Below are 576,716 nucleotides of genomic sequence, written 5' to 3'. Positions count from 1 at the left end.
AGGTTGTCAGTGCACAGGGTATCTTTCTTAGCAGGATGTAAGTCAGAGTCAGCAGGGCTGCATCTCAGTCACAGTCTGCAGCGGTTCTGTGATAATTACCAGCATGAAAATGCTACCCTAAAAGAGCCTTGGCACAGAAGCTGTTTATATAATAAAATGCAGATTTTATCAACTGTGGCAGAGGCGCAGAGCAGCTCATTTAGTTTTGTCTAGCTAAAATGAAATGTCTCATAGCAAGCACAGAAAGAAGGTAAATAGTTGCATTGTGTTTTTCACGTACAACCCTAGAAGTAACTTTGCAGACTACAGGGCGTCATTGCCTATTGCATATACACATACAGAAAATTCACGCATTAGCAGAAGTGTAGAGAAATGTAGCAAAGGGCACTATAAGAAAGAGATATCAACTTAAGGAGTTGAATTTGAAATGGTGAATACATGCAAGCCGCACCTCACCCTGTCCCTTTCTCAAACCTGTAATGGGAACCCAAAGTAGAGATGGCTGCCCCCATCCCCTTGCTTGCACACAGATGACTTTCAAATGTGCCTCTCTTCCAACGGCCCAAGAGACCTCCATTCCCATTGTAGAGCCGCCCTTCGTGACAGTTATGGTAGAGGCCAAAGAGTTAAGTTTGATCATCGGTCCTCCTTAGCCATGGAGAAATTAAGAGTATTCATCCCAACCCATACGATAAGCTGTCATAATGGTGTAGAGCAGTTGTCCAGGTAGTAGAGCCTTCTCCCCATCTGACTGTTGTAGTGGGATTAGGGGTTGGAAAAAATAAATATATCTTACTCTAACTATTTTGGGAATGAATCTTGGACCTGTTCTAAAAACCAGCCTAACAGAAAAAAAGTGTTTGTCAATGGTGTCTAGGTAAGACTGAAACAAACTGTGTATCCATCAGTAGGACAACACGTATAAGATCCTTTCATTGCAAGCACATCACTGCTACCTAGGAGAGACTCGAACAGCATCCTGAAATGCTGCCAGGACTAGATAAGAATCTAGTGTGGTTAAGGTACTGTTTGCGACAAATGGAGCAAGTAAGAAGCTCTGCAGTGATCTCCAAAGAAGGGCGGGTTTGTAACCAAGCTTCCTGTGGTTCCTCAAACCTTGTTATGGATGAACACTGCACCTGTAGAGAGGTAGCCACCTACTCCAGGTCAAATATTCCTCAAGAGCAGGTAGGTCTAGAGTGGCACTATATCTGGAAAAGATCCAGTTCTGGTAATAGGGCATATGGTAAGTGTCCTTTAGGATAATTGGGGCTTAGTCAAGGCAAACTGCACCAAGGCCAAGCCAAAGACTGCTGCTTGCGACTGGTTTAGGTCGAGACAATCTGAAGCCTGTTAGGCTGTGATTCACTGGAATAACCATTTTGACCCCATGGCCTGTTTTAGTGAAAGAAACCACCCCATCCCTAGCAAAAACTTGAACAATCCACAACCTACTTACCTTTTAATCTGAAGGAAAGCGATTAAGTAGAACATCGTCCAGCCTTTAAGGTCTGCTCCACGGAAAAATGATACAAAAAACAGTGCTGTACAGACCTGTTTTCCCAGTCCCGAGCCTCCTCCAATTTTCTGCAAAGGTCTCCTTAGAAATAGAAGGGTCTTACAGACACGGGTGAGCTAAAGAATGGTGCACAAATTGCCAGCAACAGAGAAATACTCATTTAATTTGAGGCAGTTAGTCTAAAAGCCCCCCCCCCGCCCCCATGATTTGGATGGTACATCAGGTGCAGTGGCACAGGAGCCAGTCGCAAGTGCAGTTACCAGCACTATGGCTATGATTTAGATGGTGCAGCAGGTGCAGTGCCTGAAAGCTCTATGAAACCCACTGACCACCGAATATTGCTATAGGTTACAACTAAACTAGTAGTCACAAGTGCAGTTACCTTGCGGGCACTAGGACCATGATTTGGGCGGTGCAGCAGGTGCAGAGGCACAGGGGCGGAAAGCTCTAGGAAGCCGACTGAACACAGATTTTTGCTATATGTTACGACTAAACAAGCAGTCAGGAGTGCTCTTTTGGTTCTTTTGTAACCACTGCACTCAAAGTAACACACAGCCTCAAGCATCACTGTAATAAAAACTGTGATCTATTGGTTTTTTTTGTCTGCCTACAACCTATGTTACATTCTGCGCATTTATATGGCACATTTTCACAGTTTTTGTATGGCCCTAAAGTGCTTCTGAATCTGGACACACTAACACCTCGCCAAGGGCATTCTCCGTTCTATAACATTCACTTCAACTGTTGTAAACACCATATGACCACTTATAAATTACCATATGGCATTCCATACCAAACTTTGGCAAAGCCAATAAGTCTCGCCTATCCGAGGCTTTGTCAATGGTTTTTAGCCATATTATACAGCAGCTCTAGCTCCTGTGCAGCATAACTAGGGGAAAAATAAAAAGCACTATAACCCCAGACAGTGTGTCATACATCTTTTTTACATTACTTTCCACCATTTGCGACATAGCTAAAACACATTAGCATAGCCATTATGGGCATGAGTACAATTCCGTCTCTGGCATCATATGCTGGAGAATGCTTTTTTTCTGTCCCTTTTATTTATGCCCGAGTTTTACCATCAGTGCCTTTGTGGAACAGCTGGTTGTAGTGTTCCCTAATCTCCCTTTCTTAGTTTATTTGTGTGATAGAGGAAATTACTTTTGTAAAGGGATTTTATATTTCCTCTGCTCTTTATTTCTGGTTTACAGACCTCTTTAGCTCTTTGCCAGCCTGAAGCAATCCAAAGAAAACTCGTCAACACAAAAGAACACTGAAGGGCTTTGGGTCAGCCCTCTCCCTCCATTGGGTTGTTCAACCTTAATTGCTCTTTTGCTTACGCTTGTCACAGCACATAGTTTGCGGCCGTGGAGCTGCCCACTTCAGCCAATGGCATTCTTGCACTGAGAGTGGTGGCATTTTGTTTAATCGTTTGAACACATCTGCCTAAAAAGAAATGCACTTCGTTCCCATGGCTGATGAGCCAATACTTCACTTAGACAAGGTTTTTTTTTAATCCTTTTTTGTCCTTTTGTGTTTAACCTAAGCTTTCAGTTTACAGTAATTTTAAGCCAAAAGTACATTTCGTTTATGCCAGTAAGAATTCACTTTTAATGCAATGGACATTAAAACTAAAAAAGTTTATATAATTGTTCCAATTATACCTATCTTGTAGAAAGCAACCTTACTGTACTATTAAAATTATATTTGTTAATTTATTTTCTTTATTTCAAAATGTCATTGCATGTGGTCATCACGTTTAGGCGATGGCTTTTAGTTATTGCGATATGATTGCAGAAAGGAATTAATAATGTAACCATCACTCCAGCTTACCAAGGCAAGAACTATTCGCTTTGCCCTTGTTTGTTTCTCCTAACTGTATGTTTATTACTTGCAACTGAAGGCACATTGTGAAAGGTCTCTGTCATCTCTGTTCTTTTCCCTTTTGTGTGATCTACACATAGACCTGTGGAGGTGACAAGCCCTACATGTCTCCAGAAAAACTAGAGGAGAAGCACAACGAGCTCCGCGACGATGCCATCGAACACTTCCAGAAGATCAAGAAGATGGGTGGCAAGGACTTCAGCCAGCGCTACCAGGACGAGCTGGAACAGGAGATCGACGAGCAGTATGCCAACTTCAGCAAGCACAACGAGAGCAAGAATATCTTTAGCACCTTTCGCACCCCAGCTGTGCTCTTCGCAGTCATCGCCGTCCTCTACATCTTATCTGGCATAATGGGTTTCGTGGGCCTGGGCATTGCGGCACAGCTCTGCAACTGTGCTGTGGGACTCCTGCTTATTGCCCTCCTGACCTGGGGCTATATCAAGTACTCTGGGCAGTACCGGGATCTGGGAAGCGCCATCGACTCCGGTGCTGGATATGTCCTGGACCAGGTGAGAGCCTCCCTTTTCTTTACACTTTTAACATGTGGATGCATGATCTTCTGTCCTTTTTGTTTCAGTTGAGCGTGCAAACTCTTTTACATATATTTTAGTCATTGTCTGAACAATGACCACTTGAGGACAATTGATGTGTTAATTTATTCTCAAAGAATTGACTTCACTAACAACATACACATTAACTCATGTTTTGGTTTGAATGTTTGCGTTCTTTTTTTATACAGTAAATTGCTCCTTCCCACCGAATACCCTGAACCTGTCATCACCTGCAGTGCTATTCCAAGGGACTAATGGGTTCACTTAAAATACAAGCTGTGCATGCCTTATCGCCTTTACCTATTCTTCTACTAGTATGAATCTTAACAGAAAGCTCCTGATCTATATCAGCTCTCAGTAGAGTAGTTTCTTAGAGTAATATCAGTGACTTTTTCACACTGAAAAACCTGCATTCCCTACGCGAGCACTGTACCATAGGGTTGAACCGCTATGGCATGTTTCATACAAGGACCTGATGAAATACACCAACCAACGTTGATGTTATTTTTGTATTAAAATCCTTTTAATGTTTCACTACATTCGAATGGTGTTAAGTGTACAAACAGTCTAAATGTATATCTGCTGAAAAATACTGTTCAACTTCATGTTTAGCAGGAAATTGTTCTCAGTATTGTTTATTGATCATAAATCCACATACTTTTTAATGTCTGTCATTGAATTGAGATTTCTTGGTGACTTTACAAGAGCTTTACTTGTGTATCCCATCCTCTTTTTTTATGGGTGTTTTATTTTAGTCACTGGTGATGGGGAGTTCAAGCCTTGAATGCATCGGTTACATTAGTGAAACTGTTTTGTTCTTAATTTTCTGCTAGCTCTGTAGAGCTGTCCAGAATGTACAGGCATAAAAGGTTTACTCAGTGGATATGTACTTCCATCAGTGCTAGTTTAAACCTCCATTGATTCTTCTACAAGCCAGAAATGATACAACTTCATGGCTGTCAAGGGAGGATACATGCCCAGTGCAAGGATTGTTCATAAAACGACCATGGTGTGCTCAGTCCTCCATTACTTTCTGAACGGTGAATGACCGCGTGAGATGTGGGCATAGGGGTCTTTTCCCAATATGAATCAAATGAGGTCCTCTTTTGAAAGTCCGTTTAATCCTGTTAACGAAGCCCTCTGCTCTTGGGGGACAAGATGTAAAGACAGTACAAGAAAATCCATTCCCAACAGCAGGTTTGTGGTCAAATGCTGAGTTAATACTCTCTGGTTTGTCTGTGGCATATATTAACAGTTGGCCAATCTTTTGGATTTGGACACCTCATTCTTTTCATTAGGTCGAGCCTAGCGCAGCGTGCATGCGCTGCTCTAGGAAAACGACCTCTTGGAATCAATCTGTACTTTTCACAAGCTCGTGCGTGTTATTTTTTTTTGCTTTCTTTCTTATGGGCTTTGCGTGCGAAGAAAGCACGCAATTGGGCAAAGGCGGGTGCATGTCCCACCTTTGCCAGGAAATGTAGCCGCCCACGGCTGGCGGTTACTACGGTCAGTGGCGCGTAGTGTGCCATCTGCTTTTCGCGTGCATTGTCGGGCACAAGTGCTCACGTGCACCACTCCCGGGCTTGTTATTGACATGTTTTTCTTCTTTTAACCATGTGCAACAGGCCACTGCATGGTAGTTTCGGGATTATTGTAATGTATGCTAGCCTCTCCCTTTGGACAGATATGCTGTTTAAAGTACTGTGCCCTTATTTGAGCATTCAAACTTATTTTAATTTGGACTTTCGCTGTCCCTCGACAGTGCTTGTTTTTGGGTTTCAGGTGTGTTGGTGTGTGTATGATTTTATTAGCACGGCGCCCGCTTCATGGCCTCCGGGCTATACAATGTAGTTAAGTAAACTTTTAACTGCGTTTTACAATCTGACATTATGGCAAGCTGGATAAAATGTGCAAGTCGGCCTCTCGCTGTATGTTCTGCGCAGCCAATTCCTGGACACTATTGAGTGTTCTGCGGGGGTGAGTGGGCTTGCATCCCAGGCTGTGAGAGCAGGATCTTCCTAGTGCCAGCATGTAACCAGGCTAGGTCCGCCGTGATCCCAGCTCTCCTCCCTTCTGTAACATCTACTGCGCCTCCACCCTCCCCTCCCTCGCCTCGCCTCCTCTGTCCCACTTTTCCTAACTTCCTGTGCTGACTCAACCCGAAGGTGTTGCAGCGCTTGTGACTGTGCTACCACACATTTGGAGCTCTACTTGCTCTCTACAAACTCAACCCGAAGGTATTGTAGTGCTTTTACCATCCCAGCACACATTAGCAGAGCTTCCGCTCACTCTGCAGGCTTGTATAGCGCAAACTCAACCCAAAGGTATTACTGTGCCTTACACTCAGCCTAATCGCTCTACAGGCTCTTGTAGCCCTTTTAACCATCCCTGCACACATTAGGAGCGCTGCAGCTCATGCTGCAGGCTCGTATAGCGCAATCTCAACCCAAAGGTATTACTGTGCCTTACACTCAGACTAATCGCTCTACAGGCTCTTTTTGCATAATTTTTATTGACACGGTTTTCTTCTTTTAACCATATGCAACAGGCCATTGTGTGGTAGTTTCAGGACTCTTGTAATGTATGCTAGCCTCTCCCTTTGGACAGATATGATGTTTAATGTAATGCACAACACCACCATCCAGTCAAAAATCTTGGAATCAGGAGGCCCTCCTGCCCGACTCACTTTATTACACCCCCTAGTATCATTTGAACAGCACTGTACACACAAATTATTTTCTATTGCAGGATAGTTGTAGTAATACACGCAGGGTTTTGTGTGTTGTAGTGATTGCAATAAGTATGAGTTTGGGTACACAGAATAATTTTACGAGTTCACATAATATTTTTATGAAAAGAACAAATCAAAGCTATTCATTTTACAACCTGATTACTATTGAAATTGCAAACCACGGTTTAGTCAGTCAACCTTTTGAAAATATTATCTAGTTCTAAACCTTCAAGCTATAGAAGTGCAGCATTAATAACACAAGCATTTGCAATGCAATAGGTCTCACATTTGTGAGAGTTTAAGCTATTAGCATTGTAAATGACAATGCCTTTTATTTATGTTTTTAAAACAAACACATAAATAAAAGACATTGTCATTTACAATGCCAATAGCTCAAACTCACGTAAATGCGAGACTTATTGCATTGCAAATGCTTGTGTTTTAATTGTCAGGGATGAATTAGACATGCAGGTCACGTGGCAAGGAGGACCTGAGAGTTTAAGTTCCGCTGGGGACAGGTCCTTCAAGATCTGTGAGTAGCCTGCGCTAGCTGGCGTTCCTGTGTTGGGACCCAGACTTGGAGTGTCGGGTAAGAAAATATTCTAAGATCTGTAACGTTTATGCTGTGCAGACTAAACTAGTAAAAGTGACTCATTTTGCACAAGTTTGCTGCTGTGCTTCTTCGGCACAGTTCTGAAACATTTGCCTGTAACAAACTTATACTACTGCAAGAAGTTTTACTAGGTTGAAAAATTAAAATGAATTGAGGTTATGTTGGCTGTCATATCTGAAATGGATGCTTTCACAGTCAATACACTGTATGCAAATATTCACATCTAGATTACGATGAAAATCTGTCTTTGTCCATTCACACTTCATTTCCATACTAAGGCTGGCAGTAACCCCAGCTCACTCAGCGCCTCCTTACCATGATGATGGTTAAAGAGCAAAAGCGCTTGAGTTGATTTTACTGCTGCGAAAGTATGCCTTGAAATAAAAATAAAAAATGGAGAAATAAAAGTGAGTGCGACCCTTTCTCCGAGATGTGGGTCTCCGGCTACCGCCTAGTTAAGAAAAAGAGTGGAGGCAATTCAAACCAGCATTGGCATAGCTAATAGGTCTCGCCTTTGGGACATTAAAAGTATTTAATTATGCAGCACAATATCCTTGGTGCAACATCAACTGTTGCATGGCTGAACACTTCTAATGTCCCAAAGGCGAGAACTATTGGCTATGCCAATGCTTGTTTTTGTGTTCTCAACACCTCCCCCTCCCCAACTCTACCGCCTCCATCTTTCACCTGCCTTGTCATCGCAGAGATCTCCCTCATTACTAAGTAGCTCTTCCTCTTGGTCAGTTTGTCTGCTTTGGTCATATACCACCACAGCATGTTTCATGTCTTTGTCTGCTTCTTCCTTCATAGTAAGGTTGTTGTCATCAACAGACATATGTAATTTAAAGAAAATGAATAAAGGCAGAAGAAATGTGGAGAATAAAGAGAAAAAGGCCACCTCTAATACTCCTCTAACGAAAACGCACAGGAAGGAGAAGTAACCAGGAAAGAACCACTGACCATAAACATAGTGCACCAAACAAAATTTCACTACTTTATGTGGACGATATTTCCTAAAATAGTTTGGAGTCTCTAAAAGAAGTACTACTGTAGCCCCTGCCCCCAGACCCACTTCTTCAACCAGTACGTTACCTCCTTCCTTTCACAGTTTTCTTTAAAAGTGAGGTCAAAGTTTACAATTATGGGTGATCTAACAATGAATACGAAGCAAGAAGAGAAGGCAGTGATACCTCTGGAGACTTTGCTATTGGTGAATGAGAAGCATAGTCTGCGGATGCTTCTTCAGTTGAGGGAACGGTATTTGTGGCATTGAGGGTTAAAGCTGTTGTTGTCCCATTTCTATACCATTATTTTGAGATGTACTGTGCTTTTTCTACGGATGTTGACAATTTTTCTCGGAATTAGCAAGCAGTAGAGCAGACTCTACCTAGTGTCTGAAGTAGTTCCACACTCAATCCTAAGCCAGCACCTATTCTAAAGGTTGTGGTCAGGAGAACTAACAATACAATTTGCTGTCATCGTTTCCACCACATAGGGATTAAATAAGGTGTGATGGGTTGAGGAAGAAAATATTCCACATTGGTCTTCTCCAGCATGATGGCTTCAAATTCAACATTCTTTCTTCTAAATGTCAGGAGTTGTGGGAGAACATACAGCATTTAAATTCCCTCTTTCCTTGCAAGCAGATGTAAGAGCTTTTATAAAAATGGACTCGCGGTCCTCTAATCACGCTTTAGAAGCAGCCGTGGACCTGGCAGATGCTACTTTTTGGTGATAACTCAGGGGACCAATCCTAAGTGTTTGAGGTTGATTAGGTACAGAGTCCAGATACGCGGGTTATGTTGGACGTGCTTTAAGTAGGGCAGAGTTTCTTAGAATTCAGCTTAATGAAGCAATCCCTTAAACAGTATTCAGCTATAGTAAGAGTGCACTGTCCCAGAGAAAATGCTTAGATGTACACACTAAGCCAGAGGCATTGGGCGCTAATTTTCAATTGACTTGCAATCATTCTGATACTTAGAAGTAGGTAAAGAGGCAAATTCTGCTGTAGAGTTCACAAGGAATAAGGAGTGCGAGAAATTAGCCAATCATTGCTTGCCTCTTCTTAAGTAGACTTGTTGCGGGAAATATCAGTCTGTTCCCAGAGCTATGGCGAAGACTGACTTTCAGGAAAAATGGTTTCACAAGGGCATAACCCAGGGGGCATGTTGCTAAAGCACAAAGGGGCACAGTGAATGCAATTAAATGTAAAAAGAGTACCAACAGAATAGCTGCAGGTAAACAGACATAATGTCATGATCTTTTTTCTTGTGATGTAGTCTCCGGTTTGCATTTGCTGTGATTAATACAACTAACTATAAACAGCATAGGGCATTATTTGAGGGTATTTGCACCTCTTGCTTTGCCAGATAAACTCGGGCTGATAACTAAAAAGGATGTGCCTACTACTTGATAAGCTGCTTAGTACGCTCATTGCTTCTAGTTTTAAAGGATGCCAGATTGAGTGTATTTGCATGGTTTTCTCATTTACCAAATTTGGTCTGTATGTGTGCACAGTTGGTATGAAATGTAAATCTGTTTTTAGAAGTTTTTGGCGTCTCGCTACTTGTATGCCTGGTTCTCTTTTTCTCCTGAGACATTGGAGGACCTGGCTAAAGACTAACCTAATAAAGCATTCATAGCATAAGTGGATACTAGGCACAGGTCGCACTGACTGGTATCTATCTATATGTGCCCTTAGGATTTTCTCACCACAGTCCTTTTCTTTAGCTGCTCATTATTGAAAATTCTTTCCATAAATGTTTTTTCACGTTTGTTTGCCTTTCTATTTTTGTTTCAGTCGTGATTTCCATGCTCTATTCCTTTCCTATGTCATTAGATATGTGATTAAATACTGATTGCAAACAGTAGTGGTTGTAGCTCCCTTAAGCTAAATCGCCAGATTGTCTGGAGTGTCTGTTGCCATACCAATTCCTGGTTTGTGTTCTCTATGGTTTGCTTTTCATATTTTTCCTTTAACAGACTGCTTCACTGGTGCTCCATCTTTTGATTTGCTGACCCTCAGTTCTCTGGAATTTGTTGCTTGGAATGGGAAAAAGAGCAGAAACATTAGCTGTGTGTGCCTATTTGTTGGTCCTCTTGACAGTGTCATTTGTTCTTTCAAGATACTTTGTTCTGGCAACTGGAGAAGAGCTCTGGGACCTGCAATCTGCTTTGTAGAGTATTTTCTTCATCCACTTACTCCTAGACAGCCCTTAGGTGAACCCTGCCTCCAGTCTTTAGTCTACACAGTTCAACCGTGGTACAGATTCAACCCACTCGTCTTTCTAAATCTACTGGTTTCATGCCAATGTTTTGCCCCTTGTTCAATGACACCATCACAGCTGGGTTCTTCCTCTTCATCTATTATGACAAGATGGTCTTGATGAGCTGGAGGTCCTCCGCTTCTTCTCCTGCCCGCTGCAACTAAGGTTCTGGTGCCAGAATTGCAATATTTAACATCCAAAAGAACAAGTATTCTATTGATGCCCGTTGTCAGCTAGGTGGTCTTAAGAACAGTTTTTCTTCTTCTCTACCTTTGTATGTTGAAATATTGACAGCCAAATTAAATTGCTATTAGTCTGCTTTAATACCATTTGGATTCCACATAGTCAGTAGTGGCCTCGGCAACTCATACAAGAATAGGTATCTTTTGACGCTTCTCCTTGGACAAGGAGATTACATTCTTGGGTGCATGTGGCAAACTAAAATGATTCTCTGCCCGTTACTTAATGGTGCCACTGCTTGATGCATGAATTTGGAAGTTAATGTTTGCTGACAAGTCTTCTATCCTCTCCATATTCCTTAGTCGGCTTCTTTATAATTATATGAAAGCCTCTGCATCTCCCTTTTGTAACTGCCTTCCAATGTCTTCTTATGGAAACAAGTGCCTAACGGCAGGCAGACCAGAAAGGTACGAGCCCTTCAAAGAATTTACTAACTTCTGTAGCTTCTAAACAGCAATGGTAGCAGGTCTGGGATATGTCCTTCAGATTGTGGCTTTGGATAGTTGTGTGGCCGAGAGTATTGCCACCCTACTCTCATCCATCCGTTTCAGAATGAGAACTATTGACCTCTAGTTGTAGCACACTTTGTAGACCTCAAGAAAAAGTAGGTAAGCACTATGAAATGCTGTTATACAATGCAGTACTATCACCTGCTACCCTATGACTGATGAGAGATTTGCCTTCAGGCTTCCTTTTCCTTCTCACACCCCTTCGTTCTACTCCTGTTGGTTCTCCTGATATGATATGAAGGGTATTTGTAGAGCGCAGCGAATGCCTGAAGGGGTCACAGCGCTAAGGTCGCAGTTGTAAATGTACACCACTCTGTATCAAACACATCGTCTATAGCAAAATTATTATTTATTTTTAACTATTATTATTTATTATACATATTTATGTGTAGAGACCCAGAGCTGCTGAAGCAGAGAGACAGTTTCTTGGACAAGGCGAATTCAGGTTCTTATTTCAGTTTCTTGGCATGAGCAATATAGGGTTGTGCATAACCGAGACCTAAATAATCGTAGTAATAAAGCCTCTCATAAAGTGCATGGCTGCTTTTAATGAAGTGTCCCAGCACTAGGATGCTAGTTACAGCTACCAGAGTTGCACTTAGAGAAGGTTCTCACTAGATCCAAACAATCAGGTTTTCCTAAAGATCCCCTCAGAGGGGGCAAGCTGGAGTTCTAACAGTAGTGAGTTCCAGATTTTAGGGGCCAAATAACTGAAAGCACAACCACCAATTCTAGCTTTTTTAAATCTTGGAGCCATGGCCTATTTGGCAGCGACCGACCTAAGATTTCACGTTGGACTGTAGGAGGTAATCATAGCCTGTACATTGGCTGGGCTGTGACTGGACAATGCCTTATAGCAATAACAGAGAGCCTTGAAAGTGATTCACTGTTTCACCGGCAGCCAGTGATGCTTCTTTAGTGCGGAAGCTAGTTTTGGAAGGCCAATCATAGTCTGAGCAGTTGCATTCTACACCTGTTGCCGGCTATTAAATCGCGTTAGGGTGACACCGAAGCAAAGAATATTGCAGTAGTATGAACAGGATATAACCAGAGCCTGGATTACAGTTTTGAGAGCAGAATCTGGGAGACGATGGAGAACTTTTTTAAAGGATCTCAAAATCACGAAGCACTTTACTGCAAGGGCACTAATTTGGGCCTCAAAAGCGTGGTCTTCATTAAACCAGAAGCCCAGGTACTTCACCGTGGGCTGGGGAGATGGTAAATGGCCAAAATTATCTAGCCACCGGGCATAGGACCAGACGTTGAGGTGCTTATGGTCCATCCACGAAGCAACATCTGATTGACACGCCTGTAGTGAGGAAGCCATCTGTTCACTGCTGTGAGGCACGGTGATGACAAACTGAGTGTCGTCAGCATATGAAATTATGGTAAACCCATGCTGCTTAATGACCTCTGCCAGAGAGCTGATATAAACATTAAAAACGTGAGACTCCCTGATGATCCCTGAAGTACTCCTTGCTGCAGTGAGCGAATCGATGATTGAAATGGCTTTTGTGTCACCTGAAAAGTACGTTCATACGGAAAGGAGATCGGCCACAGCACTGCATTGCCACTAGTGCCACTGCTCCAAAAACTTTATAAAAATATAATGGGATTGAGAGTCCAGTGCGGCAGTGAGGTTGAGCACATGAATAGCTGCTGTATTACCCCCATCCATAATCTGTCTTCTTCATTTGGGGTTTTGTATAACCTTTTACACCGGTCACAATTTTTTTAAACTTTGCTCATGCAATTTGCACTTATTACTTAAAATAAACTCAATTCGGATGAATTGAGCGCAACAACTTAATACTGGTTGTTACTTAATAGTTCTTCAGATTAAATCTCGACAGTTATTTTCTGTCATATTATATTTTCTTTGTGTATGAGTTCTATTTGAATGCCTGTAACTTTGTGTTAGATACCCATGTTCACATGGACCTTTGGGTCACACTTGTTTCAGAAAAATGCATCATTGTGCTAAGCAAGTTCGCATTTGCTGAATTTCTTTTTCTCTCTATAATAGTCAACTTGAACAGAGGAAAAGACTATGTTGCAGCACCTTAAAACTGTAACCTCTTAGATTTGGGAGCTTTAAACCATTTTTATTTCACGAGGGAAAAATTAAAATAAGGGTTCCTTCTAGGTGAAGACTTCATTGGGTCAAAATAGATGCACTTCTCCTTTAAACAAGGCAGCAGCTTTCATCTCCCAGCATGCACTGAAGTGGCAGTTTGCCTGACAGTTTCAGTTCTTTTGGAGGGATATGTATGCGTTTGTAACGGTAAAGAACAGGGATGAATCCCTGTGCAGGTATCACTATTCCTGTGGCAGTTGCCAAAATTAGTAAAACAATTTGTCAACCAAAACCTTTAAAAACACAAGATTGACCAATAAATGTTCTTTGCTTATAATTATATTGACCATTTGACATTTAAACAAAAATGCATGAACATAAACTTCAAATACAGATTATTTGTACATAAACATTTCAAGTGGATACGATCTCCACTTCTGCTTTCAAAATTAAAAAAAACAATTTGCAGTATACTATGAATATTGTAGACAATAGCTCTGTTGTAAAAAAAGTTTAGCAGATTTGTGGGGAATCAGCCCAATGCATTTCGGGACCTCGTGGTCCCTTCGTTAGGGGCACATCTGTAAACAAATAAATAAAACACTGTTGTGTAATATGTATGCGGAGGAGGTTGTCTCAACAACACTTTTAATTGAAGGTGACAGTTAATGATGCCCAAATGTAACTTGTGATTTAAAACTGTTGTTGTGGTACATGCAAAAATGACATGCAAAAGGGTAAAAGTTGTTAAAACCTAAGGAGTTCAAGATGGTGATGTCATCACTCGCTATGGTTGATGTGAAAAAGGTGTATATTTACAACCTTGTTACTGTGCGGTATTAGTAATATGATTTGGTTAAAAGTGTAATATGATTTGGTTAAAAGTGTAAGAGCACGAGGATAGTGTGCATAACAAAAGAAAGTACCTGCTACTAAATGTATCCAAACTGTCCATATTGATAAAGGTTCACGAAAATGGCTAGCAAGAAAAGTCTGTAATTGTAAGAAACCTAACGTTACAGGAAGCCTGTATAGAATAATGCACCACACCCGATGTGCAAACAATGTCCTAATCTTACCAAAGATTGCCCTCTATAGCTCGTGGGCGGATAGAAGATATGGACGCCTGTGAATGTAAAGACATGCGTCCTGTAATAATCATTGCAAATGTCATTGAGTAGTAATATAATAATATAATGGACAAGCGCTTACCTGTCACAGGAACAGGTAATGCGGGGAAATGAGGATATGGAAGGCAGTAACTGAAAACCATGGCAACGCACAACATTATACCTAAAGTATCCTCACATTAAAACCAAAATGTCAAAATTCTGTTTAATGCAATGTGGGCTTACCGAAAAACACCAAAACGCGGCGTGCTTCTGGAAATGTACCGGTCCAAACCAATGATGCCTCGCTCAAAGTTCGCGCCCGTACTAGCGATAAAAAATAGGACTGTCAATTCAAGGTATAAATGACAGACTACTCATTTAAACGACCCGCGATTAAAATAAGACTGCTGTCTCAATGTGTCGACGACGAACGACTCATTTAAACGTCCCATTTGGAGTGCGTACATACCAAAATAGACCTGGTCTATTCTTTGGTGATAATAGTGAGGCTATTACCACACACACACGTGGCGTGCTAAATATATCAACAATGAAAGAATAAAAAACAAAAAACGAAACTCAATAAACAAAACTGAGAAGCTGACTAACCGATCGTTCGAGAAGAACCTATAACAGAAAGTGGTGCATTGATATATACTCAATAAAGTTATGTGATCAAGGAGATACAAAAAATGTGCGTCAAGTGTGTGCACAATGCCGTACATAATGGAGTTAATAAAATCCCTTCACAAAAAATGGATAGTAGCGTAAAGCATGCAGAAATGCAAGAGCAACCAAGCTTGATGTTATGTGTGTAGATGTCTAGCCCCTAACGTAATCCATGATGTGTATAGATGTTAAATAAAGAGAATGACTACCATTATATAACTGTCTGCAAACTTAGAATTGTGTGTCCCCCTATAGCACAGACATGTTCTTACATGATACATTTTCTTATAATCAACAAGCTTATTGTATATGTTACAATAGTTGTGACACTGTAAATAACCTTGAAGGGTACAGTTAGAAAACCTGGGTATACATTCACTGAACATCATGAAATAGACCGTGACCATTGTTTATAAGAAAATAAATGGATGGTACATTTGACGCGAATAAACAAATGTTGGGTGTAAAAAAGTAACTGATTACATAATTCATGAAGTTGTGCCATGAGAAAAACCTTGCGTCTTCTTACACTGTGAGTCATCAAAATGCGAAGCATGCCCTATGTTGAAACCTTAGAATAATTGCATGAATTGATGTACCAAAAACATATTATGCGAAATCGATGATCTGTACAATAAAATCGGAACTACACTGTCGGCTTTAAAGAAAATAACTATAATCGACTCGTTCATTTAGTCCTTTGGGAAATGTTGTGCCTAAATACTCTATCCAGTAGATCTCTCTCTGTAACAGTCTGTTATGGTTGTCAACACCCTCTACGCATTTTACTACCTCAATGACCTGACTGCGTATTTGCAAAATGCTGTGCTTAGCCTCATGCAAATGTGTGGCTACACTAGAAGTTGTGCTATGTTTGCGTATCGTGCTTTTGTGTTCCGTTAATCTTAATTTACATTTTCGTTCTGTTTTGCCAACATATGTTAAGCCGCAAGGGCATTTAAGGCAGTAAACAACATTGGTTGCGTTACAATCCGCTAAATCACGCAATTTTATTTGTTTCCCTGAATGTGGATGTGTTAAGTGTTGACCAACAATCATGTTGCTGCAGTGGGTGCAGTTGTGGCACCGTCCCATGCCTTTATATTGTTCTTGAGATGTGGATTTGGGTGGCTTAGCCTCATGCAAATGTGTGGCTACACTAGAAGTTGTGCTATGTGTGTGTATCGTGCTTTTGAGTTCCGTTAATCTTAATTTAAATTTTCGTTCTGTTTTGCCAACATATGTTAAGCCGCAAGGGCATTTAAGGCAGTAAACAACATTGGTTGTGTTACAACCCGCTAAATGACGCAATTTTATTTGTTTCCCTGAATGTGGATGTGTTAAGTGTTGACCAACAATCATGTTGCTGCATTGGGTGCAGTTTTGGCACCGTCCCATGCCTTTATATTGTTCTTGAGATGTGGATTTGGGTGGCGAGATTAATTCTTGCAAATTTTTTCCGCGAGTGTTCCCAAAAGTTGGTTTGTCGTGAAACAACCCCTCGAAATCTGGTTCTGCCTCTAATAGATCCCATCTTCTTCTGGTGATTTGTTGGATTTGTTTGGAACTTGTAGAGTATCTAGATACATATGTAGGAATAACAAGCCATTACTGATAGGATTATAGACAACCGGGGAGATGGAAGGATTGCTTATGATTTCGGAGAGGATTAATGATGCAGAACAAGGAGTTGCAATTTCGTCCTACTTCGTAAGATCCTCACTGATAGTCATGAACGTAGGATGGAATAGAACTCTTATCCCTTTAAGTGGATGTCCATATTCACAAGCAAATCTTGAAGAAACATCATGTGAATGCCAAAGCAAGGTCAAGCAAACACATTATTCAGTGCTGCTTGATCGACTACAGTGTTGCCCTGGCATACTCATTCGAACAGTAATGTTTAGTGAATGTATGAGCAGAGTTCTACGAGGCTTCTTTATAAATATCTTTCTTAGAGGGACATTTCTCAACCATAAATAACAAAGCGAGAGAGTAAGGGATTTTACACTTTATCAATGTGAGTTTGAGAACTCCTGGTCCCCAGAATTACTTACAAAAACAATAAAGGAGTATCCACTCAAAAATAGAGAGAACGTAAAAATGTGTTCCTCTGGATAGGGGCTAGGGTGCTCAGTTCAGCACCATGTGCCTCAGCCTGTTTTTGGATAATACATATCCTTTTAGAAGACCCCTCACTCACCAACCTAGTTGGTGACATGCTTCATCATTGGGGTCCCACCCCATAGGCCGAGTGCCTATAGGGTGTGCTGCGACACCTGATTACAGTGGAGCTGGTTCGTTTTTTTCTTTTATATGTACAAGACGATCAAACAAGTGGTTTAAAAAGGGCCAACACTACTCACTGCAAGTAATTTATTCTTGAGTGCTTGAACCCTTAATTAAAAACGTGTTGCACCTATGCCTAATTAGGTAGGCTTCGGTGATAAAATTAGTGTTTGATAAAAATAGCTAAGTGTGCTATGTGAAGTGTGGTAAATAATAAAATTTAAAAGGGTCTACATGTTTCAACCATCATATCATTAATTGGTTTTCGTCAGGACCATGTGACTGAACTGGGTGGTCCACACACGCTAAGGTGCGTCCTGCCCTAGTCCAGATTAGAGTGCACAAATTGTGGACTCGTGTAAAATAAGTGCTTATTCTTTTGTTCAAAGAAAAAACGCTTCTTTGCGGTACTCCTCGGGGCACCACCAGCCGGAACCAAGTAGGTTTACCGCCTGATGAACAGAAGCAGCAAGAGACGGACTCTTGCCGTCTTGGAAGTGCAGGTGCCCATGAAGCGGCAATACCGCAAAGAAGCGTTTTTTCTTTGAACAAAAGAATAAGCACTTATTTTACACGAGTCCACAATTTGTGCACTCTAATCTGGACTAGGGCAGGACGCACCTTAGCGTGTGTGGACCACCCAGTTCAGTCACATGGTCCTGACGAAAACCAATTAATGATATGATGGTTGAAACATGTAGACCCTTTTAAATTTTATTATTTACCACACTTCACATAGCACACTTAGCTATTTTTATCAAACACTAATTTTATCACCGAAGCCTACCTAATTAGGCATAGGTGCAACACGTTTTTAATTAAGGGTTCAAGCACTCAAGAATAAATTACTTGCAGTGAGTAGTGTTGGCCCTTTTTAAACCACTTGTTTGATCGTCTTGTACATATAAAAGAAAAAAACGAACCAGCTCCACTGTAATCAGGTGTCGCAGCACACCCTATAGGCACTCGGCCTATGGGGTGGGACCCCAATGATGAAGCATGTCACCAACTAGGTTGGTGAGTGAGGGGTCTTCTAAAAGGATATGTATTATCCAAAAACAGGCTGAGGCACATGGTGCTGAACTGAGCACCCTAGCCCCTATCCAGAGGAACACATTTTTACGTTCTCTCTATTTTTGAGTGGATACTCCTTTATTGTTTTTGTAAACATTTCTCAACCAAGCATCAATAGCTCAATTTTCTCGTGTGGACTTTGTCTTCCTCTACCAGGTAGTAGCTTGTTTGTGTGTTGGTAAGAGGATTTTCATGAACCTATCCACCTAACTATGGTGTGCTTAATGGTAGTCAACCCAATGTGGAGCAGTCTGTAGTTGATAAAGAAGATAAGTCTTCGTACATCATTTGTTCTATCTAAATACAATTTAAAAACTCTAATAACGTCCAGTGATTGAAGAGATTTGTGTGCAGGGAGGTTTCTTCTCCATCTAGAGAATGGATACATTACTTAATTGAAATTCTGATTAACCTTTGAGGAGGGCTAAAAATGATCTGACTTGTTCTTTGTCTTTGGGAATAGGTGCTTCCACCTTGAATTGGCTAAGTTCCTCTTAGACTGGAAACACTCGCCTCAAATGGTATGGCAATAGCAAACTGTTCCCTCTTTGAGCTAGCACATATCCTTGCTGATCGGCAACCCAGAATTTTGCAACCTACTCAAAACCATCAAGGATACATTGTCATGATCTGTTCTGTTCTTCTCATGCACCAAAATATTTTCCTAGGAGAAATCTAACCTGTTCCACAACTTATAGCACCTTCTCCATGACCCCTTAACGGACCAAAGCTGTACCAAAAGACAATCTCTTAAATTGTAATTCCCCAAAAGGAGCTACAAATTGTCAAATGTCTGAAGTAGTCTTGTAAAAACAACATGGTTATATACGGAAGATAAATCCATAACACTAAAAAAAAATTCTCCTCTCCCAAAACTAGCAAAGCCTAAAGTGTTAGGTAGTGGTTCTCTATCAACCCATATGTTCCTCTTGAGGAGTAGGACGTCAACACACAGCCTTCCACTTTCCCAGCTTTAGCTGTCATGACCACTGGCACAAGCCATTTTGAAGCCTCCTTGAACCCCCCTCTTTCTTCAGTTACAGACTTTTTTTTTTATGGGTCATGCACAAGATTAGTATCTTTCCATACTTTTGCGCTCTGTGTCTGTTTAATCTTGTGCTCAAAACCTTTTAATAGGCTGAATCTATCCTTGAAGTCATTGCAAAGCTTTTCAGTTATATCTTCATCTTAAAGTGTGAGACTAGCATCGCCTGCTTGGGAGAATTTGGATCAATATTAATTTTTGTTGCCATCAGGTTAACAATTTATCCCTTCTTTTTACCACTTAAATCTTATCTATAGTTTCCCTTCACTTGAGATTTTTTTCCTTAGAGTTAATCAAAGTAAATCCGTCATGAATTTCCCATAGTCTCCCTGATTGATGTCTGGTTTCTCAAAGGTTATTTCTCACCGCCAAATACATTTTTCGATGCTCCACCAATCAAGATGTATGGTGATCTAAAATCCACCAGCACAATCACTTTCTTCCTATTTAGCTCAATCTGGCATAACCACCTTCTCAAGCACGCCTTTTTTCATTTACTTCCAATATTTTGTTCTTCACGCTTGTTTCAACATTATCAAGCTATTAAACTAGTTACCTTTTTTGCCACAGTGAAAACATTTAAACCTAACTTGAACCACCACTATTACTCTCTTTTTTGTGTTCTGTATTTATTCTGTGTTGCTTCTATAACCTTCCTACTTGTCACCACACTTTTTACTTCATTCGCAGTCCCTTCATCAATATACCTCATTGCATTATTCTAACCTGAAGGATGCTCAGTCCCCTCAACTATGACCCTTCCTTCAAATTATTAATGTTTTAAAAGGATTTCTTGATCCCTCAGGTTATTTGTACATCTCAGCAAATGGTCCTTTTTTAAAAATTCTTCCCATGAGTATGGAGGAAGTCGGCTGAGCTTATGAGTACTAGATTCTCCCCAAGGTAAATGTTGTACTGGTTGCCATAGTCCACTTGCTATAGATGATCTCTCCTGCAAACCAGCTGTTCATTTTTGTTGTATGTAAAAACAAGCATGGTGAGCTGTGGGAACAATAGGGACAGAACCTAAAGACATGGCTATATTGGCCACACTTTTCTTTAGCTATGCATAGAATGTTCAATCATCAGTCCTGCATCCTAGGCATAGTAGGACCCTTTTGGAAGAGGATCTGACTCCACCAGTATAAAAGTATTATGGTGAGTAATGTATGCTTTAATTTTATATTGCAGAGGTTCAGAGATCTAGTTTGGGTCCATGGAATGTGTATGCATTACAATACTCGGTAAATAAAGTCTGTTAATCTCTCCCATGTTTCTTGTTTCCTACCCCCTGTATTTGTAAAGCGCTCTGATATCTGCAAAGATCTTGTTCGCGCTATATAAAACTTTCAAAATAAATAAATAAATAGCCAGAAGACTTCACCTGAAGGGTTGAAGTCATTATTTCCTTTCAGCTGCAGTCTCTGGTCATAAGTCTCTGTTGAGAGCTCTCAACACTGTAAACCATCAACTTCAAGGAATACACAATGACATTTCATAGATGGGGTGTTGGGAAGATACCAAGTAGGGCGGGTGATGAGAACTACTTATCAAACAGTATTGATCGAATCATGTGATATATATATATATGTATAGTAGTATGATTACTCTAACAATGGTTGCCCTCATTCGCGCCAAGTGACATTTATTTTTCTGTTCCTTGAATGTTACAGGCTCAAACCCGCTTTAATAACTCTACTCGAGGACAAAGAGCAGGTGACAACACAGCTATCGGAGCACCATCTGAGGGCAAGAAGCGCAAGTGAGAAGTCAGTGGAATGGAAGGGCAAGTCCAGAAGAGTACTGATCTGAACCTACAACGCAGCCTGTGGATACTGTTTTGGGCTCACGAGATGCTGCTTACGTCTTATCCACATAGCATTCGGTGACATCCCTCCTAGTGCTAGTTTTGGTTGGTGCTTGTGCCTGCTTCGCCCAATTTAGTCCACTTCAGCCTTTCTTCTCTTGCACTTTAAACCCTATAAAAAGAAAAAAAGTATTTACATATAAAAAAAATATTACCTTTATACAGTTGTACACTACCGGAAGGTGCCTTTTACAAGAATTGCTGCAGTTTATGGAAGGGAGATGTATTCTTCGAAACGTCTCACGTTGCTGGTTTACATAAGACCATGTGTGGAGTGAGGTCTGCAGAGGGAACACAGTGATCTTAATCGCAGTTTAGCCCTGTTGGCATTTCCACACCACCTTTGACTCTGCCATTGCATGGTCTGTCCCAGTGCAATCACTGTGTGGGAAAAACCAAAAGTGCCTACTATAGCATGTGGTGCAGGCGTAATGTAGGTAATTATTACCACCAGGGGTGTTCCCTACTTAACCATGCCGCCCCGCTAAAAACCTCCTAATTTCTTGATGGCATACGCGGTCTCTGTTAAATGTGGCAGCCTTGTCATTTTTGCGGGTGCAGTGAGGGGACCAAATAAGGACTTACTGGGGACTACCTGTAATTTGTGTATTGGAGGGTGGGGGAGGGGTGGGGTCTAAGGAGAAGGTAACTTGTCAAGTGGTTCTGACTTTCCCGCATTGTCGGAAAGGTCACATTTGCTTTTTGGCACATGCAGCTCCATTTTATGGCACCAACGTTACCTACTTATGTGTGTGTCGGAGAGAAGGGACTGGGGCCTGAATGGCGTTCTCTATAATCTAGGCATGCAGTTCTGCCTTTTGCAAGGTGATGAGTCAATGCTTTTGAATATATGTACCCTGCCTCTTCACACCGCCTCTCAACGGTTTGGTGTCTGTATCATTTTCATATTGAGGTAAATTGAGGCATTGCGTGATGCAGACAGATACATATACACTACACCACACACCTTGACTTCTGAAGTGTCATTTCCACTGCCTTTCGTGTTGTCTTGAACTGTAGAGCTCTTCATGGGCCTTGGAGCCTCTTATTCACCAAATGGTGCCTGCCTGTCATTATTGATGACACACTGTCGCTTCAGATTTATATGATGCCTATTTTTAAAGTGAGATCACTGTTCGACCCCTCACAGGGACTGCCTAACCTGAAAAAAAACATTCCCAATTTCTAGGTCATTTTTTTTAATAAGGATATTGTATGTTTGATGTTTGAATGGCCGTGATTTAGCCTGGTGAAACATGAACTGTTATTTTTGTCTTAAGCGATATTCCGTGCCACATATTAGAATGGCTTTGTTTCCACAAATCCTATTTGCCTTACCAGTCTCCTGCAGAAGGTATCTGTGGGCCCAGCTCTGGGGGCAACGGGGGATCTTCACCCTCTACATCCATTCCTTTGTTTGCTCCTCTTTGAAGAACTTCCCTGCTAGAGTAGATAGGAGTCAATTTCCAAACCATTCTCTTGAAGAATTTTCATGACCTCAGGGTGGTGTGCAAGCTCATCGCCAAGCCAATTTGTAGGCTCTGGCGGCCAATGTCTGAAAGGGAGTTAAGTCTTGTTGCCATTCAGACTTGGCTTGGTTTCAGTGAAGGCCTTATTTAGGAATGAGGAACTAGTTCTGTATCTGCATTCCTTTACTTCTCCTGTGAAGCCTTTACATAAGTAAGAGGAGAGTATATATATTCTACATTCTGTGAAAGACCTTGGCATCTCTCGGGAGATAAGAGAGTTAATTGTTGGATTGTACAGTCATTTACTCGTTGCCACAATTTTAATAGTTTCATTTCACAAACCTCCAATTTGCAAACATCAGATGTTTGGCTGCCAGAGAATTGTTATTGTCAAGAACCGCCAAGACTCGAGGAGCCTTAAAGTCCTGGTAACAAAATCCTTAAACCACAATGAATGCCTGTGCTCGAAGTTCAAAGTCTGTTACACTTGAGACTACTATGTTTAGAATATATTTTCTTTGAGGGATGCACCTGTAAAAACTGTCATGAGGGCTAGCTGTCCTTTCAGGCCGTGCAGCCTGCAGATGGCTCTGCTTTGAGGCCTGTGCCTGTAAGCTATGTGTGTTCTGATGGATGACTCTACTTGGATATCAGAACCCTAAGGGTATGTGGTCTGATCAATGGCTCTGCTTTGAGGCCTGAGCCTGTAAATCAGTGTGTGGTCTGTGCAATGACTTTGATTTGAGGCATAAGCCTGTAAGCTGTCTGTGGTCTGATGGATGGCTCTGCTTTGAGGTCAGAGCCCACAGGGTGTGTGGTCTGTGGTCTGAGCGATGGCTCTGCTTTGAGGCCTGAGCCTGTAAAGCAGTGTGTGGTCTGTGCAGTGGCTCTGCTTTGAGGTCTGAGCCTGTAAGCTGTCTGTGGTCTGATGGATGGCTCTACTTTGAGGTCAGAGCCCACAGGGTGTGTGGTCTGTGGTCTGATTGATGGCTCTGCTTTGAGGTCTGAGCCTGTAAAGCTATGTGTGGTCTTAGGGATAGCGTGCATGACTTGGGGCGGAGGTTGTAAGTTTCTGTACCTGAGGAAGGGCACTGTCGTTGAGTCTGTATAGTGGTACCTGTGTCTGAAAGTAGACCTTGTCTGATGTGTACTTAGAAAGATGCATTGATTGTCTGAAGCGGACCAAACTTGCATGTGTACTCGTGAGGGCCAAAAACTGAAGTCTGTAGGTATCTTGCTGACCATCATTTGGTTAGGTCTAACACTTGAAAGCTCTCTCATCCTTTGGACTAAGGAAATACAAAGACCATTGGAATCCACTTCTTGTGATTATGAGCTGTGTGTAGTTAACACATTGAAAATCATGTTACCATGCAAGAGTCAGGACTTATTATTGGGAACAACGTTATTTCTTTGCTGCTGTATCACCCTAAGTGCAATGCTTTGTTCACTGTGTTTTATACTTCTAACTGACCATTACAGAACAAGAACAGTCTACTATATATTTCTCTGCTCTGCAAATTATTTGCTTGAACGGATATTTTAAATGAACTATACTCCACTTTCCCAAAAACTCCCTGACTCTTGGAAACCTAGTTCTAGGGTCAAGCTGGTAAGCATTTTTAAACTATTGTTGTGTTGGGGAAGATTTGTACAAATATGACCTGTTCATGAAAACCAAATGTCTCGATTGAATAAAGCGCTCTTTGTTACCCAGTTCCGATGTCATTTAGTCTTAACATTAAGTTAATACTTTTCTACGTATATTTCTTCGTTTTTTCCAATGCAAATTTCTAAGAGTTTTTCTGTAGCTATATGTACTCTGTACTGTCACATATGGTAAACAAATCGAAATATTTTGACAGCAGCTAAAAACCACCGTCTTTTCTAATGGACCTGTTTCCCTACGTGCTCCAACGCTGTGGGTCGCACTTAAGGCAAAATTCCAAGCGGGGTGGTAAATTTGAATTTCGCACAAACCCTTGCTTCCGCATGGATTGGAATTGTGAGGTTTGGGGTAAAGCCGCACCCCTGCAGTTTTCCCCTGGTGAAATTGTCATGTTAAATCTGGCGAAATGTACTCAAAATATGTGCCGTATGAGTTGGCTCATGTGGAATAAGGTGCAGAAAACACCAAATTCTTTGTTATTTACTCATTTACAGGGGGGAAATTCAGAAAAGTACTAGAGGTCTTTGCTGCGCGGAGTAAATTTAGCACTGCCGTGGGTGTATTTACTTTTTTGTAGTAAAAACCTCACCTTTTCCTGGCCCACTTGTAATCAGTACCTTTACCATACATCTTCGCCTCTGGCTTTCACACAGCAGTTTTTCTCAGGCTTTTAAAAAAATCTATTTATTGTCACTCCAAGCCATGAATAGACATTGTAATGTAATGAAGCTCAGTATATAGCAGAAAAGACGAAACGGCGGCTCGGTGTGCCAAAATACAGAACGGATCATGTAACTTCAACACCAGACTTTTAAAATTCTCTTTATACAATAAAAAGACAAATAAATTGTTTGCTGCGCACCTCTTGGCTCAAAATCAAATATTTCAAAAGTAGTCACTCCTTAATGTGTTCCTTTTGCTGCCACTGCCTTTTGCCCTCCATGCTCTGTTGTACTGCAACTTCTCTTCCTGCCTACCCCGCGCAAACTGTTGTGAAGCCCCTTCCTCTGCCTTCTCTTGCCTGTGTCCCGTCCCTACCCATCCTTTCCGTCCTCCATGGTCCTTTGTGCATGGCCCTGCTCCCTCCTTCTTGCCCACCATGGCCATTGTGCTGCCACTAACCCTCCCACTTGCCATGCATGGCCTTCTGTGCTCCCATAGCCACTCCCACCTGCCCTGTGTGATCAGCTTGCTGCCCCTGAACCCCCTTCCACCCTCCCAGCCTTCCCTCCGTTGTCTGTGTGTGTGCCATTGTAGTCTAACTGTTGCCCTCCATGATGTGTTTAGCTTCCAATACCCATCCCACCTGCCCTCCATGGTCAGATTGATGCTCCAACCCTGCCCCCCTGCCCTCTGTTTCCCATGTGCAGCCCCTATCTCCTCCCTCCTGCCTTGTCTGGTCCTTTTACTTGCCCCTGCACTTCATGGTCTGTTATGCTGCAACTGTCAGGGTCAGCTTGCAGCCCTTGCCTCTTTCCCCTCTGCTCTCTGTTGTCCATGTGCATGGCCCTGGGCCCTCCCTATTCATTTCTGCGGTTTCTTGTGGTGCACTGCCGTCCTGCCTTCCTTGTATGGTGCTTTGTGCTGCTGCAAACCACTGCTGTCCTGCCTTCCTTGTATGGTGTATTGTGCTGCTGCAAACGCCGAGACCTGCCCTGTAAGTTCAGTTTGGTGCCTCTGCCCATCTCCCTCCTACCCTTTGTTATCCGAGTCCATGTCCCTACCCCATTCCTCCTTCCCTCAGCGATCCACTGTATCATATTTGCCAACATTTTAAACTTGGTAAGAGAGATTTTGAAAAAAACCTTGGGAATTGATTTTCCCCATTGACTTGCATTGTAAAAGAGAAGATTTTAGGCAAGACACAGATAAAATAAATCCTTTTTGGGCTTTAAAACATCTGAATCGGGTCTGTTGACCAATGGTTGTACTGCCACTGCCACTTCCTTCTGCCCTCAATGCTCTGGTTATATTCCCACAGCCTGTCTTTACTGTCCTGCATGGTTGGTTTGTTGCCCCTTCCCCTGATGCTGATGATGCAATGACAGGGTCCTTAGACAAAGGGTGTGGGGCTATGAAACACTGCTCTTCTGCCGAAACGCAGTTATGGACAGGAAAGCTGCCCCCCCGTTCATTCAATCAAGATGGCTTGAGGTGTGTCACACCTTTGTCTAAGTAAGACTGTCAGTGCTGTAGACCTTCTTTAGAACACTCTGGGAGGTTGTAGTAGAACACAGGGGAATCAACTGATGGGCTGCTCCTGTTGGAAGTACATGTTTTACCGAGAATGTCAGACTTCATTTTCATATGACTGAGAAACAGAGTGTGAATTTACAGAAAATATGCTAATTTTAGCTTCTGCAGCACCTTTTATAACCACTATGGGAAAATCATGAGAAAAATGTTTCTCTCAAACATTATTCTTGAAACCACAGCAGGTCTTTTTCACAGTGTAAAATCACCTCATCAACAAATGATTTATGTTGTAATTAAAATCTGTTATCACCCTTTATATGTTGTCCAATTGGTGAGCCTCAAAATGTGCCATTCTGATGGATACATCTGCCAGTTCATTCCGCACCTTGCCTCAAAATGTGCCATTAATTACAATACATTTCAAAGGGGTGCTATCACATATGTTGGTCCCAAGGTGACTGCTATCACTTTCAGGTTGAAGTGCCGACACCCAATTAGATCTCACCATGAGATCTGTGCTTAGGCACTGCCCAGATATACAAATTTTGACTTTAATTTGTTAAAATATTAAACTGATTTACACCAAATAACAAAAGCGTGATCTACAGAACAAAATCTAACTTTCTGCCAAATTGTGTGTACTTTCTTTAGGAAAGTAGGATCTGCTTCTTATGATTACCCCCACTTTTTACTTGATGTCTCACGGTTTTTGACTAGTCTGGCTGGGGACCTGCTAATCAGGACCCCAGCCTATCCGCTTTCACCCTTAAATTGACATACATGTACTTTCGTACACTCCAGATTGGAAACCGGGGTACCCTTATCAGTCCCTAGTATATGGTACAGCATGTACCCAGGGCATAGGTACCCAGAGGCCCCCCATTGGCTGAAGCATGTATTATGCCAACCATGAGAGGCCATGCAAAATGGAACTCTAGGTCTGCTACTGCAGCCTGTGTACGATGGTGCTTGCACCACTTACTTTAGATATAGATTCACTAGATCTAATGGTCACTACACTTACAACTTATAAGTTACCCGTATAGCAGGCCTTATCAATCCTGACGGCAGGGTGCTGGGTTTTATGTGAGAAGGGTTGCCCCTGCATGAGCAGAGCCCTTCTACAGCCGTCGGAGACCATTCTCCCGGGTTGTCTGTGACTCAACCGGACATATAGGTTGAAGTCATTATAACCTCGAGGTAAATGCGATCTCGAAAACTGCTGCATAGAAACATATAGTGTTTGGTATCAAACACCTTGGAATCATACCTCTACACCAGTATCTGGTGTGGGAGGTATGATTCCACCCTTCTGAAGTGAGCTTCGTAGGGTCACCGGTCGACCCAGTGCTAGCCTTCTCAACCCGGACAGCACAAAATGGATGCTCTCAGCCAGAGACACATTTCTGCCCTCCTGCTGCTGAGCCACACTCGAGCAGAGGAAGGCAGCACAATAGGCATCCTGTCACAGAGAGTTGTGACTACCTCCCTGACAGGGTTTAGTGTATTGGGGCTGGGTGGGTGTACTTTGAGAGTGCCTGAAAGTCTGCACTGGAGGCACATTTGGTGTCCCAGCTCATACCAGTTCTGGGAGCCATTGGCTCCTTCTCTGCTCGATACTAGACAAAGGACATGGGTGTAGCCACTCCTTCGTCCTGCCCCTCCCCTAGGAGGAACCCCTGAATCTTTCCAACCCTTTCCCGTGAGTATAACATGGGTTATTTGGCTACAGGACATTAGATTTTATGTGAACAAGATTCTACGAGAAGAAACTACTGACCTTCGACCGTCTGGACACCTTGAACTTCGCTGGACCTTGACTGGGCTGACTTCGTCCCCCTTTCCGTCCAAAGCCAAGTTGGTTCCATGATTCCATACAGACTCCGTGCAGGACCTGTGGAGCACTTAAGACAACAGAAGAACCTCCCTTGGGGTGAATGAGTCACTCCCCTGCTTCACAGGCACCTAAAGTGCAACCGACCGGTAGCTGCTCCTGCAGGCTCCGAAGATTTCAGCAACACAGGAGGTGAGTTCCTGAAGGTCTCTGAGGTCGATCTGCCCTCTCCCGAGTTAGAGGCCAGTATCCCTCGTGGGGGCTGCGTAACCCAAACCCCTGGGCACCGCGTCCATTTGCAAGTGCATATACTTGTTGGCTATTCCTGAGCTTGTGCATTGGACTCTGTGTAGTCCTGACCCTGAGCAGTATTTGCACCAAAGAACTTCGGCCTCCTCGCACCGTGTGCTCCGTGGGCTGGTGCTTTCCTGGTTGCTCCAGATGTACCCTGACTCTCCATTGCTTGGAGAGTCCCCTGGACCTTGCTGGACCTTGCTGGTTCACACCATAACCACTTTGTCCATCCTGCATGGGTTGCTGTTGCCAAGGCTTGTTGGTGCTCCCGCCGGACACTAACCCCTCAGCACTCAACGTCCTTTGTGGGACAGTTCACCTCTAGCTCCTGGTCGTCCTCGATGCCTCTGGGACCTCTTGGCTGCAGAGTCCAGCATTCCTTCATTGCACCTAAAGCACCCGACATCGGTGGACATACATCTACCGAGCCCCTGGTCACTCTGAAGTGACCCAGACTCTGTCCCCTCTGCTTTCAGGTTCCTTCCATCTAGAATCCAGGCTTGGAATCCACCTGACCCTTTTCACCTTTACAGCAGTAGTGCTTCTTCGCTTCCTTCAATAGAGAACAACAAGAGTTTCCGATGCCACTTCAGACCTATGCACCCAGCTTCCCTGGGATAGGTAACTCTGATACTACAGTATCCACGGGTGCTGTGGCTCTTTAAACTCTTAAGTTCTGAAGGGTTTGCTCAAAGTCCTCCTAGAAGGGTCCTTAACCTTTAACTTTGCAACCGACTCTTTCTCATAGAGTTGTACGGAGCACGCAGTTGTGTTTCCTCACTGCACCCGCCCATCGTGGGTCTCCTGTGTCATCACCTTGGGTGGTTCCTTGGGGTCCCAGTGATTCTACGTGTACTAGGCATTGTGTCTAGTCACGTTGTGATTGTTATACCACTATTTTAGTGTGTGGTTCGGTCTCCCTCCCTAGTGTGTGGTTCGGTCTCCTACAACTGTTCTATTGATCCAGTATTGTGTGCTTTGTGTTCTAACCTTGTGTAGAGCATAGTAGAGAGTGTTATATTAATAAATACATATTTTTATATAACTACTTTGTGGTTCTCCTTCATTTAGGCATTCAGGAGGTCATATTCTGGTAAAACGAGCTGCTTTACATTCCTTCAAGATTAAGCCTGAAGGCTGCTCTCCATAGCTACCACTAGGATAGCTTTCATAAAGGTTATCTTTGACCTTCTACATCATAAGGGTCGTGTGGATCGGTGCAGGGTACCCACTTTAACTAGTGGACAGCACATACCAAGCCACCTTCTCACACTTTCATCCATCAGTTTGGACTGCACCCTTGTCTAAAGACTATGTGAAATAACATGGGAAAACCCCCCATCCTCCCTCCACCCCCACCCCTCCCTTTTTCTCCGCCACAGCTTGACGATCACCTCAAACCTTACCAGCGCACTTTTTGGGGGTAAAGTTTTGTGAAGATTCCTCAAATGACGCCAAAGATATAGGCAAGTCAAAAAACACTTTTTCCATGGAAACATCTTCCGAACTATAACTACCTACTAGCGACCACACACTTACCTTTAGTCATGGCAGGACCTCTACGTTGTGCCCCCTTACTTACTCTGTCTCTCTTCTGGGAGCAGGCAGCGACCACCTCCTATTCTGCAAGGGCAAAAACAGATAACTTACTTACATTTTTTCAGAATTCGAAGGCGCCTGTGACACAAGAGCATACCTTTCAGTTCTGCTTCGCAGGTTGGCCTAACCGTGGTGACAAGTGGCAGTCCATTGAAAATCGGGACTCTCCGGGAACATCCGGTACTTTTTATCACCCTATCTTTAGTGGTATGATGTGCCACATAATTGTGATTACAATACATTTCAATTTTCTTTTGACGCCCAGTGACCTTTTGCCACTATAGGGCAGTGCAGTGTTACAAATAAAGTTCTTTAGTGACTTTCAATTCAGATAGAGACTTTCACCAGTAGATTCCTCATCTACTATAAGCACAGAGGTACTATAAAAAAAAATGTTTCCAGATCCAGTCTTATGCCTGGGGAATATTCAAAAGATAAGGAATCTGCAGCAAGATAGTCTCTACCAAAAGAGTGCTACCGAAGGTAAGAAACTAATTATCAGAACCACTGAAATTGTTATTCTGTGGCTTAGGCGTTTTCTGCATAGTTATACATTTGCTGCGTTTTCCACATAATTCATCATCTGCTACATATTCTTCATATTTTAACATAACAATTGTTTCTGGCTTAAACAGATGAAAAGTTACTAAAAACGTGGTGACATACATTCCCATGCAGTGGAAGCCCCATCCTCTCCAGAGCACCGCCTGTTCCTTTAACGATGCTGCTACAGAAGCATGTAATTGTGGCCCTACCTAGCTATTATGCTTACTGGGACCCTCGGATGTTTATTCAATCAGAACCCTTTTAATCAAATCCAGTGTCCGTGCTGGTTCCTGATCCAAAGATTCTGCGTGCTAAATCTTGAATGTTTCATAAAGTGCTGGAAATTTCAGGGTTCTCCAAAGTGAGTCCTGGAGGGCCGGATCCAAGCCATATTTGTAGAATGTCCCAATTTAGACAAATGCAGTTATCATAAAAGCCTGGCATGAATCCGGCCCATCCAGGACCACCTGTGGAGAACCCAGTGTTAAAATATCACTTGCGTCTTAAAGACAGACTTTGTCCTCCCAGCAAACTAGAATATTTGCCCCAGTGTTACCTTCTCCGTATATGTACTTGTCTTACACGCACGCACAGAATGGGATTGTGTTATTAGCAAATTCCTTTTGGGGAAAAGTTCTTTATTATCAAGAATGAGACAAAATGTTTGCAGTTCCTCCAGATGAACCAGTCTCTGTCATTCCCAATCATCTTCACTTGTCTGTGAATTATTGTACTTTTTGGAAAGGTAGAACAACGCTGGTAAATGTACAACTCTGTTAAAAAAGGATAATGTTTTGCATCAATTAATAAAAGATGTATGCAGTACCTTTTGCTGAGCTTGTCCCTCACGCCACTGAAATGCATAACCAATCATGGCACATAGCAGTTTGAACTAGTAGGAACAACTTGTGAATTTAAAAATAGATTCAGGATCCCTAAATGATGCTATCGCTGACCCAACTACTGTCCAGTAAGAGCCCGAGTCATTAAACGAAGGCAATCCCGGGTGGTGTTTTTGTTATCCAGGAAGCACTCTATACGGTGTAAGACCTTCCATTTAAATCAAAGGTATGTTTCCATTTACAGCATATTATCTCACTGCATGTAAGAAGAGGAGTTCACCCAGGCCATGCCACAGAACTTCTCCCTACATACCAAGCAGTCCTATCTTTCTTTTTAGTGCTAGTCGGTATAGAGCTATCAATAGAAGTGCCAAACCAGAAGGTAAACAGGCAGACCCACCTCGCAGCAGTCTCCTTCCCAAATACTGTAGATTTTGAAGAAACCGATTTTTTCTTATACTTACACCCTCTGCTAACCAGAAGTTTGTCGACCTAGTGGAGGCCACAGTTTCTTTGGAATTTTATCAGTGGAGACTGATGGCTCCATTAGGAGTCTGTCGGGTTTTGACCACCAGACTCACAGTGGCGGTCCTGCGGCCGATGTACTACGAGGCAGCCATTAGTACTGCCACCGCTGCACTGTCTGCGCCAGAGAAGTGACGTTCCCTCGCAGTAGTACAAAAGGGGGTGGTGATGGACGGAGCATCTGAACCAATCAAACACTCACACCCAGTCAACAGATCTGGGTTTAATCCATCACCGTTCTTTAGCCCTCTCTGCCACCCCAGTTCAGACATGGCCATATGCAAATCAGTCTGACCCTGTGCCTCATGGGAACAGTCCAGCCCGAACTGCCAAGCCATGCCTTGTCTGGACTAGAAACAAGCTTCCTAGGACCGGTTCCTGGCATTTTAGCAGTCTTCAGCCAGGCTTGCTTGAATCCAGTGGCAAAGTGAGCAAGGAACTCACGTCTGAGCATACCACCCCCTTTTGTACCGATTGGTTCCCTCGCAGTGGTGCAGCAGACAGGGGTATGCAGTATGCAAGGTGGGGTCGCCACGGTCCACCAAGCATATTACGAGTTTCCCCACCGCCACCCTATGTTATGGCCGTGAGACACCATAAAAAGCTGGTGGCGGGGGAACAAAGGAGGCCTTACCCGTCCCCATGTCCCCGTCGCCATGGGGATGCTTTTAGGAGGGGCACAATATGTGCCCCCCTGTTTGCATGCAACCCAAGTTCCAGCACGTCACGGACTGCACAGTCCATGCCTTGCTGAAACTGCTTTTGTGTTCTCATTGCAGTGCCCGTTTTCAGGGCACCGCAGTGGGAATGACAAAAGAAAAGCCTGCCAGACTAGAGTTGAACTTGTAATCTAGTGGGCGGGCCATGCACAGCTTTGGCGGTGCTGTGCCGGCGCAAAGCTGGTGCAGCACCGCCAAAGTCCTAATCAGGCCCTGAGTCTAGAGTGTTCTTTCCTCAGCCTGCAGCAAGCCTGTATTGTTTCTGTATTTATTTTCCTTTCTCTACCCTGTCCATGAGGTCATATTCTACACTCCCAAACGCTCTAAAAATGACCCCACTGCCTGCCGTAGCACCTACTCTTAAGTTGGCATTAGGCCAATTTCGGCTCCAAGTTCTTTGCTTTGAAGAAACCGTTTGGAGGCCTCTCCACAGTTACCAAATTCATTCTTCATTTTCTGTAGATTCCTTCGTTTTCAACACATCGTTGTCACGTTACTAGAGAGAATAAACTCAGTCCACCACGTACATTAGGTGTCAACAGTAAAAGTCTCAAGAGCACCCCGCTCATCTCTTACTCGTCAGTTTGTTGTGGAGCGCCACCTATTGGACTCTCGGCAAATTGAGTTGTAAGGAAGTAATGTAGCAATCTGAAAGAGACACGTTAGTATTAGATTCCTTACCTTAGAATATCCCCAGGCGTCAGACTGGATCCGGAAATTTTTGCGTAGCAGTACCCTTGCGCGTCGGTAGGCGTCGTCTGCGGCTCCGCGTCCGTCGTCGGCGCCGTGATGACGTCGTCGGAGTACTTAGACGCCGCCTCCGCGTGCTGACGTCAGTTCTTCTTTTTTCCGCGCCAGCAAGCGCAGATCTGGAAAAAGCAGTAACCCTAGTCAATTTTGACTAAACTTTTGATCCCTTTTTGATTACTATTTCGAAGTCTCTCGACTCCGGAACGGTGCCGATAGGGATGCCCGGCTTCAAGCATTGTGACGATTGCGACCGGCTGATGTCGGTCACGGATCCTCACCGCGTCTGTTTGTCGTGTTTGGGCGTCGACCACGACGACAAGGCCTGCTCCGACTCTCTTCGAAAGCCAGGCGGGAGCGGTCCCGTAGGCGCCTCGAACTCCGGCAGTCGGCCCCGCGCCGTGAGAGGTCCCGATCCCATGGGAGGTCGAGGGACAGGTCGCGGGCCCGGAGCCACCACAGCTCCGAGAGTAGGCCGCACTCCTCCGGGTCGAAGTCGTCGTCAGGTAAGCGGCACAAGAAGTCCAAGCGGCGTCATCGCTCCTCGGACTCCCCCCGACGCTCGCGCGATGCGGCCGGGGGTTCGGGTGACACCGCCCACGCGGCTCCGTCGGAGTCGCGGGCGCCGCGTCCAGCCCCATACCCTACGGTCCCTGGGCTCAACGCGACGCCGGAGGAGGTCGAGCCCGTCCTCATGGCCATGAGGAATCTCTCTCCTCCGACGGGCTCCGCGGCGCCTCCGGGCCCAGCGGACCCGTCTGGGAGCCCTAGCGGGTCGGCGGCTCCGGCCCCGACGCCGTCTGGTGCTTCGGCCCCGACGCCGCCGATGCCTTCGGGCCCGGCGCCGCAGGTCCCTGTTATCCCGACGCCGCCGGCGCCTTCGGGCCCGGCGCCGAGGGGTCCAGTTGTTCCGACGCCGCCGGCGCCTTCGGGCCCGGCGCCGCAGGACGCCGCTGGTCCTCCTTCGGGATCTGGTTCGTCGCCGGTGGATCTGACGACCTCCCCGGCGTCGGACCCTCAGGTGTCGCCTCCGGCGCCGTCCTCGGGCGGCGCCGACCCCGGTCCTCCTTCCGTTCCTGTTCGGCCATCGGGACGGCCCCGTTGGGCGCCGCTCCAGACGCCGTTGGGTGAATTTCACTTTTATGAACAGGCCCCATTGGTTGAGGACCCTGAATTTCAAGAGATGGGTGAAGGAGAGGACTGGGAGGGGTCTGAGGACCCTCTGACCAGAGAGTGTCAGTCTCGTGAGGACTGGACAGAAGACCTTGGGGAGGCCAGTGGCCTGGACACCTCTCCAGACACTGGGTTTGTCTCCCCTCCTACCGTGGCTTCGGAGGAGGGGGCAACATATGGTGGGGTGCTGATGAGGGCTGCCAAGGCCTTGGGCCTTGAGCTCCCCGTCGCGGCCGTGAGGACTAACCTCCTCACTGAGGTCCTTAAACCGCAGTCAAGCTCGGCCGAGCCGCTGCTGCCCTTTAATGAGGCCTTGACTGACGTTCTTCTGGGCACTTGGTCCAAGCCCGCTACGGGTTTGCCCGTAGATGGGAACGTGGCCAGACGCCACCGCCCAGCCCCGGGCGACCCATGTTTTCTGTCCTCCCACCCTACCCCCGAGAGCCTGGTCATCCAGGCCTCCAATTCCCAAACCGCATTCCCGTCGGCCCCGCCGGATCGGGAATCCAAGAGGTATGACCAGTATGGGAAGAAGATCTTCTCATCCATTAGTTTGGGCCTGCGGTCTTCCAACACCGCCTGCCTCTTGGGACGTTACACCCACTCTGTGTGGGATAAGGTCGCGGAAGTGCTGCCAGAGTGTCCGTTGGAGGTACGGGCCAAACTCGGCCAAGCCCTTGTGGAGGGCCGGGATGCAGCCAAGTATTCCATCCGGTGTGGGCTGGATACCACTGACTCGCTGGGTAGAGCGATGGCAACGCCGGTGGCGGTCAGACGCCACGCCTGGCTGAGGTCCGCCAACTTCATGGCGGATGTCCAGAGCACGCTCATGGACATGCCGTTCGATGGCAGTCGCCTCTTTGGCGACAAGCCAGACCATGCGCTTGAGCGTTTTAAGGACTCCAGGGCTACGGCCAAGTCCTTAGGCCTCTCGGGCCAACGCCAGCAATCACTATCACTCCTTTCGTGGCCACGGAAGGGGTGCGCCCACACGTGCCGCCAGCCACGCACCGCAGGGCAATGCCCAACGCGGTGGCGGCCGTGGGAACCGCCGTCCAGGCGGTCGGGGGCAACGGCGAGGTCAGTCCACACCTTCCCCCGCTGCATCCGCCTCGAAACCTTCCTAGTCCGTGCTTTCAGGCCCATGTGACGCCAGTGGGGGGCAGGGTTCGCCATCACCACCTCCACTGGCGCACTGTCACTTCGGACAGGTGGGTGCTGCAGATCGTCCGAAGGGGCTACTCCCTCCCCTTCGAGGCGACTCCTCCAGCCATGCCACCGCAGAACCACCGTGTATCGGGGGATCACTTGCGACTTCTGCAGGAGGAAGTTACGGCCCTCTTGGCCAAAGGGGCAATCGAGCGCGTTCCTGGGCCAGAAGTAGGATGTGGTTGCTACTCCCACTACTTCCTGGTACCCAAGAAGGGCAGAGGGGGCCTACGCCCTATCTTGGACCTACGGAACGTCAACTGCTTCCTCCGGAAGGAGAAGTTCAAGATGCTGACACTGGCTCAGGTCTTAGCTGCCCTGGATCCAGGAGACTGGATGGTAGCGTTGGACTTGCAGGACGCTTATTTCCACATCCCCGTCCTGCCGGCCCACCGGCGCTACTTGCGGTTCACGGTTGGCCACGAGCACTTTCAGTTTACCGTGCTCCCCTTCGGCCTTACCAGCGCCCCACGGGTGTTCACAAAGGTGATGGCGGTGGTCGCAGCTCATCTGCGCAGGTTGGGTGTTTCAGTCTTCCCCTACCTCGACGACTGGCTGTTGAAGGCGGGCTCGCCCCAGACAGTCGTCAGCCACCTCCAGGCTACGGCAGACCTCCTGCATCAGCTGGGGTTCTCGATCAATGTGCCAAAGTCACACCTGTGCCCCTCTCAGAAGCTCCTCTTCATCGGAGCGGTTCTAGACTCGGCACAGTTTCGGGTTTATCCACCCGAGCAGCGAGTCCGGGATATTCAGGCTCTGATTCCCATCTTTCAGCCGTTATCCCGGGTTTCGGTAAGGTTGACGCTGCGGCTTCTGGGGCTGATGGCCTCCTGCATCCTACTGGTGCATCACGCCAGGTGGCGGATGCGGGCTCTGCAGTGGGACCTGAAGTTTCAGTGGGCCCAGCATCAAGGCAACCTATCCGACCATGTCCTGATCTCGGAGGGCACTGCGAGACAGTTGCAGTGGTGGCTCACGGACCGCGATTGGGTCTGCGGCAGATCCCTCTCCCTTCCCCATCCGGAGCACGTAGTTGTGACGGACGCGTCCCTCCAGGGCTGGGGAGGCCACATGGGAGAGGCGTAGATCAGAGGCCTCTGGGCTCCGGCGGAGACCCGGCTCCACATCAACCTGTTGGAGCTCAGGGCGATTCGTCTAGCACTGAAGGCATTCCTCCCCTCTGTCCGGGGGAGTGTAGTGCAGGTGTTCACGGACAACACCACCGCCATGTGGTACTGCAACAAACAAGGCGGGGTGGGGTCGTGGATCCTTTGTCAAGAGGCTCTTCGCCTTTGGCAATGGCTGGAACGCCAGGGCGTGACCCTGGTGGCTCAACACCTGGCAGGTTCTCTGAACGCCAGGGCGGACGAGCTCAGCCGTCGGTGCATGATGGATCACGAATGGCGTCTGAACTCTGATGTGGCGCAAGGCCTCTTTCAGCGATGGGGAGAGCCTTGGTTAGATCTATTCGCCACCGAAGAGAACGCGCAATGTCATCAGTTCTGCGCGTTGGAATTTCCAAGGCGGCACTCGCTCGGAGACGCTTTTCGTCGCGAGTGGAGTTGCGGTCTGTTGTACGCCTTTCCGCCTATACCACTTCTGCCCAAAGTGCTGAAGAAGATCAAGCGCGACCGGGCCCAAGTCATCCTTGTGGCTCCGGACTGGGCTCGAAGGTACTGGTATCCAGAGCTACTCAGTATGTCAGTCGATCCCCCGGTTCGTCTGCCTCTTCAGGAGGACCTTCTGTCGCAGCAGCAGGGGACGGTCCTCCACCCGAACCTGTCCAGTCTCCACCTCCATGCTTGGAGATTGAGCGGCGACAGTTGAGGCCATTTGACTTGCCTTCTGAAGTCTGTAACATCATTCTGGCAGCCAGGCGTCCCTCCACAAAGTCGGTATACGCCTGCAGGTGGAACAGATTTGTGGCATGGTGCACAGCAAAGGCTGTGGATCCTCTTTCTGCCCCTCTTTCTGAGGTTCTTCTCTTCCTTCTTTCTCTTGCCCAGCAGGGCTCTGCTCTGGGCACTATCAAGGGCTACCTTTCTGCCCTTTCGGCCTTTCTCAGGCTACCTGATCAGCCTTCCTTGTTCAAGTCCCCTATTGTAAACAGATTTCTTAAGGGCATCACTCGCACGTTTCCTCCTGTTCCGTTTGTGATGCCTCAGTGGGACTTGAACCTGGTTTTGACATTCTTGATGTGCGCTCCCTTTGAGCCACTTCACAACTGTCCTCTTCGCCTTCTGACTTTGAAGACTGCTTTCCTGGTTGCCATCACCTCTGCCAGGAGAGTGAGTGAGCTCCAGGCTCTTTCTACTACTCCACCTTTCCTTTCCGTCCATCCGGACAAAGTGGTGCTTCGTACCAAACCTTCTTTCCTGCCCAAGGTTGTCACGGCCTTTCACATCGGGCAGTCTATCACCTTGCCAACCTTCTTCCCGCCACCGCATCCCTCTAAAGAGGAAGAGCGGCTCCACCGTCTGGACCCAAAACGTGCACTCTCATTCTACTTGGATCGCACACGCCAGTTCCGGGTGGATGACCAACTCTTTGTTGGTTACGTGGGCGCTAAGAAGGGGAAAGCGGTGCACAAGAGGACCATCTCCCGGTGGATCATCCTGTGTATCCAGGCATGCTACTCCTTGGCTAGGAAGGAGCCCCCGGTTGGACTGCGGGCTCATTCTACCCGAGCGACGGCGACTACCACTGCCCTGGGCAGGGGTGTGCCCTTACAAGACATCTGTCAGGCAGCTACGTGGGCATCGCTGCACACGTTTGCAAGGCACTACTGCCTGGACAGTCAAGTCCGGAGGGATGGCTTCTTTGGCCGTTCCGTTCTCCAGGACTTTCTGGTGTGACTATTGGTTCGCAGACCCACCACCGGGGTTGGTATTGCTGGGGTATCTATTCTAAGGTAAGGAATCTAATACTAACGTGTCTCTTTCAGATGCACAAGTTACTACTTGTGTAACGATATATCTGTAAGAGACATTAGTTAGTATTAGATTCCTTACCGACCCACCCATCCTCCCCGTTCTGCGAACCAATATCTAGGGTTAGGGTTGTCCCCTTCAGGGCCCTAGTTTCAATGGCACCAGTGTTGGTTTTTAACATGGCTCTGCCGACGCGCAAGGGTACTGCTACGCAAAAATTTCCGGATCCAGTCTGACGCCTGGGGATATTCTAAGGTAAGGAATCTAATACTAACTAATGTCTCTTACAGATATATCGTTACACAAGTAGTAACTTGTGCGTTAATGCAGATCTTGGGAGTGATAGCATAGAACTATTGTACTGTATAGACCTGTCTCTTTATGTCTGGTTAGTTAAAAGCTGCCCACTCTCGAGTCTTTTTACCATCTCCATAGATAATCAAGCCATTATTTGATCTTGGCTTACTCAGTGTAGAGAACATACTTGTTGCTTATTCCCTCAAATACGCTTCATTTTATTGGGGTAATTGTAGACTCTCACAGGGGAGCAGAGAATGTGCTTTGTGCTCCAAAGCTCATCCCAGCTTTAAAAAAGACTTCTCAAATTTCAAACACTGTCACAAGTGATGTAATATGTGAGGTCATAAGTAGTGCATTGCAGGGGCATAAGTTATAGTTAACTCAGGTTACTGTAACTGCTGAATTTCACTGGTTTTGTACGAGTAAAATCTAATGTCCCTGTAACCTTTGTGTGTGTGTGTGTGTGTGTGTATATATGCCAAAGTCCTCGCCTTCAACTCCTTCACCTTTAGGAACAGAACGAGCGTAGACCCAGGTTCGGTGCCTGTTTTTTGTTTTATTAGCACACCATCAAATCACAATGACTCGTTTCGGCAGATCCCTGCCTTGATCACATGACCTTCTATATATATATCTTTCAGTCAGCTCACTATATCCATTTGTCTGTATTGTATTAGTCACATTTCTCCAGTGTCAGATCTGTTGTATATTCACATGCTTGAATCATTCCCGTCATCAGGCTACGAATACCAGCTAACTTCACTTAGCAGTAAACCGTGTTAAAAATGACCATAGATCTCCTCAACAATTGTTTAGTAGCAAGTCCACCTCATTTGAAAGTAACCGAACTTCAGCTAATGAAGTGGAAGTGCTAAGCTCTCTGGCTTCCCCTTAAGGGGATGAGATGCTGCGCTCGCCATGACTCATACCGATTGACACAACAATCAAAGGGTCATCTGGATAGAAGGGCTCACATAAGGAGCTTTGGCGACATAAGCATTCCCTCATAGGCTGGTATGAGAGAAAATAGCCGAATGAGGTTTTTCTAGAATGACGTGTCCAACTTTGGTGCTGTGACGAGCCGTCTAGCACTGAAGAATTTGCCAAAAAACTGCAGGCAATAAAACATGTTGGCATGGCATGTGAAATGGGTAAGCATGAATAGCAACCTGTACACATTTTTAATTTGACAGCTCACTCCTAGTGAATAATAAAGTATCGTGTGATAGGCGTGCCTGTCAATTTTAATCATTTTTTCGTCATTAGTATAGAGTGTACTTATTTGTCACTCTTTTGCACTCACACTGTTTGTTTGTTTGGACACATTTTTGTTTTTGGACAAAGTGACTACCAATGATGAGAGCAGTGGGCTTATCTGGTGAGTACCTGCCAGTTACCCGGATGGTGGTTCGCCCATGAGGGGTCACTTTATCTTTCGCACATTTTTTCACGATTTCTCACTAAGATTTGGTGAACACTGTTTATTCATAAGCAGCTTTGGGATTTTGAAACATTAATCACCAGTTGTTTCTCTTTTAGAAACTGTCAATGGAAAGGAGAGGTTTTTTAGAAATAGAATTTTTCAAGGCATTGAAGTGTGGCAATTAACCAAAAGAAAGATATAGGTTATTGTGCAGAGATTTTGAAAGTTTGATGATGTATACATTCCGTATAGTATATATTTAAAGTGATCTACATATGATATCCTTTGCCTTGGGGAACGGGTTTTGTTGATTGTGTTGTTCCCCTAGAGGCTACCATATCTGAGATTTCTACCAGACGTAGTATAAGTGAGGGCATCCCAGAGGAGAGCTCTTCTCTATTTTCAAAGGGGCTGCATTCGGTTAGATATCTGGTCCACTTTGTGATTGATCCAGCCCGATCTTCAGCTTTCAGGGTACTGCAAGTTGTTTGTAGGGTAATTTAATCGTTAAATTCAATTTTCTTGTTCAGTAATATCACTCTATTACCAACTATCATCAGTACTGACAGGGAAAATCAATTTTCAAGCTGTGCTCTACCTATGGACATGAAAAGATGTATACGAATGATCTACATGTATTAATTGCCTCTGTCCAGCACACAGGGCTTCATGCTGTAACATTTGTCACAACTTTTCTAAGACTCTTAAGTATAGGGAAAGGCGGTTGTCACTGTAAGTACTTGAGAACAAATAAATATCCTCCTTCGAAGGTGAATGCCCCCTTGTCTGGCTAGGATTGATTCTAAAACTAGTGGTCAATATTCACTTCCATAAAGGCAACATGAAAAACACAAACATGTGGTTTCCGGAGCTCGACGAGTACCCTAAAGCTCCTGCAGCCACCGCCTCCCAGCAAAGAAATTGAGTTTTCTCAAGAAAACCCTCCTTAAATGATGTACACAATCGTGCAAAAAAAGTTATGAAAATCCAGCTCCACATGTGTCCTTACTAAAGTGCAATCTTCACCTCTGACTTTTCTGTCTTCAGTATTGATGGTGAGACAGAAGCCACTGTCAACAACTCAATGTTCGCCTATGAGGCAATCACCAATTAAAACCACGTTGGCGTCCAGACTGTTGAAAACGAGGAGACTGTCCTTAACAACACCATCAATAAAGGTCTCAATGATGGCTATTGTTCTACTGTTGAAGTGACAGTCGACAGTGGCTCATCACATTTCATCTCTGATGGACCCAGCATTAGTACCCACTGCCTCTTCGACAACACCATTGAAGACCGATGTTCCAGCACCAGCCACCATTTCACCCTTGAAGGAGATAGCAAGCCTACCTAACCAGATGCTGAACTCCAAAGCTGGAGGCACACTTCCGTGAGCAAGACACTTTGGAGGCCGCCTGCAGTCTAACACCGCTAAATGTGCATTACATCCCAGAATATGAGAAATGCCCTTATAACAGGAGGTGGCCTACCACGAGTATGACTACCAGCCTCACTTCGGAGTGGGCTGTCCTCCTTTTCTAGAAACACCATGTCTGCCTCCACCTCCTGCGTCTCCTCTCCCACGTACCCCCTTCAACTCCTGTAGAAACTCCTCACAGAGCTGTCCCACTAGTCACTGGTCCGTTTATTTGGATATAGAAGTTGTTAAACTCATGCCATGAAAGGAGGGAGGAAATGAGGAATGACATGATTACATCATACCCAATGAGGGTGACAAATCACCCATTTAGACAGATTTCCCTCCAGACAACATAGGCCGTTTTCACACGGATGGAGAGGGTGTAGGAAGCTGGCTCTGTATATACTATCCCAAAGTAAGGTATAGTGTACACAGAGTCCAGTGGATCCCCAGAGTTTTACAGAAGCTTAAGTAGATAATACCAAAAGCTCTATGTGTGGTAGAGCTGTTCCGCTTATCAGAGGGCTGTGTTAACATTTATTGTACACACTTAGGCAAGAAATGTTTAAACACGCTCAGACTGAATCGAAGATCAATTGTTTTGTATAAAAAGTTACTGTTTCGCTGTTTTATTTTAGAACCAAGAGGAACTCGGTTGCAGGTAAGTTACAGTTTAAAGAATAGCAATACTTTTCAAATACATTAGTTATTGTGTTGTAGAGGCATAGAAGTACTTTACAGGAGTATTCAAAATACTTTGATAATGTCAATCAAACAGTAGCAACTTAGCAAATGTAAGAGATAGACATTTAGTGCAATAGGCATAAATGCAATGCAGTCCTATGGAAGGAAAAAAGTTATGTACATGACTTAGGCATCCAGCCTTTGGGGATTTAGACCAACACTGGCAAGGATGAGATCAAGGTAGGTACTGTACTACAAGCGGCACTGGGGTTGCATGGTGAAGAGGTCACTGGGCCCAATGTTAGTCAGTGGAGACTGGGGGCACCCACAAGAGGTGCTCGTTGGAGGTAAGTTCCTGCGGTTTCAGGGCACAGGCCCTGGGGGTTAATGCAAGCACAGGGGAAGGGGGCACAAGGCAGCACCAACCAAATACCACCAGCGGCACAGGGGCAGCCGGGAGCGAATCAGCATTGGACACTCAGTGCAAGTAAAGGAGCATTTCAGTCACAAAGAGGCTGCAGGCTCGGACCAGGAGGCTGGACAAAGTTGATCAACTGCTGGGCAGGTAAGAAGAGGTGTTGGTGGAGGCCTGAGCACCCTAGGCAGGGCTCCCTAAAATCAGGGCAGAGAATTCAGGGGTGATTTTAGGTGTCAGATTATTTTTACCAGAGCCAGTCGCAGTCACGGGAGCCCTTTGTGATGAGGTTGAAGGTGTCTTTGTGGGGCTCAGGGGAGTTCAGCTACCAATGGTGTCGAGGTTGGGATTGCTTGGGAGACTTCACTGGACAGGTGAGTTACCCAGACTTGGGCTGTGGGTGTTGGGTGCAGAGTTCCAGCAGGATCCGGATACCTTGTAGTTGGATTCTTCTGGACAGGTCTGCTGTCCACTGGAGATCTGGTCTTTGTTGAAGAGTAGGCAGTCTTTATTCTGGCCATAGGACAGGCATCTTCTTCTTTGCAGGGGTTTTAAAGCGAAAGGCAAGCTGTAGGGCTGAGACCAAGTCAGTAGCTGTCTTCAGGCTTTGCTGCACAGTGTCTTCTTTGTCATCCTTCTTTGTAGGTTGCAGGAATCTGAGGATCAAGGTTCAGGGGTGCCACTTCACACTCCATTTAGGGGTGGTACAGGTACTGGCAGATGGTAGTCAAAGGGGAACTGGCCTTTAGGGTTATTAAACTCTTTGTATTTCCCCTCTCTTTAACGTGGGGGCATCCCCTCACCTGGTTGGCTAAAATCCTTCCATCCAATATAGAGAATTTTCTAAGGAGGGGGTCACTCCAGCTCAGGAAACCTTAGGGATGGTTTTGGCTGTGAGGGGACACCTCTCTCCTGACTACTAATTTTCCAGCCTACCTTGCCGGCAAAATTGGGGTTTGATGAGGGGGGTGGGCATCTACACTAGTTGGAGAGACCATGGCTAGCATAGCAAAGGGCAGGAGGCCTTTTAGGCTTGCAGTCCTTGAATGCTGTTCCTGCTGGAGGGTAGGTGTAAAGCACGTCCACCCAGAGATGGCTTGGTGTCTGACACACAAAATCATAAGGCTCCCGCCTCAGGGCATCAAAACCATGCCTGAAAGTGGCAGGCAGGGCAGACCAGTCAGCTGCACATCAGCGAGTTGGTCGCTTTTCAGTGGAGCATCTCTAAGATGCCCTCTGAGTGAATTTTACAATAAATCCAACACTGGCATCAGTGTGGGTTTATTATGCTGAGAAGTTTAATATTAAACTTCCTAGCATTCAGTAAAGCCATCATCAGGCTGTGAAGTTCATAATGACAAACTCCCAGCCCATGTACTCAATGTGGCTTGTCTGCACTTGCAATGTCTAAGAATGGACTTAGACACTATAGGGGCATTTTGTTCAAGCAGCTATGCCCACACCTGTGGTATAGTGCACCCTGCCTGAGGGCTATGAGGCCTGCTAGAAGGGTGACTTACCTATGCCACAAGCAGTGGTGAGTAGGCATGGTATACAGGGACGTGTTCCATGTCTACACTTCAGTTTTAGCTGCACCAAAATACACAGTTTGCAATGGCAGTTGGTATGTGTTAGGTGAGTGGTCTCAGACAGTGGCACAATACATGCTGCAGCCCTCGGAGACCCTCTCTGGTCCTAAGGCACTTGGTACCAGTGGTCCCTTTAACAAGGGACTTGTGTGTGCCAGAGACGTGCCAGTTGTGGAAACAAAGGTACAGTTTTGGGAAAGAACACAGGCACTGGGAACCTGATTAGCAGGGACCCAGTACACATTCAGTCAAAGTTACATCAGAGTCAGGCAAAAAGTGAGGGGGCAGGTATTGCAACAGAAACCCACTTTCCTGCAGAGGGCAGCTAAACAGTTAAATCTTCCAATAGGTTTAGTGTAGCAGCAAACCTTCCTTTACGCTTTTAAGAAACCGTGACTCAAAGTCACAAATCCCTTACCCATTCTAAGTTTTTGTTTTGTACGAAGAGGAAATAATTAATGAGGATGCCTCCCAAGGTCCCAGCGCTGGTACCCTGCCTAAAAAAGATGTTTAGGCCCCAGATGTGCCTTAAAATCTTCCAAATCCAGACTCTGTGATCATGTCTGCAGCATAACGTAGATCAAAAAACCCCATTAAGCCATCATCGGCACTTCCCAACAGAGACAGACAGGAATACAGACAATTTTGACCATAGAGTTGGTTCGATGGCGGCAACATCAATCAAAGCTGCAGATGCCTTGGCAATATTGAGCTGTTATGGTTTCTCGCACCTGGTTGACTTCATCCTGGATGATAAAAGGGAGACTACTAAACCTGTCGTCAAAGATGGAACAACTGGATCACCACCGTGATAGCTACTGCTATTGACGTTTACAAAGCAGACTTTAGCCATCTGGCAGCAGCAGCTTTTTTTGAGAAGGCAAGGCTAGCTGAGATCTACTACTCTTTAACTGGAAGAAGTTGAAGTAAAGATACTTGATATGCCCGTTTGATTTAATCACTCTCTTTTAGGGACCCAAATATGGTGCTCTACAAAACATTAAAATATGGCAAAAGCTTTTAAAATCCTCCAATATTCCCTTCCTGGCGCCTCTGATTTTCATTGCTTACATAGACCCCAGGCCTACATTGGAGACTTCAGCCAGTATTGAGGTCAAAGCTGACTGTATTATCCCCTGTCGCAGCCTTGTTATTACCAGGTCTATACAGCCAACAGGAACCAGAGCCCAGGGTATGGTAGGTCTTTTGGGTGAAAGAGGAGCACGTCTTCACAGCTGCTCCCCCTGTCAATCCATCCCAGCAAGTCGGGTGAGAATTTCCCTTTTTGCCAAACATGGGAGTCCATAACAATGGAGCAGGCTAGGGCTAACATTAAACTATACAAGTCTTCTATTGAACCCTGGATGAGGCTACAGTTCTTGAAGGCACTACTGGCTATGCAGTTGTGATAAGCGTACATTCAGGACATACGCTGGATTTTGTAGCAATCCACCAGCCTCAGCCTCCCAAGTAGCTATGACAACCATGCCTTTCTAATTTTTATTCCAGGTTCTTTTCAACAAAAAAGATGGGGCAAGAAGACCTCTTCTAGTTCTTGGAGAGCTGAACAAGTTCTTGATTTTTTTAAAATATATTTTTGCTTAGTAAAGCTCCACAAAGTCTTCCTCATGCTCCAGGAGAACAATTACTTGATTTTCGGGATACTGGTCACATCCCTATACACCAGTAGCACAGGAAATACCGTCACTTGTTGTAGCAGGACAACACTACCAGTTCAAGACTCTTCCATTCAGCTTCATATCAGCACCTTGGATATTTGCTAAGTGCATTGTGCTAGGGCCTTCCTAGATGACAAGGTCACAGGTGTTTCCACACTAGATTGACTGGCTTGTCAAGGCTCTATCAAGGAAGAGGCAAGTTTGTAATAATCTGTTCCACAGGTAACACTAACATTAAAGATCAACAAGTCCTCTATTGAACCTCGGAAGCGACTGCAGTTCTTAGGGGCACAAATGGACATGCAGTTAGGAAAGGCATTTCCTTCTGCAAATAGAGCGAGGAGGATCCAAGCCATACACAGGCCTCTCTTAATCAGTAAGTCAGGCAGTACAAATCTCTGCTGAGCCTTATGTCAGCCTGCATACACCTTATGCCTTTTTGAAGACTCTGGATGACACCAGTCCAACAAGAACTGGAGAACCAATATTCGCAAATCGGCTGCTCATGGGACAACACAGTCGATGTCACAATATGATAGAAGCAGGTGTTACTATCGTGACCGCTTCTCCCAAATCTCAATGCAGGCCTCTCATTCCATCCATCCGTAGACAGAGGGTGGTAATGATGGATGTCTCCATGAAAGGCTGCGAAGATGCACATGCAGGAGCTTTCGACCAGAGACCTGCTGTCATTTATCCAGAGACTAGCAGGTCAGGCGGTTCTCATCAGTACAGACAGCACAACATTGATGTTTTACATTGCCAAGCAGGGAGGAACGAAATCCTGGACTCTATAGGAAGAGGCACAACTGCTAATGGATTGGGTTAACTCCCACCAAGTCGAGATACCAATGGTATATCTATAGGGATGCTAGAACAATCAGGCAGAAGCATTCAGTTGAACACTATCAGGGAGCCACAAGTGGGCACGCCATCTGGATCAAGAGGACTGTATCGTCCACAAATGTTATCAGTACACTCTGGACTTTTCCTCAACTTAGAGCAACAGGAAATACTGGCACTAAGCCAGCAAGTATTGGAAACAATAAGCAAGGGCAATGATTTCTCAATCAAATTGTCCAATGCCTTTGCATTTTCATTTCCTCTGATACTAGGGACAATGTTGAAGGAGGATCACTGTACCTTGATTCTTTTAGTCCTGGGGTGGCAGTGCCAGTACTTGTTTACTGAGCTCCTGAGACCATCTGTATTTCTGGAGATACCATTGAAGATGCACCCCAGGCTTCTTTCCAGGCATCATTAATAGAATCTTCATTACGACCTCCAGCTGCTGAGCTTCACTGCATGGTACCTCACTATCTAGTTTTCAGTCATTTGGCCCTTGGGAGGCCTTTGTAGTGCTACCTGACTTGCCACTGGTTGGCAGGCGGCACAGGAGCGACAAAACTCTTTGGTGTCTTCAGACATGTAGGGCCAATGAAAGTGTGGAGCAAGCCTTTCCTAAGTTTTTGCTTTACCTGAGATGTCCAGCAAGGGTTATGTCATGTGCCAGGGTTAAGAGGAATTCCCTAAACTTCTGAGGAACAACCAAACTCCTGGTGACACCAGGCTTGTGGTCCCTAGCATCAGAATAAAGGAGTCCATCTTCCCAGTAGACCTTATGGGTCCCACTGACATCCCCTGCCTCTCAGCAGCTTGCTTTCTGAGGCTCTTAAGAGAGAGGTAGAATTTCTGCTCCTGATTCCGTTCCTCCCTGGAATGTCCCTTTGCCCCAAAAGTTCTGCCGTGTCAGGCCAAGCTCCTCCTCTGGGGCAGTTTCCTCACAAGAGGCAAGATCATCTCCCTCTGGAGACTGATCCTCACTTGAACTGTGAGGGAGGATAATTTCTTACCCTTCATACCTCTCTTCTTGGTAGCAGTCTGGGCCAATATTTCAGGCTCCACTCCTTCTTGATTTCCCTGTTTTTCGACCTGTGCTATACTTGCCATAAAAGCACTTTCAGAGGTGCCAAGTATGGCTGCATAAGTCCTTAACTCAACTTCAGCCCATGCTGAAGTCTCGAACTCATTACTCATATGACACTACAGGAATGTTTGAGGGTACCACAACCTTTGTAGGGCTAGTGTACCCCCCCACCCTAGCTAAGGTTAACTACTGCCATGCGGTGGCACTTTGTGATATGATCAGCGTTGGTTAGTTTGGCAAGTGTCCCCAATTAAGTTCACCTCAGGTGACACAAGTTTCTCAGCTACCATGGTTACACTGGCACCTGTGTTCCTGTGCCTGTCTGCTTCAATGCTATTGATGAGTGGATGCTGCCTGTATTTCCTCATATTAGGCCAGGCAGCCAAGGTGGCAAGGTCAATGCCACCCTCTGATATCCGGACTGCCTCAGTGGTCACTCTGACTATGCCAGAGCCCACTGTAGTACCCAAGGTGAACCCAATGACACCCTTGGAGGTAGTACTGCTACTAGTGCTACTGCTAGGGGCATTAGGGAAGTAGTAGCTGTATTGGCATCTTTCTTAGGACATACATCAGATGGCGTGTGTCCCTTAGTTTTACAAGCAAAGCACCAAGGTTTTTTCTTATTATTATTATTATTCTTAGAGGAAGAGGAGAATTTGGACCCACCCCCAGAAGATGTTTGTGGGCCTGAAGAAGATTCTATCTGTCTTAATCTTTAGGTTCCCCCCATAACTTCTCTTTAAATTATACTTTTTCTTCTGGCCACCCCCACTATGAGACGTATTGCTCACCCTGGTGTGAACCCATTTGTCTGCCTTCTTTCCCAATTCTTGGGGAGAGATCAGATCAGAGTCCACCAAGTCTTGGCGCAGTTTTTCAGACACACAGGTATTAAGGATGTGTTCTCTCATGATCAAATTGTACAGTCCATCATAGCCATGTACATTACTACTATGCAACCGGCCTTCCAGAGCCTTAACTGCACAATCTGTAAAATCTGCACAGTCTTGTGAAGTGGCTTGCTGAGTATCTCTGAACTTAATTCTGTATTCCTTACGGGTAAACGCTAACCCTTCAATGAGTGCCTCTGTCAAGATCTGATAGTTGTCTGCATCCTTTTCTCTAATAGTCAAAAGTTTTTCACTTCCTTTGTCTGCAAAGGAGAGCCACAGGATAGCTGCCCACTGTCTCTGGGGAACCTTTTGGACTTTGCAGGCCCTCTCTAGTGTAGGAGTCCACTTGTGAATGTCATCCCCAGTTTTGTAAAGAGAGAATATCCTGTAAGATTCTTAGTATCGAAGAGTTCCTCCCTGACTCTGGAGTCTCTAGTGCTGCCACCATGGTGATCTAACCCCAATTTCTTTCTTTTTCTCTCTCCACCTTTAGAGGTTCCCTATCAAAAGCCAGCTGCTCGGGGTCGTGGCTTCGGGCCCAAGCGAGATGGCTGCGTGAGAGAGCAGCTCCGCTCCTAAACATGCCTGACCACACCATCCGGCAAAATAATCCGGCCCCCGCAGCAGGGACGGGTCCCTGAAGTGTTCCCATCCTATCCTGGTCGGTCACCTGAGCGCCGCTGCGCTCGATGGAGCACCCCGAGCCTCTTCTTCGCCGCGGCCTTTCTGTGGCGTTGAGCAGGGACCTGGAGTTTTCAGGTCCCTGTGTATCCTGCGGACGTGAGCAGCTGTGTCGCGCCAAGCAAGGCCGGTGAGAGCGGCCTTTTTCACGGAGGCGGACCGGGAGCGTTCCGGAGGCGGTGCCCATGCCCGCATGACATCGGAGGTGCAGTGGAGGTAGGAGTGATTCCTTCCCGCACTCACACCCCCTTTTGGCGTGCGCTCTGCCTCTTTACCACATCGGCCACCGGGTGCCTGCTGGGGCGTCTGGGGTGATGGATTGCCTGTTGTGTGGCCGCCAGCGCTCCTGACTGCCTGTGTGGAGCTCTTGCCAGGACTCCTGGCACACGTGCTGTGCCTCCTCCCGCCATCACTGGTGCCTGATCCATTGCGGGGCCGTACCGGGGAGTGGACCCCTCCGCCCTTTCATAGTGGAGCAGCGCCCTACCAGGGGCTTTCAAGGAACTGGGCAGAAGGCCTTCGAACTCACTGTGCTGTCCCCCTGGAGATAGGGAGTGGCCCGAATCCTCCCGTGTCTTGTGATGGTGGCGCCTGGTGGATTTGGCGTGGCGGCCAACATCGGGGGGCTCAACTTCACCATCTCTGATCCTCTCTGCCCCCCTCACCTCCGCCTTCTCTTGGGCCTCTCTGTGTGGCACCCAGGGTCATTGGTGGACGCCACTGGTAGACGCCAAGGGTGACCGGTGACACCATGAGTGGAAGGGGCCCCAAGCAGACGTAGCAGACAAAACTGGATAAATACTCCTACTCCAGGGCTGCTAGGTCTGCGGCACCCTCCCAGGATGACAAAACTGGGGGCGCAGAGGAGAGCCCCTCTAAACTGTCCTTAAAAGATGTAATGGAGGCGATAGCTGGGTTCCGGGCGTCGATGGAACAACGCACTGACGCAATAACGGTGGAGGTGACCCTCATCAGAGCCGACTTTGCAAAGATGAGGGAGAAGGTTCAGCAGCTCCAGGTGACCACTTCTAGCCTGGTCGAGGACGTCTCTCAAATCCATACAGAGCTTCAAAATCTGCAGTCATTCCGCAAATACGCAGGGAACAAGCTTGACGACTATGAAGGGTGCTCTAGGCGCAACAACGTCTGCATCATTGGAGTGCCGGAGAGGGCGGAGGCGCAATCGCCGGATCGGTCTGTGGAGGACCTGATCCTAAACCACGGATGCTCTAAGGGACTGTCCAAGTTTTTCGTGGTGGCGAGGGCATACAGAGTTCCTGCGGGGCATCCGAAACCGGGGGCTCCCCTGCGTCCCCTTTTGGCCCGGCTGCTCAATTTCCATGATTGCGACACTATCCTACAATGTGCTAGAGCGGCCCCCCCTCTCAAATTTGAAAATGCAGTTATTTCCTTCACCCAGGCTGTGCAGGGGCGGAGAAGGTCCTTCCTGGAAGTAAAGAAGAAACTCAGGGACAAAGGTATTAAGTATGCCATGCTCTTTCCGGCCAGACTGCGAGTTGAGGCAGACCGCAAACCTTGGATCTTCGACTGTCCAGAGGATGCGGAGGACTGGCTGGAGGGCTGGCACTCTGCCGCGGAACACAATGCTCATTGAACCGGCCATGGTGAGAGGCACGGATGCGCACCTGGTCCTGGCTTGGTAACCACTTTCTAACGTTTTACGTCTGGGTCGAGGGGGGGCCCGTCTGACTCTTGGGAATTGCCACGTGTACATTGGGGATGCACTGATGGGTTTGCTTCCTACTGGCCCCTACTTGACCTTGAAGATTTGGGACACCGTTCCTCATGGGGGACTATGTTGTTTGGACTTGTTCATCGTGGTCGGCGGAGGGAGGGAGCACTCTCACTTTTCCCCACCCTTAAGTCACTTAGTTTTGTGGGTTGGGCGACAGGCACTCTGCAAGTTACCCATGGGTAGTTATAGGCCCAATGTGCAGGGGAGCAGGGAGGGGGTGGTTGGTGTTGGGTGTGGCAGGGGTTTTGTTGGGGTTTGTTTGTTCGACATTGGCTGAGATAATTCTTGGTGACAGACGCACACTTAAAGTCACACATGGCTACGCAGTGGGATAAAGGTTTTACCCTGATGAGCTGGAATGTCAATGGGCTGGGTGACAGGGTGAAGCGTTCTTTAGTTCTCCAATATCTTCAACGTCACTCCCCTGATGTAGTTTTTCTACAGGAGACGCACATGGTGGGTAATTCATGTAGAGCGTTAAACAGGTGGGGGTACAAACTGATAGCCCACGCAAGTTTCACCTCCAGATCCAGAGGGGTGGGAATCCTGGTCAAAAACGCTTTCCCCTTTTTATACACAGGTGACCCACACCGATGGACTCTGCAGATACGCCACGGTGATGGGTCGTGAAAGGGAGGTACGCTCACCTTAACCTCTGTATATGTGCCACCGGGCCTACAGGCGAAGACATTTACTGACCTAGGGGCCCACCTGCTTTCCCTGCCTGATGGTTTGCTCCTTCTGGGAAGGGACTTTAACGCAGTTGGTTCTGGTTTACTTGAGCGCTGACCCCCCCGCCCCCCGATGTTGGCACGGCGCAAAACTGGCTCCCAGACTTCTTAGACTCCTTTGGTCTGGCAGATGCCTGGCAGGCGCATCAGCCTAGCGACACTGAATACACATTCTTTTCAGGTGCCCATCGCAGTTTCTCTCGCATTGATTACCTCCTGGCCCATGCAGCCCACACCCCACATATCCGTGAGATCCGACACCTTGCGCGGGGGATCTCGGATCACTCTGCACTATGGTCCAGACTGGTCATTGGGGACTCAAGAGTGGGCATGCTTGCGCCCTTCAGTCCCTGGTACCTTCGCAATCCTGCAGTTCGCAAAGCTCTGCTATCGGCAATTGACCATTATTTTCTAGAGAATCAGGGATCCGTTGACTCCCCTCTGACTCTTTGGGAGGCGTTCAAATCTGTACTCAGGGGTCAAGCCCTCTCCCTCATCGCTGGTGTTAAAAAGGAAAAGCAGAAATACCTGTAATGCATTGAGGCGGAGATCATATCCCTTGAAAACAGAGCATCCAGGGACCTAGATCCGGAAACATTCCACCTTCTGCAGCTTAGGAGGGACGAATACAGAAGCATTGCGACAGATAGGGCTAAGAGTTGGGGGAGTGAGAGAGACAGGAGGGTATACCAGTGGGGCGACAAAGTAGGGCAACTCCTTGCCTGGCTGGACAGTAAGGAGAGGGCCAACAAGATGGTCCCCAAACTGGTCGAAGATCAGGGTGGGGTCCACTCCGACCCTGTGGCCATAGTCCGCGAATTTGCGTCCCACTATGGGAACATTTACCAGTCCTCATCTCATTTTCGCGAGGAGGACTCTTCTGACCTCCTTCGCGATATACGCTTGCCCTCACTCTCTGAGGAAGATGCTAAATTCCTTGACAGTACCATAACCAATGATGAGTCTTCGACCGGGTAAGGAACTCGGGCCTAATGGCCTACCCATCGAACTTTACAAACTACGTCCCAATGGCTTAGCCCCGTTTCTCCGGTCCATGTTTGAAGCAAGCAGGAGGGTTGGCGTTCTTCCCCCCTGACCAGAGGCTTCCATCCCTGGTCGTTATCCCCAAGGAGGGGAAACCCAGAAATAAATGCACTTCCTATAGACCGATCTCCCTCCTGAACGCGGAACCCAAGATCCTTGCCAAGCTCCTAGCCACACGGGTGATCACATCTCTGGTGCACCAGGACCAGTCGGGCTTTATGCCCCACCGTAACACCGCCCTTAATCTGCGTAGGGTCCATGGGGTGCTGGGCAGAGCTGCCACTGTGGATGAGCCCGCGGTGATAGTATCCCTCGACGCTTCCATAGCGTTTGACACCATGGAATGGCCCTACCTCTTCACTGTCCTGGCCAAGTTGGGGTTTGGCCGCTCTTCATATCATGGGTAAGACTCCTCTATTCTGCACCAATGGCCCAGGTGATAGTTAACAATAAACGGTCAGACCCTTTTCAGCTGTACCGCGGGACCAGATGGGGTGCCCGCTGTCCCCCCTGCTCTTTGCCCTCACTCTTGAGCCATTGGCAGCCTGGATCCGTGCTTACCTTCTGTATCTAACCTCACCTAAAAAGTCCCTAATTTGTGTTCTGGATATTTTAACGCATTCGGCAGATACTCAGGATATGCCATTAACTGGGACAAGTCACTCATATATGTACTGGGAGGCTCAGCCCCCTGCACCTCCCCCCTCCCCCCCCCCCTTGCCTAAGAACTGCCCAATGCAGACGGTGAGAAGTGGCTTCCGTTATTTAGGGGTCTTTGTTACCGCGGATCCTAAACTTCGGTGCGAACGCAACCTTGTCCCACCCCTGCAGCGCCTGGGGAGAGATGTAACCTGTTGGAAATCCTTGCCGCTTTGACTTTTGGGGAGAGTGGCACTATTTAAAATGATGTCGTTACCGAGGCTTCTTTATGCCCTGCGAAATTACCCAGATTCAGTCCCGGCACACTACTTAAGGGAAATAGAGGGGTTGCAGAGAGAGCTGCTATGGGAGGGGAGGCCCAGGATAGCACTTAGTAAGTTGGTTTTTAACTGGTACGACGGAGGAATTAGTTTCCCGGACATCTGTAAGTATTATTGGACTGCCTACCTAGTGCCTATTTATGAATGCACATATCGTCAGCCAGATGATCCTGCGTTTAGGATGGATATGTGGCTACTTCCCGGTGGGACTTTTACCAGATCCCTGTATTCCAGCCCTCGAATGCAGCCCTTCACAGGCCCCACCAAACACTCTGTTACCGTTTGGCATTCTGTTAATAGGAGTCTCGGTTGGGATCGTAGGCTCACCCTGGCCACGCCGTTGTGGGACTCAGAACTGTTGGGGAGCCTCTGGTCCACTAAGGGGATTGATAAGTGGGACTTGATCAGCATATCTCGACTGGGTGACCTCTGGATCAAGGGTGCCATGGTTCCCTTTGCCACGCTCCAGCAACAGTATGAACTCTCTAACACAGAACAGTTCCGGTACATGCAGATTCGGCATGCCATAACCACTGTCCTGCGGACGTGCGCGAGTCCCCCTGAGTCTTCGCCACTTGAGGACCGTCTGCTTGGCGGATACCTTCCCCAAAAAGCAATCTCCCTAACTTACAAGAAATTAATCAACAACACCCCTGATCCGCTGGGGTGGCTGCTAGAGGGCTGGGAGAGGGATGGTTTAGTATTCGGCGACGAGGAATTGCGGGAGGCAGTGGCCTCGTCCAGGGAGGTCGCCGTCTCGGCGCGCTTGCGATTGATTCAATTTAAAATTCTTCATCGTACCTACATCACAGGACCACAACTAGTCCGCATGGAGAGGGGGGATGGGGGCGATTGCAGGCGGCGTTGTGGACACATGGGTACCTTCGTTTACATACTTTGGGAATGTGACCAGATACAGGTATTGGCGGGAAATACATGAAGTAATGCAGGAAATGTTGCACAAAGATATAGGAAACATATCTCGGAGTTTCGGATCTTTAAGAAGCAGCTAAAAACGCACCTGTTCAGCATGATTTACTAACTCCCTGCTTCCTCATTTGCTCTTTTCCGTGCCAGGACACTCGAGAGTAACCGTGCGCGTTACAAAAACTACTATAACATAACATAACAAAGACATTTGTCCGGAGGAAAAGCGTTGCCTCTTGAACATGTGGGGTCCCACCGATCTGACAAGCAGGGAGAGGGCGAGGCCACACTGGGGGCAATGGTGGCCAAACGGGAGATAGCCCGTCTATGGGGAGCGGAGGCACCACCCACCCTGGCCGCTTGGGAAAGGAGTCTCGACTGGTGCATGTTTAGAGAGAAGACGTAGCACTTGGATGTCCCACAATGTGGTCAACAGTGTGGTCCGGGTGGAATGCTTATAGAGGAGGGATCTGTATGGCACCTGTACACACCCCTGAGGAAGAGTCGCTGTCCCCTTGAAACAGCTCAGGGTTACACGATCGTTAATGATGTAATGTTTATTATTTTGATGAAAGTCGCCACTGTGTTTATTGCTTCTGATTTGTCTTATCTGTCAAACATCTGCCAAATTGGTCGAACTGTTTGTTTGTTTTTCCTTTCTGCCTAAAACAATAAAAAGATATTTAAAAATAATTAAAAAAGCCAGCTGCTCCTTCATTAATTTGAGCGTTGCCTTCTTAAATCTGAGTATGCTGTACCCTCTATCTAAAGCTTCCCCCTCTGTTAGAGTGGATGGACCCAGCATGAGAGGCTGAGGAGAGTGAGGATGAGGAGGACCTATTCCTCCTAGGAGTCCTCTGTACCAACCCAGGGGGAGAGAAAATGGGCCTGCTGTTGTGGCCCCCTTCTTTACCATCAGTACCTCACTCTACAGGTGTAGGGTTGTCCATCCAAGTGTCTTCTGACTTCTCATGACCATGTGCAGGGACAGAGCCAGCAATACTAAGTACACCTTGGTACAAGTCAAGAGTACTGTAGAGTCACCCCCGCCCCCCCTCCAAGGTCTCCCTAATCTAAGTGTCTCCCAGGATTCTGGAGGTCATCTTGACATAGTATCTCTAAACGGTAAGCCCTAGTAGGATTATGACCTGTTTTGAGTTTTCTAGTCTTACACAGGCCCCTAAGTTCCTGGAACCCAAGGACACTGTGCCCAGACCACTGAGTCTGGCTAGATTCCCCAACAGTAGACATGGTACTATTGTAGTGTAAATGTATCTATCCTATCTAGTCTAAACTTCCAAGGGTTTGGAGAAAGGGCTATGCTAGACCCCTGGTACTCAAACCAAAAGTTTAGCAAATGACATTACCTATCCAATATAGTGAATTTCCAAGTTAGTAGTGGTTTCTTGTGGAAACCTCACTTATGACAAAATGGTAAAGCAAGGCAAGTCCTTATCCCTAACGCTGCACCAACAATGTAGGAGGCTGACTCAGTACATGGTGTACACTGAGTCAAGGCAACCCTTAGTGATAGTAGAAGTGGTCCCTGATAACCAAAGCTTTCAAGGGGTATCTGTTTAGAGCAGCTAAGGCTCATTCAGGAGTGTGTAAAGCGGGCGCATTACCACACAGTCTGTCAGTAAAGCTTACACACAAGAAAGAGCCCCACCAGTGTTCGAAAAATACCTTGTATTTATTATACACCAACACTAAAACTACTTTGGTGTATCTCCTTCCTGTAGATACCAATAGACAATAAAAATATACTTCAAAACAGGTACGTAAAGCTCATAAAGCGCATGGGCTCCTGGGGGGGCCAAACCTTGTACTACGCAAATGGAATGCGATGTGAGTACCAAACCAAGAATCACACCAAAGGAACTAGGGACCTGGGAGAGCACAGAACCACCACAGGTACGTAACTAAGAGTTGCTAGGCGCCAGTGTGCAGAGATGATACCCTGGATCAGTGTCAATAGGCTAATGTGTGGAACTCGTGGTACATTTTGCTGTTTGAGGACTCTTTCCAAAGGACTCCGCGGAAACCCTTTTGGAACCAGGGAGGTTGGAGGACACCTCTAACAAGTGGAAACCCTGAGAACCAGGATACCTACACCAGGGAGCCTGGGTACATAGAGGTGTGAAGTGGTGTTGGAACTGCCCTTTGACTTCAATGGGGAACCTTGGATGTCCAGCTGCTACAGAATCTTTTGGACCAGGTCGGTGGAACCCATATATGAATTCCAGATGAGGGGTACCTGCAAAAAGAGGGGACAAAGTACAAACCCCTGGCGGTGTCCAGGAGGAACAGGAGCATGATTCCAGCCCTTGTCGGCGGTACTTTACAGATGCATGGAGGTCTTGAAGCTACAGCTGTGGGGGGCAGGCGATATTGCAGAAGCAAAGGAGCTGTCCATGAGCTGTTCCACGCCGGTTGAGGAATGCAGAGGAGAGTCAGTGCTAACCAACAAGCCTTGGCAGTAGCAACAAACTTGTTGCAGGAACCAGTGCTTAGTTGTAGACCAGCAAGGTCTGTGGGACTCAACCAATAAGGGTAAGTTGGGTGTTGGCCCTCAGCAACCTGGTGAGCCAGCAGGAATCTATGGAGACCCCAGCCCGACCCTCTGGTAGCAGGCACAGGGAGACGCAGGGAGGCCTCAGCAGTACACAGAAGATGGATGCCAAGTCAGAGGAGAAGTAGGGAGGACATCCGTCTTGGAGCTGTGTGATGCTGCAGACTGGGGCTTCTTGGAGCTTGAAGATCTTCAGTCAGAAAAGACAACAAGCCTTGGCATCGACAAACCGGGGATGCGGTTCTGATAAGTTGAAGAGAGATTACAATCTCCCATGTTGCCGGGAAGACTGGTCAGGTCTCTGGAGAGCCAACAAACCACCACCTGTGTTGTAGAGCCGTGAGGTGTCTTACGGGCAGCAGGATCCTCAAGTCGGTTGTCGTCATCAAGGTGCCTGCGGATGCACTCCCTCACTCAAAGGGAGATTCCTTCTTGTTATCTTTATGCATGCAGAGTCGTGGGGGACTCAGGGGGGTGCACAGCACGGAGGTTGCAGAACTTGGAAGAGCATGGAGACGAGTTTGCAGCAGGAGTCTTCCTACCGGAAACAGTCTTTGTCTTGGTTCATGGCTCAGTCCAGCAGAAGAGTTCAGTGTCCAACAACAGAAGAGTCTTTAGGCCAATCTTAAGGCAAAGCCAGTAATTTCTTAAAGACAAAGTGCAGACGAATCTAAGGATCCACCCTCAGGGGAGCACTTAAGAAGCCCAGAAAGCGGGTGCAGTGATGCACCTATGGGGGGTGGGGTTCAGGAACGCTACTCTGATGGACTGATCAGTCTGTTGCTCCCAGAGGCCTCTGCCCATCTAAGATTCGAGATGGCGGAATCAAGTATCCTCCTGGCAGAGCCAGGCCACAACATCACATAATTCCAGTAGCCCTGACTAAAGCTTAATTATAGTTGTTTTACTATCCTTCCTTGCTTGCACAAGGGATCAGTGCACACTTGTTGTACCAGTGTTGTTTTGGGCCTTGGAGCAACTGTCAATGGGATGGGAAAATTGAAGAAGAGAAGACATCTTACTTTGGGCATCAGGGAGTTGACAGCAAGGTGGATGGGGCAAGAAGAGGGCCCATGTTTTTAAAAAAGGGCAGAAGAAACAGCCCTCTTCGCAAGGCGGTAGCTATCATTAGTGAAGGAAGTGCCGGAGCACTGTTATCCGGGGTCTGAGGGATCCACTGCATCATAATTATGACTCTTTCTCTAAAAAAAAAAAAAGGTGTTCCGTTCATTTTCCTTCGCGACAATGGGGCAGAGTGCACATTTTCTGCAAAAAAAAGGTGGGGAAACAATACTTCAAAGCTCCTTTTTTTCCCTAAAAGGAAGAAGTGGACTAATTGCGATTGCTCCAACTTTAGAACTGAGTAACTGGGTTCACGTCCTGGCATCATCTCAACATTCTGCAATTCTGGGCTCACTTAAACTCCCTGTGATTGAAAACAATACATCTGACCATGTGTAATGTAACTAGTGTTCATGTAGAGTGTTCCAATGCCTATGGGCTGAGTATGTGCTATATAAACCTAAAAAAAAAGGTACAGAGAGCCTATATTTAAATTGGAGCAATCATGAGTGATGATCAGGCGTATGGTAGGGAAGGGGTGAAAGAAGCAGAGGAGATGGACTGCTACTCAGGGCCACAACTATCAATAGTGCAGTAGGTGCTGTTGCATTCTGACCCAGGAGTGGGAGGGGCTCAGCACCCCCATATTATATGGAGTACAGTTTTCTGATCCGTTTCAGTTTTTATTTGATGAATTTGCCTATTATAAGTCTCACATTTACTGTGGACTATGAGCTACAGAAAATTTATCTAAGACATGATCCTATAAGTTCTGACCCTGAGCTCAGCCCTACCGCTCCTCCAATCTTATGGATTGGGGCCCTGACATCAAAAGATTGTGCTTTTGAGGGGGCTCAGAGCAAAGACTTTTGAAGACCCCTGGCTTAGACCCTTGGAGTTGAGGCAATTTAGTTCATGGAGTGCTTGCGATAAAGTCTTAAAACTGGAATTTACTCCAGTATTGGATCTTTCATCGATTTACATGGTTGATTCATTCCCCATAGTCGAAATGGAAGTCCCATGGTACTTTAGAAAAGCAATGCAATGATGCGTATAGACGAGAAAGGCCCTAGGCCCTACAGTTTAGTAACATATCATAGCCATTTTAAAAAAAGAGACCAAACTTAAGATTCAACCTATCGGGTTGCACCACCCTCTGGAACACTCCTGTGAGAAGCCCCAGTTTCTCAGATGTTCTACAGCACGTTATGTAAGGGATTCTCTACTGAGTTCTACTCAATTCTATCTTGAGCCAAAATATTTTCAGTTCTCTCTTATATATATATATATATATATATATATATATATATATATAATCACAAGTCAGGGTGCCCCTGAGAGGATGCCCACTCGAAAAGTACTCTCCCTGGATTGAGGCGCTGAACACACATCCGCCTCCTTCTTTCAATCTTGTGTAGCGGCTTAACGCGTTTCAAACTGTTCGTTCTTGATCACAAGCCTTGACATACTGGAAACAGCAAACAAAATGTATGACACCTGCTCTTTATTGAAACAACCCGCCCTGTGGGCGTGGACTTCTGCCCGAGTGGGCCTATGCCAGAAAGCATCTTGGTATTTGCAGTCCATACATATAGTATTACCCCAGTGGGTTTTGCTGATAACCACAATTCTGTCCATAAAAAATCCCCGGTGGGTAGATGCAAAGAAAGGAGTGCTGGAAAGTGCTCCATAAAACAGTCCACAAAGCTGGAGCTTTTCGTCCCATTCAGCGCCCCGCATTTCAAGGCGCTGCAGGTCCGCATGGCTAGCGGCGGTTCATCCTCGCGGCTGGGCCAGCCGCAAAACATACCACAAGTCAGGGTGCCCCTGAGAGGATGCCCACTCGAAAAGTACTCTCCCTGGATTGAGGCGCTGAACACACATCCGCCTCCTTCTTTCAATCTTGTGTAGCGGCTTAACGCGTTTCAAACTGTTCGTTCTTGATCACAAGACCCTGTGAATAGCATGACCTCCTCTGTAAGGCCCTAGTACATAATAGGGCAGGGGGGATTAAAACAACCCTCGAAGTCAGAGGTGCAGAAATATGTTACTTTAACTAGTAGTTGCGTTTGCAGAGTGGTGGAGAAATGGTGCTGGGCGTCCAATCAACGCTCAGGAATTATGCTGAGTAGCACTTACAGAAGGGATTCTTGGCCCCCAAACTCACTCTAAATTGGACTTCATCCCCCATCCCGTAGTCTGCCACGAGGCATGTTTGCAGAGTGGTAGAGAAAGGGGGCCATGGCCTCCGAAGACGTCTTCGCAGTCCCACTGTGCGGGACTTACTGGAGGTAACAAGAGGGGTAGTTGGCCCCCAAGGACATCCTTGGGGGCCAACTACCCAAACTATTACCTCCACTCGTACCAGGCCACGCCCACTTTGCCCACCACTCTACAAACGCGCTCACTGGCACGCTCTTGGATGGGGAATAAAGTCCCCTTCACTGCTGGGGGTCCTTTAGGGGCCAACTAGCCTACTTTTTACCTCCAGTAAGCCCCACGCAGTGGGAGTGGTGAGAGGTAGACAAAGGCAATGGCCCCTTTTTCCACCACTCGGCAAACATGCCCCCTGGCGCGTTGTAAGTTGGGTGATTAAGTCCCCTTGAATACTGAGGGTCCCTGGGGTACAATTAGCCCACCAGGTACTTCCAGTAAGCGCCAGAGAGCTGCATTGCAGAGAGGTGTAAAAAGGGACATGACCTGGACCACCTCTCTGCAACGCAGCCCTGTGGCGCTTACTGGAGGTACCTGGTGGGCTAGTTGGCCCCCAGGGACCCTCCGGATTGAAGGATTTAATTCCCCAACTTAAAACGCGCCACAGGGCGTTTTTGCACACGTCACGTCAGTTCCCGCCCCCTCCCTTCACCACTGTGCAAACGCGCCCGCGGCGTGTTTTAAGTTGTGGGATAAAGTCCCTTTGAATCCTGAGGGTCCCTGGGGTCCAACTAGCCCACGAGGTACCTCCAGTAAGCGCCACAGAGCTGCATTGCAGATAGGTGTAAAAAGGGGCATGGCCTGAACCCCTTCTCTGCGACGCAGGCCTGTGGTGCTTACTGGAAGTACCGGGTGGGCTAGTTGGCCCCAGGGGCCCTCCAGATTGAAGGGGAATTAATTCCCCAACTTAAAATGTGGCACAGGGCGTGTTTGCACACATATTACATCAGGCCCCGTCCCTCCCTTCACCACTGTGCAAACGCTCCCCGTGGCATGCTTGAAGTTGGGGGATAAAGTCTCCTTGAATCCTGAGGGTCCCTGGGGGTCCAACTAGCCAACCAGGTACCTCCAGTAAGCGACACAGAGCTGCGTTGCAGGGAGGTGTCAAAAGGGGCGTGGCCTCGGACCACCTCTCTGCAGCGCAGCACTGCGGCACATACTGTAGGTACCTGGTGGGCTAGTTGGCCCCCAGGGTCCACCAGTATTGAAGGGGGCGTTTGCAGAGTGTTTCTGGGAGGGGGCGGGTCCTCCGGCACGATGCCTGCCTTTTTTTTAATTTGTTTTTTTAAGGGGGGCTGTGTGGCCCCCCTTCTTTTTGCTTTTATTGGGCCCTGGGGACCCCATCCCCCAGGGCCTGACCCCTTTTTTAAAACAAAAAAAAGAAATCGGAAAGGGAAGGGGGCCATGTGGGCCCCCCTCCCGTGGCCAAACCTGCTCTGGGGGACCAATCCCCCAGTACATGGCCACATTAATTGTTTTATGGAGGTGGGCTGTGTGGCCCCCCTCCTGAGGCCTCTATTGACCCGGGGACCCCAACCCCCTGGGGCCCGCCTTTTTTCACTTTTTATTTTTTTATTCTTTGGTAGGGGGGGGTCGCCTGGCCCCCCTCCCGGGCCACTTATGGCCCTGGGGATCCCATCCCCCTGGGCCTGGCCATTGCTTTTTTAATTTATTTTTTGGAGGGGGGCCGCCATTGCAAAGCAGAGTTTGCAATGACAGAGTGGGAGCCCACGCGGCTCTCGCCCTGGCTAAGCAAACAGCAGTGTCCTGGGGGTGGGCACCCCGGGACACTGCAGGAGCTGGCCCTCCGGGGTGGCGGTCCCCAGGGCCATCAAGGGCTCCAGGAGGGAAGGCCACTTGGCCCCCCTCCCATCGCCTGCACAGCCCCGGGGTGGTGGTGGTCCCCGGGGCTCGGGGGTCCATTATGGACCCCCAAATTTAAATATTAGTGCCCCCCGGGGGTTGGCGGTCCCCAGGGCAGTGGGGGGCCATGTGCCCCCACCAAATAATTACTGAAAGCCCCAGGGTGGCGGTCCCCAGGGCTAGGGGGGGTGGTTCCCGGGATTGCAGGGGGGCCATGGGGGTGGCGGTACCCGGGGCTGCGTGGGCCTGCCTGGGCATCCGCAATTTCAATTTTGAAGTTGGGGGATAAAGCCTCCTTGAATCCTGAGGGTCCCTGGGGTCCAACTAGCCCACCAGGTAGCTTCAGTAAGCGACACAGAGCTGCGTTGCAGGGAGGTGTAAAAAGGGGCGTGGCCTCGGACCACCTCTCAGCAGTGCAGCCCTGCGGCACATACTGTAGGTACCTGGTGGGCTAGTTGGCCCCCAAGGTCCACCCGTATTGAATGGGGCGTTTGCAGAGTGTTTCTGGGAGGGGTCGGGTCCTCCTGTCTTATTTTTAATTTGTTTTTTTAAGGGGGGCTGTGTGGCCCCCCTTCTTTTTGCTTTTATTGGGCCCTGGGGACCCCATCCCCCAGGGCCTGACCCCTTGGCCCACCCGGAGGCTAAATAATAACAAAGCGTGGGAGCCCGCGCTTCGTTTTTTTAAATTTTTGGCTGAAATTCGCGTTGGGTGCCCGAATCTCGCCGATTTAAAGGCCTAGGGGGTCAGGGTGTTTCTACCCTGCTCCCTTTTCTTGTTTTTCGTGTTTGTTTTTCTCTTTTTTGTGCCTTTGTTACCGAGGCACAAGATGGCTGCCAACACTGATTTGGAGTGTTGGCAGCCAATTACAATAAAGCTGGAGGTTTATCTCAAAACTTAAATTTTTTTATTTTCTCAGCAACTACTGAACGGATTTACACCATTTGGGGCTACCTTTATGCCAAAATTGGTGTAATTCTGTTCAGCAGTTTGGGCTGTAGCCGTGTCTAAAGTTTCCTATGGAAAATGCATTTTTCGAACTCTTTTAAAAAAAAAAAAGAATTTTCTCAGGAACTACTGAACGGATTTACACCATTTAAGAAAAAGAGGTCTTTCTGAAACAAGGGCTACCTTTTTGCCAAATTTGGTGTAATTCCGTTCAGCAGTTCGGGCTGTAGCCGTGTCTAAAGTTTCCTATGGGAATTAACACGTTTTGGGACCCCACTTTTTTCTCAGGCCCCGCTTGCCGAATCACCCCGAAACTTTCAAGATAGGAGCGGACTGGAATGCCCCATGAGTTTTAAAAATGTTGCGAAGATTCGTCAATTGGCGCCAAAGTTATTGGGAAAACAAAAAAACGCTTTTCCTATGGAAACTAGGTCCTAACTATAACTACCTACTGGCGACCGCCAGTAGGTAATATATATGTATATAATATACAAATCCCTTTTGCTTCAATCTGACTCTTGACCTGCCAGAACAGGCAAAGAAAGGACTTTTCCACCCCTGTGGCAAGAAGAGGCTCTATTCTGATGACCCTGATCAAGTCTGCATATACTGTCTTTCTCCATCTCACAAGCCCAAGGACTGCAAGGTATGTCATACCTCTACATGAAGACCTTAAAAAAACGTGAAGGGAGACTGCTTTTATGGCTCCAGAAACTTAAACCACAAAGGATTCTGTGTCAGATGATGAGGACAGTGAAGATTCTTCATCTTTGTCAAGGAGTTTTGAGGAAAAGAGAAAGATGTCTCAGAATCTCATTCCTCTCATAAACAATCTAAATAATCCTCTAAAAATACCGCTCGTAGGTCTCACAGTAAACCCTGCTCTTCTATGTCACCAAATGAAAAGGAGGTTTCCTCGAAACCAAAGGGGCAAAAACAATCATCTTTTTTTCAAAAAGTCCTGAAAAATTGAGGCCTGAGCCTCCTACACCTCTGCCTCAAGTTTTACACAAAATCAAGAAAGTTGTAGTCTACTCTACGAGTTTTCACCATTTAATGACAAGATCATCATCGATTAAGACAACCACTGCAGTGTCTATTACGTTGACTACGGCAACAGTAACCACACTGTAAACACCCTTGTCCTCCTTGAAAATGGCTCAAGGTCCCATACTGTCAACAATAAAAGTAATTTGGTGCCTCATCGACGACTACGACATCGATGACATGCCCATCAATGACGAAATCCATCTCAACACCGTCAACCCTCAAAGTGCCGTCTACTACCTCGACGACAACCACCTCGACAAGAGAAAAATCTGCAGAAAACTTCAACATCAACAAAAACAAGGCATATCCCGCCAGAACATACTTTACCCAATAATGTCACCTTTCTTACTTACCCACCTCTCAGGTGAGGATGATTCTAATGGCGAAGATCACTTTTGCATTGCGCACAGCCCATCAGAGCTACATGTCAAATGTCAGCAGGCTGACAATGATGATGACGATTATGACCAGGGGTACTACGCTTCTCAAAAGCAATTCCACCAGCGCCTGTCAAAAAACCCTTCAGCACTTATTTCAGCACCACCAGACAAGAAGGGCAGGTGCCTGGATAATATTGGAACGCGCTTTTCTTCAATATCAGAGCTTAGAGTAAGAGCGGCAAACTCTTTAACTGTTCTTGGAAGATACGAACGCCAAATGTAGTCACATATTGCCCCCCACATAGACACACTTCTTGATGATGTAAGGGCTGAAGCCAAAAATGTGTAGCAGGAAGGTGAGCACACTTCATCTGAAATCATTGATTGTGGCATTGACATTGTCAGTATTGGTTTCCAACAACTAGCAGGAGTGGCAGTCTTAAGAAGACAGGGCTAGCTCAAAGCCACTTCCTTTAGGCCAGATGTTCAAAATAAGATTTTAGACCTTCCTTTTGATGGCAAAGCCCTCTTCAGCAAACATGCTAATGATGCCGTCCAGGCCATCAAAATGGACACAACCAAATCACTAGGTACGCTGCAATACAGGAAAATTCCTTTTCGAGCCGCTCTGGGAAAGAGGACAACCCTCCTATGGAACAGGCTACCAGCAATATCGCTACCCAGCATATTCCACAGCTTCCCAGCCATTTCTTCGCCAATGCCAGCAAAGACAACCATCACATGTGGCGTATACTAGACCACTTTCAAGGTGAATATTGGGGTGGCAGGGAAAGGATTCTGGCCGCCGTAAATGATGTGTTACAGGCACAGGCTACTTCCCGTTTCTTGCCCCTTGCCTCGGAGGGAGGATAACCAATCACCTTTAACGCTGGCAAGAAATCACAACCGATCAATGGGTCTTGGACCTTTTTCAATACAACCATACATCAGAATTCATCCAAAAACTGCAATCAACTCTGCCAAAAACCTCCATACAAAGATATATGCTATTCCTAAAGTTGGAGATCAAAATCATGCACAAAAAAGGAGCTATAGAGTAAGTTCCTCTAGCTCAGAAATGGAAAGATTTTTATTCCCGTTTCTTCTTAGTCCTAAAGAAGTCAAAGGAGTGGCGACCGATCCTGGAACTGAGAAACCTGATCACCTAGCTCATGAAACAGTCATTCTGCATGGTAACACTACAGGATATTCTGCAGCTTCTAAGCCAAGGAGACTATAGCTCAACTCTTGATCTCCAAGATGCATATTTTCATATTCCCATCCACCCAAAACACAAAAAATCTCTAATATTCATGGTAGCTGGCAGCTATTACTAGTTCAAGCTACTCCCCTTTGGCCTAAACTCCGCCCTCACATGTTCACAAAGTGCTTGGCACCTGTAGGAGCCTTTCCCAGACAACACATAGATCAAGTGTTTCATTATCTTGACGACTTGTTGACCTTCCTCCCAGGCTGCACGGATATCCACAACCGCCTGCATGAACCTATTCAGCGAGCTGGACCTCACACTGAATCAACAGAAGTCAGTTCTTCAACCATCACAAAAGATAACCCTTCTAGGGTCCACACTAGATACAACGCTTAAGGTGTACCCCACACCAGAGAGACAATAAAGATAGATAACCATAGCAAAATTGGTACAAAGAAAAATGTTTTTCTGTTGCCTCTACAAATCCCTCCTAGGGATGATGTCATCTTGCATTCCCCTAGTTTCATTCTGCTATCTGTGAATGCATCGGCTGCAAAAGGAATTGGACAGACAATGGGTATAAGTGACAGGATCTTTCGACATGCTTATCCAAGTCACTGCGGGCATGATCATTGCTTTATCCTGGTGGACGCAGCAAGCACATCTGTCAATCAGCCTGTCATTTCTAACTCTGGTTTCTTCTTTGGTCATCACCACTGATGCTTCCTTAGAGGTTTGGGGAGCTCATCTCCAGCATCTACAAGTCTGTGTCAATTGGCAGCCTTCTCAGCTACTTCTCCACATCAATCTGCTCGATCTCAAGGCAGTATATCTAGCCTTGCAGGATTTCCTCCCCAGAGTAAAATATTCGACAGTGCTCATCCACACAGACAATACTACCACGGCACACTACATCAACAAGAAGGGTGGAACAAGATCTCACCTGCTTACCCAAGAAGCACAAAGTATTTGGGAATGGTTGATGCATCACAAAGTGCATATACAAGCACAACCTGTCCCACGGAAGCAAAAATACCATAGCCAACACACTCCGCAGATTAACAACCTCTTGCCATGAGTGGGAAATCCATCAGAAAATCTCGGACAACATCTTTCTCCAGTGGGGCAAACCAAATCCGGACCTCTTTGCCAGACCCCAGAACTGGAAATGCCGGTTCTAAGGAAGCTGACACCCACAATCAGGGTTGTGGAGGAATGTGTTTTCGATCGCATGGTCCGGAATCTTTGCCTACACCTTTGATTCCTCTCCTCCCAAGAGCCCTCGTGAAAATGGAAGCTAATCCATGCAGGATCATTCTCATGCTCCCGCTGTTAGAATGTATAGTGTAAAGGCAGCCCCGAATCAAGGATTTATACTCCATGCAGATAAATGCTAACCCAGATGACATAGCCAGGTCTGAAAGTGTTTGAACAGACAAGCTGGAGAATCAGGATATTGATTTAAGTGAGCGCCATGAAACCAATTGGTGTCCGTGCGCGGTAACAAGTTTTTTTAACATAACAACAACATAACTTAAGTAGATCCGTAATGCTGTCTAATAAGGTATCCCTATCCGCCAACAGCATTTAGCCTATATTTTACACTGGCAAAATTGTTTGCTTGGGGGAAAAGGGAAAATGATTACTGCCTAAGGTGTGGACAGGGCCCTGCAGATATGGTCCACATGTTTTCCGATTGCAGTAAACTGCATAAAAACGATGGATTTGGGCCTAGATCTCTGTACAGGGGTGAATGTATGACATTGTTCTACATTCTGTCCATCAACTGTTGGTTTTGCATTTGTCACCCCGAGTGGGATGGGTATGCTCAGATGTGAGTCCTGTGCTCTCCACAACACTGGAGTCAAGCTATCCTGGCTGAAGACGACTGATAGCTAGAAACTGGTCCTAGGATGCTTGATTCCGGTCCACGAAAGACATGGTTTGGCAGTTCGGGCTGGACTGTTCCCATGAGGCACAGGGTCAAGGCTGATTTGCATATGGCCATGTCTGAACTGGGGTGGTGTGGAGTACAAAAAAACGATGGATTTGGGCCCAGATCTCTGTACTGAGGTGAATGTATGACATTGTTCTACATTCTGTCCATCAACTGTTGGTTTTGCATTTGTAACCCCGAGTGGGATGGGTATGCTCAGACGTGAGTCCCGTGCTCTCAACACCACTGGAGTCAAGCTATCCTGGCTGAAGAAGGCTGATAGCCAGAAACCGGTCCTAGGGTGATTGATTCCGGTCCAGGAAAGACATGGTTGGCAGTTCGGGCTGGACTGTTCCCATGAGGCACAGGGTCAAGGCTGATTTGCATATGGCCATGTCTGAACTGGGGTGGTGTGGAGTACAAAAAAACGATGGATTTGGGCCCAGATCTCTGTACTGAGGTGAATGTATGACATTGTTCTACATTCTGTCCATCAACTGTTGGTTTTGCATTTGTAACCCCGAGTGGGATGGGTATGCTCAGACGTGAGTCCCGTGCTCTCAACACCACTGGAGTCAAGCTATCCTGGCTGAAGAAGGCTGATAGCCAGAAACCGGTCCTAGGGTGATTGATTCCGGTCCAGGAAAGACATGGTTGGCAGTTCGGGCTGGACTGTTCCCATGAGGCACAGGGTCAAGGCTGATTTGCATATGGCCATGTCTGAACTGGGGTGGTGTGGAGTGCAAAAAACGATGGATTTGGGCCCAGATCTCTGTACTGGGGTGAATGTATGACATTGTTCTACATTCTGTCCATCAACTGGTTTTGTAAGGTGTGGACAGGACCCTGCAGATATGGTCCACATGTTTTCCGATTGCAGTAAACTGGATACATTGAAACCGGGGATTGAAACCTTTTTGAACCAAACTTTAAGGTGGGCGGTCCCTCTAACCCCAACTATGATGTTTCTTGGTTGTGATGAGACCTTTCAGCTGGAATTGATTCAAGTATATTTTTGTTTCATGGTAATAGCAATATCTTGCATAATGATTGCATCAAAATGGAAAGATGTGGACCCTCCGACATATCAGGTTTGGTATGCCAGGCTTTTTCATGTGTTCAATCTGGGGATTGCATTGTATAAATGTAAAGGGCGAAGAGCGAAGAAAAGAGATCATCAAGTGTGGGGGCCTCTGATGGAGCAATAGGGAAAAGAGGAAAAAGGGAAGGGGGGAGGGAAGAGGGAAGGAAAAAAGTGGGGGGGGGGAGAAAATTTGGCCTCCACCCCTCCTTTTGAAGATATGGGTAGGGCAAATTTTGTAAAGTACCATGCGGTTGGAATGATATATGTAACATGTACAGGAACAAATGTGTATTGTATCGGTATCTTATGTTTTCTTTCTTTGGATTAATTGAAATCATTGCTTTTCTAAAGAAAAAAAAAAGGATTGTTTGCATGCTCCAATGTGGCCTCATGCCCTCCAACACAAGCTCTCCTCCGTTGTGGATGACACCTCATTTGGGTCTAATACTTTCCTCTTGACCCTTTATGGAGTGGTTCAAATGGTTGGGCCCTGTTGGCCCTCCTAGTTTCTCCCTGCACAATCCTACGACCTCACCTTCCCAACTAAGTCTCTCCACTATCACTATGTCCACTTCTAGGCTTTAGGGTCATAGGGTAGCCCCTACCTATGAACCCCTGCTCCAGGGACAGCTCTATGCTTATCGAAAGGTGAGTCACATGTTTACCCCTTTCCATTACCACCACAAACGATTTAAACCTGCTCTCCCTCAATGTCCGTGGGCTTAATTCCCCTACAAACTGTGCCAGGTCTGGCGCTACCTTTCACAGCATGACTCTGACGTTATTCTCCTGCAGGAGGCACACCTTCTTCGCACAGATTGCTACCATATGACTCAACCTCAATACTCACACCTAAACTGGGTTAACTCTGACTCCAAGACTCTGGGGGTTGCCATACTTTGTAAGGGGGGCTTCTAAACGTGGGTACTTAGACTGACTACAGACCCCAGTGGGAGATTCCTGGCCTTGACTGTAGCGAGGGGTAGTGACACCCTAACCCTTCTTAATCTCTATGCTCCTAACCAAGCACAGGACACACTCATTCGTTGCACCCTCTCAAACAAACTAAGGCTTCCTAAAGGTGACCTCATTGTGGGGGAATATTTCAACTTGGTTTGGAATCCTGCGCTGGATAGAAATACACCACAGAGACAGGGCATGGGAGCAGTGCCTGTAATGCTAAAAAAGGAGCTTTGCGAAGCCGGCCTAGTTGATGCCTGCCGCTATTTGCACTCAGACGCAAAGGATTACTCCTTCTGCTCACATGTCCACTTATCATATTCCTGCATAGACCATCTGTTTGTCTCCTCCTCCTTATTGAGTACCCTCACCTCTGCACAGATATCCGACATTTCTATTTTGGACCAAGCACATGTCGAGATTACGTGAACACCGAGTGCAGGTGCCCTTTTGAGCGTACAACCATAACCTCCATGCTCCAGGGGCGAGGATGCGACTGAGATCACTACGTTCCTTCAGAACTGTCCCTGGCAGCCTCTAGACCCCTCTTTTGGCCCATGACCTGGAGGAGCCATTCATGACTGCTGAGCTCCACAGGGTCCTCCAGGAACACCCTAAGGGTAAATCGCCGGGGCCTGATGGCCTCACCTCAGCTCTCTATATGTCTTTCTGCCCCAGCAGCAAATACACTTGCTCGTACTTTACAATTCCTTCACCCAAATCACACTGGTCCCCAAACCAATATGCTTTGCTCGTCTTACCACCCAATTGCCCTGTTGAATACAGATGCGAAGCTCTACACTAAGATGTTGGCCAACTTGCTAGAAAACCTTCTACCGGACCTAATAGCCCCAGTTCAGGTGGGCAATATATGGCATCGGCAGGGATCTAACACCATTGGATGCTTTGCACATCTAGCTGAAAAGGCCCAGTGGCACTCCATCCCCGCTCTTCTCCTTTCTCTAAATGCCGAAAAGGCTTTTGGCCAGTTATGGTGGGCTTTCTTGCAAGAGGTCCTCAGGAAAATAGGATTAGGCCCTGCCATGATTAGGAAAATCATGGCCTCCTACTTGGTGCCCACCACCTCCATCCACATCAATGGCCAGACTACTAACTCTTTCGCTATATCCTGGGGTACCCGATAGGGTGGCCCTTTATCTCCCCTCATATTTGCCCTCGCACTGGAACCTCATGCTATCCACTTATGACACTCGGCAGAAATCATGGGTATCCCCTTCAGGGGTCAGGACAAGGTTCTATTATATTCTGATGTCCTCCTCCTTACTCTCACAGAGCCATACATCCTCCTCTATGTAGTAGTCCAAATCCTGCAGCCATATGAGTGGTTATCAGGATATAAGATCAACCTAGAGAAATCGTAGGCACTCAACCTCACCCTTCCACCATAGCATCTCCTCCACTTACAGATGCATTGCTTTCCCCCCTTTCAAAGGACCTCTAATTCAATACAGTATCTAGGTCTCACAGTCACAAACTTCTTAACTACTTGGATGCAGGCAAACTGGTCACGCCAATGCAAGTCCATCTTGGAAGATCTTCAGAGGTGGAAACCCCTCCACCTCTCCTGGTTGGGCTACATATGCATCAATGTGGTAAAAATGAATGTCCTTCCCTTGCTCGGTATTTATTTCAATCCTTGCCCATGCCTATCTCCCATGAGGATATTTAACAGCTTCAGGCAGACCTCAGGTCCTTCAGATGGAAGGTGAAGCTCCCCCGTGTCTCCGAGGGGGACTGGCCTGCCCCAACCTTCAGGACTACTACTGGTCAGCTCACCTATGCTACATTTCCGTATGGGTATTGAGAGAGACCCAGAAACAATGGGTGAACATGGACAGGGCAGTCGCTTGTCGACCACTATGGGTCCTTGCCTGGTTATCTAGACACTCCCACCCACGCAGCACTCACATTGCAACCCTGATACTCATAGTGCCAGACATATGGGCGGTCTTGATATCAGAAGGGGACAGACTTCATTCTCATGCCCAAACACTCCAATTGCACGTAACTCAACTTCTTTCCTGCTCTTCCTCTGGAATCTTTCCCAGATCGGTTTAAGGGTGAATGTAAACTGTTGCAGGACCTCTTTACGGGCCAGACAATCAAGTCCTTCGAACAGTGTAGAAATAATTTCACCTCCCTGGGTCTGCCCTTCCAGTTCTGGCATTGGACCCTCTACCCCTCTAATGCAGCAGCCGTCACTCGCCCGCTTACTCTCTTTGAGCAACTGGTTCGCAAGGTCTGATCTCTAAGACATATGATGCCCTGTAGCAGTCGCTCCTCCTTCCATACCCCTCTCTATCAATGGAAATGGTCTACAGATAATGCCTCTGACGTCATCCAGAAACAGTGGGAACTTCTCTGGCGAGAAGTCCTACGAACACATTGAAGCATACTCAACAAGAAGCAGCTTATAAGGTCATTCTTCAGTGGCAATATACCCGTGCCGTCTTCGCACAATGTACCCTAAAGCCTGGGATGCATGCTGTTAGTGTGGTGCATCAGTTAACCATCATATGTGGTGAGCATGCCCCTCCTTAAAAGTCTTTTGGAAAGAGATCTTGAGTCACATTAAATGTACACTGGGAACCCAATACCGGACGACTACCACGTGGTCGTCTTGACCATCCAACCCACATCCCTGACTGCTATGACTCACGCAGACTGGTATCTGGTGCTCCGCATGACTAGTGCAGCAAAACAGTTATTGCTCGGGACTGGCGATTCCTCTCAGCCCCATCGACAGCATCATGGTTTACACAACTGAATGAATGAATGAATGAAAAGACTTTTATATAGCGCAGGGCTACCCGGGGGCATCCCAGTGCTGCAGCAGGACTACGATAGGGAGGGGGGGTAGCACTTAAGGAAAAAGCCAGGTTTCAATTGCTTCCGCAAGACCAGGTAATTGGGTTCTTTCCTTAGGGCTAGAGGAAGGGAATTCCAGAGCTTGGAAGCGTTGTTTGCAAAAAGGTGGCCCCCCGATCTAGACCTTCTGATTCTGGGGACCGTGGCCAGATAGAGGTCGTCCGAGCGGAGACATCTAGAGGCCTTATGGGGTCTGACTAGATCCTTGATAAGGGTGGACCAGTTCCCTTCAGAGATTTGTGGGCAATATACAGTGCCTTAAAGTGGATTCTCTCCTGTAACGGGAGCCAATGGAGGGATCGAAAGGCGGGTTTAGCTGAACATCGGCGGCTCGTACCAGTGAGCAGTCGTGCCGCTGAATTCTGCACAACTTGTAGTTTGTTGATGACAGAAGTAGGGGCACCCAAATAGAGAGAGTTGTCGAGATCTAGCCTAGACAGGACCAGGGCCTGGATCAGAAGTTTTTTGGTATGAATGGGAAGCAAGGGTAGGATTTTCCGGGTCACTCTAAGAATGCCATAGCATGCTCCAGCGGTCTTGCGTGCTTGGATTTTGAATTAAAGTTCATGGTCCAGCCAGATTCCAAAACTCTTTATTTCAGTTGTGGGGATGGGGGCTGGACCCATGCATGCTGGGCACATGGTGTTTGATTTGAAACTCAGCTGGTTGCCTAACACCATCAGTTCGGTTTTGTCACCGTTCAGCTTCAGATGGAAGAGGCACATCCAGTTGGTGACTTCCTTGAGGCAGGAGTGGAGGTCGATGGGTGACTGTTTGGTCTGATTTTGTTCTACAACCAGCTGAGTATCGTCTGCGTATGTAACAGTATGGACCCCGAAGGGGGATACAATATCCGCCAGTGGGGCCATGTACACATTAAAGAGAGTGGGGCTCAGGGAGGTGCCCTGAGGAACTCCACATTGAAGGCAGAGGGGTTTGGAGAGGGTGGCTCCTTTAAAAACTTGAAAATGTCAATTTTCTAGGAAAGACTGTAGCCATGCCAGGGCTATATCCTGAAACTCCAGCCTTCTTGAGACGGTGAACCCGAATGTGGTGGTTCACAGTGTCGAAGGCTCGCTGAGGTCGAGGAGTATAATGGCAGAGGACCCTCCCTGGTTAATAATTTTCCTGGCGTTCTCCACCACTGAAAGGAGAGCGGTTTCGGTACCCTGATGGGGCTGAAAGCCAGTTTAGGAGGAGTGAAGATGACCTTGGGATTCCAGAAAAGCTGAGAGTCAGTTGTTGATGTGTTTTTCTGCCTGCTTGCTGATGCAGGGGAGAAGTGAAATGGGGCGATAGTTGCCCAGTTCCGCAGGGTCAAGGTGAGTTTTTTTTTAGAAGAGCCTTGACCAGAGCGTTTTTCCATTCTGCAGGCACGGAGCCGGCTGCTAGTGAGATGTTAATTAGGTGGGTAATGAAGGGAGTGATAGTGGGTAGAACTTTTTTGAGAATGTTGAGTGGTGCGGGGTCAAGTGGAGACCCACTTTTAACAGCAGATAGTATAGGAAAGAGAGATTCCTTAGTGAGAAGTGTGAGGATTTCTAAGCCAGGGTGGGTTTCGTTATGTTCCGAGTCTCTGCGTTGGGTAGGGGAGGAGTGTCATGGAGAGGGATATGCTTCAAAATGTTTTTAATTTTAGACTGGAAGAAGTCTGCTATTTTATTGCAGAATTCACCCGAAGATCGGGTGCGGTTTTGGTATCTGAAAGTTTTAATAGCTGTTTAACAATGAGAAATGATTCTCTAGAGGGGTTGGTTGATTGAGATAGTTTTTGTTCGTAGTAGGTGGCCTGGGCAGTCTTAATCTCGGCTTTATAAGTTGCTATGGGTGACCTATACTCCGCTTTTTTTCTGGGAGCGAAGTCTTTCCTCCAAGTTCTTTCCAGTCTTTTTGCGTTTTGTTTCAACAGACGAAGCTTGGGCGCTATTCACACGTCTGCAGAGCGCCAGAAGGCGCATTTAACCAGCGGACAGCCCCGCGTCGCGGGACGCAAGCAGGACGCCGGGAGAAGACCGGGCCAAGGGCGGGCCCGTTTAAGTCCGTTCAAGACCGGACAAGGACGGGACGGGCCAGACTACTAACATCTCCAGTAAGATCTCAAGGCACAAGGTTAGTGTCAAGTTAGATCATCATTTGTGTGGTCCATGTGGTTGGGAGGATTAGCAATCTCACAACAGTGAGCATGGCGACTCCATCAGAAGCAGCCCTTAATGGTAGAAAGTCTACAGGAGGCTCTCTATTGGGAACACTGGATAATTTCTTGATCAGGGTATCGTCAGCCCTTGCCAAGGATATAGAACTTACGGAAAACAGACTATCCTTGGACACCCTGTTTGATAAGCGTTCATCTTTGGGGAATCTAGCAACAGCTAGATCACCGTTACCTCGGCAGGAAGATATCCAGGGAACACTCCCTCCCTCGGGGGTGGTGGAGATTATCTCTTCTCCCCACCTAGATCTCACTGACGAGCTAAGTATGTCTTCATCTATGTCTTTACTCCCCCATCCTGGTGCTCGAAGAGTTCCCTCACCTAACATCAAAACCCGCTCAGCCTGTAATTTAAAATCAGGCCCGGCACAGCTAGAGGGGGGGATGTTAGCGAAAAGAAAACGTCCCGGCCCATCGATCCAAGCTGAGGGAAGGAAAGCAAAGTGTCCAAAGAAGACTGCTCCAAAGGAGGTCACAGTAGTAACGTCATCTGGTAGCCAAACTCAGACTGTACCAGCTATTATTGAAGGGCATGGAGGGTTACAGGTACCTGTAAGGAACGAGTCACATTTTGATCTGGGTCAACCATTTTGGAAAAAACTGGAGGGAACCATTAAAAAGCTATGCAACCCAATATATGATCGGTTGGAGTCTATTGAAAATAGACTGGTGTGTCTGGAACTCTCATTATCAACAGTCCAGAAGCAGGTTGGAACACGGCGTAGTGTTCCAAACTCGCAACGAAAATCACCAATAGCTCAAAATCCACCGGATTCTTCTATTTCTGGGGCAACCAGTGTGGGGGCCAGAGTCTCTGAGGCAGTTAACATGGTGCCTTCTCTGGCACCACTGCCATCTACTCTGCAAAACACTGGGAACATAGTGGGGACGGAGCGAGGGCCTCATGTTGCAGCTAATAGCCCAGTAGTACCTTTGTCAAATCCATCTCTGGGGCCTGTAACAAGTACTGTGGGGTCTGTAACAAGATCTGTGGCTACCTTACCGACTATTGATCTCCCACCTGAATCAGCACCATATGTGGTAATACTAGTGGGAGTACCTCCAGTAGCCCAGGGCAATCGAGAAACCTATGGGGAGCTGAAAAATAAGTGTGTCTTTTGGCTCAACAAGTATCGTCCATCACCACCGAACGTTCTTACAGAAATTCTGTTTGCAAGGAGAGTGAACTGGTTGGGAAGGAGGCTTAAGTCGACTAAAGGGGACTGTATCATTAATAACTTCAAAGACCGGAGAAGTGTAAACCCAATTTGTAGCTGGCCACGATCTGATCGGTCCCCCCAGATACAAACTTTCCCCTTATCATATTTCTATGGCCCTAGGGTACCCATTAGAAGGAATGTTTTCAGATCGGAAGAGCAAACTAATGCATGCCCTTTGGGTAATTTAAGGCTGTTTAATAGGTTTGAGGCTCTGTCGGGGTTGGGTGAGTGTGACTGACGCTATGTGCCCCAAAACCCTACATTAAGTGTTGTGTCTCCAGGTATAGGTGAGGATGGGTGTGATAAGTGGGTAGCAGAAGTGACTGCCAATGATGGCAGACACATAGAGAAAGGTGCCTGCAGCTCAGTCATGACAGGTACTGGAAATATAGATGAGGCATCAGGAGTGGGAGCAATGTCCATGCAGAATGAGGAATTCCAAGCACCCGTGAGTTCTCCAGAATCAGGAAATTTAGCTTGTGGTCATGCTGGGGTGGTATGCCAAACATCGTTCATTTCATGGAATGTGGCGGGTGTGGGGACTAAACTTAACTCACCCGCCTGGATGGAATTTATCGATAAATTTGACATTTGTCTGCTCCATTAGACTTGGGCGACTGATCCTGTGTTTAAAGAGGGTTATCTAAATTTTGATGTCCCAGCAGTTAAAAGCCACCCAGGTCGCCCTATGGGGGGCTTAGTTATTTGGGTCAGGCAGAGTCTTAACTGTCATAGCCACTTACTCCCCGGGTCAAACTGCGATATTCTTACCGTAAGGCTTTGCTTCCCTTCGAATTTGAAAATAGACATTTTAAATGTCTATGCTTGGGGTCTCCCAGGAGGCAAGAAATCCGAGGTGGTAGTAGCCCTGGTCACAATGCTCCAGGCAACCCCTGGAAATGTATTGCCAATAATAGCAGGTGATTTTAATACCACTTTCGAGCCATTGGGCCCCGACGATATGCACCTAATGGACGAAGAGGATAGTAGATGGGGAGTTCCCCAGCTAGATTCTAACCCCATAAGAAAGTGGACTGAGGCTGCAATTCAATTGAAGGGCCTCTGTATGGGGCATCAGTTGAGGGCAGCTAATGGCCGTACACCATCGGATCGAATGGGCAAAGCAACGTTTGATAATGGTAATAGAGCAAGTCATATAGACTATCTACTTGTTCCTCTCAAGTTGTGTTACACCCTTCTTGATATGGAGATAGTGGACCGCATCGAGAGTGACCATAACCCCATCTCCGCGGTGTTTAATTTGGGTTTAAAGAAGGTGGATGAAACGTCTAGGGGACCCATTAAGTTGAACCTAGTTCTAGCTAGTGTTCAAAACGCAGCGTGTTCAAAACGCTGCTGCTAGAGCCTTGGTGGGTCTACCGAGGTTTTGCTCCGCGAAAGAAACTATCCGGACACTACACTGGTTTCCTATGGCACAACGGATAGATTTTAAGACTTTATGTCTGTCTTTTATGATCCTTAAACTGTCTTCCCCTCAGATCCTTGAGAACCTTCTTACTTTTTATGTACCATCTCGCTCATTGAGGTCTCTGGGTCAAAACTTGGTTGTGGTCCCGCGGTTTAAGCTCTGCCGTGCTGGGGGACGCTCATTTCGAGTTTTAGCTGCTAAGTTATGGAATTCACTTACATTCCCTATTCGTGCATTGGACGACCTGTTGGATTTCAGGAGGGCTATTAAAACTCATTTGTTCCCTTCTGCATTTTAGTATTCTGCCCTTTTTCTATCTGACTTCCTGATGTTTGTGTGTTATGTCTTTTGCCTGTCCAAAGCGCCGGGACGCCCCTTTGCTGGGGCAGCTGTGCGCTATAAAAGTACGCATAACATAACATAACATAATGCTGAGCGACGCTTAAAGTGGTGCCAGGTGGTAGAACATCAGGACATCATTACAGAAATTGAGGATGGCTTGGAAGGTGTCCTGGCGACTATGGAGGTCGAATCTAACCATGGGCTCCCGTATAGAGCTTTTATGGATGCCAATGATATTTACTTTACTAGTCTGAAAAGCTACTTCTGTAAGTCTCGTCAAGGAAAAAGTGTGCAAATTCGTAGAGCAGAGAGTTGGTATGATGGCTCCTGTCGTAAAGCTACGGGGGAGCTATCCAAAGCATTAAAATCAAAGGACCCAAGTAAAGTAAAGGCGGCTAGAGCCAACTATAGGCACAAACAGTTTACTGCTAAAAAAGCATGGGAAGAGTCTAGTTGGCAGGACCTTAAAGAAGTTTGTAAAGCTAAGAACACAAAAGCTTTCTGGGACTTTTTTAAATGGGGTAGGGATGGACAACATGAGACCCCCCAAAATAATGTAGCCCAAAGTGCATGGGTTGATTATTTTAAACCACAATACGCCACTAATGAAGCAGGCTGTACAGAGGGAACGCGGGTCCACGTTTTCTATAATGAAGTAGTATTCACAGTAGGAGATGTGGACAGAGCATTAGATCTGGTGACCGCGGGCCGTGCACCTGGAATGGATTGTGTCCCCGCTGATTTGTTTTTATACAATAAGGAAAGATGGCGGCTGTATATTATGCATTTGGCAAATGCCATCGCCCAGGGCATGGAAGTCCCACTATCATGAAAATGCGCGGAAATAGTTCCGGTATTTAAAAAAGGGGACAAGTCGCTAGCAGGCAATTACAGGCCCATCAGCCTGATCGACTCTGTCCCAAAAAATCATGGGACGGCTGGTTTTGGGAAAAATTCAGACGTGGATGGATGATGATAACATCTTGAGTCACCTCCAGGCTGGGTTTCGACCCAAGACCAGCACCATAGACCAGGTCTTCCGATTTATTATTTTATGTTGGAGCACTGTGGTTTTGGACAAAGGAACTCTTTATGCCGTCTCTGTAGATTTAAGAGCGGCTTTTGACTTGGTGCCCCGCAACAAATTGTGTCAAGTGCTGGAGGAATTAGGGATGCCCCCTGAGCTGTTGTGTTTGGTCGTCCAGTTACATGAGGGTACGTTTGCTCGGGTACGGTGGGGGGGCCAGGGAGATGTCACGGAACCCTTCCCTGTTGAACGAGGGGTGAGGCAGGGCTGCGTCTTGGCGCCTACCCTGTTCTCTCTTTTTGTGAACGGGGTAGCGAGTTTTCTTTCCTTGGTCCCGACTGATGCCCCTGTGATGTGTGGTGAGCGAGTCCCGATCCTCATGTTCGCGGACAACACCTTATTAATTTCAAAAACTCCCAGTGGCCTTCAGCGTGCTCTTAAGCGCTTTGGGCACTTTTGCCTAGAACGGGGTTTGGAAATAAATATAGCCAAAACCAAGTACATGGTCCTTACTGACCGTAAATTTACTGGGTGTACCAAAACCTATAGAGGGAGGATATACATGAACAACTCCCCGCTTGAACAGGTTGAAGCTTTTACCCACCTGGGGGTTACCCTTCAGAAAGATCTGGGATGGACTAGCCAACTAGAACTAGCAGTCCTCAAGCATCGCCAGCAGGCAGGTATCCTTCTTAAAAGGTTTAAGTCTTCTGAATCAAAACCCATTAGCCCTCTGCTAGAAATATATGGGATGAAGGTACTTAGTTCGGCTCTTTACGGAGCTGAACTATGGGGTTTTGAAAAATTGGGGAGTCTGACACTAGCAGAAAATGAATTCCTAAGAAAAGCGACTAGTGTCCCGACAAGTACCCCGCTGTTACTTTTAATGTGGGACCTTGGGAAAAAATCTGTCCAAGATCTTGCTTTCCTACGCCCGCTCTTGTACTGGCGTAGGATATGGACCACAGAAGAGCTTCAGCATTATGCAGAGGGCCTAAAAGAAATAATAGCGAAAGATTCCTCACAAAAAACACATTGGCTAAAGGCTATAAAGTCTCTGCTAATTAGCCTGGGGATGAGGGAACTTTGGGATGACCCGGTAAATGCTGTTTTTCCATCTAAGAAAGTTCTGAAGATAAAATATTGGGAGATGGTTACAATAAATGCAAGAATGAAGGGCCTCTCCCTGCACCTTACAGGTCGCTTCCTGGAATTTAAGGGATACCCTAAGCTGGAATCGTATTGGGATGCCATCGAAAAGCAGTTTGACCGTAAACTCTATTTTCAAATCAGAGTAGGCTCCCTTCCAACAAGGTCATTCACAGCTAATTGGGTAGGCGAAAATTGGGTAGGCGAAAACTATCATGACAAATGCCCTAGGTGTAGGGAAGAACAAGAGACGATAAGTCACCTCCTTTTTTTCTGTTCCCTCTATGTGGCCCCTAGAGGGGTGTGGATTAAACCAATATGTAAACTAATCTGTATCCGCAGACATGAGGAGGCGTTAAGAATCTTGTGTACAGACCCAATCCCCCAATTGCCATAGCAGTGGCAACATTTTTAAAATGGGCATGGATAATTCGGGCAAGAGCACTATGAAAATAGATTGAGAATATTATCTAACCTGTTAATTTTCACTGTAAACGCTGGGATGTAGCTGGGACAGGAGCCTTGCAATATAGCATCTGACCCACATAACTGATGAGTTTTATACATTTTAAGGATGTGTTTTTAGCTATGTGATATTCGGCAATTGTCCCTTGGTGTTTAATTTAAAAAAAATATATATTTATTGTATAATCTTCTTAATGATATTTTTTAATCATTGGAAAATGTGATTTTATGTCTTACTTTTATGACTTAATTGTCGAATAAAGTTTATTTGAATTGAATGGGTTGGAATGCTTGCATCAGGTCCTAAGTGTTACTAATGCTACGTATCTGTCTAATGAAGGCCTTTTTCTTTTCAATTGCATTGATACTGTAATGTTTACTAAACTGAAGGGCATAGGGCCTTTATAGTTTATGCCCATCATTGCATTGCTTTTCTAAGGTACCGTAGGACTCCCATCTTGACGACTAGGAATGATTCACGTATGTGAATCTATGAAAGATTCCAGTACTGGAGAACTACACTTCCAGGTAAATAACTCATTTTCATCCAGTGACTTTGGAAGGGAATTCTAATAATACATCTATATTTTTTAATACAACCACAAGATGTCAGTATTGCTTTAGTACAATATATTCAGGTTTGTATAAAGTACTCATTCCGCCTTCCTTCAAAAAGCTGGGCTCTATGTAAGATAAGACACCTGTCTTCCATGAGTTCATATTCTTTATCTCTGGCCGCCTGGTTTGCGCTAGTCTTTCCTTTTGTCTTGTACGTCTTTGCCTCCTGAAACAGCTGATGATGATTTCTGGTATGCTTCCTTCCCTTTCATGGAGGAAGGGGCATCAGAGGTGGTGTGATGCTGTTCAGGATCGGACTGGGACACAAAATTGGCCAGGGCACCAAAATAAAAGTGGACCCCATTATCGAAGCAGGTAGCTAAAAACGTGGTAATATCGGAAATCACCAGGAAACGCCTCCGGTCCACCCAGCCATCAAACCTGCCTACAGACTGACCTGTCAGAGCAGCTTATCGAGCACCACCTTATTGCCGTATAGGCCAATCCAATCCTGATCCTGTGCCACACTGGGGTGGGTGGGTTGGTTAATTGTTAAGAGGCAGTATCTGGGAATCGTCCCCTTTTCTGGCATGTGATGGGACAGGTGGATATTGCCAGTCCTTGACACGCCGCATCTTGGTTTCTGTTCTTGGATGTGGTTGGCAGTGCCATCTTAAGGATTTTGGGGGCCATGGGCCAAAATTATTTTGTGGGCTCATGTTTGGAACAGTTTTGAATTTATGATCCAATTTCAGCTCTATCATGTCCTTTTTGGCCAGGTCACTGACAGTCAGAAGATACTCATCCAAATTCTCAAATGTATTCACATCTAATACTCTGGGTTAGTTATGTGTGTTTGTAATATTGCAACACAGCAGCAGTGCACTAATATTGCTGCAAATAATCTTTGTGACACCCTCCCATTTCTCATATGTGAGGTCCTGTTTTGTTCTAAAATAATGTTTTTATGGATGTTGCATGAAAAATAAACTACATTTCTCTGCAAAGTGTCTGTAATAGACTCACACATCACCCACATTAACAATAAATGAAAATAACAATATTTAAAAAACATGTTTAGGAATTATTTAAGCTCCGCAGAACAGAGCTGGCTCTATTAGGGGGCCCCCGAAAGGCCTGGAACCCTGTGCCAGAACCCACTGTGTCCATGCCTTAAAATGTCTCTGGTGTGGTGTCATGGTCTACACTGTCATCTTCATATAGCTTAGAATTGGTTGCCACCTTTTCTGGAAAAACATGTCAACCACAAGGATGACACAAGTTGTCCTACCAGGCTGCTCCTGGTGACCTGTCAAAAGGCAGCCTCTTTCAAGCCACAGGAAATCTGGTGGGACACAGACATCTGATATTCACATTCCCCCATGCAGCATATCCACTCCTTACCACTCAGTGCATCGTTGAGCCACATTCATTTCATGGCTGCTACTAGGAACTAGGGGCCATATGTATCATTATTGAGATTAGCGATTACCTAATTCCAATTCTCTGCAAATTTTAGTTATGTAATCGCTATTCCTAATGTATGAAAGTCCATGAGTTTAATTTAGCGATTCCTAGTGGGTCACAAATCAACCTACCTCATGGATTTTAATGAGGAAGGTCGCAAATTTGGGACCCATTCGGAACGGCTAAACTCACGGAATGGTGACCTGCAGGGGTCAACAGACCACCATGTCCGTGATTGCTTTTAAATAAAGCAATCATTTACTCTTAAATGATTTCACTTCCTTATTCCTACAACATTTGCTAAAATGACCCTTAACGCCACAGTCATTGCACGTCTGTGACCAGGCTGGGCAAGACTTATCATTAGCCTTGTGCCTCTCAAACCCACACCTAAAACACGTGCCCTTGAAATCTGGTTCAGGCTTCTTATGTTCTTTCATTTCCGTCTCACCTTCTTTGAAAAAGTTCTTTAGCGTTTTAATTGCACATATCCCTCTGACACTGTTTCCCTTTCCGAATTTTCCACTTCTTTTTTTACCCTGAGTTCCCCCAAACATTTCAACATATGTTCCACAAGTTTTACAACAATTAACCCTTTGCTGCTAGGGCTCACCCCCGTGCTAACCCTTTTTTTGGCTATTTGGGGTAGTTAGTGTTTAGGCCCCCTGTAACTTTTTGTCCACATAAGGTATCCACGCCGAATTTGCGTCCTTTTATTCCAACATCCTCAGGATTCTAAAGGTAGCCAGGATTTGTGGATTGCCCTGGAGGGGTTCGAGACATTGGCCAAAATACAGTGCTGCAGAAGAAAGCATGTGTTTTTCCCCTTCAAAAGGTATCAAGAAAGGGTTTATGGTGCTAAAATCACCATCTTCCCAGCTTTTAAGAACAGGCAGAATTTTGTCAGAAAACCAAAATGTTCTACACAATTTTGGCATTTTACTGGGACCTAGCCTATTTTTCCAATGTTTAGTGCTTTGAACCTCTTTCCAGTTAGTGGTAGATATAGGAATGAAATCAATAATGGATCCTGGGGAACTATACATTTCTGAATAGAAAACATTTTGAATTCAGCAAGGGGGCATTTGTGTAGCTCCTTGAAGGTTTTTGTATAGAAACTAACAACTGAAATAAGAAATATTGAAAATGAGTTGGAAAAAACAGCCATTTGTGCCAATATTTTCACCTGTGTAACTTCTAAGTATGGCAAATTTTGAATAGCAATATACCGTTACGTCCGTTGGCCCCTTCTGGTTGCGGGGATATATAGGACTTGTGAGTTCAGTAAGAACCCGACGTACCTGGAGCCAATAACTAAGATGTGTCTTGCAATGGTTTTTCCTTGTGTACCGGGTATATAGCAATCCATTTGGTAAAATATGAAGAGTGAAAAATAGGTACCAAGGAAACCTATATATTTCCGAAATGGGAACAAAATACAGAGTTTAGAAGCAGTGGTTATTTTTACATCTCCGAATTTGTGGGTACCCATACAGCATGTTAATTAGAAAACATTTTTCAAAATGACTTCTTTTTTACACATTGTCTTACATTTGAAAGGCAGAAATACAAAGAAAGTCAATTGGTAATAACACTAGTCCTACTATTCTGTATTCCCCTAAGTCTTCCAATTAAAATGGTACCTTACTTGTGTGGGTAAGCAGAGTGCCTGTGACTGGAAATGGCCCAACACGCAACGTGGACCCATCAAATTTTCCCAGAGAAAACTGACCCTTTTTTGCAATGTGCCTGGCTGGGGATTTTGGACCCTTGCTCAGCTTGCACCTAGGGAAACCTAGCAAACGTATACATTTTTGAAAGCTAGACACCCAGGGGAAACCAGGATAGGGTGACTTGTGTGGCTCTCACCAGGTTCTGCTACACAGAATCCCTTGCAAACCTCAAACTTTGCCCCAAAAAATAAAATTCCTCACGTTTCTGTGATGGAAAGTTCTGGAATCTGTGGGGAGCCACATACTTCCACACACCCAGCATTCCCCAAGTCTCCCAATAAAAATGGGTCCACTTGTGTGGGTAGGCCTGGTACTCGTGATAGGAAACTGCCCAAAACGCAACGTGGACACATCACAGTTTTCCAGTGAAAATGGACCCTTTTTTTTGCAATGTGCCTAGCTGTGGATTTTGGACCCTAGCTCTTCCGACACCTAAGGAAACCTAGCAAACCTATGGTAAAGGCGAGTTTCCTCAAACGCATGACAAAATCCTCCACTGACTCTTCCAATCCTTGACTCTATCTATCTCTCAAGAATTGTACTAACTCTTGGTAAGTAAGGACGTCTAACATGGTCATAACTATCTCAAATTCATTCAAATCATGCATTTCAGTTTGACCCATTTTCGGTAGGTTTTCCAACACATCTGGTCCTTCCGCCCACAGATAATGCAGGAAAAGTGCATGCTTCTATTCTGCACTTAAATTTGTGCCACATACACATGCCTAGTTGCTGAATACCTTTTTCTGCTTTGACCGTTTGATTAAAGGTTCCCCAGGCGAAGGCAAGAAAAAACAATAACATGCACGAGCTGCGTGGAATTTCCAGGTCCATTTTCAAAACGCCGGGAAAAAGACTCTCGCTGCGCGACACTGCATGCGCAGTGTACGCTAGGCCCGAGCCCTAAAGAGGAGCTGTGACATTCTGCATGGGTCCCCCTGACACACCACCTGCTAACTATTTATAAAAAAAACAATGTTAAAGCCCAACCCAATTATTTTAGACTACTGCAACATGATTTTCTACCACTAAAGTTGTGTGCCTTATCTAACAATATAACCCAATGGTATTACCAACACAGTTTAATAAAATGCATGCACAGTTATGCACATCACCGTTGCCACATGACTAAATCACGGTCAATAAAGATGTGCATATCATAGTTATATAATAAATATAGACATTAATAGAAATCTATCTTAAAAGTTGTGCATATCGCCGATATCATAAATATATGCACAAAATAATCTCAAAGGTGTGCATATCACCGTTTTGTTGTTAGGAGAAGAAATCTGATCCTCCACTTCCAATATGTCCGTCGACTTCGTCCAACCCAGGACTCTCTCGTTGAGTCCTGCACTCAACTTCACAAAATAACTTCAGGCTCCGCCCACACATTATGCGTTGAGAGAAGCGTGTTATGCCGACCACTACAAATGTGCGATCACTAGGCTTCAGCAACAATATGCGCGTCACTCACCCTCTATGCTTATAGCACTAAACTGGCTAAAATGACAGGTGAGTGTGGGATTAGAGCATGATCAAACAAACTCACCCACTTCCAACAGTGCGGCACTGCGGCTGGCCGGAAACGTGCTAAAGCTGTGCATTTTGCCCACTCCTTGGCACCTCTGTGAACTGCCTCCATAGTCACTCTTCACGACACCGGACAGCAAAATGCAGAATCAATCCAAACATCAACACGAAAACAGTTGGACTAAGAACACAGTGATCGGACCAATTTCCGCCTTGTTGAGGTGCGAAGCTGTAATCACAGTTCATCCCAATCCCATCGCCAGTAAATGTGATGTCCTCGATGGATGACTAAACCACAGGTAAGTACGAGTATGTTGAGCTTTATTAATAAGCACCTCATCCAACAGCCATCTCCTCATAACTTCTGATCAGTTCATTTCATCACTGACCTCATGACATTCTATATGTGCTATGTCGCAACTTTATCAACCAACAGCATCGTCCTTTGGGTTGATAAGCACATGCTGTCTGGGCTCTGAAGTTTTCAAATCTCTCAGACCATCTGTAAGATCAATTCTCAGAAATAGTAAGCGATGGTCAGTATTCCTCTAGGCACATAGTCTGGATTGGCCTAAATACTGCACACGGAGCAACACGATCAATGGGCTCTTCTTTTACTTTAAGATACCATCCGTGATTACAGACCACAGGGTTCACTGACAATGTCCAGAACACCCTCTTGGACATGCCCTTTGAAAGAAATAATCTATTCGGGCAAAAGGCAGGTGCGGTGCTAGAGCAATTCAGCTAGGGTAGAGCTATAGATTGTTCTTTAGGGCTGCAGTCTGCTCACTGTACATTTCTTCCTTCTGAGAAATCAACCTCTGTCTGTAGGGGTTTCCAAAGGAAATCATAAACCCCTATGCCGGGTCAGCAGCAGGGAAATCCCCTTGTATACCAGTACATTAAAGGGAAAGGCTGTGTTAGGCTGCTCTCTTCCTCCTTCTCCTCCCCCTTTTCCCCATTACCACCAGGGAAGCAGCAGTAGTTTACCTGGGAACGAACACAACATGCAGTGCAAGGAAGAGCGTCCATTTTTTCACATCCCTGAAAAGTCATTCTTTTGGTCCGCTGGGCCCTTCAAATTGCAGTAAAGGAGTACACTCTACCTTTCTGCCAGCTCCCCCCAGCTGTCCTCCCCATCCCTCTCAAGTTACTTAAAAATACCTGCAGATCTGGCAGCAGGAAGTAGAGATACTGCTGCAGAAAGGGGCAGTAGATCTGGTACCAGAGCAAGAACTGAGTCCTGGGCATTGCGCTTGGTATTTCCTAGTCCCCAAAATGTGTGGTAGTCTGTGGACCATCTTCTGATTTTGTTCCTCAGAAAGGAGAAGGTGACGATGCTGTCTTGAGTCAGGTTTTATTGGTGTTGGGGCTGGAAACCTGGCATGTGTCTTTAGACTTGTACAGTGCATACATTTTCTTCAGATCCTGCAGAACCACAAGAAGTACTCGCTGTTTGTGTTGGGTAATACCCATTACCAATTCACAGTGCTTCCTTTTGAACTGACATGGAGCCACCTTATCTCAGAATGTCAGGGACTGTGATATTCCTGCATCTGGAAGACTGACTCCTCAAAGCCAGGTCACCAAGCTTCTGTTCAATCATTTGCAGTAAACTGCTTCCTGGTTGCTCAATTTAGGGTTTTGAATCAATTAATCCAAATCTCACCTGGAGCTCTCTCAGTGCCCCCTGTTCACTGGGATAGTACTGGATACAATCTCGCTCAGAGCTTTCCCTCCTCCACAGAGGATACAAGACATTTTGGATATGATTCTGATGTTTTGTATCAGAGCTTGAGTCCCAGTCCTGAAAGTGGTTCTTTTGCTCAGTCTGTTGTTTTCCTGCATTCTCTTGGTCACTCAAACACGAAGGCATCTAACAGCTCTGCAGCTGCAGGTAGTGGTTCCAACATCAAGTGGATCAGGAGGAATCCAATGTGTTTTACAAGGACGCTGCTGCGAAGTTGAGCTGGTGGGGAAGAGATGAGAACCTCTTGCAAGGAAGACCCCTACGCTCCCCTCTGCGGATGCCACAGTTGGACCGGATGCTTTCATCACAGGGTGGGGAACGCATTTGGAGGACCTAGAAGTTCAGAGACCTTTGGTCACCAGAAGAGCAGAGCTGTCACATCAGTCTATTGGAACTGAAGGAAGTTTGGTTGGGGCTCAAGGCTTTCCTCATGGCAATATTTGATGGGTAGTCTGTCCAGATCATGACCGACAATATGACTGTGATGTGCTGTACCTGTACAAGCAGGGGGGAGTAGAGTTTTAAACTCTCTGTTGAGAAGCTTTGAAATTCTGGACCTGGGTGCACCTGTTGGTAGTAGCCAACCATTTGGCAGGTTTGCCGAACACCATGTCCAACAGTCTCAGTTGGCGTCATCTTGCCAACTATGAGTGACATCTCACACTTGAGGTGGTACAAGGCCTCTTTGCCCTTTGGGTGCACCACAAATGGACCTCTTTGCCACATGAGCCAACCCCTACTACTCAAAGTTAAGAGCCCTCCAACACCCATCACAGGAAGCCTTGGAGGATGCATTTCAGTGGTGTGAAGCCTTCCCCTATGCATTTGCCCCTGCCTCTTGATTCCTTGGGTTTTGAGGAACATTTACCATGACTCGGCCCAAGTGGTACACAGACATTCGGCACATGCTAACCCAGGCCACTCTTTGTTTACCCTCAGAGTGGATCTTTTGCCCCAATCAGAGGCAACAAGAAATGCACCCCAGTCTTCACAGCCTACACCTTCACGGGTTTGAGATAGAGCAGGGGAATATATTGCTTTTCAGCTACTGCAGGAAGTGCTGGATGGGTTCTTTTGGCACATTGCCCTACCACAAAATCCTTTCACTCTGGATTCCAACACACGTTTGTGTTCTGGTTTGCTGAGAAGAGGATTGATCGTTTAAAAGCATCCCTTTCCACATACTACAGTTTGTACTGTTCTTGGTGCAAAAAGGCTGTCTAGTGGATGCAGTCAAGGGATACCTGTCGCCACGATCTGCTTTTCTCTTTGCCAGATCAATCCTCTATATTTATATCTCCGGTGGTGAGGAACTTTCGTAAGAGTTTGGCAAACATGTATCCATCAATCCCTTCCAAAATGCCTCAGTGGCACCTCAATTTGAAGCTGAAATTTCTCAAGGGGATTCCGTTTGAGCTCATACACAGTTGTGGCTCTTTTCCTAGTTGCCATCACTTTGCCATGGTGAGTCAGTAAAATACAGTCCTTGTCTGTCCGAACACCATTTGTGTGTTTCTTCCCAAACAAATTAGTATTGCGAACTAAAGCTGCTTTCTTCCCAAGGCTGGTGCCTCCTTTCTGTGTGGAACCGTCCTTCACCCTACCATCTTTTGCCCATCCACGACAATCCATCAGGAGGAGGAAGGGCTTTACAGACTCAACCCGAAGTGTGAAGTAAGTTTCAGCATCAGCAGCACGAAAGAATTTTGATCAAAAGATGAGCTCTTTGTTGGCCACACTGTCTGTAAAAAAGGAGAGACAGTGCTGCGGTGAACTCTATCTGATTGGATTCTTTTATGCATCAAGATCTGCTATGCTATAGCCAACTAAAACCCACCTGAAGAAATTAGGGCTTATTCCACAAGGGGAAAATCTCCCAGTTCCGCCTTGTCTAAAGGGGTTTCAGTGACTGATGTATGCAAGGCGGCTACATTGTCATCTCCATATTTTTACCAAACACTATTGCTTGGATTTGGAAGTGAAGATTGTAGGAGAGTAGGGTCTGCTTTCCTATGGTAACCCTACTTTTTGCTTCACTGGTTTTCGACTTAGATGTGGCTGTGGGCCTGCTAATCAGACCCACAGCCCTGCTGTTCTCTCTCTAAATTCACACCATGTACTTTAGGTACATCACCAATTGGGATTTGGGTCACTCTTGTGAGTCCCTGTACAGTGTACTACAGGTACCCAGGGCATAGGTGCACCCAAGGCCTACCAGGGGCTGCAGCATATCTTTTGCCACCCCTGGCTGGCCATCCAAACTGACACAACTGGCTGGCCATCCAAACTGACACAACTGGCTGATCACTCAGCTGGGGCAAAGTCATGTAATCACCCCTTGTTTAGATATAGTATACCTATATCTAACCTTATATCTAGACACATATACACCTATAAGTCACTCCTATGGCAGGCCTTAACAATCCTGAAGGCAGCGTGCTTGGTTTTATGTGAGATGGTGCTCTAGCATGAGCTGAGCCTGTCTGCAGCTTTCGGAACCATGTCCTTATAGCTGTTCTAGGATATAGCCATACCATATACTCTTAAGTGCATTATGAACCTCGCGGTTAAATGCTAACTTTGGTTTGGCTTTATCAAAACATGTTGTGTAAGGTGTCATATGCTTTGGAATACTACCCCCTCACCAGTTCTGGCGACGGGGGTAGCATTCCACCCTTCTAGAGGGAGAAGACATGTTGTTCCTACTAATCCCGGTTAAAGTTCACCAGAGCCTCAGCATCACAAAATGGATGCTGCTGCCACAGACACAAGTCTTACCTCCTGCTGCTGGGAGCCCTTGCAGTGAGAGAGGCTTGGACTATAGGTTTCCTGTCTTGGGAGGTGCTAGCACCACCCCAGACAGGCCATAGTGTATTGGGGCAGGGAGGGCTGAATGAAATGAGACACTGCCTGGGGCACACAAGGTGTCCCATGCATAGCCCAGTTCAAACCGGTGCTGGGGTACTCCAGCCCCAGCTCTGGCACGAAACCGGACAAAGGGAAAGGGGTGTAACCACCCCCTTCCTGGGTCCCACCCATAGGAGGGACCTAGCAGGTAATCCAGCCCCTATATTTGGTATATAGGTAGGAGCTGAGTCCCAAACCTTTAGATTTATCCTGACTGTAACTCTGAAATGAAACTCTGGACCTTCGTCGATCTACTTTGCATGAAGAATCTCCCTTGTGGTCAAGGAGTGACCACCCTGCACAAGCAGGCACCATCAAGCGATCAACGGTTTGCTTTGTTGACGCTCCTGTCGGAGCCCGAGCATAGAGACTGACAAGACCTGGACTTCCAGACTTCCAACAGCCTGATCCACAGTCACAGCAGAGCTGAGACCTGTGGAAGCGACGAGAGACGTGGGACCGGCCATCTTGGAGAGCCAGCAAACTGCTTTCCGTGCAACTTCTGAGGCACCCTCGAAGTTGTGCATTGGGGATTGAGAAGCCCCAGCCCCGAGCACCAACTACACCGAAGATCAGCCCTCCACACTCCACGAGTTTTGCGTGGGGCCCTCCTGCATTTTCCTGCTCAACGCATCTGTCTGGTCACTTGCCCGTTGGCTAGTGGCCTCTGTGACAACGAAAACTTTGATTTACAATGCTGGTCTAGTTGCTCCAGATTGGCCCTTGCTCCCCTGAAAAGGAGCAGCCCATCAGACCTTTCTGGCCTGACTAAGAAGCCATCTTTGATTCCTGCGTGGGTTGCCTTTGCCAAGGTTTGTTGACTCCAATCTGGAAGCCGATACTGCCGACAGCGAGAGCCTTTGTAGGACAGTCCGTATCCAGCACTTGGTTGTCGTCAACACCTCCTGGTCTACGTGGCTGCAGAGACAAGCTTCACGACATCACCGGATTGCTTCGCGACATCGCCTGGTTCCTTCCTGGTTTCATCCTGGTCACTGGCTAGTGACCCAGACTCTGTCCCCTCTGCTTTCAGGTACTCTTCATCCTCCATCCGCCCTTGGATCCAACCGGACACTTCTCTCCTGGTCGCCTGCAGCATCTTTCTCCAAGCCTCCATAGGAATCAGCGACGAAACCCGACACACTTTGACACCTATGCACCCGCTTCCTGTGGGTGAGGTAACGTGAGTAATTCGGTACTCCTGTGGGTATTGACTATCCTAGTGTCCTAGTTTCAAGTAGCTTTTCCCTAGTCCATCCGGAAGTGTCCTAAAAGAACTGGTTTCCATTTCTTTTGTTCCCATTCTAACTCTATGGTAACTCGCGTGTGTGTAAAGACACTGCACGCGCATCCCGTGGGCCTCCTGCTCTCTATCCTTTGGTAGTACAGTGTAGCCTCAACGTTTCACCAGGCCCTAGGCATTTCCTTTGTTCGTGATGTGGTTCTTATGCCACTATTTTAGTATATGGTTCGAAGTGCCCCTAGGGCATTACTGTATTTTGTGCAACTTATTGTCTGTTTATTAAGTATCTTGTTATGTGCTTGTGCCTCTGACCTCATAAAGAGTTCAGAGGATTAATTTAGTAATAAATACATATATATTTTATATATATCCTGTGTGGTGTCCTTTCATTTGGTATTAAAGGGATTGCATATGGTAAAACAGCTGGCTTCACATGCCCTCTTGAGTTTAGCCTAAGACTGCTTTGTCCATGCTACCACTAGGATAGCTGGTCTATAAGGTTGACTTTACAACCATCACCATAAGGGTTGTTTGGACTGATATAGGGTGCCCACTAGAATAGTGGACATCCCATATCAGGCCAACTTCTCACAAAGATAGATGGTGATTTTGCCCAGTCTACATGACTTTGTGCTTTAGTTCTCTATTCCCACCATCCTAGTATTGCTTGGGAGTCAATTCAGAGGTGAGGAATTGGCAAGTGCAAGTATCCATCAGGAGAAAATGTTACTTATCTTCTGATAGAAACTTCTAACTGCAGATTCCTCACCTTTTGAATGGTTCCCCAGGTGTCAAACTGGATCTTGAAACATTTGAGCAGTACCTCTGCACGCTGGTAGATGGCACTGTGCTCTACTGCCACCTTCTGCTCCGAAAATGATGTGCAGAACCAATAAAGGCACCACTTCTGCGTGCTGACGTCAGTTGGTTTGGAGGTTGTCTGTACTCCCAGACACAGAGCCCCAGCAGCAAACTGGCACCAACCAGTGTGTACATTCCTAAACTTGAGATTGTTTTTTGTCAGAGTCCAATTCACAGAATGGGGAAGATGGAAGGGTCAGTATGAAATCTGCAGTTAGATAGAGTCTCTACCAGAAAGAGTCTGTGCTCATAGTTACATGGCAACCCACCCCTGGGGCACCTGGGGGAGACCTTATGGGTGACTTAGATGTACAAATAATGAAGATTGCCCCTTTGGAAGTACCTTTAATTCCAAAATCGAATTTTAATATAGATTACTCTTAAAGACAGCCTGCAAAGCAGGGCTGCCTTTACAAATAACAGCAGGCAATACAGCAGTGCACACTCTAGTGCAGGAAATCCACTGGGCCACCAAACTTCTATTGCCTTATTATATTCTATGGACTTACAGGGGTCTGTCATTACCAATTGTAATTATACCTAATTACCATATACCCTTTTCATCAGAGCACTGGCACTGGGCCTGGTTAGCAGATCCCAGGCCACAGTCAGAGTCAGTTACCACTAGTATCAGTCAAAGAAGTGGGGGTGATCAGGGAAAAAAAGGATGACTTTCTCACAATATTGGTGATATATCTTCTCAGCGTGTAAGCAATCCCAATGTATGTTGCAAGTACAAGCACCTAGCTTTATTTTGTGCTTTGTGCTGTGCTTATTATTGGAATGTGTCTGATTGCATGTTTGCAAAAGGATCACAGTTCAACAACTTTCTAAACACACGCTAGGCCTAACCTGATTTAACTTCCATTGTGCAAAACACAGGTATTAAAAATGTTACATACAAATTGGTTTTAGTGGTGCTTTCGGAATGCAAGTCTTGTAAAGTTTTTTTGCATTTCTGCTGTTATATAAAGTCTGAAGATGCACTGACATGCTTTACATTACTTGTTTTAAATTGAGCTATGGGCCTTTCTCTGTTTGTATCACACGTGAAAACATATACATTTACTAAGCCCTCTGAATCATGGCATTGCTTGTTAAAGGCATCATGTATCTTGCTTGCCTGAGTAGGGACATACAAAGTAATTCTTCAAGCAAGTCAGACATACACGAAGTTACAATAAATGCTCCAATGTTTTGCTGGTAGTAACGGAGCATGGTTTTTGCATGCCACTGATGCTGTAACACGGCATCACTTACTCACTTTACCACTACACCAATGTTATCGTGCAAAGTATTGTGGGGAAAATTTGGTTTCTGCACATACTACCTCAGAACTCGGTGATTTGGGGGTTTGTAATTGTAGCATCCATTTTAAATGACAACGTACATTTAAAATGGATAGGCAAAACATTCAGAAGTTTTTGTAATCCTTCTAATTAATGTATTCTCGTCAGACTTCAGAATTAAGAGAAACATGCCTCATTTGTACTATCGATAAGGTTGTAATGCTTGTACCACTCGATTTGGAAAGCAAGTAAGTGTTTCACTTCGCCTGTGTCTGTTAGTATACTGTAGCTACCAGCTTTCAAAATTCCATGTACCACAGGTGAGTGTCGCTAGCTTGAAGCTACAAAATTGCATTCACAGAAAGAAAAGTAAACATAGGTCACCGTGTTAAAAAACAAACAAATTGTAATAGTTTGTCAGAATAAATGGTTTGAACTCTTAGGTTAAGTCTGTTTTGAACACCCAGTAAATTCCATGAAAAAATACATAAAATTGCTTTTTATTGCTAATTCTGCTTCTTCCGGTTTACGGATTGTGCTACCCGGTACCTCCTGCACCCCTTTTCCAACTTCACTGTGCAGTGGATTGGACATTAGAACATTATCGCAGACTCTTTCTCAGCGATGTCGGAATAAAACCTCCTTGGCCACTAGAGGGCGGCAATGACATGCGCAATCCAAAGGATCTGATGGGCGCCCTTGCTCTGAGTGCACAGAGAGCAGCAGAACCTGGTCGCTGTTCGGTTTCAGTTTGCAGGGATCATGAGGCGCTGGAAATTGGAATGTGTTGGTCCTCGCAACAAAGGTAGCAAAATAACAATTTTCTATCGCACAAAGGGCCACATGTATCAATATTAGGAGTAGCAATGACCTAATTGCGATTGTCTACGAATCGCAATTAGGTAATCGCTATTACTAATGTATGAAACTTCATGAGTTTCCGAATGAGCCGCAAATCAACCTACCTCATGAATCTTAATGAGGTAGGTCGGTCGCTATTTGCGACCCATTAGGAATCACTAAAATCTCATGGATGGTGGCCTGCTGGGGCCAGCAGAACACCATGTCCGTGATTGCTTTTAAATAAAGCAATCATTTTTTTCCCCAAATGTAGCCCGTTTTAGTTAAAGTTTCAGGTCAGTCCCCAGAACCGTTCTGTAGTGAAATGATAGGGGAGAATATAAGTGAAAGGTTAGCTGACTACCTGAGCCTATATTGGGGTGCCTATATGAAACATAACAGTTGGTGGTAAAATGCGAATGTGCTGCGACTGCATCTCGGTTGCAAAACATTCTTACATACTGGTGCGATTTGGTATTAGGAATGGGCATCCTAAACATGCCCCTTCCTAACACTGAATCGCAAACCCTATTTGTGATTCGGTTATAGGTTAGCAAATCGCAAATAGGGTTTAGTACATAGGAAACATGTTTTTTTTCCCGGTCGCAACCGGCCTGATTCTACGAATCGGCCGTTTGTGACCTTATAAAAGGTACATACATGTGGCCCAAAGAGCTGATTCAACTTAAAGAGCACAACAGACCAACCAAATAGGGAAATGGAGCAGTACAAGCTTCTCGTACAGTCACAATATGGGCTGCACCAATGCAAGCTTCCCACACACAGAGAACAGGCAGAAGCAATGCTCATCTCTGCCCACAGAGACCAGATGCAGCCCAGGCAGCAGCAGTGCAAGCTTTGGTTACACTAAAGAGGTAGAACTAGACTGCACAAATAGCAGCCTATCTTGCACAGGAAATTAATGGTAGCTCAGCAGTCTGCAGAAATGTAAGATTACCCCTGATCTTAAGAGGTGCTGTACATAGACAGCAAAGTTGAAAGGGCCCCATACACGAACAGTGTAAGTACAGAACAGGCAGCGGCAGTCAAGACTATCTATCCCACATAGATACAACCACAGTGAACAGTTAAATTGCAATAAGTGCATGCCTATCCCAGTTTTATGCAGCAGTGCATGATGATCAGCATAATTTTTTTTGCGTACTCTAATCACTAGTATATGCAGTAGACCTTTGTTCTCTCTACCATTCCTATCTGACCCTTAGAGTATATCCAATCATATCCCTTCCTTTGTATATAGAGATAACTCTAACGACTAGTCTCCTACGTGACTGTTAGAGTATATCCATGTGTTTCCCTTCCCTATGTATATAGAGATAACTCTAACGACTAGTCTCCTATGTGACTTTTAGAGTATATCCATGTGTATCCCTTCCCTATGTATATAGAGATAACTCTAATCACTAGTATATGTTGTAGACCTTTGTAATATCTACCATTCCTATGTGACTCTTAGAGTATATCCAGTCATATCCCCTCCCTATGTATATAGAGATAACTCTAACCACTAGAATTTGCAGGAGTCCGCTATCCTCTCTACCATTCCTATGTGACTCTTAGAGTATATCCAGTCTTATCCCTTTCCTATGTATATAGAGATAACTCTAATCACTAGTGTATGCAGTAGTCCGCTGTGCTCTCTACCATTCCTATGTGACTCTTAGAGTATATCCATGTGTATCCCCTCCCTATGTAGATAGAGATATCACCAGTATATGCCTAGAGTATTTCCATTTGTATCTCCTCCTTATGTGACTCTACCTCTTGTACATTTGCAATTTTTTTCTGTTTGTATCCTCTATGTAACGCATGTAATCCTAAGTCCTTAAGTTTGCAACTGGTTCTTATGTAAAGCAAACATTTGCTATGTTCTCAACTGGTTCTTATGTAAAGCGCTCTGACACCTTCGGGTAAAGTTCGCGCTATAGAAAATTGCAAAAATAAAATAAATAAATAAAAAAATTACAGGTCTCACAGGCCACCAGGTGCTGGGCAACACATTAGCAGCCATTTTAACATCAAAGACATCCAAAGCAGGCACAACATAGAAACATGCATCATCAGTTAAAGGCAACAAACACAACACCAAGATATGCACACAAGGCAGCAGAATAGGTACAGGATGATGGCGTTGCAAGCATCACACAACACACAGATGAGGTGCGGCATGGACAACAGAAATGCAAGCTTCATTCGGCACAGTGATGCAAACGTTGCTCAGCAAACAATGGTCACAGCAAGGGTGGCGGCAACGCCAGCTTCACTCAACACAGAACGGGTGCAGCATGAGGAGAACCTTTTCTCAATTGGTACAATGTTAGCTTCTGTCTATTCTGTTGAAGGTATGAGGAACACTCTTGAGGCTTTGAGGTATTTTCAAGGAGGTACTTTCAACTACACCCTCAGGACAACAGACTGTGAAACCAGAAGCTGGCGTGCTTCCAATTTGAAGAAATGATTCCCCCCAGGTGAAGGTGTGATCCCGCAGTTGCTACAGGCAGCCAGCTGTGGCTGCACACAAGGCACAATAAGACCCCTCGGGTCCGGTTACGATGTTACCAACATCAGAGTACCTTGTGGTGTGGGTCAGGGGAGAGGGAGCCGGTGACCTCGCACTGAGACCGTGATGTCAGGCACTTTTGTACTCCAAATCTGGAGGTCAGAGAGCATGCAGGATTCCAGCTCTGGTCCCATGGACTTAGCAAACGACCCCAATACTCCTCGGACACCACATGCTACAAGTGTCAGCTAGCACAGGTTTCCAGTTGCAAGCTCGGGTTCCTCGGACTCTGCAAACTTCTCAAAGCACTCCCCAAACTACGCATGTTACAGGACCCCAGTTGGGTCTCTGATCTTTACAAGCACACTCTGATGCATCACTGCAAACATAGGGACGGTCCTTGTCCCAACCGATGATAACTTTCACCCAGCTATGCTGCACCCTCTATGGTTCTTACAATGTTGTGGAAATGGGGAGATCCTTTCTGTCCGTGGTATCTCATGAACAGGAGGCCAGTCAACCGGCCCTTGGAGAGTGCTCAGGGACCCGGGCCATGACAGTTGCCAATTAGCTGCAAGTCAGCAACATCCTGGAAAAATCCACCAAATGAAAACCCCCTCCTGGAGCTCAACAAGCCCCAGCCCACTAGAAGTCTGCGGAAAATCCAGTTGCAGTCCCTCCTGCCCCAATGGTTCCTCTTGTCAATGTCCCGGCATTGAAAACGTGTAGTATGGTTCCAAGTGTCTCTCAACTCCTGAAGACAGAACCCCAGTTATACCCACAATGCCCTTTGAAGATGAGATCAGTTCAAAAGGTCACCTTTGAAATGCACAGGCCCCCTCTAAATCTAGTCCCGTTTGCCATTCTACCCTGAGAGGCTTTATCAATATCTTTAATGGGGCCAGGACCCTGCATCTTGGAATGCAGGTGCTAATTCCACCACTTCTTACCTGTCCCAGGAAGGCCACTCAGAGTCAGAGGTCTGCAGTAAGTTCTCCTAGTGTATGCACATCTATCAGAACTGCACTGATGTAGCTGTCCCCCCCAGCACCCAGATGTAGATTGGAGACAGGCTCACAGGCCCACAGATAGCCAGGAGCAAAGAAAGGCCCAATATCTCCAAAATGGCATTTCCACATTAGTAATGTCAAATCCACTCTGATTACCGGGGAGGATTTGCCATTACTAATCCATCAATACCAAACACTATAATAAAGTCAAAGTCAGAAAGTCTTGTACAGCGTGCAAATCACTGTTAGGTCTAAAGGCGCTTGCAGACCATTCCACTTCCTAAGTTCCATCTCATTTCATTTAGAGAACAGCCATGTTTTTCATTCTCTACAGAAGCGTTTGTTGTCTAGGATGGACGTGAGGTTGGGCGGGAGCTGGTTCCAGAAGTGGGGTGCCAGATAGGAAAAAGAGCGGCCCGATTACGCACAGTGCGAACCCGCATGGGAATTAAGAGAGGTTTGGAGCTGGACCTCAGGGTTCTGGTGGGCTGGTATTTTATCTGTTTTTTTCCAAGATAACCAGGACCAGTGCTGTAAAAGCTTTTATGTGTTAGGCACAGGATTTTATACTGCCCTCTCTTCCTGATTGGGAGCCAATGAAGGTATTTCAGGTTGGGACCGGACGGCGATCTAGGAGGCAAATCCAAGATTAGTCTGGCTGCAGTGTTCTGCAGGATCTGTAGTTTGGAGAAAAGATCTTCATTTATAGAGGCCAATAAGGGATTTCTGTAGTCCATGCGACTTACAATGGGACCCTGCACAAGTGGCATCCGGTTTTCAATTGGTAGCCACTTGAACATTTTTTGTAATTTCCGTAGGATGGCATAGCAGGTGCCTAATACTCGGTTCACACGGGCTTTCATGGAAAGTTTATTGTCGATGGTGATTCCCAGATTGCAGACGGTTTGTTTTTGAGGAGGACAGGGGCCGAGTGTCTGGGGCCACCAGCTGCTTGACCAATGATCTTCGGCCCTGCCGAACAAAATGATCTTGGTTTTGCTGTTGTTTAACTGTAATTTATTTTCGCCCATCCAGCTGTTGATGTGGGTCATACAGTTTTTAAATCGGATTATTGTGTCGGTAGGGTCAGGGCCAAATGTGATCAGCAGCTAGGTATCGTCTGAATACGAGACAGCCTCAAACCCGTAGGGCCTGATTATCTTGGCCAATGGGGTGACATACAAATGAAAGAGCATAGGCCTCAAGATAGATCCATGGGGGACTCTAATACATACTGGTCTGCTAGACGCCACTAGTGAACCTAGATACATGGTGGTAGAGCGGTCCTTTAGATAACTGTTAAACCAGTCCAGGGCCTTCCCTCGGACCCCCATCTCCCAGAGTCGCTGTAACAAATGATACTCTTCTATACATAGGTAATACGCTCAATAGCCTTTCCATAGATTGCCCATGTCCATTAATGCAAGAAGCATCCCTCACAGTACTGAACACACTATCCGATGTTAATCACTGTTGGGCATGTAGCGCACAAGTGCATATGCCCTCCCTCTTCCCTACATCGTAACCTGCTCCCAGGGAGTACTCCGATGTAGCAAGAGATATGCAGAACTTTAGCAAATAGATTTTAAATGCCAAGCTGAGTAACAATACCCAGCACACATAGGCCCCGCCTTGGCAAACCTGTGGTACATTTGAAGAGCTACTTCCATAGGTGGCACAACCAGTGCTGAAGGCCCACAGAGTAGCATTTGAGTGACATGCCCTAGGTATATGCCTTACCACTGGACAAGGGACTTACAGCTAACTCAAATCAGCAATCATCTATACAGCAATCACCAGTATATATATATGACAAGCACAGCACCTTGGCACTGAATGGTAGTTTAAAGCACTCACAGTTCTAAGGCTAGCACATAGATCAGCAGAAAACCAGGAGGGACAAAAGTGAGAGCAACCTATAAAGGACCATTTCCAACAGATATGGTATTAGATCCGGACCAGTGCCTCCTGTGAGACTGAGACCGTCCTTGGCACCCGTTCCTGTACCAATGCTCCCTGCACTGCCAATGCTCCACGGCGGTGTCATCCTCATTGGTATCCCTGACTCCGACATGCAGCCAGACTGGCGGCGTCCGATGCCGGTTTCGGTGCAGATCAGGACCATGCCATCCGGGTTGGAGCCAGTGCCTTTTACATTTGACAGTCCTGGAGAGAGAGACAAATAGGAGGGGTCAGGGGGCCCTTTGGATACCAGCATTCCCTAGAGGATACTGTGGACAACTGGTATGAGGAACTGGTGGATGTCATTGATTTAGCCACCTCACCGTACACTCGCTTGGTCTCTCCCTTTACCCTGGCTACGGAGGATACTATGGTGGTGTGCAGGGGGGTTAACCTCTTGGACCTTCAGTTGCCCTAAGTGGCATTCAAGACAAATGTCTTGCCAGAGGAGCTTCAACCGGGAGCTTCCCCATCTAAATCCTTATACCCTTTAATGCAGCCCTTACCGATGTCCTACTATAGGTAGGTCCAAGCCCTGCACAGGGGCTCCTGTGCACAGGATAATTGCCCACTACCATTGCCATGTTCCTGGGAACCCCAGTTTCCTTACCCAACACCCCACCTGTTAGAGCTTGGTGGTCCAATCTTTCACCTATTTGGTCAATACTGGGGCATTCTCTAACACTCCACTGGATAGTAAATCCAAGAGACTGGATACCTTAGTGAAGAGGATGTTCTCTTCTGCCAGCCTAGCACTGCAATCCATGAACACCATGTGCCTTTTGGGCAGATACTCCCATACGATCTGGGACTCAGGTGTGCAAGTGCTTACCATGGGCTTGGAGGAAGTCAAAGTCATACTCTCCTAAGCTATTGCTAATGGAAGAGATGCAGCAAATTTCACCATACAAGGTTGACTGGACATGAGAGACCTACTGGGTAGCCGATTTCATCATCGGTGGCCCTTAGGGGCCATGCCTGACTTGGAACCACTGGCTTTTCAGGGCATGTCCAAGTCTTGCTCATGGACATGGACTTTGATGGCTCTCACCTTTTTGGTGAGAAGGCGGACTCGGTGCTTGAGCAATTTAAGGATAGCAGAGCTACAGCCAGGTCTTTGGGTCTCCCCATGGCCCCTCACCAACCCCAGTCTGCCCTTTGCCGCTTTCGTGGCCATCAAAGGGATTTCTAACCAGGTTCTTACCCTCCCAGATACCACGGCCAACAGTCTTTCCAGACTTTTCTTGGCCAAAGACATGGTTCCCACAGACCACATGTTTATTTATTTTAGGAGTTTTATATAGCACCGTCAGGACCCAAGGGGTATCAGAGCGCTTTACAGCAATGTATACAACAGAGTCTTAAACATGTGACAGGTATCCAGAAGTCGGGCCAATCCACCACCCCCCAGCATCCAGACCCCTTTAGTTTGCCCACCTACCTTTATGGGGATCCAGTGAGGGGAGGGGGCAGGATAAGCTAACATTTGTGCCACTGGAAGTCGATTTCATCCAACCATTGGGTTTAACAGATTGCCCTAAGGGGATTTCCTTTGTGGCCACCCCTCCACCCATGCCACCCACTTATGGCTGGGTGAGGGAGGACCACCTCTCCTTGCTCTGTCAGGAAGCATTGACTCAATTGGCCAAGGGGTCCATTGAGAAGGTGCCGGCATCAGAAGTAGGTTATGGTTGCTATTTCCTCAACTTTCAGGTACCAAAAGGATGGAGGGTTTTGTCCTTCTCAATCTCTTCCTGAAAAAGGCAAAAATCATAATGCTCATGCTTGCTCAAGTCCAGTCTAGCCCGGGCCCGGCAGATTGGATGGTATTGTTGTTCTTGCAGGACACATACTTCCACATCCCCGTCCTGTCTGCCCAAAGACGTTACCTGTGGTTCACGGTTGGCCAAGAGCCCTTTCAGTTTGCTGTGCTCCCCTTTCCCCTTACCAGGGCCCCTGAGATGTTCACCAAGGTGATGGTGCTTGCTGCTCATCTGCGGAGGTCAGGGGTTCCAGTCTTTCCCTTCCCCCGATGATTGGCTGCTGAAGTCGTACTTGCCCCAAGCAGTTGTCTCCCATCTCCAGACTGGCAGACATCCTGTGTCCGCTGGGGTTTACTATCACACACCTAACTCCCTCTCAGATGCTCCCTTTCATCAGAGCTGTTCTGGACACAGTTCAGGTTCTAGCATATATTCCTGAGCGGGGGAATCCATGAAATTTAGGCTGTGATACTGACTTTCCAGCCTCTATCCTGGATATCGGTGAGACTGACTTTGAGGATGTTGGGCCATAAGGCCTCCTGCATCCTGCTGGTGGCATGTGCGGGCTCTGCAGTGGGATTTGAAATTCCAGTGGGCATAGCATCAGGAAAACCTCTGCGACATTGTCCAGATCTCGGAGGGAACTGCAAAAGACCTGCAGTGGTGGCTGACTAACTTCGATTGGGTTTGCGGCAGACCCCTCTCCCTTCTCCAGCCAAAACTGGCTTTAGTGACGGATGCATCTCTCTTGGGTTGGGGAGGCGATCTGGGAGAGGTGGAGATCAAAGGTCTCTGGTGGAGTATGGGCTGCACATCAACCTGTTGGAGCTTTGGGTGATCAGATTGGTACTGAAAGCCTTCTTCCTTTGTTAAGTGGAAGGCTGGTGCAGGTGTTCACAGATAACACCACTGCCTGTGTTAATGGAACAAACAGGGCGGGTGGTGTCACGGAACATTTGTCAAGAGGCCCTGCATATCTGGACATGGCTGGAACATCAGGAGATTTCTCTAGTGGTTTAAAAGCTGGCGGGATTATCTGAATACCAGGGTGGACAAACTCAGATGCCCTTGCTTAACGGATCACAAATGGCATCTCCTTATGGTGGTGGTGCAAAGTCTCTCTCAAGAGATGGGAAGAGCTCAAGTTAGATCTGTTTGCCACTGCTGTGAATGTGCATTGGAGTTTCAAAGGCAGCTCTCACTCTGAGACACTTTCCATCTCCAGTGGGGCTTTGGCATTTTGTACACCGTCTTGTATATAGTACACATGCCCAGAGTTCTCAGGAAGATCTGTAATGACTGGGCCCAAGTCATTCTTGTGGCTACGGATTGGGCAAGGAGAGTCTGGTATCCTGAGCTGTTGAGCACGAGAATCTGTACTCCGGTCAGGCTGCCTCTTTGGGAGGGTCTTCTGTCGCAGCAACAGGGGAGGGTCCTGCCCCTGAATCTGTGTATTCCCCACCTTCATGCATGGATATTGAGTAGTGGCATTTGACAGCTATCGACATTTCTCCGGGAGTCTGTGATGTTTTGCAGGCAGTCAGGTAGCCCTCCACTAAAACTGTATATGCCTGCCGATGGGATACATTTGAAATTTGAGGCATGATGTGCCTCCAGACATATCGACTCTCTGTCAGCGCCTGTTTCCTAAGTTTTGTTATTTTTTTTTCTTTCACCCAGCATAGAACTGGTCTGGGCACTCTTAAGGGCTACTTTTTTTTGTGATTCCCTCTAGAAGCCTGTTCATTCCTTATGACCCCCAACAGAAAGTCAAAGAAAACTGAAGCATACAATAAACTGATGTTTTCATTGGCCGTCCTAGTCCTCCAGTCAATCAGTGCCAGCTGTTTGCTTAGGAAATACTCCCACGCTTTATGGGACATGTTCAGCAAGATCTTGCTTGCAATCCCTGAGGAATTTCAGGTAAACCTTGCTTAAACCATGTGGGACGATCAGGATGTGGAAAAATATGTTATCAGGACTCAACACTGCTGATTGCTTGTGCAGAGCAGCGGGAACCAGGGTGGTGCTTCCGTGTCATGCTTGGATGAGATTCACAGACCTCTTTTGTGATATGCAGGCCTCCCTAATAGATATGCCATTTGACGAATCACGCCTGTTTGGTGAGAAGGCTGATTCTGTGTTAGCACGCAAAGAGAACCGGGTCATGGCATGTTTCTTAGGCCTTTGTGTCCTGAATAGGCAGTACTCTGAGTAATTTCCCCTCTGGAGGTTTTGCATACTGACAATGCCGAGGTTCTGCACCTCCACAACTGGCACACCAGGATCAGGGTTGGGGATCAAGCGAGCAATGAGGGGTATGGAACATCCCAGTCCCTCCCTGCAGCAACAGTTGGCGGACTGCTTAAGTTGGCCTTCCTTGTGTGTGGCGAGATCAAGCATTTTCTCCAAGGGTGGCAAAGTATAACATAGGACAGGTGGGTTCTTCAAATCGTTCAGAGGGGCTATGACATTTCTTCTTGACTGCTGCACTTTCTGCCCACTACAGAGTGGTTTTAAGAGAAGCAGCTCTCCATCTTGCTCCAAGATGTCCAGGTACTTTTGGACAAAGGAGTCATAGAAAGGTTTCTGGCCAAAGAAAAAGAGACTAACTGTTACTTCCACTAAAGCCTCATGCTGAAGAAGGACAGACACCTATTTTAGATCTCTGCTCCCTGATTGCCTTCTTGCAGATGGACAAATTTAAGATGTTCATGTTGGTCCAGGTTCAGTCTCCCTGGTTCTAGCTGACTTGATGGTGACTTTGGATCTGCAGGACACCTACTTTCGTGTGCCTGTTTTGCAGTCCCACAGTCACTATGGTTCAAACTAGACCGGGAGCATTTTCAATTTGCTGTACTCTCTTTTTACCCCACTAGAAACCCTGGGCGTAGTTTGCGTAGTAGCGCTATGGGTAGCTACGCGAAGTGCACTTTGCGAGATACTCATTGCGGTACGCGAACTGCGTAGTGCTCTGTTCGGGATGATTGCACAGTGCCTGATGCTTGTCTGCACTGTGCAACCATTGAAAACGGCATCTCGCACAGTGCGAGCTGTAGTTTTCTGCTGCTCGAATAGATTTTTACTCGAGCGGCAGCTTTCTCAACGCAGACTGGTAGTTTCTCATCGTGAGAGGTCGCAAGCATACGCAACCACTGGCAATGAGAAACCTGACCTCCCCGCATTGAGAATCTCGCCGGGAGGTTTATTTTCCACGCTCGTGATCGCCAACTTGATGTTGCTGATCGCGAATGAGGAAAAAGTCTAGCTGGGATGTCATTTTGCTCGCTTGGGGTCGCCAACTTGACGTTGAGGACCGCGAGCGAGCAAAAAATGCCAACTACGCTATGCTACATGTTTTTGCATTGTGCTACGTGCAATCCAGGTAGCGCGAAGTAGCACAAACTACGCGAGCGTAGCGTAGTTGGCCGCCCAGGGTTACTCACTAGTGCCCTTTGGATGTGTACAAAAGTGATGGTATTGGTAGCTGCATACTTTCGGAGGCCAGGGAAACCAGTTTCCCCCTACCTCAACGATTGGCTGTTGAAAGGAGGGTCGCCTCAGTCAATAACAGACCATCACCAGATTACAGTGAACCTCCATTCTTTGAATTATCTATTAACTTTCCAAAGTCAAACCTGTCTCCTCCACAAACGCTCCCTTTTATTGGAGCCATCCTGGATACAGTGCAGTTTTGGTATTCCCTCTGTCACAAGGAGTCTAGGAAATTTAGGCATTAATCCCATATTTCAGCCTTGGCCCTGGTTCTCAGTGAGGAATCCACCGATGATAATGGTGCACACCTCACCACAAACAGCACCATTTATGCATTCCTTAACAATATTCTCAACTATTAGATAATTCTTGGGCTACCAATATTCCCCCCCAACTCTGGCCTTAGTCATATGCCACCCAAATTACCTGCAGGGGCAAAATTAATAAACTTTTCTAAAACACCAATTGGTGGAATCCACATGTCTCCACTTCTTAATTATAAACAACTCTTCTCCCAGATTCCAAAACTCCTTTTTCCAAATGTGATAAGTTACCAAATGTAGGTCAACCTCTTATAACCTTGTCTGGCACACTGGCCAAGACAGGTTTAATTTGCTTTGCCACTTTCAACACTATTTGTTTCACAACCTCAAGGCTTCCCCAAGTAACTGAAGTACAGTCCAGTACTTCTAGCAATCCATTTGGCAAGCAAGAGAGACAGCCAGTTGCCTTATTCCATCAACCTTGCCGAAATTTCTCAATGAAGTTAAACTTTCCCCCATTCCATCCACCTGTCAGTTCTGGGTGTTTCTCTCTCACAAGTCTTACAGGAAAACACCGCCACTAAAGGCCCCAACCATAAAGGTAATTCCCAATAATTACTTGAAGTGCTGTTTGGCCTATGCACATGGCAATGCCTATTGTTCTATCGCTTAGTAATTGATTTCTGCTCCTTCCAGTGAGCGAAAGGAAAGAGCAACAAGATTTTCTTTTCATTCTCCATCTGGGTGAGCACTGTGCCTAATCTCTTGAGGCTGGCATCCTTTCTTAAAATCGTTTTCTTGTAGACATAAAAATATTCTAACATAGAACTGTCCTTCACCTTTCTTGTTGGTATGAAACGCTGCCTGACAGTAGTCTGACCACACACCTAGCACCCTTCTTCATCAAAGGCCTTAAAACTGTACATTACTGAAAAATGAATTTTGAACAATAATCTGCTAGCCTGAGAAGTGAACACAGCTGATGTTTGTCACTAGGAAATTGAGTTTTAACTATAGCTTCTGCTAAGTCAACCATGGGTCTTTTACTTCCACCCCAACTTCTGTGACCCAGATACATCATTGTACCCACTCGTAACTCACATTTTTCTCTCTTTATCGTCAACCCACTTCTTTCCACTCACTAAATAATATCCATCAATATCTTTCCATACTTCTCACAGTTATTCTCATGTACCAGTGTATCATTGCTGAAATTAAGATGAGGCCAACTCAAAGAACATTTTGACAAAACTGTATGCCCCAAAACAGGTCTCAAAAGAGATCAAAGATCTTTATTCCTTTTGCAGTTGAACCTGATGATAAGCTGAGGCACGGTCCATAATACTAAACATTTGAGCCTCCATTAATGGTGCCAGTTCCTCAGAAATATTCTGTAACGGTTTCCAGTCATTCCAAATGTTCCTGTTCAATCAATCATTCAATTCTTTATTTAGATTACTTAGCTATAAAAGCATTATAAATAAATACAAAAATTAAAAATCAACACTCATGTAAAGACGATAGGCAGACATCCCAAAGAGGTTATGAAGTTAAAATAACATGTATTTCTGATGACAACAGTTCTTGTGAATACAGAGCATCTCTGCGTTTTGAAACTGTTGGAGCATGGCGTTACCAACTTTGGCTTACACCATGCTTCACCAGTTTCTTGTAAATATGCCCCACAATGTTGCCTGTTCCCATGGTCTCATGTCCGTGAAGCTGGAATGCATTATTCGAAAGGACCATACCAGTAACTTATTAGTAAGTACCACTGGTGCACTGAATACACTGGGGCAGATTTACAAGAAACTGTGTTACACCAAGATTGGTAACGCCGTGCTACGACAGTTTCAAAATGCAGGAATGATCCGTATTCAAAAGAATTCGGCGTACCCCTGTGTTACCCCTAGCACTGGTGCATATCGCCAGCGCATGCACCCTAGCACCATTTTGCTAGGGTGCCTACCCTGCAGGGGCAATTATTCATGTGCAGAAAGGGAGACCTTCCTGTACATAAACAATCTTTATTGGCAATTTGCTCTATCTCGTGGAAGGAGCAAAAAACGAGGAGGAATAAAACATTTCTCCTCGTATCGCATGCTGAAGATTAGGTATTCCCTTGCGGAATTTTTGGCGTTGTCCCATACCTTGTAAATAGGGGCTGAAAACGACACAGGGTCGTGACTCTGAACCAGCAAGGCTGAGCCTAAGAAACCTAAGAAAGCAATACAAATATCAGTACTGGAGCTATTTAGAATAACATTTGAAAAGAGATAGACCCTTAGGACTAAAACATGAGTATCAGATTATTTGTTTGTCACACTAGTTTATTGATTTCTTTTGCACTAATGGAGCAATATTAATTTTATATGTAGCTTATTTTCATGTGCATATACAAAAGATGAAAAGACATATTCCAATTAACAACATATCATATCATGAATTTTTTACAATATTTACAACATATCCACCCATTCATTTTGGCCAAACACATTCATCCATCTACATTCATACAAAAAGAAACAAAACAGTATCGATACAGGACTGGTGTCAACAAATTATTTTTACATGGAAAGATTAGAAAACAATGAGTGTAACCAATGATTGATGTATTGTACACTTCTGGATCAACTAAGTCCTATTTAATAAATTCTATTTATATACTAATTCCACATCTAGACACCAGAACCTAATGAAAATAGGTCGACGCGTTTCGAAATCCCCAATGCGGATTTCTCTTCAGGACCAATACTCTTATCAGTATACAGCACGTCTTGTTGGCTGGTGGCAAAGACGCCAAAACAGGCTCTCGTGTAAGGCTGAAAAACCACTACATCGGTTTTAGGTGGTTTTCTTGGTCTGGGGTTGGAATCTTTAAGTCTTAGTCTCCGGTCGTGCGTTGCACCCAATGCAAGAGCGGCGTTTGTATCCGTCCCCGGTTCCCGTTTCAGAAATCGCGTATCTGAAACGGGAACCGGGGACGGATACAAACGCCGCTCTTGCATTGGGTGCAACGCACGACCGGAGACTAAGACTTAAAGATTCCAACCCCAGACCAAGAAAACCACCTAAAACCGATGTAGTGGTTTTTCAGCCTTACACGAGAGCCTGTTTTGGCGTCTTTGCCATCAGCCAACAAGACGTGCTGTATACTGATAAGAGTATTGGTCCTGAAGAGAAATCCGCATTGGGGATTTCGAAACGCGTCGACCTATTTTCATTAGGTTCTGGTGTCTAGATGTGGAATTAGTATATAAATAGAATTTATTAAATAGGACTTAGTTGATCCAGAAGTGTACAATACATCAATCATTGGTTACACTCATTGTTTTCTAATCTTTCCATGTAAAAATAATTTGTTGACACCAGTCCTCTATCAATACTGTTTTGTTTCTTTTTGTATGAATGTAGATGGATGAATGTGTTTGGCCAAAATGAATGGGTGGATATGTTGTAAATATTGTAAAAAATTCATTATATGATATGTTGTTAATTGGAATATGTATTTTCATCTTTTGTATATGCACATGAAAATAAGCTACATATAAAATTAATATTGCTCCATTAGTGCAAAAGAAATCAATAAACTAGTGTGACAAACAAATAATCTGATCCTCATGTTTTAGTCCTAAGGGTCTATCTCTTTTCAAATATTATTCTAAATAGCTACAGTACTGGTATTTGTATTGCTTTCTTAGTTCTTTTGTAAATAGGGGCAGCATCAAAAAGCAATGGGTGCTGTGGTGGAACGCCCCCACTGCAACACCCATTACACGCCCTTTTCACGCTAATTGCTGCATGAATAGGGGCATTATTTACAATGGGGCGTTAAGTCATGTTTAGTGACTTAACCCGTTCCGTGCTCGCGTCGGCCAATGGCCGACGCGAGCACTCCCTCCTTGGTGCTGCGCAAAACCGTTGGCCGACGCAGCCCTGCCCACCCTTCAGAACGCCCGCACCGTGGCGTAATGTCCGCCTTGGTAAACGGGTTAATGCCGCGTTGTTAAGAAGATGGAGTTAACTTCACCAGAACGTCGGAAGAAGTGGTGTACTGATGGCGTTAACGCCTTGTAAATATGCCCCACTGTGCCCTAAAATGTTTTCACGCTGAAACATAAATTCCAAAAGTTTCCACAATTGGTCACAGTACCTTAACTTTCATATGTTAGTTTCTACAGCTTGCTCACAACTGTCTGGTGGTGGTCCACAGCGAATGGTGGAATATTTAAGGCTGCACCCTGTACAGACCACTCAACACCATATGTTAACTTCTGTCTGTCCCCCAGGTATAAGGCACACTCTTTAGATATTTTCAACGGGGAACTTTATTCTATGGAGTCACCCCACTAAATGACCAGTCAGCGAGGCAGGTCACTAGCAAGTTCCGGTGTTACTTTCTTCTTCACAGTTTCCAACTACAAATGTCACAGACAGTGTTCTAATAACTCCCCAGGTTGTAGTCATTCCAAACCACAAAGTGAGAAAGAAACCACAACATACAATAAGAGAGCAGCGTTGCAAATTTCACTCAACACATTGTCCATGTACAGCGCCATCATTCAGGCAACCCAGTTTGTACTTTATAGTCAACAACTGAAATCTTCACACAAAGAACGAGTACAGAGCAGGTAGCAGGAAGCCACATTTTACTCATGAGGAACATTGATTGTACATTTATTGCTTTTGTGTATAGTAAAGTAAGCAAACAATGGGATCCACTCGAAAATGTCTCTAAGCAGAGTTCTATACCTTTCTTTTTTATATAATACTCCATTAAATCTGGACAAATGTATGTACAAAAGGGTCACCTTAGCACCATCTTACATGCAAAATGCATGTAATTCCAACAGTTAAAACTGCTTACAGCAAAGTTCCCCAGGCTTATAAAGTTATCTATACATGGGGGCACATGGCAGCATTGGAAATGCCCAGGAACACTCAGTGGTGGCTAGAGTGTACGGCGATTGGAGGGGTGGGAAAATGGGTTAATATATTTTTTAAAATACATAAATAAAATGAAATACATAAAAGAAATAAATATAAAAGGTACTTACCATGCCTTAAGAGACATGTACTCCTGGCTCTGGTCGTCTTCTCCCGATGTCACGTGCAGCTGGGCTTAACCAATCCTGGCACGGCTCTCATTCGGTTGAGAACAATGGCAGAATTGGAGGGAGTGGCTCCCGAGGACACGGAAAGCTTGTGCAGGCTCTAAACCTGGCTGTCTAAGAAAGCTGGGTTCAGAGGTTTATAGTGCGCATGTCAGACTGGCCGTCGCCATCTCTTCAGCAAAGACACATTTCTCAGGTTCTTAGCCTGGTGGCCCTTTGAGCTAGGACCAACTGCCCACACCTCGAATGTCACAAGGAACTTGAGCATCATCACTACTGTGGCCAACCAGGTCAACACTGTTGCATCTACCTGTGTCCACATTCTCAGACTACTATGAAAAGTCTTCAAATGGTTCTATTTGCCACTTGCAGGTCTGTGATGCAAGCCCTCACCACCATCATGCTTGAATACGGCAATGCACTTTACATAAACATCGAGGCCTAACTCACTAACGGCCACATGCATCATTACACCCGTTTGCGATTCCTAAATTGCGAAAATTAAGGAATAACAATTTAGAAATCGCAAACGGCAATGCATGAACAATTCGCATTTATTTTTGCGATTCGGTATTTTTCCTTAATTGCGATTCACAATTTGCGAATCGCAATTAAGGAAAACCCTTCCCATTGATTCCTATGGGCCAAAAGGCCCATAGGAATGAATGGGAAGGCATTCACATTTTGCGAATTTCAAATTGCGATTCGCAAAATGTGAATGCAATTTCAAGGATGCAGGGGGGCTCCAAAGAACCCCTCCCTGCACCCCTGAAATGTAACTTTAAATGCAATTTACACACACATGCCCTGTGTGTAAATTAAAACTTTCAAAAATGCAATTTGTGCATATTTGAAAGTTTCGTTAAATTAGCATGAAGTTCAACTTCATGCTAATTTACCACTTCCAAATTGCGAATTCGCTAATAAAAAATGATCATGCATTGCATTTAAGAAATCTGAAATTGCGATTTCTTAAATGCAATCGCAATTTTAGAAATCGCAACATGGTTGCGATTCCTAAAATTGCGAAATGCATGATGCATTCCAAATTAGTCAATTGCATTCGCAAACGGCCGAAAATTGCGATTCGCACCGTTTGAGAATGCAATTGACTTTGATGCATGTGGGCATAAGACTCCAAGTAGTAAAAAGCCCAACTTCCAGGCTCACATTCAACTTATACAACCACACTTATATGTGCAGACAGCTCAAAGACCTCTACTGGCACCAATCACCTTCATCACCTCCAAAACAAGGAACTTACTCCCCTACCACATCCGAGCCGCGGGCTTCGTCCTCGAATCTAAAAAAAAACACCTGAAAATCTGGCTCTTCCAGTAGGTCTATTTAAGGCAGGTCCTGATCTTTCTCCTTCTCAAGCACCAGGATACCCTCAGGGTGACATGTGCACTATGCTAATTTGTATAGCATAAGTGCAGCTTTCACTGACTATTAAGTGACTACTTCCCTAAGCAATAAAACAAAATCAAGCGACAGTTGTTCCAGACAATGGAAACATTTCATTAATGCTGTTTTATTTGGAGAGCTCTTCCGAGCTATCCATAAAGGGGGGGGGGCAGAGGGTTTAGGAGAGAAGAATAAGGAAAGGGGTTGGTGCTAAAATCAGAAGTCATCCAGAAGTCAACAGGGTTGAGAATGAAAGAACAAATGGAGAATATGGGAGGAGGAGAATTCAAAGTAAAAATGTGTTCCTAGCGAATCCGCTCGGACATGACAATGTGGTCCCGCATGCCTCTGAACGTATACGGCCGCTCGGCCATCTTCAAAATGGTGGCCCTCCCGCGTCTCATATACCAATTACAAAATCACCCGTACCCTATATCACCGCAGTCGTTCAAGCAGGTAAATTCGTCGCTTAGTAATTTCCCCTGGGCTGGGGGAGTGGCAAGAGTGGCGCTCCGCACGTGCTTTCTCTCCACGTACTGTGGCGGCCTGGCAACGTCGGACGTCGGACGTCCTGTCCTACTATCAGGCTTCCCATCTGTTGATACTGAATGACTGGTGATATGGGGATCGAAGCGATCCGGCCTACGCCCTGGAGCGATTCCTGATGGACCCTGACACACTGCACACTTTACTGTATTCGGCTACTAAAAAGAAGAGGCTTCCGGTGGTCACACAAATAGTATTTCAGATATGGCGCAGTGCACTTTGTCGAATGGGATGGTGGAATAGGCTGACGAGGGAGACCCCATTGTGGCAGAATGGGCAGCTGCCGGGGTTGCAGTCCCTGCAGGGCTTCCGTGGCTGGGACGCGATCGGCATCTCGGCTGTTGGACACGTGGTCAAGGGCACGACCCTTAATTCGTTCCAAGAGCTACGCGAGGAGTATGACATGCCCCAGACCCAGTTTTTCAGATATCTGCAGCTCCGCCACGCCATTGCTCCTGTCCTGAGAGACCTCGACTCGTTGCCCGAGTTTAGCCCCCTGGAGGCTAAGGTATTCATGGGGGAACTTGAAAGCAAAAAGATCTCAGCTATCTACCAAACTCTAGTCACACATTGCTCAACTTCCCTGGATACACTGAGGGCTAAGTGGGAAAACGAACTGGGTGCGTTTGAGGAGGAGGATTGGAGAGAGGCGCTTGAGGCTCCCAGAGGGGCAGCCATTGCGGTACGACTGCGATTCATTCAGTTCAAGTATCTTCACAGGGCATACTATACCAGGGAACGACTGTGGAAGGCAGGCTTGATTGCGTCCCCTGATTGTCTGAGGTGTGGCAGAGAGGTGGGCACGTTTCTGCATACAGTTTGGGCGTGTGATGATCTACGGAGGTTCTGGACGGGAGTGTGGGACTGTTTGTCGGAAGTGCTGGGCTGGGACCTACCCCGCACACCGCAACTAGGCCTCCTCCATATCCTAGAACAGGTGGAATGAAATCTTTATAAACGCCACTTGTTGTTGTTGGGTCTCATGGTGGCCAAGAGAGACGTGGCCCGTGCCTGGAAAGACCCCAGAGCCCCCTTATTGGGTGTGTGGAAGAGGGGACTTGACTTTTATATGGGACTGGCGCGCCCGATCTTCGAGGCCAGGGGCTGCCCCCGGAAACACTATAAAATCTGGAAGAAGTGGGCAGAATTCAGGGGGCTGTGGCTGGAGCCGCCAGCACATGGTGGACCTGGTGAAAGACACTTGGACATTGAGCCCGCGTGATGAGGAATACGCACCCAATGTATTTTTGCTATGCTTTTACGTATGGACTGTTTCGGCGCTGTGCAGAGGGTGGGATGGGAGGGCTCTGGGTGAGGGAGGTGGGGGAGTGAGGGGAGGGGGAACTTGGGGTTAGTTCTTACATTTAAATGACTGTTTGAATTGATTGCAATGTGATTACTGCTTTCATGCTCGCAGCCTCTCCGGGTTTTCGGAACGCTGTATGCCTTATGTCATTTTTCAAAAGCTCAATAAAATTTTGTTCTGAAAAAAAAAAAAATGTGTTCCTATATTTTCAGTGTCTGCATTGTATTTATGTCACCTTTTGTCAAAGTGCTTAGAGACAGATAGGCACTATAATGATGAAGAAGCAGAAATAATTGCTGCATTTGAATAGACGTATAATGCAAAATGGTTGGGTCCTCCCTTTCAAGATGTTAATAACCCCAAGGGAGACCTGGCTTGGCAGTTCGGGCTGGACTGGTCCCCTTGGACACAGGATCAAGACTGATTTGCATATGGCTGTGTTCAAATTGGAATGGCATGGGGTGCAAAAAAACGATGGATTTAGGCCCAGATCTGTGTACTGGGGTTGAATGTATGACATTGTTCTGCATTCTGAACATCAATTGTTCTTTTTGCATTTGCCCCAAACCTCCACTGCCTTCCCTCCTCCCAACCATTTGGCTGGTCTGCAGCCATACGTGACGGCTCTACTCCTCGAAGGAGCGGTAGAGTTAGCACCAGACGCGGAACAGGGCCAGGATTATTCTGCTTGTTACTTCCTGGTGCACAAGAAGTAGGGTTGTCTGCTTCTGATTCTAGATCTCAGGAACCTTAACTTCTTTCTCAGAAAGGAAAAATTCAAGATGCTGACCCTAGCTCAAGTTCTACTGGTGTTGGAGCTTGGATATTGGATGGTGTCACTCGACCTGCAGGATGCCTATTTCCACATCCCTAATCTGCTGTCACATCAGAATTAGTTGTGACTTGTGGTGGGTTCTATGCACTAGCAATTTGCGCTATTAACCTTTGGCTTGACTTTGGCACTTGAAGTCTTCATGAAGATGATGTCTGGAGCTGCGGTCCATTTCAGAAGGTCGGGTACCCCATTTTCCTGTACCTGGATGACTGGCTTCTCAAAGCCAACTCGCCAGAGATGGTGTTGGGCCATCTGTGGGAAATAGGATCTCTGCTGTTCAGCCTGGGCTTTTCGATCAGTGAGCCCAAATCTTACCTAGGTCTTCTAACGACAGTTCATAGTGTTGGTACTGGATACCACCCTTCTCCATGCTTTGTTATAGTTTTGTAGAGCGCCTCCTCCACAGAGAGTCCCAGTCCTAAGAGTCCTGCGATTGATCCTTGCTCTGCTAGCTTCCTGCAGTATCCTATTTGCGCATGCACATTGGCACATAGGGACCTGCAGTGATGCCTATGCAGGCAGTGGCTCTGGTATGGGGGAGACCTCTCAGACTCCATTGTGAGTTCCCTCAGTGCCACGGCGGAAGTGGCTTGGTGGGGGAATGAATTGAGCTTATCTCACGGGATGGCCTTCAGTTCCCCTCCAACCGTGACTACGGTAGTGATGGATGCTTTACTCTATGGTGAGAAGCTCATCTGGAGGATCTGGAGATCAGGGACCTCTGGTTTCCAAAGGAGTAAGCGCTTCATATCAACCTGCTGGAATTGCTGGCTATTCCGCTGGCACTCAAGGCCTTCCTCCCCTCTATTGTGGAATGATCTATCCAGATTTTGACAGACAACATGACTGAAATTTGGTACATGAACAAGCAAGGTGGAGTGGAGTCCCACCTCCTTTGCCTGGAAGCGTTGAGATTGTGGTCCTGGGCACACCCCCAGGGGATCTGGCTCACCGCCAATCACCTTGTGGTGTCTCTAAATGTGAGAGTCAACAGCTTGAACTGGTGTTATTGTGCAGATCATGAGTAACGTCTCTGGCTGGAGGTACTCCAGGACATCTTCGCCCAGTGGGGCACTCCTCAAGTGTACTTATTCCCCTCCTCAGGAAATGTTCAGTGACCGCAGTTCTGTGCCTTCCAGTATCCATTGAGGGGAGCCTTGGGGATGTGTTTCAGTTGAGGTGGAACATTTACCTGTATTACATGTTTCCCCCCATACCAGTGACTCCTCAAGTTCTTAGGAAGGTTCGCCAAGACCTGGTCAAAGCCATTTTCATTGCCCTCGATTGGTCAAGAAGGGTGAAGGGTGAGGACATTCTGTGCTTCTCCACATGTCCCTGCTTCGCCTTCCACTAGGACCGGACCTTTTATTCCAGTCGGGATGATTGGTACTGCACCCCAATCTCTGAGACCTCAACCTACATACTTTGAGAGGGGAAAACTTAGCTCCTTTTAGCTATCACAGGAGGTGGTTAATGTCTGTGCATCGCCACTCCATTAAGTCAGCTTATTCCGACAGATAATGGTGTTGATCCCCTCCAGACCAGACTGTCTCAAGTGTTACAATTTGCCCTTTCCTTTGCTTAGCATGATGTGCTATTAGCACTGTGAAGGGTTATTTAGCAGCCTTGTCTGATTTTCCGCTACCTGCCTGATTTGTCATTCCTGTCTATGTCCCCAGTTTTCATGTGTTTTCTTAAGGCCCTCACCAATCTTTTTCCTCCTACTCTATTTGTGGGTCCTCAATGTTGTGAGTTGTCACTTATTTATTGAGGGCTCCATTTGAGCCTTTTCAGAGTTGTACCCTACATAGGTTGACCCTTTAAATTGTGTTTTTGGTTTCAATTACAACTGCTAGACAGGTCAGTGAATTACAAGCCCTTAGCTGTCGGACCCTCTTCACTTCTTTCTTTCCAGAAAAGTTGGTGTTGCGAACCAGGGATGCTTTCCTCCTTGAAGTGGTTACTCCTTTCCATTTTGCCCAATCTATCACTCTTCCGACCTTCTTTTCTCCATGTCATCCCTTGGAAGAGGAGGAACGGTTGCACCATTTGGAACCTCGGCAAGCGGTTAACTACTACTTGGACCGCACCAAGGACTTTCCGTTGGACGACCATTGTGGTGCCAAAAACGGTAAGGCGGTACAGAAGAGGACTCTATCTCCTTCGATCATTTTCTGCAGCAAGATCTGCTACACCTTAGCCAAGAAGGAAGCCCCTGTGGGGATTGGAGCCCATTTCACCAGGGCTAAGAGAACCACTATTGCACTTGCACAGAGTATTCCCCCTTGCAGAGATCTGGAAGGCGGCAATGCAGACTTCCTTGTACACTTTTGCGAAGCATTACTGCCTGGATGCGGAGGTGCGCAGGAATGGACAATTTGCCAGGTGCGTCTTGCATTATTTCTTTGTTTAATCATTCATCAAACCTCATTCTGGGCAGGGTATTGCTGTGAAATCTGTTGCACATGTGAGCAATCTTCTGATGAAAGTATCCATTAGAAGGAAACGTTTCTTACCTTTGGTAATGATCTTTCTGGTGGATACTCTTTCTGCCTGCAGATTCCTAACTGACATGCCCACCTCCCCATTTGATGGATGAATTTTAGGATAATCTGTCCATATCCCGACCTTGAAGGCTCGGAAAAAATACCGGGAAACTGATGTTGATGTGCTGGGGCAAGTGCTTTATGGCTTCGGTGGCATCGCCTGACGTCACTTCTGGGCTGACTAAGTCCAGAATCCCTCTACGCCCGACCTCACTGCTGTGAATCTTCTGATCGAGCATGACACCTGGGTTTGTTCTTTAGGTGAAGAATCTGCAGGTAGATAAAGTATCCACCAGAAAGATCATTACTGAAGGTAAGTAACTCTTTCTAATGATCTTGTGTGTATGGGACTTTATAGTGTGCATAACCTGTTACTTCTTATTTTACAATTTGCCCTTTAGTGGTGCTGCAGAAGCAAGACCAGATGTGAGGTAAGAATTTCATCTGCTGCCCACTGACTGCAGAGACAGGCCGTCCCACCGAACAGAGTTTATTGATATGGCTTCAGTTTTGCTTAGTTGGAGGAAAAAATATATATATATTTGCAATGGGCACAAAAAGTGTCTTAGGAGCCAGCTACCAGCACTGCCAAATGCTTGGGTTACTGAATTTCAAAGGTGCCCAGTTTTGATTCCCCCATTTCTTTTCCACCCTCAAATCTCAGTTGTTTGTATCACACTCTTGAGGGTTCTTTTAATCTCTTCTTTCACCCAGAGGCGTAGCTAGACTTTCGGCCGCCTGTGGGAGCCACTGCTTTTTTCGCCTCGTGGCGGTCATATGAAAACGGGGGAGGGGGTGCGCTGGCGACTCCTGCAGCGGCCGCAGGTAGGAACAGTATGTTGGCGGGAGGCAATTGCCGCTAAAACTAGTGTCGCTCGGGGCGGACCGCACGCCCACCCCCTTGCTATGCCACTTCTTTCACCCTTTGTCACTGTTTTCCTACATTTCTCTTCCTCCTTCTTTCTCTCTTTCATTTGCTTGCTTTGGGTTAAAGTCAGGTCTCCTAGCACACCAAATGGACAATAACTTACCAAAATGCCAAGGTTAGTAAAAAAGGCCTTCCATGCTGTTCCACCATCAATTACATTAAAAAGGTTACCCTATGCCACGTTGAAGACATCCTGGTATTCATTAAGGATCTCCAAACCCTGCTTCAATTTAGGATCAGCAGTAGAAGTGCGTCTTTAAAGAACTCTTGATCATGGCACAATAACACATCAATGTTGCTCTTAGGAACCAGCTACTCACCCAGGGGCAAGTTAAATATGTCTTTGCCCTGGATCCTGTACTGAACTGCGCTGACATTCAGCTAAATTCGCTAGTACGTCACTTTTTCCCATATTAAAAGTGACGCTCCGGCGGCGCAAGGGACTTGTAAATAAGCCCTGCACTATTTAACTGCCACATACATAGATATATACATACTTTTTTAGGCCACTTACCATTCTCTTCCTGCTGCTGCCTTTCTAACTTTTGTAACTAAAGGTAGCATGGGAAGTGTCAGGGTACCAAAAGGCCTATGCTATACCTGCTAATTTACTAAATATTTACAGTGTGAGGAGAGGGCGGAGCCTTGGAAGGGGCAGGGCCGGTTCCCAGAGCTTACTAATAAGCGCTCTGCCTCTCACCAAGCCCTCCACCCCTCCCCCTAAATATACAAAAGCAAAGGGTCATTGAGGCTGTCGCCGATGTCCTGGGGTGTTTTCACACCTTTTAAGGATATCGACTCCTTACAACCTTCGAAAACTAGCTGAAAATCTACTGTTTACCGCGGTTTTCACCTCGTTTTTTCCTGCCACCGTTTGATTTGTTTTTATTGCCCATTTATATAGCACAAACTCGACCTGAAGGTATTGGAGCGCTTTACATGACCACCAGTTACGTTACACAAGGACACATTCATTTTTTTTTTTGGTTGGCACAGGATGGGGAGATTAAGGGCCTCATTTATGAAAAGTGACGCATCGCTGCGTGAAAACAGCGATGCGTCACTTTTCATTGCGCCCTCCTTGCGACTCCAATGATGCATCATATTTACAGTATGACGCATCATGTCGCAAGGAGTTACAGATACGTCAGTATTTCTGACGTATCTGTAAGCGCAAAAGTCACGCATTGCTGGAATGTGTCACAAAAGTGACGCAACTCCAGCAATGCGTCCTTTCATATGGGGAAAGCCCCATGTGAAAGGGCTTGCGACAGTCTTACGCCTGCTGTGAAGCAGGCGCAAGATTTTGACGCAACAGCGTCCTAAAAGTGACGCAGTGAAATCTCATAGATTTCACTGCGTCACTATTACAAGGCTTTTTGCGGGGGAACGCCCCCTCTGCATACATTATACCTGACGCAGGTATAATGTAGCGCAGGGGTTTACAAAGTGACGCATCTGCTTAGATGCGTCACTTTGTAAATGTGGTGCAACAAGGCACATTTTTTACTCCACTGGTGCGTCACTAAAAGTGACGCAACAGCGGCGTAAAAGTGACGCAAGGGCTCATAAATGAGGCCCTAAGTGATTTGCCCAGAATCAGAGGATGCTGAGCCGAAGTCAAGGCTCGAGCCTGGTTCCCCAGCTCCAAAGTCGGCAGCTCTGGCCTCTTGATTTCGGCTCCTCACCAGGTGACCGTGTGTAGGGAGCTGAAGTCATCGTGTGACACAAGGGGCACCGTGTGAGTTGGCAGGTCTGTTCGCCTAATTAACAACCTTACTTCACTTCCCCAGAAGGGGGAGTGTGGTTGTTGAATGAAATATTATCATGATAGTCTACTGGTACCTTAGTTGGCCAGGCCTAACTCGACACAATAATCTAGTTTAAGAAACTCCTTTGCTCTCAGCCGCCAGTCTCTGCGTGCACTGTTGTTCTCCGTCACGGGTGTTCAGCACTGGAACCAAATGTGTAATTTTTCATCTGCGCTTCGACCATTGCTTTCTCCACCAAAACGCAGAGGACACTGGATCTGTGAAATTTCGCCTCTCCCTGGAGAAAATCCAATTTCTCGGCACTATTGCATCTTGTGTCCCGTGCCGTGTGTGTCGAAAGGGTTCTGATTACCGAACAGGCGGGCTCGTCCGTGAGCCTTGTATTCCCACTAAATAAGGGAAGAAAACACGAAATCAATGGGCAAATGCTTCTTAAAAGCAAAGAGGGGACATTGGAGCCGTCTCGAGGCTACAGCTAGTCTAAACTTAGATCGAGTAAAATTAGACCCTCTGGGGGAAAAATAAATCTCCACAGTTCGAGATGCAAGGTAAGTGTATATTTACTAAATACAGTTACAAGGGCTAAAAGGGATAGCATTAGTGCTGAGAAACCAAGGGCGAGGAGTCGACAAAAGGGCAAGTTGTTTGCTGGGCCAGGGCTTTAAGTGGGATGAAAAAACCGGGGCGTCTCTCAAAGGGATGGCTTAAAACACTGTAAGCTAACAATCTGCTTACAATAGTGTGCCACCCGACTTGTATTTTTCTGTTTCTGTCAATGCATTCAGAAATATGATACAACAAGTAACATCATAGCTACAAGTCAGGACTATTGGCTTTGTCAATGGTTGTTAGTTGCATAAGATAAATAAGCAGCAACTATGGCTTGTATAGAATATTGAAAAAGCACCACTTAAAGCCATGGTGACTCCACGCCAATGTTGGTGCTCCTGAGTTTCAAAAAGAGAAGAAAATCCAGAGAGAACATGACTCTCTTGAAAGGATTTCCCATCCTAAAGTGCATAGAGTTCTAAAGCCAACAAAACAGATGGGGGAAAAAATCTGGCAGACATCACGCAAAAGTTGTTAATTTCCTTCTTGGGTCCCTCCCAGCAGAAAGCAGGGAGAACTACCTAGTTGCTTCTGAATGCTCATTGCTAGGGCAGAAAAACGTGGAAAGACCATCAGCGTTAGCGTTGTCAGCTCCAGGGCTGTGTTCCACTGTGAAGTCCGTACACTGTAAGGAGATGGATCACCTCAACAGTTTCGGATTCTCTAGCTGCTTTTGGTAGAGCCATCTGAGAGGGCGGTAGCCTTTCTGAAACTGGAAAGGAGTATCAAACAGGTATGATATCAGTTTCTTCAGAGACCAGACCCCTGGAAATGCTTCTCTTTTAACAGCACTCCACCTCTGCTCCATGGATGTCTACTGATGAATGCTACAGGTTGGTGTAGGCCCTCTTCCTTAAGCTGTGAGCGAACTTGCCCCAGTGTCATGCACTGAAGTATCTGTCTGCACCACAAATGTCTTGCTTAAAGCGGGCACCTTGTGGACCCGTGCAGAGCACAGGGCTGCCTTCAGGGTGTCAAGCGCCTTTTGGCACGCCTCAGACTATATCACCTTTCTGGGTTGTTTCTTGGACATATGTTTGGTCAGGGGGAACAATGCTCCTAAACAAAGCTGTAGTAACCTGTGAGGCCCAAGAAGGCTCTTACCTGGGTCTGGGTCTGTGTCTTAAGAGGCTCTCAGGCCATTATAGTCTGAATCTTTTATTGGACGACCTGTACATGATCTCTACCATCTTTGTGACCCAGGTATAGTATTGAACCATGCCCTATCAAGGAAATGACTTGCCTTGATAGTTAGGCTTGCCTGTTTCAGGGGTTGGCATATTTCTTTGAAGTTGGTCAGGTGGTTTTCCCAGCTGGAGCTGAAGACTGCAATGCAGTCAAGATAGGCGGCACTGAATTCCTCCAACCAAGCCAGGACCCGGTTGACCAACTTCTGGAAGGTGTCTGGGGCATTCTTTAATCCGAAGGGCGTTGTTTGGAGTTGGAAATGTCCCTCTAGAGTGGATAATGACGACCTCTCCTTGGCCCTCTCAGTTAGGGCAATCTGCTAGTACTCTAACATCAAGTCAAAAGTATTTTAGGAACTTGGCAGCTCCTAAGCTATCAATGAGTTCATCAGTTCGGTGTATGGGGTCTGCATCAGTCTTGAGTCCCCTGTAGTCCACAAAGAACCACAGTTCAATGGTGTTATCCAGTAGCACATCTTTTGATACCAAAACCACTAGGCTGGAGCAGGGACTACTGGAGGGCTTAATTGCCCCCATGCTCAGCACATTGGATACCTCATCCTTAATGCTAGCCCTCACCTTGTCAGAAAGCCTGTCAGTTGTTTTCTTGACAGGCATATTGTTCCGTATGTCAGTGTCCTGGGTACACAAGTTGGTGATCCCGGGGGTCAGTGAGAATGGAGAGGTGAACTGTCCCAGGAATGGGCAGCAGTCCTGTGTTGCCATTCTGTCAGGATTGGAGAGAGGACAATTACTTCCATTGAGCCATCTTACTCTTTGCATGACATGAGATCTGGGAGGGGCTCACTTTCCTCCTCCTCTTCTCCATCTGCCACTGTGAGCACCGTCAATTCATAACTCTCAAAGTGCGGTGTCATTCTATTGATATGCAGGACCCTCAAAGGGTTTCTCTGTGTCTTTAGATCCACCTGTTGGTGACCTATTTTTTTTTCTCCATGACCTCATTTGGACCTGACTACCGGTCCTGAAGAGATCAGGGCTCAATGGGATCAATTACGCACATGTTCTTGTCAGGTTGGTACTCTACCATAGTGGCCTTGTTGTCAAACCATGCTTAATCATTTGCTGGCTGGTATTCAAATTAAGGATGGCCTCTAGCATGTATTGGCCCATTTTAGATCTGTTTGCTAACATGTAGTTCATATCTTGTGAGTGTTTCTTTTCCCACCTCACCTTCACAAGACTGAGTGGTCCTCCCATAGAGTGGCCAAACAGGATCTAGAAGGACTGAAGCCTATTCCTTTCAGTGGCACATCTTGGTTAGCAAACAAGAGTGATGGCAGTAAGGCATCCCAGTTACACCTTAAGTTCTCCTTGGGAAACCCTACTCTGGTAGATATGCCCATCAGTGTCCTGGCCACCATAGGTGCAGTCACTGTCCTCAGGGGTATAGCCTCAGATTGCTGGGTGGCATGGCCCATCAACACCAGGATAAACTTTATCTGTAGGGATGTCTTTGGCTCCAAAGGGCAACAATGTCCACTTCTACCCTCTCAAAGGATGTCCCTACTATGGGGACATTCTGGCGAGTAGCCTTGTGCTTTCCTTCCGATTAGCCACTGGCCTGACAAGTCACACAGGACCAGCAGAACACAACTACATTGGTCCTCATCTGAGGCCAATAAAAGTGGGTGACTAGGAGATCAACATTTTAGGCCTGCCCTGGATGTCCTGCTAAGGAGGTATCATGAGCCAGCTCCAATGCAAAGGTCTGATTGCACTGTGGACCACCAACATTTGGATTGTTCCAAGCTCAGGGACCTTAGGCTCATTATACAGGAGGAAATTCTCTCAGTAAATAAATTGACCCCCAGAGCTGTCTCCGTCCATCTGGGCCTCAGCCTTCTGCTTATCTTATTGTCAGCAGTCACTGCTTTGTGGCGTACATCTGAGATAACTTGCTCTGCAAACAACAGCTGACACCCATAGATAGTCGTACTGGCTCCTGTGTCTCTCAGAGCCTCCAAACATCTCAAATTGATGGTAGGCCACTGCCTGTACTTTTTAGTGTTATCAGGTATGTGTTTCTTGGGTACCATCCAGTGACACTGGTATGATCTCTGTCCACCACCCAAAGAAATCTAGAGCACCTTTTCCCCAAGCACTACATTAGCAATCTTCAGTGTGGCCCACCAGAGGTGGGCTTCTTCTGACATTCTGAATCCTCATTTTTGTGCCCTTTCTTTAGACAGTCATAGCACCTCAGCCAGTAGGGAACCATGGATTTTTTACCACTAAACTCAAAGTTCTCTCATAGGGGATAATCATTGATAGTCATAAACATTTGAATAGTTCCTTCCACGTGTGGGAATCCCAGAGCACTTCTTCATAGAATATCTTCTTAAGGGTGGACGTTCGCCTTCTTTCAGAAAGGCCTGCAGAAACACTTAAGAAAGCACATAATGCATAGCCTAGAAAACAGGCTACATTGGAGAAAAACTTCAGATGGTACTTTCAAAATGGATAAAATACCCCAGAATACGTATAATTTTGAAGAGAAAAATGTATGAAACAGCTTAAATCTGTTTTACAAGCCCTTTATTGAGATTAAGGTAGAGGATGAAGGATCGCAGGACAGTGTAACCCCAGAGGCTGCCATTATGTGAGTTTTAAACCATGTCTGTGCTTTTACGGACTCACAGACCAGCAGTATCCCATCATGCCTAGCAGGTGGCAGTTGCTTCAGTTGTTTTTTCCGGTACATGCTGACACGATCCTGGAACATTGAACTCTGCCTTTTAGTTTTTTTTCTTAAAAACTCACTGGTGGAATTTTGTTTTCTTTGATTCACTTGACATCTTTCATCATGCTCTCATTGTTTTACTCTTTTCTGATAGAATTTTGAGGCATTATGTCAATTATTATGCCTTCTGTCTTTGATAAGTGCCCTGCCTGTTGGAGGAAGATGGCCAAAAAAGACCCTTACAACATCTGAATACTCTGCCTTCCATCGACAAATTTTCCTGAGTAGTGTCAACTCTGAAAGAGGTTTTCACTTCGCACCCTGAAGCAGAGAGAGGAGGTTTGCCTTCATGGCATAGAAGGCGCAGGCAGCAAATACAGTCTCAAGGTGAGACCTCAGAGCGAGGAGAGGGTCAGTCCTCTACCAGGGCTTTTACATCTGCCTCTGAAGGACTTGACAGGTCCAAAAAGAGGGTGCCAGCCAGAAAAAGGTGTGTTTCCCGGTCCTGACGTTGAGACCAGGTATGGCACTGACTTGCTTACCATCCAGGACTGGATCAACATTGAGGGAAATGCTCAGAACAAAGTTAAGGCAAGGTAGGCCTCATGCGCTGTCAACGCTCACTGCAAGATCGATGTTGAGGAGTATATATCGATGTCGAGGCGAAGTGATCCATTGACACCGAGGAGGTTTGTAGTCAAGGGGTCAGATGAGATCACCATCGAGGAGAAGGTCGACATTGAGTGGTCAATGGCAAAATCCATCTTGACCTCAAGGACACGAGAAAAGAGGAGAAAATTGATGCAAACCTATTCGTCACCTGATTCATAGTGCTCGAGGGCCTACTTTTCCCCAATAGTGCTTCCATATTCTCCATATCCTCCTCCTCTTCTTTTGCGTCCTCCTCCACCTCCACCACCAAAGCCTCCTCCTCCTCCACCTCCGGTGCCTAATCCTCCAGCGCCAATGCCTCTGCCTGTAGCACTGCCAAGGCCTAGATCGTGCTCAAGAATTCGCTATCGGTCACACCATCACAGACGTCACTCAAGGCATTCATCCTCCTCTAGGCGCTCTTGCCAACGCAGCCATAGATCATCGTCCAGGACACGTACATCTTCCAGACATCGATCAAGACACACAACGTCCTCTTCTATATCAACTGGACGATATTCGCTGACACTATCAGATTCCCTACCACTTTCCATCTCTCTGGTGGATTACATCAGCACATTCCAGGAGGTTCTGGTGAGAGGTACTGCAAAACGTAATAGTCAGATGTCAGTCCCCACACCTACCACATCTGTTATATTTGAGACACTACACCAGCGGTCAGCTTCAACACCTCTGCTTCCATTGGTTCCCAGTCTTTTGGAGCTAGGGATGGAACTGTTTCTGTCCCCAGCCTCAACCAAAACAGCTCCTTCCAGGCTACAGAAACAATATAGACCTCCTGAGCAAGATCCTCTTTGTCTAAAATGGGATCCACCAGTGGTCATTCTGGCAGCCAAGAAGCATGGTGGCTACAACCCTGCTTCGTCCGTTCCACCTGATAAGGAGAGCAAACAATGAGACTCTGTAAGTTTCACAGAGTTTGTAACATGGCCTCAAGTAACATGAAAGCGGCCAGTGCCTCTACCCTCCTGGGTACATATGATAGAATGCTCTGGGCTTCCCAGAGACAAAAGGGAAGACTTCCTGAGACTGTTAATGAAGACCTCATGGTGTCCAACCAAGTCATCACAGCCACACAGACTCCTCCTTGCTAGCGGCACATTAATATTGTCATAGCATTGCCTTAAGGTGGCATTCCTTGCTTCACCTCACGTCTCTAAAACCAGAGTTGCAGCAAAGGATTTTAATCTTCCACCTTTGGCACCCACACTGATGATGAAATGGCTCGTAAGAAGTCTTAAATGGATACTATTAAGTCTGTTGGCCTAGAAAGACCGAAAGAGCGAAGGCATTACTTCAGCCTTTACCAGGGCCGGTTCTACCCTCAGAGGGTCCAAACCCCTCATTGGTACCAGGGTCACTAACATTCACAACAATAGAAGCCATATCAGCAACAGCAGTGATGACAATTAAGAGGGCTGTCTTCCCAACAGCCATCCCGAGAAGGTAAACAGACCACTGGTGCCAATCCTTGAATCTTTCCTTCCCCCTCTTCTGGTACCCACTCTGGTAGGGGGAAACACCACACACTTTCTACCAGAGTGGCAAAAAATCACAAAAGATGCCTGGGTTCTCAATATTGTTAAAAATGGCTATGCTCTCAGATTTGCCAGTCCTCCTCCGACCATACCACCAAAACCATCCAGCCATCATCTGCACATGCTTCAGGAAAAAGTAAACATCTTGCTACAGAAGCACACAGTGGAGGTCTCCCCCACAAACAACAGGGTACAGGCATTTACTCCAGATGCTTTCCGGTGAAGAAAAAGGATGAATTCAGACCCATTCTCGACTTAAAAGTAGCCAAGAAATGGATTAGTCAAGAAAAGTTTCCAATGCTGGCATTACATCTGATCTATCCCTAAGTACTAGGGGAATTGGCTCTGTTCCCTAGATCTCCAATACGCTTATTTTCATGTACCCATCACCAAGATCCACCGCAAGTTCTTGAGGCTTATAGTGGGACAGGACCACTATCAATACCAGGTCCTTTCATTCGCCTTCTAGTCAGCTCCCCCCGAACCTTCTCAAAGTGCATGGCGGTAGTTACTGCTCCTCTCAGGAGGCACTGAATCTACGTAGATCACTATACAGACGATTGGTTAATCAAGGTGCCAACTTCCCAGGAAGCCCAGCGACATTTCAACTGGACATGCAATGTGCTCCAACGGTTGAGTCTTCAAATCAACCACAACAAGTCAATCTCCACCCCGGTTTAGACTCTGCAATACTTGAGGTCCACCATCAACACAGGGCAGGTGAAAGTGTGTCCTTCGGAGGAGAGACTTTCATTAATCCATTGGAAATGTCACTCTCTAAAGAAAGCCTCATCCCACAGTGAGGCCAGTGTCATCCCTCCTCGGCTCCATGGCCTCATGTATTTTCCTCACTCCAAATGTACGCCTCCACATGCGTCCCCTGCAGGAATGTCTCAAGGACCAGTGCGACCAGGCAACAGGCAAATTGGAAGACAAGATCAATCTTGTGAAGCCATCTCTGACATGATTGTGCACTTTGACCAATCTCGTTCATGAGATGCCAGTCCACCAACAAGCTCCCTCTCAAACCATAGTGACAGATGCAACATTACTGGGTTGGGGAGCCCACATAGATCATCTCCAAATTCAAGGCACACGTTTTCTGAAGGAGATGACACATCACATGAATTTCCTCAAGCCCCGGGCAGTCCACCTTGTGCTGAAAGCATTTCACCTGTCAATAAGGACCCAGTCAGTCCCTGCTTATTCAGATGGACAATATGACCACAGTGTCTTAACAAGTGTGTGTGTGGGGGTGGGGGGTGGAAACACGGTCCTGACCTTTATCCCATGAAGTAATTTGGAATTGGTTCATAGCCAGAAAGCAACTCACCTGCCAGGTGTGCAAAATGTGCAGGCAGACACCCTCAGCAGGGTTCTGCTAAAAATCACGAATGGGTCCTTCACAAGGACTTTATGCAAGACATCTTCCTGCTTTGGGGCTCTCCGCACATTGACTTGTTTACCACCACAGAAAATAAAAAATTTCAAGACTTCACCTCAAGGTACCTCCAACCAGGGACTCTGGGGATTGCCCTATAAATCGATGGTCAGGCAAATTTCTTTACGCCTTTCCACCAATCCCTCTGATCCCAGCAGTCCTCCACAAACTGTCCCACTTGAGAGCCAGACTCATCCTGATAGTCCTGGAGTGACCACCTTAATGGTGATTCATGGACCTCCTTTACCAGTTACAGTGTCCACATCTCAAGCTGACATGTCGGCCAGACCTGTTAACAAAGTTTGGGGGCCATATGGTTCACCCTAATCTCTCCACTTTGAATTTGGCTGCATGGCTACTGAGCTAGTGCAGTATGGACACTTGAATCTGCCACAAGACTGCATGGACATCCTGAAGGAGGCCAAATGGCCACCAACCTGTTCAGCATATGCCTTTGATTGGAAGAGATTTTGGCATTTAGTGTTCCTCCAAGAACGTAAATCCTACTACTTGCCAGGAAGATGTCATTCTTCCCTATCTTCTCCATGTGGCGAAATCTGGCTTGCAATTCTTTTCCAAACGAGTCCACTTCGTTGCACTCACTGCCTACAGAAAATGTCCTTCACAACCTATTTTTTTCAAAATCAAGTGATTAAGGAATTTCTTGAGGGGCTAAAAAGGGTTTCCCTCCTATTAGGCAACTTCCCCTCCCTAGGAGCTTAACATAGTCCTTTCATGTCTCATGCAGACCCCTATTGAACTTCTCTACAGCACCTATCTGGGAAAGCAGCTTTCCTTGTAGCAATTACATCAGCTCATAGGGTCAGAGAAATTCACGTGTTCTGTTCTCATGAGCCCTACGCTGTCTTCCACTCTAACAAGGTAGTTATGAGGACTCACCCTAAATTCCTAGACAAGGTAGTTTCAGACTTTCATGTCAATCAGACAATTTCATTGCCAACTTACTTTCAGCACCCTTCAATTCTGGCTGAACCAGCTCTTCATACCCTGGATGTGAGCAGGTCTTGAAGTTTTATCTAGACAAGAATCATGACATATGTAGATCGGACCAATTGTCTGTAAATTATGGCCTGGTCCATAAAGGTTTAGCCATTTCCAAATAATCCATCTCATGGTGAATAATGTCTTGCATTCTCTTATGCTATTAAAAATCCAACAAGACATTATCAGGCCCATTCTATTAGAGGCAAAGCAGCTAATGCCAATTTGATGAGAAATGTCCCCGTATCCCCTACACACATTCACCAAGCATTACGCTCAAGTGGGAAAAGCTTCCCTAAAAATGTATTTGCTTAATTAGAGCCTATTGTCATTCCTCAGTTGTTTTCCACTGCTCTTGGTGGGGATGGGCTTACTATTCAAACACTTATGGCTATCAATGGAGATCCCTAAGCGAGAAGGATTTGTTTCTTACCTGTATCTCCAGTTCTCTCATAGTTCTTTCAATTAAAGTCATAAGCGACCCTCCCACCTCCTAGGAGGGTATAACAGAGGATATTATTGGGATTACCTATCACCACCACATTCCTTTGAAAAAAACTGAGGCAACTGCCACCTGCTAGGCATGATGGGATACTGGTGGTCTCTCAGCCTTTAACGGTGCAGTCACTGTTTAATACTCACATAATGGCAGCCCATGGGGCTACATTCTCCTGCTATCCTTCATCTTCTACCTTTACATAAAAGGATTAATAAAAGAGATTTAAGCTGTTTTATGAACTTTTCCCTTCAAAATTATAAGTATTTAGGGATATTTTAACCCTTTTGTTAGTACAATCTGAAGTATTTCCCCAACGTGGCCTATTTTCTAGGCTGTACATTAAGTTCCTTCTCAAGTGTTTCTGCAGGCTTTCCTGGAGGCAAACGTCTACACTTAGGAAGATATTCTATGAAGAAGTGCTCCAGGATTCCTGTAAGTGGGTAGAACTATTCAAATGCTTATGACTAGCAACGGAGAGTCCCCTAAGGGAGAACTGGAGTTACAGGCAGGAAACAAATCCTTCTTGTTTTCAGGATTTTCTAGGGAAATTACTAAGAGTGAATGGTAGTGGGCTGGAAGAGTAAGAGCCCAACTGCCAGAAATGGCAGTAAATTTGAACTCGGCTAACTATGAAGTAGAAGAGCCCCAATCACATTTGAAAAAAGAGCTTAATGACATATTTGCGAGGGAGTCTCCGCTCTTGTAGCCCAAATAAAAACAATTGGTTTTCTGTTGGAATCAAGGCAGGCAAACACAGCTTATCCTTACCAGACAATGTTAATAAACCCTCAGATGTGTATGCTTATATTGAAACTTTGCTTGGGGTTTAATCTATTATGTATACATTCTGGAAAATGTTATGAATTATTAGATGCAGCTGGTCATTGAACTTGTGGATTGCATACTGAGAATTTTAATGTGCATGTTTTGTTTGATTGCATTATTTATCAGTTAGACACTTATATTTAAGACCTATTTACTACGATTATATAATTCACAGTAGAAAAGAAGCGATTTGAATCTTGTTTAATATCGAATATTTTTATGTAACATGAGCATTGGGTAGATTTTAAGAAAAGTTTGCTGTTGGTTGTATATTAATTGTTAGATTGGTTTAAAGTATTTTGCATGCCTTTATTTGGTTTTACAGACCATGGTCTAAATAAACCATAACTTTTACTACTACTTACTACTACTTGTTTTCAGGACTGCAATTGGAATCCCTCTTCCTAAAATTCTTTTGAAGCCCATTTGAGAACTCCATGGAACTATCCCGTACTCGCCCTTCTTTTTGGTGATGGGAACTTGAATGACCTTTCCTATGGTACGCAATAGGTACCTTCTTGGATACTCTATTACTGAGCCAGAGGTCTGCTTTCTTCCTAAGCTCTCAGACCACAGTGAGCTCTGAATCTATCAGGTGCTGATGTAATTCTGCAAAGCAACTACTCAAGATAAACAAATGGTACAGCCCATCATCATCATTTACTTTACTGCCTTTCACCCAGCCTTCCAGTGCTTTTCTAGAGGAGTGTGCAAAGTCACCCCAAGAGATGTGTGAATGCTTCTGGCTATCCCTGAACTTCAGGTGATACTTCTTTGGGGTTAGACCAGATTTGGCTATGAAAGCCTCTTTCATGAGCCCTAATGTAACAAGGTCAGCTGTATCTAAGGTCTGTAGGGTCTCCCTCCCAGAAATTGGCATGTGCTTCCACAGAGTGTCTCCCCCACCACCCTTCAGTCCTCCTCTAGGACACTATGCATCTGCAAAGCCACTAAATAAGCTGCAAATCATTTTCAGTCACCCCTCAGCACATAACTAGGCTTTTGGGATATGGACCCTGCATTTACCTTGCCTACGCACTTCAGTGTTGCCCCCACCAATATCAATGGACTCAGATGCCCTTCGAGACCTCAAGTCCATGTTGCGCTGACTCCTCTCATGGGCCAGCAGGGCCTTCTTAGGCCAATGTCAACTCTTCTCCTCCACTGCAAGGGTTGCTGTTACTGCCTTCTCTTCCGCAGCTAACATTTTCTCCTCAAGGGCAAGAGTAGCCTGTTGCCAATTCAGGGCCCTCTCCATCTGCCTGTTCTCTAGCTTTAGTGGGAACAAACTGTGGGCCGACACACTGCTCCCTGGCTTGGACTATGGACAATGCATGTATGGTGCTTCTTTGGGAGAACACTCCTTCCTCAATGTCCTCCTCATTTCCTTCTTCAACCTCCTCTTCATTCTCTTCTGAGGTGCAATGTAGATGATGGACTATCTTCCAGGCTCCAAATGCAAAGTGGTAACCCTCCTTCTTGGACAGTTTGTTCAAAGTAGTCCTTGTTGCTTGAACATGCTACTCAGATCTGACATGCTCAAACTCTCCACGTTACCCAGATCCACCACCATGTTCCCAAAAACTTAATATGCAAAAATTGAGAACAAATTTAGGAAAAAATAATAAATTACCCAGTCAGAACAAAAAGCCAATTAAAAAATCTAAAAAGCCAATGTTTGCTGTCAATTTGGGGAGGGATTTTTCATTTCAGCTGTGAGTAAGATATTGCAAAATACAAATCCCAGATCCACTGCTGAAAACCAATGTAAGAAAAGGGATAGTTATTTGGGTTAGTGCCTACCCACCACAAGGCATAATCACAACCCTTGTCAGGGTGAACCCCCAAAGTCACTATATTAACCTCAGCTGAACCACCTGGTGGCTGTGGCTCAGAGCACACAAGCTTAACGTAGGGCAATGAGTGAAATAAATGAAATGACACAAAAATGACAAAAATCCAATAAGAGGAGCAGAGATGTAAAATTTAAAAGTTTTAAGTAGAAATAGTACCAAAAAGCACACAGCGCCAATGATAGTGAAGGGTCGCTGACCGAGGCGCAATTTAAGGCTAACTGCAATGGAGCACAGTTTTGATACACTGATCAGGTTTGCCCTGGTCAAAGATTTTACCTGCTTACATAGTCTTTTAAGTCTCAACCCACTACAGGGGTACATTTGGAAATCCCCCAAGGACCTCAAGGGAGGCACTTATAGACTCACAGAGTGTCAGGCAGAGGCCAACAGCAGCTTTCAGTCAAGATCCATTTTCAGCTGGTGAGATGGGTTCTTCCAGGAAAAGGCCTCTTGCAGCTTGTTGTCTCCCTGTAGCCACTCATTATGTCAGCTAATTGACCCTTGGAGTCAACTTCTTTCTGCTGGATAGAAGAGGGAGGCGGTCCAGTCCTTCGGGTCCCTTCTCAAATCATAGACAGCAGGTTCAGTCCTGTTCTGATCTTCTGCAGGTACAGAACTTGTTCTGAAGTGGGTACTTTGAGATGCTACATTTATGCCTGGCATGAACTAGTGGGTGGGATGACTCCTGTCGCCTCCCTAACCAATTGGGATAAATGCTCTCAGGGTTAAATCGACCCACTTTTTCTGTAGTTTGTTCTTGCGTTACTGCAAACAGCTCCAACATGCTAACTGTCAGGGTAAGCCCAAGATGACCAAAGGTGTCAGCAACACTACACTTGGGCTAAATAAACTGGGGTGTGTAGGGGAAAGAAATTTGAAATGTATTGAAAATGCTTTCGGCCGACAGTGCAGAAGTATAGCTGCCTTTCATACAAGTAGATGTACAACAATTATTAAAATTAGTCATAAGGAAAAAAAGAGGGAAAAAACAAATAATTATTTTTTTTAAAGATAAATACCACAAATTGCAATTAAACATTTAACAGTAAGAGAGCAAGTATTTACGTCTTCTGCTTTTATCCTTGAAATTCTTTATAAAATATTTTTAGACATAACAAGTAAGAATCTTGTGTTTCCTGCCAGTATTTTAAATCCCTAAGAGTTTTGTACATATGTCCCAGCTTTTCCTCTGATATAAATCGGTTATTTTTGTTTTATGGCCTGGAAGGTTACTTAGGAAGAAAAATATTTGTCCAGCTGGGTTTTTGGAGCGTTATCCTCTTTGTAATATCCTGGCTATTGTGTTGGACCTGGCTGTATTGTACAGATTGCAAAACCAAAACAGCAGAAAATGCTCCATGTTCCCTCTGGTGAACACCCTAAATATCGATTACAAAATATAGACTGCCCAAAATATCGAATCAAAAATATAGACTGCCCAGAATATCGAATTACCAAAATATAGTAAGTCAGAATTTCAAATTTGGGGTATGAAATATCAAATTCCATAATATCGAATTTAAAATATCGATTTCCATAGTATCAAATTTTGTTAGTGTTATGTATGGTAGTATATGTATTAAAATTATGTATTAATTTGTTATGTATGTTGCATTTTTTTTAAAGTAATGAATATTATGTAATTTAATTTTTGCGTAATTTAATTCTGTAGCAGGTTGTGGGTTTATAGGGGAATAGAGTGGGAAGTAATTTATTTATAGTAAATTAAATATCAATTTTTATTTATATGTATTGATAATTAATTGATAATTAATTATTAATTGGTAATTACTTTGTATTAATTGGTAATTCATTTTGTAATTGGTAATCATTTTTTATTATTTTGTAATTAATTTTTTAAATTGGTAATTAATTTTTATTAATTTATATTAATTGATTAATTGATAATTATGTTAAATGTATTATTTATTATTTGGAGTGAGTTGTGGGTTTATAGGGGAATGGGATGGGAAGTAATTTAATTGTAATAAAGTAAATATTTATTTTTATTTATATGTATTGATAATTAATTGATAATTATTAATTGGCAATTATTTTTTATTAATTTGTAATTGATTCTTTAATTGGTAATTAATTTTTATTAATTGGTAATTATTTGTATTAATTGGTAATTCATTTTTATTAATTGGAAATTATTTTTTATTAATTTTGTATTAGTATTGATAATTAATTTAATTTAATTTTAATATTAAATGATTACTTTCCCTACTGTTGCACTCACTGGAGTGGGAATAGTAATTTTTACCCGCCCGCTATCCAACACTTTCCTACTGTTGCACTCTCTGGAGTGGGAATAGTAATTTTTACCCCTACACTATCCAACGATTTCCCTTCTGTTGCACTCACTGGAGTGGGAATAGTAATTTTTACCCTCCCGCTATCCTACACTTTCCCTACTGTTGCACTCTATGGAGTGGGAATAGTAATTTTTACCCCCCGCTATCCAACGCTTTCCGTACTGTTGCACTCTCTGGAGTGGGAATAGTAATTTTTACCCCCCCCCCACCCGCTATCCAACGCTTTCCCTACTGTTGCACTCACTGGAGTGGGAATAGTAATTTCTACCCTCCCGCTATCCAACGCTTTCCCTACTGTTGCACTCACTGGACTGGGAATAGTAATTTTTACCCCTTTGCTATCTAACGCTTTCCCTACTGTTGCACTCTACTTTTTTTACATTACACCAATTTATTATTTTTACATTTTAAGATTTTTTACATTATTTTAAGTATATTTTATGTAATTGTTTTTAATATTTAATTAATTTCATATTATTTTTAATACATTTAAAAAATTCGATATTTTAGTTAACTATATTTTTAACATTCTATATTTTGGATTCAATATTTTGGTACTTACCTGTTTGTAGATAGGGATTCGATATTCTGTACTTTGATATTTTGGAGTCGATATTTTGGGCATTCTATATTATGTCCCTCGATATTAAGTCACTGAACCGTTACCTCTTGCTCAGCACAGCATATATATGAGACCACAAGATATGTAATTCAGCAGCAAGCAACCTCCTCTTGCCAAGGTGAAGAGTCTCTCTCTCTCTCATTTGGTGGCAGAATTAGGTATTATTGGGCATTCTGTGCGGGGCCAAACAAACCAGCGTGGCTCCTCTGATGTAATTTTCCGAGAGACTTACATTTCTGTTTCATCTTTAAGTTTGAGAACTGTTTATTAACAATGGAGTTTATTTTCTTTTATATCAATAACTTGTGTTGAAAGATGTGCATGGCAATGCCAGACTGCGTCTCTTGGCCTACTTTTCCCATTGTATTACATGTGGTGATTTAACATTCATGGAGAAGTATTCTTCCTAGGCTCAGTCAACTAAGTTGTTGACTGGCATTCCCATTCTTTTCAGCCCCTATTTTATTGGGCCACCTGGAAGCTTACTTCAATTGAGAGATAACTGATGCAGTGGAGGCTGGCACAGGAAAGAGCGGTGGGGGCAGGGCGGGGCGGGGTGCGGTGCGTAGGGGGAGTTGACACAATGGCATAGGTAAAAGTAAATAAAAAAACAAATAAAACCACTTACCTTGCGCTTGCCTCATTGCAAACTCGGCAATGCGGAGTGCGCAAGGTAAGTGGTTTTATTTGATTTTTTATTTACTTTTAACAATCCCGTTGTCTGCCGACTCCCCCCTACCCTGCCTCACTCCTGCCCCACCCCTGCCCCACACCACCACCCAAATGCTCTTACCTGTACTGAAATACTGAATTGATGTCTGATTCTAGGGCAGCCATGGGGAAGCTTGATGGTAATTTAAGCATTTATTCCAATACTTTTCTCTTGTGGCATTCTACTCAGTTTTTGAGCTTACCTAGGCCCTACAGCTCAACTCAGTATGTGATTTGGCTTCTAATGTTTACTTGGACCACTTTGCCAATGAGATTTGTATAATGATGATTGTGTTTGTGCCTCATCCTCAGGATGGCATTTGTAGCAGCTTTGGGTTTTCCTTCTGAGGCTTGAATGTGAGTTTCCCATTTTAGTGTTCTGTCAGATGTTCCCCTCAAGTATTTCAAAGATTCAACTTCATCCAGTCTTGTGGTATATATGAAGACTGGATACTTCTTTTGGCACTTTGTCCTGAAAGTCATGATTTTTGTATTTCATGTGTTGATTATTATGCTGTTTGCTTTAGAATAACCTTAATTGACTGTAAATTGGGTTTGCAGGCCTTTTGGGGATTTGGATATCAAAATGGAGTCCTCGGCATAAAGAAGGACTGGGTTGTTGAAGCTGTTTATTATTATAATATCCTCAAAGGCTTTTCAAGCTTCCTTTGACATGTCATATGTATAGAGGGAAAACAAAAGTAGTGCCTATAGGCATTCTTGCATGACTTCCCTTTTCGGTGTCACCTGTGAGGTGGTTCCAGTATACAAGAGTTGACTTACAGCCAAAAGACCTCGGGCGATGACCAAAAATGATAGTTGTGTTATTCCAGCCACATGGAGTCTCTTACCAGGTTGCCGCTGCTGCTGCCCGGGGCGTTGCCTCGCCACCGCCGGTCTCCGCCGGTCTTCTCGCCACCGCCGGTCTCCTCTGCCGGACTGCCGGCGCTGCTGCCTGCCTGCCCAGAACGCTGCCTCACCATCGCCGGTCTCCTCCGCCCGCCGCAGCCTCTGTCCATCTGTGCTGCCGCTGAGCGGGGGAGTCAGAGACTACAGCTCCCAGAAGCCTCCGCGACCGGCCGGGAAATCGCGTCGAGGCTGAGCGCGCCAGGAGGCGCTCAAAAAGGGGCATCACTTCCCGCGTCGCGGGACGCGCGCGGGCTAAGCCCGGGCAAAGGGCGGGCTGTAGTGTAGTTCCTATTATCCCAATAGGCTCTGCGCATTGGAATAATACCTTCAATAGTATAGGCCTAGACCAGACGTTAACTAGGTCTACTACTGTCGATATTAGACTTAAAGTTTTGGGTTTGCCAGTTAGCTCAGAGTTCACTAGAAACTTTCTCGAATGTTCAGGGAGGAATTAACTTCCCTGATTAGACAAGAAGGGATTTAGTTTCTGACAACCATAGAACATGACAACTTTGCTCTCCCCTAATCAAGAGTGTATCTCGAGAGTCGTGTGAACAAAAGGCAATTTATTTTACTCAGTCAGTACGTGCATTCTTAGTCTCATCAGATTGTAGAGAAAAGGAAGAGACGGGCGTGTTCAATAAAAGATGTTATTTATTGATCAGTCTCTTTTCTCGTACAAGAGAAATGGATCGATATTATTGCAATACTTATAATTAAGTAAAGTGCATACATTAGAAGCAGAAGTAGAAAATAATACTGTAAAAACATTGATATGGTTTCTAAGCCATATGAAGGTTTTAAAATGAATAAAATATATTACATACACATATACATTTGACTAAACGTACTCAACTGGTGTTTCTAGATACGCCTACCCCGTGTACCTGACCTAAGTCTAATACGTGGGCGGGAATAGAAAGTTACAGTTTAAGTTAAGTTTGTTTTTGCCAAGTGACTGACTAAAGAATTCTCTGCGAGGGTTTATTCAGTTCTGTACCTGGAAGTTAGGATGAATGAGGGATGGTATCTCTCGTCTCTGGTCTCGATATTCCAGGCTGCCTGCGAGGGCCACCCGGAAGCGCCGGAGCTGGATTTCTCGCAGGAGAAATAGGCAGCTGCTCGATCTCAGCGCGTCAAGAAGGCGGGGCTGCGCCAGCGGGGTCTGCTCTGCTCTGGGCTTCGGCAAGTCTGGCTGCTCCGTCCTCGTCACCACCGCGTGTGTTTGCATAGGGCAATATCGGTAATATTTATACCTTTAAGGTGCCGAGATTGACGTAAGGATGGACATAGATACGTCAATAAAGATGTCATACGACCAGGTCGTTAGCACATTCTTTTGCTGAAGTTCTCGGTGAAATCAAAACAATGTCCGCAGGGTTTTTCCCAGGTCTGTCATAGGTTTGATTTGTTATGAGAACTCCGTATGCCTTATCAGGGGCTGGAGGAATATCGCTTGTCTAATTAGATGGCAAGCGTTATGACCTAATCAGATAACACGTTCCTGTGCCGTAGTGTGGCTTTATCAGATAACGGTTCCTGCATCATGGGGGTTTTCTGCCTCATGGGATGGCTGCTAGTTAACTTGTTAGTTTGCTAACCAGAATAGGGTCAGGAATAGGGGGATCGATACAGAACCTATAGGAATACATCACACCCACTCCACGCTAACTATGGCCATATTTACTAATCTATGCATAGTAAAACATACTATAGAGTATTGTGTATACCTTACCACCCCAAAATACATAAATGCATTTTGAAATTATCAAATATACGGAAAAAATGCAGTCATATGTATAGTATGCACTCAAGCTGCAGAATATAGCTAAAGTAATCACGCATTTGTATACATTATTGCTATTTTGTATATGAAAATTTACACATGAAATGGCTCTTAATACAGAAAAAAAAGTTCGAGACCACTTCATCACAGAATAATAATAACTATGAACATACCAGCGGGCAGCTAATGTCTATAAGCTATCTAAATTAAGAAATCTTAGTTCTCTAAGAATAGTTCTTACTTTAAGCAGAAGATAGTGTCCCGAAAAAATATGCAAAAATATTTAGGGGCTGCTTAAAAAATTGCTGTCCGTGAACTGGAGGGAAAATTGTTCATGTGACTTTATTATTAAAGTTGAAGGCCAAATTCAGGGAACGCCGTGTACGAGTTTGTTCAAAAGTCTCTATTTCTGCTCTGGTGAGAACATCATATCATTTAGGCTTTCGAAAAAGTTGTCAACAGCTTCATGGGAGAGTTCCACTAACTCGGAAATAGGTGTAACCATGCATTCGTGCGCATGATTGTCTCCATTGACATTCTGATTTGGATTGCTGACAGAAGGTCGTACCTGATCGATGCTGCTTTCATCTTGTACTTCACTACCCCTTAATCGTAGTGGTGAAGCTTCCACGAATGCCGTCATCAGGATTGGTAGCCTTTGAGGGCAGCACAAAGCGTGAGCCTTTGTTGGACTCAACAATGTTTCTGCATCCATTGGCGCATCCGATTGTAGCATCAGACAGGTGTCTAACACGCATTCTTCTCCGCATAGCAGGCACCTTAATACAGGTAAAACACATCGTTGTCACATAGGTCGAAATGATAGAAACCAAGTCATGTTCAGGTCTCTAAGCCGGGATAGTCCCAGGATCTTTGATATCCGGTCCCGGTATCCAATGGCTAGGATTGTTTCTTCCCTTGTCGCAGGTGTTCTGTCTGTGACATGGTTTGCCATAACGAAATATAAGGACTAGGAATAGGATTCCTGCAATCAGTCCTAAAATGAGGGGAAGTCCGCCAAAAATCGAATGGACGAAATCTGGAAAAATACCCAGTATGGCTTTGAATGGTGTTAATGCCATCGAAAATACTGTCTTAAATACTTTTGAGACTCCATTGGTATCAGAAATATTTAAGATTTCATTCAGGATTTCTGCGAAATGTATGGGGGAATTAGTTGATAACAATGAATGTATCTCTGCAGTCGTCCTTGCGACTTGGAGATCATACGTTTCTTTTGATGACGTGAGCCTTGTCGGCGTCTGAAGAAGCACTGTTTTCATTCTGCTTAAAGTATCTATTCGAATAGAAGTAATTTTCAAGTTGGGCCATGCCCTTGCCTCCCTGTCTGGAAAGGAGCTGGGGAACAATGAGTGTCCACAGCACTTGACCTTCGCAGTCGTAGTTACGAGATAAGGAGTCCCGGGCATAAGACTACAACATCTGCGGTCTACAATTAGAATGTAACTCCCATTATAGAGTCTTTGAAAGAATGGTTCAATCTCTGTTGCAGGTGCGCCTTGCTGGTGACATGAAAGGTTATTTGAGTTCCCTTCACAGGCTCTATGCAAACTAATTCCGTTACACAGAAGTGTACCGCTTAGTGACATTGCACAATTATTGCCACTAAGAAACACTTTCTGTCCTTTATTACTGACATATGCATGCGAATAGGGCAGGTTCCATGTTGTTTTTATGTACCCTTTTCCCAATTTTTCGTACATGCCAGCCTGTATATATTTTTGGCAGTATTGAAACCTGAAGGTTGATATTGGAATATTTATTATCCCATGTATTATCCATTCACTGACAGGTCGTTCTGACATTGTCACTGGTAATCTCTCAAGTTTCTCAATGCTCAGGATTGTATAATCATCTCCCTTTTGGGCCATACTGATTTGTCTATCAGTAAGGTTAAAGATATAGAATAGTGACGTTGTGTTGATTAAACGCCAAGGCACATAGCCTGAACGCAGATTTTGTAACGTCCAGCCAAGCTGTACAATAGAACGCAATTGGGACTGATCGTGTTGTAATAACAGTAAGTCTTGCGATAATATGTCGATTGCTGAAGACACAATGCTGTCCAAAGAAAAAATTCTGGAGGACAGAGTCATTAACCCATTGTCCACTACAGAAAGTGATTTTTCCAAATTAATACGGTCAATTTTCCGTATTCTCTCTGCTGTTTCAATTTGAGTAACCTTCCAGGCCTCATTGTATGCTGCATATACAGAGGCTGCTATGAAACGCTTTTGACGCTGTTTGCGTGGTCCCATAGTGAAATCACGCAAGTCAGCACCATCAGTAAGTAAAGTTAGGTGTTGCTTAATTTCTGCCAGTGTGGAAGTTTGTAGCCATTGAAGGCGTAATTTGCCCACACTGTAGGTGGTTATTATCCCTGGGTGATGTCTTTGAGGATATCTAGGGTCTGGCCTGGTCATTTTGAACCCCTGTGTTTTGTTCAGGAATCTGTCTTGACAGTTATTAGTATCTGTGGGCCAGATCAACCACTGTTTCCAATCTGGATGTGTTCTGTTTTGGTTTAATACATAATTTACGTCTATCTCTTCATCTGTATAACTATTGCTGTTCATTGTTGGTTTTGGAATAGACGGTTTATTTAAGTCTTTGATTTTGGCTAGGCCAAGACAGGTGGTTTGTTGAACAGTGTCATTTAAAAATATAATTTGTTCTGGGATCATGCAGGCTCTAAACAAAGATTCTATACCCTGTACCTGCCACTCTTTTGTGCCCCAAACACTTTTCAATTCAACATTTTTGTCCCAATAATCAAAACCAAAAGTATTCATTTGTTCAAAGAATGAGTCTGAATATATCAATTTTGTGTTTGTTATCATGGTCTTCATCCCTGTCTTATTTGACAATTTGAAATAAAATGTTTCAGCATTACTTATGTTAAAACCTGAAAAGTATGAATATTTGTCGTAAACGGTTCTTGAGCTTCCTTTTGGAGGGGTTGCACAATGTTCCCATTGATTATAATTTAAAACATTTCTAGGTTGTGCAGATCTATGTAAAAAATGATTACCATAGTGGTTATAGCAATACATACTATCATAATTTGTAGAACCCTGCAAATAATCATGTTTGGTAAATTTAGCAGACATTACTAAGTCAGACATCATATTATTAATGCTTTCGAAGTCCCAATCATCAGCAAATGAGCTTGGTTTTACAAAGTCACTCAATGAGATCTTAATTTGGTGTGGATATTTCAGGATTTCAACCGGACCATATATTTCGTAGTCAGCGTTGTCCCATGCTACCCCACCCGGTATAGGATTGGCTGTGAAGTTGACTGAAGAAAGTTCTCTTTTCTCGACGTGTGAAGATGTGTGTGGTTTGAGGATCAAGTTGATTTTCTGACTTGCTGTGTCCATTTTAGCATATTTTCCCTCAATGAAGCGTCCCAATGTTAGCATCATGATGAGCCAAAGTATGAGGATAAATGTACCAAAACCCACCCAAAATTCGATCCATGGAGAAATCAGATATGTTTCTTTCAGTTGTTTCAAAAGTTCTTTAGCTTTATCTTTAAAGGTTTTTGATGATGGCTGTGTCTTTGATTCACTGAAGCCTTCAGAGGAATCATCGAAGTTTATGAAGTAGCCGGATGCAGTTCTGTCAATAGTTCCAATTGCTTCAGGATTACTGTTTCTTGCATTATCATTTGGTACTTCATTATAGGTTGGTGTGTCTCTGCTAAATGCTTTTATTTGGGTTTTCAGAGGTCTAAGTTCCATTGCATTGTTGCATAGTCCTTGTTGTTCTTCTGTAGGCGTTTCGAATGTGATCAGCCTCTTTGTTAGGACCTCTGTACTGGTAGCAAACCTTGGTGTTCTGCTACTTATTGGGAGTCCACTTGGCCTACTATTTGTTATCGGCCACATGATTGTGGTTTTACCAGGTCGATGGATACAACTCGGTTCTCCTTTTTACCAGCAAGTGGCGGTAGTACAACTGATCTTGTCCCGTTGACAGACAAGACAGGAACTGCTTTTCTGTAAGAAGGCCCAAATTCCTTCTTTACCGCGATCTTTTCTCTGACTAGATCCCCGACTTTTGGAATCCAGACAGGTCTTGCTGGGACAGGTGGTGGTTCTTCAGTGGTTGTTGGCTGCTGTTTCAACTTTATGTTGCTCAGGTCTTTTCTTGTTTCATTTAAGTCCTGCAAAATAGCCAAACGGTCTTTGATATCAAAGCTTTTTTCCTTCACCACTGAAGTTTGACTGTCAAGGTCAGAGATCAACATCCTAGTTCCAAATAATAATTCGTACGGACTGAATCCCTTCAGAGAATTTCTTGGCAAGTTATTTAGACTACGTTGGACACTTATTAGATGTTTGACCCACCCAGCTCCCGAACCTAATATCCTTTCCGTTATAGATTGCTTTATGCCTTGGTTTTTTCTTTACACCATCCCGTATCCCTCAGGAAGGAAGTGAGAAGATTCCCGCTGTGCTATGCTCATTTGGTCATGTTTCCCATCAGGCTGGAAGGCTAGAGTGAAAACAATGATCAAACGTAGCATGCTCTTAGCGTATATGCCATTTAGACTCGCAAATCTTTGTATAACAGTCCAGACGTCAGCCGAGTGCTGGTGATCTACATTGTAAGTGGAAACTAGCCTGTATATGTTAATCGCAAGCCTTGCTTTTTACTCTTGATTTTTTCTGGAGTGAAACGACGAGGTATTACACTGTTTCTCTCCCCACTGCGATTTCTGTTGCAGTTTGGGCAGTTTTTCACAAACATGGTGTGATGCAGGCTCATGCCTGGCCACCAGTACCTTGATTGTAATTCTTCCAGAGAATCTTTTAGTTTGAGGTGTCTGAGACCCTCACCCATATGCGCGTCTGCGACTAACAAGTTTCTCCTGTCCATGTTTGGAATCACTCTATCCCCCACTCCAGGGATTCGAGCAAAAGGGACGGAGTTTGCATCGATTATGTATGTATAATTGAGTGGATAGTTGATCGGTAGCGCTGAGCAGTCGCCTTTTAATGACGTTTTCACCGCCAGTACTGTTTCACCGTCAACATATTTTAATGTACGCTTTTTTCGAACTACGGGAGCCGATTTAGTTGCTACCGCTGTGGCTGTCTCAGCCAATGAATTCCCTGCAACGTGAACGCCATCACGCTGATGACTCAGTGAGTGTGTCACGTGAGTCTTTGGTAGTTCTTTTTGTAAAAGAGCTATTTGTTCCCAGAGCAGTTTCTGCTTTATTGTTGCATCTGTGTCATCTTTGTAACCGTTTTGAATCCATGTCTGCAAGTCCTTGTTATATGATTTGACGCAGTAATATGAATCGCACACTATAAGTGTCGGGAATTCGCGATCCGCATTATCTAGCGCCATTTTCAATGCTATTATTTCAGTCTGTTGTTCTGAATTAGTTTCTACTGAGTGTGATTTTCTTAATAGAGGTCTTAGTTTACCTCCACGCCACACTTCTTTTGTAATCTCACATGTGGGGTTGTATGCTTGTTCTCCCCAAACGGAGGGTTGAGCATGTCCGTCTGTATAGATTACACAAGCGTATTGTCGTAAGGGCAGAATGTCGATTGGCAGAGGGAATGTTCTTCCATATTCTAGATTTTTTAAATCCTCTAGTTCTGGATCAAAGTAGTAGTATACTTTGTCCGTTGTGATTGAATTCACCCATTGTATCCATTCCGGATTCAATGTTGTTGTTGGTAAATTACACGGTGTTGTTAATGCCTCAAAGGCTGATTCTGCTGTTCTGACTGTGATACGTCTACCGTCTGCTTGATCTTTTTCTCTAGCTATTGCGGTTTGAACTGCATGAACAATTTTTTCTTTAATGCTGAATTTCTGTTCAGCTTCTGTGTACAAGTGTGATTTGAATGCAATTGGTACCTTTTCTCCCTCATTAGAGGTCAGGTATTTGAATCCGCATCTCCCTGGGATGACTCGAATCACAAGATTGCGTGTGTTATCACGTGTTTCTAATTTTGTTTTAATTAGCATGTCTGTTTGTAAGGATCTCAGAATTTCTGTGTGTATTTGAGTCCAATTGGTTCTTTTAAAATCAGGTTTTATTAGATCATAAAGGGGTTTGACCCTTTCTGCGTAATTTGCAATGTATGTTCTTCCGAAATTTAGGAAGCCTAGAATGGACTGTAGGTTTTTTAGTGTTCTAGGTGCTTGGAGGACGGCACATTTTTCTAGAAAATTGTCAGCCAGGCTTTTGCCTTCACTTGATAATTCATATCCTAAGAACAGGACTGTCAGATGGGCAATTCTGGATTTTTTAAAGTTGAATTTGTAACCCTCTGCTGCGAACCCAAGTATTATGGTGTTCACTCTCTTCAAGTGAGTCTCCAAGTCATCATCTGTTAAGTATATGTCGTCGACATACGATAATGCTTCGTCGTCATATATTTGTAGTAATTCTGTTACTCTCGCTGAGAATACTCCCGGGCTGTTCTTGTACCCCTGGGCTAACCGACAGAATTGTTTTTGAGTGCCATTTATTGAGAACGCAGACAAATATCTGCTCTCTGGTGCTATGTTTTGACAAAAGAATCCATTAGAGATGTCTAATGTTGTTTTGTATTTTTTGCGCACTATGTTATTCATTAGTGCAGCACTGTGCGAATTTTGCACTGCAAAAGTTTTGCAACATGAGTTAAGGTGTCGGTAATCCAAAACTAGACGATATGAATTGTCTGGTTTGGAGACCGGAAACAAAGGGTTGTTCATTTGTGAGGTGCAAGTTTCAATCACCCCCTGGTATTCTAGCTGATCTAGAATTTCTTTTACCTGTTTTTTAGCTTCTTGCTTAATTGGGTACTGCCTTTGTGCAGTAGGTTGTGATTTTAACTGGATTTTGTGAGGAGGAGAGTCCTCATCCCATCCTACGTGATTTTTATATAAAGCAGGAGCTAGAGCTACTGCCCACTTTCTAGCAAGTGTATATTTTTTATGAATTGAGATATGATTTGAGAAGGTAGGCATAATTATTTCTTCGCCATGAGGGCACTCCCTGACAAACTCTGGTGGCCAGTCTTTTTCAGCTAGAAGGATGTCATAGCCCTTGGAGAGATTATCCCAGAATAGTCCCCTTATTTTTCTAGTCTTATCCCCCTCTATACGTAATGTTATTTCATATATTTTGTGGGGTTTGCTAATTCTGGTGTCTGCAGTTTCCACTTGAAGATATTCATTCGTGTCCACTGATTCATAAGGACTTTGCGAGCTATGCTCACTTCTGCTGCGCTGTCTAGCATTGTCTGAGCCCACTCTCCGTTTTTCAGTTGTGTCCTCAGTATTCTCGGCATTGTTAACTACCTTGATACTGGCTACCTTCTTTTTTGGAAATTGTAGTTTCTTTTTTAGATGAGCAGGTTCCTTGTCTTTGGACTTGGCGTGCTCTTCTCTTTGTTCTGATCGTCCTCTTCTTTCCGATTTCTGCGAGGAAGTCTGAAAAGATTGAGAGGGACGTGTATCAATGTCTTGATATCTATCAGGTTTTTTTTATATTATCCCTATTTCTAAGGTTATATCTTTTCCCAGAGGGGTCACTCTGGGGTGACCTGTGTCTTTGGTTCGGAGATTTTTCTCTTCGCCTAGGAGACCTTCCTCTGGACTGGAATTTCTTTTCTTTAGGATTGGATTGTTTATTTCCATCCCAGCTCTTTTTCTGTGATGTTGAATTATTATTAAAAAATATTTTTTCAGGACTTTCAATTAGTTGTGGTTTTACTGGTATTCCACCTAAACTATCTCTACCTAGTTCCTCATAGGATTTTTCTATGATTCTGGCAATTTCAGCTGGTTGGTCTGCTATATCTGTCTCCTTTAACCTCTGGCGGATCGCCACGTTTGCTGCTTCACCCTTTATGTTGGCTAACAATATAGCCGAGACCTGCTTGAAGTCTTTTAGTAATTTCATACCAAGAGTTAAAGCTGGTTCTGGACCATATTCATCTTGAATTTGTTTTAGCACATCTGGTATTACCGAAATGGATGGAACACCGTGCGTTTTGTGTAGATGGAAGCAAAGACTGTACCCCAAGTGTCACAGTCCTCAATGTGTGGTGCGATTCCCATTGGAAGACAGATAGTCAGAATCCTGTGTTTTTCTAACGGGGTGGTGTCTGGAAACACCGCCTCTATTTGGGTGATTTTCTGTGCTAGCCAGAATGGTATTTGTTCCCGTTTAGCCGGTACTTTACCTAGGCAGGATTGTATGTTCTGTGGTGTAATTTTATTTGTGTTCCCCTGGTGAGGGGTCAGCTGTGGAATTTTAATTGCTGGTTGAATTGTTGAAGTCCGCATCACATATTGGACTAATTGTCTATGTATTTTTATTAATTGTTTTAGCTGTGTTAACAGCTCTGCTACAGACATCCCATTGATGTCTGGATGTGGTGTGTATCCGGCTAGGACCGGCCACGTTGCTCCTGGTCTACCTAAAGGACCGAGCCTGGTTATGTGATTATTGTGTTTTAGGGCGCCATTAAATAAGAGCAAATGTGGTACTTCCACCTCCTCGAAAGGAGTGTACTCTCCAGGAGGTTCCTCTATTTTGTAATAGTGGAAGTACTTTGTTACAGCATTTGCTGCTGGAAAATGTATCCATGAATAGTATACCTCTGTCTGCCGATATTCGTGTGCCTCAATTACGAATATGACTGTGCCACCTCTCGGTGTCAGTCCGTTTTCTATAAGTTTTAAGGTTATAGATTTCCTTTTGATGACCGGGATGAGTATTATATCTGGGTCAGCATCTTGTAGTGCAGTATCAGCTGCCGCTATTTCAGCTGCTAATCTAACTGCCTCTCTTTCTCCTTCACTGTCTGACATTGTACTGTCCAGAAGGCTATTTAGTTTGTTTGCAGATCAGGTTTCTTATGGAAACAAAAGATTAGATGCACAATATTTGGAACGGTTTATCCTTCAACGTTGACTAAACCAAGAACCATACATACGAGTTCCCTCCTGCAAGGTCTGGCGGATATAACCTTTCACCCACTCCAGACGTCTTTGGAGTATTATGGGAGAAAGGGGTCTGAGTGAGAAAGCACGACTGAGTTACTCTAAATGTCTTACGTTAGTTTTATCGCCCTTCCAAACGAGTTGGGCGCCATGTAGTGTAGTTCCTATTATCCCAATAGGCTCTGCGCATTGGAATAATACCTTCAATAGTATAGGCCTAGACCAGACGTTAACTAGGTCTACTACTGTCGATATTAGACTTAAAGTTTTGGGTTTGCCAGCTAGCTCAGAGTTCACTAGAAACTTTCTCGAATGTTCAGGGAGGAATTAACTTCCCTGATTAGACAAGAAGGGATTTAGTTTCTGACAACCATAGAACATGACAACTTTGCTCTCCCCTAATCAAGAGTGTATCTCGAGAGTCGTGTGAACAAAAGGCAATTTATTTTACTCAGTCAGTACGTGCATTCTTAGTCTCATCAGATTGTAGAGAAAAGGAAGAGACGGGCGTGTTCAATAAAAGATCTTATTTATTGATCAGTCTCTTTTCTCGTACAAGAGAAATGGATCAATATTATTGCAATACTTATAATTAAGTAAAGTGCATACATTAGAAGCAGAAGTATAAAATAATACTGTAAAAACATTGATATGGTTTCTAAGCCATATGAAGGTTTTAAAATGAATAAAATATATTACATACACATATACATTTGACTAAACGTACTCAACTGGTGTTTCTAGATACGCCTACCCCGTGTACCTGACCTAAGTCTAATACGTGGGCGGGAATAGAAAGTTACAGTTTAAGTTAAGTTTGTTTTTGCCAAGTGACTGACTAAAGAATTCTCTGCGAGGGGTTATTCAGTTCTGTACCTGGAAGTTAGGATGAATGAGGGATGGTATCTCTCGTCTCTGGTCTCGATATTCCAGGCTGCCTGCGAGGGCCACCCGGAAGCGCCGGAGCTGGATTTCTCGGCAGGAGAAATAGGCAGCTGCTCGATCTCAGCGCGTCAAGAAGGCGGGGCTGCGCCAGCGGGGTCTGCTCTGCTCTGGGCTTCGGCAAGTCTGGCTGCTCCGTCCTCGTCACCACCGCGTGTGTTTGCATAGGGCAATATCGGTAATATTTATACCTTTAAGGTGCCGAGATTGACGTAAGGATGGACATAGATACGTCAATAAAGATGTCATACGACCAGATCGTTAGCACATTCTTTTGCTGAAGTTCTCGGTGAAATCAAAACAATGTCCGCAGGGTTTTTCCCAGGTCTGTCATAGGTTTGATTTGTTATGAGAACTCCGTATGCCTTATCAGGGGCTGGAGGAATATCGCTTGTCTAATTAGATGGCAAGCGTTATGACCTAATCAGATAACACGTTCCTGTGCCGTAGTGTGGCTTTATCAGATAACGGTTCCTGCATCATGAGGGTTTTCTGCCTCATGGGATGGCTGCTAGTTAACTTGTTAGTTTGCTAACCAGAATAGGGTCAGGAATAGGGGGATCGATACAGAACCTATAGGAATACATCACAGGGCCCTCTGAGGCCCTCAGAGGTCAACAGTGGTCGGGCGGGCCACCCATCTAACCTCCATCCAAAGGTGAGCCTGTTGTTCCAAATATGGGGAAACGTAATACCATTACTTCTACCAGCACACATATACAGGCCATCGCGGATCCTGCATCTTCCCAACTCTCCTTTGAGAGTCTACTGGAAAATGCTTTTAACGAGATTGCAGAGACAGAGAGGAGGTTGTCATTGGGCTCCTTCAACACCAGCCAACCTACTATTATAGTCAGTCCCAAACACACTATGCCTCTACTTCCAGAAGTTATTGTGGTGAAACCCATTCCTTGCGTCAGCTCATCTGAATCACCACAAGAGGGAAGCACCCCTGATATAGCTACTGATATTCATCTTGACCCCGCGTCGCAACCCGCGCCACCCCCCACAACTATGAGCACCGAGACCGCCGGTGCAAAACGTAAAAGGGGTCCAGCAAAGACAACAATAAACAAGAGGAAGCAGCCCCCAAGGAGTAACGACCAGCCAACCCCACAGAGTATGTGGACTAGGGGGAAGAAACAACCAATAGGGGTTCAAACAGCATGTTCTGACTCAGGGGAATATTCTGGTATCGCTATACCAAATGAGGATATAAATTCCATCTGTACACAGACTGACTTCCCTAACGAAAGCACTCTCCGATCTAAATTCAATGGAAACCTTATAGAGACCATTGCAGATACAATTTTCAAGCAATTGGAAGGTCAAATGATCAAACAATTCAATTTTATTTTTAAGAGACTTGATAGACTGGAAACCCTCGTGAAAAACGAAGAAGCAAAGAGGAAAGGTATGGCCTGCCTAGACCAAATCAGAGGCGAACGTCTGTTAAAAGACTTAGAGACTATCACTAGCGCCCTATCTAGCGGCGGTCCCACCATAAACTGTAATCCAGCTATAGCTAAAGGGGCTAAAGGGGCACCCAACACTAGTACCCCCTCTATACCTTCTGTACTGCCGAGGTAAGTAAATAAAAGGCAAAACCATTCTGCCTCAACTCCGCCACCCATCCCTTTGCCACCCTCCGGTCTACCTTGCACCACAAACCCCATCAATAATACCCAGAAGAGTAATCCTCCCAGAGGCACAGCCAAGCAGAAGGTATTTCCCAACCTTGGCCAGGACAAGGGACAACCGGAGGACAACAGGCCTATAAAACATCAAGGTCCTGCTTTACATCTTCCTCCTGAGGCTTGCCCTTACGTCTTGGTTCTGGCTGGCATACCACCGCTTAGGGAGGGTCAAGGAGAATCCTGGGTCCAGTTACATAACAAATGCATTGACTGGTTAACTAAACATAAGGGGGTCGGCTATGATATATCCAACGAAAGTCTTTCTGCACGCCGGGTGACCTGGGTTGGACCTCTGTTTAAAAACATCAACGGAGACTGTATTACAATCAACTTCAGGAACCCGGGCACAGTAAAATTCTTACTAAACAAGAATTACAACCAGCACGGCCTAGCTACTGTGGTGACCCCCTTACCTCTGAGTTATTTTTACAGACCCCCACATAGAATGTTGCAACCACCCCCCTTGTTTCCGTTATATAATAGATTCTTGGCACTATCTGACCAGGGCTCCTTGGATTGACTGCCAGCCACCCAGGAAGATTCAGCTGCAGCTGTGTCCGACTCTGAACTTTCGCAGAGAGTAGAGCCTGTGGGGTTTTTGATACCATCTGACCTTCCCCTGCCACCCAATGTACAATGTGATCCATTAGCCAAACCAACAGCCATTGCCCAGGCCTCTGTCCAGGATGTTCGTCCATTGCCCGATGAGGACTTGTCTATTATAAGCTGGAACATTGCTGGGCTGAAGGCAAAAATGGAAATCAAAGCCTGGAAAGATTGGGTAAACCATTATGATGTCTTAATGTTTCAGTAAACTTGGTGTACAACCCATTTGCTACTTGAAGGGTATAGTTGTCACAATAGGACTGTACTGGCCCCTCCCTTGGGCCGCCCCAGTGGGGGATTATCGATCTGGGTAAAGATAACCGCAGAGGTAAAAACAGAAGTATTACAAATTAATGACCCAAGTTTTATGGCACTGATATACACAAGAAGGGTAAAACTATGTCTGATTAATTTCTACAACAATGATTTTATATCCCACCCTAATAGTACTTTTTTAAGTTTGTTCAATTTTATTGATGAAATAGTGGAGGAACGGAAATACGGGAAGTTTGATGGTATTTGCATAGGAGGGGATTTCAATGCACACATTCATTTAAGAAATCCCCCTTGTAAGAGAGGTGTAGAACTATCTGATCTCCTCGCAACCAGAGAACTTGTAAACACTATGGAGTTTTGCCGGTACTTGTACAAGTACTGCCCCGGTCCCCACTTACATCGGTCATGGGAGCGCAACAACAATCGACTATATATATCGACTATATATTTGTCTCTCCTGCCCTTGCGGATGTTTTATTAAAGGCAGAGGTAGTGTGTAACGTATATAGTGATCACTACCCAATTGTGATTTACCTGAAATCATTAGGGGGAAAAATATCACATAGTGTAATCAGGGCAACAAACCTGGAAGCCTCGACTGACAGATTAAGGGTTGTCTGGAGGGGGGTAGACAACAAGGGTGTATTGGCCAGTGTGATTAAGAAACATCCAGTACTGATCTCGGACTGTCTTGCTATTGATAGCTGCGGGGGCAATATCATTAAATCATTCTGTGAACTCTGCTCCGCAATAAAAAGCGAGATCTCTAAACCAGCATCTAGGAAAACTGAGGAAGCCCCAAGATGGTTTGATACCTCTTGCTCAAAAGCAAACCGGGACTTAAGGGCTGCTCTCATGGCCAAACCGCGGGATACTTCCCGGGTAAGGTTCTTGAGAGCAAGGTACAAATTCACCTTACGTACCAGATCCAATGAATTAGTTAAAGATCACTGGGAATCCCTTGCCCGTATGGCTGCCCTAAAGGACACCCCAGGGTTTTGGAGGGAGGTTAAGAACCTAAGATCTCTTGGTTCAAACATAACACCAATCAATTGTAACATCACAGGGCCTGTGTGGGTTGACCTCTTTTCGAAGATCTATGCCGTATCTGGCAACCCCGCAGATACTGTTCCCCCCTCCAACACCTTTGAATATTACATTGCTTGAGGTAGAGGATGCCATCGTAGAAAGTGCCGGTAATAAAGCCCCTGGCCCTGACGGCCTTTCTATTGACCAATTAAAAAGTGAAATTGACTTTTGGGCCCCGTTGCTGTGTAATGTTTTTAACAATTTAACTTATGAATCTATCCCTGAAACATGATCCAGCAGTACTATTGTACCCATTTTTAAAAAAAGGCGACAGGCTAGATCCTGGGTGTTACCGCCCAATATCACTAATTGATAACACTCTGAAAGTTTTAGGTAGGGTAATCTTTAAAAGAATTAGAACCTGGGCGGAGGAAAGAACCATTTTACACCCAAGCCAGCTAGGTTTCCGAAGCAATGTGGGTACAGTAGAACAATGCCTGAACCTGAATTTAATAATGGCCAAATATACCATCGCTAAAAAATCCCCCTTTATAAATGCCAGAAACCGGTCCCCGGTAGCTTGTCTCCTTTCTGGTGAAGAATTGGCTTGGTAGTTTGGTCTGCCCTGTTCCCATGATGCACTGGGCCAGGGACAGACTAATTTGCATATAGCCAGGTTCTGAGCTGGGATGGGGCAGTGAGCTAAATAACGGTGATGGATCAAGCTCTGATCTTTGGACTGGGTAAGAGTGGTCTGCTTAATTCAGACACTCTGTTCATCACCACCCCCTTTTCTGAATCGTTTTTGGCCACTATAGGTGTGGCAGGGTATACTCAGACATGAGTCCCTTGCTCACTGCTCCATCAGGATTCAAGCAAGCTGGGCCGACGAGGCTGAAATGCCAGAAACCGGTCCCCGGTAGCTTGTCTCCTTTCTGGTGAAGAATTGGCTTGGTAGTTTGGTCTGCCCTGTTCCCATGATGCACTGGGCCAGGGACAGACTAATTTGCATATAGCCAGGTTCTAAGCTGGGATGGGGCAGTGAGCTAAATAACGGTGATGGATCAAGCCCTGATCTTTGGACTGGGTAAGAGTGGTCTGCTTAATTCAGACACTCTGTTCATCACCACCCCCTTTTCTGAATCGTTTTTGGCCACTATAGGTGTTGCAGGGTATACTCAGACATGAGTCCCTTGCTCACTGCTCCATCAGGATTCAAGCAAGCCGGGCCGACGAGGCTGAAATGCCAGAAACCGATCCCCGGTAGCTTGTCTCCTTTCTGGTGAAGAATTGGCTTGGTAGTTTGGTCTGCCCTGTTCCCATGATGCACTGGGCCAGGGACAGATTAATTTGCATATAGCCAGGTTCTGAGCTGGGATGGGGCAGTGAGCTAAATAACGGTGATGGATCAAGCCCTGATCTTTGGACTGGGTAAGAGTGGTCTGCTTAATTCAGACACTCTGTTCATCACCACCCCCTTTTCTGAATCGTTTTTGGCCACTATAGGTGTGGCAGGGTATACTCAGACATGAGTCCCTTGCTCACTGCTCCATCAGGATTCAAGCAAGCCGGGCCGACGAGGCTGAAATGCCAGAAACCGGTCCCCGGTAGCTTGTCTCCTTTCTGGTGAAGAATTGGCTTGGTAGTTTGGTCTGCCCTGTTCCCATGATGCACTGGGCCAGGGACAGACTAATTTGCATATAGCCAGGTTCTGAGCTGGGATGGGGCAGTGAGCTAAATAACGGTGATGGATCAAGCCCTGATCTTTGGACTGGGTAAGAGTGGTCTGCTTAATTCAGACACTCTGTTCATCACCACCCCCTTTTCTGAATCGTTTTTGGCCACTATAGGTGTGGCAGGGTATACTCAGACATGAGTCCCTTGCTCACTGCTCCATCAGGATTCAAGCAAGCCGGGCCGACGAGGCTGAAATGCCAGAAACCGCTCCCCGGTAGCTTGTCTCCTTTCCGGTGAAGAATTGGCTTGGTAGTTTGGTCTGCCCTGTTCCCATGATGCACTGGGCCAGGGACAGACTAATTTGCATATAGCCAGGTTCTGAGCTGGGATGGGGCAGTGAGCTAAATAACGGTGATGGATCAAGCCCTGATCTTTGGACTGGGTAAGAGTGGTCTGCTTAATTCAGACACTCTGTTCATCACCACCCCCTTTTCTGAATCCCCCTTATATTTTGGTTTCATGGATTTGAGTTCTGCCTTTGATTTTGTAAATCGCTCCCGTTTATGGTCCGTCTTACTTAATTATGGTTTAGATGATTATTTAGTTTACTTTTTATCTTACCTCCATAGCGACCTAAGAGCCCGTGTGCGCATTAACCACACGGGCGAAGTTTCCAGTGATATTTTAATCGGCAGGGGGGTCAGACAGGGTTGTGTTCTGGCCCCTCTGCTTTTCATCTTATACATTAATGAGCTGAGTAGTTCCTTGAGTACCCTAACAAAAGATGTACCGTATGTAAACGGCACTCCCATACCTACCCTTCTTTACGCGGACGATGCGGTCCTAATGGGCCGCACCCCAAAGGCACTGCGTATCTTAATTTCAGGTTTTGTTACTTTTATGGCTGATTTAGGTTTAACCACAAATTTTAAAAAATCACTTATAATGACCTGTGGTCCAAAAAAGTATAAAATTATTGAGATCATGTCAGGGGAAAATGTTTTAAAAAGCACCTGCACTTTCCCATACTTGGGGCTGTTGTTCTCTAACACTGGTTCTTGGCAACCACATGTCTCCTATGCGAGGAATAAATTAGGTAAAGCGATCAACTCAATAATTTCCCTGCGCCAACCTAATCATGCTGATGTGATCACGTCTTTACTAAAGATTTATCAAACCCAATGCATCCCAACAGGTACCTATGGCGCAGAGGTATGGGGACATACAAATTGTCTCCATATCCAGACAGAAGAAAACAGATTCTGTCGGAAGGTGCTGGGTGGAGTCATCTGTGCCTCAAACTACATATGCCACAGTGAATTAAATATCCCCTTTATAGAGGACTTTGTCAGATCAAGACCGGCCCTTTTTTGGCTAAAGATATGGCAGAACCCTGCAGCCTCATTGACACGTGACATAATTTCAGATTGTTTAAAATGTGACAGGGCACATTGTATACCATGGTTGAAAGCCGTGAATGAATGTTTAATAAGTGTAGGGCATGGACACCTGTTTACATCTCCCAATCTCATAGACCGCTCACATAAGATTCTGATTCAAAGGGCTCTGTATAACCTTTATAGAGAAGAGCGGGAAAGGAATGATTTCCCAAAGTGTACAGTTGCAAAGTATATGGGCCATTTGGAGCCCCCTGCTTGTTACCCTGCCCCGCCCCAGAAATACCTACGTTTAAATCTAGGTAGATGGAACAGGTGTTTACTGTTCCGTTTTCGGGACGGGAGCATCGTAAATCTGCTAAACTTTCCTTTGGGTTATAACAAACATTTGGAAACCTTAAGCTGTCCGTGTAACACGATTAAGAAACAAAGTCTCATGCACTTTATGTTCTTTTGTGGTGTTTATAAACTGTTTACTGTCCATTATTTAATGCCATACTGTCGGAAACATGACCTGTTGGATTTTAAGATAGCGTTGAGGAATTTATTAATGTTAGGATCAGATGAAATAATATTTAGAGTGAGTTGTTTCCTTAAAGCCGCTGTTCGCTCGCGAGCTACTTTGCACATTGACTGATAAAATATTGTACATTGCACTTTGTACTTTGTATCGCTTAACAATTTACACGTCTGTAATTTGCACATACATCTGTCTTGATTTTACTTTTGTCTTTGTTCCACATTCTATAGTTGTCGCTATTTTTAAATGATCTAATTTTTAAATTACATATATTTTCCTCCTTTAATATGTACCTGCATTGTTGTAGAGTTAGATAGACTAAATTTTAGTTGTTTATTTTTGCATTCATTGCCATTGTATTTGTTATGCACTTTTATGGATGTTTTATTCCGAATAAAGATCTTTGACTTGACTTGATAGTTGTACCCTTGTTTCTTGAGACGAAGTCGAATGGTGAGGAAAAATCTAAAAATGCCAAATACAGGGGCATTGTTATCACTGTACTTAATTTGTGGATTATCAGCAAGAATGTAAAAATCTGGCCTATCATTGAGAGTCCTTCTCTGAAGCGCCTCTTTCTATGGGCAAGAGGATGTTTTCATTTGTGACCCACTCATCTAGGGCCTTGAGAATCAGTTTCAAGAATATTGTTCAGTCTATATCTAATAGACTGATTGGTCTGTAGAACTTTGTGTACTCCTTGTGTCCCTTCTTGTGTAGTGATACAATGATGTTGTTTTGCCAGGAGTCTGGGCAAAGATTTGTGAGGACAATTTCTTTAAAGGTTTTTGTAAGTATTTCAGACCACCAATCTGGATTGGAAAAAACACCTCTAGCAGGATCATATTGAGGCCCAAAGGCTTTACTTTATGGAGATCTTGTATTGCTTCCTTTACTATGTCTTTCGTAAAGACTTCTAACAGTGTGGTAGTTCGCTCCCTGTTTATGTCTTCTACTTCAACAACCTGGGGGGGGCATCTCTTGTACAATATTGTCTGTGAAGATGAAGATGGCAGCGAAGTGGGTTAATTATACTTCTGTGATGTTTGATTTCAGATACTTTCTTCTTATTCCTAGGTCTTCTCTGATTTTTAGCCAATAGGCATGTGTGTCCTTTTCCAGTGCAGCTTTTTCCAAATCCTACCACTTTCTGTTTAACAAATCATTTTTCATCATCCTGATTAGAGATTTATAACGGGTTCTTGTGGCCCTTATTACATGCCCTTGAAGAGTGGCTGTGGACTACTCTTTGTAGTTCTGTTTTCTTTAATCAAGCCACCCTTCTTTGGGATTATTCATTGCTGCACAAGTATTTTTTAACATGCTTGTTCTCGATGCAGTTGGTGTCAAGGATTTCAGTACTGTATAATAAAGGGATGGTTTATTATTTTCGACTTGACCATGCAGTATTGTTACAGGGATTCTGCTCAGACACAGAACTGTGCATAGAGACTTAGGACTCAGTGAATTAGGGTGTGCCAAAACTCACCTTAGTACCCAAAATCCCCTACCAGATTAGCAATCAGTGTCACATTAGCTCTTCGTCCTATAGCAAAGAAACCAATGATTAGACAACCTAGAACATGCGTCTTAGGACCATCTCAGGAATGATGGGAAGTGAGAACACTCTTTTGTTACAAGTTCATACCAGTCCACAACAGGAGTAAAATAGAGACACGGTAAGGTTAAAATGTTTATTTTAACGACGTGATCTCAATCGCAGTATTTTAATCACCATAAGCATACATATGATTAAGAATAATACGGTCAGCCTGGTTACAATTCCATAAAATACAAAAGGAGGAATCATATTACAATGATAGTGTAAACAGGTGATAAAAACGCCTATTTGAAGCACCATTCCTATCTAGGAACTATGTATTATAAAACTATAGAAAGTCTCTTGAGCTTTCTTAGGGGGACCCCATTTACCTGTCCGCTCAGTAAGTGTAAATTACATCAGGATCAGTTAGTCTCTCTGCATGCCTGGAATCTTCCAAGTGTGTTCAATTCTGGCAAGTGTGCTATGATAAAGGCGCCAGAATCCTACTCGGCTTGCAGCTGCCAAATTGTGGTGTCTAGAATGTGTTACACGGACACGCCGATAAACAGGCTTGCACGTTATGATAACCTTGGCGGTTCAGCACTCACTGCACAGACTGGGGGCACGATGTATGTCTAGAGATGTCAAAAAACAAACCTTTTCTCATGTATAGACCTTATTGAAAGCTAACTCTGCAAAAACAGCTCAGCAGTGTCGAGTGCAAAAAAGAAGCAAAAGGGAAAATGGCGTTTAAGCTCCTAATAAGCCATGCTAACTAAACATGCACGCAGAAAGAGGCCCATAAACCACACTACAGTATCTCCTTTTGGAGGTCAACCGTAGACAATTCCGTTTTCCATTCCGCTACGTTGGATCGAGGTTGAGGTTCCATCTCATTCTCAGTGGCGTCCGGCACAGTTCTGGGGTGGCGGGCAAGTGGGTAAAGGGGGTAAAAATGGAAAAATACACTTACCTCCTCGCCACTCGTCTCTCCTCTGTTGGTCGACCGGAAAGCGGCCTGGCTCCCCTGAGCCAATCACAACACTGCAATGCAGCATTATGATTGGCTCCCTTAAGCCAATCACAATGCTGCAATGCAGTATTGTGATTGGTCTGATCACCGTAATTCGGAACTCAGAAGGGGAATGAAGGCCTGGGCATGGCCTTTACCCAGGCTGTATCCAGCCTGGGTGGAGAACATGCTAAGTGAGTATGACTGTTTGGTCGGCCCGAGACGGCTGGCCAAAGCGTCATGCGCATTTCAGTGCCCCCACCACTCCTTCCCTGCTCTGTGAGCAGAGCAGCTGCGCCCCCATGCTGCAGCATCAGGAAGGAACAAAAAATTATAATATCAAGTTATCATTTTATTTCTCTTTCCTTCACTGCTGCAACACAGTGGTGCGATGCTCCTGCTCCTTAGCGGAGGAGCTCCTAGTTACCTCCAAGGTCCCAGATGCTCTTTAGGATTTGGATTTCTCTGGGCTCTGATGATATGTTATATTTTATATCCAAAACTAGCGAATTATGATCACTTTCCAGCTTCCATTGGATCCTTACATTTTCAAACTTGGACCAATCAACGATCTTGATCAGATATATCTGATTGGGCTCTGCAGGCATTACAGGTTGGCAATTACAGACTTTCTTGTCATATGTCATATGTTTGGACTGAATTCAGAGTTTCATTTGTTCAGAAGCAGACCAAGAATTCGCCTTAGCATCTATCTTTGTGAATTCAAGTCTTTTTGCTGCATGCGGTTTTGAGATCATTAATAAGTAGTCATTATTACCCGATTCTCCCATCTTACAGTTGAAATTGCCTCAAATTACAGTGTATTCTCTTGACTGGCAGGGCTTGAATATTTCTTCCTTAACGCAGCTTGGTAGACGTATGAAACCATCCATCTGTTTCTGCTGCACGAAGATGTGTATTATTCTTAGGCTTGTATTGTCCAATAAATTTATATTTATATCTTGTAGGTTTTTGTGAATGCCGTCCCATTCTTTAGTTGAGACACATTTGTCAGCTTTGCACAGTAGCTGCATACAACCACTATATCGTGTTTTTTCCACCTCTATTGAACATTTTGAATGGTTGATATATCTGGTGAGATCCATGGTGTTGAGGTCCATGTTTCTTAAAGTATTATCACACCATGAGGTTCTAGATAAATTAGAAAGTCACTGGCATCCATTTTTGTGGGATGACTACCATGTTCCAGAAAATTATTGAACTATTTGATTCCCATCCACAGGGTGATAATTCCTAGTTAACGTGGCCTGTACCTAGCCAGTCTGATTTGACATTGTTTATTAAGCCTGGTGTGTAAGATGGTAGATATGTTCTCCTGTGCTGTGGAATCCTTTTGACCAGAGACTTCTGAGGGTCCTACTGAACCTATATCAGATGTCTATTATGGTCTGTGTTTTTCCTGAGTCTGGTTTATTGTTTGACACTATGGGGTCCATTATGATGTCGGGCGGATTGCCCCCGCCAGGCTGGCGGTGGGCAATCCGCCCGACATCATCACCAGAATTCCCCCCGCCATATTAGGATGGCGGGGGGGACCGTGGCGGACGTAAAGGCCGTCCGCCGCTTTTCCGCCCTGGTCGCCTTGCGGCCGGGCGAAAAAGGAATAATATGGTGGCGGTGTCTAATAGACACCGCCAGACATATTATGATGGGCCAAAGGAGATGCCTTTCCGTGGCGGCGATGCCGTCTTCCGCATGCGGTCTTCACTCTGGGGGCCCCCTGCGGGCCCCCAGAGTGAAGGTGAGTACGGGGTGCACATGGGGGGTACCTGTGGTACCCCCCAGCATTTGCATACAAGAAGTTGCAGGTACCGCGCGGTGCCTGCATCTTCTTGTATATATTCTTTTTTGACATTGTGGCGGGCGGTGCAGAGAGCACCGCCCGCCACAACGTTTAAACTGAGGGATGCGCCCGCCACTGTGGGGGGCGTATCCTAATTCCACCATCGGGATCCCCGCCCTTATGGCGGGCGGTCCCTAGTCCCGATAGGATGGCGGGCGGACTAAGTCCGCCTGTCATCCTAATGACCCCCTATGTTCTTAATTGGCTGTTATTTATTAACACAGACCTGTATTTTCTTACCGTGCCTGTTGTTAAAAGATGAGCAATATCTATGGTCTTGGCAAATATTATTTATGTTTTTCTTGCCTTAAATTCTGGTTGAGCAAGATTCTGTGGCTGAGAACGGATTCGCAGGCGGTATAGTCTTACACATATAATCAGTTACATTTGTCGTTCCTGTGTCAACTAGGATGCAGCTGATGTTACTTGTGGCACAATTGTAATGCCGTCCTATTATCAGCAAATCTTTTATTTTTATACTCCTGCCTCCCAGGTTGTTGGTTAACCATTTTGTACACGTTGTTTCTCAGGGATCCTCTCCCTGCTTTCTTGGTTGTTGGTGGCAGGTTGCAGTTAATTGAGTTCCTTTTTTATTTTATCCAATTCTTCTCTTCTGGGGTCCAAGGTTTGGCATCTCATATTATGTAGCAGTAGGTGATCTTCCATTGCAACAGTAGGTTTATTGCCTGGCCATTTTATTTGACCAAGTTCATCCTTTCAAATGTATTGCTATTTCTTCAATGTATCTGTAGGCTGATCTTTTTCGGGGTCTACTTTTAGCTTATGTGATATTCTCCCTTTAGCAACTTTTGTTTTATTCTCTCCGTCTGATTTGATTTCATCAGGGTTTTTTATTTGTATGTGTGTCTCGTTAGCAGATGGGCAAGACATAGCTGTGGTTTGCGTCTACTTGCTATCATAATGACACCTTTCATGTTTTTCTGTTGAGTTTACTTGCCTGAGCTCTTGAATTTCCCTCCTCAGTTCTCTTATTTCCATGTATAACTTGTTGATCGGTGATGCGAGTTCCATGCACTTACAATGTGTTGGTATTATTCGATTGTGTGGCGTGACAAAGAATGTCTTAGTCAATTTTACTTCTTCTGTATCCGCATCAGCTAGTATGGCCATTTGTGAGGCTCTTTTTCTGAATATATTTTGTTTTATGATCTGGCAAAGTTGCTTGTTTGTGTGCCTTGCTTTCTCCTAGTTACGGGCATTAAGTTATACCTATATGTGGATTTAGTGTGCTTGGGGTTGAGAATACGGTGTCTGTCATGGTCGCCTGGTGGATTGGTGCCATAATAGTTTGACCTATCATCCTCATGTCTCAGGTGGGGAACTTACACGGTTGCCACCCTGAAGATCGTTCTTTGAAGCCCTGTTTTATATTCTTTTGAGTATTCATGGAAATTATATATTTTAAATCCAGCAACAATGGCTGGGATTAGGGTTTTAGTTGAAACAATCTCTTTCGGTGGTGATTTGTTTATCGGGAGTGTTCCACCGTAGTTCTTGCCGTGGTTATTTAAGGTGTTTGAAAAATCCAATTTGGTAACTGCCTCTGCCCAGTTCATTACCAGGCCTCTCACTTGTGTGCTGTTCACAAGGCTGAATTTTCCTATTGGAGTACTACTTAAGATTTCCAGATTTTGGAGGAAGAGTTGGGCTGTCATGCCAAGCAATTCTCTAAATTAACTGAATTTACTAGGCGATAGCTCGTTGGTATGTTAATCCAAAACCTTGGATTCTAGCAATGGTATGTCCGTTACTTGGCTCTTGACTGAATTTGAGGCCTTTGAAGTTTTCCCATCCTCCTCTCCTTTTTCGACTTCAGTTATGGCTAAATGGCTTCCGCTTCAATTCCTGTCTTTTCTATGAGGACTCCTCTTGAGGGGATAAAAGGGTACTGATTTTGCCCCTACCTCATGATGGTGATGCCATTTGGGACACTAAGAAGGATGAGGTAGATATCTCCTGACTGCTAAGAATGATACCTTGATATCTCAAATGAGAGGTTGTAGTTCTCAATGATGGTTTTTCTAGATACAAAATATGGTTACTTTTTTACTGAAGCGCCCTGCTTCCTCTGATACTTACTTCGGGATATGCAGCACTTTGTTTTCCACTATTTCTGGTTCCACATATTTGTTCACTTTTCCATGGGAGTGTGCTTTAGTTCTCTTCCATTTTGTCATCAACGGCTTTTCCATCACTGTGTGTACTTTTTCACATTGTTCACATATGGCATATTAGCAGTGGGTTTTTCTTGGGCAACCGGCCCCTGTGGGTTTCGGTGGACCTCTGCCTAAATCACGAGGTCTCTTGAGTCTCTTGGATAAGATTTGATGGTTGGCTGTGTGAGGATCTGGGTGTATTTTACGCCACAGCTTGGTGGCCCTACTGTGTAATACATTCACAAAAACTGTCTTGGGTCCAGTCAGGCTCGTTTGCAAAACATTTAGCTCAACCCAGGGTAGATGTGGCTTCGAGCAGCAAGGCTTAAAAAAAGGAACTAGTGTAAAGCATTTAACAGCACCAAAGACCCACACAAGAAACTCACACAACACAAAAGAAATCCAATACCAAGTTTATAAAAATAGAGTATATTTTTATGAATTTTTAGAGTCCAAGATGAACAAAATACAACAGAGGGTTCCAGAGAAATAGATTTTCAAAGGAAATATACATCTCAGTACTTCTGAGCACATCCACAAACAAGCATGGTAACTGAAAAGTTTGGTAACTTTTGAAACATTTGTAAGAGTTTGCATAAGAGTTGCCAAATCTGGCCGGGAGAAGGTTAGGGGGCCACTAAGGAGTATTCAGATAGTTATCTGGTCAATAAATCGTACTCCATTCCAGTTCTGAACATTACATCACAACCATAGCCTTTACCTGAATGGTCCTGATGCTGAGGATACAGGGTGGATGCTCAAGGATGCTTTGGGTGCTGAACGGTCAATGGGAATGTCCTTGTGGTTATTCCTCAGGCCACAGGTTAGGTGGGTTGACTTTGGCCACACAGGTTGGGGTCGCTCAAAGTCAAAGTCCTCTTTGAGCCAGTAGAAGGCAAGCTGCTGCTGTGCTACCTGTCTCCATCCATCACAGTCCCAGTGGTATCCTTTAGTGGAGACTGATGTCCTTCTTAGGTTACCAATCTGGACTCAGATTACACTCCCGGGTGAGGCAGACTTGGGTGCATCTTTTGACCATCGAGGATTGGTTTCTTCGGAAGCTCATCCGTGGTCAGCGGCAAGTCTCCAGAGGTGGTTACGGACTTGCTGAGTTAGGCTACATCAGCTTTGATGCCTCTGGTGCTAGTTCCAGGTCAGTCACTTCTTTCATCTGGGGCCCAGGCGCATCTTTTCCTTGAGCCAGGAGCCACAGTTATAGTCCTCTCTTTACTAGCCCAAGGTGTAGTCCAGCAGATGGTGCAGCCTCTCTTTGCCATGTCCAGGGGTCAGCACTGCAGTCCCTCTTCAGTCCTTTCTCCAGTTCCATAGTGATCTGAGGTGAAGCGTGCCAGGAGTGCCATTTTTATGTCCGGAAAGTGCCCTGGAGGATGATACGGTCACTAGCCAATGGGCTACAAGGAATCCTCCAGCCCTGTGACAACTTCTGGCTATGTGTGGCATTTAGCAATCTCAGAGTGCACTATTCTGCCCACTCCCAAGATGTCTTATCCCTTCCTTGGATATTAGGAGCTTGGTAGCCCACCCTAGAGGTGTGGCTACCTGTAGGCTACATGCCTACAGGCAAACTGGTTTGGATACTGGGTGTCCTCTCTCTGTTCCAGCCGCCAGCCTTCCTACCTGAACACAGGGGCACCAAAGGCAGCTTGGCCTTTTGGAAACAACACTCTGAGTGGCTTACTGGAATGGGGAGGTAACACCTCTCTCTGTAGCAGGAGGTCGGAAGGCTGTCTGGTGGCCAGCGACCACGTAAGAACACTGGACAAACGGGTCTTCAGTATGGCAACTTTCTAAAACTTGTTTTTCCATGAAAGTGACATTAAATTTGACTTGTGCATCAAAATGGGTTTTAATGCCACGCTTAAAAAGATACCTCCCATTTTGCAGTCCCATTTAGAAGTTAGCTGAGTTGAGAGGTCAGCTGGTAACTGTCTTAGTCAATGGGGCTACTAACTATTCCCCAGCAAAAAAAAAACAATTTGGAAGTTTTGTTGTTAGGGTACATATAAAATATTGTCCTACATGATAATTTACAGCTCCTTTCCTTAGTGTTGGTAGCCCTTCCTTAGGGGAGACTTACATATATTGTTAAGGAAGTGGGCATTTGGCCTTTGCTTTAAATGGCTAATTCGAAATAGCAGTTTTATAACTCGTCTTCCAGTCTTCAGCGGCAGACTGGGAGCCATTTTGTACTTTGTCACACACAAGGCAGCACAATCAGTGCTGCTGCCTTGGGTGGACACTCGGCCTTACATGACTTGGGCAACCGGGGTACCATATACTAGGGACTTATAAGTAAGTCAGTCTGTCCCAATTGGGGATAGCCAATTCAACATCTACTTTGTAATAGGTTAGAACACTGGCACTGAGGTCTGGTTAGCAGGTCTTGGTGCACTCAGAGTCATAAAACCAGCAGCACCAGTCCAAAATTGTGAAGGGTAACATTCAAAAAGATGCATTTCCTTAAATGGCACCCTGAAGGCGAAAGCTAATGAGTAACTAAAATTTGTCCTGGTGGTTCTCATCATCTAAGTGGAAGAATCTGGAAATGCCATCTGCATTGGCATAGTCAGTCCCAGGTCTGTGTTCCACTGTAAAGTTAATCCTCTGTAGTGAAATGGCCCACCTCAACAGTTTGTGATTCTCTCCTCTCATCAGCATCAGCCATCTGAGAGGTTTGTGGTCAGTTTGAACTCTGAAGTTAGTCCCAACCAGGCAGGGTATCAGCTTCTTCAGGAACCAAACCACAGCAAAGGTTTCTGTTAGAAATGGGGTTTCTAATTGGCAGTGGTATGCACCCAGTCAAAGCAAAAACCACCACTCTGGTCAGGGTAAGCTAGATACACACTAAAAGATAACCTTATCTAAAGAGGCTCTGTGTAAAGTGTTTGTGCAACACACACAGTAACACAATGAAAACACCACAAAAATACTCCACACAGATTTGTTTTAATGAGAAAAATAAGACCAAAACAACAAAAATCCAGTAAGTAGAACCGAAGTTATACATTTTAAAAGAATAATTTAAACATTCGTGCATAGTAGCAAATAGCAATTAGGAGTTACTTGAGGTTGTGCTGGACTGGGGTATATTCAAAGTTCAGGCCAACTGCGAAGGAGGGTTGGCTGGCTACAGGATTCATGCAAGTCCTGCTGAAAAAAGCAGCTTGGATGGAGCAAGCATTGACGTTGAAGACTCAATGCGTCGGTTCTGATCCACGCAGACGATAATTGCTCCATCAATGACCCCCTTTATGATGCAGGCGCTACGTCATTGAGCCACGCTATCCATTGACGTCGAATCGAGAAGTTTGTCAAATCGATGTCGTCGATCAGCTCTTGCATCAACATTGAAGGGCAACGCGTCGGTTACGATTGGCACAAAGTCATCACTGCATCAATTTTGATGCTACTGTGCAGCAGAAATCACTTTCAAGGGGCCAGTACTGGATTGGCATCACTTGACAGTGCAAGACTCACAGATGGGAGAGTCCAGGAGCTGTTCCAGGAAGTCTTTGATGGCCTGGACACTTCAGAACAGGGGTGCAAGCCAGCAAGCTCTTGGAGTCACTCTGGGTTCAAGTGAGAGGGGTCCAGTCCTTGTCCTCAGCACGGCAGAGATCAGCAGGAGTTGGTTCTGATCCGCGCAGATGATAAAGGCTTCATCAACAAACCCCTTTATGATGCAGGCACTACGTCGTTGAGCCACGCTATCCATTGTCATCAGTTGCGCAGTCTGTCGAATTGATGTCTGCGACATTGAAGGGCAACGCATCGATTACAATCGGGGCAAAGTCATCACTGTGCAGCAGAAATCCCTTGGGCCCAGGTCTGGACTGGCACCACTTGAAAGGGCAGAACTCACAAATGGCAGAGTCAAGGTGCTGTTGCAGGATTGAAGGAAGTCTTTGATGACCTGGACTCTTCAGAACAGGGGTGCAAGCCAGCAATCCCATGGAGTCACTCTGGGTTCAAATGAGATGGGTCCAGCCCTTGTTCTCAGTATGGCAGAGATCAGTAGGGAGCACAGCAAAGCAGAATAACAGTTCTTCCGGGGCAGTAGTCAAGCAGTGTTGCAATCCTTGCAGCACAGCAGTCTTTACTCCTGGCAGACTTCTTCACATGCCCAGTAGTTTACTGTCTTCGTAGGGTCAGAAGAACCCCAGTACTTCTGCTCAGTTGTGCCTTTGAAGTGGGGGGATTTCAAAACAGGCCCTTGAAATGAACATGTCCTCCTTTTATCCTATTCTTGGCTTCAAACTATTAGTAGGGGGTAATCAGCCCTTTGTGTGGGAAACAGGACACCTCCTAAGCAGGTGTAAGTGTCAGTTCCCCCTCTCTCTTCCTGCCCAGCAAGAGCTATCATAATGCAGATGAATTCTCTGTCACACCTATGCTTCCTGTGTTTGTGGCTGTCTAGAGGGAATGCAGAAAGTGTAGCTGTCACCCACCCCAGATGTGCATTGGAGACAGGCTGCAAGGCACACAGAGCAGTAAGAGCAGAAAAACTCCACTTTCTAAAAATGCCATTTCTAAAACAGTAAATTTAAATTCAACTTTACCATTAAAGAGGATTTATCATTATCGTTACAAAGATATAAAACATGATACAGCTACTCTTTTCTATTCAGGAATTGCAGCTTAAAAGAGTATTAAGGATTTCCCATTGCTAGTCTATGAAAGGAGTGGGCCTCACAGCAGTGAAAAATGAATTTAGCTGTTTGTTACTACCAGGACATGCAAGACATAAGAGTACATGTCCTACCTTTTACTTGCCCAGCACCCTATCCTAAGGGCTACCTAGGTCCTAAACTAGGGAAGACCTATGTGTCATAAGAGAGGATTTTAAGGCTTAACAAGTGGTTTTAAATGCCAAGTTGAACTGGCAGTAAACTGCACACACAGACCTTGTAATGGCAAGCCTGAAACAGGTTGGAAAGACTACTTCAAGCCCTGGTATATGGTATGCCACTTTACAAGGGACATACAAGTAAACTAAATATGTGAATTGTGAATACACCAATGTTACAATGTTTAGGGACGAAACACATGCACTTTAGCACTGGTCAGCAGTGCTAACGTGCTTAGAGTCCTAAAGCCAACAAAAGAAGACAGAAAAAGAGAGAGTGGAAGGAAAAACTTTTTGAGTTACCCTTCAGAGAGGGTAATTTTCCAAATGTTTCCCTCTTAATGGCGCACAAATGCTGCTCTCTGGGGAGGAGTTGTGTGCTGATAAAGGCAGCTGGTAGATCATGACCCTGGTCATTCAGCTGTGACAGTACTGCCTTAATTTGTACAACAGTTCCAGAATTGCATTGCACACCTAACTTAAACTTCTACTTTGTTTTATAATTTTTTCCAGCTTTCAACTGTTTGCGTGCTCTCTGGATAGCGTGATCTACCCTCATATCACGCCCTTCTCAATGTATTTTCAAAAAATGGAGCGGAGTTTCACTCCAATGCCAGACGCACTGCTTCAACCGTGATATTCACGTTTTTACCAGCAATTTTTTCAATTTAAGGAATAACTCATCCGTGTTCTCCAAAGCTTTTTTACAACTTCATTTATTTTCATAGTTCTTTTCACTCATGTGAAAGTTATGTATTTCAACATGTACTCATGCCTCAGATATGCCCATTCGAGCCTTTGTCTAGGCACGCCAGAAAACATAAAACATCTTCAATCGCAAAATTGAGGTTACCCAATGCATTTCGGGCCTTGATTTAGCCCTTCTTCAGGGGTTCACTACAAATGAAAGAACATTGCCATTAAAATGTGACTTCAGACCGATTTGCTGTGCAGAAAATATTGTTATGCTAATAAATCTGTTCCATACTTTCAAATTAACCATTAACCAGCGCTTTCCCTCTAAACGTGGAGCGCAATGCTACTGCTATCCTGCTTGAAAAAGACCATCAACTCAGCCTCCTTACCCGACTCATTTAAACTTTCCCTTCTATTAAGCTTCCCACCACGCACATGTTCTCTCATCTTAATGCCCTCACACTTCCTTTCCAGTTACCCACCCTTTACCTATCAAGTCATGGTCCCTTTACCTCATACCTTCGCTACTTCTTCCCGTATGTTTCTTTTCCAAATGATTCCCTTTGTGAGGCAGTGCTAGCAGCACTCCTACCTACCCCCTTATCAACTAACCCATGTGACTTGGCCACACCTTTAGATTTAAATTTAACCTGTTACAACCACTCTCCAATTACCGTGTTGCCAATGGTAACTACATTCCCCATAATCCACCTCTTTGTTGTCACACGAGGTCTTCATTCAGTTCTTTTTAAACCGTCAATAGCCTTACTTCCCCAAGCGATTCAATACAATACTCGGCCCACACTGTTGCTGTTATTCACTGCACTGTGACTAAGATGTTACAGTTCAGTTAAAAAAACATTAATGGATTATAAACATCTAATGTAACGTAAAATACGATGTTAACAAGATATTAACAAAAAACAATGTCTCTGTTTTCACTCGATGTTCGAGTCCATAAACCGATTTAAAACCGACAGTTCAATCACAAAATGTCTTCCATTTCTGAGATATGTGTCCCACGAGTGTGCTCATGTTCTTTAACGAGTTTGGCAATTTTCTCCGTGGGTGCTACTGCAGGAAGGGCAGATAATTTGTACAAAAGTTCCAGAATTGCAGTGCACTCCTTACTTAAACTTCTACTTTGTTTTATTATTTTTTCCAGCTTTCAACTGTTTGTGTGCTCTCTGGATAGCGTGATCTACCCTCATATCACGCCCTTGTCAATGTATCTTCCAAAAATAGAGCAGAATTTCCCTCCAATGCCAGACGCACTGCTTCAACCGAGAATGTGTTGAAAAACTTAACTGTCACACGAGTGAAAAGAACTATGAAAATAAATGAAGTTGTAAAAAAGCTTTGGAGAACACGGATGAGATATTGCTTAAATTGAAAAAATTGCTGGTAAAAGCGTGAATATCATGGTTGAAGCAGTGCCTCTGGCATTGGAGGGAAACTCTGCTCCATTTTTTGAAGATATATTGACAAGGGCCTGATATGAGGGTGGACATTGTTATTTGTTAATATCTTGTTAACATCGTATTTTACCTTACATTAGATGTTTATAATCCACTAATGTTTTTTTTTTTAACTGCACTTTTTAAACTGAACTGTAACATCTTAGTCACAGCGCAGTGGATAACAGCGACAGGGTGGGAGGAGTATAGTATTGAATCGCTTGGGGAAGTAAGGGTATTGAGGGTTTAAAAAGAACTGAATGAAGACCTCGTGTGACAACAAAGAGGTGGATTATGGGGAATGTAGTTACCATTGACAACATGGTAATTGGAGAGTGGTTGTAACAGGTTACATTTAAATCTAAAGGTGTGGCCAAGTCACATGGGTTAGTTAATAAGGGGGTAGGTAGGAGCGCTGCTAGCACTGCCTCACAAAGGGAATCATTTCGAAAAGCAACATACGGTAAGAAGTAGCGAAGGTATGAGGCGATGGGGCCATGACTAGATAGGTAAAGGGTGGGTAACTGGAAAAGAAGTGTGAGGGCATTAAGATGAGAGAACATGTGCGTGGTGGGAAGCTTAATAGAAGGGAAAGTTTAAATGAGTTGGGTAAGGAGGCTGAGTTGATTGTCTTTTTCAAGCGGGATATCGGTAGCATTGCGCTCCCCGTTTAGAGGGAAATCTCTGGTTAACGGTTAATTTAAAAGTATGGGACAGATTTATTAGCGTAACAATATTTTCTGCACAGCAAAGTGGTTCGAGGCCACTTTTCATTTGTAGTGAACTCCTGAAGAAGGGCTATATAAAGGCCCGAAATGCATTGGGTAACATCAAATTCGCGATTGAAGATGTTTTATATTTTCTGGCGTGCCTAGACAAAGGCTTGGATGGGCATATCTGAGGCATGAGAAGTTGTTGAAATACATGACTGTCACACGAGTGAAAAGATCTATGAAAATAAATGAAGTTGTAAAAAAGCTTTTGAGAACACGGATGAGTTATTGCTTAAATTGAAAATAATTGCTGGTAAAAACGTGAATATCAAGGTTGAAGCAGTGCGTCTGGCATTGGAGGGAAACTCGGCTCCATTTTTTGAAAGTACTGCCTTAATCCCATGTTCTGAAGTATCAGTATGGACAACAAACTCCTTGATAAAATCAGGTGACTTTGGTATAGGTGCTGCACACAAAGCTTCTTTAAAGGTATCAAATGCCTACTGACATTGGTCAGACTTTTCTGGCTGTTTATTGGAGGTTAGTTTTGTCAAAGGTTCCCCTAAGGTACTATGGGGCATATTACCAAGGAGGGCGAAAGGCGAATATCGCCGCGTTACCGGGCGTTTTCGGCAGCTAAGCGGCAATAATTCTATCGCCCTATTAACAAACTGATGCTAACAGCAGTTAGCGACAGCTTGTAGGCGATAGTGAGCGGTTTGGGGCCCGCTTTGCATGTCAGCGATATTTATCGCTAATGACATGCAAAGTGGGCGTACCCAACCCGTTAGCGACTGACAGCAGTCGCTAACGTCGCTATCGCCTATTAGCAAGGCAGGCGTAGCGATGGAAATATTCGCGCTAAGCGCGAATATCTCCAAATACTAACACCTGCCCAGACCTGTTCTTAGCCATGTTAGCCAATGGGAGGTGGATAATATGGCTAAGAGCATTTCGTCGCTAATGCGTGAATATCGCTATATTCCCAGCGATATTCACGCATTTTGCTGCTATCGCCTGGATTTTTATCGCTTTTGAGATAAACCCTGCTAATAGCAAGTTATCTCAGCGATAAAAACCAGTGATGCGCGGCGATAAAAATATTGCCGCTAACCCTACTTAGCGATAAATATCACTATTTGTTGGTAATATGCCCCTGAATCCTTTGACACATCTTCTGCAGTACCCAGTCAGGCCAAGAAATTCTTTGACTTGGGTTTGTATCTTCGGTATGTCTCTGGCCAGAATTGCCTTAATGTTGTGCTGGAAAGCTTGTACATGGTTTCCATCTATTTGGTGGCCCGGGTACTCACAGTCCTTTGACCTATCTGGCACTTGCTTGCCTTGATAGTCAGACTTGCCTGCTGAAAGACTTGAAGCGCTTCCCTGAGGTGGACCAGTTGATCCTCCCAGGTGGAACTAAAGACAGCAATATCACCCAGGTAAGCTGCACTAAAGTCTTCCAAACCTGAGCATACTCTATTCACCAACCCCTGGAAAGTGGCAGGTGCATTTTGAAGTTCAGCAGGCATCACTCTGAATTGAAAGTGGCCTTCAGGAGTTGAAATAGCAGACTCCTTTTTGGCACTTGGTGTGAGGGCTATCTGCCGGAGTGAGGTCAAAGGTGCTCAGATATTTTGCAGCACCCAACTTATCAAAAAGCTCATCTACTCTTGGAATGGGGTCAGCATCAGTTTTGGTTACTGCTTTGAAGCCTCTATAATCCACTCAAAATCTCAGTTCTGATTTTCCTCCTTTGGAGTGTGGCTTAGGCACCAAAACTACTGTGCTAGGCCCTGGACTATTAAATATCTCAGTCACCTTCAACTCTAGCATCTTTGCAACCTCAGCTTTGATGCTAGCTTTGACCTGGTCTGATAACATATATATCTTATTTTTGATGGACAAGCTGTCACTGGTGTCCACATTATGGGCACACCATGTTGTCAAACCTGGGGTTAAGGAAATATATCAGCAAATGGAATGAGCAGGTTGTAGCAGTCCTTATGCTGCTGTTCTGTCAAAGTGGAATAGAGAACTACTCCCTCCACTGAGTCATCTTTGACATTGGTAGATAGTAGGTCAGAAAGAGGTTCACTCTCCTCTTCTTCTCCCACATCTGCCACCATGAGCATTGTAATGTCTGCTCTGTCATGATGGAGCTTATTCACAAGTGTCACCCTTTGGGGGTATCAGGTACTTCCCAAGTCCACCTAAATTATGACGTTACCCTTGTTTTCTAATATAGGGTAAGGCTCTTTCCATTTGTCATGGATGGCCTTGGTGAAGAGTTGTTCAGGTTGGGAGTCAACCATGGAGGACTTCTGGTCATACCAGTGCTTGACTAGCTCCTGGCAGGCTTCCAAGTTTATGTTTGGTTTCTTGATGTACTCAGCTATTCTGGAGCAAAGGCCAAGCACATCGTCCAAAATGTTTTGTTTGGGTTCCTTGAGCGGTCTCCCCCAACTTTCTCTAACCAAGCTCAAAGGACCTCTTACAGGGTGTCCAAAGAGTAGTTCAAATAGACTGAAACCTACTCCTCTCTGAGGAACTTTCCTGTATGCAAACTGCAGTCACGGTAGGAGAACATCCCATTTCCTTCTTAGTTTCTCAGCCAAACCCATAATCATCGTATAACATATTAGCAACCCCTGCCGCCTGAATTTCTGTTGGGATATCCAGCCTTTCCTACTGGAGAAGAAGGGAAAAAAAGGAGAAAAAGGCGGTAAATCGGGTCAAGAGGGAGTGTGTCGGTCACCCTCTGCTTAATCTTTGGGCGATGGGGTATCCAAAGATATTGGAGTAGACGCCTCATTCACTTATCGTGACATGCTACATCATAGGCGTCTATCCACACCCAGGTAAGATGATATTACCTGGGTGGACTCAACCAGATGTGATGGGAGTTCTTATATAAAGCAGGTACTGGTCATGTAGGGAACCGGATGAGTGATAGTAAAAATACCTACAGGTATTCGGAGGGTACCTGGGGCATGAATAAAAGCGTGAAAAGTTCAGGGTTATCTGAATATAATTGTTCAGATGTACCCCTTCTAAAGTGCCAACATGTTTCGGCCTGCACTAGGAGCCCACGTTGGTCTGGGGCCTTCGTCAGGGCTAGGTTATCTACTACTTTGTGTCCCTGCTTCTGAAAAGTGCACGCATTCCATGCACTAAATTGAGGCATAATGCGCTCACCTGTCTTCACTGTGTCCTCAGTAGGTTTTCTAGGTAGAGGAGAGAGAAACAAGAAAGGGGACGTCAAACCTAACTAGTATTGAAGCAGGGTGATTCCACCGTGATTCCTCCATTCCTATACACTGGACTGTGTTGTCATAATCTTAATAACTATTCTGTTTGTTGTGTTCCAGTGGGCGAAATCCCTCTAAAACTATATATAAAAAATGGTGATTGCTGTGTAACTTAACATTTTCTATGGATAATAGTCAGTATTAATTGTGTTGATCTTAATCCGTACTTTCTACAATTGTTCTTTCTGTGCAGACTACACTAGGTCCAGCTGTCCAACCTAGGTGTAATGATTATGAGTTAAATTCATACATACAACAGTATTCACGCCTGTCTAACCTGCATGGGGGACATCCCATGCTTACCTACTGGGTGTATTTATTAGTCAACATGCGGATCAGGCGGTTAGTGATGCCTTATAGTCACACACTGCGAGGAAAAAAAGAGTTGTTCCTGTGTTCAGCAGGTTTGGGTGCAGCTTTTGGCCATGGAGTATTAGTCTCTTGAGAAGACCAGCAGTGCTCAGCGACGAGTCTTCAGAGGTGGCTACTGACTTGCTTAGTTGGGATCCTTCAGCTTTGATATCCCTGGGGCTGGTTCCAGGGGGTAAGCCGAATGATCCTTGTTATGTCATGTTATATTGATTTGCATAGCATACTAATCACCAAGAGGGTATCCAGGGGCTTGAGTAGGTGTGTAGTCTCCAAGGTGCTTATACGAGGAGCCAGGTCATCAGCTTCTTGTGAACTCAAGAAGTGAGGAGGAGTGTTGAGGGAGGTTGTGCCATGTCTCGGTGCTAGGTAGGAGAATGAGTGACTTCCAGTTTTGCTTTTGCATATGCGGGAAATGTGTGCGAGTGAGGTGGAGCATAGGTGTCTGGTAGGTTGGAGTCACGTCTTTGGTCTGGGGCTCAGAAGCATCCTATCCTCGAGCCAGACGTCATAGACATAGTCCTCTCTTCGCTAGCCCAAATTGCAGCAAATGCATTTCAGCAGACTGTGCTGCCTCTCTAAGTCCAGGGGTCACCAGGGCAGTCCTTTTTCAGTCCCTTCTTTAGTACTGTAGTGATCTGAAGTTCAGGGGGCCAGTGGTGTCATATTTATCCCAGAGAGTGCACTGAGGGGATGATGCGGTCGGTAGCCAATGTGCTAGCAGGAACTCTCCAGCCCTGCGATGATGTCCGACTATGTGTGGCATCTAGCATTCCCAGAGTGCACATTTCTGCCCACTTCCAAGATCTCTGAACCCTTCCTTGGATGTTAGGAGCTTGGTAGCCCACTCTAGAGGTGTGGCTACCTGCAAGCTACATGCCTGCAGGAAAATCAATTTTGGGAACCGGTCTCTCGACTCTATTCCCGCCTCAAGCCTGTCTACCTGAACAAAGGGGCAACCCTTCAGGAGTGTGATCACCATTTGCCCACAACAGACAGCTTCGTCTTTGAAGTTCGCCTTTTGTGTCAACACCTTGAGTAGCTACCTGCACGGGGGAGTTAATACCTTTCCCTATAGCAGGCTGCTATTGTTCCTGATGCTGGGAGCCGTTCACATTACTCCCTAGGAGGGCAGAAAGCTTTCTGGTGGCCACTGACTGTGTCAAGCCACTGGATAAATGGGGCTCCAGAGTGGCAACTTTCTAAAAGTTGTTTTTCCAATAAAATGACATTAATTCGACGTTGGCATCAAGTCTGGGATAATACCATGTTTAATTTGATACCTTGAAGTATCCATTTTAGTAGTGTCATTGAGAAGTTAGCTGGGCTGAGGGGTCAGCTGGTAACTCTGTGTTAGTCAATGGGGCTACTAATTCTTTAACAACAAACACAATTTGGAAGTCTTGCCGTTAGGGCATATAAAAAAATACATGTCCTACTTAACACCTTGGGTGCTTTGAGTTTTCCCCTCCTGTGCTGAGGGGTCTGTAAATCCCATTGTTCATGACGAGCTCAGCTCGTCATGAACACATGAGCAGTGTACTGCATGACGAGCTGAGCTGGTCATGAGCACGGAAGGGGTTAATAATATACCGCTCCCTGCCTTAGGGCTTGGGTGGCCTTCCTTAGGGGAGACTTACATACATTGTTAAGGGAAGTGATGCTTTGCCATTGGTTTAAATGAAAAAGTCAAACTAGAGTTTTAAAACTGTTCTTCCGGTCTGCAATGGCAGGGTGGGAACCATTTTGTACTTTGTCACACACAGGGTGGCACTATCAGTGCTGCAGCCCTGGGTAGATGCTCTGCCTAACAAGCTCTGGGTACCATATACTAGGGACTTATAAGTAAGTCAGTCCATGCCAATAGGGGATAGTCATTTCAACATATACTTTGTAAGGGTTAGAACACTGGCACTGATGTTTGGTTAGCAGGCCTCAGTTCCGTCTCAGAAAACCAGCAGGATCGGTCCAAAATTGTGGGGGTGAACATGCAAGAGTCTTTCCATACAGGCTGCATAACCTCGCCGCTTTTAATGCTCTGGTATTTCCTCCCGATGATCAAGGCGGCCCTGGTGGGTGTTCTCCTGCCCGGTATTGGTTTGATTTTGGCTGAGGGTTGACAGAGGAGCACAGTTGGTCTCATTTTCAATCCCCTTCTGGTTTTGTAGAGTCAGAGATGTGTCAGCAGCTCACCTCATCTTTCAGTCAAGGGCCGGCGCTTCTTGACAGAAAATGCAGCACAAAACAGTGGCACCCTCTGATAGAGTGGCGGCACTCCCACGAAGGTGGCTAGCGTCGACAGCCCACCAGCAACATCACTATCTGTAGCTCAACGCCAAGGCACACTTATAGACCAGAACCAATTTCCACAAGTCAAGGTATTCAGATGCCTCCTCTTCGTGCCATGAGCCTCTGGTAAGGTCCTCTGTCTCTTCCTTTATGGCCTGTAACACACTGTAAGCATCAGCCAATCTCGAGCTCCTTCGTGGTCTCTGCATACTGTTCGGGCTCTGCGTACTGTTCGGGTTCTGCTAACACACTCTCCCGGCACCAGCTCTAATCGTAATTAGAAAGAGACTCCTGCTCTCCCATGATGCAATTAGAGATACACAGATCACATCTCCGTTGTGGTCTAATTAGAGAGAGAGACCCAAAGCCCACTGTAAGTATTGTTATTGTTCACAGTAGTTCCTTGACTACAGTCGCTTTAAACTATTTGTAGGTGAGACCCAGTGTGATACTGCAGTCTCTCAAGGCAAGATTTCACAACCCCCAAGGGAATTCTGAGCAGCAAGTCAGGCGTTTTCTAGCACTGTAGTTGACCTGAGTTGGTTGGAGAGCTTACCAAAGTTGGCTGAGAGAGGTGTATAGGGGAGTGTGCTATGGTACTTTTTAGGGTCCTATCACATCCAACAGTAACATCCAGTAAAAGCTGGCCCTGTACTCACAATAAAAAAAATGAGACAGAGGTTTGGTAAGACAAAGCCGGGTCCTTCAGCAACAAGTCATGGGATACACAAGTATTGCATTCTGGTCCTGTTTGATCCTGTTCAAGGTAGCAAAAGATTTACATGTGTCTCAGAGAGGCATTTCAGGCGGGATTTGACACTGTTGAGCTAACAGCAATGGCAGCAGCCCCCCCACCCTGAATGTCGAGCAGCAATTCCAGCCCATTCAGGTAGACCTGTCAATCAAAGTTACCCATTGTGTCCGTTGTGTGACTCCTGAAAGGAATCACACCTCATAAAGGTGAGGAGAGGCTGGGCAGCTACTGGACAGCCTATGCAAATTACCCCCCAGGAGCTTCAGGCAGGGTAGACATAACTTTCTCAAAGTTAACTTTTGCTTAATACTTATTTAAAAAATCTGACTTCACTATTGAATCTGAGTCTTAAAAACTATTAAATATAGTTGTTAGTTATTTTTTCTTGCAGGTCCCAAACCAGAAAAAACAATATTGATATTTTACTCTGTACTCTTTTACTCTGTTTTCTGTATAGGACAGCCAGGCTTGCCACAATGTAAATAGCTTTTAGGGCCTTGTCACTGTAGGGACATGGCGACATTCATGTTCTACATGTCCCTCTTTTAAATACCATGCACCCCACTGTGTGGACTGTGAGGCCTCAATAGGAGTGACATATTAATATTGGAAAAGTCTTTACCTGATAGAAAGGGTTATTTGACATATCAGGTGCAGGTTTCACACTTCAGCAGTCAGGCTACACTGTAGCCATGTTTTGTAGGTCGACTCTGTGAATTGCACAGTAGGTGCTTCACCCACAGGTGGCATTTAACTTGCAGGCCCTTGCTGTATTTCCTGCACCGTATATTAGGGACGTATAGGCAAATTAAACATTTCAATCAAGGGTAAGTCAATTAAACATGTTTAAAAGGGGAGCACGGGCACTATACGCCTCCTTAGCAGGAGTAACCATGAACAGGGTTTTAAGTCCAGTAAAAATAGATTCCAGAAAAAGGTGAAAAACCTGGGATGACTGCTCAGAAAAGTCACATTTTCTACACCTTCCATATACAGTTGGTGTATGTTTAAGGTTTTCTCGTTCATTTGGTCACCATTGGCAAATCATTTGCACTTCATGCTTTCGCACATCTTATCTCGAGAATCATGCCACAAGTGCCATGCCCTTCAAGGTGTGGGGTCTTCAAGACTGCATAACATATTTTGAATCAATTGTTTTACAATTATCTGCCGTCAGGTCATTTAGTTGGGATCATTAATTAATTTAGAAATAATTATGCCTCATTTTAAATTCTAAATATGCGATTACCCTTGCCCTCGTTGTCTTCTCAAATCGCTGGCTGTGCTCTTCCAACCCCTAATTTCCTTTTCCCCTCTAAGAACATTTGGTTACGTCACACATCAACATTCCAGGTGGATAAAGTTGGAAGTCTGGTACTGAGCAGATGATCTTAGTAGTGCCTTAACTTTTCCATTCCAAAAAGCGTTATAACTCCCTCAAGGTATTTAGTGGTACAGTGGGGCAGCGCTGTGTACCCGACTGTACCTTCAGCCCTCATGATTCTGTGGCCTGTGCTTATTAATAAATGGCTGCAATGTATATATATTCTTATTCTGTTGTTTGAGTGTCCTGCTGTTCTGGTGTGTCTCAGTACTATCCTCATGCTGTGCTGAGGAGACCTTGATGTGCACCATATTCCAGGGATTAGCAGTGCTTCCGTCCTTGAGGTGCACAGTGCTGTGGTGTACAGTCTTAATATCGAGTCATTTATTTCGACTGGACATAATATCGACTAGAGAATATCGAGATGGCATTAATATCGAGGTAAGTAATATCGATTTTTTTTTAATCGATTGTTATGTATGTAAAAAATATCGACATAAAAAATATCGAGTAAGTAATATCGTCAGTAAAAAATATCGATATGTTTATTAGTTTAAAAATATCGAAAGTTGTGTTATCGACTGTCACAATATCGACTCTCATGATATCGAATTTTAATATGTATATATATAATATGTAATAGTTCAATGTACATTGTTTTAATGTTTTATAATAGCATTTTGTGTTAAAATGTATTAATTTTATTTATTTATTTATATAGAATTAATGTTAAAAATAATTAATAAATTAAAAAAAAATTATATTACTATAATAATTTCTAGGAGCGGGTAGTGGGTTTTTAGGGGAATAGGGTGGGAAGTATTTTAAATATAATTAATTAATTATGTAAATATATTAATTGGTATTAATTAATTAATTATGTAAATATATTAATTGGTATTAATTAATTAAATATGTAAATATATTAATTGGTATTAATTAATTAAATATGTAAATATATTAATTGGTATTAATTAATTAAATATGTAAATATAATTATTAGTATTAATATGTAATTAATTGTTAAATTACTATTTAATTAAATATATAATATGTAATTGGTAAATATGTTATTTTAATAGCTTATTTGAGAATTATGCTTATTTAAATAATTTTTTTCATGTAGCCGGTTGTGGGATTATAGGGGATTAGGGTGGGAAGTAATTTAATAGTAAGTAATTAAATCTGTTAATTAATTAATTGGTAAGAATAAGTAAATACTTGTTATTTATCTAAAATATGTTAATTATATATAATTTAATTGTTAATTTATTTAAATAAATGGAATTATTGTTGAATATGTAAAATCAAACTTTTTTAGGATATGTAGTGGGTTGTGGGATTATAGGGGAATAGGGTGGGAAGTAATTTAATTGTAAGTAATTAATTATGTTAATTAGTTAATTGTTATGAATAATTAAATATTTGTAAAATAAATTAAATATGTTAATTATATTTTATGTAATTGTAAATTTATTAACATTAATGCTATTATAGTAAATTATGTTACATATCACATTTTTATGTTATGTAGTGGGTTGTGTGTTAATAGGGGTATAGGGTGGGAAGTTAATTAATTATAAGTAATGACATATGTTAATTAATTAATTGGTATTCATAATGAAATAATTGTTAAAGACTTAAAATATGTTAATTATATAGATATAAATAGATATAACTAATATTATAATAATTAAATATAAAATATATATATATGAAATATAATTGTCTAATTACATTTAATTACATATATATAATATATTTATAATTAGATATATAAAGATATATATAACATATATATATATAATTATAGATATTCTCATATATATATTATTTTGTATTTGGGGAAAGAGGTTGGTTTAGTCTTCTGGGTTACTTTTCTGTTTGGTTATTAAGGTGTATATGTTGTGTGCAGAGTCAGTTGTCAGTTTTTTGGTAAAGGTGTATTTGTAGGGGTCAGGGTCAGTTTTCATTTAGTGGGTAAAGGGGTATTTTTAGGGGTCAGGGTCAGTTTTCAGTTAGTGGGTAAAGGGGTATTTGTAGGGTTCAGGGTCAGTTTTCAGTATTTGGGTAAAGGGTAATTTTTTTCTTTCAGAGTCAGTTTTCAGTTTGTGGATAAAGGTGTTTTTAGGGGTCAGGGTCAGTTTTCAGTTTTTGGGTAAAGGGGTATTTGTAGGGGTGAGGGTCAGTTTTCAGTTAGTGGGTAAAGGGGTATTTGTAGGGGTCAGGGTCAGTTTTCAGTTAGTGGGTAAAGGGGTATTTTTAGGGGTCAGGGTCAGTTTTCAGTTAGTGGGTAAAGGGGTATTTTTAGGGTTAAGGGTCAGTTTTCAGTATTTGGGTAAAGGGTATTTTTTTGGTTGCAGGGTCAGTTTTCAGTTTGTGGGTAAAGGGGTATTTTTAGAGGTCAGGGTCAGTTTTCAGTTTTTGGGTAAAGGGGTATTTTTAGGGGTTAGGGTCAGTTTTCAGTTAGTGGGTAAAGGGGTATTAGTAGGGGTCAGTGTCAGTTTTCAGTTAGTGGGTAAAGGGGTATTTTTAGGGGTTAGGGTCAGTTTTCAGTTAGTGGGTAAAGGGTTATTTTTAGGGTTAAGGGTCAGTTTTCAGTATTTGGGTAAAGGGTCTTTCTTTGGTTGCAGGGTTAGTTTTCAGTTTGTGGGTAAAGGGGTATTTTTAGAGGTCAGGGTCAGTTTTTAGTTAGTGGGTAAAGGGGTATTTGTAGGGGTCAGGGTCAGTTTTCAGTTAGTGGGTAAAGGGGTATTTTTAGGGGTCAGGGTCAGTTTTCAGTTAGTGGGTAAAGGGCTATTTTTAGGGTTAAGGGTCAGTTTTCAGTATTTGGGTAAAGGGTATTTTTTTGGTTGCAGGGTTAGTTTTCAGTTTGTGGGAAAAGGGGTATTTTTAGAGGTCAGGGTCAGTTTTCAGTTTTTGGGTAAAGGGGTATTTTTAGGGGTCAGGGTCAGTTTTCAGTTAGTGGGTAAAGGGGTATTTTTAGGGGTCAGGGTCAGTTTTCAGTTAGTGGGTAAAGGGTTATTGTTAGGGGTCAGGGTCAGTTTTCAGTTAGTGGGTAAAGGGGTATTTTGTGGGTTCTGGGTCAGTTTTTAGTTTGTGGGTAAAGGGGTGTTTTTAGGGCTTTGGGTCAGTTTAGGGTTTTAGGTTAGAGGGATACAGGGTAAAAATATGGTCAATTTAAATGTCTATTAAATTAGTTACTTTTTCATATATTTTATATAAAATATTTGAATTAATATACATTAAAACAATTATTGGTATTGTAGGACTTTAAATATTAATACATTTTTAAACATATTTAAATGTATAAGGTATTTTTTAATAGATTATTTAATATGCAAATAATATTTATATACAATAATAAAGAAGGAAACATAGACAGGGTTAAATGCCATAAATGAAAAATTGTTTATTCACATATAAAAATTTATTTGTAAGTAGAGAATCATTTTTTATTTATAATCAAAAATTTTCATTCAATGTTTTTATTAACATAACAAAAATATGAAGTACATGTATATGTTTTTAACACATAAATTATATTAACATAATTATTTTATCTTTTACATATATTAACATTTAAATAGTTTCTGAAACAAATTGGTAATATGTACTTTTTATTTAATAACAAAATATTTATTCAGATACACATTGAATTTATTGTGATTGCAAATTATGTACATTTTTTTGTAATTGTAACATTTTTGTTTATTACCAAGTCATGTTATATTTTTGGAAATAATTATTATGAATATTGAACATATTTATAATATTCATTTTTAAATACATAAACACCAAAAACATTTATTATATACATACATAATGTTTTACATAATATTTGCAAATTTAAAAAAAACATTTCTTGTAACAAACTTATATATGCAATTTATTTTTACATTAACATTATTTACTAAATGTATTTATAAATCAAAAATTAATTTTTTAACAAAAACATAACAGTTGAATAATTATTTCAAACTTATGAATATTTATGAAATAATTTTATACACTTTAAAAAAATATTTACACTTAATATAATACTCTGTGTATTTTTTAAAGTGTTGGAATATAGATATTAAATAGCATTTAGCTGTATACAGGGACTACTTTTTAACCGCGTAATGTTACTTAGGCGTATTTGGTGCTTCAACAGATCGCGGTTGGGTGCTGCTTCGCGTTAGAGAGGGTAAGTTTGTTTTAATTGTGTTTTATAAGTTTCTGAACTTATTGCTAGTGTATGTGTGCTGTGTTTATGTTTATGTAGGTAGAGTTAATTAGAGAAGATTGTGTGTTCGGTGTTAGGTAGAGTGTACGATATTGGATTTTTACCGCGTTTTTGTTGTAGGTGTGTGAGGTGAGGTAATATGTTTAAATGTTACTAAGATAATATGTTTGATGTATAAATATGTGTTTTTATATATGTATGGGTGTTTTTATGTGGGTGGGTATGTTATTTATTTTTTCTAGGTTATCGTCGCGTTTCGCTGTTTTGGAGGACTCCCTTCTTTTTTGATCACAGCTGTGTAACGAGTATTATATACTCTTATTTTTGCACACTATTTTTTGGGTTTTTACATTTACTTGGAGCGTTTATTTTTCGCCATTACGGATTTTTGGGTTTTCTATGGTATCTGGTGTCTACTGAAGTGGAAAGGAGTCGCTATGCATTTGCTTGTATTTTTGCATTTTTTTTGGGCTTTCATGGATTGTATGGGTTTTTGGAATGGTGTCCTATGGATTGCTTGGAATTGGATTACGTTTGAAGCTGCATCAGAAATATAAGTATTTTCTGGATTTTTAATGGGTGGGAAAACTGTTTTTAATTTTGCTTTACTTACGTTGTATGTAACATTTTGTAAATACATTATCTAAATACATTTTATATATGTTAATATTATGTATTTGATAATTTAATTGCAATTTGTTACATATTATAATGAAGAATTTTAGGAAAAATATGTTTAGTTTTACGTGTATAGTTATGTAATGTTTTAAAGAATAGTTTTGGCAATCATTGATAGATATTCTAGTCCTTTGCTAGTTGGATAGAGGGTAACTTGACTTTGGAGTGTGTTATACATTTTTTTAGTTTCTTTGGTGAGTTTAGGTCCAATCAAAGTTACTGATTGCTCCATTCGGAGCTCCTGGTAACTTTGTTCTTTTTGTAAGGATTGTATTAATTTGTGAAGGGTAGGCGTTCCTCGGCCTGTAGTTGCTTGGAAGGCATTGTGCCATCCTTCAACTGCATTGTTTGTTTTTGCTTCCTTATTTAGTGTGCTAAGGTAGACATTCCACCAAGCTATTTGGTATTTGGGTTGTCTTCTGTGGCCTGATCTGTGTAGCCTTCCTACCCATGTGTCTTCGAAGTAGTCAAGCATAGGGCTTAGTTTATCTTCGTTTCTTTTATAGTAGGGGCTGTCTATTAATAAGTTATAGTGCTCAGTTACATCTGTTAGTGGAACATAGGCTAGGGCGATGAGTTTTTTGATTTGATAAGCAAATGTGCTATCAGTGGCGTATTGGATACTCAAGGTTGATTTTTGTAGATGTCGCCAGATACATTGATTAAAGTGGTAATAGCAACCTTGTATTGCTGTGTGTGGGTATGTTTTAAGGATGCTGTTTATCATAGCTTTTTCAAAGTCAATGATAATTTTTTGTGGAAAATAGTTGTTAGTATGTTGCTTGACTTCAGTTAGTATTTCTTGATAGGTAGTTTGCTGTTTGTTTGGTAGAAGGGCATAAAGGAATGGAATATTTGCATTTTGGAAATGACCATGGATGGTGTATAATTGATAAAAAGGTTTGGGGCATACAGAAAAAGTACCGTCCATCATCCAAGTTTGGCATTGGGTAAGTTTTGTCATGTTGTTTGCTGTGGCAAACAGTATAATTCTTTTATCTTTAGATTTGTTGTCATAGAGTATACAATTTTCTTTATTGTGAGTTACAGAGAGTTCAGGTGGAATTTGGACTTCTTCTAAAGTTTTTGGTGTGGGAGGAGTAGTGCATGTTGCTCTTTTTTGTCTAGCTACTGTTCTTTTAAGGGATTCTATAGATGGTAATTGGCTAGAAGCATGTTGGGGAAGTACACTTAAATGGTGTTTCAGAATAGCAGTTGTTGGTTGATCAGTGCTAGTACTAGCTTCTTTAAGGGAATCTAGCATTTGTCTAATCTCTATTTCTGTTACATTGGGTGGGTGATTATGTTCTTTAGTATAAGTAACAGTAGTTTCCTGAGTTATAGCTCTACCATAACATTTGTTGGCATAATATTTCGTACACTTCCAAAACACTTTCAAATCTTTTTGTTTCTCTTGAGTGTAGACATATCCCATGTAACAAAGAAGCATTTTCCCTTTTTGTGAATAAATGAATTTAGCTCCTTCAGTCATGATAGTATTGTAGTGCTAGGAGGTAATTAAAAGAGAATGTAAATATTTTTTAAGGAAAAAAAATGTTCTAATCACATTATACAGTTTCACACATTTGTATTTTACCTGTAAATGTTTTGATGCTTTCAAGTCGTTATTTTCAGCTGTTGATGTTCTTCAAACTGTTATTTTCTGTGTATATCTTTTTGTACCTGTGGAAGTTGAGAAAATGTGTAGATATATTTTATTACTATTTATGATAATTTGTTCGACGTTTTTTGCTAGTTTAGATTTAGTTACCTATCTATTAATTCTCGATTTTACATTTCTAATATATACTTACTTTTTTATATGTAACTTTTGATGTCCAGGTGTTGTGTAGGTCTTCTGTTTTTTTTTTCATCTGTAGGATGAGTGCTAAAAAAAAAAGATATATTTGATGTATTTTGCTTTAAAATATAGGTGTGAGCTTTGAGAGTTACATTTTCGCTGACTAATAATGTAGTAGTACTTACTTTAGATATGTGTAGGTCTCTTTCTGTTGAAGTCCATCAGTTTTCTTCCAGAAATCCAGCAGAGTTTCGTCTTCCTTTACTTAGGAGATGTATACTGCGTTTTTAGTTACTTATTATTTCATTTATATAGTATTAGGTTAATTGTTTCAGAAATAGGATTGGTTGTTTAAATGGATAGTCTGTTTTTATTTGTTGATTTGAATATTTTTTTCTGTTATGCTAATTGTTTTCCTTATATGGGTGACGCCAATTAACGTTTATTGAATGTGTAAGGATTTATTTTGTATAGGTAATGTTCTAGGTAATGTTATTTTGATATTTGTAAAGTGGAGGAATATATATAATTAGTTGTAAAAAATGTGTAGAAGGTCGAAACATTGTTTATGTATTATAAAATGTATGTTAGTATTTATTGTGTGTTGTAAATGTTATGAAAATAAATAATATATGTCATCTATTTATATTAACTAAATCTGGTTTTTTATGATCAGTATGACTTAATTATTAAATAATAAAGTCATTTATTTTAGGATCTATTAATGGCGATTTTTTTACAATCGATAAATTTGCTATCTATGTTTGTGTAATCGATATTTTGACTGTTGTTATATAAATATTTAATAATCGGTGTTTTAGAAATCGATAATGTTGTGAGTCGATATTGTTGTAGTCGTTGTTTTTAGTAGTCGATATTGTGTAGTCGATATTTTTGATGTTTGTTGTGTAAGTATAGTAAATCGATAATTTTGTTGTCGATAATTAGTCATCGATATTTTGTCCAGTCGATATTCGGTCTGTCGAGGTTATGTCAGTGATCCCAGTGCTGTATGTGTGTGAATGTCCCCAGTGCTTCTTGACTGCGTGTTGCTTTTTGGCTGAACTCAATGATATGTTAATCTTTTCTCTGAGGGACTACATGCTGTGTGCTGCTCTGTAGCTGAGGTGTGTACTTCCCTGGTACCTTATGGCAAACCTTCTCCTTTCAGTAATATTACTTCCTGGCCATTAAACACCATTCAGTGTGGTTGCTCCTCGGCAGGCCTAGGGCTGGAACATGCTTAGGTAGCATTTCAGAACATACCTAGGTAGCGTTTTTCTCGTAGGGGATCTCCATTAATAGTCATAAGCACTGAATAGTTCCACCCATGTGCAGGGACCCCGGAGCACTTTTTCACAATGTATCTTTTTAAGTGTAGATGTTCACCTTTCTTCAGGAAGACCTGCAGAGTCACTTAATAAAGAAAAAGATTATGCAGCCTATAGAAGCAGGCTACAATGGACCAATTCTTCATTATGTACTTAAAACCTTAAAAAAGGGTCAAGGAGAATTATATATATATATAAACAGCGTAAATGTCTCACAATCCCTTTTTTATAGAGATAAAGGAAAACAGGAAAGTGCAGCCCCATAGGTTGTCATTATGTTAGTTAAAAATAGAGACTGTGCCTTTAAGAACCTAAAGACCACCAGTATCCTATCATGCTCAGCAGTTGGCAGTTGCTTCAGTTCTTTTTTCCTGCTCCTGCTGACAGGATCCTAGAGCACTGAGCTCAGACAATTTTGACTTTTTTCCCCACAAAATTCTCAGAACTTTTGTCGACAACCATTCCACTCGACAATTTTGGTCGCTCCTTGGCTTTTTCTGCTTTTTTTCTGACAGAAAATTAAGGCATTTAGTCCTAGATGTAGGTAATTTCATTTTACCACTTCTTAAATACCGAATTTTACCCATTCGGTATTTAAGAAGTGGTAAAATAGAGGGGGGGGGAATGTAGGTATTACAGAATCGGTAAATACCGAATCGTTAAGATTCGGTATGTACTGATTCTGTAAATTCTGATTCGGTAATGCCCATTGATTCCTATGGGCATTGAAGCCCATAGGAACCAATGGGCATTACCGAATCGGTATTTACCGATTCGGTAAATACCAATTCCAGCAAGGGTGCAGGGGGTGTCACTTTGACACCCTCTAGCTCCCCAAACACAGGCATGTGTGCCATGTGGCACACAGACATGCCCTAAGGGCATGTCTGTCTGTCACATGGCATAGGTGTGCATGCACACATGTGCATGCACACCTGGATTCAGTATTTTACCACCCAATTGGATTGGGTGGTAAAATACCGAATCTGAAAGGCCTTTGGGACTCAGAAGAGTCCCACCTACATCTAGAAGTTACCGAATCGGTAAAATACCGATTCGGTAAATTTACCGATTCGGTAAATTTACCGATTCGGTAAAATTGGCCCCCTACATCCCAATAACCTATTTACCGGTCGGTAACGGCCGAAATCGGCCGTTACTGGCCGGTAAATGGCCACCTACATCTGGCCCTTAGTCAGATAAAATATCTTCTTTGTTTCACAAATGCTTAGCCTGTGGGAGAAAGAAGGTTAAAACAGACCCTTATGAGGCTTGTATTATCTGTCTCCCAGAAAGTCATATTCCTGAGTCTTGTCACCACTGCTGGAACTTTTCAAGATGTGCATTGAAAGACAGGGAGAAAACTCACTTCCATGACACTGAGGAGCGACAAAGACAACAGATGCAGCCCGAAGGTGATACCTCAGAGTGAGGAGAAGGTCAGTCCTCTACCAGGGGTCTGTCATTTGTCTCTGGAGGCATGCAAGGAAGATAACTGCAGAAAAACGTCATTAATCCCAGTTAACGTCAAGAGGATCGATGTCGAGGTGAGGTACGGTGCCTACCTGCTTAAAGTCAACAGCCGAGTTGACACCGAGGAAGCGCAGAAGATTATCGTCGAGGCAAGGTGGATCGACATCGAAGACACAAACCACGTCAACACACAGACCTCGTTTGACGTTGAGGAGTCTATCAACTACGAGGCACTGACATCGGTTGCTGCCAAGGTCCAGATCAGTGTGGAGGAGCCGTCGAAGGTCCCCGTTAAGGATCACTTCGACATTGAGGCACTGCCGAAGATTACTGTTGAGAAGTAGATTGATGTTGGGGCATCAATGGCCATCAGCGTTGGGAAGTCTTTCAATGTCAACAAGACAACAGGAGGCAAGGAAAATGAGGAGACGTATGTATTCCTCCCAAGACTTGAAGTAATCCAGGACATATTCCCCTTCTTCAAAGGTCGAACCAAGTTCTCCACCACCAGCAGCATGCCCTCCTCCACCTCCGCTACTACCATTGCTGCCTCCTGTGCCTACCATACCGGTACCAATCCTGTGACCAGTAGACACTCCCATGCCGAGACCCACATCTTGTTCCAGAATGCGCCATCATTCAAGTCGTCACCGTCACAGCTCCAGGTGCTCATCTTATCTACCAGGTGCTCGTTCAAGAGCTCTCCATCGTTCCATCAATCCATCCTTCCCTTCTATTGAACAATACACTCCATCACTTTCGGATTCCCCATCACCTTGAATTTCACCAGTGGATGTGATATCACCAAGTTCAGGCACATCTTGGTGAGGAGAGCTGCAAAGCTCAACATACCCATGTCAGCTCCGGCCCCCTCAACTTCAGTAATCTTTAAAACTCTCCAACACCAGTTAGCATCAAGACCATTACTGCCACTGGTGGAAGGTATCCTAGAACCGGTTTGGATCTTTTTCTGACTTCAGACACAGTCAAATTGGCTCCATCAAGGCTTTAAAAGAAATATTGTCCTCCGGAGCAAGATCCTGCTTTCCTCTGTGCTGACCTGTCTTCAGACTCAGTGGTTGTGGTAGTGGCAAAAAAGCACCATACCATTACTCCTACTTCTACAGTGCCTCCTGATGAGGAGAGTCGAAAGCTAGACTGGGTGAGTCGTAACGTTTTTTAGCACTGTGGCAACCACCATGAAAGTGTCCAGTGCAACTGCCCCTCTTGGTAGGTATGATAGGGCACTATGGGAATCCATTCAGCAGTTCGCAGAACATCTCCCCAGAGATAAAAGGGAAGTCTTCATGGAAATTCTTAATGAAGAGTTAATGGTTTCCAATCAAGTCATAAGTGCTGCAGCAGATATTTCCCTCTTAGTGGCACATGAATATGGCTACTGCATTGCTCTGAGGAGGATTTCTTGGCTCCCCCTCACACCCCACAAACCAGAGTCTCAACAGAGAATACTAAATCTCCCATTCACTGGTTCTACCCTTTTTGGAATCCAACTGATGATGAGATGGCATGCATGAATGCTGAACTGGAGACTCTAAAGGCAGCAGACTTAGAGAAACCTAAGGAACAAAGGAAATCTTTCAGGCCCTAGCAATGCTGTTTCTATGATCAGAGGGTTGAAACCCCTCAGTGGTATCAGAGTTACAAACAACCACAGCATCAACAACTCTATCAGCAATTCCAACAAAACCAGACTAGGGGAAGATCCACCCAGCAGCCTACTCAAGGCGGGAAACAACCATCAGGATTGAAACTCTGAATTATTACTTCCCCCTCTTCTGTTACCCACTCCAGTGGGGGGGAAGCATTTCTCATTATCTGGCAGAGGGGCAAAACATAACTCAAGTCGCCTGGGTTATGAATATTCTGCAAAATGGATATCGTCTGAGATTCACCAGTCCTCCACCGTCCATATCTTCAAAACCGTCCAATTTCCATCTTCCATTGCTATGATCGAAGTCGACATCCTCAAAAGCAGGCGATGGAAGTCGTTCCCCACAGACAACAAGGAAATACATTTATTTCAGATACTTTCTGGTGAAGAAGAACGGCAAGAACTAATTCAGACCCATATTTGACCTCAAAACAGCCAACAGATGGATTCTGCGAGAAAAGTTCTGGATGCTGGCATTGCATCAACGCTATCCCCAATTACACCAGGAGGTTGGCTTTGTTCTATCAACCTTCAAGATGCATACTTTCACATTCCAATCACCAGAAAACATTGAAAGTTCTTGACATGTGTGGTGGGACAGGACCACTATCAGTACCAAGTATTTGGCCTGAAGTCAGCACCCAGAACATTCTCAAAGTGCATGGCAGTAGGAAGCACCAAAACTACGTATACCCATACCTAAACTACTGGATAATCAAGGTGTTATCTTCTCAGGAAGCCCAACTTCATTACAACTGGACTTGCACTCTCATTCAAAGGTTAGAGCTTCCTGTCAACCATAAAAGGTCAACAATTACCCCGGTTCAAACCTTGCATTATCTGGGAGCTTCCATCAACACAATACAGGCAAGCCTGTGTCCTCCCGAGAAAAGAAGCTTATCAATACTTCAGAAGTGTCATTCTCTCACAACTCTCGCCCCACAGTGAGAGCAGTATCATCTCTTCTCAGCTTGATGGCAGCCTACATCTTCTTCATACAGAATGCCTGTCTCCATAGGCAACCTCTCCGGGAAGAGAAGATAAAACTATCCCTTCAAGCAAAGCTGTACCTGAAATGGTGGTGCTCTCCAGCCAACTTGCTTTGAGGAATGCCATTTCATCAGTGGGTTCCTCATAAAACAATAGTGATGGATGTATCACTACTAGGATGGGGAGCCCACATGGATCACCTCCAAATTCAGGAGAAGTGGTTACAGTGGGAGATGGGAGATGACCGATCACATCAATCTCCTAGAACTACGTGCAGTCCATCTAGTGCTGAAGGCATTTCGTCCATTGTTCAAAACCCAGCTCCTGCTTGTTCAGAGGGACAATACAACCAACATGTACTACCTCAACAAGCAGGGAGGATAAATGCCCAGGCCCTTGTCACACGAGGCCCCAAATCTGGAAATGGCTCATAGCCAGGGACCAGACGATCACGGCAACTCATCCTCCATGTTTCCAAAATGCTCAGGGAGTTCTGCAAGAAAACTATAAAAGGTTCCTACAAGACTACATCATGCAAAACTTCTTCAGGCTACGGGTCACTCCAACCATGGACTTGTTCACCACTGCAGAAAACAAAAACTGCAGAGGCTTCACCTTGAGGTACTTCCAGCCAGGGACACTAAGAAATGCCCTATGGATCAACAGGTCCAGTGAATTTTTTTTTGCCTTTATGCCTATTCCCCTCATACCGTCAGTCCTCATTGAGCTGTCTCACTCGAGAGCCAAAATCATTCTAATAGCCCTAGAGTGGCCACATCAATGGTGATTCACAGATCTTCTTCACCAGTCAAAGCGTCCACAACTCAAGCTGCCATGCAGTCAAGACATGCTCACGAAACTCGGAGGCCAGATGATTCACCCCAATATTTTCTCCTTGAATTTGGCTGCATGACTCCTGAGCTAGTGCAATCCAGACACTTGACTTTGCCACAAGACAGCATGGACATCCTCAAGGAGGCTAAGTGGTCTTCAACATGTCCTGCATATGCCTTCAGGTGATAGAGATTTTGCATGAGGTGTTCCTCTAAGAACGTGGACCCTACAACTTACTACTATAGGCACAATCTGGCATGGAATTCTCTTCCACAAAGGTTCACTTGGCAGCCCTTACAGCCTACAAAAAATGCACTTCACAAACCTCTTTTTCCAAAATGCCTGTGATCAAGTATTTTCTAGAAGGGTTGAAGAAGGTTTTTCCTCCCATTAGGCATCCTTCATCTCCCTGGTAACCCAATGTAGTCCTTTCACAGCACATGTAGGACCTTTTCAAGCCCATTCACAAGACATCCCACATTTTTCATGGAAAACCGCTTTCCTCGTAGCAATCACATCAACTCACAGAGTTAGCGAGATCCAAGCATTATGTTCTCAAGAACCATGAACAGTCTTTTACTCTAACAAAGCGGTCATGAGGACTCACCCAAAATTCCTCCCTAAGGTTATTTTTTATTTCCACGTAAATGTAACCATATTCTATTAGAATCCCTCTACTCTAGTTGAAAGAACACTTCATTCTCTTGATGTGAGGAGAGTCTTGAAGTTTTATTTTGATAAGGAACGTGAAATCCAACCAATTGTTTACCAACTATGGTCCGGTTCGTACAGGGTTAGCCACTTCCAAGAAGTCCATTTCCTGATGGATAGTTTCCTGTTTCCTACTTTGCTATCAAAAAGCTAACAAGACACTATCGGCTAGACATAAAGCGCACTCCACTAGGGGTAAAGTGCCTACTGCTGCTTTAAGGAGGAATATTCCTATACCAGATATTTGCAAAGCAGCCACATGGAGATATGTTCACTCATTCACCAAGCACTATTGCCTAGGCTCTGATGCTAGAGCAGATGCTCAGGTAGAAAAGACTTTGTTTGAAAATCTATTTGCTTAAATGGCTACCTTACTCATTCCTCTGCCTTCTCCACTGCTCTTAGTAGAGATGGGGTTGCTTCTCTATTCAGTGCTTATGACTATCATTGGAGATACTCTATGAGAGAAGGAATAGTTTATTGCTTGTAACTCCAGTTATCTCGTAGAGGAATTTCCATTGAAGTCATAAACAACCCTCCTTCCTCCCAGATAGAGTGAGCAGAGGTAACCATGGTACCCACATGTCATTAAACATGCACTGCTTCACAAAGAACTGAAGCAACTGCCACCTGCGGAGCATGATGGTGGTCTCTAGTTTATTAAAGACACTCTCTATTTTTAAGTCATACAATGACAGCCTATAGGGCTACATACAATACCAAAAGAGGGAGTGAAGATGTAGAGAAAAACAAGAATTGGATTCGTCCTCCTCAAAAAGCCTTAAAGTAACCAAAAGGAATCCACCCTTAATGACGTAAAAACAAAGGTGTCCTTCCAGTGTATTATGTACTTCTTGTGAGTTTTGTGTTCCTCCTCTTGTCTGGGGAAGCACACAGCTTTGTTAAAATAACCCTCACCCACCAAAAGGACCCTTGGTAGCATGCTTCATCATTGGGTTCTTCCCGCCCCGCTGCGGGACGGGGCGTGCTACGACCTACGAAGATGCGTGAGCACTTGGTAGTAAACACCATGTGTTATGCAGAAGTGAGAGTGGAAGGGTCAAATGTGTGAATGGTGAAGTAGCTAAAAAATACCTGGCTATGTGTAAACATAACATTTAATGTTCCTTCTAGCTGGTATTGTTAAAAATGGGGAAATGGAGATTCTATGCCATAATGAGCTAGCACCTCCTCAGTCGACATATTTCGAAGCCATCCCCCTGGCTTCTCATCGGGACCTTTGGTGATCCCTTTACCACTCTTATTTGTAAACAACAATGTGGTCTGCAACTCAAATGAGTGGAATATGATGCATATAGAATAACATGCACTAGATTATTTACACAGGTCTGGAAGAATAAGTCCATGCATGGGAACAATTAATGGAATACAACATCCCTAGTGTGGCATTCTGTAAGAGAAGTGATATATTTTTGCTAGAAACGTGATATATTTTTCTCTAAATGTACAGCGAATATTACGGTATGTGAGTGTTGTGCTGCCCATGAGGAACAAATAATGACAATACTTGACATCACAACATATAACATAAAACACACACTCTATTTTAGATCAAAAACGTCTTCAGATCAGATCTCACAAAATTACGTCATGGCCATATGATTGTGGCGTGGTATATCAGGTTGTCTCTATAGGTATATAAGAAACAACATTTTTTAGAAAAGGGTCTCAGGGCATATTTAAAGACCATAGCATAGACACAGCCCCCGATTCGCGAATCATGTAACAACACACTACGTGTCTATGGGTCTAAAACAATATTTTTTCTGGGAAATCTGATAAGGTGTGATCAACACACAAGGAGGAATGAGAGTTATACCTGTGCAAATTGTGAGCACAACATGGTATCACCAGGCTGTGAAAAGTACCCATCAGTGCTCGTTCTGTACCGCCCTTATCATCATATGGGTTCTCCCTACACCAGGGAGAGCATGTTGGCAATCAATGGAAAAACTCAATGTTCAATGCCAATCTTTTATGAAGACAATGTGCGAAAAATAGGGGTGGCACCATTTGATAGGGTAGCTAGTGTGCAGTGCGTGAGTGAAAGAAGAGAGTGCATATGTAAAATTGGAGAGTGGGGAGAAAATGTTTTATTAAGTGTCTCCGAAACTTCCAAAGTTAAAAGCAGTGCAAAATTAAATAAAGCATTTTTAGCAAATGGCTGCTTGTTCAGAGGTTGGTCAACATGTTTCAGCTCATGTGGAATTTTCCACAGCTTTTATCAGGGCCAGTTCACTACTGCAAAAAGTGAAAATCAATTAAAACTAATAACCATGTCACCTGCTTCATGTCATGGAAAAGTCCTCCTCATAGAAGTTGCTTCTAACAGACCAAGAGTGGGAGATCACACCCAAACAGGACAGAAAAAAACAAAAAACAAAATGACAAGTCAAAGATAATATAGTACATATCGTAGTAGCTAGGCAATGTCTCAAGCTTACTCGTGGCGGGAAATTTCCCACGATTAGTGCAAAACCTGCTTGCCTATTGAGGTAGGAGGACGGGCATCACCTCACCTGGCTGCAGCTCAGGTAATAGGATCACCGCACTAGTGGTTAGGAAAGAAAAAGGAAAGAAAAATTGCTCAAACGAACAACAGGCGTGAATCAAATGACTCATACCCTGGGTCTGTCAGAAACGAGTGCTTAAATTGTTGAACCCCTCGGCTGTTGGTAATGTTATAATATCAGCATTGTTTTAATTGTAATTGTCTTAAAAACGGCCATCCGTGTATCCTAGCGCACAGAGGCCATTTACATAGGGAACATATGTATTCATGTGTTATGCAAAGTTTTTTATATGTTGGCCCACAGATTTACTTGTATCTATATACACACACAAAGCGAGCTCGCTTGTTTAGAGACTCAGCGCCGCGTAAAACATGCCGATTCTTACCTCAGCACTCATTAATTGGTGGTGCTATGTCCATATAATAACAAAGACGCATTGTCAGCAGAAACTGAGTACTGCGTTATCGGATAATTATTACAAACTTATCAAGCTCGTCTCCACTCTCCTGCCAGCGTTGTTAGTTATGGCAGGCTCTTCTAAACTCTACTGCCACCATTAACTCCTTTACAAAGCCGTGTTTACCTTTAATAGCGAAATCCTATACGTGGCAGAATTAGAGCAGTCATTTAGCGCTCACATACATTACTATAGACTAACCTATCCGTCGGTAAACCTGGCTTCCCTCAGAGCTGTCTGGGAAGGTGGCCGGCGGCGTTTCTGGACATGTTTTATCTGTCTTGTTTCTCCTGAAGACTCTGCGCGCGTCACGTGCGTAACGCACACCCATCTGGGTGATGTAGTTCCCACATAAATGTTATATATATTTTCAGATGACAGTCATTAGTTGTATGTCATCAAAAGAGGGTGGTCCGCACACCATTATTAGTCCAATAGTCTGTTTTGTCCTTTGTTTTCGAAGGTTGCGTGCAAAACTGGGTTTTCGTGCATCGCCCTAGCTGCACCATGTAACATCAATAGGCTGTGGGGAGCGCTGTAATGGCGCTCCACTCCCAGTTGCACTGCTATATAGGATTCAAAATCCATTACGTCCATTTACCATTTCGAGGTAATATTATGCAAGAACGATTATCACTTTCTTTATCAAAGTTTTATCTCTATTTTTTCTTTTTTGAATCTGTTTGTCTAATCCAAGTCCACATATGTCACAAAATGCATTTTTAAAAGCTTCTCATTCTCTCGTGTGCCCATCCGAGCCTCTTCCGGAAAACGATAAAAAAACGCAACTAGTAGTTCCGAGCAGCAGTTCTTTATTTTGACCCAATGCATTTCGGGCGGATTATTGGCCCTTCGTCAGGGGTAACTGTGAATCAATAGTTACAAGAAATTCATTAGCATTCCATAATCTTCTAAGTTTAACATATATAATAAATTACTAGACGATTTCAACTAAATTCAAATAAATACAAAAAGTGACTTCTCGTGTGCATTAACAAATCAAAAATAAATCAAAAATAAACCCTCCACATTAAACTTGCTCTTTTAAAACTGAGCCATCACACCTCACAAACCGTGATCCCTACGTACCCATTGCAATACCAGCTTCTCACTCTCCCAACTAATTCTCCCCTTCGTATAGTGCGGCGTCAAGCATTTTCTCCAAATTCACCTCAATTCGGGTGGGTCCTCCAATCAAAACTCAATCCCTCTTCTGTCTCGTCTTTTCCCCAACTACATATTCAACAGGACTTGTGTTTCAATCACTTCCTCCCCTGCCTTCCAAAATTCATGTTGTTTACTTAATCTACCGGAGACCTCATAACCGTATGTCTTCCAACCCCTTCACTCCACATACCTGCTCATTCTGCCGTAACTCTCACTGCGCAGCGCGCACTAGAAACCGTTAGTCATCTCCAATCACCCACTTGCGAATTTAAACACTAGTACTCCACCCCCTTTCCGTGTGCATTAATTAATCACCTGACGCACTATGTTTCCCTTAAACTATAACTCCCATAGTACTTTGGTGACTCACAATAAATATGCACAAATGTATCGACTAGCAAACATAATCAATTTCTTTGGATGCACTATTAGATGAATTTTATGCACTGTTTACAATTGGTGTTTTCGTTACTGTGATCCACAGCATGTCCACTCCAGGTGCTCGGAACTCGTTATTTTCAGTATGTGGGTACTTAGATATTCTATGAAGCATCATTTAAATTGCTGTTCAACTTGGGTGCGTAACCAACGGGGGGCGATAAATTTATAAACATCAAAAGAGGGTGGTCCGCACACCATTATTAGTCCAATAGTCTGTTTTGTCCTTTGTTTTCGAAGGTTGCGTGCAAAACTGGGTTTTCGTGCATCGCCCTAGCTGCACCATGTTACATCAATAGGCTGTGGGGAGCGCTGTAATGGCGCTCCACTCCCAGTTGCACTGCTATATAGGATTCAAAATCCATTACGTCCATTTACCATTTCGAGGTAATATTATGCAAGAACGATTATCACTTTCTTTATCAAAGTTTTATCTCTATTTTTTCTTTTTTGAATCTGTTTGTCTAATCCAAGTCCACATATGTCACAAAATGCATTTTTAAAAGCTTCTCATTCTCTCGTGTGCCCATCCGAGCCTCTTCCGGAAAACGATAAAAAAATGCAACTAGTAGTTCCGAGCAGCAGTTCTTTATTTTGACCCAATGCATTTCGGGCGGATTATTGGCCCTTCGTCAGGGGTAACTGTGAATCAATAGTTACAAGAAATTCATTAGCATTCCATAATCTTCTAAGTTTAACATATATAATAAATTACTAGACGATTTCAACTAAATTCAAATAAATACAAAAAGTGACTTCTCGTGTGCATTAACAAATCAAAAATAAATCAAAAATAAACCCTCCACATTAAACTTGCTCTTTTAAAACTGAGCCATCACACCTCACAAACCGTGATCCCCACGTACCCATTGCAATACCAGCTTCTCACTCTCCCAACTAATTCTCCCCTTCGTATAGTGCGGCGTCAAGCATTTTCTCCAAATTCACTTCAATTCGGGTGGGTCCTCCAATCAAAACTCAATCCCTCTTCTGTCTCGTCTTTTCCCCAACTACATATTCAACAGGACTTGTGTTTCAATCACTTCCTCCCCTGCCTTCCAAAATTCATGTTGTTTACTTAATCTACCCGAGACCTCATAACCGTATGTCTTCCAACCCCTTCACTCCACATACCTGCTCATTCTGCCGTAACTCTAACTGCGCAGCGCGCACTAGAAACCGTTAGTCATCTCCAAACACCCACTTGCGAATTTAAACACTAGTACTCCACCCCCTTTCCGTGTGCATTAATTAATCACCTGACGCACTATGTTTCCCTTAAACTACAACTCCCATAGTACTTTGGTGACTCACAATAAATATGCGCAAATGTATCGACTAGCAAACATAATCAATTTCTTTGGATGCACTATTAGATGAATTTTATGCACTGTTTACAATTGGTGTTTTCGTTACTGTGATCCACAGCATGTCCACTCCAGGTGCTCGGAACTCGTTATTTTCAGTATGTGGGTACTTAGATATTCTAGGAAGCATCATTTAAATTGCTGTTCAACTTGGGTGCGTAACCAACGGGGGGCGATAAATTTATAAACATCAAAAGAGGGTGGTCCGCACACCATTATTAGTCCAATAGTCTGTTTTGTCCTTTGTTTTCAAAGGTTGCGTGCAAAACTGGGTTTTCGTGCATCGCCCTAGCTGCACCATGTAACATCAATAGGCTGTGGGGAGCGCTGTAATGGCGCTCCACTCCCAGTTGCACTGCTATATAGGATTCAAAATCCATTACATCCATTTACCATTTCGAGGTAATATTATGCAAGAACGATTATCACTTTCTTTATCAAAGTTTTATCTCTATTTTTTCTTTTTTGAATCTGTTTGTCTAATCCAAGTCCACATATGTCACAAAATGCATTTTTAAAAGCTTCTCATTCTCTCGTGTGCCCATCCGAGCCTCTTCCGGAAAACGATAAAAAAACGCAACTAGTAGTTCCGAGCAGCAGTTCTTTATTTTGACCCAATGCATTTCGGGCGGATTATTGGCCCTTCGTCAGGGGTAACTGTGAATCAATAGTTACAAGAAATTCATTAGCATTCCATAATCTTCTAAGTTTAACATATATAATAAATTACTAGACGATTTCAACTAAATTCAAATAAATACAAAAAGTTACTTCTCGTGTGCATTAACAAATCAAAAATAAATCAAAAATAAACCCTCCACATTAAACTTGCTCTTTTAAAACTGAGCCATCACACCTCACAAACCGTGATCCCCACGTACCCATTGCAATACCAGCTTCTCACAGTTAGTTGTATGTCAGCCAAATTCTTACAAAGGTATATATTATTCTATACTACACGAAATACTGGGTGCAGAACGAGTAAAAGGATGTTAAATACTTAATCAGCTTTCAAATATTGGCCGCGTGTATGCTAGTGTACTCTATTGTGTTTTGCATTAGTACATAAAGCAATAATCACTAGAAATTTTGGTGTACATAACAGTGGGGTAATGTACATGAATGTGTCTCAGAAGTGCAGGAAGTAACAAGACGGGTCTATAAGGACATCCACGGGATATCTTAATTTAACCCGCTTTTGTCCATGTTCAGCTTGTACACCCATTTCTGTTCTTTGGTGAACAGATACTTGCTTGTATCTGTCACGTGTTCCGGAATGAATGGCTGTTCGAGCACAGTCCAGGAGAAATCAGTGGGGCCATGTCCCTTTTCCAGAAAGTGTGAAGTAAGGCATGTAGCTTGCTTACTACATCTGATGGTGCTCTTATGTTCCGAGATGCGCACCTTCACTTTCCTTGTAGTCATCCCTACATATCGTAGCTGACAAGGACAAGCGATGAGGTAAATAAGATTTTGGCTATTGCAATTCGTGAACTTCCTTTGTTGCCATGGATAATTGGTGCCGATATCAATGCTTAATGATTTTCTAGTTTGTGTACATGCGGCACAAGTACCACAGGGGTGGTGACCCTCAATGGCTGGAAGGTCCCAAAGGGTGCCTATTGTACGAGATGTTGTACTCTTTGGGCGAGTATGCACCAACTTGTCTCACATGTTGGGTGTCCGTTTGAAGGCAAAAAGAGGTGGGGGTAATCGATCTCCTCCGGTGTTGAGGATAGACCAATGTTTTTGAACGATTTTCTGTACTCGATTGGATTTTGTGGTGAAAGTGTTCACGAATGTCATTCGTTCAGACTTTTCTTTAACCACTGGTGGTTCCAGAAGAGCTTCTCGGTTGTTATTAGAAGCCCGTTTCGTAGAGTCTCGAATGATTTTCTTGGAGTACTTTCTGGCCAGTAGTTGGCCCTTCAGATTGTTTACATGTTTCTCGAACGAGTCCTTTTCAGAGCAATTCCCGTGGATCCTAAGAAATTGCCCAAAAGGTAAATTATTCTTCAAAGATCTTGGGTGGCAACTCTCGTAGCTCAATAGCGAGTTGCGAGCCATTGGTTTTTTGTAAAGTTCTGATTGCAAACCAGTAGGTGTGGTTCTGATCAACAAGTCAAGGAAAGGCAGTTTGTACCTATCGTATTCGACAGTGAAACTAAGATAGTTGTTCCTTGTATTGAGCCATTGATGGAAAAGGCAAAGATCTTCCTCAGTTCCTCTCCACACCACCAGAACGTCATCAATGTAACGCCTCCATGTACGTACTGACTGTAGAAAAGGATTGGTCTGGCACAGAACCTGCTCTTGCTCAAAATGGTGGACATAAAGATTCGCTAGACTGGGAGCGAAAACGCTCCCCATGCTGGTCCCGGATACCTGTAAATATATATTGTCCTCAAATCGGAAGAAATTTTCTTTCATTGCCAGTTGAGCTAAGGTCATGACCAAATGTACCAGTGTGATTGAATCAAGTTCACTCTCATATATGGGCAATCTCCTATATGAGAGTGAACTTGATTCCTGATGTCTGATGTCTGACATCCCCTTGGAAATTGCCTCCAAACTACATGCAATGTGGCCTATTCCCTTGTCCATGTTTGTCATTTTATTGTTCATGCTGCACACCTGCCTATGCACGGCCATCAGTGCCTTGGCCTGCATGCGCTGAACTTTGACCATTGTGGCCTCCAGGCCACAGAATACGCTCCCATCTTCCTGCCCATCGCCAGCCTCACGTGCCCTCCTGCCAAGGACACTGGTGCGCGCAGCGCCAGCTGAAATCTGTGGTCTGGCCTTGTCAGCCACAGGTGCAATTGTTTGATTTTCAACATCCTCATCCTCCTCATCAGAGGTTTGCAGGATCCTCTGAGGGGGCACATCAGGCCTACTCGCCCTTCCCTGCATGGACGACCTGGACGTTGGTTTGGGTGTTAGCGGTGTGCTTACCAATTCAGGAGATCCAAACAATAGAGGTGATAGCGGGACAGGTGTTGAGGCTCGCTCTGGTGTTGAGGCTTCCTGGGTTGTGTTGTTGCCTCCTTCTACAGCGCTATGACCTGGGCTTTGTTTCTCTTTTTCTCTTCTCTTAGCTGCTGGTGCCCTCTCCTCCCTTGCTGGTGCTGTATTGCGTGAGGACTCTCCTGTAGAATCAAATTGACATAGGGTCAATGTTGTTGTTCACCTGTGTGTAGTTCTTAAATAAATTGTTTACACACCTTTGCCCAGTGTACATTGTGTGTTTGGAGATGTGTGTGGCATGCCTTGCTGAGTCTTGTGGTGTATGCATTGCATGCATGTACTCATGACTACGTCTACCATGATGTATGTTATATATATATATATATATATATATATATATAAAGCACCAAGTATGAGCTGTTCTGCAGTATAATGATTCTACACAATGGGGTACGGGTTCAGGGTAATGGTTGTGGATTAGGGTACATGCATCTTACCTTGTTTCTTTGATGCTCTTGCTGTACTGTCCAGGTCTCCAATCCCATGGATGCATTCTGGCTCCAGGGTTGTTGCAACAAGCTCCTCCATCTCAGACAGTTTTGGTGCTTTGCGAAAACTGGGCCAGATTTGGCAAAGCACCTATGGGCCAGGAGGCCCATAGGAATGAATGGGTTTTACCGATTCGGAATTTACCAATTCGGAAATTACTGATTTGGAAAATACCGAAATCAGATACCGAGTCATTCCGAATCGGTAAATTTTACAGATTTTTTACCTACATACCATTTTCCGATTCTGAAATACCGATTCGGTATGAGTCAGTATTTAAGAATCGGAAAAAACAAATTACCTACATCTGGCCCTATGTGTGTTGTTACATGTCTCTATAGGTAACAAATAAAAAAAAATTACATACATTATTTATACCCAACTAGAGCCCCATGAGCTTGTTCACGGGAGGGGAGGAGCGCCTGTAGTCATACCCTGTTAAGGAATGGTTAGAGAATGAAAAAAGGAGTGAAAAACCATGCCCAACTTAAAATGCTAGAGAACGCTTGTTGTCTAGGGGGAGATCTAACGGCTATGCTGTACTCACGTCGTCAAGGTCGTGGCTTCGATGAACAGGGAGTCGGTGTGAGGAGGCTGCTTAAATGCGATATGACTTCCGTGTTTGCGCGCAGAATGGTTCTGCCGGTAAAAAACGCTAGAGCGTTGACATACCCAAAATGGCTGCTGTATGTGGGAAACTGAAGGTAGTAAAAATGACTCACTTCCTGTTACCCGTGTTGCCGGTGTAATCTGGGCTGCGACTTAAGCTGTCAGTACTGGTGCTCACGAGTGTCCTAGAATATTAGCAGCTGCGTGTACTCAGTGCACCTAACTAAATGAGATGATGTCCCACTAAGATAGCACACATGCGAAACCATGTACAACGAGGTCCCTAATACACTTGTTGTCCTAAATTGCTGTACGATGAAGCCCATTGGGGTCCATGGCACATTGGCCTTCGTCCAATCTGAGGCCGCTGGTGTGCCTGTTCTATAAGCTCTTGGTGTCTTAAAAACCAGAACCATTACTGTCACTATTATTTGTATTCATGTCCGAAAAGTAAAAAAGGCGTCCCTGATGTACTCGTGTTTATTAAACATGGCATCCCTATAGGCTACACTGTCCTGATTTCCTTAATCTCTATACTCTATCAAAACAGGGTTTGTGAAAGACATTTATGTTATGTTAATCTATACTAATATAATAAAGAGAGAGCCCAAACCTTTGAGGCGGGTAATCTCAGGAACCACAGCACCAATCACAACACCCAATACAGTGTTGGAAAGGGCAGTTGCAGCAGAAGGACATAGGCTATACAGACGCCCACCATATACATTTAAAAGGTAAAAGAACCGTGCCAGCAAAGTAGTCCCTTGTGGGCGTGTCTGCGTTGTGCTGTGGGCGTGTGCTGGTGGCGTGACAAACGCTGGGGGCGTGTGGTACGTTCTGGCCTTCATGCCATGTCTCATATCGTGTGCTGTGGGCGTGTGCGGGGCGTGGGATTACGGAAAAAAAAAGCGAGCGCTGTGCCCAATATTTCATTGTTTTTTCTTCCCAGGTTCTGTACATTCCAGCTCCGGGTGTCCACCCTGCTCCCTTTAAATACCCCTGCACCCCATAATCATAACCCACCCTTACTCCTTAAAATACCCCAACACCCTTAAACACTAACCCTTCTTAACCCTATAAATATACCCTGTACCCCAAAACCCAAACCTATCCCTAAACCCTAAAAATACCCCTGTATCCCAAAACCCAAACCTAGCCCTGAACCCTATAAATACCCCTGTACCTCAAAACCCAAACCTACCCCTGAACCCTAAAAATACCCCTGTACCCCAAAACCCAAACCTAGCCCTGAACCCTAAAAATAACCCTGTACCCCAAAACCCAAACTTAGCCCCGAACCCTTAAAATACCCCTTTACCCCAAAACCCAAACCTACCCCTGAACCCTAAAAATACCCCTGTACCCCAAAACCCAAACCTAGCCCTGAACCATAAAAATAACCCTGCCTTTACCCCAAAACCCAAACCTACCCCTGAACCCTAAAACTACCCCTGTACCCCATAACCCAAAACTATATCTGAACCCTTAAAATACCCAAACACCCCAAAACGTACACTTCAGAACCCAAAAACATATACCCCTATACCCATACTTACCTTATCCAAACATTTAAAAAAAACATGCTTTTACCATTCAAGCATTAACAACGAATTTCGTTGTAAATGTATGCGTGGTAAAAGCATATCAAATGTAATGCCATGCGTTATAATGGCATTGCGGAGTCATCGTACTTTTGTAATGAAAGTATGCGGAGTGATGGTATGCGGAAAGAAAGTTGAGGAATAATGGGTGTTTACCCTCCCACGGCGGCCCACATCTCCAGCAACATACTCATATTTTTTCACCACCGATTTGAAAAATGCTCAGGTCTCTCTCATTGATGGCCAGCACCGACATACACTTTTAGACACACCTCCCGCCACAAGTTCTAGAATTGCGAACTTTATAGCTGGGGAGCTACGTTCAAATCTCGGCATCAGCTCACCATCCTGTGATTCCAGGCAAATCGCTTTGTCTCCCTGTGCCTACCACAAATGAATGTGTTCTTCTGTAATGTAAATTGTGCTCATGCCATGTTGTCGAGTTCGCGCTATATAATATTGCAAGGAAAAATAAAGTAGGAAACTCGAGTTCACACACTACTGAACGCGCACTCTTAAGTGCATCAGCAGTGCACTGTGAATCCGGGCGTTTCACAGGCCTGTCACAGATAAGAAATGCTATCAAAACGAAATCCTACAAAACAATATACTACTGGCCGGCAGCGATTCATACCCGGACAATGTCGGGACGGGCTGCTAGTTAAATTTATAAAAGCGTGCGATTACCCTAGGGTGTCCTTGTGCTGAGCTCTGCTTAAGCGATAATCGGAGGGGGTTCAATGAGTAAAAAGCCAGGTTTTCAGACCCTTTCTAAAGGAGAGAAGGTCTACGGCATTTCTCAGCAAGAACGGAAGCTCGTTCCAAGCTTTGGACGCGCAGGTGATAAAGCTCCTGCCACCCCAGCTGGTTTTCCTAACAGTGGGGATTCGGAAATTTTTTGCTCCTTTAGACCGCAGGGTCCTGGCTGGGGAATACCATTCGAAATTTTGCCTCAAATGGTCAGGGCCAATACCTTTGAGAGCCTTAAATGCTATGCACAAGGCCTTAAACTGAACCCTTCGCTTCACCGGGAGCCAATGTAGCCAAGTTAACTCTCTTTTTACTGAAACAAATTTCAGTATACCTGTCAGAAGCCTGGCGGCTGCATTCTGAGCTATCTGAAGCCTATTAAGATGTTGATTTTGGGCATTCAGATAAATGCTATTACAGTAGTCCAGGCGTGACATACCAAGGACTGTAACTACTGTTCTAAAGTCCGTTTCAGAGAGAAAGGGTTTAATTTTCCTCAGAATTTGCAAGATCAGAAAGCAGGAAGAAACTACTGAACTTATGTGATCGTTGAAGGTCAATCTATTGTCCACAATGACCCCTAAGTTTTTTTTACTTTCAGAGTTGGAGTGGGCTGATTTATGCTGTTTTACAAAAACATCATGAAATGATATATTCATAATTCTCTTGGTACTTTTTGAAGTACAAGATGAAGAATTTGGCATTTGTAGTTTGCTCCTATAGGCTGCATAATCGTTTTCTTTTGTAAGCGACTCTGCAGGCCTTCCTGAAGACAGGCTAGCATCTACACTTAAGAAGCTATATTGTTAAAAAGTGCTTATGACTTCAATGGAGTCCCCCCTTCGAGAGAACTGGAATTAAGGATAAGAAACTATTCCTTCGTAATTGGGGGTGCAAGATCTCTTCAGTGCGCATCTGACAGGATCATCTCAAGATGCTGGCTTTTGATCAGGTTCCACCACATGCACCCTTTAACTCTCCTTTCATTGAATCTTTTCTCCAGAACTTCTGTGACTGCTATCACTGTCTCTCATACTACCCTGGAACGTCTCTTCCCTTCTGTATTCGTCTTATGTGATAAATTAGTGCGTTAAAGAAAACTATATGCAGAAAATAAGTGTGGGAAAATTCACTAAACTCATTTTCATGGTATGTGGGAGTTTAGAATATTGTACATTTTGCACACCTGTTCTCCTTCGTGGTCCAATACATTGATACTTTTTTGAGATACAATTTAATTTCTTTATGTCTAGTGTTGCCGTTCTCAGCATAGCTGATGCTGGAATGTCCCAGCTACCCACCTAGTCTCATTGAGGCAAGAGAACCCAATTAACCATAGGTACTTGGGGCCTTGTTTATGAGTTTTTGCCATAGAGTAGCCCCGTTGCCTGCCTGCGGCGTTGCCTTATGGCGAAAGAAAAGGGCATGAATGCACCCTATCTATCAGATATGGTGCATTCCTGTCCTTTTCCTCTGCGCCAGCGCACAATGGGCTGCCGTGCGCCAACACAGGCATCCTTGTCCACCGTTCCGTGCCCTACCGGTAAGGCTTAATCTCAATCTCTTCCTTTGCTTCACGCGCACTTGACCTGCGATCGTCTCAGACCCGGCGTACTCTTCTTGATTTATATATTTCCCCCACCCTTCTCCCGCCCTTCTAGTTCTCGTCACCACTGTAGCCCTTCAGGTAACGCCTATCGTTATTTCTACTTTTCCTTCACTACGCTCTCTATTTCTCCTTCATGTATGTACTGTTCATTCCTTTGGTGCCTACACACCACACTGTATCCTTCAATGTTATTCTAGCTGGTACACTACTACAGTTATAATGTATGATCTCTGAGCTTTGATTTATTTTACACCGTAATAACACCCCTGGCCGGTCTTGCTACCCGCATATATACTCAGGGAGCCAGCCTTTTCCGTTCCAAATGTAAAGGTGCATATTTATTTTATTTTTTCAATTTGTAAGGCGCAACAGCTACCCAAGAAGGGTTTCCCGGCGCCTAGACACAGCTAGTTTGAGGGCAGAAAAAAGGGGGAAATGGCTGTTGAGTGTTATTGTTCAAACAGCCAGGTCTTAACAAGCTTTCTGAACCTGAAATGGTTTCCTTCCTTCCGGATGCAAGGGGGGAGCGAATTCCAAAGGGAGGGTCCCAGATGGGCAAAGGATCTGCCACCTGTTTTTGCCCGTTTGAATCTCGGTACGCAGAAACAAGCTGCTGTTTGCGACCGAAGGTTTCTCTTGGGAGTATAGAGGTAGGCGAGGGTTTGAAGATATTTGGGCGCTGTACCTGCTTTAATTCTGAACATATAGTTCAGGGCTTTAAAGCGGATTCTGTTTTCAATCCCGAGCCAATGTAGATTTCGACGATGGTTCGAGACTCCGGAGTTCTTGGGAATATTGCAGAGTAGCCGAACCGCTGCGTTTTGCGCCACCTGCAGTGCATACTATTAATTTTACTTTTAGATCCGCGCCTTTGCTCACAGGTAACCTCCCAGGCACCTAATTTTGACTGCACTTCCATTCATCTACTGTCTGTTCCATGCTCTAAGATACCGTTTCACCATATGTACTTTGCCCTCCTAGATTCCGTTATTCACACCATACTTATTGAACAGTTCATTCTATACCTGTTTGAGGATACATTATTTTTCTTTTGCTTTTGTGTTTATTTATCATTATGGTACACACTAGATTCCTGTAATCCATTTTCTTTCCCTCCCCACCTTTGGCATAATCTCAAGCAGTCACTGTATGCTTCTCAGTCCACCCGTCAACGCTATGTGTCAATAATTATGTACCCATTTTCTGATTTCGTCTAGACCTTTTGCATGCCATTTGTAGATGTTACATTTACGTTGGTTCGGAGAATTTGTGTTTTCTCTCCCACCTTCGGCCTACAATTTTGCAATTCCTTGTATATCTCTCATTGCTACCAGTTTACGTCCCTTGCTTAATTGAATTTACCGTGCTTGTATCGTGCACTTGGTCACCTTTACCAACACGAATCACTCACTTCACGGGTTCATCTAACCACGACGGATTGTTTTTTCCTTTTTTTCCCCCTGTTTTCTCCCCCCTCTAGAACAGCAGGACATTACTACCTCTCATTTCTCCTTGTTCAGCCTCCCTTATGCCTCCCTAGGGAAGGTGTATGTTTTGGCACTGCCTCAGAGTTATCATTTCGCAAAAATCTGGGGCAGTGTCAAAAAGCCATGTTTGTTGCTGGGAACGCCCTCAGCAACACCCATTGCACGCCCCTTTAACACAGCAAACTGCGTTAAGGGGAACCATATTTACAAGGCAGCATTAAGCCCAAAAAAGTGGCTTAGTGCTGCCTGGCAAATATGTAGCAGACCTCTGCACCCCCCCCCAACATCGTAAAAAAGTGACTCACCGGTGGCGCAAGGGGCTTATCAATAAGCCCTTTGGAGTTATACTTTTCAAATACTTCATTTCATTCAGGGCCGACTCTAGGGCGGTGTGACTGGTGCCATGGCACTAGGCCCTGACTTCTGGTGTGAGACACCTTTTTTGCAAGCATAATATAATTTTAAAAGCCCCTGCTGTCACCTTCCTGGCCTCTAACAATTTTTAGGCAACAATAAAAATGTCAAAATAACTCCGGTGATTAATGTTCTTCCTGGAGAGAGATTGGAGTTTTGTTTAGTAGAAATAAGGTAGTGTAGTGGGTTAATATGCCCACTGCAAAAAACATGTACCATGCAGATCACAGAGTGCATAAAATGTAAATAGGTCAGTGGGTTACTGCTTTTGTCATAGAAATACTTTTTGTTACTTGCAGTTTATATGTAAAAATTCAAATATAGAACCGTGAGCTAATAACTGTCATCAAAGAGCTGTATGCCAAATACAAGGTTTAGATTTGAGCGTTATGATTTATTGCCCAGTCTTTTATTATCATAATGTTGCAAAAAGGGTTCATTTGAGCAGAAATCTATTATGGTTATTAAATATAACCCCCAGCAATGTTGTTACGTTTCAAATTCTGAGTTTATGCTTCCCCAGACCAAGCATTCTTGAACTATACTGCCTACCAGGATGAGCAATGTGACTCCTACAACTTGTAGTCATCTGTCTTGCGTAACACTTCCTGTACACTGATTTACGCACTTATGATTAATTATCTCTGTGTAATGTGTGTGTGATTTAAAGTGCTCTGACACCCTAAACTGCAATGAGTAGCACTATAAAACTAATTGAATGCATCTAAGAGAGAGTGCAAACAACTGGGAGTTTTTTTTAGGTGTTCCAGAATTACAAGGCGCACAGCCAGAGTAACCGCACAGTTAGGGTAGAAATAATTGGTTTTCAATGGTCGGTATAGGCAATGGGGCGAACGGTAAATCCTCAAAACCGCTCAAGGATGGACCAAGCTTAGTCCATACAAAACAAGAGAAAACCACAGTGCCCCTGCACTATACAGTAATGGTATTAGAGTATATGTTACCAACAATGTCCATTCAATGAGTAAAGAGAACAATAGAACAACACCCAAGTTATTTAGATAACTAAACAGTAGGCAACCATGTTTAGACAAAATAGAAGTTTGGATGAGATCCGTTGTTGGTGTGAAAAATTCCGTATATTGTTCCTATATGTAGGCCAACACGTCTAAACATGGTTGCCTACTGTTTAGTTATCTAAATAACTTGGGTGTTGTTCTATTGTTCTCTTTACTCATTGAATGGACATTGTTGGTAACATATACTCTAATACCATTACTGTATAGTGCAGGGGCACTGTGGTTTTATCTAAGAGAGAGTGGTTGTGGAGAGTTGAGGGCCATTGTTAAAGGGTGGTAGTGAGGGAATCTGTGGTGGAGGTGGTCACTAGGGGCGCCAACAAACATTGTCACACCGGGCTTCACCTACGCTAAAACCAGCCCCGATTTCATTTGAAGGTGGGGAGGAGAATTCTTAGGTGTAAGGAAAATATACCTGAATCAATGAGTTTTTCCTGAAGCAATACAACAGGATGGTGGAGGTGAAGCAGTAGATGTTTTCCAGGTTCCTTTCAGAGACATTTTGAGGGAAAGGTTAATATAGTTCTAGAAAGGCATACTTTACAAATAATGTGCAAGCAAAATATGCTAAAGTTTGAGATATGTAGCTCTTTGGAGAAAAGTATCTAATATTTGTCGTTAATGAGAACTCTGTGATTCTCTTATCAGAGACCTACTTGTCAGATGTTAATGAAAAATCCACATCTAAAGGAAGCCATAGCTATACCAAAAGGAATTGAACACACCAAGGTTTGTATTAGATACATTAAAATACCCAGAGAACAACAGTTGTTAAACATGAGGCAAAGGTTGAGGGGAAGGTACAAGTTCCAGAAGGTTTTAAAAAAAAAAAACAGAAAGTGTCAACTGACTTAGCATGAATGAACTGTTTTCACTGTAGTAACCCTGATCACCTTGCTATTTGCCCAGCGTGCTATGGCAGATTAGTGTTGTGCAGGAAGTGTATCAAAATAGGACTTTTTCACAGAACGTGTAAAGAGATGAACTCAAAGAAAATGCTTGTGGTTGTATCTGTGGAAGAAATCATTAATAAAAGGCGGTCCCAGGACAAGGCTGTAGCCTCATCCACTTGTAAAATACAGTTACATGGCCAGCCTGTAAGTGTGATGACCGATATGTTGTGTGATGACTAATTTTTACACTCACCACGCCCTGTTGAGTAGCAAGATTTGTATATGAACATTCTAAGAACGGAACTACATTGTTGAACAACATGATATCAAACCTGCAGGATATAATGAACACTCCTTCCATTAGAAGGGTTGGTTACAATGCAATTAATTTTGTTAAAGGGTGGATTTATGCTAGATGAGTAGGAGACATGGAAAAGGGTTTGAATCTCCTGGGATGGAGACATCAAATGGAGAAGGACATCAGAGTTGACCCTAACAAATCTGACCCCATTAGTGTGTTAGGACGATCACTTAAACGAGAGTGACATTTTTTTGTTTTATATAATGCAAACTTGACCCAAAGTTATCAGAGCACTGTACATGAGCACCAGTTGCGTTACAGAAGGACGCATTAATTTTTTGTGAGGCACAGGCATATTAAGTGATTTGCCCAGAATCACAGGATGTTGAGCATCCCTGCCGAGACTCGAACCCGTTTTCCCAGTTTCAAGGGAGATGGCTGTAGGTGTAAGGCAACATTCCCTTTATAGTTTTATATAGCGCAAACTCGACCCAAATGTATTGTGGCGGTTTTCATGAGCACCTCTGTGTGGATTAACTGGGTGGGTGGGGTTGGGGCACTTCAAAGCTAAGGTAACTCATTTATTCTAAACGCCACATATAGTTAAAAGAGTATGCCACTCCGATTACCCATAAAATATGCCTAATTCCCCATTTGTCAACAGAACTCCTAGTGAATTTTAAGAAAACTCCTAGATCAATGTGTAATTGAAAGCACTGAGCATTTCGAGTAGCTAGCTCCAATTGTCCTAGCATCAAAAGTTCTCGAGAAAGGATTGCATATAGGTGTGGACCTGAGGAACCTTCAATATTGCATACACCAACTTCTGGCCAACATCGCAGAAATGTTAAATGTAATTGGTGATGCTATTGTTTTAGTGATTCTTTTCTAACTCCGGTTTCCTGACTCCTTACTTTGTTTATCACTCCATTACGGGCATCCTGGGTTTGGAGGATGCCATTTGTGCTTGATGGGCAGAGGTGTGTTCTAATGTGTCATGCAAACAAGATTGGGAGTCCGTCCTAACATCCTATGCTTCCAAAGTGCATTCACGTGTAGGTGCGTCCAAAACAGGTATGTTTGGTGATGTACATATGGCATACCCTATCCAAGAATGGAATAAGACCTACATTTAGTCTGAGAGATAGTCAGGAAATTCACTCCCCCAGGCTGACAAGGACCATCTCAAATCTTGCCTGGACCATGCCAATTATTATTCCATATTTGTGAGAGGGTTTTGCTAGCCACGCAGTACCTTTAAGATACTTTCTTAAGAAAAGTAACCACTTTAATTGCTCATATGACTTTACTAAAGTGAAAACAAGATTTGCACAACCACTCAACTCTGAGATGATTCGATACTGGTAAGCTGAGATAGCGGAGGGATAGATAAATGTTTTCTATTTATGTGTTTTATTCATCTTAGTTTCTGGTTAGTGTACAAGTTTGAGCCTATTGGCTCTGTTTTAGTAAGATCTACTTGTCTATGGCTGTGAGAGTTCTTGGGGAAATTGTGAAACTTTTACAGCTTTTCGCCTCTCTCGAAAAAAAAAAACCACAGGGCTCGGGTAGGGTCAACAACATTTCATGGGCTCCTGACCGAACCCCAAATTACCTTTCTGGTGCAAACGGCTATTTAGAAATGCCCCAGTTGTTCAATATGACGTCCCAGTTCTGACCAGCTCTCTTAACAAATGCTCATTTGCACTGACAGGTTCCGTACGATTGGAGAACAAGCTCAAACTGCTGTGTTCTTCCAAGTGTTCGTAGAATTTGTTGAACATTACTTTTTCCCTCTGAGAAAAAAAGATGGTTATTGACTGGAATGTATTTCTGTCCAGAATTTTCAGAACGTTCACATTGTGCACTGTGGCTGAAGGCTGTCATTCCAATCTCACTACAGATGAATCAAGTTTAAACAATTTTAATGAAACACTGTGCGTAATGATGCCCCATCTCCCTGTCTAAGATGGAGGCAAACCGTGACTGTACATACTGCAAAAGAAACAATTCTCATTTATTAAAGGAAGGAGACCACTCATGGTTTAAACAAGATGTACTCTTCTTGCTGGTGTTTAATAACCATCTCCCCAAAGTCACTTCTACTGTGTGCCTATTTAATTGTACAGTATTTTCAGTGGTTTCAGGTTGCAGTGGTAGAGGCGTGAAAGCAACGTCCAGATGTGCACTGAGCAAAGTCCTTTTCAAAATCTCCCCTGAATTTGAAGCAGAGGATATCTGAACGAGCTTCCAAGGGAGGATTGGAGAGCAAAGGCGGACCTAATTATTTTCCATGTAGTTCTAGGGTATAAAACAATTAACCGAGGCCAATTGTTTTGTATAGTGTGCTCTCACGAGCCAAAATGTCCCATGGCCTTCCAATGTCTTGTTCCAGCTTAGATTTCAGCCATTTTTGAATCATACAGACTACTTTTCACCATTTGCACGACGAGAGGCTTTTGGACATTCTATTTCCTCATCTGCACCTGCCCCTTAACACCTCACCGCCTTAATCTCATCCTTGGGCACTAAGCCCCCAGAACAACCATAGCCTACGTCTCTCTTAAAAGTATTGAGACCCCTGGAAATTACAATTCAGTCTCATCTACACTGAATACCAAGCGCCTACACCCTACTGGCTATAACCAGTGGGTTTACAAATTATCAGTCAGAACTGGGATGCCTGGATATTCTGCAGCCTCAAGCCCATGTATATGAATCAAATTTCCTGGACGTCCCGCTGCATAATAGGACTCATGACATTTCACAGGCTTAATCTCAACTGCTACGAATCGAGCACCCCACTGATGCTCCCTGCCATGAATCCAACCTGTAAGAATCTGGGTAAAGCCTGTGGGTGTATGGTGATGTTTGCCTGCAGATAGGCACCTCTTGATCCTTTAGAAAGGCCTGTTTGTAGCCTTTTGGACGTCTGTGTTGGTTTCATAAGCACACAAGACACAGGAATATTCGACCCTCTTGGCCTTCCTCGTGAAAGGGAAGACCAATCATCTCGAGCTTTGTTCTTCTTGGTGTTACATAATCAGAGTGCCATGACAGATCCTGATGACGACACAACTAAGGAGACTTGGGTGAGGTATTATTCTCTGGCTGTGGAAAATTATAAATATTTTTTATCTCTACAGTAGTGCAGCTGCCATGGCAGTGCGTCTCCCAACCCTGCAAAGCTAAGGTCTTATTCAGATATTGTGATTGTATATGATCCTCCGAAAAAAAATGGCCTTACCATTTCGTTTTGAAGGATTACTAGCCTTACCTCTACCAAGGCCCAGTACTGTAGCAACACCATTACCTAATTTTCTGGGTGAAGCCTGTGACAAACTGTTGAGAGAGAAAGTGATCTCATCTTAGAGGAAATGCCCATGTTACTTTCGAATGAGATTCGACCTTCGGAATCAAAGCCTCACCCCCCCCCACCCCCCCACCCCCACTCCTTACCTTCCCTTCGATGACAGAATAGAAATAAACGTGACCCCTTTAAAAAGTGCTGTTATACATGTCTCATTTACGTGACGCTGAGACCATTTTCCTTTACATATTTCTTGAAATCATCCTCATTAAACTATGATTTCTGACATTTTTGTCTGAACCGGTTTCCCAAATTAACTTCCCAGGCTTGGCTTTTCAGAAAACTGGCAATGCCTCTAGACTTTCTGAACAATTACGTAATGCAAACATCAAAATCCCTAGGGCGATTTGGGAACGGGTTTCAAAAGAATATTGTTTTTGCATAAATAAAAGATGTCGAAAAGAAAAACGTAATGACTCCACCTGCTTCTCTGGAGGCAGGTACGTGGCATACGCCTTGGAGGACAACCCCACACCCATAACTGTGCAAACACTTCATACACATCTAGGAAATAGCAAATGTACACTGCATATACATAGGCTGAGTTAGCAGCCAACACCAGAGTCCTTAAGACCCGTGCAGCCACTCCAGGGATGGATACTGCTGTCCATTGAGACAAGTGCTGTTCCAAAAGCGGATTGTAATGTATCCAGACTGGTAACTGGCGACAACTGGTGCTGGGATTCCTAAGGAAGACTCAGTGTTTACCACATCACACGGTTTGATTACGGTTTTTCCACTTCATTTACAATTGTTTTGCAGTTTTTCGTAGTACGGCAACATTCATCAGGGCACAACTTAAAAAGAGCCAAAGATCACACTTGAATATCGCAGCACAGTGTTCCGGACTTCAGCGTGTATCTCGCGCAGGAGATGTTTGCCTCGGATCCTCTTGGGGTTCGCACTTCTGTTGCTGAAACCCACTGCTGTCCTGCCAAAGGAGGGGGTGGTGTGGACGGCACCCATCACCCCACACTATTCCCTTCCCAAGCCAGCATCCTCGTCGTCATTGGGTGACCCGGATGTTCTCCATGTGTAATCAGAGAAGGGCCTCCACCTGGGAAAGGAGAAAAGGGAAAAAAAAGAGAAATCAGTGCAGGCCTGCGTAGAGAAACCTACTGCCAGTGCAGCCGTGTGCTAGTGTACCTGTGTACTTAGCTAAGACAAAAAAACACGCCGAGGGCTAAAAGAGCAGAAAACAGACAAAGCAAACAATCCGCAAACCAGATACACATCTACAAGGAACCGGTGTTCCCAGAGCTTTCCTGGCAGGCAGTGTAAATAAAGGGTTTAAAATGCCTCCCGGGTTCCCAAGTGCCATCCCCTGCTATGTTGCTGGAGCCTTTTCTGTGTCCATATCGCTTCATGGAGGGTAGGCAATAAACATGTAACCCAGGTATCAAAACAGATGGGTTTTATTTATTTAACCGAAAACTATCACCCTCGTTTTAAAGTTAAAGTAATCAGCGGGTTAACGAAATCTCTACTTACGCAGAATTGCTCAAATGTCTTATCGAATGATATGATAAAAGTGATCAGAGAACTTTCTGAGGCAATGAAGTAAGATCTTCCAAAAAATGCATCGTAAAACATTCTAGATTAATTACCAGTACAAGACAAGAATATAGTCACGTGAACCATCTTTCAAATATCGTATGAAAAGGGATTTAAATACAAAACCCGTCACAATAAATCTCCTCCAGTCCCTAAACACACCCCGGTGTTACTAAATTTCCAACCGATCGTCATCCATCTAGCTCAACTTTAAGATCACTACTTGAAGAAAGCATTGGCAAAGCCAATAGGTCTCGCCTATGTGAGAGATATTGACTTTGGCAATGTATTCTTGACATAATGTACATCAGTGTGACTGCTGTTCAGCATGACTACAAGTTAGTGGCATGGAGTAGGGTGGAGTGGAGTAGATTGAGGTAGTTGAAGTGGGGTAGATGAGGGTAGAATGGAGTGAGGTAGAGTGGGGTGCAGTAGAGTGTGATAGATAGGGGTGGCCGGAGTAAGGTAGATTAGGGTAGAGTGGAGTGGGGCAGATTGAGGTAGTCTAGAGTGGGGTAGAGTCGGGTATATTGAGGTAGATTAGAGTGGTCTAGATTCGGATAGAGTAGACTGGGATAGATTGGAGTGGAGTGGGTAGAATGGAGTGGGGAGGATTGGGGTAGCGTGGAGTGGGGTAACTTGAGGTAGAGGGGAGTGGGGTAGACTGTGGCAGAGTGGGGTAGACTGAAATGGGGTAGACTAGGGTAGATTGGAGTGGGGTATATTGAGATGGGATAGAGGGGATAGAGTGGGGTAGATTGTAGCGGAGTGGGTACATCAGAGTGGTGTAGACAGGGGTAGATTGGGGTAAATTGAGGTGGGATAAATTGGAGTGGGGTAGATTGGGCTATATTTTGGTAGAGTGGAGTGGGGTAGATTAGGGTAGATTGTAGTGGATTGGAGTGAAGTGGGTAGATTGAAGTGGAGTGGAGATTGGAGTCGAGTGGAGTGGGTTAGATTGGAGTAGGGTATATTGCAGTAGGGTAGATTGGGGTGGAGTTGAGTGGGGTGAAGTGGAATGGGTAGATTGCAATGGGGTGGGGTTGATTGGAGTGGAGTCAAGTGGAGTAGAATGGGGAGTAGAGTAGATTGGAATGGAATAGATTTGAGTGGTGTAGGGTTGACTGAAGTGGAGTTCGGTAGATTGGAGTGGAATGGAGTGGGGAAGAGTGGAGTGGGGTAGATTGGAGTGTGGTAGATTGGGGTAGATTGCCATGGGGTAGTTTGGAGTGGGGTAGATTGGAGTGAAGTGAGGTACTTTGGAGTGGAGATTGGTAAATTGGAGTGGAGTGCAGTGAGGTAGATTGGAGTGGGATACTTTGGAGTAAAGTCAGGTAGAATTTGAGTGGAGTGGGGCAAATTAGGGTGGGCATCGGGGCCCGGTCTGGCAGCTTAGTGGATGAATGTGTCCACTGTAGGGGCCTGTGTTTGACCTTATGGTAATAGGTTAAAATCCCAGTGAGTCCACCCAGCCTTTCATCCTTCTAAAGTCAATAACATGAGTACCATTAAGTTAGGTAACAATAAACATATGTTATTGAGCTCCTTGATACCCTTGGGTGATACGTGCGCTTTACAAATGCATATGTTATGTTATTGGAGTAGAGTGGGGTAGATTGGAAAGATTGGAGTGGAGTAGATTGGAGTGAAGTGGGGTAGAAAGTGGTGGATTAGAGTGGAGTGGGGTAAATTAGAATGGGGTGGATTGGGATGGAGTGGGTGTAGTAGGGTAGATTGAACTGTGGTAGATTGTGAAAGATTGGAGTACGGTAGATTGAATGGGATAGGTAGACTAGGGTTAAAAAGACTGAGTGGGGTGGATTGGGGTAGATTGAGGTGGTATGGGGTTGAGTCGAGTGGGGTAGATTGGGGAAGACTGGGTTGGAGTGGGGTGCGGTAGATTGAAGTGGCATGGGATCGAATGGAGTGAAGTAGAGTTTATTGGTGAGGATTTTGGGTAGATTGTGGTAGAGTTGAATGGAGTGGCATAGACTGGATAGATTGGAATAGAGTTGGGTAGATTGGACTGGAATGGAGTGGGGTAGATTGGAGTGAAGAAGAGTTTAGAGAGGAGGTGGGTAGATTGGAGTAGGGTAGACTGGAGTACACTGGGGTAGATTGCGGTAGAGTGGATTAGGGTAGATTGGAGTGAGGTAGATGGGTGGGGTAGATTGGAGTGGTGTGAGTCAGGCGGGTAGATTGGAGTGAAGTGGGGTATATTGGAGTGGTGTGGGACAGAGTGGGGAGACTGGAGTGGTATGGAGTAGATCGGAGTGGGATGTATTGAGATAGATTGGGGTAGTTTGAGTGGGGGAGTAGGTTGGGGTAGAGTGGAGTGGAGCAGGGTGGATTGGAGTGGAGTGGGATAGAGTGGGGTGTGTTAGATTGAAATGAAGTGGAGTGGGGTAGATTGGGTAGAGTGGAGTGGGGTAGATTGGGGTTGTGTTGAGAAGGGCAGACTGTGATAGATTGGAGTTGAGTTGGGTAGATTGAAGTGGAACGGAGTGAGGAAGAGTGGAGTTTTGAGAGGAGCAGTGTAGATTGGAGTGTGGTAGATTGGGGTAGATTGGAGTGGAGTGGGGAAAGTTTGGAGTGAAGTACGGTACAATGAAGTGGAGTGGGGTAGATTGGGATAGATTGGAGTGGGATAGATTGCAGTGGAGTAGAGCAGATTGGAGTGGGGTTGAGTGGAGCAGAGTTGGGTACATTGGAGTGGATTGGGGTAAATGTGAGTGCAATTGGGTGCAGTGGAGTGGAGAAGATTGGGATAGATTGACATGTAAGGGTGTGCGGGTGTAGAAGCTGGAGAACTGGAGTGGAGTGGGGTGAGCGGAGTGGAGTAGAATAGAGAGATTGGAGGGGAGCAGGGTAGACTGGAGTGGAGTGGGGTAGATTGAGTGGGGTGGATTGGGATGGAGTGGGGTAGATTGAAGTGTGCTAGATTGGAGTAGGGTAGATTGAAGTAGAACGGAGTGGGGTAGATTGGAGTGCAGTAGAGTGGGGTGGGGTAGACTGGAGTGGGGTAAAGTCAGGGTGAAGAAGATTGGGTGATTGGGGTTGATTGAAGTGGAGAGGGGTAGAGCTGAGTAGAGTGGGATAGACTGGTGTGGAATAGATCAGATTGGGTAGAGTTGAGTCGAGTAAGGTAGATTGGAATGGAGATGGGTAGATTGGAGTGGAATGGATTGGGGCAGACTGGAGTGGAGTGAAGTTTAGACAGGTGTGGGGTAGATTGAAGTGGAATGGGGTAGATTGAAATTTGTGGGGTAGATTGGTCTGGGGTTGATTGTAGTGGAGTTGGCTAGATTGCAGTGGGGATGATTGGGATAGACTGTGGTGGAGTAGATTGGAGTGGGGCAGACTGAAGTGGTGTGGGGTAGGCTGGAGTTTAGTGGGGTAGATCGGGGTATAGTGAAGTAGGGTAGATTGGGGTAGATTGAAGTGGGGTAGAGTGTGGTGGGGTAGATTGGAGTTGCGTAGAGTCGGGTGGGGTAGATTGAGCGGGTGGATTCGGATAGATTGGGTCAGATTGTAGTGAAGTGGAGTGCGGCATATTGGAGTGATGTGGGTAGAGTGGAGTGAGGTAGATTGCACAAAATTAAAGCACTTTAAAAAGCCACACACTTTGTGTTGGAAAGGCACAGATGTGTCCAAAATGGTTATGTTGCTTAGTGGCAGCCTGACTTGAAGCATGGGGCTGGACTGCTTGTCTGAAAAGACTAGGGGAGTCCGGATTCAGACTAGTGTATGGTTTAAACAAACACATACTTTATCTACGCAGAGAAGAGGAGCAGCCTACAAGCAAATACGGTCATGCGGACTGCTGAAAAATTCTGTGCCTTTTGGTTGGTGCTGTAAAAGCAACCTCCAAACTGTAAAACAAAGTTACAGACTGCTTTAATAATCCATGCCATTTATTTGGTGCTGTAAAAGGAAGCACTAAATTCCAAAACAAATTAAGGCATCAACAAACAAACCAGTAAAATGAAGGTTAAAAGCAACCAAAAGGTGTAACATGAAATGGGAAACGATTAGAAAAAATGGGAAAAAGAGTACCCTGAATCACAGAACGAGTACCCGAAGGAGAGTCGAAGCACACTAATCAAATGGATCAAATGCAATCAATTAGTACTTGGTCCATGCTCTAGAGAAAGAAAAGGAAGTGACGTGTGGCATATGATGGCCAATTAGGAGGCAGCTCAAAAGAATTGCAATCAAGGAGGCAATTGGTATGTAACGGGCAGACTTCAAGTTCTTTACTGTATACAGTACCCCTCACAGCAACAGCATATGCGGGCTGTTAGGCGAGACCTAAAAAGTCACATCTTGACAAAATAACTAAGTAAGTGATACAGCAATACCAGCCTGCAGTTGGCTACAGTAAAATGGAAGGGAGGGAGCTTGACCCTGTGTAATGTGGCACTATCCAAAATTGAAGTGTATATGCTAAATTGTAAGTTCCACCATACTCTGGTGCTGAGGCCTCAGTTCTTATGAATAAACGTATTTGCTTTTGTTTTGCAGTCACGTGAGTGAACACGGTTGTCTATTGTTGCAATGACTCTTCAATCTTATAAGCTAGCCCCTCATTATTACAATAAGGTCTGAAGATTAGGTTTGGTCTAGGGTGGATTGTTCCAATGCAGTTTATGTGGCCCTCCTAGTGTTGTCTCTTCAGTGGGTACTGAATTAAACCATTTGCAGAATACAGTGCAATGGTCACATGACTCCAGACTGGTTAAATTTCATTTACTGTTAGTGAACCGTAGACTGGAGTTACATGTTTTATTTCGATCCTTTTATGCCCTGTAGTGCTATGGTCCTTTTGTACATGGTGTACGAAAGACGTTTGCAATAAACAAAGATTGATACTAGAAGAAGGATGGGCGCACAACATGGAGTTTAAAGTCATATCATTATCATGTTATTAGAAGCCCTGATGATGTCCGTGTAGGAGGAAAAGCGTTGGCTGGATAAATTAGTTAATGTACCTTTGTTTTGAAAAATTGGATTGAATAATAAATTCGGAATTGGATTCCTAATTAAACACGACTCCCTTGGGATTATCTTTATTGGATACACAGAGAATGGACAATATATGAGCGCACTGCTTGGAACGCTATCATTATTTGGATGAATCACATGCTCCTTTTGTATAGATTGTAGTTATTGAATGAGGCCCAGTGGGGGGGGGGGGATTACATAAAGTAGAGCGTGATCAGAACTTTGAGAATAAGTATCCAAGAACAGACAGCTGTGCGCACTTTGCTTGCCACCCTCACCTCAGTTTGTGTATAATTGATTGATATTTTGACGACAGGTTAAAAAATACATGAGGGGAAGGTAGTAGTAAGTTGCACCAGTTGCACTCACCACAGGAAGATACACACAGATGTGACAATTTTTTGCATTTATATCTTTGGAATACTCATGTAGCAGTCTAAATTAAATGCTGCCTAAATGTTTTCCCTCAGAACCATCTTTGTGTAATATTTTCATATTAAATCTATGTTGCTCATATAAATAGACTTGGTTAGATCTAGTTTCAGTTGAAGCACGCTGGATAGGTGAGTTAAGGCCCAATAATAAGTCGATCAATAGCATGACAATGGCAAATACCACAATTACTATTAAAATTTGACAGCTTTTTGGTGTGGTTTACTACATGGTTTTTCTCAAGTCAGATCACACAGAAAAAAGAATACAAAATGTACTCATTGACACTACTATGCAAATCAGCAAATCTTTCAGTTCTCTTGACTGTAAATCTGTTAGTTCGAGTTAACTTTAGGATTAGGAACCTACAATTTTCAACTGAGTACCTAAAAGGGAATTATATTCTTTTACTTGATACCTATAGAAGCCTAATATATTTGTCTGGATACCTAAGTTGCAAAACATGACAATACGACATCTGGATATATATCAATTGGGTTCTTCAATCAAAAATATTCTTCAATCTTTAGCTGTGGTAGCATCTTTCATGGGTGATTTCCAAAAACACTATAATAATTCTCAATTTTATGGGCTTTCAGATCAGGATTGTTTTTAGCGAAGTAGGTGCACTTAGGCGCTGAATACCTTTGGTTCGGCACTCTTGGTCTCTTTGTTCTCCATACTTCTAGTTGTTCACTGTCACAAGCAGTCTGTTCAATTAACTCTAGTTCTTTCCGGACTGTCTCTGTAATGCATTCTTCTGATACAATGGTTCTCAATGTCTGACCACTTTCCAGCTACTTCTTTTCCTTCTGTACTTTACCATCCAAAGTGCTTGTACTTTCTTCCAGTTCATGGTGAACAAACGGGCTTTTAGCTGCTTGGTTTATTGTGGTTATTCTCAGCTCATACCCTACAGATTGTGCACTTGTTACTACTTGACATTGTGACCCCTGCATGCTGTCTTCTCCACTCTCTTAACATTTGTTCTATGCTCGAGTTTGACTCTGCAAATCAGTGGTTGTTGTCCCCACTTCTTCACTGGCTTGTCTCACTCTCTTGGTGTGGGAAGCATAAATCCACTCCGCCACACTTAACAGCAGTGTTCATCAAAAGGATGATTTGAAAAGGCCCTTTCAACATCGTTCCAGATGTGTTTCTTCAGGAGTATTCAATCGCCTGAGCTAAGGTCATGCCACATCTCTTGTCTTGGAGGCGGAGGGGGGGGGGGGCGGGGTCACCAAGTCAGCTTGAAGAGAAACAGAATACACTACGTCAGCCAATCTATTTCAGTAGTCAAGAACCATATCTACTGTTATATTCACAAGTTCAGCTGCAGGTACTGAAGACATTCTCATGGATCTCCCTATCAACACTTTGTGCGGGGAGAGTTCAGTCGTTCAAACTGAAGTGCTTTGAAGATTCATCAAAACAAAGAGAAGACTGCTTTATAGGATCTGTCTTTGCACTACTGCATTATGCACTTTAAACAATGACTACTAGTCTTTTTTCCCTCTATGAGAAAAGTGGGAGGGTTCTAAATTGTGTCATAGTATTTATGGGTAATGTTTTTCCTGACACGTCATGTGATCAAGGCCGGGGCGACCCGGCTGAAACGCGTCATGTTGTGAGAAGGCTACAATAAACTGCACTAATTTCTAAACCTTTTGTGGTGGGCAGTTCCTGTGGAAGTGAAGGAGTTTGCTTTTCTGCTCAGGATTTGGTTTTCATTGATTTCGACACGCAGTGGCTGTCGGCGTGTTTAACGGACCCTCTTCACGTTTGTGGCTGGTATACGGCGGCTGCTATCGGCTTCGATATTTGGACTTGACCCGGAAGTGGTACATTTTTCCAGCTATCCACTAGGCGCAAACAAGTAAGCTCCGAGTGCAACGAGGGTGAAGCGGTTAGCCTGCTGCGAGCGAGCGGCTTGACTATGGCGTCGGAGGACTCCAGGTCCGGTTTGTTTGCTAAGCAGGTGAGACGCTATCTCTCAAGCGCTGAAGGAGCCACGTCTTGCCAGATAAGTGTGGGTGTGAAGATTAAAAGGACATTGCGACCTGATATTTCCCTACCGCATCACCGAATACCTTTTGGAATCTGAGATTGCATGGTGGATGGGAATGTTGTATGAAACAGGGCGCTATAACATTTGAACTGTGCATATTCTCAAATTGCCTGTAATTACGCGATGGCGTCCACAACTGACGTGCTCAGGAACCGTGATGAGCGTGTGGATGCAATGTTTGCCAATATGCCGGTCTCGGCTGGGACTGGACAACAATCAAATGTGCAAGCATCGGAAGTAAGAGATTTAAAGAGCCTATTGAAGAAACTAGAAAAATTACAAAAAAATGAACTGACCAAATGGTGGGAGCGTAAATCCCTGGAGAAATACAAGGAGGCAGGAAGGGTGCCCAGAGGATTGCGTGTTCTAATTGCCCCTTCGTTTGACAAACCTAATCCTTTAATGTTGAAGGAGTGGGCGACGAACAATTTGGAGTGCTCTATGAACATGGTTATAATGCTTGTAAAATATGCTGAGATAGATAGAGTAGAAATAGCGGCGGAGATTGAGTTATTAATTGCTGAACTTGATGCTTTAGACCAAAAATATGCTGTTAAGAAAGGAAGAGAGGAGATACAAAGACGCCTTGACAAACATGAAAATACTATAATGACTCGAAAAATATCTAAATTTGCGCGTGACAAACGTGACTACGAGACTGGGCGTATTTTTACTTTCGCCAAAAGGTTTGACAATGTCAAAAAACTGGTGGCCAATAAGGTTCAACCACCATTGATCTCCGTGAATCAAGGAACTATTTCAGATACTGCATCTACCTCAGGAACAAGTATTCCATCCAGCAGTGATGAATCTATTCCAATTGATAATGGGCTGCATTTAAACATGTCGGAACCCCAAAGCTTTACTCCCTCGGAAGAATTGGGGTTCATGATAGAGGATCGACGCCAAACCCTCAGATCGTGGGCACCTCAAACACAGTCACAAAATGTTGCAGACGGAACAAACAATGTAAAGAGAGGAGGAAAGCGCGGAGGCTTCAAGAAAAGGAACTGAATGCCAATTAAAGCCAATCTAAAGTTGCAACTTCTGAGAATACTGTTATAAACATGACTGAGCTTGAATTAAACACTGCAGAATTACAGCTTCTGTCTTTGGGACTTTCTTTCTGTCCTAAAAGTAATTTTAAGTATGTACAATCTCGTATTGACATTTTTAAATTTATCAGAAAGTTAAAGCTTATCAAGTTCCATAAACTTAGGAAAGCGAATATTAAAGCAACTTTGATTAATGTTAATAACCAGCCTAGTACTCGTTTTCAAGTAGCTGATGTATCTGCATTACGCACAGTTAGTAGTTTAGCTAACGACAATGATGGCATTTCTCTTAATACACAAGAAGATCTTTTAGATATGGGCATTCCAACTACTAATGCTGCCCTTACTCCTTTTCGTCCCCCATTGACATTTATGCCGATCATGGCAAGAGATGCCATCGATATATTTGGGGATTGTGTTATCAAGGACCTTAAAGATCTTCACAAGAAATGCATTTCTATGAATAAAAAGGGCCAATATAGAGAGCAACAATATTCCCGTTTAATGGATAAACTGACTAAAAAAAAGAACATCATAATCAATAAAGCTGATAAAGGCGGAAATATTGTCCTATGGCCTCGTGATGCATATTTGGAAGAGGCCAAAAAACATTTGAGTGATGCTAACTGTTATAAGCAGGTAGCTTTTCCTGTTCTTTTGAAAGTCAAGGAGCAGATTTTTAAAGAACTATCTAAATGGAAAAGGGAGAGCCTGATTGATAAGGACGAGTACAATTTTCTAAGAACTGAGTACCCTATCACTCCTACCTTGTATTTACTTCCTAAAGTACATAAACAGACAACCCGAGTACCAGGACGTCCCATTATTTCGGCTCAAGGTAGCCTTTTAGAGTCAATGTCTAAGTACGTTGATTTTTTCCTTCATGATTATGTAGCTGATTTGCCTTCTTTTATTTGTGATACAGGACATTTCCTGAAAAAACTTAAAGAGGTATCTTGGGAGGATGACTATCACTTCCTAGTGATGGACATCTGCTCCTTATACACGAGTATTAATCATCAAGATGGCCTGAATGCTATCAAATTCTTCCTATCTGACAGGAACGTCTGCTACAATGAACATAACAAAATGTTACTCCAGATGACAGAAATGTGCTTGACCAACAATTTCTTTATATTCAATAGGGAATTGTTTCACCAGCTTAGGGGTCTAGCTATGGGGGCGTGCTTCTCTCCCAGCTATGCGTGTTTGCACGTTGGCTGGTGGGAGAAGCACGTCCTCATGCAGACCCATTTAGTTGACTTTTCTGAACAAGTCATCAGATGGTGGCGTTATATCGATGACGTGTTTGTTGTTTGGAAAGGCACTATGGAATCTGCCCTGGAGTTTGTCAGGAGGATTAATAGTAATTCACTAAATCTGGAATTCACAGCACAAATCAGCGATTCAAGGGTAGAATTCTTAGACGTAGAGGTTTTTGTCGACCATATGAATATTTGCACAAAATTACATCGCAAAATAACAGCTGGTAATTCCATCTTGCACGCCAGCAGTGCTCGCCCGAGGCACCTCATAAAAAGTATTCCTTACGGTGAGTTTTTACGCATTAAGAGGATCTGTAATAGAAAAGTGGATCTAGATTTTTGTTTAAAAGAATCGATGGAAAGATTCTTAAAAAGAGTTTATAAGACTAAAGATCTACAATGGGCATTGGATAAACTGAATGCATATGTTCCTACAGAAGTGAGTGATGTTATGGACGAGATTCCAATGGAAATAACAGCTCGACCTCCAGTAAGGCTTATCACTACTTTCAGTAGCCAGGAACGTGACATTAGGAGAATTGTGAATAGACATTGGTCCATTCTACACACAGACATTACTCTTTCTCCAGAACTCCAGAATCAGCCTACTGTCACTTTCAGAAGAGCTCCATCTATGCGAGATGCTCTAGTTAAAACTAGTCCTGAAGTGACTGACAAAAGTAACTGGTTAACTAACAAAAGGGGTTTTGTAAAATGTTTCTCTTGTCGGGCATGCAAGTTCGGAACTAATAAACAGTCTTTTTTAGATCCTTTTTCTGGCAGGTTAAACAAGATCAATGGCTATTTCACTTGTAAAACTGATTGTGCGGTATATGTTTTAGAATGTACATGTCAGCTTTCATATATCGGTAGTACCAAACTCCCTGTGTTTAATAGAATCCTCCAGCACTTGCGGGCAATCGTGAATTCTGATCCATCTTATCCGGTTGCCCGACATTTTAAACTTGTGCATCAAAACAAATTGGAGGACTTGAAATACTATGTAATTGACTCAGTTCCTAAATCTATACGAGGTGGAGATAGAGAGAAGAAACTTCGCCAGTTGGAGAGTCAATACATAGTGAGACTCAACACTAAGATACCTAATGGTCTTAATACAGGGGAAGATTTGGCCCATTTCTTATGAGTATACATTTTATTAATTTTTGGGTTCGTATTTGATATGGTGTTATGTGTTCATTTGATGTTGGGCTCAACATCAGGTTCCATTTCTCCCATATTTAAACTATGTTTCGGATATGTCTAAACCTCGACTTATTATGGTCCTCAGATAGAGTTGTATATAGGTGTATATATATGAATTTGGGTTTTAATATTTGGATATGATATTTATTGAATATAACAGTTGTATTTTATAACCTTTTTATTCTGCAATTTTTATTGGTCTTAATGTATGGACTTCTGGCAGAGGGTTATCAATCTAATAGATTCTGTATGTGTTCAAATTTTATCCGTGATCCTATTTTTGTTATCCTAGATTCATATTGTATATATATGTATGATTATATTTATAGGTATCATGTTAAATATTGTTCTTTGCCGTTTTTTGCTTCTTGTAAGTAGCTGTAACTGAAATATTAAGTTTAGGCTCTTTTTGATCAATTTTATCTTTTGTGTAAGACTTGATTTATGTTTGCATTCGCACACTCATCTCATTTTAAACAAAACTTTTTTTCATGTATATATGGCTGTCTTAGCCACAATGCACATTTTGCACTTTGTGATTTTTTACTATGATCAATTTTATGTTGTCATATTGTGAAATATAGTAGTCCTCTCCTATGAAATAAGATTAGGATTTGGGCACTTGCCCCGGATTTTTTGAAGAATTGATCTATTGCATTAGCAAAATTCATTTTTTGTGTAATAATATTTTAACCATGTCCAACAATGTTTGATATTTATTGTTGAACCACTGGTTAATTTTGACTGCTTTATAGGATCTGTCTTTGCACTACTGCATTATGCACTTTAAACAATGACTACTAGTCTTTTTTCCCTCTCTATGAGAAAAGTGGGAGGGTTCTAAATTGTGTCATAGTATTTATGGGTAATGTTTTTCCTGACACGTCATGTGATCAAGGCCGGGGCGACCCGGCTGAAACGCGTCATGTTGTGAGAAGGCTACAATAAACTGCACTAATTTCTAAACCTTTTGTGGTGGTCCGTTCCTGTGGAAGTGAAGGAGTTTGCTTTTCTGCTCAGGATTTGGTTTTCATATATATATATATATATATATATATATATATATATATATATATATATATATATATCTCCTCCAATCCCGCTCAAAATAAGAAACGGGTCCGACACATGCCAAGGTTGCCCAACTCCAATTTATTGCCACCAGGGTACAGCATTACTTTCACACGAAGTCCACACTTTCACAGCCCCAGGCAGACACGTTTCGGCGGTTGCCTTCCTCAGTGCCGGGTGCCTGCTGTGTGTTTCAGAGATGGCAGTCTTTCGCGGGGCTTTTCAAAGTAAGTCCAACCCGTTAATCCCATTGGCTGAATCTCATAGCCATAGAAAGTGGACAGGGGAGGTGTCATCCAGCAAGTGCTTCTTCTTCTGGGATTCTCGGGTGCCGTTTTTCGCCATGGCAGAATCCAACGGTGCCGGGCAACCTCATCAGCAGAACATCTGCTCCCTCTCCCCGATACCTTTACCACAGTCCAGGTCAGGGGGGCGCCACGTTGTGCACGTCATGCACTGTAGTCCAACAAAGTTTGCCGGCATACGTGGAGCTCCAGACCGAGGGGCGTTCCGGAAAAGCGGAGTCGACCTCCGCACTTCAATCTCCTCCAATCCCGCTCAAAATAAGAAACGGGTCCGACACATGCCAAGGTTGCCCAACTTCAATTTATTGCCACCAGGGTACAGCATTACTTTCACGCGAAGTCCACACTTTCACAGCCCCAGGCAGACGCGTTTCGGCGGTTGCCTTCCTCAGTGCCGGGTGCCTGCTGTGTGTTTCAGAGATGGCAGTCTTTCGCGGGGCTTTTCAAAGTAAGTCCAACCCGTTAATCCCATTGGCTGAATCTCATAGCCATAGAAAGTGGACAGGGGAGGTGTCATCCAGCAAGTGCTTCTTCTTCTGGGATTCTCGGGTGCCGTTTTTCGCCATGGCAGAATCCAACGGTGCCGGGCAACCTCATCAGCAGAATATCTGCTCCCTCTCCCCGATACCTTTACCACAGTCCAGGTCGGGGGGGGCGCCACGTTGTGCACGTCATGCACTGTAGTCCAACAAAGTTTGCCGTATATATAGTCACTGAAAAAACAGGTTAAAGTGACATAATAGGTGAAAATTTCAGTGACAACGTAAGGTAATTATACATTGCGCTCCCGCCATGCACAGTTTTGTCATCAATTATGCCACTACAAATGTTGCAGTGTTGTTATCAATGATCCATACACAAAAGGGCAACTAGGCAAATCAATGATGTCATAGAATATGTCGTGAGTGATGTAATATGGGGAGTATTAAGCTGTGCATGGTGAGGGCTCATTAGAGAAAGCTGTTCAGAAGAGGTCACTATAACCAATGGATACTCCTCTGAATTAAGACCTGCTATATTTTGGCCAATACAGACTCTCCAGAAGAGATCAGAGCCCTTTCCACCAGAACCAAATCATCCACTTTTGCTCTTTCAAGTGAGCGCAAATAGCAGAGTTTTACATAGAAGTGAAGAGAGCATCTCTGCACACCTTTGCCAAACATTACTATTTGGATTCTTAGGTGCGCAGGGACGGCCGCTTTGCCGGTTCCGTCCTGCAAGATATTCTATCCTAACCATCCATCAACCCTCCTCCAGGGCAAGGTATTACTTTGGAATCCATACTACAGGCGAAAAATCTGCAGGTAGGCGCCGTGATCAGAAGAAACAGTTACTTACCTGTGGTAACGATTTTTATGGTGGATACTCGATCTACTTGTGGCTTCCTCATAGACCCGTACCCCTCCCACTTATTGACAAGATCCCAAATTGGTTTTGGTACTCCACAGCTGTACTGATGTCTCTTTTTGTTTGCTCACCTTGAAGGTGGGCGAAAAAAATGGATGGAAATTGACACCAAAACGCCAGGCTGGATTCTATATATCGCTTTGGTGATGTCATCTGATGCCACTTCCAGGATCATTTTTTCCCTCTAATTTTATATAGCATGTACACGAACCAAAGGTATCAAGTAAGAGTGGTTTACATGAGCACCAGTTGCATTACAGATGGACACATTTATTTTTGTTAGGCACAGGGAGATTAAGTGATTTGCTCAGAATCACAGGATGTTGAGCATTGTTGACGAGACTCAAACACACTTCCCCAGATTCGGGGCCGACTGCCCTAGCCGTTAGGACACATCCTCTCCCCGTCATGAAGCCAGCGCCACCTACCAGCAATTTGAGGGCATTGAAATTCATGGTCCAGTCAGGTGTCTGGGATTATTTTGCTGGTGAGGAATCTGCCTGTAGATAGAGTACTAACCAGAATGATAGATACTGTAGGTAAGTACATTTTTCTTCTGATGTAAGAAAGTAACCTTTTTACTGGCAAATCAAAAGTTAAAGTGACGTTAAAGTTATGTGTTGGAATGACTCAAAATCTAACATATAAGAACCAAAAAAAACACTGAAATTCCCCAATGATTTTTGGTTTTTTAACCCCTTGCCCGCGGCCGGAATTCCGCTCCTGTGCTGGACATTCCGATCGCGGGCGTGGTCATGACGGCCCCCAGCCGTCATCAGCACACGAGCACTGTGTGCCGGCTGGGGGCCGTCATCAGCATGGAAGGGGTTAAACTCTGGTTATTTGTGCTATTTGTTTTAACATAAATTAAAATCTTGTTACCACACCGCCTAACTATAATACCACTGTAACCTTAGTTTTTTTCAGTATTTTAGAGTTTCAGCTTTTTTCAACGTATATTAAGATATTTCTACCAGATCTTATTACCATATCTAAATATAAAGTCAATTTAAACTGATGGCCCGATTCACAAAGGTAAACTTAGACGATTGGTCTAAACTTAGAACATACGTCTAAGTTTTCAACTTTAGGAATTCACAAATGGCATTTAAGAGTACTATATTTATGGCTGCACTTGAGCGGAGATTGATTTCCGGTATCCATGTAAACAATGCTACGTCGGAGGCACCCCAGTGAGGTTTGGACTAAGCGGTGGGGCTTTCTTAGGGTATTGATCTCCTGGTAATACAATGTTCAGCAGCATCATCTCTTGAATATGTACCTTAGTGAGCTCTGTGTCTCGGGTGTAATAACTGGCGAGCCAGTAAGTGACCAAGTGGAGCTGAGCTGACTATTAGTATCCCAGAAAGTCCGGGGCTTCCAAAGTGCCCTTTGCAGTGGGAGTTTAAATTTGGCCAACACCATTTGCCTTCTGTCCGAACCCCATATATAGTCATTCAATGACAGTTCTGCTTTGTGAAAGATTATGTTGGGAAGCAGCAGTGGGCAGTTGTCAAAGTAATACAGACGATTGGGTAGCATTATCATTATAGCAATTGTAATACCACCCACCACGGACAACGGTAATGCAACCCAGAAAGAGATCTGTGATCTGACGGTGCGTGTTTTTTTTCCCAGGCTGCCTTCCAATATATCTGGCTTTCATGACGCGTATTAGCAGAATGTTTGAGAGGCCCATTTCAAGATACCGTTCAATCAACAAACTGATGTCTCTTTGGGGGGGGGGAAATTTCTGAAAGGGAATATGCATGACTTGCTAGGATTAACTTTCAGACACAATGCACCACTGAATGCATGCAGGGTAACTGAAATGGATGTTAAATTTACACAAATACCCAGTACATAAAGTAACATTTCTTCTGCATAAAGGGAAGTTGCTTGCGGGTCACCAGATATCGGAATTTCCCCAGGTGGCACTGTGAGTCTTTTTACCGACATGGGCTTACTAGCCAAGTCAAACAATAGTGGGAAGAGTGGGCACCCCTGTCCAGTTCACCTGGCTACCTTGTGCGAATCTGATATGTGCCAACCTGCTTAACCACTAGATATTGGTCTAGTATGAAGAATCACGTAGGCGGCCTACATGAATTATCACAATATCCTCAACATATAATTCCAGCTTAACATGTTGCCAACTAATTAAATAAGGTCCCAGCAAATTATTCTTTTTTTTTCTAAGTTCAGCGCCAAGAAACTAATCGTTGAACGAGCGCTTTATAAGAAATTCTAACATAACAACATAACATAACAACATGTTGAATGCTAGCTCTACATCTAATGTCAGGCAGTCAGATCCTGCCATAACAGCGAGGCACTCTCCAGAACGTGATAAAATCTTTGGGTTAATTAGAGTTGTATTTTGTCGCAGAATAAAACCACTTTGTTAATCATGTTCCAGGAACTTCAGAAGAAGCCTTTCCTTAAGTATTTTGCTCAGAATTTTGTTTTCTGTATTGTGAAGTGACATTGGCCGATATGAAGCCATGTTTAGAGGATCCCGTCCCATTTTCAGTATAGAAGTAATATTCACTTTGTTTGTAATGGCTGCAACATGATCTAAGGCTTTGACCTCCTCAAAGAATTTAAGCAGCATGGGAACCAGTTGGGCCTCTTAAGCAACACAGACTTCAATGGGAAGGCCTTTGGATCCTGGTGCTTTGTCCTACAGAGCATACAGAGAGTACTGTGGATGTCCTGCTCAGAAATAGAAGCTTCCAATCCTTCAACATGATCCAGTGACACTTAAGGCAATATCACACCCAACAGTAGCTCATCCAGGGCTTCAGCACTGAGGTCAGTTTTCACAGAGTATGATTCTGCATAGTAGTGCTTATAAACTGCATCGATCTCCCCTTGTCTCTGAGCTAGATTGCCGGAGCCCTCCATACTAGAGAGTATTGGGGTGTGTTGGTGGCTCAGTTTTATCAGCAAAAGAAGCAATCTGCTGGCACTATCATATTCAGAGTTGTTTAGCTATTTATGTTGCTGAGTCGGTACACTGCAATCGCCCAGGCAACTTCTTATGATGGTCCTTGGGTATCTTTAGATGTTCCATCTGATTGGAGTGCCCAACTATTTTCCTTTCTAGTCCCTGAATTGAGATTTCTATTTTTTAAGGTCAGCTTTGGAACGTAAGCTGGTTCCTCTGATTACCACCTTAAATGCCTCCCAATCCAGTAGGGGCAAGGAGGTGGTACTTCTATTTTCAAGCAAATAGTTTGTGGTTGTCTCCTTCAAACTATCCTTGAACATGGCATCCTCAGACCGTGAGGGCTCAAATTTCCATGTGGTCCTCAAGTTAGACCCAGCTCAAAGGGATTATGATCAGAGTGTGTGTTGCCTAGGTAGGATACATGATAAACATGTGGCTGCCTTTTGGAACACACCACCCTGTCTAATCTGACATCCTGTCCCTATTGGGGTGACTAGAAGGAGTATTTTTTTAGCCGCCCATTACTGCAGTGCAAAGTGTCAATTAATGTCCGTTCTTTCAACCATAATGCCAACAATTTAATATCATGGACTGCTGTTGTCTCCAAAACACCAGATTGATCAATTTTAGGGGCATATAAATGCCCCAAAACTATGGAGCCTACATCTAGGTGACACTTGACTAATATATATCACCCTCTAAGTCTGAGTGAATCACTTCACTTTCAAATGGCACTCCTGGCTGCTATCAAATTGCCAACCCCTGGCATATGTGGAGTATCCTGTGCCAAACAATTGAACTCTCTATATGTGTTTAAGCCTATCTCCCTCTTTGTCTAGCGAGTGTGTTTTCAGGAGGACCACAATAAACACACCTGTGCTTATTAGTGGAGCCTGAATTTTGTACCATTTATTTGCTGACCCCATATGTCTGATACTCCAGGTAATGATTGTGAACTTGCTCTGAGTCCCCAAAATATGGCTATGTATTTATGTATATGTCATTGAACTTGTTTTCTCACAGAGGGAAACACAAGCTAGCCAGGCATCACAGCTTGATCCAACACACGCAGTCACAACCCTCCCATGTAACTCCTGGCTAGTGATGCAATTGTCAACTGACCAAACAATTAAAAACTACATAACTCTGAAAACCTAAAAACTGATGAATACTCGCAATTGATTAAGTAGGCTCTGGCTAGAGGGGTAAGAATCCAGAACTAAGGTGCACCATGGAACAAACTCCAAACCCATCCCAAAATTGGACAGATAAGTACATTTGTTGTGGTGCTGGGAACCCATGTGAGGGCTCGTAGGAAAGAATCTATTGCTTGTACGTATAATTGACTTAAAAAGGTGAGCAGCAGATCAAAGAAAGTCAATTTAACTTTACCCATCAACTGCATAACTTATAAAACACCACAATATTCATGCCCACTTTTGGAAGGATTCAAAAAGGGGGTGGTGATGGATAGAGTATCTGAATTAAGCAGAACACTCCTACCCAGTCAAAAGATCAGGGCTTGATCCATCACCGTTTTTTAGCTCACTGCACCATCCCAGTTCAGAACCTGGCTACATGCAAATTAGTCTGACCCTGGCCCAGTGCATCATGGGAACAGGGCAGACCAAACTACCAAGCCAATTCTTTACTGGAAAGGAAACAAGCTTCCGGGGACCGGTTTCTGGCATTACAGCCGTCTTCGGCCCGGCTTGCTTGAATCCTGATGGTGCAGTGAGCAAGGGACTCACATCTGAGCATACCCTTCCACACTTGTGGTGGCCAAAACGATTCAAAAAGGGGGTGGTGATGGACAGAGTATCTGATTTAAGCAGAACACTCCTACCCAGTCAAAAGATCAGGGCTTGATCCATCACCGTTTTTTAGCTCACAGCACCATCCCAGTTCAGAACCTGGCTACATGCAAATTAGTCTGACCCTGGCCCAGTGCATCATGGGAACAGGGCAGACCAAACTACCAAGCCAATTCTTTACTGGAAAGGAAACAAGCTTCCGGGGACCAGTTTCTGGCATTACAGCCGTCTTCGGCCCGGCTTGCTTGAATCCTGATGGTGCAGTGAGCAAGGGACTCACATCTGAGCATACCCTTCCACACTTGTGGTGGCCAAAACGATTCAAAAAGGGGGTGGTGATGGACAGAGTATCTGAATTAAGCAGAACACTCCTACCCAGTCAAAAGATCAGGGCTTGATCCATCACCGTTTTTTTAGCTCACTGCACCATCCCAGTTCAGAACCTGGCTACATGCAAATTAGTCTGACCCTGGCCCAGTGCATCATGGGAAGAAATGCGTTACTTACCTGTAACAGCAGTTATCCAGTATTGGTGTCTTTCATAGATTCACATGCCTGAATCATTCCCCGTCGTCGAGACGGGAGCCTCCGGTATATAGAAAAGTAATGTCCTATAGACATACATAAAGAAAAATAGGCCTAAGGGCCTCACCTTAGTAGCCTATCCTTGTCCTTATGCAAAAAGGACCAAACTCTTAGAGCCAGCCAATCAGCTATCACCTCCCTCTAGAACCTTCCCTGCAGGAGCCTCAGTCTCTCAGATTTTCGTACGCACCAAGCTAGGTAGGCGTAATGCAGGTAGAGAGAAAGTGAGACCTTCCAGGGGAGGCGGGAGGGTTGCATGTGAATCTATGAAAGACACCAATACTGGATAACTGCTGTTACAGGTAAGTAACGCATTTCTTATCCAGTATTAGGGGTGTCTTTCATAGATTCACATGCCTGAATCAGAGTAGTTAGCAATACACTATGCACATCTTCGAAGCAATGATGCCATATAATCAGTGATATAACACACTTAGTATCATGCGACTGTAAGCATTAGGATACATCAACATGACCAAATAGAAGAGATGTGCATACCAGGATGGCGGGATGTAGGAAGGCTCACCTCACTGGAATAGATGTCGAAGCACTGCCTGACCCACTACTGCGTCCTGCAGGAGCTCAACATCCAGGCAGTAGTGCCTGGCGAACGTATGCGGTGACTTCCCCGTCGCTGCTCTGCATATGTCCAGAATCGGCACTCCAGCGAACAGCGCTGCTGATGTGGACATTGCTCTTGTGGAATGTGCATGAACCGTGGCATTCAACGGCCGGCCGGCCTTGTCATGGCAGAATGCTATCGCTGAAGAGATCCACCTAGATATACTCTGTTTTGTTAGAGGTAGACCAAGCCTTGGTCTACTGTAGGCCACAAAAAGTTGTGAAGACTTCCTGAAGCCTTTCGTCTTGTCCAAGTAAAACTTTATACACCGTTTGAGGTCTAAGGAGTGTAATGTTCTTTCTGCTGCAGTGGTAGGGTTTGCAAAGAAGGAACGTAGAGCCACCGGTTCATTAAGGTGGAAGTCCGACGGGACTTTTGAGATAAACCTAGGATTGGTTCTCAGGATTACTCTGTCGTTATTAAATAGTAGAAAAAGATGCTGGATTGAAAACACCTGTAGCTCACTGACCCCCCTTGCAGATGTGAGCGTCAGGAGGAGTGCTGATTTCCACGAGGCATACTTTAGGTCAGCTCAGTGTACTGGTTTGAACGGATGTTTCATGAGCTGGTTAAGAACCACATGGAGATGCCAGGTAGGTGGCAACATCCTTACTGGCGGGAAAGATCTGTATAACCCTTTTAGAAATTGCTTAATCAACCCGCTTGACCAGAGCGATGGACTCGTTGAAGTTCTTTATAACGAGATATTGCTGCTAAGTGTACTTTAATGGAGGAGTGGGCTAGGCCCGACTGTGCCAGATGTAATAGATAAGTTAATATTTTCTCCGGTGATGTGGAGAAAGGCCGAATTCCGTGATCTGCACACCAAACACAAAAGCGCTTCCATTTCAGGGAATACGTCTTTGTCTTGCTATCCGCCCTTGCTCTGGCAAGAATGTCTGCAGTCTTGTGGAATATTCAGATTGTGGAACTCTCTGAACTCAGGAGCCAGGCGACGAACCTGAGAGACTTCAGATCCGGATGGTGCACTTTATTGTTGTTCATTGTAAGCAGAGATAGATACTGCCGCAGGTGGACCGGCGGCTCCAGGGATAGACGGTGGAGCTCCGTGAACCAATGCCGCCTCGGCCAAGTTGGGGCTATTAAAATTAGAGTACAAGGCTACACCTAAATTTTGCTGAGGACTCTGGGAAGCATGGGGAATGGCGGAAAGGCGTACGCAACGACGTTGCGCCATGTGATGGAAGATGCATTCCCTAGAGACCCTGACTGGGGATGCCAACTTGCGAAGTGTGGGCATTTGGCGTTCATTGTCGTCAAAAATAGATCGATGTGCGGCGTGCCCCATCTGGAGAAGATCTGGTCGATAATTTGTTGATCTAATTCGAGCACATTGTCCATGCCTGGGACATATTCCGCTCTTAGGGTTATATTGTGGAGTGTGAGCCAATTCCAGTTTATTTTTTGCAACTCGCAAGAGTGTGTCTCTCCCTCTTTGTTGAGGTAGTGCTTAGTCGTGGTGTTGTCTGGCCGGATGAGCACCAGGGAATGTTTTATTCTTGGCAGGAAAGCTTGAAGGGCCAGGAAGACCGCCCGCAGTTCAAGCAGATTGATATGTATTTTCTTCTCCATAGGAGACCACTATCCGCTTATCTGTAGCTCTTGCAGAAAAACTTCCCAGCCTTCCAAGGAGGCGCCTGTTGTGACAACATGAGGAGCAGCCGGAAGCAGGAATGACAAGCCTTGAGACAGGTTTTGAGATTACATCCACCATTGCAGGTCTCCGACCATTTGAGGATTCACTTTTATGTGGTCGTCGAATGACCCTGTGAATTGGACCCACCGCTTCGAGAGCACCTCCTGTAGATTCCTCATTCGTAGTCGACAGTGAGGAATCAGGAGGATACACGCTGACATCATCCCTAGGAGGGATTTGAAGAGACGGACTGTCAAGACTTTCTTCGTGGCTACTATAGCAGCTAGTGCAAGGGGCTTGTTCATCCTCTCTCTGGATGGGAAAGCTTTTGCTGACCGTGTGTCCAGGGTTGCACCTAGGAAACTGATGCACTGAGAAGGTTGTAGGACCGATTTTTCCTGATTGAGGGTGAGACCCAAGCAATCGAAAAGCTTTAAACAGGCGTTGGAAGGCCTGGACGTGTCTTCTAAGGATGGAGCCCTGACCTGCCAGTCATTCAGATACGGAAAGACTTGGTGAGGGCACTGTCTGAGAAATGCCGCACCGGGGTACGACATTTCGTTAATATGCGCGGTGGAGTCTTGAGCCCGAAGGGCAGGACGCGAAACTGCAAGTGTCTGCCCGCTACTGCAAATCGCAAGTACCTTTTTGTGATTCCTGTGAATTGGGATATGGAAGTAAGCGTCCTGTATGTCCAGGGACGCCCTAAAATCCTGCTGTTACAGTAGTCGCAAGACCTCCTGGATCTTTACCAAGCGAAACAACTGCTTCTTAGGAATTTGTTGAGGGCCCTAAGGTCCAAGATTGGTTTCCACTTCTTGTCTTTTTTCTGGATCAAAAGAAGCAGGAATAAAACCCTTTTCCCTTCTGAGATGGAGGTACTCTCTCTATTGCTCCTTTCTGCAGCATAATCGGGATTTCTCATAGAAGCAGCCGTAGATTTTTGTTATGTCCGCTGTCCTTTACCTTGAAAGGACGACCTCCCAAAAGAGGATTGCTTGTTTTGCTGTTGTTGGCGCCGTTGGTATTGCGGTCTACTCTGGCCCGAACGGCAGGAAGACTTGTATTAATAATTTCCTCTGTAGGAAGACTGTCCTCTTCCTCTATTCTACTAAAGGACTGATCCTTATACTGAAGAGTGCCCAAAGCTCTTGCAGGGTCAGCTTCGTCAATTTTTTGTTCCAAATAGTAACTGGTTAACATATGGCATGTCCAAAATCTTTGTTTGCACCTCAGGACGGAAAGAGGTTGCCTTTAGCCGTCCTTGGAGCCGCAAGACTGCTGCTCCAGCCAACTGGCAGAACCCTGTCATAGCGATATCCATCGCGCAGTCTATAGTTTCTGACGCCGATGCTTCACCATATAGCAGAATCCTCTTTACTACCTCAGTGGATGAACCTGGCAATTCCGACAGCTATGGGGCTATGTGTGCCCACAATTGCTTATTATAACGTCCCAAGAGCGCTAGGGCGTTCGCGGCCTTTACCGTCATTGCCGATATTGAGGAAAACCTGTTCCCAATGCTGTCCACTCTTCTTACCTCCTTATCAGGAGGAAGCGACAGAGGGGCCGAAGGATTCCTGGAGGTCTTCTGGGCCGCCTGTGTCACCACGGAGTCCGGCTTAGTATGTCCTGTTAAACACGCCGGCGCTGTATCTGGCGCCCTATACTTCTTATCCAACTGAGGGATCACTGGTGATACAGAGGAGGGGTTCTGCATTAACGTTACCCCTCTGACTATAAGCAATCGATAATCGGTATTGACCTTACTGCCTTCTTGAGAGGTTCTGTGAAGTCATACAAGAAGCAGACCTGTTCTTGAGAGACCATTGAGATCTTAAAAGGTTGAGCAGCCCTCTCTACCACATTATAAGATTCCAGAATTGTCAGAATTTCCCTCGTCGACGAGTCAGTCGACGAGATCGGCGTCATAGACTATGCCGTCGTAGACGAGCAGTCATAGACGAGGCCGCCGTAGGCGATGCCATAGACGATCCGTTGTAGACGAGGCCGTCGACGACGAGCCATCGCAGAGGAGCAATCGTAGATGAGGCCATCGTAGATGAGGCCATCGTAGATGAGGCCATCGTAGACGAGGCCATCGTAGACGAGGCCATCGTAGAAGAGGCCATGGTAGACGAGGCCATGGTAGACGAGGCCATGGTAGACGAGGCCATGGTAGACGAGGCCATGGTAGACGAGGCCATCGTCGACACCGTAGACAGGCCGTCGTAGACGAGCAGTCATAGACAAGGCCGTCGATGACGATGCCGTCGTAGATGAGCCATCGAAGACGAACCGTCGTAGACGAGGCCATCGTAGCCATAGACAGGCCGTCGTAGACGAGCGTCAGACAAGGCCATCGTCGACGCCATAGACAGGCCGTCTTAGACGACCAGTCATAGACGAGGCAGTCGTCGACGACGCAGTCGTAGACGAGCCATCGTAGACAAGCCATCGTAGATGAGGCCATCATAGACAAGCCATCGTAGATGAGGCCATCATAGACGAGGCCATCGTAGACGAGGTCATCGCCGACGCCGTAAACAGGCCGTCATAGATGAGCCATTGTAGATGAGCAGTCGTAGACGAGCCATCGTCGACGAGCCGTCGTAGACGAGCCGCCGTAGACGAGCCATCGTCGACGAGCCATCGTCGACGGGCCATCGTAGACGAGACATTGTAGATGAGCCATTGTAGATGAGCCATCGTAGACGAGGCCATCGTAGACGAGGCCATCGTAGACGAGGCCATCATAGAGGAGGCGTAGAAGAGTCCATCATAGATGAGGCCGTCGTAGATGGGGCCGTCGTCGACGAGTCATCGTCGACGAGCCATCGTAGACGAGCCCTCGTAGACGAGCCGTCGTAGACGAGCCGCCGTAGACGAGCCATCGTAGACGAGCCATCATAGACGAGCCGTCGTAGACGAGCCGCCATAGACGAGCCGCCGTAGACGAGCCATCGTAGACGAGCCATCGTAGACGAGCCATCGTAGACGAGGCCATCGTAGACGAGGCCATCGTAGACGAGGCCATCGTAGACGAGGCCATCGTAGACGAAGAGGCTGTAATAGGCAATGATGATGATTTTTTCGTCGACTTCTTAGTCTTTACCTCAGGAGGTATAGAAGACGCCTTTCTGAAGGGTCTTATGACCAGAGGAGGTGATTTTGACGGCTCAGAAGTTGTCTTTTTTACATGATTTTTCTCCCAAAAGCAAGTCCTGTACTCTCCTTTACCACAGAGTGAGGAGATTTTTAAGAACTGCACCCAGAAGACCCATGGGTGATCTTTTTGAGGGCCTTCTCAGGATTTTCCCCTGAGGAATGAGTCTGAGGAGATTCTCTTCTGAGGTCTCCTAGACGTTGAGGATAACGCCTCATCACGGACACTGGAGAAAATGAAAAACCTCCTTTCTGGTCTTAGTGTTTGACACCATATTAAAAATCGCCCTTCACGACCTCTCAAAAACTTACTTGAGAAAGTGAGACATACCTTGCAGTCTTTGGCCTGTGGTATAGAAAGTCAATGCGGTCCGTGTGAGGATCAAAGCAGAGCAACCTCTAGAAACAAGTTGCACAGGCTCTTAAAAAATCTTTTCTTCTCCTTACCAGACGTTCTTTAGAGAATGTATTTGAAGATAATCCATAGTAGAAAAGAATCCTTGACAACAAAGTCATTTAATGAAGTGAAAAAACACAGAATCTGAGCAGAGCTCAGAGGAGACTCCCTTAGCACAACGTGCGGTAGAAAATCTGAGAGACTGAGGCTCCTGCAGGGAAGGTTCTAGAGGGAGGTGATAGCTGATTGGCTGGCTCTAAGAGTTTGGTCCTTTTTGCATAAGGACAAGGATAGGCTACTAAGGTGAGGCCCTTAGGCCTATTTTTCTTTATGTATGTCTATAGGACATTACTTTTCTATATACCGGAGGCTCCCGTCTCGACGACGGGGAATGATTCAGGCATGTGAATCTATGAAAGACACCCATAATACTGGATAACAGGGCAGACCAAACTACCAAGCCAATTCTTTACTGGAAAGGAAACAAGCTTCCGGGGACCGGTTTCTGGCATTGCAGCCGTCTTCGGCTCGGCTTGCTTGAATCCTGATGGTGCAGTGAGCAAGGGACTCACATCTGAGCATACCCTTCCACACTTGTGGTGGCCAAAACGATTCAAAAAGGGGGTGGTGATGGACAGAGTATCTGAATTAAGCAGAACACTCCTACCCAGTCAAAAGGTCACTAATTTGCATATAGCCAGGTTCTGAACTGGGATGGTGCAGTGAGCTAAAAAACGGTGATGGATCAAGCCCTGATCTGTTGACTGGGTAGGAGTGTTCTGATTAACTCAGATACTCTGCCCATCACCACCCCCTTTTTGTAATCACTTTTGGAAGGAGTGAGCATTTCTTGGCACTCAGATTCATCACATGTAAGCCCATTATTCACGGCTTTCGCCTACATCAGAATATTACAGGGGTAGATTGTATCAGAACCCTTGTGTTTTCAGTTTCAGATAAGCTCATCTGCTGTCAGTGGAGTCACCAGTGGGAGCTTGTTTGAGCTGTCACTTGAATCTGTTGATGTCATGGTGGCGATAGTACGGGATCTTTACTACCACTGGCCTAGGTGGCGCTATAGGGGGCAGTTTGCTGGCTGGTACTAGGTGGGTGCATACTAATATGAACAAAAGGCGATAAGTCTTGAGGGGCTGTTTCTTTCTAGAGCCAGACCTCAATGTATAGAATAGCGTCAGAGCCCTCCATATTCTGAGACACGCCCACTAATTGCAGAATATTTCATTTAACCTAACTTTCTTCGTCCTCGGCCAGGCCCCCCAGGAATCGTACTTTGTTTGTAAGATCCAGTATTTGCTTCACCATGACACTGCGGGATCATCTCCTTTAATGGTGATTTGTCTGCAGGACTTCCTTCAGTTTGTGCTGATCCTCTTGTAGTAGATTGAGATTTACTACCACTGCATCATTCTTTGTATCTAATGCTGCTTTTGTGTCTCCTATTGCCACCAAGAATTGATCAAGCTTGTCTGGTGCCATTACGTCTGTGCTACCGCAAGAGCGAGAGATTTGGAGATCTGGAGGGGACTCATCAGCGGTCATCACTCACCGCATTGAACCGTCTGACTGTGTAGTTGACTTTATGACCCTTTGTCTGCCCAATGGAGTTGGGTTCACAATTGGAAGCGACCACTTAAATACAGAAGCTCAGATCCTTGTCTCTGTGCATTACGAGTTCTTGTTGAGGCCTAAGACAAACCTCCAAACACTCTCAAGAGGATCCTATGATAGTGCTCATGTAGTGGTGCTGCCATGGGCAGCTGTCTGCGGGAACGGCCCTCACAGCTCTGTAGTCTGTGGCAGTAATTGTAGACAATTCAAAAAGGGGGGTGGTGATGGACAGAGTATCTGAATTAAGCAGAACACTCCTACCCAGTCAAAAGATCAGGGCTTGATCCATCACCGTTTTTTAGCTCACTGCACCATTCCAGTTCAGAACCTGGCTACATGCAAATTAGTCTGTCCCTGGCCCAGTGCATCATGGGAACAGGGCAGACCAAACTACCAAGCCAATTCTTTACTGGAAAGGAAACAAGCTTCCGGGGACCGGTCTCTGGCATTACAGCCGTCTTTGGCCCGGCTTGCTTGAATCCTGATGGTGCAGTGAGCAAGGGACTCACATCTGAGCATACCCTTCCACACTTGTGGTGGCCAAAACGATTCAAAAAGGGGGGTGGTGATGGACAGAGTATCTGAATTAAGCAGAACACTCCTACCCAGTCAAAAGATCAGGGCTTGATCCATCACCGTTTTTTAGCTCACTGCACCATCCCAGTTCAGAACTTGGCTACATGCAAATTAGTCTGTCCCTGGCCCAGTGCATCATGGGAACAGGGCAGACCAAACTACAAAGCCAATTCTTTACTGGAAAGGAAACAAGCTTCCGGGGACCGGTTTCTGGCATTACAGCCGTCTTCGGCCCGGCTTGCTTGAATCCTGATGGTGCAGTGAGCAAGGGACTCACATCTGAGCATACCCTTCCACACTTGTGGTGGCCAAAACGATTCAAAAAGGGGGGTGGTGATGGACAGAGTATCTGAATTAAGCAGAACACTCCTACCCAGTCAAAAGATCAGGGCTTGATCCATCACCGTTTTTTAGCTCACTGCACCATCCCAGTTCAGAACCTGGCTACATGCAAATTAGTCTGTCCCTGGCCCAGTGCATCAAGGGAACAGGGCAGACCAAACTACCAAGCCAATTCTTTACTGGAAAGGAAACAAGCTTCCGGGGACCGGTTTCTGGCATTGCAGCCGTCTTCGGCCCGGCTTGCTTGAATCCTGATGGTGCAGTGAGCAAGGGACTCATGTCTGAGCATACCCTTCCACTCCTATAGTGGCCAAAACGATTCAGAAAAGGGGGTGGTGATGGACAGAGCATCTGAATTAAGCAGAACACTCATACCCAGTCAAAAGATCAGGGCTTGATCCATCACCGTTTTTTAGCTCACTGCACCATCCCAGTTCAGAACCTGGCTACATGCAAATTAGTCTGTCCCTGGCCCAGTGCATCATGGGAACAGGGCAGACCAAACTACCGAGCCAATTCTTTACTGGAAAGGAAACAAGCTTCCGGGGACCGGTTTCTGGCATTGCAGCCGTCTTCGGCCTGGCTTGCTTGAGTCCTGATGGTGCAGTGAGCAGGGGACTCATGTCCGAGCATACCCTTCTACTCCTATAGTGGCCTAAACGATTCAGAAAAGGGGGTGGTGATGGACAGAGCATCTGAATTAAGCAGAACACGCATACCCAGTCAAAAGATCAGGGCTTGATCCATCACCCTTTTTTAGCTCACTGCACCATCCCAGTTCAGAACCTAGCTACATGCAAATTAGTCTGTCCCTGGCCCAGTGCATCATGGGAACAGGGCAGACCAAACTACCAAGCCAATTCTTTACTGGAAAGGAAACAAGCTTCCGGGGACCGGTTTCTGGAATTGCAGCCGTCTTCGGCCCGGCTTGCTTGAATCCTGATGGTGCAGTGAGCAAGGGACTCATGTCTGAGCATACCCTTCCACTCCTATAGTGGCCAAAACGATTCAGAAAAGGGGGTGGTGATGGACAGAGCATCTGAATTAAGCAGAACACTCATACCCAGTCAAAAGATCAGGGCTTGATCCATCACCGTTTTTTAGCTCAGTGCACCATTCCAGTTCAGAACCTGGCTACATGCAAATTAGTCTGTACCTTGCCCAGTGCATCATGGGAACAGGGCAGACCAAACTACCAAGCCAATTCTTTACTGGAAAAGAAACAAGCTTCCGGGGACCGGTTTCTGGCATTGCAGCCGTCTTCGGCCCGGCTTGCTTGAATCCTGATGGTGCAGTGAGCAAGGGACTCATGTCTGAGCATACCCTTCCACTCCTATAGTGGCCAAAACGATTCAGAAAAGGGGGTGGTGATGGACAGAGCATCTGAATTAAGCAGAACACTCATACCCAGTCAAAAGATCAGGGCTTGATCCATCACCGTTTTTTAGCTCACTGCACCATCCCAGTTCAGAACCTGGCTACATGCAAATTAGTCTGTCCCTGGCCCAGTGCCTCATGGGAACAGGGCAGACCAAACTACCAAGCCAATTCTTTACTGGAAAGGAAACAAGCTTCCGGGGACCGGTTTCTGGCATTGCAGCCGTCTTCGGCCCGGCTTGCGTGAATCCTGATGGTGCAGTGAGCAAGGGACTCATGTCTGAGCATACCCTTCCACTCCTATAGTGGCCAAAACGATTCAGAAAAGGGGGTGGTGATGGACAGAGCATCTGAATTAAGCAGAACTCTCATACCCAGTCAAAAGATTAGGGCTTGATCCATCACCGTTTTTGAGCTCACTGCACCATCCCAGTTCAGAACCTGGCTACATGCAAATTAGTCTGTCCCTGGCCCAGTGCATCATGGGAACAGGGCAGACCAAACTACCCAGCCAATTCTTTACCGGAAAGGAAACAAGCTTCCGGGGACCGGTTTCTGGCATTGCAGCCGTCTTCGGCCCGGCTTGCTTGAATCCTGATGGTGCAGTGAGCAAGGGACTCATGTCTGAGCATACCCTTCCACTCCTATAGTGGCCAAAACGATTCAGAAAAGGGGGTGGTGATGGACAGAGCATCTGAATTAAGCAGAACACTCATACCCAGTCAAAAGATCAGGGCTTGATCCATCACCGTTTTTTAGCTCACTGCACCATCCCAGTTCAGAACCTGGCTACATGCAAATTAGTCTGTCCCTGGCCCAGTGCATCATAGTCTGTCCCTGGCCCATGATGCACTGGGCCAGGGATAGACTAATTTGCATGTAGCCAGGTTCTGAACTGGGATGGTGCAGTGAGCTAAAAAACGGTGATGGATCAAGCCCTGATCTTTTGACTGGGTATGAGTGTTCTGCTTAATTCAGATGCTCTGTCCATCACCACCGCCTTTTCTGAATCGTTTTGGCCACTATAGGAGTGGAAGGGTATGCTCAGACATGAGTCCCTTGCTCACTGCACCATCAGGATTCAAGCAAGCCGGGCAGAAGACGGCTGCAATGCCAGAAACCGGTCCCCGGAAGCTTGTTTCCTTTCCAGTAAAGAATTGGCTTGGTAGTTTGGTCTGCCCTGTTCCCATGATGCACTGGGCCAGGGTCAGACTAATTTGCATGTAGCCAGGTTCTGAACTGGGATGGTGCAGTGAGCTAAAAAACGGTGATGGATCAAGCCCTGATCTTTTGACTGGGTATGAGTGTTCTGCTTAATTCAGATGCTCTGTCCATCACCACCCCCTTTTCTGAATCGTTTTGGCCACTATAGGAGTGGAAGGGTATGCTCAGACATGAGTCCCTTGCTCACTGCACCATCAGGATTCAAGCAAGCCGGGCCGAAGACGGCTGCAATGCCAGAAACCGGTCCCCGGAAGCTTGTTTCTTTTCCAGTAAAGAATTGGCTTGGTAGTTTGGTCTGCCCTGTTCCCATGATGCACTGGGCCAGGGACAGACTAATTTGCATGTAGCCAGGTTCTGAACTGGAATGGTGCAGTGAGCTAAAAAACGGTGATGGATCAAGCCCTGATCTTTTGACTGGGTATGAGTGTTCTGCTTAATTCAGATGCTCTGTCCATCACCACCCCCTTTTCTGAATCGTTTTGGCCACTATAGGAGTGGAAGGGTATGCTCAGACATGAGTCCCTTGCTCACTGCACCATCAGGATTCAAGCAAGCCGGGCCGAAGACGGCTGCAATGCCAGAAACCGGTCCTCGGAAGCTTGTTTCCTTTCTAGTAAAGAATTGGCTTGGTAGTTTGGTCTGCCCTGTTCCCATGATGCACTGGGTCAGGGACAGACTAATTTGCATGTAGCCAGGTTCTGAACTGGGATGGTGCAGTGAGCTAAAAAACGGTGATGGATCAAGCCCTGATCTTTTGACTGGGTATGAGTGTTCTGCTTAATTCAGATGCTCTGTCCATCACCACCCCCTTTTCTGAATCGTTTTGGCCACTATAGGAGTGGAAGGGTATGCTCAGACATGAGTCCCTTGCTCACTGCACCATCAGGATTCAAGCAAGCCGGGCCGAAGACGGCTGCAATGCCAGAAACCGGTCCCCGGAAGCTTGTTTCCTTTCCAGTAAAGAATTGGCTTGGAAGTTTGGTCTGCCCTGTTCCCATGATGCACTGGGCCAAGGACAGACTAATTTGCATGTAGCCAGGTTCTGAACTGGGATGGTGCAGTGAGCTAAAAAACGGTGATGGATCAAGCCCTGATCTTTTGACTGGGTATGAGTGTTCTGCTTAATTCAGATGCTCTGTCCATCACCACCCCCTTTTCTGAATCGTTTTGGCCACTATAGGAGTGGAAGGGTATGCTCAGACATGAGTCCCTTGCTCACTGCACCATCAGGATTCAAGCAAGGCGGGCTGAAGACGGCTGCAATGCCAGAAACCGGTCCCCGGAAGCTTGTTTCCTTTCCAGTAAAGAATTGGCTTGGTAGTTTGGTCTGCCCTGTTCCCATGATGCACTGGGCCAGGGACAGACTAATTTGCATGTAGCCAGGTTCTGAACTGGGATGGTGCAGTGAGCTAAAAAACGGTGATGGATCAAGCCCTGATCTTTTGACTGGGTATGAGTGTTCTGCTTAATTCAGATGCTCTGTCCATCACCACCCCCTTTTCTGAATAGTAATTGTAGACAGGCAGATTAGGAGAGGCTTGAATTCTGTAGCGAAATGGTGAATCAGTTCAGGCCAGCAGTTGATTATTTCAGCTGGATGATTTTCATATCTCCAACTCGCCATGTAAACTGGACTTTATTGCCCTCATACCTCATTAAAGAAGCAGCAGACACCCCTATAGAAGCAGAAGGAGAGGCAAGCATAGAAAGCATGAGTGTCTTGGGCCACTGTAAAGTCCAACTCTTGCAGTGACTGGATATTTGGTTGGCGGCCCACCTGCTCTTTCAGTCCCCCTGTGGCACCCAGCTACATGACCCAGATTCTCAATTGCAAGGTGGGTTGAGCCACGAATCAGAGCAACAAACTGCAAGATCCTGGATAGCCCCTTCGCCCCTCTGGGCAACTCAGTGATGGCAAGGGCAGAACCCTAGATGAGGGAAGGCCCCTGTCTCATTACTTAATTCTCATCAAAGGTGAGTGTCACCAGCTCCCTCCTTCATGACTGCTGCAGAAACAAATGTGTTGGCTGCCCCTATAATGCGATTGCTCCCAAGGTTGTCGGAAGTCACTTCACCCTTCAGGATGCTGAGTTGTATGCAAGGGTATTCTAGCTGATACAGGGGCAGCCCTCTACTTTACCGTCAATAAGTACTGGAGTGGAAAAGGTTTTGCTCCCTCATAATAGTCACCCCTGGGTGGGATCTCCAAGCTGTCTTCAGGCCCAAGCTGCCCGTACCCCGATAATGCAGCTGGAAACAATTCATTTGGAGAACATTGAACAGGTATTTTACACCTAATAACCATGCCTTTGGCAGCAGGACGTCTTGGAGTCCTTCACTTATACTTTAACCCGTTCCTCTAATTGAGATTCTCCTACTTTTGACCTGGAAAAAGGGAAGGGGCATTAAAAAGGTCTTTTTAGCTGGGTCTGCTTTCTAAGCCCTCCTCCAGATATGCTTTGTACCTGTAATTGGAGCACTACATGCTGGGTCATGGCACATAAACTGTCAAAAGAGATGTCAGATTAGGAACGCATATGTTATTCTAGCATTGATAGCGTATCAGAACAGTTCAGTTCCTTCGGCAATTATTCTGTGAGGGTCTGAAAGTCTTTTAAGTAATGAATGCACCACGTACGTTGCACAGGTATCAGCTCTAATGGGGAAGTTAGACACTGAAAAAGAACATTGGATTGCCAGCTCCACCTTTTTATCCACCAGGTATGATGGTGAAGACTTTATATAAATATTTGTTACTTGGGAAGATAAGCCTACCATCAGTGAATCCACTTCAACAACTGGCGAGATTTCCTCCAGACAGTGATCCAGACGATGTCTATTTAAAAGGAATCTAGGTAAACTGGCCCTTTCAACTTCCTTCCACCCCTGGGTTAACACGTTATGTACAGCCTATTTATGTCTTGATAGGTACTCTGGGTCCTTCCTCCTGTAATGTTGTAACGTTGAAACAATTTACCTGTTTCCAGAGAAACTGGTTACAGAAAGGACAAATTATTTTGCAAATGCTACAACACTTCCGTCAATTTTTCTCCTTGTACACATCTATCCTCCTTGCAGTCTTTTTAATTGTGCTCACCAACCCCCTTCTCTGTGTATACCACCCTGTAGTCTTTATTTGAAGGTGGGTCTTTTGTTTTTTGTGCTGCCACTACACCCTTTTCAATCATGTGCAGTATAACTGCAAGAGAGGGAGTTTTGTCTGGGGAAAAAGGCTAATCTACTGCCTGCCTTCAACTTAATGCCTCTTAAGCAAACCCTTGCGTGGCTCTATTTGTCAGGAGAAGTATATGACCTATATACACATCTTCGAGCAACTCACTAAGCTGCTCCGTTTCTAAGACGACAATATGACAAGTCACCGTTGGCTTTTGCGATATCCTACCATATTAGAGTCAGGCATAATGGTCAATGTGAGGCTTAAGATCAAAAATATTCCAATACGTTTTCACCTGCATTGCAGGAGAGTAATTGTGTCTGGTAAATCCAAGCCCATAAAATGCTTACCTATTAGACTACTATAAACTCTGGGGCTGATTTACAAGCCCATTGCACCACTTTTGCGTCACTTTAAACATGGGAAATGTGACTCAAAAGTGGCACAAGGGGCTTGTAAATCTGCCCCTCTATGTCTGCACTCGCTGCCATGCAGCGTGGGGCTAGATTTCCACCTATATTGATAATGCAGGCGGAACAACTGGCGTCAATCAATCAAGTGTAATGTAAAGCGCGACTACTCACTCGTAAGGGTCCCAAGGTGCCTTTGAAGGATCCTTTAAGTTGATTTGGGAACCATAATCAAGATAAAAACACTAAGACGTCTCTCCCACTTCCCCCATCTCCACCCTAACCTGGCTCAGACCCCTTTACCTTGGACTGCACTCTGTACTGCTAAATATTAAAAACACAACTTTCACTTTTCTCACTGACTATAGTAAGCGGTGACTCTGATTTCCTAAGCTTGGAAATAATTTGCTGAGACAAGTACTTTTTACTCACAGTTCTATGTGTAAAAGTAATTGAAGTAATAATTGTTTTCTCGATAACGAATCCACTTGCTGTGTACAGTAGGCGTATTATTGACCCATAACTCCCTTTTCAGTGAGTTATTATGATTGTTATAGATAATTCTCGGACAAGATGCTAGTGGAGCTTCGGAGGGGGGGGGGGGCAAAAACACCCGTAGAAACCGATAGAGCTCGTGCACGTGGCGTATCACCGAAACCCACGTTCTTCTGATGAATCTCTATAATATATCTGACTGCCCACATCGTGACCTTTTCGATGATTGATGGTTGTGGTGTCCTGGTCAAGGGCAGGCCTGGGGCCTTGAAAAGAGGGACACAGGACACACGTGTTTCAAATGGTGGTTAGTCGCTAACTGACCACGCCCAGCGTTGCCGGGCTCTTTATTTCCAAACCCACGTTCGTGCTCACGTAAGGGCTATACCAAGGCCCCTCTACGCCAGAGGGGCGACACATGCCTGGACAGTGGGAGGGGGCGTGTGCTGCAGTGGTACACCCCACTGGCAGCGACACTACATTCCTCCTTTACCTAGGGATGAAATAAAACAGAACAGGAAAACGAAACATCAAAGTCCAAAAGTCTATGAGGTCAGCAAAACTGTGCTGTGAGGTTTGACTGCGGAGTGCAAACAGAAGTCCGCTCAAAGTCTCTGGACCAGCTCCTGCTCAAGTAGTGGCCAACATAACATTTCAAAGATAAACAAAGAGGAACAGTCTTACTTTAATCTCGGCGGGGTCGGCGATCTCGGTCAGCTCAACGCCAGCACTGTGCCACAAAGTCACGATACCTCTGGGAAGGTTTTGGACACGGACGCAGGCTGTATCTTGTTTGGCTCCGGCCTTCTCCTGTAGCCGGGGGTGGCCCATCTGCGTTCTCGCTGTCGTTGGACTCTTCATCTGTACTCTCCGTGGTTTGAGTGGTCGGGGTGGTGTCTTCTGCTCGAGCCGTCGCGGTGCCAGCCTCCGCTGGTCCCGATGGTGGCATCGGGGAGATTGGGCGCCACTCATCCTGGTCAGAGTCCGGGTCCGGTACTTTCTTGAAAAACGAAACATTTCTTGTGACAGACTCCCCACTCCTGACAGCAGTGATCATGGTCCCTTTGATCTCGGTGACGGTCCAAGGGTCTAGCTCAAAGGGCAGACGGAACTTTCCTCCGGGGTGGCGGTCTTTCACTAGAACTGTGTCCCCGACTTGTATCGGGCTGTCCGCCGCTCTTCTCCGCTTGGATGCCTCTTGGTTGGTTCTGGTGCGTTGCTCCATGGACCGGTTTCTCGGGTTTGGGGCGAGCTCCCATGCTGGGTGATGTGGGATGGTGTCTGCCATGACTCGGTTGAATGAGAGTCGGCTCGGGGAGACTCCCGTGGTGCAATGTGGGGTCAGGCGGTATTCCCGGAGGAATTGGTAGATGGCTAACTCCAGGCACTGGCCGTCAGCGATTGCAATTTGTATTGTTTTATTAAGTGTCCTCATTAGTCTCTCGACCTCTCCATTGGCTTGAGGCCATCTTGGCGTGATTCGTCTGTGTTTCACGTTTTGGCTCTGGAGGTAGTCTGTGAATTCGTTGCCATTGAATGGAGGGCCGTTGTCTGTGCGGACTTCCTTCATGAGGCCGTGGGTGGCAATTATTTTCTCAAATTTTGGTATCACCTCTGAGGCTGCAGTCGACGATATGATTTCCACTTCCGGGTAGCGGGAGAAGTCGTCCACCACAACTAGCATGTACTTGCCCCCAGGGAGACTGCCGAAGTCTGCACTCACCCGTACCCACGGGGATGTAGGGCCATCTTCGGTGGCTACAGGCGCCGGAGGATTGGGTAGGCTTGTTGCAAGACACACTGGACACCTATGGACCACTTCTTCGACTGCTCTGTCTAGCCCGGGGAACCACACCTTGCTCCGGAGCCTACTCTTGGATTTGACGATCCCTTGGTGCGATCCGTGTGCCAGTAAGGCGGCTTGGTGGGTCAGGCTGCTGGGCAGTACCAGGCGGGGGCCTCTCAGGAGACATCCTTCTGTGGAGACCGACAGCTCGTGTCGGACCAGGTACAGGGCTTTCAGGATGGCTTGAGCGTCCGGGGTGCGAAAAGACGCGGGGCTCTGGAGCGCCTTCCAGTCTCCGCACTCGACAGCTTGGATCGTAATCTGGAGGCAGTCATCGTCTTTGGTGGCTCTGGAAACTTCTTCTAGGGACATGGGACGTGGCTTGGACCTCTCGATGACTAGCCGAACGTATTCCTCAGTGGCTGCTGCCTCGGCGGCTTCTTCATCTGTGACGGGACGGGCGTGTCTGGACAGGTAGTCGGCAGGGTTACGTGTGCCGGGCCGATACTCCACGGAGAACTGGAATTCTTGCAGCTGCAACACCCATTTTTCAATCCTCGGGGGCGGTCGGGAGGACGAGCCTTGGAAGAGCGGTATGAGGGGTTTGTGGTCGGTGATGACTGAGAAAGGGTGGCCATAGAGGTAGATGTGGAAATGGCGGCACCCCCACAGAATGGCAATGGCCTCCCGCTCAATCTGAGAGTAGCGCTGTTCCGTAGGTGTGAGGGTACGGCTGGCGTATGCCACGGGGGCCCATTCTCCACACGACTGCCGTTGTGACAGGACGGCGCCCAGACCGGTGGGGCTGGCATCCACTACCAGTTGCGACTCGTTCCGTGGGTTGAAGTACGCCAGTGTCGTGTCGGCTGACAAAGCTGCTTTTGTGTTCTCGAAGGACTCTTGCTGCTCCGGGCCCCATTTCCAGGTGGTGTTTGACTTTGTGAGGTCGCGGAGTGGTCCCGTCAGGTCGGACAGGTCCTTTATGAAACGCCCGCAGTATGTCACCATGCCCAGGAAGCTGCGGACTGCTGTTATGGAGGTGGGCGCCGGCGCATTGTGGATGTCTCTCACTTTGTCGGGGTCAGGTCCCACTCCTTGGTCGGAGAACTTGTATCCAAAAAAACTTATGTCCTTTCGCAGGAACTCGCATTTGGCCTTGTGGAGCGTCAGCCCTTTCTCTTGTAAGCGGGTAAACACTGCTTGGAGCCGTCTGAGGTGTTCTTCCAGAGTCGGGGCATGCACCAGGATGTCGTCACTCACGTTTAGAACTCCGTCAAGGCCTTGGAGGACGGTGTGGATGATATTCTGAAACACCTCGGCGGCGCTTGAGATGCCGAAGTTGAGCCTCGTGTACCTCCACAGGCCGGCATGTGTGGAGAAAGTCGTGATCGGGCGCGAGTCTGGGTGCAGCGGGATTTGATGGTACCCTGACCGCAGATCCATCTTGGAGAACCATTTAGACCCTGCGAGCTCCCCGATGATGTCGTCGATGGTTGGAGTCAGATGACGCTCTCTTTTGATGGCCAGGTTGGGGAGGCGCATATCCACACATATCCTCACTGCGTCGGGTTGCTTCGGTTTTTTGGCTACGACGATGGGGGATACCCACGGGGTGGGTCCAGTCACTCGCTCGATGATCCCCGCTTGCTCTAGCATCTTAAGTTCAGCTTCCACTTTGGGTCGGAGGTGGAACGCAATCCGCCTGTGCCGGAGGGCTACGGGGGCCACAGACTGGTCGATGTGGAGTCGGACGGGAGGGCCTCGTAGACATCCAATGCCTTCAAACAAAGAGGAGTGGTCTGCGACCAGGTGATCTAAACCTTGAGCCTGTACTGTGAGGGCAAAATGAATGAGACCCAGTTCACGTGCGGTCTTGCAGCCGAGGAGGAACCCTGAGCCTTCATGGGATACATAGATCTTGGTCTGCAGCTGCGTGGAGTTGTGAGACACGGTTGTTCGGAACACACCGCATAGGCGCAATGGGCGCCGAGTCCCGTAGGCGAAGACTTGCACTCTGGTGGGGTGAAGCGTGGGAGCATCCTCCAGGCACTGGTACACACTGGCTGCCATTAGGTTTATTGTCGCGCCGGTGTCGATGAGGGCTCTGACTGCTTGGCTGTGGACATGGACGGTGCACATTGGTTCATTAGACTCTGTGGCCGCTAGGGTGTTGAGCATGCGTACCACGTGGACCGACGCAGCGTCTTCCCCGTCGTCGTCCATGTCACTGCTGTTGGACGTGTTTGGTAGTGGCGCTACCTGTCGCGCCTTTCTGGGCGGGCCGCTTTGCTTCTTCCGCTGCGATGACAGGCAGACGCTTGCGAAGTGATTGGCCTTCCCACATGCGTTGCAGATCTTCCCTTGGGCTGGGCAGGCGCCTTTGTGTGGGGCGGCGCCTCCACACCAAATGCATGAACGGTCGCGGGAGGGCTGGGACTGATGAGGTTGGTCCTTCTTCTGAGGCCTCGCTCGGTTGTCTGGACGTTGAGACTTGACTGCATACACTGGTTCTGTCTTGACCTTGACTGCCGGGCCTGGCTCCATGTGGGCCGCTCGGGCCTTGGAGAGCTCTTTAGAGCGTCCTAAAGCGAGGATGTCGCGCATGGGCATGGCGTCCGTTTCCAGCACTCTCTCTCTCAGCTTTAGAGATGAACACCCCTGTATGAATTGGGCGCGAATCTCATCATCCGCGTCTGGGAGTCTGCACGTGCTGGCTAGCTTCTTCAAACGCGCGTAGAATACATCCACGGACTCTTCAGGGAGCTGGCGAGCTTGACGGAGCAGGAACCGTTCATAGTCTGCGCTAGTGAAAGGCTCGAAATATCTCGTGATGGCGTCTCGCAGGGTGGCGTAGGTGTGCGGCGGGTCTCCCTCGGTGATGTCCTTGGAGATATCATGAATGGCCTCCCCTCCTAGGTGTAGCAGCATGGCACGACGCCGCGCCACTGCGATATCCGCAGCGATGAAATAGTTCTCCAAACGTTCGACCCATTTGCGCCATCGCGTAGCCTGCGAGGGGGGCGTTCCTGTGACAGAGAATGGCTCCAGGGGAGGTACAGTGGCCATGGCGGCCGAAGCTGGGCACTCTCAGCAGGCAAGGACGGAGGCTGCGTGGTTTCCACGATGCACAGGCGTGGAAATGAGGAGTCAGCAGGGCGTCTGGGCCGTTCCAGGCAGGCAGGGGGGGGCAGCTGTGGTCCTTCTACCCCTGTGGGACGAGGATGGCACTTAGGGACAGCACCCCGGCGCTTATTTGCAGGAAGCGTGAAGAACTGGCAGGGGCCTGCAGGGCCGATGACACGCGAAATGCGTGGGAAGAGGCAGGGCCGGCGGGAGCGTTCAGCCGGGTGTCTACCGCGCATGCGCGGGCCCGCTGTGGAGGCCGCGCTAGGCCGGCAGATGGCGGCGCGAAGGCCGAGGTACAGGGGCCGCTGGGGGGCCGATGGGCACACCCTCGGGGTGCAGGGGGCCGCCGGGGCCGAAGGGCGCACTGCAGCAAGTACCTGCCCGTGACACGCCGGTCACGTCGAGGGAGGCGGCAGACGGAGGACTCCGGAGGCAGGCAGGAGCCAAATCGGAGCTGCTAGAGGGCTGCGCAGGCCGCCGTCAATGTGCAAGCGGACCGCTTCCACTGCTGTGCGGACAGGGTGAGTCCGAGAGGCGCGGACGGGGTAGATGACACCCGGGCACCGGGTGTGGCGTCGCGAGCGGGTCGCTCGTAGGGCTGCAGGGCAGCGGGGCGCCGAGTGCAGGGCGCGCAGGTGCCAGGTGTAGGGCACGCGGTGGGGGGTGGATCAGACCACCCCTCGTCGCCAATGTGGTGTCCTGGTCAAGGGCAGGCCTGGGGCCTTGAAAAGAGGGACACAGGACACACGTGTTTCAAATGGTGGTTAGTCGCTAACTGACCACGCCCAGCGTTGCCGGGCTCTTTATTTCCAAACCCACGTTCGTGCTCACGTAAGGGCTATACCAAGGCCCCTCTACGCCAGAGGGGCGACACATGCCTGGACAGTGGGAGGGGGCGTGTGCTGCAGTGGTACACCCCACTGGCAGCGACACTACATTGGTGACAGTCGGGTGTACTTGGTTGAATCACACACGGTGTGGAGTGGATGAGTTGTAGTGATGTTTGAGCAGAACGCACAGGCCTACAGCACTTATCTGTATGTTCCTCAAACACCAGCGACCCTGTTCGAAACAATATTGAACAAACAATTGCGCCGAAGTGTACATTGCTTATGGATAAATCAATACGGTCTATTCCCGTCTAATAGCCCCGCCACTGCTCCTTTTAAATGATGCGTGCATGTGAACGTTTTGCATGAATGGTTTCCCGGCTTTCCATCGGATCAATGGATCGCATGTTGACACAAAGCTTGGATGCAAGGACATGTGAAGGCCACGACGGTAAATGGCAAATGTCAGCCTGCCAAACTTACTGTAAAACAAGAGATATGAACTACAAATTAGGCTTTGTATTTAGTTACTGGGTTTTGAGGCGTATAAAACACACTACCAGATAACACCCAAACTTCTGAAATATTAAACTTTCTTAACAACATTGCCAGATTACATCTATTGAGGACCTAATTTGCTACCTTCAGCCATGGATTAGAAAAGAAAATGCAAATAAGTGCACACTTTAACTGAACCAATTGCCTGTGAAGAAGATGGGTTTGGATGCTGGCGTAGAGTGCATTGTGTTTGTGATTAGGGCCTGCGTGATGGTCCGTCTGCTGTCCTGTGGGAGCCACCATAAGATTTTGCATAACATGTGGAGGATATGGAAGCATGAGGATGTGACGTCGGTGATCTGGAACTTCATGGTGAGGTTGGTGCTCAGGATGTGGTCAATGTTCCTAGCTTGGTCATTTGGGGTGGGCGTGGGTCCAAGTTCAGTGGGCCACCAGGTGGAGCCCCAAGATGAGCTCTTGTTCCTGAAGGTAAACACTTCAAATTTGTTGGTGTTGAGCATGAGGCAGTTTTCTTTCATCCAAATGGCCACACTGGTCATTCACTGTTTTAAGTTTGTCTTGGTGGTATTGTCATCTGAAAGGGAAAAGTTTTGCTGGGTGTTGTCAGTGTAGGAAATTATGTTTATTTCATGGGATCTGATGATGTTAGCCAGAGGAGTCACGTACATGTTGAAAACTGCGGGGCTGAGTGATGATCCCTGTGGGGCTCCGCAAATTAGGTCCTTAGGATTCTGATGTGAACGGCATGAGCCTGACTCATTGAGTTCTTATGGATAGAAAGGAGGCTATTCAATTGAGAGCTGGTCCTTGTATTCCTCCTGTGTCTAGTCTGGGGATGAGCATGTGGTGGGAGACAGTGTAGAAGGTAGCGGAGAGGTTAAGGAGAATGAGGACGGTGATCTGTCCACGGTTGAGGATGGTGCAGATTTGTCTGTGACAGCAAGAAGGTCTGTTTCTCTGCTGTGGTTGTTTTGGAATCCAGATTGCAAGTCGTCCAGGAGTTTGTGGTGTTCTAGTTGGTCAGAGAGTTGTCTCTTGATGATCTTCTCGATGGCTTTGGCTGAGAAGGGGAGCAGCGAGATAGGTCAGTAGTTGCTGAGTACTTAGGGGCTGGCTGAGGGTTTTTGAGCAGGACATTGACTTTAGCATGTTTCCAACAATCTGAGAAGGTGGCTAATTTGTGGTAGGTGTTAATAATGGAGGTGACTGCAGTGCTGATTGTGGCTCTTCCCAGGTTGTAGATATGGTGGAGGCAGGGGTCTGTGTGCACCCTTGAGCAGACTATCATCATTTTTGCAGTTGTGTCCTCAATGGATAGAGGATTCTGATAGAGGTGCACCATAATCCCAGTAGTCAGCACCCACGTATTTGGAGGACCATGTTATTGTGTAATTTTATAATGTAGTACTAGGCCAGGGATCAGTGCAATATGTAGTTGTGTGCTTATATTGTTTAACAAACTAATGTAGTGCCAGATTCGAGAATATGCCTTAACCGCATGCGCGCTAGCGGTTTTCCCGCTGCGCGCTGCGTTTTTCGAAAAGCCGCGTTACATGACGAGCTCAGCTCGTCATGAGCGTGCGAGCGGTGTAACTCATGACGAGCTGAGCTCGTCATGAGCGCGGAAGGGGTTAAGTAACGTAGAAATTATTGCTTCCTGTTTAAAATGTTGCATTAGATTGAACGTGCCATAGTAAAAGTTGCATGTATAGGTTGCCTATTAAAGAAATGTGTGATGCTCTAACGTGAAAAGGAATAATGTTTAGAAATGTAATGAAATATTGCTTTAGAATGGTTTACATTTAATGCTTATGTTGTATTAGAAATGCATTTGAAAGTATAAAGGCCTAAGACATGAAATTGCCAGCAGAGGCCAAACTGTAGTTTTCGTAGCATAACTAGAAAGGCAGGGTTGAATGTTTCCTGGGGAAAAGGCTCCTGTTTGCAGTTGGATTTCGAAATGTAACTTAGAACGTGTACAGGATTGTTTCTCATGCATTTCGTTTGCAGGTGCAAGGCCATGTAGCTCGTTAGGTAGAATAATCCATTGTTTTAGGAGTTAGGTTGGTAGGAGTGAGAACGATGGGAGTCTACTGGTATGAAAAACTGCAACATTTGGCGGAGAAGGTGTCTGGGACCCAAGGACACAGCAACGGTTTTTGGAAGAAGATGGATCTGTGCTGGAAAAGTACGAGGGGCCGCACCTGCCTGAAGGAGGTGTGCCATGGGCGTGCCTACTGTTTTGGGATTTTGTATTAGGGAAAGTGCCCCGAGGGAGGAGAGTCAGGCGCAATTGGAGTTAGGGTTAGAGTCAGTTGGAGTCAGACTGGGTCCCGTCTAAGGCAGTCCAATTGGAAAAGCAGTTAGACAGGGGTCTTAGTGGGAGCTAGGCAGGAGAAATTAAGGAGCATCTTAGAACGAGCTCAGTAGCTTGGGCTGCTTACCTGGAAAAAGTGAATGTGCTTCTTAGGGAGCCTTCACAGCTGACACCTTTTTCTCTTTCCTGGGAGATATGCTAAGTAGGGATGTCATCTTTGAGTTAATGTAGGGATAGACTAATCTTTTCTTTCCCTTTGGAGCAGATGCAGTCAAGACTTCCAGTGGGAACCGTTATTGCTTGTCTAATGTTTCTTGAACTTACGTTGCTCTTTATTCTGAGTTGTCTGAGACTCCTGCAAAGGATTATGTTTGTATTATTGCCAGTTTTTTTCTTGAACCTCTTGCTGGGGTGCTTGTATGTTCAGTTATTTTTGGCTTTTGTAATAAATCTTCAAACTTTATTTCGTAGTCAGTGGTCCTTTGGATTGAGGTGTATTTGGTCTTTGGAAGACTGTCATAAGTATGAACATAGAGAACTTCCCTTTACACTTCTTTGCAGACTAAAGAGATCCAGTTGGCCAGGGATTCTAAGGATTGGTAAGGAAAAATCTGTGTGAGAATCCCAGCATCATCAGTTGGTACACTCCAGCTCATTACATGGCTACGAATGTGGGTTTGCATACTATATTGTGGCTTGAGATTTGGTGCAAAATGACTAAAGCAAATAAGGAATTTAATTTTCCCAGATATGGAACTTTTAAATTGTAAGTGTTATACCAATTGAAATCGATTATGGCTTCTTTGCGACCTTTGCCAAGGCCAACACAGTTTGAGGTATTACATGCGTGGATTAGGGCGGCACACAAAAGAAACAGGGACAGGAGACAGGAACGAGTGAAGAGGTCAGTCAGGGCATTTCAAGATGCGAGATGGGACGCATAGGAAAAGAGATGGAGAGTACAGATGATTGAGGGGGATAAGTTGTATCCATTGGTGGTCAAGTCAGGGGATGCGCAGAAAAAGAAAGTTGAGGATGAAGACAGTGATACAGACAAAAGCTTGTTGGAAAGACTGTTATCTGAGAGACCACCTCCGTACAATCAGGAGTCAGAGGGGGAGAGATCAGCCTCGACGAAGGGAACTATGGAACCACAAGCTCCACCTTGTTCTGAAGTAGTGGGAAAGCTCTCAATGGTGGAAATTCAGAATGCAGAGAGTGTCAGTTCTCAGAGGTTACCTGATGCTCTTAGGGTGCCGGTTACCATTGGTCCCATAGTGTCAGCGTACAATCCAGAGCAGGTGAGGAATGGAGGTTCACCACAGACAGGAATGGAAGTAAGTGTTGGCTTTGGAGGAAACAGTGTAGTGAATGAGTTGGTTCCATTACCAAGGCCTGTTGAGTCGAGCACACCGTTGCCGGCTACAGCAGATTTGTCAAGAGGACCGATGGATCTGAGGGGACCAAGACCGAAATCCCTGGGAGAATTAAGGTCAGATTTGAGAACATGGGAGTCGGTTGAAGGGACTCCAAATGACAGGCAAAGGGAGTACTGGGATCATGGGAGTGCCAAGAATAGAGTGGCTTTAAGGGACACATTAGAAGTAAATAGTTGCAGAGAACAGGACGGCGGTTGCAGAGAGTCGAGTGGTGCATCGAGTTGAGGCACTCTTAAGACAGCAATAAGGGCAAAGAGGTTAGATGTGATGCGATTGAAAGCAGAAGTGGACAAGATTGTTGAAGGGAACTTGCCTCTAGAGAGAGTGGAACTCTATGAGCCAGATGAGTTATTGCTTGGGGCAAAGGGTGTGACCCGTAAGGCAAGGGCGGCACATGAGAAACTAACTGAATTGGCAAACAGGTATGAAGTGGATTTGTCTAAAACTAAAATGTTGCAGGGTGGTCACCGGTTACAGTGTACTGATCAAGATTTAGACGAAAAGAGGGTAATTGGACTAAAGATCCACATCAGAGAGCTGATTATAGGGATACGAGCATGGAATAGGCTTGATGAGTGGGAAGAAAGATGGTCCAAGAAAAAGAGTGTTAAGAGAAATGCGGCAGAACCACCTCCTCCGGGAGGGGGAGTACAAGGAATTGGGTACTACCCTTTACGAGAGGTAGCTAGCAGAGGGTATGTGCATGTGCCTTGGAGTAGAGGAGATTTGGCGGCATTCACAAATGACTTCCCAAAACTGTGAGAGGTGCAAGCAGGTTGAGAGATTTGTCAAGATCTCGAAGGTGTTGTGGATTGATTTGAACACACTGTTTGACATTGTGGTTCCGAGTGACTTGTGGGTAGCATGTAAGGTTGCAGTCGAATGGCCCACCTCTGAACTGGAACAGGAATGTTGTCACTAATGGCCCATCACCGCTTGTTCTGAAAAAGTACGAGCAGGTGATCACGTGGTTGAAATCCAAGGTACCCCAGCAGGATATTGACTAGGTGAAAATAGACCGGACAGTTCAGGAACCAAAGGAGACGGTGCATGAGTATCACGAAAGGTTGTTGCAAGTCTTTTAGCAGTACAGTGGGTTGGATGTAATGGATCCTGAGAATAGGGGACAGTTTGTGTCAAAGTTTGTTCTAGGGTTAAGACCTGAGATTTGTCTTATGATCCAGCAGCATTTGATTTGTTGGCAGAACAAGCCGCTGGATGAAATATTGAGATATGCTAGATATTGCAGTGATGAGGTAGATTCAAAGCATAAGAAACTCAAGGTCAAGCTGATGCTGGTTAAGATGCAAGCTGCCGATAAGGGAGGCCAAGTACAGTCAGGTGGAGGTACGCTGGGAAGGAAACAGAATGGTCAGAATTGGGGAAAGGTAAATACAGAGGATTCTAGGCCAAGAGTGGATTTGGCTACTCTGAAAAAGACTACTGAGTGTCATCAGATTGGACACTGGAGACGTGAGTGTCCTTTGAATCCTGCAACTCAGATGCAGATGGACGAAGAGGTAGTGCAGGTATAAGCGGCCGAGGTGACAAAGACAGTAGTAAAGCCAAAGTCGATGAAAGGGGGGGCTTTGGCTCCGCGAGTTCAGGTTCCCCTGCTTCCGAGGATCTCGACAGGGACTCGGACCTACTAGCAGATGCCTCTTTTTGATGACAGTGATGATTGTTACCTAGACCCGTTGGCATGACGGTGCCTGAGGGGGGAGGAAGACTGCACTCTTGGGGCAGTCTTGGAGGTAGACCAGAGGGGACCATATGTGGAAGCTGATGTCGATGGTCACCCTACTACCTTTCTGTTTGATACTGGTGCTACCCGTTCTACTGTGAGATCTGCAGTAGTCCCCAACCTACCCCTCTCGGGACAATGTATCCAAGTTGTAGGTGTTGCAAATAGGAAGATAACCAGCCCTTTGACTGAACCGATTCCTGTGAAGATAGGAACGTTTCGAGACAGACATCAGTTCGTGGTGTGCGATTCGAGCCCTCTTTGTTTACTAGGGAGGGATCTGCACCATTTATTGCACCCCTAAAGGAGTGGCACTGCAAACCAATGACGATGATGCTGCTTTTAAGGTCACAAATTAACATTTGTGCATCGAAATGTACCCTGTTGTGACAGTGGAAGAGCTTCCACTTGATTCGAGAGATTCGGTCTCGCGGGAAGTGTGGAACTTCACTGGTGAGGACATAGGCTGAATCAAACGAGTTGAGCCAGTTAAGAATCAGGTCAAGCAGAATGTTGAGTTCCCCAGAACACCTCAGTATAATTTGACGCCAGAGACAGTTGCAGGAATAAAGCCTGTGATTGAGTCCATGATTAAGCAGGGAATTCTGAAGGAGATAATGGGCAGCCCATGTAACTCGCCTATTATGGGATTGCAGAAGCCGAGCGGGAAATTCGAAATTGTGCAGGATTTGCACCTGTTTAACAACATAGTTGTTCCCTGTTGTCCAGTGCTACCGAATCCATCCGTAATACTGTTTCAGATTCCATGTCAAGCAGAGTGGTTCACTGTGATTAACCTTTGTCAGGCTTTCTTCTCGATTCCATTGCATGAGGAGAGCCAATTTCTTTTGCGTTTAAACTGGAAAATCATGTTTTAACGTGGTGTCGTATCCCACAGGGGTATACAGAGAGTCCATTGATCTTTAATCAGATCTTGAAAAAGAACCTTGAGAGTCTTGTACTGCCACAGAACTCTGTTGTCGTTCAGTACATAGACGACCTCCTTGTGGCGTCAGAGACTGAAGATGCCTGTAAGATTGATACCATCACCTTACTGAACCATTTGGCAGAGAATGGACACAAAGTGTCGCCAAATAAGCCACAGTATTGCTTGAATGAGGTGCAGTATTTGGGTCACCAGATAGAAAAAGGCAATAGGAAGGTGTCACCAGACAGGATAGAGGCAATTGGGGAACGGTATACAACGGTTAGCACGCATTTTTTACAACGCGGTACTGTTACCACGCTACTTTTACCACGCAAGTCGATACAACGACTTGCGCTGGGGGGCGCTCCAGGATAGTAAATAGATTAATTTACTATCCAACTCCTTTCCCTAGAGTCCACGGGGACTGGAGTTGGAATAGTAAATTAAAAAATTTACTATCCAGCGCCCCTCCACGCAAGTCGTTGTAACGTCTTGCGTGGTAAAAGTAGTGTTGTAACGGTACGCGTTGTAAAAGTACGCGTGGTACCGTCATATATCCTTGTGGAACTGATGGTGCCTTCTACTCAGAGAGAAGTCAGGATGTTCTTAGGGATGGTTGGCTACTGTCATCGGTGGATTGCCAACTTCTCATTAAAAGCGAAGCCTTTGCAGAGACTGACGCACAAGGATGTAAGTGATCCGGTACCATGGGACAATGACTGTATGAAGGCGTTGTAGGAGCTGCGAGAGGACCTTTGTCGTGCTCCGGCACTGGGGATGCCTGATTACAATAAACCTTTTTCACTATTCTGTTGTGAGCGAGAAGGTTGTGCAATGTCAGTTTTAGTCCAAGAACATGGAGGTGTCCGTAGACCAGTTGCCTACTTTTCAGCTACTTTAGATTCAGTAGAGTCAGTGTTGCCCGGATGTCTCAAGTCCGTTGCTGCAATGGGTGTCAGCATTGAAAGGTGTGAGAGTTTTGTCATGGGTCACCCCTTAATTGTACATGTTCCACATTCTATTGAATTGTTGATGACCAGAACCAAGACACAGCACCTGACCAATAATAGGCACATACGCTACGAGCAAGTTATATTTGCTGCGGAGAATGTGACCCTTAAAAGGTACTCTGTTTTGAATCCTGCTACATTGATGCCGTTGCTGAACACACTTGATGAAGATTGTGCGGACCATGATTGTCTTGATGTGACTGAGCTTTGCACCAAACCGAGACCCGACATTGTTGATGAACCATTGCCTGACCCTGATGAGATTTTCTTTGTCGATGGTTCATGTTTAAGAGACAGTGTTGGTCAATTGAAAGCAGCATTTGTTGTATGTACCATTACAGGAGTAGTTGAAGCTGCATGCCTTGAAGGAGTATACTCCGCTCAGGTGGCTGAGATCATTGCTTTGACTCGTGCAGGCTCTGTGAAAGGGGATGTGGACATTTGGGTCTCAAGTGATGGAAGAGCAGTGTTGCTGGATGAGTTGTTGAGCCCAATGGCAAGACAGATTAATGGTGCATTTGGGAAGAGATGCAATGGTGCGAGTGTTTAGACAAACGTGGTACAATCCGTGATTTCGTGCAGTGGCTGAGGCTGTGTGTCAGAGATGTATTACATGTCAACAGATGAATGCTGGAAAGAAGACTGTGGTTACGATGAGTCACATTAGGAGGTCTGGGGGACCTTTCAACAGGATGCATTTGGATTTTATTGAGATGCCTATGTGCAACAGGCTGAGGTACATTTTGGTTGTGGTTTATGTGTTCTCAAGGTGGGGGGAAGCTTACCTTACCCGTAGGTGCGATACACTCACTGTAGCAAATCTGTTGTTGAGGGAAATCATCCCTAGGTTTGGGATTCCGACCACTTTTGAATCGGACAGAGGAACTTACTTACATAGCGAAATCATGAAGATGCTTTGCACAGCACTGAATGCTGATCAGAGACTCCATTGTAGTTATCGTCCAGAGGCTTCTGGGATAATGGAGCAGATCAATGGGACTTTGAAAGCTCGAATGGCGAAAGTGTGTTCATCCACGTCTTTGAAATGACCTGATGCTTTGCCTTTGGTGTTGATGAGTAGGCGCAGTACCCCAGACAGGAGAACAGGTCTTTCACCTCATGAAATACTGATGGGGAGGGGTATGAGGTTACCAGCGGTTCCATCAACAGCTCTAATAAGCATCACAGACGATCTGATCCTCGATTATTGGAAGGGTCTAGCCGACGCCATCCGTTCTGTGTCCCATCAGGTGCAAGCTGCTGTGGTTCCGGCTTCGAGTGATCTCTGTCATGACCTGAGTCCCGGGGACTGGGTGCTGGTTCGGAAGCACATGAGAAAGAGCTGCTTGGATGTTCGCTGGAGAGGCCCATATCAGGTTATCTTGGTGATGAACACTGCAGTAAAGTGTGGAGGATTGCTGAATTGGTTGCATGCTTCTCACAGCCGTCGTGTTTCAGCACCCTTGGAAGAAACAGCTCCTCTCCCAAATGACAATCCAGCTGAAGTAGCAGGGCCACAGGAGGGGACAAGCCAAGCTGTGAGAGTGTCTGAAGAAGCTGGTTGCTCACCAGATCGAGCTGAGGAGGGTCACGGCGACAGCAACACTGAAACTGCCTCCGAAAGGGGAAGTTGCTGTGAAAGTGGTCTAGAGTCAGACTCAGCCGAGAGGAGTTGTGAGCAGGGTGAGCAAAGAGAAAGCAGGAGAACAAGAAAAGCAGAAGAGCAGTGGCCAGAGAGGCGGAGGCAACTGAACTTGAGACTGGTCTCCAAGAGCAATCTTGCCCCCGTGTCTGAAGAGACAGAGTCAGACGAAGGTGAGGAAGAGCAAGCTCGTGGAGGTCTGAGGAGATCAAGACGAAAGAGAGTGCCTTGCCAAAAGTACGCAGCTCCAGAGTGGTCATACGTTGTGACTGATGCCAGGGGTGCTGAGATCAGGGAGGGTGAGGGCAGTGACAGTGGTTAGTACCAGCCCTAACGTGAAGTTGGATGTGGTGTTGTTAGTACCAGTGCTTGAAATTGAAGGAGTGCTGACCATCACAGTTCCAAACTCTCCAATTCTAAGCAGAATTCGCAACTTGATCTTGAATAGACTGATTTTCCCTACCTTTGGAACTGAAATACCATCTCACAAATCTATTGTTCTTCGTCTTGAACTTTTGCAGCATGTTCTAGAAGCTGTTGGAGCAAATGTTATCTTGGATTGAAAAGACTTTGTTGTAAATAAGCTGAATTAAATAACCTAGGTCCAAGTGGAAGAAGAAGAAATTTAGGGGCTTTCCACAGAGGACGGAGAAGGGTTAAGGTTGTCTTTTGCTTGCTGTAAATAAGGAACTGAAACAAAAAGGGGACTTCCAGCTTTCCGAGGTGTGGTTTGAGTTGGTTGACAAACATCTGAAGAAGGAAAAAAGAGATTTTTAAGCGTTTATTACTGAACTAAGAAGCTGGAAATCTTTCTGAGACCATGGAGGCTGGAAACCCAAACCGTAGGGCTAGGTGCATAGTAGGCACACTTGTAGGAGGAGTGATACTCTTTATAATTCTAGTAGTAGCACCACATAAGCAGGCAGTGAAGGTAGAGGGAACTCCTACACCTACTACTCCTAGCAAAGAAGAGGTCAAAGTAGCAAACAAAAGAGCTTTGCTGCTAGAAGAGCGTCGTAGGTTACATGCTGATCTGTCTAGAGGTGATTTTAAGCTTAATGCATATGCGAAGTTGTTGTACGAGTATATTGATGCAATGGATGTGAAAGATTGTTATGTGTGTATGCAGTTGCCAGATTCAGTGGATGAGGGTATTACTCCATCTCCCCTTGACATATGGTATTTCATGTAGTTAGCTGCTTAGCATTTTCTATGGACGAAATCATTTTGAGTATTTCTTTTCGAATTATGATGCAGTTCTTCCTGAAGTGCCAGCTTATGAGCATTTGAATAAGTATGATTATTATAAATTAGAGGATAGACTCAGAACTTATTTCATTCGACTCAGGAGTTGGATACAGCTTATGCTCATCGCCATAATCTGACGTGCCTGTTGTCAGATACAGAAAAGAAATGTATAGATCAAGTAGAAGATAGATACAGGAAACAAAATCAGTTGCGAGACTCTGGACAAGGTAGAGTAGACTGGACAGATGAGGAGAAGTTGCACAAGTCGAAGGGAAGTTATGGTCTAATAGCTCTAGATGAAGTGCAGAATGGGAAGTTGTGCATAAATCGTCCACAGACATATTACGAGAATGTGTATGTGGGACAGACCACATGTGAGCATACTTTTACATTAGAGTATTATGCAAAAGACTTCTTGCAAAGTGTAGTGCAGATAATTCTAACGGTGTATTTTGTTTGTGGAGGAATGCGCATGTGTGATTGCCTAAGAAATGGTATGGTACATGTTATTTAGCGATCATTTTTCCCAAGATTTATCATACAGAAGATTTTGAGCTCTTAGAAGGGGGACAACATGCAAGAGTGAAGCGAGGTGAAAGTGCAGCAGCTGTGGTTGGAGATATTTTTTGAGCAATGATACCAACTTTGGGAGTGATTTTGAATGATGTGAAGATTAGAAGGTAGGTGACTGTTGTGGACGAAGTGTCAATGAATACAGCTAAATCGTTGGTATTGGTTGAAGGAGAAATGTTATCAATAAGGACAATGGTTTTAGAAAATCGTCTTGCTTTAGACGTCCTTCTAGCAAAAGAGGGAGGAGTCTGTAAACTTTTGAAGGTTCAAGAGTGCTGTACTTATATACTAGACAACAGCAAAGATCTGGAAAAATATATAAGTAACATCACTGCCATTCACTAGGAGATTGAGGACTTGACTGAAGAAACTGGGTGGGAAAAAGTCGGAAAGGGATTTGGTAAAGTAGGGAGTTGGCTTGCGAACCTTGGAAAAGGGTTCCTTGGTTATGTGTTGAAACCCCTTGTCATAGTTGTGGCACTTATTTGTTGCAAAGCGACAGAAAGCATTATGTTGATTTACCTTTATAAAAGCCCGTGAGCACAGGGCTAAATTGCGCCGCACTACATGGGTGCCCAAGCAACCCTTAGTAAATCTCTGCCTAAATGTTAACACACTAGGCATCTCTATGTGTGCTGCTAATAGGATTGTCTGCCGTCAATAACAGTGTGTACTTTCATGTATTTGCAGCCCACACTACCACATAGGTCTAGCTGTTTTCTTTGGATCATGTACTACAAAATCTGTTGTGTTACAGAATAATGTATTTAAAGATACATTCATCATGAAACATCACAGTGGTCACCAGCTTAACAAGCAGCAAACTTTCCTGGCTTGTTTTGTACACACAATAACTAGGGTTTTTGGTTTCCAAAATATGCTGGCCTCAAGCAGTTTTTTAGCCTCAACAAATAAACCTGATCAGTATATCCTTTAGGCAGGGGTAGTGCAAACTTCTAGAAATAGCAATTTTAGGACATACATGTCTATATTGTCAGAAGCTATTAACTAATATTTTGAATTTATCTTTTAGGAACTAATGAAGCACTTGTGACCTCATTTACATCTCACTGATGATGTCAGTCCCGAAACACCCTCGAGCAAATTACTGTTGCACCAGTTGCTCTCAGTATTTTTGCCCCAATCTACTAATTGTTAATAATAATGAGGGATGACACTTGCACAAAACCTTTTGCATTTTTGTGCAGGCTAATGATGAATTTAACATATTTTGCACTCAGAGTTACAACAAGCAAAAAACTGGTGGCAGCGCCAAGTGTAAAAAGTGAGCAGGTGCAGCTTTTGCTCATCTGCAAGTAGGCACAGGTGCAAAAACGGGCTCAAAAGTCATTTCTGCTTTTTTTTCAGCATGCATCTGGATCCCCTTGACTCAGTTGATGTTTGAAGGGGAAACCCTATAAACTCTCTAATGCTTACTTACAGGAATGGAGTGATTTATTAGAATGTAGAGATCAAGCACCTGCCTCTAACAGTACAGTAATTATAGTTAATATGTTAAAGTGCAATAGAAAGGTAACAAAGGATCTGAAAATAAAACAATATTCACCCACTCTATTAACAATTGGAGAGAGTTAAGCACTGTGTGCGATGGTCCTTGCATGAGATATAAGTTGCATACCAATGTAAATGTATGAGACTGTTAAAAAGGTAAGAAAGTATATGAGACAGCAAATTGCAGATAGTTCCTTCAGGGAATATCCCCCATAAGTAATATTTTTATAATTTCCCCGTTTTGGAAATGTAAATGGGTGTTTTAGTTAGTGGGAGGAGCAAAGAAAAATATGGTGCCCATAGGTGAAATAAAGTGGCAGCGAAACTGAAACAGAAGAAAAGGGAAATGCAAGGATGGCCACTGCCTTCAAAAGTTGAAAACAGATCAAATCACTGTAGCCAGATTTCAGCTGTCAAATATGCCATGCAATAAATCACTCCGGACCTGTTTCACAAAGGACCTCCACACTCTTGGCAGAGGCCCTGCAGTCATGGGGGAGACTTCACACAGGGGCAGAATTTCACCAATGATTCAGCCTTCTCTTGGACCTCTCAGCTACCTCTGACACAGTTGACCATGACACTCTAATACAAAGACTCTACAAAGCCGACATGAGGGGATTGCTCTCAACTGGATCGCATCCTACCTTCAAACCAGAACAAATGTCATCCATGCCTCCCTTTCTTATCCAAACTGTACTTAACAAACGCAGGGGTCCCTCAAGGCTCTATCATCTCACCCATGCTTTTCATCATCTACACAAAATCATTACCAGCACTGATCAATGAATTTCACCTTTACAGATGACACACAAATACTCCTTAGACTGAAAAGCCCCCAAGACATTGGAAACTCACAAATCTTCAGTTGCCTCAGAGCTGTTGATCAGTGGATGACATGTAGCCATCTTAAACTGAATGGTTCCAAAATGGAAATACTCACATGTGGTGATTGGAAAAATTATAAAACTCAGAATTACAATGGACTCCTAGCTATCAATGAATGCCCAAGTGGACAAACTAGCAAGATCATGCTTCATTACTACAGCAACTCTGTAACACAACTTCACCCACCTGGGATTTCTACACAAGGTCTAGGCAACTATCTTTCTTGTACTATCTAAACTAAATTTTGCTAATGGCCTCTTGTAGTGAATGAGCCACTTTAGTGGTCTGATGATCTATGATGACCCTCGATCACTACCATTGTGTACTGATTTTAGTGTGCTATGTTACTTTAGCCTTAATGTAGGATGGTCTTGCATTAGAATAATCTTGCCAAAGAATAGAAGGTGTGCGATGTCGAGGTGCAGAGTTGTTGGTGATGGTGCACACATGTGCTTCATAGTGGATACTGAGGGATTAAGGGCATAGTGTTATTTGAGTTAGGTGAATTATGACTTTAGCCTATTGGCTTTGACGTGGTCTAATATCATTCTGCTTTCCAAGTAGTAGAGGCCTATGCTTGAGCAACTCCATATTCTAAACGGCATCCGTCTTCTGAGCCTCTGTAGGTGAGAGGTTGTATTTTAGATTACATGTGTTGTCCACCAGTAGTGAACCAGACAGGACCGGTTCTTATCGGGTGGAATGTGCTCTCTCGATGCCACAGTCATAGCAAAACGCTTGGCCAGCTGCTTGTTGTGCTCTTGGTACGAGGTGGTACAAAAGGGGATGATGGACGGAGCGTTTGAACAAATCAAACACTCACCCCCAGTTAACTGATCTGGGTTTAATCCATCACCATTCTTTAGTTCACTCAGCCACCCCAGTTCAGACATGGCTATCACCACCCCTTTTTGTACCGCTTTTGGCCGCCATAAGTGTGGCAGGGTATGCTCAGACGTGAGTCCCTTGCTCACTTTGCCACTGGATTCAAGCAAGCCGGGCTGAAGACGGTTGGAATGCCAGAAACCGGTCCTCGGAAGCTTGTTTCCGGTCCAGGGAAGACATGGCTTGGCAGTTCGGGCTGGACTGTTCCCATGAGGCACAGGGTCAGACTGATTTGCATATAGCCATGTCTGAACTGGGGTGGCAGAGTGGGCTAAAGAACGGTGATGGATTGAACCCAGATCTTTTGACTGGGTGTGAGTGGTTGATTGATTCAGATGCTCCGTCCATCACCACCCCCTTTTGTACCGCTTTTGGCCGCCATAAGTGTGGCAGGGTATGCTCAGACGTGATTCCCTTGCTCACTTTGCCACTGGATTCAAGCAAGCCGGGCTGAAGACGGCTGGAATGCCAGTAACCGGTCCTCGGAAGCTTGTTTCCGGTCCAGGGAAGACATGGCTTGGCAGTTCGGGCTGGACTGTTCCCATGAGGCACAGGGTCAGACTGATTTGCATATAGCCATGTCTGAACTGGGGTGGCAGAGTGGGCTAAAGAACGGTGATGGATTAAACCCAGATCTTTTGACTGGGTGTGAGTGTTTGATTGATTCAGATGCTCCATCCATCACCACCCCCTTTTGTACCGCTTTTGGCCACCATAAGTGTGGCAGGGTATGCTCAGACGTGAGTCCCTTGCTCACTTTGCCACTGGATTCAAGCAAGCCGGGCTGAAGACGGCTGGAATGCCAGAAACCGGTCCTCGGAAGCTTGTTTCCGGTCCAGGGAAGACATGGCTTGGCAGTTCGGGCTGGACTGTTCCCATGAGGCACAGGGTCAGACTGATTTGCATATAGCCATGTCTGAACTGGGGTGGCAGAGTGGGCTAAAGAACGGTGATGGATTAAACCCAGATATTTTGACTGGGTGTGAGTGTTTGATTGATTCAGATGCTCCGTCCATCACCACCCCCTTTTGTACCGCTTGGTACGAGGTGGTACAGGAATCCAATGAGAACTGTAGGCGGAGTTAGCTAGAAACTTCGATGGAGAGCTGCATTCTATATTAGAGAAAGGGGGTCCAAGAGAGGGAGAGATGCTGAGATGCTGAGATGCAGGTCTGGTGGTTTGGCGGTCTGGTGATACATCACGGTGCAGACGTGCAGTCGTGTTTGTGTAACAGAGAGTCCTGACCCAACCAGAGAGGCAAAGAGAGACGGACCCTTCTTCAGATGACAAGACGCCTAAGATTATGGTGAGGTGTTCCAGGTGTACTTATTGTATCTAACTATGCTTTTATTGTCAGGTTCTATGTATATGTATGTGTTGGTGATTGCTACAAATGTCTATTGTGATATCTAGTTATTTCTTTCTTTTGTCATCTATTATCATGTAATAAAGAACCCTTGGAGAATATAATTTGTCTTTATTCCTTGTGAGGGAAGGTCGGGACCCTTTTTTACCAAGTACTTACAGAGGGATGGGCGATTCCCCTCTAATGGGCAATTGTTGATACGGGAGGGAAATCGGCTCCCATCAGGGATGTCTAAATTACATTGCTAGGAGGAGCATGTGCTGTGTACCGTCTCAGATAGGGAGGTGTTGTGAATTTCTGCGTACCCTCTCGGATGGGGAAGAGTTGTGACTTGTTGTTATTTGCGAGTTCCTCGGCAATGGTCCTATATGTTGTCAGTGTTTATTCCTATCTTGGGTAAGTATTGTGAAATGTGGTGTCTTTCTGGATCCTGAGAAAGGATGTGGTAAGTAATGGCCTGGTGAATGACAGAAGCGCCAAAATATACAGAGAAGTAGTTCATTACACCTCTACCACAGATCATCTTTAACAACTATGAAAAGACTACAACGGATTCAGAAATCTGCTGTCAGACTAATCCTACATGTGAAGCCACAAGCTTACATCTCCTGTGCCTTGAATGCCCTACATTGGTTAACGGTTGCCTGAAGATCCAGATTCAAGCTGCTTTGTATCACCGATAAAGCGATACATGGAACAGGACCTCTCTTCTTCTGGAATAAAATCACTAATTGCATTCAACAAAGGAACCTTCGCTCTGGATTGGCACCTTGCCTCAAAATCCCATCATAGAAGAAAAACCATAGGTGGCACATCCTTCTCCGTTGAAGCAGACAAACTATGGAACTCGTTACCCCCAAACATAAGATCCCTGGATAACTATCCTATCTTCAGAAGACTTTCCAAGAGTTGGCACTTCCTCACATAACAACCATACTCAAACATAAATGAACAGCATATCCCTGCGTATATAAACATTTATTTGGATTATATGTATGCACGGTGATTTTTACGACATTGGAAGCGGCGTTGTGCATTGAGCTGAGCGTTGAAGCGGCATTGGAACCGGATCAAGCCGGCATCGGAGCAAGCCGTCCGTATTCTGTCTGTGCCCTGTGATCACGTGCTCTGTGTCTGCGGCTGGCAGATCATTAGAACGACCCCGCGTCCCTACGGCCCCACCCGCAGCAGGCGGCGGCAGCAGCGGGCTGCGGTCAGTGGTAGCGGCAGCGGAACGCGGTCAGTGGGAGCGGCAGCGGCATGTATAACAAAATGCCCATGAGGCTTACGGCGGGCAGGCACGGAACACTGGCACAGGCATTGAACATTGAACACTGATGTGACTTGAAGTAACTTGAGCAGCCTCGAGAGTTAAGTGGACGAAGCAAAGCGAAGCACAAGACCTATCCCAAGATCCTCCAGTGGAAGAAGCCAGAGTCTGCATCCCGGGTGAGAACGAGAATGGGTGCGAGTGAGGAGGGGAGACGTGCTGCTCTTCACAGCACTTAGTTGTTTTCTGCTGTTTTCCTGTTCCCCTGTATCATCTTGTTTCACCCACTTGCCTCACAAAAGTCCCGGAAACACCTTTGCTTGCCTTCCCTTCAGCACTCTGCCCACAGCTTTAGCTTCGGCTACAATGAGGGGTGAAAAAAGTGGGAGCCAGGAGTTTGAGCAGGCGGCTTTGAGGTACTGAGAGGTACTGAGTCTCTTTGGTCCTCCGTAGACCTGCAGACTTGTGGACCTGTGCCTCTCTGGCAGTACTTTCCAGCACTTCCCAGTTGAGGGCAGTTGAGGGCTGAGAGCACTGACTTTCCCACTCCATTTCCCTCATGCGGCCCGGTAAGTCACAATAACTTACATAGGGTGCGGTTAATGACTGTGGGCGAGGTGGCGGGCGCTGGGGGGTGAATTCCTCCTCTTTAGGATAGTCTTGAGAAAGTGGAGTAATTGCAGAAGAGCAGAGAACTGGACTTCTTATCCTTCACACTCCCTTCCCAGTAGGATTTCAATAGACTATAATAGAATATAATTGAGTCTCTTGTAATGCCATCCAGGTGCTTGCGCTCAAACGCAACAGTAGAAACAGTCACAGGCCTGTCAGGGCCATCTGCTAGCTCAGTAAGTTGCTATACGAACCACAGTAGTCCCCTTAAACTCCAAAAAACTATCCGGCGAAGGAGAAATAGGGATCACCTTTCCCATTTGAAAACGTACTCATCGGTGATGTCAATGCTCACAAAGGGTGTAAGGTGCTCCAAGCGTGGTAAGGGGACAAAGGAAGAGAAAAAGGAGGCCCAGGAAGATGTGAAGATGGACACCCATGTAATATTGAAGAATGAGGAGGGCTTTCAGTTCACTTATCCAGAGGACAAAGCAGCCTTTATCCCGCCGTAATTATTCAACAACAGAATAATAATGGTGAAAATATTCAGTTGTCGTAATCTACTCAGCCACCTGGTGAAATTGTTTTACAAACAGGAGGGGAGGACAATAAGATGGAAATGGATCTAGCGGTAGGCAAAGCAGAAGGCCCCCCCGAAAGAGAACTTGAATAGAAAGGAAATGACACCATTATCACCATTGGCAGGGTTGGTATCTCTGTTTGACAATCCCCAAGCCAATCCAAGTAGTATGATTGGATTTAAGTCAGGTATCTCTCCATTAAAATTGGGTGAGCCGGCGCTAAAGGTCTAAAGGTCATAAAGCACTATACTCTACCAGACATTGCTAAACAAATGAAAAAAAAAACGAAGAACTGAAGGCGAATATGAGAAAAGCAAGCACTATGGAGATGGATCTGGAATTGGGAGTGTCTCCGGTCTTATTAGCTGGTCAACCACATATGCCCGCCCTGTATAGTAGTACCCCCACTAGTTTATCACACATTCATTCATTAGAATTGTCCGCTGAAGGGACATCAGCAATATTACTGGATAAGGGGGCAGATAACATCATGAACTCAATTGATAATACACAGAGGCGGGGGGAACCTTGGAGATTTTCTATGCATTGGAGAGAATTCTCTCCTCAATCTTATCTCTGTTAGAAGAAAAAAGTATGGAAAATTCTGATCATATATTGGAAGTCCTCTCTCTCATATTACTAGGGGTCCAAGAACTCAATCAGATCAATCAAGCCATAAATAAATTGGTAAAGGTTCCTGAAGTAGCTTGTCGCTCATGCCAGACATGTAACGGGATGCCAAAAAATGGAATTAAGTTAGAGGACTGGGAAACGAAGGAGGGTTCTAAAGCTGTACCGCTCAGAGTTAGCCCAATGATAAGTTTATCCCCAGTTGGGCAACACACAGCGAGTGCCCAGCATACTAGCCAAGTGGGAAACGTAAACTTAAAAGTATCTGTGGTTATGCCCCCATTACAGTTATACCCAATTTTTTTAAAAAGTATCTCAAACAACTCACACTTATAGGGCCTACGAACAAATTACAGTTAACTGAAGAATCACCAAATACTTCAGATATTGCACCCTTAGGGGAGGATCCCCGCACCGAGAGAAAGTAATACCAGACTTGGTCGGAGGGGAAAGAAGAAGAACAGGATTCGAAGCATCCCAAAACGGAAACAGAAAAAATTGCGGTTCCCTCCCATAATTAAGGAGTTAAATAGTACAAAATCACCTCCAAGTAGAAAGGTCCCCGGGATCTTGGGGCAATCTACATTGAATATGGGTCACAAAAACTTTGCTAGATAATGGTATTCAGCCAATCTGCTCAAACTTGGTGCTGATTAACCCACAGAGCCAAGAAGGACAGGAAGAAAGTGGGACTCCTAAAGTCAACACAGGCGACAGTGAGAATCAGAATCAGAGTCTTCCCAGGAATATTAATTTGGTTAATTATTAAATAAGTAGAGACCCCACACCTGGAAACCTACTGGCAAACTCACATGTGCCTGTATTAGAACAAGTCTTAGTTACCGGAGGTACCCCTCTTCATCCTTCTGGACGGGATACTTTCCCAGTACGGTTTGACTCCGGCCAGGGGAAAGCCGGGGAGGGGGACTTAATCACAGTTTGTAACAGTAACAGGGTTATGTTAGAGAGGGGTCCGGTGTTAGGGCAGTCTGGTAAAAGGCCCATAGGGAATATAGGGCCAGGTGTCGGGCAAGTGAGCAGGACCTTGCTCTTTGTTTCTCTGTTCGAACCTGAATCAATGTTACTGAATAGAAGTGCCCTACTTCAGTTGTTAACAGAGATAAAGGATTTAGGACAGATAACAAGCAAAGACCTTGAGTTGGTCTACTTAGATTTGAGTAGCCCCCCCCCCCCCCCCAGTACTAGAGTTACATTCATGTCAGGGGTAATTTCAATTTTAGTAATAGCTAATGTAGACTGCTTTAGGAAAAGAGGTATAGATGTGTTCTCTGATGTACCCCCTTGCCCAGTTCTGTCTGAAAGCGCAGGAATGGTCCATCAGATGCAAGGGTGCGGGATCTCTACTAAAAGGGGTGCAAAAATCCCCATAAACCTTAAAGACATTGAAATAATGATAGGGAGAAATCTAGGAAACAGAGAAATTAACATTTTATGTCCCGAAGTCCAAAGGCTCAGTAGTCCCAATGTGGAGGATGAGGCGGCTAAGTGGAGTTGGGTGGCCGGTACCCTGAATGGGTCAAAAATAACAACAACAAAGCCCAAATTGCGGGGGTAGCCAATTGGGAAGAATCCTATCCTGGAATGTAGCGGGGAAAGGAAAAAGTAGCTGCAAGCTTAAATCATTATTAGAATATGACCCCAAAATAATTTGCGTCCAAGAAACATGGAAGGGGGAGGACTTTTATTTTCAGTACTTTTATGTGTATTGTTGTACAGCAAAACATCTGTAAAAGGGCATACTAGTGGTGGTTTAGCTATTTTACTCAGCTGTACCATGAGATGGGATCCTGTGATCTATATTCATCCCTCAAAGTGTTGTATGGGAGTGAAGTTGAGGATTGGTGAAGATGACTTGGGGCAAGCAGTTTTCCTTTTACTGGTAAACCTGTATATTCCTCCTGGGAGAGCGTCGAACTCAATGGTCGATTCAATCTGTACATTTGTGCAAAGGTTAAATAACATTGAAGAATGTTCACGGATTATGATGGTGGGTGACTTTAATGCCAAATTATCCAACAATGCAGTCATGTCTTTTTCAAACGTTGAATTGGAGGAAGTATGGTTCAATCCAGATTCTGTGTTGCCGGACCATTTAAGATCAGATAAACGAGGCTTGTTATTTCTGCATAATCTCAGAATTTTAGACCTTGTAATGTTAAATGGCAGATTTCCAGAGGATTCCCCTGCCTCTTATACTCATCAGGGTGCATATGGTCACTCCTTAATTATATACATGGTGGTATCTTACCAACTATTTAATGTATGTACACAATTTAAAGTATTTTCTACAAGTATGAGTGACCATAGTATTTTAACCATTAATGTAGATATAGAAATCGAGAAGCCTGAACTCTGGAATCAGAGGGATAAAAAGGTCTTATACATTTGCAATAATGGGCGCACTTGCTGGTCAAATAATTTGCTCCCAAATTTTAAGAGGGTCTTTGAAAATACTACTTTTATTTGTATTCAAGAAACCCCTATTCATAGGTTTGAGAGAATCTTGGCTGCAATTAGAACCTTTGGAAGAAAGAAGCAAGTTAGCAGTTTTGCACCATTAGTAACTATGTCAAGGGAAATTAAAAAAACTGAATCGGGAAATTAATGCTTTAATTAGAGATCAATTTAGGCTGCCCACGATACAAAGGCAAAGACAAATTAATAGACTGAAACAAGTACGGAAAAGGAAAATGGTATCGGATCATAGAAGGGTCGAAGACTCAAATTGGGTTAGACTTTGAGAGGTTGCTCTTTCTGGAGATACTAGTAAGTATTGGGCACTGGTATCAAAATGTTGTGACGGGAGAGAGAAGTCAAAACCTATTTTGATCCCAGAAGCAGAATGCTCTACGTATATTTCCCAGCTGTATGCCTTAAATTCCGCAGTTGGGCAGAATCAAGAGGCTAGCTCTGCCCCGACCGTGGGTAGCGATTATGGTGCACCATCATGCTTAGAAATAGAGGGTTACATTAAAGGGGCAAGATACTCTAGTGCGATGGGCCCAGATGACGTACCAATAGCCATAATAAAACAGGATGGCGAAGAGTGGGCGAAATTTCTGCATCCGCTGTTTGTCCATTGTTATACCCATGGTGATATCCCACAATCCTGGAAGGGAAGTATAATTTTTCTACTATGCAAAAAGGGTCCAAAAAATTCCCCTACCAGCCTTAGACAGATTTATCTCCTGAATGCAACTGGGAAATTATTTGCAAAGAGCATCCTCACTCATCTGCAAGATTGGGCATTTGAAAATAATGTTATTCCCTTAGAACAAACAGGATTTCGCAAAAATAGTGGCACCTTGGAATATATCACCGTCTTGCAAACCTTAACCGAAAAATACCCAGTGAGTCGGGGAATGCCGTTATATGCTGCTTTTATAGATTTCTCTACAGCATTCGACAGGGTAGATCGGGGAGGCTGTGGAGAAAATTGGTCACCATAGGGATACCAGGGAATCTTTTACGATTACTTATTGCTCTTCACACCTTCACTTGGACTCAGGTTTTATTAGGGGGAACACAAGGCCTCTCGAGAAAAATAGTAACTAATAACGGGTTGAAGCAGGGGTGCCTCTTGGCCCCTTTACTTTTTTCTATTTATATCAATAATTTGCCAAGAAGAGTGGGGCTCAGTAAAGGGGATTCCCCTAAATTAGGAAATGTAGAGCTGAGCTGTCTGCTATATGCAGATGACGCCATAATAATGGATATAACGCCAATCGGACTACAAAGACGTCTTGCCGAGTTGATCAGGTATACAGAAGAGTATTATTTAAAAATAAATATTTTAAAGAGAAATGTTCTAATTTTTAGTTATCAAGGATGTAAGGTTTTTGGGAAAAGAGGAACTGGAAGTAGTAAAATGTTACCCATATCTAGGAAAAATATTTACAAACAGGTGCTCAGCTAGCAATCATATGGCCCACTGTAAAGGCAAAGCAGTTTCACAAGCCTTTGCAATGAACTATTTGTACACACACTGCGGGAAAAGACACTTCTCACATATCATATCAGTCTATAAAATAAAGATTCCCCCCACACTGAGCTATGCCAGCGAAACAATAGACGCACAAGAGTGGGACAAATTTGAGAAAGTGGAAGGGCAGATCTGGCGCCAAATATGTAATTTGAACCGCCCTGCCCCTATTGCAGTGCTTAGGCTTGAATTTGGTTTACTCTCCACTTATGTGCTATCGATAGCTGCGTGCTGAAGATGGAGCAATGCATTATTAAATAGCTCAGAGAATCCGCTACGGGTAGCACTATACAGAGAAATTTTTGTAAATATGAAAGAAAAGAGTGCTCTTTTTATGAATTTATCTAAAAGCATCAACAATGTTCGGCTTAGATAAGGATGGTGCGGCGGACCTCGGTAAAAGGGCTTTGAAAATCAGAATTAAGAAAACAATCTATGGGGTTTCTCATGAAAGAGACATTAAAATGTGCGCAAAGAATAGTAATAATGACTGTATTGTGGGGAGCAGTATTTGCAAAAACCCCAACCTAATGTTTTATGGAATAGTAAACATGGAGTACGTAGAATGATTCTGTTGCTTAGACTGAGACTGAATTTACTTCCTCTAAGAATTGTAACAGGAGCTTGGGAGGCTATCGCTAGACATGAAAGTCATTTATGTAATTCCTGTATACAAGACCTAAATCATGTCCTATTTGTTTGTCCCACATTACAATCAGTACGTCGCAGATACCTAAGGAATTGTTTTTTAAAGTATAATATTGCCACAGCAGAAGATGCCCAGAACTGTCTGCTAGCACCCCATCTGAACTTATGTGTTTTAAAATGTTTAGCTTTTTCAAAAATTTTAAAGTATATATTAGAGCAGTACTGATCGATTTCTTATGCATGTTCTGAGCACTTGCACTTTTTTGACTTTTCATTCCTAAGGTTAAGAAACAAAAGAGGCTGCTTTACTATGTACGTAACTGAGCATGTGCACTCTTTCAACCTTTTTTGCTGCTGGCTTACGAGTCCTGTATGCAGAAGTACTATGTACTCATTGAACTCTTGCACCTTACTAATCCTTGTTTTGCTGCTAATTATCGTGTGTTTTATGTCAAAAATGGCCCTGTAAAGTTTTTAAATACTCTTGCACTGCCATTATGCTGCTGGTTATATTGCCCTGTATAGACAAATTACTGTTTTTCACTACATGGTTTTGCTGCTCGTTATCCAGTACTGTATAGCAAATTGTCAAATTCCTGCATTTTATAATAAGGTTTTAATTTCAAAAGTTTTATGATAGTATTAGATTACAAACTTCGTATTAGTCCGCAAGCATCCAGCTATGGTAATCAGATTTATTATGGTTCAATCCTCTTGGCACTCGAAAATTTATAGAATGGCTTCTACTAATATGTACATTTGTGTTTTTATATGATATGTTATGATGAATTTAGTACTTCACTGGCAATTTTTACGGAGTGTAATGTTGATCTTAAGATGTATTTTTATGTGGAACTCTTCGGAGTTCCAAATCATAATAAATAAATTGAATACATTGAAAAAATTAAATTGAATGTATGTATCTAGATATGTGTATTCCTTTGTATAAATGTGTATAATAATTATGCTTATAAATATATAGATATTCGTTAGATCTGCTTAGCAAATGTACATATTACTTAAGGTCATATTATTTTAGGTATAACATGTATATAGGTCACTGAACAAATAAGTACATTTTTATGAAATGAAAATGAAATGAAAGAGGCTTTTATATAGCGCAAGGCTACCCGGTGGCATCCCAGTGCTGCGGACATGGCTAGTGGAACAGATGGGCTTATGGGAATAGCCAGATTTTCAGTTGTTTGTGAAATGACAGATGGTTAGCTTCCTTGGGGATGGAAAGAGGAAGGGAATTCCAAAGCTTAGAAGCATTATAGGAGAAAAGGCGGCCACCTGATCGGGCCTTCTTAATTCTGGGGACCTCAGCCAGGTGGAGCTCGTTCGAGCGGAGACTTCTGGTAGCCTTATATGGTTTGACCAGGTTTTTGGTGATAGGCGGACCCTTGTCCTGTACATTTTTGTGCACTATGCAGAGGGCCTTAAAATGTATTCTCTCCTGTACCGGCAGCCAGTGAAGAGATCGTAGGGCAGGATTAGCTGAGCAACGTTTTTTGTGCCTGTGAGAAGTCTAGCTGCCAAGTTTTGGACCACTTGTAGTTTGGAAATGACTGACTTGGGAGCACCCAAGTAAAGAGCATTGCCGTAGTCCAGCCTGGAGAGGATAAGCGCCTGAATCAGAAGCTTTCTTGAGTGGCAGGGTAGGAGAGTAACTAACTTTTTCATACCTATTTACCTACAATTGCTCAACTGTTAAGTTATTAGAAGGAAGAAAAACATCCAAAAACAAATAATTTAGCTTAAAGTACAGCAACACTTGAAAGTCTGAGTTTATTAAATACAACTTCAATCCAGATATATTACCTTCCTTATACATATTTACCTTTCATGTACTTATGTATCTTATATTTATTACTTTACTCCTAATTTAGCATCTCCAACCCACTACCCTATATCTCACCATATCCCTCTCTCAATCTATTCTCTACCTCTACTCTCTGATTCATCCCAAACCCCTTTCTTCTACTATGATCCCCAAAATAACCCTTTCTGGACTTTTCCCCCCTCTACCTCCTTGCATCATCTCAAACCTCTTTTAATTTTGAGGTGTCCGAAACAAGCCTTTCTAAACCCTTACCTCATGTATCCCTCCTAGACTCATCCGATACCTCATCTTTCTCCCTAATCCACTTCTAGGTACTCTTCCCCCTCCATCTATCCTTTACTCATCCCAAACCTCTTCCTACTGCTATGATCTCTAAATAAACATGTTCTAGACCCTTCCCTCTTCTATCCATCCACTATCCTTTTCAGTCCAACTAACAGATTCACATGTCCACAGTTCAAATTAATTTAGATATCCCTATATTAAATCATCACTAAAACTTTTTGTTTTTGGGCTTCAGAGTAGCGTGCTACTCATCAAAAAGTGATTTGACGCCTTATCAGGGGTGGTAAGTGCTATATAAATACAATTACAATTACACCACGTGCTCCCAGCCAATTTAGTCTGTGCTGGTCCCGGGGAGGGTGTCCCCGCTCATTATGGGCTGCTTCCGCTCTGGCACCACTGCACCACCCGCAAATATGACTGGTGGAGATTATACCTTGGTCTGCCCCTCCGACCCTGTAGACAGCTGTGATCACCCCACATCTCTGGAAGACAAGATGGTCATGGTACTGGATGCGGTGGAGAAGACCCACTGGAGAGCACTTGCGTCTCATTGGAAAGTAAGATTGATGGCATAGCAACGGACGTTAACCTGCTCCACACTAATCATCGTAAACTAGTAGAGTAGACAAAGTGCGAAATTAAAAAAACTGAATCGGGAAATTAATGCTTTAATTAGAGATCAATTTAGGCTGCCCACGATACAAAGGCAAAGACAAATTAATAGACTGAAACAAGTACGGAAAAGGAAAATGGTATCGGATCATAGAAGGGTCGAAGACTCAAATTGGGTTAGACTTTGAGAGGTTGCTCTTTCTGGAGATACTAGTAAGTATTGGGCACTGGTATCAAAATTTTGTGATGGGAGAGAGAAGTCAAAACCTATTTTGATCCCAGAAGCAGAATGCTCTACGTATATTTCCCAGCTGTATGCCTTAAATTCCGCAGTTGGGCAGAATCAAGAGGCTAGCTCTGCCCCGACCGTGGGTAGCGATTATGGTGCACCATCATGCTTAGAAATAGAGGGTTACATTAAAGGGGCAAGATACTCTAGTGCGATGGGCCCAGATGACGTACCAATAGCCATAATAAAACAGGATGGCGAAGAGTGGGCGAAATTTCTGCATCCGCTGTTTGTCCATTGTTATACCCATGGTGATATCCCACAATCCTGGAAGGGAAGTATAATTTTTCTACTATGCAAAAAGGGTCCAAAAAATTCCCCTACCAGCCTTAGACAGATTTATCTCCTGAATGCAACTGGGAAATTATTTGCAAAGAGCATCCTCACTCATCTGCAAGATTGGGCATTTGAAAATAATGTTATTCCCTTAGAACAAACAGGATTTCGCAAAAATAGTGGCACCTTGGAATATATCACCGTCTTGCAAACCTTAACCGAAAAATACCCAGTGAGTCGGGGAATGCCGTTATATGCTGCTTTTATAGATTTCTCTACAGCATTCGACAGGGTAGATCGGGGAGGCTGTGGAGAAAATTGGTCACCATAGGGATACCAGGGAATCTTTTACGATTACTTATTGCTCTTCACACCTTCACTTGGACTCAGGTTTTATTAGGGGGAACACAAGGCCTCTCGAGAAAAATAGTAACTAATAACGGGTTGAAGCAGGGGTGCCTCTTGGCCCCTTTACTTTTTTCTATTTATATCAATGATTTGCCAAGAAGAGTGGGGCTCAGTAAAGGGGATTCCCCTAAATTAGGAAATGTAGAGCTGAGCTGTCTGCTATATGCAGATGACGCCATAATAATGGATATAACGCCAATCGGACTACAAAGACGTCTTGCCGAGTTGATCAGGTATACAGAAGAGTATTATTTAAAAATAAATATTTTAAAGAGAAAAGTTCTAATTTTTAGTTATCAAGGATGTAAGGTTTTTGGGAAAAGAGGAACTGGAAGTAGTAAAATGTTACCCATATCTAGGAAAAATATTTACAAACAGGTGCTCAGCTAGCAATCATATGGCCCACTGTAAAGGCAAAGCAGTTTCACAAGCCTTTGCAATGAACTATTTGTACACACACTGCAGGAAAAGACACTTCTCACATATCATATCAGTCTATAAAATAAAGATTCCCCCCACACTGAGCTATGCCAGCGAAACAATAGACGCACAAGAGTGGGACAAATTTGAGAAAGTGGAAGGGCAGATCTGGCGCCAAATATGTAATTTGAACCGCCCTGCCCCTATTGCAGTGCTTAGGCTTGAATTTGGTTTACTCTCCACTTATGTGCTATCGATGGCTGCGTGCTGAAGATGGAGCAATGCATTATTAAATAACTCAGAGAATCCGCTACGGGTAGCACTATACAGAGAAATTTTTGTTAATATGAAAAAAAAGAGTGCTCTTTTTACGAATTTATCTAAAAGCATCAACAATGTTCGGCTTAGATAAGGATGGTGCAGCGGACCTCGGTAAAAGGGCTTTGAAAATCAGAATTAAGAAAACAATCTATGGGGTTTCTCATGAAAGAGACGTTAAAATGTGCGCAAAGAATAGTAATAATGACTGTATTGTGGGGAGCAGTATTTGCAAAAACCCCAACCTAATGTTTTATGGAATAGTAAACATGGAGTACGTAGAATGATTCTGTTGCTTAGACTGAGACTGAATTTACTTCCTCTAAGAATTGTAACAGGAGCTTGGGAGGCTATCGCTAGACATGAAAGTCATTTATGTAATTCCTGTATACAAGACCTAAATCATGTCCTATTTGTTTGTCCCACATTACAATCAGTACGTCGCAGATACCTAAGGAATTGTTTTTTAAAGTATAATATTGCCACAGCAGAAGATGCCCAGAACTGTCTGCTAGCACCTCATCTGAACTTATGTGTTTTAAAATGTTTAGCTTTTTCAAACAATTTTAAAGTATATATTAGAGCAGTACTGATCGATTTCTTATGCATGTTCTGAGCACTTGCACTTTTTTGACTTTTCATTCCTAAGGTTAAGAAACAAAAGAGGCTGCTTTACTATGTACGTAACTGAGCATGTGCACTCTTTCAACCTTTTTTGCTGCTGGCTTACGAGTCCTGTATGCAGAAGTACTATGTACTCATTGAACTCTTGCACCTTACTAATCCTTGTTTTGCTGCTAATTATCGTGTGTTTTATGTCAAAAATGGCCCTGTAAAGTTTTTAAATACTCTTGCACTGCCATTATGCTGCTGGTTATATTGGCCTGTATAGTGAATAGACAAATTACTGTTTTTCACTACATGGTTTTGCTGCTCGTTATCCAGTACTGTATAGCAAATTGTCAAATTCCTGCATTTTATAATAAGGTTTTAATTTCAAAAGTTTTATGATAGTATTAGATTACAAACTTCGTATTAGTCCACAAGTATCCATCTATGGTAATCAGATTTATTATGGTTCAATCCTCTTGGCACTCGAAAATTTATAGAATGGCTTCTACTAATATGTACATTTGTGTTTTTATATGATATGTTATGATGAATTTAGTACTTCACTGGCAATTTTTACGGAGTGTAATGTTGATCTTAAGATGTATTTTTATGTGGAACTCTTCGGAGTTCCAAATCATAATAAATAAATTGAATACATTGAAAAAATTAAATTGAATGTATGTATCTAGATATGTGTATTCCTTTGTATAAATGTGTATAATAATTATGCTTATAAATATATAGATATTCGTTAGATCTGCTTAGCAAATGTACATATTACTTAAGGTCATATTATTTTAGGTATAACATGTATATAGGTCACTGAACAAATAAGTACATTTTTATGAAATGAAAATGAAATGAAAGAGGCTTTTATATAGCGCAAGGCTACCCGGTGGCATCCCAGTGCTGCGGACATGGCTAGTGGAACAGATGGGCTTATGGGAATAGCCAGATTTTCAGTTGTTTGTGAAATGACAGATGGTTAGCTTCCTTGGGGATGGAAAGAGGAAGGGAATTCCAAAGCTTAGAAGCATTATAGGAGAAAAGGCGGCTACCTGATCGGGCCTTCTTAATTCTGAGGACCTCAGCCAGGTGGAGCTCGTTCGAGCGGAGACTTCTGGTAGCCTTATATGGTTTGACCAGGTTTTTGGTGATAGGCGGACCCTTGTCCTGTACATTTTTGTGCACTATGCAGAGGGCCTTAAAATGTATTCTCTCCTGTACTGGCAGCCAGTGAAGAGATCGTAGGGCAGGCTTAGCTGAGCAACGTTTTTTGTGCCTGTGAGAAGTCTAGCTGCCAAGTTTTGGACCACTTGTAGTTTGGAAATGACTGACTTGGGAGCACCCAAGTAAAGAGCATTGCCGTAGTCCAGCCTGGAGAGGATAAGCGCCTGAATCAGAAGCTTTCTTGAGTGGCAGGGTAGGAGAGGAACTAACTTTTTCATACCTATTTACCTACAATTGCTCAACTGTTAAGTTATTAGAAGGAAGAAAACCATCCAAAAACAAATAATTTAGCTTAAAGTACAGCAACACTTGAAAGTCTGAGTTTATTAAATACAACTTCAATCCAGATATATTACCTTCCTTATACATATTTACCTTTCATGTACTTATGTATCTTATATTTATTACTTTACTCCTAATTTAGCATCTCCAATCCACTACCCTATATCTCACCATATCCCTCTCTCAATCTATTCTCTACCTCTACTCTCTGATTCATCCCAAACCCCTTTCTTCTACTATGATCCCCAAAATAACCCTTTCTGGACTTTTCCCCCCTCTACCTCCTTGCATCATCTCAAACCTCTTTTAATTTTGAGGTGTCCGAAACAAGCCTTTCTAAACTCTTACCTCATGTATCCCTCCTAGACTCATCCGATACCTCATCTTTCTCCCTAATCCACTTCTAGGTACTCTTCCCCCTCCATCTATCCTTTACTCATCCCAAACCTCTTCCTACTGCTATGATCTCTAAATAAACATGTTCTAGACCCTTCCCTCTTCTATCCATCCACTATCCTTTTCAGTCCAACTAACAGATTCACATGTCCACAGTTCAAATTAATTTAGATTTCCCTATACTAAATCATCACTAAAACTTTTTGTTTTTGGGCTTCAGAGTAGCGTGCTACTCATCAAAAAGTGATTTGACGCCTTATCAGGGGTGGTAAGTGCTATATCAATGCGATTACAATTACACCACGTGCTCCCAGCCAATTTAGTCTGTGCTGGTCCCGGGGAGGGTGTCCCCGCTCATTATGGGCTGCTTCCGCTCTGGCACCACTGCACCACCCGCAAATATGACTGGTGGAGATTATACCTTGGTCTGCCCCTCCGACCCTGTAGACAGCTGTGATCACCCCACATCTCTGGAAGACAAGATGGTCATGGTACTGGATGCGGTGGAGAAGACCCACTGGAGAGCACTTGCGTCTCATTGGAAAGTAAGATTGATGGCATAGCAACGGACGTTAACCTGCTCCACACTAATCATTGTAAACTAGTAGAGTAGACAAAGTGCGCACTACTGAGCGAACTATTGCTCCAACTGGCATCCAGGGAAATGACATTCACAGTCCAGCTGTTAATGTACTGAGTTCACATTCTTGAAGCCAGAGTTGAAGGCCGCTCATGCAGATTTAACGTGTGGGTGTGGGCTTTCCAGAAGGTGTCGAAAGACATAACCTTGTCTACTATCTGGATAACTGGTTGCAAAACCTGCTTCCACCTCATTCCCTTACATAGTTCTCGAATGAACGTGCGCACTACGCCACGACGTAGAGGCAACCACCTAGCTCTAGCCCCAGACTGATGTTAATCCGCCAACTCCATTACCATGACAGAGACATCATCCTATGTGAAGCCAGGAAACTCAATTAAATTGTGGTGGGCAATGCCCGCATTATGTTATTCCCAGATAACACAGTAACAGTGCAATATCATAGGGCCTCCTTCTTAGCTGTCAAATGTCGCCTGTGTGACCTGAACCTGAAATACTCACTACTCTTTCCGGCGAGACTATGGTTGTGACTTATGGAAAAACTTGTTTCTTCAATTCACCAGAAGATGCTTGGAAATGGCTGGAGACTTCGGACTCGCTTCACCCCATCGCGCTGGGGTAGAAGAACCAGCCACCGTCAGGCCTGGTGGCGGACAACACTGCGGAGGATGCAGAATGGCAAGACAACCTCTCAGGCCTACGGCAGTCCCAGACCTGGAGCAGGTCATACAGGAAAGAAGATGGGCTCTCTAGTCTGCAGTGGCAATCAGCGACACTCGACCTGACACAAGCCCAGATGAAAGATCTGAGCGGTCTTCAAGTGAGGACGATTCCCTTGCCACTTGGCCTGTGGCTTCTGATGCTTTGGCACCATCAGAGGTCACCCAGCAGACAGCCAATGACATTATCTGAACGGCCCTTACTGGCACATGAAGCTTTCATGGCAACCAACTATGTCTGCCCACATGCTGTTGTTGTTACTGAATGTCATTCCAATTATAGATACTCAGTTCCCATCATAATGCTAGCTCACACAACACACGCACGTGAGGCACATGATCACCCCTAAATAACTCTTACATCATCTGGAAAACACAAATCAACATTGTATGGGGTACACCGCCCTTGGTTACTTCACCTCCCACCAACTAGACCCTCTGTCTCTAGTTTTACTGCTGTATTTTGTATACATTTTTCAACAAGTTAGGACAGGTAGACCAACTGTTTGTCTGCCTACTAGTATTAAATGGTTACATCCCATGTTCTCCCTTCCCCAATTGGTGTTGCCTCGATGCCCTGTCATGATCTACTCCGATACTCACCACTATGCCTCTCTACTATAGTCACAAGCCTGGTCACTTATGTCACCCAGTCCTCTTCCCGTACTCACACCACTGACATGACACACACAACTTTTAAAACCTGGAACATGCAGGGCATGTGCTCCTCCTCCCAAAGATACATTGTCTATGCTTATCTCAAGTGCCCCTCTACACAAGTAGCCATTATCAAAGAAACTCACTAAACATTAGCTGTAGTGAACAAACTCCAACACTGTTGGTGGGGACAGGTCTAAGCTACTAACGTCTCCTGTACACAAAGGGTCTGGCTATGGATCAGAATTGGGTTCCTCTTTTCCACTCAAGAGATAGTCACTGACAGTGCACGCTGCTACTTCCTTGTCAAGGGCCACCTTGATGGCTGACACATTCCTATTGGTAGCATAGATGCTCCTAATATGTAACAGACTCTGTTGCTCTGGCGGCTGTCAATGATTCTCTCTTGCTGGAGTGAAATCCCCTGATTACTAGGTGGGGATTTTAACTGTGTTCTTAACACAGACATTGACAGACCCTTCCCTCCTTTACCCAGCACCCCGGCACCTCCAATGCGTTAAGTGATTGGCTTCAGCACTGGCACATGGTAGACATCTGGAGGCAGTGCAATGTTAACACAAAAGTGTACTCTTTTTTTTCCTCATTACATTACCTCCATGTCAGGTTCGACCAATTTATTGGCACAGAACACCAACTGCCCTTTGTAACATATACTGACTACCTGGGTCATACCCATTCAGATCACAATCCACAATGCCTTCAGCTAACATGGGATAATGGCCCTCCTCCTGTCCCAACATGACACTTACAACGAGCGGCACTAATAGACCCCCCTCCCCATTTCACTCCTCTTTACATGCCGCTATCAAAGAATATTTCTAATACAATCATGGGTCAGCGACATCCAGACTAGTTGGGTGGGATGCACTCAAAGTGGCAGTCAGTGGCCACTGCTTAGGGGTGGCTTGGAATGCCTGTCGGCAACTGGACGCTGATATATCTCACATAGAACACAGCCTCTTGCAACATGAGGTGGACGCAGCACGTAACACCAATAGCTCTCGCCGCCTGCTGGCTGCACAATGCGAACATGTCTCCCTCCAGGAGCGGCTGCGGCTGCATTGTCTGAACTATGCTGCTCACTCTGCAAGCACATGCTACTATTGATATGTCTAGGATAGCACTGGCATGGCTAATAAGATTGGACCATCTCCGACACCCCATTGTGGCACTATAATCCACTACTGACAACTTACCATACACGCAACGAGACAGATACCTAGAACTAACCCAACACTACGCCTTATTATACCAATCCAGACTCACCGCTATTCCACCAGACATAGGTGCCTTCTTTAATGTGATTCCATTGCCCAGTCTTACCCCCAATAAAAAAGCAGAGCTAAATGCTCCAATCACGCTATTCGAAGTAAAAGAGGCGATCAAGGCCCTGGCCACAGGCAAAACCTCAGGCACAGATGGCTTGCAGGTCGAATTTTACAAGGCATATACAACTATCCTTGCCCTTAAATTGTTCACCCTATACGATGAGGCTTTGGAAACCTCCTGCCTTCCTCTCTCTATATACAAAGTACTGCTGACCTCGGTCCATAAGCCACACAAAGACCCCACTGAACTGGGCTCTTACCAACCTCTAGCACTGCTTAACACAGATGATAAAATGCTCGCCAAGATCCAGTGACATGGCTGACACCCAGGATACCTATTTGGTACATACTGACCAGAATGGATTGGTGCCATCACACTGCCCTTAAAACTAAGACGCTTCTTCCGAGTCCTAAAATATGCCCTAGAAATGTGGCCCGAGTGGGCTGTCTGGTACTGGATTTGGCCATAGCCTTTGAGTCACTGGAATTAGCTTTTCTATTTGAAACACTAAACACTAAGGCATTGAATGTCACTATCTAAAACTGGCTAAAAACTATTATACACATTCCCTGCCGATCAAGGTAAAAACTGGCCCACTGATATCAGATTCATTCCAGATTCACAAGGGAACCCACTAAGGCTGCCCACTTTCACCCTACTTTTTCTCACTAGCTATAGAACCACTGGCTCTTGCCCTCCGCGCCGATAGCACTTTATGGGGCATTCTGCTGGGTAATGGCTTGCATTACGCCGCTCTCTACGCTGATGACTTGCTCATCTATCTTTGCAACCTTCATTCAATCCTGGACAATGTCGCCCTCACATTAGACTGCTTTGCCCATCTATCCGGCTTCAAGGTCAATTGGACCAAATCTTGTTTGTTCTCCTTCACCCGCTCATTGTCAGACCCACAGCTGTTTTTTGATGAGACCCACGTGCCCTGTCAACCCTCCTCATTCCGCTACCTAGGCATCATGGTGTACTACGCGGAAGAGGATTTATATGATGGCACTCTGCAATGGGCTGTTGCCTCGCTGAGAGCAAAACGCTTTCTGGTGTACACTGCAGCTGTCAGTGGCAGGACGCATAGCACTCCTTAAAATGGTCGCTCTTCCTCGCCTCCTTTATTATTTTGCTAATCTCCCTATCTATATTTTTGCTCCAATCTCTGGAAAATTTGTCACAGTATTTCATATGGAACAACTCCTGCTGAAGGGTAGACCTGTCAAAACGGTATTTGCCCACAGATCGTAGCAGACTTGCAGTGCCCCACTTTGATCACTACTATCTCGCCTCCCAACTCCAATGGTTGCTTAATGGATGTCAGGCTTACAATTTACGGACACAGCGACAACAGCACCAGCCCGTGGTCTACAGGATGTACTGCACATGTTCCACCTCTGCACACTAGCTCCCAAACCTAATTCCCAGATGCTGGGGTGAGGCACCATTGTTGTATCCCTACTTTCTTCTTCACATGCTCAGTGGCCCTTTATGCTCCAGCGATACCCTTGCTTGGTATACCCAGATGAATGATTGGCTGCCCTGGGACACCAAAGGTGGCCACCTACGAGGGCGGCCACCCTTAGTGCCATAGGATGGCACAGACCCTGAGCGGTCTAGTGGTTGGGGGGGATCATTGATCCCCCCGTGATGTCATTTCCTGTGTCTTGGGGGGAGGGGTGACTATTTAGCCCAGGGGGCGAGGGTCAAGCGCCCTCTTTGTTTGCTGGCCGCTGCCTCGCGCTGACCCTCGCCCTCTCCGGCATGGACCCAGAGCGGGTGACTGCCCGTTGCCTTTTTCTTTCTGGTACAAGGTGAGGAAGGATGTGGCGGGTTATGTTGCAGGGTCAGGGGGGTTGATTTTGTTTATCGTATGGGAGTGCGGGGGGGGGGTCCGTTCTGCGGGGCCGCGTTGCTTCTCCTGAGGCGGGCGGGCGGGGGTGGGGGGGCTGTGCGGTGTGAGGCGAGGTACGCTGCTAGGGCGGACGGTTTCAGCTCTCGTGTGGGGAGGGGGTCCGGGTTTTCCTGGGGGCCATGCTAAGTTCGCGAGCGGGTGGGGGGCCCTCCCTCGCCCATGGTTCCGCTCCGATCCTCTCCCCCTCCGGTGAGCGACCTTATTTACTGCACGCAGCCTCCCACTGTTCTCACCGGGTATTATCGGGCAGTTTTTTGGCCGGCGCTGAGTCTTCGCCGCCTTGAGTTAGCTCTTCATCGTTGCAATATACTTGTCTGTGGGTCACGGCTCTCGCCGGCCCCCTCCTCCTCCTGGGGCTGTCGGTGTGTCGGCAGGCCGCTGGGGTGGGCGGCTTCGGGCCCCTTCCCCCTTCCCTCGATCCCCGGGCCAGGTGGGAGGGGGCGGCGTCTGCGGTCAGGCCCCCTAGGAGGGTTCTCCCTCCTGCCGTGCACCCTCTAGATTGCGCCGGCGCCGTGGCCTTGCTGATCTCTTGTCCCCGTGGTTGGGGGCCACGTTGGACTAGCCTGGTGATTTTATCTGCCGGAGGCCAGTCTTTCCTGCGTGCACTCGCGCGTGCATGCTGTTATGCATTTTATTAGCGCAATGTATACACGTAGGAGCGGGTGCGTTAATCCTAACAACTTTGGTTACATAAGGTTAACTTCACACGTGAACTCTCATGGATGGGGGTGTTATGTATCATGTTATGCATTTATAAGGGGACCGTCGACTTTGGGTGCAGATGTTGGACTTTATATTCCCAGATGCAATGTGGATGCGGGAGGGGGGGGGGTTGCGGGGGGGGCATTTGACGCTGTTGTTTTTGTCTTTCTGCAGGACAGCTGGAAGAGAAGGTTGGCACATGCTATGTTAGCGCGATTATCACCCGCTGGCCTTCCGGGGTCACGCTTGGCCACTGGTCGGATAGCGCGCACGCTTGTAACGCGCGCGCTGAATCCACCCCTCGCTCCTCCTCTCGGGCGCCCTTGGGGAATTTTATGTGTTGTTTTGTTTTTCAGCAGGAGAGCAGCAAAGGGAAGCTCGACAGACATGGAGTGATGGGGCAGTGTGGGGGGGGGGGTATAAAGTATTGATTATTTTCAATTTCTATCCCTGCAGGACTTCATCAAGATGAGTTGGTAGGATCGCACATCATGACGGAAAGCGCAGGGTTAATCTGGTTTGTCCCGCGGTGGCAGTGGGCCGGCCTATTATTGGATACAGTGCTGCAGGATTGCTCGCCAGGAAGTCTTTTTCATTAAATTATGTCATATTTGTTCTTACTTTGGCTTGTGCGATCTGTGCTTGCTGTGCGTGAGATAGTGTGCCTTCAGCCTGTGTTGCTTCGACTCTGGGGCGGGTGGCTGATGTACACAGCGTGAAGAGCCCTTCCCCCGGGTTCTTTTGCTGGCGATGGCGCTGCATTAGACATTGTGGTGGGTGATTGCATTCGGAAGCTTGTAGGGGCCTTACTGTCTTGGCTTCGGAGCGGGCACGGTTTGCATCGGGACAGGGCGGGTACCTGTGCTGGACTGGCCTTTCAGTATGTCGGAGGGGGGGCGTCTCCGGCACCTCTTCTGTGTCTTTGCATGCAGCTTACGGCGTTCGTGCATATTTCTTACCCTCGGTCCGAGCAAGTAAATTAGAGAGCCCGGGGTGGGGCTTGCACCAATTTAGGTTGCTGGAAGTGCTCTATCTGCTCAAGCTTCCCTGTATGCCCATGGTCCCTGGAAGCTGGTTCCGAGTAAGGTTGGAGGCTACAGTTCATTTTCTAGTGTGAATGGTATCAAGACATTTCAGCAGTTTTGGATACCACCTGGGGAAGCATGTTAAGGTTTTGTGAGTTTCGTAGCAATTTCGGTATGGCGTCCAGGCATTGGGGAAGGCCGGGCGTCTGAGCACCTATGGCTGGCTAAGCAGGGTTACGGGACATATCGTGGAGTGTCTTGGCTAGTACGTTTTGGGGCTAGCCATCCTTCTATGTATCATGTGTGTCCGAGCATACGGGGGCGAGCTTGTCCTGGCATAGCAACGGGGTGTCAGATCTGGAATTCAACAGGCAGCTTGATGCAAGTTCCCATTAGGGGGTTGACGCAGGGACTCGGGGACAGAGTACAGAGTTGGTCCTGTTTTGGGATCATTGTTTCTCTTTTGCCACACGTGGTAATGGCGTCCAGGTGCGGCCATTTTGAGGTGCATTATGAGTCCGATGCATAGAGGTTAATGGCATCCAGGTGCGGCCATTTTGAGGGGCAGCATGGCATCATGGTCCGACCCTCGGAGTTTGCGGTTGTGGACGGCCATTTTTAAGCGCTATTTGTTATGATAGGCGCGTGCGTGTAGATGGTCCGGGGCGATTTCAGGCGATGCAGCCCTTCAGTACGAAGGGAGTGAAAGGGGTACGGTGACCATGTTTTCCGCCGTCTCGTTGTCTCTTGACGTTATTATGCGATCACTGGCAGGACACGCTATTACTGCGCGCAGGTAGGCTGCTGAATTACATGGGCACATATTTAGGTCAGCTACGATTTGGTCTTAGGGACTTGTGCAACCTTTCGACACCCTCTGGAATTATTTACCATCTCCTCGTGATGTACCACTCGGCCTGCGGGCCGCGCTGCCGGTCGTCACCAGGGAGAAGCGCGTTGCTTTTTCTAGTAGATTCCCCGGTCCCATTATGCGCATTCTGGCATTATTTGTGGTGTATTGGTGCGCACGCCGTGTTCTCTCGCAATATAGTTTAGAACCTTGCCACAGACTCCTCCTCTGCGGGCTGGAAGTGACTTCTACTCGGTGCGTGGAGGCGGCTCTACTTATAATGCAGTTGACTCTGAAGCAGGAGAACAGGGTTCGAGAATCAGCCGCGGCTGTATCTTTTAGTGTGACTTCGTTATGTACATATTTACGTAAATAGCAGGGGTGAGTGCAGGAATCTGCCATACCAGGAAATGCCAGCGGCAATAGTAACAGCATTTCAATGCAACAGGTCTCGCACTGGATACTGTGATTTCACTCAGACCAGGGTTGGCTGCTCAGGCCTGGTAGTTACCGCATTCCCAAGCGGGGAGGCTATGTTCAAGCAGTTGCGGCCTTCCTTTGGTGGTTTTTGGGCCGCAACGTAACGTCCTCTCATAGTTAGTAGGCACCCGCCCTGGGGCGCATAGGGAGTATCCTTATTGTTTATAGGTAAAGAATCCGTCTTTTTGCACTTCTTAAGCCCTGAACAGATGTAGCATTTGTTGGGGACGTTTTCATTTCTCCGAGGCCGATGGCCCTGCCCGTAGCGCGCTCGATGACATGCGCAGCATCGCTAGTTTCCCAGGTTCGCGGTTGCGAGCCACCGCGGTCGTTTGTTCACCGCATTTTATTTAGGATTGCCGTGACCTCGTGTATGACACCTTCTGGCCACCCTCGTGGCGGACGGCCTTGTGCTGGCACAGGGGGCCGCTCCATTTGGTGCCACAGTTAATTAAGGGACCGGGTGGTACTAGTTTGCAAGGGATCCATTTCGTAGTATAGTGTACTGTCACGGGCCCACGTGTTTCCCCTGGGCCTGCATCTACCTGTGAGTCGCTGATAGTTCCACAGTTGTGCACGATTAACAAGTTATGCGGGGGAACTGGGTTCGAGGCTTCATCACGCTTCGGAGCCCGCCGCAGTTCTCTATCTCATATTCCCTTTTAATTTTGCCTTTATTTAGCGCGTACTCTACCCGCAGGCGTTCAGCCGCTTCACATTAAGGACAGAACTGTTACACGGGAGCAATATGTGCACCCTCTCATTATAACATGAATTATGTAACGGTGCATTACAGGAGGAATATGTGGCAAGGGTGCAAGTTACATAAGCGTACATGATTAAGTAGAGGTATAGGGCTGCAGGACAAGGGCAGCCAGCCAAACACAAGAACTACAGTTACGTAAGCATTGGTGGCACTTGTGTTAGGACAGGAAGCAATCACCATGTAAGAGGTAACAAACAGGTTTTACAGGATACAAGTGTAGCGTGCATGGTACAATGAGTACCAATTATAAGTAGAAGGATTAGACTGCATCATTGGCAGCTCTCGCTTCACAAGTCACTGGGAAGATTTTCCATACGCAAGGGGCATCGACCTGGCTTCAATTTTGGGTCTCCTTTCAAAATTTAGAAAGGGCACTGGGACGTGTTACTGAATAGTGTGATTAGGGAACGTGGTTGTTGGGATTATCCACTCAAACAAAGTGCACCGGTCACTTCGACTCAGCATTTGGACGATTTGACTTAGCGTCAAGACACAACACTTCATTACTGCCTCTGTGTCTGGAGGTACGCAAGTGATTGCCCACCCAACTCCCTACGAGATTGTAATTGGTCAATCTAGTTCTCGAACTGACAACGAGGGTTAGCCTTGGTAGCGTGGGGGAGCATTGTTGGCCCCGGCCTCATTACAGGATAATGTGAGGTTATTGATGGGGAGGGGGCAGGGCTTATAATGGATGTGTTAGGTACGAACCGTGCTGGAGAACAGCTCGGCCCACATGGGGGTGTCACCTGACCCGTCTACAGGTATGAGGATCTTAGCACACCAAGGGGGAAGTGAGCCAGGGTCTGGGACACCTATTTTCGCCCCAGGCATCACTCCTGTCCCTGTGATTGGGGCGCGCAGGCTACGCCCCATAGTGACAGTACAGTGGTAGTCAACTGGTACGTGAGCAGGGCAGGTAGCTCCTGTGCATTATTGGGGATGTTTTCGCATTTAGAACGACTGTTGAGCCTGGGCAATTCGCTATTCACTTGGCAATAACGGGGTGTTCTCTTGGCAAGCAGTGAAAGAGTGTGGCATTTCTTACATCCCCTGTGACACAGTTGATATGCGGGTCTTTTTATCAACGAGAGTGTCTGGGCATATCATACATCCCATGTGCAGTAATGGAATGTGTTCTTTGTACAGCAACCGCTACGTCAGTCCATTTCCACATCGGGCACCTGACTCACATTTTTGTTATATGTCGGTCTCACGCATGCACTCTCCAAGAGGGGGATATCCCAGTAAAGCAGCCTTAACCAGGTTCTGCTTAGAGTTCCTTGATGGACAAATAGGTTGTCAGACATAACAGGTTTCCCTCCTCTCCATTGTTTCCTTCTAAACGAAAGTGTCTGTCATAGTCTTTGCATGCCATTCATAGTGCAGCGATAGGATATGGTCTCACATGGCAGGGAGAAGTGGGCAGCCATGTTGGGGGCGGCTAGCTCTAGTTGGGCTACGCAAGACAGCGTTATGGTAGCTTCTTATTTGGATACAACTGAATCGCAACTAAGCAACATTGACTGTTGTAAGTGAAGTGCTCCTTTTGTAAATTACAGGGAGGCAATTGGCATAGCGGCTGTATACCAGGCAATATGCAGCACTTTACCTGATCAAGCTGGATAGCCCTGCAGATTAGCGGGCCCAGCATAAGCCTCACATTAACTGCTGCATCCTGGCCCACGCTGTGACATCCTTTGGACACATGTTGGCACATAGTTGGCCAAGTAAGCGTTTGGTTTGGCTTGTTTTACGTGAAGTGTTCGTTAGGGGCCAGGCAATTCCAACAGCTAAAATCAACAAACAGGGGTTGTCACGCAGTGGAGGGCCCGTGGCTAGGTGTTCGGGTAGCTTTCATCCAGATAGTATCTACTTAGTTGTTTTCAGGTACTATAGTAAGGTTTTCCATGGCAGTGTGCACAGGCCTGGAAGTAAGAGCGAGGAAGGATTAGTTCTCCTAGTTGCTCAACTTATATACAGTTGTATAGGCGGCTTGTTACAAGCTTCATAGGGTCCTTGGAAGGCCGGGCACAGGGGGACGTCTTGTACTAGTGTCAGACATGAGGAGATCCTCTACACAGTGTTTTAAGCCGACAACTGAACGCAGTTGGCAGACATAGTTGAGAGGTGATGGTCTTACAATTAGGTTCCCATGGGTTGGAAGTTACATGTCTTTCCAGCGAGGCTAAACATGCGAGGAGTTGGTTAGCCTACAGTTAGGGTCAGTGACAGGGGAATGAGCCGCCTGGCGTGACCTTGTTGGTGAATATATCCCCAGTAGGTCTAAGTAAGGGTGTAAGGCCACATGCCAGACAAGGGACACCATACCAGTGGCAGTGGCGTTGTTACCTGATAGGGGCTTGTTGGTTGCTGGTCAGCCAGCGGTACAGAATAGGAACAGTCTGGAGGGTGGCACACTTGATGGACACTTGCAAAGCACAGCTGGCAGTTATTTGTGAAGTTCATGGGCATCACTGGCTCAGTTCCCTGTCCGGAGGGCGGCAGAAGGGAGAAGGAAGTTTGGTTGCGCGCCAGCTTGGCGGTGCTGAGGAAGAGAGCAGACTTGTCCTTGCATGAACTGAAGGAGGCCGGTGATTGCAATTGTGTGCAACAGGTCCTTGGCGCCAATGAGAGGTGGATAGTGTCGCCCGACAACTTGGGAGCAGCCTGAAGCATAGGAGAACTTGTTTCATCAGGCTCGGCTGCTACTTGCCAAATGCACGGTGTGCTTTGAAGTAGACGTTTTCATTTACCCGAATTTGATATGACGATCTTGGGTTGATATAGCGGAAAGCACTAGGAGCAGCAGGTTGTACTAATAGGAAGCTAGTGGGTGGGGGGACTCTGGGGCGGCGGCGGCCACACCCTGAGCCATGGCGGAGTTACAGGGCGATCCAATGCAGAAAGGTACAGAGGGGTACCCTCTACAGGAGCACCGGTGGGTGCGAGAGCAGAATTATCCCCCAGGGAGATCCACGCTGTGATGGATCCTGGAGGACCGACGGCGCCCCGTTAGTCCTTCGGGCGGTTGCAGACCTGAGCAACCGGGGGATGCCACTACACTCCGCCCCCCCGAGGGGGGGGGCGTGAGCAAGGGGCGGAATAGAGGTTCGCCGAGGGGAGGGGTTAGACCTTCCCCCGAAACTGACAAACGCCCCCGCGGTTAACACCCCGGGGGGGTTATGGCTCATCAGGTGGGCGGGTCGCGAGAGGCGGCCTGCTCTGGATCGACCCGTAAGATAACCCAATATGAGCATAATGTATATGCTAATAACACTCCAACAACTTTCTCCATCCAACTTGTGTTGTGTCGGTTATTGGTGGAGTGGTGTGTTGTATGATGAAAGGTCTGGGGCTGGGCCGATATTGGCACTAATGCCACTACATGATCCGCAGAATTTGCCGCCTGGCACGAAACAGGTATCCACACAATCGGGGACCATTACTGACACAATAATCTCCCAACCTACTAGTCCCTAATGGCGGAGGACGTCCTCCCACCAGGTCACTTCCCCTTAGATAACTCCCTAGTGAATGCCCTAGGAAATCGATGGGGCAATATGGTGCTGGAGCTGACAACGCATCTCACTATGCAATACCTGCATTTAATGGAACCAGGTAGACATCAGATTCGCTGGTTATGCGGACTTGCTGCACTCACATACTGGTCCCACGCTCACCACCTGCGTCTAAAGCAGGACAAGGCACTAACCCATCCCTGCACCAACAGGGAATGGGATCTACTTGTAAAACAAATGTAAATAAACAGATTTAATCCCCCCAAAAACAGAGTAGAAAATGTAGTCAAATAAACTATTGAAAGAATCAGAATATGTTTGTTTTTAATTGAAGTGGAAGATGCTCAATGGGTATGTGTTTTAGGTGATTATGATTATGCTCTTGACGATTGACCTCTGGGCCAATGTTGGACACCGACGAGGTAAACAAAGTGAAGGGATTATGATAGTAGGATGTTGTTTTGTTTTATAGCTTTCTATTTCAGTGGTATAAAGCAGATGTTTTAAACGCAGAGGTGCCCACCAGGACATGAAGTTGATTCGTGGCAGTTTAAGTATCAAAAATGTATGTGTGAGTCTTCTTTCAAGCATTCACAGTGAAATGTTGAAAGAAAAAAGGCAACGTCCTTCCTTATCAGTAATTTAGCATGCAAATTACATGCCGTCCTCAGCATTGTTCTGGGTATGGTTCCGCTATCTGGATCCCCAAGAGCAGTACGCAACACGGACCTTAGCAGCTGTTCCCAGTAAAGTTTCCCGCAGCTTCTACCCAGGACGCATCCGTCCTCTGTACCCCATGCCGCTTTAGGCGCCTGCAGGGAACCGATACCTGCACCTTTTATCTGCTCTTTTAATCTTCGGAGCCGTTTTGGAATTTTCAACGTAACTGCGATCTCCCCTACTTTACAAGACATATTCAGCCCTGAAGAATCACATCGGTTACACAGTGTGACGAAACACCTGTCGGCTGGTTCTTGCTTAATTGTACTGATCAAGATTGAATTATAAATCTTTCCTTCACGCAAAACTGGACTTTGATGTTTCTGTTTATTGTTCACATGAACATTGTCGCAAATGTTTGAGTTCTGACCTCAGAACCTATTGACTCTATAACGTGTGCACAGGATTTGGATCTTATCTGTTTGGTGTGGGCTTGCCCCACACTTATGCAGGGGTTGTTTTGCTTCTGGGTTGGTTGCCCCTGCCCTGTTTTGCACCTGACCTGTTTTGCACCGTAGAATTTTTGCTCTAGACAGTCACATCGGAATCGCACACGCTTGGGCGCCAAATCTTCCTGTCCATTAACCCAAACCCATCCTCTGCTCTCATACAAATGTAAGCATGTACGCCTTGTACATAAAGGGGATTCATCGTATAAAATTCAAGCATAAAGAACACAAACATGAAGGCAATTGTCATTGAATGTACAAATTTAGGTGACAAAGCAATTGTCATTGTATGTACACATTTCCCAAGCGACACCAAAGGTTAGTACAAGCGCTTGAAGAAAAGTATGTTGAAAAACTAAATGAAGTATATTGTCATTGTGAGATAAAGGGGCAACGTTCTTAATGAACATAATCCTCAGTGCGCATGTGGCTGAAAGACAAAGCAGGCACTCGCAGTGTATGTTTTCCGAGAAAGAAAGCTTTTGTTGTGTGTATCTTTACAAACAAATCTGGCGACTTTGAGGCGATGGAACCATGCATGAGTCCCGTTGTTGACTCAACATCCTGTGATTCTGGGTAAATCACTTGCCCATGCATAAAACATCAATTGTATCTCTTGCATAACATTTACGTGTTCGGATGTACGACGTGTATATACAGAGGTCTAGAAAATGAAACAAAATGAACATAAAAATGAAGGCAATTGTTGTCACTGCATACAGAAATGTAAGCGCATGTGTGATCCAGAAAATAAATGTTAACCTTTCCCAAGCGACACCAAAAGTTCGAAGCTCTGTTATTGGCACAGTAAGGTTAAGGTCATTTGTGCTGTCACTCTGATTTATAATACATGTTGGAAATGTAACACACGAGTGAAAAATGGTAGGAAAAGCATCAAAAGTAATTAAAAGTCAAAAATAGAAAAGTACACACACATACACACTCCAATAAAACATATATTGAAAACTAAAGAAATTAATATACAACCAAGATGGTCCATGACGTTTTGTGGAGAGAAGAGGGTCTTACTTGTGTTCCTTCCTCAATTGTAGGGCAGCTGACACTGGTGACATCCCTCCTCAGCAAAGACATTATTATTTTAACAAAAAGCCTCTTTCAGCATTGTTGTGTAGGAAGTTTTAGGGTTGGGGTACTATCAGGTGTCTAGAGAGGTTGGTGTGGCTTCCGATTTTTCAAGCCCCTATCTACATTTTTGTGGCCTTAGCAAATGACAACACTTTAACTATGTGTAAATTAGAGAACTCAATTGTGCTATTGTCTGGCACCTAATCTGTCACCTGGCCATCCACCCAGCCGTGGTTGAATGACAGATGAATCCACAGAGGTACACCACAGCCCAGGTCTTTCCAGGGTGATAATGTTGCAATTGAAGGCAACAATGCTACACTCAATGGCGATCCCTCTGAGATACAGTTCACAGCGGCGGCTTTGCTTCACCATGTAACAGCAAGCTTGCTGAAAGGAGGTAATATTAAACATGATTGCCCTTCTACAGAAGATTCCTCTGGGCTAAAACCAGCTGGTCCGGGAGCTTTGGACTATAAAGAGGATTATACTGACATGGGTACATCAGCTAGCAGGGATCATTATTCAGCTCAGACAGCGGAAAGGCAATAGGTCTCTGGGGGTGGCACATGAGCAGCAGGATACAAACAACAGCCCAACATTAACTGTTCAGCCCCAGACTCAGCTGGGGGTCTTGCCAGGAGCTGTAAAATCTTTAGTGGATGCATACTCTGTGCTAAGTCTTTCCTCCGGGAAAAAGAAGGGCAAATCTAAAATAACCAAGAACGTGAGAAAAGACATTGAATGCTATGGTAGTCAGCAACATCATAGCCCTGTTACTTGAACAAACGCTGCCCAGATTGAAGTCCCCTGTGCAAATGGGTTGAAGCTAAGGGTGAAGTGAAAGCTATCTTTTCATGGATATCAAGTTCAGGTATTGGGTGCAGTTCAGGCCCTAGCCAGGGCCCTCATGACAGGTCCACCTATCAGCTGCGAGGCCCTGATTGCCGGGGCAATGGGTCAACTTCTGGTTCTCCTGCAGCCATGAATATGCTGCCTTCGAAGTGTACACAGAGTGCTATAGAGCCTGCACTTTCTCTAATCTTCCAGGTACTGCAGTACCAAAGATTGGAGGCCCAAGTGTATTATGCGCAGGCCAGGCCGAACAACCTTTTAATTCAGCAGTCTCAAGCTTGCCACACTCATGAGGGACATAGCTGAACTACAACAACGGGTCGCAGAGACAGAGGAGGTCACTACTTCTACTACAAGATTAGAACAAATACATGATGATCAACTACTCTGAAAAAAGTGGAAGATCTAGAAAATTTGCAACGCCGCAATAATTAAAGGCTGTTTGGGGTTCACCGAAGGAAAGGAAGGCTCTGATCCCCAAGCTTTTGTAGTCCAGTTATTCCACAAGGCCTTCTCTGACCTTGCTGATTGGGATTGAGGCTGCCAGATACAGTGGACTCACAGATTGGCACTTTTTTCAAATAAGATGAGCTCTTGCTATCCTAGACCGATGCTAATTTTTTTTGGTACGTTTTTATTGAGATAGCCTATATCCATTAAGGCCTTTGTCAGATCAGACTTGTGCAAAGCTACCATGGACAGATGCTGGAAGATGCGACAGCTCATCGACTCACTCAAAGCAGAAGGTGCGCAGGTCTTTCTACAGGAGCCGGTTGAATAAGGGCTATAAAAGATGGACCCTCTCAGTTCTTCTATACTGAGCAGGAGGCTAAGCAAGCCTTTAGTCAATGGTAATTGACGGTTCTTTAGAAGACTTAACTACCTAAATTAAATATATGGGCCCAAAATATGAAATTAAGTTTCCTTTACATTTTGCTACATGCTCACAGCTTTTCTTTTCTTTCTTGTGGTTGAGGTATGGGGGGATGGGGGACACTTTGGGTGCTCTGCCTCCTGATAGCTGCCCCTTTTACTGGCAGCATTTAAGGGGGTGATTCATTTTTCATGATACGGGGGTGAGGTGAGGAGATTCAGGGTAGAAAGGGGAGGTGGTGCAGGAGAAAATGTCAAAAAGGGTACTAATAAGGGGACAAACAGGGTGACAGGCAGCTGCATTGAAGAATACACGAGGGGTATTAGGTTGACAGGTACTTTAGTGAATATGTTTTGTTGAGGAAGTATGGGCTGGCATTTAATGATCTTGGCAATGCTATAAACTGCAAATCTTTATGGGGCTAATTAGATGTAGGGCCTGGAATGTATCAGGCCTAAATAATGAAAGCAAACGTCAAGTAGTGCTGGAGGAACTGAAAATGTATTGGCCCCATATTGTGCTTCTTACAGAAACTCACTTGGCCTATAAAGATCGTGGGCTTTTTAAGTAGCTTGGTTACCAAACAATTGTTTGCACATCCGGGAGTGCCCTTATAAGAGGGGTTTGCCATATTAGGGATCAAGACATTTGAGTATAAAATCCCTAAGGTAGCGAATGACTGTCGAGGAAGATGGGCAATTGGGCAGCTAGAGATCAATGGTACTAAGTACGTGTCCTGTGCAATATACGGACCTAATGTTGACGATCCTGAGGTTTTTGACTTTTTAATTCCAGAGTTGTAAGAATGGCAGCGGAATGTTTAATCATGGGAGAAATTAACTATGTTAATGACTCTACTAACCAAGCTGCGACCCCTAGAATGGTAAAGGTCAGGGCCTTAATTCTCAAACTGGGTCGGTTGCATTGTCTAAGAGATATATTGCGGGAACTCTACCCGGTTTCCCAGGCTACACATATTATTCTGCGCCTCACAAACACTATTCTAGAATCGATATGGCCTAGGCTTCTCATGGCATACTGTCATATGCAGATATGAAAGTAAGCACTAGGATTACCTCCGATCACAATCCTATAATGCTGTCTTTTCAGTCTCAAGTTGCAAAAAATGTGTCTTGGTCTTTTTCGTTGCCACACTACTTATTAGCTGATAATGAGTGCTTAACATTTATACATAAAAACCTTGTAGATTTCTTAGCACATAATGTGGGGACCGCCTCTCCTTGAATAGTATGGGATGCAATGAAGGTGTACTTTAGGGGGATTAACCAGCAGTTTATCTTGCAGCAAAATAAAGATAGGGACCGTATGGCTGGAGCTGCTTGTCAAGCTCTTTCAACAATAGAACTCCTTCATGCAGATGCAATTCGACGAAGGCCTCAAAATCAGGAGTAGTTGTATATCTTATTAATAGATAAACATCTTTCTTTGAGCAGGACTCTACAGGAAAAATTTGCTGTGAGCTACAATAAGCAGCGTTCCCTTCAATATAAATATGGCAAACGTATTGGGCGGGTGCTGGCTTTTCAGCTAGCAGAAAATAGAGCTAGAAAACAAATAAAGGCTATCAAAGGGAAGAACGTATATTATATACTAACTCGCTGGCCATAGTTAAACAATTCTCTTTGTTTTACCAGAAACTCTCTGTACAAATTCATTTGTTAGATCAAGACTGGCTCCAGAATTACTTAAATAAGAGCAATCTTCTATTCCTGAGTAAAGAAGACTCTGCTTTACTTGATCTAGAAATCTCTGATGATGAAATCTCTAAAGCTTTGCCTATATTACCTTCTGGTAAGGTAGCTGGGGAGGTTTCAATACCAGCTGAGTTCTATAAGACCTTTAATAAGATTATAATGCCACTTTTGAGGGAGGTTATGCAGGATGTTGGGGCTAATGGTATGGATGATGACTAGACTAGTATCTAGACAGCAATATGGCTTTATTCAGGGTAGGGATACTACACCCCATATCAACACCACAGTCATGGCGTTTGATTTAGTTAGGAAGTCAACAAGGCATATTGGGATGGTCTTGCTGGATGCCGAAAAGGCATTTGACCAGGTGGCCTGGGGCTATCTGTGGGCAACTCTTTCATCATTTGGCTTAGGTGGAAAATATATCAAATGGATACAGGCTTTGTATAAAAACCCACAGGCCAAACTGCAGTATGCCACTTTACATTCATCTCCTTTTCCAATACGCTGCGGTACTAGACAGGAATGTCCTCCTTCCCCTCTACTTTTTGCCTTATACATCGAGCCATTCATCCGCGTGCTGCATAATAATACTCAGATATTACGCTTGATTTCAGGAAGGTGTCAGCTGAAAGTTAACGCCTTTGCCGATGACATTGGGGTTTTCCCTTCTGACCCAATATCTGCAATAGATTCTATTGAACTTGAAGCCAGTACATTTGGCTTGTTCTCTGGCTATAAGCTAAATGTCAATAAGACCCAAGTGCTTCTTAATTTTCATCCTGATACAATGGTCCCGGGTGCTTGTCATGCAGCCACTTATCTGGGGGTTCATATCTCTCCACAGATGGAACATATATTAACATTAAATTACGATTCATTGCTGCAATCCATAACCAAAAAACTGGGTAGTTGGCATAAATTGCCAATTGGCATAATGGGAAAATGCAGCATCATAAATATGAAAGTACTTCCAAAGTTTTTATATTTATTTAGATCTATTCACCTACGTATTCCTATTTTTTTTTAGGAAGTTAGAGGGGGTATTAGGTAGTTTTATATTGGGCAGCATTTGCTGGCCGCATTCACAGTGTCTTGTCCTCAGACAAACAAGATTTCTGTCATTACCTTGTTTTAGGCAATGATAATAGAATATTTCTATACAGAACTAGTGATCCTAATTATTTTAAACTAGTTTGTTTTAAGGCTATCAGGGATATTGTATGCATATGGCATGAAATTCTAATCAAATGCTCTCTGTCTCTCATGCATGACAAGCTTCCACTATGAGGCAACCTATTATTCCCGGAGTTTTTTCAGGATCCAATTGGTAGACAATGAGCCAGCTATGGTATTGATTGACTGGGGCACTTACATGATCATAATGCGTTCCGGTCATTTGAAAACGTACAACTTTCATTTGAACTCCCACGTCGGATGTTTTTAAAATATCTACAGATTAGGGATTATTTCCTGAGATGCCAGGCTCTAAAACAGTGGCGAGTTCTGAGGTGTGGACATGCCTGTATGGGAACACTCGGAAATCAGTAATTAGCACTGTATACCAATGCCTGTGTAAGTTCAGGATGGATGGTTGTGAAAAGCTGGCTATAAAATACAGCAAGATCCTGGGATTAGACATTGTTCCCGCAGTAGTTAATCGTGCATTGGAAACTTTAGGCAGATCAATACATTCTGCTAATTTAAAGGTGCAACAGTTTCGTACGATATGCATGCTATATTATATTCCAGAGAGGATCGCTAGCTGGGCCCTAAAAAGGGGAAGCTGGGGTGGAGACTGGGACAAATGCCCAAAATGGGACCTGAATGTTGCTAGTATAGTGCACATGTTTGCTAATTGTCCCGTGCTAGAGACTTTCTGGCACCAGATAAGCTATATCATGAACTTTCGTCTGGGTTTAGATAATTCTCCAACAGTGACCGAAATCATGCTGGGTTATAAGAAAGCAAGCCCGGGTCTGAGATCCCTGTTCTCAATCATTCTTGTGTCTGTTCAACTTGCCATAGCCAGGGTTTGGATTTCTTCAAAACCTCCCTGTATGGCAGAATGGTGGGCGATAGTGAGAAAAACCTATGAAAGGGAGAGGGCTCTGGCTAGAGCTAGAAGAGTTCGGTCTTTGAAGAAATTTGATTCTATATGGTGTAGATTTACACATATACACAAACTCTAGGTTGGACTAGGAGAATACAGATAAGGGGTAGTAGAAACGTGTGGAAATTGATACTAAGATGTTACCAGTATAATTATTATTCTACTTCATGTAACCTATGTGATCCACATGTATTCCTATTTTATTTTCTGTAATGCCACATGATAATGGTTAAAGTGCAACTCTTGCTCCTCTTTTGTCAATAAAAAACAACAACAAGTGCAGTGCAGTGCCTCCCCGGCGGTCCCTAATGATACATACTGGGTGCTCTGGGCGGGGCTAGGGCACACAGGTAGACATAGAAGGGCCCTGGCGGATGGGTCCATGGGTCCAAAATCTCCCTTTCTGGAAAAGGTAAAAAAGGAGGGCAGAAAAACAAGCAGCAAAAGCAAAACAGAGCAGACTAGGGCAGAAAAACTAGTCAAACAGGCAAAATGGAGTACAGAAAAACAAGCAGAAAAGGAAAAACAGAAGGCTTAAGAATGAGCCAGAAATGCAAAACAGACAGAAGAAAAAGGAGCAGGAAAAGGCAAAACAGCGGGATGAAAAATGAGCAGGAAAGGCAAAACAGAGGGCAGAAAAAAGCTATCATAAAAGGCAAAACAGAGCAGAAGAGGGCAAATCAGAGGGCAGGCAAACAAGCATAAAAGGTAAAACGGAGGGCAGAAAAACGAGCAGAAAGGAAAAACAGAGCAGAAGAAGGCAAAACAAAGGGCAGAAATAAGAGCAGAAAAGACAAAACAGAGCAGAAGAGGCTTGAAAAAAGAGTAGAAAATGCTAAATGGAAGGCAGAAAAATGGGCAAAAAAAGGAAAAAAGGGCAGAAAAAGCAGCAGGAAATGCAAAACAGAGGGAGAAAAATGAGCAGAAAATGGGAAAACAGGGGACAAAAAAACAAGCAGCAAAGGCAAAACAAAGAGCAGAAAACAAGCAGAAAAGCACAGCAGAGCAGAAGGGGGCAAAGTAGAAGGCAGAAAAATGAGCAGAAAGGCAAAACAGAGGACAGAAAAACAAGCAGAAATGCAAAATAGAGGGCAAAAAACACAGGAAATGCAAAACAGAGGGCAGAAAATTGGCAGAAAAGGTAAAACAGAGCGCAGAAAAGGAGTGGAAAAGGCAAAACAGAGCAGTTGAGGTTAAAACAGAGGGCAGAAAACAAGCGGAAAAGGCAAAGCAAAGGGCAGAAAAAATAGCAGGAAAGGCAAGAGAGAGGGCAGAACATTTTGCAGAAAAGGCAATACAGAGGGTATAAAAACAAGCAGAAAAAGCACAGCAGTGCAGAAGAGGGCAAAACCGAGGGCAGAAAAATTAGCAGAAAAGACAAAATAGACGGCAGAAATACAAGCAGGAAAGGCAAAACAAGGGGCAGAAAAACAAGCAGAAAAGGCAAAACAGAGGTCAGAAAAATGAGCAAAACGGCAGACAAACCAGCAGGAAATTCAAAACAGAGGACAGAAAAATTAGCATGAAAAGCCAATACAGAGAGCAGAAAACGAGTAGTACAGGCAAAACAGAGGGCAGAAAAACAAGCAGAAAAGCACAGCTAGGCAGAAGAAGGTAAAACAGAGGGCAGGAAAACCAGCAGAAAAGGCAACGCACGGAGTGCAGGAAAACAAGCAGAAAGGTAAAGGGCAGAAAATGAGCTGGAAAGGCAAAATAGAGGGCAGAAAAATTAGCATAAAAGGCAAAACAGAGCAGAAGAGGGCAAACCAGAGGGCAGATAAATGAGCATAAAAGGTAAAACGGAGGAGCAGAAAAACAAGAATAAAAAGCGAAACAAAGCAGTAGAAGGTAAAACAAAGTGTGAAAGATTAGCAGAAAAGGCAAAACAGAGCAGAAGAGGGCAGAAAAACAAGTAGAAAAGGCAAAATGGAAGACAGAAAAATTAGCAAAAAAAGCAAAATGGCAGGAAAACCAGCAGAAAATACAAAACAGAGTGCAGAAAAATGAGCAGAAAAGGCAAAGCAGAGGACAGAAAAACAAGCAGAAAGGCAAAACTGAGGACAGAAAAACAAGCAGAAAAAACACAGCAGAGCAGAAGAGGACAAAACAAAGGGCAGAAAAATGAGCAGAAAGGCAAAACAGAGGACAGAAAAACGAGCGGAAATGCAAAATAGAGGGCACAAAAACTAACAGGAAATGCAAAACAGAGTAGAAAAGACAAAATAAAGGGCAGAGAAACAAGCAGGAGAGGCGAAACAGGGGGCAGAAAAAGGCAACAGAGGGCAGAAAAACAAGCAGAAAAGGCAAAAAAGAGAGCAGGAAAATGAGTAGAAAAGGCAAAACAGAGGGCAGAAAAATGAGCAAAAAAAGCAAAACAGCAGTAAAAACCATCAAGAAAGGCAAAACAGAGGGCAGGAAAATGACCATAAAAGGCAAAACACAGCAGAAGAGGGCAAACCATAGGGCAGAAAAGTGAGCATAAAAGGAAAAACCGAGCAGAAGAGGGCAGAAAGATGAATCGAAAAGGCACAATGGAGGGCAGAAAAATGAGCAAAAAAAGCTAATTGGCAGGAAAAACCAGCAGGAAATGCAAAACAGAGGGCAGAAAAATTAGCAGAAACGTCAAAACACAGGGCAGAAAAACAAGCGGAAAATGGGGGCCAGAAAAACAAGCATAAAAGGCAAAACAGAGCAGATTAAGGCAAAACATAGGGAAGAAAAGGAAAAACAGAGCAGAAGAGGGCAGAAAGACGAATAGAAAAGGCAAAATGGAGGGCAGAACATTGAGCAAAAAAATCAAATTGGCAGCGAAAACCAGCAGGAAATGCAAAACAGAGAGCAGAGAAATGAGCAGAAAAGGCAAAACAGAGGGCAGAAAACCAAGCAGAAAAGCACAGCAAAGCAGAGGAAGGCAAAACAGAGGGCAGAAAAACGGGCAGAAAAGGCAACATGGAGGGCAGAAAGACAAGCAGAGAAGCAAAGTAGAGGGCAGAAATACTAACAGGAAAGGCAAAACGAGGGCAGAAAAAGGATCAGAAGAGGCAAAATAGAGAGCAGAAAACAAGCAGAAAAGACAAAACAGAGCAGAAGAAGGCAAAACAGGGGGCAGAAAAACAAGCAGAAAGGCAAAACAGAGGACAGAAAAACAAGTGGAAAAAGCAAAACAGGGAATAAAAACAAACAAAAGGCAGAATGGAGGGCAGAAAAAATGAGCAGAGAAGGCAAAACAGACAAGAAGATGGTAGAAAAACGAGAAGTGGAGGCAGCATGGAGGGCAGAAAAATTTGCAAAAAAGACAAAACAGAGGGCATATAAAAGAGCAGGAAATGCAAAACAGAGGGCAGAAAAACAAGCATAAAAGGGCAAAACAGAGGGTAGAAAAAAGCAGAGAAACAAAAACAGCAGGAGAGGGCAAAATAGAGGTGAGAAAAATGAGCATAAAAAGTAAAACAGAGGGCAGAAAACCAAGCAGCAAAGGTAAAACATGGGGCAGAAAAATAAGCAGAAAGGGGAAAGCAGAAGGCGGAAAAATGAGCAGGAAAGGAGGCAAACTGAGGGCAAAAATATGAGCAGAATGGGTGAACAACTGGAAAAACGTGGGCAGAGCCACGCATGGCGGAACACCGCAAGTGCAACCACGCTGGCCTGAACAATGCCTCTGCCTTAACCATGCATATGGGTGGTTAAGGCGCATAGCGCGCTAGTGTTCAGGATGGGCAGGGAGAAAAGGAGGAAGCGTCGGAACAGGAAGAACCGAAAACGGACAGGTAAGGGGAATGGGCCTGGTTTGGTGGGGTTAGTTTTTAGGGTTGGGGTCGCTAATAGGGCTCAGCGCAAGGGGAGGAGGGCCGGAGTACTTTTGGGAAGGTGGCAGGTTTTTAGGGCTCAGGGTGGGGGAGGGGTACTTTTAAGGGCTGGGTTTGGGGAGTTTTTAGGAGTGGGGACAGTTTTAGGGCTCCGGACGGGGGGTGACGGGGTAGTTTTTTTAATTGGGGCAGGGTTTTAGGCCTCAGGGCAGTGGGAGGAGTTGGGTCAGTTTTATGGACAGCACAGGGGTAAATTGTAGAGCTCAGGGCAAGGGGGGCTGGAGTTGGAGTAGTTTATGGTAGGGAGCAGTGCTTTAGACACAAGGGGAGGGGAAAGGGTAGTTTTAAGGGCAGGTTCTTGTTTTAAACCTCAGGGCAGGCGGCAAGGTAGGAGGTTAAAATGATATCTCTTAAGGCAGGGGGTCAGGGTAGTGGTGATCTTAACCACGCATACCCCCTTACCATTTATGTCTTTACAACAAAAGTGCATGGTATAGGCATGTGTGGTAAAGGAATGCGTGGTTAAGAGACATTCTTGGTTCGCGCTGTGTGGTAGAGGCACACGTGGTTTAGCCATGCGTGACTCTGTCATACAACTACAGAAAAGGCAAAACAGAGGGCAGAAAAATTAACAGTAGAGGCAAAATAAAAGGCAGAAAAACAAGCAGAAAAAGCAAAACAGAGCAAGAAACAAGTAGAGGAGGCACAAACAGGGGGCTGGGGTGAACAGGCAGCATAGGGTAGTGGACTGTGGGCAATCTGGACAGGAGAACTGTCGCAGGGGGAGCTGGCATGAGGAGCTGCTAAATGTGTACAGAAATTAAACCTCAACAGAAAATACTTATATAGATAAAAATAGCAGGCGTCCCAATTGAAGCGCCACTTCTGTAAAGGACAAATGATCCTGACCTCCTGAGCTTGACATAGGCAAGTGTGTTTTCTTTGCAGTTCCACATTGAAAAATTATCTAAAAAGCTTTGTGGAGCAAATGCATTGTTCATCTATTGGAGAGCAATATGTAGCAACTCTGACGAGTGGATGAGAGCAGAGTCCATGGTTCTCCCTTTAAATGACTACCAGTATACAAATGTGCAAAATCACCTGAAGCTCTGTCCGTTTCGCCCTGCCCCGTACACCTTATTACTATGCAATGGTCTTCCCGCCTTTCGCAGAATGATCAGCAGCTTAGCAAAAGGCCCCAGCACTTTTCCCACCGATTCTGGTGATGCATTCTTGATGCTGAGGAATATGAGGACTTCTCCACTAAACAAAGAAGCACTTACTTCATATAGTTAAGAAGAAAGACCTTTGTTTGGTGGAGATTTACCGCTTGGTACTCGCGACATCTTCTCTATAGGAAGATTCATGTAATCACAAATTTCTGGAACAATCACATTGCTAAAACACACACACGGTCACTGGTGACATTTCCTCGTGCTCCATTATGTTGCTGCAGTGTAGAATACGTACTGGACATTTACTCAAGGAGGTAGCACTTAGTAATTAAATAGTAGAAAGTACTCCACTTTGTAGATATTTTGTGCAAAACTGTGGACTCTTTTTGGCTAAAGGGGCAGAAGCGGTTCCATTGTGGCCCAGTCACTGACATATCTACTGGCACATCCACACAGATACCTTTTAACATCCACTCACAAACTCAGGCACTCACACACCCACACACAGACCCACTCACACAATGATACACCCACTCACAGACCCACTCAGACATTCACACACCCACGCACAAACCCACTCAGACACCCACTCACAGACCTGCTCAGACACTCTCACACCCACTCACAAACTCACTCATGCACCCATCACAGAACCACTCAAACACTCTCACAGCCAAATACAGGTCCATTCAGACACTCATGCACCTACTCACAACTCACTCAGAGATGTACTTCCACTCATAGACCCACTGAGACACTCACACACCCACTTACAGAACCGCTCATACTCCCTCACACTCACTCACACTCTTACTCAGAGACTCACGCACTGACTCACAGACCTACTCAGAGACTCACACACCCACTAACAGACCCACTCAGATCCACACACCCACCCTACAGACTCACTCAGAGACTCACGCCCCCACTCACAGACTGACTCACACATGCATGGAAGTACTTGCAAACCCACTCAGACACTATCACACCCTATCCCAGACCCACTCAGACACTCCCTCAGACACTCATGCACCCACTCAGATACCCACTCAGACACTCACACACCCACTCAGAGATCCACTCAGACACTCACACACCCATTGAGACACTTTGCAGCCACTCCCAGACTCACTGAGACACTCACATACCGACTCACACACCCATTGAGACAATCACTCACACAACCACTGAAACACTCATGCAGTCACTCACACACTCACTATCAAAGGTTACAGTTAGTAAATAAAAATGTTAAACAACCTTAGGAATTCACTTAAAAAAAACAAAGGTTACAGGGACATTATAGTTAGGAGATAACATTAAAAACCATGGAAATTCACCCAAAAAAACTACGGCTACAGGTACATCATAATTAGAAAATAACATTAAAAAAAGTTAGAAATGTACTTAAAAACACAAAGGTTACAGGGACATCATAGTTAGGAAATATAATTTGAAAAAACCTTAGAAATACACTGAAACAAACAAAGGTTACAGGGACGATATAGTTAAGCTCATATTTCACTCATAGAAAACCATTAAAATTCAGCAGTTATAGTTACCTGAGCTAAGTATAACTTTCGCCCCCACAATGCACTGCTTATGACCTCACGTATTACATCACTCGTGACATGGTCAGTGACATCACTGGTGACATTTCAAATGACATCACTGATGACTTCATCCACAGAACCCCACACACCCCTATATAACCTCTCATACACCCACTCTCCAAATCAGCCACTCACACACCAACTCACTTAACAAAAGACTCACTCAAACAGCGACTCACTCACCCATACAGCCACATACAAACCCAGTCACCCACTCACCAGCCATTCAGGCACCCACTCACTCACCCACAGTCTCTCATGCACCCACTCACACACCCACACAGCCACTCACTCACTCATACAGCCACTGACACACTCACTCACCAATACAGTGACTCACACAGCCACTCACTTACCTACACAGCTACTCACACACACACTTATACACCGACACGGCCACTCACAGTATCACTCAGACACTTTCACACACTTTCGGAGAATATAAATATATTTTACAATTCACTTGTGTCATTTAGAAAACAAATTGGGTTCAGAGATGGATGGGATAATGGATAAAAAAGTGTCTTTATTGTTCAGGGATGGATGGGGTGTAAAGGGTAGCAATGGCTTTTATTAGGCTTAAGGGATGGGTAGGCAAAAAGAGCATGCAACTTCAAATAATAGAATAAATTATTTGGCCGAGTTGGCTTTTTCCCTTTGACCACCTCGCTCCCACTGAAGTGAGAAGCTCTTGTCACTCATGCAGAGGTTCATACTCTCATCCGTTGGTTGTAGCATGAAGAGAAATGATGCGGCCACCATTCCAGGACAAGAAGACTCAGTCTCTGTGTCCTGCAAATGAAAGCAAATTAAAGTATAAAGGGGCAGGGTACGGGTTCCTTGACCCTGGAGCTTGTGCTGTGGTCTCTGAGGGACAACCCCGGGAACAAATGGTTAGTTTTCTTTTTGTGGCGCCATGATCTTGTGCAACTCTTGCTGGAGTCAGCACGAATCCTTACTCCTGGAAGAGTCCAGTTGAAACAGAAAGCAATAAAAAAAGACCACTGGGGTGGGTATCTGTTGGGGCAGGATATGCTATATTTCCAACAAAATGCATGCACAACTGAAGGCTATGCATTGTGGATTGCTGGCCACCCATGGGCGTTGGGTGCTTGGCTTGTGGCAGCCCTTGTCCCCAAACCCATGCCACGCATGGCCATAGGTCCTGGGGGAGTTGTGCACCTGCAGGAGAGTTTGATGCCAGGCTCCTCACCCAAACTCATGCCGCATAGCGGGAAGGGGGTTGGGCAACCATGTGGGGGGATGGTATGGTAATAAAAATCTTACTTTATGTTGAGAAAAACATAGAAATTCACGGAAAAAAACAAAAATAAAATGACTTTATAGTTAGGTGAAAATGTAAATTAAAAATACCATTTTAAACTCAAAATAACACTGAAAATTCACCAGTTATAGTTAACTCAAGTAACAATAACTTGTGCATTCGCCCTGGACTGCTTATGACCTCAGGTTACATCACCCATAATATCTTATGTGGTATCATTGATAATATCACTGATGACATTTGAAACACAAAACTGTGCATGGCAGGTGCACAAGTTACAGTTACGTTAGTTAACTATAACTAGTGAATTTCAGTAGTTTTTGAGTTTAAAATGTTATTTTCTAACTGATATTTTCATCAAACTATAACGTCACTGTAACTTTTGTTTTTTTCAGGAAAAATACATATTTCTATAGAGACAGCTTCACAACTCGTTCTATGTCCCCAAAGGAATGTAGGCACTCCAGTAGCATGTACAGTCCAAAATGATTACTTATGGCATCAGCAATCTACATCAAAACGGGATGCATTGTACCAGATGTAGCCAGTGGCAGCCGCTCCATTAGGGCATAGGAGTGCCTCCTCACTGCTTTCTTGCAGTGTGAGAAGCAGAAAATAAAATGGTATTTTAAATACCATTTAATTTTCTGCTTCTTGCGCTGCGAGAAAGCGGAAGGCAGGGTTATGCCTGGTTGGGGGGGGAGGGTATGCCTAGTTGGGGGCGGGCAGGTGTGTGGGTTGGGGAGGAGTGGCTTGCACCACTCTGAGTGCCCTAACTGTTTGGTCGGCCCTAGGGCCGACCAAAGCAGTCCTGCTCACTCTATATTTTCTCTATGTAGGCTGCATTCAGCCTACATAGATAAAATTGACTCGCTACAGTTGGCCGGCTGGGCGCTGCCCGCGACTCCGCACCAATCACAACGCTGCCATTGCAGCATTGCGATTGGCGTACAGGAGGGGAGGGAGCATGCCTAGGCTGTTCCTGTTCAGGAGCAGCAGATGCGGCGTGGGACCCGGCCCAGGAGGCTATGATCAGCGAAAAGTCAGTTAAAGCAGAAAATGTGATTTTCGGCGGGGAAGTGCGTTTTTTAAACCTACGAGAAGTACAAGAAGATTGGACAGTTTCACGGATTTCAAGGAAGTCTGGTGAGCCTACAGCACCAATTGTGTGAAATGTAAGCAAGGAAGGGAGGAAAGACTATCCGCAAAATGCTATTAAAACGGTCAATGTGAATGAATTCTGGTGAAACAATGCCTTTGCATATAGGAAAATATGACATTTTCGGAGGACTCAAGAACGCAGGGGTGTAGCTTTTGATAAACATTGTGAAGGGTCCTCTACATTTCAAAAACATTTTTTTGTTGTTACTACCTAACCAGGAGAAGGGGACGATTTTATTTGCTGGCTTTATGCCTTTTGCACTTTTGTTATGCCACTGATGCTACGGCAATTGTGTTTTTTTTTATACAGCACAAGCTCGACCCACAGGTATTTGAGCGCTTTAGATGAGCACAAGTTGCATTACACAAGGACACATTCATTTTTGGTAGGCCCGGGGAGATTAAGTGATTTGCCCAGATTCAGAGGATGTTGAGCCGACGTTGAGGCTGGAACCTGGCTTCCCAGCTCCAAAGTCGGCAGCTCTGGTCGTAACGCCGCATCCTCCAAGGCTTAAGTAAGCGAGTGTTTAAAATGGAAAAAGTGAATTCTAGCACGGAAGTGCCGGTGTGTAACTCTGATTGAACCGAGTTGGAAAATTTGACCTTTCCAAATGTGGAATGGTATGACGTCTCACCCTTTAGCGTAAGAGGCGGACGTGGCACATTGTAAGAGTTCATCCTTTATCGTGTAAGAGGTGGCATTGAAATATTGTGAGGGTTCACCGTTTAGCCTGTGAAAGGTGGGGTTGGAACAATATGCGGGTTCACCGTTTAGCCTGTGAAAAGTAGGGTTGGAAAATTTGTGAGATTTTACCTTTCAGCCTGTGAGAGGTGTAGTTTGAAAATTGTGAGGGTTCACACTTACTGAGTAATCCCCTTGCACACTAAGAAACACCCTGGCACATCCAGTAGAACGCTGGTGTATCGAGCATGGCATGGGCACACTCTAGCCATATCGCATAGCCTATGGATATTGTGCACAGGCAGCGCTCTAAAACACAGCAGCTTCCAGGCACACTAGACTCATCCCTATCATGCGGATCATGTGCGGTCATGCAAGCAGCCTCCTGGCATAGTGAGCAACTTCTTTGCACATCGAGCAGCCATGCGATAAACACAGAAGTGCTCAATCACACTCAGCAGAATTCCACCATGTTAAACATGGTATGGCCATACTGATCACTCTATTCCTATCTGAGAGGTTGGTTTTCCGAACCATTCATCGCCCATCGCCCCTTAAATGATAAATAATTAAATCGTATTGCTTTATTAACCTTCCAGCTTCCTCAAATTTGCCTAAAAATGCACAATTTGTCCACTCTTGTTTCAAAATATTCTCGGGAGGAGAACCCCCCCGAAGCCCTGTAGGTTGTTCAGGCTCACTTGCTACACTCACTCGCCACAGCGGAGTCCGGCAAAAATTTTACGCCGCACCACTTTCAAATGTCACCAGCCGCCACTGGATGTAGCTAGTACAAGGCATGCAGAAACAGGGAGAATCTAACTGAACTCCCATGTTTGGTAAAGGGGTGTATATTTTCAAAATCCACTTTACATGAAAGAGTGAATATGTCAAATGATGTTGCCCCAAAATATATAAATATGTTGGGAGCACCACTCTTCAAGTACAATAGAGGATCCTTTAGCTCTTAAGGGCGGTCAAGAACTTCAACACCTCTTACCCAGTAGCAGGCATTACCATCAAATACATGGGGAAGATGAGAAGCATCTCAAATACAGTGTAATAGATAGAATACAAAAAGATGAGAGAGTTGGGAACAGGGAGAGGATGTTGAGGATAATGGAATCCAAGTACATACTTTCCTTAGTAAATAACCTAAGGGCTTGAACTGTTATTAAGATATGTATGTACATCTGTAGCTATATGTTGAAGGTAGCTGTGGGGAACCTGTGGTCAAATGCAATGTTAAGTGAATCATTTTTATTTTGTTTTTTATTACTGAGTTGCTCCTTGTAGACAGTAGCAATGATTGAGACATTTTTCTTGATTTTAATGTTGTTTCTTTATGTGTTTTTTCGCAGAGCTGTAACAAGAGGTGCGAGCACTGCATGCAGGTGATAGAGCTAATATTATATGGGGCAGGCCGTTGGGCGTAGGGATAACTGAGAACTGCATAAATGGCTGTGTCCAGATATCTGCGGATTACTTTTTGGTGAATACTTCAGATTGGTAAACCCACTCGGGCACTACTAGAATTTGGGGCCAGGAAGTGAATGTGTTTAGGGTTACTCCTTTTATCTTAAGCAAGACCACTAGGTCAATTCGGGAATTTTGGGCCAAGACACACAAATGTATATTATGTTTCCTCATGCATATTTGTTGCATATATATGGACTCAATGAAAGCATAACACACTGCCCTGCCCACTGGCAATATTCCCTTTACATATGGAGTAACATCCTGATAGGCTGGATATTTACTGCCCCGCCCTCTCCTGGCCACTTGGGCTCCCTATGTATGTATGGATTAACATCCTGATAGGCTGGATATGCACTGCCCACTGGGACTGCATAGACAGAGTAACATCCTGTGACGCTGGATGTGCACCAGGCATATTACCACACCCTCTAATAGGAAAGCCACTCACCCACACAAGGTTGAATTATTTTGTACACTGTGTATTAGGGTGTACAATTGTTATGCCCTAGGTTCCATTCTGGTTATTATTCCGGTAGCCAGGAAATCCCAAGAAGGCATGCTTGAAGAAAAAATGTGAGGCATGCGTTTAGGTACCAACATGTGTAGTTTACCCTTGTTAAAGATTTAGTTCTGCTGACAACTGCATCATGTCATATTTGTTTCTAAGATTCTTTGCGGCCAGTATTGTATGCAAAAATGTACATTACTAATAACTCAATATGTTATGAATTTATAAGTGTTTTTGTCTATATATCCCCTTTGGTATCGCTTTGTTCGCCCTAAGTTGGCAGGGTATGCCCAGACGTAGGTCCCTTGCTCACTTGGCCACTGGATTCAAGCTAGCCTGGCTGAAGATGGCTGATTAGCCAGTAACCGGTTCCAGGATACTTGCTTCCGGTCCAGGGAAGACATGGCTTGGCAGTTAGGGCTGGACTGTTCCCATGAGGCACAGGGTCAAGACTGATTTGCATATGGCCATGTCTGAACTGGGGTGGCTTGGTGAGCAAAATAACGATGGATTAAACCCAGATCTGTGACTGGGGGTGAATGTTTTGCCATTGTGCAACATTCCGTCCATCATCTTGTGTGTTTTGCTGTTCAACCTATGTGGGAAGGGTATGCCCAGACGTGGGTCCCGTGCTCACTAAGCCACTGGAGTCAAGCTATCCTGGCTGAAGACGGCTGATAGCCAGAAAACAGTCCTAGGATGCTTGATTCCGGTCCAGGGAAGACATGGCTTGGCAATTCAGGCTGGACTGTTCCCATGAGGCACAGGGTCAAGACTGATTTGCATATGGCCATGTCTGAACTGGGGTGGTTTGGTGAGCAAAATAACGATGGATTAAACCCAGATCTGTGACTGGGGGTGAATGTTTTGCCATTGTGCAACATTTTATCCATCATCTTGTGTGTTTTGCTATTCACCCTATGGGGAAGGGTATGCCCAGACGTTTGTCCCGTGCTCACTTAGCCACTGGAGTCAAGCTATCCTGGCTGAAGATGGCTGATAGCCAGAAACCGGTCCTAGGATGCTTGGTTCCGGTCCAGGGAAGACATGGCTTGGCAGTTCGGGCTGGACTGTTCCCATGAGGCACAGGGTCAAGACTGATTTGCATATGGCCATGTCTGAACTGGGGTGGCTTGGTGAGCAAAATAGCGATGGATTAAACCCAGATCTATGACTGGGGGTGAATGTTTTGCCATTGTGCAACAGTCCGTCCATCATCTTGTGTGTTTTGCAATTATTGTTACACCTGGCACATCATGGTTCGACAGGAGGTCACCTATTTAGGTCACCTTCTTTTAAAAGAGGGTAGAAGGTTAACGCCAGAATGCATCAGTACCATTAATAAAATGCCCTGTCAACAAACTCAAAAGGATGTGCATGCCTTTATAGGCATCACTTCCTACTGTCGGCAGGGGATCCAAAATTATTCCTTACTAATTAAACTGCTGCTTGCATTGACATCAAAAGAACTGCATACACCTTTGCCTTGGACGCCTTAATGTCAACAATCTTTTGAACAGCTAAAAGCTGTGCTTTGCTCTGCTCCAGTGCTAGGCACACCTGATTACAGGAAACCTTTTGTGCTCTACATCCATGAGATGGCTGGTTGTGCTCTTTCTGTCTTGACTCAAAGATTTGGTGATAGACATAGACCTTGCGCTTATTGTTCTGCTGTGCTTGATCCTGTTGCAAGGGCCCTTCCAAGCTGTCTGCGAGCGGTCGCGGCTGTGGCCACTTCAGTTGGACAATCATCAGGACTTGTACTCGATACTGACCTCACAGTTATGGTATCCCATGCTGTGGACACACTTTTGAATAAAACAAGGACACAGCACCTCACCAGTGGATGTCTTACCGGCTATGAAGTGACATTGTTTGCTAAGCATATCACGATTAGATGTGCCACTATTAATCAAGACACGTTACTACCCCTCCCTTTGGAAAATGATGCAGTTGACAAACATGACTGTAATTCCCGAACAGAGGGAGAGACAAAAGGATGGGTAGACTTGACTGATGTTCTCTTATCTGATCCCCATGGAGAACTATATGTTGATGGCTCTTGTTTTAAGTTACCAGATGGCACCACCAGTGCAGCTTATGATTTTAATGCATTGTGCACAGTAGTTGAGACATCAATAGTCCCCTATCAGTCAGGCAGCAGAACTTGTTGCCCTTATATGAGCGTGTGGATTGAGCGAAGGGTTGGTTGTCAATATCTACACAGAAGGCCAGTATGTATTCGGGGTGGCGCACAATTTTGGGTGCCTGTGCGCAAAGCGAGGGTTCCTTACCTCCCATGGTACTACGATACAACAATGAAACCTGATATTGCTATTGTTATCTGCACTAACACTTCCTAAGACAATGGCAATTGTGAAGGGTAGTGCCCATAGAAAAGTGACAGATGATGTAGGTAGAGGGAATGTGTTTGCAGATCAGACAGCCAAGGAAACAGCTCGCAGTAAGATAAAGAAAATGTTTGTTGCAGGCCCAGCTAGATGGGTTCCCGCGAATACCATGTTTGAAAACACATTTGAGAGTGGGAAAGAGTTACAAAAAGAGGCCACAATAGAAGAATTAGCTGTGTGGCAAGAGAGTACAGCCAGTTTAGATGAAGAAGGGTGTTGGGTTGATTTGTCTGGAGAACAGAAATGGATGTTACCCGATGCTTACGTACTCCCCATGGTTAATTTGGCTCATGGTCCAACTCATATCAGTGCGAAAGGTATTTTTAAATTGTTGGCCCCAGTTTGGTGTAATGATAATATTTCCAAGACTGCATCACATTTAGTGAAAAGCTGTATGAGTTGCATGAGACAATCCAGGAAAGGGTACCCCCACGCCATCTGGTAACCTTGCACCACCTACATTTCCCTTTGAAGTCTTTCAGATGGCCTTCATTGAGCTAGAACGTTGTAACAATCTCAAGTATGCCCTAGTGGTTATATGTACGTTCAGTAAATGGGTTGAGGCTCACCCTCCTAAAGACAATACGGCTACCACAAAGGTGAAGGTCCTCATTAAAGAGTACTTTCCTCATTTCGGAATACCCAGAATTATCTGGAGTGACAACAGGTCTAATTTCAATGGGAAAGTGATTAGGCTAATATGTGTAGGTTTGCACATTAAGCAGAAACGTCATGCTGCCAATCACCTGCAGTCAGCGGGTCTGGTTGAGAAGTACAATGGTACACTCAAACTGAAAGTGGCAAAAATTCAGGAGACGACAGGGTTGAGATGGCCAGATGCTCTTCCTTTGGCTCTTCTTTCAACTAGGACTACGGCACATTCTAGAACTAGCTTATCACCCTATGAGGTTGTGTTTGGTCGCCCGGCCAATGTCTGGGGAGTCTCTGATATTGAATGTCCTGCATTGCTTGAATATCTTGGACAATTGACAGAAAGTTTGCATTCTATTCACTAACAGGTGCGAGATTCCTTACCTCCTAAAACAGAGGGAACTGGCCACAGCATCCAGCCTGGAGACTGCATCCTTATAAAAAAAATTCAGAGGAAGAAAAATCTGGAACATAGGTGGAAAGGTCCGGTGCAAGTTCTTCTGGTTACACAAATGGATGTAAAGGTTGATGGTCGAAAGAATTGGGTCCATGCAACCTATTGTAAAAGAATACCCTTGGTGTTGCCTTATGATCAGATGTCAAGGAGGGTAAAGGAGATGTTGAATGTGAACAAATGCCTAGATTCGTTCCTTTTAGCGACGCTAAACTGATTTGGATGCAAAGTGACAAAGAGAATGATGATGTTTTGAATGAAGCTTTTCTGTCAGAAATATGAGCTATCCAGGAGCCTCTGTTCAGTGATCACACCATGCCTGGAGCTGCCGGGTACAATTTACGTCCCCAGACGAGGACCGCCGAGTTTGAAAACAAGAAAGATTAGGGATGGGCTGCATATGGTAGGAAAGTACAGAGTAGCAGTACCAATGAGGGAGTGGAGTACACAAAAATATTGCATCTGTTTTGATCTTGTTGTTTAGATATTAGTTAGAGAAAGTATACTTTGAAAGTATGCCACCTTTATCAACGTGGGATAGATTAGGAGTGAGCTTAGGACAAAGCAAGCTCCACCGCCGGTGCTCAAGAGCGCCAACTGATTGATGAAAGATGGGAGCCTGTACCAGTGAGGCTTTGACGGACCCCGGGAACAATCACATGTCTTGATTTCTTCTTTTCCTTGTTTACTATGCATCGTTTCTCAAACTTTAAAAGAAATTGTGGAATGTGTTAACACAGGCCCAGTGTTTTTATGATCCTCACTGTACATACATTTTAAACCTATGAGTTGTTTGAGTGGTCATGTTGCTATTTTCAGAGTGAAACATTATGCTCAGTGTTAGCAAAGATGTCTCAAGAGGAATGTGTTAACTTTTATGGAATCAGGTGTGATGGCATGTTATAATTTATTTATTAAACAAATGCACTGGGAGAGAGTGTGGAAGTTTTCAGGGGAAAGGAATAACAATTAGTTGCACACTAGATGTAAATTTGTGATTGTGGGTGAAAGGTGCAGAAAAGTTTACAGACTATAGTGAAGAATGACTGTTATAATTTATTGACTAATACCACACAATAATGGGGTGTTTGCAGTTATACTCTTCACCAAGGGATGTTGTTCTGGAGTTTGGGTTACTGTGCTCTGATGTAGCCAAACAGCTGATTAGTAGCGTCCAACTCAGGGAACCCCAGGAGGCCTGATAGTTTAACTCTGGTTGTCAGAGCCCATAAGGAATTAAAAAGGGCACTCCACGCTACTCCGTACAACAGAGATTTAGTCAAATCCGCAAAGTACAAATATTTAAACTTGTGATTGAGGAAATAAAAGCAGAATTGAGAAGCTCAGCATGGGAAGACCAGGAGAGAGAGCCCAAAAAAACAAAGAAAATTTGGAAAATTATCAACCGCCCTTTTTTTTACCAAGGAAGTGAGACAGATGGACTTATTGATTTTGGGAGATGCCTAGGTAGCTCATTTTACCGGTATTTTTAACCCCAGCCCAAGAGGGTAGAAGAGTTTCAAAGGGATCTGCCCGTAGATCTATCTGCAGCCACCCAATTTTGTTTATCCATCATAGTATCTGAGGTTGAGGAGGAGTTAGCTCAGAGGATCCGCTTGAAGCACTGGGGCCCAGATAGGGTGCCCCTTGATATTTTTAAAAGCAATCCCAACTTGTGGGCACCACTGTTGAAAAACATCTTTCAGGCAGTTATCATTGGATCCATGCCTGTATCCTGGAAGGAGGCATTAGTGGTCCCTGTTTTCAAAAAGGGTAACAGAAGCGATCTGGAATGTTACAGGACAATCTCACTCATTGATGCCACAGCCAAGGTGCTAGGAGGCCTGGGCAACCACTGTAGCGGTCATGTCTAAAACACAATATTGCTTCAGGAGGAAATTAGGCACGACCGAGCAATGGCTTAGCTTGTCCTTAATTATTAACAAATATGTGAAGGCCAGGAAGGGCTCTGTCCACCTGGCCTTCATGGATTTGTCCAGTTTCTTTAAAACTGTTAATCGGGACAAACTGTGGACTATGATGGAAGGCATGGGCCTAGAAGAAGCACTGGTATCCCTCCTCCGAAGGTTACACTTTAATATCACAGTGGCCATAAGATATGGCACCCAAGGGGAAAAAACAATTTGATAGCCTCAACAGAGGGTGTCCGATAAGGGTGCATTTTAGCCCCCTTTTTGTTTTTAATATACACAAATGGTCTGTAGGCCCTTTTATTAAGAAGGGATTTGGATCTTCCTAAAATTGGTAGCAAACCCATTCCCCTATTAGCTTACGCAGATGACACTGTGTTAATGTCAATGACAGCTAATAGCCTTCAGAAATCCCTTGATACTTGTACTGAGTTTGTCTTCACTCAACCTAAAAATACATTTTACTAAATCATCTATTATGGTATGCAGCCCTAAGACCACAAAAACCAAGAATTTTACTGTGCGAGATAAGAGAATACAAAAGGTAGTCAACTTCACGACCTGGGGAATTTATATAACAACCGGTTGAATTCTGAACCACTTGTCACAGCAAGAGCCCTTCATACAAATAAGGTTGTAGATAGCTATTTTGTTTTGCACGTAAATTGGGACATAAGCCTGTGAGAGAATTAATTACCCTATATAAAGCAAAATGTCTTTCTATTACAACATGGGGCAGGGGTGTGGGGACATCAGCTACAAACATTGGAAAACAAATTCACCAAAAGGTTATTGATGACTCCAAATAGTGCCCCCAACCTGCTATGTCACTAGGAAATGGGACTAGAGTTTGTAGAGGATTGTATAGCTAGTGCCCCTTTTTTTATGGGGAAAAATTTTGCAGTCAGAAGAATTAATGTTTTCTCGTGAAGTAATCATAGACTGCCTAAACCTGGTAAATGCTTTATAATACCATGGCTCCGCTTTGCGAGGGACAAATATCATGAGATAGGGCTGGGGCACTTTTATGACAACGCGGAAAGTATCCCACTAAGGTCCAGATGTAAGACCTTTTTTTGCGATTATAAATGGGAGATTGGCTCGTTTGCGACCGCAAAAAAGGGTCAGGCATGTACAAATGCTAATAGCGTTTGCAACTCTCACTATTAGATAGGGGCATCCCTTCCTAATAGTGAGTCTCAATACCATGTACCATTGTTTTGCGACCGCATTTGCAGTCGCAAAAAACTTGCAGTTTACCACCTACTTCAAATAAGTGGTAAACCACTCGCAAACAGGAAGGGGCCCCCAGGGGACCCCTTCCCCTTTGTGAGTGTGTGTGAAAATATTTTTTAACAGCAGGCCGTGGTCCCAGCCTGCCCTTAAAAAATAAAACTGAAAGGTTTCATTTTTCTTTTTTAAATAGAGTCCATTTTCCTTTAAGGAAAATATGATGCATTTAAAAATAAAAACTGCTTTTTTTTAAAAGCAGTCACAGACATGCAGACCACCATCCCTGTGAGTACTAGCCATTCCCAATTGGGTCGTAAATTGCGCTTGCCTCATGAATATTAATGAGGCATGCAATTTGCAACAACATTGGGAATCACAAACACTGTTCTACATTCACTTTTGGGAGTTGCAAATTGCGAGTCGTCTCAATTTCGACTCGCAAAAGTGAATGGTCGTTGATCTGGCCCTAAATGCTAAAACGATTATTAACGCCTTGTATGCTCATGACGAGCTGAGCTCGTCATGGCATACAGTGGTCGGGTGCTCATGACGAGCTCAGCTCGTCATGAGCCCCACCCACGGGGGGAGCGCCAGCGCTCCCCCCGCGGGTGCCCGATTTCGTCATTGGAGGTTCCCTTTCTCCTCCGACGCGCAGGGAAGCCATCGGCTTCCTGCGCGTCGGAGGAGAAACAGGTAAGTTTGGGGGCTGGGGCGGGGGGGATTTAAACTAAAGAGGGTTTTCCTTTCCCTCGATGCCTCTTTAGAGCATTCCTGCTGCACGATCGTGCGATCGTGCAGCAGGAATGCCCACTAGACACCAGGGATTCTTTTTTTTTTTTTTAAATGGCAAAGTTTGTTGGTTTGGGGAGCGGCCCCTTGGGCAAGGGTCGCTCCCCTTTAGGGGGCATATATTTTAAGTTGTTGGTCACCCGGGAGGGGGCACAACTTTATTTAATTATTTTGAAAAAATGAAAAAATCGGCATTGTTTTGGAGAGTGGCCCCTTGGGCAAGGGCCACTCTCACGGGGGCCATTTTAGGTGTTCTATTTAGTTTTGGGGAGCGACCCCTTAGGCATGGGTCCCTCCCCTGTAGGGGGCATAGGCATATTTTTTAAGTTGTTGGCCACCTGGGAGGGGGCACAACTTTATTTATTTTTTGTATAAAATATATAAAATCGGGCATTGTTTTGGAGAGTGGTCCCTTGGGCAAGGGCCTCTCTCACGGGGGCCATTTTAGGTCTTCAAAAAAATTATTTATTTACCCCTTAGGCAAGGGTCGCTCCCCTTTAGGGGGCATTTCGTAAGCCTTTGGCTACCCCTGGGGGAGTCTAATTTTTCAAAAATATAAAGGATGTGCTGGGGAGTGGCCCCTTTGGCATGGGTCACTCCCCTTGGGGGTCATTTTAGGTAGCCCACATTTTTTTGTGTAAGGGAGTGACCATCTAAGACTAGGGTCGCTCCCCTCTTGGGGGCAAATTTATTTTAAATTTAGGGATGTGCTGGGGAGTGGCCCCTTGGACAAGGGTCACTCCCCTTGGGGGCCTTTTTTGGATGCCCACTTTTTTTGTTTATATTTTGGGGGGCATCCTTTTAGCTTTGTTTGCCCCCCCTGGGGGGGCAAAATAAAAGTTGTAATAATTTGTTTGACACACTGTGCCAATTGTGTAAATGTAGTGGGGAGTGTCCCCTTGGGCAAAGGTCACTACCCTTTTTTGGCACAAATATTTTGCCTTGCCATTTTGGTATGCCCATGATGTTAGGTTGTAGCTCACTGCAGCACCCCAGTTCAGACATGGCTATATGCAAATTAGTCTGACCCTATGCTTCATGGAAGCAGTCCAGCCCAAACTGCCAAGCCATATCTTACCTGGCCCGGAAACAACCATAATGGGACTGGTTACTGGCTAATCAGCCGCTATCAGCCAGATAATTAGAGGGGATTGAGGTGATTCGCAAAGTCTTGGACACACGGGTTGCCCCTATGCCAGTCCCGACGGAATTTATTGTTGACCTTTTGACGATTTCTTTGACAAAGAATTTTTTGGAGTTTGATGGACAATATTATTTGCAGATTAAGGGTACATCTATGGGGGCTTCTTATGCCCCAAATGTTGCTATTTTGTTTGTCGATGACTTTGAACAACGTTTTATTTATGACTGTACTGTTAATCCTTTCTTTGATAGCGTTCGCCATTGGCGACGCTACATTGACAACATTTTCTTTATTTGGACGGGCACTAAGGATTCCCTGGGCACATTTTTGATCTGGCTCAATTCTTGTTCAGATTACTTGAAATTTACATCTTGTTCCAGTAACTGCCAGGTCAACTTTTTGGATCTCTCTATATTTCCACACGATAGGAAGCTATCCACCAAACTGTTCACTAAACCCACGGCACGGAATACTCTTTTAGAGTATTCCAGTAACCATCCTCGCGGGCTCAAAGATGGGTTTCCATTCGGCCAGTTCGTACGGATTCGTAGGAATTGGTATTTTAAGGATGATTACTTCTGTGAGGCCGAAATCCAGTCTAAAAAATTGCAACAACGTGGGTATCCCCGCAAATTGGTCAAGCGCTCGATGAAACGAGCCTGGTATAATCATCGTGACCTATTACTTACTCCTCAAGTCAGGAAACCCATGACTAGAATTCCATGTGTGACGACTTTTGGAACACGCAGTAACCAAATTACTAAAGTAATTAGAAAATACTGGCCTCTAGTTGTATCCACAGGCATCACTGAGGAATTACCGTTGTTCTCATTTAAACGAGGAAAGAACCTTCGTGACCATTTGGTCCGAGCGGCTCTACCTCGCCATGAGAGGCCAACTATAGCATCTTTGTGGGGTTTAAACAGAACTGTGGGACACTACAAGTGCGGCGGCTGTCTCATGTGTGTGTCTTGCATAAACACCAAACAATTTGTACATGGCAACATTAAGTATGACTTGCGCAGTTTTTCAAACTGCAATACGACGAATGTCATATATGCAATCTGGTGCCCGTGTGATCGGGTATATATTGGCCAAACGACGCAAAAAGTTAAACTATGCCTTGGTCAACAAAAAAGCCGTATCCGTTGTAAAACAGAAAATGCTCCATTAGTGGCTCACTATGTGCAGTTCAACCATGCACCTGACAATATGCGCTAGCAGGTTGTTGAAGTAGTTAAAATCCCTGATCGAGGTGGCAGCATCTCAACGATATTAAACCGAATGGAATGCCGTTGGATGTTGAGATGTGACAGTATTAATTCATGTTTGAATTCAATGGAGGAGTGTCATTCTATCATTACTTGCTAAGTATTGTATACTATTCTGGATCTGTTCTCCTTCTTTTGATCTTGGTTCCTGGATATAATTGCCTGTTTGACCTATGAACTGTATTGTATTTTTGAGATACTGTTGGGAACTGTCTTACTTAATTAGTTCTTGGATGTAAAATAAAGATGTCTTAATCACTTATTGAAATTTACTATTTGTTCCCTCTGATGTCATGTTAATTGCTATGACTGCTGTGAAATGTCATGTTAATTGCTGTGACTACTGTAACTTAGCTTTGTTTGCCCCCCTTGGGGGGGCAAAATAAAAGTTGTAATAATTTGTTTGACACACTGTGCCAATTGTGTAAATGTAGTGGGGAGTGTCCCCTTGGGCAAAGGTCACTACCCTTTTTTGGCACAAATATTTTGCCTTGCCATTTTGGTATGCCCATGATGTTAGGTTGTAGCTCACTGCAGCACCCCAGTTCAGACATGGCTATATGCAAATTAGTCTGACCCTATGCTTCATGGAAGCAGTCCAGCCCGAACTGCCAAGCCATATCTTACCTGGCCCGGAAACAACCATAATGGGACTGGTTACTGGCTAATCAGCCGCTATCAGCCAGATAATTAGAGGGGATTGAGGTGATTCGCAAAGTCTTGGACACACGGGTTGCCCCTATGCCAGTCCCGACGGAATTTATTGTTGACCTTTTGACGATTTCTTTGACAAAGAATTTTTTTGAGTTTGATGGACAATATTATTTGCAGATTAAGGGTACATCTATGGGGGCTTCTTATGCCCCAAATTTTGCTATTTTGTTTGTCGATGACTTTGAACAACGTTTTATTTATGACTGTACTGTTAATCCTTTCTTTGATAGCGTTCGCCATTGGCGACGCTACATTGACAACATTTTCTCACTAAGGATTCCCTGGGCACATTTTTGATCTGGCTCAATTCTTGTTCAGATTACTTGAAATTTACATCTTGTTCCAGTAACTGCCAGGTCGACTTTTTGGATCTCTCTATATTTCCACACGATAGGAAGCTATCCACCAAACTGTTCACTAAACCCACGGCACGGAATACTCTTTTAGAGTATTCCAGTAACCATCCTCGCGGGCTCAAAGATGGGCTTCCATTCGGCCAGTTCCTACGGATTCGTAGGAATTGGTATTTTAAGGATGATTACTTCTGTGAGGCCGAAATCCAGTCTAAAAAATTGCAACAACGTGGGTATCCCCGCAAATTGGTCAAGCGCTCGATGAAACGAGCCTGGTATAATCATCGTGACCTATTACTTACTCCTCAAGTCAGGAAACCCATGACTAGAATTCCATGTGTGACGACTTTTGGAACACGCAGTAACCAAATTACTAAAGTAATTAGAAAATACTGGCCTCTAGTTGTATCCACAGGCATCACTGAGGAATTACCGTTGTTCTCATTTAAACGAGGAAAGAACCTTCGTGACCATTTGGTCCGAGCGGCTCTACCTCGCCATGAGAGGCCAACTATAGCATCTTTGTGGGGTTTAAACAGAACTGTGGGACACTACAAGTGCGGCGGCTGTCTCATGTGTGTGTCTTGCATAAACACCAAACAATTTGTACATGGCAACATTAAGTATGACTTGCGCAGTTTTTCAAACTGCAATACGACGAATGTCATATATGCAATCTGGTGCCCGTGTGATCGGGTATATATTGGCCAAACGACGCAAAAAGTTAAACTATGCCTTGGTCAACAAAAAAGCCGTATCCGTTGTAAAACAGAAAATGCTCCATTAGTGGCTCACTATGTGCAGTTCAACCATGCACCTGACGATATGCGCTAGCAGGTTGTTGAAGTAGTTAAAATCCCTGATCGAGGTGGCAGCATCTCAGCGATATTAAACCGAATGGAATGCCGTTGGATGTTGAGATGTGACAGTATTAATTCATGTTTGAATTCAATGGAGGAGTGTCATTCTATCATTACTTGCTAAGTATTGTATACTATTCTGGATCTGTTCTACTTCTTTTGATCTTGGTTCCTGGATATAATTGCCTGTTTGACCTATGAACTGTATTGTATTTTTGAGATACTGTTGGGAACTGTCTTACTTAACTAGTTCTTGGATGTAAAATAAAGATGTCTTAATCACTTATTGAAATTTACTATTTGTTCCCTCTGATGTCATGTTAATTGCTATGACTGCTGTGAAATGTCATGTTAATTGCTGTGACTACTGTAACTTAGCTTTGTTTGCCCCCCTTGGGGGGCAAAATAAAAGTTGTAATAATTTGTTTGACACACTGTGCCAATTGTGTAAATGTAGTGGGGAGTGTCCCCTTGGGCAAAGGTCACTACCCTTTTTTGGCACAAATATTTTGCCTTGCCATTTTGGTATGCCCATGATGTTAGGTTGTAGCTCACTGCAGCACCCCAGTTCAGACATGGCTATATGCAAATTAGTCTGACCCTATGCTTCATGGAAGCAGTCCAGCCCGAACTGCCAAGCCATATCTTACCTGGCCCGGAAACAACCATAATGGGACTGGTTACTGGCTAATCAGCCGCTATCAGCCAGATAATTAGAGGGGATTGAGGTGATTCGCAAAGTCTTGGACACACGGGTTGCCCCTATGCCAGTCCCGACGGAATTTATTGTTGACCTTTTGACGATTTCTTTGACAAAGAATTTTTTTGAGTTTGATGGACAATATTATTTGCAGATTAAGGGTACATCTATGGGGGCTTCTTATGCCCCAAATTTTGCTATTTTGTTTGTCGATGACTTTGAACAACGTTTTATTTATGACTGTACTGTTAATCCTTTCTTTGATAGCGTTCGCCATTGGCGACGCTACATTGACAACATTTTCTTTATTTGGACGGGCACTAAGGATTCCCTGGGCACATTTTTGATCTGGCTCAATTCTTGTTCAGATTACTTGAAATTTACATCTTGTTCCAGTAACTGCCAGGTCGACTTTTTGGATCTCTCTATATTTCCACACGATAGGAAGCTATCCACCAAACTGTTCACTAAACCCACGGCACGGAATACTCTTTTAGAGTATTCCAGTAACCATCCTCGCGGGCTCAAAGATGGGCTTCCATTCGGCCAGTTCGTACGGATTCGTAGGAATTGGTATTTTAAGGATGATTACTTCTGTGAGGCCGAAATCCAGTCTAAAAAATTGCAACAACGTGGGTATCCCCGCAAATTGGTCAAGCGCTCGATGAAACGAGCCTGGTATAATCATCGTGACCTATTACTTACTCCTCAAGTCAGGAAACCCATGACTAGAATTCCATGTGTGACGACTTTTGGAACACGCAGTAACCAAATTACTAAAGTAATTAGAAAATACTGGCCTCTAGTTGTATCCACAGGCATCACTGAGGAATTACCGTTGTTCTCATTTAAACGAGGAAAGAACCTTCGTGACCATTTGGTCCGAGCGGCTCTACCTCGCCATGAGAGGCCAACTATAGCATCTTTGTGGGGTTTAAACAGAACTGTGGGACACTACAAGTGCGGCGGCTGTCTCATGTGTGTGTCTTGCATAAACACCAAACAATTTGTACATGGCAACATTAAGTATGACTTGCGCAGTTTTTCAAACTGCAATACGACGAATGTCATATATGCAATCTGGTGCCCGTGTGATCGGGTATATATTGGCCAAACGACGCAAAAAGTTAAACTATGCCTTGGTCAACAAAAAAGCCGTATCCGTTGTAAAACAGAAAATGCTCCATTAGTGGCTCACTATGTGCAGTTCAACCATGCACCTGACAATATGCGCTAGCAGGTTGTTGAAGTAGTTAAAATCCCTGATCGAGGTGGCAGCATCTCAGCGATATTAAACCGAATGGAATGCCGTTGGATGTTGAGATGTGACAGTATTAATTCATGTTTGAATTCAATGGAGGAGTGTCATTCTATCATTACTTGCTAAGTATTGTATACTATTCTGGATCTGTTCTCCTTCTTTTGATCTTGGTTCCTGGATATAATTGCCTGTTTGACCTATGAACTGTATTGTATTTTTGAGATACTGTTGGGAACTGTCTTACTTAATTAGTTCTTGGATGTAAAATAAAGATGTCTTAATCACTTATTGAAATTTACTATTTGTTCCCTCTGATGTCATGTTAATTGCTATGACTGCTGTGAAATGTCATGTTAATTGCTGTGACTACTGTAACTTAGCTTTGTTTGCCCCCCTTGGGGGGGCAAAATAAAAGTTGTAATAATTTGTTTGACACACTGTGCCAATTGTGTAAATGTAGTGGGGAGTGTCCCCTTGGGCAAAGGTCACTACCCTTTTTTGGCACAAATATTTTGCCTTGCCATTTTGGTATGCCCATGATGTTAGGTTGTAGCTCACTGCAGCACCCCAGTTCAGACATGGCTATATGCAAATTAGTCTGACCCTATGCTTCATGGAAGCAGTCCAGCCCGAACTGCCAAGCCATATCTTACCTGGCCCGGAAACAACCATAATGGGACTGGTTACTGGCTAATCAGCCGCTATCAGCCAGATAATTAGAGGGGATTGAGGTGATTCGCAAAGTCTTGGACACACGGGTTGCCCCTATGCCAGTCCCGACGGAATTTATTGTTGACCTTTTGACGATTTCTTTGACAAAGAATTTTTTTGAGTTTGATGGACAATATTATTTGCAGATTAAGGGTACATCTATGGGGGCTTCTTATGCCCCAAATTTTGCTATTTTGTTTGTCGATGACTTTGAACAACGTTTTATTTATGACTGTACTGTTAATCCTTTCTTTGATAGCGTTCGCCATTGGCGACGCTACATTGACAACATTTTCTTTATTTGGACGGGCACTAAGGATTCCCTGGGCACATTTTTGATCTGGCTCAATTCTTGTTCAGATTACTTGAAATTTACATCTTGTTCCAGTAACTGCCAGGTCGACTTTTTGGATCTCTCTATATTTCCACACGATAGGAAGCTATCCACCAAACTGTTCACTAAACCCACGGCACGGAATACTCTTTTAGAGTATTCCAGTAACCATCCTCGCGGGCTCAAAGATGGGCTTCCATTCGGCCAGTTCCTACGGATTCGTAGGAATTGGTATTTTAAGGATGATTACTTCTGTGAGGCCGAAATCCAGTCTAAAAAATTGCAACAACGTGGGTATCCCCGCAAATTGGTCAAGCGCTCGATGAAACGAGCCTGGTATAATCATCGTGACCTATTACTTACTCCTCAAGTCAGGAAACCCATGACTAGAATTCCATGTGTGACGACTTTTGGAACACGCAGTAACCAAATTACTAAAGTAATTAGAAAATACTGGCCTCTAGTTGTATCCACAGGCATCACTGAGGAATTACCGTTGTTCTCATTTAAACGAGGAAAGAACCTTCGTGACCATTTGGTCCGAGCGGCTCTACCTCGCCATGAGAGGCCAACTATAGCATCTTTGTGGGGTTTAAACAGAACTGTGGGACACTACAAGTGCGGCGGCTGTCTCATGTGTGTGTCTTGCATAAACACCAAACAATTTGTACATGGCAACATTAAGTATGACTTGCGCAGTTTTTCAAACTGCAATACGACGAATGTCATATATGCAATCTGGTGCCCGTGTGATCGGGTATATATTGGCCAAACGACGCAAAAAGTTAAACTATGCCTTGGTCAACAAAAAAGCCGTATCCGTTGTAAAACAGAAAATGCTCCATTAGTGGCTCACTATGTGCAGTTCAACCATGCACCTGACAATATGCGCTAGCAGGTTGTTGAAGTAGTTAAATCCCTGATCGAGGTGGCAGCATCTCAGCGATATTAAACCGAATGGAATGCCGTTGGATGTTGAGATGTGACAGTATTAATTCATGTTTGAATTCAATGGAGGAGTGTCATTCTATCATTACTTGCTAAGTATTGTATACTATTCTGGATCTGTTCTCCTTCTTTTGATCTTGGTTCCTGGATATAATTGCCTGTTTGACCTATGAACTGTATTGTATTTTTGAGATACTGTTGGGAACTGTCTTACTTAATTAGTTCTTGGATGTAAAATAAAGATGTCTTAATCACTTATTGAAATTTACTATTTGTTCCCTCTGATGTCATGTTAATTGCTATGACTGCTGTGAAATGTCATGTTAATTGCTGTGACTACTGTAACTAGACTTCTTTAAAAGAAAAAGTAATTTTTTGATTTACTTTTCTACTTCTTTTCTGTGTCTATTTTCAAGAAACTGAGGGTCCTCCTTACAGTTCGTAATATAAATATCACTCTTTGTCGACAGTCCCATATGATAACTGCGTCGTTTTACGAATTTATGATTAAGACATGTAGTGTCTCCTTTTTAATGTATGGAGAATAGGTACACAATTCTCCTTTAGCCCATTAGCTGATTCATTCTCACTTCTGTTTTGGGCGTAATTGTGAACACTCTGGGTTCCTGAGGGCTTTCCTGGTCCAGTAATAGGAAATACCATGCCTGAATATTTTTTAGGTTACGGAGTTCGTGATATATCAATTCATCTAATTTTTGTGTTTTTCAAACCATCGACAACAATGCTAGTGCGTCATGTTGACTGATGGTGCCTTTTGACTTCTTTTACTGTTTCAAGATGTCTGCCGATTTTGAGAGGTTTCTTTCCTCTTTCTATTTCTATAAACACATGCCGGCTCAATCGCGAGCAAAGCTTGCTGTGTGTAAGAGTGCTACGAATTATCCGGTCTGACCCGCGGACATAGTAAGTAACAGCATGTTGTTTAAATAGACTTTATGATGTGATGTAGCAGTATTGTCCCGCGTCGTACATGGACTTAACAAACACTTGTAAGCTTTATTCTGATGTCAGTACTCTAGGTTGCAGTTGCTGAGTACGATTCTATATGGCTTATACATTTTTTTTTACCCTGAGGGCCAATTCAATTGTTTTACGGCAGACTTTTTCTGGTTTAATATAGTCGAGTTTCACTATATGTATATCTTTGTGCCAGTAAATCAAGGTTGTGCACATTTCCGTATTTATGGCACATTGCCTGATTAATCTATGGGGCCACTAATCAAGGTATTCTGGTAAGAAGCCAACCTATGGGTAGTTAATATACATGTCGCTTTTTAGTGGACGACTAAGACAGACTGATAACCTCGGTTCTCATGTGTGTATAATTTTATGGATTGAATTACTACTGGTACTAGAACCCCAGGTAGTCTAGGGAATATAACTCCTATTAGTCCTGATTGAAGTTAAAATTCCTGTGGCCTCCCTATATGATGAGGTTTGGCACACGATTAGCACAGTTTGTCATTCTCTGTTTATCTTTTATTCCTAGTGCCGATTGATTGGGCAAACGCTGGGCCATAACTAAATGCTCCACTTGGACTTCTTGTCGTAATGAAGATATACTCGCATGCGAGCTGACTTATCAGTCCTCGATTTGTGTTATGAGGACTTGTGACCTGTTCAATAAGTGAGTAATTAATTTGACCTATGTGGCCTTGTTATTGCCCTTTATTTATTTAGTATGGCTAGTCCAGTGGATTTATTCACCACTGGATTTAATCGAATCTCTTTTCTCTTTTTTATGAATTGCAGATCTTAACGTACTGCATCTACCGTTCAAAACTTGAATGGTCTTTTAATATTGGTGAATATCAATTCATTATTTCTGGGGAGATAGTATCACTTTTGGTGTGGTGTTAGTTTCCCGCTGATTTCCTTTCCTTCTCTCAAATGGAGTCTTTTCTTTTGACTTGTTAACTTTTTTCTTCCTTTTCCTTTAAAGAAGCCTACCCTTTTGAATGTATTGAGTGATTATAATTTCCTTTTAAACAGTTACTGAAAACGCTCAAACCACTGTCTGTCCTGATGATGACCGCATAGTCATCCAGCGGTCGAAACGCCGTCGACGCATTCTGTGGCCACAAACTGTGAAAGACACATTATATTTGTTTTTGTTGTTCTTTCGATATATGTAATGTTTGTATGTTAGCCACGTGTTTGGTAATATGAATTCGTTGTCTTAGTTTTGCCAACACTTTTTTATGAGCGTTCATCTGATTTGTAATATGTTTTATCTGAAATTATATGTCTAATAAATTATGAGTACTTTTTGAATTGGTATTAAAATATAGGCTTCTTTCTTTCTTTCTTTCCCTTTGTTTACTTGAATGAATTTTCCAGTATTAATCTGTAGTTTGCTATTGAAACTGTGTACCTGAACCTTTTGTTAGGTGTTACTGTTATCAGCCAGGTTAGCTTGAGTGCAGTGGCAAAGTGAGCAAGGGACCCACGTCTGCCAACTTAGGGCAATCAAAGCGCAAAGGGTCAGTCTGATTTGCATTTGGCCATGTCTAACCTGGGTTGGTGAATTGAGCTAAATAATGATGATGGATTAAACCAAGATCAGTTGACTGGGGGTGAGTGTTAGATTTGCTCAAGGGCTCCGTCCATCTTCCCCCTTTCGGTGTTGCCTTGAAGGGCAGTTTTGCTGGGTTTTTTATGGGTCACTAGGGCACCAGGGTTTATTTTTATGTTGGGGATCCGCCCCTTGGACATGGGTCGTTCCCCCTTTATGGGAGGATGATTGTTGCCTTTACTGCCTCTTTGAGTGGTAGAGTAGCAGAATGTGTTTAGTCCCATCTGTCCCCAAGGGGGGCAGAAAACACTATACACCAGAGTTTTTTAAATTTTTGTTTTGGTGGGGGTGGCCTCATGGGCAAGGGTTGCTCCCCTTTTGATTGTATACTGTTAGGCCCACCTACCCCTTAGCTTGGCAGGTGGACTGGTGCATTTTTTGAATACGTGATTAAAATTTTTTTTTTCTTCTTTTTAAATCTAGTGTAAAGCTTTTGCTTCCTGGTTGAGGTTTCGACAGTGGTTGTTCTGCAGTTTTGTGTAGTTGCATTTTTTAGGTAAGAAAAATTATTTTTGTTGTATGTACTCCAAATGAGTAATATTGCAATGTATGTAAAAAAAAATCGTAAGCGGTGTCATAGTGGCATTTAGTTACTGTTTTGAGCATGAAATTCTTTGTGATGTGTTTTGCATTGTCTTATGTGTATTTTTGTTTTCTCTTTCTTTTTTAGTGGGATATTGTCGATCCATACTGTGTCTGTGCAGAGTATGTGGTGGTGAGTGTAGCTGCTTCAGGCAAGTGAGTGGTTTTGTTTTGCAGTGTATAGGTATTTTTGTTAAAGGTAAATTTTGTTCCTTGTTTATTTTACATAGTGATTGTTGTTGTTGACTTGTGTGACAATCTACTTTTATTAGTAATCATTATGGCTAGCCGTAGAATGACTGCTCAGCAGGTGGTTAGTATGCTTCTTGAGTCTTCCTCTGAGCCGGATTATGACACTGACAGTGTGTCTGTGGGAGAGGAGGGAGGGGAAGATTCTGGCAGTGAGTTTTCTCTCCACATGGAATCATCGGATGATGAAGGTACTCTCAGTGCAGAGGAAGGGCCTGTTTTAGAGGAGAACACTGCTGTGCCGATGGTGCAAGAGGCATCTGGATTGCAGCCTGAGGCTGCTAGTCTTCCTACTGGAAGTGTTGGACTCTGGGTTGATCCTAACATGGTGCAGCCGGTGTTGCCTGCCTTTAGCGGTGATGCACGGTGTAGAGTGGATTGTGAAAACGTTTTGCCTATACAATATTTTCAGTTATTTATGGATGATGTGTTTTTGGGTGAGATTGTTGAGCAGACTAATTTGTATGCTGAACAGTTTTTGTGGGTCAATAGTGACAAACTGAGGCCCCACTCTAGAGCTACCCGGTGAACTCCCACAAATCTGAAAGAACTGAAGAAGTTTTTGGGATTGACTGTATTGATGGGTTTGTTAAAGAAGCCGAACCTGGCTTCATATCGGTCTACCAGTCCCTTGATGGCAACAGCCATATTTCCAGCTGTTATGACTTGTGATCGGTATTTACTTTTGCTACGCATGTTGCATTTTGTGGATAATTCTTTGGCGTTGCCACGTAGTCAACCTGACTGTGACCGTCTTTTTAAGATTCGACCTGTTCTTGATCACTTTGTTGATTGATTTTCAGAGATTTACATTCCTGGGAAAGAAATATCTATTGATGAATCTTTGGTTTTGTTCAAGGGTCGTTTGGTTTTTAGGCAGTACATCCCTAGCAAGAGGGCACGCTATGGAATTAAACTGTATATGTTGCCTGAGAGTAAGACAGGGTATGTTTTTAATTTTCATGTGTACACTGGTAGAGATTCCACTATTGACCCCCCTGGTTGTCCGTCCACTTTTGGAGTGTCAGAGAAAATTGTGTGGGATCTTGCTAGAAGACTGTTTAACAGAGGCCACCATTTGTACCTTGATAACTTCTACACTGCTGTGCAATTGTTTAAGGAATTGTTTAAAGTGGACAATTTTGCATGTGGCACAATCCGCTCTAACCACAAAGGTTTTCCAAAGGAGATTTTGTTTGCAAGAAACTTCAGAGGGGTCAGTGCAGTTCCTTACGTTGTGGCGAACTACTAGCTGTGAAATTTGTGGACAGGATTGATGTGTACATGCTGATTACCATACATGATGAGAGTACTTCACCTCTGCCAGTTTGGGGTCAGGTTGCTGAAGTGCACAAACCTGTGTGCATTCTGGACTACAATAGGCACATGGGTGGTGTTGACAGAGTAGATCAGAGGTTGGAACCTTACACTGCTATTCGGAAGTCTTATGTTTGGTATAAGAAGTTGGCCATCCATTTTTTCAACTTAGCATCTTTCAATGCTTTTATTGTGTTCAAGGAGTGTTCTCCTGGGTCAAAGTTGACATTTCTTCAGTTTCAGCACTCTGTGATATCTAGCCTTGTTGTTGTGGAGCAAGTAAGGGTTCCTAGATTTGGAGTGGTGGAGGATGTGGCTCGATTGAAAGATCGCCACTTTCCTGATTACATTCCTCCCACATCTACAAAAGACTTTCCCACTAGGAGATGTAGAGTCTGGTGGCAAAGAGGTTTGCGGAAGGAGACTCGTCTTTACTGCCCTTGGTGTCCTTCTAACCCTGGGCTGTGTGTGCCTGCTTGTTATAGAGCTTACCACACACAAAAGAATTTTTGGGAGTATCCATGAGTGATAAAATATACTGCCTGGTCTGTGTTTTTTAAATATATATTTTTTTAAGGTTGGCATTTGTGCAATGTATTTAGTTACAGATTTTGTGTTACTAGATTTTTATCTATTTGCAATTATTTTGTTTGTTTTGTTAAAAAAAATTCAAAATGTGATGGCGGTGTGCGTAGGCTGGCACTTGGCTGGCGGTGTGCGTGGAGTGGCGCTTGGCTGGCGGTGTGCGTGGAGTGGCGCTTGGCTGGTGGTGTGCGTGGAGTGGTGCTTGGCTGTCGGTGTGCGTGGAGTGGCGCTTGGCTTGCGGTGTGCGTGGAGTGGCGCTTGGCTGTCGGTGTGCGTGGAGTGGCGCTTGGCTGGAGGTGTGCGTGGAGTGGTGCTTGGCTGGCGGTGTGTGTGGAGTGGCGCTTGGCTGGCGGTGTGCGTGGAGTGGTGCTTGGCTGGTGGTGTGCGTGGAGTAGCGCTTGGCTTGCGGTGTGCGTGGAGTGGCACTTGGCTGGCGGTGTGCGTGGAGTGGTGCTTGGCTGGTGGTGTGCGTGGAGTGGCGCTTGGCTGGTGGTGTGCGTGGAGTGGTGCTTGGCTGTCGGTGTGCGTGGAGTGGCGCTTGGCTGGAGGTGTGCGTGGAGTGGTGCTTGGCTGGCAGTGTGTGTGGAGTGGCGCTTGGCTGGTGGTGTGCGTGGAGTGGTGCTTGGCTGGCGGTGAGCGTGGAGTGGCGCTTGGCTGGTGGAGTGCGAGGAGTGGTGCTTGGCTGGCGGTGAGCGTGGAGTGGCGCTTGGCTGGTGGAGTGCGTGGAGTGGCGCTTGGCTGGTGGTGTGCGCGGAGTGGCGCTTGGCTGTCGGTGTGCGTGGAGTGGTGCTTGGCTGGCAGTGTGTGTGGAGTGGCGCTTGGCTGGTGGTGTGCGAGGAGTGGTGCTTGGCTGGCGGTGAGCATGGAGTGGCGCTTGGCTGGTGGTGTGCGTGGAGTGGCGCTTGGCTGTCGGTGTGCGTGGAGTGGCGCTTGGCTAGAGGTGTGCGTGGAGTCGCGCTTGGCTGGTGGTGTGCGTGGAGTGGCGCTTGGCTGGCGGTGTGCGTGGAGTGGCGCTTGGCTGGCGGTGTGCGTGGAGTGACGCTTGGCTGGCGGTGTGCGTGGAGTGACGCTTGGCTGGTGGTGTGCGTGGAGTGGTGCTTGGCTGGTGGCGTGCATGGCCTGGTACTTGGATGGTGGTGTGGGTGGACTGGCGCTCGGCTGGCGGTGTGTGAGTAGTTACTTTCTGTTGGTCACTACACACACTGCTAGTTGAGCGACACCCCACGCAGTCCATCATTTTGTGTAGTTGCTGTGTCAGGAATGTGGGCGTGTGAGAGTGATGGGCCCGTGAATGGCGCTGTCTGCTGGTGTGAGTGTTGTAATGTGATGGGCCCGCGGCTGGAGGTGTGAATGTTTTATATGTGTCACACGTATGAAAGGTGTTGAATGGCCTGTAAAAAGGTTGGTGCCTTGACGTGGCTTTACAGCTCACGAGCTGTGAGTCAGTGGTTCAGTTTCTCATACTTTCAATTATTCTCAGTGCATTTCATTTTTGTGAAATAACTTGCGAATACAATTGTATGTACTGAATCATCACTCACCCTCGTGCCACATCCAACCAGTATGTGTGTGTGCTTGCGGATTAGATGGCTGTGCAGTAATATTTGTCTTTTTTCTCTTTCTGAAGTAGGGTGTACCTTGTCCCTTTTTGTGAATGTTGTAATGTGTTGCTTTTCCTTCTGGATGGTGTCAATGGTCTGGTGTGTATCAGGAATGAAAGGTGCGTGAATGGCCTGTAAAACTGTTACAGCTCACAAGTTGCGAGTCACTGGTTCGGTTTTTATGCATTTATTTATTGACACAGCATTTCATTTCTGTGAAATATCTTGTTAATAAAATTTTATGTACTGAACCATCACTCGCCCTCGTGCCAAATCCAACCTGTATGTGTGTGTGTTTGAGGAATAGATAGCAGTGCTGGAATGTTTGACTTTTGAGTAACTCTGTTAAGGTGTACATTACAGCTATAAATAACTTACTAAATGTAGATATTATTGTTAAACCATGGGAGTATATGGTCATGTCTTTCTTGTGAATTCTAAGTTATTTTTTTATCCACAATGTCCTGCAAATATGAAAATGTCTGTCACAATTTCCATGCAATATTGTCCCAAGAATCTCACGCTGTCGAACTGAAAACTTAATTCAGTCAAAAGAATTTGGTTTTGCATGGGGGTTCCCATGAGTTTTTGACCCGGGGCTCGGTGGTCATCTAGGGAAACCTACCTAACCCACATGTTTCTGGAAACTAGACACCCGGGGGACTCCAGCGAGGTATGGCTTGCGTGGGTCCCTTATCATTCTCCTACCCAGAATCCACTGCAAAGCTCAAATTTGGCAAAAAAAATCGCATTTTTTCTCACATATCTGTGTGGTAAAGTCGTGGAATCTGCGTGGATCCTCAAATATTCTACCACACAGCGTTCCTCCAGGTCTCCCGATAAAAATGGCACCTGACTTGCGTGGGTAGGCACAGTGGCTGCAACTGGAAAAGGCCCAAATCGTATGGTGGAGACTTAAAAATGATCTATAGCAAATCTACATTATTTTGTGGGGGGGACCTGAGTTTTTTGCCCCAGGCTCGGCGGCCATCTTGTGAAACTACCAAACTCAAACAGTTCTGAAAACTGGACACCCGGGGGAGTCCAGAGAGGTATGGAATGTGTGGGTCTCCCAACGTTTTCCTTCCCAGAATTCCCTGCAAACCTTACAATTAGGTTAAATTAACACTTTTCCATACATTTTTGCGTGGGCTCTCCATGCCGGCACAAATGTCCTACCACCCAGCGTTCCCCTTGTTCTCCCGAGTAAAATGAAACGTCACTTGTGTGAGTGGGCCAAGGCAGAACAGGCTAAAAATGTATTTTAAAAAAATGGTAGCGTTCGGTATTTACAAGAAAGCACAGAGAATTCTACTGTTTTGGGGTCATCCTAGACACAGGCCTTTGGCCCCCACAAACGTGAGGTATCATTTTACTCGGGAGAACAAGGGGCCAAAAACTCATAGGAACCCCCTTGCAAAACCAGGTTGGTTTGTGATAGGTAATTTTGATGTCGCCTCATCAGGTTTTGGGCCCTTGCCTGTTGCGGGTCCTTGAGCCACCCACGCAAGTGAGGTACCATTTTTATCGGGAGACTTGGAGGAACGTTGGGTGGGAGGAAATTTGTGTGAGGGCAGTGATGCCACGCTTTCCCACACAAAAATGTGTGAAAAAATGGATTTTTTCAGCTAAAATTGACGTTTGCCAGGGATTCTGGGTAAAGGAACGTTGGAGGATCTACGCAAGCCATACCTCCTTGGAAGCCCCCGGGTGTCTACTTTGCAGAAATGTGTGGGTTTGGTAGGTTTCCCTAGATGGCCGTCTAGCACGGGGCCAAAAACCTAGGTAACCCCCCTTGCAAAAATTGGTGGTTTTGACATAGGCACTTTTTAAGTCGCCGCCGGAGGAAGTCCAGGTCCAGGTGAGTGCTTTCCGTGTGTTCCCGCACCCCCCTCCCGCTGTCCGTCTTCCCGTTCCTGCCCCCCCCGCTGTTCGTGTCCCCGTTCCTGCCTCCCTCCCGCTGTCCGTGTGCCTGCCCGCCCCCCTCCCGCTGTCCGTGTGCCTCCCGCTGTCCGTTCATCCATTCGTGTCCCCGTTCCCAAGCACAAGCACAAGCACAATTGTCCCTGTCATTAAATTACAAGATATTTTGTGGTAATCTTCTACGCCTTTTGCAAGTGCACACAATCTCCATTGATCTGTCGATTGCACACTTCATGTCCTCTTTCCCATCTACGCCACAAGGGCGGTGCATATGGCTCTTATAAACGAACGGGTTAACTTCTCAGATGAGTTCCCAAAGTATGGCGGGCAGGATTGTTAGAGTATCCCTAGCAAAGGGGGTACAGGATACCGAGCGAACGGCTAAACTAAATGGTGCCCCTTCACCTGACAGCAAACCTAGAACCTTCCAGCTTTTCGAATATTTTATTTTATTTCTCTTTAATATGATTTGCTTCATGCATCTTTTGTGGGGCTTTAAGTAAATCAAATCACAGATGTTTAACATTTCACCCACCTGTCAGCACAGTCTCTCTGGAGAGGGGAAATATTTCCAAAACGAGGCAAAAAACTTCTTTAAAGGTATAACGTTTCAATGATGGCTAGTAGTCAAGACAACTATGCCACGCTCTCTTGCAGCTCAATTTTCCCCCTTTTCTTCTCACGGATTTCAGGACAACGCTGTCTTCAACCCATTAACCCGACAAACGTCAAAAATAAACCCCACTCCTTGGAAAATTAAACGAATCAGTCGCAAAGTGCCGTCAAGTCCTCGCTAAGATTTCCCCTCTTTCGCCCTCAGCTTTCCCTTGACACGGGGGGTGGAGCCCTTCCTTTGAGAGCGCGCGCCGCTGGTGACCTGCAGCAAAAGGCAGGGCCCTAATAACCAAAATTAACATGCATAGCCGAGTCTTTAATGGCAATTACCGCTACTCTCGTCACCATGGCAACGTGCCTGCAGCAAACAAAAATTGTCCCCGTTCCCGCCCCCCTCCCGCTGTCCGTGTGCCTGCCCGCCCCCCTCCCGCTGTCCATGTGCCTCCCGCTGTCCGTTCATCCATTCTCTGGCAGACAATGCCTTCTCCATGATCAAAGGAGCAAAAGGATGGGGCATTCACAGTGAAGATCATGCTCACTCTGCAAGGGATATTATGAATAGCATAACCCATTTAGCTGCAAGAAATTAGCTGTGTCTACAGTGTTGTAATAGCTACGAGGACAGTGCTGTCATGACTAAGTGCACAGTGTTGTAATAGCTGAGAGGACAGTGTTACTGCGACAGGGCACAGTGTTGTAATAGCTGACAGGGCAGTGCTGTCATGACTAAGTGCACAGTGTTGTAATAGCTAAGAGGACAGTGCTGCTGTGACAGTGCACAGTGTTGTAATAGCTAAGAGGACGCTGTCCGTCTTCCCGTTCCTGCCCCCGTCCCGCTGTTCGTGTCCCCGTTCCCGCCCCCTCCCGCTGTCCGTGTGCCTGCCCGCCCCCCTCCCGCTGTCCGTGTGCCTCCCGCTGTCCGTTCATCCATTCGTGTCCCCGTTCCCGCCCCCCCTCCCGCTGTCCGTGTGCCTCCCGATGTCCGTTCATCCATTCTCTGGCAGACAATGCCTTCTCCATGATCAAAGGAGCAAAAGGATGGGGCATTCACAGTGAAGATCATGCTCACTATGCAAGGGATATTATGAATAGCATAACCCATTTAGCTGCAAGAAATTATCTGTGTCTACAGTGTTGTAATAGCTGCGAGGACAGTGCTGTCATGACTAAGTGCACAGTGTTGTAATAGCTGAGAGGACAGTGTTGCTGTGACAGGGCACAGTGTTGTAATAGCTGAGAGGACAGTGCTGTTGTGACAGTGCATAGTGTGTTAATAGCTGTAAGGACAGTGTGGCTGTGACAGTGCACAGTGTTGTAATAGCTGACAGGGCAGTGCTGTCATGACTAAGTGCACAGTGTTTTAATAGCTAAGAGGACAGTGCTGCTGTGACAGTGCACAGTGTTGTAATAGCTAAGAGGACGCTGTCCGTCTTCCTGTTCCTGCCCCCCCCCTCCCGCTGTTCGTGTCCCCGTTCCCGCCCCCCTCCCGCTGTCTGTGTGCCTGCCCGCCCCCCTCCCGCTGTCCGTGTGCCTCCCGCTGTCCGTTCATCCATTTGTGTCCCCGTTCCCGCCCCCCTCCCGCTGTCCGTGTGCCTGCCCGCCCCCCTCCCGCTGTCCTTGTGCCTCCCGCTGTCCGTTCATCCATTCGTGTCCCCGTTCCCGCCCCCTCCCACTGTCCGTGTGCCTGCCCGCCCCCCTCCCGCTGTCCGTGTGCCTGCCCGCCCCCCCCCCTCCCGCTGTCCGTGTGCCTCCCGCTGTCCGTTCATCCATTCTCTGGCAGACAATGCCTTCTCCATGATCAAAGGAGCAAAAGGATGGGGCATTCACAGTGAAGATCATGCTCACTCTGCAAGGGATATTATGAATAGCATAACACATTTAGCTGCAAGAAATTATCTGGCTAGTATCTTGGAATATGCATTTCAGTGAGAAGGACTCTGTTCGTCATTAAAAGATGCTTTCCGTTAACCCTTGCTCGCTGTCTGTGTTTGCCTGCATACTTTCTAAGCATATTTTTCCTTATGTTAATAATTTTTTTTATTTATGGGTTCTCGTAACTTCAACTGACCCTGCTTTACAGAACTGTGCCACAGTTTATTATAGCAAGAACGTTAGGCAAAATCACATCATTCAGTGAGAACATCTTCTGTCCGGGATACCACTGCTACGCACTAACATCCACTTCCCCTCTCTGACTCGAGCTACCACGGAAATCACCCCTTGACTCTACCTTTGCCTTTGACCTACACCGCTCCACCGCCTGTCAGCTAGGTTCATGCTTTACAAAGGCCACATAAATACATACCTACCATGAGGGACATTTTTGGTGGAAAAGCTCACAAAAAATACCACTGTGACTGCTCCAGAGTGTGTGTGTGTGTATGTGACTGCTCCAGAGTGTGTGTGTGTGTGTGTGTATGTGACTTCTCCAGTGTGTGTGTGTGTGTGTGTGACTGCTCCAGTGGGTGTGTGTATGTGACTGCTCTGGTTGTGTGTGTGTGGGGGGCTCTGGGTGTGTGTGTGTGGCTCTGGGTGTGGCTGGCTCTGGGTGTGTGTGGCTGGCTCTGGGTGTGTGTGGCTGGCACTGGGTGTGTGTGGCTGGCTCTGGGTGTGTGTGGCTGGCTCTGGGTGTGTGTGGCTGGCTCTGTGTGTGTGAGGCTGGCTCTGGGTCTGTGTGGCTGGCTCTGGGTGTGTGTGTGTGGATCTGGGTGGGTGTGTGGGTGGTAGTAGTTGCTGTCTGCTGAGCTCGTCCGTAGGGCACAATAGTTCTCACATTTGCGAGAGATTAAGCTATTGGCAATGTAAATGTCAATGCCATTTATTTATCTGTTTTCAAAACCAACACATAAATACAAATTTTGTCATTTACAATGCCAATAGCTCTAACTTCTCCAAAGGCGAAACCGCTGCATTGTAAATGCTTGTTCTCAGAAGACTTAGGGAAACGCGGGGTGGGAGGAAATGTGTTGATCCACGCAGATTCCCGAACTTTCTACCACAGAAATGTGAGGAAAATGTGTTTTGTTTGTCAGTTTTTAGCTTTGCAAGGGATTCTGGATAACAGAACATGGTGCTAGGCAGTCGAGTCACCCCATCCTGAATTCCCCTGGGTGTCTAGTTTTCAGAAATGTATAGGTTTGCTAGGTTTCCCTAGGTGCCGGCAGAGCTAGGGTTCAAAAACGACAGGTAGGCACTTTGCCAAAAAAGGCCCATTTTTCAAAGCGAAATTGAGGCGCGACCATGTTGCGTTTTGCGCCCTTTTCTGACGCAGGCACTAGGCAGACCCACGCAAGTGAGGTACCATTTTTCTCAGAAGACTTTGGGGAACTCTGGGTGGGAGGAAATTTGTTGATCCATGCAGATTCCAGAACTTTCTACCACAGAAATGTGAGGAAAATGCATTTATTTTGTCAATTGTTTAGATTTGCAAGGGATTCTGGGTAACAGAACCTGCTGGGAGGCAGTCGAGTCACCCCATCCTAAATTCCCCTGGGTGTCTACTTTTAACAAATGTATAGGTTTGCTAGGTTTCCCTAGGGGCCGGCAGAGCTAGGGTTCAAAAACGACAGGTAGGCACTTTGCCAAAAAAGGCCAATTTTTCACTGCGAAATTGAGGTGCGACCACGTTGCGTTTTGCGCCCTTTCCTGACGCAGGCACTAGGCAGACCACGCAAGTGAGGTACCATTTTTCTCAGGAAACTTTAGGGAACGCGGGGTGGGACGAAATTTGTTGATCCACGCAGATTCCAGAACTTTCTACCACAGACATGTGAGGAAAATGCGTTTTTTTGTCAGTTTTTTAGATTTGCAGGGGATTCTGGGTAACAGAACATGGTGGGAGGCAGTCGAGTCCCCTAATCCTGAATTCCCCTGGGTGTCTAGTTTTCAGAAATGTATAGGTTTGCTAGGTTTCCCTAGGTGCCGGCAGAGCTAGGGTTCAAAAACGACAGGTAGGCACTTTGCCAAAAAAGGCCCATTTTTCAAAGCGAAATTGAGGAGCGACCACGTTGCGTTTTGTGCCCTTTCCTGACGCAGGCACTAGGCAGACCCACGCAAGTGAGGTACCATTTTTCTCAGAAAACTTTGGGGAACGCGGGGTGGGAGGAAATTTGTTGATCCACGCAGATTCCAGCACTTTCTACCACAGAAATGTGAGGAAAATGCGTATTTTTTGTCAATTGTTTAGATTTGCATGGGATTCTGGGTAACAGAACCTGGTGGGAGGCAGTCGAGTCCCCCCATCATGAATTCCCCTGGGTGTCTACTTTTCACAAATGTATAGGTTTGCTAGGTTTCCCTAGGTGCCGGCAGAGCTAGGGTTCAAAAACGACAGGTAGGCACTTTGCCAAAAAAAGGCCCATTTTTCACTGCAAAATTGAGGTGCGACCACGTTGTGTTTTGCGCCGTTTCCTTATGCAGGCACTAGGCAGACCCACGCAAGTGAGGTACCATTTTTCTCAATAGACTTTGGGAAACGCAGGGTGGGTGGAAATTTGTTGATCCACGCAGATTCCAGAACTTTCCAGCACAGACATGTGAGGAAAATGCGTTTTTTTGTCAGTTTTTTATATTTGCAGGGGATTCTGGGTAACAGAACATGGTGGGAGGCAGTCGAGTCCCCCCATCATGAATTCCCCTGGGTGTCTAGTTTTCAGAAATGTATAGGTTTGCTAGGTTTCCCTAGGTGCCGGCAGAGCTAGGGTTCAAAACGGCAGGTAGGCACTTTGCCAAAAAAGTCCCATTTTTCAATGCAGAATTGAGGTGCGACCACGTTGTGTTTTGCGCCGTTTCCTGACGCAGGCACTAGGCAGACCCACGCAAGTGAGGTACCATTTTTCTCAGAAGACTTTGGGGAACGCGGGGTGGGTGGAAATTTGTTGATCCACGCAGATTCCAGAGCTTTCCAGCACAGAAATGTGAGGAAAATGCGTTTGTTTTGCCAATTTGTTAGCTTTGCAAGAGATTCTGGGTAACAGAACCTCGTTGGAGGCAGTCGAGTCACCCCATCCTGAAATCCCCTGGGTGTCTAGTTTTCAAAAATGTATAGGTTTGCTAGGTTTCCCTAGGGGCCGGCAGAGCTAGGGTTCAAAAACAACAGGTAGGCACTTTGCCAAAAAAGGCCCATTTTTCACTGCGAAATTGAGGTGCGACCACGTTGCGTTTTGCGCCCTTTCCTGACGCAGGCATTAGGCAGACCGATGCAAGTGAGGTACCATTTTTCTCAGAAGACCCTGTGCCTGTCGTTCAAGATCCTCAGGATGGCCTCCCCTCCGATTCTTGACAATCTTCTGAAGTCTTATGTCCCTTCACGCCCTTTGAGATCCTTGGGCCAAAATCTGGCTGTGGTCCCAGTATTCAGACTGTGTAGAGTGGGAGGACGTTCCTTCCGAGTCTTGGCTGCGAAGTTGTGCAATTCTCTACCTTCCCACATTCGAGAAATTGTTGAGCTGTTGAAATTCAGGAGAGCCATCAAAACGCATCTGTTCCCTCATTTCTCTTAGGATCCTCATCTGCGTGTTTCCTCCATCGTTCTGCTGTGTTGTGTTTGGGTATCTTTCCAGAAGCGCCAGGACGCCCCTTGGCTGGGGCATCTGTGCGCTATAGAAATGTTATTAACATAACATAACATAATATAACATAACATAACTTAGGGAAACGCGGGGTGGGAGGAAATTTGTTGATCCACGCAGATTCCAGAACTTTCTACCACAGAAATGTGAGGAAAATCCATTTTTTTGTCAGTTGTTTAGCTTTGCAGGGGATTCTGGGTAACAGAACATGGTGGGAGGCAGTCGAGTCACCCCATCCTGAATTCCCCTGGGTGTCTACTTTTTATAAATGTATAGGTTTGCTAGGTTTCCCTAGGTGCCGGCGGAGCTAGGGTTCACAAACGACAGGTAGGCACTTTGCCAAAAAAGGACCATTTTTCAATGCGAAATTGAGGAGCGACCACGTTGCGTTTTGTGCCCTTTCCTGGCGCAGGCACTAGGCAGACCCACGCAAGTGAGGTACCATTATTCTCAAAAGACTTTAGGGAACGCGGGGTGGGAGGAAATTTGATGATCCACGCAGATTCCAGAACTTTCTACCACAGAAATGTGAGGAAGGTGCATTTCTTTTGTACATTTTTTTGTTTTGCAAGGGATTCTGGGTAACAGAACCTGGTGGGAGGCAGTCGAGTCACCCCATCCTGATTTCCCCTGGGTGTCTACTTTTCACAAATTTACAGGTTTGCTAGGTTTCCCTAGGTGCCGGCAGAGCTAGGGTTCAAAAACGACAGGTAGGCACTTTGCCAAAAAAAGGCCAATTTTTCACTGCAAAATTGAGGTGCGACCACGTTGTGTTTTGCGCCGTTTCCTGATGCAGGCACTAGGCAGACCCACACAAGTGAGGTACCATTTTTCCCAATAGACTTTGGGAAACGCGGGGTGGGTGGAAATTTGTTGATCCACGCAGATTCCAGAACTTTCCAGCACAGAAATGTGAGGAAAATGCGTTTGTTTTGCCAATTTGTTAGATTTGCAAGGGATTCTCGGTAACAGAACTTGGTGGGAGGCAGTTGAGTCACCCCACCCTGAATTCCCCTGGGTGTCTAGTTTTCAAAAATGTATAGGTTTGCTAGGTTTCCCTAGGGGCCAGCAGAGCTAGGGTTCAAAAAAGAAGGGTAGACACTTTGCCAAAAAAGGCCAATTTTTCACTGCGAAATTGAGGTGCGACCACGTTGCGTTTTGCGCCCTTACCCGACGCCGGCACTAGGCAGACCCACGCAAGTGAGGTACCATTTTTCTGAGAAGACTTTGGGGAACGCGGGGTGGGAGGAAATTTGTTAATCCACACAGATTTCAGAACTTTCCAACACAGAAATGTGAGGAACATGTGTTTTTTTTGTCAATTTTTTAGTTTGCAAGGGATTCTGGGTAACAGAACCTGGTGGGAGGCAGTCGAGTCACCCCATCCTGAATTCCCCTGGGTGTCTACTTTTCACAAATTTACAGGTTTGCTAGGTTTCCCTAGGTGCCGGCAGAGCTAGGGTTCAAAAACGACAGGTAGGCACTTTGCCAAAAAAAGGCCAATTTTTCACTGCAAAATTGAGTTGCGACCACGTTGTGTTTTGCGCCGTTTCCTGATGCAGGCACTAGGCAGACCCACACAAGTGAGGTACCATTTTTCCCAAAAGACTTTGGGAAACGCGGGGTGGGTGGAAATTTGTTGATCCACGCAGATTCCAGAACTTTCCAGCACAGAAATGTGAGGAAAATGCGTTTGTTTTGCCAATTTGTTAGTTTTGCAAGGGATTCTCGGTAACAGAACTTGGTGGGAGGCAGTTGAATCACCCCACCCTGAATTCCCCTGAGTGTCTAGTTTTCAAAAATGTATAGGTTTGCTAGGTTTCCCTAGGGGCCAGCAGAGCTAGGGTTCAAAAACGACAGGTAGACACTTTGCCAAAAAAGGCCAATTTTTCACTGCGAAATTGAGGTGCGACCACGTTGCGTTTTGCGCCCTTACCCGACGCCGGGACTAGGCAGACCCACGCAAGTGAGGTACCATTTTTCTGAGAAGACTTTGGGGAACGCGGAGTGGGAGGAAATTTGTTAATCCACACAGATTTCAGAACTTTACACCACAGAAATGTGAGGAACATGTGTTTTTTTGTCAATTTTTTAGTTTGCAAGGGATTCTGGGTAACAGAACCTGGTGGGAGGCAGTCGAGTCACCCCATCCTGAATTCCCCTGGGTGTCTAGTTTTCACAAATGTATAGAATTGCTAGGTTTCCCTAGGTGCCAGCAGAGCTAGGGTTCAAAAATGACAGGTAGGCACTTTGCCAAAAAAGGCCCATTTTTCAATGTGAAATTGAGGAGCGACCATGTTGCGTTTTGCGCCCTTTCCAGACGCAGGCACTAGGCAGACCGACGCAAGTGAGGTACCATTTTTCTCAGAAGACTTTGGGGAACGCGGGGTGGGAGGAAATTTGTTGATCCACGCAGATTCCAGAACTTTCTACCACAGAAATGTGAGGATAATGCGTTTTTTTTGTCAATTGTTTAGATTTGCAAGGGATTCTGGGTAACAGAACCTGGTGGGAGGCAGTCGAGTCACCCCATCCTGAATTCCCCTGGGTGACTACTTTTCACAAATATATAGGTTTGCTAGGTTTCCCTAGGTGCCGGCAGAGCTAGGGTTCAAAAACGACAGGTAGGCACTTTGCCAAAAAAGGCCCATTTTTCACTGCGAAATTGAGGTGCAACCACGTTGCGTTTTGCGCCATTTCCTGAGGCAGGCACTAGGCAAACCCACGCAAGTGAGGTACCATTTTTCGCAGAAGACTTTGGGGAACGCGGGGTGGGTGGAAATTTGTTGATCCATGCAGATTCCAGAACTTTCTACCACAGAAATGTGAGGAAAATGCGTTTGTTTTGTCAATTTGTTAGCTTTGCAAGGGATTTTGGGTAACAGAACCTGTTGGGAGGCAGTTGAATCCCCCCATCCAGAATTCCCCTGGGTGTCTACTTTTCAAAAATGTATAGGTTTGCTAGGTTTCCCTAGGTGCCAGTAGAGCTAGGGTTCAAAAACGACAGGTAGGCACTTTGCCAAAATAGGCCCATTTTTCAATGCGAAATTGAGGAGCGACCATGTTGCGTTTTGCGCCGTTTCCTGACACAGGCACTAGGCAGACCCACGCAAGTGAGGTACCATTTTTCTCAAAAGACTTTAGGGAACGCGGGGTGGGAGGATATTTGTTGATCCACGCAGATTCCAGAACTTTCTCCCACAGAAATATGAGGAAAATGCGTTTTGTTTGCCAATTTGTTAGCTTTGCAAGGGATTCTGGGTAACAGAACCTGGTGGGAGGCAGTCGAGTCACCCCACCCTGAATTCCCCTGGGTGTCTACTTTTGAAAAATGTATAGGTTTGCTAGGTTTCCCTAGGTGCCGGCACAGCTAGGGTTCAAAAACCACAGGTAGGCACTTTACCAAAAAAGGCCCATTTTTCAATGCGAAATTGAGGAGCGACCACGTTGCGTTTTGCACCCTTTCCTGACGCAGGCACTAGGCAGACCCACGCAAGTGAGGTACCATGTTTCACAGAAGACTTTGGGGAATGCGGGGTGGAGGAAATTTGTTGATCCACACAGATTCCAGAACTTTCTACCACAGAAATGTGAGGAAAGTGCATTTGTTTTGTCAATTTTTTAGCTTTGCAAGGGATTCTGGGTAACAGAACCTGGTGGGAGGCAGTCGAGTCACCCCATCCCGAATTTCCCTGGGTGTCTACCTTTCAAAAATATATAGGTTTGCTAGGTTTTCCTAGGTGCCGGCAGAGCTAGGGTTCAAAAACTACAGGTAGGCACTTTGCCAAAAAAGGCCCATTTTTCACTGCGAAATTGAGGTGCGTCCACGTTGCGTTTTGCGCCATTTCCTGAGGCAGGCACTAGGCAGACCAACGCAAGTGAGGTACCATTTTTCGCAGAAGACTTTGGGGAACGCGGGGTGGGGGGAAATTTGTTGATCCACGCAGATTCCAGCACTTTCTACCACAGAAATGTGAGGAAAATCCGTTTTTTTTGTCAATTGTTTAGATTTGCAAGGGATTCTGGGTAACAGAACCTGGTGGGAGGCAGTCGAGTCACCCCATCCTGAATTTCCCTGGGTGTCTACTTTTCACAAATGTATAGGTTTGCTAGGTTTCCCTAGGTGCCGGCAGAGCTAGGGTTCAAAAACGACAGGTAGGCACTTTGCCAAAAAAAGGCCCATTTTTCACTGCAAAATTGAGGTGCGACCACGTTGTGTTTTGCGCCGTTTCCTTATGCAGGCACTAGGCAGACCCACGCAAGTGAGGTACCATTTTTCTCAATAGACTTTTGGAAACGCAGGGTGGGTGGAAATTTGTTGATCCACGCAGATTCCAGAACTTTCCAGCACAGACATGTGAGGAAAATGCGTTTTTTTGTCAGTTTTTTATATTTGCAGGGGATTCTGGGTAACTGAACATGGTGGGAGGCAGTCGAGTCCCTCCATCCTGAATTCCCCTGGGTGTCTAGTTTTCAGAAATGCATAGGTTTGCTAGGTTTCCCTATGTGCCGGCAGAGCTAGGGTTCAAAAACGACAGGTAGGCACTTTGCCAAAAAAGTCCAATTTTTCAATGCAGAATTGAGGTGCGACCACGTTGTGTTTTGCGCCGTTTCCTGACGCAGGCACTAGGCACACCCACGCAAGTGAGGTACCATTTTTCTCAGAAGACTTTGGGGAACGCGGGGTGGGTGGAAATTTGTTGATCCATGCAGATTCCAGAGCTTTCCAGCACAGAAATGTGAGGAAAATGCGTTTGTTTTGCCAATTTGTTAGCTTTGCAAGAGATTCTGGGTAACAGAACCTCGTTGGAGGCAGTCGAGTCACCCCATCCTGAAATCCCCTGGGTGTCTAGTTTTCAAAAATGTATAGGTTTGCTAGGTTTCCCTAGGGGCCGGCAGAGCTAGGGTTAAAAAACAACAGGTAGGCACTTTGCCAAAAAAGGCCCATTTTTCACTGCGAAATTGAGGTGCGACCACGTTGCGTTTTGCGCCCTTTCCTGACGCAGGCATTAGGCAGACCGATGCAAGTGAGGTACCATTTTTCTCAGAAGACCCTGTGCCTGTCGTTCAAGATCCTCAGGATGGCCTCCCCTCCGATTCTTGACAATCTTCTGAAGCCTTATGTTCCTTCGCGCCCTTTGAGATCCTTGGGCCAAAATCTGGCTGTGGTCCCACGATTCAGACTGTGTAGAGCGGGAGGACGTTCCTTCCGAGTCTTGGCTGCGAAGTTGTGCAATTCTCTACCTTCCCACATCCGAGAAATTGATGAGCTGTTGAAATTCAGGAGAGCCATCAAAACGCATCTGTTCCCTCATTTCTCTTAGGATCCTCATCTGCGTGTTTCCTCCATCGTTCTGCTGTGTTGTGTTTGGGTATCTTTCCAGAAGCGCCGGGACGCCCCTTGGCTGGGGCATCTGTGCGCTATAGAAATGTTATTAACATAACATAACATAACATAACATAACATAACATAACATAACTTAGGGAAACGCGGGGTGGGAGGAAATTTGTTGATCCACGCAGATTCCAGAACTTTCTACCACAGAAATGTGAGGAAAATCAATTTTTTTTGTCAGTTGTTTAGCTTTGCAGGGGATTCTGGGTAACAGAACATGGTGGGAGGCAGTCGAGTCACCCCATCCTGAATTCCCCTGGGTGTCTACTTTTTATAAATGTATAGGTTTGCTAGGTTTCCCTAGGTGCCGGTGGAGCTAGGGTTCAAAAACGACAGGTAGGCACTTTGCCAAAAAAGGCCCATTTTTCAATGCGAAATTGAGGAGCGACCACGTTAGGTTTTGTGCCCTTTCCTGACGCAGGCACTAGGCAGACCCACGCAAGTGAGGTACCATTATTCTCAAAAGACTTTAGGGAACGCGGGGTAGGAGGAAATGAACAATAGTTACTTACCTGAAAACAGGTGGTTCTCCAGTATTGGTGTCTTTCATAGATTCACATGCCTGAATCATTCCCCGTCGTCGGAGTAGGAGTCCCACGGTATATAAAAAAGCAATAAAATGCCATAAAATATATAGCAAATATCAGAAATACCAAACCAGGAAGTAAGTAGCACCAGCTACAGCAGAAAAAACTTCCATACTCGTGACTATCCAAGTCATTATGTGTTAGTCCAAACTGCAGCCAATCAGGCGACAGCACCCACCAGAAGGTTCTCCCCAGAGGCTCAGGCTCTCAGATTTTCGCGCACAGGAGTGAAGTCCCATGCTATCCGAGAGAGTCTCAGGGGGAAGGCGGGCGGGTTGCATGTGAATCTATGAAAGACACCAATACTGGAGAACCACCTGTTTACAGGTAAGTAACTATTGTTCTTCTCCAGTATTAGGGGTGTCTTTCATAGATTCACATGCCTGAATCAGAATAGTAAGCAGTACTCTGATAGGCGTCAATCCCAAGCCCCGACCCCTTCGTACATTATGCTTATGAGTTAGCGGTATGTGTCTAACTAATTACTTGCATTTACGCATTTACGTTTATGTTCTCATTATGCAGTTATTCACTTATGCGTGTGATATCGTTTGCAGTGTTCTTAGCTTAGCATGTGTGCCTGCCACCATTTTGAATTATTTCTCTCTGCGTGCAAACTGTACTTGCTCATTCCCCCTCCCGTAGGAATAAGAATAATTCCTCGTGTCAGCATATATGCATTTCTTGGTTTACTGTAGCTGAAGCTCCTGCTAGCGAAACTCCTTATCAGGCCGTTCTCATGCGCTGGGGATGTAGCGGCCTGGCTCTGTGTCCTTGGGAGATGATAACAAGTGTTGCTATTGCAGGTGCAGATGCCTCTTGTATGAGGCCATTGTCCACACTCCTGGCGGACCAGTACTTTCCCATTATGGGCGTGTTTACTCTGCCTTCTCGTAATATAATGTATCACCATGATGATGTGAGCCAGTCCTTCTCGGCACACTCTTAGGGGTGAGGTCGATATAGGGCCCTCTCATATGGGAGTTTGTGGCCTAATAAACTTGCTTTGTTTATTCTTCTCCACTGTCCGGCTGACTTATTTAGGGTAACTGTAGGTGAGTGAGGTAAGTCACTCGGGTGGTATTTTAGCCACGCTTATCAGATGGCGCCCGAACAGGGACTCCGCGATTAGGACCTTTCTCACCCGTAAGTGGGTAGCAGAAGGCCGGAGACCCCCTGGTCGGCACGGTGGGCCTGGGTACCCACTTTGATGCCGAGCTTGGTTCTCGCAGCGCTGCCCCACCCTGCTGATCGGAGGAGGTCTCGGTCCCAGATTCTACGCTGGAGTCCGGAAGGCGGAACCTTGGAGCTGACCGTGTTGGTCCAGCCAGCCGGAAGTGGAGAACGGTAGAGGTCGGGACCGCGCACGGAAGGTAAGTGGTCCGACCGGTGATTGAGGGGCCGGAGTGCTCCGTGAGACCGGTGTGTCTCTGGTGATTGGAGGAGCCGGTGTGCTTCTGGGGCTAGTGTGCTCCGGGAAACTCAGGGTGCAGATAGCGCTCTGACAGACTTGATGGAGATTGGGGAACGTTGGTTTGTGACAATCCGACTGGATAGTACTGCGGGTTGGTGAGCGGCTTGCTACGCGAGGATTTTGGGCTCGCCCGAACACCTAATGTGGTGATTTGCGGGAGAGTGCCGGGTCCCGCGCGGTGTGGCGCCTGCCGATTTGTAGTGCTGCCCGGGAAACGGATTGGTTTCCCAGTCTCGGAACAGCGGGTGTGTGCTGTTCAGTCTGCGGTAGGGTCCAAGTTTCCCAGGACTTGGTCGACGGGCCTTGTCCCATTTTGGTAACACGTGTTTTGGTGCGGATTCTATTTGATCGATATATGCATATTGAAACTGTGAATTTTTTGTGCTGTTGTGTGTTTGTAAGAGAACAAGATGCCGTGCTTTAGTAAATTGCGGTGTTTCGGGTGTTGTGATGAGGTTTCAGATGTGAGATTGGCTAAGAGCCAACCTGCCCCGCAGGAAGGCTCTCCGAATTTCGACATGTACGTCAAGCATGGCTTGCCTCCTATTTTGTTTTCCTCTTTGTGGCATAAGTATACAATGGATAATGTGGATTTGCAATGGCCTTTGCTGGGCTCTTTTGACGCAGCAAAATTAGACTATTTACAAGACAAATTGTTTGCTAGGCGCAGCCGTCAGAGTATGTTTGATTCTTTGCGAATGTGGCAGAAGGAGGCACGAGAACGGCAGATAAGGGAGGAGAAGGTAGCTCAGAAAAGATCGGCACAGACCATGGCGCAGAAGGCGAGGGAACACACTAAGAAAGAGAATGAGCTGCGGATTGAGCGCGCAGATAGGCATTCTAGGTTATTGGAAAATAAGTGCTATGTGGTAAAGGAAGAGGATATAGACGAGATGGAAGATATTTTGAGCGCCCGACCCCCTCCCCCATATGCTCCACAGCCGCTGTACCCCGTGCTCGGAGATTCCGCCCCACAGGCGGTGGTTTCAGTTCCCCAAGTCAGTGCCCCTCCCTTGTCCGGTACACCTGCTTCCTCTGCAGGGGGACCTACTTCCCCTTCTACCACGGCACCCTCGCTCCCTTTCTCGGCGGCGAGCCCTGCGTCTGCTGCGCTATCCCCGGTGTTCTCTGCCGGCCCCGCTATCCCCACTGTTTCTGCCAGCGCCACCCCTCAGAGCGCGTTACGAACACCTGCTAGAGGAGCGGAGGGCGGACTACTTACTCAGGTACGAAAGTTACTCACACGTGCTACTGTACCCCTAGACGAGAAGACAATGGTAGCTAATCAAGCTTGTCAATGGGCCAGGAATAATATTTATTCACTAGAGGATATTTGGTCTACTATGAAGGATTATGAGCCTTTGATGCAACAGCATGCTTTGTGGCACATGTCAACGACCCTAATAGCGCTATGGGAGCAGGGATATGGTGGTGTGGCGCCAGCGATTCTTCGCGATATTAAGACTCATGCTTACAGGGCTAATACTGGAGCAGCGGAAGTGCTCCGTAGTTTGAGGTATTTGTTGGAGTACAGGAATGAGCTAACAGCAACGGGTGAGACCCACTTCCCGGGGATACATCCAATGCATGAAGTACACCCTATATTTCACCCTGAGGTATCTGAAATAGTAGACCCGACCACCCTGGTAGTGACTAGACCACGTGTAGATGCTCATTTCCAAGAACAATGGGTGTATACGCCCTGGAAAAGGAGCGAGGTATTAGCTCTGAAGGCGCAGTTACCCGACTCAAGAAAAAATCCAACGGCTTATTACAAAGAATTAACGGAGGCAGCCTCCTCAACAGTAATGACGTTAGCAGATATTGAACTGTTTTTCGGATTATTGATCCCCGTGGATGTGTGGAGACAGGTGAAGGGTTCGGAACATAGAGAGGAGTTAGGCGGAACTTGGGAAGAATTTACAGATTGGGATAAGGAACGAAAGCCAGGTGAAAAGCCGAAGCCTGAGATACTAGCATTACCCGGGCGTATAATTAAATATATGCATTCACTCATTCCTCCTAAGAAGGTAGATTGGGATAAGTTAACGGCTTGCAAACAGAAAAAGGATGAGGCAGTTTCAGATTTCTTCACTCGTTTTGAAGAAACATTTATGGATTTTAGCGGACAAGATATCTCTCAAGATAGAGGGCTCCGTCTTTTTGTCAACAGATTCGTTACGAATCTGCTGCCAGAAATATCGGCCCGACTGCAAGCGTCTGAGAGTACATGGACAACATCTACCCCCTCAGGAATTTTGAGCATGGCCCAGTATTATGAACATAGAGAGAATGAGAATAAAGACAGGCAAGAAAAGAAGGCGAAAGATTTGAAGACAAAGGTTTTGTTGCAGCAAGTAGCGAAGGGCAGAGGACGGGGAGCCCCGCCCGTGTCAGGTGGTCGAGGAAGTAGCTTCGGAAGGGGAGAGAGAAGAGAGCGTTTGGGACCCAACCAGTGCGCTAACTGCAAACAGGAAGGGCACTGGTGGAAAGATTGTCCACTACTACGGTCCCAGGCTGGACCTGATAGAGGCCGAGGTCGGGGAGATGCGAATAGAGACCCTAGACAGTCCGAGGAGGGCAGGAGACCGGGAGGAAATTATTTTGACGGAGGAAAGGATAGACAGCATTCTCAGAGGGAGGGGGATGATGGCAGGGATAGACAGTTCTACAACGATACGTACGCCATGGATGATTTCACAGGATTTTCCTATAACTGGGACAGCGTAGGGCAGAGTGAGGGACCTGTTTCTGTGGATGTTGATCAACGTGGGCCTTATGTAACGGCAGACTTGTCGGGATCCCATCAGAAATTTTTATTGGATACAGGTGCTACGAAAAGTTCTGTAGCACGTTCTCAGGTTCCAGGGGCGGCTCTGTCTGGCAAGACTAATGTTTCAGTGGGGTTCTCTGGTACCCCGGTGGTTAGCCCCATCTCTAAGCCCTTGACACTTACGATTGGCCCCTTTACTGTTGACTCCTCCTTTCTCTTGACTTCGAATTGTGGTGAGAATTTACTGGGTTTGTATTTGTTAAAAAGGTTGCATGCTACGATTTACTGTTCCCCGGATGGTGTGTACCTTACGATGGGTCCTTCTGTCGCGCGTGCGCAGCAATGTTTTTCAAAGGATGAGCCCCTCCCAGTTGAGTTCAGGGATGTCCCCCCGAGTCTGTGGGCCAGTAGCGATACTGATGTGGGAAAAATGGACATTGCACCGGTGTCCATAAATGTTAAGGTGGGAGCGAAGCTGCCTCGCATACCTCAATACAAGATCTCTAGAGATGGAGAGAGGGCTCTGTTGCAGATTATACAGGATTTGATTGGATCGGGGGTAGTCGAGGAAACGGACTCGAATATCTGTAATAGTCCGATACTTCCGATACTTAAAAGATCCTCAGGTGACGCTGGTGAGAATACACCTGATGTCTATCGTTTTGTGATTGATTTACGCCCTGTTAACAAGGTTGTTGAGCCCCAGTACCCAGTGGTTTCTGACATTACTACCATTTTGACTATGATACCCCCCTCAGCTAAATACTTTTCAGTGTTGGACCTTAAGAATGCGTTCTTTAGTATACCTGTACACCCAGATAGCAGGTACCTCTTCGGATTCTCATTGGCTGGCCGCAGTTTTAGATTTTGTAGAATTCCTCAAGGCTATACAGAAAGCCCTAGTATTTACAGCCAAGCATTAAAAGCACAGTTAGATGATTTGGAGCTCCCGCAAGGAAATGTCTTGTTGCAATACGTGGATGATATTCTCATCGCCTCCGATACTGAGGAGGGGTGCCGAGAGTCTACTGTTAAATTGTTACACCATTTGGCTCGTAAGGGACACAAGGTGTCCCTCCCTAAATTCCAATACTGTCGACAGGAGGTCACCTACCTCGGTCACCTCCTATCGAAGGACGGGAGAAGGCTGACACCAGAACGCGTCAAGGCAATAACTAACATGGCAGTACCTAACACACAGCGAGAGGTGCGCGCATTCTTGGGCATAACATCGTACTGTCGCCAGTGGATACCTAATTATGCTTTACTAACAAAACCCCTGCTGTATCTGACCACAAAAGAGGTGTGCGAGCCCCTACCTTGGACACCTGCATGCCAAGAAGCGTTTGAGTTGTTGAAGACTGCTCTATGTTCTGCACCCGTTTTGGGAACACCCAATTACCAGAAGCCTTTTGTACTCTATGTGCACGAGGCGGAAGGTTGCGCGTTGTCTGTCTTAACACAAGATTTTGGAGGGAAACAGAGACCGTGTGCTTACTTCTCTGCAATGCTCGACAACGTGGCAAGAGCGCTTCCGAGCTGTCTAAGGGCTACAGCGACTGCTGCGGTCTCAATAAGACAATCGGCAGGGCTCGTACTGGGTTCAGCTCTTACGGTAATGGTACCACATGCAGTGGACATTTTGCTAAACAGAACACAGACGCAGCATTTAACTAGCGCTCGTCTGACTGGTTATGAGATGACACTATTTGCCCCACATGTAACGATAAAAAGATGCGCTACCCTGAATCCAGCCACACTGTTGGCTCTCCCTTCAGATGAGAAAGATGGTGAAGTGCATGACTGCCTGTTCCGAACAGAGGAGGAGACAAAAGGGAGAGTAGATTTGACGGATAAGCCCCTAGATGACCCTGACGGAGAGTTGTATGTCGACGGGTCTTGTTTTAAACTAGCGGACGGTACCACAACAGCAGCATATGCAGTCACGACATTACAAACAGTGGTGGAGACTTCTAGAGTCCCGTACAACTCAGCCCAAGCTGCAGAGATAATAGGGTTGATGCGTGCATGTGAACTGAGTGAAGGATTGGATGTGAACATTTATACTGACAGCCAATACGCCTTTGGCGTGGCTCATAGTTATGGAAGACTGTGGGCAGAGAGGGGATTTTTGACATCACACGGACAGCGAATTCAACATGGCCCATTGATATTGCGCCTGTTGACGGCTCTAACGCTTCCCAGACGGCTAGCAGTAATAAAGTGCAGTGCACACAAAGCGGTGATTGATGACGTAGGGCGGGGAAACGCGTTTGCAGATCAGACAGCTAAAGAAACTGCCAGGAACAGACTCCCGCGAATGTTTGTGGCTGGACCGGCTAGATGGGTACCAGACGTTAACATGTTTGCAGATACTGTACAGAGTGTGCGGAACATACAAGAGACAGTGACTGAGGAGGAGCTGAAGGAATGGAAGAATGGAAAGGGACAGTTGGACTCGGATGAGTGTTGGACGGATGTGACAGACAAAAGACGATGGTTGCTCCCAAATGCATATGTCCTCCCAGTGGTGACAATGGCTCATGGACCAGCTCATATAAGTGCCAAGGGAATATGTAAATTATTAGACCCAGTATGGAGTAATAAGAACATTTCCAGGGTGGCCACACGTTTGGTACAACAGTGCATGATTTGTTTACGACACAATCCTGGGAAGGGAACACCCATCCCTGTGGGTAATTTTGCACCCCCAACATACCCCTTTGAAGTAATACAGATGGATTACATTGAAATGGAAAGAGTGAACAACCTTAAGTATGTACTTGTGGTGGTGTGCGCATTCAGTAGGTGGGTGGAGGCTTTTCCAACAAAAGACTGTACAGCCATGTCGACAGCTAAAATGTTGATTAAGGAATACTTTAGCAGGTTCGGGTTACCTAGAGTGATCTGGAGTGATAACGGTACATCCTTCAATGCTGAACTGATGAAAAATATATGTAAGGGATTACAAATCTCTCAAAAACTCCACGCAGCCCTACACCCACAGGCTGCGGGTTTAGTTGAAAGATTTAATGGTACATTGAAACTGAAAATGGCCAAGATACAGGAAAGTACTGGGCTACGCTGGCCAGACGCTCTTCCCCTTGCTCTACTCTCCACACGAGTTACAGTAAATTCCAAGACAGGTGTTTCTCCCCACGAAGTTGTATTCGGCAGGCCCGCCAATGTGTGGGGAGTTCCTAGACCTAAATGTTTCTCAGAGATAGAATATCCTATGTTGACAGACTACTTGTATGCTTTGACTAAAGATCTCCATTCTGTTCACCAGCAGATAGCAGACACACTGAAGCCGCTGCCTGAGGGGCCCGGCCACGGCATCAACCCAGGGGACTGGGTCGTCGTTAAGAAGTACCAGCGGAAGTCCTGTTTGGAGCCCAGATGGTCTGAGCCACGGTTGGTGCTGCTCACCACCCGCACCGCACTTCGAGTGGAGGGTCGAAAGGCGTGGACGCATGCCTCCCACGTAAGGAAGGTTCCACTACCTTTACCCTATGATGCATGGGTAAGAGGTGGCATTGCAGATCACGAAACAGAATCGTTGCCTAAGTTCCTCCCTTTTTCTGATGCTGTGTTGATTGGGGAGGAGCACGACGAAAAAGCACGGAAGCCAGCCCTGAGTACGAGTAGCGAGGCTTCTATCGGTCACGGTGCTCAAGCGACCGAAGCCACCTCTTTTCAAAACGACCCACCAATTCTGTTTTCAGACCCCGAAGTGCGAGGGAGCACTCGCTATAACTTGCGGCCCAGGAAAGAGAGGCAAACGCATTGAGCACTGGAAGAAGGGCTGAGATAGGGACTAGGAGTGGACTATAGTCGATAGGTTATTGTAGCAATAGGGATGGACTGCTGAAAGGAGCCCTGGTGCACTTCTGAGACATTGCTTCTGAGACATTGCTGGATGGAACATTAGAGTTGTACGTGGGCCCAAGTTTTGTGCTCCTGAGTCACTGCAGTTGTGTGACTCCGTCGAGGGAATAGGGTTTGCGAAGTCGAAAGCCTGCCTATGAGGCTTTAACGGACATAGGGAGAACAGCCCATCGAAGGGTGAAGAACCCCTCTGGCCGGTTTTGGAGTGTCTGAACTTTTAGTAGTGTCCCTAGCTTTTGAACTTTTAGGATATCCCTTGCCCCGTTCTCTAGCAGAAATGTATCCTTTTGGTCGTCCAATACCAGATGAGGAACAGCCTTTTGCTGCCCCTCGCAGACCAGAACCAGATTCACCATGGTGTGCCCTATCACGAAAAAGTAAAATTGTGGTTATTGTGGTGCTCATTATTGTCTTTCTGATCATGCTTGGAATACTGTTTTTCCTGGATAAAGCTTACCCCGTCCACAAATTGGTTCCTACCCCTTCTCCCTTACCAGAACATAATATGGTTACTGTTGATTATGGTGAACAATGTATGAGAAAAGGTTACCGTGATAATGTCTTCATAAAAACGCTACATCATGCACACGCTGTATACAATGTGACAGATTGCTGGGTATGTGGGTTGCTTCCTTCTGCAGCATATAAGAAGGACAGGTTATTGGCACTGCAATTGACCCCTGTGAATAGCTGCGTGGGCTGGTATACCTTGATAGGTAGGGTGAAGTTTTTCCAGCAGCCTGACTCTCTCACCCCACGACTCCCCGACAGTAAGTCTACACTGACGATGCGAGTACGCCCTTTGCCTCCCTCATCCCTTGGACGATTATTTACTGATGGACGTTTTGACCAAACATTTTTAGAGACTTGCTCGAAAAAGTTGGACAAATTTCTGATACCTAATGACACTGATAAGGTACGAGAGAGTTTTCTACAGTTAAACTCTTCTCTAGCATACCGACGCCCTCCTGCTACAAACAGTAGTGGTCATTCTCTGGTGCCCCTAGCAGTAGTGGGACCCTCGCCTTATTTCTGTATACAGGGTAGAGGTCCGATAAAGGTGGGTGACAGCATTTGTAATGTGACTACCTCGATTAGGTTGACCCTTAGTCCTTCGCTTGTCACTCCCCCTAATGTCTACTTTGTATGTGGAGATAACGGGTACCTGTGGTTGCCTGAGGGTTGGGGTGGGACATGTTACGTGGCGTATTTACTCCCTCCTGTTTATGTAGCACCTTCGGATTATCATAAGACACATAGGAGGTTTGACGTGGTGCAAGGACAGCGAAAAAGGAGGGATCTTCAAGTTGATGACGTTGATCAGACGGACACCGCTGGACAGCAGTTTAACGACTTTTCTAAAGGCCTGTTGCCATTCTGGGGCCCTATTTTTAATAGTAGGTCCATCAGACGTCTTTCACGGGTTATGGAAAAGGTAGTGAATACTGAAGCTGATATTGCAGCTAATATGTCACTGGAGATGCAGGCTATGAGATTATTTACGATTCAGAATAGAATGGTTCTTGACGTCATCCTGGCAGATAGGGGTGGAGCTTGCCGCGTCATCGGGACGTCTTGCTGCGTGTATATTCCTGACTCCGCCCCGACAGTTAACTTGGCTGTGCAGAAACTTCATAGGTTGGCTGCTGAACTTCATCAAGATACTGGTACCTGGTCCCTACAGACATGGTTGTGGGGTCTTTTCTCTTCCTGGGGTTGGAAAATATTCATGGTCATTATAGGTGTTATAGGTTTCCTACTGTCATGCTGCCTCTGCGTTTACTGCCTTCCCCCTTGTTGCTCCATGTGTGCCAGCAATATGAAAAAGTCTACGAAAAGATTGAAACAATACCCTGTCTCCAATGCTGTTGAGCTTACTGATGCTAATTGGTTGATACTGATTCATGATGATGTTCTGGTTTAAGTATGTCTTTCCAGTTTTTCCCTGCCCATAGATTTTTGCTGTAAAGGCCCTCCTTTTGGTTAATAAATGGAAACAAACGTGTTAGCCACAGTCCGCTAAAAGGAGGGTCTGATAGGCGTCAATCCCAAGCCCCGCCCCCTTCGTACATTATGCTTATGAGTTAGCGGAATGTGTCTAACTAATTACTTGCATTTACGCATTTACGTTTATGTTCTCATTATGCAGTTATTCACTTATGCGTGTGATATCGTTTGCAGTGTTCTTAGCTTAGCATGTGTGCCACCATTTTGAATTATTTCTCTCTGCGTGCAAACTGTACTTGCTCATTCCCCCTCCTGTAGGAATAAGAATAATTCCTCGTGTCAGCATATATGCATTTCTTGGTTTACTGTAACTGAAGCTCCTGCTAGCGAAACTCCTTATCAGGCCGTTCGCATGCGCTGGGGATGTAGCGGCCTGGCTCTGTGTCCTTGGGAGATGATAACAAGTGTTGCTATTGCAGGTGCAGATGCCTCTTGTATGAGGCCATTGTCCACACTCCTGGCGGACCAGTACTTTTCCATTATGGGCGTGTTTACTCTGCCTTCTCGTAATATAATGTATCACCATGATGATGTGAGTCAGTCCTTCTCGGCACACTCTTAGGGGTGAGGTCGATATAGGGCCCTCTCATATGGGAGTTTGTGGCCTAATAAACTTGCTTTGTTTATTCTTCTCCACTGTCCGGCTGACTTATTTTGGGTAACTGTAGGTGAGTGAGGTAAGTCACTCGGGTGGTATTTTAGCCACGCTTATCAACTCACATCATAACGCTCGTAGACGTCAGAATATCATATATGTATATAAATATATACAGTAGACATGCATAACAGTAATCATAAATTTCTGAGCAAACGTCTAAAGAGCATAAATGAGGAGGTGGAAACAGAGGCTCACCTTATTTGAAAAGATTGCGAAGCACTGCTCTTCCAACCGAAGCATCTGCATCGTCTGCTGAATCTAGACAGTAGTGTCTAGTAAAGGTGTGCCTGCTAGACCACGTGGCAGCTCTGCAGATCTGTCGAAGTGGCACACCAGCAAAAAGGGCAGTGGAAGAGCTAACTGCCCTAGTTGAATGTGCTCTTGGCAATGCTTGTAAGGGTCTACCAGCCTGTTGATGACAAAGTCCAATCGTAGAGGAGACCCATCTAGCAATGGTCTGTTTTGAAACTGCACAACCCCGGCGTTTCCGCCCATAAGCCACGAACAGTTGGTCTGTCTTGCGGATGGCAGAAGTTCTGGAGAGATAGAATTTAAGACATCTTCTAATGTCTAAAGAATGTAGCGCCCTTTCAGCCGCAGATTGTGGGTCTGGAAAGAATGTTTTTAGGACAACCGGTTCATTCAGATGAAAGTCCAGAGGTACTTTAGGCATGTACGTTGGACTAGTTCTCAATACCACTGAGTCCGTGGTGAGCTGAATGAAAGGTGCTTTAGATGTAAAAGCTTGAATATCGCTGACCCTCCTAGCCGATGTTAAGGCTAGTAACAACTATACTTTCCATGTCAGAAATTTTAGGTCCACCTTATGGATTGGTTCAAAAGGGTGACGCATTAGCTGAGATAGTACGATATTCAGATGCCAAGCCGGAGGAGGTTTCCGGACCGGCGGAAACATGCGAAATAACCCCTTGAAAAATTGTTGTATGATCCTTACAGAGAATAAAGAGTCTGATCCATCTTGGCGAAACCTAGAGATGGCTGCTAAGAAGACTTTAAGCGTAGAATGTGCCAAACCTAATCTGGCCAGATGTAGAAAGAAAGGAAGGATTTGCTCTGGTTTTGCATGAATGGGATGCAGATCATTAGATTGGCACCATGTACAGAAACGTTTCCATTTAAGTTGGTAAGTCTTGATTGTGGATGGAGCCCTGGCTTTCGCCAGCACCTCCTGGCAATCTTGTGGAATATTTAGGTGTGCAAACTCCATGTGCTGAGGAGCCAAGCTGACAATTTGAGCGAGTTTGGGTCCGGATGGTAAACCCTGCCCTGCTGGGTGGATAGAAGATTCGGAATGCGTGGAAGTTGGATAGGGTTGCATTCCGAGAGCAGGAGTAGTTCGGTGAACCAGTATTGCCTGGGCCATCGAGGAGCGATCAGGATCAACCGGCATGGCTGCTTCTTCATCTTCCTGATTACTTTCGGGATCAGAGGTATCGGTGGAAAGGCGTACGCGAATATTTGATTCCAATTCAGCGAAAGGGCGTCCCCACACGAGTCCCTGTGGGGAACCCAACTTGCAAAGTATGGGCATTTCCGGTTCTGGTAGGTCGCAAACAAGTCCAAGTCTGGATGCCCCCACCTCTGAAAGATGCGACGTAGAGATGGTAGATGTAGTTCCCATTCGTGAGTGCAGCCCCCGGACCTGCTGAGAGAGTCCGCCAACACATTGGCGATTCCCGGAACATGGACCGCTGACAGATGGATATTGTGAGTCAGGGCCCAACTCCATATCTCTTGTGCTTGTTGCGACAACCGGGCTGATTTTGTGCCGCCCTGCTTGTTCAGATAATGCATGCAGGTGGTGTTGTCTGTCCGTATTAAGACTGAGGCCCCTTGTAGAGTTGCTCTAAAGGACTTCAGGGCTAGAAATATGGCCTGTAACTCTAGCCTGTTTATGTGCCATCTCATTTGGACCTGGTTCCATTTCCCGTTGACCGTCATGCCTTGGAGGTGTGCACCCCAGCCTGTCATTGATGCATCGGTCGTTACTATGAACCTGGGCACTTCCGCGAGGAAGGAGCAGCCCACTTGCAAGTTGGATCGGTGGGTCCACCATTGTATCGTTCGTCGCATTCGTGGGGTAATTTGAATGATATCCTCGAAGGATCCTGATATTTGGATCCACTGGCGACTGAGCTCTTCTTGTAAGGGCCTCATCCGAAGACGACAGTTGGGGGTGAGAAGAATGCAGGAAGAAAGCATCCAGAGGAAGGACTTGAACATGCGTAATGAAACGCACTTTTTTAGTAACAGTGCCGCAGCGAGTCGGTGGATCTTGTCCTGCCTGTCCTCTGAGATGAATACTTGGGCGAGGTTGGTGTCCAGTGTCGCTCCCAAGAAATTCTTTCTTGTTGCTGGCGTGAGGTGAGACTTTTCTAAGTTTATTGAGAAACCTAGGTTCTGCATTAGCGACAGAGTTCTTTGAATGTGATCTTGTGCCATGCCGAAAGAACTGGCCTTGATAAGGCAATCGTCCAGGTATGGATATATTTGAATCGATTGCAACCGAAGATGGGCCGCTACTGGAGCCAACATCTTCGTAAACACTCTGGGAGCTGACCGCAGTCCAAATGGAAGGACTTTGAACTGGAAGTCCCTGTCAGCCACTCTGAACCTCAGAAACTTCCGATGTCGTGGAAAGATCGGTATGTGGAAGTATGCATCCTGAAGGTCGAGTGTTGCCATAAACTCTCCCGCCGAAAGAAATTGGAGGATTTCCTGAAGTGTGAGCATCCTGAATGTAAGTTTCTTTAGGTATTTGTTTAAGGCTCGCAGGTCGAGGATGGGGCGCCATTCTCCCGACTTCTTGCGAATAAGGAAAAACCTCGAGTAGAAGCCATTTCCTTTCTGATGAGGAGGTACCCTTTCGATTGCTCCTTTCCTGATCATTGTGTTGATCTGGGTGAATAGCTCCTTGAGGTGTGCTGGAGGGGGTCCTTTTGGGGGGCAATTTGGGGGAGCTTTTACAAATTCCAAAATGTGACCTCTGGCTACTACATCCAGGACCCATTTGTCTGTAGTAATTTTGGACCAATTTAAGTAATTTTGGGATATTTGTCCTCCAATTTGGTTCGGGTTGGCAAAAAGTGGTGGCAGGAAGCGTACCTCATTTCTTATTGTCTCTCCCTCGATAGTTAGATTTTCCTCGAGGTTGAGAGAAATTGCCTCTTCTCTGCCCATAAGTATGCTGCCGATATGGCTGGAATCTTTGGTTTCCCTGGGCGGAAGAATAGGAGCGCTGTTGATTGTACCCTCCTCTATTAGAGAAATTCCCTCTTCCTTTTGCTCCACGAAAGGAAGACTTCCGGTATTGCAGAGTACCCAGCGAACGTGCCGTTTCGGTGTCTTTCTTGATGGCCTCCAGCGACTCATCAACATGCTTTCCAAATAAGAATTCTCCATCAAATGGCATGTCCATAATTCTGGATTGGACCTCCTGTCGGAAGGATGTTGCCTTCAGCTATCCTTGCCTCCTGAGAACAGCTGCACCCGCTAGCTGTCGAAATCCAGTGGCAGCAACGTCCACTGCAGCGTCAATCATTTCCGAGGAGACACACTCTCCTTCTTGAAGTATTTTCTTCGCTTCAGTTCGATCAGGCTCAGGCAGCTTGTCCATGTACGGCGAGATGTCCGACCACATCTGCCTGTCGTATCGTCCCAGAATGGCTAGGGAGTTTGCAGCTCTGATGGTCGTAGCTGCAATAGTAGAAACTTTCTTCCCGATAGAATCAAGGCGCCTCCCATCCTTGTCTGGAAGAACAGACACTTGAGACGTAGGATTAGAAGATCTCTTCTGCGCTGCCTGTGCTACCACAGAGTCTGCTTTAGCTTGTCCGATGAGGCATGCTGGAGAAGTATTTGGCGCCCTATACTTCTTATCTACTCTTGGGAGCACTGCTGGTAAAGAATTTGGCTTGGACATGATCTTCAGTCCTTCCTTCCAGATAAATTCTATAATTGGAATGGTCCAACTTTGTTTCTGTGGTCTAGTCTTGAAATCGTACAAGAAGCAATCCTCTTGCTTTGACTCCATGGTTATCATAAACCTTCTCGTTGCTCTATCCATGATCTTATGGAATGAGGCAATGTCCACAGGTGGCGACTAATATGTAGTAGGTTCTGCCGGAGAGGGCGTGTTTGCATTATAATCCTCATACTCCGACGATTCTGACTCATTATCCAGTTCTCCTTCCTCTTGTTCTTCATGTTCGGAGGACTCTTCCTCCCGTGGCTGAGGAGCTGAACCTTCCGACGCAGGTAACGCTGGACGTCTCTCCTCCAACGGCACAGTAGTCAGTGGTTGCGTCCGCTTAGAAAGCGGAGGCACTGTCTGAGGTCTTGGTGTAGATACTGTAGATTCACCAGACTCTGAAGGCGGGAAACGTCTGTAGTAGTCACTGAGCTTGTACTGCAGATTGCGAAACAAATCGTCAGGCAACTGCCTATCCGGAGCAGGCCTGTCAGCATGTGAAGTGGGCTCAGTGTCCTCCATCTCCTCCTCAACATCCTCCTGTACCTTAATCCGGAGGTCAGATGGACTTCTAGCTGCCCCGAAATTCTCATCCTCATAGGACCCTTCCTCATCGGAATCCAAGAGTTTGTCTGGTACCACAAGCGTTGAGGAAATAGTTTCCGTAGTAGCTCTCTTTTTCAAGAGCGTAGCCGTAGTTGCAGGTGATGGTAATGTAATCCCTGCTGTATGCGCTGACCAAACTTGTAAAGTGGTGCAGCTTGATAGAGGCGGCGTCGACGGGACATCTGTATGCAGTTGACTCAGTTTTTTCGTCGACGGTATCGTCGTCGACGGGGTCGTCGACGGGGTCGACGACGGTAGCTTCGTCGACGGTGGCTTCGTCGTCGACGAGGATCTCTTCGTCGACGGGGTCGTCGACGGTAGCATCGTCGACGGGGTCGTCGTCGAGGTCGTCGACGGTGGCTTTGTCGACGTGGACTTCGCCGTCGACGGAGATTTGATCGTCGACGGGAGGGCCGTCGATGCCGAGGGCTTCGTCGACGGTACCATTTTCATCGTCGACGGGGATCCAACCGTCGACATCATAGACGTCGACGAGAAACTCGTCGACGGTATCTTGGCCGTCGTCGACGGGACAATTGTCGACGACGAGATAGGCCTGATCTGGACATGAACCAGTGTAGGCGATGAAGCTGAAGACATGACAAGAGTAGGCTTTGGCGAGGAGAAAGTCATGGTGCAGGTAGTCGAAGTGGCCACATGAGAGGAAACACAGTCCCTTTTTGACGTTGAAATTGTCAATGGTGGCACCTGAGGAGGCGTTGTTTTTGAAGATGTCTTGGGAACTGATTTTGTCCCAGACTTCTTTGAGGGCGTTGAATCCCCTTTAGTAGGTGGGAGAGTTGTACTCGAAGTACTAGGCCCAGGAGCATCCTGAGAGGATTTAGACTTCTTAACCACTTTAGCCCTTAGAGATGAAACTTCAGTTTCAGCCTTCCTCTTAGTAGAAAGAAATGAAGAGCCAGAGGCACGGCTTCCTACCTCAGACACAGGGTCATCCTTGTCCTTGAGTCTGTTGAGCCACAATAGCAGTCGTCCTTCTCTATCCTTGATGGTTTTAGGGGGGAAGGTCCGGCAGATCTTGCACTCCTTGACCTTATGGTCAGGATAAAGGCAATATAGACATTTCTTGTGGAGATCTTCCTTGAAAAGTCTTGGCTTCCCACAAGAGTCACAGGCCCTGAACAGGGATTTAGAAGTAGACATTTGAAAAAACTTGAAGAAACAGTGATGTAGAAGAAAAAACTGAGCAGAGCTTAGGGAGACTCCCTTCACACGACGTGCGGTAGAAAATCTGAGAGCCTGAGCCTCTGAGGAGAACATTCTGGTGGGTGCTGTCGCCTGATTGGCTGCAGTTTGGACTAACACATAATGACTTGGATAGTCACGAGTATGGAAGTTTTTTCTGCTGTAGCTGGTGCTACTTACTTCCTGGTTTGGTATTTCTGATATTTGCTATATATTTTATGGCATTTTATTGCTTTTTTATATACCGTGGGACTCCTACTCCGACGACGGGGAATGATTCAGGCATGTGAATGTATGAAAGACACCCCTAATACTGGAGAATTGATGATCCACGCAGATTCCAGAACTTTCTACCACAGAAATGTGAGGAAAGTGCATTTCTTTTGTAAATTGTTTAGTTTTGCAAGGGATTCTGGGTAACAGAACCTGGTGGGAGGCAGTCGAGTCACCCCATCCTGATTTCCCCTGGGTGTCTACTTTTCACAAATGTACAGGTTTGCTAGGTTTCCCTAGGTGCCGGCAGAGCTAGGGTTAAAAAACGACAGGTAGGCACTTTGCCAAAAAAAGGCCAATTTTTCACTGCAAAATTGAGGTGCGACCACGTTGTGTTTTGCGCCGTTTCCTGATGCAGGCACTAGGCAGACCCACACAAGTGAGGTACCATTTTTCTCAATAGACTTTGGGAAACGCGGGGTGGGTAGAAATTTGTTGATCCACGCAGATTCCAGAACTTTCCAGCACAGAAATGTGAGGAAAATGCGTTTGTTTTGCCAATTTGCTAGTCTTGCAAGGGATTCTCGGTAACAGAACTTGGTGGGAGGCAGTTGAGTCACCCCACCCTGAATTCCCCTGGGTGTCTAGTTTTCAAAAATGTATAGGTTTGCTAGGTTTCCCTAGGGGCCAGCAGAGCTAGGGTTAAAAAACGACAGGTAGAAACTTTGCCAAAAAAGGCCAATTTTTCACTGCGAAATTGAGGTGCGACCACGTTGCGTTTTGCGCCCTTACCCGACGCCGGCACTAGGCAGACCCATGCAAGTGAGGTACCATTTTTCTGAGAAGACTTTGGGGAACGCGGGGTGGGAGGAAATTTGTTAATCCACACAGATTTCAGAACTTTCCACCACAGAAATGTGAGGAAAGTGCATTTGTTTTGTCAATTTTTTAGCTTTGCAAGGGATTCTGGGTAACAGAACCTGGTGGGAGGCAGTCGAGTCACCCCATCCCGAATTCCCCTGGGTGTCTACCTTTCAAAAATATATAGGTTTGCTAGGTTTTCCTAGGTGCCGGCAGAGCTAGGGTTCAAAAACTACATGTAGGCACTTTGCCAAAAAAAGCCCATTTTTCACTGCGAAATTGAGGTGCGTCCATGTTGCGTTTTGCGCCATTTCCTGAGGCAGGCACTAGGCAGACCAACGCAAGTGAGGTACCATTTTTCGCAGAAGACTTTGGGGAACGCAGGTGGGTGGAAATTTGTTGATCCACGCAGATTCCAGAACTTTCCACCACAGAAATGTGAGGAAAATGCGTTGGTTTTGCCAATTGTTTATCTTTGCAAGGGTTTCTGGGTAACAGAACCTGGTGGGAGGCAGTCGAGTCACCCCATCCTGAATTCCCCTGGGTGTCTACTTTTCAAAAATGTATAGGTTTGCTAGGTTTCTCTAGGTGCCGGCAGAGCTAGGGTTCAAAAACTACAGCTAGTCACTTTGCCAAAACATGGTCATTTGTCCCTGCAAAATTGAGGTGTGACCATGTTGCGTTTTGCGCCGTTTCCTGTCGCAGGCACTAGGCCGACTCACACAAGTGGGGTACCATTTTTCTTGGAAGACTTCGGGGAACGCAGGATGGAAGGAAATTTGTGGATCCACGCAGATTCGAGAACTTTCCACCACAGAAATGGGGGGAAAATGTATTTTTTTTGTACATTTCTTTAGGTTTGCAAGGAATTCTGGGTAACAGAACCTGGTGGGAAGCAGTCAAGTCACACAATCATGGATTTCCCAGGGTGTCTACATTTCAAAAATGTATAGGTTTGCCTGGTTTCCCTAGGTGCCGGCAGAGCTAGGGTGCAAAAACTACAGGTAGGCACTTTGCCAAAAAAAGGGTCAATTTTTAACTGCGAAATTGAGGTATGACCACGTTGCATTTTGCCCCGTTTCCTGTCGCAGGCACAAGGCCGACCCACACAAGTGAGGTACCGTTTTTATCGGGAGACTTAGGGTAATTCAGATTTGTAAATCAACTGTTATTACCTATTGAGTTTTCATGCATTTCTCCCTTCAAAATGAAAGACATTTTGTAAAAAAAAAATCATTTTGAAAAATGACCAATAATTCTCAGGCTAGTATGAGTATTCCCAATTTTGAAAATGTGGAAATATATACTGTTTCTAAACTCTATAATTTGTACCCAATTCAGAAATACGTAGGTGTCTTTCATACCGATTTTTCCATGTATACATTTTCACAGAATAATTGCTCTATACCCGGTACATAATAAAAAACCATTGCAAGTTGCTGCTCAGTTTGTGGCTCTGGGTTCGTTGGGTTCTTGGCACAACTACAAGTCCTGAATATCCCCACAATCAGGAAGGTGTAACGGATGTAACGGTATATTGCTTTCAAAGAGCTGACAAAAATACAAGAAGTTACAGGTGAAAACGTTGAGACAAAAGGCTGTTTTTTTCAACTAATTTTAAAATTTTCAAATATTTACCTGTTAGTTTCTATAAAGAAACGTTCATGGATTTAGACAAATGACCCTTTCTGAATTCAGAATTTTGTCTACTTCTCTAAAATGTATAGCTTTCCAGGATCCATTATTGCTTTCGAACTCATTTCTACCATTAACCGGACGGAGGTTGAAAGCACTAAAAATAGCAAAAATAGGCAAAGTCCCAGAAAAATGCCAAAACTGTGTGAAAAATGTTAGTTCTCTGACAAAAGACTGTCATTTCCTAAAAGCTGAGAAAATGCTGATTTTATCCCCAGAAACCCTTTTTTGATAACATTTGCAGGGAAAAACCCAGAGGCTTTCATTTGCAACCCGTTTTCCCCGTTTTTCTGAAAGAAAAACAAAATGTTACTGTATTTCGCTTAATTTCTGGGACCCCTCCAAGGAAATCCACAAACACTGGGTATCTTTAGAATCCCCATGATGTTGGAAGAAAAGGACGCAAATTTGGCGTGGATACCTTATGTGGTCAAAAAGTTACAGAGGCCTAAGCGCGCACTGACCCAAATCGCCAAAAAATGGCTTAGCCCAGGAGGGGAAAAGGCCTAGCAGCGAAGGGGTTAAAGAGGCGTTTTACTCCAGGGCTAACATTCGTTTTCTAGAACAAGATGAGCTGGACCAACCACTGAAGCCTCTTGCCTCACTGCAATATTATCTAACTTTTACTACTGATTTACAGACGAGATTTTATCTGACCAGATTTCGTTTACGCACTGTGGACTTTTTGGTGCCATTTCCACGTCAAAGAGATTGAGCTGATAAGCTCACATCCTGTCCGTGTGACAACTCTACGAGCCAAAGCACTATGCACTTTATTCTATTCTGCACCTCATATAAAATGGCGAGGAGAAAATGTTTAGTCCCATTATTAAAGAAAATACACCCTTGCACATTGCTTTAGCACCACTATTGAAGTGGATCTCTATATGGCTGAACCCTGAATTGGAGCTGAATCATGAAATTCTGAGGGACTGTCTATCTTTGGATCATGGTCAATCCATCCCCTGGCTGAATTATATTAAAAAACTGGAAGCTAAATTGGGTCGACCGGAACTATATCACTCCCCGGATAAACTGTTGAAAGGGGACATCAAACGGGTGAAATATACATTTAAACAGTTGGCATCTCTGGATAGAGAAGAAAAAGAACTATGTAAACCATCTGTTAGGGCTCATCAATTGTTAATCACTACCATTGGCATAGAACCCTACTTGAGTGTCGTCAACAATATGCACCATCGATTTCTACTGACTAAGTTTAGACTGAACAAATTCCACTTTCTCCTTACTGATCGTTCAGGATGGACTAAAGACTCGGAGCTGGAGATTTGTTCCTGTGACGGCTTCTCAATTAAAGACACTATGCACTTTATTTTTTTTTGTAAACACTTGTGTCTTATTCGTAAACAATTTATATCAAGGACAAGGGCTTTAGACAAGTTAAACCTGCCCTTCTTTATTTACAGTTGTTGTCTACCATATGGGAGATCTTCAATTTAGCAAATTTTTTATCCATTGCTTTGAGACTGAAGAGGAAAATTAATTGGATTGATTGCACATAGCGGTATTTATAGGCCTAGGTCTCAGAATTTGGTTTAAATCTCTTTTTAATTGGCTTCGCCAGTTTTTATCCCTTTTATCATCATATTTATAACATATATCTTAAGTGCACTTGATTCTATTGTGATAAGGTTTGTCAATTAATGTCTTATTGCTTAACCAATGTCTGACTTCGATGAATTCTGTAGTACACTTTTATGGTTTTTGCAACAAACCGAATAAAGTATTTTGACTGACTGACTAACTCTGTAGAAAGTGAGGTAAAAATTATTAATTGGAGAAGTGATGTTTGTACTGCATAGGGGCACATTGCGATCTTGCACAAGTTTGTGCTGTGTGGATCTATTTGTCTCTAAGGAAATAATTATCTGCTTACATAAGCAGCAAAAAAAGCCTTGTTCAGACAAGCAGGTTTATTGTCTTGTTGAGCAAGGAGAACATGAGCAGGCACAGTGGGCCTCATTTATGATTTTTTTCAGTACGGCAGCACCGCAGGTCTTCCTGCTGAACTGCTCACGGCAAAATAAAAGGGCAGGAATGTGCTGTATGTATCAAACATGGCACATTCCTTTCCTTTTCCCCTGCGCTGACGCACAATGGGCTTCCGTGCATCAATGCAGGCACCTTTGGACCATGATGCAAGGATGCCTGCGTTGCGGGATGATTATTTTTCTGCCGGAAGGGTTTCGTCACAAAAACAATCATAAGAGGCTTTTTCATCTTTCTATGGGTGCTGCAGAATGCCGCACACATAGAAAAAGGAAAAACAAGGAGAAAGAAAGATATTTCTCATTGTTGTGCCTCCCTAACGTTCCCCTTGGAAGGCGTACGTTCTTGGTGCTGTCTCAGAGTTACGACTTCCCGTACATCTGGGGCAGTGTCAAAAAGCTATGGATGTTGCTGAGAACACTCCCAGCAACACCCATCGCATGTCTCTTTAATGCAGAAAACTAAGTTTAAGGGAATGATATTTACAAGGCAGCATTAAGCACTAAATATGGAGCAGGCTCCAGTGCCACCGGAGCATCACAAAAAGTGACGCACCAGTGGCGCAATAAGCCCCAGTGTATCCAGGTTAGAAAGATGTGGAAGCACATGAAGAGCTCTGCACTGCAGCATTATGAGATAATCTTTGTAAACTCATTTTAAACAAAACTGTACGCATGAGAACCTTTGCTGAGACTTTTTTGCTAGCTGGCCTGAATACAGAGAAATGCCATACCAAAGACTCTTTGCCAGGCTGGTGTGGCTGACATGCTGCAACTACCCCAAGCTGCTCATCATAATGTGATGACGACATTATAATTTTGGTTGCTTTGTTTCTTAGTTATTGATATCATTTGTTAATGTAGTTGTTGCTGTTGTAGGGTTTGTAATGTTGTTAAATAGCTTTTTGTAATTAAGTTTAAAGTTACTACTGATGTGTTTGCTTATAGTTGTTATAGATTTGAACATTATTACAGTAATGTAATCTTGACTAAAACGGCCAGTTCCATCTTCAGGGAGTGCAGAAGTGCTCTTGCATGCATATATATGGATAAGACAATTATTTGAATACCCATCTATGGTGACTTGTCATGCAACTGTGAGGTCTCACTAGAGAGATCAGTCCTTGTCCTCACTGTAATATGCTGACCTCTCATATAAAAGAGAGGTTTTGACACAGAGGCCAGTGGTGCATTCTTATATTCTACTACGCACAGCTATCAGCTGGTGGAGATGTGATAGTGGAAAGGGCAGTTCCTTAGGACAGGTTACTATATATACTTGTGACTCTGGAGAGAACTTTCAGCTGAGAAAGCTGAGAAATCTGTTCCTGTGCACACCCTACTATGACTCATTGTCCCGATGGGGAAAGATCTGAGGGACCAACCAAGACAGTTCTCAGCAAAGAGGATACTCCATTTCTATACCTTGCTATGCACATCCATCAACAAAAGAGAGGTGGGAGCAAGGAGACCAGTTTCTAGTCACAGTCTACTTCATACGTGTTACTCTGGAGAGAGGTCTGACATGACAGAAAAGTCTCTCTCCAGACCCTAGTCTCTATGCTTGTCATCCAAGGGAGACTTCTCAGTATTGATGTCACTGCCTCACCACTTCCTACTTGTACGTCTGTCAGCCTGGGGAGAAGTGTAACCAGACGGGCACAACCCTTCCTACACGTAACTACGCAAATCCACCATTCAAGAGAGAGGTGTCAGAATAGGGTCTAGTTCCTCCACACATCATACTATGTGTACCCGTCATCCATGACAGGGGTTTCAGCGGAGAGGACTGTTACTTCGCACACCCTACTATGCATACTCAGTACTGTGTGGAGAGATATGAGCACAGATCTCAGTGTAGAGCTTAGTCACTCTCCACACCCTGCGACAAAATTAGTTATTTAAGAGAGGGGTCTCAGTGGAGAGGCCAGTCCCTTTTTAAAATGGTTACTCGTCATTCGAGACAGAGGTCTCAGAGGAAAGGCAGTCTCCCCTCATATCTTTCTATGCACATCTGTCAGCCCAGAGAGAGGTGTCAGTGGAGAGGCTTGTCTTTTCCCTCACCCTAATATAGAAGAAATATTAACACACTTCTATGTAGATATAACACAGAAAAAGCTTTAAAGTTCATATTCAATGTTGTTATGTGGTCTACGAAGAATAACGAATATATAATGATTTCACTTTTTCTAATAATGATGAATGGACTTAAAACAAATAAAAGAGTTTCACGTTGTACTATGTACCAATGTTGGTCTCATGCACATAACACAAGTGTTTTTTTCATAAATCTAAGTGATTTCATTTTTCCCACCATTATACAATGGATTGCATTTCATTAAACAAAACACACTGTTAGTATTCTGGTGTATATAAACTATGCACACAATATCAGTATATATACAGTGTAAATGCAAACTCCATTATAAAAAAGTATGGTCTCCCGAGAGGTTCACAAGAGCAAACCAGGAATGACTACCCCCTTGGACTGGACGCGAGGGATTGCCTCCCTGGCTCTCGTGATAGCTTTGGAGATAGGGAAAAATTTGTACAAACAATGGAAATCATGAAACTATAGGGTAACTCTGAAAAAAGACTTTTTTTTACAGGTTTCAACAAGTATTAAAAAAAAATCTAAAATTTTTTGATTTATTTCTAATATTGTTAATGGGCTAGGAGTAAAACACACAACTTGAGGTGTGAAGCAAACCCCAACATCTCCTTAAAAACAAAAAAGAGACACATTTGGAAACAAACGGTTAAAATAAAAACGTGTGCCTGGGGGGGGGGGGCATTTCAGATCTTGGACAAGCTTCTTCTAGATAGACCTGCTTATCTCTGCTGAAAAACGGATCTGCTTACCCAGGCAGCAAAATAGTGCTTTATTCAGAAAAGCAGGGTTATTGTCTGTTTCTGTACTTACTACCTTCGCAGGCACAGTATCTCCCAGAGCAAATGATGTGGAAGCACCGGAAGAATTATCTAGCCCTGCAGCATGACCAAACTCTACCCAAGCAAGCCTTTGCAGGTACTTAGATATGAGGTACCTCCACATGCTTCTGGTACTCATACTATACTCTTTATTTCTGGTTCCCCAGCTGAACTCCTTGCAAAGATCAAAGTTACTGTGCAAAAACTTTCTTACCACCAGGCCATTATTTCAAAGAACTGCTACAGCAAGGATTCTTTGAGGCGCTGAGGTGGCTGAACTGGTGCTCTTGTATGTTCATAAGAGTCTGATAAAGACATCTTTGTGTTGGAAGGAAAACAAGAAAGGAGAGAAAGCCAGATATGTCTCCGATCACCAAAATCCAATAGGGAAATGAAGTAAAAAGGATAGATCCTTCTTTTTTTTAAATAAAAGCATCCATATGAACCAATCGCAATCCTTCCTTAGGGTGTGTCTCCTTTCCCAGACCTCTTGAGAAACTCCCGTGAGCATCTTCCAAGATCGTAAAAATATTATTACTTCATATATTTCATGGAACAATTCATAAACAATTTTTCTAAACTAAGCAAAATCTCCAATATCTTAATTTGTTTAGAATTATAAGAAAACAGTGTTATTGACCAAATTCAAAATGCACAATCTCTCGGGTAGATATCGAGAGCCGAACAGGAAGCACATCATACCCAGAGTCTTCGCAGGGAATTGTGTGTTCGACTTCCATGAGCGTCTCGCAAGATTGTAAACATATTATTGCTTTATATATTCAATGAAACAAATCATAATCAATTTTAGTAATAAAATCAACATCTATAATTTGTTACATTGGTCAGAATTACAGGAAGACACTGTTTTTAACTTAATCTCAAATGTACGATCTTGCGAGATGGTTACAAGAGCTGACCATTAAGCCCATATCCCTTGGAGTCCACACAGGGGATTGTGTGCTCGTATACTACAAGCATCTTGATAGAGTAGTCACACACTCACAAAATTAACTTATATGATGAAAGTTAATACTATATAATATTTTTTTTCAAACTGATTACTTTCATTCTGAATTATAGTTGCAACTTTAATGTAGAAACACATGCATAGGCTATAGAAAGAATGCTATTACAATATTAATGAACCTGCTGGGAAAATGTGTCAATATGATAGTCAGAAGAAATGAGGAGGTAGAAAATCTCTGCACAGATGTTGTTGTATTACTCAAACATCACTTTTGAAACATTTTGAAACGTGTGCACTCTTTCCTGTTAAGTTACAATACAAAGCAATTCTCTTTCAGAATAATGTCCGCACCCAGGATATATTATTCAGTTATTCTAATATGGATACCCCTAAAAAATAATTTACTTTAAAAAAAAACTAGAAATTCACAAAAAAAACAAAGGTTAAAGTGATATAATAGTTAGGGGTGATAAAGAGATGTTTTTATTTTTTTTAGAAAAGCTTAGAAATACACAGAAAAAAAGAAAGGTTAAAGTAACGTTATAGTTAGGTGAGTTTGTCAGTGGCAACATTAACGTTTTGAACTAAAAAAACATACAGAAATACACCAGTTATAGTTAGCAGCGCTAATTATAACTTTGCCCCTCAACATGCACTGCTTATGACCTCACATTCAAAATCCCTCATGACATGTTCTATGACATCATTTATGAAATCACTGATGATATCTCAAATGACATCACTAATGACATCATTCAAACTTATCTTTCCCACATATTGTTTCACAAAATAATATAGTATTAGTGGCCTGACAAAATAACTCAGGAAAATATCAGCCATTATTACCACTATCACAGATACAACTCCCTTGGGTGTAGCAAACTTGCATTTTTTGCAACGTTGACCCTAAACCATACACTTTACAGCTAGCATAGTTCACATTAACAATCCACCGCAGATACATGTGAAGCCAGCTTGAGTATGGTGTTGAATCTGTATACAACTGTTCAGAGAAAGCCAAAATGGTGAATGCCAATTCCAAAACAATTGCACTAATGCAGACAGCTTTTATCTGCTTTAAACTGCCGAAACACACAAAACTACATAAAGAAATGTAATTGATACTGTGGAGAACTGAGTACTGTAATCAGTTTTTACTCTACGAAGAGAGTTCATTGTAAGCACACTGTTTGCAAACAACAGTATTCAAAAGAATCTACTAAGACCTGTGCACATTCCATGGAACAGTTGTCAAAAATACACTATTTTCTAAAAATAACCAAGACCTGAAGCCTCCCAAGATCATACTATCTGCACCCTTAATACTGTGGAGAAAACTTTACAGATAGCCATATTCTGAAGCAAAACAAGCACACATATGTGAGTTAGTGCCTGATGCACACACTTTTCTATGTTAAGTATAAATTATCATGCCGACACAATTCACTCTAATAACTCAAGGCTGGTTAGAAAAGTTATCTACTACATAGAATGTTTCTCCTGTTGGAAACTTGCGGGCATATGTGAAAGGAAATGTCGGAGCGAGAAGCTGCGCCAAATTTGGCGGTGCCGCAATCCGATATTCCCAAAACACTCGGATGAGCTGTATTTACAGCAATATGGCTCACCCCTGTGTTTTCCCTACTGCTGGTGCTAAATTAGCTGACTAGTGCCAACGCAGGCATTCTTGCGCCATAGTGCAAGAGTGCCTGTGTTAAATATTAGCGATTTGTTACTTCTATATGTGCTGATGAATGCAGCCTACATTGAAGTAGCAATTCTTCATTGTTTAATGATTGCTTATGTGCAGAAAGGGACACCTTCCATTACATAAACAATTATTAATTGCATTTTGCTTTTCCTATGTGTGCTGCAGCATTCAGAGCACATAGAAAAAGCAAAAACGCTGAGAAATAAAAGTATTTCTCCTCATATTGCAATTCTAATTCCAGCTCTTGCATGGCGTTAGTTATTGGTGCTGCCTCAGATTTATAGATCCTTTTAAATCTGTGGCAGCTTCAAAAAGCAATGGGTGTTGTGGTGGAATGCCCACAGCAACACCCATTTCACGCCCTTTTCACTCAGATACCCGTGTGAAAGGGTACCATATTTACAAAGCGGCATTAAGCCACATAAAGTGGCTTAACAGTTATTTGTAAATGGGCTACAGGGCATTGTGCCACAGGAATGTCGTTAAAAGTGACCCTTCTGTGGCGTAATACCTTTGTAAATATACCCCTTTTTCTGCAGAACCAAAAGGTTGTGAGGAGCACAGCTATGGTGCATTAGGAACACATGTGTTTTATAAACACTTAAACCTATTACCTGGCCCCAAGCTAAACAAAATTAGGTAGAAAAGTATTATGGTAGTTACCTGCCACTAACTGTAAAACAAACTAGAACACTCATTAAATGATGTCATCAGTGATGTAATCAATGATGTCATTTGAGATGTCATCAGTGATGTCATAAATGTCATAGAGCATGTCATGAGTGATGTAATATGTATATGTAATATGTGAGGTCATATGCAGTGCATGGCTGGGGTGTAAGTTATGGTTAGCTCTGCTACCTATAACTGGTGAGTTTTTTTTAATTCAAAATGTTAATGTAGTCACTGACATATTCACCCAACCATCGTGTTACTTTAAACTTTGATTTCTTCAGTGAATTTCTATGGGTTTTTATTTTAAACAAAATGACATCTTCTTAACATAGTTAATATAACGTTACTTTAACCTTTTTTTTTCAGTAAATGTTTCGTTTTTTTAACATACATTAGTATTTTGATACCATACGTAAAGCTGACCACCCCATGCACATGGCCGAAGTCCCACAGCAAACCCCCATAGGACCTAACTTTTTTTTAAAGGGGAGGGGCCCAAGTGGCCCCCCTCCCGAGCTTCATTAAGCCCATAAAGGCTCTGGCAACCCCAGGGCCTTGTGTTTTTTAAAGGGGAGTAGGGTCAAGTGCCCCCCTCCTTGAGCATTTAAAAGGTCCCGGTGACCCATTCTCCAGGGCCATATCTCTTTTAAAGGGGAGGGGGCCATGTGGCCCCACTCTGCAAGCCTCATTAGGCCCTTGAGACCCTATCCCCAGAGTCATGCTTTTTTTAAGTGGGGGTGAGCTCCTGCGGGTAGGAGCAATATTTTCACCTGCTTCTGTGCCCACTTCAGTGCAGCCAGGGAAACAAATGAAAAGCCTGCTTCCAGTGGGCAGGAGCATTTTTCATGCTCTCGCCCGCTGGGAGTGGAATTAGTGTTCGCTCTTGCTTGGTGGGAGCTTTGACATTCCTCACATCATACAAAAGGAACCACAGGTTTCCCTGCCTGCACCACTGTGGGAAGGGCAACACCTATGTCCCGGGCTAGGCACCCCAGGACATAGCTGGAACAAGCCCTGGGGGATGGCTTCCCCAGGGCCATTAATGGCCCCTGGAGGGGGGCCATGTGGGGTGGTAGTAAAACACAAGCGTGGAAAACCATGCTCGTGTTTTTCTTTATCTTGCCATGAGTCTGCTGTGAATTTGCACTATTTTTTTTACAAAATTTTTTATTGCCACCTGACAGGGTTCTCTGTTGGGCACCACCACAAGGCCTAGAGGGTCAAGGTGATTCTAGCCTGCCCCCTTGTCTTTATTTTAAGTTTAATGGGGGATTTGGCTGAGTATTAAGAGGGTTGCCAACACTTCCTGGTTAAAATGGTGTGAGCCAATCAGATCTCACCAAGGGATCTGTTCGATGTGCAGAGGGTCTGTGTCCCTAGATATCCATGAATTTTTATCTCTTTAATAACTACAAAACCACTGAATGGATTTACACCAAATTTCAAAAAGGACTTCTTCTGGACCAAGAGATAGCTTTCCGCCAAATTTGGTGTAATTCCAACCGGGGGTTAGTGCTGTAGTCATGTCTAAAATCCCTATGGGAAATTGGAAAACGCGTTTTGAGACCCCCATTTTTCTTGACCCCCAAAACTTTCCAAATGACATCTGAAGCGACTGGTGTACTAGTTTTAAAATTTTGTGAAGATTCGTCAAATGGCACCAAAGTTATTAGCAAAACAAAATACACTTTGATTTTGGAAACTAGGTTCTAATGATAACTACCTAGTTTTACTGACAGTAGGATATATATTGCACTTTATAATGTTTATTACATTCCCCCTGATTTGTTACATTTTAGTTCTGTGTAGTAATGACGATGGTTAAAGTTTATCATTACCCATTGATGGGTGAGCAAGCAAAGGATTTATCCGGAAAGATTCTGGGCTTACCAGTTTGCTGTTGATATATATATTCAGCAATGAGCATTTATGCCGTTATGTGAAAGCTTATACAATTTAAAATCTTGAATTGTCTATCTTGCCACCGTTATTTCTTCTATTGTTTTTGCATTCATGCATGTTATATATGGCAACTTTTAAAGAACTACTCATTTCTTTACTATGTCTATGAGCATATGATCTCTGATGCAATTTTACTCAGGGGGCGTGTCTTTTTGTACTCACAGCATACATAACAATTGTAAATCAAGTAACAACTTGCATGTGATCAAGGGCCAATGAGCCCGAAACGCGTCTTGCGGCTGCTGTTTTACCTGTGCCATTAAAGAACAACTGAGGCCAGATCCTGTGGCCCGTCTCCTTTCTATGCTTCGCCGATCGTAGGGATTGGAGGTTGCTTGGGGAGTATCTGTGTGTATATATATATATATATATATATATATATATATATATATATATATCAAAGCTCCTTGGTGCCCGACCACATGGAACCGCACACAAATTCAGGCGGATCCGGCAGTTTCCCACAGGGTCCTTTATTCAATACAGCAAGCAAGCAGCATTTCAGGATATTTACACAGCCCAACGCGTTTCGGGTTTCGGGGATCTTTCCACTTGGTCACGGGCATGCTGAGTGACGGATCGCAGCCACAAGTCAAGTCTCGTGAGGTTTTAAAATCCTGCCCCCAGATGGGCCTCCTGGGACTTGTAGTGCAAAACATTGTTCCACAGATGGATTCCGTTCACTTTCGCACATTTCAAAACTCTAATGAGCATCCAATCATACTGTCAGCAAAATTGCAGATGAACCTGTATTCTGCCCTTCTCGCAGAGAATCTGAAAGCGGAGATCCCCGAAACGCGTTGGGCTGTGTAAATATCCTGAAATGCTGCTTGCTTGCTGCATTGAATAAAGTACCCTGTGGGAAACTGCCCGATCCGCCTGAATTTGTGTGCGGTTCCATGTAGTTGGACACCAAGGAGCTTTGTTAAATTACCGGCCGGTCCAAGGTCGGGGAACCGCACCGCCGCCATATGGGGGCGGACTGCCGCTTTCAGATTCTCTGCGAGAAGGGCAGAATACAGGTTCATCTGCAATTTTGCTGACAGTATGATTGGATGCTCATTAGAGTTTTGAAATGTGCGAAAGTGAACGGAATCCATCTGTGGAACAATGTGTTGCACTACAAGTCCCCGGAGGCCCATCTGGGGGCAGGATTTTAAAACCTCACGAGACTTGACTTGTGGCTGCAATCCGTCACTCAGCATGCCCGTGACCAAGGGGAAAGATCCACGAAACGTTTGGGCTGTGTAAATATCCTGAAATGCTGCTTGCTTGCTGTATTGAATAAAGGACCTTGTGGGAAACTGCCGGATCCGCCTGAATTTGTGTGCGGTTCCATGTGGTTGGACACCAAGGAGCTTTGTTAAATTACCGGCCGGTCCAAGGTCGGGGAACCACAACGCCGCCATATGGGGGCGGACTGCCGCTTTCAGATTCTCTGCGAGAAGGGCAGAATACAGGTTCATCTGCAATTTTGCTGACAGTATGATTGGATGCTCATTAGAGTTTTGAAATGTGCGAAAGTGAACGGAATCCATCTGTGGAACAATGTGTTGCACTACAAGTCCTAGGAGGCCCATCTGGGGCAGGATTTTAAAACCTCACGAGACTTGACTTGTGGCTGCAATCCGTCACTCAGCATACCCGTGACCAAGGGGAAAGATCCCCGAAACGCGTTGGGCTGTGTAAATATCCTGAAATGCTGCTTGCTTGCTGCATTGAATAAAGTACCCTGTGGGAAACTGCCCGATCCGCCTGAATTTGTGTGCGGTTCCATGTAGTTGGACACCAAGGAGCTTTGTTAAATTACCGGCCGGTCCAAGGTCGGGGAACCGCACCGCCGCCATATGGGGGCGGACTGCCGCTTTCAGATTCTCTGCGAGAAGGGCAGAATACAGGTTCATCTGCAATTTTGCTGACAGTATGATTGGATGCTCATTAGAGTTTTGAAATGTGCGAAAGTGAACGGAATCCATCTGTGGAACAATGTGTTGCACTACAAGTCCCAGGAGGCCCATCTGGGGGCAGGATTTTAAAACCTCTTGAGACTTGACTTGTGGCTGCAATCCGTCACTCAGCATGCCCGTGACCAAGGGGAAAGATCCCCGAAACGCGTTGGGCTGTGTAAATATCCTGAAATGCTGCTTGCTTGCTGTATTGAATAAAGGACCCTGTGGGAAACTGCCAGATCCGCCTGAATTTGTGTGGCTTTGATATATATATATATATATATATATTATATATATATTATATATATACACACACACACACACACACACACACACACACACACACACACATATATATATATATATATATATATATATATATATATATATATATATATATATATATATATATATATATATATTCCATAATGTCACTTCATATCCCGGAAATCACTGCTCTCTGGTGGATGTTGCGTGGAAAAGGGATCACTATTCAGGTAAAAGGCGCAGCAGTTCAAATGGAATGTCCCGGTAAAATGAAGATCTCAGGCTCCCTTGGGTCCCCTTGACGTTCCAGCCTCAGTATAGAAGTCCACTGGGTCGTGAGTCGACAATGCAGTGATTGCGGCTCCTCGTGCAGCCATGAGCTGCACCTGGCAGTAGTCCCTAGCTTCACCAGCACTTGAGGCAGGCAGGAGTAATTCGATACCTCGAAGAGAAGCTGAAAACAGCTGGTGCCAGCAACTCTCGATAGGAAACGGAAAGAGGCCACGCGGGGAAACCTTCGGGAGTCGTTTAATAGAGACAGCGAAGCATGATGCATTTCGACACTAGTAGTCTTTTCCACAGACAAAATAAGTTAAATCCTCAACCCGGCCTCTGTGAACTTCATTTATGTGGCGGACAACCAGATGTTTTTGACTGCTCTCAGGTGTTGTATAATTCTGACGTGGGCCATATGGATGGTACTGCCCACGTAGACTATAGGGCACGTGCCATGTAGACCATGTTGTGTACGTGCACCTACACCACATGGTCACTCCTGCAGTTGAGAAACTTAGGTATCCTCCAGGGTTTGGTCCTCAAAGGCCGCTGTAATTCTTTTTTATTGACCCCATGCTTACAGGCCTTACACTTGAGGCATTTGTTGAGGCCCGGATTGGCCTTGAGCCAGCTTTCAGTTTCAACCAGTTCCGGGCTGCTGTTTACTAACTGTTCCCGCATTGTTCTAGCTCTTCTATATAAAATGAGCGGTTTCTGGGTACTGAGCTTCTTAGGATGAGATCCCCTATAACCAGGTGCCAATGCCTATTCATGCAGTCTCTCACCCTGGCATGATAGGCATTGTACCCGGTTATCATCCTAATGTCTTGTCTTTGAACATTGTTATCGCTTCTGTTCCTCTTGCTTTCCTCAAAGAGTATATCTTGTCTTGACATGCTATCTACTTTGGCTAGTGCTTGATCAAGGACCGCTAGGCTTTCTATAGGTGCGGGAGCGCAAACAGCCATTATTTATAAACATCTTGAGATCTAAAAAGAGTACAACGGAAGGACTTATGTTGTCAGTAAAGTTCAAATTCAGAGTATTTACATTCAGGAAAGCACTAAATATGGGGACCCCCTCCATATGATGAATAGGTCATCTAGGAATCTGACCCACAACTTGATGTTACTCTTCCACTCAATTCTGTATGTGGTTCTGATACACACACACATATATATATATGTTTCAGTGTGGCGGTGGCATCTGAGGAAGACAAATCTGTCAAAATGCATTATGCCCAAATCCGCTATTCCAATTAAAGGCTTTCTCCTGTGACCTCGTGTGTGGCCCCTTCATTCTGCTTCGCTGGAGTTTCTTACACATATATATATATATATATATATATTGCCACAAATCCCTCAAAGAGAGAATTAGTCCGCACTCACAACGAGATTCTTCCCAATATTCCTTTATTCGTCAAGGTTATTCAGCAATTCGGGTTACAAACACACCAACGTGTTTCACAACACACAGTTGCTTGATCACGGTACACTACAAGGCACAGAATGCAGTGCAAGATTGGCCACGCCCACTTGGCAGGTGATTTGTATTTGAAGAGGTGTACGACCAGAGACTGTTTCTCAGAACCTTCGAACCTTGCCTCTGATGAAAGGGTAACTCCTGAAACGCGTTAGGCTCTCATGTAAGAAGGTGGTGCTCGGAGCAGCTCGGGATCGAGCTGTGAAATGGATCCAAATAAAGAAATGTGCCTATTTAACTTCGTGTGGATCTGCTTCAAATGGGCTTCCTGTGTTGATTTGGATATTTTTCGGCTGCTGCTCGGTCGAGAGGCGGACCCCACCTGTGACCAGGGTCCAAGGCAGGCTTCATTCCAGGAGTTTGCCACGGAACGAAGTAAAGCCTGGCGCCATGCAGGTGGCGCTGCCTTGGCACGAATTTGCAGCTACAAAGCGCTCCCGGAAGGCTCCCAGCGCTGCCCTTCACCCCACTGGGGGAACAATAGTGGTTATTGTGAGGTCAGAGAAGCAGCCCCACTGTGGGAAGAGGGTTAGTACACTACAAGGCACAGAATGCAGTGCAAGATTGGCCACGCTCACTTGGCAGGTGATTTGTATTTGAAGAGGTGTACGACCAGAGACTATTTCTCAGAACCTTCGAACCTTGCCTCTGATGAAAGGGTAACTCCTGAAACGCGTTAGGCTCTCATGTAAGAAGGTGGTGCTCGGAGCAGCTCGGGATCGAGCTGTGAAATGGATCCAAATAAAGAAATGTGCCTATTTAACTTCGTGTGGATCTGCTTCAAATGGGCTTCCTGTGTTGATTTGGATATATATATATATATATATATATATATATATATATATATATATATATATATATATATATATATATATATATATATATATATATATATTCTCTATCAAAGAAACGTCGCACTCGGGAACTTTTAAAGTTTTAAGGTTTATTTAAACAGAGCCTAGTCTGCACACCGACGCGTTTCAGCCTTGCCGCCTTGGTCACGGTAGGTGGTATTACTTTTGCAACTGTTATGCGACAATCTCTTCATGTGAACCAGCGCATGCTCCAGGCCCAGACAGAATCCCCAACGACCTGTATAAAGAAGATAAATGTCTTTGGGGTCGTTACATGAATATTTTATCTAACTTGATTTTCCATGGAGCACCTATTCCGAAATCGTGGCAGGTTGCGGAAATTGTGCCTATTTATAAGAAAGGAGACAAAACCAAGCCATCTAACTATAGGCCGATAAGCCAAATAGATTCTTTCCAAAAGATTTTTTGTAAACAAGTCTTAGGGAGGCTCCATGAATGGATGATGGAATTTCATATTTTAAGTGACCTACAGGTGGGCTTTCATTCAAAAGTTAGCACCCTAGACCAGGTCTTTTGTTTTATTTGCATGTACTGGACGGAAGTGGATCTCAAAGGGGGTAAACTATATGTGGCATTTGTTGATCTGCGCACAGCTTTTGACTCTGTGCCCCGGGCAAAGCTGAGGAGAGTACTGAGAGAACTGAGCATTCCGGTAAACTTTTTAGATATTCTAATTAGGTTACATGCCTAAAACTCAGCCCAGGTCAGGTGAGGCCCAAGAAGTGAAGTCACAGAGAAATTTCCTGGAAAATGTGGAGTCAGGCAGGTTTGCGTGCTGACGCCCACTCTTTTTACCCTCCTTATAAATGGGGTATTGACTTTTTTGGATAGGGATGGTTGTGATGCACTGAAAGTAAACAATAGAAGAATCCCTGCTTTGTTATTTGCGGACGACACCCTTTTAATTTCAAAATCCCCCCAGGGTCCCCAACAACTTTTTAATGATTTTATACAGTTTTGTAATAATAGGGGGTTGTTCTTAAATGAGGGAAAAACCAAATACATGATTTTTAACAAAAGTGGGTCAAAACTCTAAAGTAGATCTATTCGGGCAAGTAGCACCTTACTTGAACAAGTTGACGTTTCTGATTACTTAGGAATACGTGTATCCCCATCTGTAAATTGGGACGCACAAAAGGAGAAGGCTAAGCTCCATCAAATATTCCAATGTAATCACATTAGTAAAATACACAGGAAAACTATGTCACTACAGATTGCTCCTGCACTAGAAATGTACAATTCTCTAAAGTATTAGGGTGTATAATGTATGGAATAGAGTTGTGGGGACAGGAAATATATCATCTTTAATAGCTGTGGAAAATCGTTTTTTGAGATCTCTGGTGGATCTCCTGGCTAGTACCCCTCTGACACCCTTATCTATGGATCTGGCACACAAACAGCTGTGACACGAGGCAATGTACCGATTGATACTGTTTTGGTTCAGGCTATGGACTGTAGATGAGCTTGAGACCTACCAAGAGACTCTGTTAGACCTCTTGAGATTTCCAAAGGCCTTGACAATAAATTGGTTTTCTACTCTACGGCAATCTCTGGCAAAATTGAACTTGGGTGCCGATTGGTCAAAACCAGAAACTATGAGGCACATTTCCGGAGAAAAAGTGGAAAAAGTGTTTTGGGATTCGGTTTCAAAAGAAGTTCTTTCAGCACCAGTATCCAGCCTGACCGAAGTCTTTCTCAAATCGAAATGCTCTTTGTCTTTTGAGCCAGCTAGTGATGAAATAGCGCCACCATGGCACAGAAACTTTTTCTGCAGTATCGTTATAAATCACTTCCCACCAAACTGTTCTGCTCAAAATGGTCCAGCAATAACAATTTGGATGACTTGTGCCCCACTTGCCAAGTTAGCTCTGAATCCATAGTTCACTTACTCTTAATTTGCCCGACTTACCAGTCGATGAGAAAAAAATGGATTATTCCGTTATGCTTCTTGGTGGGCCGAGGGCATTATCTAGAGGTCTTAAGACTCTTGTGTACTCATACCAGACAACCTATTGTATTTGGTCTTTCTAGATTCTGGCATGCTCTTTGTATTAGGCGTAAAAAATTATGTAGCTGAGTCACTGTGTTTTGGAAAGCTTTGCCAGATCAGAATGCTATCCGTTTGGTACTTGTGGGAACTTCAAGCACCTTATCCTGTGCCATACATATTGATGCTTTGCACATATGCACTTTAAAACTGTTTTAGGGGCCCTGTCATTTTGGATTTGTACAAAGGTTTTTATCAATTTTTATTCTATGCATAGTATATTTATATATTTCGGTGTATATTTTCTTGGGACTTTTTGCTGTATACTTTTTAGGATCTGTGTGATCGCAATAAAGTTGTAAGTAAGTTAAAAGTAAGTAAACTTGGTTTCACATGTAATTTTGGAAATAGCTTGGAATAAAGCCTAAGAAATCAGTTCATGTCAGGATGCAGTGTGGAAGAAACGAGAGAACAGTTATAGCTGATAGACGACCCTACCTTTAAAATAATTGTATTAATTACGAAAGGATGCACACAAAGTCCAGAGTGTGTGGATGAAATTAAGAAAGAAAATTGGAGTAGCGTGGAAACTTATGTTGTCAAGACACAACATTCGGATGAAAGCAAAGTCAAGGAGGAGATAAAATTCTAGGGCAAATGTTACTGTTGGAGCGTATGGTTGTGGTCAATAAAAAATAATTTTCAGGATGGAGACACACTTGTAATTTGTGTGGTTGGAAAAGGTAATTTTCGTAAACGTTTTCCATCTGACATAGGCAAAAAGGGTGTTATTACAAAATATATGTGGTAAGAATATTATCACATACATTTCTACGACATTAGCTCGTCATATTTTGTCTGTATTATGCTCTATATGACAGCCGCGTTCGGCAGTAGGAGTTCCTGCAGGGCGGTGACGTGGGGAGGGGGAGGGGCAGGGTGGGGCGTAGTAATGTATGGATTAAGGAGTTTAACAGGTAAGTAAACATATAAATAAATAAAACTAATTTCGTTGCGCGCACTGCATCACCCAATGCAATGCAGTGCGCGCAACGAAATTCGTTTTATTTATTTATATGTTTACTTACCTGTTAAACTCCGTAATCCATACATTACTACCCCCCACCCTGCCCCTCCCCCTCCCCATGTCACCGCCCTGCAGGAACTCCTACTGCCGACCGCGGCTGCTATATGAACCAACTGAATCTCACGAGACGCTGCTTATATGCACAAATGTGGTTTGAGCCTATTTATACTTGCACAATTCTATATTTCTTGTACTTGCCACTTTGATGAGATTGTCTACATATAGTATTTTTAACACACTTTTAACAAATTGTTTTTTTTACACTCATATTTCAAAAAGATTGTGGTCTCAATATTGCATTTAAGATTATCATTTAAGATTATCATTTATTTGATATTTTGTAATAATATTAAAATATCTTTGTGTAATATTTTTGTAACTGAAATAATTTTTAAAGTATATTTTATTTCACTACATTTTTAATATATTGTATTTTGTAAAACTTTTTTTGTGTAATATTTTTAGGTGCAGTATGTTTAGGTTTATAGGCGAATACGGTGGAAGGTAATTGTTTTTGTTTGTTATGTTTAAAATTCCTGTGTTCAGTATTGTTTTTCATTTTAAACGCATGCAATATATTTGTTAAATAAATGTAACATTTACATTTCTTTTAAAGTTTTAACTATTTATTTTGAATCTTTTATATGTAATTTATAAATACATAAAAAATGTAAAAACCTTTTTTTTATTTCTAATAAGTAAGTTTCTAAAATATAATTTAATTTGAGGCTTTTGTTCCTTGATAAAGAAATTTTGCATTTTTTTTAATGAAAATAATTGGATTGAACTGTTTTTAATATATTTATTGATTTTAAAAAAGGGGATATTGTAATTTGTTTATTTCTTTCACATTTGGAGCCCTCACGTTATTAAGTTTTGAGTGGGAATCAAAAAAATTGACCCCCACACCACAGTCCTACATTTCCAGTATTGTGGTTGAGTTTGGAGTTGGAATAGTAAATCTGAAACCAGCTCTCACAAGTTGAGCACATTCCCAATGTGGTAAAGTTTTGAGTGGGAATAGTAAATGTGATCTCCCCACCCCTGCAAATTCCAATACTTTCCCAACTGAGGTTAGGTTTGGCGCTGCAATAATAAATTTGAAATTCTCAAAGTCCAACACCTTGAACATGTGCTTAAGATTGGAGTAGAAATCATAAATCTGAATCCCTTAAAGTCCAACACTTTACCCAGTGTGGTCAAGTATGGCTTTGGAATAGTAAATCTTAATTCCTCAAAGTCCAAAACTTTACCCAAAGTGGTTAAGTTTGGAGTGGGAATAGTAAATTGGGCCCCCTCGAGATTCAACACTTTCCCTTAGTTTGGAATGTAAATAGGTATACAATCCTGCCCCAAGTCCATCACTTTCCTCAATGTGGTTAGGTTTGAAATTGCAATAGTAAATCTGAACCACCCTCAAAGCCCAACACTTTCCCAATATGGTTAGATTTGGTTCTGAAATAGTAAATCTGATCACACCTCCAAAGCCCAACATTTTCCAAATTGTGGTCATGGTTGGGGTGGGAATACTAAATGTGATAGCCATGAACTGTTAGCGTTTTTATTTATTTTGCACATTAAAAACTTGCAGCCATTTATAGCATGAATTGTTAGCCTACTTATTAATATAATGTTTATACAGTATAATTTCTACATTTTATTGCTAATATATTTTCTAAGTATCTCATTTAATATATACAATGTATTGCTGTATTTCAATAATAACAGGTTTTTGGAATGTTTTTTCATTCGAAGAAAAAATATATTTATTGTTAAATAATTACCATTACACATGAAGATCTAGTTGAATTGTACATATGTTTTTATTTGTAGTTATGCATTTTTTTATAACATACTGTGATTTTTTCTAACTGTTTTTAAATTCAGTTTGTTAGGTTGGTTGGAGACAAGTTTGAATTTTAGTAGTGTTTTTCTTATTTATTTGTTTATATTAATTTTATAGTGACCTATTTTTATATCATTCTTAGATATTTTGGTTATCATAATTGTTATGTTTCGGTAGTTTTGAAGTGTATGCAATATTTGTTATTTATTTACTTTGTTTACAATGTTGTTTTTTATATATTTTTTCCACAATATTTTTTACATCAAAATGTGTGCATTTACTGTTTAAGGATAGCGTTGGGATATTTTAAATTTACTGATATTTGTGTATGTTGACATTGTTTTAAATGATATAGGGTCTCATTACGAGTTTGGCGGTGAGAAAGCGGACCGCCAAGCTGGTTGCCCGCACCGCCAAACTCATGTGCACACCACCCTCCAGATTACGAGCTTCCTTGTGTCTAGTGGGCTTTTTTTGGTAGTCCCACAACGGTGCCTCTGAAAATGGGCACCGCAATGGGAATGTCAAAAACAGTTCCTGCACGGCATGCACTGGAAGCATTGAAGCAAAGAAGAAATTGGTTAGTGCTATACGTTGTCAAACTATGTGAATATAGATTTGGTTCCGTTTTTGGTAATGACACTACTAAAGAAGAGAGTCGTTTTTCAGTGGTTGAGGGAGTATGAAGAGGAATTTAATTCAATAAAATATAGTCTTGAAAATGAACCTTATTTGCAAAGTTTTGAGCCAGGAGATAAATCATTCATCATGACTGATGCCAGTGCAAAAGGTTTCAGGACGGTGCACCTGCAAGTGTTAGGCAGCACATAAAAATACATTATATTTGTATCTAGTGGAATGAAAGGGGAAGAATGCATGTAATCTGTTATCGAGAAAGAGGCTTTAGCATTATCCAGGCAGTGAGGAAATGAAAACATTTGTATGGCGCAATACATTTGACAAAAAAGCAGGCAATAAGTCAATAAGGGAAGTACTTTTGGACATAGGGATTGTGCAATCCCAGCAAAGTTAGGAAATTGTAATTTTCAATCCAATAGAATAAACTTTAGGTATCATTCATTTAAGGGGTAAAGGATTGCCTTCTCATTGCTTTTCTCAGCTAGTCAAGCAAATATCTGTTGATGATGTAGAAATGAATGGCGGAGGAAGAAGATACGAGTCCAAGTTATGTGTTATTACTGATGGCATTGGACAGGAAGTGGAGAAGACAGGAGAAGAGAGATTAAAAAAGTCAGCCTTTACAGGCCTTTTTTTGTAACATAAACGAAGGATAGAAGAACAAGGACATGTCATGCAGAGATGGCCTGGCGTTGTATGAGATTGATTCTGCCAGGGAGTTTGAGAGAACAGAGAACAGCTAGTTGTTGTGCATATGAGAACCACCTGGGGATGTAAAAAACGAAAGGGAGATTAAGTGATGTGTTTTAATGGCAAGAGAATGATCTTTTTCATGTGGGAAGAACGGTAACAGCAAGAATGTCTATGTAGTGATAAGATCGATCTGGAAATGTAGAGTTCAGCCCATGATGATGATAGCATTTCCAATAGAACATTGGGAGGACTTAGTGTGTCCTATCATGTCATATAGCTCCGACAAATGTAAAATTGTGGTGTTATACTTGTATTCTAGGTGGCTGGAGATTGCTGCGATGAACACCAATGAAATTTGTGATGTAGAATTATTCCAGAGAAAACGTTTTCCAAATAACAGATTAACGGATGATGGTGTGTAAATGATTTTGAAAGTAATGGAGGAGTACTTATGGAGGAGAGGCAAAATGCACAAGAAGATCTCTCATACCAAGGTAAATGGTATTATGGAAAGATTTAACATAGTGTTGAAGGAAACCATAAAAAGGGCAAGTGCCAGAGGAAAATGTTGGCAAGAAGAAAATATGTGAAATGTTTTGTGAACTGTCATCAAAACCAGTGTGGTCATCCACAAAATGTTTGTATCTTGAAGGGAGTCGCTATGACGGTGGTTACTTTCAATGTATAGGAATGACCAGCAGTAATATAAGAATTTGGTGAATGGTAGTCCATCAGGTTGACGTATGTAATGTCCTTCAACATCCTGATGGATTGAGTACTGTTTGGCAAAGTCTAAACCAAGCCAATGTTTTCTAACTTATGGTAGGAAGATCATCCGATGTCACAGCTTTTTCCTCAATTTAGATTATATATTCTCATTCTGCAATTTTGTGTATATTCTTTACAAATCACTTGTTTAACCCCTCCACTGCGCTGATGCGGAACGTTCTATTGCGCGAGCGGGGCCGCGACGTTCAACGGACGTGCCCAGCACTACCGAGGTAGTGCACGTGACGTCCGTTGAACGTGGGCAGCACTCAAGGGGTTAAGATTTGCATTTAATAAACTATTCTATTGGTATTTCTCTTTCTAGTATTTTATTGTTAGTGCTTAAGTTTGTGTAATGGGGAAATGTGTGGATTAAAAAATTTTTTTTTTTCATTATTGCGTTATCAAACACCGTGATACAGAATTGTTATTAAACATTTACGCATGTTACATCGTGTATCATTACCTCTCATGAAGGTCGCAACTTAACTCATAATGAAACCCCTCTCCGGGTCCTGCCCTGTCATCTTGTAGCATGAACAACATGTTACATGATGCATTCCAAACCTATATATTTGGCCTGAAGTTGTATCTCCCAGTACCAGCGTTCTATGTTTGTGTTGTAAAGGGCAAGGCTCATTGTGAATCCAAGGGTGCTATAGCATTCCTGTCCTTTTACCACATCAACTCTACCGCTTCTCCACACATGGGTGGCCCGTTGATACTAAGCCTTCTTGATCCGTGCTGTCTTCGGTTCCCTGAGAGAAGAGATACGTAGTTAGAGGGCCCCATATATTTTTGGGGCGAGAGGTTAGCGGAAGCAATTTAGCATAGCACAGTGATTGTTCCTGCCATGTGGTTATGTCTTTAATCCAGTCTTTGAATATGGGGGCTCACCCTCGTCCCCATTTGCATGCAATTCTGCGCTTTGCTATTAGGAAACCCAGCGCCAGGAACTTTTTATGTACCGTAACAATATCCTGGGTACAACCCAGCAGTGCTATGAGTGGAGGTGGTTGTTTTTGCCTGTCCAACATGCATGACATTCCCACGAACACTGTGACCAATAGTCTTGTATCTGAGCACACTGCCATGCCAAATGATAAAAATATGCCCCTTTCCCCGTGTTGCAGTTTGGGTATTTCGTATAAGAGCGAGGTAACACGTCTATGGGGGCCCGTTGTAACAGTGCATGCGGTTCATTCGGGGGCCACGTATTTCTTCTACTTTCTCATATATACATGTAGTATTCATATAACTGCAGACTTAAAATTCTTTCCAACACAGAATATATTTTCAAAAACAGAATATATTTTAAGAAACAGAATCCAAGCCATCTATGTCTTCATTTGACGTTTTATAAATCGTAGTCACTCATAAATATTATGAATATATATCATTTACAAAGAGGCTGTAATGTGAACAGTAAGTGCAATTCGTGACTTTAAGTGCTCTGTGCTCTCGGCGCAAGTGTGACTAACAAACTATACAAATAATATTTACAAGGGGGATACAGAAAGAACTTTTTAGCATGGCCTATACTATTTCCACTATACAACTGTATACTGCAATTGTCAGTGTTAAATACAGGATCTTCATATGATAGGTCCACTATATTGATCGTCGACGTTTCGTCCCTCTGGAGCGCACTTGAGGCGTCTAAGCGGGTCTTCCTCAGGACTGTGAGGGACGGGGAAGGACAGCCTAAGAGATTCAAGGAAGACTGATTTAGGGATGGATTCTGATTTTGGATATGGGCCACCGATTGCCTATAATCATTAAAATGACTCACCTTCTCATAAACCCAGCCGGGCTTGTGGTGGTGAGAAAACTGTATAAATCAGTTCTGTTGGAAAGAGGAGTCCTGAGGAAGACTCGCTTAGACGCCTCAAGTGCGCTCCAGAGGGTCGAAACGTCGATGATCAATATAGTGGACCTATCATATGAAGATCCTGTATTTAACACTGACAATTGCAGTATACAGTTGTATAGTGGAAATAGTATAGGCCATGCTAAAAAGTTCTTTCTGTATCCCCCTTGTATAGTTTGTTAGTCACACTTGCGCCGAGAGCAGAGAGCACTTAAAGTCACGAATTGCACTTACTGTTCACATTACAGCCTCTTTGTAAATGATATATATTAAAAATATTCATGAGTGACTACGATTTATAAAACGTCAAATGAAGACATAGATGGCTTGGATTCTGTTTCTTAAAATATATCCTGTTTTTGAAAATATGTTCTGTGTTGGAAAGAATTTTAAGTTTGGAGTTATATGAATACTACATGTATATATGAGAAAGTAGAAGAAATACGTGGCACCCGAATGAACCACCTGTTTATAATATTAAGTTACTGTCCAGGTTCATAGGGATACTGGGTTAACCCCATTGGATACCGAACTAGTAACAGTGCATGCGGCGGCTGTAATATATATGCCTCTAGGGGGTATGTGAGGGTGGCAGCTTTCATGCCTTTTCGAAGCCTTGTATACATGAAGAGCTCCATGGTGGTGGGGTCGTGTGTGACAAAAAATTGTTCTCTAGTCCGGAATGTACCTGCGAGATAAAGATCCCCAAATACTGTGTATTTTAGCTGTTCTAACATACGCCTACATATTCCCTCAGAAGTGACTTGCAGTGCTGGGTGCCAGGTCAGAGGCATTTTTTTGGGGGGTGGTACATCATTGGGGCTTCTAGTTTATCAGCAATCTTTTTCCAGGCCGTGACAGTGCAGTCGACCATGGATGGGTCACGTATCTGGGCCCCACTTGGCATGAACAGGTATACCAAAGGCGGGACAGGGTTCATGTAACCATCTTCTACCGCTAAATGTGGTGAAACCAGTAGACAGCGCAGTGTGCTTGCACGCAGTAATACTAGTATTCAAAATTAGGCGCTTCTAACCCCCCTGGAGCATAAGGCAGCATTAGCATGGTAAGACTTAATCTCGCCTGCCATTCCCCCCAGATCAGTTGGGTCACCTGCGTCGCTAATGTCTTGAAAAAGAATCGCCCCGGGTGGTACGGTATGTTGATAAATAAGTAAATAAATTTGGGTAAGAGAACCGTTTTCACTAGGGATATGCCGGCCATGGAGAGGGGTAGCGTTAGCCGTCTAGTGATGGGATCCGTCACCTTGTCGATTGTGGTTCCATAGTTGTTACGCATCAATTCTCCTTTGTCCCTAGTAACGTTTATTCCCAGGTATTTATCCTCGTAACATTTCCAAGCTAAGGGATAATCTAGTTGGTGCAGTTTAGTCGAGTCCGTTAATGGGAATATAGCCGATTTGGCCCAGTTTATCTGTATGCCAGCAATGGCCCCAAATCTGTTTATTTCCCGTAGTACTGGATTAAAATTGTCATTGTTTTTTTTAGGTATAGTGTCATATCATCTGCATAGAGTGATATTATGAGTTGTCTAGAGGGATATACCAGCCCTCTATCCTTATGATGTTGCCTTATTTTTGCAGCTAGGGGTTCTATTGCCAAAGTGAACAGGATGGAGGAGAGGGGTAAACCTGCCTTGTGCCTCTGGAGATGGCAAAACTTGTATTTTTGCAGCTAGGGATTCTATCGCCAAAGTGAACAGGATGGGGGAGACGGGTCAACCTGCCTTGTGCCTCTGGAGATGGCAAAACTTTTGGATCTGGTCCCAATTAATAACACTGTGGCTATCGGCTGCGTGTACAGTAGTTCCACCCATCCTAGGAACGCTGGGGGGATTCCTATATATTTCAGGGTGCCTCACAGATAGTCCCACTCCACCGAATCAAATGCCTTGGTGGCATCAAGGAATACCGCCACCGCTGAGCTTTTGGGGTCAATGTCTTGGAGAACCGCCAGCAATGTTCTGAGGTTATGCGATGTAGCTCGGTTTGGGATGAATCCCGACTGATCCGGCAGAACCAGTCTCTCCATTAGAAGGTTTAGGCGATTGGAGAGTACTTTTGCTAAGATCTTCGTGTCACAGTTAATCAGTGAAAGGGGACGATATGATTCACAATATTGTGGGGGCTTATCCAGTTTGAGTAGGGAGACTATTTGAGCGTACCCTCTTCCCTAGCTTCATAAAATACCTCCTTCAATATGGGTGCTAGTTGCTCAACATAGGTCTTATAAAATTCTATGGATGGGCCATCCGACCCTGGTGCTCACCCTGTTTTCATTTGCATGATGGCCTCAGTAATTTAATCTAGCTCAATTTTGGCACTCAGAAATTTCTGTTGGATATTTCTGAGCCAGGCTAAGGCCGTGTCCTCGAAATATTGCGGAAGGTCAAGCGGTTGCCCCCTGTTTGTAGTGTACACATTTTTATAATATTCTTCAAATGTGCATAATTAATCTGGGAGGTTTCTGTGTAAGTCTCCCTTCGAAACTTGGATCTCAGCTATGTAGTTAGTAAACTTAGGTGGTCGAACCAAATTTGCAAAGATTCTCCTCTGGTGGTCACCTTCCCCATATACCCTTGCTACGTGATATTTCCCCCAAAATTTACACTCGTGGGTCGCTGTTTCTGTGTATTATGTCAATTTAGTCCGTAAGTCAGCGCTAGTTGTCTCTCTCCCTCCTGTGTCAGCTAGTTCTCTCTCTAGTTGTTTGATATCGTTCTCCAACCGGCTAAGCTCCCCACGGATGTCTTTTAGAATCCCTCCGCCCTTGGAGATACACCACTCTCTGCCTGTGACTTTAAAAGCTTCCCAAACCGTGGAAAGTCTCGGTACAGACTCGACATTACATGTAAAAAAGTCTTGGATTTCTTGTTCAATGTCTGACCTGAACACCATGTCTAGGAGGTGAGCTGGGCTGAGTCGCCATCGGGCGTACGCGGCCTGATCAGCTTGACTGGTGAATGATCCGAGTATGTACATGCCAGGTGAGTGCCCATCTCTACCCAGTGTGCCATTCCTACTGATACAAATATATAATCCAGCCTAGCCCACGTGGAGTGAACTGACGAGTAATGGGTGCCTTCTTTTTGTGTCGGGTGTCTGTATCACCATGTATCCAAAAGATAGTTGGTGGTTACCAATTCTGCTAGCATTTTGTGCAGCGCTCTGTAGTGGCTTGGGATCTATCCATCTACGGGCTCATGGCGTGTTAAATCCCCCCCCATATCAAGTTAGTGGAACCAAGGGTCTGAATCTTACTCCACAATACAGTTAGGGTTTGTGGGTCATCCACGTTAGGGTCATAGTAGTTTACTATTGTGGTATCGTGTGAGGCTAGTCGCCCCACATCAGACAGAATCATCCCTGCGAGTCTACCTCAGTACCTCCCAGTATAAAGGCCACAGTACGTCTGATGAGGATAACCACACCTCTAGAGTACGTAGAAAAGGATGAAAAGCATCGGTGCGTGGCCCACCTAGCCGCAAATAGGAGCATGGCTGCGGGGTCTAGGTGTGTCTTCTGCAGTAGAGCAATACTAATGTGGTGTCTTTCTAGATAGCCTATAACCTGCCTCTTCTTCCGCTGGTTATTCAGCCTCCGGACATTTCATGACAAGACTGCTATTTTATGGTCTGCAGTCGATGTATCAGGGTTGTCTATCATGTTGTCCCTGTTAGGGTTGCTGATTGTGCTTCTGTGGTGTGTGTGTTAGCAAGTAGAGTTGTTACTGATATTACAAGGCAAGGACCCCCCTCCCCCTCCCACACCGATGTACCCAACATGTCGGGCATTGATACCCTCCCTATTTTAACTCAAATGAAATAAGTCCAAACTTTCTCAACAAAACGTATAGAAAATACTTTGGGGATCTCCCACTCAGGGTGAACGCTAGAGGCCCACCACTTGCCTTCCCCCTTCCATATTCGCACCGACTTGCCACTACGTCTTCGTCAGACCTGTAGCGCTCGTGGGAGGAGGGTGAGCGTCCAGGCGGGTGAATGGTCAGTCTCACTGTTTAGTTCGTAGTTCATCGGTTAGTTTCACATTTTCACAGACTTCAGGGGTTGTAATTACGCTATCAAACCTGACATTCTGACGGTAAGCGGCGTCTGGAGCCGACATTGGGGATTGAGATCTGGGCCGCGTTCTGGTATCAGTCTCTACAGGAGACGTCCGACTGTGTCGCTTAAGGTACTCCTCCGCTTGTTGTGGGTTTTGAAAAAAATGCTGCCTGCCGAGATGCGTAATGCAGAGTTTTGCAGGATAAAGCATCGCATATGGGATGCCTTGGGTCTGAAGTTTCTTCTTTACGTCAGCATATTTGCGCCTCGTCTCGTGCACATTTTGTGTAAAGTCCGGATAGACGGCTAGAGTGGCATTCTCATAGTAGACTTGCTTCTTCTCTCTGGCTAGGCGTAGGGCGGTATCCCGATCTCGATAGTTTAGGAATCTTACTATCACTGGGCTTGGGGGTGCCCCTGGAGGTGGGCGTGCAGATAGGGACCGGTGGGCTCTTTCGATCGTCAGGTGCGCAGAAAAAGACTCCCTACCAAATAGGTAATTCAGCAGCTTTTCAATGAAGTCCTCCATACGGCCTGTATTGGTTGACTCCGCCTGGCCCACAATGCAGACGTTGTTCTGCCGGGAGCGGGCTTCCAAGTCTTCGTTTTTCTCAGCTATGATTTTGAGGAGCTTGTCCATTTGCGAGACCCGCTCCCTAGTCCCTGACGCCCCATCCTCCAGGTCTGAAAGTCTTGTTTCCGCCTCTTTAAGTCGCTGATCATGTTGATCCAGCTTGTGTACTACAGAGTCCAGCCGTGCATTCATTGTGTCCATTTTCGAAACCAATTGAAGTCAAACTGGTTTTCATACTGAGCAAGAGTGCCTTCCAGTCCTCCTCCTGGCCGTTGGCAGTGTCCAAGTCCGCATTATCTGCTGAACCAGTTTTGGACGCCTTGCGTGACTCAAAAGGTATCTTTGTTTGTTTCGCCTCCATTCTGCCCATGGTGTTTACTGGATGTCAGCTGAGCTTATGGTAGTGGGGATGCAATATGTCTCTGACGTCTCCTGGAGTATGGTCCTCCTGCTGGCCTGGCAGTCTCGTAAAATTGCCGGCGCCTCACCGGCTCTCAGTTCTTTGCTGGGGGGAGCGTGGTTTAGCTCTAACAGCAATGCTGAGGGACAGTAATTATACAGATCTGACCCACCGAGGGTAGGTAGGCTTTTATTATCCAGGCCCTACCTCTGCAGTGGACTTGTGTACAACAGGTAACAGTCTCATCTGGTGAGGGGAAAAGGGCACCCACGGGGTCCCTCAATGTATTACATGCAGCAGAGTCCGCTCTTTACCCCTGTAAATCCGCTATGCTGTCCCGTACTGCGTGATCATCCTAGCGGGCCCCCCAGCTCCGGGATCATCCCAATCACTGCCAGTATCTCTCTTTTTGTTTTTCCCAGTGGCTGGATCTCTAGCTAGATTAACGGCACTGCCACATGGGAGGCCGTCCTTGCCTCCCGCGTCAGCTGTTCTCCCCCTCCGGAATGTAATCGGTGGGGTGGTATCACTCTCTCCCATTTGGGCCTCACCTCAGTAGTGTATTTCCCCGTGGCCCGCAGGTTCGTCTGTGCGCCGCCGTTCTTCGCCCGCACTGTCGCTGCCCTTTCGATCCACCCTGTTCACGCTCCCAGGCCGCGGTCTGCTGTAGTTTCAGCTGACGCGCCCCCGCCTCCGTGCGCAAGTGCGGCCTCAGGCACTGGAGTTCCGAGTTCTCTGCCGGCAGCGCACAGATCGGCTTCAGGTCCGACTCCGCTGATATGACCCTCGGCTGTTCCGATACCAGTTCCGCTGCAATGGGGGTTCATGAGGCAACACAGCATGGGCCAGCAGAATATTTTACCTGCCTGTCTGGCGAGAGCCTTACTGGTGTGCGGCCATCTTGGTCGCGCGCCACCTAGAGCCCCCAAATTTGTGGCATTTTTTGTGTAGAATCCTGGGATTGCACTCCTACGACATGAAGAGAATGTTGTGATTTAAAGGGTGGAGGTTTGGGAAGTGAAAGGCAAGATGGAGGCTGAGGTGCTGGATATTGTGCATGATAAACCTATAAGCATTTCTATCTCCAAAGTGTTTCTTTCTAACATTTGTAAACAGGATCCCAGCACGAATGCCTCCCTGCACACTCCACAATACCCCATTATCGATAAAAGTATAGAAGTGACCAGTGCATGGATCTGGTTAGACACAAAAATAGTTTTTTGAGGGAAATGCTAGTGGGATGAATTCAAACTGCTGACCTGATGACAGCATAGGGTGTACAGGGAAACTATATCTGGCTTGAAATAATTAAACTTTAGTGAAGTAATACAAGTTAAATAGCTGACAACATTCATACGTAATAAGTACAGAATGGAATAATGGGACGGGGTGTGTGATTAAATATGAGTGGGTTTAACTAACATTCTTCTGGATTTACATGTTATCTGCTGAGTTGTTTACAATAACCATGATCATTATGATTAATATGATTTATAAATAATCATCTAATTGTAAAATACCATTTATTGTGTGTGTGTTCTGATTTGCGGCTACTCTGGCAGGACTCCACTTTATCATGCTTGCAGATAAGAGTTTCTCTGACAATTTTTTCTGACTCCTGACACCCCCTCTCTAATGGAGAATACAGAGAGGGAGGGAGAAAGAAAGAGAGAGAGAGAGAGAGAGAGAGAGAGAGAGAGAGAGAGAGAGGGAGAGAGAGAGAGGGAGCGAGAGAGACCTGTCATTTCCTCTTTTCAACAAAAAGATGACATTTCCTTGTACTGTAAGGGATCTACTGGTGTGACACACAATAATACTGGGATGAACACAACTGTAGCCCCTTGTCTTTACTTTTATTTCAATTACTTCTCTCCTGCTAATCCCTAAGCATAGAAATTACAAGCAGCAGTAAGCCTGTTCCAGAAGTGTAACATAGACCAGAGAACCATAGCTTACCATAAAAGGATTCACTTGCAGCTCCCTCTTGAGACTCAGTGTGCCGGGGTCCTGTAGCAGGAGGCCGACCGCTTGTGCGTCTTCCATTTCCGCTTGTCCCAATGGCAGAGGAGCAACATCTTGAAGGTGTTGCGAAAGGAGGTGTTGCAAAGGGCATAACACATGGGGTTGACAGTGCTATTAACATAGCAGAGCCAGTAGCCCAACTCCCAGAGTGTAATCGGCACACAATCTTCTCCACAAAAAGTGGACACAAGCACCATGATGTTGTAGGGGGTCCAGGTAACGATGAATGCCAGCAGGATTGCACTGAGGGTTTTGGCAGCCTTCTTCTCCTTGATCAGAGAGATGCTCTTTCGCTTATTGATCTGGTTTTTGGTGATTGGTGCCTGTGCTTTGGGGGTCACCCTATCTTTTATAGCAGTAGAGTTCAAGGTGAGTGGCTTTTGTTTCATTGGGCGCTTGTTGGCCCTAGCACTGCTGACTTTTGGTGGGGTCCCTGTTGGGACAGCACAGGTATTATTCCCACTTGTGTTGTTAGAGGAATTCCTCAGCATGGCCCTGGCCTGCCGAGGGCTGTCTTTATCTAAAGTTTCACTTGACCCGTCAGAACTGGCTGTATTGGGCGAATGAACCACAGAATTGATCATGGGCAACTTGATCACAACCGAGCAAATGCTCTTCATTTCAAATGGCTGGTCCTCTCCCTCTGAAGAAGTCAAGGAGTCAGCAGAACCGCCTTCTTCAGTGTTATTCCAGCTCCCATTGCTACTGTTCTCCTGTTGAGTTTTCTCAGCCAACTGGCTTTGTTTCCAGTTTGGAAAGCAGCAAACCCTCGGCCTTTGTAGTGTGGCGGCTGGTGTCTCCACTGCCTGAGATTGATCAGAGCTGCTTGTACTTCTAAAGCTGTTCATGGCTGGCTGAACAATGCTGGCTGTCTCCGAGCCCGTTAGAGCCGCAAGTTCCTTGGTGCGATTTTCTGTTTCCCGGTAGATCCTCCAGTAAAGTATTGACATTATAGTGACTGGCAGGTAGAATGCAGCAATGGCAGTGCCAAATGTAATGATCGGTTCTGACAAGAACTGAATGTAACACTTTCCTGGGCCAACTGTTCGCTCTCCAACTATGTACTGCCAGAACAAGATGGCGGGTGCCCACAAGACGAAAGAGATGGTCCACGCCATACCGATCATTATGGCTGCCCTCTTTGGAGTCCTTTTTGCTCTGTAAGTTAAAGGCCGCGTTATAGAGAAGTAACGATCAAAACTGATGACCAAGAGGTTCATGACGGAAGCATTACTGGCCACATAGTCCAAAGCAAGATAGAGGTCACAGAACACACTCCCTAAAGGCCAGTACCCCATGATAATATACATAGTGTAGAGGTTCATGGAAAGGGCTCCAATGATCAGATCAGCACAGGCCAGGCTCAGCAGGAAGTAGTTGTTGACTGTCTTCAAATCGCTGTTAACCTTAAAGGCCACCATCACCATCAGGTTGCCAATGATGGTGACCAAGGAAAGGATACCAGTCGTCAAAACAATCAGTACCACCTCCCAGATGTCATGGCCTCCAAGTGGATCTGGTGGGTCTGTGGCATTTGGGGCAACTGACGCATTCATGGTGGGAGGCCAGGTGCTCTTGAGATCGTGCTCTAGGAAGCCATCCTGATGTAGAAGCCACATGGAGCTACGTCTCACAGGCCTTCTTTGGGCTGGAATTAGGGTCCAGAAAAAAGCTGAGTTCCACAGCCAGACGATGTCACCTGCAAGAGAAAGAGGAGACAAAAGGTGAGCTAGTCAATAATTGTTGATGACATTATTAACTCAATAAACCACAATTTCCCTTCCCTCAGCTTTGTAACTTTTCACTATGCAACTCATACTGTCATCATTTCTAAGGCTGTAGGTTCTGAATTAGATGGGATAGTTGTGAGTAGTGCCCATGTGATTCAGGACATAGGCTAGAAAACAGAACGCCGCAAACAAATGACATGATGGTATTTATTGTTTAAAAATATAGATTGTTGTACTTTTTTTAACCCTTTGCATGCTGATGACGGAACCGCTCCGTCATCAGCTGCGGGTGCGCTGTGCTGATGACGGAGCGGTTCCGTCATGGCCCGCTCGCCGCTCATGCGCGGCGCGAATTCCGCGCCTGCGCTGAGCGTTCTATTGAGCGGGGCGGGCCATGACGGAACCGCTCCGTCACAAGCACAGCGCAACCGACGCTGGTGACGGAGCGGTTCCGTCACCAGCATGCGCCCGCCGCATTTCCGCCCCGCCCCCTTAGCACTGCGGCGGAATAGCCGCCGCAGTGAAGGGGTTAAACCAACGTTTTTAGTGCAAAGGAAGCCCAAATTTGGAAAGGGTGGTTTCTGGACGACCATGATAAAAAAGATTTTTAGAGCAATACGTAAAAGCCCACTTAACATGTTGGACATGTTCAAGTACACACTGGAAAGGAAACTAAAAATCAGTAGGACACTGGTCCTTAGATGGAAATTTACGGCTTCTTGCTGTGCCCACCGAAGTGAGGGGAAAAGCCCTCCTTTAACAGGTGCAACTGTTTGTCCATCAGGGAAAGCAACTGATTAAAGCTGGTCCTTATGAGAGAGAGAGAGAGAGAGAGAGAGAGAGAGAGAGACTGAGACTGAGACTGGTGTGCCATCCAATAGCACCGCACAGGCATGGCACTAGGGGCTCACCCACAATGGGAAAATAGTGACACTGCAAGTTCACTCTGCCTAGTGTTGTCAGTTGCACTCATTTTTCATATAGCCACCTTGATTTCTGATCCTTTTCTAAAGTGACAGCGAACGCGTTCCTGTCTCTGCATGCTTCTTATCTCCATGTTAAACACACAACATATTAGGAATAAAGGCCGCAAACAAGAAAAGTGCGGAGTTGGAAATAAGGCCATCTGATGACACTTCTCTGGAACCAGGTAATGTGAAGAAGAAACATTATTTACATCAACGTGGATCAGTATGGTGAGCAGGCACGAGGGAAAGAACTGGGGGAGAAATATCACAGAGGATTCAACGGCTGTGCCACGCAGAGCTGGGTCCGGGCAGCGTGCATATTTTGCACGCCATATGGAAATAAGGCATTGAAATAAATGTGTATCTGTTGTCCCCCTCCTATAGTGCAGTGTTTATTAATGCACCAGTCGTACTGCCCTAAAGCCGGTCCTTAGTCACAACCCTTGGAGATGTACCATTTCAGTACCTTAAGCTTATTGTGAACGATTGGCAAAAAATAATTGTAAATCTACACCTGAACAGTTATTCCTAAGCACAGGTGTGGATTTGCGAGTTTTGAGAAGTGATAAAACACGACTCTTTCCCCAATGCGGGGCTGTACCCACAGTATAACTCCGCATTGAGTAACGATGCCCCACTGAGAAATACACTTTTTTCTCGTTTTTCCCCACTAGAGGAAACCATTATCTTCTGTTGTGAAACCACTTCCTCTACACCCCATGATATTTAGGGATGTGCAGTTCTGACTTCCTGGTAAGGAAGCTACTACAGGGGACATCTCTGATCATTTCCAGTGTGCCAACAAACGCTTTAGCAACGCATTGCAATGCAAGGTGACGCAAAACCTAGAATGAGATTTACGAAGCCACTCAAGGCAACCTTGCATCTTGGGGCGGCTGAATAGACATTTTAATCATCAGTGCATGACACAGCATCATGCATCAACAAGTGTCTGGTCTTGCAGAACTTTCTGACTAAAACCTGTGAATTCCATATCCTATCTTCAGACACTGTCTGACCACTCACCAGTGGTACTGATTACGAGAGAACCCCTCAGTGCCTCCACCCTTCGATGCCTGACACCTGAAGGGATCAGAGCTGAGGGATCCAGAGTTCTGAGCAGAGATGCATGTAGATCTATTAGAATACTTTTCTATTAACCCCTTCGGTGGTGATGACGGCTCCCGGTCGTCATCAGTTACTGTAGGCGTGTGCTGATGACGGCCGGGAGCCGTCATGACCACGCCCGCGATCGGAATGGGCCGCACAGGCGCAGAATTCCGGCTGCAGCCAGGGGGTTAATACACATTCAGTATTGAGGGCTGGCACCCTATGGGAGGCCTTCAAGGCACAAAATGGGAAATGTATCTCTAAAGAAGCAGGCATTCTTAGGTCCTTGAGTGGCACGCTGGATCGCCTAAAACTCAGTCTCAAGACAATAGAGTTGGAATATGCTGTCAAGAAAGCGCAAGCCACATTACATAAACTCCACACCACTCTTGAAGTGTTCAAAGAGGCAGCGGAACAGGAGGTCCTCTATCTCAGAAAACAAGTACACGTGAAACAGATTGGTGAGGGGGATAGACCAGGGTGAATTGTAGCCTGAGTGGTTAGGTCTTGTGCAGCTCAGAACCCCATCCCTTGAGTGCAGACAGAGGATAGCTCACTTTCCTCCACACCCTTGATATTATTGGGGCATTTACGTTGCATTATCGTAGCTTGTACACAACCAGGACCCCGTGGTCCCTGGATAACGTTGCAACTTATCTTGAGGAAATAGCATTGGGTTGGCTGGAGGGCGAGGTGTCAGAGTTGCTAAATACGCTACTGACTCTGGAAGATTTTAAGAGCGTGATTAGGGCTCTAGCTAGCAGGAAGGACCCTGGGGGCAATGACCTACCTATTGAATTTTATAACGAGTACATCCAAGAATTAGAACCCAGATTACTAGATGTTTATAAAGAGGCTATTCTCAAGGGGCAGCTTCAGCCCTCGATGATAGAGGCCAATATTACTGTTTTATAAAAACCAAGCAAAGACCCGACGCAATACGCTTTCTATTAACTTTATTGTGTCTCAAATGCAGATAGCAAAGTCTATGCAAAAAAGCAGGTGCATTATCTACAGCCAAATATGCAGTTTCTGGCATTGCCTGGCCAGTCGGGTTTTATACCTAAACAATCCACAGCCCGATGCCTCTGCACACTGATGGCCCTGCTGCACCTCATAGATCTGCACCTCTCCACCATGGCAATAATACTCAAAATGAAAAGGCATCTTACTCACATGCATGGTCTTTTATGCATGAGGTACTTCGGCGCATGGACTCCAGTACTTAGTTTTCGAAAATGGTTATGTTGCTTTATACAAATTCAAGTGCAAGGCTTTACATTAACAAGCACAACTCAGAGCGGAATACTAGAGGTGTATGACATGGCTGTCTGTTGTCCCCTAACCCCTGGCATGCTTTCTTCAGGAATGATACATACATCCGGGACTCAGAATTGGTGGCTAATCAATTATAGTCTCCTTTTATGCTGACTGTACCATTCTATATGTGCAGAACTCAAACACTAACCCTGTGCTTGTAATCAGAGAGTTGATATTGTTTGAGAGATTCTCTGGAATAAAACTGGGAAAATTCCAAGATATTCTCCATGACTGATGCTACAGAGAGGATAGCTATAGAGTACCCATTACTCCTCCTTAACTCATGATCTTGCAGCAAAGACTATACTCCAGAAACTGGGAATAGTTGGTGTGATACCCCGTTGAGCATCCTTTACTATCATTGGGTATGTTCTGCACCCAAAACCGCTTTCCTACAGTTCCTAATCCCCCCTAAAGAATTTATACTACTTACTGAGTATATACAATGAGCCGATATGGGTAAATCTATATCCGTTTTGTTCTCAGAGATAACATCACATGGCTCTTGCATTACTCAAAAACTTAAGCTAGATTGGGAGGGTGAACTGGAAGTAACAATCACAGATGCATTGTGTCAATATTGTTGTGTACAAGTTAAACATACGCCTTTCACTTACAGACACAAGCTAGTACAATTCAAATTTCTCCATCAATACTATTACATCCCAGAGAGCATTGTCAAATATACCCTTAATAGTCAAATAGATTGTAAAAAGTGTGGCATGTTTATCTGCATGTGGCAATGGCATGTCCCAAACTGCAAGAGTATTGGTCTCCTCTCGTCTCCTCATTAAGCAGCATGGTGACTACACTTTTTCCCAAGAAACCCAAGTTTAGTGCTTTTTTGGGCCCCTGAGTGATAGGCACTAAACTGAGCACTGCTTTGTCACTGTAGGACTTGGCCCTTTTTGGCTAAAGTCACTAAACTTTTTGGTTTCCCCCCTAGACCTTTTTCTGACATAGTGTTGCCAACTTAGATGCTTTGGACACTTTGCCACTGCTAAACAGTGTCAAAGTGTAAGTGTTCCCTGTATAAAGTAATGGTAATTGGTTGTCCATGATTGGTATGTTTGCCTTACTAAGTGAAGACTCTCGTAAAGTGCACTATGTGTGCCAGGTCTGGTAATGCAACAGCTACTAGTGGGCCTGCAGCACTAGTTGTGCCAGCCACACAAGTAGCCTCAAAAAGGGAACTCAGGCCTGCCCTTGCAGGGTATGCGTGCAGTTTGTTAAACTGCCATGTTCTGTCAAGTGCATTCACTTGCCAGACCTTACCCTTCCCACTCTGTGTACATCAGACACCCCTATGGTAGGTCTAGGGTACCCCCTGGACATGATGCAGTGCATGTGAAAGGTAGGACATGTACTAAGGTGTGTGTCGTCCTGATAGTCTCCATTTCGTTTTTCACTGTTGAAAAGCCATCTTGCCCATAGGATAGAATGGAAAGGCTATGTAATATGTTTTCCAGCCTTTCTTCCCAAGGGCTTGAGATGTAAAGGTGAAGTTTAGTATGCCTGAACTCACAATGTAATAACACATCTTTTATGAACGTGAGTTTTGTGCTCTAACATTTCTGTGTGTCTCTGCCTGGCTGTGGATTGACTGTCTGGATTTGAAAGCGATAGGATCTAGGGAATGTCTTGACCCAGGGGAGGAGGTGAGACAGCAACAGGCTGGCCTGCATCTGGAGTGTAGGGGGAGGAGAAGTCCTTAACACCTTCAATGCTACAGGGTATTTTTCTCCTGTGCTGCACATGTAGGATCCCCATTGTTCATGACAAGGTCAGCTCGTCATAAGCACAGCTCCAGTGGTACTGCATGACGAGCTGACCTTGTCATTAGCATAGAAGGGGTTAAAGGTGAAGAGGCCTGGGCTGCTGCTATAAAACAATTGGCTCTTCTCCTGCTGAGTAATTGAGAATCCAGACCCCCACTAATCAAAGGAAGAGAGGTGTCACTGGCATGGAGGCACCCAGAACTGGTTTGGACAAGGGTCAGTGCCCCCTGAAGCACAAAGACTTCAAAGCCATTGAGGGGTATAACTATGAGAGCTGAAGCCCCTGAACTTTGGAGAATGGCTTGATCAAGTGTGAATAAGACTGGAGCTACTTCGTGGTCAAGAGGACCTTTGCCAAGGAAGAAACAACTGAAGAGACTGAAGGATAGGACTGACCCTTGCTGTGTGATCTGTGGCTGGCCTGCAGTTTGCTGTTTCAACCAAGGAACGGCTAAAGGGACTTTGCTGTGTGCTGTGTCCCCCTGCTTGAAGAACTTTGCTGTGTGCTGTGTCCTGAAGGTACTACCCCCAAGGGCCTGAGGTGAGCTGGCTCCCTGTTTGGAAACACAAGAACATAAAAGTTTCCAGGCGAGTCTCAGAGGCGCTGTGGGAGCGTGCCTGTTGCAGTTTGAGACCCTCGTAAGAACTGCCTGTGATTGTGGGCACCTAGTGTCCAAATGAGTCTCAGTGACGCTGTGTGCCTGTGCTTTGTGCAGCACTGAGACCTTCGGGAGGATCGGCCGGTGATTGGAGGCACCTGGAATCCAAGCAAGGATCAGCGATGCAGTGTGCGTGTGCTTTGTGCAAACTGAACCCCGTTGTGAGGATTGTCCAGTGATCGTGTGCAACAGAATCCAAGTGAATCCCACAAACGCTGTGAGCGTGTGCATTGTGCACTGTGAGACCTTCGTGAGGACTTGCCTTGTTATCATGTGCATCGGAATCTAAGTGAGTCTCATCGATGCTATGAGCATGTGCGTTATGCACTGTGAGACCTTCATGAGGATTTGCCTTGTTATCGTGTGCACCGGGATCCAAGTGAGTCTCATCGTCACTGTGGGTGGGTGCGTTGTTTACAGGAGACTTTGGTGAGGATTTGCTGTGTTGTCGTGTGCATCGGAGTAAAGTGAGTCTCAGCGACGCTGTACATGTGATCTTCGTGCAGCCTGAGACCTGTGTGTGGAGTGCCCAATGATTGTGCACCCGGAGAGAAGGAAGACTCAGAGACGCTGTGTGGGTTTGCTTTGTGGCAGCCTGAGATCTTCGTAAGTAATGCCGCCTGGACCGGCTGTCCCGAAGGAGCTGTTTTTCCGGCCCGAGCTGCCGTTGCCATTTCACAAAGCTGCTTGGAGGCCCAGCCACTGGACGAGGAGAGGAGAGTGGGTTTTTGCTACCCAGGTAACGTGTGTCGACTCCTGGGGTGGGACGCGGGCTCGGAGGGAGACGCTCTTGGCCTCTCTCTCGTGTTGGTAGCGCGAGCCTGTGCCTCGGCTCGTATCACGGCCCATATTGCCAAAGGGAGTGACGGTACAGTGGCCGGAGTGCGAAGCTGCACTTTGGAATTACATCATACTGTGTTGGGGGCAACTGTGAGAGGCTGACAGAAGGTCAGAAGAGGAGGCAGAGAGACCGCCTTAGGCCCGGTGATGGGGCCTGAGTGTACTACGTAGTCGTACATTTTCTGAGAGCAGAGTAGCTGACTGACGTATTACACATTGCATTATTCCTGTATAACAAATTACCTGATTAGTGTAAACGCATTGCCTTATTATTGCAGAACAACATATCTGGTGGTTGGATTACGCATTGCATTGTTTTACCTTGCAAAGTGCCTCATTGTTGCGTTACGCTTTGCGTTCTTTTCATTGCAGAGTGTCTGATTGCTGCGTTACGCATTACTGTATTTTTACTTGGCAAAAGTACCTGATCCTAGCCTTAAGAACTGTATGACATGTTATTGGGAGTACTGGAGAATGTTTAGAAGTGCTCATTGACATTGCCAGAACTTACAAGGGCTGGCTGGCCTAACAACCGGCCAGGAGAAATATTACACAACCTCACATGTTGGTTTTATATTGTGTGGTCTTATGGTATATCTTTTTACATAAAGTTTATACTTGTTTTATAAAAATCGTGTGGAGTCTATTTGTGGTGTCATCATTGGATTATTGTGAGCATGGTTGCGAATACTTTACACATTTGCCTTGAAGATAAGCCTGGCTGCTCGTGCCGAGCTACCAAGGCGGTGAGCGGGGCTATCTAAGAAGGTGACCCTCTTTTCCCTGATGTTGGAACAAGGGTCCCTACTTGGCCTAAGGTACCCAGCTCAGCCACCAGGGATCCCAGGTCTAACAGTCGCTATGGCCTTCTCACTTGCTCAACATCAGACCACGAGCTCCTGGTTGAGCAGAGCTGTGCCCAAAATAAGCTGTTGTTTGCGAGACATGACATAGAGTAATACTCAATTTGATTTATATACTGAAACATTGCATCCTCAATCACGTCGTAGGGATTTTTGGGACCCCCTGCAATCCAATCTGTTATCTCACATATTCTGGAGTTGGCCAGATGGATGTTGGGTGTTCCCACCATTCAATCTGTGCCCAGCCAACACGGTGGCTTGGATGACAAATGCGATGCTCTACATCCGATGCTGGTATGGTGGACCTGTCTATCTTTGTGGGTGACATGTATTGCCTCTGGTGTCATTTTCATACTCGCTGCATTATCCTTTACTTTTTCACTAAAATAAGTTTAAAAAAAAGGTGTGCCTAGCTTATTCTGAGGATTCAAGTTATGTTTTAAACTTGCCTGCAGTTTAATTTTACCCTGTGTTTATGCGACGCAGCCTCTGGAAACAGCCTTCATAAGCATCACTGCATATGAATGAGTGCTTTCGTGAAATAATAGCGCTTAGAAAAAAAATGTCTGTGATGTAAACATGAGTAAATAATGAAACGAAACATTTTAAGGCAGGCGAGTAATCATTCTATCCACCGTGTTTAACTTCCGTTTAGGTAGTCAAAATCTTTGTTTCCTGCTACAGACAATACGTTCTGTCCAGTATATCAACTGGGCGATGGTTATTGTGTCTGACCCAAACTGACACAACTTCAAATGCTTGAGTGCTGCAACCAAAACTGAAAGGTGCCCAATGAACTTCTGCAAAGTTTCGGTAAAGCGTGACACCCTGTTTGCGCCAATTTTAATAACGTTTGACCAATTTGAGCTAGATGCAAACAAATTATTAGAATTGTATACAAATAAACGTTTTTCAGTGGCCATGAATAAGCGTCTCCTGTTCAGTGAATCCTGTTTCAGCTTCATGCAGAGCTTTGAATGCACAGGCATTAGCAATCTCCTAAAAAGGAATCAGAGGTACAACAGCTGGAGATCACGGGTTCAGGTAAAGACAGTCAATATGATTAGATCTACTTTAGACATTATGCAACATTGTTGCCTTATTTATGTTACTTTTTAATCTTAGGTAAGACATTTCTGTCTTTTGAAGTGTCATTAGTTTGGACCCAAATAAATAAGCATTTGTTCTAATTTGAATCATTACTTTTTAACTTTTTTTTTAAACAAAATTATTAGAAAAAACAAACAATAGTTGATGAAACCTAAAAGTATATTTAATGAGTCACGGTTCTGGGCCAAGTTTTCAATGCTTTTGAGAAAAACATTCATCAGGGAAATAGGCCGGATTTGGAACACACCTTTTCATTATTTTCTTAATAGACTTCTTTTTGGTAATCCCATTCTGGACGTTTTTAGTAAACTATTGTCTCATTTAGCTTCGTTATCTTTGGAGAAGAGCCATGGAAATAGAACCCTCCTTTAATCCCTTTAAATAATGTATCCATTGCATATGCGTATGAGGATGGTTGAGTCCAAATGGCAGCATCTTAAAACAGTACACCTTAAAGCTTTACGAAATGCCACCATACCGAACTGAACTGGCTTCACTCAACGTTATGTTGGAATGAGGATTGATAAAGGCCATCATTTAGAAGTTCAAGGCATTGTGATGTCCTCATGTATGTTCTGTACATCCTCCTCATGCTGCTCCAGCCCACTTTGAGGTGTGTAACAAGCATGCCCATTTTGGGAGGGAAAAGGCACACGTCCAAGACACCAGGGACATTCATTTTTTATTTTTCTAAAACAAACCTGCACTTGGAGATTTGTCAACAAAAAAAGTGTGGTCGGGTGCCTTGCTGCAATGACATGACCGACCACTTGGTGTTGCTCACTTCGGCTTACAGGCTGCTGTCGTGTTGCATAAAATCCACAGCTGCAATAATCGTAGGTGGTTCACCACTGATTGGCAGAGGCGTGGCATACAACACCGTTTGGCTTGCCAGATCGCTTGCCAGATCGCTTGCCTGGGCCTAGATGACTCAGTAGGAGTTATAAACTATTAAGTATTATTTAATTGAGTCAAAACGTTGCTACTATTAACTAAAGAATGTTGATCTAACGACAGCATGTAACGTACAGACAGACACACACAGTCACACACACACGCATGAACACATGTAATGTCTGGCAAAGAGAGACACACAATCACACACACATAAAACACCTGTAATGTCACGCACAGACACAAACACTCACACACACATTAACACCTGTAATGTCACGCACAGACAGACACACACAGTCACACACGCATAAACACCTGTAATTTCACGCACAGATACACACACATAAACACATGTAATGTCACACGCAGACACACGCACACACATAAACGCCTGTAATGTCACGCAGACACACACTTTCACACACACATAAGCACCTGTAATGTCACGCACAGATAGACACACACATTCACGCACACATAAACACCTGTAATGTCACGCACAGACACACGCACACACACATAGACACCTGTAATGTCACGCACAGGCAGACAGACAGACACACATAAACACCTGTAATATCTACTTTGCATTGCAAGCCATTCCAACGCGTATAGTATTCAGACTGGACTCTCGAACAATTGAACTAGTTTAGCCCTTGTACACCTTGTGCACTGATTACTGCGCCCCTCTCTATTCAATACATTTTTGGCAACATGCTCTCAACTTTCCTACTTCAGCGACAACAGTACAAAAAGCAATTAGATTCAAAGCCGTTAAAGGCTCCTGAAAATTAAAAGCTTTATTCCATTCCCGGTTTCGAGACCGTCTTCAACAATCTCTGATACCCACATTTCTGCAACATAGATTAGGCATTCATAAAAAACAGGAGCAAGTCTGAAAGCATCGATGGTAATGTCTGTCGCACGAAGCAGTTTCGGTGCTCCATCCGATTATATTCCCAATATGCGGTTAGGTAATTTCGCAAAAACATCCTTAATCTCAAAAACTCGTAAAGGCCTTTCAGAGTTACGACACATAAAACAGAAACTTTCTTATGAAGACCACTAACTAGTCTGAAACTCAAAGGTCTACTGACTCCCTCCTACAATGTAGGAGTAAGTTAGGACTACTGCAAGAACAAGTCTTGGTTTACAGGATAGCGTCACAGCCGCCGCCATTACAGAATTCTTTGCCAACCACGGTCTTTCTTTCTTCTATTTTGCATTAGACGTCCAGATCATCGATCGGTCAGGGGCGCACACATCACCATCACCTTTGAACTCGTGTAAAACATAAACATGTGTGAAGCAATTTCATGGCCACCCTGCGCCCTGGTGCAGGATCTGATCTGCGCCTCTTCTGCACTGCCACACCGTATTTGCTCTCCTTTAAAATTAGCATTCAAGGTGATACGCAAACAAATTCAGCTCCTCTGCCACCAGGCAAGGCGGATGCGTTGCTTGTTTCCGCTGCTCAAGAAATCCCTCGTTTCCTGCTGCTGCCTGATAGAAAATGAAAATACTTTTTCATGTATACCTTGGTCTGGCTGCTTCTCCTAATGTCAGAAGCCAGGATCAGTCAGGCCGCAAATCAATTGTGAAAACAACTGTACACATTTTTTAAATATCAAAGTATTTACATAGTTGTTTATAAAGTTCCACTGTTCTCAGATGAACATTTACTTATTTTCTTCTATCCTGGTGGAGATACTTTCCTCCCGCCTACCCGCCTACCTCTTGTATCAGTGAAAGCCAAGGCATAGGCCCTAAAAAAACACTTAAGTACCCGGATGGTCTCCCAGAGCACAGAAAAAGAAGTCCATCTACTACATATAGGCCTGATTCACAAACTGCACTTTGTAGTATTACAAAACACGTACTACAGTTTGCAATTCACAAAGTACGTGGAGAGTGTTACACCTCTGCATTATCTATACTAATTTGTGTGCAGTTCTTCACCTGATTTAAAAGTTTCCTCACACGTGAGTATTAGTTTGAGTAGTACATTTGGGAAGGACACAGGAGAGTGGCTTAAAGAAGGGGCAGTTTTACTCCAATAGGTGAGGAGGATACAGAGGAGTTAGGAAGGTTTAGGGAGGGGCGTCACCCACCCACACAAGAGTAAGCCAATTGCGATACTCAGGGAGTGAAGACATAACTTACACTTTTGTAGTAAGTTTACACTCTGAGTTTATATTTGTGACTCAAGCCCTTACGGGCATATGTACAAGGAATTGGTGCGGCACTGCAGAAAATTCAGAAGCGCCGTGGTGCACCATTTCCAAAGTGCAGGGATGCACAGTATTTACAAGAATACAGCGCACCCCTGTGTTTTCCCTAGTGCTGGTACTAAAAATAGCTGCCTAGCGCCAACACAGACACCCTTGTGCTATAGTCAAAGGATGCATGCATTGCAGGGATGATTGTTTATGTGTAGGAAGATGTCCATTAATTAATGATAGTTTTTGTGCACGAAGGGACACCTTCCTGCACAAAAACAATCATTAATGGTATTTTGCACTTTCTATGTGTGCTGCAGAATGCAGCACAAATAGAAAAAGCAAAAACGAGGAGAATTACATATTTCTCCTCGCTGCGCCAATCTAATACCTGTCTTTGCATGACGTTAGTTTATGGCGCTGCCTCAGATTTACAGTTCCTTGTAAATCTGGGGCAGCATCAAAAAGCAATGGGTGTTGTGGTGGAACAGACACAGCAACATCCATTGCACACCCCTTTCATGCAGATACCTGCGTGAAAGGGTACTATATTTACAAAGCAGTGTTAAGCCACAAAAAGTGGCTTAACACCACTTTGTAAATATGGAGCAGGGCATTGCACCACCGGAACATCCCTAAAAGTGACGTTCCGATGGGGCAATCCCCTTGTAGATATGCCCCATAATGTCTGTCAAACTGATACGCACTAGCATGCCAGCACTTGTGGTGTCCTTCCTTCATGTTCCGGGTAGCAGGAAAGGAACTCCCCACAGCAGAACCTGCTATACCAAGAAGCAATAGGAAAAAAGTACAGAAGCACACAAAAGTCCAATGTAAATGGTCCGTAAGCCCAATGATGATTTCCGATGTACTGGCTAAAAAAAGTAGTTTTTTAATTCTTCTTCCAAAGTCTTCATTACGTAGAACAGCATCAAAAGAAAAGGCAGCCGACACGTGTTTCGCCGCTTAGACTTTTTCAAGGCTGAAATACTGTATCAAGTATTAGACTCTTCAGGCAAAATGCTCAAGTATGAGTGATGCCAATATCTGTAAAAGTCTAGTTTTCCCAATGTATGTCTCCCAAAAGTACGTGTCCAAGCACTACAAACAATAAATTGAGTAACCACCACATAAATGACTGGTGCACACACAGGCGTTGAAAGTGTAGGCAGTGTGAGCAATCTGGCTGTAATATACCTGAACTCTAGTATTCTGTTCCGTGCAAAGTAAAAAAAAAAAAAGAGGCATGTGACTGATAATTTTAACACTTTGCTGTAAATTAATGCCATATTTATGAGAAACAGATATATTGAACGTCATAGCCAACACTGGATTGGATGAAGCACAGTTTTGTAACCTTTATTGTCACAGCTGTCTATACGAACATGTACCAAGGCAATGGAGTACATCCTCTATAAAACTTTCTTTCAGTAAAGGCATCCAGTTAAGGGTACCCATAATCGCTGAAGAAATTATACAGTTTACACATGGTATATTAACTTTTGATAAACCAGCATAGAAACAGAAACAGTGAACCAACTTTTCCAGAAGTTCCTTTAAATGATAGGCTTTTCTCTCAGTAGGATGATAGGAGAGGTAAACGTATGGATTCCAAAAAGTGAAGCATTCAATGCTTATACCAAATACTTTTTATGTGAGCTATATAAATACACTTTTATTAATCTAAAATATATTAGGAAATACGTTTCTCGATTTTATGGGATTCTCATCAAAATACATACATTTTGTCAATAACATTATTATTCAATTATATTCCCAATAATATTCTGATTTACATTTATCACATATATATAATTAGATTGAGTATTTGAGTTATGCACTTTTCAAAATAAAACTACAGACAATAATTATATCCCTGCCTTATAGAAAACCCATAGAGTCTGAAAATAGTTATCCCTTATACATAGTTTTGAAGAACAGGAAGAAACCGCCTTACCAAATTCGATTTTGAACTGGGGGTAATTTTCTTGGTTCATTAATTTAGGCTGAGTGAGTACAAGTGGTACATGAAAAGCCTCTAAGAAGGCCAAAGGAACTGAAGGAGAACTCCCAAAGATTATGAAAACAAGTAAATTGTGGATGACAACCCAGTAGACAAAGAAAATAAGCACAATGCGTGTTTCATAACTGCTTATAATAATGAAGGTAATACATTAAGATGAGAACTGGCAAAACAACCACATTCTATAAAGATCGGTCAAAAATCACTGTTGATAGATCCAACTACAAAATTCAGAGACTCGCCTGTACTAGTGAAATGTGTTTATGTAGCACACAGTAGTATTCTTAATCCAAGGTTAAAGGTTATTGTAAATGTAGTATATGTTTGATATTCTGTTTTGAAGACAGCACAAATGATATCAGATAACAGTACCATTAAAAACTTACATATTAATTACTTTGAATTGTATTCCCACCTCAGTGAAAATTCTAGGTTTTCCTTGTGACCAAATTGATGTGGTTATCACTGTTATGAAATTAAATATACGCACAGCAAAACATATACAGTTCCTACACAGAAAGAGCACAAATCAGCCTAAGTCTGAATATTTGAATCATGGACATAGCCATTCATGTACCTCTTAACGTTTAAGGAACCAGCGGGCAGAAGTCACAATACAGAGGTGGCATCAAGAAAAAAACATTTGAGGCAGAAATGTCACAATGTTGTTATGTTTAGTCCCAAACAACTTTCTGGCTATAACATATGTTATAGGCTCCTTTTGTTCAGGAACAGCCCTTAATTTGGAAAATAAAAACATAAATGACAGTGCCTCGTCAGGAATCCATGGCTGCTTACACCACCCATTGCCCCAAGCAGTGCCGCCAATGACAGTACCAGGACAACAGCTAACCATCACACTCCTACAACTGTGACAATTCAGACTATTCAATGCCACCAAAGCTATAAGAATGGTTTGAGGGGCTTGAATTAGTCATTTTAATATATTGAATGAATAAACTGTTGTTGTGCTCATCTCTAATTTAGCCAAAGGGTGGCAGACTGTCATAAGTGCCAGTGTTGTCAATTTAGTGCCAGTGCAAGCACTGGAAACCACGGCTCAAATTAAGCACTGTTCCCGAAGTCAGAGTTACTGGTTGGATAGAATAAATATTACAAGAATCATGAATGTCACAACTAGTCAATTAATTTGATGTTTTGTGTGAGAAGTCTGGAAATGTGATTACAACCAACTAATTTACATAGACCTCAATATGGACACCATTGTTAAAAAAAAAGCTGAGTCTTCCAAGGAGCCTCGGTAGCAAGAGGCCTTCCAGCAATAAATCACTATATGAAGGTCAGTGAAGTTCCACCCCTTCTTAATGTACTCCCCTTGTACAGTCTTCTAAAGAATTGTTACAGTAGCAAGTCCTTCCCTTTGGGTACAGAAGGCCTTTTATACCTCTTCCTCTCCACCTCTTCAGGACATTTTCTAGGATGTCCAACCCTTATATACCTGATAAGAGCCAAAGTGGCTAAGGTCGTGTCCTGTGCTGACTCCTTTTACGTCTGGTTTCAGTTATCTCTCCAGACTAATGTTTTTAAATAATATATTTGACATAATAGACATATATAGAGGGCTTTATCTCAGCAGTATTCATCCATTGGTCTGTTAAACTGTCAACCACATTTTGCTTCCACCCACTACAGTATACAGCATAGAGCAATGGGTTTGCCCAATTCAGCCACTGGCTAGACTTTGTGTGAGTGATGGCCTTTTGCCTCTGCACACTGTGTGACATTGTTAGTTACATAACTTAAAAAAAAAATCTAATATTTTATTGATGTTTATTTATATTTTCGCAGGACCTGCCTCGCTCAAACCAGTGTCAACTATCCCTACTTCGAAGCTCAGGCGAGCCTGGTCCCGTCTCGCGGTTGATAACTGGTCGATCAAACTTGCCAGCTCTCAACCCCGTGATCAGGAGGATCCTGACCTAGCTAATCAGGCCTACGTTAACTGGGTCACTCAAACCCTTGACGCGACACTCCCAATGAGTAAGACTACGCTGAAGCGCCCCCACAAAACTGCCCCTTGGTACACGCAGGCTCTTAGGGACAAGAAACGTCTATGTAGAAGGTCGGAAAGGCATTGGCGTTTAGATTACTCGGCAGACAATAAAACCCGCTACCGAGAATCTATCGGCGAGTACAAAGCTCAAGTAAAAGCAGCCCAGGCCACCTATTTCTCCAACAGAATATTGTTGGCCAAGTCCAAACCCAAGGAGATTTTCCAGATCGTCAAAAAGCTAACGAATCCCCCCCTGCACTGCAGGCCGAAAAATCCACCACTCATTGCAATAACGTTGCTGAGTTCTTCTATCAGAAAGTAAATACTATTTACTCGGCCTTCCCCCCTAAAAAGACCACCTTCTCAATCCAACCCAACAACCCCCAGGTTCCCTCCCCTTCTCTACCTCAACCCACCCTGACCCATTTCCCCCTACTAGATCCCACAACCCTTGAATCACTAGCGCACAGTGTCAAATCCGGCTCACCGAACGATCCTGCCCCGCCGGACATAATATTGGCTGCTTCCCAGATCACCTTGCCTATTATTAGGGAGGTATTAAATGCATCCATTTCCTCCAGCATTGTCCAGACCGTCTGGAAACAGGTCATGGTCTGGTCGTTACTGAAGAAACCCAATTTAGACTCATCTGACTTGGGTAACTACCGTCCCATCTCCCTACTCCCATGGGTGAGCAAGGTCTTAGAAAAACATATTAATCAACAGCTAGTAAACTTCCTGGAAGATCATCACTTACTAGACCCCACCCAGACGGGCTTTAGACCAAAACACGGGACTGAGACCGCTCTCCTCATGGTCACCGAGAAGCTAGAAAAATCCTGGATCAAGGAGGATCAGTGGCAGTGATCCTCCTTGACCTAAGCGCGGCGTTTGACACGGTCAGTCATGACACACTACTGGACCGTCTGTCCTGCGCCGGGATTAAGGACAAAGCCTGGTCGTGGTTTAAGTCCTTTCTGGAGGACAGATCCTTTAGAGTCTTTGAGGGTGAGTCCGTGTCCTCTAGCAGACCTCTAAAGTGTGGAGTTCCGCAGGGCTCCTCTCTGAGCCCCGCACTTTTCAACCTATACATGAGGCCACTGGCTGAGGTCGTCCGTCCATTCGGGGTTAAGATCATCTCTTACGCGGACGACACGCAGCTGGTGGTCTCACTGGCGCAGGAGGCAAACCGGCCTGCGCCAGAGAGTGCCTAGAGGAGGTGAAGACCTGGATGTCTTCATCATCCCTCAAGTTGAATGGGGACAAAACAGAGCTGATGCTCCTAGGCCCTTCAGATCTCGGCCTCCGCCCCTCCTTGTGGCCTCCGTGTCTGGGCCCCCCTCTAGCTCCCAAAAACAACATCAAGAGCCTTGGAGTGTGGTTGGACAGATCCCTGTCTTTCAAAGTTCAAGCCACAAAACTATCAGCCACTTGTTTTGGCATCATAAGGATGTTAAACAAAATCTTTCCCCTCCTTCCCATGGAAGCCAAACAGGTGGCTATACAAGGTCTTATACACTCACGCCTTGATTTTAACAATGTGCTCGATCTCGGCGCCCCAGAGTACACCCTGCGCAGACTGCAGATAGTGCAGAACTGCGCTGCGCGTTTACTGCTCAAGATCCCTCGTAGACAATCAGTGAGGGCCGGACGGGCTAGCCTTCATTGGCTGCCGGTCCGTCAGAGAGTTCTTTTTAAGGCAATGTGCATAGCCCACCAAGCTTTCTGGGACACTGGCCCCAGCATCTCTCGCGACCTAGTTACTCATTACATCCCCAACAGAAGCCTTCGCTCCAGCCAGACCTTTCTAGCAGTGGCTCCGAGAATAAAAAGATACAGAGCAGGTGGTAGGACGTTCGCCCACAATGCGTCCAGAACTTGGAATACCCTGCCACTGCATCTCAGAGCCAATCCCAACCTATCTGTGTTTCGTAAACAATTGAAGACCTTCCTTTTTAACTCTCCCCTTTAATCCCCAGCTATCCTTCTCCTCAGTTCTCTGGTAGGTTCTGGTTACTCTAGCGCTTGGACGCCTCCGGGCAGCAAATCGCGCTTTACAAGTCCACATCTATTCTATTCTATTCTATTCTCTGTACAGGCTTTGCTAACAGGTCTCATACACTTCGTAATATCCAACCTTTATTGTGCACAAGTTCGGAAGGAAGGTAGGTGGGACCAGTGACCGCATGAAGTAACTAATCGTGGGCTGCACAAGCTTGTTAACTAACGGGTTAGACCAGTAGCACTGGTGAATGCTGCATTAGTAACACTCAGAGCTGTGCGAGACTCTCCTTGTCCTGGAGTCTGGTCTTGGTCTGCCAGCAGCTAAGAAATCTGCAGGCAAAATATGCAGTTTCTTCACTATTTTTTTCGGAATCAGAATGCTTCGTAAGATTATTACACTCTTCACTGTGAACTGTTGGAAGACTGTAGTCAGACAACTGTTTTGTCCCACTTAGTCTATGATAATGTGCTTTATCTTTATCTTGGGACTATTGGTTACCTCATCTGCTGTCTGGAATTTAATAAAATGCGTCTAAATGCGTCTGCCGAGCTTATTAAATGCCTTTCAGTATGTACCTCGATTATCTTCCATCTCAAGATTCCTCATTGGCTACCTATAGCTTCTTTGTATTTGACTTTATGCTTTACATCCTCAAAGACCTGTTTACTTCCCTTTTCACTGAAGTTTGTTTGTAGTCACTATCTTTTTCATAAAAAAAAAGTGAAAACAGTTCTCTTCACTTCCTTGTAAATGGTTCCGCTAATGTCAGTTACCTTCAGTGGCAGGATGCCTTTACAGGTAAGAGTGAGCTCTACAAACCTGTTTATTCAAGGAATATCAAGTTGATTGAAAAAGACACTCTGAGTAAAGATGTGTAGGTGGTGACTGTTAAATGTTAAGCCAGTGGCTGAAGTGTGGGAAGACAGGAGGGAGGCTGGAACAAATATTAAATATTATTGGCATGTGAAAGAAAAGTTATGCATTGAAGAAGGGTGACTCCAAATATAGTTTGAGTTAGTCTCTAAAGCTGAAGTTACAGAAAAAAAGTGTTAACTAGCACACAGAGTCCATTTGGTAAGGAAAGTGACCAATGGTGAGGTAAGGGAAACGTTTTGGTAGCCTACAATGGACAATGATAGATGAGCTAGTTAGAAAAGATGTCCAATAAGCAGATACAATTGAAGGGAAATATATAAGAAATTCACCATCGTCACAAGTAGAACCCCTCATAACTGTGGATTAAAATATGTTTACCTACAGTTCGACCATTTGAGGCTGTGTTTTAGACAGAAAGGTTTATTTTGAACCTTGCAAGCTATAGTTCCAAATGGATGAGAGCAAAGTGCGAGGGCATAGTGAAACACTGCCATTAAGGTTGAATTTTTTAAAACCGCATTTTGTCTTGGATAGTGTGCTGGAAACCATTGTACCAATGAAAAACAACTTATCTCAAAGGAGATGTAGGATTTCCTGAAAGGGGGGCAGGGGGGGACACTAAGGATGGCTCTAAATAATTATCTAGCGAACACAAAAGTCAAGAGGTTAAATAGGGTAATGAAGCTATGTGTTAGACGGGCGGGGCAGAAAGGAAAGCGTGAAGAGAGTATTCATGCAAGTAATGTGGGCCCACTATACAGCTCCCAACATGGTCAGTGGCATAGCTCCTTTTTAATGCTTGAGAGAAAGAACAGGTAATGCCAAGATAATTTCAGGATGGTTGATGAGTGGCAAAGGAGTAGAACAGATAGATGAGTTTGGATGAGGTAGTGCAGAAAGTTATTAATCATCAAAAAGAGTGTGAGGCCTGGTATGATAGGGGAACACTGGGTACGAAATGTTGAATTTGAATTTGAATTTAAAAACATTTGTACAGCGCTCGCATACCCAGCGGTTTCATGGCGCTAGTGTTGATCAGTGAACGGCAGCAACTAGGAAATTAGGTCGGGTAGGCTTGCGTGAAAAGGAAGGTTTTCAGGTTTTTCCGGAACAAAGGGTAGGAGGGTGAGGTACGTAGAGTGACAGGGAGGGAATTCCAAAAAGTTGGAGCCAGGACGGCGAATCTTGCTCCGCCTGATCTCTGCTTTTTAAAGCGGGGGATGGTAAGAAGGGCCAAATGGGCTGAGCGAAGTTCTCTGCCTGGACAATATGGCTGAATGAGAGAGCAGATAAACTCGGGGGCAGTGCCCGATCTGGCCTGATACGTGAGGCAGCCGAGTTTAAACAGGGCACGTTCTCTGACAGGGAGCCAGTGCAATGTTTTGAGTAATGGGGTGACCCGATGATATCTGGGTAAGCCATGGATCAGGCGGGCCACCTGGTTCTGCACCAGTTGTAAACGGTGGATCAGGTATGCGGGGGCTCCGTTATAGACTATGTTTCCATAGTCTATACAGGACAGTACCATGGCTAACATAACAAGTTTTAGGGCTGAAGGGGAAAAGAAACGAGAAACCTTCCTGATTACCCTAAGGGAAAAAAAACATGAGGAAACCACGGAACTGACTTGTGGGTGAACAGTAAGTTGGGGATTAAGAAAGATTCCCAGGGTTTTTACTTTGGACACGGGAAGTGGAGGGGCACCGAGGGAGGGGGGCCAAAAGGAAGAAGACCATGGACTGCAGCCACCTCCGGTCAAGACCAGCTCGGTCTTGTCCGGGTTAAGTTTGAGGTGGCTGCAGTTCATCCAATCTTGAATGAGGGTCATGATTGTTTGGACGTTCAGGGCAGATGAAGATGAGTGAGACAGATTGAAGATTAACTGGAGGTCATCCGCGTAATTGAACACGGTGACCTCCAGTTGCTGTAACATAAAAATAAGGGGAAAAATATAAAGGTTGAACAGAAGAGGGGAAAGTGATGAGCCCTGGGGGACCCCGCATTCTACTTTGCGAGAGGCCGTCGTAAAGCCAGCCAGACGGACTGCTTGAGTCCTCTCAGCAAGAAAGGACTCCAGCCAGGAGAAGGCTAAGCCTTCTATGCCCGCCGCCCTGACACGGTTAAGGAGGATGGTGTGGTCCACCGTGTCAAAAGCGGCGGATAGATCTAGAAGAATCAAGGCTTGCGGAAGGTTGATGTCAATACCTTCACGCAGCTTGTCCATGACTGAAATGACCACTTTTTCTGTAGAATGCAGGGGACGGAAGCCAGCTTGGCAGGAGGAGAGGCAATGATTTGCCTCAATGTGAGTGCTCAAAGTGGTGGTGATGTGAGTTTCAAGGACTTTTGCAAGGTAGGGGAGGAGTGAAATGGGGCGGTAATTAGAGGGGGAAGAGGGATCGGCATCCAATTTTTTTAAGATTGGGATGACCACCGCCGATTTGTGTGGACTGGGAACATAGCCAAGGGCGAGTGAGTCATTAAGAAGGGTTAGAGGGGGTAGGGCAGGCTGAGTAGACTTCCCTGAGGATACTAGCAGGGGCAAAGTCCAGGGGAGAGCCTGATTTGACCCGATGTAACAGAGGGAGGAGGGTATCAGTGGTTAGAGATGGGAAATTAGTCAGTTTAGCGGTAGTGGGGGGAGGGGAAGGATCAACAAAAGTGGAAGAGGGCGGAGGGATGTTGTATTTGATTTTAGCAACTTTGTCTATAAAAAACTCGTCAAGCCAGTCACAGAGGGGTTGGGACGGGGGAATGATAGCCGTGGCTCTGGTGGATGAGGCCAGCTCATGAACGGTGGAGAAGATTTCCTTCGACTGTGACTCAGCGACCATTATCCTGTTGGTGTAATATTCAGCTTTTGCTTCCAGTATGCTTTTTTCATAGGTTTGCAGGACGGCCAAGTAGATTGTTTTTTGGGCAGGGTCGTAAGTTCTTCTCCAGACTCGTTCGGCCCTTCTTGCAGCTAGTTTTTTGTCTTTAAGGTCGGAAGTAAACCAACGATTGGCTGCATGGGTCCGTTTAACTGAAAGCCGCTTGAGAGGGGCAAATTCATCACCTGCCACCATGAGCCAGTTGTTAATAGCGGCCAGGTGCGGGACGGCTGTCAGGCCGGATAAATCAGGACAGGTCTTGGTCAGGGTTGAACAAAAAGAGGGCATGTCAATCGTTCCCCATTTCCGAACCCAGGTGTTTTTAGGAAGGGGGGGTTTAACCAGAGGTGCTAGGGTAAGGGAGAGCGTGATGGTGAAGTGATCCGACCATGAGCAGGGGGATATGGTAGGAGGTGTGGATGGAACGTTCAATGTCCAGATTTGGTCTAGCATGTGGCCATGTAAGTGGGTGGGGCTATGGATGAGCGGTACAAAGTTCAGACTTCTCATAAGGCATGTGAATTCCTTGGATTGAGGGGTTTCGGCAGGGTCATTGGGCCAGTAATTGAGGTCCCCTAAAACTAATACAGAGGAATTGTTTACTACCAGGGTGGCCAAGAGGGTCTGAATGTTAGGAAGAAACGAAGGGGTGGACTGGGGACGGCGGTAAATAAGGACAAAAGTGAGGGGGGTTTGATGAGAAGTGGAGCGAGCTACAAGGAAGTCGACATCAGTGATAGGGGGGGAGGGAAGAGCTTGAAAATTGAGATCAGTGCGGGCTATTAAAGCCACTCCACCACCCCGCTTGCCTTCGGGACGGTCCGCACGAATGGCGGAATATGTTGATGGTAAGGAGGCAAGGACGTTGGGCAGGGAGTCAGTCTTGAACCAGGTCTCGGTTAGAAAAAGGAGATCTGGTTCATGAGAGTCGATATAATCAAATATCTCGTATTGATGGTTTACTGCGGACCTGGTGTTAAGGAGGGCAACCGAGGTAGTGAACCGCTGGGTAGGGGGGACAGGAAGTGGGGGAAGAGCAGGGGGGAGTGTAGGGGCTGATGATGCTAGCGAGAGTACTAACTCAGGGAGGGAGTTTGAAGGGGGACAAAATAGGCCGAGATGGTGCAGGTAGGTAGTAGTTGAGGAGTTGACACTACCGGGGACCCAGTAGAGGCATAACTGAGATGACGAATAGGAGATAAAGCCAGCGGCATCTCGTGCCCCTAGCCCCGGCCGGCCGCGGACGGGCGCAGACGGGCTTGACTCAGGCGCAACTCCGGCGCGCCTCCGTCGCGCCTGCTGCGCTCGTCCGCTGCGCTGCCTCATGTTGTCTGTTTAAGTAGGGGCGGAGCGGCGGGGGAGTGGCAGGGCTGTGATGTGAAGCTAAGCCCAAGCCAAGATGGCGCCCGCTGCCGCTGGGAGCCCGCGAAAGACACGATCAGCCCCAGCCGGCAGCTCACCCCTGTAAGCCCAAAGATGACGGTACCTGCATAAGTTTGAAGGTGAGTTAATAACAATTAAAAAGCAATCTTAGGCAGAATATCGCCTCCGCTCGCAATCTGCCAGTTTGCATATGTGGTGTGTGAGAAAGCCGCACATACAATAAACTGCCCTAAAACAAGTTTGTTTGCACACCATAAGCTGCTTCCCACACAACTTCCCATGCATACAGAGTGAGCTCTATGAGGAACACGCTTACACCCAAGACAGCCAGCAATCTTATGCCCCAGACAACCACACAGCTCGTTCACAGGCCACCCACAATCACTAGAGAGCATACCACACCAAGCTCCGTGCTCATCTATGCCCTTTTCAACCCATGGTATCACATCCAGCATTACTGTCATTATGATGAAAAACTAGCACTAACGTTCACATTTACTATCTACTACGTAGTTAGAGTCATAAAGCCTTAACACCATAGACTCTAAAAACCCCTATTCATAAAGCCACTACCGAGGGTTCCACATAGGAAAATAAAATAGAATGTGGGAACACGTCATAATAAAAAGGTATGTTAAATACATTGTTTGAAGGGTACCAAGGATTCACAAATCTAACTTTCCTGTAAAGTGTATTGCCAGACTTAGCTGTATGAATTATTAAACAGCGCACCCTTAGAGCTCAGCCTAGGAACACACAGAAGGTTCTCACAATTACTCTTAAGAAACAAAGCATAAGAAAAGGGTTGAAAGGGTTTCTGTGGGTAACTAAAAGCAACGTTATTGGTGTATCTGTCTGCTAAACAACAACATTTGAAAAGGGGGGCCATTGGCCCCCCCGCACGCATGGCGGTGCGGCGACCGCCCCCCTCTAACAAAGCCGCTCGGTGGTGGGGCGTGTCCTCAGGGGCGTGCCCTGCCACCCATTGGCCAGCGCCCTCCCCGACCCGGATGTCATTGTGCGACATCCGGGTCGGGGGGGCGGGCTGAGGGGTCAATAAAGGGTTGGGGAGCGCCCAGGGGACTCCTTGCTTCCTGGACGCTCCCCCTCCACACCGGTGGTGCCCCGCGCTCGGGGCTTGTTTTTTCTTTAACGCTTTGTTGATTTTTGTTCCAGGGGCTCAGGATCCTTCCAGGCGATCGTTTGTTGCCGACAGCCAGCGAGGAGCAGGCCTTCGCGCCCGATAGCGCGTCCGGAAGAAAGGAAGGTGTTTCGTATCGCGGGCAGCGAGCGCCGCCCGAGAGTGTTCTCCGGCGTCTGTTTAAGGTATTTGTCGGGGCGGGAGCGGAGGGGGACGAGCAGCGGTGCCGGCTGCTACAGCGCGAGTGGATGCTCTTGGGCTGCAACTGTTTAAAGCGTCACACCGTGGAGCACTGGATCCGTAGTATTGGGGATATATATTCTAGGTGCACGTGGGGCGAAAACGAGTAATTTTATTGCAGCGGGTGTGACTTTGAGCGAGATATTTACTAATTGAAGAAGGTTAGGAGCTGTTTTTCCCCGAATCGGGCACTCTTGTGGGGTGAGCCAGGCAGCCCGGGAGATCGTTTTCTCGTCGTAGGGGTGAAGCAGGGCCGATTAGGGCAGTGCTTGGGGGGGAGACCTCGATATTTGATTAGGAAGGGTGCTGTGGTTTAGGGCAATAGGACAACCAAGTTTTGACATTGGACTGCAATCGAACTTCACAACAAGTTTGGATTGGGGTGGTTAACAAAGGGCTGGAGCAATTTCACATCTCCTTTGTATTTACAGTAGTTTTTGTTGGTTGACCTTCAGCAAATTTGTTAGCCCCTCCTAGGTGTTAATGTCTTTTTCTATTACAGATAATCACAGTTTTGTGTTCCCAATACGAACCACTACATCCTGCACGCGGTGAGCCTGGAGTGAGGGAGGGCGGACGTAGCCACACACTCGATACTGGCCGTGAGAGATGCAGGATTGGATCGGTAAGAGGAGAACGGGGGGCTTGCATTTCACTGCTTCTGGTAGCCGCCGGGTGGGTTTACGTTAGAGTTTACTCACCCCTGACAAACCGGAGAAGCCGGGGCGTTGCGGTTACGGTTGCATGGTGCTTATAGCCCCCTGAGCATCCTCCAGCTGTTGAAACTGTTGTAACACTAGGAGTGTAGGGCAGGGGTGCACAAACATGCCGGGGCCAAGGGGTGGAAAAGGAGGGCCTAGCATGGAGGTTATGATGCACGCCATGATGCATGAGATGGGCGAAATTAATAAGAGGTTGGGGAAAGTGGATGAATTGGAGGCCCGCATGAATGAGAGGTTTGCCGATCCACCAGGTCCATTGGGCAGGCCCGTGCGGCAGAGAGCGGCACCCTTGCCGAGGGGAGATTTTGTTACCCCACCAAAGAGATCTAAGGCCAAGAAGCCGAGGTACAGTGCCCCAGCCCTCGTGCCCCTCGTACCGGTCACGGACACACCCGTACCTGCGGTGTCGGTTCCTCTGCCAGTTGTTCCCGCGCCCGCGACACCGGTGCCGGTCACGGCGCCGACCCCCCCTCCGGTGGGCATTAACCCCCCCGCCCGTGGTACCGCTACCGGTCCCGAGTGTGCCACCAACCCCCGCTCCCCCCGCTCCCTTGCCTATCGCGCCAGCACCACCAGACAAGCCGCTTGGGGTCCCAAATGTGCCAGTTGGCAACCTGGACCCAGTCCCTGTGGAGTTGGTATCACAGATAGCCGCCTTATTACCTTGGTTGCAAAAGGGTGGTATGTTCCCTGCCTCATCAGATCACGCGGCAGAAGCGGCGAAGTTGGTAGAAAAGATTAAAGCTGCGACCGCGGCTGATAATATTGCGGTGCCCTCATCTTCTTCACTTGCAGGTTCCAGTCCCGCCCAACCGAAGGGAGACGATGGCTTACCGGTTCAGGTGCCCGTCAATGGTAAGGAGGTGGCCTTGCCTCTCTTGGGGGACGGCTCAGTGCCATCCAGGAGTGGGAACTTGGCACAACATGTATCACAGGCAGTGAAAGAGTTGATTTGGGCGGGAAAGTATGTTTACATTTTTTCATTGTTGCTAGACAATAAGGAAATGGAGCAGGCCAAGTTATTGAAGGAGTGGATGTATCCGAGTGAATGGAGGGCACAGTGCTCCAGGTTCAGGGTAGATGAGACTTTGAAGAACTGGATCAGGGCCTTTTCCGTCCTTTCAGCTATCACGGCTGAACGCCCCCCGAATGTGCAAGCAGCAATGGCTTGCTACCAGAGTAGGATAGTGGGGTGGAGCGATCAATACACTGGGGATGCGTGGAAGGAGTATGACGTAAATTTCAGGAAAGCGAAGGAATTTAACTCATCATTGGCATGGGACAGAGTAGATTCTATGTCCTGGCATAAGCAATCCTCAGGTGACACCGCCCCATCCCAGCCCATTAATACAGTCAGGGTGTTCTCCGCAAGACCCCAACAGCCCTTTCGGCCAGCCCAGGGGAGTGAGCCCCCGGGGAAGAATAGGGGGGGGGGTCGGAGAGGAAAGGGGTATGCTGGGACTTCAATAAACGCTCCTGCACAAGGGCACAGGGCACTTGTAGATTTAGACATGCATGTGCAGTCTGTGGTCACCCATCCCACCCCGAGACAACGTGCAGGTCCAAACAAGGGAACCACGGTCAGAGGGGAAGGGGGAAGCCAGAGTAGTACAGACAATTCGGGCCCTCCCACACCGGTAGACGTTTTGGCAATTTTCCCATGGTTGAATAGATATCCGGACCACGCAGCGGCCACTTTCCTTCAGGAAGGCTTCTCGCAAGGTTTTAGGATCCCGGCGGCGGGGTACACAGGTAGCGCAAGTTGCAGGAACCAACTGTCGGTGAAGCATAACCCTGAAGTGGTGAGGGCAAAGATTAGCAAGGAACTGTCACTGGGCAGGATAGCGGGCCCCTTCCAGGAGGTGCCAGTGCCCAATTTTGTGTGTTCACCGTTGGGAGTAGTACCAAAAAAAAGAGAAAGGCGAGTTTAGATTGATTCACAACCTGTCGGCACCAAAGGGAGCGTCCTTGAATGATGCGATTGATGAAAGGATTTGCAGTGTGAAATATGCCTCATTTGACCAGGCAGTTGTGTTATTGCGAGCCCTGGGGCCGGGGGCATTGATGGCAAAATCTGACATAGAATCAGCTTTCCGTCTCCTCCCAGTTCATCCGCTAGATAACCACCTGCTGGGTTTCAATTTCGAAGGCAAGTTTTACATGGACAAATGCATGCTCATGGGCTGTTCCATTTCTTGTGCTTACTTCGAGACGTTTAGCTCATTTTTAGAGTGGGTCATGAGACAGGCGACGGGACACCAGCAGGTCATGCATTACCTGGATGATTTTCTTTTCTTAGGTGCGGCGGGCTCTCACGAGTGTGCTTGGGCATTGCAGGAATTTTGCGTGCTCATGCGGGCTTTTGGGGTTCCGCTAGCATCAGGGAAGACGGTCGGCCCGGCCACCTGCTTGGAATTCCTTGGGATCGAAATTGACTCAGTGGAGGGTTGCTTCAGGTTGCCCAGGGACAAAGTGTCTAGATTTAGAGCAGCCCTTTCCCAATGCCTACGCAAGGACAAAGTTACCTTGCAACAGCTGCAGGAAGTAGTAGGGCAACTGAATTTTGCTCTACGGGTTATCCCCATGGCGCGCCCATTTTCTCGCTCCATTGCACAAGCTATGAGAGGCCTACGAGAGAAACATCACCGCACGAGGCTGTCATCTGAGGTTCGCCAGGATATGCGGATATGGATGGCATTCCTGGCGGATTTTAATGGCAGGGTAGTGTGGCCCGGTCCTCCCGCCACATCAGCAGAGTTGGGTTTATGGACGGACGCTGCTGGTAGTGTGGGCTTCGGCGCCATTCTGGGGTCCAGGTGGGTCGCCCAGCGGTGGCCGGAAGAATGGAAAGCCTGGGGTCTGACCACCAACATTGGGTTCCTGGAACTCTTTCCGATATGGGTGGCCTTGAAGGTCTGGCCGGAACACCTATGTGATCAATCAGTGGTGTTCTGGTCGGATAACATGACAGTGGTGGAATGTATAAACCAACAGGGGGCACGCTGCCCTTTCATTCTGCGCCTGATAAAGGAGATTGTGTTACAATGCTTAAAATGGAATGTGGTGTTCAGAGCCAAACATGTCCCAGGAATTCTCAACAATGCAGCTGATGCCCTTTCTCGCTTTAAAATGCAAGTATTCAGGGAACATCTTCCTGCAGCAGACCCCTCGCCAGCCCACTTCCCGGCAGTACTTTGGCAGATTGGTGCCCCAGACTACAGGACCTCGTGGTTGCTAGCTTAGCCCCCAGGACCAAGTCAGCTTACGAAGGGGCATTTTTGTCTTACCGGGCTTTCTTGGGGCAGGAATGGGAGGCTATGTGGGCGCAAGAAGACAGCTTTGCGGCATACTTAGAGACAATGCACTGGGAGGGGCGCTCAGTGGCGGCAGCGAGCAGACACAGGGCGGCGGTCGCCTTCTTCGCACAGGCTAAGGGCATGCGAGATCCTACTAACACCTTTATGGTGCGCAAGGCGTTGAGGGGTTGGCGCCGCCTGCAAGGTCATGCACCAGATGGAAGAAGGCCCATTGGGCTAGCGCGGCTGACAGCCTTATTGGGAGCGCTGCACAGTGTCTGTAGCTCCGAGTGGGAGGTACTTCTGTTTAAAGCTGCGTTTTCCCTGGCCTTCTATGGGGCTCTGAGAATTGGGGAATTAGTCGCAGGGTCAAAAGGAGACAAGTTGGGAGGCCTGCAGCAGTCGTGTGTTAGGATCAGTGAGGATACTATGTGGGTGACAATCCAGAGGTCAAAAACTGACCAGGAGTCCCGGGGTCACACCATAGTGCTCCACCGGGCACGGGCCAACCCTTGCTGCCCGGTCTCACATGTGGCGTACTTCCACAGGCAGCGAGGGGGCACGACGGGGGGTGCACTGTTGTGTCACGCCGACGGCACGCCGCTGACCAGGTACCAGTTTAGGCGAGTCCTGGAGCTGACAGTCAGACAGGCAGGTTTTGACCCCAGAGACTTTGGCACTCACTCATTTAGGATTGGGGCAGCAACTGAAGCAGTAGCGAGGGGTCTCCCGGTTGACAGTGTAAAGAGACTGGGGAGATGGTCATCAGAGTGTTACAAACGATATGTGCGAATAGACTTGTTGTGACAGGACGGTGCTCACGCCTGGTATCTTTCTGTTTTTTTGCAGTTTCTCAAACCTGTGACGCAGGGGAGGAACTCGCCGGCGTGCGTCAACAATCAACACCATCTCAGCACAAGCAACAAGAAGGACACACGAAATTGGTGACTTGGATTGTGGGCCACTCTTATGTAAGGCGTGCTAAACATGTTTTTCTTTCAGGAGACCGTATGAAAAGGGCTGCACTGAAAGGGTTCCATATTTCTTTTTTTGGTAGGGGGGGGTCTGTGCCTCAGCCAGTTTAGGGGCTTCTTCCAGGGACTCTTAGCGCAGCAGCCTGCCCCCCCGTAAGTGGTGATACTTCACCTTGGGAAGATTGATTTGGCCAGACTAGGGAGGCGCATCTTTATAGAGGAAATCATCTCCACTGCTGGGTGGGTCACGAAGATGTGCCCGGCTGCACAGTAGTATGGTCGCAACTTATCCTGCGATGGCAGTGGCGAGGGGGGGACTCGGTCAGGGCGTTGAATCACTCGGTAAAGAGGATCAACACACAGTTGGACAAACTATTCTGAGCCCCCCGGTTGCAGACGATTCCACACGGGTGTATCTGGGGCAAGCAGTTCTATCTGGGAGACGGGGTCCACCTGACTGAGGCGGGGAATGTCATGTGGTCTAATAATCTTTGGGCGTGGTTAGAGGGATTTGCTAAGTAAGTCAGTCCAAGTTGTAGGGTTAGGAAGGGGGAGGCCAGATCGTCGGTCAACAATGCTGGCCTGTGGCGGTAAGGTCATGACCGGTGAGCAGCTATTTTAAGGTCTGAGGGGGCGGGCATCATCCTATGGAGGTTCCCGCCCAGGGGGAGGGGCCATTGGCCCTTCCTAGAACTTCAGGGGCAAGGTAACTGGTGCTTCAAAGGGGCGCGGGTTGGAGGAGTGACGCTTTCCTTAGGCTGGTAGCCACCCCGCCCGCGCATACTCATGACGTCAGCAGATGGCGCTGAGTAAGGGCCCTCCTTAAGTGGGTAAATGGAGTTCACGGCGTGGACCGGGTAATTACCGGGCCCGGCTGCGCATGCGCATATCTTGTGGTGAGGCGCAGCTAGTAGGACCTGACACCGGTTAGCGACCTTGCCATATGGCCAGAAATGTTAGCATACTAAATTTCAGATGAGGATGTTAGATTCGGTTAGGAAACAATATGTATTAGAGTTTTTGTTAAGGATAGTCTCTCACACTTGTTGACAATCATGTATCTAATGTCCTGCTGAATTTTCGTATAAACTGCATTTCGTACATTTAAAATTGTTGTTTGTATATCTTAATAAATACGGCCGGGGGGTCCCGCGACCCCCCGCCTTCCAAAGATAATCATGTTCAGTGTCCTTGTATCCGGGTGTTGGTGTGGTCTTAGGGAGGGGGGCGGCAGCCAATCACTGACCATGTGAATTCAATGTCCTCCTTGAAAAGTAAACAAGAGAGCGCTTTCTTGCTTTCAGAGACGTTTTTCCTACATTCCAAACTGTAAATGAGTCCTACTATATTTTTCTGGGTTACGGGTGGCCTATACAATAGATCTGCAGGAAGCTATGTCTATAAGGCATCACCGTAATCGGCCTTGAATTAATGGCTGTAGTAACTAGCAGGGCTTGATGCTATGTAATAAATAGAGTAACGATCTTGCTAAGTTTCTTGATTAAAGAAACAGTTCCTGTTAACAATCATGATTCTATTTATTACGGTCATTTAATTTATATCACGCCCAAGATTTTGAACGTAGTAAAAGCTTAGATAGATATCTTGAGGGAGGTGCTTGAAAGGTGAAGAGTTGGCACGTGAAATCCCTCTTCCTTGTTTTGAAGAGTGATATTCATTTAGTATTTCACTCGAAAATTAGGCAGTTGCCTTATTGTTTTGCATAATAACTCTTGCCCTTTCAGAGGGCTCACATATTCTTTGCCAGTTTCAATATAATGCATACCTCTTCCGTCACATTCCAACATACCATTGCCTCTAATGTTCTTTGCTCACTACCAGAGACAGAACAACTGTATCAGGACAGGATGATAAATTGGTATTCATTCCTCCTCACCCACACAAAATTGGCCCACAAGGACGCTCTTAACTCAAAGCAACTCGACCAATTCCTTCAAACCCCTTCCTACCTAAACACTGGATAATGCTAAATCCGAAGTCAAACACCTTGAATCTACCCTTCGACCTCCTCATCATACCTAGGTTTATTATATACCCTTTCCAGCTCTTCCACTGCACGGATGCCACTCCTTACTCATTGTTGCTTCTAGCGTGTCGGTGGCGTGGACCCCATCCTCCGACTCCTACATTGATCCACTGCCCCTCTCCATCTAGTTCTTTATTTATTTTTATTTTTTAGGAGGACCTTGAATCTGCGATTTGCTAGTAGGTTTTTCCTTTTTTAAATGCGCTTTTGCACAATTTATTTGTATTTTTTATATTTGCTGTTCAATGACAGGCGTCCACTGTCTTGGAACAGCACAGTAAAATGGAACAGTAATGGACACTGGCATTGCAGCATCAAGATTTATACCTGCAGTTGTGTGGTGATGCATGAACAAGCCTACGTCATGAAGCCAGGACCACTGCAGCATAATAAAACATACATGATCATGCTTGGTGATACGAGTGTATACCATATTAACGTGATGCTGGCTCTTCCGCATTGGCAAAACCGTTGTTTTAATAAAGGTCAATGCTATTCAGCATCCGCAAAAAAGCATTGGGAAAGACAAAAGATTGACTAATGTGTTTTAAAGGGGTGACTTTGCCGATGAATCCTTCAAAGTAGTATCTCTATCGGCAAGACATTATGTAGTATGGCTGTTAGAGTGGCAGACTGTTTGAAATGAATGGCAGTGGGAGACAGGCACCAAATCCAAGGTCTGGCTACAATGTTCAACAGTGGAATGTCTGACTAACGTATTCTACGAGACTAACTGAGCACAAACTCCACAAGTTAGTTTCAGTGGACAGCACTACTAAGGATTTTGTAAACTCTCTGCAGAACTGTATTCCCTCCATCCAGCTGAGAAAGAACAAATGGGTTAGTTTAGGGTTTGGCAGATGCTGGACATCTGTCAAAGGTCATGGGATGTCCGATTTGCAGATATTTCGCCTTGGGGCAAACATGACTCACTCTCGATGCCAGTGTTTGCCCAGAGGTGATTTCCTTTTTTGGTATGAAGTGCCTGTGCTTCCCTTCTCACCTTTTCATAAACATTTTGCCACTTACAACTGCAGAGCACTTTACTGAGGCACCACAGTCCTGGGGGCGAAAGGCTTGTCCACAAGAATGAGGTGGTACAAAGTCTGCATAAAGTAGATGTCCCGTCTGACAAAGCTATGGTTCCTCAGCTTTATGTAAAGGAGTGGGACAGCTTGGTTTGCCTACTGCTGAGCATTAGGTGACTGTCATCATAAACCTATAGACGGTGGCACAGCCACCTTAGAGCTGCTCGCATCTCAGTATCAGAAGGCTTGCCAATTTAGAATTAGCTTTCCTACATTCATTATTTAGGTTTCACCTGCACAGCGCTTGTGATACACTTGAGAAATCTATTACATTTAATATAAATCTTAAAAGGAGCTTACATTCCCCCCTCGCTTTTAATTGGTTCCCGTGCTTGCCACTTACTTTTCCTCTGTTTCTATTGGCTGTAGCATACTCTTTCCTGTTGTTTTCCACTTGTGCTCCTCTTATCAGTCTCCCAAGGCCAAAGTATTCCTTTTCATCCATGTGAGAAAGTGGCTCTTTTTGCATGGTTAGGCCCTAGTTTTTGCCTGATTTTGATGTGGTTTCAATTGTAGTGCACATGATCCCTGCCAACCAGGTCCCCTGTGCCAGTGCTTCTTCCCTAAAAACAAATCTCCAATTGGTACTTCTGCCCCTGTAAGTCCCTAGTAAATGGTACCCTGAGGACCCAGGGCCTGGGAGCTGAAGAGGGTTCCCTGGGAACCCCCTCATTGAGGTCATGCCACTGCTCTTGCAGCTTGCATGCTCCTGTTAGGGAGAAAATGACAAAGTCGACATAGAGCATTTCCTGGGTGCCATGCCAACCAGCATTGCCTGAGGGCATAGGTAAGTCATCCCTCTAGCAGGCCTCACAGCCCTAAGGCAGGGATCACAATACCACAGGCGAGGGCATATCTGCAGGAACATACCTACCATCTTGCTGTGTGTCGGGCTGGGCAGCAGTTCTTGGACCCTTCTGTGGATTTCTGCTAACAGCGCTGCAGCTTGCCGCACCCGCTTCGCGGGTGCCGCTTCGCGGGTGCCGCTTCGCGCTCAGGACCGTGGGCTCAGGCGGCAGGACTGTGCTGCGGATTGTGTGGGAGACTTGGAGTGTGGCAGTTGTCTCAGTGGTGGTGCGCGGCAGAGACTCTGTCTCCCAGGAGTCCCTGCACACCCAGGAAGATTGCGGACGCGCCCCCTGATAGCCACGCCCCCAGCCTGTTCAGGTGGATATAGTTGGGCTCTCCCTGTGAGCCTGTGGGACGCCTACCATCTTGCTGTGTGTCGGGCTGGGCAGCAGTTCTTGGAACCTTCTGTGGATTTCTGCTTGCCGCACCCGCTTCGCGGGTGCCGCTTCGCGCTCAGGACCGTGGGCTCAGGCGGCAGGACTGTGCTGCGGATTGTGTGGGAGACTTGGAGTGTGGCAGTTGTCTCAGTGGTGGTGCGCGGCAGAGACTCTGTCTCCCAGGAGTCCCTGCACACCCAGGAAGAACGCGGACGCGCCCCCTGATAGCCACACCCCCAGTCTGCAACGCCCCTCATTTCAACAGCCCGCCTACCGTCTCACGGGACGCGAGCGGGACGCCGAGCGAAGCCCGGGCAAAGGGCGGGCAGTCTGTGGCAGTCAGGAGCTGACAGAGGCTGGGCCACGTCCCTATTTTCTTGCCTACGCTCGTGGTGAGTTAAGTAACAGCGCTAGAGGGAGGATGTCGACCCGATCGGGGAAATTGCTAAGGACTGAAGGAGGAGCAGCCGGGAGTTCCACTATAGGAACTATGGACCGTTTTATTACCAGAGTGGCTGCTGTCATCGAGAAGAAGATTGTGATGACTGAGCGTCGCCTCTCTGAGGTCTATCTACCTTCTAGACGCTCCTCCTTGGGGGCTGTGGCCCAGGCTTTGACTCCACTATCAGGAAGGGCACCATTAGCTGACCCCTCAGACGCCACTGCACAGCCACGTCTGTCAGCTATAGGAGCAAGTATAGATAGATTAGAAAATCTTGCCGACCTATTACCTGCGGTGGCTGTCACAGAGCGGGGGGAGGATACAATATTGCAAATTCCATCAAGTCCCGTTAGAGGGCAGTCCTCCCCACTGTTACACCAGGATTCCATTGTGGAGCCACCACCGCCCGGTCAGCCCCAAGGCATTTCCAAACAGGCGAAAAAGAAAAGGAAAAGGGCTAAGACCCTACGAAAAGGTTGCTACACCACATTATACAAATGCCCAAGGAAGCTAGGGCAAATGGGATTTGGGTCAAATGTAGGAACTAACACAGCTACAATTCACAATGGGAGGGTAGGGGAGTCTCTGGGTGCGGGTACATCTTTTGATACGCCCAGAGCACTTCCTAAACCTCACGAGAGCACAGTCACTCCCTTTGATCCGGTCGATCTCAAACCTGTCACGGATTTGATTAAAACTCTAATTGTCCAGCTGTTTGATCAACTTAAGGGATTGGGGGCTAGACTGGACAAATTCGAACAATCCACCCTGGATAACTTTTTCTCACTTAAGACTCTCATTAAACACCGGTCTAAAACAAGTGAGGATTCAGAGGGTAGGAATATGGGAAAAGGACCGCCTCTAAATCCTCTCCCAGTGCAGGTTGCTCTTAACTCAACCCCTCTTTCCGAGACAACAACTGGCAGGGATTCTCCCTTAGTCGCACCGGCTCTTTCACCCACTAAGCCAGGCCCCGTCCCTCCTATTCCTATTTTAAAAGCAAAACCCCCTATGGTATCTAAAAATCAGCCCAATAAACCATCTCAAATACACACTCCGCCAGCCGTGGGGTTGGCTAAGAGTAATCAATCCGCTCAGCTGAGTGCAAATACCAAGGGGGTTGGGACCGCACCGTCAGCTAAGGTGCCTAGTCTTAACTTGGCACCTGATGCTGCCAAAATGGCTCCCCTTAAGGTTACGTCTCGGATACCCCCGGTTAATCTTCCCCCCGACTGCCACCCCTTTGTAGTAGTGCTCGTTAATGTTCCACCATTGAAACCTAACCAGCCCGAGTCCCACCAGGCTCTAAAAAACAAGTGTCTCCATTGGTTAAAAGCTAACAAACCACTCCCAATAGGTATGGATGGACTAATCCTTGGTGTTCGAAGGGTTGGTTGGGTGGGTCAGGGTAAAAAGCGGTTGGAGGGAGATTGTATTATTATTAACTTCCAGGATAGTAGAGTGTCTGAGGTAATTTGTGGCCAAAAACAAGAAGGGGACGGCGCTGGAATAAGAGCAGTGGATCTGACCTACTTCTACCCTAGGTCTGATGGTAACCCGCCCAGGCTTGTAAATGGGGACATTTTCTTAGGCCCTAGGAGAAGTCCGTGATATCCCGTGGTGCCCCTCTTCCTTCCTCAAACCGGACGGCCGGAGATGACCTGGGGCCCCAGGGGTTACTGACTTAAGGCCAGGGGCAGGACTTTGTTAGAGAAATTGAGAGAGCCTGCCCCATCCTTTGATGCAGCCCTCATCGCCTCCTCCATCTGAAATCCACTCCACACTACTAGATGCTCCGGGAATGATAGAGATACCCGAAAAAATTGGAACCCCGATGGATCTCCAAGAGGTTGCTCCAAGACATGACCTGGCATCCGGGGGCGTTCCAGCTGTGACGGACCCATTTTTTAAGGTTCTCAGCTGGAACGTTGCCGGAATTTCAGGGAAATTGACACTACCTGACTGGAATGCATTTGTGGATGAACACTCCAGATGCATTTTTCAGGAGACATGGAGCATGGATCCTATTCATAAGGCGGGATACTCCACCTTCTTTATCCCAGCAGTGCGCTCAGAATCAGGGAGGGGACGCCCATCTGGTGGCCTTCTTATCTGGGTTGCTGCCGCATTGAATTGTAGGATGAGGGAGCATCAGATTGGTAGCCCGGACATCCTTAATATTACCTTGAAGGACTCCAGGGGTCGAGCCATTTTGAACATCTTTATGCACGTGGCACTAAGGGGGGAAGGCAGTCCCCTACAATTGCCCTATTGGATGATCTCTTGAGATCAACCCTTTATAAGGCTTGTACCCTGGTTGCCGGTGATATTAACTGCACATTCGAGCCCTTGGGCTCGGATGTTTCCCTGGACCAGGACGAGGAGGACGCTAGGAGGGGAATTCCTGCCCTTGAAATAGCCCCCATTAAGAGGTGGACCGAGGTGGCCCTGCAGGTGTATACCCTCAGCTTGGAGTTTAACTTGAGGGCTCTAAGTGGGAGGACAGAGTCGGATAAGGGGGGGGTTCACACATACAACAGGCCCAACCACACATCAAGAATTGATTATATCTTGCTTGATGTGTGCTTGTGGAACTCGGTGAAGGACATGTCTGTGGTCCCCTCAATAGAGAGCGATCAAAACTCACTTTCCCTAACTTTAGATCATTGGTGGCTAGTTGATAGGGGAAGCCTGGCACCCCCCCTGTAGTGGAATTGGGCGAGTCACAAGTAGCTTTGTGCGGGAGGAAAATAAAGTGGTCAAAATTGATTCTCTCAGAGGAAAAGGTTGCAGCCATAACGCACCGTTTAGCCCAAGCACAACTTAGCTTAGGGTACTCTGAGGGAGGATTGGGAATGGCGTGTGGAGTCTTTAGTGAGCTCACTGAGGCCCTTATCAAACTGTTCACTGCCCCCCCAAAAAGACGAGCGACAAAAGGAAGACAGGGAGTTTCCAAAGGATGGTACACCCACACATGTAGAGAGACCAAGACCAGACTGGTAGCAGCAGTCAAATCTAAATCTCAAATTAAGATCAGAGAGGCTAGGAAGGCTTACTCCAGGTCCCTCCAAATTGCGAAGAAGGACAGGGAGGAAACATTTTGGGCTGACTTACTAGCTGCCAGTAAAAGCAAGGATGCTAGAGGGTTTTGGAAACTGGTGGGTGCCCGCAATAGACCCGACGATACTTTGAGGACCTGTAATATCCCTCCTCAGAGTTGGTCGAAACACTTTGGATCCCTATATGCTCCTGTAGATGGCCCCCTAAATGATCCTGCCCCTGCCACTGCCTCGCTAGGAGACGTTACTTTAGATCTGTTTACAGGTAGGGAGGTCGAGGATGTCATAAAATGGGTGGCACCACGGAAAGCTCCAGGACCGGATGGTCTTCCGGGCGACCTCCTACGTGCTTTCCCATCTGACTGGGGCATTGTAATCGCTGCCCTTTTAAATGACATCTTAAAGGGTGGTCCCGTACCGGATTCATGGAAAGGGGCGGTGGTCGTCCCCATCTATAACAAGCATTTACAATGCAATAGGTCTCGCATTTACACGAGTTTGAGCTATTGACATTGTAAATGACAATACCTTTTATTTTTGTTTTTGTTTTTAAAACATAAATAAAAGGCATTGTAATTTACAATGCTAATAGTGTAAACTCACGTAAATGCGAGACCTATTGCATTGCAAATGCTTGTTTTCAAAGTTGATGCCGGAGCAATTGCATAATCACAATGAAAACATGAACAATCATCCACCAAAGCACATACTCAAGTCAGCTGTCAGATACTTCAGTCAGAGGGGTACAAAAAAAATGTTGGCAGGGTTTGCTAGTAGCAAGAGAGTAGAAATGATTCGCTCACGTATCACTAAATGGCTCACTCACTAAACATTTCTTGATTTGTGAACAATCTTCTCAGCAGACCTCGTTAAAACCTCAATCAACCAATCAGGGGTGAGTTCCCACACTTATTGTTTTTACCCTCGTGCTTCACACAAAGGTCAGGCGATGCCAGGGCTCTCTATTACAAGTTGGAATCTGGCACAGGGGAGAAACGCACACAGTACTCAGGTGCCTGGCCTGTCGTCGTCTCTACTGAGGGGCAAAACCAGCTTCTAGCTTTCCTTTTCAAAAACAAACATGAACCGAATGAGCAACGGGCCAGTCTTTTATATAGCGCGGACTTTACCTGGGCTCCGACGTGCTGGTATCCGGGACGCTGTCTCCCCACTGCACTTAGCAATGCCTCTGCGGCCGCCGACGCTTGGCTCCTCTCCACCGGCCACACGTAAAACGAAACTGAAACATACGAGGCCCGTGACGTGAGCGGTCTACGGTAGCTCACGCGCGCGACTCAATCCCAAGGCGCATGGCAGAGTCGGATTCCGACGCGCGGTTTGGGATTGGGTCACGCGCGTCGGAATCCAACTCTGCCATGCGCCTTGGGATTGAGTCGCGCGCGTGAGCTTTTACCGTCTTAATGCGCGTGGCCATCTCCTGTCTCCAGTCCTTGTCGGCCGACAGCTATAGGCTCTCAGCGAGAGCACGCTTTTATATAGCGCGGACTTTACCTGAAGGCGTCAGAGCGCTTCACAATAGGAACAGAAATGAAACATAATGAGAAACATTACAAAAGAACAGATTGCAAAAACATACGTTACTTACCTAAGGTAATAGTGACATTGTGAGCAAACAAAATACATGAGGTAGTCAAAATTGTGAGCAACCAAAAATACATGTAGTTAAAAGTGCACAAGAGGAAAAGTGACAAGTGTACAGTTATAAGAGAAAACAGAGTATAATTAGATGTATAGTCCTGCAATAAGTGCTAGACACTCAGGCTCAGGAACAAGCGTTACGTGGGCAAGGTGGCACTTGTGCAAGTATCATAGGTAAAGACAAGTGAGAGGTAGCAGCCGTGTGTTGCAAGGGCAGAGTGGTGTGTGCATGTTACAAAAGGGCACCGAACACCAGTACATGGAAAATACTCCAAAGAGGCAGACACTCCAACCACAGGGGAGAGACATGGGTAAAGAAGCGGGGGTGGTAAGAGAGGACAGGGGTAAAGATACGCGAGTGTGCCAGTGAGGAGGAGGGCAGGAGGTGATGATGAACTGATATAGAGAGGAGATGACAAGGGTGTGGGGGGGCAGGAAGGAGATGGCCCAGGCTCAAACATCTGACAGTCGAGGGTCACTTGCTCCTGCCTCTCAACAATCATGTCTGTCCCTCCCACTCCACTCACTCTTTGGGGGAGGGGGGGTCTGAGAGACTGCCGCTGAAGAGGCGCTGTGCCTCTTTCTGAAACAATGTGTGTGCGGAATAGAGGTGGGCAAGCCAACAAATGAACAGGGCGAGCCGAGCCGAGGGTCGGGCTCGGATCTTAGAGCCGTGCACGAGCCGAGCCCTGAACATATGTACACCCCACCATAAACCACGAGTACAAATACAACAAACCACGTCAAATATGATGACGAGTCTTCAGAGTTCACAAAATGTATTTCTGTAACGCGTGGACGATCTGACATCAACAGGGCCCGTTATAGGGCTGCTCTGAGAAGCACTTATTAAAAGTAATAGTTTTCTACAAATGCTAGTCTGAACTCACGTATTCGCAGGGGCTTTCATGCGTGAGAACGAACAAAAAAGGGATTTGGTAAAAAACAAAAAAAAATGCCTAGAATTACACAACTTAAGCAAGGAAGCAGGTGTCTGTCCAGGAGGTTTTCTGGTTTCACTCTGTACAAACAGCCAGTAAGTAGGGTTCTGTTTTTTTTAACCTCAGTGCATTCTTCTGCATTTAAAAAATACAGCAAAACCTGGACCCCAGATATTGAGCGCTTTACGTGGGTATCAGTTCATTACACAACTAGTATCCATGCATTGCTTACAGCCATGGGGAGATGAATGCCTAGAATCACACGATGTTGAGCGGACGCTAAGATTCGAACCTGGCAGCTCAGGCCACAACGCCACAACACCAAACCGCGGGTTGAGGAAGGCAGACGCCACATGAAAGCTCGGCTCGGTATGATTTCGCTGTTACAACAGCACTTCGAGGCGAGCCAGGCTTCATGTGCGAGCCTGGCGAGTGGTCTTCAGCCAGCCCATGCTCTGTGAAGCACGCACGGTGCATTCTGGTACCTGTAGTTCCGGTGAACTTACTGGCTTAAAAAACAGCTTTGTCGGCTAAAGTTACGGCTGGCTCAAGGTGCCACACATGAGGGAGCACGAGGCACCGGGAACCAGAGCGCAGCCCACCCTGACATGTAATGGGGGAGGCCGGGGCTGCCCGGATTCTGAACACCGCCCCCCCCCCCGCTTCCTCTGTTTAACTCCTGAATGTTGGGGGCTGTGGCCCGCCCTTTCTCTCCCAGGCCCAGGTGGCATTGCTCTTAAAGATAGGGGGTCGGGTTACCCAGATGAAAAGAGGCCCAGGGCTCGACGCAGTCTGTTTTCTTTCTTTTAAGAAAAAAATGGTAGCGGACCAGAGAGGGAGCATCTCTAAAAGGAGTTCTGCCTCCTGATTGGCTGTAGAGGAGCCGACGCGGGAATCGAACCTAGTGGTGCGCGCGCACCAGAGGAGCGGGGGCAAGGGAGCGCGAAGACGCCGAGACGAGGTAGGGGATGTGCGTGTAAGCGCCTGGGGTTCTCTGTGTATGTGTGTGCGTGCGTGCGTGTGTGCGTGTGTGTATGTATGGGGGGGTTCTGTATGTATGTATGTGTGTGTGTATGCGTGGGGGGGGGGCTGTATGTGTGTTGTGCATGTGTTGTGAAGAGCCTGCCGGAATCGGAGCGCTGTTGATGCGCGCGACCTGATCCCGGCAGGCTGCTGCTGCTGCATGCGCGTGACAGTCTGTTGTCCTCTCCGGCTCCCTTTCAGTCCTTGAAAGCCGGAATGATAACAATAGTCTCGCTCTGCGACAGCAGGCCTTTGGCCTGCAATCGCAGGGCGAGACCTAAAAAGGGCTGTAGGAACAGCCCAGGGAACTAAAGGCCAATAAGCCTGATCGATTCTACCCAAAAGGTGGCAGGAAAGGTAATTCTGGACAGGATTCTTAACTGGGTGGAAGAAAATAGAGTGCTATCTGACTTTCAGGCTGGGTTCCGCTCAGGAACGGGGACCATCGAGCAGGTTTTCAGATTAGCACTCCTAAATTGGAAAATTGTGGAACTAGGCAAGGGCAGTCTCTACTTGGCCTTCATTGACCTGAAGACTGCTTTTGACCTGGTCCCTAGGGAGGAACTCTGGAGGGTGCTTCAGGGACTGGGACTGCCCCCCTATATTCTATCCCTACTCATCAAACTCCACACTAGTAACTACGCCCAGGTCCGATGGGGGCAAAATGGGGAAACAATGGACAGGATACCGCTCTGTCGGGAGTCAGACAGGGTTGCGTGTTAGCCCCCACACTCTTTTCGTTATAGTAAACGGTGTGGTTGAGCATCTCCAGCAAGAACCAGCGGACGCACCCTGTCTGGGGGGAGAAAGGATCCCCACTCTGCTCTTCGCAGATGACACTCTGCTTATTTCAAAAACTCCTCAGGGCCTACAGAAGCTATTGACCCGCTTCCAGGACTTCTGTGTATCTAGGGGTTTGGTTATAAACGTGGCAAAAACTAAATATTTGATGTTGCACCCCCCAAGGAAATTAGGAAAGCCGCCTGGCTTGAACTCCGCCCCCTTGGAGAAAGTCTCAGAATTCGACTACCTAGGGCTACGTATTACTGACAATATGAACTGGTCCGCCCACATTGATAAGATGGTTCTCAACCACAAAAAGGTAGGAGGTGCTTTGCTCAGAGAATTTCGAGCATCTCCGAGACAAGCGGTGAGCCCTGCAATTGAGATCTACAAGGCAAGAGGCGTAACATCAGCACTGTACGGGGCAGAGTTATGGGGTCATTGTAATATGGACTCTCTCACTAAGGCCGAGAACAAACTTTTGAAGGATCTCCTAGCCCTCCCTTCAAGCACCCCGACAGTCCCGGTGCTCCTGGACGTTGGCTGTAAGAGTATTAAAGATCAGGCTCGCCTCCGTCCACTGCTTCTTTGGTCCCGCATTTGGAGGGTCCCGGAGCTGAAGTCCTATGCTGACGGCCTGGCAGAGATAATGAACATGGGAGGTTGGGCCAAGATCAAGTGGCTGAGGGACATAAAATGTCTTTTGGGGGAGTTGGGCCTGGGGGACTGTTGGATCTCAAAATCTGCCCCACCAAAGGCTGACCTCAAAAAGTTATATTGGGAGTGGGTTTCTGGCAACCTCATCAGGAACCATCACCATTGCAATTTGACTGCATCTTTTTTGGAATTAAAGGATGTGGCTGTTTTTTAACCCTTTCTGGACCTAATCTCCCTGCCAGTTGACAGGTCCCTGTACTACAAATTTAGGATAGGCACCCTTCCGATTGGGTCCTTTGTATCAAAATGGAAGGGAGCACACCCAACGTCCTTCTGTGCTCTCTGTCCATCTAGGCCAGAAACTGTAGCACATATACTCTTTGAGTGCCCAGACTATATTAAACCCAGGAGACATTGGCTCAAACCCCTTTTTAAACGCCTGGGAACACGTAGGCATTTGGTCGCACTACGGATTTTAATGACCGGTTCCGCCCCTCTAATAGTTTGTGGTGTTTCCAAGTTTTTAAAACATTCATGGTTGATTCGTTGCAAGAGACTCTCAGTTTCAATTTAATTCATTTTTTAGCTAATTTATCATGGTTTATTCCTACTTTTATCTGTTTTTACATTTAAATGTCTAACGTACATTGCATTGTTTTATAAATATGTCTCACGTGTATGTATGCTTTCAAGATATCTTGTATATCGAATAAAAGCTTTCAACCAAATATATGCCCCTACAATATTGGGGTCCATTCCTTAATATTGTAAGTGCTAGGGAAGCTATAGAGACTACACAGGCTGGAAACTCGACTACTGAAGTTCTACAGCACCATGATTGCTTCACTGAAAACAGGAGAATTTGGCACAAAACTACTCCTAATAATAAATCCACACTGATGCAATGTGGGATTTATTGTACCATGCATCCACAGGGCAACTCAGAGGTGCCCCCTGAAAACCTACCAACCCTGATGTGGTCTCTGACCGGCTGTAAGCAGCCAGACACCACAATAAATGTTTCTGGACCCCTGGGTGAAGAGCCCACACTCTCTGTGACCAGAAACAATGCGCATTCTGGGCACATGTGTCACACCTCCTCCCCCAGGATGGGCCAGTGCTGAAAGATGGATGCTTCAAAGGCCTGGTGCCTTTGTAATGCAACCCTCAGCCTCTACTGCTGCAGCAGATTGCTGCCCCTGGTTTTCACCCCCACTCTGGGTGGGACAACCGGTGGGAAAACTTAGAAGAATAGGAGGTCTGGCAACTCCACCTCTAAGGTGGGGGAGGTGAGGTAAAGCCCATGTTTCAGTCTCCCCCATCTTGAAGATGGAAAGACCCCTTCAATCAGGGCCTGGTGCCTTCGTAATGCAACCCTCAGCCTCTACTGCTGCAGCAGATTGCTGCCCCTGGTTTTCACCCCCACTCTGGGTGGGACAACCGGTGGGAAAACTTAGAAGAATAGGAGGTCTGGCAAGTCCACCTCTAAGGTGGGGGAGGTGAGGTAAAGAACATGTTGCAGTCTCCCCCATCTTGAAAATGGGGAGACCCCTTCAATCAGGGCTCGGTCTATGCCCCCTCACACAGAAGGGTGGCATAATAGAGGGTGTAGTCACCCCAGGTAAGGTGCCCATTGGCCCTTCCTGCTACTCCCCTAAAACGGCCGTAAATCTAAAATGCCCCTGAATCTAGTATTTAGGTACTTCGCCCAAACCTAGAAACTAGATCTGTGATGGCCTAAGAAGCAAGAAGACGACCCTTCAGAGAAGACTGAAGACGACGACTGCCTTTTCCCTAGCCCAACCGGCCTGTCTCCACCTTCTGCGAACCTATGACCAGCCTTGCAGCCAGCGACCTGTGAAAACCCTGGGAGGACTGGTGTATTCGAAAAAGACTCCAATCTCCTGTGGACAGTGGACCTGTCCAAAAAGAAACAAGCTCCAATGACCCCAGATCCAGGCGGATCCGAGTCTCCTGCCCACTCTGTACCCGACGCTCACGGCCTGCGTCTAAGTGACTCACCTGTACAATGAAGTCTGTCCAGCAATCCTGACCTTGAGTCCAGTGTTGGCTCACCTCACCTGATCTCCATGGTGGCACCTGCAGCGTGAATCCAGAGGCTGCCCCTGACCACAACCGGCTCCGTAAAGAAGACTCTGATGTTGAAAGCCAACCCTGTACTCGAAGTTCCTGTACCTTGGTGAGCTTAACTGACATTGCCCCTACAACCCCCTACATCTCTCCTTACCTCTGCTATTGTTAGTCTCCCTCCTGCAACCTCCAGTGTCACGCCTGCAGCCTTTTGACCAAAAGAAGAATCTCCATAGAAAAGCATTGGGTGCCCGACGCTGATTTTGCACCCTGCACCCGGCCGTCCCTGTCCTGCTTGTGGTGTATGTTTGGTGCTGCTTTGTGGCACTCCCTGTGCTAGTGGTAACCCCCAATGCCTGGCCCCTGCAACCGATTTACCTACCGGCAAGCAGTGTGACTGCAGGCTCTATTGAAAAGCATTAAGCAGAACTCCAATTTTGACCTCTGCACACGGCCGCCTCTGTGCCACGGGTGGTGCAGTTTGGTAGTCACCTGACCCCTGCCCCTTGCTGACTTTTGGTTCCAAAGACTGGGATTGTAAGTGCCCTTCTTACCTGTTTAACCTCAATATTGTTTTCCCCATAGGATAACATTGAACTGTGCTGAAAAGTTTCTAAGTGTGGATTTTTCAAAGGGAAAAGTATTTTTAATTAAGAACGTACTTACCTTATTGCAAAGACTTTGGTCTTAAAATAAAGTACAAAGTATAATTCTGTAAAATTGGTCTGAATCTCCTTTTTGAGTCACGTGTCTATTATTGATCACTGTAAGGCAATAAATGTCCTACACTCCTCTGTGTTAGACCTAAGGCTGCTCACCCATACTACCACTAATAGGGCACTTTGGGTTTCACATTGAGCCCTATGCACTTTTGGGGAACCACTGGACTATGTGCACGGTATAACCACCCAGTGCTAATACCATATACCATATACCAGGAAGCCGCTTGGCCACAGAGCGCTTTACAAATAATTTGAATTTGAATTTGAATTTAAAATTATTTATTCAGCGCTCGCATACCACGCGGTTTCATGGCGCTAGTGTTGATCAGTGGCCAAACGGCAGATGAGAATTAGGTCGGATACGCTTGTGTGAACAAGAAAGTTTTAAGCTCTTTTCGGAACAGAGGATAGGACAGTGAGGTGCGAAGTGTGACAGGGAGGGAATTCCAGAAGGTTGGGGCCAGGACTGAGAACCTCGCTCCGCCAGCCCTTTGCTTTTTAAAGCGCGGGATGGTAAGAAGGGCCAAGTGGGCTGAGCGAAGTTCTCTGCCTGGACAATATGGCTTGATAAGGGAACAGATGAACTGAGGAGCAGTGCCCGATCTAGCCTGGTATACAAGACAACCAAGTTTGAATAGGGCACGTTCTCTGACCGGGAGCCAGTGCAGCGATTTAAGTAAAGGTGTGACTCGGTGGTATCGGGGTAAGCCATGGATCAGGCGAGCCGCCTGATTCTGCACCAGTTGTAGACGGCGAATCAGGTATGCAGGAGCTCCGTTATAGACTATGTTTCCATAGTCTATACGGGATAGAACCATGGCTAACATGATGATTTTTAGAGCTGGGGGGGTGAAAAAACGAGAAACCTTTAAATTTAAATTTAAACTTCAAACTTCAACTTCAACTTCATATACAGGGCCAGCTTCCTACAATCCGCGTTGGTGGGTGGAACTTCTTTTTTTCCCTTTTTGTCTGTACCTCGTTGTTTGTTTAGGTTTACCTAATCTCTCCCTGCCTGCGCACATGTGAAGCGTACTTGTAATCTCTTCCTGCCTTCATGTACTTGAAGCATGCTTGTCATCTGCATGTTTTTCACTGCTCCGGTATGTGAAGCCCCTACATTTTCACACTCAACAAAATGGATTTATAGTTAGTGCATTGTAATAAAAGGATGCCTTCTTGTTGTGTAACCATGTTTACGAGTGGGTTTTAATATTTTCACTGTATTGATATGCATCTCTAAGTAACCCGGCCCTCAGTTGCTGTCACTTACTTAATCATCCAGTGCTTTTTTTCTGCTTTGGCCACAGAAATGGTGAAGCAGTCATCCCAGACAATCTCTGCAAGCATGGCGTGGCTCATGGTGGTGGGCGCCCAGTCGGTGATTATGGTAGAGAGTGCTGTACACACTGCTCACTCCAGTACCAATGCTGCGAGCTGAAGGATTTTGTTTGATCAATTGTTGGTGCTGGGGCAACCATAGCAGCCACTCTTGATTACCAGAGAAAACCATAAGTGTAAGAAGAGCAACACTTTCCATCCGTCCAAAGCTTCTTTGAAGGACAGGCAGTGTCCTAGACAGCGAAACTGCCGGGAAACAGCGGCCATCTTGGAAGAGTATTTTCTCCCACAGAGAATTTATAGTGTGGCGCAACTTTACACATAAAATACCTATTTTAAAGGTAATGTTTTTATATGAATTTATTTTTTATCTCAAATGTGAAATGCAGTTTTCAATCAATCAAAACCTTTGTTCACTTGACCCTGGAGTTCATTTGATTAGTGTAGGAAAACAGGCACTACAATTTTGCTTTCATTGCTCTTCATGAGGGACAAACACCTCAAGAAAGCACACCTTTTAGCCTATTGACAGTGGAGGAGGAAGATGTGATCCCTCTGCCTGTTTATAGCTAACAACTGTTGGAGAGATTGTACTCTAGAACAGACGTATGCTTGGGACCATAGAACATCAGCATGTAGGAACTGAGTCACCGTACCCCATCAGTATCTATGGGCCTTAACCCGACTAGCTTATAGTGCCTCATTTTCACCCAAAACCTTTCCAGAGAGACAAGTGATTTGGCACCCCAGAGTACAACACTCCAAACTCTCTCAGGGATCGTGGTAGCAAGTCACCCCTTTTTGCTCTCTCACTCGTTCTTGTCCACAATAAATAGGGAAGAGACACGATGAAAGTTTATAATGTTTATTTAAACTATTGTGCTCTAATGTACAATAGTTGGCCCACAACTATCAAACAAATGCAGGACAGTAATGTAATTAGCATAGCTATTAGATCATATACAATAAAAAGTCCTGTCATATTATTTGACAGATTTGCCTAAACCCACCCTCACTGTGAAAGCTAAATGGTTATAGATTATAGATCTCTGGGTGTAGCAGCAGACCCCATACCTTAGCATTCCTAGATAGTTGTTCTATATCCCAGCTTAGGCAGCTCTTGTGTCTCAGGACCTTTAAGCTGTCTGCCAGTCTCCATTCTCTGTGTGTGTTAGAACAACATCTCCTGAGTTATATGACAAAACTTGTGTTTTCAAAAACAGAAGCTGAGTGTCTCTATTATGTATCGATGCTAGTGTTCGACCAGAGAGAATAATAAAAGGCAGTGTTGTTTGACCTTGCGTAGGCTGTGCAGACTTAATCCTAAGAAAAGGACCAAAACGTGTGCTAACTGTATGTGAAAGTATGATGTGGCACAAAAAAAAGCGTGTGCTTTCGTAACATGTGTAAAGCAAAAGACGCCTGCAGCGTTCATAATTAGGTCAACATAGGGAAAATTACAATGTCACTATAGGAAACACATGACACAACCGACCAGCCGGTAATCTAGAAGGAGGGTTGAATGTGATGTTCCTTCTATCTATCTATCTATCTATCTATCTATCTATCTATCTATCTATCTATCTATCTATCTATCTATCTATCTATCTATCTATCTATCTATCTATCTATCTATCTATCTGTATATTGGTGGTAATGTAACGGTGCACAGTCTAAATATCGAATCCTAAATATCGACCTACAGAAATATTGAGTTTGTAATATTGAAGGTTAAGAATATCGAGGTCAAGAATATCATTGGACAGAATATCGACCCTAAGGTAAGTAATATCGATTTTTTTTATATCGATGTAAGTAATATCGAAGTTAGTAATATCTGTATCAAATATATCGATGTTATTAATCTCGATGTTACTAATATCGATATTTGTATTATTGTTATGTATTTTATTATGTATTTAATATGTTTGTGTTATATGTTTAGTAATCTACTGGTTTTAAATTATATGTGTACTATTTTTATATGTTAATATTGTTTTTTAAGTCAATTTTGTGTATTAGTATCAGAGCAGGTTGTGGGTGTATAGGGGAATAGGGTGGGAAGTAATGTAATTATAGCAAATTCATAATTAATTTTTAGAAATTATAAATTAATTGTAATTAATTTTTGCGTTTAGGTTCTGTAGCGGGTTGTGGGTTGATAGGGGAATTTGGTGGGAAGTAATTTAATTGTAATTAAGTAATGATTTATTGTTATTTATTGATATTGATAATTATTTATTTTTAAGAAATTATTAATTGGTAATTAAATGTTTTAATTGGTAATTAATGTTATTTTTTGGTAATTAATATTTTTAGTGGTAATTCATTTTTCATAATTGGTAATTATTTTTTATTAATTCGTAATTAACTTTTATTAATTGATTAATTGATAATTATGTTAAGTGTATTATTTTATTATTGGATTGTGTTGTGCGTTTATAGGGGAATAGTGTTTGAAGTAATTGAAATCTAATTAAGTAATTATTACATTTATTGTTGGGTATTGATAATTAATTTATTGGACATTAAATATTAATTGGTAAATATTTTATATTATAATTTTTGGGGTATGAAAATTACTTTATTGTTAATTAATCATTAATTGGTAATTAAATAGTATTACATATTATGTATTGATATTTTTAATTTGTATATTAAGAAGTAATTATTAATTGGTAATTAATGTTTAATAAATATTAATTTTTGGTATAAAATCATTTTATTGTTCAATTATTTTCAATTGTTAATCAATTTTTATTAATTAATATGTTTTGTTATGGAACATATTTTATTGTTTAATATTTATTATTTGGTCATTAATATGTATTAATGAATAAATATTGGTATTTATTATTAGTTTCTTGTTAATTAATTATTCAATTGTAATTATTTATTAAATAATTATGAATGGGTATTTGTACATAATTTAGAGTTATTTAAAATTACATTATTAATTATTTTAAATACAAACATTATTTATAAGTATGTTATATTTAACTTCTATGCTATCCAACACCTTCCCTACTGTTCCACTCTCTGGAGTTGGAATTGTAATTTTTACCCCTACGCTATCCAACGCTTTGCCTACTGTTGCACTCTCTGGAGTGGGAATAGTAATTTTAAGCTCTACGCTATCCAACATTTTCATTACTGTAGTTTTTTGGGAGTTTGAATAGTAGTTTTATTTCTTTAGCTATTTAATATGTTTTGTATTATTTTAGATAATGTAGTATATAATTAATTTTAAAAATATTGAAAGTAAATTTAATTTCTTTAATTTATTAAACATAATTATTTCGTTTTTATTTATGTTATTGTTTTATGTGTGTAGATGGATTTGCAATTTATATTTTTTAATAATTTATGTTGTTAAAATAATTATTCAGACTGATTATTAAGTAAGTATATATTATATATTTTATGTATATGTTTAATTAATATTTGATTATTATATATGTATTACATTATTAAATATTTTAACTATGTTTATTTTATTTATAAGTATTATTTACTTGATTTTACATATTTTTTTAACAAAAAAACGATATTTTCAATAACGATATTTTTAACATCGATATTTTATTTTCGATATTTTTGTACTTACCATGTTGTAGATAGGATGTCGATATTCTTGCCTTCGATATTCTTGCGTCGATTTTTCTGTAGGTCGATATTCTGACCTTCGATATTCTGTCAGTGATTCTAATGCAACATCTGTCTTGTGGCACTTTGAATATCCTAACATGTGACCGTAATCATCAGATAAATACTAGGACATTATGGAGCTTGTGACCATACTATGTGTAGATTTTCTTTTGGGAGAATAAGTATTTGTGTGACAAATTATGACATATTGTTTCCCCTGTGAGTTCTTGTGATGTGCTTGATGTTGGCTACATCTACATATTCTTCCTCATTATCTTTAAAGCATATCAGTTATATAACACAGAAAGTCCAACACAATCTGTCATTGTTGAACACCTTTGAGGCACCAAAAAAGTGATGAATGAAAAGCTCTGATCTGTCTGAAGTACTAAGCAATACTGTGGGCGCTATTGATTGCTTGCCAGAGCCAAAGGCAGGAAGCAATCGTGGGCAGAGTCCTCTAATACCCACTCGATGCTGTAGAGGAAGTTCGGCCCAGGTGGGCCTTCTTGGTGAGATCAGCCTTATGGCTCTGTGGCGCAGTGAGCTTAGGACCCGTGCCTAGGTATCCACACGTCACTTACAAAACCTCACTTAGACAACATAAAAATGTAATGGATGGGAATGCTGGAGTATTTGCTCATGACCAGTACTTACTGTAGCCGCATTCCAACATTAGTGTAGTTTGCCTGACTTCCACATGTGGTGAACCATATGGAAGTCAGTCAGATCCTCTCATCAAACATACTCATCTAGCTGGAAGCACCATTCCGCATATCACTCGAATCATGTTATATCTTGCCATTATACTAAAGCTTATCTGATTCCTGATGGGGTGTAGGCTTGGTAAGTGTGCTCTGTCAAGGTTGAGGTATAGCTTGGCAATGACTACTTTTTGTACACTGGCTGTGTCCGTGCTGTTTCCGGCTGCCGACTGTGCCCAGGTAAGCAGTGGGTTTCCTGTGGTAGTCTTGCCCTGCCACATTGTTGTTAATGGATGCTGGTGAGTTGCCCTGTATGCAGCAACAATCCACGCTGTCCTTCACACATGAACACCTTCCTGTTCCTTTCACTTCCCCCATCTCCTCTCTTCTCGGGCGATGTCATGCTTATTCCTAGATTTCCCACACCCACGCTTTGCTGCTGAAGGTTTAGTTTAAAGTATGCACTTCCACTGTGTGAAATCTGCCCGCTCCCCTGTAGCTGCTAGCATGAGTCTTATACGATCTTCTTAGTAATACATTTTTTTAAATGCATTTTCACTGATTGCAGATACGAGTACAGGACGACTCCCTACAATCGAGTGTCTGCCCGAGTCAAGAAATAGCCCTACATTATAATTCCCATGATGTCGCTTGACGAAGGAACAGGAACTAACGTCACGCCTCTGTTTTCCAATTTTAAAAAATCCACGCCTGGTCACGTAGCACAAATGGGTATAGTTAACATCTATTTTCCTCCAGAGTTTCAAGTGTTAGATCTTAGCACAGAAGCCATTTAAACAAAACATCAGTGGGTTAAGCACTTACTGCTGACAATATTATGACAGGTGGGTCAAAAGGTCCAGAGCCTCAAATTGTCATCTCAGCCATTGAGCTTTACGAGGATACTGAGTGTACCGGATTAGATTGAATTGAGATTTTTTTCTGGCAGCTTCCCTGCTCCTGTCACTGACACCATATACACTTTTTTGCAACGTAGCTCAGTAATGTTTCTCCCTTCTCTCTTTACTCTCTCATAGCCGTCTCCAACTGCCCTTGGTTTAAAGAGCGGTGGCTCAAGGCAGACCTTAAACCCCCACTTGTTTGCCCCCTCCTGCGTCAATAGCACGCATTTCAAGCCTGCTTGTACAGGATATAGTGCAATAGTGTTAAGGATCCAAAGCAGGCAGCCACTCATCAAGCATACACTCCGTTCTTCTTCCTTACACTTCGTCTCTCACACGCACACGTAGTACACACATATACTATAAACAATGAATATCATTATGTGTTATGAACTTTTTTCAACACCTACAGCCGGAATCTGTATCAAAACTGATACATTTTTCTATACCACCTCTGCAAGGGTTGAAAGGTTGCAACAAAAAAATGCTCTCAACATTCAGACAAACCTATGACATTTTTGTTAGGTTTTGCCAGGACAGTGCTTGCGGTGTGCTTCTTTGGTTTGTCCTCCTCCGGCCTTTACCTGATCTTACCATGGCTGCACGCATTTTAAATGTGCTTGGCTGCTGCATGTTTTATTTTCTTTGTCCTTCACATTTTGGCTAATCTTCCCGCATTATATTACCACTAGTTACTACACAATATATTGGCTCTCTCAATCAACAAGTCATGACACTTTTATGGAGTTTCAGTAACTTATATCACACCACTGCTAACCAAGCTAAAACGTACAACAAAAAATGTATAATAATTACGTAGGTGTAACCTAGTCCATTTACCAGTGCTTGTTATTTTTGCAAACAGCAAGATAGGCATGACAGCCGCGAACAGGGAAAACAAAGAATGCCCCCAACCTACAGGGTTCTCTCATCGTTCCTTTGTTGAAGTTGCTCCTGGTGTGTGTAGATGCACCTTTGGCACAAAATGCCTCACCAAAGTGGCGTGGCTCTTATAATGCAGCAACTGGACTGCAGTGAGAATGGCATAGGTGGGGCTTTAATCAACGCCGTGTTTTGGTGGACTGCCAGCCAAACTCATAATACCCTTGTAATTCTTAAGTACCTACTTGAAAACCCTTGGGTAAGGTATATCTCTGCAACACAAGAATTATACTTGAGGGTATTATTATGTCAGCTATATCCTATTTGGTTTACTGACTACTCTTAGATGTGGCTCATCAAAAGATTTTTGAGAAGTTGTCTCAACATCAACTTATCGAGGCATGCTTCATCATGTGACGACTTCTCTGAGAGATGACTTCTCAAAAATCTTTTGATGACCCACATCTAAGAGTAGTCAGTAAGTCAAATAGGATATAGCTGACATAATAATACCCTCAAGTACAATGCTTATGTTGCCTCCTTTCGGTGGAGATACTTGAGGTAGAACCTCCATCACTCTCCTCTTAGGGATTTATTATTTAAGGTATATCTCTTCCTTAGTGGATTGAATTGGCATTACAATTCTGGAACAGGTGATTAATAAGGGACTGAATGATGCGATGATCTAACACAAAGCAAACGATTTGCTACACCTCTCAACCCTGTTCAGTGCTAAACTGGGAGGAGAAAACTCAAAAAATGTAATAATTCATTCATTAGAGATTCAGGTTCGGGCCAGGACCTGGCATCAGCCCTCGATGATCCTGACACCTAAAACAGGCTCCCAGATAATCTGATGAACACCAAAGAGGACAAACTAAGATATAACTGGGGGCCATCCTCATGCTAATGGGCCCCACTTTCCTGAGTGTTACTCCACAAAAAACTGTATAGAGTTGGTATCCAAATAGATCTCTATTGAACTCTGAAAGGCACCATGACTGGCGTTGAAATGGGTTTACCAGACTTCACTCTTTGCCAGCAAAGGACAAAAAGGATAAAAACTGAGCTCGGCCAAGAACTCTTAAATCTGGCTTGTGCCTCAGGGATATTAAAGAGCCCTGTGATCAATACGCAGGCTTGCTGCTATTCCCTAAAGGACAAGCCTTCGTTTGACCTTCCATCAAGTTTGAGTCTTCAATGTCAGCATCTGCAAGTCCACGGGCAGATTAGTTTACACTGAATTTGGAAGTTTCCACTATGGCTCGATAGTTTGCGATTTTATAAACAAAGAAGTCTACCACAATGAGGCAAGAGATCCAACCCTGACTACCCCAGTCATTTGCTGATTAATTCGAGGTGACAATTTTTTCACACCCAAAAAATTCACCTAGGTTGTTTTTTACCATAAGGAGCAACGCGCCAGCAGCCCTCTCACACCCAGGTGGTATGAACCGGTGCGATGAGCTCCCCCAGCCTCGTGTACAGCTGGAATTCATTTTTTTTATTTTAAAGGCTTTTATTGGCATCAGCACGAATAAACAGAAACATACAAAAATATATATATAGGTGGAGTGTACATTAGCGGTTTTTTATATCTACAGTCCATTTGTGGATGCGCGCCTTTGATGAAGAAATGGAACACAAGACTTTCAGGCTCGTGGCCCTGGACTCAACTTGGCACAGGTGTCTGCTGCCAGCCGGGAGCCTGTTTGCGTCAGTCTCCCTTGCACATTTGGCGCGACCACCTTGCCTTGTTTGCCCTGCTCTGCATCGTGGGTACATTTCGCTGCTTTTTAAGGGCACAGACAGGCTCCATGGCTGATGTCAGAAGAAATGGCTGGAGGCAGCGAGCGCACAAGTAGGCAAGTGTGCTGGCAGCGTCTCCTGCTTGGGAATGCCTGTCACGTCATGTCACAGCTAATTCCACTGCAGGGAGATATATTATCCAATAAACCGATTGGCAGCGAACGTGCATATGTGTGTGAGGGAGCAAGCATACTATTTTTAGTCATAATTGCATCCAATACTTGGCTATGAAAGAGAAGCTGTGTTATTCCTGAAGTGTGTTTCCGATCTCGTGAAGGGTTCATTATTCCGGATGTTCCTCATCATCCTCCCTCCCTCTCTCCCTCTCTCTCTCTCTAAAAAACAACCTAAGTGAATTTTTGGGGTGTGAAAATATGTCACCTCGAATTATTCAGCAAATGACTCGGGTCGTCAGGGTTGGATCTCTTGCCTCATTGTCGTAGAACTTTTTGTCTGTATATATACATACATACATACACACACACACACACACATATGTATACATCTGTATGCTCGTGTAGGCCTGCGTGGCTGTTTGTCTTTTTGCCTCCTCACCTATCAGTCGACTCAGCTGTCTAGCCCATCTATTACTGTGTCAACCCACCCATCTGTATATATACTGCCCATCTACGTGACCACCCACCTGCCTGCCAATATGCCTATTGTATATATAGTGATGGCTATTTGCCAATATCTTTCTTTTTGTCTAGCTAGTCCTCTTTCTCAGTGTAAACGTCTGTGTGCCTGTCTATCTATGTATATACATATATAACTATATGTTTATAGGTACAACAATTCTATGGTGAAGTGTTGGACTCAGAAATCAACGCACACGCACAAAATATTACAGGTTTGCGCAGCCATCGATAACTGAAAAGGATATTTGATTAATCTCCTCTCGTTCATCTGCGCATGCATCCAACTGATGGCTCTAATAACTCAAAGCGCTTCCTCTCTCTCTCTCTTTGTCACCAACACACACACCACACAAAGATACGCATAGTGACACACATACGTCATCGACAAATACCCCAAAATTATAAAGTTGAATATAGCGACCGTAGTTATGGTTAGGTAAGTGGCGCATTCCAAAAGAAATCTTCTGATCGCTTTTAATTTTGGCACCGTTTCTCGAATCATAGTTTTCGCCCTATAACGTGTATTTACTATTTGAAGTTTTAACGGAATATTTGGTCAAGCGCACATTTAAAAAGCTGCTAGCTAGATGGATTATCACGAATCTTGTCTCGAAGGTACTGCGTGTTCTAAACTGCAACCCGTTTTTGTCTAGTGTAAATTTGTCTAGTGTTTTTGTAAATATTAACAATGCAATGTTGTTACAATTTATACTGACAGTTTTGTTCATGAACCTGTTCACAAGCTGACATTTGGATAAAATGTCACAACAGATTAGCTTAGATATTTTTTCATCATTTGCGTTTAAGGAATTGGCATGTCCAGTTCAGATATGTTTTGTTAGCAACCCCAGAGGGTCTTGGGCAGGCATTAGTGAGAAGTGGACATTAAAATCTGCCACAAAAAAGTCAAAATTCACGTTAAAAAAATGTTAGTGAAGTGACTGAAACAAAGCTAATAATTCGTCCTCGGACTGCTGGTAAATGTTTCACACATTTGCTCTCCCGATTTATGAACATGGGGCCCGATTCACAGAACTAACTTAAGACAAAATCCTAAACTTACTACTATTTTCGTATTCACAGAAGGCATTTACTCATTTTGGTATTCACAGAAGACACTTACTCATTTCGGTATTCACAGAAGTTGAATTGAATTTTTATTAACTGTACAATTAATTAAAATCTTTACAGTAAAAGAAGAGAATACAAAAAACTGTGGTTGTAAGCTTTTTTGCTTGATAAAAGATGCACTGGTGTGCCAATTAAAAAAGAAAAAGCGAGTTAAAAAAGAAAGCAGAGTAAAGTGAGGGGGTGCGGCGCCCCTATCCAAGTCCCATGTAGATGGCTTTTGTCCAACCATGTGTGCCTTGGTGTTAGTCCTGACGACGGACGTTTCTTTCATGGGAGGGCAATGTCAATGCTACGACGTGGCAATGTTACTTCAGCTATCGTTCGCTGCTTTCGGGCATTGAATTCCCAGGTGTTAAGATGTTTTCGTTATTGGCTTTTAGGGCTAGCCTAATTTGGTGGACAAATTTCGCCAATCTCGCTAGGGTCATTGTGTTGGTGGTTGAGAAACACAAGGCTGATGCTTCGGAGCAACATTTTATGCTCTGAGTGAGGCAAATCGGGCTCAACAGTCGCCGTCGATCGTTGTCAAAAAAAGGACAGCAGCAGAGGAGGTGCAGCCAAGATTCCCTCGTGTAGGTGCATAACCTACAAGATGTGGGTTCCCCTCTTTGAGCCCATGCGGGGTTGAAGTCTGCTATCCCAAGCGTGGTCAGCCTCATGTATAGGATTTTGCTTCGGGCATGAGTTGTTAGAGCCTCACTTAGGTATGATTGAGCTTTTCCTACCATGTACAAGTTGTTTAAAGGGTCCAAATGGGGACTTCGACGAAGGGTTTTGTGGTCGAGGTCAAAAGAGATTTCATAAACTTGTTTGTTGACGGCTCTCTTCCATGCATTCTGTGGGATGTCCTGCCGCGGAATGTTTTCTTCCTCGCTCCTCAAAGCTTTGATTGCGTGTCCCAGCCTGGTGTGCCATATCGAGGCAGGCCCTTCGAAGATCAATCTCAAGTGGTGGTTTAGGGAGTTAGCCGGGGCCCTTAGTACCCTTAGATACAGCTTTATGAGCTCCCCCTGACAAATCAAGTCTGGTCTTGCTAGGCCAAGTTCCAGTCTCAGCCTTGGTATATGTAACACCAGCTTGTATGCCTTCACTTGGGCTGAGTTGAGAAGGACATCCAACTTCCCAGGAAAGGCCATGTGACCATAGGAGATCGCAGGGAGAAGCTTTGCTCGTAGGGCTATCAGAATTGGGCTGGCAGATGGACTGATCAGGTTCTGCCTTAGTTGTTTTAGCAAGTGTGTTACCTTATTGGCTTTGGAGGCCTGATGATTTAGATGTATATTGGCCTTGGCCCCAAAGAAGTTAGGACTCCTAACTTTAGAACTCCTAAATGCCTTCTGTGAATACCGAAAGTCTTAAAATTAGGATTATTCTCAATTTAGTAGTAGTAAAGTTAGGACTCCTAACTTTAGGACTCCTAAATGCCTTCTGTGAATACCGAAAGTCTTAAAGTTAGGATTATTCTCAATTTAGTAGTAGTAAAGTTAGGACTCCTAACTTTAGGACTCCTAAATGCCTTCTGTGAATACCGAAAGTCTTAAAAGTTAGGATTTTTCTCAGTTTAGGAGTTCTAAAGTTAGGACTCTTAACTTTACTACTACTAAACTGAGAAAAATCTTAATTTTGTTCACATTGGAGGTGTGTGCAAAATAATGTTTGCAGATAGAAGTCAAATGAAAAACTCTTGAAGTCAAATGTAAAACTCTAGGATTATGAACTGATTTGTGGATTCCTTCCTTGTTTGGAAGCTCTGATTCTCGGTTTGTGAACTGATGAACATTTTGAACATTTCTTTCAACGTAAATTTCAAATGAAGCAACCACACAAGACAGGGTGTTCTCAGGGGGAGTTAGTTGCAGATTCTATTGGATGCAGGGCTTGGATGCAGACCAACAGCTTAATCCAGTGAGCAGCGGTGTTTGAACACATAAGGACAGATTTACCACTTTTTCATGCAGCGCAGTGCAGCAGCCGCAAATGCTGCACTGCTTGAAAAGGAGAGAGGAGGAGAGCGCCAAATTTACTGAAATATGACACTCTCCTCCCCTTTCCCTAGCGCTGAGATCAGCTGCTGTGTGCCACAGAGCAAGGGTATTTCTGGTAGATTTCCAGTACAAAATATTATGCACAGACTGATTTAAACCATTTTCCATCTTTGTATGTGTGCTGTACAGTGCAGCACACGTACAAACTCAGAAAAGGAAGGCAAAATGAAAGCATTTCTCCTTCCTTGCACCTACTTCAAAAGGGCACAGTTTTCTGATGCTAAACCCTGTCTACTTTCTTTACTAAATTGTGTTTAGCCTCAGAAACTTTGGGTCGTTGCATGGGAATGCTCATGCTCCACCCATGGAACACCCCCCTGGCGCTAAGTAATGCAATAGCGCTGCTTTGCATTACTTTTACGTTATTTTCAGCACTAAACAAGTTTAGCGCTGGAAAGTAAAGGGCTTATTTACAAGTCCCTTGCGCCGCCGGTGCATCCCTTCTAATATGGGGAAAAGTGATGTACCGGCGGTGCAAGGGGCTAGTAAATACGCCCCTAAATAGGAAAAGAAAGAATTTTCGCCAATCTGCATCACTTTTGTGGCGCAAACATGGTGTTAAATATTAGTAAATCTCACCCATAGTGGTTTGGGCACAGTCTAGGCCCTGCATCCAGTCACCAGGCAATGGGAATTGTCAGCAGAGAAGGTTGGACAGAGGGTTTGGAAACAAGGACTTTGCATGGCCAAAGGCTGTACACAGCAGGGGATTGCTACACTGGAGGTAGTATGCAGACTTTATGTGTGGTCTACCCCTGCCTTGAAAGGCCCAAACTGATGTGTAATGTAGATTGGCTGCATGGACGGTTGAGTGAAGGGCCTGGGCACAGAGCACAGCCAATACCTGCTGCCCATGCTGAAGGCTGTGCGTTGTAGGGGTTCACTATTCAGTGCAGTTGGAGCCAGGCCTGGTCACAAGAGAAAGAAATGGAGCCAACCTGCATTATGCACATCTGAAGGCCCTGTACAAAATGAGTTGGCTGCAGAATATCTGGGTGCAAGGCCTATGTGCAGGCGTTGGCCACAAGCCAGGTCCTCTGGCCAACTCATGTGTGCAGGCAATTGATAAGCTGCACAGTGGGATGCATGCAGTGCCTCGCTACAGACCAGGCTCTGCAACAATCCTCTGCACAGGGTGGGTTATGCTGCATTGTGTTGGGTACAGAAATTGGACAAACTCCAACCTTCCCCATTGCACAGGACTGGAGGCTGTGCACATAGTTGTTGGCCATTGAGACTGCTGGGAGGAGTGGTATACGAAAACAAGCATTTGCAATGCAATAGGTCTCGCAGCATTAAAGTTTGAGTTATTGGCATTGTGTATGACAATGCGTTGCATACAATTTTGAGCAAACTTTTAATTGGTGAGCAGTGAGAGTGTGTGCAAGAGTATGCTGTAAAGTTTGAGCTATTGGCATTGCTAATAATAATGCAACACCAATAGCTCAAACATTCAGTAATGCGAGACCTATTGCATTGCAAATGCTTGTTCTAAAACTGCTACTGAATTTGTCAGTATGTCAGAAACAATCTTTTCTAAAGTGTCCTGAGAAGACTAAGTTCTTCGGCGCGTTCCGTGAAAGCCAATAAATCAAACCCGTTCTAATAAATCAAAGCATAGCGTTGTAGAAGCAAAAGCCAAAGGGGGCGTCATCGAGGTAAACAAGCACTGAACATGCATTGACACTGATCTTTCTCCACCACACATTAAATTTGTTCAGCAACAGATCTAAATATTAAGAGGACATGAAACTAGACCATGCTGAATGTGTATGATATGATTGTAATCTTGTATAGATACCATCTCCTGGGCTACTTGTAACTCACATCATTTCCTGTTTTCATCACGCTTATGCTACTGCATAGCTTTCGCTCATGATTGTTGGTTCTAGCAAAAAAGTCTCATGGACTTTCATGAGGGAAAGGTACACAAGATCATTTATTCTGGCAAACAGATGTTTAAAATGGTTATCTCACAATGAAGAGCATGGTGAAAGTCACTATTTGTCCTGTGGCCAGCCTCCTAGTGTAGCATGCATTAAAATGTGCATTTCCTGTGATAATTACATACCTCTATGTGAGCAAAAAATACACCCACCCCTAGATGAAGCCTGTATCAGACCTTAAAAAAAGCCAAAACAGCCCATACACTGTCCTGTCAGAGCCGCCCTTCCCCCATCGCCAGACTACCCAATAGGCCAGCCCAACCCTGAAGACACCGAAGCGGGCAGAAAGGGGCAATACAGGCCCTGTGGTGGGGTGAAGAGTCACGGGAAACGCAGGAAGGAGTGGTACACAAGGGTAGTGGACGTGGTGACCGCATACAGACCTTGTGGACGACGAGGGCTTGGACCGGCCGAAGAGGCTGAATACATGCCGTGTGTACCGAAGACTGATACAGCCCTTGTGGAGGTGTGAATGCCCAGGGTCACCGGGTGAGGCAGAGAGGCCTCACAGGCAGAGACGTTTTAATGCATGGGCGAAGTGGGCTCTGGCCCACGGCCCCAGTCATCCAGGGGTCCCCTGATAGAGCAAGCTTTGTTATGTAAAGTTTTGCACTGATGACCAATCATCATTCGTAAACAGCTTGTTTAAAATAACTTTTCGCCTTTAACTAATGTCTAATGTGAGTGAGTCTATTACTGACATTTTTTCAGAGAAATGTTGCGTTTATGTTGCATGCAACATCCATAACATTTTTTCCTTTAGATCAAAACAGGACCTCACATATGAGAAATGGCAAGGTGTCACAGAATTTTTGCAGTGATATTAGTGAGCTGCTGCTGTGTTAAAATATTGAAACACAAGTAACTGTCCCCGATTATTTGATGGAGCAACGGTTGAATGCCCCCTGCTATGTTTGTAACTTTGCCAAAGAGGGCATGGAAGAGCTGAAATTGGATTAAATTCCAAACAGGGGCCTCCAAATACATTCGGTCCAAGCCCCCAAAACCATTAAGATGTCCTTGCTCGCAGGGTCACCATGCGAGGCAAAAAGATCCGGCATACAAGCATTGTGGGTGTCGGAGAATGCGAGGGACAGGCAAAGGTGCCCTGATACAGGCCTTGTGGAAGTGTGAAGGGACCAGGGTCACACGGTGAGGCAGAAAGGGCTGGCATAGGAACCATGAGAGGCAGGAAGTCTCGCAGGGTCACCAGGGACAAAAGCAGTATATAACAAGCAATGGCGAGCTGTAAGTCCAATATAAGATAATAATAATCTTACGACACGTATCAAATGTGCTGCCTCAGGAGTGTCCTAAAAACTAAAATACAAAGAGTGTCAACTCCACCAGACAGAGCAGAGGATAAATGTCAAAAACTAACATATTAAACATATAAGAATTACTGGGATAGTGAGTGTCACCAGCAACTGCCACATCAGACAGTAAGAAATAAAAATGAACTGAGGCTGTTCATTTCTCACTGTTTCAATATCTACCCCATTTAGGTCGCCGCTTTCCCAATCTGTTGCCTTCTCTGTGTCTGCGTTTCTCAGTCTCTCTCGTGCCTCTCTTGCATAGCGCTCTTCCCGATCCAGATCACATCTAGGCGCCCACAATCTTTGCAGGTCTGAGACAAGAGGAGGCCAAAGGCATGTATCCAGGATCACACCGTGTGAGCGCGGAAGCCGAGATCCTGGTCTCACGGCTCCTAGGCCTGACCTAGCTCGCCCCCTGCTGTGTGCCCGGCACGCCCATTGGCATAGGGTACTTTTCCACTCTCAGAGCCCTGTTGGCAGAATAGTGGAGGGTGATTGTACCAGGCTGGAACCCGGAGCTTGGCACAGTTCGGTACTTCAACTGGTGGTAGTTCCCAGGCGGTAAACTAGAGAAAAGAACACTCAGCTGATGTAGCTGACCCCAACGCACACATGCTGCCATTCATCCACTCATCAAACCATCCATCCACCTTTGCATCTAGCACACGGGGCGCAAAGGGAAAGAAAAACCAGCGCAGAAGTGACTGTGCCAGGGGTGTGGGGTGAGTGTGCCAATGTGTGTGTGCAGAAACGAGGTATGTGGACAGTGCCTGGGTTATGTTAATCGGATGGGGGTTATTCAGGGTCAATGAGGGGTCATGCCAGTACCAGAGGAGCTTTGGGGTGCGTTCTATGTGCCAGGGGTGCAAGGGGCATTCTCTCTACGGATAGTCTGCCCTAGCGCGGGGTCAGCGGGCATTGCCGACACGCAGGCTACGGCAGGTAAGTAAGTAAGTAAGTAAGTAAAGGGGGTTTTGTCATGCGCAAACTTAGCCCAGTGGGCGTCAAGGCGCCTAATTCCAAATCCAGCTCATGCAGGCAGGTGCAGAAGGGGTCATGGCAAGCTGTTATTTCTAAGGCTGGGGTTATGCCAGGTCTGCGAGGGACGGTGGGCTATACCAACTCTGTGGGGCAGCGCTAGGCCCGGGGCGTGCCAGGGACACAGAGGGCAGAGCCCCCTCGCTACACCACACAGGGCTGAGCCCGTGCAGGACCCATCCCACTCTGTGACTGGGGCCGTGCCAGGGCACCTGGGGGTGTGGCCGTGGCTCTGGGGAGGAGCTCTGTCCACACTAGTGCTGCTCCAAGGGAAGGCTGCAGTCTCAGGGCTGGAGAGTGAGCAGAGACAGCAGCTCACTGCACCCCGAGTCTCTGGATCAGGACAGTTTGAAAGAAAACTTAAAATACCAGGAAATGAAGCAAATTCCACCTTGTAACGAGACGGAAATGCGGGGCGGGGAGGCCGCAGGCAGCAGCTCCCTCCCGAAGGACGGCAACGGGTTACCTTGCAGGGGTCTGGTCTCGGGCCGTAGCTCGGGAGCACGTCCGCCTCGGTCTCTCCCTCTGCACGCAGGTCACGCCTCACACCCGGATGTCGCTTATTTACCGATCTCCCAAATATGTCAAAATGCTGCAAGAAAAAGCAGCACTGAAATTGATAGCTTTCGCAATCGCTATTGTAATGAAGTTGAACAGGCAGGGACAAAAGCATAGTCATAACAATCGATTTAAAAAATGAATGAAAAAAAAACACTCACTGAAAGTCTGCTTTCGATTCTGCGACTGTCCGCAAACCCAAAACAACGGCCTCCTCCTCCCCCGAGGGCACCTCACCACGCACGAGTACAAAAACAAGACGTGCGCGCGCAAAACGAAACCTATCGTGCGGCGGGACTTCCGTTTTGTGAAGCCCGCGGCCACGGAGTGCCTGGAGGAGCAGTGGTGACGCGGGGCTCCCATGCCCGAGAGAGAGCCCCGCGGAGGCTGCACAAGTCCGGAGTGCCGGTGAGCGGGGAAGGGGGAATGTCTGTATGTGTGCGTGTGTGTGTGTCTCTGTGTGCGACGGCGGGGGGTGGGGGGAAGTCTCTCCGTGCGTGTATGTGCGTGTCTGTGCGCTTGTGTATGTGTATCTCTGTGTGTGCGCATGCGTGCAGGGGGAGGTGTGCCTGTGTATGTTTGCGCTTCCCAGGAGACAGCCACGGCGAGCGCGTTCACACGCGCGTGGCCTGCGCCGATCGCCTTTTGCGAGATGCGCGCGGCCAGGTGCTGTCTCCTGGGAAGCACAGTCAGTAACAAAAGATCTCGGCGAGACAGCGCTTACGCGCTGTAACGCTACGAGACCTAAAAAGGGAGTTGGGTGTAATATATTGTACAAAACAAAATAACATTCACAGAAACAAATGTGTTAGGCATATGTTACGGTTTGCTTACCCCATAAAACATTCATAAATGTTTAAAATAATATCAAAAACTCTCGGTGAAAGAAACGCATAGTTAACGTTGCGAAACAAAACATTTGTGTCGCCTGAAATTGGCCAGTAGTATCTGACTATGCAAACCACAACTCAAACGTCTGCTATTCACTCACCATGAGTTCGTGTGACCTCATGTATGGCATTCACAAATTATAGCATTTATGACACTTCCCTAATGACATCCCAAATGACACCATTAATGACATCAATGTTAAGATGAGACATCCTTTGTGGCATTACTGTTGTGGGCACTTATGACTCCACATGATCACTTTCTAACCTCAATTGTGGGAGATGACATCAATTACGTCATTGGTGATGTTAATTGGAATATAATTGGTGATGTCATTTATAATGCTACATGTGATTTTGTGTGCAGTACATCACAGGGTATTTAGGGTTTGTCCTGATTATATCTCATTTAAGTTGCTACAAGTGTTGCCATGTGCGAGATCATGATAATTGTGTGCCGGGTGAGTCATTATGGCTTACGTACCCATAAGTGGCTAGCCTCAGGAGCTTTTTAATTTTCATTGCGTTTGTGTGTTTGTTTCAGTGGGTCTGTATACGTGAAAAAATGCACTTCTTTTGGCACGTTTCCCTGCTTGTTTCTTAAGACTCAACTGTTTGTATTTGGATGCTGCTCATTGAAAAAACAATACCTGGTTTCTCAGAGCACGTTTCCTTTAAAACACGAAGAGAAAGTGTAAGATTCATCATATTAGTGTTTGTTGTGACATGTAGACACACTGTACTTAGTTTCTCCCCTGCAGACTTGCAGCCTGCATGTTTTTGGCAGGAGTGCCCCTGGCCCTTCCCAACCGGGTAGATCAAAGGGTCAGGGTACTAGCAAGGGTCCACTGGGGGGACCGCCTCACCCATTAGCCGGGAGGGGCAGGACTGCCACAAGAAAGGAACTTACACCAACCAGAAGGAAAGACTGCACCCAGCCCCAGGAAAGATTCTCACCTCTCTGGGCCAGGACTGGCCACTTCAAATGCCATCTGCTGCACCATGGGCAGGAGGGATGGGGATGGTGAGGGTATGTAAACCTGCTCCACCTTACTGGAACTCACTTTTGGAATCCAGTGAGGCAGCGCAAAACTGGATGCTGAGGTCTGACAGACTGGAAGGAGAGTGTGAGGTATTCTCCAGTGCGGAGGATACAGATTCCGAGTAGTGCAAGCTGGTGAGCCACTGGTTATGCCAGGCACAAGCTAGCTAAAGCCACACCGCTGGCAAGCACTCATTGAGGGAGGTCTGGGAGAATGATGGGAGACGAGATGAATTCCATGAATAGTGAAGTCGATATTGTGCACTGAGAACTCCTTGGACCCATCAAAATATAAGAAAGGCAGCTGGGTTCTAGATGACAGCACTATCCAACTAAGTCACAAACTTACTAATCTGTATTGCCCAACTCAAATGATCTGCTGCCAGAAGATCATGAAAAAATACAATACTTGGTGAATGAGAGGCAACATCAAATAACACAATCATGTATATAAATCCAAGTTGACAACAATTCTTCTTGTGTTGATATCTTTTATTTTGATGTATCTGGAGTATGCACAGGAATAGAAATCAGCCAATGCGTTTCGCCCAGTCACCGGGCTTCTTCAGGGCAAGATCAAATGAAAAGGACAGTGGTATCTTGGAATGATCTCTGTACGTGCGTCGAATACCTGGTCCACAATGTGCAAAGTCCCGCGTCAGGGATATTTCAATTTGGAGAGCACATGGACCTGCAAGGGGTTCTGTGTCCTAACTCGAGCGTGAGCCGTGTCCGGTGTACTTCAAGCTGCCAGAGTAGCTGGGGCGAGCTTGAAGTACACCGGACACTAAGGTGATTGTCGAATATAATCCCTAGGTAGTTGAATGCCTGCACTTTTTCCAATTTGTGAGACCCAATTGTAAAGATAAAATTATTAGACAGTCTTTTCCCTGATTCCATAATATAGGTTTTAGTAAGATTGGGTGTTAGGTCTATGTCCTCCATGAAGCTGACAAAGCCGTCAATAAGGGACTGTAGTCCCCGAGCTATGCGGGCCAGGAGTACCGCATCATCCACGTATAGTAGGACCGGTATACCTCTCCTACCTATACGTGGACAGTCCACCCCTAAGTCTCCTAGCGCCTTGACCAGTCCATTTATATATAATGTGAATAGAAAAGGCTCCAGGATACTTCCCTGCCTCACACCTCTTGAACAAGGGAAGCGATTTGTTGTATTCCCCTCTTCATTAAATCTGACCTGTGCAGCAGTGTTCTGGTGGAGCACTCTCAAGATATTTATCAAGCCTGGGTCGACACCGAGCTGCCCTAGACATTCCCACAGTTTCCTCCGATTAACCCGGTCAAAGGCTGCCGCCAGGTCCATGAAGGCCAAGTACACCGTCCCCTTACTTGACACTGTGTACTTGGCCACCAGGTGGTATAGATTAAGGCATTGGTCCGTTGTAGATCGGCCATTTCTAAACCCATACTGGGTGTCCGAAATAGTGTCATGTTCCTCCGCCCAATCTATCAGCCGGTTAAGGATGACCCTTCCCAGGACTTTCACAGTCACGTCTATTAACGAGATTGGGCGGTAACATTGTGGGTCGCTCCTATTTCCCTTTTTAAAAATCGGGACTATAGTGGCCATGGACCACGACCTGGGCATCCCTGCTTCCACTGCTGTATTAAGAACTCTTGTGAGTATAGGGGCCCAGAGGTCTGCCTGGCTCTTAAAGACATCTGGCGGAATCCCATTGGGGCCTGGGGCCTTGTTACAGGTCAGCCTGTCTATTCCTGCTTTGATCTCTCCCAGGGAAAAGATGATCTGCGTGCTGGTTACGTATTTTGTATCTGGGCCCATTGAGTCTTCTGATCCAGCATGATTGTACAGGCCTTTAAAATGCTCCTCCCACAATTCCAGGAGAATGTGACAGGCCACCTTTGGCTTATTTGAGTCCTGGAAGCAAGGATTGTTAATTATTCTCCAGAAATCATTCATATCCCCGTGCTCTGCTGCGTCTTTTAGTGTCTCCCATGCCTGATTCTGAAGCCTAGTCCTGCGTTGTTTGATTGCCCTTTTATAGTGTGCCCTGCACTCCACCACTTTACTTTTATTTGTTGGGACAGTTTTAAGTGCTAACTTCAGTTCTCTCTGAGCCAGGGTGCATTCATGGTCAAACCATCTGGGGAGCAGTGGGTCAGATTTAATCTTTTTGCCCCTCAGTAACCCATCGATCTGCTGCGCTGTGCTCTCAAATGCGCTAATCAGATCAGTCCCCTGCACTGCTGGGTCTAAACATTTCCAAATCTGGCTTTCTGACTTGGCGAGTAGAGTTCTGTAAAACGCTTCCCCATCTATGTTCTTCCATCCCAATCTCCTGCCCTGATCAGTGACTTGAATTAAGCCACTGGGTTTCCCTTGACCGGGCTCGTTCGATGGGTTAATATCCCTAACGGATACTACCAGTGGATTATGGTCGCTGAAACGCTGACCTCTATGCTGACATTCGTTACCCTTCATTTAAGTGTGTTAGTTACGAATATATAGTCAATGATGGTATCCCTTCCCCTACCTTTAAAGGTTGGGATGACTGTGTTATTTTCCCCCATTTTGATCGGATCCATCGTGGATGTGAGGGCATTTGAACCCAGGATCTTGCTTAGTTCCCTGCCCTCTTTTGTGTTTTCTAAATGCCAACCCTTATTGGTTGGGCATGAATCCCATTCTCCCCTGTCCCATTTCAAGAGTGGGCATGGGTGGCAGTTGAAATCGCCCACCAAAATCAGCTGGGAGGATGCGTCCCCTGCCTCCTGTATACCAGCCAGCCTTTTATCTAGCTCCCCCAGTGTTAGCGTGGTTTGTCCCACCACCATTGCGTTATAGAAGTTGATAAAAGTTAGTTTTAGACCCTTCTTGCAGTACCTAATTCCCTGCATGGATTCCGAGTCCCAGCCCAGGTCTTCCCAAGTCCCTTGCATGGTCAGGTCCACATAGATAATTAGGCCGCCCTTAGCGCGTCCCATGGTGGTTTTGCGTGCCGGGACAAAAAAACATTTTATATCCTTCTAGGTGAGGGGCAGTAATGTTGGTTTCCCAGGTTTCCTGAAGGCAGATGATATGACATTTCCTAATAAAATCTAGCCATTCTTTATTTTGTATTTTAGCCGATAGACCTGCAATGTTCCATGAGACCGCTCTAATCTCGCTGGTTGTAAGGTAATCCATGCTATTCCCCATGGTGCCCTTCCCGAATATTAAAAGTGTCTCTGGCCGCCTTGCCAACAGTTCATTTCCCTCCCTCCACGCTTCCCCACACCCTTCCAGAAAGATTGGGTTACTTGCCTCTGTTGTAAGTGCCATTCCCTTAGCTTCAGTCCTGAGCGGGCTCTCCAGAATTATCACGTTTGCAGGTCCCTCCCCTTCCCCCTGTCAATCTAATTCATCCATTGAAAATGCATTAGCAAGTGGTGCATATCTATTAGCTACTGGTTTAGGCCAGTCTTCCCATCCCAGAGTATTCGTTCGCCGCCTATAGCCGGCTAAGCTTGCCTCTCGTTTAATCATATTGGCCAGTCTGTACTTACAGTCGACTCTTTGTCGGAGATAGAAGAAACAACCTCAATCTTAGGGGTGCTCCAAGACAATCAATAGCATGGCACATCCCCAAGGAAGTGAAGTAGAAAGTGTGGAAAAGGGAATTCATTGATATTTTTACACTTTTAGAACACGTAAGTAGGGGAAAAGATAACAGTTAAGAGGTGTAGTACAGAATTCTCCAGAATGGAGAGAAAGAGGGTGAGGCCCAAAGAAAACATCATGGACTGGTTGGATGCTTTTGTCATACTGATAGTCATCACTAATGAGAACTTACCAGAACAAGGTCCAGCCATGGTGAGGTATAACCAGTGTGGTTGAGAAGTTTAGGCGTTATGATGGTATGACTTGGTTGCAAAATAATCCTATACTGTAAGCTTACAGACAGAGATGAGAGATGGTTTGACAACTTAGGCAGTAAAGTCATCTCCATGGCAGCGAGTTCCCTCAAGCAGCAGAAGCTTTTCTCAACCTAGACCTCTTTGACCACCAAACGGTGCATGGCATTTTAACTCTCGTAGGCTTAATCCCTGATGATAGGAGAGAAGAGGCTAAGACCACTGTGAAGGAAGGTGCTAATGCAGCAGCTTCCATTATAGGTGCAGCAATTAATTTTTCGAATGCTTGATTCCGTCAGCTTTGAGAAGCAGTGGTAGTGAAAAGACAAGGTTGGCTTATGTCCATGTCGTACCATCCTCAGGAGCAGACTGGGTTTCCCAACATGCCTTTTTAAAATCTTTATTTATCATTTTGAACACAGTCATACATTGTGATATCTAATAGCACCAATTACAACATTTAACAAGTAGTAACCATTTCCGTATGGCGAGGAAGTATATATCCATTTAGGTGAGGCCTTGAGCGAGAATTAAGACTGAATTATACATGGAGTCTAAACAGCACATACCTTGTTTTTAACCAGTCATCATGCCAGGGGGATTTTATTTTACTCCCCCTCATTCCTTTCCACCCTTGAGGGCCACATGCTTCAGCATTCTCTGACAATCAGCGACAATTCCTTTATTAAGTGGCATTATTTGCGCACTTCATTCAACACTTGTAGTAACTACCCCTTGCTCTGATTCTGTTGCTTTCTGATTATTGTCTACATCTTCCATATTTGTCATATTGTTCAAGCGTGCTTGATATGGCCCTTATATGTTGCGAGGTCTGAGAGCATTATAGGTGTCTGCTTGAGTATTACAGTGGGTCATGTCATTGTGCCATTCCAGTATTGTTGGCAAGGGGCCCCTCATCCAGCACATAGCTATCCTTCTCTGTGCCATTAAAATACCTACTGCAACCAAGCACCCATACATTTTAGGTACGTCGTAATCTAAGCCCCGTATGGTCATAAGTGGCGACTCTGGTAGTGACAGCCCTACCACCTCCTGGATCCGAGAATCTGCAGATACCGGGGCAAAACCAAGCTAAGTGCCCAAATTCAGCCCATCCAGCTCCGCATCTCGGACATCTATCGTCATTACTCAACCCATTTTTGTATAAGTGTGCTGGGATATAATATGTCCAATTGAGGTATTTAAAATATGCCAATCGATGCTGCCCATTGTGTGACATAGTTTTAGTTATTGCGCAGCAGTGCAGCCATTATTTGTCGGTTATTACTATTTCCAGGTTATCTTGAATCAGATCAGTCACTTCAAAAATAAGAACATGCAGTTACTATGTGCTACTTTAGGGACTGCCCAGAGATTCCACTGCAGTTGCAGACCGGAAACATCAGAAATAGTACAGACAGTAAACTGGACGATTAAAGCATAATTGGCAAAGGCTTGCATGTGAACATCTCTCAAATGGTCAGATGCACTTCCTTTGGTACTCATGAGCATTAGAAGCCCTCCTTGCAAGAGAACAGGAGTTTCCCCACACAAAGTTCTAATGGGAGGAGCTATGAGAATCCCTTCAGTTCCAGTGGCTGCTCTTGTAAATATTACAGATGATCCTGTGATTAGTATTGCAAAGGGTTGGCTGATGTGGTGTATTCTATCACTCACCAGGTTGATGTTGCATCTGCAATTGTTGCCCCAAGTCATAACTTGAACACTGGAGACAGTGTCCATGTGAAGTTGCACAAGTCTGGTTTGGAAGAAAGGTGGAGAGGCCCATACTAAATCATCCTGGCAACCAATACAGATGTGAAGTGCGCTGAAGTGCTGAATTGGGTTCATGTTTCCATCTCAAGAGGGTGAGATGAGCAGAGGAAGACGATCACACTTCTACCGATCCTCTGAACCCAACCCGATTTAAAGTCTGAAGCATCTGAGGAGGAGTAAGGCCCACCTGAAGTTCTGCAACTTCCAGCAGAGAGGGAGCAATCTTAAGACCAGAGTGACAACACAGAGTCTACAGCTGCCAAAACCTGGGACTCCAGACTGAGGCTTTGCATCCACCGAAGGAGCGAAAACACTTGGAAATCGAAGACTGACCAGTCTGAAACAAGTACTTCAGAGTTTGCGAACGGAGGCAGAGAAGCAATCAATGAAGACTGTACTTCTGAGAGTGAAACTATCCATAATGAGTCAGGGATAACCAATACTGCTAAAGAATGAATACATCTCAAAGGGGGCTGGCCAAAGACAGGACTGAGATGAAAAAGACTACCTAAAACTAAAAGATCAGAGGCTATCACAGAAATTAGCAAAGCAGAAGAACAAGAGAATCTAGTGCAGTCAGAAATAAGTAATAACGACTTGAATTTGTCAGAACTTAAAAGACCAAAGCGAGAAAGAAAAGTCAATTGAAAATATTCGGGCTCAGATTGGATTTACTTTGTGCAAACTGACCATGATATAGATGGTTGCTTGAGTGACCTTGCCAAACCTCCATGACTGAATGACATGAACGAAACCTATGAATTACAGAAACCTTTCAATAAACTGAAATCAAGTGGTAAGCCAGGACACCCTCGCCCCGATTAATAAACCCTCCAACAGTCACACCAACAAGAACGCCAGCTGGTTCACTGAATACCTCTGGCCTGCAAGCAAACTTGCCGAAAGCTGGAGAAGATCTGGCTCTGTGAACGAACACCGGACAGCCACGTAGCCCACAAGAACGCCACCGAGACACCATCACCTCATCAGATCCGCCAAAAGGGCCTCCTTCATAGACTGCCTAGACAACAACGTGCACAACAGCAAAGAGCTCTTCAACATTGTGAAGGAACTCTCCAACCCCAGCTCCAACACCAACGACATCCCACCCTCGCAAGACCTGTGCGACTCGCTGGCCACTTTCTCCCACCGCAAGATCGCAGACATCCATGACAGCTTCAACACCACGACCGCCCCGACAAACACTGAGACCTCCGCCCCCACGACCACCATCCGCCTGCTCTCCTGGACCAACATCAACGACGACAACACCATCAAGATTATGAACACCATCCACTCCAGATCTCCGTCAGACCCATGCCCACACCACATCTTAAACAAAGCCAGCACATCCATCTCACCCCATCTCCGGAAAGTCATCAACACCTCCTTCAAGACAGCAACCTTCCCGGAGAGCTGGAAGCACGCCGAGATCAACACTTTACTCAAGAAACCCAAGGCGGACCCCAAGGACCTCGAGAACTTCCGGCCCATCACCCTGCTCCCGGTCCCAGCACAGGTCATCGAGAAGACCGTCAACGAACAACTGACCCGCTACCTCGAGGAGAACAACATTCTGGAACCTTCCCAGTCCGGGTTTTGCAGCAACCACAGCACCGAGACTGCCCTCATCGCCGCCACCGATGACATCAAGTCCCTGCTGGACAACGGAGAAACGGCGGTCCTCATCCTCCTGGACCTGTCAGCCGCCTTCAACATGGTCTGCCACCACACACTACGAACACGCCTCCACAATGGGAAGGCCCTGGACTGGACCACCTCCTTCTTCTCCAGCAGAACACAGAGCGTCCTTCTTCCCCCTTCCGCTCCGAAGCCACCAAGATCATCTGCGGCGTACCCCGGGGCTCATACCTCAGCCCAACTCTGTTTAACATCTACATGGCACCGCTCGCCCACGTTGCCCATTGGCATGACCTCAATGTAATCTCCTACGCCGATGACACCCAGCTGATCCTCTCCCTCACCAAGGACCCTCACACCTCCAAAACCAACCTTTACTAAAGAATGAGGGCCATCGCTGAATGGATGAGGAACAGCTGACTGAAGCTGAACTCGGACAAGACGGAGGTCCTCATCCTTGGATCCACCCCTTCGGCCTGGGACGACTCCTGGTGGCCGACCGCACTGGGAACCGCTCCAACACCCACTGACCATGCACGCAACCTAGGGGTCATCCGCGACTCCACCCTCTCCATGACTAAACAGGTCAATGCCGTCTCCTCCTCCTGCATCAACACCCTCCGCATGCTCCGCAGGATCTACAAGTGGATCTCCACTGAAACGAGAAGAACGGTCACCCAGGCCCTCGTAAGCAGCAGGTTGGACTGCGGAAACGCCCTCTATGCAGGAGCCTCGACCAAACTCCTGAGACAGCTCCAACGCATCCAGAAAGCCTCTACACGCCTGATCCTCGACATCCCTCGCCGCAGCCACATCACACCCCACCTGAGAGACCTGCACTGGCTATCGGTCAACAAGAGGATAACCTTCAAGCTCCTCACCCTCGCACACAAGGCACTCCACAACACCAGACCAAGGTACCTCAAAAGACGACTCAGCTTTTACACCCCCACCTGCCAACTCCACTCCGCCGACCTCACCCTCGCCACAGTCCCCCGCTTCTGAAAAGCAACCTCCGGCAGCAGATCGTTCTCCCACCTCACCGCCAAGACCTGGAACACCCTCCCCATCCACCTACGGCAGACCCAAGACCTGCTGACCTTCAGAAAACTCCTCAAGACCTGGCTTTTCGAGTAGTAGCAGCATTCCCCATCCCAGCGCCTTGAGACCCTCATGGGTGAGTAGTGCGCTTTACAAATGATATGATTGATTGATTGATTGATTTCCTATGCTTTTTCTTGCAGCATATTCTTGAGTTTGTTTTACAACCTGAGTTCAATAACATCGTTTCATTTAAATTATGAATGTCCTGCAGAAAATGTGCCTTTCGTTAGAAATGACAGTCTATCTTTTGGCAACTAAGAATGCATACCTCTTTCTTTAAAGCTTCAAACGAATGGACAAGCATGAGTATATAAGGACATTCTTTACGCCACTAACTAAGGCAAAGCTTACTAATACTGATACGAATAAATTAATTGTAACAAGAGAATCTTAATAGATTAACTGAATGAGAGGATAAGGAAAGAGGAGGAAAAGGTAAGTAGGGAAGGTAGAACAAAGGAAAGTGAAGGAGAGGAAAAGGGCATAAGAAAGATCCACATCCGAAATTGAACTTAGTCCTAGAGAAAAGTGGGATGTTATGCATGGTGCATGTTAGATCTGTCAGCCTTAGGGTGGTCTTCACCCAAACGTTTTGCCTTACTACTGCATTTTTTGCCTTACTACTCCATTTTTTGCTGAACTCATTTTTGTTGGGCTTAGGACTTTGTGCACTTTGCCACTCCTGACCAGTGCTAAAGTACGTGTGCTCACTCCTTAAAACATGGTGGCACTGGCTTACACCAAGTTGGCACATTTAATTTACTTGTAAGTCCCTAGTAAAGCGGTACTATATTCACCCCGGGACCTGTAAATTAAATACTACTATTGGGCCTGCAGCACTGCGTGTACCAACCACCCAGGTTTGATGTCTAAAGGATTGTAATCAAAAACCTTCTTTAATGGTAAAGTTGGATTTTAAGTCACAATTCTGAAAATGGCACTTTTAGAAAGTAAGTGAGGTCAGCCCGGAAGCATGTCCGGGAGCTCAGGGTGCACTACCGGGGTGTCACTTTGTTCAAAGTGTACTAACAAAGAATCAGAATTACTTTAGTGGTTTATAACTTTTTTAGAAAACAGGTAATCCAAGAATTCTCACTTACTTTAGTATTCAGGAGGCTGAGAGAGCCCCCTACAGAGTGCACACTTAAATTTCTAAAAGTTATTTGAATAGACTACTATGTTTAAACTAGAGTACGATTGAGTGCACCTGTGCTGTATTCTAATTTTTGTTCATATAACTTTTAGAAAATTGGCATTTTCTTGTCCAAACCATTTGGTGCCTGCAGCCTGTATCCTGGGTCACATGACTAGGTATAGCTGCCAGTTAATCTTTGTGTACTGCTCCCAGACAGTGAGACAAAGGGTAAGGTGTTGCAGGTTGGGCCATCTTTGACATCACAAAGAGACTGCCTCAGCACACTCACAGAGGGTCCTAGAACAGTTTATTGTGCCCTCAGCAGGCCCGGACTGGGAACCAAAATCGGCCCTGGCAAAGTGCTCGCCCCTTTCCCCTCCCCCGCCAAAGGGGGTTGGGGGTGCCGCCGAGCGCTTTGCCAGGGAAGGTTTTCTGCCAATTTTGTTACAGGGACGATTTTGCAGGTATGCTGCAAAAACGGCCCTGTAACACACACGGCCCCCAGGGGCCCAAAAACAACCCACACCCATGCGGCGCACCGGGGGATTGCCTGGTGCCCGCTATGGCCAGTCAGGGCCTGGCCCTAAGACAAGCTGGAGCCAGGGCAGGGAGACAGTAAATTCTAAACACCTCTGGGGGTGGAAACCTTTAGAACCTTCTCCTAATTAAAGCTGGCACCAAGTATTGGCCTAACGGCTAGGGGGCGCGACCTCGGACCTGGGGATCTGGGTTTGAGTCTCGGTAACGACGCCAAAAACCTCCTGTGATTCTGGGCAAATCACTTAATCTCCCCGGGCCTAAAATGAATGCGTGTCCTCATGTAATGTAACTGGTGCTATGTAAAGCGCTCTGATATCTGATTCAGTTCGGGTCTAGTTCGCGCTATATAAAACTCTGCAAAAAAATAAAAAAAAAGTATAAATATTGGACCCTCAGACTCAATTCTTCAGGACACTCCTGGACCTATGGATATTACAGAAGAAAGAAGCCCTGCTGCCTTGCTGCTTGTTGAGAAGAAGATTGAACCCGAACCCAGACTGAAGTGAATATAAGGGTCAGCTGGCTGACCTCCTTTTCTGACCTACATAGACAGAACAAGCTCCAAAGGTCTGTCCAGTTGATCTGCTGCACTGGACCTGACTGGATCTGCAACTGGAGGCAAATTAATGCTGCATTTTCATTAGAACTTTACTGAGTTCGTGCTGTATTCTTAATGATTTGAATGCTTATAGACTTTCTTACTTGATGGCCCATCAAACTAAGCTCATCACTGTCGTTCTTTTCAGGAATGCTTAAATAGTGTCTTCTCTACATTCACACGTTTACACAAAGAGAAACGGGTCCAGTGAGGAGCAGCAAAGCCCAACATCGACTACAACGCTCTTGATCGGATGCCAGCTCGCTAAATTGAGCAAAATTGGGGCATGGTTTGGAGCACTGACAGCATGCATGATTCGGAGACTCAAGATTTCAGAGTGATAGTGCAAATCTGAACATGCATTTAGGATTACTGAGTGATGGTATAAATCTGAACTTGCACCACTGTTTGCTGAGTAATGATGTAAAGCAAATACTCATCTCTACCAATTCATCCATACTTTTACTCAATCATATATGGATCATTCAGTCAATAATCCACTCATTTATTCATGTACTCACTCGTCCATTCATGAAGTCTCATTTATTCTTTACTCACCTGTTCGTACAGTCCATTAGCACACTCATTGCCTCATGCATTCCTAGATCCTCGCACTCACTTGTTATGCATTCAGCTACCTATTGTCTCATTGACACTTTCACACTTTCACCTACTCACCTGTCCACAAACACACACAAAAATACCCTTCAATGACGAAGCATTTACACTTATGAAAAAGCCAAACATATTGGCTTTGCCATTTCTTGTTTCTGTTTGGGATGGCATGTGTGTTTGGGTTACCAAATTGATAGATAAAAACAGGATGTTAAGTGGTGTGAGTTCTGCTGGGTCTTAAAACTGAGTTTAAAACAGAACGGTGTGAATGTTTATGACAGCAAAATTAAGAGTTCTGGAGCTCGGGCTGAAGGCAGTGCGAATTTCTCACAATACCTACCAGTGTGTAATAAGAACACAAAAAGCAATCGTCACATATGTTGCAATTGTAATTGTGATTCGATGGGGGTTGTGTGTACAGCCCATGACATGAAGTTAGAAAGAATACTCAGAGAAGTTGCATGTTTTCACAGAAAACCTTTTGCACATTTTTTAACATCTTTAAAACATGTCGCTTGATTTGTTAAGAACCAAAAATGGGTGAAAATATGAGAAACATGGGTATTTTTAACCAATAGAGATAATCTGGTCATTTAGAGTATAGAAGATGGCCTGGCAAACTGCAGGGACAGCCGAGGCCACTGGCTTTGCGGCCGATGACCCACTCTGCCCTGTACTTGTGGCAAGGTTTTTTTCCACAAAAGTGTTCCAACTGATAAGTTGAGAGTACTAGTGGCGAAAATGAAATTACATTTGGGCTACCAGGTCATTGTGACCATCGTGGCATTATTTTTATTTTTTAGAAACAAAATCCCAAAGCAAAAGTTTGTCCCTGACAAATTGAGACTTTTCATTTTTCTTGATTCCAACTTCTATGCCTTGAAGGGCCATCTCACATAGGAAAAATCAGCATTGGACTGTTTTCTAATGCTAAAACAACAATGATCATGCAAAAGATAGGCTGCCGGCAAGAGTTGCCAATCTAGGAGCCGATTGACTTCATTTCTTAAAGCTGATGGTTCCTACCTCGAAATGAGGTGGGGAACTAGAAGAGTGGTGGAATGGGTCTTTGGACTGTGTATTGAGTGTCACATTCCACCACATCTCAAAATCAGGACCTGAGATTTTAAACTGGGTTAAGGGGAAAAATCTATTAAAAACACAAGAAAATAGGAGTGAATGCCTTAGTCATGGCCATACATCCCTCAGACCCAGTCTTGCTAGATCATATCTAGGCTATCCTGTTTTAGGTTTAAACCTATAACAACTGATAGAACCCCACCAAAAGGGAAGTAGCCCTCACCAGTGTAAACTTATACACACTGATAAACAGCTGTACCCCACAAACTAAATGCATTTAGAAGAAAGGAAAAGGAGAGTGAAAGGGTCAATTTTGTTTCTACCTGAAGGGGCCAATACAATGTAACTTTGTTATACAAGGTTGCAGCAGGAAATACTGGGCTAGGTCATTCTGCTTGAGTTTTGCTGTTTAGGGATGTCACTAAAAAATAGTTTCTTCTTTCATCTGCTTTTTTCAGTTTTGTGGTCTTTGGTCTAAAAATGCAGGGTTTAGAAGCATGTTTTAAGTCTTATTTAATTATTTTATAAACTGTAGAGAATCAGGAAATATCAAAATCATATTTGATATTTTGACTATGTTTGATTCTTTCACTTATAGGTAAAATGACTGGTTTTATAAGAATCTTTCCCAATATGTAACATCACATTTACCCACAGACAGAGAATGGTGAAACCCTTTGAGACATCAGCCCCCTTTTTATAGTGAATCAGTATTGATAGTAGGTGAATTGTCGAACAACCTGGGCTTTAAACATTCGATGAAAGGTGTAGTGACAGGTATACGTGAAAAGAGTGGTGTCATCAACTATCTGGGATTGTGGTAAAAACATGACACCAGACATTTGGAAAACATGGAACGCTGTGTCACTTGGAATGCTGCTGAAAAAAAGTTCATACCAAGTTCAGCAAAGATTGGAGGTATATTGTTTGTATTTGAAGTGATTCAGTTACGTATATGAAAATGTTGTTTGATGAACTGTCAAATGGATATCTGAACTGAACTGCTTCCCTGTAAGAGATCCTTGCCACTTGCTAGATGGTATGCTGAAAGCATCTTTACAATCTTCAGAATTAATGAAGAATGCTATTGAGTTTGTAGTCCATTCCGTTTCACTGTTTCATTGTGCGTGGGAACTAAAACCCATATATTTCTCATTTTGTGCTTTGTGTGCATTAAGGAAAGAGTCGTTCCCAACTGTGCCATTTACCTGGTGGTTCTCATTCCTCAGGCTGTGAAGAATGCTATATTGTCCATTTGGCAACCGTTTACAGAATTTTTGCTTAGTGATGATTCCAAATGCAAGAAACGTGAGGATCTTCGGTCGCATATTGATAGTGATGTGAAAAAAGTACACTCTACTGCCTTCTTAGATTTGTACAGGAAAACGCGCGTTGTCTAAGCCCTGTGGCAGAAGGCGGAGGGCTTCGCGCTGAGCGCTGGACTCACACTTTGGCTTTTATTTTAATTTGTGACTCTGCTGACTGCTAGCAGCTTACCTGGCTATTCCTTCACCGTCCCGCTGATTAAGAGCGGCGAACGGCAATCTTGTTTTTAACCTGACCCCACCCCGCCCTCCCGACTCCTCCCCCACCGCGTCACTGCCTACTTAGACGTTCCTCATGCGTCAGCGCAGCGGACGAGCGCAGCGGGCGCGACGTAGGCGCGCCGGAGTCGCGCCAGAGTTAAGCCCGTCTGCGCCCGTCCGCGGCAGACCGGGGCTAGGGGCCACTTCCCTTGGCTCTCGCATCCAATATTCATTCGCGGCTTTGATCCGACTGCAGGGCCATTGGCCCCTCGATCCTCGTTCCATCCATCGGATCGCACTGCTGGGCTGCAACTCCCCCGGGCATGCCTGCCCATCTGGTTACCCTCCCCCTCACGCGTCACCGCCGCCCCCTGCCCCACTTACCACCTGTGATTCGTACTCTCCCCCATTATCTATCATTTTACTCAATACCAGATCTGCCGTTAAACATCACCATGAACTTTTCACTCTCTTAGACACTGATAAACCCGACCTTCTACTGCTGACGGAAACGTGGTTTACTGAAGCCTCCCTCCCTTCCCTCCTGGCTACCCTTCCCTCGACTTATTATGCCATCCGCGCAGACCGCCCTGGCGGGAAAGCGGGTGGAGGCGTTGCTCTTATTGCCCGCTCTGATCTCCAGTTTCAAGTCCTCCCTTCCCCCTCCCTGGGCGGAATCGACTATCTGGTGGTCCGCTCTTCCTCCCTTTCCCCCCATCTGGCCATAGTGCTCGTTTATCGCCCTCCTCAACCAACTCCTTCCTTTCTCCCGGCCTTTCAAGACCTACTTGGCACCCTGGCGGTCAACTATGCCTCGGCTCTAGTCCTCGGGGACTTTAATTATTGGCCTTCGGACCCTAAGGAGTGTGTGTCATCCAAGGAATTCTCAGAAACCCTTCTTTCTCTTAATTTTATCTCTTTTGTTCACACCCCTACTCATATTCACGGGCACATCCTTGACCAGGTCTGGTCTCTTAACTGTACCTTCTCCACGCTGGCTGTTGTCCCTTGCACTTGGTCCGATCACTTTATAATTTCGTTTTCCCTCAGTCTTTCATTGGTCAAGACCCCTACTCACATCAAAAACTCATGGGCTCGCAACTGGGGCAAGGTCAACCTGTCTGATCTCTCGACCGCACTCCGGGCCTCCCTTCCCCTTCTATCGGGACTAGATTCCGCAGCCCAAGCCAAAGCCATTGATTCATGGCTCACGGAAGGAAGCGATCGTTTAGCTCCTCTCCGGCGTACCTCGATTAGGCGCCCTAAAGACGCCAATCGGTGGTTCAACACCGAGCTTAAGGAATTGAAGCTTACGGTTCGAAGGGCTGAACGCAAATGGAGACTGGATTACTCTCCGAATACCAGGACCCGCTACGTTCACCTCCTGGGGACCTATAAGCAAAAAATTACTGAGGCCAAGAAAGCATATTTCTCGGCGAAAATCTTAGCTGCCGAGAATCAACCAAAGGAGATCTTTGCCATCACCCATGATTTGGCGTTCTCTGACCGGACCACACTCAAGCCCCCTCCCTCCCAGAAACTTTGCGATTCACTGAATCTTTATTTTGTCGACAAAATCACGACAATTAAATCTAACATCCCCCCCCTTCCCCTTCTTTTGTTGATTTTCTCCCTCACCCTGTCCCAGCTTCTTTTAATTCCTTTCCTCCTCTTTCTGAAGAACTTTTTGTGTCCCTCCTCCCTAAAATTAAGTCCGGCTCCCCATCTGACATATGCCCGGCTCATATCCTACGGCAAATTTATACTGTCTGCTCGTTGCCCCCTCTGGGCTTCCTTAACGATTCACTGGCCCGAGGGGTTGTCACTCCATCGTTAAAAGCCGCTTCCATCGTCCCTATCCTGAAGAAACCGGGAGCCGACCCCTCTGTGATGGCTAACTATCGCCCCATCTCCCTTCTCCCTTTTCTGGCGAAGGTGCTGGAGCGGCATGTTACATCTGCACTCAGCTCCTTTGCCCAGGAGAACGGGAGGTTGGCCCCATGTCAGGCGGGATTTCGTCCAAGGCATTCGACAGAGTCAGTGGTGGTGTCAGTATCAGACACCCTCAGAGAGGGTTTGGACGCCGGTAGACCTCAGGCGCTGGTCCTTCTTGACCTGTCCGCCGCTTTTGACACGGTGGATCATTCCATCTTGCTTTCCCGTGTCAAGGCGGCGGGCATAGGAGGATCAGCCCTCATCTGGCTTTCGTCCTTTTTGAGGGACCGGACCCAGGCGGTCCATCTTGGGGAGTTTTCAGCTACCCCCTGCCAGGTCCAGTGCGGTGTTCCCCAGGGCTCTTCTCTCTCTCCTTTACTCTTTAATCTGTATATCGCTCCGCTCATCTTTGCCCTACAGCAACTGGAGGTCTCGGTATATAACTATGCCGATGACCTCCAGCTCATCTTCAATCTTTCTTCTACTCCTGACTCCATCTCCAATTTCCAATCTACTCTATCTTTCATCAGGGACTGGATGAACTTCAACCACCTGAAACTCAATCCCGATAAAACGGAACTTGTGGTGACGGGTGGTTGCTCCAGTCCCTGGAACTCTCTTTTCTGGCCCCCCTCTTTTGGTTCTCCTCCTACTCCTGTTTCCTCTGTTAAGACTCTTGGTATTAAGCTAAACAATCAACTCACTATGCACTCCCAGATTGGCTCTGTGGTTTCTTCTTGCTTTCTTATTCTCCGCACTATCCGTTCTATTTCCCGTTTCTTTTCTTTCCCTGCACTCAAGCTAATTATGTCCGCACTGGTCCTGTCCCGCCTGGACTACGGGAACATTCTGTACAATGGTATCCCTCAGTACAGCCTCCGTAAATTGCAATGAGTGCAAAACCAGGCTGCCCGCCTTGCCTTTGGTCTGCCTAAATTCCACCACACCTCCCCCCTCCTGAAAACTCTTCACTGGCTCCCGGTGCGGGAACGCGCCCTGTTTAAACTAGGCTGCATGGTGTTCCAGGCCAGGACTGGCCTGGCCCCCCTATTCATATCTTCAGCCATCAAGGCTTACGTCCCTGGCAGAGACCTCCGCTCTTCGGCACAACTCCTCCTGGCTGTGCCCCGTTACCGGAAGAAAAAACAGGGTGGCTCAAAATTTTCCTTTCTTGCCCCCATGTTCTGGAACTCTCTGCCTTTTTATCTTAGGTCCCTCACTGACTACTCCGTCTTCCGCAAAACTCTGAAGACCTTTTTATTTCCTCAGGCCCTTCTCTAGTAAATTGCCCATTTTTCAGTTGCCGCTTTAGTTACTGTTCTCGCTCAGTTGGTCGCCTTTTACTTTAGCGCCAAGAAACCGCCCAGGTGTATGTTGCGCTTAATAAATATTTTAAACTTAAACTTAAACTTAAAACGTGACTGCTGTAGTGGACATATTAAAAAAACCTAGAGTCTAAAAACACCCCTATCAACGAAGTGTTCACCGTGATTGGAGTAGATGTGAAACATCGCCTGAGAGTGGCTAGGCGACACTTTTAGTGACTTCGGCACTGCAACTTGTTCCATGTTAGAATGCTTGCCACTTGATAAGCAAAGAAATGTTGAGGAGCAATTCAGGAAATTTTATTTTACAATGCACTAGAAATGGCTTGCAATGATGCATAGAAATGTCCCTTCGCCAACCATGGCATTTGAAGTCAATGAAACCTCACTGTGATACTCTGTACAAGTTCTAGATCCCTCCCATAAAAGGAATTTTTTTCCAGACTTTGAAAAGTACTGCTTCATTTTTTACCACTTCAATAACTCTGAGCGCATATGTTGCAGAACATGTCCCAGAGATTAACAATCTTCAGGTGCACCAGTATTGGCATGGAAAGCTATGTCAGTGGCCAGAGTTAGCAAATTGTGTACTGGCTGTTGTGGCCTTGCTCGTTTCAAGTGTCAATGTTGAGAGGGCCTTTTCACAAAAAAAGTTTACCTGGGAAGGAAAGAGAGAATGCACATGACCAAAGACTTACTGAAGAAGTATTCTATGGTGTACTACAACAAGTTTGATTGGTAAAATGTATTTGGACCTGATATTCACTGTATGCACACTGTCTATATACCATGCACTATCAGTGCAGAAAGCAAGCAATTATAAAAGCAACGTTCCATAAACACCGGAAAACTAATGTTTCTTTTGTTTTTAATGGTGCGAAAATGTGTAACCACTGTTTTTTTAAGGTATTGAAAACACTGAAAATAAAACATCAGAATTTACCAAAAATAGAAACTGGAAACAGGAAAGCCTAATTATGTCCCTAGTCAAAATTATATATGCACTTTCTTTACAGATGATCCCAGACCTCTGCAATATTGGTTTGTGCTTTTGGGCAATACTTCCATTCAATGCTGAATGTCAAGAAAATAAAGAAGTTCCTCACAATATTTATAGAACCTATTAACCAGATCATATACTTAAAAATAATTAAAAGTATAAAAGATCAACCAGCCCGAATTGTGGCGAACCTAACAAAAGTCACAAATTGTATCTGAAAACAATATACACTTAAATAACAAAAAAGTAATATATTTATTCAAAAGAAACTAACAATTCTATTCCTAAAACAATAACACAAATTATTCCACGTAGAACATAAAATGTTAAAACAAAGCAACTTAAAAGTTGGTTTGCAACATTATTAATCGATAAGGACCCATGGGAGAAACATGCAATTTATAACAAGCAACCCTTAAATGAAATATGGAAAGGTTTGTCAAAGTATGCTTTCAGATAATAATCAAACACAGTCAGTTTTATTATCCAGCAGTGCATCTATATTTGAATGTCAAAGTTACCATAGGTAGGAGGCTGAGCACTTTAATAAATCAACCAATGCTGGGCTTTGAAAAACAAGGTCAACTAAGAAAACTGACCAGAAGGTTAGGTCGGAATGGTGGTTCACAACTCTGTCAGTGACTTAGCTGGGAGTGCTAATGTCACTTCCCATGGTTAAAATCAATGATCTGCCTCTTGTGCTGAATGATGATGGGCAAAAATTGCAGTGCTGTTAAGTGAAAAATTACTGGGATGATGGTGGCAAAAGGTTAGAAGTTCAAAGCGATAAGTGAGAAAATAAACAGTGAAGCCACCATTTCAAATCAAGTTGAGAAGACAGTGATGTGCAAGATGTTAAGGAGCCTTGGTCCTGCCCAGAATTTTCTTTATTGTGACAATTTTTTTATGCTGCAGAAAGGAGCCTGAAAACTGAATATGTGAAAACGTAGTCATAAATAAAGATACTCAGTGGGAGCACTGTGACAAAAGATCACAATTATTCTACCACCATACTATTCGACCACTCCCTTTTTACTGCTAAAAATCACACACTTGGCATGACCTTTGGTTGAGTGCCTTTGCTCCGGATGAAAGCATAAGCCATGTCTTATGCCCACTCTCAAAGGCCATAGAGCCCACTTGGATACATGTCGTTGACTTTGGCCATGCTTTCTACTAGATCAATGCACCACCACCCCCTGCTGTGTTATGGACTTGATTGGAGGCGGTGGCATTTAGCCATACCTTCTCCCACTCTCTCTATCCCCAGAGCCTACTGTACACCGATAACAGAGTGTTGCCTGCGTCATCGTCCTGTGCCCGCTCATCTTTTATGCAGATCTTCAACTGTCTCCAAACACAAACAACAACCACATACTATTTACATTAAAACATCTTTTCAGTTTTTGCAGATTTACTGCTTTTTGTTATTGAGATTCTAGAAACATTCTTAAAATCTTTCAAAAACTGGTTGGAGTTTTCAAACGTAGCTGCCGATTTACTTATTTTTCTGTCAAATTAAAGATATCTGCAACCGTTCTTATATCTACCTTGGTCCCCCTTAGGTTCAGAAAGAACAAATTTGTCCTAAATATGCCCCAAAAAATGTCTTATGATATGAATTCAAGATCTATTTAGGAATCGTTTTTATTGCACAGTGGCAGCCACATCAGATTGCGATGATTCTTTAAACTGCTATGGTATGATAGAGAACCGCAAGCATGAGGGGGAAAATTGCTACTTCCGCAAATCAGATTTGTTTTTCAAATGACATCAGAGCCATTGGCTGCTGACTCGGGCCCCTCCAACACCTTCACAAAAATGAGGATGAAGGCGGCTCAGGACAGGACCCAGCTACCTTGGTGCCTGCCTCGCTGGCAAATACCAACAGGACAGTGGGGCACCTGTTAGCTGTCCTGGACCTTGTTGTACAGGGACTTTGTCTCTTTCTCTTAGCTTTGTATTTCCTTGTTGCTCTCTTGATGTCACTGTGATATTTCCTAGTGACATCATAGAATGTTGGGGGTTTTGCCTGAGCCTAAGGGCAGTTGGAGGCAGGCTGAGTGACAGGGAGGTCACTCCTGGTGGGGTCTCTTAATTATCATCTTAAGAACTGGACCTGTAACTATCCTGAATAAAGCAACCGTAAATATATCCATGACTCTTGGACATCTTTTATATACAACAGACCTCTACTCTTGAAGGCATGAACTAGTTGTATATCAGAATATGTAAGCAAAAATATTGTCTGACCTATATATTGTATCGTAAATGTTTTAAAAAATATCATCCCATTAGGTGCACGTTTTCTATTATTAACTCCAGTTAGGCGATAATAAAATTGCAATTTTCTTATATCACATCCAAGAGAGTGAAGAAAGCCCAGGAACGCTAACAGCCTTCCTGTGGGCACTTTTGGAAGTATAAACAGTGCAACAGGCTGTTTGCTGCTTTTTTCAGCATCCTTTGAGCAAGTGGCCGGAATTTTGCCATCACTGGGTAAGCTAGGAAGTCAATAATTCTCCACATGAACTTGGTAAAGGCAGTGGGGAAGTAATAACACCCAACCTTGGTTATCGTTAGAGTAAAAGGGAAGAATCAATTCCCCATTATTGAACAAGGAGTGGGGTAAAAACTTCTCCTGTTCTTAAGGCAGAGGGGCAATTAGTAGTCTTCAACCATTAGCAAGGTGGAGAAATGGAGGAATGAATTCTCCATATACTTGATCTAAGCAAGAGTGCAACGAACATTGACGTTAAGAAAGGCAGGGGGCATAACAAACCTGCCAAAGTAAGGTGAGGGAAGAACAAATACCCCACCCATGGGCAAACTGGCAAGACCAGGCGTATTATGTTCTGAAAAGTTTTTATTATTCGAGCAGTCTTGTTTAGAAGATAATTATTGGGTTACCCAGAGTTCATTGAGTTTTTTTCGAGTTTCTTCCTAGACCATGGCTTAGATTTTCTCAGCAAGCGGCAAACAGGTTAGGTGGGGAGGAAGAAGCTTCCTGCTACACACAGCTAAAGACTGGAACCTGCTCCCACTTGCAATCAAAACCAGAACCTCCCTGCTGTCCTTCAGGAAATTGGTAAAAACATAGTTGTTCACATCTGGTTAGCCGGTTTCTCACGGCCGCACCAGTCTCTCTGTACCTCCAGCGCCAAGACGCCCATGGGCATATGTGCGCTTTAGAAAACCATAAATCAAATCAAATCAAATCAATATTTCCTTGGGGTGGCGCTCAAAAGGGATGTACTGTTTTCTTGCAAACTAACTTTAAAAACAACTTCAAAACTGGTTAGCTGCTACTGATTTTTTTTCTCACAATTTAAAAAGGTGCGGAAACCCCACTTAACCCCTTCGACGCTGATGACGGAGTGGTTCCGTCATCAGCGTCGGTTGGGCTGTGCTGATGACGGAACCGCTCCGTCATCGGCACAGCCCTGGGGGGAAGCGCTGGCCCTCCCCCTTAGGGCACCGATCTTCATGCCTCAAGCGGGGGTGGCAGCGGAAGACTTTCCGCTGCCACCCCCGGGCCCCCCTGCGATTCCTGGTGACGTCAGCGCGTTGTTGCGCGCACCGACGTCATCAGGAAGCGCTGGACGCGCTGGAATCCATTTCTTTCCAGCGTGTCCAAAGGAGAGAGGTAGTTGTTTGCTCTCCGGTGGTGCAGGGGGCAGTTTCTCGGTGCCTTGAGGCATCGGGGGGGGGGAGGAAAGAGTGTTTCCTCTCCCCTAATGTCCCAATGCAGGGCATTCCTGGTGCAGGATCGAGCACAGCGTTGCGATCCTGCACCAGGAATGCCCCCACTAGACACCAGGGATCCTTTTCTTCTATGTTTAGGAAGGGACCCCTTGGGCAAGGGTCGCTTCCTTGGGGGCAATATGTTTTTCAGACTTTTCTGCCCCCCCCTGGGGGCAGATCGGGTCTATTTTTCCCGAATCTGGACCCGGGGGGGGGGGGGGGCAGAAAAGCACACTAGATACCAGGGATTATTTTTTTATTGCAAAGGAAGTGACACCTTGGGCAAGGGTCGCTTCCAAGGGGCCAATTTTTTTTTTTAGACTTTTCTCGCCCGTTTTTTGGGCCAAATCTGGACCCGGGGGGGGGGGGGTAGAAAAGCCCACTAGACACCAGGGATTATTTTTTTTTTGTATATGAAGCGACCCCTTGGGCAAGGGTTGCTTACGGGGGGCAAAAAAAATATTTTAGACTTGTCTGCCCCCCCTGGGGGCAGATCGGCAGTTTTTAGGGCCGAATCTGAACCCAGGGGGGAGTAGAAAAGCCCACTAGACACCAGGGATTGTTTTTTTTTGTATAGGAAGCAGGGCAGATTAGTGTCTTAATTTGGCCTTTCTGCCCTCTGGAGGGAGCAAAAAAAACACTAGACACCAGGGAAATCATTTTTTTTTTTAAATGGAAGCAACCCCTTGGGCAAGGGTTGCTTCCAGGGCGCCCACATTTAAAAAGATTTATATTCTGCCCCCATGGGGACAGACACCCCATTTGTGACATACCCTGTGACATAGCCTGTTGTAATATGTATTGTTTTTTTTTCTTCTAATGTGTATTGTTTTATTTTCTCTTTAGATTGTTGCAGTGTGCGGTTCCGTTACTGGTGGTTCTGCTGTTCTGCTGTTTGTGTAGTTGCATGTGTTTGGTAAGAGACCTTTTTTGTTCAATTTTAATGTAATAGTTTTTTTGCAAAGTGTGTAATAATACGAGTATGTTTGGTTTCTGTTTTTTGTGATTAACATGTTTTGCATTTGTTCTTGATGTGTTCTTCTTTAGATGTAAGTTTTTTTTCTTCTTTCTAGTGGGATATTGTTGCCTATTTGCTGTGTCTTTGCAGAGTAGGTGCTGGTGAGTGTAGCTGTCTCTTGTAAGTGAATTGTATATTTTTTCAGTATATAGATCTTTGTGATAAAGGCTTACATTTTTTTACTTACTTTGCACAGTGTTGGTTGTTGAGTTGTTTGTGCAGACTCCTTTCTTAGTAAGGATAATGGCTAGCTGCCGGATTACTGTTCAGCAAGTTGTTGGAATGCTTTTTGATTCTTCCTCTGACCATGGTCCAGAGACTGACTCTGATTCTGAGGCAGAGGTGGGAGGTGAAGATTCAGGTAGTGAGTTTTCTCTACACACGGCTTCATCTAATAATGAAGATACTCTGAGTGCTGATGAAGCTACTTTTGGTGTGGATGAAGTGCCTGTGGTTGCGGAGGACATTGCTGTGCCGATAGTGCAGCAAGAGGCATCTGGGCTGCAGCCTGGGGCCGCTAGACTTCCAGTTGGTGTAGTGAGACAAGAGGCAGCTGGGCGGCAGCTTGAGGCTGCAAGACTTGTCGTTGAAAGTTCTGACCTCTGGGTTGTCCCAGGCATGGTGCAGCCGGCATTGCCTGAATTTTATTGGTGTTCCAGGGTGTAGGGTGAACACTGAAAACTTTTTGCCAATTGATTTTTTCAAGTTGTTTATGGATGATGTGTTTTTGGCAGAGATTGTAGAGCAGACTAATTTGTATGCAGAACAGTTTTTGAGGGAGAACAGTGCCAGCCTTAAGCCCCACGCTAGAGCTACCTGGTGGACTCTCACAAATTTGGAGGAGATGAAAAAGTTTTTGGGTTTAACTTTTTTGATGGGCTTGCTTAGGAAACCATCAATGGCTTCATATTGGTCTACTAGTCCCTTGATGGCAACAGCTATATTTCCGGCAGTCATGAGTCGTGATAGGTATTTGCTTCTGCTTCGGATGATGCATTTAGTTGACAATGGTTTAGCTTTGCCGCGAGATCACCCTGATTGTGACCATCTTTTCAAGATTCAGCCTGTCATTGATCATTTTGTTGATCGATTTCCTGAGATCTTCGCTCCTGGGAAAGAAATTGCAGTGGATGAGTCTTTGGTGTTGGTTCAAGGGCCGCTTGGTATTTAGGCAATACATTCCTAGTAAGAGGGCACGCTATGGAATTAAGCTTTATATGCTGTGTGACAGTCGGACTGGATATATCTCTAATTTCAGGGTGTACACCGGTAAGGAATCCAGGATTAACCACCCTGGTTGTCCGTCGACTTTTGGAGTGACTGAGAAAATTGTCTGGGAACTTGGTCGAGGATTTTTTAATAAAGGCCATCATTTATATGTAGATAACTTAAACACTGGTGTGCGGTTGTTCATGGAATTGGCCAAAGTGGACACTGTTGCTTGTGGCACAATCCGCTCTAACCGTAAAGGTTTCCCAAAAGAACTTGTTTGTCAAAAGCTTGCTCGGGGACAGTGCAGTGCATTGCGTTGTGAGGCGCTTCTAGCTGGGAAGTTTTCAGGCAGGAGAGATGTCTACATGTTGACTTCCATACATGATGAAAGCACTGAACCGGTGACGGTTTGGGGTCAGGTTGCAGAAGCGCGCAAACCTGTGTGCATTTTAGACTATAATAAGCACATGGGTGGTGTTGACAGAATAGATCAGAGGTTGGAACCGTATGCTGCTCTTCGTAAGGCTTGGTACAAGAAATTGGCTATCCATCTTTTCCACTTGGCAACCTTTAATGCTTTTGTTGTGTTCCAGCAATCTTGTCCTCAGTCAAAGATGGCTTTTGAAAAGTTTCAGGAGTCGGTAATAGGCAGCCTTGTTTTAGCGGAACAGGCAAGTGTTCCTAGAGTTGGAGTAGTGGAGGATGTTGCCTGATTGAAAGATCGCCACTTTCCTGATCCAATTCCTCCTACAACCTCAAAAGACTTTCCCAGTCGGAGATGTAGAGTCTGTTGGCAAAGAGGTTTGCGGAAGGAGGTTCGTATGTACTGCCCCGACTGTCCTTCTAACCCTGGGCTGTGTGTACCTGCTTGTTTTAGAATGTACCACACGCAAAATAATTTTTGGGAGCATCCATGAGTGGTAAAGTGAACTGGCTGGTCTCTATTCTTTAAAACTTATTGTTCAGTTTCAAAGTTGGCATTTGTGTATTGTATTTAGATTTAGTTGTTGTGTTAGTAGATTTGTATCAATTTGCAGTTTGTTTTTGTTTTTTATTTGTATTGAAAAAAACCTAAAGTATGATGTTGGTTTGCGTGTAGTGTCCATTGTCTGGCGGTGTGCATGGTTTGGCGCTTGGCTGGCGGTGTCTGTGGACTGGTGCTTGGCTGGCGGTGTCTGTGGACTGGTGCTTGGCTGGCGGTGTGCGTGGTCTGGTGCTTGGTTGGCGGTGTGCGTGGTCTTGAGCTTGCCTGGTGGTGTGTTGAGAATGGTGCTTGGCTGGTGGTGTGCCAGGGCTGGGGCTTGGCTGGCGGTGCGTTTGGAGTGGCGCTTGCCTGGAGGTGTGTGTGGACTGGTGCTTGGCTGGTGGTGTGTGTGGTCTGGTGTTTGGTTGGCGGTGTGCGTGGTCTTGCGCTTGCCTGGTGGTGTGTTTGGATTGGTGCTTGGCTGGTGGTGTGCCTGGACTGGTGCTTGGCTGGCGGTGTGTGTGGAGTGGTGCTGTCCTGGCGGTGTGTGTGGACTGGTGCTTGGCTGGCGGTGTGCGTGGTCTGGTGTTTGGTTGGCGGTGTGCGTGGTCTTGCGCTTGCCTGGTGGTGTGTTTGGATTGGTGCTTGGCTGGTGGTGTGCCTGGACTGGTGCTTGGCTGGCGGTGTCTGTGGACTGGTGCTTTCCTGGCGGTGTGTGTGTGGACTGGTGCTTGGCTGGCGATGTGCGTGGTCTGGTGCTTGACTGGCGGTGTGTGTGGTCTGGTGCTTGGCTGGTGGTGTGCGTGGACTGGTGCTCGGCTGGTGGTGTGTGGGAAGTGACTTAATGCTGGTTACTACACACAGTGCTAGCTGAGCTCCACTCCATGCAATCCATGAGTTTGTGTAGTTGCTGTGTCAGGAATGTGGACGTGTGAAAGTGATGGGCCCTTTATTGGCTTTGTCTGCTGGTTGAAGTGTAGTAATGTGATGGGTCCTCGGCTGGCGGTGTGAATGTTTTGTATGAGTCACATGTATGAAAGGTGTATGAATGGCCTGTAAAGAGGTTGGTGCCTTGTCGTGGCTTTACAGCTCACAAGCTGTGAGACAATGGTTCAGTTTCTCGTCCTTTCCACTATTAACAGTGTATTTCATTTTTTGTGAAATCACTCGCTAATACAATGGTATATACTGAACCATCACTCACCCTCGTGCCAAATCCAACCAGTATGTGTGTGTATTTGAGAACTTGATGTCTGTGTTGTTTTTTTTTTTTTTTTAAGCATGACGCACCTTGTCACTTTTTTTGTAAATGTTGTGATGTGTTGCTTTTGTGCCTGGTGGTGTGAATGGTCTTCTGTGTGTCAGGTATGAAAGGTGTGTGAATGACCTGTAAAGCGGTTGGTGCCTTGAAGTGGCTTTACAGCTCACGAGCTGCGAGTCATTGGTTCAGTTTTTTTTGTCCATGTAATTGACAGTGCGTTTCATTTTTATGAAATCTCTTGTTAATAAAATTATATATACTGACCCATCACTCGCCCTCGTACCAAATCCAACCAGTATGTGTGTGTGTTTGAGGAATAGATGGCTGTGCAGGGATCTTGCTTTTTTTAGTCTATCTGCCATGGTGTACATTCCGCCTACGAATAACCTGCCAATTGTAGATATTTTTGAAAACCCATGGGACTACATGGTGATATCTCGCTGGTGAAATCTAACAATTAATTTTATCCACAATATCCTGCAAAACTCACAATGTCCGTCATATTTTCCTTGCAATATTGCGCCCAAATTGTCACGCTGCACAAGTAAATAACTAATTTTGTCAAAACGAATTGGTTTAGCTAAGGGGTCACATGGGTTTTTCACTCCTTCCTCCGTTGCCATCTAGGGAAACCTAGCAAACTTACACATTTTTGGAAAGTAGACACCCAGGGGCTTTCAAGGGGGTATGGCTTGCGTGGATCCTCCAACGTTCCTTTTCTCAGAATCCCTAGCAAACTTTAAATGTAGCTGAATGTACCTTAAATTTAGGTTAAAAAAACACTTTTCCATACATTTTTGCGTGGGATCTCCGTGCCGGCACAAATGTCCTACCACCAAGCGTTCCCCTTGTTCTCCCGGGTAAAATGATACCTCACTTGTGTGGGTGGGCCAAAGGCCTTTTACTAGGATGACCCCAAAACAGTAGAATTCTCTGTGCTTTATTTGTCAATCCCGAACGCTACAATTTCTTAAAAATACATTTTTAGCCTGTTCTGCTTTGGACACCCACAAAAGTGAGGTATCATTTTACTCGGGAGAACAAGGGGAACGCTGGGGGGTAGGACATTTGTGCCAGCACGGAGATCCCACGCAAAAATGTATGGAAAAGTGTTTTTTTAACCTAATTTTAAGGTTTGCAGGGAATTCTGGGTAGCATACTTCCCTGCACTTCCCGGGGTGTCTAGTTTTCAGAACTGTTTGGGTTTGTTAGTTTCCCAAGTTTGCCGCCGAGCCTCGGGCCAAAAACTCAGGCCCCCCCCAAAAAAATAAGGTCGTTTTGCTATAGGTTATTTTTAAGTCTCCACCGTACGATTTGGGCCTTTTCCTGTTGCAGCCACTATGCCTACCCACGCAAGTGAGGTACCATTTTTATCGGGAGACCTGGGGGAATGCTGGGTGGGTGGAAATTTGTTGATCCACGCAAATTCCAGAACTTTCCATCACAGAAATGTGAGGAAAATGCGTTTTGTTTGTCAATTTCTTAGCTTTGCAAGGGATTCTGGGTAACAGAACCTGGTGGGAGGCAGTTGAGTTACCCCATCCTGAATTCCCCTGGGTGTCTAGTTTTCATAAATGTATAGGTTTGCTAGGTTTCCCTAGATGCCGGCAGAGCTAGGGTTAAAAAACTACAGGTAGGCACTTTGCCAAAAAAGGGCCAGTTTTCACTGCGAAATTGAGGTGCGAGCACGTTGCGCTTTGCGCCGTTTCCTGTCGCAGGCACCAGGCAGACCCAGGCAAGTGAGTTACCATTTTTTTCAGGAGACCTGGGGAAACGCTGGGTGGGTGGAAATTTGTTGATCCACGCAGATTCCAGAACTTTCCACCACAGAAATGTGAGTAAAATGCGTTTTTTTTGTCAATTTTTTAGCTTTACAAGGGATTCTGGGTAACAGAACCTGGTGGGAGGCAGTTGAGTCATCCCATCTTGAATTCCCCTGGGTGTCTAGTTGCCAAAATTTATAGGTTTTCTAGGTTTCCCTAGGTTCCGGCAGAGCTAGGGTTCAAAAACAAAAGGTAGGCACTTTGCCAAAAAAGGGCCAGTTTTCACTGCAAAATTGAGGTGCGACCAAGTTGCATTTTGCGCTGTTTCCTGTCGCAGGCACTAGGCAGACCCAGGCAAGTGAGGTACCATTTTTTTCGGGAGACCTCGGGGAACGCTGGGTGGGTGGAAATTTGTTGATCCACGCAGATTGCAGAACTTTCCACCACAGAAATGTGAGGAAAATGCGTTTTTTGTCACTTTTTTAGCTTTGCAAGGGATGCTGGGTAACAGAACCTGGTGGGAGGCAGTTGAGTCACCCCATCCTGAATTCCCCTGGGTGTCTAGTTTTCAACAATGTATAGGTTTGCTAGGTTTCCCTAGGTGCCGGCAGAGCTAGGATTAAAAAATGAAAGGTAGGCACTTTGCCAAAAAAGGGACAGTTTTTACTGCGAAATTGAGCTGCGACCACGTTGCGGTTTGCGCTGTTTCCTGTCGCAGGCACAAGGCAGACCCAGGCAAGTGAGGTACCATTGTTTTCGGAAGACCTAGGGGAACGCTGGGTGTGTGGAAATTTGTTGATCCCTGCAGATTCCAGAACTTTCCACCACAGAAATGTGAGGAAAATGTGTTTTTGTTTCCAATTTTTAAAGTTTGCAAGGGATTCTGGGTAACAGAACCTGATGGGAGGCAGTTGAGTCACCCCATCTTGAATTCCCCTGGGTGTCTACTTTTCAAAATTTATAGGTGTGCTAGGTTTCCCTAGATGCCGGCAGAGCTAGGGTTAAAAAACTACAGGTAGGCACTTTGCCAAAAAAGGGCCAGTTTTCACTGCGAAATTGAGGTGCGAGCACGTTGCGTTTTGCGCCGTTTCCTGTCGCAGGCACTAGGCAGACCCAGGCAAGTGAGGTACCATTTTTTTCGGGAGACCTGGGGAAACGCTGGGTGGGTGGAAATTTGTTGATCCACGCAGATTCCAAAACTTTCCACCACAGAAATGTGAGTAAAATGCGGTTTTTTGTAAATTTTTTAGCTTTGCAAGGGATTCTGGGTAACAGAACCTGGTGGGAGGCAGTTAAGTCATCCCATCCTGAATTCCCCTGGGTGTCTAGTTGTCATAAATGTATAGGTTTTCTAGGTTTCCCTAGGTTCCGGCAGAGCTAGGGTTCAAAAACGAAAGGTAGGCACTTTGCCAAAAAAGGGCCAATTTTCACTGCAAAATTGAGGTGCGACCATGTTGCATTTTGCGCTGTTTCCTGTCGCAGGCACTAGGCAGACCCAGGCAAGTGAGGTACCATTTTTTTCGGGAGACCTGGGGGAACGCTGGGTGGGTAGAAATTTGTTGATCCACGCAGATTCCAGAACTTTCCACCACAGAAATGTGAGGAAAATGCGTTTTTTTGTCACTTTTTTAGCTTTGCAAGGGATGCTGGGTAACAGAACCTGGTGGGAGGCAGTTGAGTCACCCCATCCTGAATTCCCCTGGGTGTCTAGTTTTCAACAATGTATAGGTTTGCTAGGTTTCCCTAGGTGCCGGCAGAGCTAGGATTCAAAAATGAAAGGTAGGCACTTTGCCAAAAAAGGGACAGTTTTTACTGCGAAATTGAGCTGCGACCACGTTGCGTTTTGCGCTGTTTCCTGTCACAGGCACTAGGCAGACCCAGGCAAGTGAGGTACCATTTTTCTCATAAGACTTGGGAAACGCTGGGTGGGTGGAAATTAGTTGATCCACGGAGATTCCAGAACTTTCCACCACAGAAATGTGAGGAAAATGCATTTGTTTCCAATTTTTAAAGTTTGCAAGGGATTCTGGGTAACAGAACCTGATGGGAGGCAGTTGAGTCACCCCATCTTGAATTCCCCTGGGTGTCTAGTTTTCAAAATTTATAGGTGTGCTAGGTTTTCCTAGGTGCCGGCAGAGCTAGGGTTCAAATACTACAGGTAGGCACTTTGCCAAAAAAGGGCCAGTTTTGACTGCGAAATTGAGGTGCGACCACGTTGCGTTTTGTGCCGTTTCCTGTCACAGGCACTAGGCAGACCCAGGCAAGTGAGGTACCATTTTTCTCATAAGACTTTGGGAAACGCTGGGTGGGTGGAAATTAGTTGATCCACGCAGATTCCAGAACTTTCCACCACATAAATGTGAGGAAAATGCATTTGTTTTTCAATTGTTTTAGGTTTGCAAGGGATTCTGGGTAACAGAACCTGGTGGAAGGCAGTTGAGTCACCCCATCCTGAATTCCCCTGGGTGTCTAGTATTTAAAAATGTATAGGTTTGCTAGGTTTCCCTAGGTGCCGGCAGAGCTAGGGTTAAAAAACTACAGATAGGCACTTTGCCAAAAAAGGGCCAGTTTTCACTGCGAAATTGAGGTGCGACCATGTAGCGTTTTGTGCCGTTTCCTGTCGCAGGCACTAGGCAGACCCAGGCAAGTGAGGTACCATTTTTCTCATAAGACTTTGGGGAACGCGGGGAGGGTGGAATTTTGTTGATCCACGTAGATTCCAGAACTTTCCACCACAGAAATGTGAGGAAAATGCGTTTTTTTGTCAATTGTTTAGCTTTGCAAGGGATTCTGGGTAACAGGACCTGGTGGGAGGCAGTTAAGTCATCCCATCCTGAATTCCCCTGGGTGTCTAGTTTTCAACAATGTATAGGTTTGCTAGGTTTCCCTAGGTGCCGGCAGAGCTAGGATTCAAAAATGAAAGGTAGGCACTTTGCCAAAAAAGGGACAGTTTTTACTGCGAAATTGAGCTGCGACCACGTTGCGTTTTGCGCTGTTTCCTGTCACAGGCTCTAGGCAGACCCAGGCAAGTGAGGTACCATTTTTCTCATAAGACTTTGGGAAACGCTGGGTGGGTGGAAATTAGTTGATCCACGCAGATTCCAGAACTTTCCACCACAGAAATGTGAGGAAAATGCATTTGTTTCCAATTTTTAAAGTTTGCAAGGGATTCTGGGTAACAGAACCTGATGGGAGGCAGTTGAGTCACCCCATCTTGAATTCCCCTGGGTGTCTAGTTTTCAAAATTTATAGGTGTGCTAGGTTTTCCTCGGTGCCGGCAGAGCTAGGGTTCAAATACTACAGGTAGGCACTTTGCCAAAAAAGGGCCAGTTTTGACTGCGAAATTGAGGTGCGACCACGTTGCGTTTTGTGCCGTTTCCTGTCACAGGCACTAGGCAGACCCAGGCAAGTGAGGGACCATTTTTCTCATAAGACTTTGGGAAACGCTGGGTGGGTGGAAATTAGTTGATCCACGCAGATTCCAGAACTTTCCACCACAGAAATGTGAGGAAAATGCGTTTTTTTGTCAATTGTTTAGCTTTGCAAGGGATTCTGGGTAACAGGACCTGGTGGGGGGCAGTTGAGTCACCCCATCCTGAATTTCCCTGGGTGTCTAGGTTTCAAAAATGTATAGGTTTGCTAGGTTTCCCTAGGTGCCGGCAGAGCTAGGGTTCAAAAACTACAGGTAGGCACTTTGCTAAAAAAGAGCCAGTTTTCTCTGCGAAATTGAGGTGCGACCATGTTGCGTTTTGCGCCGTTTCCTGTCGCAGGCACTAGGCAGACCCAGGCAAGTGAGGTACCATTTTTCTCGTTAGACGTTGGGGAACGCGGGTTAGTTGGAATTTTGTTGATCCACGCAGATTCCAGAACTTTCCACCACAGAAATGTGAGGAAAATGCGTTTTGTTTTCTAATTTTTTAGACTTGCAAGGGATTCTGGGTAACAGAACCTGGTGGGAGGCAGTCGAGTCACCCTATCTTGAGTTTCCCTGGGTGTCTAGGTTTAAAAAATGTATAGGTTGGCTAGGTTTCCCTAGGTGCCGGCAGAGCTAGTGTGCAAAAACTACAGCTAGGCACTTTGCCATAAAAGGGTAAATTTTTAACTGCAAAATTGAGGTGTGACCACGTTGCATTTTGCGCCGTTTCCTGTTGCAGGCACAAGGCCGACCCACACAAGTGAGGTACCGTTTTTATCGGGAGACTTAGGGTAATTCAGATTTGTAAATCAACTGTTATTACCTATTGAGTTTTCATGCATTTCTCCCTTCCCAATGAAAGACATTGTGTAAAAAAAAAATCATTTTGAAAAATGACCAATAATTCTCATGCTAGTATGAGTATTCCCAATTTTGAAAATGTGCAAATATATACTGTTTCTAAATTCTATAATTTGTATCCAATTCAGAAATATATAGGTGTCTGTTGTTTTCAACTAATTTTCAATTATTCCAATATTTAACTGTTACTTTCTATAAATAAACCTTCATGGATTTCGACCAATGACCCATTTCTGAATTTAGAATTTAGTCTACTTTTTGAAAATGCATAGCTTTCCAGGATCCATTATTGCTTTCAAACTCATTTCTACCATTAACTGGAAGGAGTTTGAAAGCACTAAAAATAGCAAAAATAGGCTATGTCCCAGAAAAATGCCAAAACTGTGTGAAAAATGTTGGTTCTCTGACAAAAGACTGTCTTTCCCTAAAAGCTAAGAAAATGGAGATTTCAGCCCCACAAACCCTTTTTGATAACATTTGCAGGGAAAAACCCAGAGGCTTTCATTTGCAGACTGTTTATCCCATTTTTCTGAAAAAAAGTAAGATTTTACTGTATTTTGCTTAATTTCTGGGACCCCTCCAAGGGAATCCACAAACCCTGGGCACCTTTAGAATCCACATGATGTTGGAAGAAAAGGACACAAATTTGGCGTGGATAGCTTATGTGGTAAAAAAGTTACAGGGGCCTAAGCGCGCACTACCCCAAAACGCCTAAAAATGGCTTAGCACAGGAGGGGAAAAGGCCTAGCAGCGAAGGGGTTAAAGAGAACTTTGTGACCTGCTGGTAGGAATTGTTATATTTGTAGAATTACAGGCAGAAAGTCTTTGCAACTTCGTACACCACTAGTTACAGGTTATTTCTTTTATGGTGATTAATTTACATCCCAGGGTGGCACTGGATTAAATCGAGCCTTGAATGAAGCAAAAGTTTAATCACGAGAAGGAAATGCAGACCGGAATTTTAGTCTTGATCGGAGCCCTTGAATTGACTGTCTTGTCAGTCAATTAGCTATGCATGGTCTTTGGACATGTGCTGGTCAATACTATTGCTAAGGGGGAGGAGAGGTTGTAATTCCAGGCTGCAGTGCTGAATGTGCATTTTGTGGAGTCAGTATTGAACTTCATGGACCCTTTCTAGTAAGGATGCTAGAGCTGCCTCTGCCACCACTCAAGCTATACCAATTCAAGCTATACCAATAGCAATGTCTAGTTCTCCGTCCTTCTTCTATCTCTCAATATCAAAGCAGGACACCTGTCCAAACAGGGTTTCATAAGGTAAACACCCGGGATGTGACTAAAGGCCGCAGGCACACATGAGCTTAAAGGCCTTAAGGGAGGAGTGGTGCGTGCACTTAGCTAGTAACCAAGTGCCAAATTCTGCAGCGTGGCACACTGCGATTTTCAAATCCTTTAAGCACATAAACTATAAAGACAATGAATGATTCAGCACTGAGCTCATTGTAGATTTGAGTGATAAACACCCCATGCTGAGAACACTGAACACTGATACCATACTGCTGGCCCCACTGACTGAGCGTACAGCAGTTTCTTCCTTGCGCTTTTAGAGGGCTACCCATATTTTGTTTACGTAACCTGCAACATTACAATTGTCTCAAACTGGCCATATTGTGCAGACTGGGTCAACGGCGGAATAAATAATACCTAGCAAGATGCAAGTACTACCTGTAATGAGAAAGAGAAAGTAGCAGAGAGAATGGTTACAGTGCCAATCAGAAGACGGCATGCAAGGTTGAAAATGTCCAGTCGGACACAAGAGTTAAAGTATAGAGTTCATGACCGACCTTTTGCCAGTATTTTTCCACTGTACAACTGATGAGGCACTTACCAAGTTTAAAGAAAAATATTTGTGAGAAGTTGGCCTGGTAGGGGATGTTTCCAATTCTGGAACCACCTACTACCTGACCAAACAATCCCTTATGGTGTCTGGTTGTAAGTCAACCTTATTAGACAAGCTATCCTAGGGGTAGCATGGACTAAGCAGCCTAAAGGCTTAACTTAAGAGGTCGTGTTAAGCGAGCTGTTTTACCACATACAATCCTGTAATACCAAATGAAAGGACACCACACAAGTATATATTATAAAAATATATGTGTTTATTACTAAAAACAATCCCCAGTATTCTTTATGAATAAAGGGGCACAAGCGTTAAATCAAAAAGCACTGTTTAAACATACAAGTTGCACAATTATGGATGAGGGCGGGTGGCCACTCAAACCATATACTAAACAAGTGGTATAAGAGATGCCACTCGAGCAGTGGTTAGGCCTAGGGCCTAGGGAATCGCTGGGAGCAGTCAGGACAAGCAATGCTGAAGTCGGGAATGGCCCTCGGGATTCGGGAGATGTGCGGAAAGCGCACGCATGCACCAATGTTAACCAATGGTGCGTAAAAGTCAAAGAGTTAAAGTTTAAGGACACTTCCGCTGAACCTAGAGGAACAAAACTTAACACACAGACCCTAGAGGTGTGCACCAGTGTGGGAACACCGGCGGAGCAAAGTTACCTCACCCACAGGAAGTGGGTGCACAGGGTCGAAGTGGCGTCGGGTTTTGACACGCAGGCTCTTGGTGCTTGGAGCTGAAAGGGCTGCAGGCGGGTTAAAGATGAAGTGTCCGGTGGAGTCCAAGGGTGGACTCAAGTTGTAGAGTACCTGAAAGCAGAGGGGACAGAGTCTGGGTCACTCAGCAGTGACCAGGGTGGAACCAGGACGGAACCAGGCAATGTCGGGCGCAATCAGGTGGTCGTCGAGGAGCTTCTCTCCGCTGTCACGTGGGCTCTGGGGCATCTGCGACGTCCAGGAGCAGGTCACGATCTGTCCCACGCAGGCTCTCACCGTCGGTGCAGTCGGCTTCAAGTTTGGAGCAAACAAGCCTTGGTAAGAGCAATCCACGCAGGATCGGAAGATTGCTTCTCACTCGGACCAGGAAGGTCAGAGTCGGGGCTCCTTTTCAGGGGAGCTGGTGTGGATCTGGAGCAACCAGAATCACAAGTCTTCTTAGGTAGTTCGTCGGCACAGGGACCACAAGCCAGCTGGCAAGTGACCGGGCCAACGCGTTGAGCCAAATCGTGCCAAAGGGCCCCACGCAGCACTCGTCGAGTGTGGAGGGCTGAACTTCGGCTCAGGAGTAGCTCAGGGTGGGGGCTTCTCAAACCCCGGTGTACAGCTTCGAGGGTCACTCGTGGGCTGCACGGTCAGCGTCTCGTGGTCACTTCAAGATGGCGTGCCCCACGCTTCCGGTCGCCTCCACGGGTCTCAGCTTTGCAGGGACTGTGGATCGGGCTGTTAGAAGCTGGGCAGGCTTGATCTCGTCGATCTCAGTCGCTCGAGTTCCGGCGGGAACTGCAACTAAGTAGACGTCGAGGGCTGGATGGTGCCTGCTGCTGCAGGGTGGTCACTCCTTGACCACAAGGGAGATTCTTCGGGCTTCCACGTTGAGATGGAGGGCGAAGGGTCCAGAATATCGTTTCAAATGTTTCTTCCAGGAAATCTGATGTGCATTGGCACTGCTCCCACTCTTATTCGAATCGGGTGGGCGTGATTACCTGCTAGGTCCCCTCCTATGGGTGGGACCCAGGAAGTGGGTGGATACACCCCCTTCCTTTGATCCAGGCCGCCCTGGCACGAGGGCTGGAGTGCCCCAGAACCGGTTTGGCCGGATTATGCAAGGGGCAGCCTTGTGCGCCCCAGGCAGTGTCTGGTTTCTTTCAAACCTCCCTGCTACAATACACTATCTCCTGTCTGGAGGGCGGTGACACCCTCCTGTGACAGGAAACCCTTTGTCCAGGACCCCCTTGACTGAGTTTCGGTCAGCTCCAGGGGTCCAGACATTTGTCTGTGGCAGAGGCATCCATTTTGTGGATCTTAAGGCCTTTGGAGAAATCAACCGCATTAAAGTGAAGTAACATGTCTTACCCCTCTAGAGGGGTGGAATGCCATCCCCGTCGCCAGAACTGGCGAGGGGATGGTATTCCAAAGCGTATGACACCTTACACGACATGTTTTGATAAAGCCAAACCAAAGTTGCTAAATAACCGCGAGGATTATAAGGCACTTAATAGTATATGGTATGGCATTATCCTGAAACAGCTTAGGGATTTGTTCCCGACGGCTGCAGACAGGCTCAGCTCATGCTAGAGCTCCATCTCACATAAAACCATGCACCCAGCCTCCAGGATTGGTGAGGCCTGACTATAGGAGTGGCTCATAGGTTTACATGTGTCCAGATATAGGTTTAGACATAGGTATACTATATCTAAGCAAGGGGTGTGTACACCACCTTACCCCAGCTGAGTGATCAGCCAGTTGTGTCAATTTAAGAACCAGCCAGGGGTGGCAAAAGATATGCTGCAGCCCCTGGTAGGCCTTAGTGGCTCCTGTGCCCTGTGCACCTATAGTGCATTCTACAGGGGCTGACAAGGAGTCCATTTCCAATTGGTATGTGCCTATAGCACATGTGTCATTAATTTAGTGAGAGAACAGCAGGCTGGGGGTCTGATCAGCAGGCCCACAGCCTCAGTAGTCGAAAACCAGTGAAGCAAAAAGCAAAAATTTGGGGTGACCATAGGATAGCAGACCCTACTCTCCTACACAACCCCCCCCCAAACGCAGGGACATTAAACTAACCTTGACCAGATAAGTCTTCATGTTCTAAGTGGAAGTACCTGGAGAGACCATCTGCATTACCATGGTCAGTCCCTGGGCGGTGCTCCACTGTAAAGTCCATCCCCTGTAGGGAAATGGACCACCTGAGCAGTTTGGGATTTTCACCCTTCATCTGATTAAGCCATAAGAGGGGCTTATGGTCTGTTTGCACCAGGAAGTGAGTTCCAAACAAGTAGGACCTCAACTTCTTTAATGCCCAAACCACAGCAAAGGCCTCCCTCTCAATGGCTGACCAACGTTTTTCTCTTGGGGTTAGCCTCCTGCTAATGAAAGCAATTGGCTGGTCTTGACCATCTTGATTAAGTTGTGAGAGTACAGCTCCCACCCCCAACTCAGAAGCATCTGTCTGAACAATGAACTGTTTGGAGTAGTCAGGACTCTTTAGGATAGGTGCAGAGCACATGGCCTTTTTCAGGTCTTTAAATGCCTTCTGACAGCTAACTGTCCACTGAACCTTTTTTGGCATCTTCTTGGATGTCAAGTCATTTAATGGTGTCACTATAGACCCATAGTTTTTCACAAACTTTCTGTAATACCCAGTCAGGCCCAAGAAGGCTCTGACTTGTGTCTGGGTAACTGGAGGAGCCCAGTCCTGTATGGCCTGGATTTTGCTTTCCAGTGGCTGAACCTGGCCTCCACCTACTAGGTGGCCCAGGTATACAACCTTACTCTGCCCTATCTGGCACTTTGTGGCCTTGATAGTTAGGCCTGCCTTTTGCAGGGCCTCCAAAACTTTCTTCAGGTGGATCAGGTGATCCTCCCAGGTGGAGCTAAAGACAGCAATATCATCCAGATAAGCTGCACAAAAGTCATCCAACCCAGTAAGGACTTGGTTCACCAACCTTTGGAAAGTGGCAGGTGCATTCTTCAAACCAAAGGGCATTACCACAAACTGATAATGTCCACTAGGGGTAGAGAATGCTGTCTTGGCCTTTGACTCCTCAGCTAGTCTGATTTGCCAGTAGCCAGCTGTCAGATCAAATGTGCTCAGAAACTTGGCAGAAGCCAATCTGTCAATGAGCTCATCTGCTCTTGGAATGGGGTGAGCATCTGTCCTAGTGACAGCATTGAGACCCCTGTAATCCACGCAAAACCTCATTTCTCTCTTACCATCTTGGGTATGAGGTTTTGGCACCAGGACTACTGGGCTGGCCCATGGGCTCTCTGATGGCTCAATCACTCCAAGCTCCAACATCTTTTGCACCTCAGCCTTGATGCAATCCCTGACATGATCAGGTTGCCTGTAGATCTTATTCTTGACAGGCAGACTGTCACCAGTGTCCACAACATGGGTACACCAGTCAGTTTGGCTGGGTGTGAGTGAAAACATTTGCCTGTGAGCCTGCAAAACTTGTCTGCAGTCCCTCTGTTGTTGGTCAGTGAGGCTGCCTGCCAAGGCTACTCCATCAACTGAACCATCATCAGGGTTCTGAGAAAGCAGGTCTGGGAGAGGGTCACTCTCTTCCTCCTGTTCCCCATCTGTGGCCATGAGCAAGCTCATGTCCTCCCTGTCCACAAATGCTTTCAAGCGGTTCACATGGATTACCCTGTGAGGGCTCCTGGGTGTTCCAAAGTCTACCAAGTAGGTGACTTCCCCTTTCTTCTCAATAATAGGATAGGGTCCACTCCATTTGTCTTGGAGTGCTGCTGGAGCCACTGGCTCCAGTACCCATACCTTCTGTCCTGGTTGGAACTCTACCAGCACAGCCTTTTGGTCATGCCAAGCTTTCTGCAGTTCTTGGCTGGCCTCCAGGTTTTTGGATGCTCTTTCCATGTACTCAGCCATCCTGGAGCGGAGACCAAGTACATAGTCCACTATGTCTAGTTTGGGCTTTTTGAGAGGTAACTCCCATCCTTCCTTCACCAAACACAATGGACCTCTCACAGGGTGGCCAAACAAAAGTTCAAAAGGGCTGTAGCCAACCCCCTTCTGTGGGACCTCTCTGTAAGCAAAGAGCAGGCAGGGTAAAAGAATGTCCCATTTCCGCCTGAGCTTCTCTGGTAATCCTTTTATCATGCCTTTTAGGGTCTTGTTAAATCTCTCCACAAGCCCATTGCATTGTGGATGATATGGGGTGGTAAACTTATAGTTTACTCCACATTCCTTCCACATTGCTTTTAGATAGCTGGACATAAAATTCGTCCCTCTATCTGATAGTACCTCCTTAGGAAAGCCCACTCTTGAGAAAACTGCAATGAGGGCCTTTGCCACCACAGGTGCTGTGGTAGTCCTTAGGGGAATAGCCTCTGGGTACCTGGTGGCATGATCCACTACCACCAGTATGAATCTGTTCCCAGATGCTGTTTGGGGGTCCATTGGACCCACAATATCAATTCCAACTCTCTCAAAGGGGACCCCCACCACAGGTAGTGGTATTAGGGGGGCCTTTGTTGTGCCACCTGACTTACCACTGGCTTGGCAAGTGACACAGGAGCGACAAAACTCCTTGACATCCTCTGACATGTGAGGCCAGTGAAAGTGTGGAACAAGCCTGTCCCACGTCTTGTTCTGGCCTAAGTGTCCTGCAAGGGGAATATCATGGGCCAAGGTAAGGAGGAATCCCCTAAACTGCAGAGGTATCACCAACCTCCTGGTCATGCCAGGCTTGGGGGCTCTAGCCTCTGAGTAAAGGAGTCCCTCATCCCAATACACAGTATGGGTACCTTGGGCATCCCCAGCAGCCTCAGCAGCAGCCTGCTGTCTGAGGGGTTCAAGGGAAGGGCAATCTAATTGAGCCTGCCTCAGGTCTGCCCTTGAGGGTCCCCCTGTCCCCAGAAACTCAACCTGGTCAGGTTCAAGCTCCTCAGAGACAGTCTCCTCTTGGACTGCAGAATCAGTTTCCTCTGAAACCTGATCCTCAACCTGGGGCAAGGTGGAAGGCGAGGCCTTTCCTCTCTTGCTCCTTCTCTTGGGTTGTGGCTGGTCTATTGTCTCAAGATCCACCACTGGTTCAGGAAGGCACTTCTTAGCCTGAGCCCTTGTCATGGCAAGGACATGCTCTGAAATCCCTAGCATTTCTGCATGAGTCCTGTACTCCACTTCTGACCATGCTGAGCTTTCAAGGTCATTGCCTAACAGACAGTCTATTGGTAGGTCTGCACTCACCACAACTTTCTTTAGGCCATCAACCCCTCCCCAGGAGAAGTTCACAACTGCCACACTATGGGAGGTAGTGGAGTTGCTTGCATTGGTTACTAGGTAGCTCTCTCCTAGTACAATCTGTCCAGGGTCCACAAAGCCAGGGGTCACCATGGTGACACTAGCACATGTGTCCCTGTAAGCTTGAGCCAGTTTCTCATTTATTAAGGGAGTCTGCCTGTATTTGCCCAGGTTAGTGGGGCTTACTGCAGTGGGCAACTCAATGTCCACATCATACAGGAGAACTGCCTGTGTAGGGACTCTGACTAGGCCAGATCCTACTTCAATACCCAGGGTCAACCCAGCTACACCCTTGGACTGTGTTCCACCACTGCTTACTGTACTTGGGGTTGCAGTTGCTTTAGGAGCTGTAGTGGTGGGAACTGGATTTGCCTTGGTGCACTCACTGCCCCAGTGTGAAACTGATTTGCAGGTATTACACCAAGGTGTCTTTGGACCTTTGTTCTTCTTCTTCTTGTTACCATTTTGGGAACCACCCTCCTTACTATTAGTTTGGGGGCCTGAAGACTTCTGGTCTTTTTCTTTATCTTTCTGATTCTGATTACCACCCTTCTGGTCTGTTTTCTTCTGGTCACCACCTTGGTTCTGGGGTTTCTGCTTAATCCTTGTTCTGACCCATTTGTCTGCCTTCTTTCCCAATTCTTGGGGAGAGGTCAGATCAGAGTCAATAAGGTATTGATGCAACAGCTGGTTTGTACAGTTATTAAGGATCTGTTCTCTCATCATAAGATTGTATAATCCTGTATAGTCTGAAACTTTACTTCCCTGCAACCAACCCTCCAAAGCCTTAGTGGCACACTCCACAAAATCAGTCCAGTCTTGAGTCTGTGCTTTCTGGGTGTCTCTGAACAACAACCTGTATTGCTCAGTGGTTAGGCCATACCCTTCAATGAGAGCACTCTTCAAAACAGAGTCGTTTTTGGCATCCTCAGGTCTAACTGTGAGGAGCCTGTCCCTCCCTTTCTCAGAAAAGGAGTACCACAAAATTGCAGCCCACTGATTCTCAGGAACCTGCTGTACCACGCAGGCTCTCTCAAGAGCAGTCATCCATTTGTGGATGTCATCCCCTTCTTTAAAGGGGGGCACAATTTTGGTCAGGTTTCTATTATCATAGGCCCTGTCTTTTTCTCTTGGAAAATTGCTGCCACCAGTGACATCTAAGCCACTTAATTTCTGCTCTCTTGCCAAGGCAAGTCTAGCTTGAGCCAAGGCTACCTCCTCCCTCTCTATCTGGAGTTTGACAGCCCTCATTCTGGCCCTATGCTCTAGCTTTTGAGAAGCATTCATGCCTCTCTGTGATTCTCTGGAGGCACTAGAAATATGAGAGTCCCCTGAGGGGGATCTCACTCTTCTGTTGCCTGGGAGAATAACATGTTGGGTTCTGGGGAGGTGCTGGCCCTCTCCATTCCCCAGTAGGTCCAAGTTGGCCTGGCTAAGCCTACCAACTGGAACCTGGCTACCCTGATCCTGTACTTCTAAGTCCTCAACATCTGAGTCCTCATCCAAGTCATCATCATCCTCCTCTTCAGGGGGATCAACTGCAGGGGGGTTCCCTCCAGTTCCTGTATCTAGGGAAGCTGCTTTTGCCTTCTCTAAGTCCTCCTGTTCTAGGATTTCTACCAGGATTAGGCAGGTGGGGCTTCTGCCCCTTTTTAACCCTCTTGCTTTGCACAAGGCAATCAAGTCTCTGCGGGTTAGTTTGTCATATCCAAAAGTTGCCTGGGTAGGGTCAACTGTCACAGGACTAGACCCTGAGGCCTTTCCTGTGTCAGACATGGTTACTAGTGAGGTGTAAGTGGTGCACTTACCTACACTAAGTGTTTTCCTACTGGACCTTGCTAGTGAGTTGTAGTCAGGGGTGTGCTACTCCCTTCAACCTACAACTACTAAGTTCAGTAGAACTTAATATGCTAAGCTTTTGATTTTATATGTACCTAGAGGTACTTGATGTGATCTTTCAATTTGATATAAAGATTGCAATGGTAAAACAACAGCAAGCTCAAATCCGCACCGCTGCTCACCAATGTGAGAAGTTGGCCTGGTAGGGGATGTTTCCAATTCTGGAACCACCTACTACCTGACCAAACAATCCCTTATGGTGTCTGGTTGTAAGTCAACCTTATTAGACAAGCTATCCTAGGGGTAGCATGGACTAAGCAGCCTAAAGGCTTAACTTAAGAGGTCGTGTTAAGCGAGCTGTTTTACCACATACAATCCTGTAATACCAAATGAAAGGACACCACACAAGTATATATTATAAAAATATATGTGTTTATTACTAAAAACAATCCCCAGTATTCTTTATGAATAAAGGGGCACAAGCGTTAAATCAAAAAGCACTGTTTAAACATACAAGTTGCACAATTATGGATGAGGGCGGGTGGCCACTCAAACCATATACTAAACAAGTGGTATAAGAGATGCCACTCGAGCAGTGGTTAGGCCTAGGGCCTAGGGAATCGCTGGGAGCAGTCAGGACAAGCAATGCTGAAGTCGGGAATGGCCCTCGGGATTCGGGAGATGTGCGGAAAGCGCACGCATGCACCAATGTTAACCAATGGTGCGTAAAAGTCAAAGAGTTAAAGTTTAAGGACACTTCCGCTGAACCTAGAGGAACAAAACTTAACACACAGACCCTAGAGGTGTGCACCAGTGTGGGAACACCGGCGGAGCAAAGTTACCTCACCCACAGGAAGTGGGTGCACAGGGTCGAAGTGGCGTCGGGTTTTGACACGCAGGCTCTTGGTGCTTGGAGCTGAAAGGGCTGCAGGCGGGTTAAAGATGAAGTGTCCGGTGGAGTCCAAGGGTGGACTCAAGTTGTAGAGTACCTGAAAGCAGAGGGGACAGAGTCTGGGTCACTCAGCAGTGACCAGGGTGGAACCAGGACGGAACCAGGCAATGTCGGGCGCAATCAGGTGGTCGTCGAGGAGCTTCTCTCCGCTGTCACGTGGGCTCTGGGGCATCTGCGACGTCCAGGAGCAGGTCACGATCTGTTCCACGCAGGCTCTCACCGTCGGTGCAGTCGGCTTCAAGTTTGGAGCAAACAAGCCTTGGTAAGAGCAATCCACGCAGGATCGGAAGATTGCTTCTCACTCGGACCAGGAAGGTCAGAGTCGGGGCTCCTTTTCAGGGGAGCTGGTGTGGATCTGGAGCAACCAGAATCACAAGTCTTCTTAGGTAGTTCGTCGGCACAGGGACCACAAGCCAGCTGGCAAGTGACCAGGCCAACGCGTTGAGCCAAATCGTGCCAAAGGGCCCCACGCAGCACTCGTCGAGTGTGGAGGGCTGAACTTCGGCTCAGGAGTAGCTCAGGGTGGGGGCTTCTCAAACCCCGGTGTACAGCTTCGAGGGTCACTCGTGGGCTGCACGGTCAGCGTCTCGTGGTCACTTCAAGATGGCGTGCCCCACGCTTCCGGTCGCCTCTACGGGTCTCAGCTTTGCAGGGACTGTGGATCGGGCTGTTAGAAGCTGGGCAGGCTTGATCTCGTCGATCTCAGTCGCTCGAGTTCCGGCGGGAACTGCAACTAAGTAGACGTCGAGGGCTGGATGGTGCCTGCTGCTGCAGGGTGGTCACTCCTTGACCACAAGGGAGATTCTTCGGGCTTCCACGTTGAGATGGAGGGCGAAGGGTCCAGAATATCGTTTCAAATGTTTCTTCCAGGAAATCTGATGTGCATTGGCACTGCTCCCACTCTTATTCGAATCGGGTGGGCGTGATTACCTGCTAGGTCCCCTCCTATGGGTGGGACCCAGGAAGTGGGTGGATACACCCCCTTCCTTTGATCCAGGCCGCCCTGGCACGAGGGCTGGAGTGCCCCAGAACCGGTTTGGCCGGATTATGCAAGGGGCAGCCTTGTGCGCCCCAGGCAGTGTCTGGTTTCTTTCAAACCTCCCTGCTACAATACACTATCTCCTGTCTGGAGGGCGGTGACACCCTCCTGTGACAGGAAACCCTTTGTCCAGGACCCCCTTGACTGAGTTTCGGTCAGCTCCAGGGGTCCAGACATTTGTCTGTGGCAGAGGCATCCATTTTGTGGATCTTAAGGCCTTTGGAGAAATCAACCGCATTAAAGTGAAGTAACATGTCTTACCCCTCTAGAGGGGTGGAATGCCATCCCCGTCGCCAGAACTGGCGAGGGGATGGTATTCCAAAGCGTATGACACCTTACACGACATGTTTTGATAAAGCCAAACCAAAGTTGCTAAATAACCGCGAGGATTATAAGGCACTTAATAGTATATGGTATGGCATTATCCTGAAACAGCTTAGGGATTTGTTCCCGACGGCTGCAGACAGGCTCAGCTCATGCTAGAGCTCCATCTCACATAAAACCATGCACCCAGCCTCCAGGATTGGTGAGGCCTGACTATAGGAGTGGCTCATAGGTTTACATGTGTCCAGATATAGGTTTAGACATAGGTATACTATATCTAAGCAAGGGGTGTGTACACCACCTTACCCCAGCTGAGTGATCAGCCAGTTGTGTCAATTTAAGAACCAGCCAGGGGTGGCAAAAGATATGCTGCAGCCCCTGGTAGGCCTTAGTGGCTCCTGTGCCCTGTGCACCTATAGTGCATTCTACAGGGGCTGACAAGGAGTCCATTTCCAATTGGTATGTGCCTATAGCACATGTGTCATTAATTTAGTGAGAGAACAGCAGGCTGGGGGTCTGATCAGCAGGCCCACAGCCTCAGTAGTCGAAAACCAGTGAAGCAAAAAGCAAAAATTTGGGGTGACCATAGGATAGCAGACCCTACTCTCCTACAATATTGCTCATTATAATTTTTTCAAAACACTAGCACACATTTTCCTCGGCTTCCATTGAGTTCAGAAGGTAAAAATGAGTACAAAATTGCTGCCATATTTAAGGATGAAGCCGGTCAAGCCTGCTCCTTTCATGCTCACAGGGGAAGTCCACCTACAACCAATGCACAAGCATCGAAACATCAGAAAACAAAACTCACTTGCTGTCTCGAATGGCAATAGAGTTATTCTACGTAATTTAGCCAATAAGCCAGCATGTAAACAGCACAAGCAAGTACTCAGGTAAGTACAACACGTGGCCATACAATCTCTGAGGCAAAAGGGCAATATGAGTCTAAGATAGGGCAGTAGTCACATGTCCCTTTGGCGGATGGGTAGGACTTTTGTGCTTTAAGTCCCCCCCCCCCCAGCCTCCCGCAAGCAGTGTGCATTTTCATTCAGCCAATAGTGGGCAGCTCCAACACTGCTGGGTCCCCATTTGTGGCTGCTCACCATTTGTGGTTCATCAAGGCGGTTGGGCAACCATGGAAGGTTTCATATCTACTCGCAGTTCACTTAATTTGATGGGGGCTGGAGAGGGGTCCAGTGTGCTACTCCATACTCAGCTCCTTTCAGCAAAATACTCACTTCTGACAGGCCGATGAACAAACTCACACACTCACTATATTTGCCAACCGTATATTCTCCATGGATAATATCTATCTGTGGAAAACAACTTCATAAAGTTAATCTTATGGTTTACAAGTAATCTCACTATCAGGATTATGACATGCCCTTATAGGCTTTGAACCGTCCGTCAATAATTAGTTAAAGCTTTCGTCAATAATTTATGGTGATGAAAAATAAATCCCAGCCCCTAAAATTGAGTGCCGGTGCCCACCAACTGCATCCACTGACACGTATTAAGCACTGGCAGTGCTTAATTTGTAAAAAAAGTAAGTGTCTGGGCCCTTCTTGAGAGGCCACTTCAGCCTGCACCACCCATTGCCCCTACTAGCATTGCCAATGACAGAACGAACACAACTACTAACCATCGCACTCCTACCGGTGTGACAATTCAGTCTATTTCAGGCCAGCCGAAGCAATATTAATGTCATGAGTGGTAGGTATTATTCCATTTTAATGTATATTGACAGTGCCACCAAGTGGTAAACTGTCACTAGAGCTAACAATTAAGCTCCGGTGCTGAGGGTGGGAAAGAAACCACCTGCTCAAAATAGGGACTGCATTGTGCCCCATGGTAACTAGGCTCCAGCTTTAACCTGCTTATTTGGGTTTGCAACTCAAGCAGGACTTTAAGTGGGCCGGGTCTCACCAGTGCTGAGCATCGGCAGTTTTTATGGTTTAAATCTTTTTATTAACCCAGCAGTTTTTAAAAAGGGCCTCGAAACGAGTCTCTATCGGGCTCTGTTTTGTGCCCTGGCAACGGCTGTCCATTTTTTCCAGACCTCAATGACAGCAGGGACATGGATGTGAGAGTAGTCACATTGCTCACTTCTCACTAGTGAAGTTACGGCATGACGTCATGCCAGGTGATCGTTGTAGGGGAAGGGATATCCTGTAAAAAGTCATTTTCTCTCTGAATTTCCCTTCTCTTTTTGAAACTCAGAAGCAGCAACATTGTCGTGGTGTCACCAGGGCTTTAAGTGGAAGCTTTTTCAATATTATATACAAGCCATAGTTGCTGCTAATTTATCTTATGCAACTAACAACCACTGACAAAGCCAATAGTCCTGACTTGTTGTAGGTATGATGTTACTTGTTGTATCCTATATCTGGATGTAATGACAGAAACAACAAAGTAGACGTCAGGCGGCACACTATGCTGAGCACAGATGTTTACCTTATGTGCTTTAAGCCGTGCCCCTAATTACATTGGTCACCCCTTTGAGTGATACCCTAGTTTTTTATCCCACTTAACGACCTGAACTCAAGCATGGTAAAAGCGAGAGAGTTTGAGTTTTCTTTTGTATGGCCTAATTTTACCATATATTATTTGCATTGTGGAGTTAAAACCTATATTTTCTTTACAAGGTAAAGACCTCTACTCATTTATCTTTATGAGTCTGAGTTTTTAGTTTATACTGAATGTGGCACCAACACTAAACCCATGGCTTACTGTGATTAGGCTTGAACTGTGCAACCCAACTATGTGGCCTATAAGGATGGCGGACGGACCTGCGTCCGTCAGCCATCCCCGAGGTGGATGGACCGTCCGCAGGCGCAGCGGCGGTCCCTCTGGTGCAATTAGGATGTGACGGCCACCCTGGCGGTCACATCCTGTATCTTTAACCTTGCGGCGGGTGCTGCTTGAAGCAGCACCCGCCGCAAGGTTAAAAATGCATGTTTAACATTTACATGCACAAAGCGGCAGGCACCGTGCAGTGCCTATCGCTTTGTGCATGTAAATGCTGGGGGGTACCATAGGTACCCCCCATGTGCACCCCCCACCCCCGACACCCTGGGGGCCTGCAACGGGCCCCCAAACGCCAAAGACCACATGCTTTTCCATGGCGTAAAACCCGCCGTGGAAAAGCATGTTTCCGCATGCATCCTAATATGGCTGGCGGTGTCTGATAGACACCGCCACCATATTAGAGCTTTTCCGCCACAGGACCGGGCTGGAAAAGCGGCGGACGGTCTTCCCATCCGCAGATGACCACCCTGCCATCCTAATCTGGCGGAGGGTCTTTTCAATCACCGCAGCGGTGAATCCGCATCCTCCGGGCCGGCGGTGGCTTCCGCCGGCCCGGAGGATGCGGATTCACCGCAATCCTAATCGGCCCCTATGTTAGGTGAGCCAAAGAAAAAAAAGCTCCTGTATTGATGATTTATAGGCCAGTAGAGAGCACATACTTAAGGTTCTAGAGAATCTTCACCATCTTGGTTTCTCTAAAGACAAGAATGTTTCACCTTAGAAATGACTTACGAAGTACTATTCTTTGTAGGCTGTCAATCCCTTTCTTCCTAAGAACATAAGTCTCGTCTTAAAACAGGCAATATCTCGTTTCCAGAATAGGTATTCCACCCCATTGTGCTGATTTCAAAACCTGCTGGCTAGACCCTCAGTTTAGGGCACCAAGTAGAGCTGTGGTTATCCAGTTTCTTTTGCTTTTTGCTACTCCTGGCATTCCCCTTGCAACTCCTGTTCTTAGGGTCCGTTAACCAGGCATCTAAGATCTGGGTTTGTTTTCTTCGGTTTTCAATGTTTCCCCTTCTTAGCAGGAAATTGGAGGAGTTTGTGGGTCTCAAGGTACAAGTCCTAAAAACAGAAGTGGAGGGATTAACCAAGATCAGACAGTATGCAAGTGACATCATGGAGCATGACACCAGGGCACTGCATCACAGAAAGTGACATCACAGGAAGTGATATCGGATCCTAACACCTCACACATGTTTAGCAGGTCTATCATGAGTGCGTTTGAGTGCATTACGAGATTTAACAAATGAGATCCTGATGCAAAATATGGACCTCAATTTATAGATTTGTTTTTCTTTTAACTCTGCCACAAAGAAATTGGCAACAAGGAGAAACGTGGCAGTTCATCTGTTGTGCTTAATTGGTTGCAAAATGTGTGTTTTAAAATATATTACGGATAACTCTGGAGGTTGACACATTTACAAGATAGATCTGTGTTTTGTCTAGTCTCAGTTTTGAATCAAAGTAGTATGGATGGTTAATTTGTCTCCTTCAAAGCACATCATCTAACATGAAGATGACAGATTTTTATGTTATGTAGCTAGGTATGCTGGTTGCTGCTTTAAACACAGAGATCCTTTTGTTACTTTCAGTTCATAACTTGTAATCCCTCTAATATAGCACAGTGTGCTATGAAAGATGTAACCCCTACACCTTGTAACCCTCACTGTCTCATATGACACATCCTGTACAATGATTTACACACGAATGATTTATTATCATAAAATGTGTATGTGGGATTTAAAGCACTCTGACGCCCTGCATTAGGATGAGTAGACCTATAAAAGAAATACTACAGAATAGTGATAGTTACATTGATATTTGTGAAAACACTAGGACAGACAAACACATTTGACATTCTTACAGTGCGTGCATATATCTTTTATGCAGGGACTTTAAAAAATAAAAACCTTGCCTCTCTTAAGTACCTGTGAAGTGATAAACTGCGTGCCTGTTGTTCCCCTCCATTGCAGTTCCATCTAGGTGTGAGGCTCCAGATAGCTGCCAGCCAGGACAGAACAAAAGGAGGCCTGATGGCCTCTTAACCTCGGCCTTTGTTTTGGCCTCAGTCTGAATTTAAAATAACAAAGGCCACTCGCGACCTGCACGTTGCTGCTGGAAAAGGAAAGCAGACAACGTGCAGGCGGCACTGCTGAATGTGTCCAGGCATTAGAAAATCACACTAGGACAAATTCAGCATAATTCACTGGGGCCCAACTTCTTGGCAGGGTGGACGGCATCCACTCTGTGAAATAAGTGGGTGGACGCTGTCTACCTGCATGTACCCCCGAGTTGTGCCCTGGTGGGGCTAGTGTGGGTCAAGGAGTCAATTTTGTGATGTTACTCGGTGTTAAAGGGCGTGCAGATCTCTTCCAGTAAACCTGGCTTCTTGCGAATCAACGTTGTTCAATGAGTGTAATAGTTGGGCACGCCTTGGCAGGTTTATGGTCAGATTTTCTAGAAGAAAGACATGTTTCTGGGATCTGGTTGAGACCAGTCCGGAAAAGTATCAAAACCGAGCTCCCCTAAGCAAAGCCTGTCATGGTGTGCAGCAGTCCAATCTGCTTTGAGGCGCTTTCTTTGGATCTCGGGTCCAGAGTTGTCCTGACACATTGGATTACTTAACGTGCGCATGGGGTAATACCTTACCAGCTCTAGAAATGCCCAACCATGAGTCTTAGGGCATCACTATCCTCAGGTCTTACAGCCTTCCTGCCCCCAGTGAAAGCACGGATAGACCTCATTTGAACAAAGGACAATGCTACGTTATGTTACATTGATGCAACACACGCTAATACTGTCGGGACAGAAAGCTTCACCTCCTCGTGAGCACCAGTGGCATAACAATAGCCCCAGCAGTGCGGGGGGGGGGGTCGAGCTCCAGGGGCACCCCTGGCACTGTGCACGGGTGGTCCTGAGAATTCCTTCCTGGGTCTGGAGCATGGGGGACCCCCCTCCATGTACTTTGCAAGGTGCCCCCTCACCTTTTGTTACACCACTAGTGAGAACCATTTTAATCCAAGATCATATAGTACTCACCATCTCTAAGATGACTGCTTATCCTTTAATATCTGCCACTGCAAAGCACCATGTGCTGTTTTTTTTTTGTACCATTTGAGCTAGAAACTATTTTCTTTTAGAAATTGGATATTTTCGCCCCGATGGGCATTATTTCACAAGTGTGCTAAACTCAGAATTATGCAGAAAATACAACAGCCACAGAAATTACCCTGTAAACTATCTCACGTTTGCTTTTATCGTGAGGTTACTGCTTCATTCAAGCACAGCCTAAAGCTCTGGATTATTTCCTATATAAGCTCTCAGCCATTACTTTAAGCTTCCAACTCAGCTGGTTTTGCTGAAGCAGTGATCTACCAGTAGCCTCACAGCGGATAGATTGGTCCCTGGTTATAGGACTTATAAAAAATAACCTAATGCTGCACTATCTCTCATTATCGCCTCTCTTTTTTCTTTGAATGACCGTCTCCTTACTTCCAGTCCTCTGCATACCTCCTCTCTCTGAGTACAGACTACTCTAAGTTATTTGCATGCTTTCTTTAATCGCCACAATTGTGCTTCAGTAAATTGCCTGCACCTCATCTTAAAAATCACAACCTATCATTCATTGAAAGTCATACCCTGCAACATAGCAATATGTCATCTCATCTAGCTCCTCTACAAATCCCACCAGCCATCTGCATGAACTTACATATTCACCACTAATGAGCACACCTAAATCTCTAACTCTTACTAATTTAAACCAGCACATACACACTTGAGTAAATGCATGGAATTGACTCCTACAGAGCACAAAAGCAATCCCAATAATCAACGATAACCACTAAACTAACCACTAAACTTGGGTTCGAGAGCAGTGTGCTGCCCAGGGTAAAGCGCTCCAATGCCTTGTTAGAGGTAGTAAGCACTATATAAATGTAATTACAATACAATAGCATAATTTCAGTGGCCTTGATTAAGACTGAAGACAGTGCTCACTCAATAAACCTCAATAAACCTCTTTGCTCCCAAGTCAGTCTTCCTAGAAAATGCTGTTCTTCAGAGGAAAAGGGAGTCTGTGTGTCAGTGAACGCTGCACATTGGCAGAGTGCATGGTTGGAAGGGGGTTTTACTTGCTGACAGCCTACGTGGGAAGTGATTTGGTTTGATGTGTGTGTGTGTGTGTGTGTGACCAGGGTGATGTTCTTGTCATGGCCTAGATCATGGAGTTTAGCACTGTGATGGAGGAAGGGTAAGTGAGAGACAGGGTGCTCCAGGTTATAGTTAGCGTGCAGTTATACATTGCTCTGCAGTTCCCATGATGAGTTTATGCTTAATACAATTTTAAATCCTCCTTCTGAGCTGTGTAGTCCAATAAGGCCATTCACTCAGTGAATCTTGTGAGTCTAGGAAGGAGAAAGGTAGACCAGAGGTAAGATAAACAGTGCATGCTGGCTCCACTTATCCATGGCTCAAAATTATTACTTTCAGTGAAGATCTTTTTCAGAGAGAAGGCATAATATCTCATCCTTGCCCTCAGTCACCCAGTCTGAGCCCATGGTTTCTGAAAGCTTGCCCTAGCCGTACATTAATCTTCATGAAAAAATAATGGCAGACATCCCAGCAACCAGGAAGCCCTAAACACGGAAGAAGAACAAATGAACATACCTTAAAGTCTGTCTCTGGGCTAGGGCAGAATCTCTTATAAATTGACATGCACTATAGGTTTTATCCTCTCCTTTTTTCCCTCTGGCCAATTCAGACATATAGGTAACATTCTACAGAAATGAACGAACCACTATTAGCAGTTACAAAAATACCAGAAGCTGGATATATGCCTAGCTGAATTACCTCATCAAAGTGTTCATTTGTGGTCTTTCCATCACTCTGATTGCAAAGCCCTAACCATTATGGGATAGAAATGTAGCCTAGAATGCCTTGGCCCTTGAGCCTATACTGTGTGCAAATATGAAGATAATTACGTGAAAGTCTTAAATTCTGGTATCAGTTACCTGTTCAGCATTTCATTTGTAAAAGATAAGTGCCACGGTCCACGTCAGGAGACCACTGCAGCTTGCACAACTTATTGACCTTGCGAGTGCTGCCAATGACAACGAATTTCAAACAAAGCCCCCAAAAAACTTTGCTTTCAAGAAAACTGTAAGACGGCCTCTGAGGGAGTTACAGTGAATACACAACTGTTAATGACAATACAAATGTCTTAAGGGTTAAAATGTTCACCTCTCAAACAATGATCTGTCTAGCATTGATTCCCCTGGCTGGAAGAGTAGATGATGTACTAGTAGCTGCTCTCACCCCCCCCCCAATCCATTTGTAGCTCATTGTAATCCAGCTGCTGAACCTTTGTTGTGCTGATCCAATAGAGAATACAAATATTATATGGGCTGGTGGAAATTATGCTTCTCTCTCCTCTTTGACCCCAGTTACTTCTGCGTTGAATTTTGTAGCCTTATTTGACCATGATCTGATTTTGAACTGCTCATTTTAATTCTCATGTTTTGTGGATATTGACAACTTGAAGATGATTCAAATTAGTGGCATTTCTCTTGTTACCCTATTGCATTCTACTTCAGTGAGTAAAGCAAGGGTTTTGTTTCAGTCTGCAGCAGTAGTTGCAAATCTGGTCCAGCAAAATAGTGACTCCCTTCAATGTACAGCGATTGATATAATTCCTGGGCCCTAGGAAAATAAAATCTATTAACAACAATATGAAAATGTGAGCCACTCTCTCCCAGAGTGCTATCTATTGGCTTTAAACAAGATGTCTGTTGAAAATGCAAAGCCTCTACAGGTCTCGGTAGTGAATGGAGGGAGATATGTCGTTAAGTGTGGTCCTATGGGGTCCAGGTGTTTTCTTTCCATAATTGAGGATGATCGTTCTAAATGGAATTAGTTGGCCGGTACACTTAATGGTGCTCGTACATTGGGCCCATTGTTTAAATCTTATAGTTAATAATAGCTTAACAGTGGTTTCCTTGAAAACAGCTGGTTTAATGAATAAACATGAGAAATTGGAATTTCTGATGTAATGAGCATTCAGGAAACCTGGTGCCCATCTGACCCTCTTCTAGACGGACCTTTTGTATTAAGCTGAAATGCTGCTCATCTAGGAAAGGGCATGCAACGGGAATAGTTTCCTGTATTCTTACAATCGTTTCCAGACTATAAAAGATTAACCTAATCTTGGGCAAGAGCATGAGAGATTCCATTTTAGTTGTGAATGTTTATATTCCCTCCAGATTCGCATCGTAATAAATTGCTGCCTGACCTTTCCCCCTATATAAGTGAGGTTACGGATTGGGGGCGAATTCCAGGTTATCTTAGTTGGATATTTAAATTGTAAGGTCTCTAGCCACTCTATCAGCTTGTTTGCTGATGTTGAAAAATATGAAGCATTACTAATACCCTCAATCCACTTCCCGACAAAAGTAAAAACAGATAAGAGAGAACAATTACTCCTTGGCCTATTAGAAAGAAAGAATGACGGTGTGATTATAAATCGTAGATTTGTCCATGAATCTCTTGCTCAATATACTCAGTGATACAGAAAAGGGGGTGGTGATGAACAGAGTGTCTGAATTAAGCAGACCACTCTTACCCAGTCCAAAGATCAGGGCTTGATCCATCACCGTTATTTATCTCACTGCCCCATCCCAGCTCAGAACCTGGCTATATGCAAATTAGTCTGTCCCTGGCCCAGTGCATCATGGGAACAGGGCAGACCAAACTACCAAGCCAATTCTTCACCAGAAAGGAGACAAGCTACCGGGGACCGGTTTCTGGCATTTCAGCCTCTTCGGCCCAGCTTGCTTGAATCCTGATGGAGCAGTGAGAAAGGGACTCATGTCTGAGTATACCCTGCCACACCTATAGTGGCCAAAAACGATACAGAAAAGGGGGTGGTGATGAACAGAGTGTCTGAATTAAGCAGACCCCTCTTACCCAGTCCAAAGATCAGGGCTTGATCCATCACCGTTATTTATCTCACTGCCCCATCCCAGCTCAGAACCTGGCTATATGCAAATTAGTCTGTCCCTGGCCCAGTGCATCATGGGAACAGGGCAGACCAAACTACCAAGCCAATTCTTCACCAGAAAGGAGACAAGCTACCGGGGACCGGTTTCTGGCATTTCAGCCTCTTCGGCCCGGCTTGCTTGAATCCTGATGGAGCAGTGAGAAAGGGACTCATGTCTGAGTATACCCTGCCACACCTATAGTGGCCAAAAACGATACAGAAAAGGGGGTGGTGATGAACAGAGTGTCTGAATTAAGCTGACCACTCTTACCCAGTCCAAAGATCAGGGCTTGATCCATCACCGTTATTTATCTCACTGCCCCATCCCAGCTCAGAACCTGGCTATATGCAAATTAGTCTGTCCCTGGCCCAGTGCATCATGGGAACAGGGCAGACCAAACTACCAAGCCAATTCTTCACCAGAAAGGAGACAAGCTACCGGGGACCGGTTTCTGGCATTTCAGCCTCTTCGGCCCGGCTTGCTTGAATCCTGATGGAGCAGTGAGAAAGGGACTCATGTCTGAGTATACCCTGCCACACCTATAGTGGCCAAAAACGATACAGAAAAGGGGGTGGTGATGAACAGAGTGTCTGAATTAAGCAGACCACTCTTACCCAGTCCAAAGATCAGGGTTTGATCCATCACCGTTATTTATCTCACTGCCCCATCCCAGCTCAGAACCTGGCTATATGCAAATTAGTCTGTCCCTGGCCCAGTGCATCATGGGAACAGGGCAGACCAAACTACCAAGCCAATTCTTCACCAGAAAGGAGACAAGCTACCGGGGACCGGTTTCTGGCATTTCAGCCTCTTCGGCCCGGCTTGCTTGAATCCTGATGGAGCAGTGAGAAAGGGACTCATGTCTGAGTATACCCTGCCACACCTATAGTGGCCAAAAACGATACAGAAAAGGGGGTGGTGATGAACAGAGTGTCTGAATTAAGCAGACCACTCTTACCCAGTCCAAAGATCAGGGCTTGATCCATCACCGTTATTTATCTCACTGCCCCATCCCAGCTCAGAACGGTGTTGGATCTAGCCCTGATCTCTTGACTGGGTGAGAGTATTCTGCTTAATTCAGAGACTCTGTCCCTCACCACCCCTTGTTGTAAATATTTTTGTCCACCCTAAGCGTGGAAGGGTATACTCAGACATGAGTCCCTTGCTCATTGCACCATCAGGATTCAAGCAAGCCGGGCCGAAGACGGCTGTAATGCCAGAAACCGGTCCCCGGAAGCTTGTTTCCTTCCCAGTGTAAGAATTGGCTTTTGTAGTCTGGTCTGCCCTGTTCCCATGATGCACTGGGCCAGGGACAGACTAATTTGCATACAGCCAGGTTCTGAAACTGGGATGGTGCAATGAGCTAAAAAACGGTGTTGGATCTAGCCCTGATCTCTTGACTGGGTGAGAGTATTCTGCTTAATTCAGAGACTCTGTCCCTCACCACCCCTTGTTGTAAATATTTTTGTCCACCCTAAGCGTGGAAGGGTATACTCAGACATGAGTCCCTTGCTCATTGCACCATCAGGATTCAAGCAAGCCGGGCCGAAGACGGCTGTAATGCCAGAAACCGGTCCCCGGAAGCTTGTTTCCTTCCCAGTGTAAGAATTGGCTTTTGTAGTCTGGTCTGCCCTGTTCCCATGATGCACTGGGCCAGGGACAGACTAATTTGCATACAGCCAGGTTCTGAAACTGGGATGGTGCAATGAGCTAAAAAACGGTGTTGGATCTAGCCCTGATCTCTTGACTGGGTGAGAGTATTCTGCTTAATTCCGAGATTCTGTCCCTCACCACCCCTTGTTGTAAATATTTTTTTCCACCCTAAGCGTGGAAGGGTATACTCAGACATGAGTCCCTTGCTCATTGCACCATCAGGATTCAAACAAGCCGGGCCGAAGACGGCTGTAATGCCAGAAACCGGTCCCCGGAAGCTTGTTTCCTTCCCAGTGTAAGAATTGGCTTTTGTAGTCTGGTCTGCCCTGTTCCCATGATGCACTGGGCCAGGGACAGACTAATTTGCATACAGCCAGGTTCTGAAACTGGGATGGTGCAATGAGCTAAAAAACGGTGTTGGATCTAGCCCTGATCTCTTGACTGGGTGAGAGTACTCTGCTTAATTCAGAGACTCTGTCCATCACCACCCCTTGTTGTAAACAATATACTCAGTGGGCTATTCCATGATTGATTATCTCATTGCCTCCTATTCTGCCTTTAATCGTAGATCTGATTTGAAAATTATTGATCATATATATTTAGTTTTTTTACTTGAGGTGAGTATGTCATCAGTATGGTTGTGGAAATGTGATGGTGTTTATTCCAAGTTTATTAGGAACGCTGTTAGAACGCGATGCGTCCCCATCAGGATGTCTAACCTAAAAGGGCTATTGGAAAGACAGTTATTGAGATAGGTCTCTGGAAAACTGATGTATGTCACTTCGTTTGTCAGTTTATGAAGAGTATTATTAGTAAAGATTTCCAGATCCATGCTAAGTCATCTCATAAACCTTTGTGCTTTCCTCACCTTTCTATGAACAAAGAAATGACAAAATTGATTAGAATTCAATTTATCTCTTTCTCAGAGAAAAGGGATAGACTGATAATCTTACTAAAGAGGAGAACAAGACGTTAAAAGATTGGTTTAAAAAACTGTATTTAGAATGTGTATGAATTGATTTAAGAGAAGCTGCATTCAGGAAGGATGGAAGAATATTTTGGGAAGTTATTGCAGACTGTTGTGGGTCAAGAGTTCGATCTCGCCCTTCTTCCATCAATGAGGATATATGGGTCAGTTTTATCATGGAATTACATGCTGATAATCCAGGAGTTGGATACTATACTGGAGCTCTCCCTACAGGTTCTGAGTTATGAACCACCCCCTATATATGAGATAGTGGCTTCGATCTGCATGATGCGGACCTCTTGTGCAATGGGCCCAGACAAAGTCCCAATCTCAGTCATAAAAAGGGAAGATAAACTTTGGGCAATGATACTCTCCCCGTCTTTGAATTCTTTTATGCCAACTCTACAGTGCCTGCCTTCAATTCCTCAATATACACACCATTGCAGCCGCAAGAGCTGTTGCAAGCCACCACTGGTTGTGTTTATTTGGTATCACACGGTCCGTCATGTCATGAAGGTTGGCAGATGTATCAATGAATGGACCTGCGGTCCTTGTACATCCAAAGCTGCCAACATAGCGACCTAGTATGGGGGGAGAGTGGTACAATGCCAGAGAACATGTATTAGGAAGCAGCCCCTTACCCAACATCTCCAAATGGGTTGTATGATGGAACAACGAATGCCATTAACACGCAGGCCTTAACAACGTGGTCTTTACAATGCATTAGTCTTTACTAGGAAACATTTATCATGCGTATCGCTTTACCAAAGCAAATGTAAGCATTTTATTTTGCAGGTAAGTATAAAGCCTATATATATATATATATATATATATATACATATGTGTGTGTGAACAAGGGCAAGTGGTGCCCGAAATGCATAATCAGGAGGAAACAGCAACAATAAATAATTGATTTGCCTGCAGTTTGGTGATTCGTGGTTCCTTTGTGGCGGAGTAAGCGTGAATAACGCTGCGAGCAGACAAAGGGCCTTTGGTGATTTATATATAGATATATCCATATATCTATATATCTTTATATCAAAGCTCCAAGGTTCCCACCTGTTGGAGACGCACTCTGACATCCACTGCAGCAACCTTCATGCGGTAAAAGCCGGATCGGCGGGCAGATCCAGTTCACAGCATGCCTGTCGATTCACGCCTGACGCGTTTCATACTCGTTGCACTCTTCAGAGGCGTGACAGTCATTTTGGCATAGAGGCCACACCTCCCACTTAAAAATATGAGCCCTCAAATGAGTCTGCGTTGGTTTGTGGATCTTGTAGTGTGTGCCTCAGTTATGTGCCGCTGCCTGAGACGTTTCAAGCCCACCAATGGGCCTCCACTCGCACATCCGGCTTGTCAATCCTCCAGGGATGCCTCCACATTGAGACTCCGTGATTCGGAGCTCCGTGGCCCCAAATTTTCGGGTGGTGCATCTCCCGCGGCTAGGAGGCCGCTTATAAATCAAAGCTCCAAGGTTCCCACCTGTTGGAGACGCACTCTGACATCCACTGCAGCAAAATTCATGCCGTAAAAGACGTATCGGTGAGCGGATCCAGTTCACAGCATGCCTGTCGATTCATGCCTGCCACGTTTCGTGCTCATTGCACTCTTCAGAGGCGCAACAGTCATTTTGGCATAGAGGCCACACCTCCCACTTAAAAATATGAGCCCTCCAATGAGCGACTCAAATGAGTCTGCGTTGGTTTGTGGGTCTTGTAGTGTGTGCCTCAGTTATGTGCCACTGTCTGAGACATTTCAAGCCCACCAATGGGCCTCCATTCGCACATCCGGCTTGTCAATCCTCTATGGATGCCTCCACATTGAGACTCCGTGATTCGGATCTCCGAGGCCCCACATTTCTGGTTGGTGCATCTCCCGTGGCTGGGAGGCCGGGTATAAATCAAAGCTCCAAGGTTCCCACTTGGTGGAGGCCACGCCTCCCACTTGTTATGTTATGTTTTTTTTTTAGCGCGACAGCTGCCCCAGCAACGGGGCGTCCCGGCGCTGAGAACCATAGCACAACCAACTGGGGTGAGGGGGGGAGAGGGGACCTACCAACAAGGAAAAAGGTGGGTTTTAATGACTTCGCGGAAAGTGATCAGGTTGTCGATACAGCGTATGTGGAGGGGTAGAGAGTTCCATAGTTTTGCCGCCCGGAGTCTGAAGGAGCGACCTCCGATGCGGCTGAACTTAATGCGTGGGACCACTGCTAAATGTTGACCTATGGAGCGCAGATTGCGCTGGGGGGTATAAGGAGTGAGCAGTGATTGAAGGAGTTCGGGGCCCTCCGCATTCAAGATTTTAAAAGCAGTCGTGAGGGCCTTACATTCTATGCGAGCTACCACTGGAAGCCAGTGTAGTCTCTGGATGGTGCTTCTAGCGGAGCACCTTCTGGGGAGGCCTACAATTGCCCTGGCCGCATCGCTCTGCATTCGCTGGAACCAAGTTGTTTCGGCTTTGTTAGCGCCTAATAATAGAACGCTTGCATAGCCCAGACGGGACAGGATTGTGGCTTGGACAACGAGCTGCCGTGTTTTGGGGTCAAAGAAGCCTAGAATGTGGTTAAAAATATGAGCCCTCCAATGGGCGACTCAAATGAGTCTGCGTTGCTGCAGTGAATGTCAGAGTGCGTCTCCAACTCGTGGGAACCTTGGAGCTTTGATTGATTATATATATATATATATATATATATATATATATATATATATATATATATATTACCTACTGGCGGTCGCCAGTAGGTAGTTATAGTTAGGATCGTTTTCCATAGGAAATCTGCAACATTCTATTAGGAGTAACTTTGGCGCCGAATGCGGGATCTGCCTGTAATTTTCCTTAACTTTGCCTCGCTGCGCTCCGCTCCTTCCCTGAAAGTTTCGGGGGGATCCGTCAAGCGGGGGCCGAGATAAAAGGGGGGTCCCAAAACATGTTTTCCCCATGTTAATTTCCATAGGGCGGTTGGACTCACTTTTAGCCCGAACGGCTGAATGGATTTCCACCAAACTTGGCAAAATTGTAGGGACTGGTACCCCGATGTGCCTTTGCTATGTCTCAAGATATATGCTCCAGTGGTTTTTACGAAAATTTACTTTGAAAAAATATATATTGGGCTACATTGGGCTATATATATGTTAGAGCCCAAATGTAGCCCAATGTAGCCCAATGTAGCCCAAAGATGGCCACCAGAGACAAAAAAAAACAAATGTAGCCCAAATATCAGCCAGATGTAACCCAACTATAGCCCAATGACAGAATGTCCCAGAGTGTTCTAAAGAACAACTAGAGCGCTAACAGTCTTACTTATGACAAAAGTATGGCACACCTGAAGTCATCTTGATTGGAATAAAGTGTTAACACTTAAAACATTTAATTTACAAAGGAACAAAATGAGGGGGTTCATTTTGCCATAGAAATTATGATTAGTGCTGAAGAAAGAAAAATTAGGGCACATTTTGAGTAACTTCTCAAATCCTCTTATATTTCATTAAAAAAATTCTGATATGCAGTCTCCCAAGATGGCCACCAGAGACAAAAGAGCCGAAATGTAGCCCAAATATCAGCCAGATGTAGCCCAACTATAGCCCAATGACAGAATGTCCCAGAGTGTTCTAAAGAACAACTAGAACGCTAACAGTCTTACTTATGACAAAAGTATGGCACACCTGAAGTCATCTTGATTGGAATAAAGTGGTAACACTTAATACATTTAATTAGAAAAGGAACAAAATGAGGGGTTTCATTTTGCCATAGAAATGTTATATATATATATATCCACAATGATCCAACCATAGGGGGCATAGTAGGTGAAAGACCCTTAGTATCATTTAGAAAAGCGAAATCAATGCGCAGCCAGCTAGTCTGCAATGCACCTGTCCTTAAGAAGCAAAAACACTGGCTACAGGACCAGAAAGGTTTCAAAAAATGCAGCAAATGCAAGGCCTGCAACCATGGTATCAATATCACCAATGTCGAGTTACCATTCAGAAGACTGCCCTATTCTATTAGGGAACATTTCACATGCAAGACTGAGTTTGCTGTGTACGTGCTCACGTGTGAATGTGGTAAAAAATACGTAGGGTCCACCATCCACCCTGTGCATGTGAGAATCCTACAACACCTGCGGGCAATCGCAAATATGGACCAAACATATCCAGTAGCTAGACACATCCATGAGACCCATGGAGGTAATGCAGAAGGTCTGACGTACTTCGTCATAGACAACATCCCCAGAAATGTGAGAGGCGGAAATCGTAAACTTGCTTTACGCCGTCTGGAGTCGAGATCCATCATTCTCTTAAACTCCAAAATCCCTTCAGGCTTGAATGCGGATGAAGCCCTTAGTGTCCACATATAACCCTTACAGCCCCTATGCCTCCCCTCTTTTCCGAGTACCCTTTAAACATCTGCTGTTCACGTTTAATACAATGTAAAGTCACCTCACATGTCACACTGGGTATGGGCACCCTTGAGGTGCCGTATAAATCACCTCACTTCACGCACCCTTGTAATTTTTAAATCACCAGGCATCAACACGAGTACACCATTACGAGTCCCGTATGTAGTTCCCCCGCTGTTTAATGTGCTTAACATTCTACCTGAAAACAACAGGCACTGGCCTGTAAAGAGTAAATCAGTGTGCGAGGAGCATCTTAAAGTACTTATGAATCAATATGCCCTGCACGCACAAATCTACCGGGCCGGTTCAGATGACTAGACCACATAAGTCGGATGCATGACTCTCACTCCCGACGGTGCGCCCAATAACATGTTAAGTAACTGTCCATTCTACAGCCTTAAGCCAATCACGTTTGACATAAGAACTAGTATGAGCGGACAAACACAGAAGTACCCGGGACATGTAAACAAACAAAACAATGTATCCAATGAGATTATCTGAATAGCGTGTGATGTTATGTGATTATTATTATTATTTTAACACAGTTAAAACACGATTTTCGTAAGATATATTACGAGCATAAATTTAAATGTTTAGTTTTACATACTAGAAAATGTTTTATGACAACAAGTGAAAAAAGACTGCCATGAATTCTAAATGTGCAAGTCATGTACTTGTCCACGTCATCGCAGAGGGTGTAACTTTTGAAACCTTAGCAACAGCCAGTGCAAACTAGCTTTGTTAATTGAACCCATGACAACATGTACCTGTATATATGTCGTACAATTTATAATGCAGATGTTAGTGAACAAGGCGGGAGCAAGCCGCTGAAATGCGTCTGAGCAGAAACTGAATATGAAATAAAACGTTTGGATTGAGATTCACGGAGTCAGCGCCTTCTTTGATTGAAAGTTTGGTGTGGTAAAGAATAAATATATATATATAAAAAACCAAAGGTTTCACACCAGTTATAGTTAGGAATTAGCATTTAAAAAACCTATTAAATTCACTGAAAAAACCATAGGTTTCACACCAGTTATAGTTAGGTGGAAATTTTACTCGCATAAAACCATTGAAATTCCCACGTTATAGTTAGTTGGACTCACTATAACTTGCGCGTGCAATGCACTGCTGATGACGTCACATATTACATCACTCATGACATGGTCAGTGACATCACTCATGACATCACTGATGACATCTCAAATGACATCACTGGTGACAAAAAAAAAATGTATGCAATCAATTTTGAGTTTAAATGGCGGTTTCGCTTGTTGCACAGGTTGACACAGAGGAAAAAGGCACGTCTGCCGAAACGCGTCCTGTTGTTTGTGCAATAAAATAACTTTTTGAATCATCCACGCGAGTGCGGCCGCTTCCTTCCCTGGCTGGGGAGGGGGTTGTTGGAGCTGAATATATATATATATATATATATATATATATATATATATATATATATATATATATATATATATATATATATATATATATATATATATATATATATCCTTATTTTAAGAATTTTGACATCCAGATTGATAAAGCATATGACCCTGTAGATCCCACAGTCTCATAGATCCTTACCACCTTGCAGTAGCACGGTATTAATGGCCTTGTTGGAAATTGCACCCAGGGAGTTTGAAGTTTCTGCTTCCTTGTAAGTCTTTGGGGGTTTGCAAGTCTTCTAAAATTCACTTGGCGAGCCATCTTCCCCTGTGGATTTGCAAGTGGGGAGGTTAGAGATAGCTGGCATCTCCTTGGGCTCAATCTCTGCTTCTAAGAGTGCCCGACCTTCATCAGAGAAAGAAGGCAGGTGGAGTGTGAATCAAGGAAACTGTCCTCCTCCTCCTAATGACTGATCGAGGTTAAAACTAAGTAGAGGGACAAGTAAAACAAGGCAAATGCCCCCCGAATGTCCCCTGGGTGAGTAAGAAGCCTTCCTCCTGGTTCCCAGGTACTAGGGGTTGCCAACTGGGCCTCCCATTGATGCAGTCGGAGGGAAAGCCTTCTGACTGCTTTCTCACTCAGCTCTGAATATTGCCACTTAAGTTTCATGAAGTCCTTCTTTGCCAGGGATGTGTAGTATTGGTTAAGGTCAAATTTATCTGCTTTCCAGTTGGTACCATTTCTGGGTAGAGGGAGCTGCATTGTAAATCGCTGTGATTTTCGTTATGATGATGCCTAGATGTCTTGGTCAGGTATCTATTTGTTTCAATGGCAGTTTCCATCTTTGAGAGGGTCCCGCCTGGTGATATTGACCGTCGTCCACAGCGTCTACTGTGAACTTAGTGAGTTTTTGTTTAAGGTATGACATATTGCGACATGCAAATTCAATGTGCACTTATCTTCAGGAGTTTTATAGTTAGTAGTATTAATCCATGATGCCCTCCCTGTTTGTGGCATGTGCCTCAAGTGGGGGGGGGGGCAGTATAATCGCACAGTGACCAGTAACCGCTCCTGGCAAGATGCCCATTTGGAATTGGGGCTGCAGCAGGGGGTCACGTGTGAGGAAATTGTCGGTCCATAAGGATGTGTTAGGTACCCTTGAGAAAAATGAACAATCTTTGTCCAAGGGGCGGGAAAGAAGCCAGACGTCTGAATGGCCATGATTGGTAAGCATGTCATTCAGAACTGCTCAGGATGAGCAAAGGATGATCATACCACATCCAAATACCACATCAAAATATTATTTTGGGTTGGACAAAGTGCTAACTAAAATAAACAAAAACAGCACATAGCCTATCCATCTGTGATCATGACATCCATCATGACATCCATTATGGTTATTAAACGATGGTTGTGATCCCATCACAGGCTTAACACAATACCAGCACCCTGGGTAGGAGTTTCTGGGAGTTGAAGTTTAGCTAACATGTTGTATGTTTGTCTGCACATCATATTCAATGTTTTTTATACTTATTTTCATATATATATATATTTGTATGTTTGTTTTCAGCCCTGAGGAAGCTCCCAGTGTCGAAGCGAAACGCGTTGGCTGATTTCTGATGCAACTGATATTTAACTGAAATATCTTGACAAAATAAAGAAGAAATATTTTCATATACTTCCTGCCTTGTGGACTTTTTAAGTTGTGCACCCCATTTTTATTTGAGTTATCAAGTGATCTGGAGCGCAGTGACGTCATTCAGCAGCTGACGTAGGGGCTGTTTGTACGACTGTATTTAAAATACTATTGGAACTGGTGTTGAGGTGCTGCATCGAAGGCCCGCTGTTGCCCCTTTCTGTTCTGGTTTTGTACATGGCTAAGATCACCCTGCCCTATCAGCAAGGTTTCGCTGGTTGCAGTGTGATTATTGCTGTATTTTCAGCAATAATCACACTGTTTACCAGCTAAAGCATGGATTCCTATCGCTTGAGAGATAAGCGTTGCTGATAGCATGCTATCTCCACAATGGAATCCAGCGTTAGCCTGCGATAATTATCCTCGCGCTAAAAGAGCTGAGCGATAATTATCGCAGCTACTTCGTCTATAGCTACTCCTTAAATTGCCCTGGTCTTCAGATCACCTTCCCTCAGCGAACTTTCCTTCTCTTCTCACTTCCTCTCCTCCGTTTCCTCCCTTCTCAGTCTACCAGTTGGCGCTACACTTTTTTCGTTCTCTCTGTTATCCATCTCTTCCTCTTTCTTGTGTGGCTGAGCCTAGAGCCTGCAATAGGAACAGATCAAACCAGGGGCCATTCCAAGTCAATATGGTCCTTGCATGGGCTCTGGTTTAAGCTGTTCCTGTTGTGGGCACGAGGGCAAGCCACATAAGGGGATAGCGTTTTTATCAGGAGAAGTGTGAGAATGCTGGATGGTTGTACATTTGTAGATCTCCACAGATTCTGTAATTTTTCTCACAAAAATATGGCATAAATGCGTGTTTTTGACAAAGTTAGACAGTTGAAGGGAATTGTGGGTAAAAGAATGTTGTGTGATCCACACAAGGCACACCACCATGGACTCCCGTGGGAGTCCAGCTTACAGAAATTTCTGTATTTAGTAGGTTTCCTGGGTGGAGGCTAACATGGCCCGATTAGCACGCAGTGATTCAGCTGGCAACTGATTGGACATTTTAATTTATCCCCACTCTACCTATCCATCTGTCATAACTAGGCCCAAAAGAATTCAAATGTCGTTGTGTTTGCCATGGGAATGCTCTGGGCCCTAGAGGGGCAGAAAGGCTGTTGGGGCTTTAGGGGAGGTGATAGGCCAAATGCCGGGATGCCCACACACACCTAATTTTCTTTTACTAAAAAAAAAAATATATATACCTGGTTTCTAGTGTTTTTTTGCTCCCTCCCCACCTGGGCAGAATTGTGACAAACCCCCAATAATCCTGGGGGTGGGGGGGGGGGGGGGTGGGGAGGGGGAGGGGAGGCAGAAATCTTACTGTCAATATAATCAACCCATAATAATATCTCATCCATTGCATTACCTAGCATTACATCATTAAGATAATTATATACATATTATTCTTACCTCCACATCAACTTTCCTTGATCTACCTTGTTATGTAGGAGTTAGGTTAATGTAGTTTATGCAATGTGTTGTCTTGTGATGCAGTGAAGGTATTTATATGGGGTCTGGCATTTGTCTATGAATCATGTGGTTAAAACTTTGGTTCAGTAAATACTCAGTGACTGATGGCACAAACTATGTTTCATAGCTTGCCTAAAGAAATTGATATTTCATAATGTTTTAAATATTATTTGGGATTTTTCTAAAACGCTACAAACCACCTTGTGGCAGCCTCAGAGCACTTGGGTATCATATGCTTAAATGACATTTATATGGATCATCGAATACAAATGTAATAATGTTCATAGGGCTGAATTTCTGGATATAGATCCAGACCATCGATCAGACAAAGTAATGTATAAGCAGTGGACAGAAGATCTAAACTTTCGTTGCTGAAGGTTGAATAAACCAAAAAGAGAATTAAAGCCAAAGTTCACCTAGGACGATGGGGGCGATAGCCCATTTTGGATGTCTAACCGGCTGATGGTAATATAATAATGTCAATGTTTTGTGTCCAGAGTTCAAATTTATGACAGTGGATGGGCAAAGCTTTGAACTTTGGCTGAAAGTTTGGTGAAAGTTGAGAAAACTTCTCTATTGGTTAAGGTAGACAATGTTTGCAGTTTTTACACAATGCATGTAATTCCACATGTATGTTCCCTGTCATATGTATATTTTCTAGGTAAAAATATACATATATCTAAACAAACACACACACACGCATACACACACATATAGTACATAATGGCAGGAGCCACTGTGTACTTATAATTATCTAAGAGTTTCCATAGGAAGAGCGTTTTTTGGTTTGCTAATAACGTTGGTGTATTTGGTGAATCTGGAGGAAAAGTTTACAAAAAGAAAGTTCATCCAATTATCTTTCACGTGGGGACCAAGAGAAAAGTGTGTCTGAAAAGTGCCATTTCCCATGTTAATTCCCATGGGAAATATTGCTCTCCAATATAGAAAAAGTAGCTGAACATAATTAAACCAAATTTGGTAAAACATTAGAACCTTACTTAACAAGCATGCTTGTTGTTTTTGGTGTAAATCCGTTCAGCAATTTTCTAGAAAAAAGAATTTAAAGAGGGGCTAATTGTGGATGAAGGGGTTAAAAAGTTAGGTGTATCTGTTCTGTCGGGGCCCAGATTAACAAGGAAATTCCAGAAACTAAAAAATGCCTTATCCAGTGAAAAATTCAGAAGTTAATCTCTTATGAGAAGGTGTATCACCTACTATACATCACTTTACTTTCCGCCTAAGGATCAAGTTACCAAACAAATGGACAATGACCCTTCAGATGGCAGTTCCACTGACTAAGATGGATGGATCAACGGGGAGGGCAACAGAGACAGACGAAGAAGGAGATGCAGGCGAAGAATTTGGAACCAGCCCTGGCAAGGACCAGGTTTGGGCAACCCCCATTTTCTCAACTACCCCAATCACATTTTCGGGCTTGGATGAATACTTTTATACTTGCCCAACCTCTAAGATATACTCCAAGGTTTAGAACCACTTTTTTACGGAGAAAAAAGAAGGTACAAGGCGAAGGTATAAACCAGGGTGTGAAAACAAGGAGCTAGACCAAGGACCAAACTCCGGAAGTAAGCATATGTGCTCCTTAGAGTTCAATCTCACTAAAAAAGAACTAACACCAAGCCAACCCATGGGCATGCCTATTGATGGCTCAAATCTCTTTGGAGACGAGGCTGATGCAGCACTTGAGCGATTCAAGGATTTGCTACGGGTCGGTATTAGACCCCCCCCCCCCAGCCTGCGACTGCCTTTTTCGGCTTTCGTGGCTACAGAAGGAGCTTCCAACCGTGCCACCCATATTCCAGCCAGCGTCTTCCGCAAGTTCAGCAACCTCTGCTGGGCTGTGGCAGTGGTTCATCCTGCCCTCGAGGGTCGGGAGGCCAGAAGTCGAGCCAAGCCACCATCCCCTCCTGCACTGCAAAACCTTCCTAGTCCGGTCCTTCGGGGTCATGAGCGTCCAGTGGGTGGCAGGATACTCCATCACCTCCACCTCTGGAGCAACTTCACCTCAGACAGGTGGGTGTTGCAGATAGTCGAAAGGGGATACTCCCTCCCCTTCAAGATTACCCTTCCCTCTATGCCTCCAACTCATGACCAGCTGATCATCTTGTGCTACTCCACGAGGAGGTCATGGCTCTCTTGGCCAAGGGAGCTATAGACAGGGTTCCCGGGACAGAAATAGGCTGTGGTTGCTATTCTAGCTATTTCCTGGTTCCAAAGAAGGCCGGAGGCCTCCGTCCTATACTTGACCTCAGAGCCCTCAGCTACTTCCTCAAGAAGGAGAAATTCAAGATGCTCACTCTGGCCCAGGTACTGTCTGCCCTAGACCAGTGAGACTAGATAGTAGTGTTGGACTTGCAGGATGCCTATTTCCACATTCCCATGCTGCCTGCCCATCGTTGGTACCTGTAGTTTACAGTGGGCCAGGAGCACTTTCAGTTTGCTTTGCTCCCCTTTGGCCTCACCAGTGCCCCGCGGGTGTTCACCGAGGTGATGGCGGTGGTTGCAGCTCATTTACGGAGATCAGGGGTTCCAGTCTTCCCCTATCTCGACGACTGGCTGTTGAAGGCGGGCTCATCCCAAGCAGTCGTATCCTATCTCCAGGCTTGCATTCGCTGGGGTTCACTATCAACGTGAAGAAGTCACACCTGATTCCCTCTAAGACGCTCCCCTTCATCAGAGCAGTTCTGGACAAGGTGCAGTTTCGGTCTTATCCTCCCGAGCGGCGAGTCCAGGTTATTCGGGCTATGATACTGATATTTTAGCCTGGATATCGGGGAGAATGTCTGAGGCTGTTGGGCCTCATGGCCTATTGCATCCTTCTTGTGGACCATGCCAGATGGCACATGCGCGCCCTGCAATAGGACCTGAAGTTCCAATGGGCGCATCATCTGTGAAATCTCACTGACTTGGTCAAGGTCTCGTAGGGCACTGTGAAAGACCTGCAGTGGTGGCTATCAAACCGCGATTGGGTCAGAGGCAGACTCCTCTCCCTTCTCCATCCAGACCTCACAGTAGTGAGGGATACGTCCCTTCTGGGATGGGGCAGTCTTCTGGGAGAGGTGGAGATCAGAGGAATTTGGTATCCGGCAGAGGCCTGGCTCCCTATAAACCTGTTGGAGCTTTGGGAGATCTGGTTGGAACGAAAAGTCTTCTTGCCATCCATCATGGGGAGGCTAGTTCAGGTGTTCATGGAAAACATGACTGCCATGTGGTGCTGCAACCAGCAAGGGGGGTGGGGGGGTCATGGAACCTGTCTCAAGAGGCTTTGTGTCACTGTACTTGGCTTGGACAGCAGGGCATTTCCCTACCGGTTCAGCATCTGGCCTGTTCTCTGAACGCCAGAGCGGACAAACTCAGCCGAAGGTGCCTAGCAGATCACGATTGGTGTCTCCATACGGAGGTGGCGCAAGGACACACAGTGGGGGGGATCCTTGGTTAGATCTGTTCGCCTCCATGGAAAACGTGCAATGTGAGCAGTTTTACATGCTAGTGTTTCAAAGGCGGCTCTCGCTCTGCGACACTTTTTGTCACGAGTGGAGCTCCGGCCTCCTGCACACCTTTCTGCCCATACCACTCCAATCCAGAGTGCTCAAGAAGATCAGGAGCAACCAGGCACAAGTCATTCTTGAGGCTACGGACTGGGCACGGAGAGTCTGGTATCCCGAGCTTCTGGCAATGAGTATCGATCCTCCGATCAGGTTGCCCATTGGGGAAGATCTCCTGTTGCAGCAGCAGGGGAGGGTTCTCCACCAGAACCTGTCCACTCTCCGCCTCCTAGCGTGGCGATTGAGCGGCAACAGCTGACAGCTTTCAACCTTCCTCCCAAAGTCTGTGAGGTTATTCTGGCAGTTCTGTTAATCAAGGAGAGAGAGAGGAACTAGAGTAGCTAGTTCGTTTCCCCTGGGATATAGTGGTTAATCAAAGAGAACTAGCTATGTCTGTGTGCTGTGTGTCTACATGGGAAATCATTTGGTTTAGTATGAAGGCCCTCACCCACCAACCTAGTTGGTGGCATTCTTCATCATTGGGCCCCACCCGAGGCACCGAGTGCACCTCAGGTGTGCTGCGACGCCAGATTACTGCGTAGCGGGTTTTTTGGAAGGTGAGTGTGCTGTGCAAGTGTGTTGCGTGAGATTTTAAAAGTCTGTCCTTGGGGTCCCTAATGGTTACTTTATTGGTGGGCCCCAGGCAGAGGTTAAAAACAAAGGCTTGGGACGTGTAGGGGTTGACTTATGGTCTCCCACGTCCAGTGTGGTCGACTAGTTTCAGCCAGGCCTTTTTATTATACTGACTTTCTTCAGGACCTATGTGTGGGGGTGTTACAGGGATCTATGTGATTATCAGTGCCCTGTATGTGAAGCACGCACTGAGCTGCTGATATATGTAAGAGGTATTTCCTCTCAGTTTGTACCTGTAAAGGAAAAAAGGACAAACAAGAGACACATAAAGTTAAAAAACGCAAAATTGTCAACCACGCACATGGGTGGGTTAGTGCCTGGTGCCTAGACGTGTGAGCGAATAAGGCGGGGGTGTAGGCGCTTGTGACGGAACGTGGCAATTGCCGGTTTGGTATATGCGCTACAGGTGCTAGTACCTAGATGCGTAAAATAAATGTGCAAATTATCTACAAGTAGGATGCTTACTCCTGTCTACAGAGGACAAAACTCCCTGGACTTCCGCCGGAGGGTCGGGACTTATTAGCACTCTCGAAGGTTAGCCAGGCATCCCTCCACAAAGTCGTATATATATATGTATGTATATATGTATGTGTGTGTGTATGTGTACGTATATATATGTGTGTGTATATGTATGTATATATATATGTCCTTTGCCTCAAATTGTAATGCGTTCTGATATCCTTCGGGATCAAGTTCGCGCTATATAAAACTTTATAAATACATTTTAAAAAAACACCTGCTTTCGATGGATTCTACATTGCGATCTAGCAGAATTTTGCAGAATGATCAAGCAAGCACTTTTTTCAATGAACAACAAGAATCTAACAAGAAAGGTGATGCAGACCTTCAAATCAAATCTTTCTGATCCTTCTATCCCCCAAAAGCAGCGATCCCTATTGAGATGCAAGTGTTTGAGTAGGCAGTCTTCAAGATTCTAGAATCCATACACATCTCAAAAATAAAAACCTCCACAACATCACCCGGGAAGAAATGTTGACACTAAAGGAATTGGGCAGTGACCCAATTATCATTATTAAATCAGCATACAAAGGTGGCGGCATTGTCATCCTGACCTTGGATGACTACGTGACTGAATGCAGGCGCATATTAGCATCTAACAGACGCAATAGGATGATCACAGAAGATCCCCACATGCTCGATGGTGACCATACTCAATATGGTGGAGGAGGCTGGGATCAGGAACTGGATTTTGGAACCTTTATCATAGTTTGCTGACTTTTTCCTCCTTCAACCAATTTTACAACATACACCTACTTATCTCAAGGTTACAAAGGATCTCCTACATCATTCACACAGTTCATTGGTAGGCCTAAAAACTAAAAGTCTTTACACTGGCCTCCCTCAAGATATTACCCAATAACACATTGTACTGGAAAACGTGAGGTTGGCTCTTACTGAATACTTCTTTGAGTTCCAAGGCACACTTTACCTCTAAACCCATAAACATCTAGAGAAAATCTTCCAAAAAAGCCAGCTGGTACAAACAAGAACTCCGAACAGTGAAAGGAGACAGAAAACAGCAGGAGAGGAGATGGCACGCCAGCAAGGGCGCCTCTGACAGGGCAGCCTTCAAGACCTCCCTCAACCTCTACCATCGCCTGCTGAGGGCAACAAAAATGGGAGCCCTAGCCGCACACATTGAAACCAGCGCCAACAAAACCAACATTGTTAAGGAATTCTCCAACCTGGCTGCCAGTGAAAACAACATCACAACCTCACAGGAGCTGTGCGACAATCTTGCCGACTTCTTCCACGACAAGATCGCAAATATATTCAGAAACGTTTAACCCCAACCCAGACCTACGGACTTCCTCAACAGATATGCCACAACCAACACAGGCCACAGACTGACCACCTGGACTGTCCTCTCCATCCAGGACCCAACCTCCACCTTCAAATCCATCCACTCTGGAGCTACCGCAGACCCATGCCTGTACTACATATTCACCCTCGGAAACCAAAGGATCAGACAGGAACTCACCACCCTGCTCAACACCTCTATCACCACCGCAATATTTCCCAATGCCTGGAAACACGCCTAAGTCAGACCATTGCTCAAAAAACCTTTCGCCGACCCCAGCAAACTCAAAAAATGCCAACCAATCTTCCTGCTCCCATTCCCAGCAAAGGTACTGGAAGCGATCATCAACAAACAACTCATGATACACCTAGAGTAGAACCAGCTACTCAACACCACCCAGCTTCCACAGCAATCACAGCACCAAAACCGCTCTGATCACAGCCACAGATAACATCCGGACCATCCTCGGCCGAGGAGAAAGAGCGGCTCTGATCCTCCTCGACCTGTCGGGAGCCTTAGAAACTGTATCCCACAACATGGTGATCGAAAGACTCCACCACATCGCCATTCACAGAGCAACTCTCAGAAGGATCACCTCCTTTCTCGCCAGAAGAACCCATAGGATCCATCTCCCTCCTACCATCTCAACACAAGGAGATCACCTGAGGTGTCCCCCAGGGCTCATCCTTCAGCCCCATGCTTTTCAATGCACATTTGGCCTCACTGGTGAACATCGTCAGATCTCACAGTCTCAATACAATTTCCTACGCAGACAACACCCAACTCATCATCTCACTCACTGATGACCCCACCACCACCAGAACCAGCTTCCATAGATGCAAGACAAGTGTTCCGACTGGATGAAGAACAACTGCCTGAAGCTGAATACAGACAAGACAGAAGTACTGATGTTTGGCACCAGCAGAAACACATGGAATGACTCCTGGTGGCCATCAGCGCTAGGACTCACACCCACTCCCTCCGACCATGCGAGAATCCTCAGAATCATCATTGATAACAAGCAGACCATGAAATCACAGATGAACGAAGTCTCCTCCGCCTGCTTCCTCACTCTGTGCACGGTATCTTAGATCTTCAAGTGGCTACCCCTACACACAAAATGCACCATGACACAGGCCCTCAACACTAGCCGTTTGAACCACAGCAATGCCGTCTACGTAGGAATTGCTGCACACCTTCTGCAGATACTTCAGACCAGGGGTCTCGTGAAAATGCCACTAAATGTCAATTACTTTGGTGATCAGTATCTGCACTGTTTTTAGTGAGAATGTTAGGGGATGTCTAAAATAAAGACTGTTTCTCTCCTAACAATTCTATTTTAACCTTGCACTCACAATCTTTGCACTGCACGATTTCTCATGGTTACTTGTGACTCCACCTGTGATCACTTTTGAAGAACACTCAAACTGTACTTCCTTTGTTTCTGGCTCTCTCTTCTGGACCCATTTGAGGGAGCATTCCCAAGGTTATAGCCTCTATGATCAAGAGGTATATCATTCAACTGGGAGGATAACCAGATGATGATACTGATCACCAAAGTAATTGATGGGACTACAATCTCTGCTTAAGAGTTCCTTCTTGCTTTTCCATACTCCCTCTTCTCACTTTTTTCTTTGACATTTGGTGGCATTTTCAGGAGACTCCCGGTTTATTGTGTATTTGATATATAGTGTTTGGGGAAGATAACCGTGGCAGGACGTAAAAGTATCCCTGTGATCCTAATTCTCTGATTGTTTATTGTGATACTTCAGAACATACAGAACACCACAGCCAGACTCATCTTCGGCATCTCCTGATGAACCCACATCACACCACACCTCAGGCAACTCCACTGGTTCCCCGTACAGAAGAGACGCCAATTTAAGCTACTGGCCCAAGCATATCAAGCTCTACAAAACCAAGGACCCACCTACATTAATCACAACCTGAACTTCCAATAACCATTGAGAAGACTACGCTCCACCTCCCTCTCACTTGCTCATATTCCCCGCATCTACCAAAGGAGAAGTGGCGGACGCTCCTTCTCCCACATCGCAGCAAAGACCTGGAACAGTCTCTCAACGCAACTTTGGACCATTATCTTACTTCGGGAATTCCTAGTGGCCCCCAAGACCTGGCTGATTGAATAAGCCTCTGGGACCTGCAAGCACCTGGATACCCTATTGGGTGATTAACCGCACATTATAAATCCTGATTCATTGATTGATTGATTGACATGACTTTCATGGGCAGCTCTTTTGCCGCAAGTGCGGTGGGCTGGTATGTACACCACTTTGAGGACATTTTTGTCCTCAGCTACCACAACCCACGAAATCTCACGTTTCATTGTGGAAATAATGCAACAATTACATTCTGAATATATCTGGAAAGGGGATGAGGACACAGTCCAGAACTTCCTATCCTGGATGAACACCTGTGACCGGCATTTGAAATTTACTCATACAATGAGTAGATTAATTATCCGACTGTTAGGTATTAACATCATTCCAGAACATGAAGGACTCAAGACCAATACCTACAAAAAAGCCACGGACAAGAATATTCTTTGGAGTTCAGCAGTTTTCATCCTCGCCGCTACGTGACAACTTACCTATAGCCAATTTTTATTGCTGAGGAGAAACTGTAGAAAGATCAACTTCAAAGAACAATCAGAGGAGCTATCCAAAATATTGAAAACTAGGAACAATCCAGATTCTATCATCTCAAGAATCTTTAAGAGAGAAAGGTTTTCAGAACAGAGAAGTACTCCTTGACTCTCCCCCTCAGAATGAGGGCATGAACATCCTAACCTGTGTTGCCACATGCAAAATAAACGTCCAATCACATCTAGAGGATCATTAATAGAAACTGGCACCTAATCAATTCTGGGCAACTGTATTTTGAAAGACCAAGGTTTGCCCACAAGAGTGGTCCAAATCTGCAAGAACATTTGGTCAATACTCGACCATGCATCCCCATTAATAGAACTACTACTGTCACAATTGTGGAGGTCTCTTACCTGTCACAGGCATTTCCCGTAAGCTCATGCAGTGTGTGTCACTTTACAACCCCAACCAAAACCATCTGTATACCATTAGTAGTGAGTGTATGCACACTGAGTGTAGGTTACTTCCTCATGCTTAGGAGACTATGGATCTGCCAGATATAGGTCCCGAGGAAAGCCACGAGACATGTCTCAGGCTTGGGGGGCTAAAATCTGTACACCTTTCTTGATTGAGATGCAGGGGACTGTTAATTTATCCCCACTGGCATCCTTCTTGTTTTTAACCTTACCCAGGGACCCATATACTGAATAAATTGGTCTCAGTACTTGAAGTATTTTCATATATATATCTCAGAACCCACTGGCAATATGCTTAGTAACTGCTCCCTCCTTCAGAAGGTTAAAACCACCCAGTCGCAGTTGGTGCTCCGGGTGAGGATTCAATGATGGAGCATGCCACTGGCGAATTCTAGTGGTGAATGTACTTTTAAAATCCAGAGGGATTCTGCAGATAGGAGAGGTGAAATACCGGCACAACGTCCCAAAGATTTTTTGTTTGTATTTGGAAAATGAGTGGATTCACTCCCATGTGCACTGGAGGTTTGATGCTTGGGGAAGGTTTGATGTATGTCTTTGCCAGAGCCTAGGCAGTGAGTACACGTCTTCAGGCAGATTGGATGCATGGTCTGCCCTGAGGCTATGACAGAACTGTCACGAGTGATGTCGTCAATGATGGAATTTAACATGCCATGAGTGATATATGTGAGGTCATAAACATTACGTAATGGGGTGCAAGTTATAGTTAGTTCACTAAACTACAATTAGTTTATTTCAGTGGCTATTGTGTTTTGTTTAACCCCTTCGGTGCTGCGGACGACCCCACTTGATGGTGGGGCATGTGCGGAGTACAGCCGGGGGCCGTCCGAACCCCGCCCACTGATTAGAATGCCCGCACCATGGCGGAATTTGCACCATGGTCAGCGGGTCAACATTAGCTCCTCCTATTTCAACACTTAATTATAATGTCACGTTAACCATTGTTTTTTTCTTTGAAAAATATACATATGTTTACGCATATATATTTTTTTCCTCTTAAGGTATGCAGAGGTGGAGTTTAGAGTAGTAGATCTATACTTATCTACACATACTTACCTTCTCAATATTTTTTAATTTGCTACATGGGCTACAATATATTTTTATCACAAAATGTTTTCCCTCAGTATTCTGACATGCAGCCCATGTCCCTCCTCAGGCCCATATTGTGGTCCGCAAAAGCCACATACCAAATGATTTGCTGTTACTAAATGTCCCACCCAGGAAAGGCTGAGTTTCCAATTGCAATATATATCATATCTGTGTGCCTAGAGGACATTGGCTGCCAAGCAGTAACAATTGACCAATTACTACTAAGATCTATTGTAAGCCATGAGCGGCAGCCTGTAAAATGCTACGGCTCAACAAATGCACAATCGCAACTCTCTTCCGCTACCTGTCTCGCTCAGTAGAGGTTTTCTAGTATATCTAAAAACGAGAGGGCACCACCCACTAACCAAGGGGAGAGAGCACCGTTTAAAACAGTAAAGTTAAAATCTACCCTTGCAGAACATGTGTATTATCCACAAGTTTTTCAATAAACCATACCAAAACAATCAGTCATTAAACAAGCTATACAGAATCATTCTCTATTGCCAAAGCAAGTACTACAAGGATATAAAAATGCACAACGTTTTAAAGAGGTGTTCTTCAACACAATGACCGTTGGCGTGTAATTTACATACAATAGATATCAGCACTTAATAGGTAAAATGTGGCACATAAAAAATTACATCACAAAGTATCAAACAATATCTTATAAAAACACCTCAATACAGCACAAAATGAACCCACAAAAATAAATAAAAAGAGAAAGGGAGAAGTAAATAAGAGAGTAAAAATACGTCTAGTTTATACTGATCTGCTATAATCATTGATCAAGATTCCTGATGAGTCAAACGAACTCACATCTATGGAATCACAATAATAAGCAGGTTCTGCACAAATTATATGTCTAGGCGTTTCAGTTGATTTGGCAATGTGTAGCCACCATCTGCAGGACAATATGGAGAGTCCTGTCTTCCCCCAAACAATCAGATCATAGAGCATGCATTATTTGAGATGTACACTATGTGAGTACATAATTCCAGGGTTAAAGGTGCAGGGTTCTGGGTAAAGAGTTACGGACACAAGACTTAGGGCCAGATGTAGGTAATCCCAGATTACCGATTCTTAAATACCGAATCATACCGATTCGGTATTTAAGAACTGGCAATCGGGATTTAGGTCATTTTTCCGAATTCATTTCCGAATCGGTATGAATCGGTAATTACCAAATCGGTATTTACCGATTCAGTAATTGCCATTCATTCCTATGGGCCTGTAGGCCCATAGGAATGAATGTCAATTACCGAATCGGTAAATACCGATTCGGTAATTAGGGGAAACATTGAAGGGTGGCAGGGTGTCACTTTGACACCCGGTTCCACCCCTCAATTGTGCATGGGTGCACATGTAGCAGACATACATGCCTTTAGGGCATGTATGTCTGCAACATGGCATTGTGTAAAAAGAAAAAAAAATGCTTTGTAAAGGATTTTCATTAGTTACCACCAACTTCTAGTTGGTGGTAAATAACGAATTCTTAGACCCCTGTAGCACTGATTGCAGTGCTACCTACATGTCAAAATACAGAATCGGTAATTTTACCGATTCGGTATTTTACAGAATCGGTAAAATTACCGATTCGGTAAAATTACCGATTCGGTAAAATTACCGATTCTGTATTTTAACATGCCCCTACATCTCTATCTTCAAATACTGGTCGGAAACGGCCGGAAATCGGTATTTTCGGCCGTTTCCGACCGGTATTTGCCTACCTACATCGGGCCCTAAGTGTTAGAGATTCATGACTATGACTATAGGATGCATGATTTTGGCTGGAGGTCTATGGGAGTATCTCTATGGGTACAGAGTTATGAGCAAAGAAATAAGAACACTGGGGTGAGAGTACAGGGTTATGGGCACACGGCTAGGGGCTGTATTGGAGTTTAGCATTTATATAGCACTTCATACTCCTGGGTATGGGGCAGTGTGGAACTGCATTTTTTGTTGAATAGCAGATACATTGCGGGAAAATTTGCTGTTGGCATAGTATTGCATTTGTTGTAATCCTTGGTGGGGAATGTTTGGTTGTCATATGTGAATTACAAGAGTGGTGCATTTACCTTGTCACTGGTACCAAGCTATATGCGGCAGATGAGCCCATAGCAAGGGCGAAACCGGCCCTGGGTTGCTTGTGTTCCGGTTAAGGGAGGACCTGGTTTGGCATTTCAGGCTGGAGTGCTCCTATTGGAGCAGGGAGTAGACTGATTTGCATATAGCTGGGTCCTACTGAGGTGGCATGGTGTGCAAAATAATGATGGACTGGGATGCGGACCTGAGTAATTGCCAGTGGTTGAGATTAATTCAAGCATGCCATCCATCACTTTTTATATACTTTAGTTTCTTGCCTTGGGAAACAGCACCTAGTCTCTTGATGAGTAAGAAGGCGTGAGAGATAGGCATGGGAAATTATAATTATAATTATAGTGGAGTGGTGTGGCTCACTGGTTAGAGGCGGCAGACCCGTAAGCAGAGGACGGCCCGGGACCAGGGTTCGATTCCCGACGTGGCAGGGTCGTGGACCAGGGTCAGCGGGCTCGATAATTCTCGCCTCGGTGCCTACTCCAGTCAGGGACCACACTCGGCAACTCTGGGCATTAGCTTGCCTCATCTTCACAACGGCCCCCCAGACCGCCGGGGATGCTTGGTCGCACCTTAGAGATACCCATTAGGGACCATCTCTCAGGGTGAGCCAGGACGGGTTCCCCAGCGGTCGAAGCGTGGAGATACTCCTCCGGGAGTTGATTCTAGCGCTATATAAACCCACAATTAAATTAAATTAAATTAAATTAAATTAAATTAAATTAAATAGTAAGGACTAAAATATATAGGGAGCAATTCAGCATTTGAGTAGTCAGAGGGGAAGTGGGGTACTGTGTGTCTCTTTACACAAAAAATTAGGTTACAGAGATAGTGCAGTAGGGCCGTGTGTAATTAGAGAGTCAAGTCCAGGTTGTTCCTTTGCAGTCTTGGACTTGTAGTTCTCATTTCATAATGGGATAAACAGCATTTCAACTATGAGAATGCAAAGAAATACCCTGGACTGAATCAGCTAGTCGCACATGACTGAGAAATGTAGCAGGGATACATGCACAATGCATACATTCTGTCAAATTAGTAAATTGATAAAGAATGGGCAGGAATGGAAGTTAGGGACATGAACAGTAGCAATACACCTTTTCCCTTTTTTAAAGGCAGGATCTTGCCTGCTGCTGTATTGATACATCTCCTGAGCAAGGAAGAAACACAAAAGTCAAATTTGGAAAACTGAGAAAAAACTGCACAGTCTTTAAAAGACCCAGATTTGAACTACTCTTGTTAGGCTGATGTAAGCCAAAATATTGAGCAGGGGTTTGTGCCCCCATGCCGCTTTCATACTCCCGAAGGCATCCAAAGGAGGATAAGAACCAAGACCCTAGCCGGACTGGCACCCTGTAGATGTGAGGGTGACAGGCGTTGTTCTTAGTATGTTACTGCTTCAACAGTCCACATGTGTATCAGCCTACCATGCATTATCCTTCTATCTTTACCCCTCCATGTGAGCCCAATACCTTTATTTAAATCACAGGGACCCTTGCCTATTCTAGTGTAAATGAGAAGGCATTCTATTGCTCTTACAGAATTTTTTGACAACTTCCATTTCCTTTATTAATAGTCTACGACATTTTGGGGTAAAAAAGACAACATGCAGAATTTAGACTTAGCTTCTTTCCAATGCTTCAGCTAGGACAGTAGCATCACACAGATTTGGTAGTTCTCAGTTTGCTCAACCTTAGCCCAGTTCTCTTCTGACATTTGAACCTAAAGTCCCCTCTGCATGACAACCTCAGATTAACAACTGCAGCTCGTGCAGGTAAGAGTGTGGGGGGATTTTGACAGCCGACGATGAGGGAAAATTAATAATTTATTTAATTTTCCCTCATGGTCGTCTGTCGAATCACCCCAACCCAGCCCCACCTATCTTACCTGCACAGGCTGCGACTGCAGATTAACCTTGCAAGGGAAGAGATGTTTCTAGTCTACACTGCCCCAACACTCTTAGCTATCATTTGCAACTGAGCCCTGGTGACCCGGCTCTGCCACTGTAATTGCAGGCTTAAGCAATGTATTTGTGGGTAATTGAAGGCCTTTGTATGGCACATACTTTTCCCCCACACTGCTCTGCAACTGAATTTTAGCACCCTGGCTCTCTTTAGCTTTTTCTCTCACGTCGTCCAGCAAAGATATCCAGATAAAGGGTGTGAGCTCAAGATGAAGAGTAGAGAGGTTATGGCTGTATTCTATATGTAAGGGTAAGATAGGGGCTGGCCCACTTGCTATTCCCTTCTCATCACGCCCTTTCTCAAACTAAACCTACTTTCTCTCCTCTCTTGTTAGGTAACTTAAATACATTCCTTCCTCAGAATCACTCATTTGACCCTCTCTCATTGGTTTCCTTGCTGCCATTATAGGTCGGGCTATCAGCACTCACGGTGGACCTCACTGTCCATTTAGAATAGCTCATGGTATAAGGTCACTGCTCCATACTGCTAATGGGTGGATTATGTGGAATACTTCAGAAAAGGGGGTGGTGATGAACAGAGTGCCTGAATTAAGCAGACCACTCTTACCCAGTCCAAAGATCAGGGCTTGATCCATCACCGTTTTTTAGCTCACTGCACCATCCCAGCTCAGAACTTGGCTATATGCAAATTAGTCTGTTCCTGTCCCAGTGCATGATGGGAACAGGGCAAACCAAACTACCAAGCCAATTCATATACTGGGAAGGAAACAAGCTACCGGGGACCGGTTTCTGGCATTTCAGCCTCGTCGGCCCGGCTTGCTTGAATCCGGATGGTGCAATGAGCAAGGGACTCACATCTGAGTATACCCTTCCACGCTTATGGTGGACAAAATGATTCAGAAAAGGGGGTGGTGATGAACAGAGTGCCTGAATTAAGCAGACCACTCTTACCCAGTCCAAAGATCAGGGCTTGATCCATCACCGTTTTTTAGCTCACTGCACCATCCCAGCTCAGAACTTGGCTATATGCAAATTAGTCTGTTCCTGTCCCAGTGCATGATGGGAACAGGGCAAACCAAACTACCAAGCCAATTCATATACTGGGAAGGAAACAAGCTACCGGGGACCGGTTTCTGGCATTTCAGCCTCGTCGGCCCGGCTTGCTTGAATCCTGATGGTGCAATGAGCAAGGGACTCACATCTGAGTATACCCTTCCACGCTTATGGTGGACAAAATGATTCAGAAAAGGGGGTGGTGATGAACAGAGTGCCTGAATTAAGCAGACCACTCTTACCCAGTCCAAAGATCAGGGCTTGATCCATCACCGTTTTTTAGCTCACTGCACCATCCCAGCTCAGAACTTGGCTATATGCAAATTCGTCTGTTCCTGTCCCAGTGCATGATGGGAACAGGGCAAACCAAACTACCAAGCCAATTCATATACTGGGAAGGAAACAAGCTACCGGGGACCGGTTTCTGGCATTTCAGCCTCGTCGGCCCGGCTTGCTTGAATCCTGATGGTGCAATGAGCAAGGGACTCACATCTGAGTATACCCTTCCACGCTTATGGTGGACAAAATGATTCAGAAAAGGGGGTGGTGATGAACAGAGTGCCTGAATTAAGCAGACCACTCTTACCCAGTCCAAAGATCAGGGCTTGCTCCATCACCGTTTTTTAGCTCACTGCACCATCCCAGCTCAGAACTTGGCTATATGCAAATTAGTCTGTTCCTGTCCCAGTGCATGATGGGAACAGGGCAAACCAAACTACCAAGCCAATTCATATACTGGGAAGGAAACAAGCTACCGGGGACCGGTTTCTGGCATTTCAGCCTCGTCGGCCCGGCTTGCTTGAATCCTGATGGTGCAATGAGCAAGGGACTCACATCTGAGTATACCCTTCCACGCTTATGGTGGACAAAATGATTCAGAAAAGGGGGTGGTGATGAACAGAGTGCCTGAATTAAGCAGACCACTCTTACCCAGTCCAAAGATCAGGGCTTGATCCATCACCGTTTTTTAGCTCACTGCACCATCCCAGCTCAGAACTTGGCTATATGCAAATTAGTCTGTTCCTGTCCCAGTGCATGATGGGAACAGGGCAAACCAAACTACCAAGCCAATTCATATACTGGGAAGGAAACAAGCTACCGGGGACCGGTTTCTGGCATTTCAGCCTCGTCGGCCCGGCTTGCTTGAATCCTGATGGTGCAATGAGCAAGGGACTCACATCTGAGTATACCCTTCCACGCTTATGGTGGACAAAATGATTCAGAAAAGGGGGTGGTGATGAACAGAGTGCCTGAATTAAGCAGACCACTCTTACCCAGTCCAAAGATCAGGGCTTGATCCATCACCGTTTTTTAGCTCACTGCACCATCCCAGCTCAGAACTTGGCTATATGCAAATTAGTCTGTTCCTGTCCCAGTGCATGATGGGAACAGGGCAAACCAAACTACCAAGCCAATTCATATACTGGGAAGGAAACAAGCTACCGGGGACCGGTTTCTGACATTTCAGCCTCGTCGGCCCGGCTTGCTTGAATCCTGATGGTGCAATGAGCAAGGGACTCACATCTGAGTATACCCTTCCACGCTTATGGTGGACAAAATGATTCAGAAAAGGGGGTGGTGATGAACAGAGTGCCTGAATTAAGCAGACCACTCTTACCCAGTCCAAAGATCAGGGCTTGATCCATCACCGTTTTTTAGCTCACTGCACCAGAGACTCTGTCCCTCACCACCCCTTGTTGTAAATATTTTTGTCCACCCTAAGCGTGGAAGGGTATACTCAGACATGAGTCCCTTGCTCATTGCACCATCAGGATTCAAGCAAGCCGGGCCGAAGACGGCTGTAATGCCAGAAACCGGTCCCCGGAAGCTTGTTTCCTTCCCAGTGTAAGAATTGGCTTTTGTAGTCTGGTCTGCCCTGTTCCCATGATGCACTGGGCCAGGGACAGACTAATTTGCATACAGCCAGGTTCTGAAACTGGGATGGTGCAATGAGCTAAAAAACGGTGTTGGATCTAGCCCTGATCTCTTGACTGGGTGAGAGTATTCTGCTTAATTCAGAGACTCTGTCCCTCACCACCCCTTGTTGTAAATATTTTTGTCCACCCTAAGCGTGGAAGGGTATACTCAGACATGAGTCCCTTGCTCATTGCACCATCAGGATTCAAGCAAGCCGGGCCGAAGACGGCTGTAATGCCAGAAACCGGTCCCCGGAAGCTTGTTTCCTTCCCAGTGTAAGAATTGGCTTTTGTAGTCTGGTCTGCCCTGTTCCCATGATGCACTGGGCCAGGGACAGACTAATTTGCATACAGCCAGGTTCTGAAACTGGGATGGTGCAATGAGCTAAAAAAAGGTGTTGGATCTAGCCCTGATCTCTTGACTGGGTGAGAGTATTCTGCTTAATTCAGAGACTCTGTCCCTCACCACCCCTTGTTGTAAATATTTTTGTCCACCCTAAGCGTGGAAGGGTATACTCAGACATGAGTCCCTTGCTCATTGCACCATCAGGATTCAAGCAAGCCGGGCCGAAGACGGCTGTAATGCCAGAAACCGGTCCCCGGAAGCTTGTTTCCTTCCCAGTGTAAGAATTGGCTTTTGTAGTCTGGTCTGCCCTGTTCCCATGATGCACTGGGCCAGGGACAGACTAATTTGCATACAGCCAGGTTCTGAAACTGGGATGGTGCAATGAGCTAAAAAACGGTGTTGGATCTAGCCCTGATCTCTTGACTGGGTGAGAGTATTCTGCTTATTTCAGAGACTCTGTCCCTCACCACCCCTTGTTATAAATATTTTTGTCCACCCTAAGCGTGGAAGGGTATACTCAGACATGAGTCCCTTGCTCATTGCACCATCAGGATTCAAGCAAGCCGGGCCGAAGACGGCTGTAATGCCAGAAACCGGTCCCCGGAAGCTTGTTTCCTTCCCAGTGTAAGAATTGGCTTTTGTAGTCTGGTCTGCCCTGTTCCCATGATGCACTGGGCCAGGGACAGACTAATTTGCATACAGCCAGGTTCTGAAACTGGGATGGTGCAATGAGCTAAAAAACGGTGTTGAATCTAGCCCTGATCTCTTGACTGGGTGAGAGTATTCTGCTTATTTCAGAGACTCTGTCCCTCACCACCCCTTGTTGTAAATATTTTTGTCCACCCTAAGCGTGGAAGGGTATACTCAGACATGAGTCCCTTGCTCATTGCACCATCAGGATTCAAGCAAGCCGGGCCGAAGACGGCTTTAATGCCAGAAACCGGTCCCCGGAAGCTTGTTTCCTTCCCAGTGTAAGAATTGGCTTTTGTAGTCTGGTCTGCCCTGTTCCCATGATGCACTGGGCCAGGGACAGACTAATTTGCATACAGCCAGGTTCTGAAACTGGGATGGTGCAATGAGCTAAAAAACGGTGTTGGATCTAGCCCTGATCTCTTGACTGGGTGAGAGTATTCTGCTTATTTCAGAGACTCTGTCCCTCACCACCCCTTGTTGTAAATATTTTTGTCCACCCTAAGCGTGGAAGGGTATACTCAGACATGAGTCCCTTGCTCATTGCACCATCAGGATTCAAGCAAGCCGGGCCGAAGACGGCTGTAATGCCAGAAACCGGTCCCCGGAAGCTTGTTTCCTTACCAGTGTAAGAATTGGCTTTTGTAGTCTGGTCTGCCCTGTTCCCATGATGCACTGGGCCAGGGACAGACTAATTTGCATACAGCCAGGTTCTGAAACTGGGATGGTGCAATGAGCTAAAAAACGGTGTTGGATCTAGCCCTGATCTCTTGACTGGGTGAGAGTATTCTGCTTATTTCAGAGACTCTGTCCCTCACCACCCCTTGTTGTAAATATTTTTGTCCACCCTAAGCGTGGAAGGGTATACTCAGACATGAGTCCCTTGCTCATTGCACCATCAGGATTCAAGCAAGCCGGGCCGAAGACGGCTGTAATGCCAGAAACCGGTCCCCGGAAGCTTGTTTCCTTCCCAGTGTAAGAATTGGCTTTTGTAGTCTGGTCTGCCCTGTTCCCATGATGCACTGGGCCAGGGACAGACTAATTTGCATACAGCCAGGTTCTGAAACTGGGATGGTGCAATGAGCTAAAAAACGGTGTTGGATCTAGCCCTGATCTCTTGACTGGGTGAGAGTATTCTGCTTAATTCAGAGACTCTGTCCCTCACCACCCCTTGTTGTAAATATTTTTGTCCACCCTAAGCGTGGAAGGGTATACTCAGACATGAGTCCCTTGCTCATTGCACCATCAGGATTCAAGCAAGCCGGGCCGAAGACGGCTGTAATGCCAGAAACCGGTCCCCGGAAGCTTGTTTCCTTCCCAGTGTAAGAATTGGCTTTTGTAGTCTGGTCTGCCCTGTTCCCATGATGCACTGGGCCAGGGACAGACTAATTTGCATACAGCCAGGTTCTGAAACTGGGATGGTGCAATGAGCTAAAAAACGGTGTTGGATCTAGCCCTGATCTCTTGACTGGGTGAGAGTATTCTGCTTAATTCAGAGACTCTGTCCCTCAACACCCCTTGTTGTAAATATTTTTGTCCACCCTAAGCGTGGAAGGGTATACTCAGACATGAGTCCCTTGCTCATTGCACCATCAGGATTCAAGCAAGCCGGGCCGAAGACGGCTGTAATGCCAGAAACCGGTCCCCGGAAGCTTGTTTCCTTCCCAGTGTAAGAATTGGCTTTTGTAGTCTGGTCTGCCCTGTTCCCATGATGCACTGGGCCAGGGACAGACTAATTTGCATACAGCCAGGTTCTGAAACTGGGATGGTGCAATGAGCTAAAAAACGGTGTTGGATCTAGCCCTGATCTCTTGACTGGGTGAGAGTATTCTGCTTAATTCAGAGACTCTGTCCCTCACCACCCCTTGTTGTAAATATTTTTGTCCACCCTAAGCGTGGAAGGGTATACTCAGACATGAGTCCCTTGCTCATTGCACCATCAGGATTCAAGCAAGCCGGGCCGAAGACGGCTGTAATGCCAGAAACCGGTCCCCGGAAGCTTGTTTCCTTCCCAGTGTAAGAATTGGCTTTTGTAGTCTGGTCTGCCCTGTTCCCATGATGCACTGGGCCAGGGACAGACTAATTTGCATACAGCCAGGTTCTGAAACTGGGATGGTGCAATGAGCTAAAAAACGGTGTTGGATCTAGCCCTGATCTCTTGACTGGGTGAGAGTATTCTGCTTAATTCAGAGACTCTGTCCCTCACCACCCCTTGTTGTAAATATTATGTGGAATACAGCATGAAAGGCTGCAAATGACTAATCCTAGGTCATATTCTATGTTATTTGAACTGGAAATACAGACCTCTGGAAAAATTGTACGTATTGTTATAGGTAAACGCACCTGTCCTCACGCTTTTCTTCTACACCGATATGTGCAGGTGCAGCTTCACACTTTTTATGACGAGGTTTAAGTAATCTCTGACACACACATATATCAAAACACGTTCCACATGGGCCATACTGCCAGTGCCTTCAAGTATCAATCCATACACTGGAATGTAATGTCTAAATCACCTGGCTCTCACTCCTTTATACTTCATATTCATGCATAGGCACAGAACAAAATGGAACAGGAGATCAATTCTGGTCTGACTCCTGATATCAAAACACTGCCCATGAAAGTCCCATGACAAACACATGACCTTGCGTTCATAACATTTTCACGGAGTAGCATGTGACCAGTCCCCAACAAGAGTTATGAAGGTCGACCAAAATGCACCTGTAACACAATACAATATACCTGAGCCTGAGAACAATGTGAGATCATACTAATAGCAATAGAGCTCAATACAAATGTCTAACACATCCCTGGATTCTCAAGATCGAATATAGATAGATATTGATGGCACAGGGAAGACCTGACTTGCTCAATAGGCCAGTTTCTCTGCTGCCGCCTATAACCTTGCAGACGCATCTTAGTCTCCACCTGTGTCTTCACTTCAGGTGCTTTGAAGCAGCCATGGAATAGTATATAGCGGTACAAAAGGGGGTGGTGATGGACGGAGCATCTGAACCAATCAAACACTCACACCCAGTGAACAGATCTGGGTTTAACCCATCACCGTTCTTTAGCCCACTCTGCCACCCCAATTCAGACATGGCCATATGCAAATCAGGCTGACTCTGTGCCTCATGGGAACAGTCCAGCCCGAACTGCCAAGCCATGCCTTCCCTGGACCGGAAACAAGCTTCCTAGGACCAGTTTCTGGCATTTCAGCCGTCTTCAGCCAGGCTTGCTTGATTCCAGTGGCAAAGTGAGCAAGGGACTCACGTCTGGGAATACCCTGCCAACGTATGGCGAACAAAGTGGCTGAAGACGGCTGAAATGCCAGAAACCGGTCCTAGGAATTTTTTTCCCGGTCCAGGGAAGGCATGGCATGGCAGTTCGGGCTGGACTGTTCCCATGAGGCACAGGGTCAGGCTAATTTGAATATGGCCATGTCTGAACTGGGGTGGCAGAGTGGGCTAAAGAATGGTAATGAATTAAACCCAGATCTTTTGACTGGGTGTGAGTGTTTGATAGGTTCAGATGCTCTGTCCATCACCACCCCCTTTTGTACCGCTTTGTTCGCCATAAGTTGGCAGGGTATGCTCAGACGTGAGTCCCTTGCTCACTTTGCCACTGGATTCAAGCAAGCCTGGATGAAGACGGCTGAAATGCCAGAAACCGGTCCTAGGAAGCTTGTTTCCGGTCCAGGGAAGGCATGGCTTGGCAGTTCGGGCTGGACTGTTCCCATGAGGCACAGGGTCAGACTGATTTGCATATGGCCATGTCTGAACTGGGGTGGCAGAGTGGACTAAAGAACGGTGATGGATTAAACCCAGATCTTTTGACTGGGTGTGAGTGTTTGATAGGTTCAGATGCTCCGTCCATCACCACCCCCTTTTGTACCGCTTTGTTCGCCACAAGTTGGCAGGGTATGCTCCGACGTGAGTCCCTTGCTCACTTTGCCACTGGATTCAAGCAAGCCTGGCTGAAGACGGCTGAAATGCCAGAAACCGGTCCTAGGAAGCTTGTTTCCGGTCCAGGGAAGGCATGACTTGGCAGTACGGGCTGGACTGTTCCCATGAGGCACAGGGTCAGACTGATTTGCATATGGCCATGTCTGAACTAGGGTGGCAGAGTGGACTAAAGAACGATGATGGATTAAACCCAGATCTTTTGACTGGGTGTGAGTGTTTGATTGGTTCAGATGCTCCGTCCATCACCAACCCCTTTTGTACCGCTTTGTTCGCCATAAATTGGCAGGGTATGCTCAGACATGAGTCCCTTGCTCACTTTGCCACTGGATTCAAGCAAGCTTGGCTGAAGACAGCTGAAATGCCAGAAACCGGTCCTAGTAAGCTTGTTTCCGGTCCAGGGAAAGCATGGCTTGGCAGTTCGGGCTGTACTGTTCCCATGAGGCACAGGGTCAGACTGATTTGCATATGGCCATGTCTGAACTGGGGAGGCAAAGTGTGCTAAAGAACGGTGATGGATTAAACCCAGATCTGTTGACTGGGTGTGAGTGTTTGATTGGTTCAGATGCTCCGTCCATCACCACCCCCTCTTTTTAACCCCCATGGTATAGTATATAGCACTTGAGAAAACACCAGCAAATGATCTGACGAACAACAAAGAGGAGTTCTTTAGATAGTATGCCAGGCTGGAGTTTAGTGAGAGAGAACAGGACAAAAGCCCCTCTGCCTTTGTCTGTAAAACCTATATAAGTATGGGCTCAGCAAAAGCCAAACTTGTATGTACAAACACATCCTAATTTGAAACTACCATGGGCCCATAAAATGGTGGAACTGTCCTACGCAAATCTGGACAACATACATAAATTCACACAATAAAAGTCCCTCTTTTATTCTTCCAATTACAGCTATGTTTTCAAACATGCCTCCCAATGCTGGTGTTGGATGCATTCTACTTAGACACTAGGGCTTATGCTAATGTGTTTCTGGTAGGAAATAACCCTTTTTAGTCTGTGGCAGTAAAATAATTATGCAAGCAGTTCGCTAGGAGCCACTGAGATGTTAGTATTGAATAAGAAAACATCAAACCACAAACCGAGAGACCTGCAGACACATCACAAAAGCAATTCCTAAAACACTTACAGTGGTAATGTTGAGTCTAACAAATTCGAGCTGCACGTGTTTTTATAGAGCTTGTGATCAGATCAGTCATTATTTTAATAGTTGCCCATATCAGTATATCAGAGGAGAAGCACTGACCATAACCCACTGCCCATTTGAATCCAAACAGCAACTTAGTACTGTTTGGAAACTGAAAACCATATATGTTTTTCTCTTTTTGTATGTCACAAACATTGTATAGTGGATGGAAACCCTTGATTCTACATCGGGTAGTTACGATATATTGTGAAACAGTGAATAATCGTTTTTTCTGTTGATGATACTGTAAAAAGGTGGTATTGCTCTTGCGGGTCCATTGCTTAAAAACATCAGCGGATACGTTTAGCCCATAGAATGATTTCTTCACAGCACAACATCAGGTGATGTTGTCCCACCGAGCTCCATATTTGGATACATGCACCCATTCATGCGGCTGCACACATGCACATATTACAACGCCCCGACGGACAGCAATACATTTAGTCAGCAATTGGACAGAATCGCTTTTTGGACACGCAATGGTAATTTTTTCATGAGAACCTCGACCTGCCACGGAAGGTCTTGGCAAAAAGGGTTGTCTTTTTTGAACAGTTGCGAAAAATCAAATCTAATGAGCTTTGTATTGAAATCCGTAGGAGCTGCATTCGGGTTGTCATTGCACCCACACCCTTTCTAAAGATTACTGTCAATTGCCTGTGAAGTTTCAAATCCATAAAAACGTGTTTGTTCCAGTCCTATTGAGTTTTTCAAATACAATTAAAATGTACAATTTGACATAAAATGTTCTCATACTGACTCTAAATATGGCACCACCCCACTGTGAAGTGTTAGCCCAAATCCACTTTACTGAAGTGTTAGCCCCCTCCCGATGTTCAGGTCCAGTTCCCCTGACTGCTGTGAATGGCCGATACAGTTAGTTGCCTCCTTTTATTTTCAAGTGCGGCACTACGAATAGCTACAACGTTTCTAAAACGTTACTTTAAGTTGTAAGGTGTCCGTTTTTGCCACTGCGTGTGCACACCCCTTACAGTGACAGGTGACGGTTCGCACTCGCGTTATCAGGGGGCTGCTTCTCACTTCCGCACTGTTTGGCACCTATTTCGTTCTGACTGTAAGTAAACAACACTGTTATAGTTTCAGTATCGCCAAGGCCTGCCTGATTCGTAAGGCGATGGGAGGGTATGAGTTCCGCATTGCATGGGACAAATTATTACAGGCGAAGTTTCATATCCACACTACTAGTGAGGTGTTCACTTACCAATTATAGAATGGAGCGTCTCGGACCTACATCACGGCGAGGGAGCAGCAGAGAGTGTCGTGCGTGAGTTACAACGGAACGCTTCCTGACCTGACGTTTCATGTTCACGGGTCCCGTTTTCTCCCTCGGTTATCACAGAGGACATTTCATTCCCTTACCAAGTGTTTAAAACGTACAAATAGAAGTGCAGGTACTCTGTACCAAAGTACCTGCTTGTTTCTGAGACCTGCCGGTACTCTCCAATTAAAAGTATTACGTCTCTCTTGCGTAGTGCCGGTACTCTCCCTCTCAAAATAAAAAAAGTGCCGGTACTCCGCACCGGACAATACCGGCCCATTTAAAGCACAGCCCATACCCACATCTATATGGGGTGTTCCGTGCTCGCACTGCCAGGGGCGGAGTATGCATACCGAAGATTCGTTTAGTGCCCACATTGTGACAGGTGATTCTCTGTACCCTAATTATCACGGAGGGCGTATCGCACGTACCCACATTAGGATGGACGGTAATTCTTATCTTCACAGTAAGGGTCACAGTTTTGTGCCTGCATTAAAGTTGCACATAGTCAGAGGAGGGACGGGGGTTCTCTGAATAATTCCGCAAACTATGCTGCTCCTGTGAGAGAGGTACAGTCGACACAGACCCGAGTCAGCTGTATTTCTGATGTACTTCATTCAAGCCCTCTTCACGGTACAAGCTGTGCCTGGGTGTTGTAGCGATCCTCGCAGCAATTACAATATTTTCAACAGAGGAGGAATGGAATATAACATTCTGGTATAGAAAATGGCACAACCCACCGAAAGACAAACATTGAGGACACAGAGGCACAAACAGCCAGCCACCCACGCAAGCAGACACACAAACACACACGGACAAATGTACAGACTCACAGATTCAAACACGGAATAAACGCACACAGGGACAAACGTACATACACAGGTGACACACATGGGGCAAACACACACTAGGACAAAAACATACATAAATAAAGGGACACAGACACACATATTCATACACACACATACTCTCAAGCGTCATAGCGCAAAAAGATGCCTCCCTTGCAGAATGTGAGGAGGGGCCACCAAATCTCCCATTTCTCACAAATATTCATTGGTAGCTGAATTGAGAACCCCTGGAGGTTTTGGGGCCCCAGAGGGGTTGGGGAGGGGCGCAGGGGCCTGCGTTATGTCCCTGCACATTCCCACAGACACGTATACGGCGACACGAATTCACTCAAACACAAACACACACACTCAGGCACAAAGACGCACCCAGGGACAAACGCACAGGAAGGAACACACAGATATGCGCCCAAAAAAGATACAGCCAACAATACACACTCAGATACACACGGAGAAACAGACAAACGCCTATATAGAGTCACAGACATACACACCACACAGATATAGACAAAATCACGTACACATGCACACATATAAAAATACACACATAAAAGCACACATAGAGAGTTTTACCTGCCGGATAAAGCCTGTCCTTCTCACTCTTGGGCAAACTCCAGAGTCCAGATGGCGACCTCGGTATCCAAAATGGCATGTGGCGCAGGCACATACTTCTGTCCCAGGCTCCGGACTGGCTAGCGCTGGGAGTGGAGAGAGCTCGCGACGCTCAGGCCTCGCGCGCCGGAGCCTGTGGTGACGGCGGCCGCATGGCACGCTGGATGGAGGTCGTCCTGCACGCGCTGCCTCTCAGCTCCCTGTGGCCGCGCGCCCTCGAGGAAGGCCGCGTCTGCGGAGCTCGCGGCACCTGCCTCGCGCAGCCGACAAGTCATCCTAAGGAGAGCGCAGCCGGCGCGGCGCGCGAGGAGGCGTCGCCCAGCGCGCGAGAAAGTTTCTGCACAGGGAAGGTGTGTGGAGTCGGGAACGGGGCAGAGAGGGGGAGGGAGCCTTGCTTTGCTTCAGGTGGTAGCGGGAACTGTGCGGCGAAGCGGAGCTGTCTTCCCTTCAGAATTCCCAACCTCTCGGTCCTGGTGCGCCGGTGAAACTTGAAAAGGATCCTATCGGGCAGGCTGTCTCAGTCGCATCTTTTCAATGCGGACAGTGCAGGGGGTTTCACTGCGACGCCAGCTGCTCAGTGTGTGCTACACATTGTAGTAAGAGCGTAAGCCGCGGCTGCTCCGGCCCTGGTGTCTGGAGTTGAGGTGGAATGCTTCTTCCTGCCTTTGGAAAAAAAACTGGCAAATAAATCAGGCACAGGTTTCTCCGTTACTTCCTCTGGATCAGTGTAATAAATTTGCCCGGAGCGCGGGGATTAGCGGAAGAATTACAAGGGAGCTCATTTGTCCGCCTTCAGCGCTTATTACCAACCGATGCCTGAAACCTCACTCGCTGCCTGTGCGTCTCATGCCCGTGTGCCTCACTGGCGCAGTGTCACTCACTGCGCGGCGTCGTCGTTCATTAGATGCGTGCCTCACCCTCAAGAGCCGCAGGAGGGCAGTGTCAGTCAGCGGGTGCGCGCCTCACTCGCAGAAGTGCATCGTCTCTCGTAGGATAAAAGTCTCACTCACTCCTGGAACCCTGTCTCATTCACTGAATGCAAACATCACTCCTGCAGCACAGTCTCTCTCAGTGCGACTCTCACATTTGGAGCACAACCGCATCTACCCAGTGGTTTCAAGAGTCACACGCTGTACAGCATTTATAAAGCACTTTTTGCCAATTAGGGGCTTGCACAGCACGCCAACGCGCATCAGGATCCCGGGCATCCTTTCCGGAGTGCGAGTTAAGCAGGGTGGTGGTTATAGATTGATCTGTGTAGGAGTTAAGGGGAGGGACCTGGTTTTTGGAGATGGACTCTAAACATGGTGCGGCAGTGTTGCTGCACTTGCTCATGAGGGGTTGTTGAATAGTGTCAGTATAGACACGTCTGCGGAGGGAGATAACAGTCTATATCTTGGGTAAATTATGACATAGCTTGGGAGGAGCCCATTTTTAGTGGTGTCTAGAATTTAGGATGGTCATAAATGACTCTTATTCTTGCTGCAAGAATTTATTTTTTATTTTAGACATTATGAGCCAGAAGGATTTTTACCCCCGTTATAAATTATTGAAGGAAACGGGAGATAGTAGTTGTTAGACCTGGCATCCTTGGCGTGGTTTCCCCCTATCTTTTTGCCTCTACCTCCTGTATTTTTGATGCTGTGCTGGATTTCGTTTTTGCTGGTTAGATGCCTTGGACACTCTGCCACTGCTGATCAGTGTCAGAGTGTAAGTGCTCCCTGTGTAAATTGTTATTGCAATTGGATATACCTGATTGGCATATTTGTATCACCCAGAAGTCCCTAGTAAAGTGCACTGAGTGTGCCAGGGCTGGTGATGTCAAATGCTACTAGTGGGCCTGCAGCACTGATTCTACCACCCACATGAGTAGCCCTAAAATGGTGTCTTGGGCCTGCCACCGCAGTGCCTGTGTGCAGTCTGTGAACTGCCATGTCCCCCTGGTCAGTGTCCCCACTGACCGGGCCTAACCCTTCCCTTTCTGTGCACATTGGTCACCCCTATGGAAGGCCCAAGGTACCCCCTTGGGCAGGGTGCATGTATGTGAAAGGTAGAGCATGTACTTGTGCAGGTGACATGCTCTGGTAGTGAATTACAGCCATTTTCGTTTTTCGCTGCTGTAAGGCTATCTTGCTCCATAGGCTATCATGGGGGATGCTGGCTACAGTGGCTACCAGCATATCTTCCCATAGGAACAAGATAGGACATAAACGTCTGGTATCCCTGAACTCAGAATTTAATAACACATCGTTTAGGAAAGGTTGTTTTTAAATCCTGTGTTTGAGAACAACACTTTTAGAAAGTAGCGGTTCTCTTGTCTGACCTTTCTGTGTGCCTTGGTCTGTTTGTGAATTGACTGTCTGGTTTGAGAGTGAGAGGGGTTGGAAAGCCCCTAGGAGGCTGGCTGGGTCAGCCCTAGGCTGAATGACTGCATTTGCAACTTGAGCGGTGGGAGGAGATAGCACCTGGACCTGAATAGGGCTGTGCCTGTCTTCCACAATGCTGGCTCCACCTCCTGCTGGGCGGCTGACGACCCTGCCCCTCACTCTGAAAGGAAAGGAGAAGCCAGGAAAACAAAGTGCTTAAGGAACACCCAGAACTGGTTCAGACCCGGCTCAGGGCCCACTTGCACAAAGAGAACAAAGACTTTTAGGGGTATAAGTACAGGACCCCTGACAACAGAAAATTAGATCATCCTGGAATCAAGAAGGAACCTCTGCAAAGGAGAAAGCTAAAAATGAAGAAGGAAGACTGTCCTGCTGTTGCTCTGCTGGACTGACCTGCTGTTGCTTTGCTGCCAGGGAGAGGGGAATTACTTTGCTTTGTGCTGTGTCCCCTTGCTGGAAGGAATCTCCAAGGGCCTGAAAGAGTGCTGGCTCCCTGTTATAAAGCCCCAGGAACAAAAGGACTTCACCCCCAGCTTCCCTGAACTCTGCTAAGAGAGTTCTGTCCTTCCTGGGGTGCGTGCCCCCTGTGTGGTGCCTCTGGAAGTTGAACCTGTGTTGGGGAGCTGGAAACCAAGCTTTTAAAGACTTTGCTACAGAAAATGTATCGCAATCCCGGGCGAGCAAGAAAATTCCCACCGCTACGAAGACCCAAATCGTCGCAGCGCCTGTCGCCGCTGCCTGAAGAAGTCGCACCCTTCGTTAGCAGGAAGATTTCCGCCACTGCGAACATCGTCGCAGAGCCTGTCATCGCTGGGTGAGATCACCGCATCACGTTGCTGTGAGAATCGTCGCAGAGCCCCGAGAATCATCGCATCGAGCCTTTGCTGGAGAGGATCCAGGGCCTCGTCACCAGCCGTCTGGACTACGGCAACTCCCTCTACGCCGGAACCACCGCCAAGCTCCAGAAGAGACTTCAGCGGATCCAGAACGCCTCAGCACGTCTCATCCTGGACATCCCCCGTCGCAGCCACATCTCCGGACACCTGGGAGACCTGCACTGGCTCCCGGTCAACAAGAGAATCACCTTCCGACTCCTCACCCACGCACACAAAGCCCTACACAACCAAGGCCCGGGATACCTCAACAGCCGCCTCAACTCTTACGCTCCCAAACGCCAGCTTCGTTCGACCGGCCACGCCCTCGCCGCCGTCCCCCGCATCCGAAGAGCCACCACAGGAGGTCGGTCCTTCTCCTACCTCGCCGCCAAGACATGGAACTCCCTCCCGAACCACCTCCGCCTGACCCAGGACCACCTCGCCTTCAGGAAGCAACTCAAGACCTGGCTGTTCGAGCAGTAGCGGACCCCCCCTCCCTAGCGCCTTGAGACCCTCTGGGTGAGTAGTGCGCTATATAAATGCTATGATTGATTGATTGATTGATTGAGAAAACTTCCTACGGAACCTACGCACTGGAATCCATAAAAGTCATCGCCTTCCTCCCCATGCAGATCTGATTCGTCACTACACGCCGCTACATCCAGCAGAACTGTCGCTAACGCCTCCGCAGAGTCTCAGGAGTAACGCATCGCTTGTTTTCCACCGCTACAGCTTCTGTGCTTGGAACTTTTTATCGCTAACAATGGGACTGTGGCTAAAACGTGACACAACTGTGGATTATTTTATCGCTAAACCTAAGAACTCTTTTGCAACCATACTCTTGAACTGTGTATGTGGGATTTTTGCACCCGCGTAGCTAGGGAGGGCGAGGGGGGCGGACCGCCCCAGGCGGCACTGTTTTGGAGGCGGCAAGTGCGGCACGTTGCACGCATGGTGGTGTGGTCGCGACCGAGTCACGTCACTCGGAAGTCGGGCAGTCTTTCTACAGCATGTAGGGCAGGGCTGGCCCTTGCAAAAGAACATTAAAATATAAATAACCCTCCGATGCATTACCGAACCAGGAAATAGCGACGCTGCTGCACTAAGACACCCCTCCCCCCACCCCGGCTTATGGCAAACTCTGAACGCCCCCCATGGCAGCAGATCTCACTACAGCGTTTTAACCCCCTCGCTGAGCCCCAGCCAGAAGCATGCCAGACTGCTGTGTTTTCTGCGGGAGTCACTGCGACCTTGAGGCGGCCCGTTACTGAATAGTGAGTTCCTATTCATATCTCTCTGCTCAATAACATTCCCTTTTAAATTAATAGCAATTAATAGCGTGATCATTCTGATCGTCTTCAGCGGCCTGCTGCCCTGTTTCAAGCAGGAATGTGCCAGGCAGTGATGTGTGATACTGATCCATGCAGCCATGCGTGAAGATGTAAAGAGATTTTTTCAGAGCCTTTGTGTAGGTTTGTTAAAAACCTCACATCTTGGCAAGAACTACAAATATTTCTACTTTATTATTTCTGTTAGAAAGTTATGACTTTTACGACAAATTAAACTGCACATTTACTCATTTACCATTAGTAAATTGATCTGTCAAAGAAAGCATTGCAGGAAAGAAGTTGGGCCTGATGTACAATGTTTGCATGATGTGTGAACTGAAGTAAGTGTGCCTGATGTTCATCATGCCTGCTTCAGATATAATACTAACACGTAGCGCTGACTGTGATTAGAAACACCTCTGTGCGCCCTTTCATTTGTGAATTAAAAGGCGACAAAACTGCGTCTGCCGCCCCACCATCGAGAGGCACTAAGGGGGGAGGCGGTCGCCGCGCCGCCATGCGGGCGGGGGGGCCAAGGGCCCTCCCTTTTCATGTTGGTAACTTGCTATGGCTGCTAACATTGCTTCATTCCTAGCTGCCTGCCTTGCCCCTATATGTTTCCCTCGTCTTCGTTGCAAAAAAAGTGTCACTCATAGTTGTTGAAATGTTACTCATAATTATGCTGACATTATAAAAATGTCACACTTAGCAATCTGAAACCTTGGCAGCTATGTTATGTCCGGCCTGCTGTTGTTACCTGTACTTCCAGTGCCAGCTGCGCCCCTCCACGTGCACAAACCATGAGCTGAACATTGCAGGCATTGCCCTGCAACTGCAGAAATGTAGACATGGCCGCCGGTTGTACAGTGGGGTGTCGGAGAACACTCCATAAAGTATAGAACCCTGCGAATGCTGGTAATTTCTATGTTTTTATTTCTTTATTTAAAATTTTATACCACACGCAGATGACGTTAAAGTACTGTACAGTTATTTTTTTACAAAAAAATGTGAGAAATGAGTCCAAATAATAAACATACATATTTACAAAGAAATGTTCAGGATGACATCAGAGCATTTTGCAATCTGTACATACATATTCTGAGGAATGCATCCAAGTCATACAATCCATGTTAGCAAAGATGTGTTGTCTTATAGTGAACGTTAAGTCGTCAGTTTGTTTTTCACGCTACAATATTTGATTTAAGAATTGCACTGCATATGTGGCGGTGCAGGTGCTGGAGAGAGCTACAATTAAATGTCACAAACATAAGTGTTAGTATGGTGGCAGTCTGTGTGTTCTCTTTTGTACTGCCGGTCACCAGTGTATTTAACTGTGTAGCCTTGGACCGTGTCATGTATGTGCATGTAACTTGCATGATCGAAGTAACTATTAGCGGCAATAATACGTGTCTCTCGGTCCTTTTTCCCCAGCCCCCTCCCCCCTTCCCCAGGGGCGGCAATCTGAGGGATAGCCCCGGGCGCCACAAGCTCTAGCTACGCCTCTGGATTTTTGTCATTTTGGTCTTGTGTAGTTTAGATTAAATACCTTTATTTTTCTAAACTGTTGTGGAGTCAGTTTGTGGTGTTTTCACTGTGTTACTGTGAGTTTTGGTACAAGTACTTTACACATTGCCTTGGATAAGCCTGACTGCTTCTGCCAAGCTACCAAGGGGTTGAGCAGAGGTTATCTAAAGAGTGTTTCCTCCGTACCCCGACTAGAAGCAAGGGTCCCTATTTGGACAGTGGTCCCCCAGTTCTAACAGTAGTGGAGTGAGCTTAAATCAAAGGGATCTGGCTTAGTTGGTACGTGTTTTTGCTGGCGGAAGTGGGGGTCCTAAGTGGGGAATTGGACAGTGATCTTTGCATGTTAATTAGAAACTGAAATTAGAAATAGGTGGACCCTCAGAGCAGCCAATTAAGGGTCAAATTATCAAGCAGCAGCGATAATTATCGCTGGCCGCGCTTAGCGTAAGATTTTTTATCGCTTGAAATTATCGCCATGCTAGCGCTGTATTAACAACGCTTAGCGCTATGGCGATAAATATTCCAGCGATAGCGGGATATCACCGTTCTCAATGGAACAACGCTGGTTCTCCAGTGATATCCTTGGTGATAGGGCCGGTGGTCTTAGCCACACAATCCACCTCCCATGTTAGGTATGCCTTAGTCTGGAATTTAACAGATGTGAAATTCCAGTGTAAAGGCCCAGTTGGCGCGAAAAAAATGATTGCTAAACTGGACGGGGCTTCATTGTAAATATCGTTAGCGATATTTTATAATGTAGTTGTAAGGGGCACGCCTACCTTGCATCTCATTAGCGATGCGAGGTGAGGCAATAGGAAACCGGGCGCTAAGGCAAGGAAACACACGCTAGCATGTACTTGTTAATAAAGCAATACAATTATTGCCGCTTTTCGCCCGGAAACGGATGCAAAAGCGGCGATAATGTTATCGCCAGCCCTTGATAATATGCCCCTTAGAGATTAAGGGAACCCGATATTAAGTTTAAGAAGTTGTCTCTCTCCATCTGGATTCTCTGTTGCTCTTTTATTTTCTTTGGTGTTATCCAAGACCTTTTGTTTTTACAAAAATATATAAGTAACATTGGTATTGGGGCTTTCAGCCAGGCTTCTTCATCCTTTGGTCAGTTGATGTGCAATTAAAATGTTTCCTCCACCTACTACAGCATGGGCATTGGTCGCTCTACTTAAGCCATTTGATAACTTCACTGCAAATATGGTATTTTCCCACTTTTACAGGGAAAACATGGGCACACAAAAGTGGTTGTTTTAAGTGCCAAGGACTTCTATAGCAATGTGCACTTTCGGAGTTAAAAAAAGTACTTTTACTTTTAGCAGCAGACCCAGCAGTAACCCTTTCTTAAAACCTAGGTCAAAAAACAGGCCTTGAAGAAGCCAAAAGGCTGACTGCCAATGCCAGACTTATTGGCTTTTCCAAAGCGTGTTTCCTTAAAGGGAAGCTCCAAGGCATCTACCTTTGGCATACTACAGCAGGTGGAGTAATAGATTGAAGTGGTTTGTACTTTTTGATGGAATACGAAGTAAGGGAAACATTGATATAGGCATCTCATCAAGTAAAAGGATCCATTTCTAACTTGGTCAAGTTGACCAGTCAGGGAGAGGTTCAAGCCCCTGATCACACCTTCAATCCCTATTTGGAGCAATGGGTAAGGAGGTGGGCCAAGCTCCTTCAGCCAAATGGTGAACTGGCTGTTGGTGGTCCATTTGCCACAGGCTTGTTTGTATCTCTATGTTTGCTGTGATTAAGTTGAGATAATTAATTTCCACCAAATGGCCTATAGCTGGGAATTTGATTGAAATGTATGTGTCATCCTAGTTGCATCACATCTAACAGAAGCTGGAGAACTGCTCTGATTGCTTTCTGAAGTATTAGTTAAAGAGAAGGGAGGCAATGGTGGATTCTTGAAGGACTCCTGCATCAGAGGGCAAAAGAGTAGAAGCAGAAAGAAGGGAGAAAGAGAACGAGAACTCAGTCCCGTGTCGGACGGCGCGTTGAATCTCATTTAGTTCGAGTCTCTGGTACAGAGTGGGATGTTGGACCATATCAAAGGTATCAGGCATGCCAATACTCCATTAGAGTCCACAGTGAGCTTGATGCCTTCCTATATTGCGACTTGTGCATATCCTGTGCTCCTTTCTGGCAGGATCCTGCTTGGATACAAAGGCAGCTCTTTCAATCAGCTTGCTTCGGAGACGACCATTGAAAGTCCTGTCATATATGGGGATATTGGGTGGGACCCCTTTTTTTTTTTTAAAGAAATGAGTTGATATAGGCCCGATTATTTTTCCAGGAATAGGTCGGTTAACAAGGAGGGGCTGACAATAGCTCTGGGCAGGAACTGAGATGTTGATGAGGATGTCCATCAATAGATTGGATTAAACATTTGCACTAATTATTGTTTGAAACAACGAGTAATGGAGCAAACTGCTCCAGTACATGTTACATACATATTTTGGCATGGAGAAAAAAAGAGCACACTGAATTTTTTCTATTTTTCTTGTTGCAAAATATGGAATGAATGAAACATTATCTACACTTTTAAAATGCGACAAATGACATTGAGTGATGCAGGCGGGCAACTAGAGCCAAATTTCTGGGGGGGCTGAAAAAGATTTCTGGGGGGGGGGCTAATTCTTCCAGCCATAGGCAGAGTGGCTCTAAGAAGGGGTGAAAACACAACAGAAAAGCCTCATTAACAAGTATATGGTGTTTTAAAGACCTGTAAAGTACTCGGGTGCGGCTGCAATTAGAGGGTCGCCAGCCCTCGAAGCTGTCTTAGCCGGGCTGACACACATGACTGGGGGAGGGGGCAGAAACCTGGTGAGTCCAATGGGTGTTGCGCGCCTGGAGTGATGCAATATTCGTTTGCCATATTTTTCAGTAAGAAAGCATGATAAATCATACGTCAGTCTGCTTTTTTAAACAAATACCATTGAAGCATAAACATTTATCTTTGTCACGCTGTATTACACATGATTTTTTTTTTTTTTTCTTCAGAATGCTTCCGCCATTTTTGCTTGTCACTGGACCTTTTCTATGATATCAGCTGCCAACAAAACCATCTATGATATCGACTGGCAACTAAACCGTTTACTTAATTTCTTATTCGCAAGCAGCAAAAATTTTGCAAAGGAGCATTTGAATCATTTTGATCATTGCATGGTTTAGGGAATCTGGCCACCAGTAATTTTTGTGTTAAAACATCCAGATTGGTCCCTATTCCTTAGTGTTTAATGTATAAACATAAGTTTATTGGAAATTCATCTTCAAACGTTACACCACCTTATATACCGCGATTCATCGTGGTGGGCATAACTTTCAACTTTGCCCTAGGCTCCCACAATTAGATGCCAGTGGTTGGTGCTTTGAACTTTTGGGAGCTTGTTTTTACTAAAAACTTAAAGATTCATAACTTCGGTTTTACTGATTGGATTTGTGTTATTTTGGTGTCAAATAATTAATTACATTTTATTCTAGTTTTCTAAATTGCTGTAGGATTTCTCTTCTGTGTTGCTTTCACTTTATTACCAATTTGGTTTGGCATAAATACTTTGCACATTGCCTCTAAGTTAAGCTTGACTGCTTTTGGGCCCTACCAGAGGATTAAGCACATGTTTATTCAGGGACTGGCATTGTGGTTGTTGTTTGAGAAGAGTTCATATCCCCCCAACCAAAAACCCAATTTCTACCAGAATCATTCCACACATTTTAAATTGTGTCTTACATTAAAACGGGCTTTGTGAATTCGAAGGCTGTATACCATGCTACACTAAAAGAGTCTCTTATCAGGAGAACTCTTAATCCAGGGATTCCTTTAACAAAATCATCCACTGACCAACTGCAGAAAATACGCTATATAGGTTTGATTTTAGCAGACAGTGCCGTTTTGATCAATTTCAGAAATGAATATTGCTAAATGCAGTGTTTATGCATTTTCTTACTAATAATATGTAAAAGTTGTAAACCTCTGTACAGAGCGTTTTAACACAGGTCAGCATTTCAGAGTGAAGTTTTTGACTGCGGTGCATAGTCATATTACAAAAATTGTGCAGTATGAGGCTAAATTACATATATGACAAACTCAATGATCTTATGGCACTTGACAGGGTTTACTAGAACCCGTCTCAATGGACTCCTTTTACCTGCTGCAGAACTTCTAAAATTAATGCCACCTTTCTTGGGTAAACGTATATCTAACAAGACCTTGCTCTACGACTGAGCCTCCACACCCAGACGCATCAGCAGCCCTCCCCCCCATCGCCTTGAGACCCTCAAGGGTGAGTAGCCACTCTATACAAACCCCTGATTGATTGATTGAACTTACACGTAATACTTTTTGCAACTGACAGATATTTCAAAGGTTAATTTGTTGTATATAGGAGATCTGGGCTGTCAGAGAGTCTTTCTTGGGTCTGGTGAGGGGGGTTAAGGGATTTTTTAACTCTAGGCCTTTGCCATATGAAAGTAATAAGCCTACTTCTGGCATAGAGTTATACTCTCATTTTAAATTTTCATGTGAGACACTGTAAAGTTTTGTTTTGAGAAATGTTGCATAATTTCATAATTGCGGTTTAAGTACTTTATTTGATTTTAAAAAAATCATAAAGGGGTGGACTTACCACCATGCCAGCGGTATTTACATCATAAAAGCAACACAAAATAAACTTTAAATCAAGTTAAAAGTTGATATCATGCTCTACAAAAGTAGCAGAAAAAAGGTCTAAAAGGAAAAGAATAAACAAATGATGTGAGTTCTTGCTGAGGACGCATTAATTTTGACTCATAATAAAAGGAAAACGTTTAAAAGAATAATGATTATACAAACAAAAAGGCTTGTTATTTTTTTACGTATAATACAAAAAGACAACCGTTTGGAGAAAAGGGGTGGGGGGAGTGGAAAAGTCTATGGTCTGCCAAAGCCTGGTCTATTGTCCAGAGACCTCTTTGGGTGGTGCCCTTTTTTCCAACTCTATGGCGGCGAGGTTCAAAAATCTTATGGTTTTACATCAGAGTTCTAGCCAAGAACCGCTTAGGCATCTTATTACCGCCGCCCTGCAAGTTCTCACCTGGGCTTCTCTGAAGAGAGATCGAAGAAGCGTTTTTCTTAGATTTTGAAGCGCAGGGCATATGCATATAAGATGCAGTAAAGACTGCGCCGTTGCCACAGAGGCGGCACTCGGGAGTTGCCCACAGCCGTAGCCATTTGGGAGTGAGGTCTTTGGACGAGAAGCAACCCAGCCTTAAAAGGCTTAATTTCCTTTTATAGTGGTCCCTGAAGCATTCTTTCAGATAATCCTGTGGTTTTAGGTAGGTATATGACGGCAACACGATCCAGGCATGGCTTTTGCCAGCCACTGCTGCTTTATCCATGAATAGTGATGATTGTGTGACTGCTTTCTTGGTTATCAGTTTGAAGGCGGAATATGTCATGGGCAGACGCCAAGATTCTTCTAGTTTTAATGTCTCCAAAGCTTGCCTCAAGATCTTGTATGTTGAGTCTGGTAGCCCGGCCTGTTTTTCGACTTCTAACCAGCATAAGTGGGCCAGGGATTCGTCT

The 576,716-nt window shown here is 45.2% G+C and overlaps 2 protein-coding genes across 3 annotated transcripts in view; one reads left to right on the top strand and one right to left on the bottom strand.

Annotated features, from left to right (window-relative positions):
• ATL3 (atlastin GTPase 3) overlaps window positions 1-24,637 on the top strand; it is a 264,191-nt gene extending 239,554 nt beyond the window's left edge. Inside the window, exons 12-13 of the mRNA XM_078660453.1 lie at window positions 3,487-3,918; window positions 21,259-24,637. Coding sequence (XP_078516579.1) covers window positions 3,487-3,918; window positions 21,259-21,351 — 525 coding nt within the window. The 3' untranslated portion in view covers window positions 21,352-24,637. The remainder of the gene's footprint in view (window positions 1-3,486; window positions 3,919-21,258) is intronic.
• Window positions 24,638-213,317: 188,680 nt separating this feature from the next.
• LOC144781548 (muscarinic acetylcholine receptor M1-like) lies at window positions 213,318-565,185 on the bottom strand. 2 transcript variants are annotated; one of them, XM_078660451.1, is made up of 3 exons: window positions 564,989-565,185; window positions 406,380-408,144; window positions 213,318-215,836 (listed from the first exon to the last, which is right to left on the bottom strand). In XM_078660451.1, exons 1-2 carry the CDS (start codon window positions 565,080-565,082, stop codon window positions 406,415-406,417), a joined length of 1,824 nt encoding a protein of 607 aa, XP_078516577.1. In that variant the 5' UTR covers window positions 565,083-565,185; the 3' UTR covers window positions 213,318-215,836; window positions 406,380-406,414. The 2 variants fall into 2 exon arrangements, with proteins under 2 accessions (XP_078516577.1, XP_078516578.1); XM_078660452.1 differs by lacking the exon at window positions 564,989-565,185 and adding an exon at window positions 563,514-563,642.
• Between the last annotated feature and the right edge of the window lie 11,531 nt (window positions 565,186-576,716).

This window comes from Lissotriton helveticus, chromosome 9 (genome assembly GCF_964261635.1).
Source record: "Lissotriton helveticus chromosome 9, aLisHel1.1, whole genome shotgun sequence".
Classification (NCBI taxonomy): Eukaryota; Metazoa; Chordata; class Amphibia; order Caudata; family Salamandridae; genus Lissotriton; species Lissotriton helveticus.
The sequence above is the reverse complement of the archived record's forward strand: the minus strand, read 5'-3'. Positions and strand labels throughout refer to the sequence as shown.

What these genes read in the sequence shown, in the direction of transcription:
- LOC144781548 (XM_078660451.1), bottom strand. Translation starts at nt 565,082, where the DNA reads ATGTGCCTGCGCCACATGCCATTTTGGATACCGAGGTCGCCATCTGGA. An exon ending in GGACAGGCTTTATCCGGCAG is followed by an intron (nt 408,145 to 564,988) that starts GTAAAACTCTCT and finishes TTTCTCTTGCAG; the next exon opens with GTGACATCGTCTGGCTGTGG.